The 576,716-nt window shown below is 42.7% G+C and overlaps 4 protein-coding genes, 2 long non-coding RNA genes and 1 other non-coding gene across 13 annotated transcripts; 5 read left to right on the top strand and 2 right to left on the bottom strand.

Moving 5' to 3' along the window:
• The first annotated feature begins 123,476 nt into the window (after positions 1–123,476).
• LOC102575391 (bifunctional heparan sulfate N-deacetylase/N-sulfotransferase 3) lies at positions 123,477–258,139 on the top strand. Of its 2 annotated transcripts, none has more exons than XM_006261060.4 (14): positions 123,477–123,681; positions 139,939–141,071; positions 179,129–179,216; positions 183,169–183,323; positions 200,964–201,149; positions 204,189–204,317; positions 225,393–225,575; positions 233,427–233,523; positions 234,658–234,781; positions 236,330–236,504; positions 241,021–241,191; positions 245,268–245,377; positions 251,576–251,678; positions 253,177–258,139. In XM_006261060.4, exons 2-14 carry the CDS (start codon positions 140,049–140,051, stop codon positions 253,294–253,296), a joined length of 2,664 nt encoding a protein of 887 aa, XP_006261122.2. In that variant the 5' UTR covers positions 123,477–123,681; positions 139,939–140,048; the 3' UTR covers positions 253,297–258,139. The 2 variants fall into 2 exon arrangements, with proteins under 2 accessions (XP_006261122.2, XP_019350505.1); XM_019494960.2 differs by lacking the exon at positions 123,477–123,681 and adding an exon at positions 124,238–124,688.
• Positions 258,140–263,534: 5,395 nt separating this feature from the next.
• LOC106739269 (uncharacterized) lies at positions 263,535–267,472 on the top strand. 2 transcript variants are annotated; one of them, XR_002092648.2, is made up of 2 exons: positions 263,535–264,849; positions 267,079–267,472. It is a non-coding gene; the product is annotated as an uncharacterized LOC106739269 (long non-coding RNA). The 2 variants fall into 2 exon arrangements; XR_001372499.3 differs by having other exon boundaries at positions 266,501–267,472.
• Positions 264,878–265,007, top strand: LOC132248937 (small nucleolar RNA SNORA24). Its single transcript, XR_009460408.1, has one exon. It is a non-coding gene; the product is annotated as a small nucleolar RNA SNORA24 (small nucleolar RNA).
• Positions 267,473–273,514: 6,042 nt separating the features above from the next.
• On the bottom strand, positions 273,515–368,271 carry PRSS12 (serine protease 12). 2 transcript variants are annotated; one of them, XM_019494247.2, is made up of 13 exons: positions 368,015–368,268; positions 354,109–354,247; positions 349,125–349,303; positions 344,773–344,923; positions 324,720–324,898; positions 322,070–322,211; positions 320,265–320,461; positions 313,014–313,155; positions 294,842–295,047; positions 293,371–293,449; positions 286,409–286,531; positions 276,547–276,827; positions 273,515–276,385 (listed from the first exon to the last, which is right to left on the bottom strand). In XM_019494247.2, the coding sequence occupies exons 1-13, from the start codon at positions 368,250–368,252 to the stop codon at positions 276,078–276,080; spliced, it is 2,364 nt and encodes a 787-aa protein (XP_019349792.2). In that variant the 5' UTR covers positions 368,253–368,268; the 3' UTR covers positions 273,515–276,077. The 2 variants fall into 2 exon arrangements, with proteins under 2 accessions (XP_019349792.2, XP_059578081.1); XM_059722098.1 differs by having other exon boundaries at positions 276,126–276,399; positions 368,015–368,271.
• A 38-nt stretch (positions 368,272–368,309) lies between these two features.
• On the top strand, positions 368,310–406,385 carry LOC109284986 (uncharacterized). Of its 2 annotated transcripts, XR_002092646.2 has the most exons (4): positions 368,310–368,534; positions 368,640–368,759; positions 400,877–401,350; positions 405,534–406,385. It is a non-coding gene; the product is annotated as an uncharacterized LOC109284986 (long non-coding RNA). The 2 variants fall into 2 exon arrangements; XR_009459856.1 differs by lacking the exons at positions 400,877–401,350; positions 405,534–406,385 and adding an exon at positions 372,502–374,765.
• Positions 406,386–413,631: 7,246 nt separating this feature from the next.
• Positions 413,632–480,574, top strand: METTL14 (methyltransferase 14, N6-adenosine-methyltransferase subunit). 2 transcript variants are annotated; one of them, XM_059722097.1, is made up of 12 exons: positions 413,632–413,766; positions 414,735–414,823; positions 416,901–416,988; positions 428,070–428,150; positions 428,489–428,576; positions 430,203–430,293; positions 432,918–433,059; positions 435,447–435,539; positions 437,444–437,560; positions 448,374–448,584; positions 468,637–468,687; positions 480,374–480,574. In XM_059722097.1, the coding sequence occupies exons 1-11, from the start codon at positions 413,695–413,697 to the stop codon at positions 468,681–468,683; spliced, it is 1,119 nt and encodes a 372-aa protein (XP_059578080.1). In that variant the 5' UTR covers positions 413,632–413,694; the 3' UTR covers positions 468,684–468,687; positions 480,374–480,574. The 2 variants fall into 2 exon arrangements, with proteins under 2 accessions (XP_059578080.1, XP_006259721.3); XM_006259659.4 differs by lacking the exons at positions 468,637–468,687; positions 480,374–480,574 and adding an exon at positions 454,977–456,794 and having other exon boundaries at positions 413,634–413,766.
• On the bottom strand, positions 476,211–576,476 carry SEC24D (SEC24 homolog D, COPII coat complex component). Of its 2 annotated transcripts, none has more exons than XM_059722096.1 (23): positions 576,318–576,476; positions 569,455–569,648; positions 562,644–562,770; positions 560,034–560,182; positions 554,840–555,109; positions 553,696–553,817; positions 549,114–549,225; positions 546,528–546,655; positions 521,548–521,686; positions 518,001–518,116; positions 512,029–512,153; positions 497,341–497,532; positions 495,280–495,373; positions 492,560–492,676; positions 491,267–491,437; positions 489,529–489,625; positions 488,631–488,776; positions 485,492–485,630; positions 484,991–485,109; positions 481,794–481,973; positions 480,574–480,765; positions 479,644–479,733; positions 476,211–478,875 (listed from the first exon to the last, which is right to left on the bottom strand). In XM_059722096.1, the coding sequence occupies exons 2-23, from the start codon at positions 569,603–569,605 to the stop codon at positions 478,735–478,737; spliced, it is 3,117 nt and encodes a 1,038-aa protein (XP_059578079.1). In that variant the 5' UTR covers positions 569,606–569,648; positions 576,318–576,476; the 3' UTR covers positions 476,211–478,734. The 2 variants fall into 2 exon arrangements, with proteins under 2 accessions (XP_059578079.1, XP_006259724.1); XM_006259662.4 differs by having other exon boundaries at positions 576,327–576,476.
• Positions 576,477–576,716: the final 240 nt, after the last annotated feature.

The raw sequence follows: 576,716 nt of genomic DNA, 5'->3' as shown, positions 1-576,716 counted from the left end.
AGAGGGGATCACCCCCCTGCCTGGCAGGAGCTGGTGAGTGCAGGGCTTTTTTTTTTTCTTTAAAGAGCCAGGACACTGGGTCTGGGCAGGGCAGCCATTGACAGGGCTGGGAGAGCAGGCAGGGATGGGGCCTGTTTGATTCAGAGATTTGACCAATTCAGTGGCAGCTGACTCTCCAAATTAGATTCAGCCAAATCGATTCGGGACAGTGATTCGAATCACTGTCTCCCAAATTGGCTGGATCTGAATCCGAAGCAAATACTAGCCGCTTTGCACAGGCCTACCACACACCACTTTGTATGCCTCATGCACAATGCAGAACAACACTGTCTGGCCTTTAGGACTCTCCACGTGTCTGAAGACCAGATCTGGGCCACGGTCCAGGGACTGAGCACCCCTGTGGTGGTTTATTGCCTCTATGGATATACTTATGTGTAATAATTAAGTTTAAGGAAGGGTTATATAAGCACAAACTGATGGTAGTCTATAATGATGTATTTGTGGTATTACAGCAATGGAAAAAAATGCTTTTGCTTGCTCTTCTCTCTGCAGAGGTGTATTGTTGTGAGATACAGTAAGATGCAATATGAAACTCTCTGCCTTTCAAGTTGGTACACCCAGAAAAGAATGAATGAAGTGTAGGCAGTTGCAGGTGCTTGTGCAGATGCAAAGCTATTGGGGATTGTGGGGGAGCCCATGTCTAAGCCAGACAGTGGTACTAGAGGTTGAGGTTGGTGTCTATGCCCACAAGTGTTGGCCACTAGTCTCATTGTTTGATGAAGAGGTTGCCCATGGAAGTAGCATTTAATGTCTACCCATATTGGGGGATGCTGGGTGCAACATTAATCCTAGATGATTATGCATGAGGGTGCAGAAACAGCTAATCTATAACAGGGTACATGTTTGCTATTCTTCATATCTCCCCTACTAATCAGGATGGTGCTGGGGCCACTTGTCTGGCTAGGAGTAGGACATTAATATCAGCTGATCAGGAAAAAGCCCCAATGCCTGGCCAAGAGTGAGCCCTGGCTCTTGGACTTCTTCAAGTCCTTGGTGTTGTAAAGGTTCAGCCCATAAACTTCATGAAGGGTGGTTTAGTACTGGCACTATAGACCAAGATACAGTGCAGCTTCTTGTGTTATGGAGCTGTGGTACAGCCGCTTAGCAGGGAATGATTAATTTACTTTGCCTATTTGTAGCCACATGTGAGGTCTTTAATCTTTAACAGTACCATGAGTCACCATGCTGATGGTCTCTTGGTGCCATCTGAGACATTATAGTGTCATAAGCATCCAAGTTTTGGTGAGAGTTTACCAGACTTTTTTGCTTCTTTCTTAAAGGTCAAGGGTCTCTGCATGGGACCAGTTGCTAGGGGGCAATCAGCAGTTGTTCTTGATGATAGTGAGGTCTTAGCAGAGAAGGCAGCATGAGTGAGCTTCCAGTCTCCTGATCCCTGGAGCAGAAAAGGGTAGGATTTGGAGTGCACCTGAGTTTAAAGTGAGAGGTGACTTTCAGTCATCATGACCCAGAGCAATGGTCAGACCGGTCTTGTTTTGAAGGGCACAAAAGGAAGGCAACTAGCAGGCCACTTGGCTAAACTGCAGAAGGACTACGTGCAACCAAAGGGCTACCTATGTCATTGGAAAGCATTACAAAATTGCCCCGGATTCTCTTAATGATAAATTCACCTTTGTTGGAGTGTAGTTACATTGTTTCTGTCGTGTGTTGGTAACTTGCAAGTTGACCCATTCATGTGTCCATGGTCTAAGACTCAAAGAGTAAGTTATAGGCATTCTCTAATTTATAAAATAGTAATGAAAAATTGAATGCCTGTTCAAAATCTGTCCACTTGTGTAATATTTTAAATAGTAGTGATAAATCATAATTAATGATGATTATCATTATTATTAATGAGTATACAGATTCTATTAAAGACCACAACCTGATTAATAAAAATATGGGGAGATGAGGTTGGAAGAACTCACATTGAGGGGAGACGGGGCACATCTAGAAGTGCTATTAATGTGAATGAATAAATGAGTGCAGTTTGCACTGGAGTTTACTGCTCCTAGGTACCACATTTACACATACACCCAGGACTGCAGCACATTGAGCCAGGGTGGAGCAGCCCCAGCTGGCAGGGAACCTGGAGGGTCAGCTTTCCAGCCAAGTATTGCTCTGACCCAGTTCAGTGTTATGCAGAAGGGTTGGCTGGGGAACAAGGGTGCTTCACAGTGGGACTAGCCAACAGGAGCCCCCATACTGAAGCACACTCATGCCTCAGCCAGCCCCTTTAATGTCTACACATCGTTTGTGGTGCTCTATATGCCACTGGAGGATAGTACATGTGTTTACATGTATGTACTAACCTATTGTGGAATTCATTAGTTTCCTGCGGCCTTATAGGGCCACATGTGTAGACTCTGAGACTTTACCGTGGAACTAATTGGGCAACTCCGCAGTAAGCATCTTGTGTAGATGCACCCACTGTGTACTTTCTTCCATGATGCTGCAGAAGAACTAAGTCACTTAGTTAACATACGGTTCCCATTTTAAAATATGACACACACAGCAAATACAGGATCATGGAAAGAAATTTAATAGTTATAAATAATAGTCCTGTATTTCCTTCTGAGTTAAATAGTTGAGAGGGCTCTGAGGCAGGATATTTATTAAATTTATTTGAGAAGACTCCTAATCTTTAGGAGATGACTGATTAATCATACTATGAAATGGAGCCACAGGAGTCATCCCAGCCCTCATGATATGTAGAGCAGGGGTTCCCAAAATTGTTATGCCACAGCCCAGAAGTGGCTACAGCCCAGCAAACCATGGCCCAGCAGTCATAGCTGACCACAGCCAGAATTTCTAGCCTGAAGACAAGTAAGGATACCCTTTCTCCGCCCCCAGTTGGGGCTTGGGCCAAACCCTGTGCTGCAGAAGGGAACACAGCCTCTCCACCTGGCTCTGGGGGGGTTTGCCAGTCCATGGCCAATTCCAGCATGGCAGCTGACCATACTGTGGACCAGCAGCTGACCTGCCATGGCCTGGTGCCAGGCCATGGCCCTGGGATTGAGGACCCCTGAGCTAGAGAGACATAGTACCCTAAGTAGGGGTGCACAAACAGGGCACCAGCTGTGAGCACCAACTTAGAGGGGCAAATGGAGTCTTTGCCACGATAGCAGCAGTGCCACACTCTGGCAGAAGCAGCAGGGTGCAGGACCACCATGCAACAGTAGAAGCTGCAGCCAGGGTCTTTGAGTTGCCATGGCAGGTAAGAATGACTACCCTGACCTAGGTGCAAGACTTGTTTAGTTATGCCGACGGAGGAGCAAAAGTCCAGCCTGGCTCTGACACCCCTGGCACTTGCTCATCCCTGTTATCACATTAATAGGGACTCCCACTGGGTGTGTGGTCACAAATCCAAAGATTAAAGAGGGTTTGAAACTTTTTGAGAATTTGAAATGGTGATGAATGTATTTTGAGAAACACTATTGTACCTCTTTCCACCAACTCAAATCATGAAGAGTAAGGAGAGTGCTTCACAACGTTAAAGAGACACATAAATCTGAATGTTTGATAACCGTCTTCAAATACCTTAAGGTTGGTGATATGGAGGATGATGAGAAATTGTTCTCTGTCACTATCAAGGTGGTTAACAGGCTACCTAGAGAGGTGGTGGAATCTCAATTCCTGGAAGTTTTTTAAGAGCAGGTTAGACAAACATTTGTCTAGGATGGCTTCTGAGTGATCCTGCTTTGACCAGGCAGTTGGACTAGATGACTTCCAGAAGTCTTTTCCAACCCTACTTTTCTATGATGCTGTACGTAAGCAACAGAAAAGCGTGGTTTATTCACTTCACAATAAGACACAATTTCCAGAACAGTGGGGGCATCTACATGTGTGCTTTACTGCAGAGTTGACTAATTAGCTCTCCAGTAAAGTCTCACTTTCTATACATGAGTGGCTATTAGGCCAGATTAAACTAATTAACTCTGCTGTAATGCCTGACACAAGTACTATCCTATGGCAGAGTTATTTACTCTGCCTTAGCACATGTGCAGATGGTGACTGGGACTGCCTGGAACACAAGGGCGTTACAGTGCAGGGGCTGCCTGCTGGCTAGCCCTGCACTGTAGCACCCTTGTGCCCGAGCCACCCCCTCCACAGCACATTGAGTTGGGGCAGAGCAGCTCCAGGCTAGCAGGCTGACCCCCCGCACTCCCCGAGCCCTCTCCCAGCCAGGGTTGCACTGCCCCTATTCAATGTACTGAAGTCCCAGGCACATGTGTAAATGCTGCTTCTGGGAGCAATAAACTCTGGTGCAAACTGCACTGGATTTTATTGTGTTGCATTAATAGCATGTGTAATTGTATCCAGTATAACCTAAAATGCTACTTGTCTATTTGATACACTTTTTTTCCTAAGAAAATATTTTCTCAGCCTTCCACATTCAAGCCACTGGGTTGTAAAAAAAAAAAGATTGGGGAGATCAGTCTGTTATATCCTGCAATCAGTTCAAATTCTCCTTTTGAAGAATGGCTGACTTCTGAGCATTGTAAATATTCTACAGACTTTGGTAGCCACCATGCCTATCTTAATCCCAAAGGCTAAATACAGACAGTCAAAAAGCCTGAGGCTGAATTGATTCAGTCTTTTCAGATTAGTCTAAACTGTAAAGATTAAACTGAGAAACAACTGGACAGTTGATACACATTTACCTTTGACTCAGGAAATGCAGCCACATTCCAGCACTGGCTCAGGCCAGAAGCTTGGGAGCGCTAGAACATGGTTCTCTGGCACTTCCTCTTCCTGATGACAACAAGGTCTCTGGGATTTGCAATTCAGCATCACAGAAGGAGGACTCTGCAGAATTCTTCATCACTTCCTCCTCTTGTTTCCGGATGCCTCTGGGATTTATAGTCTACAGTCGCAGCCAGCAGTAACTTTCAATAAGTTTAGCAGCAGGGCAGCTCTGTACTCAGGGGAAGTGGGGTTCAACCCCCCTTCCAGATCCCAGCTGGGATTTGCCTGGAGGGAGACAGTCCCTGCCTCCCTGCCTCTCTCCCTGGAGCAGACAGCATAGCCTAGCCCAGAGCTGGAAAGTATGCTGGGATGCTGGGGGACTCTGATTTAACTTGAAACAGGAAGTGGTCTGGGACAGAAGTTTCATAAACCAGTTTGATCTAAATTAGTTAAGCTTGATATACTACATCCAACCAGGTTAACCCTAAACCAGTTTCAGCCATTTTGAAACTAGTTTATGTGTACTGAACTTCTGTTCTGTTACAGGTCTAAACCAGTGTCTGATGACATAAACTGGTTTATGTGTAACTTCTGTCCCTAACCAAAGAGATATTAGGCACCAGCAATATCAACCTTTCGATGTGAAAAAAAATGTTGATCGGATAATAACCAACAAGATACTGCTATCCAGTTGCATATTGCATATATTCCCTTCTCCAGATATGATTTATATTCCATTTTACCAAAGTGTACTAATATCAAATCTTGTTGTCCTTCTTCATGAAAGATTTTTGGGCAAAGACGTTATATCATGAATTTAATAATATACATTTATTGTTGTTTACCACTCTAAACACAGAAAAAAGAACATTTTGCAATTTTGCTCTAATAACCAAGTCTGTTACATTTTATTACATTCTGGATCACAAAAACTGATCAGTAATTTGGTTTGTTTGGCATCTTCATTGAAAAAGTTAACTTTTAAGAGGTGTTTCTTGTTCCATTCTGGAGGGGTTTTAAATCTGGGCATAGCATCACTTAACTCTATTTCACTTGGGATTATTATTTACACAACAGAATAAACTGATGAAGCTTATATTGCTCCCTCAACATACTAGCTCCACTGAACTCTTATTGCACCTACAGTGTGCCTATTAATCTTGTATTGCAAATAGCAGAATAGTATTTTGTATTCCACTGCAAAATGTTCCCCATGCTGTCTTCTCCATAGAAGAAAATATTCTTATTATTATAATTATTAATTGAGCCATCTTCTTTTTCACCACTTTTCTATTGTGACAAACTTTTTGCCTTCTTACAAATTCATGTGACACCAATTTTTAGGCTAGGGACAGAATTTGCACATAAACTGGTATAAGTGATTGAAAACCAGTTCAAATCTGTAACACAGCAGAAGTTCAGTGCATCTAAACCACTTTCAAAATGGCTGAAACTGGTTTAAGATAAACCTGGATTAATGTAATATCAGACATGACTCATTTAGGTTAAATCAGTTTACTAAACTATCCTAGATCCCCTCCAGATTGAAATTAATTCACAGTCCCTCAGCATCCCAGGATGCTTTGTCCCTCCCTCACAAGCCATGCTTTGCAGGGTGGGTGGGTTATCCTTGGCCCAAACTGTCTGCTCCAATGGAGCACAGAGATGTGCTCTAGTACCCCTTAGCTTCTGGCCTAGGCCACTGCAGACATGTGGCTGCATTTTGGGAATCAAAATTGAATGTCTGTTCACTTGGTTATTGGTTCAATATATGCTGCTCAGGCTAACCTTCAAAGATTGAATCAATTCAGTCTCAGGATTTTTGACTGTCTGGACTTAGCCTTAAAGATTTTAATCCACTTTATACATTCCTTCTTTGGGAAAACTCATTGAAGCTCCAACAGTTTTTGCTTCTGGATTTGGTTTTCTCCCTTCATACTCCTCTTGTCCCTGTTTAGCTATCATCTAAAAAATTAAAACCCAATTCACAGATTTAATGCAGAAAGGATTCAACAGGTTCAGCAGGCCTAGAAAGGAAGAATTGCAACTTAAAAGCAGTGTTTGGACCAGTTTGCACCACTGTTTGGACCAGTGTTTGTGCAGGTTTCCTTTTCTTTAGGCATTCATTCCAGTAGAATGATTTATGCATTCCTTATGTTGAGGATACTCTCCCATTGCAAAATGTATTAGGATTTCACAAAGCATTAACTCCATGGTTAGGCCACAGGATTTTCTTTTGCCAATCTCCTTGACAAGGAGAATTTCTTTTCCTCTCATTAGCTTTGTTCAAAATTTAAAAGCAGATCCAAGGGAGATAAAATTGTGTATATTAGGTGAGCTTCCTTCCAGAACCTACTTTTCCATCACTTCGCTCTTAGCTGTGCATGCAGTCCTTCAGGAACAGAGTAAAGTGAATTGAAGCATTACAAGGATTCCTGCACATCCCTGATGCTTGTGTCATGCCTCATCTGCACATATAGACTTCTTTTTCCATGTATGTCAATCCAACTCATTTACAATTGATGGATTGAAATGCACACTCCTAAATCCCTTTGGTGCTCTTTGAAAATATCTCCATACAGTCACAAAAGATGGTACCAACAGAACGTCTTTCCCTACAAAAAAATGTACAAAGGTTTGGTTTTGCAGTGAAGAAGGTATCGTTCTATTCACAGACACCTTATGGACTTCTGTCATGGTTCACATTAAAATAAATAGTTTTCTTTGGCCAATGAGAAGCAGTGTACTTGGGAGACATCTGTCTTTTCTGACCTCATGACCACAGACTTGTTAATATGCAACAGAGTCAAAGTATGCACAACAAATATTATAGTGTTTTCTACTATAATAATGGGCACACTTCTTTTATCTTTGTCAACAGTGATACTACACACATTCTAACCCTCAAGTGGCACTACAGCTCATAATCCATTTTGCAGCTCTCTCAGCCAGGCAATGTGCAGGTAACACACAAGCAAAGGGCAATCAATCAGTGTGCTATTTATTAGTCTACTTGAACATACAAATCCAAAGGTGCTTTAACAAGATTCTTAATAAATAGGACCAGAACTCAGAAACACACGTGAAGGTAAGATAGGCATCTACTCCATTACTGTCTGAAATGAATTGCTTAAGGTTCAGTACAGAGAGAACATTTTAAAACCAGACACTAAATTTTTAACATAACATTTCGTTTATGAGCCAGTCAGTCCGCCACCTTGCCACATCCCTTCTTGCTCAAACTATGTACAGAAGGCTGAAACTAAGCTTTGCATTTATTTTCTTCTATACTGGAAATGCTGCTGAGTCCTTTCATCTTGGGGCAAGGGTAAACTTTTGCTTTTGTTTACCATTGAAGCAAACAATGGAAAGCTTCTCAGTGCCATTTATATTGTTTTTCCTCTTTCTCATTATAGTTCTTTGAACTGACTTTGATAAAGTCCACTATCTAGATTACATGCAACTCCAGTAGCAAGATTTATTTGGAAAAGAATAGTTTATTTTACTTCACTGTCTAAGGATATCTTTGGAAATAAAAATTGAATATAAGCTGGTAAATTATTTTCTTTTAAGGAGTATGCTAGACTTTGAAAAAAAGAAATCTCGAAGCACGATAAAATAGTTCCGATTTTCACCAAGGAAAAATGTTTATCATCCTGTTTTGTTGATCTCTTTTATAGATTCATTTTGTGGAGAAAAGCAGTCAAGATGTCAATCAAAGCTGAAAGCAAAGCCAAAAGCAATCCTGATGTATAAAACCTGGATGCTAACCCTTTCAAATCCAGACTGAATGCTTATTTAAGTACTAAAAGACTTTCATAAACTTTGATGGTCCTTGGATAGACATCTTAGCAATGTTACCAATTTTAGACTTTGGTGTAAAGCAGCATCCACGCTGTTATTTGTCTTTAAATATTTCCTGATCTACTAGCAGGAAGGGTAAACAAGGCTTCTGTGGCCACTGGTATTTTTACATAGCAGATTTAACTGGTGGGTCTAACTGTGAAAACTCTTAGCTACAGAATCTTTTTCTACGCTGGAGAGGCCTGCTATATGTCATTGTCACAGGGCACTAAGGTGCCTGCTCCTTCAAGGACAGAAACTGCCTAGAGAGAGGGCCCTAGGAGCCAGGCAGAACCCCTACAGGTGCAGGTTGCCATGGCAACAGGCTAATGAGGGAATTAGCCTGCACCTGCACCCAGTCAGCTGACCAGAAGAAAGCAGGGCCCTGGGCACATCTAAGCCCCAGGGCTGGGGGCTGAAGGCAGTTAGGGCCCTGACAGCTGCCAGGGGGAGTGGAGTTGGTGCAGAACAGCTCCGCAGAGATACCTGGGTGCCTGCACTACTGCTGGTGAGACCAATGAAGTTTGGAGCTCCTAAAGTATCCAGGGCTAGAAGGCACACACTGTTGAGGGAGAAACTGACCCTCTTAAAGGGATAGTGTTCGACCTCCAGTGTTATGGTTGCTGTTATGTTATAGCCCAGGGGCTCATGTTGTTGCTTTATGTTGTTGCTTTTAATCCAGTGGACCGGACTGAGGCTACTGGGTGGGGAGGCCTCATTGGGATACACTACCACGCAGAGCCCCAGAACCAGAGGGCAAGGAAACCCCAGTGCCAGAGGGTACAACAACAGGGCTGTGGAGGAGCCAGTGCCAGTGAGGGCTCACAGACAGGGGCCAAGGGCCCAGTTATGGCAGGAGGCCGAGCTAGATCAAGGCCTCAGAGGGACAACGTTTGAATACCACCTGCAAGGCATGGGGCATGGTAAAGGGACAGTTTTGGAGCCACGCCCCTAGCCCATAAGGCTTGAGGTGACCTGCAGGACACTTACTTAGAGCAGGACCCAGCAAAGGGTCTAAGAACCACACGGTTTAGTGGGGTCCCGCAGGACCATGACTGCATAGCAGATTGAGGGGAGCCTCCCCATCTATCCTCTATTATCTTAGCCATCAGGACATGGTAGGCAAGAATAGAAGGTGCCCGTAGGGCAAAGCTGGCATGGTCACAGGGCCCTAGGGCCATCACAGCCATCCCTAGGGACCTCACCCCATGGCACTCATTCAGCTTCTTTGAAACACATTTGGTGGGTATGTTGCACAGTAGAGAATATCACCCCTCTAAGGGTGCCTATACATAAGCAGCAAAGCTACTTCCAATGATTAATCAACTCTACTGGAGCATGGTAATTACCATGCTCCAGCCAACTCCAGCATTTTGTGTATTAGCATCCCTTCACTTAAAAATGGTGATGGGGTGCTTTATCTAAAGCTCATTCAACAAGCTTCAGATGAAATGACCCCACCACCATTTTTAAGCACAGGAACACTGATACACAAGATGATCCAGGCACTTTAATTAGTGTGGCTCTCAGAGCTGCTCTCATTAAAGCCCCGCCCTCTGCCCCCCCCCTCCCAGAGCACATGTATAATTGCCCTAAGATTGCAAATGAGCTCCTCTCCTGTAACATACCCTATCCCTCAAGCAATGCATGCTAAGAGGTAAACCAAGAGACCATGTGTTCTTGTTCCATTCTGACTTCTACTACTGTGTGCTTTAGCACACTCATTAAGACCTCAAACCCCTATAACACTGGGAGGTAGTTGTCAGTTTCCTGTGTTACAGACAGGATAAGTGGGAAGTTGGATAAAATGACTTCAGGAAAAGCTGGGAATAGAACCATGTGTCTCAGGTAATAATTCCATAAAGAAAGTACTGAATTGGGTGTGATGGTATTTTCAATCAAAAGACCGACAGCAAATGAAATATAATTACAAAAGAAATGAAGTGTTATTCTGGAAAAATACCAATCATTTCCAGGATTCCAGTTCAAAAAAATGTATGACTCACTGACAAAGTATGTATCTGCCCACAGTCTGGCATACAAAACAAAATAGCTTGTCTCCCTTATCTGTTGGTCACATGAGAAAGGAATGTGCTCTTGAAGACCTTGCATTCATACTCTGCTAATCTTAGCAGATAGTTATAGACACTGATAGCTGTAGAAATGGTAAAATATTGTGAGTAGAAGTGAATTTGGTTGTGCAAAACTTTATTTTTATTGTCTTCTTAATGTTTGTATGTTAGTGAATGGAAGCTGCATGCAATGGCAGCAGCTTTGATCATGTAAATTAAATTTGTATGGTCATTGAGATTTCAAGTGCTTTACATCTTATTACCAGCTACAATAATCATCCACTTTCTTCATTCTTTTGGAATTCCTATTCCCAGGTTAAATCTATAATTTAAAATATTAATCAAGCAGCTGATCAGCAAAGAAATAGGGACGCATTTGTAAGATGCATTTCACTTCTGCAAAATTGTTTTTTTTATAAAAGATACTGCATTCAGTGACTTTAGGTCAGTGTAGCTATTGTAATTCAGCAGATAACTCTCTTGATGATCACAAGAGGAAACAGAATCCAAATCACATTTTTAGCTGTGTTGGCTGTGTGATGTTGTTAGAAATAAAATGTACTAAGGTCAGTGCCATTAAGGGACTTTGGTGTTTAAACCAGAATTTTTAAAGACCTTAAGCACCTAAATTCTAAATGATAATCACAAAAAAACCTCTCCAATCCGGTGCTCACTTAACACTTGAGATTCCTCCACACGGAAGCCTCTTGATTTGGCCTGAAAATTCTCTAGGTGCTTAGTTATGGTCCTATGTATGTCCAGAGCTGTCCTGGTCTGAACACAGGTGCCTAAGTCCTGCCTAAGCCTAATTAGAAACAAGACAAAGTGTCCATTTCTAGAGGCTTGATCTCATACACAAGCTTAGCTTGCACTGATCTCACTGAGTTAGAAAAAGCAGCCACAGGCACCTTCATTAAAAATTTTGGCTAGAGGAAGAGTGGCTGCCTGACTTCTATAGGATTGTCCAGATAAGTAAGGACATGTGTTTCCCCTTGTGCTGCTGCTCCTTGTCCCCAGGGAATGCCCATGCCACGCATGCTCTGGCACACAGCACATTCCCCTGGGTAGGGTAGGGGAGGCTTGGGCCAGGAACTGTTCTGGCCCCAGCAGCCTTACCTGGGGTCCTAGGGGCTTCCGGGAGCTGCAGCCATGGTGCTCTGAGGCAGGAAGCCTGGCCAACAGCCGGAGCATGGCTCCGGCTGGCAGGCTGGTTTTGAGCGGTACGTGATGCCACCACATGCACTGCCCTGCTTTTTTTTTCGGTGTGGGTTTTTTTGACCCTCACCAAATGCACCATTTCCCATTTCCCAGTAATGCACAATTTCCCAATACACTTGGCAAGGAGCCTAATTTAGGCCTTGCAGTGCCTAAATTGTCAGTGCTTAAGAACATATTTTAATCACAACCGTCAACAGACAGAACTCTAAATATACATAAAGAACGGTTCTGCTAAATAGATGCCATTTTTTACAATTGCCACTTTTCAGAGAACTTTTTTTTTTTTAGGGTTCTGCCACTAAAAATAACAAAATATCAGGAACGCGACGATTATGTTTTCAGTGGTAACAATAACTCAGCTTTGTTACAGGTACATAGTAATTTGTATTCCTGTTTTTTCTGGCTATATATGAGGCTTGATGTATTACTGTTGTAAACATTTTATCACAAAAAGCACATGCCTGGCAGCTGAGCTAAAAACAGTGCGAGAAACCTGACATTTTGTAGTTTCAACTGCGACTCTGAACATTACATTAACATGGGGCGGGGGAGGGTAAATTTCTTAAACATTAACTCAACTCACCAAAAAGAAAATTGATATATAATTATTGTCTGGAAAGGGACCTGAGTAATTATTAACCAGGAAAAAATAATTAATTAAATGTGTGGTTTTTTACAGTAGTATTACGGCATGTAATTTCCATAGCCTCCAGCCACTGGGGAATGATCAAATCATACATGCGTCCATTTGAGCAGTCCTGAGATGCCATCTGATAGAGGGGCAGCAGTGAACACAGATCCTCCCTCTGCCCCCCTGCCAACAAATGTGCAAATATACACATATGTGCGCACACACATGCACACACATGTGTATACCCCATTCTAAGGAAGAGAAAACGTAGCAGAGATTTTATAAGGGGAGGATGAATTTAAGAGACCCTCTAATAATTATATTCTATACATGGAAAATTATAACAAATTAATTATTTTCAATGCACAGAATTTAATTATCAGGAGTAATCTTAAATTCAAAATTGTCTTGGATCCAGGTAAATACAGTATAATGCTTTCCCAGTCTCTCCATACCTGGGACAAAATGAATGGGACAGGAAGGATTGCCCAGCTGCATATAACATAAACTAAACTTCTAAAAACAAATTTGAAAGCAAATCCTGGCCAGAATGTTTGAGATACAAATCCTGGATTAGAGAGTAGAAGAGATTAATATTGAGAAACTGGAAGAACTTCACCAGGGATACAGAAGACACTTTAAATAATGGCCAAAAAGGTAGAAATGGAAGAAAGTTAATTTTGTACTTTTTTTATATCAAAAAATTAACTATGAGCATTATGTTTCTCTTACCTTAGATCAACATAATTGGATGAACTATGTAACTATATTTCAAATCTATAGTTATGATAATTAATCAGTTATTCAGAATTCATGGGAAAGGAGAGTCCTTCTCCCTTGACTTATACAATAGCAGAAACTATATAGGCTTCTCCAACCTAAGGGCTAGAAAAGCCTCCAGGGTCTTAAAGCACCTGTGAATTAATACAATTAAAGTACAAAACATCAAGACTTTCTTATGTATAGTCAAATGGGCATGGGAGACTCGTGCCTCCTGAGTCTGGGGGGGCACCAAATCGCCAATGGGGGTGGGGGGGGGCCACCCAGCAGCCAATCACCAAGCCAGCAGTGAAACCAGAAGTGCACAGCAGCTGGTGCTTCCAGGGGGTGCAGAGCCAATCTCTGGGGGTGCATGTGCCAATGCATGGCCTACACATTGCCAATGCAAATAGGGATTTAAAAAAGACTTAATTTAGAAGCTATGGTGGCCTCAACAGAGCCTGACATGGTATTGTGAGAAAACACCTTCCACAGGAAACACTGGTACTTTCATAACCATAATACTACTGATAGTGTTTTTATTCTGACAGAAGTATCACAGGCTCACCCAGTATTGACCCTGACCTACACAGGAACAGGGGCATAGATATGGGGAGGGGATAGGAAGAGCAGTGATTCCACACCACCATTTTCTTAGAGATCACCAGATGCCCCCGCCCTACAGGTTACACTACCACCCTACAGGTTACACCACCTCCACCAGATGCCCCCACCCTCTAGGTAATACCCCCTGTACAGCTGTCAATCACAAAAGTTTTGCCCTATCTCTGTAAAAAGGAAACACAGTTTTCAGGTGGTACATCTGATAGCAATAGAACAGACTCCTGCAGATGCAACTCCTTTAACAATCATGTGTAGCACCTTGTGAGCAGAAAGCCTCATAGGGGCAGAGAGGGTATAGTTACTGATGCCAAATATGAGGTATAAAGACCCTCCCATCTGCCCAGAGATCAGGTGGCCAGAGGGTATGGACAGACGTAACAATTACACCATTTCAAATGCCTTTGAAACATTTCAAGTGCACATGCCCCTTGAAACGTTCCAAAAGCACTTCAAAATAGTATTTCATTTGAAGAGGTACTGTGCTGAAGTTTATCACACAAACATATTGTTACATCTGTAGGGTAGGGCAGGGAGAGAGAGCAGGTGGACAGCCTGCCATCTGTACAGCTACCAAGTCCCACTCCAGGTCCTGGGGCACTGCCAGATCCCCACTGGAGACCTCACCCCTGTCAGACTTAAAGTTGGGCTGCCACCTTCCCTGCAGATCCCTGCCAATTCTTGGGGTCCCTGATGCCATTTCAGCCAGACCCTCCATCCCCAGTTCCCTCTACCTCTCTGTTGGGCTGAAATGGGGAGAGGAGAGGTGAAGAAGATTGGAATCCCAGCCAGCAGGGCTGGCTACCACCTCCTCTTACTACTTATCTTCAGCCGTCTGCTCTTCCATCCCCTCTATTCCAATCCCTACATAGGGAGAGGGGAGAACAAAGAACTGCTCAGGTGATTGCAGCCTCCTCTAGCACCCCATGGCTTGTGCTAGGGAAGGCTGCAGCATTTGGAAACATTCCAGCCAGGAGCAGTACAAGAGCTGTATGCATATCCGCCGGCTGAAACATTGCCAAGTTGGTTTCACTTGGAAACTTTTCACTTATCACATCTGTTAACACCCTAAAGTATATCTCCTAGATATTTCCTTTGGGCTGTTAATTGCTTGGCTATCACTTTGTGAGGGGGTTTCAGTTGAGGCTATTCATTATTTACATTGAATTGTTTTTAAAACACAGGTGTTGAAATCATAGCCAGTTGAGTCGATGGACATTGACCCAAATAAGCATTTTAAAAACTGACCTTTCTGGTGACTAGCAGCAGAAAACAAATTTCACTCAATCACTGGGATCCCTTTTAATATATGTGGTTTACCTATGCACTGTTAGGGTATGTCCAGATGAGTGCACACATGCGGTTTGCAGTGCCACAGACCCATCTGCAACACTGCAAACCACATGCATCGCACATGCAGGCATTTGCTGCACTGCTAATTAGTAGCACGGTAGTTTTTTTGATGCTGGGACATCCCAGTGTCAAAAAAACCCATGCCAGAAAAAAGTGGTACAGCGCACATGGCAGCAATATGCACCATCTCAAACCAGACCCTGGCTGCTGGCAAGGCTCCACGTGCCTGGATCGCCACCACTGGAGCCCTGGGAGGCCCCCAGGACCCCAGGTAAGGCTTCTGGGGCCAGCCCAGGTGCTAGCCCCAGCCTCCCCTACCCCACCTGGAGCATTTTTCCCTGAGCTAGCTCCACGTGCAGGACTGTGTGCCAGGGCAAAAAAGCAGCAGCACAAATTTATGCCTCTGCTTGTTTCCCCACCGCAACTGCATACCCTTGCTCATGAGAATGCGGCCTTCATGTCCAAAAATAACTTATTTTTTCACAAACGGAAAGAGTTACATTTGTGCTGTTCCCATGGTATTCGATTTAGCTTGAAAACACGGTCACATAAAAGCAGTGAAATTCATATTCAGGTTTGTTTATTTACTAGCTATATCAAAAATGTGTGAAACTTTTAGATGGTATAGATTTATTTTTTGCACACTAAAACATAGCTCTTCCGGATCTAGTTACCAGTAACCTGAACAACACCATCTGTTGCTTTCTCAAGCACAATTTATTTGTTTAGACAGATGTTCACAAGGTACTTTAAACTGTCTAAACTGGACTTAGCTTTACAGTATCACATGGGGAGAAGGGGGACACACTGTTCTTCATAGAGGGGAGAGCGAGATCTTGTCATCTTCCCCCTCCATCTCTCCACTTCCTCCCCTGCTTCTCTGTTACCAGTACAAAGAATGGTGGGGCAGGGGAAGGCCTCCACCTCAGTGCATCATCCAACACGGCTGAGTTGACTCAGGGGAGAATAATCTTCACCCATTAAAGAGCTGATGCTAATTACTTGTTTCACGGAGCAAGAAGGGAACATACTATGAGTAAGAAGGTTCCTTTTCTGCCTTTCTGTGGTGGTGCTACGTGCGGTCATTTCCTGCAAGGGATGTGTTCCTATCGGCCCCAAACTACTATTTCTTTGTGGTCCAAATTATTTACTGGGGCACTGGGAGAACTAAAATATAAACTCATTTTTCAATTACATATTTTAAGCAAATAGGGATATAGTCTCTCCTTCTGGAAAAAAAAAATTTGGATACTTCAGATACTCGGTTGTTTTTAGTCTCAGTGAGGACTCCCATTAATATTTGTTTTGGAGTTTGTAGTTGTTTCCTCTGAACCTTTTTTAGGCAGTTCCATGGCATTACATATTACTATTCCATCCAGGAAGAGCACACACCAACTGCTGAAACTTCCTTAGCCTGACGAAGGGTTTTTGAACCTGAAAGCTTGCTTAATAACTTTTCTCCAACCATTTGGGTTGGTCTAATAAAAGATATCAAATTCACCCAAGGAACCTTGTCTGCCTATGTCCTTAGACCAACATGGCTACAACCTAAGCCCCTGCATATTACTATTGCGCATTCTTGTGATTTGTTCTGTCATTTTCTTTTCAAAGACAGTCCCCTGGATTGCTATGCTTTCACAGTGAAATGTTCTATCTTGACCAACAACATTAGCTTTCCTTCTTGCATCTCCATATCATGATTACTTCTGCAGCTCTAAAAGCTATGCCATGTAATACTAACTGGGTAACTTTTAATCCACTCTTTTCTAATGTCTCATGCATGAGAGTTATTTTTAGTGAAAACATTTTTGTTTTGCTATATAATTAAAAGAAGAAAACCGTCAAATTAATTAAAAAAATGAAAATGTCAGCTTGGTGGTTGGCAGCCATTGTGATATATAATTAAGCCAGGTTGTTGCAGTCAGTTTTACTACGTTATTCTTCCCACGTATAAACTACAACCCACATTATGCTTCTTGGTTAAGTTTTGTCATTGATTTGAATGTCCATGAACCTGCAGTGAAATCCATTATGTGCATAAAGTCACAATAATCAGATTGAATGTAGGAGTAGCAGGGAGAAGAAACCTTGATCCAGTGACCCCTCTCTTGGTCTCCTCCATCCTCCTCCCCAGTACTCCTATAGTAGCCTAGAATCCTATACCAAGCAATGAAGAGCTGGAGGACACACCTTTTCAGCAATGCATCCAGTGGCCAGTAGGACAACGTTTTCTCTACTCACATATGCCCTATGTATGGTTCAAGGAGTACAAAAGACTTGTTACTGTTGTTTTTTTCTCCTGTGAGAATTCCCCGGAGGGTCCTAGGGGAAAGCAAATCTCTGCCAGCAACAGATTGATGGAAAGGAATGGTTCCCAGATGTTTAGGGCCAAATGTCCTAGGTCTCAAAGTTTCCCCAAAGACCAATGTACATCCTTTTCATTAATCATTTAATTAAAATAGGGTAAGGGCAGTGTGAGCCACAGACTAGCTCTGCACCACTTACCATAGCCTTACAGACCTCTTCGAGAATCACTAGTGTAAAGGAATCCCCACTGATGATCTACCCAATGAACTCTTTCTGTGGCTTTTCCAAGGGAGGTGGTCATCTGGTGCTCAGACTGGATCACACCAGTAGCTTGATAGTCTTGCCAAAAGACTTAATTATTTCAAAGGTAGGTTGGGGAAAAAAACCCATAATGGATCTAGCTAATTAGCAGTGTAACGGTTGGAAATCAAGGCAAAAATTCCTTCCTGATCCCTTTGAAAACAATGATAAGTCCTATGACTATGGCTTTATGTTGAGTGATCTATAAAAACTCAGAGACAGATGAGAGATGGAACACAGCCTGTGTTGAACCAAAGGAAGTGAGGGGGATACCCATACCTTCCTCTTACCAAGAAGGTACCATAAAAAGGACATTGTTTAAATTTAATTGTTCATTCAGCCCCTTATCCCCTTTGTGAGAGAGCATAGTTTATCTGACTGGAAGATAATTGAACACATCAACAGATGACAAAGTGAGCTAATTTTATCACGGGAACTGTGAAGAATCATTTTTAGACATAAGCTATGACTATTATTTTAAATCTAGTAAACTAATAATAGCTTTCTGTTTGTCATGATCATTTTAGCATTATGGTACAAATTCTTATTCGGAGTAGAGTATTACAGCATGAGGGGGGAAAAGACATAAACTCCTGCTGTACGCAGACATTTTGATCAAAAAGAGATAAAAATGACCAAAGTTGTGAAAGTAGTAATATCTAGGTCATTGAATCAATCTTGCACCAGTTTATGACTGTGCAGAGGAATGGAAAGGGAAAATAGACAAATAGTCTTTAAATCCTGTTAAGAAATTATATCCATCACTCACACTCTGTTTTACTTCAGTTTTAGGGATATGAATATCGTAAGCAGGGAGCATACCTCTGAGCTCATAAATCAGTTCTGAAACATAAAAATCTGTGGTGCCCTACAGGGAATGTTTACAGAAGTGCTGTATAAACCAGTAACACAGATGTGTAAAAAGCAGATGAAGATTAAGTGTTATATCTACAACCTTACACTTTGGAGAATTACCTAGGAATATTATCTTTTTTTGAAGACTGACAAGGGCAGGAGCACAATTCTCTTTCCCTCGTTATTTCTTAAAAAAGGACATTTCTAAAATTTTAAAGCACTTCTCAATCTCGTTAAAAAACTGATATGCCAAGCTACCAAATTAACTGAATCTGCTCACTTGAAGTACTGATGAGTATTTTATTAGGGAGTCTGTTTGCATGGAGGATTGCATCTCTGCTATCTGTCTTAGTTGGAGAGAATTCAAGCTGATGGAAACTCAATAGATTCCAGTTACTGCCTGTTATATTGTTAAAAGAAAGAACATGTCAAATCTTCCACTGATTGGATTATGTGTTGGCAAGATCAGGATCTCCTGAGTTAACATTTTTATGTACAGTACAGGAGTGTCAGATGTAAAGCATGTTTTCCTGTTCCTTAGCAATGCTTCTGCTAAAGATGCATCTTCCACAGGCACTGGGTAGGATGGTTCCTGCTGTCAATGTAAAGTGAAAGATTCCAGCCTTTAAAGCTTCTGTTTTGTAGATATACTATGTACCTTGCTTTCCACTCATTGCTAAACCTATACAGTCTGGGATTGTGATCTCTTCATATTGTTGTGGCTTTGAGACCTGTAGAGAAAACCAGTGCTTCGTGATGATGGCAATTTAGGAGCTCCATTCTTTTTTCTAAATCAGTGCTGCACATAATGCTACTAAATTGCTATTAAATAATGCTAGGTGACACCATGCTGTTGGAGAGTCCATCTTTTTCAAATGCATTCAAAAAATACTTCTCCCTTTTTGCAACCATAAAGTTGGCACTGTGGTATTAGCAACCAAAGTCCAATATGGGTAGCGTATGTAACTACATTCCACCTGCCTAGCATTTTCCAAACACTTTCCTCAGGTGAAGTGAAATTCCTCATTGCCTTTGGATCTTGCTTGCTAATCAGCTATATCTTCCTAGAAATGTCAGTATTTTGATGGCTAGAGTCAGTTCAGAATATGTGTAAAGTCAAATACTGCAAGGAATAGGTAGATAATCTTATTCAAGGGAATAGTCTCAGGTGAGACCCATGCAAGTAAAAGATTTGCAGGATCAAGCCCAAAGTTTGCAAAGTGTTTCATGTGTTGCATTAATGCAAATTTATACTGCTGTTCTTTTTCCTGGTACATGCACCGCTTCAGCTCGGCTGGACCTAGATGCTCTATCAGTTTTTCTGTTTGAATTAAATTTTAGAAAAAGATCTCAATTTCTCAAGTATCTTCAAATCAACAGCTAAAAGAATGCCTAATTGTGCTAGATACGCACACATGAACCAGGCATACCACTCTCATCATCTACTTCATTATAGTAGTATATTTATTCATATTACCATATTGGTGATATATGCATTTGCTCTGGGTTCAAAGGCAGCTGGGTATCTCTGATCACTTGCCTGGGATATTTTGAGCTAGATTCTATTTTACTTTACACATTTAAATAGCAGTAATCCAGCTTTGTAGCCTAGTTGTTTGCATACATGCCTGCCAGAAACAGTGATGATAATAATTCTCCCAAGGTTTATTCAATATCCTAATGATTAGGGCACTCATGCAAGAAATGGGACAGCCTTGTTCTCAGTCCCATCCCCACTGGACCCAGATGGGGTTTGAACCTTCATCTTACTTCTCAGCAGACTGTACTAGTCACCAAGCCAGAGGTAAGAAATGATCCATTCTCCCCTCTAAGCTCTGCTGGGTAAAAACATGGAAGAAACCTCCTCTTGTTTTCTCAGCCATAATTTTCCCCCCACAATTTTGGGACATACCCCTGCCCATGTATGAGTGTATGGCACCTGCACAGCCAGAGCAAAGCCCAAATCAGCATCCTCCTCCACCTGGAGTAAAATTGCAAACCATGTGTGCCAAAAACAGCACTCAAGGCAAGGAAAGTGCTAGGGGTTGTGCAAAGTGATATCAGATCTAGTCCTTGGAGTCTTGCTAATGATGTTTATACATCTTGCTGCTCTTGATCTCCCTGTTTCTTTTCTCCCTATTTGCATTGAAGACATTTATTGAAAGTGTGAAATAGTTTTAAAATATATCACTGGTCCATAATAGCTGAACTCCCCTTCCCCCATCATGGGACAGTTAGGAAATAAGGTAAAGCACAGTAGAGCAGCTGAAGCTGGAGGACTGCCAAGGGAACAGACATGAAGTGGAGTGGGTGAGACCTGTCAAGACAGAATGGAAAGCATTTTCCTTCTAGGAGAGAGAGGTGCAGACTGGCAGGCTTCATCAGGCAGGAAGACAATAAGGAGGGAACTGCCAAGGGAATTGACACAAATCTGACAAAGATTTCAGACAGAACAACTGAGTCCTAGGAGAGCTAAAAACCTCAGTCCCAGCTCTAAAGGCCAAAAGGACACCTGCAGCCACTTGCTAAGAAATTGAGTCTGAGACCAGGCTGTTTGCAGGTGCCACATGCAGTGAGGAAACTGGCACTCACACTTGTTTCTTTTATGCTATTCAGAGGTCAGTGAGTCTGCAATTGTAGGAAATTAGTCACCTGCAGTACCCTGAGACTAGCTGATGGTGACAATTTTCCTGGGACCTCACATGTGGCCAGCTGGTGTCCAATGAGACAACTTGCAGCTTCTGAGCTAACTTGTTAATAGGCGGAATCAGTAGCCAGCTTTATGAAGTCCTCATGGGCGGACACTTGTCTCTGGATGCTGCAGTTTGTAGGGCTGTATTTTTCCTATTACCAGTAGAGTCAGAAGTTCTGCTCATTTTACTGTTCATCTTTAGAGGATTCTGCTCATGGGAAGCCTTGTTTTTGTTCTGTAAAGATAATACCCACTTTTTGAAATGCATCATTGGCTCAGAAATAGAAAAAAAAAGGAAATTTGCAGCATAATGCCACCTTGCTTTTGGTTTCCTGCCACACCTGGATTTCTGTGGCAGTAACAGCTCCTAAATCCAACACTTCAGCTGACTACAAATCTGGAAGTAGCTTATTCTGAAACAATTTTGTTATGCAGCTTAAAGCTCACTGCAGCAGATACAAACAACATATTCTTCCAGGGTCCAAATAAAATATTTTAATAATACAACTGCCATAGATATCTCTCAGATATCTCTAAATATCAACCCCTGAGCCACCTATATAGTATAATACCTGTGCCAATTTATTATATCTTCAGTGGGGTGTGAAGCTTTTTTCTTTCCTGCTCTTGAATGCTAGTAATAAAAGTACTGTCTTTCAGAGGCAATACTCCAATAGCAAAGTTAACATGTCACAGGCATGACCCAATGACATGATGTGATAGAGAATAATCTGATAAAACGATATGCATGTGAACCATTTAGTGATTATTTTCTTACAGAAAGCAATATACAATTATACAGTTAAAAACCCAGGAAACCTTAATTAATTTTCTACCTTCAAAAATGAAGTTTCCTTACCCAGTAAATAATTTGGCATTTTTGCGAAGCTTTTTGTGTAGGGAGATAAAATAAGATGTGTGCTATATTCTTGACTCTCCTCTCCCAATTTTAATATAATGGAAAAGCTCATCTCTTGCCTTTCCCAGAGGCCGCATACTTTTAATGGCTTACTTTCACCTCTGAGTCAGCTTCAGCAATATTAAAAGGTCTTAAATCTGTCTTTAAAAATATAATTTAGTTGTTAAATATTACATTACATTTCAGTCTTAATGAAGTTTCCTTGGCTCCCAATTGTAGAAAACAAGCAAGATGTGGAGGCCAAGAGGAGAACAGTCCCTGATTCTCAGAAATGCTCATTTGCTGTACTGAAAGCCTGCTATATATACCTCTGCCGTCAAAGCAACTAGGATGAGTGAAGAGTGATTCTCTGCCAGCTTCCCTCACTTTACCATAGCTAGAACCCTGGGCAACAGCAGTGTCTTCTTTCTGTACCTTTCACCCTCATTAAGTTTGAAAAGTACATTGCATATTATTGTACTAGCACTTTAACCTCCTTTCTGGGGTTGCAGCTTGAACTAGGTGCTATACAAACTTATAGATACAATCCTGTTTCTTGTAGGCATCAGCTTGGGGCCAAATGCTTACTGAGGTTGAAAAGCACCAGGCTTCCATTCAATTAGACAAGACAAGAAAGAGAAAAAGAAGGGAGGGGACTTTGAGGGACAGAGATTTGCCTAATGTCACACCAAAGGATACTGGCAGAGCCATATGTAGAAAATATTTCTATATTCCCAATCGAAGTCACCATCACCTAAACTGTACTGCTGCTTCTCTGTTAACAAATGCATCCTAAAACTCCAGTACAATGTTGCCAGCCCCTGTGATGTTATTGTCAGTCTCTCAGTATTTGACATTTTTCTTAAGGTGTCAGCTCTTGGAGTGAAGTGGTTAAGGTGAGAATCTCTGCTTTTAGTTAACCTAAAAAATAAAAATGTTTCTAACTCTCTTGGTTGTGGTCAATAGCTTGAAAGCATGACCTTTCAATCTTTTTTATGTGTATTTCAAAGAACAGAGATGTTTAGATTCATTCTTTCTTTCTTGTTTTTTTCTTCTTTTTTTTAACAGCTGCCACTAACAGCTAGAATGACTAAATTAAATATTAGTGAACTATCTAAGCTAATTTATCACAATCTGGTCATTTGTTGTTAAGTAACAGCAAGAAAGCCTGAAAGAGAAACAAAATGTGGATTTTTTTGCATACCAGTTAGATTTGATTTTACGAGTAATAGAAATGCTGAGGCATCTTTATTTTGTGCTCCAGCTGAAATAATACATTTCTGATGGGCCATCACAGCAACCACACCATCTGCTTCCTTTAGGCTATTTATTCCGTCTTTTCTTTTCCTCCTTATAAACAAATGTACTTTTAAGTTATAATCTAATCAAAGGCATAACTGGGAAGTTCTGCATCGTGGGTGGCAATGGCACATGGAGCAGCAGCTCAAGTCCATGACAATGCCCAATCTGGTAGTATGGCAGCTACTACTTTTACTGCCCCCCTCCCCCCCCCCCCCCGGCCCCAAAAGTCAACACATGAGGCTAGTGCTCTGATCATGCCTCCTTAGTTATGCTACTACAGTTAATTATATCTTTTTGAAACACACATACAAAAAAACAGTACAGGGCTAGACCCAACATCTATCTTCTAGTAGTCCAATATTCTGTCCTGGTCAGTAGCCACAGTGCCAGATGCTTCAGCAGGAGGTGAGAGAAACTTTTTTCTGGGCTATTATACAGCAGGCAGCCACCAGAGTCTTCACAGTTTATTTTCTAACTCTTATCAGTTAATGGTTGGCTTGGGGACTGAGGCTTTAATGAGGTGAGATATTTAAGCACACCCTAACCTTCAGTATGCGAGGCAGAAGGCAGGGCAAGGTGTTAAATTCCTTATAGACTGACTTCAGGCTAATATGGTTAACTACCTTTTTGAGTATGTGTGGGTAGTCATGTTGACCTCAGTGGGAATATCTGTGACCAGAGAGTTGTGTTGGCAATTATGTTCTTTAATCTTCACCAGAATTATAAGGGCTTGTATTCTTCTTTTTTATTAATGTATTTTTTAATTCTATCTATAGAGTGTCTAACTGAATGGAAGCCTGGTCCTTTTTCAACCTCAGTAAGCATTTGGCCTCAAGCCGATGCCCACAAGTATAGAGTACTTGATATAGTAATGGACTGAATTTAAGCACCAATAATTCCTTTTCCATTTCCATGTTCCTATGATTCATGGCAAGGAGTTTCACATATTATTTATGGGATGTATTTTCTTGAGCCTAAGTCCACTTATGCACCTAATATGTGGTATAGAGTCTGGCCCTGAGAGAAGGCGCTCATTGAGCTCTCTGCAGCAACACTCAAAATTTAATATGGGGGAAAAAAACTCCTCATCTTGGAGTCGAGTATGGGCGGGGTAGGGCAAGCAGGTGCTGATGTTTGGGCTCCAGCTCTTACCTGGTTTCAGAGACATAGCTGTAGCTGCTGCCTGCCCCCCTCCCCCCCCCCCCCACTTTACCCTTGCTTTGCTCTGGCAGACTCCATCCATGCTGCAGCCTGGAGCACTCAGCCTGGCCCCAGACCAACCCCATAGAAGTGGTGAGCAGCCCCTACAGCTGTTGAGGGGGCTGGCCTGGGGCTGTGCTTAGTGTCGCAAGCTAGAACAGGGATGGAGCCTGCCAACTCAGAGCAAGGGTAGGTGAGGGGAACAGAGGCTGCAGGGGGAGTGGGGAGGAGAGGTTGGGGGAGAGGGGAAAAAGGGAAGGCAGGAGAGGGAGCAGAGAGGAACAGATGCCAAGGCTGTGGAAGGTGGGGAGGGGGGCAGGGACCTTTCATCAAATATCTGGGCTTGTTTCATCACCTATCTATTTTTCTAGACTATCCCTGAGAGGATAGATTAAAGCTTCTATTTAGAGGAAACTGATGATACATATTGTTCTGGTTGATAGTTGTTTTTGGTTTGTTTTTTTTATATGGGATGTGAGCTATTCCAAATACTTATATCACTAACAGAACACTAATAATAAGCAAATTTGACATTAGACGTGGTCCTGAATCAAAATCCAGGATCCAAGTAATCTCTTGCTTTATTGAATTTAACACCAAGATCCACAAGCCTTATACTTCTGTCTCCCAATATTATCCCTTTCTCCCTGGTTTCTTAACTTAAATGAGAGCTCCTGGAGGATCATGGCTCTTTCCCAACCTCAGAAGGGAAGGTAGCCATTCAGCCTTTACTCCTATGATTCATTGCAGCCAAAAGACTCAAGCCTGCATTTGGATCTGCTAAATGGATGTCATTTGCATAAGATTGCAGGGCTCCAGGTACAAGCTGAAGTGTTCATTGTGTTTGGTCACACATTACTGCTTCAGTTTGTCATATATTTCTTAAATAATAAGCTAACATTCTTTTAGCTCTGTATTTGGTGTAAACAGATATTGCATTTAAACCATAACTCTATATTACTATGCATATACTCTCTCCATCCCTCTCTTTTTACAATGGTACACACTGAGATTCTTGAATGGCAGAGTAGATGGAAGTCTTATTTAAACTGAAAAAGTCTGAATACCACACGCTGAGCTCAATGAAGTACTGCAAGGTGGTTTCCCTGAAATTAATGTTGTTTAATGCTGGATTCTGATTAGAATTTTTAAAAGAGCATAAAAATTTGAAAGAAAGCAACTTTGAAGATACCTGTGTTTCTCAGGCATGAGCGAACATAATCCTTTATTTACATATAAGCACAAAAATGTATCCTTAAGCAGATCACATTTCTCAGCAAGTTGTCCAAAAAGACATTAATACTCCATTATTTATTACGTCCATTATAAAAGAAAGTCCTGCATCATCCCCAAAAGAGAAAAAAAATCTGTCATGGTTCCCAGGAAAAAGAAGTAAGGATTATCCTTGAAAGCAATCAAAGGAAAGAATAGTTTTACCAACTTGTCAGTGAAGTTGCCATGGGCACCAGCCAAGATCCCAGGTTTAAATGTCAGACTGTCCTTCCACTACTTGTCTTTTCTTACCATTCCTCACTTTCATATTTGCTCTTTTCTCCATTTTTTTCTTCCCCCTCCCCCCCCCCCTTTTTTTAGTAGACTCTCTCTCAATATTTCTCCCTTTCTGTTCTTTAAAATTTTCAGAGGGGGTTCAGGCCTATTCCATACCCAAATTGCAGGAAAGGAAAATTATTATACAAATTGTATAAATTACAACTTAAAAAAAAAAGTATACCCATATGCTCTTAAATAACCTTTAGAACTTTTCTGCATACTAATATTTGGCTAGCAATACCAACAAAAGAAGCTACAGTAAAAGAATGACAAGGTTAAAAATGAAACAATAAAAGCAAAACAAATGTATAGCTAGCAGTGGCTTCTCCTGAACTTTTATAGGACATGTGGTACATTTCATTATTTGCTAAAATATTACAGGTTTTGTAGGAAGGAAGAGAACAGAAGAAAAAAGCCTACATCTGTGGTAATGTGTCTGTGGAGGGGGAGGAAAAAAGAGGCAAATCCTACCATTTGTAGAAGGCATTCATTTGAAGCCGGCTGGCTAAACTGCACATCAATTGAATTAATGTATCCATTAAATCTAGATAAAAGGTTAGAAGAAGCAGTTTAGAAATACTTTTTTTCTTTTCCATTCTATTCTTTTTTTTTCTTTCCCTAATTCCACTAAGCTGGCACGGGACATCTGGGTCGGGTTTTGTTTGTGCTGGGTTTTGTTTTGTCTTGTATGTCTTCACTGTCAAAATCCAAAACAGAGCCCAGCTGTCTTAACTCATATATGGGGCTTTTATTTTATTTTTTCCTGCCTACTAGTTAATAGTGTTAACATGTAAATAAACCCAACCAAGCTATAAAGTGAACAACTCATGAATGGGTGGGAAGTTCACACCTCTTTTGGTGCTATTGTTTCACTGTCTGGCTGGGGAGTTGGTAGGGCAACAGTGCATTCATTTACATAACCGAAGGTTGGTGATATTCACCAGCAAAAAATAAACCTACTTTTAAAACTAGAGCAAATAATACTGTCCTTCACTGTGTGTATGTATCTGCTTGATTTCTAATTTTGTTGTTGAGGAGCCAGAAATACTGGTCATATGGCTGCACTTTCTAAACCACATTCTGACTCCCCTAACCTTATTCAAATACACTGCACTACTTGGGTAAAACCAAAGAAAATGTGGTTCTTCTGTGCCTGTGGGTTTCAAGTACTACTCTGGACCCTCAATAAAACATTGCCACTGCTTTGCCTTCCTTTCATATCAAAAACCATTTTAAAAATGTGTTTGAAGCATGCCTTGAAACAGTTGCATTGTCTTTATTGAGGAATTAAAATAAATTTGAAATCTGCCCTAATATTAATGTGTTTTTAAGAATGCATTTTATGCTGAACACATATATCATATATAGAGTGATATAAGCAGACGTACATATTAGGGCTGTGTGAAGCTTCAGGTGGTGATTCAATTCAGAGGAGATTCAGCCCGATTCAGTGTCCGAGTCTCTGAATCTGAATTGAATCAGGGGACCAATTTAAAGGTCCGAATTGATTCAAAACTCTCCGAATCTTTGGAAAAGATTCAGAGAGCTTTGATTCAGGCAGTCCCCAGTGGCTGCAGCAGGGAGCTGCAGCTGACTCCAAGCTGGTAAGTACTAGGGGCAGGAAAGGGGGGCTGGGGGAGGGGAACATGGGAGGACCCCTGCCAGCCCCCCCAATCACCCTGCTCCCCCATGGCTGCTTCCGGCTGCCCTGGCTCAATACTTTAAAAAAAAGCCCCGGTGCTCACCGAGTGCTGCTGGGTGGGGGATGCAATCCCCACTGCCCCCCACTGCCCCATGCTGCATGGGGGGCTCTGCCATGAGTCCCCCAACCCCCCCTGCTCTCCCAGCCCCCCCACATAGGTGCCCTGCCCAGGCCAGCTCTGCAGCAGGGAGCACTGGCCATGGGGTGGGGGAGGAGCCACATTTCCCCATGCTCCGCACCAGCTCCTTCCCTGCCAGCGAGTGCAGGGTCAGGGCTGAGCGCTACCCTCCACCTGTACCGTGGGGCTGGGGGGGGCACTGGGAGTGAGTGGGTGCGGGAGTCAGTGGGAGCATGTGGCCCACACCAGTGTCCTGGGGCCAGCACCAGCAGGGCCCAGAGCAGGGCTGCAGGAGTGTGGGGTCCCAGCTGACCGGGGCTCTATAGAGCTGGGCCAGCTCCCCCTTCTCCCTGCTGGTGCAGCCCAGCCCAGCTCCACAGGCCCCTGCCAGCCTGTGCCCCGCTCTGGGCCCCACCAGTGCTGGCCCTGAGACATTGGTCCCAAGACATGAGACACTGGTCCCAAGATGGTGAACAGAGGGTGGGACACCTGTCAAGGGGCAGGGCTACCCATGCAGCCCTCGACAGCTTGCCAAAACTGGGTAAGCGGCCCTCCGCCCAAAATAATTGCCCGTCCCTGGTGTAGATCCAAAAGTATTCCATTAAATGCATGAAGAGGACATTCAGACATGATGTAATTCAAAGTTTGAAAAGCGGCAGCACAGTTGCAGTCCGGTAAGATAGTCCAGCCCTATCAGCATATAGAGTGTGTTGGCTACAGAGGACCAACTCTCAGAATCATCATAAATTCTAATTTATTAGACAGGATGTTAAGTTACAATACAATTATAAATATGTACCTTTGGGGGTTATAATGCGAACTGGTCACCTTAACACATATACACACATTCACTCACTCATTCAAACCCATGTCATTCAAGCCCATGTAGTGTAGTGTATACTAGCTTCTGTAGTGATTGCAAGAGCACTACTATTAGTATATCTATCTATCTGAGGCCCTGCAGATCTGCTGCTGATGGTCAGCTTCCTCCAAGGCGGTGTCTTCATCAGAGGGCAGTCAGTCGCCTGCTTGTCCTTCTGTTTCAATAGGTCAAGTGCTAGAAGAGAGGATGCCACTGAGGGTCACGCTTTACTGCCTTTTATCTCTTCTCGGGCAGATATCTGTGATCCCCCAGCATCATCTTGGCTGCCCAATCCAGAGGTCACTGTCCCACGTGGGTTTTGTTAGTCACAGTCACTGGGGGTTCCACCCAATGATGCAGTTTCAGGAGTCCACCCTTGACTTGATTGTTTCAACAGGTTACAGGAATAATCAATAGAGTGAGTGCTCGATTCCAGGAATCAGTCTCCAGCATTGATTAACTCAAATCGGATACCTTCCTCCTGTCAGTCTGTGGCTCAGAGCTGTTAATTGCTGCTCATTAACTTGTAACTGCAGGCAGTTACACCTATTATTCAATCACTTACTCAGATTCGCTCCCATTCATTCAGAAAACCAGCCCCAATGCAGCAATGCAATTCCAGTGATTACAATTCCAATGCATTCTTATAATAATAGTTGTAATAATACATGGTATGATTTTACTTTAAAGAAAAATACATTTGTTAAAAGGTATAAAATATAAAATACAGGATGCCAGGTAAAGATAGGGTAGGGTAAAGATGGGACAGATGAAATATAAAAAGAAATATACCTTAATCAATAAATGCAAATGTGAGGTAGTGAGGATTAATGGCCACTGGGGACAATAAGTGAGTTAGGTTAGATGCGGTAGACTGATTTAGCATAAACTTTAGACAGATATGAGAAGTTTGCTTTGGGAAATAGATTTTAATCAAAGGGGAATGTGTTCACCATGATATATTTATGGTCATGTTTTCAATGCACCTTGGCTTTTTTATCTCTTACAGGCTTTGCTTTGAAGTGGGTATTTTAGCTCTTTTGTTTTCTTTAGTGACACTTAGCTCAATTGATATGTAGATGTAGTTTTTAGGTTTCTTCTACAGAAAGCCATTTCAGCTTTCTGGTTTGCTCGGAGCCTTGCCACCACACCCATGCAATGTGTGTGTTAGGTCTCTGCCAATACTTAGAAAGAAAAAGAAATGCACAAAATGGCAGCGTGCAGGCAAGAAGGGTCTTCTTCTTACAAGTGAGCCTGCCCAAATTGATACAGGAGTATAGGTTGTAGCTGTGTTGGTCTAAGGACATAGGCAGACAAGGTTCTTTGGACAATCACCTCACAAATCTTAAAAAGGCTGTCACACAACAAGAACACTCCTCTGGAGAGGCATAAAACTTTTGAAAGAGCTACCCAGATACCATGTAAAGAACTGATGAAGTACAAAAGGAAAACCCCCATGAATCACACGCCACTGGTTATGAGCTATCACCCCTCCTTCAAACCTATATGGAAAATCCTCAAACAATTGCAACCCATACTAGAAGAAGACCCAATTCTTGAAAGAGATCTTCCCAGAACCACCCATCCTAGACATCAAGCAAGCACCAAACGTTGCAACCTCATCACCAGAAGCAAACTTCCTACAGCCCAAAACACACCAAATGTATCCAAACTATGCCATGACAAGAAATGTAAAACCTGCCAATATATCTCTACCACCCCTGCTATTACTACACCCCACAACAGAACCACCAGCATTCCTGGATGTTATAGCTGCACCTCCAGAAATGTTATATATGTGTCATCCAATGCACCAAATGCTCTGGTGGATAATACATAGGAGAAACCAAACAACTGTGCACCAGAATGAATACGCACCAGAAATCTATCCAAGACAAGAATACCCAGTTACCAGTGGGGGCACATTTACCATAAGAAAACCACTCTCTCTCTAATGTCTCAATTCTAATCCTCAAAGGGAAATTATGAAACACCTTTCACGGATGAGCCTACGAACTTTACTTCATCAACCTCCTGCATAAAAAAAAATCATGGATTAAATATAGATTTATGATGCATTATAACCTGCCTAACATCTGACTCCCCAGGTACCTCTCCACTATTTACCTTAGCTCTACCCCCACCCCTACCCCCAACCCCAGCCTATCTCTTACCCACTGACTCCTCAGTTTACATCTTCACTGACTGACTTTCTTGCATGCAGACCAGCCTCTGGCTTCTTTACTATTCATTCCATCCAGGAAGAGTGCACACCAACTGCAGATGCTTCCTCAGCCTGACGAAGGTATTTATACCCGAATGCTTGCAAAGAAGACATTTTCCAACTATTTGAGTTAGTCTAGTAAAGGATAGCAGTTTTATCCAAAGAACCTTGTAATTGATGACACCAATGGAAGAGTAAGACTTGTTTTTGCAAATGACTGAAAATGAGGTAACTCAGATACATCCAATTAGTATGGTACTGAAGCATTTCTCTAGAGTATGGAGTAAACTTGCAGGGTACACTGTGATAGAATGATAGAAAGCATGCTATGAGCATACTGAAAACGCCTACACATGTTCAAAGAATCAGACAATTCTCCTTGGCTGGTTCTCCTGGTAGGAAAACTTACCACCAAATGCCTAAACAGACATTCAAATACTGATCCCCTGAGAAGCAGAAGCAGAAGCAGAACTTTCAGTGCTGATGCTGCACAGCCAGAAGGACACTGTGTACACATCTCATCTTCATCTTCAGGCTCCCTTAGCCTGCCAAGAGACAGAATGCAGCTGTACACAGTGCAGCCTTGACTGGCTGACCCAAGCTGCCTGCGCCTCCCTTCAGCACAGTGTGTGGATTGTGAAGGGGAAATGTTATTTTCCCTGCTCAGCTGGAACAGCAGAGCCCAGCGAGTGACAGGGTGCATCTACATGAGGTGCTGACTGTGCAGTATCCCATGACTGCTATGCAGTAGCCTTGTGTGGCAGAAAGCATGATGCTATGCTACTGTGCAGTCAGCATCACAAAAAGCTGTTCTTTGGTGCAACTGTGCAGTAACTCCAGTTACTGCATGCTGATTTAGTACTTGTTTATACAAGTACTAAATCACTGTATAGTAATGTCTGAGCAGTCAGTGTCTTGTGTAGATGCAGCCACTGCCTCCTACGGGGAGGGCTGGGAAGCAAAGATCCTTGGCATGCTGGAGGATTATGCTGTGGCTTCTCTGACAAAAGAATGTGCACAGTTGTTCACTGTCCCAGGAGGAACGCTCCTGAGAGTGATTTAATCCCGATTGTTCCCCAGTTTTTCTTCTGGAGCAGCAACTCTCCTGGGAGAAAGTGAATATCTGTATATAGCCTGTGTGTTGGTACTTCTTGTGGCTAGAAGTGATCTGAAAAGCATCTTTATGATTTGAACAAACTGAAAAAGAATATATAACCCTAATAAATGATATGATATCATATACTTTGTGAAGGGTGATACAATCCTAAATTGTCGACCACCAAATTATCTCAGTTTCTCAGTTTAATTGCATACAACTTACCCTAATATTTACAAACCTCATATGTAATAATAATAATAATCTGTTGTCAATTAGATATTCAGCTCCTTAGGAGTCTAGTATAATTACAACAATACCAATCTGCCTTAGTCTAGAATCAGGACCTTGGTCAGTGCAGTCCCAATTCCAAAGAAAGGTGAAACACAAAATTATATTAAATAATGCATAAAACTCCAATAAATTATTATGAAATGTATCTTTCTTTTAGGGCTTCATATTGCTGTATTTTATTGTGGAATCTGGGTGCCTTCCATGTAAAATTAATACCAAGGTCTTTTCTGCAAACATATCTCCTCTTTGGCTCTGCTTTTGATAAGGTTTCCATATTTCTTTATTATAAGTGTTTGTTTCATTTTTCATGTCTCATTTTTGGTTGAGTTATTTAAAAAATACTTCAAAAATTTTGTTTTATAGTGACAAACCTTATTTATGATAGGGTTATTGTTTTAGGCTTAGGGTGTCAAATAAAATGTTATTAGTAACAATCTTCATCCAACATGGGGTATGTTTTCAGTTTTCTAGATTAAGTCCAACCTAAAATGTCACTACTTTCTGCAAAACATCTGCCCCACTTGCCTTTATGCTACATCACATAGTTCCTTAATTTCATTCACATTAAACTATACTATTGTATTGTAATAACCTATGTCAAAAATACTGGTGCAAAAAAAAAATTGATATTCCTTTTCCTGCTTCCTTTATTTTAATTTTACCTAACAGTCAAATCCTACAAAATGCTACTTATGTAAGATTAAATCAATATCTTTAGAAGGACTTGAGTGATACAAGTCTTGTGTTATCTTTTTGTAGTTCAGCCATGATTTGGAAGTAATACTCAGAGTAAAGGATTGGGCCCCCAAATTAAACTCTTTTCATCAGGTAACTTCTCTTTTTTTCAGGAAAGTACTAAAGCATAAGAGGTAACAACAGCATCATAGGGCACCATGTAGACATGCCCTATGAGTGATATAAAAAGATAATGTTGATGGCTATATGAAACTGAGCATATTATTCCTTGAATAGAATAATGGCAGTGAAAGAGTGTTATCTGCCCATGTAATCATCTTCCCACCACTCATGCCCCCTTGCTACCATCTTGAAAATGCTATAGCATGGAACAAATTACAACACATGTGCAGCCATCCATTATTTTCTGAGCAATGGAATTCTATCCAGATATGAACTCAGAATAGAATAAATTGAAATCTAAAGATTGAATTGTAAACATGTTGCCCTGTGGGGTCAGGCCAACTCTCAGGATCTCAATATTGCACTGTTAGACAGGAGGGTGAGACACAATTGCACATATACAAACACACAAATCAATTAGGTCCATGCCCCCACATACACACACACACATTACCAGCTCAGGCACATACACATCTAAACCAGCCTGGTCACATGCATACCTATCACCAATTCAAGCACACACACTACACACTAAAAATTAGACAAAAATCAGTTGTCAATACCCACACACTCAGTACACATACACAGATAACTAATTTGTATATTATGCACACAATGAGATATACACACGCACACACACACAGAGTCACCAGTTCACACACATACAACCCACCTACACATAGGTAAGTTCCTAACTTGGATGGTATGGTATGTATGTGTGTGCTTGGGGTACCTGGGATACTTGGGGGAAGGTTCAGGTGAGAGAGAGAGAGAGAGAGAGTTAAAGTGTAGGGAGTGAAAGTTGCCAGAACCAGGATTAGAACTGGTTGACTAGAGAGAAGCTGGCTGAGGAACTGAGGCTTGGGTTTACTTAAGATCAAGTGGCCTCAGGGTTACTCGAGGTCACTGGTGCATGGCAGAAAAAAAAATGAAGCCTGGTGGCAAGGAGGAAACAGCCAGAAAAGAAACTGAGGCAGAAACCTGGTTGCTCAGGGGAAAAGGCAGTGGGGATAAGATGGTGGCAAAGAAATAGGGGGTTTGGAGGCAGAGAGGAGCTCAGGACAGGTGTTGGAGGTGGCAGTGAGTCAGAAGCAGGAGAGGGAGAAATGAGACAGAAGTTAGAGTGGCAAGGAGCAGAGTTTGGAGCAGAGATCCAAAACACAATAGTAAAGCAAAACACAACTCAGGGGTCCAAATAACAGGTTTATTAAACAGACAACACACTACACAGCCCCATGAAGTTATTGGTTCACACATACACACTCTCTCACACACACAAGCACTCACAATGAAAGAGACTCAATGGAAGGGCTGGAGTCCAGGTAGGGAAGAGAAGCAGAGTCCAAGTCCTTGCTGGAAGAGGGGGTGGGGGGTTATAGCTACCTATCCAGGCTGGAAGGGGTCCTTGTCCAGTAGGTGTTGTCCAGAGTGGGGTCACCAGCAGGGCCTCTGGATGGATAGGTGGTGTGGCATGGTGCTGATCCAGATGGAGAGGGCATCCCAAGGAGTAAGTCTTCACTACCCCTTTTATGGGGCAGACTACCTCTGATCTCCTATGGGGAGGACCTACCCAGGCAAGGTCAGTCCTGTTCCAGAGGGCTCCAGGTGTTCTTACCGAGCATGTGCAGCCTTGGCACAATGGTGGGTTGCCTCATCTTTTGTTTCTTGAATGCTGATGTTGGTTCCAAAGGCTGGGTCGTTGGTCCAGATATTGGTGTTGATGGTTTGGTCATTCAGAGGGAGCTATTTTTAGACCCTCTGCCATTGTCTCTCGAGCACCCTCATTCATCCCCATTCATTCAGGAACAAAGTTACATAGGAGGGGTAGGTGTGAGTCATGGGTTACACAACCAGGCATGGAGATAAGATGGAGCCTTGACATTACAAGATGGAAACTTGACATGACTTATGCTAACTTACATATATAGGCCTAAAACAGTAATCACACAATATAAAAGCAGTAAAAAAAAAAATCAATACAAAACATAATAAATAGCACTTATAAAACAGTGGATATCTATATCAAAATACCAGGGCACTTATTTGCAAAGAGGGGAGAGAAAAATAAAACTTACTACCTAAAATAAAATGTTAAAGCTTATCCTACATCTTAGCTTGCTTATACTTCTCTATAGGGAATAGATAGGGAAAGAAAGTCAGAAATGGTTGGGGAAGGGAAGGGAATGTATTTTAAAGTGAATAAAAAAAAGAAAAACTGAGGGTTTTGCTACAAACATAGATTGATATTTCCTCAAGCCTATTACCTATTTTAGCAGTTTAGTTGAATTAATATTCTAATCCATTAATTAGAAGAAGCAGCTTGATAGGAGAAATCATGATATGACTACTACAGAGACTTTGTAGGGAGCACCACTGAAGTTATTTACCATTAATTTTAAACTATTATGGCACAAGGAACTGTGCATTAGTAGCAATTACTTTTAAAATTAATATAGAGTGGAAAATTGTGTTGCAAAGTAGCTATTTTAGTGATAAGTGTTCTAAACACTTCCAGCAATTTTTTCTAGTGGGTTATCATCAATCTTGTAGTAGCACCTATCTGCAGTAGAACATAATAACAGATATGACTGGGGCCCTAAACAGAAGTATATAGTCTAAATCATGTCCTGATTCACACTATGGGATTTGGTATTAATTTTATCAAATTAGTATGCTAGCATATTAATTTTCAGAATGATAGCTAGTCCACCTGACTCCACCTATGGACATGCTTAGTAGGTAGACTATAAAGTAGCTTACTCTCTTTTAAAGTGGTATCTCACTTTCAGCCACATTGAAGGAATCCATATAGTCTAGGGTCAGAAGTTACATATAAACTGGTTTAAGTGATAAGAAACTAGTTTAAACCTGTAACAGAACATAAGTTCAGTGCACATAAACCAGTTTCAAAATGGCCAAAACTAGTGTAAGATAAACCTGTTTGAATATAATATCAGACTTAAATGATTTGGGTCAAACCAGTTTATGCAACTTCTGTCCCAGACCTCTTCCTGATTTAAGTTAAATCAGAGTGCCCCAGCATCCCAGCATGCTTTTCAGCCCTGGACTGGGCTAAGCTGGACTGTCTGGTCCAGAGAGCAGGGCTGGTCCCACCCCTCTCCTCCCTTACCAGAGCATTACCACTGCCCCAGCTGGCTGAGAAGAGGGGTTGGGGAATGCAGGCACAGCAATGTCTGCCTGGCTTCCTCCTGCCCCCAACACTCACTGCTCAAGCAGGGATCTCTCTCTCCCTCCCTCCCCTCTCCCACAGCATGGGCCTCAGGGCATAGACCCTAGCCAGCATCTGGTCACAATCACGCCACCCGCAATGCTGAGAGGCATGTGTGTGTGTGTCCAATTTCACTAGGACAAAGGCAGACAGAACAGTGTCCATTTAGGACTTTTTGTAGCTAAGCAGCAGGTCAGCTGGTAATGTCCCTCCATTCATACCTGGCCACATCCACCTCAGCTCAGCACTATGGAAGGGAAGGGAGGGCTGCTCTAGCACCCCCTGGCTTCTAGCCTGAGCCACTGCAGGCATGTGCCTGCATTTCTTGATTAAAAAATGAACATCTATCCATTGCAAATTGGTTCAAGCTCTGCAGGTTAGACTAACCTGCAAAGATTGAATCAATTCAGGCTCAGGCTTTTTGAATGTCTCTCCCTAGCCATAGACAACTGAAGTAGAGTAACTATTGTACTGAAAATTCACACCACAGCTTATTGTACACTAACTTGCATGTATAGAGAAGTGCTAAGATACTAGTTTCTTTAAATCCTAGAGAAAAGGGAGATCTATGGAAACTAAACAACTTTGCTTCAAATCAGGTAAATCTGAGCACAGTCACCTAAATGTGTCAAATCTGGCAGGTTAAAGTTAAACAGGGACTGATGCTCTTGACATTTGAGTTCCGCTCCTGGTTCTGCCATAGACTTCCTTTTTGACACTGGCCACGCACTTGAGATAAAGTTTTTAGTCTACAGAAATGTAACCATTCATGAGCCAAAGTCTCATGGAAAACCAGGGCCAAATTTTCAAGGATATTTAGGCACTTAGGTGTGCCTCCATGAGCAGGAACATGCATTCCTTAGGGACAACCAGCAGCAGCACATATTGTCCCCGGGGAACACGTGTGCATGCACACTCTGGCACATGGCATGTTGCTTCGATTAGGTTAGGGGAGGCTGGGGCCAGCGCCTGGGCTAGACCCAGCAGCCTTACCTGGGGTCCTGGGAGCCTCCAAGGGATGCAGTCACAGTGATCTGAAAGAAGGGAGCCTAGCCAGGCTCCAGTTTGAGGTGGTGAGCACTGCCACCATGTGCACTGCTCCACTTTTTTTAGGCACAGGATTTTTTGACACTGGGATCTCCTGTGTCCAAAACCCCCCTTGCACTGCAAATTAGCAGTGTAGGGAACACCTGCATGTGCAGGACATGCAGTGTGCAGTACCACAGATGGGTCTGTGGCACCACATACCACAAGTTCCCGCTCATCTGGACACGCTTTTAGGTTGCTGACAGACGTGGGGGGAAAAAAACACATTTTACTGGAAGCAGCAGTACGTTAATTCAACCCAATTCTGCAGTGTCTATATAGATCAAGTGTTTCAACAGGGCTTTTTGGTGCTTCTATCCAGTAGCTGATTCAAGAATTTTCAATTCTTTTTTGGCACATTTATCTATTAGAAAAATGTGCCAAAAAGCCTCACTGATGCACCTGATCTATACAGATGTTGGAAAAGCCAGGTGTGACTAACGCAATGCCTCTTCTGGGTATGCGCTGGGCTTGGCATGGGAGCACGCTGAGTTCAAAGTAAAGAACCCTGTGTTTTTTCCCACATCTGCAAGCAGCCTTAAAGGTGCAGATATGTACAGAGTGGGTGTATCTATGTGTAAAGCAACACAATAAACTCTGGAGCAATTTGAGCCAGAGTGAACTGTTTCCGGGCATAGCATCTACTTGTTCACCTAGGTTAGCAGCAATTTGAGCTGTGACAGAACAAACCCTGGCTGGCTGGGCTGACTGGGTTTAATTTATGCCCCTGGTCACCATCTACACATGTATTTCTGCGCAGTAAATGACTCTGCTGTAAGATAGTACTGTCCCCAACAGTACTATCCTATGGTACAGTTAATTAGTTTACTGTGCCCTAATGCTAGCGCATGCTAGCATTATTAGCACCAAAGGGATTTGGTGGTAGGGGTCTCCTACAGACCCCCACACCAAGGGGAAGAAATAGATGCGGGGCTCCTGAGGCAACTCTCGGAGACCATAAAAGCTAAAGAGGCAGTAATCATGGGGGACCTAAACTACCCGGACATCTGCTGGGAGATGCAGACAGCAAGGTCCCATCGCTCACGCAGGTTTCTAACCTGTGTACAGGACCTCCACCTGACACAGGAGGTGCATGGTCCCACTAGGGGGAATGCCATACTGGATCTGGTATTGGCAACAGGGGATGACATGATAGGGGACCTCCAGATCGGTTGCCATTTGGGAGACAGTAATCACCTAATAATAGAATTCAACATAAGACGTCGAGTGGGTAAGGTAACTAGTAGGGTGAAAGTGCTAGACTTTAGGAAAGCTGGTCTCAATGCACTCAGGCGATTAGTCAAGGACGCACTGCAGAGTAGGAGTTTTGAAGGGATGGGAGCCCAAGAAGGGTGGCTGTGCCTTAAGGAAACGATCCTTTGGGCACAAAGCAAGACGATCCCCGAGCGAGGCAAAAGAGGGAAAGGGGCCAGGAGGCTTCTATGGCTGACCAGAGAAATCCAGGGCAGCCTAAGGGCCAAAAGGGGAGCACATAAAAAGTGGAAACAGGGTGAGATCACTAAAGATGAATATACCTCCTCTGCTCGTGCTTGTAGGGAGGCAGTTAGACAGGCCAAAGCTACCATGGAGCTGAGGATGGCAACCCAAGTAAAAGACAACAAGAAATTGTTTTTTATATATATTGGGAGTAAAAGGAAGGCCCAGGGAGGAATAAGACCCCTGCTAAATGGGCAGAAACAATTGGTGACGGACAGGGAGGACAAGGCTGAACTCCTCAACGAGTTCTTTGCCTCAGTGTTCCTAAGTGAGGGACACGACAAGTCTCTCACTGGGGTTGTAGAGAGGCAGCAGCAAGGCGCCAGACTTCCATACGTAGATCCTGAGGTGGTGCAGAGTCACTTGGAAGAACTGGATGCCTTTAAGTCGGCAGGCCCGGATGAGCTCCATCCGAGGGTGCTGAAGGCACTGGCCGACATCACTGCAGAGCCACTGGCGGGAATATTCGAACGCTCGTGGCGCACGGGCCAAGTCCCGGAGGACTGGAAAAGGGCTAACGTGGTCCCCATTTTCAAAAAGGGGAGGAAGGAGGACCCGGGCAACTATAGGCCAGTCAGTCTCACCTCCATCCTTGGTAAAGTCTTTGAAAAAATTATCAAGGCTCACATTTGTGAGAACCCAGCAGGGCAAATTATGCTGAGGGGAAACCAGCACGGGTTTGTGGCGGGCAGATCATGCCTGACCAATCTAGTCTCTTTCTATGACCAGGTTACGAAACGCCTGGACACAGGAGGAGGGGTGGATGTCGTATACTTAGACTTCAGGAAGGCCTTCGATACGGTATCCCACCCCATACTGGTGAACAAGTTAAGAGGCTGTGACGTGGATGACTACACAGTCCGGTGGGTGGTGAATTGGCTAGAGGGCCGCACCTAGAAAGTCGTGGTGGATGGGTCGGTCTCGACCTGGAAGGGTGTGGGCAGTGGGGTCCCGCAGGGCTCGGTCCTTGGACCGATACTCTTTAATGTCTTCATCAGTGACTTGGACGAGGGAGTCAAATGTACTCTGTCCAAGTTTGCAGATGACACAAAGCTATGGGGAGAAGTGGACACGCCAGAGGGCAGGGAACAGCTGCAGGCAGACCTGGACAGGTTGGACAAGTGGGCAGAAAACAACAGGATGCAGTTCAACAAGGAGAAATGCAAAGTGCTGCACCTAGGGAGGAAAAATGTCCAGCACACCTACAGCCTAGGGAATGACCTGCTGGGTGGCACAGAGGTGGAAAGGGATCTTGGAGTCCTAGTGGACTCCAAGATGAACATGAGCCGGCAGTGTGACGAAGCCATCAGAAAAGCCAATGGCACTTTATCGTGCATCAGCAGATGCATGACGAATAGGTCCAAGAAGGTGATACTTCCCCTCTATCGGGCGCTGGTCAGACCGCAGTTGGAGTACTGCGTGCAATTCTGGGCTCCACACTTCAAGAAGGATGCGGATAACCTGGAGAGGGTCCAGAGAAGGGCATCTTGTATGGTCAAGGGCCTGCAGACCAAGCCCTACGAAGAGAGACTAGAGAAACTGGACCTTTTCAGCCTCCACAAGAGAAGGTTGAGAGGCGACCTTGTGGCTGCCTTTAAGTTCATCACGGGGGCACAGAAGGGAATTGGTGAGTATTTATTCACCAAGGCGCCCCCGGGGGTTACAAGAAACAATGGCCACAAGCTAGCAGAGAGCAGATTTAGATTGGACATTAGGAAGAACTTCTTCACAGTTCAAGTGGCCAAGGTCTGGAACGGGCTCCCAAGGGAGGTGGTGCTCTCCCTTACCCTGGGGGTCTTCAAGAGGAGGTTAGATGAGTATCTAGCTGGGGTCATCTAGACCCAGCACTCTTTCCTGTTTATGCAGGGGGTCAGACTCGATGATCTATTGAGGTCCCTTCTGACCCTAACATCTATGAATCTATGAATCTATGCATTGGCAACACCTAGGGACTGCATGCGGGTGCATGTGCACCCTTGAGATTCGTAGTGTACCCCCTGAAAGAAGTGCTGCCAGCAGTGCCTGCAGGCAGTCACCACTCACCACCCTCCCCCCCTCACCGCTGACACCACTGGCAGCATCTGCAGGCGGTCGCTGATCACCACTGGCTGCCACTGCCGGCGGCATCTGTCGGTGGTCACTGACCCACCCCCACCACCCTCCCCACCACCAGCACCAGTGGGAGCTCTGTGCTTACTGCTGCCGTGGCCTGCTGCCGCCATTGCCATGCCCCTCCAGCCTCTGGGGGCATGCATTGTTCATGGGCACATGTGTGGACATTGACACTTTACTGTGAAGCTAATTAGTCAACTCCGCAATAAAGCGCGCATGTAGATGCACCCAGTAAGATTTTTCTGAACTGCCCAAGCAGTTTCAGTTTGAGTTAGGCTCTTTCAGAAATCTCTCTAAGTATTATCTACATCTTTACTGAAGTTAAACGCCTTTAAAAACCTAGCCCTCTGAGCCTCAAAATCCTATCAGCAATATCTTTCCCCTATTATTTGTCTGTCTTAGCTAAATTCTTTGGGGCCAGGTAAATCTCCTGATATGCACCAGATTCTGATAGCCTTACTCATGTTGAAACTTGAAATGTATGCTGTCCCAGTAAAATTAACAGGAATTCTATAGACTTAATAGGGCCCTTATGCACATTGGGCAGAATTCTATTTCTTTTGCTGTACAACCAAAGTGCAGCCTGTTACCAGTTCTTGCCTACCTAACTCAATTGTAGGAGTGAGTTTATTTTCCACTCTGGGCACGTAAGTGCCACCCTTCATAGGAATAGCATCACCCTATTCCATAGGAGATGCACACATTTCTTTATTCCAGTAATGATGGCACACATAGTTAGAGGAGGTAATAAAGTAGCTCTTACACTTTATTCAGGTAATTCAGTGTTGGTTACAAGCTTCACTATGCTTGTTCATTAGGTGAAATAGAATTCTTCTCATTGGACGCATCTCCACGAGATGCTACATTGCCATAGTGAACGGGCACGAACCGTGACACCGATGCTAGTGCACAGTAGCATGGGAAAAAACGCATGTGGTGTTGGGACTGTGCAGTAACGCCACAGTCTTGAACAGTAATTGCTTAAGCAAGTACTGAATGACTACACAGTAACAACTGTGCAGTCCAGCAAACGTGTAGATGTGCCCATTAAGTAGTGTCTGTTACATTCTCAGATAAGGGCTGTAGGTGATACCACAATACATGCAATGAATGATGATGATGATGATAGCAAATTAACTAGCCTAATATTTACATACACATGATAATGCATGGGGGCATAAACATTTTAATTGCCTGACTGTGAACTAGTCAGTTTAGTCTCACTGTCAAATATAGTTGGTTGATCACACATCTTGAACGATTTTTTTATTTATAAATAGCTGCAGGATTAAAGCCAAGTTAAGTAAAACTGAGTAAGACTGTAGGTCATACATGATGAGACTTTACTAATTTATGTTGCCATGAGTAACAAAAAACAAAACATTTTTAAAACCTTGAGTCATGTATATCAGTGATTCTCAACCAGGTTGCCATGGCACTCTGGGGTTCCTTGAGATCCTTTCAAGGGTGCTGGTAGGTGCCATGCAATGTTAGCACTGTTAGGTTTACAAACACATTTCACAAGATAAACCCGGAGATTTCAAAGAGCAATCCATAGTCTTTCTGAGTTCTTTGCAACAAAAAAATGTACTCTGTTATTTTTTTGCAGTCAAAAAAAAGAGTGAAAAGTAAGGGATGCCTTCAAGTTTATTCAGGTGTGCCTCAAGTCGGAAAAGACTGAGAACCACTAATCTAGACAGTAAGCCAGTATGTTTCTTACTGTGCATCCTCCTCATACTACTACAACGGTAAAAAGAGGGTATAAGACAGGAAGATCAGGTTGGCCAATAATTAATTTCTGCACTTATCAGGCCATGTTGCACATTACACTTAACACATGTTCAATGCACTTAAAATGTGAGTGCCTGTGTGCTTAGGCAGTAAAATATGTGCTACATGCTCTTGTATTGTAGGCAAGTTATGGCTTTGTGCAAGGAGTATCTCCAGATCATATTAAATAATGTTCTCAGCTGCTGTCAGTCTGTTCCATGAGGATAAATACAAGCAATTTGAAGTCTGCACCCAGCTGTGACATCAGCCACAGACTCCTCTGATGTACCAAGCCTCCAAGTGAGACAAGGAAAGCCACGCATGTCAGGAAGAAGGATCTTGGGTCTATCACTTGTCAAGGCTCTCCAGGTTCAAGTTGAAAGCCAGGTGCCTGCAGCCCCTGAAAATCCCAGGGCTGGGACAGTTGATGGGTCCTAGATCCAGAAACACATTGAAGCTTGTTCAAGACTCCAGTGTGGTTTCAGTGCTTGGACTGCCAATCAGCAAGCTATGCATGCTAGAGGACATAGTAAACATTACCATGCAACCATCCAGAGCAGATTCTAATTTTAATACCACAAGGGAAATACAAAGGTGGCTTAAAGTCATCTTTACCCTGTCCAGACTTGTCTGAAGCATAGCTTGGTTGAACAAGAAATTAGCCTCAGTGGGCATGTCCCCACATGCAGGAGTGTGTTCTGCTGTGGCAAAAATAGCAGTGGCACAAATATGTGCTGCTGCTTTTTTGCCACTGCACACGCCCCTGGACAAGGTGTTTGCTGTGGGGCAAAATGCCCCACTTCAGGGAAATTGCCATTTCCTGGCTCCCAGTGTGCTGGAGGAGCTGAGGGGTATCTAAAGCAGTGGAGACACTCTAGCCAGCAGCCAGAGCATCTCCCTGGAGGACCCAGCCTCCGGGTCTGCTGGCACATGCTCCAGGAATGTGTGCCATGCTGCTTTTTTTTGGCACAGTTTGTTTTTGATACTGTAGTTTCCAGGATTCAATTTTGGTGCCATGCTGCAAATGTGCAGTGTGGCACACAGTTGCACACACACTGCATGCAGTTTATGGCACCTCAGACATCTTTGAGGTGCCACAAACTGCATGTGTGTGTTCATCTGGACATGCCCAGTGTGTCTACTAATCACTGTGCCACAAATTTAAAGTCTAAAATACCTCAAACTCTGGAGGATGGGAGGGTAGATTCAAATGCTTTTGTGCTCTTGGAAGGTGAGTAGAGGAATGCCACCTGCTTTATCCCTGTGAAAAGATATGTTCTAGTTCCTTTCCGCTAAGAATGGTCAGATCTTAAAGTAGTGGTTTTCACTGCTCTAAGGTGTCTCCTGCATGGCATCTCCAGGAAACAGGTGTACAGGACAGGTGGAACTGTCCCATGAGCCCCTGTTTCCAAACCAGCATGGTGGTGACCAGACTAGCAAGACCTGTATCCAGAGCTCTCCTGCCTGCTTTAGGGTTATCAGAGAACATCAGCAGCACATGGTTGCTGCTGCCCTGCACGCTAGCCAGTATAAACAACCTGCCACCACAGCACCTACATTGCAGCACCACTGAAGGGGTCTCACAGCACCCAAGGGAGAACCATTCCTTAGAGTCTTCTAATGTTCACTATGGTCTCCCTTAGGGAGTACAACTCTGAGCTCATAAAAACTCTTCCCATTCATTTTCCACAAGCAATTAATGCTCAACACATATAATACCATTTATATGGTTAAGTATCTGTTTACATGCATTAATGCATTGGCAACTAATTGCCCAAATACTGAGTGAAGCTAAAGTCATCACCTGTAAAAAAAAAGAAAAGCTATCTGAAACTAGACATGAAGCTCAATTGCACAGGTGTATGTGTTAACCTCCGTGACCTTGGATAAATGCAGTTTTACATGCCTGTTATATAGCTGCACAAATAAATGTATCATGCAATGACATCCTTTCATATATGGCTAACACTTTGTGCAAGTGTAGGGGGAATTATCATTAGAAGATAGTCTAGATCACATAGGATAACAGCTGCCATTTTTATGTTGATGATATGAAACATATAGAAAGCACAAAAATAGAAGCAAAAAAAAAAAAAAAAAAGAAAACCTAAACCAAGAGAGGAAAAACACACTCCACAAGATGTGTCTGTTTTTCTCAGAGCTGCCTGATTGCTTTTCAGATCCATATTTTTTTTTCCTGTTGACAAGCAAAGCTTGAAAGTAATAAATGCTGCATGAATTAAATACATCACACTTGACCGCCTGGATACTATGTACTACTGAAGCTTCAAACCAATCTTGGTTCTATCAATGTGCTGCTATTGATTTCTATGTCTTGACAGAGAATAGCTGAAAGACAAATGATGAGGGGGAAAAAACATAGTTTTCTTGTTACATTGACTCCAGTATTCCTCCCATCTAAAATAATACTGAGCCTATAAGCAAGGTTTTGTACATATTTATCAATAAAGTTTTTTTTTCTATTTTGACTCAAAGACAGCATCTGCTTTTTGTCTCCTAAAGAGCATTATTGACAGCAAAGCAGTAGGCTAGTTATTCTTGTCTAGCTACAAAGTTTCTCTTCCAAAGCATCATCAGCCTCTTTCACACAGCTACTGAAACCATTCTGTACTAGAAATATGTGTTCTAAACACTTATGAGAATTGCAGACCCATCCAACTGAAACAGAAATCTGCAAACAGTATATTTTGGTATATCATCAATCGCTGTTTATTTCATTGTTTAATTCCAATATAAATATTAGGTTTGAAAAATTCCACAAAGGCTTAATTTCCTTGCTTTTTTTTCCTTGTATCCTCTCTCTCTCTCTCTTTTTTTTTTTTTTTTTTTTTTTTTTTTTTTTTTTTTTGCTGTTGTCTTTTTTATTTTATATTATTCATAAAATGTCAAATACTGCCCCGGCATGTTCTGAGAGGAGAATTAAAAGCAAAGGTGCCTGGAAGATGGCTTCTCCTGGAGAAATAAGATGCCTGGGATTCCTCTTGGAACAGTCCTATAGAATTTAATAGTAAATGTAAATTTGTACATCTTGTACAATGTAACACAAGATTGATTCTCATCGAGAATTCAATAGGGTGATCTAAAAAAGACATGGTAAGAGTACAGCTTTCTTACAGAGGCAACAAGGCATAAGACAAGATAGGGAGACATTTCAATATCTCCAGTTTAGTCGTTGTAACTAAAAACCTCAAAGCTGTGGCAGCCACATCACCTCTGTAGATTATTTAGCTTTTTGGGACAGGACCTATTTCTCACTTTGTGTTGGTACCAAGCATAGCACAGTGGGGTACAATTCTGAACCTGTTTGCTACTATAATACATAATATAGTTTTATAGCAGTCTGGAGAAGAGAAGTCTCAGGGGGGACTTGGCAGCCTACAACTTCATAAGAGGGTTACATCAGGACCTGGGAGAACATCTGTTCACCGGAGGTCCCCAAGGGATAACAAGGTCTAACGGCCATAAACTTCAGGAAGGCCAATTTAGACTAGACATAAGAAAAAAGTTCTTTATGGTGCATGTGTCCAGGGTCTGAAACTCCCCCCAGAGGTGGTGCAAGCATCTACTCTGGACTCCTTCAAAAAACAGCTGGATTTATTTCTTGCTGGGATCACTCGATCCCAGCTGACTTCCCGCCTATAGAGGTGGGGCTGGACCCGATGGTCTCATGAGGTCCCTTCCAGCCCCTAATGTCTATGAAAATCTATGAGATCCCCTTATTTATGAGGAAACTGAATGAATCCCCATTAATACATGGCACATTTCACTAGAGAATAACAAACACAATAAGACATGCTTCTTGTTCAACAGTCAGGACTGGCATGCAGCCCAGCCCACTATGTGTGCACTGATGAGCTAGACATGCCTACTATTTAGCAAAGCACGCTTTCTATGTGATATTTTCCACTGGCTGGTATGTTAAGGAGAGATGCTAAATCCCAAGGTTAGATCCTGCTCCAATTCTTGCGGTAGAAGGGAAGAGTTAAGCACTACCAGTTCTCCATGGGGGGCAAGGTGTAACCTTTAAACCTTCTCACTTATATCAAATAATGGCGTATCAAGTTCAGATTTTTTTTTAAATGAGCCTTTCAGTATTTGAAATTCAAGTTCCTGAGTAAAAGCTTCCATGTAAAACAGACAAACAGAAACATCTTCTTAAGTTCTTAAGACCTTTGAAAATCTGAGTTTATCTCCTATTGAAATAAATGGGGCTTAGGTACTAGATATTTTTGGAAATAAAAGCTAAGACCCAGAATTTTAAGTGATGTACATGTATTACCTAACTCATTTTCACAAGGTATAATGGGTAAAAATGAGGTATTATGGGTAAAAATAACAACACTATTAGAATGGGAACATTTTGTACTTGAATAATGGCTTTTGGAAAGACTTTGTAATGAGGAGAAACATCTTTGATGATATATGAAGTATGTGTTAACACTTTGAAAAAACAACCTGTAAAACAAATGACAACTTGACACCCAAAAAAAAAAATCCCTGATTCTCCTCAGTATAGGCATTTTGTGTACAATACAGAAAGCCATCCATCTCCTTATCATTATAACAACTTTGTCTGGAAATCATCATTCACTTTTTGTTCCATAAAATGCTGCGAACAAAACTGCTTTAAATTAAAAAGAAGGCCCTGATTTTAGGCTGCATCCCAGGTCCTTAACACTGCTTCTGGGACATAAAGTTCATAAAGCAGTTGGGTCCCTGAGGTCAGAGCAATAGCATAACTGGGCACTAGGGAGGAGGAGGTGGGCAACCAGGGAAGCAGCCCCAAGAGCCATCTTTTGAGTGTGGGGACCACAAAAATAACCGCCCCCATCAGCACTATGGCAGACAGTGCTATTCCATGCATCACCAATCCCCAAGGTGCAGAACTATCTTACTACACCCTGGGTCACAGCATTTCCTTATTGCAAAGGGCTCCTCAGGGGTCACAAGGTTGAAGTGGTTCCCTGATGTCTGTAATGCACAGACAAAGAATGCAGACCCTGCCATCCTAAGACAGCTTCAGCCTTCTCCAGTGGTATGTTCTTAGCCTGCTCTGTTGGAGTCGGTGCAGAGAGATAATGGGGCCATGGTTAGCACTGTTGGTCCCCATGTGATGGGATTCTTAAGTAGAGGAGAATGACCACAGAGAATGAACATAGAGCCTCTTTTGCTACCCTCCTTATAGCAAAAGCTACAAGAAATGAGATTTAACTGTCATCTTTCCACCACAATGCCATCCAGCTGCTGGCACAGGCACTTAGGGTTGCTGACAACAAATGTCTATTATAGTAGTTTTTATGTGCCTTAAAGCTGGCCAACCTGCAGCACATGTGCCATAACTGGCATGGGCAACTTATGTCTGTGGCATGGAGCACATCAGGGAGAGGGTAGCAACACAGTGGCAGGAAGGGCAGGGACTAGAAAGCAGAACAGGCAGAGGAAAGGGATTGTAGTGGCACTCGAGGACAGTGTGAGGCTTAATTTGTGGTATGCCTGTTAAAAAAGTTAGACTCCACTGCTTTAGCTTGAGAGAGAAAAAGAATAGAGACTTGTTTGTTCTGTTTTTGGAATAGTCAGGTCTCCATTTTCAGCCTGGTCTTCAATTGCTTTGAGTTTGGATTGTTTGGAACATCATACAAGTCCATAGCCCCTATCCCCTGCATTAGGCAGTGTCATAAGTATGCATCATGCTTTATTTTATTAGCAGTTGAACTGTAATGTATAGGGACCTACCAAACTTGAGGAGGCAGGCAGCTGATCTCAGGGCTGGCCCTTATTTTCACAGGCTTATCATAGCAGGGGCCTCCCACATCTCTGATTGGCCAAGGGACCACAGTGGCCCCTATTTCATGCACCTGATTAATCAAGCAGACTGTCTGTCATTTGACCCCACCCCTTGCTGCTGATTGGCTGAGAGTTGCCTGTCATATGGCCTTGCCCCTTGCCATTGATTGGCCAAGAGGGCTGTCCATCAGGCAGCCCCACACCTCACCTCTGATTGGCAGAGAAGGGCAGAACAGCATGACAGGCATCCCACTCAGCCCTCTCGATGAGGGATGGAGGAGGCAGCCACCATCTTGGCTGCTCCCCTTTGCACCAGTGGCTCCATGCCCTGGTAGGCTGCAAGGCGAGATGACAGTGGCCTTGGGGACCTCTGGATCCCACTGAGGAACCAGCTTTTTATTTTTAGTAAGGTGTTTTTTTTCCACAGATTTCATGGACAATGCCCAATTTCATGGTTTCTGCAAAAACCATGAAATAATGTATAGAGTAGGTCCCTAGTAATGTAGGTTCTTCTAAAGCTCCATAAGGTATTGCCTGAGCTCCAGTGGGAGAAGTTTAGTTTTAGCATATTATTAATGAGCTTGTCTCTGTCTTCAAGCTGCAAAGGTAATTGAAGCAGAATATTAGAATCTATGGCTCCAAAGGAGAAACCATGCAAGTAAGAACACAAATGTTTCCAGTTACAGCAACATTTGTCCCTAAAACATGATCTAAAATGTTAAGTTTCTACAGGAATGCACGTACAAAACATTCCTGTCATCTGCAATGTATTGATAGGAGACCTTTAACAACAGGTGCTCTGTGAGCACTTTCATCCCACAATGCTGAGGTCCAATTTCTATAGCAGAAAGGACCTATAATGAGACATAATGTAGTTGTGAGACAAGACATCACAAGCTATTTCCTGTAGAAATCGTGAGATTTAATCACTTGGAGTTCTTCTTGCAGTTACTGCTGAGGCATGTTAGCTTCACCATCAGGGGGAGAGAGGCCTGTCAAGATTGTAAGCAAACTGAATTGCTGCCAACCCTTTGCTCACAGACGACAGATGATTCTCATACACCATTTGTTTTATTTCTGCACATTTTGATTTTGTGTTGTGCTAGCTTTGTAAAATAAAAGACCTTTATATTACAACAAAAGGACATAAAAAAATTATTGGTATTAAAGCCACAGACAAAATGACCTCTCCCAAGTTTTTTTCTAACTACTCATCAGTTCCTCTGTTTAGTAAAAAAAGTCAGCTCTGATTTCCTTCAGTGCTAGAAGATGAATAGATTCTAGGGGAGAAAACTGGAGCGCCTTATTAGAGCAACTAAACTTTTGAGCTTGGAGAAGACATGGATGGAATTTACTCCTTGCTGCAAAAAAGGACAATTTGGCAGAAAAGACTAAGACCTCCTACAGATATTCAGTTTCTTCTAGGAAAGTCACTGGTGTTCCAGGAGAAACAACAAGTGTACACATATTCAGGTTTTCTCTCCCAGAGTAAAAAAGGCATCTCCAGGAGAGTAATTACCTGGGAACAACCAGGGTTAAATCATAAACTCTCCTGGGAGAGTAAATGTCTATACATGCTGTGGTTTCTCTCAGAAAAGAACACAGTCTTCCAGCATTCCCTCCTCTCCTCCAGGGAGATGGTTGCTCACTGGACTCTGCTCCAGGAGGGAACAGAACATGCCCCCTTCACAATCCCCACATTGTGCTGCAGGAAAACACAAGCTAACTATTGGCAATCTGGATCAACCCATCAGGGCTGCCCTATGTACTGTTGCTATCTGTCACCAGGCAGACTAAGGATTCCTGAAGACCACCCTGAGATGTGTGCACAGAGGCTGCCCCTGGATGCACATTGTCAGGAATTCAAGCTGTCCACTCTCTAGCCTCTGGGTAAGTTTTTCTACTAGAAGAACAAACCCAGGATAATTCTCCCAGATTATTTGAATGTGCAGCCTAAATGGAAACAGAAGAATGGAATTCATCCTGCTCCTCACCTTGGTATATATATATTTCAGCTCTTCTCACATCTCTATTCCAGCTTTTAAGTCAAAGAAACAAAAAAAAACCTAACAGAAGTAGCTTGCCTTAGTATCGGGACTGACAGTCTCAGCAAACTATTGAATAGGCATGGAGACTAAACTACTTTCTAGCTGCTGGAAGTGATAAACCAGATTCAAATCACTCTTATAACCTCTGTGTTAGAATACCAGCTAAACAGTAGAATACCAGCTATTGCTCCTAAAAATATCTCTCTACTCTTTCCCTTTTCTGTTAGACAGTTTGGATCACTCTCCTGTGTGCATGAATCCTATCGCACAGCCATTCTACATCACTTCCAAAGCAAAATAAATCATTTAGTTCAGCACTTTGGAAAATCTGCCTTCAAGAATTTAAATGTTTGCATTTTGGATCAGAATGGGAATGTGGGTGACAATAAATAATTTATAGCATAGGCATACCTCCAGATATTATGGCTGTTTGCATTTTGTGTCAAAACCCATACCCACTGAAATTAGTGACAGCCCCTACAGAGGCTTATAATATAGCCCTCTAGGTAGTTTTAGGATTCCCATAACACTGGAGTGGAAACATTTTATGTTTTGTTTATCTTTTAAGGGAATAAATTAATGTTTTGTTTATCATTTAAGGGAATAAATTAATAATAATTCATAATGGTGAGAATGAGAAATTGTGTTTTTTGTAATGTAGTACCTTTAGTATAATTGGCTTAGCAGCATTTGGCATGAAATGTGAACAAGGCACTTAATTAACATGTCAAAAACAAGTTAACATTGGGACCAAAATGAATTAAATAATATGCAACTATGTTTCTAAAAAAGTTCAATAAAATAGAATCAACTATAACTTGGCACTAAAGTTTAGATTTAAATGAAAACACTGCTGACCTGGGAACATGTTTTAAACCCAAATCTAGTCAAATTAACAGAGGAGGAAACACTTCATACAGAATAAGTGAAGGTTGCTACTACGATTAGCCTATGAGAAAGGTGGGGGGGGGGGGACAGGGGTATAATTATACCTAGCCCCCAAGCTTGGGAACCCCCAAAATCATATCAGCATCTATTTCCTGTTTCCAAAATGGGAGGTGGGAACCCTCCTAGTAGGATGTACTAGACCCCAACATTTCTGTCTGAGATCCTGGATACCAATGGATAAATCAGCACTGTTCCATTGGCACTACTAGAACTATGCTGATGCACATTACCTAAGGGGCAGGCACATAAAAGTAAATGGTTCAGGCAAAATACATAAATATTCAATATGCAAATACACACAGATTCCCTACAATTTCCTAAATACATTTCTTAAATGTACATAAAGAATATATTGTATATGCCAACGTGGTAGTGCTTTCAAAAAATTATCTGAGAACCACCAGGGGCAAATCTAAACTAACTGCAAAAACTGTCACATATGTGAATCTTACACATTATCTTTGACTGTGTTCACACCCTTTTTTTATTTGCTTCATAGATAGATAGTGTATTAGTGAATGAGTTCACTGGATATAATATGCAGACAAATGGCAAATATTATATTAACAGCTGAAAACAAATTTGAATTCAAAAACATGAGTACTCATTTAAGAACCCTGATTCAAAGTGTTATGGTTATCCAGTGAGGAAATGGGAATATACCACAATCAAAACTAATCTAAATAGCCCAGAATGCAAACATTAATCAGACCTAAATGAAAGAACTATTTTTTCTGAAAATGCTAAAGTTTACAGCCTCTGAAAATCAGGTCGCTCAGGAACCTAACTATGAATTTAACCCCCAAGGTTGGGTTACCTTTGTTTGAAAAAATGTTGAAGTATCCACCTCAGTTTTTCTCGACTTGCAAAATGGGAGCAATGATATTTCCCTTCACAGAGATGTTTTGCGGCTTTATTCTTTTCAGGGTGTCTTGAGCAGAGAAAGTCATATAAAAGTGTTATCTAAGAATTTCAGACAGCTCAAGTGCTATCCCATTGCCTACTGTTAGAGGCAAGTAATGGGTAATTGGGTTCCTACTTACCTTCATTAGATAAGAGATTTCTCACTTGACTCTAACAATAGAAAGATTAAGAGTCCTTGTTACTCCAGGAGAATAAAAATGTATAGGGCAGGAGAAGTGAATAATAGAGAATGTAAAGCTGTCGTTGTAAACCGATAAATCTGTTACAACAAAGAAGTTTCAACCCATACAATACTCTCAGTCTCTTTTATAGTCATGCTTCCACTTCAACACAGTGACACATTCTTTGTGTCATGTAAGGTAGTATAAACTGGTCCATTAATTGTATGAGAAATTTATTGGCAGGCTACAAGTTTTTGCACCTATTATTACCACTTACAAGACTCGTGAGTTAGAGTCGAGTCTCTGGAAAGCCATCCTATGTATAACCAGCTTGGCTCCAATCGCTTCTTACTGCTCATGCTTGCTTGTCATGTGAATTTAAATTCTGTTGCTCTCCTTGCAACATTTGCTATCTGCATTTGACAGTTGGCTCTTGGGCATATGCACAGTTTGTTGCTTACTGCAGTAAAGACTAAGAATTGCAAAGCCAGCTCCAGAAATTAGACCTGTTCCCGCTTTCCCCTCTAAAATATGGCTCTAAAATGAAGAAATGCCAACCACCCTCAAGCTGTTTCTCTGTAAAGCCTTTGTCTCTGTATTGCTACGTCTACTCGTTATCCTTGTCCTCCGCCTGCTCCTTCCCCTCTGATCAGGAAGGAACGGTTCCCTCGAGAGACTGTCCATAGTCAGGAAGGCACATCACACTCCTGTCTTAACACAGTCCTCATACAAGCAGTTCACCTCTCAGCTTGAACTAACAGAAAATGCCATAGCGAGCAAAAGGCTCAGCTGCCTTTTAATAACTTTCCAAGCCCTCAGGTGTTCAAAGAACTTTGGCAGGTGAATTTGTTGCTATGGTGACCTCTCCCCCAATAACTCCATACTCCTTGATAGGACTTGTCCTATTATTTAGAATGATTATATTTCAGTGGTACAGCACTTACATCAGTGACCCTCTATTGCTCATCTTATGCCAGTACTCCGTAGGCATTTTAGGCCAATATAAAGAAAGAAGACAGTGGGGAAGCAGGGACTAGCCTTACAATCTGCATCAATTTTGCAGTTTGACACAGATGTATGCAGAGTTCATAACCTCAGAAAGACTCCATAATCCATACTTGTGCACGCATGCACACATAGTTTCCCCATATTGCCACAGCCCACCACAACTGAACATCTTTCCCACCGGGAAGATGTTAACTTGGTCTGTGGCCTGAATGGTATTAACCCAGCTGATATTGCTGCCCGGAGGCATCAAAGTGTCCTCATTCTCTTCATACAGACAGAAGTCTTGGTTTAGGGTAGCCGTCATTTATGAGGGACCCCTCCGTCTTTCATGCCATAGAGATACCATTCGCATAAGCAGTTAGCCCAGCTCCACATTAACATGGTGATTTTTATCCATGCCTTTTCTATAGAAAACTACGTACAGCCTGTAGTACAAAAGTATTTTCCCACAGCCACACAAATCTTCCAGGCTATGTCTGGATTTATCTGCAATGACCTTAAAAGAGTAATCCATTCCTACAACTATGAAGCTTGATAACTGTAATTTTCTTTTAGTTTGGCTTTCATCAGTGTTCCTCTGTCTCTTGAAGCTAGTATATAGTATGTCAGCATGCTTGCTTACTGGAATAAGCAGCCTTGGTTAATTACCACAGGCCTAACCTACCTGCTTATAAAGTGATATATTGACTTTTAATTTGCTCTGTTAGTTTTTTAAACCTTTAATGGAGAGAGACAGAATTATATTTCAAAGCCATGTCACTTGGTCTGACCTTAAGGGATATCTGTGCTTTGAAACTGCCCATATATTAGAGTGTTCCATTACCATGCTTTAAATCAGCAAATAGGAGACCCATTTCTATATTAGCTACCCTGGTGTGGGACAAATAAATTCCTTTTGGACATTTGATTCATCTCATAAAATTTTAAATAACAAGGACAAAATATATTTTCTAATGCACTAACTGAAAAGTGTCTGTTTTACCAGTGTAGGATTATGGCTAATATGCAAGTGCTTATGCCATTCTCTGAAGTTTATAAATAGCATACATTGTATATTCATCCCTATTTGTTGACAAATAATCTATCATCTATTTAAATTAAAGTATTGGATTCATAGCCCCATAGGATTCTATAGCTAGTAGTGGGGCCACATTATATAGGTCGTACATCCAGTGCTACTGTACTCATAATACTGGGACTACAGATTCTATACAATTCTTAGCAATGAAGTTCCTGACAGTCTATTGCTACAAGTGCAAGTAGAGATGCTTTGAATTCAGTTGTGCCATCTCTAATAGCCATGCAAGGGAATCAAGAGAATGGAAAGGGCCTTGTAAAAAACTCATACCAAACAAGATACAGTAAAGTCTGAAACTTGGCTACTGCAACATTTGATTTTTGATAGGGAATGGAGGCCAGGACAGCTGGACAATCCCATCCTTTGTCATCTCTTTTTCCCAGTACAGTTGTATTAGAATTTAGAGAGGTAGGGAGCAGCTCCCAGCCTCAGGACCTTCTGCTGAAGGAGAATCTCAACTGTCTCAGCTGCCACCTGTTACTTTTACCAAGCATAGTTTATTTCTTTATGTAATTGCAATGTCTTTATTTTGCAATGCCTCCAGGACATTGCATATAAATTTAGAAATAAACTCGTTCAACCTCCAGAGTGCAAATAAACTCTGTTTTTCTAGTGGCATCTTAGCCACCTTTAAATATCTGGTAACCAGGTTGGTAATAAGCTAAGGAAGAATTGATATGGGGAACAGCTTACCAAACTTCAATTTTCTCTTTTAGCCAAAAGGAAAATAAATCCTCTGACCTCTCTTCATGGAAATTGTGTAGCATGCTTGTTATTACTTTTGACGAGTATGTTCAACAAAAAGTTATGCAAGGCATGGCTTGGAAGAGTGTTTCAGATGGGTTGTGCAATGTCAGGAAAACACAAAAAACTCAGCCATACAGCACAGTTACTTAATAAGGTAGAAAACATATAAGCAGTTTAGGATTCAAAAAAGAATGGTTGCAAAAAATTAACCAGACTGAAAACTACTAGTCTCTTTATATTACTTGGAGTAGTTTTCTTCCGCCACCTTCACAATCGTAAAGTACCAATGTACTACAGCAAGGACTTTGGTAGCACTCAAGAAAAAAAATATAGAAGATGATCAACTTTGTTTTCTAGTTAAGGGGCCTCACTTTGCCTTTTTCAGCAAAGTCTACTGAGCCCTGCCCGACCATAGAGGAGAGGAGACAAGAGAGGAGGGCAGGAGACAATTAGGGTTGGAAAGGTCCTCAAGTGATCAAAACTGGATACAGTACTGCAGATGTGGCCTTCTCAGTGCAGAACAGAGGGAAATAATTACTTCCCTCAATCTCCTGGCAACGCTTCTACTAATGCAGCCCAGTATGCTGTTAGCCTTCTTGGCAACAGGGGCACACTATTGACTTATATATCCAGTTTATTGTCCACTGTAACCCCCAGGTCCTTTTCTGCAGAGATCTATCCGTGGAGATTGCCTCAAACAAAGAGTTCCGCCCCTTCCCTCCCCCCTCCCCCCCCAAGACTTTTTAACAACAGAAGACGTGGTCTGGCTCAAACAGTAGTATTAGTGCACGCCCCAGTGAAAATCTCTGGCAGAAAAAATGGATAAAAGTAGTCAGCATGAGTGTCAGAAGAAGACAAAAGGAACCTTCTGTTTTATACCTGGCCACTTCCATAAATAATATCATGTGGCCGGATTTGCAGCTAACAAAAATAGGAACTTGGCTTCGGTGGAGTTGTGCCCATTTATATCAGTTGAGTACACAGTCTAGTAAGTGCCTTCTACTTAGAGAATTGCATTACAGTGCCATTTTTCATTTGTAACCTTTTCAAGTTTGTGAACCAGACATGATTAAACTACTGTGTAAAAGAGATAAATGAAGTATTTTTCTAATTAGACAGAATGACATCTTTAACATTATTATTAGGAGATCTATCATTCTGTGGGGGGAAGCTAAAAGGAAAAGATACTTCATTGTAAAAAATATTGAAAAATGCTGAGTTTTGTAGATAGGAAAAAAACCATGTTAATAAATTTGCAGATATTGACTTGGGAGATGCTGTAAACATCATGAGAATGGAGATACAATAGGACATATTATCTAGAGGGGAAGAAATATGGATAAGAAATGCAAAATGAAAATTAACCAGGAAAAAAGTAAGCTGATATCTCTTGGGGAAAATAATCCTGAACATACGTACTCAATGAAAGAGCACAAATTGGGAAACGGTAATGATTAAAGAGACCCACAGGTGATACAAGGCGACAAATTGACATGAACTCACAATAAGATAGAGACTCAAAAATAACCATGGCAATTTTGGGCTGCATCACGTCACACAGCAAGGAGGTTACAGAAGGAAATTCATCCCCCTTGTAAAGAACTAGTACAAAGCCTATGCACTATATAAGTCCCGCTTAAGATTTAAAATATTGTTTATGTTGGACTTACATAGTGCAAGATATTGTGCCAGTTCACTGCATGAGGGCTGAATACCACTTAGTGATTGATGGGGAAAAAGATTAATTTCTCATGTTGTGGAAGACAGCAGCAACTTTCCTAATTATTGCTTTCAATTCACCCATTGTGATTTTTCTGTGAGTAGTGAAACAATTAAGAAAAATGGTGGCCTAAAGCACCATACTGCTTTTAAATGTATTCAGTTCCTACTTTATTCTTGGAGAAGAGCAATCATTTCTCTTTGTACTCTGAAGAAGCTCTTTTCCCCATCCTTGCAGTTTTTAGAAAAGAATTTTTAGTATGATAAGCTAGGAGTCAGATCAGTAGTACAGAAATGCAATCACAGATACTGTCACATAGCACATGGTACACTGGGGCAGATATGCATTGATTTCAATAGGAATGGTCTAAAGGTGCAGTGAATGTGGGATCCGTCTATTTATGCCAATGTTTCCAACAATCCACAGCAAACAAACAAAATCCAAGTATTAATTGGGGTACTGTAATTGTCAAATATTCAAATGTTTTCATAAAATAAAACAACAGACATATTCTGAACCCCTTACTTGCCAAAGGTGATTAGGTGGGGTCAAATCAAAAACCAATGAACGTAAATGGACCTTTGAGCAGGCTGCACATTCTTAGTTTAGTGAAGTACTTAAGCACATGCTTAACCTTAAACTCTGGCGTACAGCCCATTACACCCCACTGGGTTCAATGAGATTTGAAGTACTTATTTGGGACTAGCATATTCTTAATAGTTTTGTTCAGTAAAGACCGTCTGCTGACTTGGGGCCTCACTCATACAAGTGGCTCCATGAACTTCAGTGCAAAGTATTTGTTTGCAATGAGTAGTTCCCATGTAAATAAGGAATTAATAATTTGGTTTCAGATATAAAGCTGATTCACATAAAAAATATAATTCAAGATTGATAAGATAAGAAGTAGCTCAAGTTCTATTCAAAGCCAAACCCAAGATCTTTCTTAGTTTTCACAAAATGCAGAATTTTTTTTTAAAGCACGCTACTTTTCATTTGCACCTCTTCACAAGAGGATTTCATAACTCAATGCAACAAAAAAGCTGTTCTTGTAAATTTTCTGAACAATTAAGCAGTTTACAGGTAAAACATCTTTTTCTGAAGTGTTTATCACAAGATTGAACTGTTAGATATTTGGTTATTATTAATTTAGACCTAATTAATACTCTGTGTTGAGGGACAGCCAGAACCCAGATTTAATTTACCCATATAGTTTTTCTCCCATTTTAAAATATAAACTGGAACATGTTTTCAAAAATAGATTGGACATATCAATGGAATTACTTTGGGTTTACAAAGCAAAATTTGGGCCAATGTGTTTTATGTTTTGTGTCCTGGTTTGGATTTATCCTTCCTGACCATCTCACTCGCCCACTCACACACAACACATTTCATGCATATGACTCTGAAAATGACAACTTCATATCATCTAAATGAGACACATGATGCTTATTGCCAGTTTAAATGAAGTGATACAATACTTGAAGAAAAAATACTGAGCCCTGGAGCATAAGTAAAGGCAAAAAATACCCTTTGCTCTTTAAATCGGCTTTGCTTACTTTACATAAGGACACAGTCTTTGCAAGTGCCATATGTAGGTTCATTATATAATGGAAATAAAATTTAGTTCTTTGTTTTTATGTTACTTTTGTGGCAGGCATATCCCATATAAGTATCTCAACTATACAAAAGCCATAATGCAAAAGAAAGAAATGTGGGATCAGGGACAAGCTTAATTGGCCTTTTCAGATGTTTAAACCATGAGGCCTGTACACTCACAGTTGCATTTAGTGTGCACAAGGGCCAGCTTTGCACAAAAGACTAAATGCAGTGTTTTATGGAGATGCATAATAAATATGGTGGGAATTTTAAGGACATGGTCACAATGACATTAACATATACTGTTAGGCATCCATTGTAGGGTAGAATTCACATCCTGTATAGGGGGCCGGTTTAAAGTGTGTTCCCCCTTTAGGCCCCCTTTAAGCCATATTTTGAGAGTTGTGCATATGCCTTTTGCTGGCCCTCTGCACAGAGGATGAAATTTACCCTTTTATTTTGTTCTGCCGAAGTTATTATACCATCCCCAAGGCTGTACCTGCTGAGTATTATCCAGCTATATACAGTAGTTGCAGGAGTCTGATGCAGATGGGGAAAACCTGCTGAGTTCTGTTGCCAGTCTAATAAAAGTTTGCTGCAGATCCTGTTATTCAAAATCCTCCTAATTGCTACTAAAAGAACCTAACTTAACAGCCATTCAGGAGCTCTTCTTAAAACCCCACATTTGGGTTAGGGAAAACAATGCAGTCTCTTAGCATAGGATTTAGATTCCTTAAAGGCACAAGCAAAAATCTTCTCATCTCCCCTTAAGGCAGTAATGTAGGCTCAAATTCTGTTCTCACATTCAGCGAAGGAGGTTATAGTGTAACCAAGAGGAAGACTGAGCTCACACTCCTCTTGCACAAGTTTTCTGTGTTGGTAGTCAATTTTTCCTCTAGAAGAATTTTGCATCCTTCTTGCAGGGAAGTCAGGCAAAAAGTCAGCGAAATGGGGGAATTAGGTCCCTAAAAATTAATTTATGTAAACTTTCTTAAGTAGTACTCATTCTCTCTAGTAGCTCCTTGTTACAAGGCTACCTTAGGAAGCTTCCCTTGCTTATGGCCCTGTCGCAGGGCACCTCGGTGCCTGCTCCTAGAGAGGAGAAACTGCCAGGGAGAGAGCCCTGGCAGAGCCAATTGAGCACAGCTGTGGGTTGCCAGGGTAACAAGCACAGCTGCGGGTTGCCGGAGCAACTACGGGGAACCAGCTGCCCGTAGGGGGCAGGGCCTGGCCCTTATAAAGCCCAGGGCTGAGGCCAGGCTGGCAGTTCCCTGCCAGCAGTCAGAGAAGCAGGAGCTCCCTCAGCCAAGATATGGGAAGAAGCCTGATTTGCAAGTACAGCTCATGATAGCCCTGAGAGGATTGGGCACTAGGGTTTAGCCAGGGGGCTTTATGTTTGAGTTACAGCCAGGAGGCTCTAGTTTATGTTCAGCTTTAATGTTACACCGGAGGTTTGGGTGAGGCTGTAGGGGTTGGAGGAGGCCTCATAAAGGGCCCCATGGGAGTGTGGGGGCTCCAGCGCCCGAGGAGGACACAGTGTCCTCATAGGGACCCCAGAGAGTGTGGGGTGCCCCAGTGCCAGTGAGGGCGCGGTCTAGCACCAGGAGGGCGCATCATTCTTACAGCGCCAGTGAAGGCGCAGTTTACGCGCCAGTGCAGGAGCAACTGGCGGCAAGGAGTGCAACCAGTGGGTTGCGGACGGGGAATAGAGACCCCGGGTTATATGCTGGGTATGTAGACCCCAGCCCCAGAGAGAGGGGCGATTTTATCAGGGAGCCCAGTGTGGGCACGGCGAGCCCCAAAGAGGGGGAGCGCCATATTGAACTATTGGGAAGCCCAGTGTGGGCACGGCGAGCCCCAAAGAGGGGGAGCGCCATACTGAACTATTGGGAAGCCCAGTGTGGGCACGGCAAGCCCCAAAGAGGGGGAGCGCCATATTGAACTATTGGGAAGCCCAGTGTGGGCACGGCAAGCCCCAAAGAGGGGGAGCGCCATATTAGGAAGCCCAGGACGGGTGCAGCGACGCCAGCAAGGGCGTCACTTGCAGGGTGCATAGACCCCAGCCCTAGAGCGGGGCCATACTGAGGAGCCCTAGAGCGGGGCCATACTGAGGAGCCCGGTAACAGGCTAGCACCGCGGAAAACCCAGAGACGGGCAAGGTGCTGCGGTTGCCCCCGAGAGGACGGGGAGTAGCAGCGCGGTGAGCCCGTACCAGAGAAGGTGGTAGTGCGGTGGGCCCAAAAGACCGGTGGCCAGAGAGGACGTCCCAGAGGGGACTAGCCTGGTATAGAGGAGGCACAAGAGTGGGCTAGGTTATAGAAGAAGGGCCCGGGAAGCGGGTGTGCAGACACACCAACATCTATGTCCCAGGGGAGCGGGGGCACCGGGAGACCCCCGCGGCGGCCAAGGGGTCTGCTTACCTCCCGCAGGGCCGGAAGACCCGAAGAAACTCCATGCGCTGGCGCTGCCGGCGCAGGCCATCAGCCGGGCGTTTATCTGGCTGCGGCTGAGCGGCGGGGGTGGGGCACGCCAGCCGGGAGGAACAAAAGGCGGCCCCGCCGAAGCAGCGGGGCGGCTGGAGGGAGAGAGCAGGAGCGCGGAGCTCCAGCGAGCAGGGGATCAGCCGCCACCCGCGGAGTGCGGGACACCGCCGGATAGAGGCGGAGCAGGCTGCGAGCAGCTCAGCGGAGAGCCCAGAGGGGCAGAGACAGGGGGAGAAGTCAGCCCCAGAGGCGGGGCAGCAGCCGGCGGGGAACTCACCACCCGAGGCAGCGGGAGGCGTCGCAGGTACCCCGAGAGTGGGGCCAGCTGTAGCCGGTGTTGCGGAGCAGGCTGCGACCAGCGCAGCGGAGAACCCAGAAGGGAAGAGACAGAGGGAGAAGTCACCCCCAGAGGCGGGGCAGCAGCCAGCGGGGAACCCAACACCCAAGGCAGCGTGAGGCGTAACAGCTACCCTGAGAGCGGGCCAGCTGTAGCCGGTATTGCGGAGCCGCCGGAGTGGGTAATGGCGGCCGAGACTATTGGGGGAGGCAGAGAGGACGGCTGCCTCCCAAGGAAGGAGGGATCAGGGCAGCACCCTCCAACTGGGTGAGGCATACCCAGCCCGAAGACAGCCTGTAGGGGCTAGGGTGCCCGAGCCGAGAGAGAGGACGAGACGAGGACGGGTGAGAGGCCAGGACAGGAAGACCTGAGGTGGCGTATGGCCGGGGTGTAGGGGAGGACGGAGCCCCGAGAGTACCTGCGAAGAGGCGTGCCGGCACCAGGGGATACCCCAAGGGAAGACCCCCCACTGAGAGAGTCATCAAAGTCGTGGCAGGCGAGTTCTGGGGTCCCCCTTAATACCAGCCGGGGTAAACCCTGGGGCGTACCAACGAAGCTCAGGGGCACAAGATCCCGAGCCCGGGCTAAGGCGGCGCACGAGCTCCTAATCGAACAGAGGCAGGTACAGTCTATTACATCAGCGAGGCTTGGGGCGTGGTATTAGGGGTGGTAGGAGCCACACATAGCCCATAAGGCGAGGGTGTCCGGGGAACACCCACCATATCGGGAGACCCCCAGGGGGTCCAGGAACACACAGGGACAGAGGTTCCGAGTAGCCGTGCCCAGGGAGTCGTAGGCAGCCTCCCTATTACATTTTCCAGCAAGACGTGGCGGGCAAGAATAAGAGGGTGCCTTGGGCCGGCCTTGACACGGAGCGAGGGACCTCGAGGAGATCACGGCCCTCCTAAAGGACCCCGCCGTAACAGGCCCTTTATGAAGATGTGAAAACTGAACAGAATTCTGTAGTTGTCTAGTAACTTAGCACTTTCATGTGCATAGATATACAGCCTTCTCCAAAGGGCTGCTTACAACTGCAGAATAGCCTCATAGGGCGCATCCAGACAAGCACGCACATGCCTTTTGCCCCGCCTCAAACCCCTTTTGAATGAAAAAATGTTCCCCGTGTTGCAAACTTGCAGTGTGGGGTGAAAATTAGACCCCTGGATATAAAAAAAAAAAGTTTAAAAAAGCGAAGCAGGGCATAGTCCGGGACCATGCACTGAAAGCAACCGGAGGCTGGGTCCTCCATGGAGACGCTCTGGCTGCCAGAGTGTCTCTATAGTTGGCCCCTCACGCTGGTGCTGAAACATGCAGCCAGTCAGGCCACATGTTTCAGCAACAGGGCTCTGTTGCTGGCGAGTAAGGGGTTGGGGGGGCTGGAGGAGGGGGGAGGGGACCATGGGGGGGACCCCTGTTGGCTCCGCCCACTCCCCCAGCCCCCCCCCAGCCCCTGCCCTGGCTGTCCCCTCCCCCACCAGCCACCCCAAGGCCCTGACCCCTGCCCTGGCCGGCCCTTCCGCCTGCCAGCCTCTCAGGGCTGCTTCAGCAGTCTAGCTGGCACAAGGGGTAGTGTCCCTGGGTACCAATTGGCTGGGCCCCAGAAGCTCCTGAGAGCACTAGCTACTTGACAGGGTGGCTTTTTATACTGCTGAGGCCAGGACAGGGCAGCTTTTTATACTGCTGGGGACAGCACAGGTGCTGGCTCTGGGCTCTAGCTCCCCTTGGCTGCAGATCCAGGAGGAGCCAGGCAGGATTATTTTGCCCCAAGTGGCACAATTTGCTCCACAACAAAGTGCATGTCCGAGCATGTGTGCTGAAGCAAAAAGCCCCAGCTCAAAATTGCACTGCTTCTATTTGAGCCGCTGCAAGCGCACGTGCTTCCATGTGTGGATACGTCCATAGTGTAAACCACTGCAATTCTAACAAACAGATGATTTCCTTTATTTCCAAATACCTACACTAAGCTATAAAGTATATCAGATGGTCAATATGGGAGTACCAATGCCAGTACCTCATATGTCTGTTGACTTGGAAGTGAGAATGATAGCTTTGGCCCACTGAGGTCAAAGAAAACACCCAATTAACTTCAGTGGATTTTGCATTATAGGACCTGATTTTCAGAGCTCCTGGATAGAATTAAGGTTTTTTTTTCAGGGAGGAAGGGAGCGGGAGGAGAATTTATTAGTCAAAAATGTCGTTTTGGCTCAACCAGATCTATTTGTGAATTGTTGTTCAATTGAGCAAATACACTTGGTCAAATGAAAACAATTAAAAGAAGAAACATCTCATTTTGGCATTTTCAAAATAAAAAGTTTCATTTTTTTCCTTTTAAAATTACATTTTTTAATTAAATTTAGTCCAACCCTATGTTTTCTAAAACCTGAGAAAGTTTACAGCCTGATCCTGAAAATGCATGTGAGCAATTATAATCACATGGGCTAAGTACAGACATTCAGGGGGTTAGTTCACATTAAAAATGGCCACATGATCTAAGGTAAGTCAAGATGGGAGGGGATGGTAGAGAGATTGGACTCTGGGGAGAAATGAGGGGTCTGCAGAGGGATAAGAGGACAAGAAGGAGCCACAGAATGATCAGAGGGATTGGGGTGAAGGTGGCATCTACAGGGGAATTGGGGGGCAGGTGAGGTCCACAGGAGGAATTGGGGGGCTATGGGGGACAGGTGGCATCTGCAGGAGGGATCAGGGTTCAAGCAGCATCTGTGGGAGAGATTGGGGGGCAGACAGGATCTATAGAAGCGATCAAGGCTTCAGGCAGCATCTGCAGGAGGGATCAGGGATGCAGGTGGGTTTGCGGAAGTGATTGGGCAGATCAGGGGGCTGGTGGGATCCATGGAAGCAACTGGGAGTGCTAGCAGCTTTCCCTGGAGGTTGGGGGGCAGGTGGAATCTGCTAGAGTAATGGGTGGAGTTGGGGAGAGTAGATTGACTGGAGAAATCAGGGGTGCAGGCAGCATCTGCAAGGGAATTGGAGGACAGGGTCTGTGGACAGGATCCGGGGCAGGTGGGATCCACAGGAGTGATGGGGAGGATTGAGGGGGCAGACAAAATCTGTGGGGGGTTGCTGAGGTCCACAAGGGTTTGGTGGGATCGGGAGAGGTTGCAGGATCTGCAAGGGGGCTTGGGGAGAGGGAACAGGGGCTATTTTGAACCCTCCACCCCACACTTTTCCCCACCATTACTTAATTCCATGGCTCCCGGCATCAGCAAACACTGATAAAACTGGCACCCAGAATGGCTTGTGGAAAGGGTTTCAGGGGAGATGGGGTTGGCAGGTCTGGAGCGGGGGGAGGTTAGAGACCAGGGAGCTAAATATAGCCCAGTGCCAGAGTGGCAGGTAGGAAAAGTGCATGTGCTGGGCTGAGGCCAGTCACTGGGCATTCCCAGGTGACTATACTGAAGTTCAATCTACTGATCTAACCTAGAGTGATTAAGTTTAAGTGTACATCGATCCAAGTTTATCTTAGATTGGGTTCCGCCATTTTTAGGCTGGTGTATGTGCACCAAACTTCTGTACTGTTATGGGTTTAGATTAATTTCCCATCTCTGAGACCAGGTCTAAGCATAAGATCTGCACCTGGGTGAACTGGTTTAGGTGGCTATTTTTAACTTGATCTAACCTCTCCTAACCCCCTGAACATCTGCACTTAGTCATGAGTAGGCAAAATGGACTTATGTAAGTAAAGTTAGTTGTGTCCATAATTGTTGGCAGGAGAGTGCCGTTAGTGTGACTTGAGTATATGTTTAGTTAAAACAGGAACAAAGCAATCTCTGCAAACTACCCATCTCCTGAATGCTCTCAAAATAATACCTGAAAAACAGAATTAAAGCCAGGAATGCTGGAAGAGGTCAAAAACACATTTCCAGGGCCCCAGTCTTGTAACTATTATAGATTCTGCTACAGTGTTTTTTTTATTGCACATTAGTTTTAATAAGATATTATTGGTTTGTGAATACTCTTCTCCCACAATCTGCTGCAATGTACTTTTATTGCATATCAGTTTTAATATGATTTTATTGGTTTGTAAATACACTTTCCCCCAGCTTTCCCTTGATATTGTGCATATACCAGTATGCATACACGTTACTGTTACTTGTCTCTTAAAATCAAGGTTAAAGTAGTCACAATAGGGCTTTGCAAAATGAATCATAATTGAAAATACATTTGAGGGGAGGCTCCTGGTATTCTATAAATAAACAATGCACCATTCTTAGTTTCTCATATATCATTTATTCTTTGCTGACACTTTCCTTTAGAACACTTTAATACAGAGTTGGAACAAAAACTAAAATGTTTAACTCCCCCCTCTTTCCCCAACACACAAATTTGGGGTACATCTACACTGCAGTCACTGTGCCTATACATGTGTAAATATATACATGCTAGCTTTGAACTATCTTGGTACCAGTTACATCAGAGCTCCACAAAGGCTAGCTGCAGGGGTGTACTGTTTATCTGAGTTCTCAGACTGGTTTTGCTTCCTTAACTAAGCTTCAAAAGCACCAGTTCTTCCTCAATCTTCATCTTCAGTTTAAATTCCTGGATCTCCCTTTTCCTCTCCTCACCATCTCCTACACACATCCTTAGTAATGTCATTTTTAGTGACTTAGGCATGTATGTCCTTATTCTCACCTTGTTCAACATGTAGCCATGGTTCAACTCTCCATCTCACTAAAAGGACACGCATATTAATCCATTAAATACATGATGATACATGCTTCATCATACTAGCTTTTAAATGAAATGTCATGCAGTACTAAGTTAACATAAGGCTAAGTATATTGTATCTATAAACCAACCTGGTAAGTTCCTCGAAAGATGTAGTCATGCTTGTCTTGCAAGAACTAATTTCCCATAAAACTAAATTGACTAACCTAAATTGACTGGCATTAAGGGTATTCCCATCCTTTAATTCTTATTAATGAATCAAGTATCAGCTTTCCATTATTTTGCCTGACACTGATGTCAGATTAACTGGCCTATAATGACTCAGCTGGATTCCTTGGATAACGTTATTTTTTTCCTTCTGATTTGTATACTTTCTCTCTTTGCAAATGCATTTATAATAGGTAATATGTGTATTCAAATATATTTATATTAGGTCTAATAGGATATATAGTCCATAAAAATGAAAGCTCTGGTGAAAGTAACAATTTAATGTGCAGGATATCTAAAATGAATTCAAATAAATATGCAGTTCTTCTGACCCATAAGCACAAATAAAGTGATAACGTATCCTATTTATCATGATAAATAGAAGTGGATGTTTCTTATTTCAGTCTGTGAAAATAATGTTTGTGGAATGTATCATGATGATGAGTTCTGGAGGCTAAAATCAGCTATCCACAAGGACTGTAAATGAGACAGGACTCTGCAGAGAGAGTCTAAGTGTTCTCTGTTCTTTTTCATGCCTTTTTTCCACGTCGTGTTTTAGAACAGTAGCTGGCCAGGATCTGAGTTATGTTAATCTCTCTAATATTCTTATAAATCTACTTTCTACCACTATCAAACTGACAAATATTGTCTCATGGTTTATTTGTAATTCTCCATCAGTGTTTCTGAACCTTGCCTTATACTATACTGCAAGGTCTCTGGGGCCTGAACCATCTTTTTTGTTCTGTTTGTACTGCACATGGCACATTATAAATCCTTGCAAACAACTAGGGCTCATAGAGTGCACAAGTAACCTCGATTAATCAAGACTGCTGGAATGTGGTAATTACCTTGCTCCAGCAGCCTCCTGTATCTCGTGTATCAGTGTCCCCACACTTCAAAATGGCGTTTCGATGAGCTTTAGATAAAACACCCCTGCCACCATTTTGAAGCACAGGGCCACGAGATGCTCTGGGTGCTTTAATTAAAGAGGCTCTTGGAGTCTCTCTGATTAAAGCACCACCCCCCTCCCAGAGCATGCATTTAAATGTCCATAAGCATTAAGTAATGCTAATAATAACTATTAAAACTCAGTTTTATTTTTTGTAAAACAGTTTTGCACCAAAATACTTTGTTAACATAAACATTAAGTTGGGAATTTAAATATGAGCATTGCAATAAATTGTTAGTTGGGGGAAGATTTGCTGTTAACTTCAGTGGGAGTAGGGTCAAAAAAAATCAAACTAGCCAGGGAATACTGACTTTCTCGTGCTTTCACCCGAACTCTACAAACGCATCAGATAAAGTCAACAATCCCCATTCACTGCCTCCCGGGACGGGGGAGGGAGCCGGGCAGGGCCAAAGGAAGAGGGCAAATCCTAAAGTCATACCAGCCTTCATTCAATTTTCTTTTGCTGCAGTTTCCTTAGCTCTATTAATTTTTCTTCCAGTCCAGCAACATATTGCTTGTTGCATACACATGAGCTAGAAAAATCACTCCAGGTACCTATCTTCCAATGAGATGGCCATTCCCTTCTTTCCCAGACCTCTCATAGCTACTCAGTTAATAAAGGCCACAGTTTCCTTCTGATTTTCCTTCCAGATTTTCAAAGATGTAGCTACTACCTATACATTCGTGCAACTTTTCTTCCTACCCTTCCCAAGCTAAACTATTCATTTCTAACCATACTGCTAGGGAACCCACCCCAACTTTCTAAACAAGACTAGGGAAAAGAGGAGAATTTATATTATGAATAAAGAAATAATATATTGTTGTTAGATTTATTGTGGAAATGTAGAGATGACTTCATCTCTATAGTTGGAGTTAGGCTGGGGAATGATGACCAGAATGAAAGTTGCTGTTTCAAAATTTCCTGAAGTTTTCCAGACTTAAATTGTTGACCTCAGTTCAGAATGAATTGTCTCTCTGTGTGTAAAAGTTTGCATATTTTATTTAACAGTTTTCTACAGTGCCCATCACTGAAATATGTAAAATGCAAGACTAACTGAAGGATTACATGTATATCATAAAAACCATCAATACAAACAACTTCCCATTCACCCAGTCAGTTGAGCACTACATATAGGATAATGAAGAAACAAAAGTTATTTTAGAGCTACTCCAGTACTAGTTCTGTAAATATAAATAATTTGAATAAATAGTTTCCCCCTACACTGAATTAACTGAAATTATTGACACTTATTCTTATAACTAAATTAATACATGAGGAAAGCAAAGATTTTTATTCCCTTACTGTGTACCACAGTGAGTTATAAATCAGGCCACAGAGAACTTTTGTAACTTTATTTCATTTTTTTTAACTTGGGCTGTTTTTCTCTTGAATGTAGGGCAAATATAAACAACAAAGAAGGGGATGATCAATTTTATACCATATAAATAACAGAGGCTGAGAGCATAATAAGAGGTCTGCATCTATTTTCAGAGAATTGAGTAAAAATATATTAATCTTAGGAGGAAAAAAGTCAGTGCTAGTCAAATCCTACTCCATAAATGCTTTGAAAACAGGAGCTATACGTTTGGGGAATTCTTTCTGCAAATATTTCAACATGGCTCCTTTAACATAAGGTGACTTGGAACTGAAGAAAAGTTTCATTAGCATTAGGACTTCTACTTGTGCCCAAGTTCCATAGCTCTTTCTGGTTTGACAGAAGAAAATGACATGCTCTTTGGTCACAAGGATAGAAGACTAATTGAGTTTTCTTTAGAAATGACTGCAAGCTTCTCAGAGATTAGATTTTTTTTTCTCACTTTTGAATTATTTCCAGTTCCAGTGTAGTCTAAAAGTTACAGACCAAGAAAACTGAACCAAGTAGAGCAGAACGTTCCCATAAGAACATCTACTGTGCCTCAGAGAATTGTTTGTATATCAGATTGCAACATGTTCCATACTTATTCAGGGCTCGTTGCCACATACTTCTCATAAAGCAAACTAAATTGTAAAATTTTAAGATCGCCAAGGTTGGCTACTACTGCAACTCAGCACAATAGGAGCCTACCCTGTCTCACCTGAGAGACTGTATGACTACTAGCACAGCACCAGTCTAAAAGAAAGCATTGGTCTAAATAATTCTTTCAGTTTTTAAACATATAAGCTGTAAGCAAGCTTGTGACTTTTACAAGAACACACTTCATGGGTTGGCTATCCTACAGTCTCAAGCATTTTTTAAATATAGGAAACTCAGTAGGTATGTTTCTCACCATCTAAGCCAAAACTAGAAAAAAGGGAAAGTGTTATGGTATTAGGATTCTTTCCTGCTGTTATTGTTTGGATGAATTTGTCACAAAAGAAATGGGAGCTTTGCCTGAGTAAATAAGGACTACTGGAGTGGTTACTAGTTACCCTTTGGCGTTTCGTATGCTCAGGGAGAACAAAGTACATATGGAAAGATCTGACTTGTGCCATTTTAAGTCAAAGGGAATCTTGCCACTGATAAAAGTTTTGAGAGAACAGAACTCAGCTCTAGGTTTGTAGCAGAAAGTTTACTGCCCAGCCATAAGAATAAGGGCAAGTGTTTCGTTTTTATCTAACTTTAAAAAAAAAAAAAAAAAGGTCTAAGATGCAAGAGCCATTACTAGGGAGCCTTACAGGGTTAAACAACAGCCTTTACTTGGAACTGCAGAGAGATCATCCCCACATTGTGATGGCAGTGACCTACATTCAAAGGTGAGCTGTTAGTCTTCTCTCAGTGCAGCTGAATTGCCCTTGTACCCTCACTCTACCTGTACCCAAACAGGCCTAAATTGATGTAGCTTACATGCTGAAGAGCTGAAAGAAAAATATAACAAAATGTAAGGTTGTCTGAAAGGCTGAGATAAGAGCTGACGACAGCTACTCAACCAAATATCTTCAAGACCCTCTCTCATGTCTAGTAGCCCTCACAGGTGGATCAGGCTCCCCATTCAACATTAGGCTTCCCCATGTATATCTAACAACATGCTTCCGCTTCCCTTCTCATCTAATCCATTCCCATTCTCATCTGTCCTCAATAATATTGCTTACCACACTGGTCAGTCCCAGGTTCCCTTCAGTAACCCTCCACAATTTGCATTACACTGAAAGCTCCTTATACTTATCTGTTGCTTATCCACTTATCCCATGTTATCCCCCTCGGGTGCTGAGCTCTCTTTGGGTTTCCATTTCCTAAATCCTCCAGCCATAATTTAATGCAGATGGTGTATATTGGATAAGATTGTGGGAGAGGTCTGGGGGCTTTCTCCCATACACAACTGTCCACCTATCACCAGCTAACTAAAATGAGGCTTTTTTTTATGTCTCTGGAGAGACCTCAGCCTTCCCTAATGCTGTTTGAATACTTAGAAACCCACAAGAAGGATTCAGTGACTGTTTGTGGCACTGTGGAAAACTCAGCATCCATGAAGATATAGGTATTACTCATTCTCAAAATATCACATGGCGTATAGTGAAGTACTTGTTATGCGCAGCCCATTGAAACAGAACAAAGCAAGTCTCTTGCAAGCAGTATAAAGACTGAGTGATCGCTGAATACCATATGATACTATATGAGTAGGAGAGATCTTTAAAAAAATAATAAAAATATGTTAACCCCACGGTTTAAAGTACTGCCCAGGCTAAAACTCCTTGGAAAAGTTAAAAATAACTAAAGGAATATCAGACAGCATCTACCTTTGTATCTGCAAGCAAGGTTGCCAGCAAATGGAAGACTTGACAGAAGATAGCCTTATCTCTGCAAATCATTTGTTGTGAAGCATGTGACATTAGTGGTTCCTAGTTAACTCAGGCAAAGATGACTAACTAAAAAACTGTAGTACTAAAATTCAAGGAGTACCATGATCCATGTATAAATTAAACAGGTGAGAAGAAAAGTTTTATACAAATGTACAAAAAAAAAAAAAAGATGGAAACAATGTAAGAGCAGGTGATTAGTCAAAAATCAAGACAGATCTGGCACAAAAATAAAAAGAAACTACTTAGAGGGTGTGTCTACACATGCATTAATGCACCATTGTTACAGCACATTAAGTTTAGTATTTGTAATAACAGATACTAACTCAATGCACAGTAACTGGTGCTACTGTGAAGTAGTGCCAGCGCAGTCTTTTAGTGATGCTAATACACAGCAGACTAATTCTGCTGTGCATTAGCACATTAGCAGGGCTTTTGCCATGACTCACTCATGCGGAGTAGAATGAGTCTACTGCGCATTTAGTGTTTCATGTAAACACACCCAGAGACTCAGAAATAACTCTTGCTAGAGCAATTAGAACTAGCCAAGGACAGGAAAACACCCAGCGCAGACTGAAGCTCATGGCAACTAGACAGTACTATGGCATTATACAAATCCAAAATACCATAAGAAAAAGACACATAAAGAAGAAAGGCATATGGAACACAAAGTAAACGCAACAAAAACAGTATAGGAAGTTCATGTGCTCCATGTAACCATAAATTAAAACAATGTCCAGTATATCAGAACAATACAAGAAGTACAGTGGATTACATCATTTTGCAAAGACCTGCAAGGGCCAGCTGAGCATACACAGAATGGACTAAAAGCATAACAGTACTACAAGCTCAGATAATATCTTCATAGGAGCAATGGTTTAGACTATCCATCTAAAGAGGATTTAGGCGATCAGTCTAAAAGCAAATGGGACATTTATTCATTCAATATAGGACATTAGTGTACAGTATAAAAGTCTTAATATCTCTAAAATAAAAGCCCCAGTGACTGGAAAAGTTACAAAACATGACTTGCATCGGTGAGGTTATCTCTACTAAAGAAGCAGGTGAATTTAATATATGAGTAAATAATCAACCAGGGCTTGGGCACATGTTATTACTATACTTCTATTTTTGGCTTTATAGCACTACAGAAGGCAAGTGAGCACACATTCAGCCTGTTTATAGCACTACCAAGATGGCAGATCTGCCATACTATAGTTCCTGCTCCAAATAGGAGCTTCTTTGTAGCATGACCTTTTGTAGTACTACATGCAACAAGTTAATGGCCACCAAACAGCTCATCAGGTTACTGTAGAAGCAACTACTGATTGAGCAGTGGAGACCACCCAATCAGCCATTGCCACCACACCACAGCTTGTACCACACCACATCAAATGTTATCACCTGATGGCAACAGTTGATCAGGCTCCATTAGCTAATGGCTAATAGCAATAGCCATTAGGCAGTGAAGACTGCCTACTAGGGCTGTGCGAGGCTTCGGATCATGCTTTAGATCCAGGGCTGCTTCAGAGCAAAGTGCAGGCTCATTTAAGCTGTCCAAAATGGTTCGGAGCTTCCAAAGCACTTCGGAAATGCTTCGGATGCTTTGGACACTGAAAGTGAAAGTTAGAAGAGGAAGGGGGGATGGGGAGGGAGGGAGGGAGAGTGGGGGGGGTAGAGGGAGCGGGATGAGGAAGACTGACATGTGTAGGTGGCCAATGAGAAGGGTTTCTCTGGCTGCCTTTCCAATGACATTGTATGAGGGGAGGCACCTAGAAACAGCATAAAAGCCTCTGTTTGGAGGTATGCTGTGCCTTTTGCTTGCTTTTTCCCTCTCAGGAACTGGGTGAGAGGTATCCTAGCAGACTCAAGCATCTCAGCTTGGTTACTTTACTCAGTAGTTGAACTTGCCTGCTCCTTTTTGTTGTTAGAAAGGATTGGGTAGGATTTAGCTTATCTTTGCTTAGCTATTCAGTTACTATTACTATTACTATTCAATTCATTTCTTTCAATTTATAAGGGTTTTGTTTGCAAACTTTGAAAAAAGAAAGTTGTGTTTTCCCAGCATGATCCATCACTGTGCAGGAAGGCACACAGATTGCACACCTTCACAGACACATACACAATATAAATAAGAAAAATCACATATTCATAGAAGAAGACAGACAGAGAGACAGCACACAATTTTTACATAACTCTTAACACTGAAGCAAACAATCAAAGAAGAGTCCAGTACACGCATGCAACACAGGGAATAAAACACACAATGCAAAAGGATTCACACACACACACACACACACACAGACCTTTTGCAGCACAGGAAAGATTAATATGAAGCGTGCTGGAAAGGCAGGTGCCAGGTCTTCTGGCAGGGGAGGGAGAAGGAGGTAGGGGGAGAGCCAGAGCTGCAAGCCGCACCTCCCCCCGCAAACACAGACACATTCTATTCCCAAGCAGCCATAACATAAGTGCTGCCAGTGGAAGCCAGGCGGTTGGAGCAGTGTCTGCACCTGATGTCCCTGCGCCTGCACCACCTCCGCTCAGTCCAAAAGTGGGCACCAGCAGTGGAATCACTGCCTCCTCCACCCCAATTTCAGCTCTCAGCTTGAGTCTCCCACTGCCAGAGGAGGAGCTGGAGCTGAAACCAGAGATGCTGAGTGCGCTGGCTCAAGCAATTCTGGGGACTGAAGGGGAATCAGAGTTTGTGCTCCATACCTCTCAAGTTTCCCCTAGACCCAGGTCTCCTCCAGAAGGCAGCACCTCGGAGAAGGCTGAGGTTGTGGAGGCAAGTGGCTAAGCTCCTCCTGCTGTTGAGCCTCAGCCTGCTGAGGAGTGGGATAAGGCAGGTTCCTCACCCTCAACCCAGAAGCGGGGTACTAGTGTAGTGTGGGAGCATTTTGAGAGGGCAAATAATCCCAGGTTTGCCATCTTACAGCACTGCCATAAGCACATGAACCGTGGCAAGGATGTGAGACACTTTTCCACCACAGCAATGCTGCTGCATCTGAGGAGGCAGTACCCCCTTGCCCTTCTTCCTGCTCAGCCTGGCACCAGTGCAAGTGTGCTGAAAGGGAAGTCCCCCACTCGCTCCAAATCCCCCTTCCCCACAAAGCAGAGTCAGGCCACCCTGGACCAGTGGGGGGTTGCTTTCCCAAGGTGAGCAAAATCACCCAGAGCATTGGGGAGATGCTTGCTCTGGATAGCCAGCCCTTCTCCCCAGTTGAGCAGCCAGGGTTCAGGCAGTTCATAGCACTTCTGGCCCCATTTTACAAAGTGCCCACATGCACCACCTTTGGCAGGGTGGTGATGCCCTCCCTGTAACGGGCATGCAGGGAGTACTTGCGGGAGGAGCTGTACAAGGTAGAGTCACAGGTAGCCTTGCACTTCACCTCCGACATCTGGAGCAGCCAGGGTGGCGATCTTGCCTACCTCTCCCTCACGGGGCACTGGTGTGCTCAGCCAGGCTGTTGGTGGGCTCTACTGCAAGCCGACGTTCTGGATGAGTCCCACACAGCAAGGGAGATCGTGGGAGCCATGAACCACATGGTGCAGGGGTGACTCATTAGGCAGGTCGAGCTCACCTGTGGGTTTATGGTCACTGACAATGGGGCCAATATGGTGAAGGCTGTTTAAGATGCCAACTTTGTTGGCATCCACTGTGTGGCACACAGGCTGCACCTAATAGTGAGGGATGCCTTGGAGGGGGACAGGGCTTGTAGTGATGGCACCGCCACCACTACTGCTGCAAGCCAGCTGATTTCAAAATCTAGGAAGGTGGTGGGCTACTTCCACCGCAGCATCGAGTGGGGCAAGATGCTGCAGGACAAACAGGCAGAGCTGAGCATCCCACAGCACAAAATCATGCTGGATGTGGAGACTTGGTGGAACTCCACATACCTGATGCTCGAAAGGTTAGTGGAGCAACAGAAGGCCATCCATGAGATGGCCTTGCTTGGGGAGATTGGGATCAGCGGCCCCCTGAACAGAGCTGAGTGGCATACCATCTCCCAGATCTTGGTGGTCCTCAAGCCCTTCCTCGGGGACCCTTAGCACTGGCGATGCCCTCCTCAGCCAGGTGATCCCCCAAGTGAGGGAACTGGAGAACCAAATAGAGAAGTTCCAGGGGATCAATGTTCTTGGCTGGGGCAGGCCACTGTCACCAGACTTGCAAGCACTGGTGAGGTGGCTGAAGGAGGGCATCGGGAGACAGCTGGATCCCTTGCGGTCCAGTATGGTCTACATGATGGCAGGCATCTGTGACCCGAGGGTGAAAGGGAGCATGTGCACTGGCAGCCCCAAACCCCTCGATCACTGGACGCAGGTGATGGTCAACAAAGTCAGGGAGGCCAAAGTGCAGAGGTGAGGGGATATGGAAGAGGGGGATCCACTTTCCTGTGCCAGCACTCCCAGCACCAGCCAGTCTCCTCCACACCAGTCACTGCCAATGTGGGCCATGGGCATGGCTTCAATGTTGGGGTCCAAACGCACCAGACCCCAGCCTCGGGCAGGTAGCGACAAGGCTTCGGTGGCTACCTATCTCACTAAGGATGTAAAGCCGCTGGACTGCGACCTGGGCAAACTACAGCCAGATATGTCAAGATGTGGCCACAGTTGCCCAGCAACACCTGTCCTGTCCACCAACCAGTGTTCCAAGCGAGAGGGTGTTCAACATTGCTGGGGATGTTGTGACACCCCACCGCACCTGCTTGGATCCTGCTTTGGTGGAGCAGCTGGTATTCTTGAAGGTGAACCTCCCGCTGCTAGGGTTCCCCAAGCTCCATCTGCAGACGGACTGAATGCCACCTTCCTCACTCTGTCTGCACCAATTTCTGTTTTTTAGATTTTTTAAACCTGAATAATGCCCTGCTCTCATCTGGAGGGGGCACTAACTGCATCACCAGCCAGCAGGGGAAGAACATGTCCCTGCTGAGCTCATTCTCCTGCCAGGATGAACTTGGAGGTATGAGATTGGGGCTATAGGAAAGGAGGAGGCCCCAGGTCCTGGGCATGACCACTAAATCTGCACCCTGCCAGGGTAGGGAAGCCTGGTGGGACTGTTGGTGGCACGGCAGCCCCATAAATGCTAGGACCAATGATCCCCTGCTGAAAGGTGGGTAGGAGGTACCATAAAAAAGTCCTGGCTGGGGAATGCCCAGATCCGTCACGTCTTTGACAGGCCTGATGCTTGCTGGTTGCAGTGCAGTTGTGAGGTTACTGGTTAGCTCAGCTTAGCTACCCGGGATGCCAGCTTTTGCGTTGAAAATCCCTTTGTCAGGCTGAGGAAATACCTGCAGTTGGTCCTGGATGGAAGGAATAGTAAAGAAGCCAGAGGCTGGCCTGGCCCGCAATGCAGGCAAGAAAGCCAGTCAGTGAAAATGGAAATAGAGGCGTCAGTGGGTGAGGGACAGGCTGGGGTGGGGGGTAGGGGGGAAAAGGGGGATGTAGCAGCACAGGTAAAAGTGCAGAGCTGCCTGGGGTGTCAGATGTCCGGCCGGTCGCAGTGTGCCAGAATTCCACTGTCTATATTGAGTCCATGAGTTTCTGTACCTATTGCCTAGGAGGCTGATGAAGTGCAGTTCAGAGGCCCAGCTCTGAAAAATGGTTTGCATTGTAATTTGTTTCCTCTCAGGATCAGGCCTGAGAGACTGGAGGCAGTGTGTTTTTTTGGTGAGGAATGTCCCCCACGGGTAGTTGGGTTTTGTTGTCTTTGATAGATTCTGGTGTGCAGTTTGTCGGGGTACTGGAGATAGTTGGCAGGTTTTGTGTTTTGAGCTGGAGGAAGTTGGCTTCCGTTCTGGTGATGAGGTTAGGTGCTTGTTTGACGGTAATAACCACCTTTTCAGAGCTTTTTTTTTTTTCCTGAAAACCGTGTCTTAAGTCAAAACGTCATAACTCAGAACTGATTTTCCCATAGGAACAATGTTGTAAATAGGGAAATGTTCCTGAACCAAAACCTGATACCCTATTTTCACCAAAAATAACCCAGAATTTTGTACTCAATCAATTATAGATGAGTAGTATAGCTACATTCATGCATTTATATTGTAAATAGTAGTGGTGCACCAATACATTGGTTCAATATTGGATCAGTACTGTTATAAAGAAAATTTGCTGTATCATATATTGACCTCATGAGGCAGATAATTTGGCCTATAAATGCCCGTGCTGGATGCAGCCATAGTGCAGCATGTATCAGAGCTGGCAGCGTGGAGAGCTGCCTCCAGCTGGGAAGTCAGAAGAGGAGGGTAGGGGCATGGAGGGGGTGGATCAATGCCTCCCCAGTGGGGGAGGGAGGGGGCAGGGGCAGGTGCTGCCCAGGTGGGGCAGGGGTGCGGGACAGAGGCGCTGCTCATGGAGTGGAGGCGGCACGCACGGTTGCTTGCACCCTGTGGGGGTGGGGGTGCCCCTGGATCTGTGTGGGGCAGGCGGGCAGGCTGGAGCTGGTGCTGCATGGGGCTCTTCTTGGTGGGGATGGGCTCAGAGCTGGCACTGGGAGGGGCTGCGGCCACCCCAAAGTTCACCACAGCTTTGCTCACAGAGCCACCACCACCAGGTGCAGCCTGGCACCATGTCCTGCCTCCACCTGCACGCTGGAAAGAGCCAAGGCTGTGCTGGGCAACTAGTGGCAGAGGTGGTGCTGGGAGCGGAGCTGCAGCAAAATTTGGGGTGGCTGCAGCCCCCTCCTGGTGCCTGCTCTGAACCCACCAGCACCAAGAAGAGCCCCGCAAAGTGCCAGAAGAGCCTCAGAGTGGGCGCTGGCAGCACTGGGAAGGGGTGTGCTCTGCAAATCTGGAAGGGGCCCTGGTACTCTGGAAGCCTGTAGATGTAAGCCAAAAAACCTTTGTGGCACCTAAGTTTCACATGGCCCGGGTACCTGTTGACAGTGGCTGAGCCATGGAGGTAACAGGGTCACCTCCACGAAGGCCCAGTCCCAATGTTCTGCTCCTTGCCACCCCAGCTGACCAGAGGAGCGCTACCTACACCAGCTCCTTCTTGGGAGTCAGGGGGTGTCTGTGCTGGGGTCTCAGTTGCCTGGCTCTGGCCTCTGAGATGTGGTATGTGGGTGCCAAATTCAGGGCCTGTGGGGGCATGGGGGCATGGGGTTCTCTGGCTGGGTGTGTGGGAACCAGGGTTGGGGTCTGTGGGGTTGTGCCCCAGTGCAGGGGTTCTCCTGAGGTCAGTGTCAGAGTCTATGTGTACATTACAGGGTACTTCATGATGGGACACTAGGGGTGCAAGGGCATGGTCTCGGGACTCTGATGCCCAGGCCTATAGCTGTCAGATGGCAGGGCTAGAGAGACGGGTTATGCTTGCTTAGCCCTGGGAGAACTCAGGGACGGAGTCTGCTGGGTGCTTGGCTGAAGCAGCCAAGTGTGGGCCAAGTGCTAACTCACCTCCCTGTGAGGGAGGAATGGGGAGGGGCGCAAAGCAGGCTGGGATGCCAAAGGACAGCAATCTAACTTGAATCACTTGGGAAACTACACAGAATGCATCAGTCTAACCTAAATAGATCTGAACTGAGTGTACCTCACACTTGGTCTATCTTAGGCTGCTTGCACAATTTTTAGACCAGTCTATGTGCACCAAATTTCTGTACAGTTGCACATTCACTTAGACTGGGCTAAATATAACATCTATATGTACCCCTGCTAAAAGCCAGAGGACTGCTCCCCTTTTTACTATCTTGTCAAAATAAAAGTATAAGTGACATTCTGGATATGGTAGCATTTTGAATATTAGAACAAGAGAGAGATCACTTTTTGAAACACTACTGCTTTTGGGTAGCAGTTGAAGAAATGAGTCAAACAGAACATGCAATGTAATTTAAACTCCTATTTCACTGAAGACCAGTTGAACAGGGGGTTGCAGAAAGGTCAATGTGTTTTAACTTCTCCAAGTCTTCCTATAAGACTTGTGCACTCAATTTAATGCAGGAGTAGCAGAATACTTAACATGCTGAGAATTTCCTGGCTCTTGAATGGGTATTGGATTTTTTTCTGGTCTCATGAAACAGTTTTAAAGACAAATTGCTTGGTAACTACCTGCTTGCAAAACATAAAACTAATGTACTGTATTTGTTAATGGATAAGGGTATGTTTAAAAATTCATATTCCATCAACTATACTAGAATTAACACTGCATTTTACTAACTCTTGGCTCCATTTAAAATTTGCATTGACAGATGTTATGCAAAGTTGGATTTTTTCCCCCTCATGTAAGGTGTACTTCAAATTGTGGATCTAATTCAATAAAGAAACATGAAAAGCTTATGCAGACTATGTGACCATGTGCATGATTCAAAATTCAATTAAGCCAAAAGAAAAAGTGCTGCACAAGGGAGCCTCTACTAAAACATATTGAAGAAATTTTCACATGATAAATGGCACATTAGACATATAACTTCTGTGGTAGATACCAAAAATGTCATAGTTCTTAGATCCTATTGAAATATACATTTTGATTTTATGGGAAAATGGTTTTCTTTTAATAAAAGGGGAAAAAGGGCTTTATTTGTTTTAAAACAAAGGCATCAAGGTCTGCCTCAAGGGCCTAATAATTGTTCATAGGGCTTTTCACATCTAGATAGGATGTTTCAGTTTGGCCACTGTCCATTTTGATGGAAAATCATTATTGTCTGATACCCAGTCCTACATTTCTTGGCACACGAAACGTGCCCTTAAGTGAATGGTACTTTTGCATGTGCAAGGAATTCATAATAAGTCTCTCTTAATTGCTATTCAATGGCTTTTGTGAAGTTCGAGTTCTCTGTTTAATTCCTCTACAGCTCGCTTTGGACCTCTGTTTCATGTGTCAGCTGACAGGCAGGGAGTAAATGGTTACCTACACACATTCCTGGAAGCAGTCTCGCCACATCAGGGTACAGCACATTGGAAGGGTAATATGAAGAATCTTGCCTTTCCAATATTGGTTTCATATCTGTTGGGCAGAGTAATGAAAGAGTTCATGTGGTATTGCTCTGACATCTTTCCTAAGCAATGAATACACTTTAAAAAGGGAAAGCACGACTGGACTAAATGAGATGGGTATAAAGAAGTGTACAATCAAAATCTAAAGTAAAAGCTTCCAGGACATGTCCACATGGTATAGAGAAATCATAACAATGAGAACCTTTATGGTCCTTGATCAATATATCTTTTCAAAGCTAGACAAAAACAAAAAAATCTCAATTAACCGTTAGCTTCAGCCCTTAGTACATTGTGTGGTTCCTAGGCTGCTATCCAGTCCAGCACTATCAGTTTTTAAAATGTCTTCACTTCTCTTACTGAATGTCATAATGCAGTACCAAAAGAATAGCTATAAACTTCAATGCTGGGGGTATCACTGCACAGTTAGCAATACTGACTTATGGCATGTATAATAAATGCAGGTCCCTTCTCCTTTTTCTCAAGACTTTCTAGCTAAAGTTAAACCTGCCACTCTTTGAGGAGTAAAAAGAAATAACTGTAGTCTATCATTTTCAAGCAGTTTATTTTGTACAAGGCTCTGTGAGAGCTATTAACTAATACAGATGTGTTCAACCTCTGGCCCACAAGTCAAATGCAGCCCACAGAGGTATCTCATCTGGCCCACAGGGATTCCCACAGATCCAGATATTTGGTGGTGAGGGAGTGATGGTGATTAATATGGCCAACCTCCCACACTACCAAATTACCAAATCCTGTGTGCATCCCCTTCCCCTGCAGGGCTGCTCCACACCTCTTTCTCCCACTTCTTGATCAGTGCCAGGCAATGCCCCCTTTCCCTCCCCACAGACCCAGGTTGGGGCCAGGCCATGACCCCTTTCCCCCCACAGGGCCGAGTCAAGCTTCTTTCCACTGTGGGGCCACGTTGAGATCAGCCTGTCTCCCATACCTCTCCAGTGCCAGATCAGGACCACCAGCCAGATTCGGCTCATGGCCAGACCAGGCACTGCTCATCTGGCTCACTAGGCAAAAATGTTGGGTGCCACGGACAAAAGACCAAATGCAAAAGACCAAATTCTGCTACTAGATGCATGTGTACCTCTCCCATTGAAATCACCATGAGATGCATGAGTGCTTGATTAGTGTTAATCAGCTTAGCTTCACAGATGTCAGTGAATGCATACCATATACACCTGATTCTGAAGGCACCTAATTTGCACAGACACTGTACTATCCATATCCATCTTGCTATGGTTCTTCATATATTCCTTATGATGGGAAGGCATGATGTAAAACCAGATGCCATTGCCCTACTAGTTTAGCTTGTACTCTTCAAGAATGGGTAGGCTTGGGACAATAGAACCCTATGCTGTTGTCTTAGGATTTGTCTCTAGGCAAGTGACTTAACTGTGCAGTGCCTCAGTGTTCCCACTGTATAAAATAAGGTTAATACAACTTTCAAACATCCCAGTTTAGGAACTGGAAGTGCCTCTGCAAGGGAACACCCACTAAGGCTAGAATTTTAAAATAGGAAGAATATGGTTTAGTTCCCCGTCCACAAAATTTTCCCTTTTTACAGGATATTAGAGCTCAATTCTCACAGCCCTTAGAATTCATTACAAAACACACCTGTTTCAAATGACAAAAATACTGTATTGGAAGACACTAAATACAGAACAATTTAATCCCATGCACCCAATCAACACAAAGCCAGTTTAAAAGGAGAAGGAAGGAGGATTTTACCTCTTTTTTTTTCAGTATTCAAACACTATGTTGATAAGTGTAACTGGTCAAACTATTATTCCCTAACTTTTTCAGACATAGAAGTCTTTTCTGCCTGTTGATTATCTGCAGCCTAGTTGTGATTTTATAAAGCTGTTTTGAATTTTTTCTTGGTGACTAGCATTTATGAACACAGTTTGACCTATGCGGTTTCCATAAACTGTTTGTATTCGGTATATGGAATTTGCTGTTTAAACTCTGCAGCTGGTCTCTTGTATCTTACAGCAAAGCTTATTCCCTGCCCGAATATATGAAATGTTATAAATAAAAGCTACAGCTGAAAAAAATCAGTTAGATGTGCATTCTTCAGGGAGGGAATCATAACAGGAGATAAGAAGTCCTGAGAACTGTTAGGGCACCAGTTTCTAGCTGCTTTTGTCCACCATACTTGTTACTATGGATCTCTTTCTCCTTTACTGGTGCTGCTGTTTACTGGCTCCCTGTTCTTTTTTTTTCTTTTTTTTTAAATACAAGCAATTCTCAACATTACATGGGAGGGCAACCATCTATTTGCAGAACTATTTATAACAGAGGTGGCCAACAAGAGGCATGGACAGCTGCTGTGCATGGCACATGAGACCTGGGAGCTCAGCAAAAGGAGGTGCTGGAAAGGCGGCAGGGAGTGGACCACTCAATGAAGCAGAGTGGGAGTAGGATGGTGCTACAAGGAGAGGTGTCAGGTGTCATTGCTGAAAGCCAAATTAATGCTTCCCTGGCTCTACAGCTGCCACTGAATTCAGGATTTTGGACCCTTGCTTACCATATAAAACTGCAGTAGTTGCAAGGCTAGAGAAGGGCTAACTTGGCTCTAGTAGCAGCATCCTGCCCCTGCTCCACTATGAACTCAAGGCCCACTACCTTCATTCTGGTGCCAGAGGGCACAAGCATTATCAGGTACGCCTACATTCAGGGAAGGGGCACCACTGATTTGGCCAGCACTGATATGCAGTGTGTGTGCCCCTGTGCCCTGTGTCTTGGTGGTTCAAAAGTATAGCTATGAATTTTCACCAGTTTCCTTCTTCTTATCTGGTCCATTTTCAGGATTTAAATGTATGCTAAGGGTTTCTGGACAAGATACTTTTCTGTTCTTTAGGCACTTTTTTACCTGCTCTTCCTTCAGCTATTCAGGCTAACCAATCACTCCATTGTTTTTCTGGGAAATAACTGGCTTTCTCCCTCTGCTGTTCTTACACCTTCATTCTTATATGTACACACTTTGAATACCTAAGGAGTGACTGGATGAGCAGCTTCAGTACAAATATGCTAGTTCGTACACCAATAACCAGCTGCCTTTGTTCCTATCCAAGTCCTCATGAAAACAATGTCCGTGGAAGAACATTTTTTAAAAATGGATTAAAAGGGCAGGAAGGAATCAGGTCTATGATTTTTCTATTATATGCCCATTCTAGTGAAGAGTGTTATAGAAATATCTGTACATTGGAATTGCTTAATTAGAAACTGGTGCCCAGCTACTTTTGGATGAAATTTTATAAAAATGTTACTGTTGGGATTGGGGGGAAGGTTATAAGTATTTGAGAGCTCTACTTCTGTTCTGTATTTGCATTAGCTAAAGGGTGTGGCACCCCCAGTTGGTGCTATGACCTCCTGGTCAGGGTCCCCAAATTCTTCTGCCACGGCTTGATGGAAAATGTAAATCAGGCAGGGGTTCAGTGGTGTTCCTTCCCCCTTGACCCGAAGACAGGGTACTCACAGGCTCACCGTGGTGGTCCTCAGGGCTCCACCTCCCCTACATCCCGTCCACTCACCAACCACTTGGGTTTTCATGCTCCTACCCCAACTCAGGACTAAGGCACATGTGTCAGCACAAAAAGATGTCCTCCCCACAACTGTGAGTACAGTGTGGGCACTGACAGTCCACCTGGCTACCTGACCTCTAAATCAACCCTGCTGGCTTCAGGATCCAAGCTGATAGAGTCGGGGTGATTCTTTTAGGGAGAATCGCCGCCTTGGAGTCCTAATGCTCCAGGGCCGGGAACTGCCCATTCCTGGTGGGGTGCCAGTAACTGCCCCTGCTCCTCTGCCATGGGACAGTGTTGACAGGACCACTTCTGCTGGCACTCCGGGTCTCGGTGTGCCTGGCATGCTCCCAGCTAGCTTCTTCACCCTACCTGCCTTCTGGTGGGGTTTTTAAATCTCCTGCTGCAGTGGCCTCAGCTGACATCATCAGCTGGCCACTGCCCAGCTTGACTGAAAGCTGCTTTAAGAGCCAGTGAAACACTGGCTCGCGCGGCTTCTTCTCTGCCCCAGCCTGGGTGTCCCTGTTTCCTTCTTTGGAAGCGCTGGGGACTGTCCCCAGTGCTTCCAACCCCTATGGGTATCTCCTGCCACCACGGAGAGGAAAAAGAAACAGGTAAAACTATTGTGAGTTTGCCCACTCAGTTATGAACATTCCTTGTAGGAAAAAAGAAATAATTTTAACTTTTGCATTGGTAATCTTTCTTGGGAGGAGTCATATCTATGGTATCATGACATTTTCTGACCTTCTCTGGCTCCTTCCTGGAAGTTGTGATCCGTGTTAGATTAGAATGATTAGATAATGTAACTTCCAGTTCATTCTACCCATAAAGGACAATGTGGTTTCTCAATTAAACTTGTAGTATGCAACAACTATTTATTATTTACAGGAACATATATACAGGACTATTTACAGTACAGAGGTAACAATTTCTACTACTGCCCTTGCAAGGATCTTGCAATTGGTCTGTTCCTGTTCTGCCACCCAAAAGTTCCAGCTGATCTCACCCAGACCATTTCATGGGATGCCACACTTCCTAGACACTCCACATGTCCTGGAGGGCTTACACTATGTTACATGTCCATTTTAGGCTGCCTTAAAATAATCACCTCAGTTATTATGCCCGTATTGGGTGGTGGATCCTCTGATAGGACTTCTAAATCCAGAATCAAGTTAGTGCTCAATTTATCATGGACAAATTATTAGTGGCTACTCAGCATATTGAATATAACTACCATATTTTCTCACATACAATATGCAACTTTTCCAAAAATGTGATGCATGTTTTAAATGGGGAAGCTTTAAAAACTTTTTTTGCTGGATAAGAAGCAAACCTTGAAACACTGTGCATGCCATGCAACTGCCAAGATGGTAGAGCATTAACCCTCCCACAGCCATAGCTGATGGCTAAACAGTGTAGCTTGTGCCTGAAGCAGAGAATGATCTGCTGGCAATATCTAGATGAGGCTGTTGATATGGAAACCATATTTTATTTACAGAGGCTAATATAAATAACTACTTTTGCTACTGTCCATGTAAGGGTCTGGGGCCTAACTTTATGTGGCATAGAGTACGTCGTTCCAAAAACATAGTGTCCAGGAAGCGAGGCTCCTAAAAGATAAGGAAGGAAGGAAGCAGCTAGAAATAGCAACTTCTTGGTGCCACACTTTCTGGACACCTAGTGTTCCCAGGAGGATTTATTCTAAGTCATACAGTTGGCCATAGCCCTGAAAAAAATATTTTTTACAATTTCCCATCTAAAAACAAGGTGCACATTGTATCTGAGGGTGTGTTGTATGTAAGAAAATATGGTATAACAACTTTTTTTTTTCTTCTTCCCACAGCTGCCCTACTTTTTGTTCCCTTGATTAATAAGATCCTTCCCTCTGTGCTATACAATGAAGAAGAGTTTGGCAGCTTCTTTCAGCCTTATCCAGTTTCCACTTAAGTTGGTGAGAATCCTTCTATTGATTTCAGTGTGGAGTGGATTTGGTTTTTTATGATTAAATACTAATATTAAATAATGATACATACTTTTGTATATTAGTACTTTGTGTATAAAAGAAAGCATCAAACTAGTATAATAAGTATAGTATGACTCCCTTTAAGATAACAGCTCCAGCTTTCATGCAAAATAACTAGAGGTTTGATAAATATTCTGCATATAAATCTATTAACTTCTTTAGTACAAGGTAACTGCTGAGAGATTGAGTGTCATAGATGCAACAAAATGAAGAAAGAAAAAGGGGTGTGATGGGGGAATGATTTCTTAAACAACATCAGCCACATCTGGCAAAAGCTGGAAAATGGCATCTGTCATAGGATACTCCAGAAGAAATCACTTGTGAAAAAGTAATAAAGAGAGCTTTATCTTGCAGCTATAGCATTCTGCTTGCAATGGAACTCATCTCAGAACTCCTTCAGGGCCACATATACTGTGCAGCACATAGCAAAGATCACAGAGTGGAAAAATAGCAATAATATGCTAAAATACATTTGCAGAAGACATGAAATTGAGCACTAGAAATCTACAAAGATGGATTTTTCAGAAGAATGTGTCCCTGTCTAGTATAGTAATTCTTCTTCATCTAATAAGATATAGAACACAGTCAAGTGTGCATAAATCATTTCATGTTTGTTCCATTTGTACTGTATGTGGCTGGGATTGGAGTGCTTTGGACACTGTTTATATCAAGGAAAAGAAATATTACAGTGTGAAGAAAAGAAAGAGAGAAAGAAAAGAATATTCTTGTGCTACAGGCACAACATTCACCTCTATTGCTTGCAATCAGGAACAAGATCCAAATGGGGTCTGGAAGATGAAAGAGGCTGCATCTAGCAAATTCATTTAAGGAAAATGCTCTTTGGTAACATTCAGCTCGCTGAAAACGTTTCAAACACCAGCTACACAAAATACCAAGCAATATTACCAGACATAGATTTTTTGTTGTTGTTTGGTGAACTGTCCTGATACACAAATAAACTGAAGTGGAAGTGTTATCTGTGGCTAGATCTGAGATGAGAGTTAGAATGCATTAGTTCTGTTCCCAACTCCACTACTAACTCATTGTGTGAATCTGAGCATCTAATCTTACTTAACTTTTCTGTGCCTGAGCCTTTCCATCTGGCTTAATGGAGTAGTTAATAGGTAACAAACTCAACCTGGTGTTACTGGCAACAGAGCTCTCTGAAATTACTGGATAAATTCCAGCTGTCCTTACAGTTGTTAAATGACAGAGTTGGTTGAAAAATTTAAAAATAGTTTTGCATATAATTTCAAGATTTCAGAGTTTTCATTTTAAAAATTCAAGATTGAACTCTTTTCCAAGGAACATAGAACTGGGAGGAACCTCGTGTATTATCAAGTCCAGTCCCCTGCATGCACAAGAATCATGGAATATCATTCTCTTCACAAATTTATAAATCTTTGAATTAGGTAATATTTTTTGCCTCTGCTACTCCAGTTGGTCAGCATGCTAGAAAAAACCGCCAATGGTGGTGAATATTATTACTGATATTCTTATCAATATGTTGTCAGCAAGAAGGAGAACAGCAGATCGAAATGCAGGCTCAGAGAACCCAAACAGCTGTACCAGCATTTCTGTTGACCCCTGTGCGGGCCGGGTCAAGCCCCGGGCCCTTTTCGTCGCTCTGCACGTGGGCTGTGGCCAGCAGCCCGGGCAGGCCGGGTCGGAGAGGGAGGTGGCCGAGCTAGAATTAGGCACAGACGCGTAACGGTTGATTTTAAGATTGTTTACTTACATCGAGACGGTCGCGGTGCAGGCTGAGAACTTGCTTGAGTTACAGTTGCAGATAGAAAAGAAGAGAGGTGGACTAGAGGTTTAGAGCCTCCATCCGGTTGGAGGCTCTAAACCGCGAGCCTGTCGGACCAACCAGAGAAAATCTGTCCGGTAAAGAGCTCTGAATACACTCACTCACACGAAGTTTGCTAAGCTCCGTGGATCCGTCTCTTTGGCGCGCAGGGAAGGATACGTCTAGGATCGTACGGCGACGGGGAGAGGCTAGAGGCTGATCAGACCTCTGTTGCCTGCTTAAAATGCGTTGGGTCCGTGAGGATCCACAGCGCTTAGAGATCTTCACACAGCGCGAAGTCTCCTTCTCCTGGTGTTCGTGGAGTCCTCCAACTACGGCGGAAACCACACAAGCCTTTTATACAGCTAGCAGGCCAATCGCTAGCTGCCACGTGTGAATAATTTAACGTAAACCAATAATGGGGCTCGAATTAGAATACAAATGGCGGAAACTCTTTGCAACGTGCATCACCGTGCTGCAACTTAGAAATGCACACTGCAAAGAAAGCTACGAATTGGCGGGAACTTCTTTTGCACCCGGGGTTCTCTGTTGCAGCAGAAAACTCCACCGTGCAAAGAAGCTGCAATTTGGCGGGAACAATTTAGCGGGGAGCAATTTAGCTGTGCCGAAGCACACAAAACAAAAACTCACAACTTGGGTTGTGACAACTCCAAAAGATCCAGTGGTTCTAAGATTGAAACTCTTGTTCATTATGCTGGAGAGTGAGGATATTCCTATCCATACCGTGGACTGGCAAGCAGCAAACAGAATAGAAATTGCTTACATGCCTTTCCTATATATACAGTGATTCTGCCATCGGTTTCTTTTTTATATCTGACATTAGCCTAATGATCTCTTTTTGTTTGATTGTTAGCTATTTTACTTTTTATTTTTTACACTACTGTAGCTAAATAATATTCAGTGGTTTATAGCAAGGAAAACAAAAGGAAACTGTTTTAGGGAAAGACTGAGAAAGGAACACATAGCAGATTTTATGCAGTATTTTGCTTGAAATCTGGATTGGTTCAGCTAAAAATCCAAGCAAATTTCTTTGGTGTCTGACTTCAACCCCTACAAGGTCTTCTTGGTATCTGCAAAACTATTTTCATCAGCTGTTGGTATCACAAAGCAAAAGAATTCTGCCATATGCAGCCAGAGGATGAGCAGTGATTAGACCTCATGTCACGATGAAGTATTGTCTATTATTGTATACAAGGAGTACTCCATGCTAAATGCTGGGGTGAGGATTCAGAACTAGTAGTGCTTGTAACATCTTGTTCATTCATTCTACTATATCACTCTCTTTGGCTGTAAAATTCTTTTACAAGTACTCTTCAATCAGTTCAGTTTCATCTTGGAGCTCTATCTTCAGATCCCTGACCTTATTGGAATAAAAGTTGGTGGGTAGGGACTGTTGAATTATTATAGGTTTGCACTTTGCAGTGCTATGGTTTAAATTGTGTCAGCCTATCCATAATTTCTGTTATAAACCTTTTTCTTTTAGACATTTAAAGTTTGCTGTGCCTTGAAACATGACATAAGTTCTTAACAAAGAAGTGTGAGAGATAAGGATTAACAAAAAATAATATTAATTTTTCAGAATTTGAAAGAAAATTAATTTGGTTAAGTGTAAAACAAATCCTACAATAACTGGGCTTTTTGTACTGTAATTCAGGGAAAATATCAAATTACTCTTTCCAAAATTTGAAATCCAGAACAGATTAAAATAGTACAAAGCAGCCTCTATGTACTGTACATGTTATAACATATATCAATAAGAAGAGGATATAAATATTCTGAAATCTTATACATTACAGCTAGGTACTGACATTCAAAAAGCCTGAGGCAGAATTGAACCAAGTTATCCAGTTTTCTGTAAGCAACATAGGTTAGATCAGTAGCAAACAGAACACACATTCTCTGTTTGGTGGGGGTGCAAGTCTTAGACTAATCAATGTGTACCAAACTTCTGTTCTGTTATGGGTATAGACTGGTTTCTAATTATTTATACCAGTAGAAGTGTAATGTCTGTACCTGGCCATGCTGAATCTAGAATGCTTCTGTTTGCTATTAGCATTAGTTGCTCATATTTGAAAAAATAATTTATTTTCAAATAAGTGTGTGTGTGTGTGTGTGTGTACATGCACACACCTACACACAAACACATTCATACGCATATATATTTTAGCAAAATAGAGTCAGTTGGTAGAAGGATATTATCAGATCCCAAATGTAAAAACTTGCAAAATTTTTATGTCTGATTTAAAAGATTATAACAGTTCTTTTTCCCGAAAAAGGAAGACAATAAAATCTCAGTACATTCAGATTCATCAAAATGCAATCTCACTGATAACATCTAAATTGGAGAGTTTTCTAGTCAGATGGCCTACATATTTTAATAGAAACTAGGAGCAGCTGAATTTATGTTTTTATAAATTGGCATATAGAGGTTGACAGTGGTTCTAACAAAGAACCTATTGCATGTTTTTTAGATCGTAAATAACAAGGGCTAAAATCCCTCCTCAGTTATGCCAGTATAGCCCCCATGCCTTCAGTTACATTGTATAAGTGTAACTGAAGAAGATTCTGTACAGCACGTGGGGCACTTGTACATGTGATAAAATTGCCCTTTTTAGTGGTTTGTTATACATGCTGTGGCATATTGTGATTTAATTTTGTCACACTGTATACATGCAGCAGCATATTGTGATATGACTGACTGTTACATAACAAACTAAAACACATCGCAATGTATTTTAGTTTGCTACCTAACACACTGCAGCAATACATCCATCCCAGAGCACTTCCAGGCTTCCAGTGCCCTGTGCACAATCCCTGACACCTTCTCCAGCCACAAACACACCCAGCTTGCCCCTGGAGCAGCGCAGGGAGGCAGCAGGAGGGCAGCTGGGTATGCTGGTGGCTGGAGAAGGTGGCAGGGTGGTGTATGATGCACTGGAAGCCATGAAGCCTACCAAGTTTCAAGGAGAAAAGTGCAGGGGTTTCTGGGAAGCTGCACCTCAAGCTGCTGACAGGCAAAACTCATGACATGTGTGATGCTTTGTATGTGTTAAGGTGTGCCCTCACTGGTGCTGGGGCCTATACACAACGCATTAGTGTGCCCCAATGAGGCCTCCTCCTCCCCTACAGCCTACAGTCTGGTCCACCACTTTAAATGACAACAAGTAATAAAATAACTTAGCAAGCAGCACAGTAGCACCAGCAGCATCTCAGGCAGCCAAACTGTCACAGAGCTTTTCTTTCCTCTCCTGCAGGAGCTTCTTCTCCAGCAGCTGCCAGAGAATTCTCCCTGCCAGCTCCAGCCCTGGGGCTTAGGTGTGCCCAGGGCCCTGTATCCTTCCGGTCAGATGCTAATGTTGTTGGTCTAAGGACATGGCACTGGCAGACAAGGTCCTTTCCTTTGGGTCAATCTCATCTGGTATGTTTTAGCAGACCAACTGAATAGTTACAGAAATATATCTTAGCAATCTTTCGGATTGAAAAACTTTTTGTCAGGCTGAGGAAGCACCTGCAGCTGGTGTGTGTGTACTGTTCCTGGATGGAAGGAATAGTAAAGAAGCCAGAGGCTGGCATGCAATGCAGGCAAGACAGCCAGCCAGTGAAAATGGAAATGGAGGCGTCAGGACATAAGGGACAGGCTGGGGTGGGTGGGGAGGGGCATGTAGCAGCACAGGTAAAAGTGGAGAGGTACCTTGGGAGTCAGATTCCAGCAGGTTGTAGAGTGTCATAAATCCAATGTCTATATTGAGTCCATGAGTTTTTGTACCTAGGAGGCTGATGAAGTGAAGTTCATGGGCCCAGCTGTGAAAAGTGGTTTCTAAATTCAAACAAGCACCTAACTTTGTTAACCTAAGCTCATCACTAGAAGCCAACTTCCTATAGCTCAAAACACAAAATTTACCAACAATCTCCAATACCCCCACAAACTGCACACCAGAATCTATCAAAGACAAGAATACCCAACTACCTGTGGGGCATGTTTCTCACAAAAAACCCACTCTGTCTCCAGTCTCTCAGGCCAGTTCCTGAAAGGGAATTTACAAACCACTTTTCATAGCCAGGCCTATGAACTTCACTTCGTCAGCCTCCAAGGTAGTAGGTACAGACACTCATGGACTCAATATACACAGTGGAATTCTGGCACACTGCAATCTGCCGGACATCTGACTCACCTGGTACCTCCCCACTTTTACATGCGCTGCTACATCCCTGTTCTCCCCCCACACCCCAGCCTGTCCCTCATGCCCTGATGCCTCCATTTCCATTTTCACTGATTGGCTTTCTTGCCTGCATTGCATGCCAGCCTCTGGCTTCTTTACTATTCCTTCCATCTAGGAACAGCACACATACACCAACTGCAGGTGCTTCTTCAGCCTGACCAAGGGTTTTTCAACCCAAAAGCTGGCGTCCCAGGCAGCTAAGCTGAGCTCACCTGAAGCCTCACAACTCTGTTGCAACCAGCAAGCCTCAGGCCTGTCAAAGACGTGATGGGTCTGGGCTTTCCCCAGCCAGGACTGTGCATGCGTGTGGTAGCTGGAGGTTAGGGTACCCTACCCACCTTTCACCAGGGGGATCCTCTGTCCTTCCTGGGGCTGCTGCACCACCAGCAGTCCCACCAGGCCTCCCCAACCCTGGCAGAGTGCAGTTTTAGTGGTCATGCCCAGGACCTGGGGCCTCCTCCTTCCCTATAGCCCCAGCTCATATCTCCAAGTTCATCCTGGCACAGAAGCTTAGCAGGGACATGTTCTTCCCCTGCAGGCTGGTGATGCAGTGAGTGCCCCCTCCAGCTCTGAGAGTGGGGCATTAAGTGGCTTTTAAAAAATGAAAAAAGGAAATAGGTGCAGACAGAGTGAGGAGGGTGGCATTCACTCCATCTGCACCTGGAGCTTGGGGAACCCCAACAGCGGAAGGTTCACCTTCAGGAACACCAGCTGTTCCACCACACCAGGATCTAGGCAGGTGCAGTGGGGTATCACTACAACCCCAGCAATGCTGGACACGCTCTCACTTGGAACACTGGTCAGTGGACAGGAGAGGTGTCCCCAGGCAACTGTGGCCAGATCTGGCTGCATTTGCCCAGTAGGCCAAGGGGTCACACAGCAGTGGCTTTACATCCTCGGTGAGATAGGCAGCCACCAAGGCCAGAGTGCTACCTGAATGATGGTGGGGTCTGGTGCCTCTGGACCCCACCATGGAAGCCATGCCCTTGACCCAGCACTTGTTATTGGCAGCACTTGTGATGGAGGAGGAGACTGGCTGGTGGATGGTGTGCTAGCATGGGACACTGGATCCCACCACTTCCACGTCCCCACACCACCACCATTTTGCCTCCCTGGCTCTCTTCACTAGCACCTCCATCCACTGATTCAGGCTTTGGCTGCTGCATATGCTTCCCTTCACCCTCAGGTCACATATGGCGGCCAGTACATGGACCGTACTGGACCACAAGGGATCAAGCCATTTCCTGATGCCCTCCTTCAGCTGCCTCACCAGTGCCTGCATGTCTGGTGACAGCTGCATGCCCCAGCCAAGAACATTAATCCCCTGGAAGTTCTTCATTTGGCTCTGAAGTTCCCTCACTACAGGGATTACATGGCTAAGGGGGGCATCACCAGCACTGAGGGTCTCAGTGGCCTCGAGGGAGGGCTGGAGGACCAGCAAGATCTAGGAGATGGTATCCCACTCAGCTCTGTTAAGGGGGCTGCTGATCCCAATCTCCCCAATCAAGGCCATCTCATGGATGGCCTTTGGTTTCTCCACCAGCCTCTCAAGCATCAGGTATGTGGAGTTCCACTGAGTCTCCACATCCTGCATGATTTTGTGCTGTGGGATGTTCAGCTCTGCTTGTTTATCCCACAGCATCTTGCCTCCCTTGATGCTCTGGTGGAAGTAGCCTGCCACCTTCCTGCATTTGGAAATGAGCTTGCTGGTCATGCTGGCACTGTCACCAGTAGCCCCATCCCCCTCCAAGGCATCCCCGACAACGAGATGGAACTTGTGTGCCATACAGCGGATGCCAACAAAGTTGGCATCACAGACCGCCTTGAACATATTGACCCCATTGTTGGTGACCACATACCCATGGGTGAGTTTGCCCTGTCCAACGAACCACCCCTGCACCAAGTGGTTCATGGCCCCCATGATCTCGGTTGCCATGTGGGACTCATCCATCACTTTAGCTTGAACGAGAGCCCACCAATGCCCTAACTGATCACACCAGTGCCCTATGATGGAGAGGTAGGTGTGATCTCCACCCCAGCTGCTCCAGATGTCCAAGGTGAAATGTAAGGCTACTTGCAGACCTGCCTTGCGCAGCACCTCCAGACTTTGGAGTGAGAGGGGGCATGCCCTTTGGGTGTGCTCCCACTGGTGCCAGGCTGAGGAGGAGCAAGGGCAACTGGGTGGTGCCTGCGGAGATGCATCAGCATCCTTGTGGTGCTCATGTGTTTTGTTCCCTTGCCCCAGCTGGTTTTGGCTTGGCAGTGCAGGCAGATAGCATATGTGGGACCATCTGCCAGCTCAAAATGATCCCAGACCACACTACCTGCTCGCTTCTGGGGTGCAGATGCATGTGTGGATACTGCAATTTCCCCCTCTTGAGCAGGCAGAGGCACAGCAACAGGAGAAGTGGACTCAGCTGAACCGCTTGCCTCCACAACCTCTACCTCAGACTCCTCTGAAATGCCTTCTGGGAAAGGAGACTTGGCTGTAGGGGAAACTTGAGGGGTGTGGAGCACAAACTTAGCTGATTCCCCCTCCTTCCTCAGAATTTCTCTTGCTAGGGCACTGAGATCCAGATCCAGCTCTAGCTTTTCCTCTGGCACTGGAAGGCTCAGCATGGAAAGTGAAATGGGTGTGGAGGAGACTGTCATGCTGGTGCTGGTACTGCTGCTTGTTGTCATGGTGGTGGGAGGGGGTGGGTTTCTCTTGGAGAGGATGCAGACTCAGGCGCAGACACTGGCACTGCTTCTCTCTCCTTGCTGCTTCTGGAAGCCTCATCCCTGCTGGTTGTAGGAAAGAGGCTGTCTCTCAGTTTGGGGGGGAGACTTAAACTTCCCCCTCTACTCCCTCTTCTGCCCCTCCCTTAAGGCCTGCCAGTTGCTTTTCCACCATGCTTCATGGTGTGTTTCATAGTGTCTTGTTTTTATACAAATATATAAATGTATCTGAGTTCCTATATAATTTCTATAATGTATGTAATATACCGCAAGGTATAAATGTATAGAAATAAAATATAAATGTAACTCCCTTCCCATATGAATTCTATAGTGTAATATCCAATATAATTATAAAATTGAAAAGAAAAAAATCAATGAATATAATAATAAAATAAAAGGGTGTAGAAGAAAGCAAAAGGTATTATGGAATCCCACTTGCTAGGCTAGCACATAGGAAATCATTCAAATCAATGCTAGTAGTAGCTTTTGTTGTCTAAGGCTCCTGAACTGCTGGAAGATAGTTCAGTAACTGTCAGACCCCAAGGCAGAAAGCAAGCCAGTTCAAACAATGCTGCCTTTTTTGCACTGGGATTGGAAGGGACCTCAGGGAAGGATCTCAGTCACTGGCCAGCTACACAGTTAATATGAGAGCAATCCTTTCCCCCATTTCCTCCCTCTTCCCCCTCCCTCTCCATACTTTCTGTTTGCCTGCAGGCAAACCCAGCTTGAGCTTCAAAACTCAAAATGTTTAGAAACTTTCAAAACGTTTCGACTGCCTTCATTTCACTTCAAAGGCCTTCATTTCATTTCAGTTCATTTCAATTTAGCTGTTTTAAGCTCAAAATGAAACAATCGGCCAAATTTCACACAGCCCTATTGGCAGGCTTCCAGCACCCTGTGTACCATCCTCACCACCTTCTCCAGCCATCAGCACACCCAGCCACCCTCCTGCCACCTTCCACCCTTTTAATTGGTGGGATTTTAACTGTGATTATTAAAAACCCACCATTTCAGTTTAGGGGAACTAAACCCCTGTCATGTGTGCAAGCAGCCATGCATTTTAGGTTTAAAATATATGGGCGCTTGTACACATGATGAGGATTTAGTCCTCAGGGTTTTATTCTATGCTTTTAAATGAAACCCACTGTTTCAAATTTTCATCATGTTACAGCAAGAGCCCAATCCTTTTTTTGTCAGAGCCAGAGCCCGCCCGGGGAACAGCGCTTCGCAGGCTTCCAGCAGGCTGGCTCAGGAAACAGTTGGATCAGGCGAGGTGCTGCCTCTGAGCTGGGGCAGCACCAGCCCAATAGCAGCTCACCCTGGCAACCCCGGGGGGGTGCCGCTGCCACAGAGGGAAGGAGCAGGGCCCCCCACAGCTCGTGGGTCACTCAGTCCATCAGCAGTTTGCTCCCTGGCCACAGCAGAGGTGGGCAGGCTCCGCCAAACAAAAAAAAAAAGATCAGGCCCCACAGAAGCAGTGAGGAGCCAGATCATTTTTTTCTTCAGAGCCTGCTCGCCTTTCCCATGGCTGGGAGATGTGCTGACACCTGCAACACATTGTTGCAAATGAACTACAATGCAACAGTACAAACTCATCTAAAACCCCCAAAACTGGCACACATGTAATGTGTGACACCCTTAAGCCACACAGGTGACATTTTCATCACATGTACATTGTGATAACCATTACCTGTACAAGCACCCTATAGAACTAGATTCTGAAAGGTCTTCATGTGGGTTAGCAGGAATGGGGAGTATATAAGAAGTCTGCCCCTTCAAGCTTCTATGCCAGAGTTTGTCACGATTGCAGTTCCCTTGCTCAAGGAAGTACAGACAGTGCTTCCTTTGTGCTGCCTCCAGAGGGGAAATGAGTTCTACAAAGAGGTTGTGAGGCCTTCATCCTGTTTCCTTATCCAACCTTTAAATGAAACTACTAGGGGAGAAAAATTGTACTGCTTTCACATGCTGTTCACCCCTGAGGAATCTGCTAAATTTGAAACTTTGGTCTGCTCCCTACTGAGGTCATTGATAAACACCATTATTTGTTCCACAAAAGTCACCTGATCAAAAGGGAAGTAAAGGTCCCTATTCATGTGCATTTCTCATGATCACATCACAGCACTGTAAGCTTAGATGTTGTAATCTATCCCTTCTGAAGTATCATTTGAATAAAGGAGCTCTGGAGAATTATGCGAGTCTTTCACACTGATTGGAGAGTAAGCTTAAAGAGTTGCCATTGGTAAATTGCTTACCATTTTTCTTTGGCCTTTTGTTTCTTCACTTCATGGTGTTCCCATGTTTTTTGGGGTATTTTACTTGGGTGCAGATCTACATTCCAAAATGTCACTGATTGATTAGGAGCTGGTTCATAAATGTGTTTGGAGTGCCATGACAATGACAACAGGGGATGGGAGTCATGCCTTGCATGGCTTGCAGTGGACAAGTGTTGGGGAGGAACACTTGGATCCATGCTTTAGGGTCCCAAATGGTGGGTGATTTGTGACTGGGACCATTGTCACTTTTCTGCATTCCATTCTCTCCTAAACTGTAAGCCTGCAACTAAGGTGGTTGTGGGGAGTGCTTGGACTCCTGTCTTTGGGTTCCCAGAAGCTGAGACGATTGTGATGAGAGGGCATGGTTGAGTAATGAGTAAGGACACTGATGGTTGTTAGAAACTTACCTTTTGTGAACAAGCAGTGCGAGGGATCTCATTGATTAAAAAGTGCCAACAAAAAGGGAAAAAGGGGCAGTAGAGTTTTGGATGCATAGCTAAGCAAGCAGTTGTGAGAGACAGGGGGAGGGAAAACCTACAAAGTGTGATGCCTGGAGCAGCGATGTACTGTGAGATTCCTGGAGGATTGATCAGACCTGTGTTACAAAACATTGGCGTCCACATGGAACATTGAACTCATACATGGTGAACCAGTTCAAAAAAGTACTTGATTTTCCTGGTATACTTCTGAACCATTGCAGGTAGTTTTAAACATATTGTCTGTCCACTTCTGGTTTAAACTGCATTTAAAAAGGTCTGAGTGTTATATGTATCCATTTCTTCTCATTCTTATGCTCTGCCAAGAGTTCAGTCCTCTAAGTCAGGGGAAGATAGAGCCTGTGGGCAAGACATGGCCTGTGATGGCATTTCACCCAGCCTATAGAGCTCCTGAAGGTGCCAGAAATTCAGGGGAGGGGCTGCTGCCACATTCCCAGGTGTGGAGCTTTGTTGGGGATGCATGACACTGGTGGAAGGACACGAACAAATGGCTGTGTTGACCGCAGCCCACTGTCATTTGCCCCAACATTACTGTTTGCCAGGCTGCCACTGCCAGACCCAGATCCAACTCATGAAGACCCCTGGCCTGGATCCATCCCAGTGGGCAGGCAAGATTGACATCACTGCTCTAAATACAAAGAAATGTCTGAGCTACTAGGTCCCAAATCAGACCACAGCGTAATTTCAATAGGGTTTCTCCTGTGCTTGAAGTAAATACCTGAGCATTTTTCTGAGCTGGCAAACTCTTTATTTCAAGGTATTTGCAAATGAGGATTCTTCATCAGGGCATCCATATCTTCATATTTCTATCTTTTTTGTCTTTCCCTTGCGGAAGAAAGAGGTCACCAAGACACCACGGGGACATCCAAATCAAATGGCCAACAGTGCTGTTGTTTAATATAGATTCTGTGTTGTACCCACTGTCCTCAACTGTAAGATTGACAGGAGTGTGGTAGAAGTTGAGGCACTGGTTACTGTTTTTCTTATTTCTATATTGCCAAAATATTGTGTCAAATTTTACAGGAAAGTTAAAAGAAAAAGTTAAAGAGTCATATCTTTATCTGGTACCAATCAGCCTAGCTCCATTGTCCCTTCATTATTTCTGGCCTGAGGGACTTATGTTCTGAGGCAAGACAAAATGCACATAGAGCACACACACAAATACTTATCAGGTCAAATTAAAAGTTGTCTGACAGTTTATACTGTGTTGAACCATCATTTTTAAGAAAAATTCCTACTAAATTTCCATTGGTAATTTCCAATAAAATTCATTGTTCTGGTAAGGCTACCAACTATTAAAGCAAGCCCACTTCAATTTCTTCTCTCCACACCGACATGTGCTAAAATTAAACCCTGGGAGACGGGGGATATCTTTTTTTGTCATATGCTTGCATAGTGCAATGGGGGTGGGATATCAGTATGCCACTGCAATGCAAAACATAAATAATATTACTATCCAGCTCTTAATTTTATTTTCCTATTTTTTCTGGGTTGTCACAGATCTATAATGTAGCTTAACATTCTGTATTTAATTACATTCTCTATGCCCTTCATATACCAGCCTCAGGGGGGCTGGTGGGGGGAGGAGCCAGCCAGGGCAGGGGTCGGGGGCCTCAGGGGGGTTGGCAGGAGGTGGGGTTGGGCAGGGCAGGGGTCGGGGGGCTGGGGGAGTGGGCGGAGCCAGTGGGGGGTCCCTGCCATGGTCCCCTCCCTCCTCCTCCAGCCCCTCCAACCCCTTACTCACCGGCACTGGAGCCCTGGTGCTGAAACATGCAGCCTGGCCAGCCTCGTATTTCAGTACCAGGGTGAGGGACCAACCACAGAGATGCTCTGGCAGCCAGAGCATCTCCATGGAGGACCCAGCCTCCAGTTGCCTCTAGTTGCCTGCTACACTGTTTTAAACTTTGATTTTTTTAGACCCCTGGATATGCAGGGGTCTAAAATTTTTTCGTTCCCACATGTGCCTCTTGCCTCACCTCAAAGGGGTTTGAGGTCGGACAAGAGGCACATCCGCACTAGTCTGGACATGGCCTAACAGTTTTTTAAATCCCTGCTTGTAAATATACTACAGTACATGGTATGTGACAGTCCCCCAGGAATATGTGCTATCAAGAATCTCCCTCACATAATCAACAGGGGAATTAAATTCCCTATGTATAATGTATGATCACATATGGGCAACCTATTAATGGAATCTGTTATGACTGAATCAAACAATATATGACATAACACTCCCAGAGTATCTGAATACTTTAAAAAATCTGCTGTGTCTTATAACAGAATGGAAATACTAATAAGCAGAAAAAATAAAGCATTCAGATTAATTTTTGTAGAAAGGCTAAGTTGCCTTCTTTTGCTTCTTATTTTTTTAAATAGGTTTGCAAACCTGGTGCATTTCCCTGGAGGCTAGCATATTATGCTCCTGAATCTAAAATTTCATTTAAAAAATACTTAAAAGGTTACGTTCACATTCATGTGAACAGATTGCAGTTAATATTCTTTGTCTGAATCCATTAACAATCTGAAACAATCTTTCCAAAGTGCAGACTACCCCATTTCAGATAAATGGATGTAAACTTTAAATCTTGTTTATGATAATATCATATCAATAATCTGATCACTGCTGTTCAAAGTGCATAAAAGAACATAGAGACTAGAAGAATCTTCTGGGTCACGAAATATCATCTCCTGCTATCGCTAGCAACCATGTCATATAGCGTACAGACATTCAAAGAGTTTTGGGGGAGGTTAGATCATATTAAAAATGGCTACCTGATCTAACTTAGTTCACCCAGGTACGGACCTTACACTAGTTAGGTGGATCCATGTGTGAACTGTACAGAAGTTCAGGACAGTTAGATTTCATAACTGTGCAAACTTTATTTCTTCAAATAAACTGTACAAACTGTACTAAATGTGCAAGTGTGCTAAACTGTGCTGGGGGGGTGGCTATGGGTATACTCACATCCCTTATGGTGGTGACACTCCCTGTCACCTGTGGTGACATTCCCTGTCACCTTAGGCAAGGGAAGGGCTGCCTCTGCCATGGTGTCTGGCAGATATACAGCTCAGACTTCCATTCCCTGCTTGGCATTGAGCCACGCTAGGGGAGTACAAGGCTCTGGCTGGCAAGAGAACCTGGAGAATGGGGAGGGATACACACAGACTAACAAAACTTTCCTTGACCCCATTGACCATCTGACAGCAGCCATTAGCCAGGGAAGGTAGGGGGAGGATGGGATAGAAGCAGCTAGTCTCCAAGGTAACCTGAGCTAGCTGGCCTCTACTCTGGTGGAGGAGGTTTTGTAGCTACAGGTGCCTGTTGCTTTGCTATTGTGCTGTTGTTGTTGCCTTGCTGACATACTCCTCCTTAGCAGTTGCCATCCTGTCCAAGAAAGGCTTGCATGGCTCCACAACAGACCAGATGAATGCATGGGTCTGGAGGGATGATTCATGGACCCTCTTTGAGCCACTTATGAGTCCCTGAACCAGTTCCAGGAACTGGAAGTTCTGAGCTGCAAAAGTCTGCTGAAGAGTCCTTAGGAGTTCCTCTAACCAGTCCTGCCAGCACTCATAGGCAGCAAGCCAGCCATCGATAATGCTGACTTGACCCCCCATGGCCTGACTTGGCCCCCCATGAGGTCCTCCAGCATCTGATCATGCTGGCTCTGCCAATGACTTGTCTACTATACATCCCCTGATGTCCTCTGAGTGAAATTGTCCATTTGTAGGACACTTGGGGCAGCATCAGCACTAGAACTTCTGAAGCTGTCACGGGCCGAAGAAAACTCTGATAAGTGAACATAGTAGAAGCAACCTTGGATGCGTTTCCATATTTAGCAGCTAATATAAGGAAGAAGTATGGGTTAGATGAATGGACTGTAAGGTGGATAGAAAACTAACTGTATCATTGGACTCAGAGGGTAGTAGTCAATGGCTTGATGTCTATTTGACAGCCAGTATGAAGTGGAGTGCCCCAGAGGTTGGTCCTAGGGCCGGTTTTGTTCAATATCTTCATCAGTGATATGGAAGATGAAATAGAGTGCACTCTCAGCAAGTTTGCAGATGACACCAAGCTGGGGGAGTAGTAGATATGCTGGAGGGTAAGGGTAGTATTCAGATATACTTAGACAAATTGGAGGATTAGACTAAAAGAAATCTCATGAGGTTCAATAAGGAGAAGTGCAAAGTCTTGCAATTGGGATGGAACAATCCCATGAACTGATACAGGCTGGGGACCAACTGGCTAAGAATCAGCTCTGCGGAAAAGGACCTGGGGTTACAGTGGACAATATGCTGAATATGAGCCAACACTGTACTTTTGTTGCAAAGAAAGCTAACAACATACTGGTCTGAATTGGCAGAGGCATTGTCAGCAGATCAAGGGAAGTGATTCTTCCCTTCTACTCAGCACTGGTGATGCCACATCTGAAGAACTGTGTCCAGTTTTGGGTCACCCATTATAAAAAGGATGTGGATAAATTGGACAGAGTCCAGCAGGGCAACAAAAATGGTTAGACACATGACTTCTGAAGAGAGGCTGCCGGAATTGGGCTTGCTTAATATAGAAAAGAGAAGACTGAGGAGGGGGATTTAATAGCTTTCAACTACCTGAAGCGGGTTCCGAAGAGGATGGAGCTAGACTGTTCTCGGCGGTGGCAGAGGACAGAACAAGGAGCAATGGTCTCAAGTTGCAGTGAGGGAAGTTTAAGTTAGATATGAGGGAAAACATTCTCACTAGTGTGGTAGGCTGGCCAGTGGGCTCCATGGCAGCCTAGGTTGTTAGGCTGAGCCTGAAGGGCTCAGGCTCCCATTGGTAGAGGCAGTTTTCCCTTCTCCACCAATCAGGGGAAGGTAGAAAGAAGGGAGGCCCACCCTGACTCAGGAGTGGGGGGAGAAAGAGGACCTGAAAGGGAACTAATCCCTCAAGCTTCCTCATTGGTCTACTCCCAATCCAGGGACAGAGGCTCTGGAAGGAATAAAAGGCCAGTGTGCCCAGCACATGGGCAGCTTTATGTTGAGGGACAATGTAGGCGAGGGCTGTAGAAGAGCTGGTTGAGCTGACCAGCAGGGGTGGAGCAGTTGCCCCAGAACCACTCTGAAGACCCCTCTGAGAGAAGCAGCAGGTAGCTGCATCCCTGGGGCCATGGGAAAAGCACAGTGATGGTGCATGGGTTGGTGCACAGAGGGTCCAGGAGTGGATGGGACCTCAGCAGCTGCACGAGGCAGCGTGGGTCTCCAACCCTGCACAAGGCAGGGGTGATTGTGCACAGGTCAGTGTGCAGAGGGGCTGGGAGCAAATGGGATCCTGGAGGGTGCATGAGGCAGCATGGGTCTCCAACCCTGCATGAGGCAGGGGAGATGGTGCACAGGTCAGTGCACTGAGTGTCCAGAAGCAGACAGGACCCCAGCGGCTGCACGAGGCAGCACATGTCTCCAACTCTGCACAAAGCAGGAGCCCAGCCTCCTCAGTTCACAGAGCAATGCATGGGGCAGGTGGACAGGTGGAAAGGACTGCAGTGGCTGCATGAGGTAGTGTGGATCCACATCCTTGCATGGGGCAGGAGTTAGGTCATCGGTGCATGGATCAATTCACAGGGCCACAGAGCTGTCAGGTCTCCGCGGCTGCATGAGGCAGCATGGGTCCCAGTGCACAAGGCAGTGCATGGCAGACTGAGAGAGGGTTGATAGGCCCTGGTGTGTGCATCAGGCAGCTTGGGCCTTCCTGCCACGAGCAATGACTAGACGGGTTGACCATCCCTGTGCGGGAGGACACTGGGAGTTGTGAGTTACTCGAAAAGGGGATTCCCACAGTGGAGGAGGGGCCTCCCTCACTGTGGTGGAGGATCCAAGGGAAAGCCCCCAGAGGAGTGGGAATGGATCATTCTGGGCACAGAGGGGAATCTAGGGCCCCTCTTTATTAAGAGTGGTGTCATGGTTATGGGCCCCTCGTAGATGAGCAATCCAGGATAATGATGTTCTTTTAGGTAATGGGATCTTTCCCTGGGTTGCCATTTCTTCTTCAGGTATAGCTGCTGTGCCATTGATTGTGGTCTGATTATTTATGCCATTGGGATTCTGTTTGTAACATTGCATCCTTATTGTTGTTATTTGAGAGAATTGTAAGCTGTTTATGTCTGAATCTATTGTAGTGGTTATTCGTGTATATGTGATGTAAACTTATTGTGTCCTGTTTAATTATTGTCCTATCACCACCAGGCATTCCTGTGTTGAATTGATGATTAATTTGTGTTTTGTTATTGAGTGCTCCTTTGCCTGTTGAGGGGCAGAGGCTGCACACTGAATGGAAGGCCACAGAGGATTAGGCCTGTGTCTAAGATAAGGGTGAATAGGAGTTATTGTTGGTATAAATCTATACTTGTAAATAATATATGTATGTATGTATGCGCATGTGTATATATATAGAGAGAGAGAGAGAGAATGAGAGAGAGAGAGAGAGAGAAATATTTGTATGTAAGTTTATGGTTATAAGTTTATATTATGTTGTGTCATTAAACCTGCAAGTAGTTAAGTATCACTGGATGTTCTGGTCTCAGTTTTGGTTTTGTAGGGAAAGGAGGCGAGCTGGCCTGTTACTAAACCACCATGCTCCTGCAGTATTCTCACACCAACTGACATCCCTTCAATTGGAGACGGGGTACCCTCCATGTACCACCCAGGTACACTAGGAGGGTAGTTAAGTACTGGAACAGGTTACCCAGGAAGGTTGTGGAACCTCCATCAGTGGAGTTTTTTAAGACCCAGACAGACAAAGCTTTGGCTGGTATGATCTAGTTGGGGATGGTCCTGCTTTGAGGAGGGGGTTGAACAAGATGAGCTTCTGCGGTCCCTTCCAACCCTAATTTTCTATGATTCTATGTATGTGTCAGTTCTGGATTCCCATACATACTCTGTCAGTATACAGACAACTGTGCATTACCAGGAATGCAGACCTTGAAATTGTTGCAAACAACTAGATATTATAAGGGAATATCTGAGCATCTTGCTGTCCCAGCACACTTACAGCAAAAGCCGTGTTACCCGTCACTTTACCAACCAGGAAGCTCCACTAACTGGCATCTGTCAATACAAATCTTCCTTCCAAGGGATGTGGCAAAAGCGAAACCAGAAGTCCCGCTTCCAATTTTGCCACTGCAAACCGAGTTCTTCTTCTTCACTTCTTCCTTGCAGACCATGGCCTGGGGCAAAGCAGCCTGCGCGAGGGCCCCCTCCCTGTCCCCCGGCACACTGACACCAGGGAGTGCACCAGATGGTGCATATTTGATTAACCAGCATATTTGATTAACCAGCATCCCCCATTCCGGGGGGATGCCAGATAACAAAGCTTTTACTATACTTCCATGGACAAGCAAGACAAGATTGGGACTACACCATGGTAAGAACTCTGTCATCTACCTACTCTCAGCTAGCTATTGTGTCCTCCTCCTCCCCTCCCCAGATGTTCCCATTAGGAAGGTATCCCACATGCTACTTTGTCTGTCTGTCAATGTCTCAAGAACACTACTCTTCTGGCTGATATCTCCCCAACAAGAGGGTCCCAGAAGCACAGAGAGGAGCTAAAAATGACCAGTGTCTGGTGCTGAGATGTTTGAGTCCACCTGCTCAATGAGGATCATGTCTGAGCTGTCCCCATCTTGTACATCCTGGTTTTGGGTCTGGGTCTTTGTGGGGAACAAGCCCACTGACCAGGCATCCTCATGTATTTCCATGCCCATTTAGGTAGCAGATGACGGAGGGGACTCCATCGTCATTTTTGTCTTTGTCTTCATGCCTCACCAAGCCTGTATATCTGCAGTGCCTGGTGTAGCAGGGAGTGAAAATGTAGTCCTGGAGGATCTTTGACAGCTCCTCATGCTAGGGGACCATGGTTCTTGGTGCTCACGACCTGTTGGCATCCCTGCTTCTAACATACTGGGACCTCATGCACTTGATTTTAATGTAGATCTGCTGCCAGTCCCGCTGGTTCCTATGATCCACTGTCTAGGCTACAATGTGCTTGTGGACCACCTGGTTTTATCAGCTTCCCATCCTGCCCTTAGTAGTGGTGGCAACAGTTCTCTCCTTGCCTCAGATTGCAAAGAGGTCCAAGCACCTTGCCATAAGTTCATTTCATGGCCCTCTTGCAGAGGACCAAGAAGGACATTTTCTGCTTTAGTTCAGTTCAGTTTACATGGCTAGATGGTTCAGTGTTTGCACCAGAGCACTCAGGCAAATGTGGCAGGCCTATGAGAACCTTGAGGCTTTGAATGGGTGCTCAGGGTGATGGCATGTGGGCCAGAGTCACCCTACCTCCCACCGGGGCACGTGGGCATGGTTACCTGTGTATGTATGAAATTAACTTAAAATGCCTAAAATGCCTTCCACCTACCTTGGGCAGTAGTTTGGGCAGGTGGATAAACCTTGGAGTGGTGGCAGAGGCTGGGAGCAGTGCATCCTGGGATGCTGGAGCGCAGTAAATTGCTTGTATCATCTCCATGGAGCTAGCCAGCAGTAGCTGAATACACGTTACTTAATACAATCTGGAGAAAAGTTATAAATTTACTACAATATGAGTACACATAATATTTGTTTTACTGCTTGATCATATGGATGCTTGCATTTTAAGTTCATTTAACACGAACTAAGTGTCCTGTGCAACATGCCCTAAATTCCACTTTCTTGAACACAGGTAGCCAGAACTGGTCAATGTTACAGTTATGGTCTTACCAGGGCTTTGTACAAAGATATAAATACTTCTCTATGTCTCTTGGAAATACTTCAATTGATACATCCTAAAATATAAATTTCACAACCATATCAGAATAGTAGTTTATTCATTTTATAATTGGTAAACTCTTCCTTCTCAGTCATTTCTAACTGTTCCAACCTATAGCAAAATTTCATTTTATTATTCCCTAAATTCATTCCTTTTCATTTTCTACTACTGGATTTCTTCCTTTTTCTATATAACTCTAAACATTATGGTCATCTGAGTTTTCTTATAAGCCATCCCCATCCCCTTCTGTATTGACACTGCCTTCTAATTTTGTATCAGCAGGAAATTTCATCAGTGCACTTCTACTTTTTTTTTGCTGAGTTCATTAATGAAAAAAAAGTAATCGGTCCCAAGACTGATATTTGAGGAACTTCACTAGTAACCTCCTACAATCTGATACTTCCCAAAGTTTTTGTGTCCATTTCAAGCAGTTCCTTGCCTACCTGATAAACTAGAAAAAATGGTGAAGACGTAATAGATAATTTTCTATATGTCACTGTATCATATTACTTACAGTAATCCAGATAAATAACACCTACTCTGTTTTCTTTATCCAGAAAATCCATTTTCTTATCAAATAAAGCTAATAGATTACACAATCTAGGTTTGATAAACCCATATTGCATTTTATCTCACTTCCATTTACCTCCAGTTTTTAAATTGTTCTTTCCTGTGATTTGGAAGTAAATGGCCTGAAACCATGGAGGAAAGGAAAAGCAGGTCAAAAAGGTTTTAAAAGTTTAAAAAAAACAAAAAACCTTACCTTGAGCAGAGAGAAGAAAAGCAGCAGAGACCCAGAAACACTGTGCAAGCGCCATGTATTTCCAGGGGCAGCCTTGTTTGATTCCCTACTTTGGCAGGGAGTTTAAAAGCCCAACTTAAAGTGGAGCTGGTAAATGCCCCCTGCCGTAGGGGCTGGGGGCATAGGCATGCCAGGTGCCTGCCCCCCATAGGTGACTAGTAGGGGTTGCACGGGGGCACACATGCCCCCCCCCAACAGGGCTGCTGCTGTCAGCAGCTTCTGAGGGTGCCCCCCCAGATTCAGGAGGCACCAGTCACTCATGCTGCACCCAAAGCTGGGCATGGAGCACAGGGTGCCCCTGCCAGAGAGGCTTTACCCCACCTAGCACAGCTCTCCCAAGCCCAAGTTTGTTTTGCTGTTGCATGGGAGTAGAAGGGAATTTCCCCCTCCCCTTCTCTGCATGATGGGGCAGAGTGGGGCTCGGGAGTGATGAGCTTTACTGAAAAGTTTTTGTTTAATAAGTCATAAGCTTTACTTCCTTAAAACAGCTAAAAAACAGCCTTTGTGCTTCTTTTCAATAATAATCAGCCCCATGGTGGGCTCCCTCAGCCAGTCAGAGACATGGGAGAGCCCATCCTGAAAAACGCCTGAAATTGGCTCCATAAAACCTACAGGGAGCCTGCTTTTCTCCTGACTGGAGCCTGAATTACAGTAATCCCTAATTATATCTATATCTGTATTGCAGTAAAAATGGCTATTCTGCTATGTTTCTGTTATTCTTATACTACCCAGTTTTACATTCTGTATCCCTAGGTCAAAATCTTCCATTTTGTTTTTCAGGATCTGGGCATTATACTGTATTTATATATATTTATATATATATGAGGTTATGTATATCTACACTCTGAGTATCACTCCTCAAAGAAAAAACATAGCCCATTAAAGAAACCCTACCCATGTCACAAGTCCTGGGATGCTCCAAAAACTTATGTGCAAATGAGGTGCAGGGCAACCTGGCCTGGCTTTACCTCGGGGGGGGGGGGGGGGGGGGGGAGCAGTCTGAGAGAGAAGAGGTGAAAGGGAGAGCAATGTTGTGAGTCACCATGATTTGAAAGAGTCAGTGGTGAGGGGGACTGTGCTTAACAAGCACTACTTTATTCAGATGGGATGAGCTAATGCTCCACACACTCCTCCTGGTGGTGACATGCTTCAGGACCCTGACCAGAGAAGTGGTTTTCTATGGGCACTTGACCAAACAGAAAAGGGCCCCAACAGCCTGCTTTGACCAGTTCATCTTCTGCTTCCAGTATGCCTCGTGGAAAGCCATGAACCTGCTCACAAACAAGCGCTCAGGTTCCACAGTCGAGGACTGTATTAAAATGGGGCTGAGTGAAGTATACTGGTACTACAGGAAGACAGAAGAGGGCGACGGGAAAGAGCTGGTGGGCCTCATATGGAAAAGATGGGACTGGCATAGATTTTTCAGAGGCAAAGCCTCCAAAGAGAACAACAAGGAGGACAACAGTAAGGACAGCGACAATGACGACAACAGATATGACAATGATGCGTGAAAGAACTGGAATGCTGATGGGTGTGTGGGCGCGCGGGTGTGCAGTGCAAACTTTGTAACAGGACTAAAATAGTTTAACTGCTAAAATGTGTTTTTGGTCTGTCAAGTGAACCACAATGGTCATATGCCAGGTTGTTAGAGGTACAGTTATAGATTTTTATATACAGAAAAATAAATATAAAAATATATTAGATTTTTATAATTATATAAAATTATATAGATGTTTAATATAGAGAGAAATAAATATTTTGGGGGGGGTGGGGAACAAACTTTGACTATAAACTGATGGGCAAAATTTTGATTAAGCATTTTAAGTCTGTTATAGGTGCAGTGATCCATGAGGGCCAGTCGAGTGTGGTGCCGGGGTGACAGATCCATGAAGCCCTGCTGCAGCTGCAAGACATGCTACAGTACCAGTGAGGGAGAAAGCTGAATGCCACCATTTTGAACCTCAACCTGGATAAGGCCTATGCCTGAGTGTCCCACCAGTTCCTATTTGAGACACCAAAGAAGATCCCAACCTTCATTGCCTGGATAAAGACACAGTACAGCAATGTGAGCCACAGGGTGCTGGTAAACATGTTTCTGACAGCCCTGATTATGATGGAGTCAGCTACCAGGGCTGTCCTCCTATCCCAATCCTGTTTATCTGGAATCCAGAAGCAAAGGTGGGATCCTGGAATCAGCAGAGTAGAGATTTCCAGGAGCAACCAGAAAGAAATGAGGGTCCTGGACTACATACGTGATCTGAATTTCATATGTAGGTACAAGTAGTCTTGTAATAGGCTGCAACTGTGCCCAGCCGAGTTTGCCTGTTAGCAACCATAACAGACTGCAATTCCACTGAGCTGAGTTTGTCTGTTAGCAACCTCAGCCAAGAAGGTGTACCCCCACCTCCAGACTTTCCTGCCATGACTTGATGTTAAAAGGTAGAATTTTTTCGCCAGGGGCCCTCCCATCCTGCTGGGTTAGTAGTTCTGGCTAACCTTGTCTACTGTAGCATATGTGATGATGCCTGCCATCCCAGCACAACCTTGCCATCTTTACAACGCCAAGACCATCATTTGTGGCCCTTCCCCTTTTGTACGATAGCCAAAAGAGCAGCCCCGTCTCCCCTGCAGATGAACACTGTCCTAAGCAAGGCCAACAAGGACTATTGGGAGCTCCTCCACCCCTACACAAACCTCTAAGTCTTTAAATCAGTCAGCGGGATCCCGTTTTGGGCTGGGAGCACTTCAAAATGTACCTAATCTCCTGGCTCAGGTTGGAGTGCCTTCCTAAGCAATAAATCCTGGTCTTCCTGCTTGGGATCCCTAAAAATCTATCTTGAATAAACAAAGAAACATCTTCAATAAACAAACAAACAAAAATGTGGGCAGATGTGGGAGTCGCTGCCCCTCACCAATTTCCAGTGCTCACTCTTCAGCCTCTCATCCAGTTGCCTTCGCTCTCCTGGCCCATCCCTCTCTTACGACTGTCTCCATGGTGCTCCAGCTGGTCAGGGTTAGGACAAATGAGAGGACTGTGGAGTCCGAAATAACAGTGGATGAACCCACCCCTCGCTCCAGAAGGGGACTGGCTTTGCTCCAGGCTGGCTCAAGCTGTGCTCCAGCAAAGCTGGTGGAGACACGAGCAGCCCCCTCCCCTTACTTCAGAGGGGGAAAGGTTCTGCTCTGTACCAGCTTGGGCAGTGAACCAGCAAGGCTTGCAGGCTCTGGGACTTGCTCCAGTAAGGGGGAGGTCTGAGCAGACTTAATACCCTCTTTCTCTCACCCTGCTACATGGTCAGTTAAAAGATCATTACAACACACCCAAGTATATGAAGCAGCAGTGGGGGCCAAAGTCAAACAGAGGCTGGGACTGTGGCACACACGCTACCTGTCAATGCGGGGCACATGGCACTCATGAGGTCAGTGTTACTACCAGTGCTTCTGTATACCATACTGGTCTTTCCCCAGTCAGAGCAAGTCATTCATAGAATCCAGCGTGCCATGTGTGTCTTCTTTTGGGGCTCCAGATGGGTGAGAGTTGTGTGGACCACATTATATAAGACTAAATGGACTGGGGGCAGAGGAATGTTATGCTTCCTGCTGTTCCTCTGGGCCAAATACATGAGCCAGATCTTCAAACTGGGGCAGAATCCAAAACAGCCTGCTCTACGAGATACTTTGCCTGGTACCTGCTGTGATACTGGCAAGTGTACATACTGCCCAACTCAATCCCATGGACCATGGAGCCACCGTCATTCTACAAGATCCTGAAATGCTTCTGGAATAAATACAATCTACACAACAAGACCTCAGTGACCCTGATGAACCAGTGTAAGATGCAGGAAATGGTAAAGGCAAGAAACAGTTTGGCAACCATGGACTTACTAACCGGCAACAGCTGTCAGGCTATATGGGAATGAATCTTCCACAAGGACCTGAAGAAGGAGCACAAGGATTTGAACTGGCAGGTAGCCGAAGGGGCACTCCCCATGAGGGCATGAAAAAACAGGTAGGGATAGAGAGGCCCACTAAATTGCTTCAGGCAGACCTGCCAGTGGAAAACGGAAACTATCTACCACTTCCTCTGGTTCTGCCCATATGCCAGGGAGATATGAAGAAGAGTAATTGTACTTTCCTGATGGTGACAGGGGTCAAGATCCTAACCAGAGATTTGGTGCTGTTTGGTCATTTGGCCAAACACAAGGGACCCCAACAGTCCACATCAGCCAGTTCAACTCCTACTTCAGGAACACCCTGTAGAAGACTCAAAATTTGCTCATGAACAGACACATGAACCTCTCAGTCGAGGACTGCACCAAAATGCAAGGGTACTACAGAGAGTCAGTTGAAAATGATGGGGAGGAGACAGCAAAGATCATATGAAAGAGAAAGGTTGGCACAGATTTTTCAGAGGCAGAACCACCACTGGAGAGAACAACAACAGAGATGATAACAGTAATGATGATGACTACATAGACAAATGAGAGGACTGGGGAAACAGGTGGAGAATTGGGGAGGGGGACAGGGAAGAAGGAAGGGGAGCTCTGAGGCGGTCCTTTGGCAGATCGTGATGGGTAAAGGTGATAGTGATGGGTATGCAGATGCGTGGGTGCACTGGCATGGTTATTGTAATAGGAATGAGAATAGTGTAACTGTAAAGGTGTGATTTTGACTATTGAGTGAATCATATTGGTTACAAGACAGATTGGAAGAGATAGATAGATAGATAGATAGATAGATAGATAGATAGATAGATAGATAGATAGATAGATGTGTGTATAGAAATAAATAGTTTTGCAAAAAAAAAAAAAAAAAGTAGGTTCCTATCAGCATGTGTACTAGGACTGTGCGAGTCAGCAGCGATCCAATCTGGCCATTTTGGATGGCCGCGATCCAATCCGGAGCTCCAGACCAGGTTTCTGCCTCAATCCGGCCTAAGTGGCTCTGAAGCGTTGGAGCTGCCTCGGAGATCTGGCCATAGGGTATAATGGGGAATCAATGAAATATCTATAACTTTGTTGTTTCTTGTCCAATTTGGATGAAACTTGCAGGGATGATAGCCTCTGCTGACAGCATGAAGCCTGCCCGCTCCAGACACCATTGCTGGTATCCCACTTTGACCTGGAAGTGCCGCTTTGGACGCCGGATCATCCAAAGCGGGTCTGGATCTGAAGCGGGATCCGAAGTCTCGCACAGCCCTAACATGTAGCTGGCATAGGACTGTGGGCATAGGACAGATCCCAGACTGGCTGGAGCAGGTACTATACTACATACAGTGCCAGCTAGATTGTTCCACACATGGCACCCAGTCTAAAAACTATTCTCCACATAGATCTGCTCCAACCAGTCCAGGACCGAGAGATACTGGGATGGGCACTGGCAACACGTAGGAGGTTCATGTGGGTGCATGTGCACCCCCTGAGCATGGCAGTGCACCCCCTACAAAAAGGAGTGTCGGCAATGCCTGTGAGTGGTTGCCGCTTGCCACCCCCACCGCTGACACTGCCGGCGGTGTCTGCGAGCAGTCAGCAATTGCCGCTGGCTGCCACTGACACTGCCAGTGGTGTCTGCGGGCGGTCACCAAACCCTGGTCAGCGTTTGGCCCCCCCTGCCATCAACAGTGCCAGCAGCATCTGTGGGAGCTCCCAACTTACTGCCGCAGTGCTCCTGCCACCGCTACCGCACTCCCACCATCACCGTGTCCCCCCCAACCACTGGGGGCACATGTCATTCATGGGGATGGGTGTCATGTGCAGCACACATCCCAGAGCAGGTGCTGCGTATGACACAGTACAGCTGGGGTGGGCATCTCTTGTACTTCAGCACCTACTCCAGCTGTTCTGGGATCCATGCTACATACCTACAGCTGGACCACATTACAGCATCCATCCCAGCCAGTCCAGGATCTGCCTTGCATGCAGCATGGGTCCCAGACTGACTAGAGAAGCTGCTAGATCTGATATCCTGAAAGAGGGGGAAAGAGAGGGGGTCTATGGGCCTGATTCAGCCCCCAGACAGGTCGTGTGCCACTCATCCAGCCTGCAGGGCCAAATGAGTTTAATACCTCTTCCTTAACTAGATTTTTCTTCCACTAGTTTTAATTTTCCTTTGCTTTATCCTCATGGTTATATACTTTCATGGCTCATCCTCCTCATCAAATTATTTGTCTTCTAGGTCCTCTTGTTCAGCAGGCTTCTGCAGATCTTGACTTGCCCACTCAGCCTCAGCTCTCTTGTCCTCTAATTCTTGTCTGATCTCCACCATTTTCCCCAGCTGCAGTTCTCATCCTCTTCTTTCCCACGAGTGACTTTTCATGTATAAAAATATTCCATCAAGTAACCACTCCAAGAGTGTGCACTCCCAACAGCTTCCACATCAGTCGTCTTCATAATATCTATAATCTTTACTACCACAGCTACTGCTGCCTCTGTCACCATTCTTCCTTGTTCCTATGGCTAAAGAACCTCCGTCCCTACAACTCTAAGCTCCCTCTATAAATTCCCTGTCTTACCACTGTGCTCACATTCTTCTTGGGGATTGTGCTCTGAAAGTAACAGTCTGCTTGGATTTTAAGACTTTGCTTAGGTCACCCCTACCCACTCATTTAAGCACCATAGTTAACTGAAGAAAAGGAAGGATCAAATTATGAAGATATTCACTGATGGATTGTAGATGGAGTGCAGAGCAGGGCCAAAGGCAAAAATCACTGCTGAATTTTTTTACCCATCTAAACATTGCCTACATTGTTTCTAGACAGACATTACCATTGGCTAAACAGGTTCCTTTTCTTTAGAACTCCAGTGCTTTGCTTTTAGACATAAAATGTGAATACTGGCAGGAAATTATCACAATAAAAATTGTTATGGAAAAGGAACATCTTTTAAAAGGCTGAGATTAGTGACAGGGATACAGTATTTGCTTTGCCAATGACTAGACTTTTTTTTAGGACACTGGTTCCTACATGATTGAAAAGGATTTTTTATGAGTTTTTCTGCAGAAAAAATATTAATTCTTGTCCCAATTTATGTGCTATGTTGCAACATTTCCTGAAATTAATTTTTAACAAAAGTTTTAATTAAATACTATTTCCTGAAATGAGCAAAGATGCTTTAGTGTGTTAATAGCACTTACAGCTTCTTTGTTTCTCTTTAATCCTCTTTTACCTCCATCACCACTTTTCTCTAACCAGCTTCAATATTACCAAGGACCTTTCAATCAACTTGATATATATTCAAAACAGCTAACTAAAATTAATACATTCTGAATTTTCTCCTGCCATTTGTTGAATATTTATTAACTCCCACAGCCCCTTGAAACGTACAGACCTGATATAATGAAAAGGAAAAGTCTTTTCTCTCCTTTCATAAGCAAATTTCCTGGTAAATTGTGACAGAAAATATTCTCTCTTCACTAATGAATCTATCTCACGGTGTACATGGCTTGTGGCTTAAGCAGTAAATGATATTTTAATGTTGCAGCTCTGAACTAAAAAATACTTTAATGAATTTTTTAGTTCCCTGGGTTCTGGAGCTGGCCATCTGAAGTTGCATAGGACTTGTTTTACAAAGATGGCAACTGTTTGGATCCCCTGATTAAAATGGAACAAAACATATTTATTACAATACTTTATAACAAGCCCATAGATAGAAACACATTTTTACTGCCAAGTAGTCATAACCTAAGGCATGTAATTAGCAGCTTGCCATCAACTGGCTTGAAAGATATTACTGTAGTGCATGTAAATGGTTGGATTTTTCAGGATAAAGTGTTGAAAATGAAACAAAAATTACCAAAGAGAAACCAAAAATGTATTTTCCAGTGAAAAGCTGAAACTTCTTAGAGAAATTGTACAAGCATGACTGATTCCCATAGATTATTTGTTTCTACAAATAATCTTTACGCACTTCACAAATAGAAAGCATTGTGATATTTTTTACTGTTTTTCCCTGATAATGTAATCCCTCATTAATGTTTAACTACCTCCATCTCACAAAGAACATCTATGATTGTTTTTTCCTTTAACTTATATGGCTGAAACTCAATTGAAGCCCATGGAGTTGCCAGCATAACTTGGAAAATTTGCTTTAGAGGAAAACCATATTTGTTGCTTTAAAACCAGCACCATCTATTATAATAGTGAATTATGTGGCCTGAGCCCAGCACTGGGAATCAAGACCTTCTAAGTTCTAATCATAACCCTGACCCTGGGGCTTTCAGTGACCTTTGACAAATTATAGGCTAATCCTTTTGTCTCGCTTCCTCCATCTGTAAAATAAGAACAATAAGACCCATGTCACAAGGCTGTTGTAGGAATTCATTAGTTAATATTTACATAATGCTTAGAAGATGAATGTACTAAGTATTGTTAACATTTTGTATTTTATTTAGACTTTTTTAAAATTCTGAATTCTGATTAGCAAATGCTCCCTGCAGTAACTTTGCATTATGTCTGCTAAATCTGGCAATAGTTAAAAAGCAAAGGAAAAATAAACAGAAATAAAAATAGGCAACAAATTACTGCCCAGATGCTCCATGTTTGCAAAACTCCATGTGGCTGTTACAACCGTCCCCAGTAAAATGTATACAACTGAGCTTTTATTTGATAAAAAAGATATAATAAAGCAACCTGGCACCCGATTTTACACTAGTATGGATGAGTAAAATATTGCCCTACTAAAAGTAAACAATAATTGTTATTAAAACAATTACTACTGCTGCTGCTGTTACCAAAAACATTTTGTTGACATATGGCAAGATGTGTAAGGCCAATAAAACAGTATTAGTGGTTTTAATATTCTTATTGATAATTATAGCATCCCAGACTTGCACAGTTTGCAAAATTTAAATTGAAGCCAATATGACTGTATGAAAGGCTAAAAGCCCCTTTTAGAATGACAACCATTCCCTGCCCCAAAGAGTTTACAGTCTAAAAAAGATAACAGAGGGTAAGACAGGATAGTAGTTCAGTTGGCCTAAAGCAGTGGGTATGGCAACAAGGAGCTTGTATTAGAGAGAATGTTCTGGTGTTAAGAATCAATATGATATAAGGCAAGAAGCTGAGAGTGAAAAGAAGAGACAAGTAATGTGTCAATTCCTAATCTCCCATAATAACAAGGAAAATGGTTGTGTGTGGAGGCAGATAGGGTTCAGAGGCTGGAAGTAGGACAGTGAGTAGTAGGTCTTGGAAGTTTCTGCAGCTTGCAAGCTTAATTATGATTAATCCAGCTCTCTCCTTTGTAGGTCCACTGTTCAGGCTTGCCCACAGTCCTCCCCATACTTCAAGGTGCTACAATAAACCCAACATGTAGTTCAACTGTAAAATGCAAGGGAGGCTGCAGAGTTTATTTGCATGGCTTCTTAGCCTCACACCTGCAGAGGAAGTGTGGGGTTGCCACTGCACTTTTAACAGGAAGGAACCAGAAAGATCTGGATCTCATTCAGTCAGATTCCTTAGAAGTAAGTGCTTAAAGCTATTTATTTCCAAGGAATGGACTATTTATATAACTGATTTCACATTTGGTATAACAAATGCAAAACCAGTTGGCTGAGAGGGATTCTATCCTGCTGTCTCAGGGCCAGCCTGAGCCAGGCCCAGTGCCGTATCCCTGCTACGAAAGGGGGCAAGCATTGAAGCTGAGAATTGAAGATGAATTAAAAAATAAAAGGAAGGACTCAAACAGAGCCCTTGGCACCCCTGATCAGTTGAGAGAGCTCAAATGCAGGACAGTTGGCAATGATGGATCAAAAGTAAAGAGCTGGAAGCCAAAAACAAAATCCAAACCTCTGGCAGTACCCATGCCACCTGTTTGTATTTGCTGGACAGGATTTATCCTGGGATGCTACTACTGAGATGTAATTTCTCTGCAGGCAGCACAGAGGGCAACAAAAGTACCAGTTCTAGTATTTGGAATAGACTACTTGGAATAGACCAAAGTATCTTCCTAATAAAACACTCAGGAGCAGATGATAAGGACACTTCATGGATAAACCAGCCTGATGGTCCTGCGGCAAAGGACCTTACCCTGTATATATCTTTCTAGTGACCTATCACATTTATTACAAAGAATATTAATTATTGTGAGATACAACTGTTTGCTTTGAAGGCAATCATTTTGAGCAGAGATGGGGGGAGATAGAAATGTCAATATCATTAATGTCCAGAGTGCTAATGGATGCAAATCTACCTTTTTTCATTAAAAAAGAGAGGCATAGGTTCCTAATGATTCTACTGAAGGGTAACAATAAGGGTTTCTAGAAGTATGTCAGTAACAAGAGGAAGATCAGGGAAAGTGTGGGTCCCTGACTCAATGAAGAAGGCAACCTAGTGACAGAGGATACAGAAAAGGTTGAAGTGCTCAATGCCTTTTTCACCTCATTCTTCACAGGTAAGGTCAGCTCCCAGACGTCTGCACCTGGAAACACAGCTTGGGGAGGAGGTGAGCAGCCAACAGTGGTGAAAGAACAGATTAGGGACTATTTAGAAAAGCTGGACATCTACAAGTCCATGGGGCTGGATGGGATGCACCTAAGGGTACTGAGGGAGTTGGTTGATGTAATTGCAGTGTCACTGGCCATCATCTTTGAAAACTCATGGCTATCAGGAGATGTCCCAGATGATTGGAAAAGGGCAAACAAAGTGCTCATATTTAAGAAAGGGAAAAGGGGAGGATGCAGGGAACTACAGACCAGTCAGCCTCACCTCAGTCCCTGGAAAAATCATGAAGCAGGTCCTCAAGGAATCCATTTCTAAGCATTTGGAGGAAAAGAAGGTCATTAGGAACAGTCATCATGGATTCACCAAGGGCAAGTCATGGCCGATGAACCTGATTGCCTTCTATGATGAGATGACTGGCTCTGTGAATGTGGAGAGACTAGTGGATATGGTATACCTTGATTTAGCAAGGCTTTTGATACTGTCTCCAACAACATTCTCGCAGGCAAGCTAAGGAAGTACGGGCTGTAAGGTGGCTAGAAAACTGGCTGGAGCATAAGGCTCAGAGGGTAGTAATCAATGACTCGATACCTAGGTGGCAGCCAGTATCAAGTGGAGTGCCCCAGGGGTCAGTTTTGGGGCCAGTTTTGTTCAATACCTTCATCAACGATCTGGAAATTGGCATAGAGTGCACCCTCAGCAAGTTTGCAGATGACACCAAGCTGGGGGTAGTAGTAGATACACTGGAGGGTAGGGCTAGGATTTAGAGACCTAAACAAATTGGAGGATTGGGCCAAAAGGAAACTCATGAGATTCAACAAGGACAAAGTCCTGCACTTAGGAGAAAAGAATCCCATGCACTGGTACAGGATGGAGGCTGACTGACTGGGCAGCAGTTCTGCAGAAAAGGACTTTGGGGTTACGGTGGACAATAAGCTGAATATGAGTCAATGGTGTGTCCTTGTTGCCAAGAAGGCTAAGAGAATACTGGACTGCATTGGTAGGAGTGTTGCCAGCAGGGCAAAAGAAGTGATTATTCCCCTTTATTCTGCACTGGTGGGGTCACATCTGGAGTACTGTGTTCAGTTTCGGTGCCCCCACTTCAGAAAGGATGTGGACAAATTGGATAGAGTCCAGCATAGGGCAATGAAAATGGTGAGTGGGCTGGAGCAAATGATTTATGAGGAGAGTCTGAGGGAACTGCGCTTATTTAATCTAGAGAAGAGAAGACCGAAAAGGGATTTAATAGCAGCCTTCAACTACTTGAAGCAGGGTTTGAAAAAGGATGTAGCTAGACTGTTCTCAGTGATGGCAGATGACAAAACAGGAAGCAACAGTCTCAATTTTCAGCAAGGGAAGTTCAGGTTACATACTAGTAAGAATTTTGTCACTAGAAAGGAAGTAAAACACTGGAACAGGTTATATACAAAGGTTGTGGATTCTCCATCTTTGGAAGTTTTTAAGACCTGGCTAGACAAAGCCTTGGCTGCAATGATCTAGTTGGGGATGGTTCTGCTTTGAGCAGGGGCTTGAACTACATGACCTCTTGAGGTCCTTTCCAACCCTAATTTTTAATGATTTCTATGATTCTAATATCATGAAATTTTCCAAACCATCCTATAATAGTGCTGGTGCACCTGTGCTATAGATAGACCGAGTAGTGAAGCCCAATGAAGAAATACCCCTTTTTATCTTTGAACATGAGGGCATGGTGAAACAGACAAAGACTAGGAATATGGATTCCATATTGCTCTAACACAGTTTGGGAATCCCATAAGGGAAAATTCATCAATAGCTTCCTGGCAAGTGCTTATAATCCATGCCAACAGTATGCTCTTAATAGCAGCATGCACTTCATTCACAACAGTCCCAACAGTCTACTCCAGGGGTAGGTAACTTCCATCATGGGTGCCAGAGGATGGCACGTGAAGGCATTTTGTTTGGCACGCACACCTCAGGGTGGGCAGCAGGGAAGGGGCCAGGATCGGGCCCCTCGCAGCTCCCCCACTATCTGCCCTTGCCACACTAACATCTTACACGTCGAGGTTGTGGGTGTTTTTCTCACTCTGCCCAAAAACATTGCCAACCCCTGGTCTACACATACCAAATGGATTAGCTTCTGAACTCTTGTGGTGGTGGTGGCAGTGGCTGCTGCTGTCGGTACTACTGCCAACCCTACTGCAAAAGCTGCTTGGCATCAGGAATCAGGGCAGCAAAAAGGCTGACTAGACCCAGCTGGCCCTGACAACTTGTGTGGGCTCAGCTGTCAATGGTCTGACCTTTCCAGCTAGTCCCAGTTATCTGCATGGATGTGGCTGCCTTATAAGGAGCAGCCTTTTTGGTACCCAAAAGGCTGCTCAACAGGAGTGATACCTCTATGCCAAGTCCCCAGCTCTTGCCTATTGACTTTTTTCACCTGATTCAAATCCAAATCTTTGTTCCCTAACCATCAGCTCCTGGCTTGTGCGCTGGTCCCTTACAGACTTCTGCCACCTGAGCCAGCTGCTCCTTATCTCCTGACTTGTGACTCTAGTTTGGACCCTTGTTTCCTGACCTTGCCTGCTTAGGCCTGCAACACCTTTAAGATTTTTTTCTTGACCTCCTGACTCCCAGGCTTATGATTCTCTGCTGTTAAGACTGGATTGCCCAAGGCCTAATCATACCACAATGCTTGTTAGTGCAGCAGCTGACTTGAAGCCACCTGGCAGCAAAATGTCTAGCACATGTCCACAACCATCTGACATCATAGCACAGAACACTATTTCATTCAGTCAGCCAGTAACAGTTTGCAAATGGTGCCAGCTAATTTAAGGGGGATTGATCATAGGATGATGGGAGAGCAATTCCAGGCATTTTGCAACTGATGTGACCTCCCAGCTTCCGGAATTTCAGTTGCTTCTGGCTGGGCTTTCATTATATATCTACAATAGTTAGTGCACCCCACATCAACACACAAAATGCTCCTCACATGATTGAGTCCCTTATCTCATAGAAAGTTAGTGTCTGTGTTGCTCCCCAGGCAAGCCCAGGCCATTTTGGAAAATGAGACTCAAATGACAAAAGAAGCAACTTCTAAATATCTTCAGGGATCTGGACATCCTAACTCTTCAAAAGGGATTGGTTTTTCCCCATTACATATTAATTTTAAAGTTTCTTTTAATCATTTGAAAGTTTTAGTTGAAAGTTTGATGGCTCTGCAAACCTTTTATGTAGTGCTCTTAGAGGACATTAAACTATGACACAGATAAAAAAGGGAGAACAATCCAATAAAGCAGGAATGGAGGAAAGGACTAAAATCATGGCATTTTCTTAAAGTGGCATTTTCTTCTAGTTTCCGTAAACTATAAATTCAACTGATTTTTGGGGATGGAGCAGCTAGATGAGCTAAGCTACTTTCTCACTTGAAATCTCAGTCCTGAGTGGACCACAGCATGAGACTAAAGCACAAATCATTTCAATGAAAAACAGAACAATGTAGAAGGTATGACTTCAAGGCTGTAATCAATTTTGATAGTTAGACCATTCTGATAATAGGCCATGGAAGCATTGTGAGGATTTATGATCCAGAGATGTATGACAGGTTTCAAAATTTAGGTAGGGAGACAAGGGGTTCACTTCACATTGTATGACGCTGAAACTTGGTTCTTGCAAGATGCAGCTGCAAATAGTTTTGCAAATACAGCTGATCTTGTAGGATTTCCACCACTGTAGATCCAAAATGAATTTGGAAAACAGGAGTCTCTTGGGTTTGGATCTGATACAGACTGTACTAAAACTTTCTTAAAACAGAGAGGTTTGATTGGAAGATCTAGATGAGATTCCCTCCTTCTCCCCACCAACATCAATCACATTTGGAGTACTGAGGTAGGAGGGAGGTTTGGAGGCTGCAGTCTGAGACTGTATCTTATCATAACTTTATTATAAGCACATTTCTATATAAGCAAAATAATTTTTATTTTCTTAACTTGGAATTTTGCTGAAGCAAGTAAAGAAGGATTTGACCAAAGTTTCATCATTTATAAGTACCAAGCAAGCTGGGGTTTTTTCTTAGGTGGGAATTTTCCTAGAGTAAAAACAGCAGGATCGGTAGCTCATAACTGCCACTCACTGTGGCGCTGTCCATGCCCATGGCACTTATCATTGCATTGTAATTCTTATTCACGTCTGTATGAATAAAGGACTAGACTTTGCTGACCTCACCCATGAGACCACCCCAGATATTGATGTCTCTGAGATCACTGCCATGAGAAAAATGACCAGGATTCGATTATGGCTTCAGTGTTACAAAATATAGATGAAGGGTATGACAGTGTCCAATTTCTCATAGTTATACATTCAGTTTAGGACACAAATATTTTTCTTCCATTGTCTGTGTGCCAATCTCTGGCTGAAAGGGGGTGTCTGCAGAAGATGAGAGAGGCATAAAGCATCTTCCTCTGCATGTGAAGTCATGGGAGAAATATAAAATACCAATTCTGGTACTCCCACGGGTTTCCGTGACAAGACCTTGGATCATTTGGGGTCAGGAAGGAGTTTTACCCCATGGTCAGAATGGGACCGACTGTGGATTTTTGCCTTCCTCTATTGTTGAGGTGTGGCCCTCTACCTGGGATCTCTTCAGTATATATTGGTAACACAAGCTGTGTCAAGTTAGGGTGTTAGGTCTGTGTGGTGTCAGGGATAAATTATATCAAGTTAAGATTAGGAAGTGTATGGGATGGTTTGGAGAGGGATGATCCTGCCTCAGGCAGGGGGTTAGACTAGAGGTCCCTTCCAGCCCTGCATCATTATGACGGTTTTACAAACAGGTGCCAGGTATCTCTGTGAGCTGGGAAACACAGCCAGCCTTGCCTTCAACCAGGAAGCCTGGCACTGTAGGGAGTTGTTCAGGGGCTCTCAACAAAGCTGGACCAGGCTTTGGGAGACCCAGGCTCCCCTCTCAGTTTGTGTGTGGCACTGATGCCACCAGCAGAGCCCTCCCCAATCACACCAATCTCCCTTGCTGTGGGGCACAGCCACCCATTAGGAGCAAGGTGGGAGGTAAGAAGGCTAATGGCATACTGGGCTGCATCGGTAGGAGTGTGGCCAGCCAAATGATGGAAGTGATTCTTCCCCTCTATTTGGCCACATCTGGTGTATGGTGTCCAGTTTTGGGTCCCCCCCTACAGAAAAGATGTGGACACAGTTGGAGAGTCCAGCAGAGAGCCATGAAAATGATGAGGGGGTTGGGGGGCATGACTTGAGGAGAAGCTGTGGGCACTGGTTTTATTTAGTCTGGAGAAGAGAAGACTGAGGGGGGAGTTAAAAGCAGCCTTCAACTCTCCGAAGGGGGGGTTGGCGCTAAACTGTTCTCAGTGGTGGCAGATGACAGAGCAAGGAGCAATGGCCTCAAGCTGCAGCAAGGGAAGTTTAGGTGAGATAGGAGGAAAAACTCCCCCAGAAGAAGGGTAGTGAAGCGCGGGAGCAGAGGCTGTGCACTCTCCATCCGTGGAGGTTTTCAAGCCTCGGCTGGGATGTAGTTGGGGCTGGTCCTGCGTGGAGCAGGGGGGCTGGACTACATGCCCCCTCCCACCCGCTTTCCCTACGAGCCCCTGGACCTCGCGGGGCGCTCCCCGGCGGCGCCGCTTCGAAGCGGGGGAGCCGGGCCGCCTCCTCCCTCCCCCACCTCGGGGCGGCTGCGGCCAGGCTGGCCGGGGCCAGGGGCGGGGGCGGGTGAGGGGAGCCTCCCGCGCCGGAGCGGATTGGGCACAGGCGGCCGGCGAGGGAGGAGCCGGTGGCGGAGCGGAGCGCCCCTCCCGCTGCCTCCGCCCGACACCAGCAGCCGCCGCCGGAGCAGGAGCACCCCCTGCCCGCCGCCGCCGCCCCGGCTCTCGCACGGGCACAGGGAGCGGGCTCTGCGGGGGCCGGCGGCCGCCACATCCCCTGCCGCGCTCGGGGCAGCAGCGGGAGGCGCCGCGGGGAGCGCAGCGGCCCGGCATGGCCCTGGGGGGCGCCCGCAGGTGATGGGCGCGCGGGCGCGTTTCGTTGCCCTGGAGCCCAGCTGGGAAAGTCCGCCCGGGGGCGCGGGGCGCCGCCCTGGAAAAGTTTAGGAGGGGGCGGGGCGCTGCCGGCGCTGGTCCGGGGGGCGGGCAGCGCTGGGGGTGTGTGTGTTGGGTGGAGGTGTCTGGGTGTACGTGTGTGTGTGTGTGTGTGTGTGTGTGTGTTGGTTGGGGAGGTGTTGGTGTATGTTGGGTGGGGGGGTGTCTGGGTGTGTATACAGGTGTTTTGGGGGCGGGTGTTGGGAGGGACTCTGTGCCTGTCTTCTGGGTGTAAGCCTGTCTGTTGGCTGGGGGGATCTCTGTGTGGGGGGATTGTCAGAGGGGGTGTTTCTGGGGTGGGGTGTGAGCTTGCTTGTTGGGGTGGGATGTGTGTCTGTTGGCTGGGGGGTTGGGGGTCTGTGTGCCTGCATGTGTGGGGGGGGGAGGTGTTTCACTTGTGGGGGGGATTGTGTGTGTCCGGGTGTGTCTACCTGTCTCTGGCTGTGTGTCTGTCAGTGGAGTGTGTGTGTGTGGGCTCTTCTCATTCAAGCCCCGGCTCGGCTTTTAAAAATAGACCCAGCCCAAGTTTAGCTTCTGTGCCTTGGAGAAGAGTTTGCCTTGATTAGCTCCGTTAGCCTCTGTGTCCCCGGTGTGGTACCCAGGTCCGCCTGGCAGGGAAGAGGGTTGCCTTTTTTTTTTTTTTTTTTTCTGGCGTGACACGGTTGCCCTCTAGTGTTTTAGGACATTGGGAGAGCTGTCGGATTGCTGCGCTCGGTGAGAATAAAACAGGATCGTAGTAGGGCGGTAATAATGCCAGTGCCGCATTCATAATCCTGGTCGCTGTTCAACAGCTTGAAGTTCTCCCAAGCCCGTGCAACAATTGGCCTGTGCTGATGTTTGTTTCGAATGGCACGTGAGGAACTGAGAGGTTGATTTAACCTTTGGAAATCTGACTGGGTACTGAGAACGTGAGTTCATCCTTAAAGCAGGTCAGATAATTGTTTTGGAAATGCAGGGATTTTTTTTTTTTAACCAAATGATGGCACTAGGAATAATGGTATGTCTTTTGATCCACTCTTTCACCAGCGTAAGTGTTTTATAATTAAGAACATCCCTGTTCCTTAATTTCTTGGCAAGGAGCATGTGGGAGATAAATCATGAATTTGTGAGGAAATAGGGGTTTTTCTAGTGAAGGTTCAGGGTTGGGAGGGAAGGGATCTATGCCTGCCACACATTACCTTTGTGACCTTGGGCAAGTCAGCTAACAGTTGGATGTTTCACTTTCTGTATCTGCTTAAAAGGATGTAATAGCTGATTCACAGTAGTAATGTGTGAGTTACTTCACTGATGTTTATAAGGCATTTTGAGATCCTTGGATGAAAAATATAGTATGAACATCAGGCAATCATTGGGGTCAGTGAGGGAGGGGACAGTTTACTTTTTGGAAGAAGAATTTCTGTCTGGTTTAGGTGTTTCTTTAAAAAAGAAACAAGGGCTCTATATGCTACTTCCATGACCTTTACAGACCTTCTTTTCTAATGGACCTCCATTCAGTCACCCCCATCATGCAGGGCTATATTCTCTACTAGGGCTTAGAACAATGCAACAAAAAGCTGAGGATAAAAGATATAATGAAAATTAAATACTGGTTGCCAGGAAGATTTGGACTGAACCTTACAAGCATAGGAAATATAAATGGAAGGATCTTTTGGTCCATCTGATCTATTCCCCTTGTTGGTAGGCACAGCAAGAAATGTTAAATCTCCAGATACTTATCTGTTCTAGCCTTTAAATTATATGATACTTAAAGCTTTCAATTACTTCACTTGGTGGCTCATGTCAATATCCGGTCATATTAAAATTGTATTCCTAATATGTAACCTAAATATCTCCTTTCTTAACTTTAATTTATTTTCCTGAGTGTTCAGTGCTTCATTCATATGGCAAGTGGAGATTAGTATCAAGTACTCGAGAGCACTATGCTTTTTTCATTAGTGATCCAAAAATATGAATACTATCATCTATCCTATGATTGCTTTTAATCACCTATATATTGCTACTCTGTAGCATGTCATTCTTTGTCAAACTCAAAGGTTTGCATGTCTAATAACAGGAATGTAATAATTTCAAAAACAACTCCCTTAGGAATGACATTTCATTTTTTATGAAATGTTTCATGATAGTTTCCCTAAAAAAACAAACAAACCCCAAACAAACAAAAAAAACCCTTTTACATTAGAGATGTTAAATAATGTGTCAGCTATTACAAGTTTAATGCCTGTCTGTGCTATACTTCCTGGAAAATATTTGCTTTGTTTGTAGCTTTCATTTAAAACAAGTTTTTCATTTTGCATTTGAGCAGTATATTGCTGTTGTGCTGGCAGTGGTCACTGTGGAAAGGAACAGAGCCAAAATGTAATTTTATGGGGTTATTAGGTTAAGAGACAAAGAAATAAAGATCTATGCTATATGTAACTGCAGAAATTTAATGTACAGTAATATTGGATGAGTAACTCGTGAGCCCTGATTTCACATATTTTTTGCCTATTCTTTGTAAACCAGTGATGTTTTCCTTATTATGCAGATGTCAAAAAGAATTTATGTAGACCTGTCTGTAACAAGAGCATAAGTGTGATATGATTTTACTGTTCCTACTGAAGGATCAGAGAGTACAATGTGCAGTAGAGGTAAATCTTAGGTTAAGCTAAATGTACTTGCTAGCAAGCAAACTGTTTCAAAAAGAGAACTTTATTTTTAAAGGCTTTATTTTCTCTTTGGGTTTTGTACATTATCTTTTCATTAATTTTGCTGAACAACTTGCTGTACCTACTGTTTTTAATATAGTTGAGTTTGAGAAAACTGCTGCTTCTGAGTAGAAAGGTTTGCTGGACATCAACACAGTATTAACAGACCGCATTTGCACACGTGTGTGTGTGTGTGTGTGTGTGTGTGTGCGTGCATGCATACATGCACATGTGCACTTGCGTGTAGTGTGCTCAGTTTTCTATCTAGTTGTACATTATTTGCAACACAGACCCAAATAGGGTGGTATTAACCCCAAAGGGTATCATTTCAGTTCTTAGTTCTAAAAACCCACAAATACTAATTACGAAACTAAAGAACATAATTTTCATCAGTTATCTTTTATCTTGTGCATATAAAAATGTATATATAATTCTCTGTACAGTGTATAGTGAACAGTCCGTGCGGAGTAACTTCTTCCTTGTGCATCTCTGAGATCTCTGTAGCATGTTCCTGAACCATCCTACCTAGGTCTCATTTTGAGGATGTGGCCACTACATTCACACATGGTACAAGTTCACAAGGGTTACATCCCATGAAGAATGCTATAGGTCATCTGCATATATTTGAGTGCCTTATCCACAGACTAAACTTTAAAGATTTATGTGCAAAGGTAACTTGCATGTTTTGGTGATTTGGGGGTGAGGGGGATTATACTTTAAACATTGTGCCCCAAAACAAGACACGGTATTTAATTATGCTTCAGGCTCAGTGACTACAACCCATTAATGGCTCAGATATTCAAGTGGTCTAAACCACCATAAATCAACTAAAGTTAATGTAGAGCCGCACCAGTTTACAAAACCGAGGACTTGTTCATTATATTTAGGTATGAAGCAGCACATCAAGGAAAAGCTGCAAGCAGTATAAAGCAATGTAACACAGCCTCTGTGAGCACTTCACAGTGGCATTGTGGTCTTAGTATTGAATACAGAAGCCAATTCAAGATCTCTAACTTAATATTCAAAACCCTTTTCAAGATTGGCCCTAATTACGTGAGTGTAGCTACTACTGTAACCTCCCAGGTATGTTTTGGTGGTACCCTGAAACTATCAACTAATAGCTTGTGTCCACAAATGCATAGGGAACAGAGTTTCCGTAGTAGCAGAACTTGGATTCTGGAAGACCATCCTACAAGAGATAGGAATGACCAGGGACCACAGTGCATTTGGAGCTAACTGCAAACTCATCTTTTGGTTTAGCTTTTCCCTTAAAAGTTCTTTTCATGCTCAGGAGACCCACTTGCATACAATCAAAAATTACATTTTTGTTAATAGTGAGAACAAATGGAAGAGTGATTTTGCTTGACTTCTCTTTAACTTTGGAAAGCACTTTGAGCCTACATATTAGAACAATGCAGGGATGTAGGATAGGCATGCATTTTAGCCTGCAGGTGGATGCATGATGAATACAAAGTCCTGCATGAGATCAAATTTGAGATTATCAGGCAGTGTTGAAGAAGTGTAGCTTGTGCTGCTGCTGACTCTAGTATAATTTATAAAATCATTGTTTGGGCTGTAGAATAATGATCAAAGGATCTACAACATGCTGTGTTTGAGTTGCTTGCTAAATATTGTGGTACTTCTTACATGTGTATCCAGATCCTTATCTTTGTATAAATGTTTATGGTTCCATTGAGGTTAATGAACGATGGCAGTTTACATCAGCTGAGGGTCTGTTACATGTTTTTCACAGATAACAAAGCAAGACAATGCCAGCAAACCCATAACTCTTTTGAACAGTGAGATGTTACAAAGTTATGACTTTTTTGGTGGTATTCCTTAGGTTTTTAACTCTGTTTCTGTTTCCTTACAAATCAAACTATCACAACCTCTTTACTGTTTTCATAGCATATTTCAGACTACTCCACCATGAAAAAATGGCCTTAAAAACATAAAAAGAAATCTACAAACACTGAAACTGCTCTGAGATCAGCCTCCAATTGCTCACTCAACCAGCATTGATGTATCTAAATTATATTCTTTGTCTGCTTTATATCTAGTTTTATTGTTTGAAAGGAAATTGGGCAAGAACTGTTTTCTCTGAGGCTATGTATATACTGGAAGGTTACCATCATATGGTCTGCTAGCTTACAACAGCTGGCATTTCCATTTTATCAAAGCACATGTGTACCTGGGGGCTTATACTATTGCTGCATGACTTCATCGCATCTGTTGTGTTACTTGAAGCCAGAGTGTACCCCAGACCAGCAGAAAGTGTTCCCCTCGCCCCCTTCTGACATCATGTACTGACACATTTTTGCAATGAATTGTGCTTTTGCCACCACTAGAGAATTATGGGTCTCCAAGATGAATGTCCCATCATTCCCTTTTCCATGTTCCGTATTTTGCATCCTGTCATTTGTAAAAGTTCTACAGTTCCTTTTATTTTTTTCCCTCTCTCTCTCTGCCAAGTTGCCACAGTTCTTGTGTCTGGTTTACAGACAGGCTGCACAATTCTTCTGCATTTACAGCATTTAAATGACCATAATTGCAATAGTGACAGGTAGCACAATTAAGATTACAGAGGAAATCTCAGAGAATGAGTCAATAATACAGAGAGTGCAGGTTGCTACAAAGATTCACTGAGTGGTAGTATTATTTCTGAGACCTGAGAAATGAACACCAAGTGATAGGATTGTGTTGTGATGAACATCTTCATTGGCCACAGAACTTTTCAGATGAGAAGGCCACTTTTCTGGTGTTGTATTCCATGTTGGTCCCAGCCTTCCAATGTAGGGATGAAAATGAAAGCTATTCTGATGGTACAGTGAGGCTGTAGAAACTTCCGAGTGCAGACCACTGTTGGTCTTAGTGGGGGCAGTTGTCATGTAGTGGGCAAAGCCATTGAGCATATCCTGCTATGTCAATGGACATGAGCCGCCAACGTGAGGAAGCGGTCAGTAAGGCTAACTGCACCTTGTGCATCTACAGATGCAGCACAGGTAGGTCCAGGGAGGTGATTCTTCCCCTCTGTGCGGTGCTGGTCAGGTCGCAGTTGGAGTACTGTGTCCAGTTCTGGGCACCACACTTCAAGAGGGATGTGGCTAAGCTTGAGAGGGTCCAGAGGCGGGCCACTCACATGGTCAGGGGGCAGCAAGCCAGGCCCTATGAAGAGAGGCTGAAAGGCCTAAATCTATTCAGACTTCACAAGAGAAGACTGAGGGGGGATCTGGTGGCCGTCTATAAACTCACCAGGGGGGACCAGCAGAACATAGGTGAGGCTCTGTTCCCCTGGGCACCACCTGGGATAACAAGGAATAATGGCCACGAATTGATTGAGAGCACGTTCAGGCTTGATATCAGGAGGCATTACTTTACAGTTAGGGCTGCCAGGCTCTGGAATGAGCTCCCAAGGGAGTTGGTGCTCTCCCCTACCTTGGGGGTCTTCAAGAGGAGGTTGGATAGGTATCTGGCTGGGGTATTATTGTTCCTGCCCAGGGCAGGGGTTCAGACTTGATGATCTGTTCAGGTCCCTTCCGACTCTAGAAACTATAAAACTAACTATGAAACTGTCTTGTGCACATGTTGCAATGTATAAGATGTAATAGAGGGATATGAAGCAATGAGTTTCCTAAACTGTGATGGACTGATATATAGAATTCATATCCCAAGATCAAGTTCCTTACATTGTACAACTGGCTGTATAAACAGAAAAAATGATGCAAGTGTTAGTGAATTACAGAGAATGTTTGAGAAACTTTAATGTTGAATGTATGTGGAAAGCATATAATTTATGCATCTTCAAAGACGTGACTTTTCCATGACCTCACCAGTATGAATGTACTGATTAGAGAAGAATGCCAGTAATAATTCTCGGGACATGGCCCCCTGTTTCATTGCTCTGACTCATGAAGCCTTCCACTACACACCTGGGGCATGAACACACATAACACTTAGTGTTTTAAATGTAGTTTAAGCCTAAAGTAGAAAGACATGCAAGCCTGTTACAAAGGTATAAAGCCACCTGGAGCAGTTCAAAAGTATACCTGATAAATCAAGTACCACTTCGGACTAGTTCATTGTTATCTGTGGACACCAAGCATTCTATGACGTGGGTTTAGTTGGTCCTTCAGGCATCCTGCACTATATTGCTCCTACCTACGATGTTGCAACCGTCTGCTCCAGTATGTAGCCAGAACTCTACTGTCCTCCTCCTTCCTTCCCACCTTTCCTTTTTTTGTGCCTTTTGTCAGCACCTGTTTTATCACTGAGCTCCCTTGCACTGCTTATTCAGTAAACGCTATCTAACAATGAACTGTCCTCACTCCCTACTTGACTGCAGCCCCTCATCATGCTCCCCACCCCCCTAGACCCAGGGAAGCAGTAAGTGTGGATCCAAGCACCTCTTCCCCCTCCCCCCAAACCCCTCAAATCAGGCAGGTATACTTCAGACTTTAGTCAATTGAAGTTTAGTGAACTCATGTTTAGGAGAAAAGGGAAAATGGAAAAGTGAAAATGCCCCAGCCACACGTCACCCACCCCCTGGGAGCTCCAAAGCGTGGGAGTAAGTATTTGCTACCCATCAGTTGCAAAGTATGATGGGTACTCCTACCCCCTGGTGTAAGAGCCACAGCACTTTATATCATTATAAAATCGTTCCCTATCAGTGACATTTAAGGATGGTTCAATTGTGATGTGTGCCTGCATTACTGGATAGTAGCAAAGAGAGATTCACTTCCTGTCTAAGTAGGCACAGGGTGACAGTGAGCACATGCTTTTTTCAGTTGAAAGGATGCTGGTTATGTCTCGTGACTAGGCTAAATCTCAGCAAGTCTGATATTCCTATTATTACTGGTGCATGCTGTGGATTACACAATGTTTGTGAAGCAAAAGAGGAAACCTTGCCCACTGGGTGGCAGGTGGCAGTGGACAGATTGTCTGCCCAATTTAAAAAAACAAGAGGTACGTGCAGTTAAATTCGGACTTTCTGCAGAGTTGTTCAGCCAAGGGTGACCTTAAAAGAGTAGGTCAGTGCTGCATCTGAAAGTGAGGGGCAAGTTTTTTTTTATTGTGTGCACCATCTCAATAATAAGTAATAATAGCATATAAGATAATGGCATCCATTCTTATGACAGATAGTGACTTAATGTGCACCACTTCAGGATAAGTGACCTAGTTATCTTAATGTTTTTATTTTGTTTTATCAAATATGAATACTATGTGAAGGAGTTATGGAGATGGCGCCTGGGTATTTTGCTCCATATTAGTCTGCAACATTTTGGCATGTTGTTTGAGGAGCTTCATGAGATTGTGGTGTCCTTCTTTGCATCTCATTGTCCTAAGCATCCTGCAGCATGATATCCACCCATTCCTGAGCCTTCTCTCTCCGGCATCCACCCTCCTTTCTCTGTTTGCAGTCCCTATAGAGTGGAGAGCTTACAGGACAGGTCAGCTCTAGTATGTTTCTTTTGGACGTGTGTAGACAAAATGAGAGGTGTGTGCGCACGACGCTTTAAAGCGGGCTAAATGCTTTTGTACTGTTTTAATGGCGTTGGTGTTTGCATGCCTCAGTGGCACATTGCACATGAATTGCAGCTGCTGTAGAAAATTCAGCGGTGTAATGTGCCTTAAATGACTTGGGGCGCAGCAAACTAAAACTTCTTTGAGGAGTTTTAGTTCGCTGCCCCTACAGCTGCAGAGCAAAGCACTGGCTCCGCGCAATTCCATGGCTCTGCAGGAAGCCCTGCAGGCAGCTGAGCAGCAGCCCAGGAAAGCAGCAATTAGGGCTCCTGTTTCGTCCACACACACTCTTTGTTTCCTCCTCTTGGGTCAGTTTTCAGCAGCTGTTGAGGTTGTCTCTCCCAAGGACACTTCAGCTGAGGATACAGAAAAAGATAGTTTATTAAATTGCAGTGTTACCAAAGGGGGACAAAAAAATTGTGAGAACTCCCTAAAAATGTTTTTTTTTCTTTTGAAGACCTTATGGGCAATCTGCAAAGCAGCTTGCTTCAGGGCAATTAAAGTTAATGTAGCACCACACCAGTTTACAGAACTAAGGACCTGTTCATTGTATTTAGGTAGAAAAAGCAATGCATTCAGTTGCTTCTGTGCAGCTCGAGGCCTGGTGAGTTGCACAAAGTTTGTGTAGTCCCAAAATCATCAGGGAGGAAAGTTGATGAATGGCTATGAGTATTAGAAAAGCACAGTCCATATTGACAACATTATTACAGACAGTGATTCTTATGGTCAGCACATCACTCCTGAGGGTGACAAAGGCTCAGAGATGGTAGATGCTGCCGGCAGTTCAGGATTGCGTGAGCTAATGGCTGCTTGACTGTTCAGTGGTGGTACCAGTATAACCCTTTGCTGAGTGACATGATGGAAGAAGCAGAGCTGCAATACTTAGAAATCATAAAGGATCTACTGGATTTTATTTATTATGTCTCTGAGGATAAAAGGGATCTCTTTGTACAAGAGTGCACAATACTTTAGCAAAGAAGCAAGGACTGTCAATGCTGCCTAGCATTGCAAGTCAAAGAAAAACACGCCCCCTGGGACAGGAATATGGGCTTTGCTATGCCACTCTCCTCTACCTCTCCCTAACATGGTGTGACAGTGATTCATTTTAAACTGGGCTGCTGCCTTTAACATTTTTACGTGCTTGCAAAGTTTTCTTCAAAAAAAAAAATGTTCTGCCAAACACTGTGCCTCCAAGTAAATAGCCACTTGAATGCCTGCAAAGGAATATGTTTTATGTTCTTCTGCTGCTGTATGCAGGTCACTCTCTATTTTTTCCAATTTTTTGCAGTGAAATGGCTTTTTGATATGTTACAGTTAAAATGCTCCAAATGGTTCTAATGTTATTTTATTGCTAGTAGATGTTTGTGAAATAAAATCACAATTATAAAAGTCCATTCTTTTGTCCTTCCAGTGAGTGAAAGGGCATCATTTTAAATAAGAAAAAGAGTTGGAGGTTTCCAGATATCACCTCAAAATAAAAAATAAGAAAATGCAGTTAAGTCATGCAATGTAGTATTTACCTGAAACCACTTTTTTCCTTTGCTTCAAAGATCTCCGTCTCTGCAGGCGAGCAAGATTAACGTTTTTTTCCCCTTCCTTTTCTTTTGCATTGTGTACTTCAGAGATTTTTATCTTCTAGTTCATATGAGAATCCACAGGAGGGATTGAGGTGAAAGTAGTGTCCTCTCCAAATATGAAGCTCTTCGTAAAAAGAATTAGCCTATGATATAGCTCCACATTTTCTGTTCTGTGCCCTTGTCTTATACAAATTTTAGATGACCCTTAATAAGTTGATCCCATATATAGGAAAATACATTTGTTTTATAGTTTTCCACGCATAGAATCTAGTTTTTGGGGAGTCATCTTTCTTTCTGCTGGGTCCAAGAAAGCAGCAGCAGGGGGAGATGGGAGTATGCAGGCACCAGAGAGGGGCTTGCAGGGGGAGGGAGGGCAGTCCTGCCTCCCACCCCGCTGTCCCTCCACAGTACTTGCCCTGCCCCCACACTAGGTTTTGTATTGCTTTGTGCTGTTATGTTCCTCCATGCTGGGTTCCTCGCCACCTCACCCCTTGTCCCTCTGCTACTTACCTTTTGCCCCCTCCCCTGCCATTGCCTGCCTCCGATCTGGACTCTGCACTGCCTTATGCCTTGGCGAGGGGATCCCTGCACCATCTTCTGACTGCAGCTGCTGCATTTTTACCTGATACCCAATGCTAAGACAAGGCTTTGTTTTCCCCATGTTGAATGGGAGAGGGAATGCCATCTTGGAATTGAGTAAATACAGTAATAGGCTTGCTGCAGATCCCTTGCTTTCCCTGAGCATTGCTGCCTGTTTCTTTGGTAGCCCTTGGCTTGCATCTCTTCTGTAATGCCTGGAGAAACTTCTTTTGTCCTAGGATGGCTTCCCAGCTGGGTGTACTGGGGCCTATTTCCCCTCAGGCAAAGGAAAACCAAGGTTTCTTTCCTGTTCTAGGCAGTAGCCACTGTGTTTTGGTGGCAGTCCCTATCTCCTCTGTTTGCTTACAAATGAAAGCTAGCAGTGGAGGCATTTCCCAAGCATGCTGGGTATTTTTTAATGGCAGGGTGGAGACCAGTTATTCTCACCCCTGGACATTCAAAACCAGAGCAGTGACTCTTTCAGGAACAGAAGGATTGTGGGCCTGTGGTAGTAGGTGCACTCACCCTGTCATTGGATGGATAGCTGTGTGTCTGATAAGGGTTTGAGTTATTCAGGGAGACGGTATTACTCAGCCAACAGAAGACTGGTGTCTGGCTGGCTTAGCTTTGTGTGTGAACACATACGCACCTATGGCAACAAAAGTCAGTTCTGATCAAATACAATATCCTAAGCAAATCCAAGAGCTGTATAGGGCTCTGCACTAAAGTTCAGATGCCATGATTATTGGACACTAATGCGTAGATAGACACAAAGCATGCTGACAGTGTTCAGTAAGTAAAAAGTAAATTACAATGAATTATTAATCATGAACTTACTCATAAAAATTACCTAAGGGTACATTTTCTGTCAGCCAGCTCAACTAGAGATGCAAAACTGTGGTGGTAAGTTTCTCAGGCGTGAGTTGTATCCACAAATGAACAGTCACCTGTCAGAAAATGTGCTACTTAAATTTCATCCCAGTGTCTGAAGACTGAGCTTCTCTTTTGTTTCCTATTCCCTGTTGATTAACAATCACTTTACTGCTAGCTAGACTGATGGTCCCTCCATAGTATCTAACCTAAATGTGTGACAGTGACAAGGTGAATAACCTCTCAAACGTCTTCGGCAGTGCTGTTTTCTCGCACAGAGTTGTAATTTAGTCTTTTTATAATAATTTGCAAATTGCATATTTTTCAGACCAGTGACTCTAGAATTATTGTGTTTTTAACCAGTCCATATTTGTGCAAAACAGAGTGCAAGTCTGTTGTGCTCCAGTGCAAGAGTATAAGGGTTTCTCCAATAACAAATAAAGTTAAGTGTTAAGTTTAAGCCTTTCCAGTGAGCATAGTGTCAGCATACTTGTGCACCTACTCCTGTACTCTAAAGAGCATGGGTAAAAAAAGGAAAGCTATGGGCAGAGAATAGGTTTGTTTGGTGGGTTTAAATATAATCATCATCTGAATAAGATACAGCTGTGTGCTCATTTCCTTGTCCATAGTCCAGCTTTTATGCAGTCTATAACTGGAGTGCCAAGCTCTCATTAAAACAGCCTCGGATGCCCCTCTCTTCTCAGCTTGGGCTGCTGTTCATCTTTTTTTAAACTTGTGCTTATACTCCTTTTTTCCCCCGTTGGGATGTAGCTAAAGCTGAGAAAGTTGAAAAGACATTGTTAAGTACTTTGTTTGCTTCTACCCTATTTTTTTTTACATTTTGGTAACATGCATTTTGAATGCTTCAGAATAAAAGATCTGTTCCTCTCTTGATTCAAGTCAGTGGGGATTTTGCTATAGACTATTAGGAGTAGGACAAAGCCCAAAATTTCTTTTGCTACCAAACTTTTCCTTTATCTGTTTGTTAATTTTCTTCATATCTTATGGAACACAAGCCTACTAGGTCTTGTTCAATTATTTTCTGCTTTGTGTACCAACAATAAATGAAGCTAGTAAAATTCTAGGAATAGAAATTCTTAGCAAAAGAATGTTTTTGCTCACTTGGCAGAACAGTGCAGAGCAGAAAATGCTGTGGACCAAAACTTCATTAGGTCTCTAAAATGAGCATTAGCATGTTCCTGAAGAAAGTGTAAATGTGCGTCTCTGTTAGTTTTTGCATATAGATACACTTTTTTGCTCTGGAGGTACTCACAAATACTGCAGGAGAAATGTTAAACTCCATAGACTTTATACGCATCAGCACTGGCTGTTGACTAAATTTAGAAACTCTTCAGTTTTAACTTTAAAAAAAATAGTTTTCAGTTCTATTAAAAAATGCATTACAAGTATGTGAAAGATATCTATCTAGTTAAGTATCAAAAGTCAGGAAATGATTGATTTAAGATTTCACGTGCAAATTTAAAGGCATCCCCTTATATTTATGAACTATGATATATTATGAGATTATACTAATTTGTTATTTGCTATACAGTATTATACAAATGCTGCTATGACCTTAAGTCTACATCTTGCAGTATTTCATTTTATTTTATATTTAAACTAATTTCATTATAATATTTTTTCTAGTTTGTTTTTTAGGTAGACATTTTAATTTTTTCCCCATTATATTATCTTTTTGACCGTCAGCACAGTTTTATTAAACTTTGGACATAAAATGCAAAATTAGATGCCATGTATGCACCAGCAAATTTCATTGCTGCTCTTTGATGTTAAATTTAATTTTTAGCATGTTTTACAAAGATTAGGTTACTTTTTTACTTTGTACATTTGTATAGATAATATTTAAATGCATGTGTCAGACAGCCCAATACTACAAATGTATATTGGACATTAAAGGTGGGGGGAAGGTCATAGTACATTGTTTGAGAAGGTGCATGACTGTACTGAAAGAATTGCAGCAGAATCCATGCATACAATGTGGCAGAGTTTAAAAATGTATATATATATTCATGAGCTCATGCAACTTTAACTTGAGTATTTCAATGTAATGTTGACATAAGATTGTGTTGCAAAATCTAAAATCTCCTGTGTGGAGTGATTTCCCCTCTCTCTCCCGCCTTAAAGGTTTTGTTTTTTAAAGTATAAAGATTAGACATATATTTTTTCTACTGTATAAATGTTTGGTCAGACATCACAGACATTCCAGTGCACATTGGGGCAGGATTTAGGATTTGGCAGGGGATGTGCACCTCTGCAGTTCTCTGGTATCACACTTCCTATGTTTGATTTCCACAGGATGAGTCCAATACAAAGTTACCAAGAAGGGAATTTAGGACTATACTTGTAAAGGTATTTAAGTGCTTATTCTAGTATCTAGATTCCTAACTAGGCACTAGACTAGCTAAGGAAGTATGGGTTGTATGAATGGACTGTATGGTGGATAGAAAACTGACTGGATCATTGAGGGTAGTAGTCAATGGCTCAATGTCTGGTTGGCAGCCAGTATCAAGTGAAGTGCCCCAAGTGTAGTGGAGTTCCTCACTAGTACAGTAAGCTGAATATGAGCCAACAGTGTGCCCTTGTTGCAAAGAAGGCTAACAGCATACTGGGATGCATTGGTAGGAGTGTTGCCAGCAGTTTCAGAAAAGTGATTCTTTCGCTCTATTCAGCACTGGTGAGGCAACATCTGGAGTACCATGTCCAGTTTTGGGCCCCTCACTACCGAAAGGATGTGGACAAATTGGAGAGAGTCCAGCTGCAGGCAGTAAAAGTGGTTAGGGGCCTGGGGCACATGACTTCTGAGGAGAGGTTGAGGGAACTGGACTTACTTAGTTTGGAAAAGAGAAGACTGAGGGAGGAGTTAATAGCAGCCTTTAACTACCTGAAGCGTGGTTCCAAAGAGGATGGAGCTGGACTGTTTTCAGGAGTGGCAGATGACAGAACAAGGAGCAATGGTCTCACATTGCAGCAAAAGAAGTTTATGTTAAGCATTGGGAAAGAGTTTCTCACGAGGAGGATAGTAAAGCACTGGGACAAGTTACCCAGAGAGGTTGTGCAATCTCCATCTTCGAAGGTTTTTAAGACCTGGATAGACAAAGCTTTGGCTTGGATGATCTAGTTGTGCATGGTCCTGCTTTGAGCAGGGGGTTGGAGTAGATGATCTCCTGAGATTCCTTCCAACTTTAATTTTCTATTATTCTAACTCCCATTGAAACCCTTTTTGAAATCCTTTTTGCTCATCCTCTATTATTAACATTCTAGGACAGGGGCAGGCAATTATTTCAGGTGGAGAGTCGCTTAATGAAGTTTGGTGAACTTTCGAGGGCCACATGGGTAGCCCCGCCCCTTGATAATGACCAGGGGGCAGGGCAACAATCTTGGCACTGGAAGTCCCATCCCTAACCCCTGGCCTTTGGCACTGGAAGTCCTTCCTCTTTTCTTGGAAATGCTCCTTTTGGGAGGGAGGGCTGCCATCTTAGAACCAGAAAGAAAACAGATGACACACTAAAAGTCAAACACCTACTATAATCTATTTTAATTTTATTACAGAAAATGTTTGCTATGATTTCTGTTTGCATTCTGTATATAGAGGTGACTAAATAATAACTCAAAAAATAAATTCGTAGACTTGTATGCTGTGTGTGTGTATGCTGGGGTGTGCGTGGGATGTGACTGTGTGTGGGGGGGGGCATAGGATATGTTGGGGGTGTATATAGGGGGTTGTGGAGGAATGTGGGTGTGTGGCATTTGTGGGGTGTGTGGGGGGGTTTGGGGATCCCCTCCACACACACCCCCAATGGCACAGCAGCAGCAGATGAGCGCGCTCGTAGTGTTCATGTCTGGTGCAGGCACTGCTGCCCAGCAGTGTGTGGCTCTGGCCAGCGCTGCATGTAAGGGTGAGGGGCACATCCCGGCCAGGCCACCTTTATCACTGGTACTCCCCACTGTGCTTGCACAGCCCCCACAGTTGCATGCCACCAGGGGGACGCTCCATGTGCTAGAGCCAGCTGCCTGTGCTGCTCTCTGCTGTGCAGGTCCCAGGACTTCATGGGGAAGCAGTGGCCAGGGCTCCCCTGCACTTCTGACAGAGGGACTTCCCTCCAGTGCTGCACAAGTGCAGAGGCTATGCATGTGTGGCAGGTAGCGCCAGCGATAGAGGCAGCCTGGCCGGGCTCTGCTCCTCACTGCAATGTGCAGCACTGGTCAGAGCCACATGCCACCGGGCACCAGCACCTGTGCCAGGCATGAGCACCCCTGCCTGCTGCTGCCGGGGCTGCGTGCCATAGGGGGAGTATGGGGAGAGGGGCCCCACACTCCCCCACACCATCCCTCACACCCACACACTGCCCACCCAAGCTCTGCACTGTTGCCACCCTGCTGGGTGCAGGCTCCACAGTGCCCTCAGCCCCAGCCCCACACTCTTTGCTTCCACCCAGCTGCAGCTGTGCCGCTGACCCCACCACTTCCCTGTAGGCTATGTTGGCAGGGGTGTGTATACATGGGCACCTCACTTCCACCCTCATGGACTGAAGGGCTGAGTAGACTACAATTAGTTGGTGGGTGCCCATGGGCCAGATGAAAGTGCCTGGTATTTTGCCAGTCCCTGTTCTAGGATCAGTACAACCAACATGATAGTTGTTACACAGGTACACAGGCTAGCTGAGATTTGGTTATTATGTGGGACTGGAGGAGATCTCTGATCTCAGCCTGTGAAGCTAGGAAATACAGAAATGAAATTTGTTTGATTGTAAAATCTGAAAAAAGTGAATGTTAGGGGGAAGAAAACATTTTAACACTGTTTCAAACTTCAAAAAAAGACACTTGATTTTTCAAACCTATGCTTAGCAATGATTTGCCTACTATAAGATAATTAAAATGTAATGATATTTTAATGCATGACTTAAACCTCTAATTTTCTTTTCTTCTAGACTATACCTTCTGTAAAGCTTGTGGAAGATAGACATATGTGCTGCAATGGTGACATAAATTATTAAACAGGACTGGAACAAGTTGTTGAAAGCTGTTTATAATTTTTTTAATGCTGCTGCTGCTTGGGAACAGTCTAAGGCAAGTATACAACATGAGTTTTATCATGAAACTTCACAGACATTTTCAAAGAACAGTTATCCTGCTTGCCACTTTTTGTATGGTAAGCATTGTTATTTCTGCTTACTATTTGTATAATGGCTACAAACAGGAAAATGAACTTTCTGAGATCTCTTCAGACATGGAATGTGGTGATTTTCAGCTGTTGCCATACAAATTGATGGAACTGAAGACAGTGAAGCCCGTTGATCCCCTGAGGACTGATCTCGTAGTGCTGGTGTTTGTGGAAAGTCAATATTCAACACTTGGTCAAGATATAATAACCATTCTAGAATCCAGCAGATTTCAATACCACATAGAGATTGCTCCTGGGAAAGGTGATCTTCCAGTGCTTATAGATAAAAATAAAGGCAAATATGTTCTCATCATATATGAAAACATTTTGAAGTATGTGAATATGGACTCCTGGAACAGAGGTCTTCTAGATAAATACTGTATAGAATATGGAGTGGGTGTCATTGGATTTTATAAAGGCAGTGAGAACAGCTTGCAGAGCTTTCAGTTGAAGGGTTTCTCTTTTCATGTTCACAGCAATCTAGGTGTTAAAGACTGTTGTATTAACCCTCATTCCCCATTGCTTCATGTGACTAAATCGTCAAAGCTTGATAAAGGCCCCTTGCCTGGAAATGACTGGACAGTATTCCAAATTAATCACTCAGCCTATCAGCCAGTGATATTCGCAAAAGTAAAGGCACCAGAAAACCTTCCACCACCCGTCGCTAAAAGTGCTCTCTATGCCACAGTAGTTCATGACGCAGGACTGCACGATGGGATTCAACGAGTCCTCTTCGGCAACAACTTAAACTTTTGGCTGCACAAGCTGATCTTTGTAGATGCGGTCTCTTTCCTGTCTGGGAAGAAGCTCACATTGTCCTTGGATAGGTACATTCTTGTTGACATAGATGACATCTTTGTTGGGAAAGAGGGAACAAGGATGAATGCCAATGATGTGCAGGTACAGTATGTGCAGAAACTACCCTTCTATTACAGCTAAGACTTCAAGTGTGAATTCTTATTAGTCAAATGAAAAAGTAATAAGATTTGAAACTCATGAAAGATGTAAATCTGCCCTCCAGCACCCAGCTAATATGCATGTGCTTGGTACAAAGGGATATGGAGTTAGAATCTTTCCTTACTGTAGGCTATAGAGTTCCTTTATGGTAAGCAGGTACTAGGGCTGTGTGAAACAGCACCATTTCATTTCGCCTGCTGTTTCAATGGGACAGTGTTTCATTTCAAGTTTTGTTTAGTTTCAAAAACACTGTTCTATTTTGTTTAGTCGAAACTGTTTCTCTGTTTCAACATTGTTTTGACATTTTGCCCATAGACTGTAATGGGGAAGCACAAAACTGCCTATAAGGAGATAGGTGCAGGGTTTTCTGGGAAACTGTACTTCAAGTTGCTGACAAGCAAAACTTGTGATGTGTGACTTTGTGTATGTGTTAAGGCACAGCTGTTTTTCTGTCCCTCCCTCTGAGCACTGGGGTTGGAAAGGACCTCAGGGAAGGATCACAGTCACTGGCCAGCTGCACGTGTCAATATCAGCATGGTCCTTCCCCACTCTTCCCCCTTCCTCTCCTTACTTTGTTTCCCTATGAGCGAGCCCAGCTTTGAAACTCAAAACGTTTCTAAACTTTTGAAACATTTCAAGTGACCTTGTTTCAAGGCTGTTTCAAAGTCTTTCGTTTCGTTTCAATTTGGCTGTTTTGAGCTCAAAACGAGTCGAAACAGCCTCAAAACGAAACATTGGCAAAATTTCACATGGCCCTAATAGGTACCTCTGTGGTAGTTGCTGCAGTTCTATGACTGAGTTCAGTCCACAAACTATCCATTCACTCCATGTATGGCTGCTGGATCATAGCAATAAATTGACTGTCACATCTCCTTTGCCCTTTCTGAAGTAGCACAGAAGCAGCCCTCATTGGACTAGGTTCTGCTCTGTGCTGAAGGTGGATACTCCTTTTGAGATCTCTGAATTCATCTCCCCTACCCCACATGGAAATCTTTCTCATGAACCCAGGGACCTCTGCATTTGTGAAGGTAGACTCTCTTACCAGTACCCTCAATTGCTGAAAAGTTAGTAAATGTCAGAGTTTGATTATACAGGGTGACAAGCCCCTCCAGGTAGATGCTTCATTTGGTACTGAGGGAAAGCTTTTCAAAAAGTACTCAACTCCTACCATGATTGAGTCCAAGAAGAGTTATATAAAGCTTGTATGTTGCCATCAGCTAGTCTCATAAACAGGAAGTGAATGTGTGTTGAACTGATAAAATATTTCAACATAAATTTTAAAGAACAGATTGAATTATTAATAGTTTTAAAAGTTTTTTAAATGTCGGAAGTTAGTGGTTTTTCTTGTCTACTTTTTGTGGTTCTAGCATTCAACCAAGATAGTGTTCTTGCATGTTGGAAACAATTGCTGTGTTTTCCTAACTGGTATCTGAAAGGGTTTTTTTTTTTACCATTTTAAACTGCAAATACCCAGTGTAGGACCCATTCTTCCTCTGTGGCATGAAGTGAAACGGATGGCCAGAGAATGCTTTGCAAAAAACTGAAGTATTTGATATTACTGCTAAAAAGTTATCAGGCATTTGTAATGTTTAGTACCCTGGTTATTTGTACTAAGAATCCCAGGAGATGCTTTGAAAGTTAGCAGTTTGATTGTTGAAAGAGAATTCAGGGAGAAAAGGATAGATATTACTGGGTAACTTTTTGGTTATTGCATTTTTTTTTAAACTTCACATAACTGAAAAAGAGAATCTTATTAAATTGCCACAACATGTAGCAAGCTATAATAATCTCAAACTATTGCTTCATTGAATAAAAGGTTTGAGACTGGCAATTCTATGCTCTTAAAATTAAAACATGTAGGTCAGTCTGTCTGTTTTTAAAGAAACAGCTGCAACAAATATTACATTTTGAATGTATTTTTTATAAACTGTTAGTCACAATTATAAATTGCTTTCATCACATATAAAACCTTACAATATGTACCTCTTGGATACAAGCATTTTTCTAAAAATACTTATAGAAGCAAAAGCGAGCACGGTACTGTAACCTGTGTGTGTGTGTGTGTGTGTGTAAGTAAAATGGTTGCATCATTTCCTTTGTGTATGTATGAGAGAGAACTTACATTAAAAATTCAGTTGCAGGAAAGAAAGGTATAAGGCCTGATTCTGTTCCTCCCACATCAGTGGCAAAATTGCCTTTGCTTTGAAGAAGAGCACAATTGGATTAATGAAATTCATAAAGATAAACCATGTAGACCCTCTTTAAAAAATAGTCAAGAGCTCCACTCTAATAGACTCTAAGGATCTGAAATTTATGTTTCCTATTATTTCTTTTCATGAAATACACCTAAAAATGACATTTTTTATTATGATGAAGTCATTTATAAACAACAGTAAACTATTGACTTCATTAATGACAGTCATTGGATATAAAACATGTTTTACTAATAGCTAAAGAAAATGCAAAAGAGTTGAATCCTGTTAATATCTCATGAGACTATATATAAAATCAAATTAAAAGGAAATATAATATAGAAAAGGAGATTATTTAGAAAATTACAACAGAGACTATCATTCAAAGACAGCTGTTTTCTGAAACACTGGATTTTTTTTTTTTAAAGCATTCACTTCATATCCTTAATCTACTTAAATGTAATGTATTCTATTAAACATGTTGTTAGCACTGTCAGATGCAATGCATCTCCATTACTATTAATATCAAAGAGTTATCCTCTGCAGTACTTTGACAAACTGAATGAATAAGGTAGAATTAATTTGAAGCAGCTGAAAATGTTATTGAAAACCATACTTGTGCATAAATACCATCATATTAGATACAAATGATAGTGTTTTATTGAGTTCTGCTGCATTGACTAACACGGAGAATTGTGTGCCTCAAGTGTGAAAATAGCTGCCTAATTGTGATTTTGTATACATTCGGTACCCATGATTAACTAATTTCAGCTAAACTATCGTTTAAATAGTGTACTAACAATACTGTCATTGGGCTGATGCTCTTCTATGAAATTTCAATTAAAATTACAGAGCTTTTTGACAGAATTATTTATTCTTTCCTATCAGATGTAATGGTGTACATTTCTGACCATATAATTTCCAGTGCAGCTCTGCTAGAGTCTCACACCGGTCTCTAAAGCACTAATGGTCTGCAGGATAAAGGCAGTTAGAACAATTTGGCTCAGGTTATATTTGATTCTACACAAGTGCTCTGGAGAGGACTAAGTTCATAAAAGCTTTCCGTACCCCATGCTCCCCACTCAGTGGGTAGTGATCATTCATTTCACTGTCTTGGGGAGGGAGTACAGGATTCATCTGCATAGTTTGGATTTATCCCTTAGCTGTTTTAGTGAGCTTATGTATATCTTTTTTTCTTGAGCTATATATATCTTTATATATTTATATATATCTTTATCTTGTTTCTTGTGGAATTAATCTCCCTGCTTAGAAGACTGCCCCAGCAGTATTTAGGCTTAAAAATACATAGTAACTTCATTCTAGTTACTGACTTTTGATGAACGAGAATCAGAATTGTTGACAGTGTAAATCAGTGCTCTTCCATACACCGTAAAAGAGAGGGCAGTAGTTACAAAACATACCACTGAGTTGAAGTAGTGCATATTATGGATTTACAGTTCATTTATAAATAGTGTTAGATACTCATAAGAACTCAACATGTAACAGCTCTAATTCAGGTACCTAAATAAGTAGTCAGAACAATGGGAATTGCTGCATACTGAGCACTTCATTCAGGTGTCTGAACAAGAGCTGACTGATTTTGCAAATAGTTGTTTTAAGCCTTAAGTATTAAGGCTTAAACGTGCTATTGCCCCAGTATAATTTTAGCTGTAAAAAGCTGAGACTGTACATTAAATTGTTAGATTACCTAATCATTACTGATGTGTGACTGTCACTATATGAAATCTAGGCCAATAAGAGTGTAATCTTTCAATATGGCACAGTGAGTAACTGTCACTCCACATCAGCAATATCCATCCATCTTATTTTATTTACTTTGTCTTCATTTGTCATAATACAAAGAATACCAGCAGAAGGCAACATTGTTGCAACCTAATTGTCTCCCACTTTGAAAATAAACTGGGTAACATCACCTCAGTGCTCATTTTCAATACTTTTTTCTTCTCTTGGCAGCAAGAGACCATTATCCTGTGACAACGTTATATTCTATTCACGTTATCTGTTTCTTTTAGTAGACTAAAAGCCTGTGCAGTGCAAATAATTCATTTAAATGGACATATAAAGACAAACCTATCTGGACATCCCTAGGGTAAGTTTAACTTGGTAGCCCATGGTTGTCCCAGTTGGCAGTCTATTAATTTAATATATCACTCTTTCATTATAATGATTTTTTTGCCGCGGTTCTCAAACTCGGAAACATAAAGCTCTTCCAGGAAAGGTCCAAGCAAGAACAGAAGGAAAAAATAAAGTGTGTGTGTGTGTGTATGTGTGATTTATATGTATATGTATATGAATAGATGCCCAAAATGGCTTACAGGAGGAAATTAACAAGCTGCTCTATTTCTGTACTTCTTTCTGAATAGCCACCTTCCCCCTCCACCCTCCTCCCCAAGATTGGATCTATTTTTTGTTTGTTTGTTTTTTAATGGAAAACTATGATACTGTGAAATGTTGGTGGATAGTGGAAAGAAAAAAAAGTGTGCGCTTTCATTTTGCCTTGTCTTATTCGTTCCCCCTTTAAAAACAGACCATTTTTCCAGTAAAGGTAGTATTGATCTCCATGTCACTCTTCTGTTTTCTCACAGACCCCATATTTCCCTTATGACCCTTAACCCTAATAAGCATACATGCTTGAAGTGGGGGGTTTCTGCCTGTTTTTGTTTTTTCCCCACATGGTGGTAGATCAGGCTGGATTTCTTTGCAATCTAACTCAAGGATTACTGAGGGCTTTTGAAAAGAAGAGACAGCCATCATTGTCAGAATTCATCTGTTACACGCAGTTCCTTCAAGAAGTATCCCAGACAGCTTAATATTGTTTATGTGTTTTTACCCTCACGTGAAATTGTAGAAGTGGATGGTCACTATTAGAAGGATACTGCATAATTGCAGAAAGGCCAGTTTCACACTAACCATATCCACTTTTTTGCAGGTGGCATGTGCTCTTCTATGTTCTAGTCTTACTTCTTTTTAGTGAGTATTAGGGTTTTGTGTCTTTGATAGATTTTAATCCACCTAGGAAATATGAGATCAATCCTCCAAGCCTTATTCATCCAAATAAAACTTACTTATATGAGTAGTTCTTTGGAATGCAATGGGACTATTTACAGGAGTAGGTAATACTCAGGAATTATTCAGGGGAGAAAGAGTTGCAGGATCAGACCATAAATCTTTGATGTATCTGTTCTATCTTTTTGATGATATTTTTTATTGGATAAACAGCACACACAGTTAAAGAAAAAATGATAAATCCATTGAAGAACCAAATGAAATGAATTAGTTCAAGACAATTTAGAGTTTGCAATAAGATCTACAAATAATTTAGGTTTCTTTACACATTTAAATGAAAGTAAGAAGATCATACAACCTGGAACACAGGCACAGGCTTTGTGGCCCATTATAATCCATTTGTACCATTCAGAAAGTTGAAAGATATCCTAACTTGGCTACAGCGGCAAAGTGCAGACTTCCACTGTTAAAGGGTGTCAAAGGGATAGACTGCTGGTCCATCACTGCTTCTGTCAGGACTGCTTTTCCAATTCCAAAGTGTCAGGAGCATCAGAATACGTCATAGGCACATAGATGGACTCTGTCAGAGTAGCACTCCACTTTGCCCGATCTCTTCTGAAGTAAAGTCCAGCAACACAGTTCAGGGTAGACTGCTATAAATCACACCAGGATTAAGACCATCGATAAGAATTGGTTACCAGTTTCCTTGGTGCTCGCTCTCTCCTCATCTTCTGATAGAGGAGAAAATGAAGCCGCCCGCAAGAATGAATTCCCAGTGTCTTCTACACACATAGGATGTGTCCCCACATACAGGGGTGTGTGCATGCAATGGCAAAAATAGTAGCAGCACAAATTTCTGCCCCTACTTTTTGCCACAGCGCATGCCCCTGCATGTGTACTTTGGTGTGAAGCAAATTGCCCTGCTTCAGGAAAACTGCCCTTTCCCTGCTCCTCCCAGCATGCTGAAGGAGCCAGAAGACAACTAAAGGAGTAGAGGACCGAGCCTCCATGTTTGCTGATGCACGCTCCTGTCGCGTGCACTATACCACTTTTTTCATGCCTTTTTTTTTCACTACTGAACTGCAAATTTGCAGTGCGGGACACGCTTTAATTTTTCAGGCATGTGGTTTGTGGTGCTGCAAAGGTTTGTGATGTCACAAACCACGCATGCCTGCACGTCTGTATGCAGCCGTGCTGTCTGTATGTGTCCATGAACAGTTATTGTTATCATGACATTAAGAAGGCCAGGCAGCAAGGGGGCACCCTGGAGCCCTACACAGTGGGCTAGTACAATACTATGGGGAGGTGCCTGCCATGCAGTGCAGTCAAGATGGGGGCATATGGTACGGTGTGCAGAGCACAGCGGCACTGGCATGGTGCAGCAGAGGGTGCCTGCTGTGCAGCACAGTAGCAAGGCACGTGGTGGGCGTGCAGGGCCCAGGGCTACTGACACAATGGGGGTCCACCCCAGCACTTGGCAAGTCAAGCAGCCCCTGTGGTGCATTTGTGACCAGGAGACATACAGGCCTTGACCACTCAGAAGTCAAGACAGCTGCTTTATGTAATAGTGATTTTTCACACCAGAGGTAATTATTAGCCCCAAAGGATATTTATTTACATCGGGGTGGGCAATTATTTCAGCTGGAGGACCGCTTACCATGTCTTGGCAAGCTGTCAAGGGCTGCAAGGCTAGCCCCACCCCTTGACAAGTGCCCCACTGCCTGGTCACTATCTTGGGGCTGCAAGTCCTGCCCCCTAACCCATGACATTTGCCACCAAAAGTCCCTCTCCTTGCCCCCCAGAAGTACTCCTTTCAGCAAGGAGGTTTGCCATGTTGGGACCAGAAAAAAAACTAAATTATATTCTAAAAATCAGACATCTGCAACAACATTAATTAATTTGATTTTTTTGTTTAAATTGTCATAGAGGTGATAGTATAATAGCTTAAAATGAAGTCTTACTCTTGTATATTGTGTGGGGGGTATGGGCGGGTGGGTGTGTGGGGGCGGGGTGTGAGTATGTGGTTTGTGGAGGGAGTGGATAGGTGTGCGGGGTGTGGGTCAGTATGGAGTTGGGATGTGGGTGTGTGTATGTGGGGTGATGCAACGGGGGTGTGGATATGAGGGGTGGGTATGGGGTTTGGGGGGTGTGCTATGAGTGTAGGGGGAAGGGTGGCTGGGGAGGGTAAGTGGCAATGCATAGGAGGTGCACGTGCACCCCCTGAGAGCGCTGTTGCACCCCCTGACAACCAGCATTCTCTGCTTAGGTGATGGGTGGGGGTGGGGCAGGCGGGAGTGCTAGTGCGCCCCTGAGAGCACCATCTGGGGAATGGGTGCACCAGGAGAAGTGCCACTCCCAGGCATACCACTGGTACTTCTGGGTCAGTGTGATCGTCGCGGCCTCCCCTGTTACTCAAATTGCCAATTGCTCAAATTACGAGCAAGACTTTATAAAGGAGGATAAGGCAAGGTGCCACGTTTATTGATCATATGAATTAGACGTAGAGGTTCGGGCTCACTATTCATACAAACACACACAAATCATCATACATATTATTACACACAGGCATACACATAAAACAACCATTTCATCCACACGTACACTAGATATAGTTACCAGCAATAGTTGCTCAATATCAACCCAGGGTGGCCAGCCTGGCATTACTGAGTAGATGATGATGATTTGAAGATAGCTGATTTAAAGATAACAGCTGGAGCAGGGTGAACAGATGCATCTGTGCTCTGATGAAACAGCAGTAGAGAAAGAGACTCACCCAACTTGGCATTTTCAAAGTGTTCTTTTAGAGGGACTGGCAACCTTTGTTTCAGTGCTTTGGGGTTTTTCTATACCCAGCTTCTGTTTTGGCAGTTGTTCTTCTTTTGTCTTTAGTTTATCTTAGCCCTGGAGTGTTTTTGCTGCCCGTCTGGCAGGACGGGTACATTCCCTCTCCTCGTTATCTTCTTTGTGCCCTAGGCTTAAAAGGGATTCTTTAGCCATTCATTAATTAGTTTACTGACTGGTAACTTACATTTGGTGCCTTGTTGCTTACATAAACAGTTGCATTCTTCTTCTCCCATCTCTATGCCATTCTCTCATCATTCACCCCATAAAGGCTATGCAGAGTTCATTCACTTATGTCAGGCAGAAGGATACAAAATGGAGTTTTTAAGTTGCTTACAAGATGAGACTAACATGGTTACATTTCACTGTTATTGCACTTTATGTTAACAGCAGCCACATTAGTTCATGCTACACACTCTTCCCCCCAAGTCGCTGACTAGCTGCCGGCAGGGCAAGTGCCCCCCCTGACTCAGGAGGCACCAGTCGCCCATGGTGAGGTTTGTGGCATTTGTAGATGGGGGGGATTTGCCCACAGCACACACCCCACATGCCACAGCAGGTGGAGCCTCTGCCAGTGCTCCTCCAAGCCCAGGCTCTGCACTCCTGCCACTCCTGGCCCCAGGGCACTGGCACAGGCCCCGTGCTCCCACTCACAGCCATTTCCCCCTCCCGTCTGCCACTGCTGCCCTTCTCCTGCCACTTCCCCATCCCCTCCCCACCCGACACTCCAGCACCATGTTCCAGCTGCATGGCCAAGATCACAGGAAGCAGCAGGAGCTGAGCTAGCCTGGCTGGCACCGCACAGTGTCAGCCAGGAATTGCAGGGGCCAGGCCAGCTTCTGCTGAGTGCTGCAGTCCCAGCACTGCAGCAAGGAACCACATGGTGCTGGCGCAGCAGGCAAGGAGTGGGGTAGAGTGGTGGCGGCAGGCAGGAAAGCAGAGAAATGGTGGGGGCAGGTGGGAGAGCAAGCGGCAGCGAGTGGGCACACTGGAGTGCAGCAACAGCTGGGCAGAAGCATGGGGCCCATGCCGGTGCTCGAAGGCCAGGGCTGGCAGGAGCCGGCGGGGGGGTGAGGGGGCGGTGAGCAGGAATGCGGGGCCTGGGCTGACAGGGATGCTATGGAGCCAGGCTGGGCTGTGCCAGCAGATTCAGCCTGTGGGCCGTATTTTGCCTACCCCGATTTACCTTGTCAGGGGAAAACCCAGGTTTGAATCCCTTACTCAGTTTGCTTTGGTGCAAGCGGACATCATCAACGTCAAGCTATAAAAGCAGTTTTTCTTTGGCTAAAATAAGCCATTAATCTGCTGTGTAAGGGACCTAGATTCTTGTCTGTGTTTCAGATCAGACAAAGCAGTAATTTAACTTAGGTCTACTTTATCTGAGAGAAGTGTCCTGATGACTGAGTTAGTGGCTATGTGGCATGTGTATAGTCTCTCTTTCTTTTGTGAGTTATTTGGTTTAAACAAAATTCTGACGTCTCAAATTTTTATATAATGGAATTCCAATTTTCCTGTAATCCAGAAGCTAACACGTGCAAATACTTTTTATTGATTTTATTGAATTGAATAGGAATTGGTCATTACTTTGACTTCTTTTCTGTTAATGGATATCATTACATGACAACATTGGGGTATGTTTTAAGCTACTCTGTTAAATTTTTTGAAGTATCTTTCTTCTCTATCACTTATATCAGGTACATAAAAGGAAATAATAGAACTTCCACATATTTAAAACACACCACTAAAATGCACTTTTTAAAAATAGTATGAAGGAAATAATTGATTTTGGCTTTTCAGTTAATTTTGGCAAGAGTTGCTTGTGTAGTTATGTGTGTATGTGTGTTACAGGGTGGTGGGAAAGGCTATAAAAAACCTTAAACAACTAACAGAATACGTTAGACTGTTTAGCAGAATTTTCCAAAGAAAATTCAATAAACAAGTCTTCAAAAAGTCTTTGCATTTTAAAGGGGGATTGCTTCTATGTTTTTATTTTAGTTTATTTTTAAAGGTCCTTGTAAATGAGTGACAGCTCATCAAAAACAAATTCTAGAAAAGCGAAGTAGATAAAATAATATTTATTAAATGGATATTAAACTGCAAGTTTTTTACATAACCAGATATGAGTCTTCTTGTGAATGCATAATATTGAAAAATTTGTCTTTAGGGACCATTTAAAAGGTGAGGAGGGCAACCTGTACTATGGATGCCACAGCTGGCATGGGCAGCCTCTGTATATGATATGCAGCATACTGGGGAGAGGGCACTGGGACACTGGGGAGAGGACAAGCAACAGTGGCAGAGCAGGGAGCAAAAAGCAGACCATCAGATCAGGCAGGGAGTGCAGGGCAGGAAACTGAAAGAGCAACAATAGTCTGGGTAAGAAAAAGGGATAGGACTGGCACATGGCGAAGGTGTAGAGCTAATCTGTGACATGCTTGTCAAAAGGTTGAGCCCCCACTGATTTATAGTATACACTATTATCTGATTGATTTTAACTATTTGCAACTTCCTCTTGTGTTGAAGGCTTCTTGTATTCCAGATGTATTGGCCAGCTTATTTTTACAAATTTTTAGTGCATTTTGTATATGTATATGTTCCATCTTTACAGTTTACACGGGGTATTTATTGTATTTTATGATGAGATGTCTACAATAATAAGTAAAATGGATAAAATATCAAGATAGAATGGACAAGGAATGTTATTAACTGTGTATGTTCCATTTTTCCCTTATTTCCTGGGGGGAGCGATTTAGCTGCTGAAGCATATTATTTCATATACAACACTTATGGAATATTATGCATTATGAGGTAGTAGGCATATTATACCAATTAGATCTTAAAATTATAACTTTAAACTAAATTATGAAAGCTGCTCAACAGATTTTATACACTGCTACCAGTGCATAGAACATTTTGTCAATCAGATATATTAACATTTTAATATGTTGATACAGAAGAACTTGGCCTACACACACAATACTGCTGTAAATTTCATTGCAGTAGAATTGTTTATGATCTCTGCTTTTTTGCCTTAAAAGTGGTATATTGGTGATGATGAACTGGAGCATGAGTCGAAAGCCACTGTCCACAAGGAGAGAACTACAAGCCAAGCAGGCGTTCCAAGTACAATATATGTCTTAATCGCAATGCTTCTGGGCTTCCCTGGGATCATGAACCATAGTACACCTTTCAAAAGAATGTCAGTGTGAACACCTGTCCTTTCCCCCTATCTTCCCTCTTCCCCAATCTACGTCCATCTAGCAATGTGAAGATGGCTGTATGACTACAGCCCCCACATGGTCCTTTCCCCTCTCACTGAGGAAATCATAATTTTCTTGGCACTAGAAATATCTCATTGTTACTCTCAGAAAATACAAGAACTGGATTTTTATTTAGCCCCTGTACAAAAATGAACATTGGGACTGCTTTCCATGCCTCCTACCTTTGTGCCTGTAGGTAAAAGTAGTTTAATCTATTTCAAACCTGTTGCATCTATTTCATGGAATAAATTTAGCACTATTTTAAGAGACTACTTACTTGGATTATACACTCTGCCAAATACTGAAGGCCATTTGCTTTGAATTAATTCTGGGTTGCCCCTGTAAGCAAAGAAAAAGAGGCCACATTTTTCCTTTGTACAACTGATCATGAATTGGCTTGTATCCCATATGTGATTACACTTCTTGCTTAATGCTAGCATGCATGTAGCCCAGGGGTGGGCAAAATACACCCCACAGGTTGGATCTAGCCCACCAGTTGATTGGATGCTGCCCTTGGCTGCCCCCACCGTGCGCTGCATTGGGTCAAGTCCTGCCTGCTCCCACCTGGGGCAGCCTGCACTGCGCTCCTGCCCGCACCTGGTTCTGGCCAGCATACACAGCTTTCTGGCGGGACTGCTCCTGGTGTGCCTGTAGCTGCTTGGGTACCATTTAGCTCATTTTCCTCCTCTTGCCTCTGCTGCATTGCTCCAGGCAGCAGGTAGGGTGAGGAAGCAGCGGCAGATTTGTGGGGGGGAGCTACTGCTGGGAAGCTCCTGCCCCAGCATGCATGAACTCCAGCTCCAGCTTCCAGCTACTTTCCACCCATTCTGCCTGTCTGGCACAATGAACAGCCACCTGAAAGCGGCCAAGTAGGTGGAAGGCAGCCCTACTGGGAAATTGTGTGTGCTGGCCAGGGCCGGGCACAAGCTGCAGCTGGGCAGCTTGTGGGCTGGATGCGGGGTGGAGGGAGCGGACGACACCTGCACCACCTGGGCTGCATGTGCCCCCTGCCTTCCCTCTCCCTCCCCTCCCCCCAACACTGGCTGGCTCCCAGAACCTAGCGCATGGGCAGCGACCCCACTTGCACGCACCCACCCGCCCCCACACACACACCATCCTCTCATACACACAATATACAAGAGTAAGACTTTATATTGGGCTGTTATGCAATTGCCTCTTTTATACACTATTCAAACATAAATCAGGACAAAAATTATTTTTCTAAATAAAATTGAAATATGTCATAGTAGATGTTTGTTTTTTAGTATACAATTTGGTTTTTAGCTGTAATTAAAATGCCATCATCTGAAAGATTGTATGTGCGTGTCTCTCACTGCCGCACTAAGAATCATGAAGTGGCCCTCCAGCTGAAATAATTACCCACCTCTGATGTAGCCACTAGGGGTTAAATCCTACTCTACTTGTGTCTAAATCTCAACTACATGATCACATGATAGTTTTTAGTATTTACTGTTTGGAATTCAGCTCTAGGTGTACAAGTGTCCATGTGCCTACTGCACTCCAGCTGGGAATATATACTTGGGAGGCCACATAGGTTCAAAATGTATAGCCAGGTAGAAACTCATGACTAATGGGCATTAGACACTGGAGGAGGATGAGGGCTTTTCCCATGCTTAGCCCACTTATTAGGCTGTAAGAAGCAGGAGACTCAGGTTCTAAGACCCCTCACTTGCAGGGGATTTGAACCTGCGGTTTCATAGATTTCATAGACGTTAGGGGCTGGAAGGGACCTTGTAAGATCATTGAGTCCAGCCCCACCCCCAGGCAGGAAGTCAGCTGGGATCAAATGATCCCAGCAAGAAAATATCCAGATGCTTTTTGAAAGAGTCCAGAGTAGGGACTCTGGGAGGAGTCTGTTCCAAACCCCGAACACTGCACCGTAAAGTACTTTTTCCTTATGTCTAGTCTAAATCGACCTTCCTGGAGTTTATGGCCGTTAGACTTTATCATCCCCTGGGGTGCTCTGGTGAACAGGTGTTCCCCCAGATCCTGATGCACACCCCTTATATACTTATAGGCAGCCACCATGTCACCCCTGAGCCTGCGCTTCTCCAAGCTGAAGAGTCCCATAGCTCACAGCCTCTCTTCATAAGGCCTGTTCTCTTGCCCTCTGATCATGTGTATGGGTCTCCTCTGGACTCTTTCAAACTTTTCCATGCCCTTCCTAAACTGTGGAGACAAGATTTGGATGCAGTCCTCCACCTGTGGCCTCACCAAAGCTGAGTACAGTGGGAGGATGACACCCTGGGTCTTGCTCGAGATGCATTGGTAGATGCAAGCCAGGGTTTTGTTTGCTTTGCCAGTTGTGGTATTGCATTGGTGGCTCATATTCATCTTTAGGTCAATCATGACCCCCAAGTCTCAGCCTCGGTGCTAGCAAGTGTAGCATTACTGAGCCTGTAAGTGTGATGCAGGTTTTTTATTCCTGAGGTGGAGCACCTTGCCTCCGTATTGAATGCCATCAGGTTTTCATCCACCCCCCTTGCAAGCCTATCAAGGTTAGCCTGGATTGCCAGCCTATCCTCAAATGTGGGCAGTCTTCCTCAAAATTTGGTGTCATCAGCGAACTTGGCCAGTCCACTTTTGACACCAGTGTCCAGCTCATTTATGAAGACATTAAAGAGTACAGTTCTGAGAATGGAGCCTTGGAGAACGCCACTAGCCACCGAGTACCATGTTGATTCAGTTCCGTCAACTACCACTCTCTGGGTCCAGCCTCAGAGCCAGTTTCCCAGCCATCAAACTGTGGAGTAGTCGAGGCTGCAGTTGCCCAATTTCCATGAGGACATGATGGGACACCAGGTCAAAGATTTTTTTAAAGTCCAAATATATGACATCAACCTCTTCCCTTCTGTCCAGGTGATATGTCACCTGGTCATAGAAGGAAAGTAGACTCGTCAAGTAAGACCTACCTGCAACAAACCCGTGCTGGCTATCCCTCAGAATATTGCCTTTTGTTGCCTGTCAAGAATGGTTTCTTTGATAATGTTTTCCAAAATCTTCCCAGGGATTGAGGTCAACTGATTGGCCTTGTAGTTTCCTGGGTCATCTTTCCTCCCTTTCTTGAAAATGGGCACCACATTGGCCTTCTACCAATTTTCAAGTATTTTGCCTGAGCACCATGAGTTCTTGAATATCCTCACCAGTGGCTGCTATGATGGCTGCCAGTTCCTTTAGCACTCTTGGGTGCAACCTATCCAGACCGACTGATTTATGGGGGTCCAGCCTCTCAAGATTCTCCCTTATAAGATCCATGCCAGGGGCGGGCATATATTCATCTTCATCCTGGTCACCCCACATCATGTTCAGCAAGGTGGTCCCTTTGGGCTGGTGAAAAAACGATGCAAAGTAATCATTAAGCAGATTGGCTTTTTCCTGGGTGTCAGTAGTCTGCTGCCCCAGCTGGTTTAGCAGGGGTCCAATGTTGCCCTTGTTTTTCTTTCGACTCCACACATACCTGAAGAAAGACTTTTTTTATTGTCCTTCATATGTGTAGCCAGATGGAGTTCAGTTGCAGCCTTGGCTTTTCTACTTCGCTCCCTGCATGTACGTACCAATGCGGACCTCCTTAATGATCTTTCCTGTCCTCCATCCATTATATGCCTCTCTTTTTAGATGTAGGGGGTCCATGAATTCCCTGTTGAGCTAACGGGGTTGTTGATCCGTTTTACTGCCTTTGGTTTTGCAATGTTGATAAAAAAAAAAAAAGTCTACATTTTATCTTATTTATTAAAAAAGAAGAAAAGGATATGTGCCTTTGTTAGGAGTTTTCTTTCCAGTTCAGAATCATTCACACTGGTATTGAAAGTGTGAGAGTGCTTGCATTTTTATTGATGCATCTGTTCTGAAGAAACACAGAGGATTTAGGTTTCCCATCCTATCAGTCCAATGTCTTGTATTATCACTGTGTTAATTTAATATTTTTTTAAACAGAGATCTTGTGATATAAGAAGAGGTTTTGTTGGGCTTTGTAATGCCACCTCATTGAACCTGTGAGGATTCTGTATTTATTTCATTTTTTAAATCAGTTATTCTAGTCCTACTATTAAAAGCTGTCATTATCAATATGATAAGATCTCTAGGGACTCCCACTGAAGTCACTGAACGTTTTTTTATCAAGTTTAAATGGCAGAATGATTCCTTGATCACCTTGATCCTTGATTCCTTGATCAGTCAGTATTATTCCTTGGGTCTTTTTTCCATCTGTTCCTAAAATACTAAACATCTTTGATTCCAGTTGAAGCCAGTGGGAATTGATACATTCAGCACTTTGCCAGAGGCAAAGTCCTGCACATGGCTGGGCCCAAGAGAATCATATTGACATAGGCTTTTTCCATTAGTAATTAACTAAAGGTATGTACCCCCAGCTGCTAAATATTGAGAGAGGTTTTAGGACAGCAGCTATCTCACAAAGTGGTTAATGCGTTAACACAAGATAATATGAGTTATCTTTCTTCCTGCTTCATTTGTCAGTGCCAATTGATCTAGTATTATTTCAAAGTAAAAAACAAACAAACAGAAAACCTAACATGGTAGATGTTAAGATCTCAGATGTTAAATCCTGAGATTGGGTTCATTGTTTATTTAGTCTTTCTTCAGGCAAACTCCTATTAGAAGATTGTACCATCTCCTCCCATTGTGATTGCAATGGCAGAAGATTCAGGAAAGGAATATCTACACAGATGAACTAGAAGCATTAATGGTTTTTGTTTTGGAGGGGGGGTTGGTGGGAGGGGTTGTTTGTTTTAATAAAGCTCTTTTTTTTTCTCTTTCTAATGAGGAGGGCCAGGGAGAGAGATGACTAACTTTAGAAATGAATGTGTGTAGCATGTAAAACAACTTCTATTGCCTTTTATGAGTTGCCTTATGTTTCCATTTTAGCATTTTGTAGTAGAGAGTAATTCCGTTTCTCCACCACTAATGTTTTCCAATCTGGTTTGCTCAGTGGACCTTTCCTTTGGATGGACTATGCCAGGATACTGTCAGTACATGCTGTCTTCTGGGACTGTCATTTATTTTCAATAGAAGATCTTAATTAATACGATTAAAGGGATGTAGAGAAAGGAAGTTGCTGATTATTTGGAACACCCCTTCAATACACACATGCACGTGACTATTGAGAGATTTCTTTCTTTTAAATAATGCACTGTAATTCTAAGAACTGATCTGCAGAAATAACATAGAAAAGAAATATGATTCCCTTTATACATAATGAAGGTGAAGACTTAGAAGCTTGTCATATACTACATGCAACAGGAAGGCTTTGTTACATGTGTAGTAATTTGTTGCCATTCAGTAGGCTTATTAGTATTCACAGGAGAAGGTTGTTATGATCTCATTATTTTCTCCCCCAGTGGCCAAACCACTCTAATTAAGTACATTTAAAGGAAAAAAAATAATGCCCTCCCTGTCTGTGTCCTCATTAAGTGACTGCTACTGATGCACTGAGTGTTACAGTTTAACTCTGTATTATAAAACAGGACACTGTATTGCTTTTCTTGCTTGTTATCTGGTATAAAAGCAGCAAGAAGTTACAGCACTGGCTTCCTGAGTGCACAGCTGTTTGGAGCCATATATGGCTATATAGAATTCCAGTGAAAAAGTATTGCTTTTGTGAAGTTGATCTTGATTCTCACGTTTCAAACCATAATTTCCATAGTTTGGTTAGTGTACTGCATGTTATTTTGACAGTCATGTATATTTATTAATTTCCACTAAATTACAGGAATATGATTTGTTTTAATATCCACCATTCTTCTCAATATCAGTCTATATGTTGGTATCTTTAGGTTGGATGAACTTTTCTAGTATCAGGGGTTTGCTTGTTGCATTCTCACCTTAGTACCTGATGGTATTATAATTAAGGGCTATGTTATTACAGAATTTATAAACATACATTCCATACAGTATAGACTGAGCAAGCATCAATCTTTGTTTTTCTTTTTTTCTTTCTTTCCCCCAACACCTTTTCTTTTTTTCACCAGAATTAGTTTGATTATGCAGAGATGGCTTTCTGTTTGAGATGACCTTAGTAAAAGGTATCCCTCTTTCAAAGAACCCCATGCATCCTGTCCACATCCTACCCAGTAATCGGAATGCCATTATTAGTTCACTATCTATGGTTCAATGACATATGGTTATAGCAGGGACAGGATTCCTTAGCAGCCCCATTCTCCTCAAAGTTATGCTTCAACTTTATTGCTGCAAATACACATAGGTAAAAGTATCTGTTCATGGGCAGGGTGGAAATGAATGTTGCATCATGCATGTTATTTTGTATATGATGCAAAAATCTAGGTCTGTCCCTGATTGGGCATGGTCATGAAATTACAGTATCTCTCCAAAATTTAATAAAGGGAAAAGTTGTTTTTAAAATAAAGTTAAAAAACTGTTGGCCAGAATAAGCGGAAATCTCATTCTTCTACCTAACACGTTCATATACTAGAAAATATTCTCCATAAATTAATAATGATGATGATGGCAAAGAAGTCAGCAGACTCTGCATACCTGTATGGTTCACCCTTCTGCACCCTAGTGTAAGCAAACCACTGGTAGTCTGGGTTTTTTCAAATACTGTACTCCCCTATTCCTGCTGCTTTAATAGGGTAGAATAAAAATGCTATGCAATCAGCAAATATAATTACCTGCAAACAGATTTACAAACAACAGCAAAACATCAAGGCTAATAAACCCAATCTAGTAACTTCCCATTCCTAAATTTGTATCAAGACAGAACACAGCCAAAAAAAATGACAGAGCAAATTGGTAGCGGGGCGGGAGTGTGTCTCATTAACCCCCATTCCTCACTACGGAAAATTTCTTTTCATCTCAGTGGTTCAGTCAGGGGAAAAAAGTCCCTTTAACTATGTGACTGATTCTTCAAGTCACACTTACACAACAAAGAAAAAGATATCTTGGTTATCAGCTAATATCGAGTTCCTTTGGGAATTCCAGTATAATGACTGTTCCTAATTCTAGCTTCTTGTTCTCTGCAAACTTCAAAATGATTTTTTTTTGTTTTGCTTTTTTTCCCTCTTTTTCCTGAGATAAAAGTATTACCATGTTCTACAGATGGTATTATAGACTTCGACACCATTAACCAAAATTCCCTTTAGTCCTTACAAGATTCCTTTCCGATTAACTTATCACTAATTCCTCTGCAAGTTTTGCAGCTGCAGATTACTGCTGCATACTTGAAGAGAGCCATAAAATAGTAAAATTGCATGTATTAAAAATTTGGCAGAACAACAGGTGACTTTTGTCTTTCACCTTCATTGTTTTTAGGTGGAAAGAGATTATGTCCCTGATCATTTGCCAGCTCAGGGGTAGCAACTGTGTTAAGTGATTCTGTTACTTTTGCCACTGAGCCTTGCTCTTTTGGCAAATGAGGATCAGCTCCTGTATTTCTTTTCCTTCCTCCTGCTTCCCCCTCTTTCCCCTACCCCCTCCTGCCCCCACGCCCCCCCCGCAGCTTCAGTTAACTAGGAAGTGACTAAAGTCAGGATTTCACTAGGTGCCTCACCTTGAACTTCCCTCAGACTCCAGTTGTAATAAGGTTTTTATACATTATCTCCAAGGTAATTGAGATGGTACTATACTGCCTAGATACCATACTTTCCATGGCCAAGTTCTTGCTGCTCCAGAACTGTTTTTCCTATTCCAAATCCTTTGTCTTTTTGTCTTGATAGTTGTCAGGGACTCTATTTTTTTTCTAAGCCTTTAATCTATCTGTATAATGCAATGACTTTAAAGAACCTAGAAAGTAGACATAATACATCTACCACCTGTGCATAATAGAATTAGAAAATGCCTAACATATTTTACCTCCGGGGAAAAGAATTTGAAAAATAATGTCTTATTTGGCAATTTCTGTGCTCCAAAAATCCAAATCCAAAGGAAAATAAAACCCAACAAATCCCTAATCCAAAAAAAAGAGTTAAACTTAAGATATACGTTCCCCTGATTTCTTGCATCTTTTCAGTTCCTAATGTATCTATGGTTCTGTAAAATTATTTTTCTAAAAATAGGTTACAGTGAATTAATCTTTATCTACTTGAACAGAGAACTGTTTGCATTGTAATGGTATCATCATGGCATACTTTGAAAGATTAGTATTTTGCTTCATAATCTGGTAGCTGTATTCTGAAGCCCATGACTCAGAATTTCAGACACAGACATGCACACTCTTCCTCTATATCCAGATTTAGGTATATAAGACAGTGTCTGAATTTCAGAGGTGCTGAATGCTGGCATGTCGGGTCAGTACCTGATTTTGGATTTTGAAGTTAATGGGAGTCCTGTGTGTTCAGTACCCCTTCAAGTGAGGCCACTGGTTATAGATTGGCTGGACACCTAGTTTTGAAAACCTTTACCCAGATTCTAATTTATCACTTGACTTTATTCAAGTTAACCCACAGTCTTTATAACTTAATCGGTATGCTTTTGGAGACCTACATTTAATTCCACCCTTATAAACCAGTAACCTTTCTGTAAAACTATGATAGTAGTAAACAGATAAAGACTAAAGCAATTCAGGTGAACTGGAAGTGGTGGATGGTGTGGTGTCATGACCCAATGATTGTGTGTGTGCTTCAGCACTGCAGAATTATTTCCCGCCACATGGAGCTTTCTTTGCACGGTGCAATTCTCAGCTGCAGAGAGAAAACCCTGGTGCAAAGGAGTTCCCGCCACCCGTATGTAAATTTGTTTCCCACTATTGGCTGTTTCTAAATTATTCCCATGTGGTGGCTAGCGATTGGCTTGCTAGTCATATAAGAGGTTTGAGCAGTTTCCGCCCAAGTGGTAGAGGACTCCACAACCATCTCGTGGGGACTCTGAGCACGTGGCAGAGTAATAGAAACTTTGTGTGTGTCTCAGAGGAGTTTGGCGGCCTGATCAACCACCAGCCTCTTCCCGTCTCATTCGTTAAATTCTTAAGACGTATCTACGGTTTTGCGCTCTCGTCAAGGGTATCCAGAGCTCTGTCGTGTTTGTTTTTGTGGAGCCTAGCAAACTCCGTGCGTGTGTCTTTGGTGGAGCCTAGCAAACTCCACTTGTGTTTGTCCGTAACTGCAACTCAAGAAAGTTTTTCCTGCCTGCACCGCAACCACCTACGGTGTAAGTAAAACAATCTTTAATTAACCGCTACGAGTCTGTGCCTAATTCTAGTCTGTCGTGCAAAAGTACCCGCCCTACCGTTGCGGGCTCCCAGCCATAGCCCGCTGCACACCCCCGAAAGCCTTGGACTGCTCCTGGCCCACACAGATGGGTGATGTACTCTGCTTCCTGAGTGATTCAGGTCAGCACTGTGTCTTTAATTTATTATCCATCAAATAAAGGATATTTTGAAATATTCATCTATAGCAAGTGCTGATCAGATAGGCCCTGTTTACTTTACTTCTGAACATGCTAGAGAGCACTGCTGTGAAAATGTAGCCCATCCATTTGCTCTAGTTCTTTGTGTCAAAAGCCCAAAAATGTCACATACCTGTTGTAGAACTGTGTGTTTTACTGTAATATTTCTGTGTTAACTGTGTTAAGGCTGTAATAATGTGTGCCTCAATGTCTCCCAGCTAATTTTTATAAGGGGAGGGGGAGGGGGGGAAAGAGTAGGTGAAAAATACAGTGTATCCCAAGTGGGACAGGACAAGATGGAGCTCAGCTCCAGCATCCACAGGATTTGGTTAGCTCTGTTTACACATCAGCAAAGATGGGATGGTCAGTGATACCCAGGAGCTTCCAGAGAAGCTAAATGACAGATAAGCATGACAATAGATAGGGCAACCAGGAAAGGAGGAGAGGGGCAGTCTGAAGACCTAGACCACCAGAATAGCTTCAGGGGTTCAGAAGCTGAGCAGACTGAGTAACTTGTCAGGATTATGCAGGCTGGATTGAACACAGAGGGGCTGCCTAAACATTTGGAGAGGACAGGGAACCTCTGGCTGGGTGGCATTTGCTCTGACAAATGCCTTTATTCAAATGGAGCTGTCTGCTTTCCCACTTGAAATTTCAGGTTCCCCCAGGAGCTGAACTGGAAACTAACTCCTGCAGTCAGGGCCACAGAACAACCAGGGAGGGTTATGCACTGAAAGGTCACAGTCCCAGTGTAGGAAGGAGTTGGGCCTCCACTCCCTGGCTCTAGAAGTCGCATCTAGGCTGGTATCAGGAGGGAACTCTCAAGAGACCAGACAAAGGGGAGCTCCCCAAGGGGACTTTGACATCCGCCATTTCATATATGTTCAGGAATACCCAGCGCTGCTCTAGCTATGTCTGTGTTACATTTTTTTCAGCCTTTGGCTCACAGGGAGCAGTAATCTGTAGGAAGGGCATGTTTTTACAGTAGCCCTCATACTATGGTTGGAGGCGGTGTCAACATGCCCTTGAGGATCAGTTGATCAAAAATAGCAATTACAGAGTTTAAGAAAGTCACTTTTTGCTGTTCCATCTGTGCCAAGGAAACAAAAATTAGCTAAATTCAGGCACTAAGAAATATTCTTCTCATAATAATGTATCCCATTTACTTTTGTAGTGCATGTGAGAATGAGCGTGCCAACATCTAGCCCTGGAAGTCCAGTTCCCCTATTCCTTGAATCTGCGATACATGTTTAAATTGTTTGCTTGGGGGTGTCAAATATACAGCCCACAGGCTGGATCTAGCCCACAAAAGTGGGTCATCTGGTCCGCGGGGCTTGCCACTGCCGCTAATAGTGCTGCTTATCAATGTAGCTCTAGAACCCAAGGGGTTCATGCCCCCACTGTTAGTCTCCCACCCACCCTTTGCTAACAACAATGCTAAAATTGGTGGGGGTTGGTTATTGTTGGTGACTAAAATTAGCGTCAGGGAAAAAGGGGTGAGGGTGGCTGGCAGCTGTTGGACATGGGTCATCTTCCCCTGAGGTCTGGTTGTGGCATCTGAGAACTCCTGCAATCCAGATGGGGGCCCTGGGACCAAATGATTTTGACACCCCTGGCTTAGACCAGTGGCCTAATATTCAAAGTAGGACACCTACATGAAGCAAATTTGCCATTTCTTGGATTTATTGAAAGGTAACTTGTGTAATGCTGAAAGTGTCCTAGAAAGGTGTGTAGACTGTAAATTAGATATAAGTGTGCAATGTGAGATTGCTGTCAATAAGGCCACTGATATTGCAAAATGTCTATGTAAAAACATTGCATTCTAGATCAGGAAGTTACTTTATTAGTTCCTTTCAGTGACTGTGGTGGTTTCTCAAATATTATGCTTAATTCTGGTCACCATATTACCATAAAGAATTGGAAAGAGTTTAGAACAATAAAATGGTTGAGACTACAGGAGTTAATTTCTATTCTATAGAATAGTCTCCAAAAGGAAGAATTTGGAAGAGTGGGCAAAATGCTCAAAAATGTGATATAGAGAACAATATTACATTGGCATGGTGATTGTATTAAGAATACTGCTAAAAACCCCATCGTTTCAGAGGCATGTGCATCAAGTTGAGTCCTCATACGGAATGCAGTGTCCAGGTTTGGAAATAAGTCTGTAAGTGGCTGGGGTGGATATATTTTAGTTTTCAGAAATGTATATGAATATTTTAGAAAAAAAGTAAAAGTTAATTAGTGTTCAAACAAAATATGAATGCTGTTAATATTTTAATATATTATCACTATTTCTTTTCTCTCTGTTTAGTCATGTGATCTTCCCAAATCCATAAAATTATACCTCTGCTGCTAAACAACATCCTTACAGATCATTGACTTCTGTAGATTTATGCCAGTGAGCACAGTTTTGCCAGTTTTGATCAACTTGGGACAGCCCCTAGGAGCTGTTTTGTTATTTTTAGCTTGATCATAAAATTTATGTTCTAAAAAGGAGTCTTATCTGTTCTTTTGTGAGTGCCTTCCTTTTCTTTCCCTTGAATTTGCTAAGTCTGTTATGGAGCTAGTTACAGAAGGTCAGTAAGCAGCTTCAGATCCACTGAAAAAAAGAAAACATGTATGCATTTGTTATCTTAGCTGATTATCAGTCACAAATAGTAACTTCCAACTTGATTTTGAGGTGCAATTGTGAGAGGGAGAAGGGGGAGAGACTATAACAGTGGGAGTCCACTAGGCCAAAGATTATTCCTGGCAATTAAGTGGAAGAGAGGCATTTTCCTGTGATAAACCAAACTCCCATTATTCCCCCTAGTTTGGTTTTGCCAGTTCAGGAATCAGGATCAGGAGCTGTGTACTTATTATTAGGGAGTCAGGACTAGGAGATCATTTGTACCTCTGGAGAATGAGTAGATTACGCCACCTCCATCCCTTTACTTGGCCATCCCTCATGAGGGCTAGCATGTCCGTTGCACAGCCCTCGGTCTAACTATGGCATTTACACTTGTATAAGCAACTTTCAAGATCTGATCCCCTGAGATTCTATCTAAATGCAAGTAGGAGTGGGGTTTTTTGCCTGCATGCTGAACTTTTTAATGTTATGATTCTCAACCAGGATGCAGCAGCTTAGAGATCCTTTCAAGGGTTTTACGGGGTGCCAGACAATGTTGTTACTGTTAGGCTAAGTACAGACAGTCAAAAAGCCCAAGGCTGAATCAATTCAATCTTCACAAGTTAGTCTAAGCTGTGTAGATTGAATTGATAAGCAAGTGAACAGACATTCACTTTTGATTCCAGAAATGCAGCCACATGCCTACAATGGCCCAGGCCAAAAGCTGGTGGGCAGGAGAGCACACCTGCCTGCTCGGCTAAAGCAGACACATTGGACCAAGGTTAGCCTTATCCACCTGGCAAAGGGTGTGGGGGAGGATTTGCGGGGAGGTGCAAAGCATGCTGGGGGACTGTGAGTTAACTTGAATCTGGAGGAGATCTGGGGCAGAAGTTCAATAAGCTGATTTAACTTAAAACAGCTAAGTCTGATACTACATCCATCCAGATTTATCTTAAACTGGTTTCAGCCATTTGGAAAGTGGTTTTTGCACACCAAACTTTTGGGTTACAGATTTGAACCAGTTTCTGATCACTTATACTGGTTTATGTGTAATTTCTGTCCCTAGCCTTAGAGTACAAACATGATTCTCAAGATAAACCCAGAGATTTCAAACAGGAATCCATAGAATTAAAAACATTTTAACCTGTTGTGGTCTTTCTGAGTTCTTTGTAACAAGAGAATTGCACTGCTATTTTTTTTTGCAGTCAAAAATGAGTGAAAACTAAGAGCTGGTATTTTAAAACAGTGGTTCTCAGCACAAAACAAGCACGGATATCAGTGTATTTTTCTTGTCTATCAGCCTTAGCTTCAGTGTCAAATGTATAAATGAAACTAAAAAAAGGAATAAAACCAAAAAAACCCAACTTAAAAACTAGTTTTCTTGGACCAGAATCAATTTTTAGTCAAGTAGTGACTGATATGTTTTTTAAGCTATCCAAATTACGGCTTGTTATATCTTAGAATACAGACTTGAGTTTCTCCAGGAGTATGCAGAGAGTTTTTACTATAATTGTGGTTCCTGTTTTCCAATGACAGCTTTGAACTATGGAAAAAATATTGAAAATGTAAATGCTTGAAATATTTTCTGTTCTGGAAAATAGTTGAGAAGTAATACCCATTATCAATCTGATTGTCTGCAGTATTACCCTGTGTGAATAGACAGGCTGTGGAGGACATGATTTTTTGTTTTTAACTCTGCAGTTCGAAGATTATCTTTTAAGCTGATGGGGCAGTTGAGTCTTTTTTTCTCCTGCAGTGCAGAGCCATAGAAGAAAAATGACACCCAGGCACAACATTTTGGCCAAAGTTTTTTTCAAAAGAGCTGCATCCATAACTGTATGCATTTGGTGTATGTAGTTTTAAACCTGCATGTGTTTAGTTTACAAATTGAAAGAGAAAATGTTGGCCTGCTAATCTTAAATACAACTTTGAAAATTTGGATTGTAGACAGGGAGATATTACTAAAGTTTTAGTCTAGAATCCTGCAACAAACCAGATAGCCAAGTACAAGGGAGATGCACAACTGTCACAACCCATAGTTATTCCTGCCCCTTATGCCAGGAGTGTAGCTTTAACAAGTGTCTAATCTCCTTTAACTCTTCCCTCCCAACCTCAGAATCAGTGACTAACTTCCATGCATGTACATATACTAAACTTCTTCAGAAAAAAAAGCACAATACAGTAGAACTAAATAATTCACAGTGTATCAGGAGTATGGACTTCTCCATAGATTGCCTTCCAAGCAGCATAGCCCTATGGTAGCACAATGGAAGGAAGAGTCTTTGTGACTTCAGGATGCAGGAAGCAGCATATGTCCCAAAATTACAACATACAAAAAACTAGAACTCTTTGTTCCAAAATGGTACCTTTTATTAGACCAACTGGAAAATGGCAAGGAAAACCTAGTTTTTTGTATGTCTTTTTGTCTCAAACCAACACGGCTACTAAGTACACCCCCAAAATGATGAAGATTTTGAATAATTAATTGTTCTGCCACTGGCTCTGATGAAAGTTTAAATGGGAAGTAGCATTTGAAGAAGCATTAAATAAAAAATAAATATCCTGTTAGAGAGTGAGAGTTAGAGTAAGAACTTGAATATGTCTTGGTTCTTCCTGAAGTATATGGAATATAATACATATGTTACAGTAAATGATTCTGGTATTATGCATCCTAGTGAACTGTAAATATGAGACTGAAAGTGTGGAATTTATAGAAAGCAGTGGGACACTGATCCTTCATACCTTTGTACATAGGTATATAGGTCATTTTTAATCCATTAGTAAGGACTAAAATGTATTGCTGTTGGTCGTTCAGTTCCCTATGAAGTAGTTGTTCATTTCAGCCTGGTTTGTATTAAGCATGTGTCCAACCTGCTTCAGGAAACAACTGCATCTTTTGCTTGTAGGATGCAGTTAGCATCAGCAACATCAGGCAGTCATAGCCAAGTGGCCAAGGAGTGAATCGAAATAAAATGTGAACTAGTGTATTGCCCCAAGATGTGGGCTGTCATGTTCAGATTTAAGGCTGCTCAGTGGTGTAAGGAATTTGCAGTGCAGCTACCTGAAATGCCCTGAATGTGACTAATAAAATATATCAACTTCCAGCTCTGTCAGTTCATCCCATTTCACAAGAACTTAATTAATGCATGTGCAGTAACTTTAATTGCATATTGAAGAGAATTTACTTCATTTTACTTAAAGTTTTATTCTGTTTTGGGAATTAATTTATTCATTCCCACTATTTTATAACACATGGAAGGTTTAGGCAAAAATGAAATAAAATCAATGTACTCTGTTGAGCCTAAAATCCTGTATATCAAAACCCATGGAAAAATATGATATGCACCAGCATGGTGCTTATTAGTTCTACTATTTTAATTGGCCTGGGGTTTTTTGACCTTTAATTAAAAGAAATGGAGGGGTTTTCTTTCCATTAAAAGCAGAATAATGAAATCATTTAGCTGGGCTAGTAATATTCAGGTCTTCTATCAAGCTACAGTTTAATCAAGAACTAATAATGAAGAATTCCATATAGAATCCTGAAAACAGCATTGCTAATTGCATTACGTTATTAAATACAGTTGGTGCTAGGTACTTAAAGCCTTCAACCTACCTTCTCATAATTAGCTTACTCCCTTTAGCTTTCCCCTTCAACCTTCAAGAAGAAAGAAGTTAGTGAAAGAGGTTAAAATTTAAAGTGTTTCTTGAATCTTTTGGTCGTGCAAATGATTCACTGAGATGAAAGAGCATAATATCTTGATAGAGTGTATCATTCCATCATCAAAACTAGTTCCAGCATGTGATATAGATAAGGATGCCAAACGTGAAACCAGTAATATTAAATTAAAACAATGTATTCTGATGAAAAACTAGAGGAGTGCTTCTAATCTTCCAGTCACATTTTTATAGCATTTTATTAAATGTTTCCCTTTTACTATCAACAGAATAGGCATTTAACACTAAATTTTACTGAACTGTTTGTTTGTTTTCCCTCTGGTTTTGCCCTCCATTTCTCCTACATTTCAAAGAATATTAATAATCAGAATTCAGCCACTGAATCAGTCTGACCCAGAAGTTAGCAACTGACTCAGCCTGTGACCTGTAAGGCTAAGTGCAGACAGTTCAAAAAGCCTGAGGCTGAATCAATTCAATCTAGGCAGTTTCCTCTAAGCTGCATAGGTTGAACCAATAACCAGCTGAACTGACATTCAGTTTTCAATTGGGAAAGGTACGGGGAGGCCTGCACTGACCTAGGCCAGTAGGTGGGGGGTGGTAGAGCATATCTCCCAGCCTGCTGGCCATTGCCAGCCCAGCCAAGTGCCCCCAAACCGCTGCTGTCCCCCCACAGATGATTAAGAAGCTGCCTGTCCAGGTGCTGGCCCACCTTGGGGGAGTCTCCCCATCGGGAGGTTTCCCCCAACCTGGGTTACCCAGCCCAGGCAGCCCTGGAGAGCTGAGAAGAATTCCCCCCTCCCCCTTCCCAGCTGCTGATTGCTTTAGCCACTGCTATAGGAGGGAGGGAAAAGAAGTCCTCTTGGCCAGGTGCCTGCCTGTGTAGCCCAGCTTGGGGGCTTCCCCCATACCAGCCCAGGGTTCCCCAGTTCCAGGCATCCTCAGGGAGCTAAGGGGAATTCTTCCCTCCCCAACTGCAACACCTTGCCTAAACTGCTGTGAGTCTCAGGGATAGCTCAGGGAGTGGAGGAAAATTCCTCTTCTCCCCTGCATTAGTTTTGTCTCAGACTCACAGCAACTAAGGCAAAACTGGCTGGGGAGGAGCAGGAGAATTTCCCTCTGCTCCCTGACGCTGCCTGAGACTCGCAGGAGCTAAGGCAAGCAGCTCCGTGGGTTCAGGAGGGGAAGCATTCCCCTCATCTCCCTGGGGCTGCCCTGGGATGGGGTGGGGGGAAGCCCCCCCAAGGCTTCCCACTGTTCCCATGGTGGGCTGCATGCTCAGGCACCCAGCTCAGGGGACTCTTTCTCCCTCCCTCCTATGGCAGCTGCTAAAGCAATCAGGTGCTGGGAAAGGAGAGTGGGGAGAACTGCCAAGGTCTGAAAAGCCCCCACCACAGGGGATCTCCCTCCCCCAACATGCTGTGTAGACCCTGGCTAGAGGGGCTGGGGGTCTGGTCTCCTGCCCTCCATCCCTATGGACTGATGGACGCAAGCAAGAAACAGGCTAAGGAGCAGAGGAGCGAGGCAATCCCTGCTCCACTGGAGCAGGCAGCATAGTCCAGGGCTCCAAAGCATCCTGGGATGCTGGGGGACTGTGAGTTAGCTTGAACCAGGAAGGGATCTGGGACAGAAGTTCTATAAACTGGTTTGACCTAAATCAGTTGCCTGATGCTACATCCAGCCAAGTTTATCTTAAACTGCTTTCAAAATGACCAAAGCCAGTTTATGTGCACTGAACCTCTGTTCTGTTACAGGCTTTAACCAGTTTCCAGTCACTTAAACCAGTATATGTGTAAATTTTGTCCCTAGCCTAAACCATTTGGCTCATTATTTTTTAAAGTTGTCAATGGGACTTCCTTCATTTGGGGTCTCACCTTGAGACACCTAATGGGGCAGTTATGTCTGTGCTCTGGGGGTGGGCAGTTAAAGCACCTGAGTCCCCATGCTGAAAAATGGTGGTGGGAGTACTTTAAGTAATTTTTGAAGGTGTTGATCACTCCATCACAGTTTCAGTTTACTTAAACTAGAGTTGTCGATGTTGAACTATTCTGACAATCAGGGCCAATATGTTTTGAGTTGGGCATTAAAATGCTAAGACATGCAATATCAGAACAAAAATCTTAGACTCAGTCTCTTTGATACAAGCATTGCATTTGGCTTGACCTAACCAGGGAAGCTCTTTGAAGTTTGTAGATAATTGGATGTGATCATCTGCTCCAAGTTATACTTAAGGTATAGTCAATGGGAGCTTTGCTTATGCCACAGCTGCAGGATTGGGCCCTAAGTATGACTGAAGAAATTTGACATTTTACGGCTGTTACAGAAAAAAATCTTAGTGACTGTGAACAATAACAGCTCTTGCATGTTTGGCGTAAGATACTTCATTTCCTTCCCCAAGGAATTTGTGCACGTAATTTATGTTTTAAATGTTGCCACTACATTAGCTGGTTAACTGTAAATAACTATTCCACTAGCATACAGTACATTTAAGCTGTTGCATCTAAAAAGGAGGTTTTGTAGGATTTGGAACTAATAATTTCCTGAAGCTGCTATATATGAAGAAACTTTGAAATACGTTTTGCTGTTTTAATTTTGTTATTCAAAGTAGTGTTAATGGTTATCATTTTGTTCAGGCCATAAACTGAATCTAGTAAGTCCTAAACTTAAAGCGTTTGTCTAGTGTCAGCAGACATCCTTCCATCCTTATTTTATCAGTCTTTCTATCTTTTCTGTCATCAATTTGCTTCTCAGTTCCCACAATTCCAGAGCAATGTTTTTCCACCTATGTAATTTACAGCGTATTTATAATTTATTTCTGCCAGCTCAACTGTGTTGAACAAGCTGAAGATTTCTTTAGTTCTCTTTTCTTTCATTTACCCCCTCCATTTCCACAATTCAGATAAGAGAATGCAGTGTCAAAGAAAAATTTAAGCATTCTCCTCCCTTTATTTGAAGAATATTCCAAATATTTTTCAAATGTATCTAAAGTACCCACAGAAAATATCCTTTCTTCTATGTATATTAAGAATTTATGGTATTGGGTCTCAAAAAGAATACTCTGGGAATTCCAGAAAGAACATATATTGAATTTTAATGTTATTCCACAAATACATAATTTATCACGACTGAAACAACTTTTTCTCATAAACAAAATAGTCCTTCTATGAAAATATAGCAAAATGTACCTCCAAATACTTCTGCAAAGAACTAGCACCACACTTTAAAATGTTAAAGGGATACTTTCAAACTATCTTAGATAAAATTATGGTTCTTTAAATTTGTTGTGGACCAGAAGTGTTTGTAATATCCTTTGTACATGCATATCACATTTTTCAGTTCTGTATCTGAATCCATTTTGGTTTTGATTTGGTCACTTTTAATGAGCAGGTAGCCTAGCAATATTAATGGAACTTGGAACGAGGAGCAGAGGAAGAAATAGTTAGGAGTATGCACCAGGGAGAGAGGTTTCTGAGCACATCCCAAATCTGGCCAAGTAGAGTTCCAACCCCTGCATTAATAGTTTTCTTAGAACCTGTCTATCTGGGGATACTTGGATCATTTAAGACAAATGAGCTCATACATGATATCAAAGGGGAGTAAGATAAAGTAATCTTTATAGACCACTTCTGAATGTGCTCCAGAATGTGCTTTAAAAAACACGCTTTCCCTTCACACTTTCATCTTAACATTTCTGGAGTGTCTTAAGTAGACAAGTCCTTATAAAGACCCAACACAGATTTAGAAACAAGGAATCTTGTAATGTATATATTAAAGAAGTAGCATTTGCTTGCTGACATGGACAAAACAGACTTTCTTGAAAAATAAGAGATTGTACATACTTTATTACCGAGATAAACCAATAACTGAGCTAAGGTTGTATTGCAATATCACAGTCATACTAGTAATCAAAGAAATATTTGGAGCAAATCCTGCTGGCCTTACTCATATTAGCCTCGTTAAAAATCAGTGTAGTTTTTTATGGAAGGCAAACAGGATTTTGCCTTAAGTTTCAGTGTATGCTGGGGAAAAATATTATAATATTATCAGTCTGACTACAGAAAAAAATTACAGTTACTTGTAAGCAGAGATAATAGAGCTTAACTGTAATATCTGGCTCATCATCTGAACTCTGCTAATGCCGAGGGATGTTTGGGCGTATAAATTTGGTTTATATTGAACAAATTGTTGCTGTTTATTTATTAAAGGCAAGCTGACATTTCAAAAACTTCTCTGAGCAGATAGTCAAATGAAGTCACTCTAAACAGAATGTGAGGCAGGGTAGCAAAGTGATTGTGGGAGAAGGAAATGGATAGGAAGCTTGGTGACCCAAATTTTGTTCCTGGCTTTCTCAGGCAAGTGACTTATAGAAGTCACCTCAAATGCTCCATTTGTAAAATGAGACTAAGAAAATTTACATTCTTTTGTTAACAACATGGAGATCTTTGAAAGGAAGGTGATATAAAGTACGTAAATATTATTGTTGTGAGGAGGAAGGAGGCTATGTAGGGGAAAGCAAGAATTCTCCAATTTCTCATGGCCTGGGCAGCATCTGAGTAAAAGATCCTTCAGTCCATTTGTGACCTTATTGTCCACATCACATCACATGGTCACAGCCATTTCTTAATTGGAAAACGTGAACATTTTAAAATTAAGATGTCTTATATTAAATGTATTAAAATATTGTGAATATTTTTGTAAAACATTTTTATAAATTATTAAATTTCATTTGGCAGCTAAAACATGGCATCATTGCTCTATAACCAGCCAGCTCCCCATGGTTTGCCCACAAGAGCTCCATGAACCTTAGAGCTCAATGGGAACCACTGCTGCACAGAGTTTAGTTAGTTTAAATTATTTAGATTATGATCATAATTAGATTAAGTCTGCTTGTAAATAGTCATGGCAGTTTATCAGACAGAAAATGACAATGACCAAAATAGGTCTGTGGACCCTGGAAAATGCTAGTTATGTGCTCAGAGGCCTACCTTTACAGTGATATAAATGTCAAAAGAAAACTGGAGTAACTCCAGTGACTTCATTGGAGCAAAATGGATAAATATAAGCTGAGAGTACATAAATATTTACTGTATCTATACCTATCTCTGTTACTTATGACACCTATATATCAGATGCAAGAATTAAAGAAGTGTTATGTTTTATGATCACAATCACTCATTACTTTCCTAGGTTATATTGTCCCTTTCAAGGATTTGTTTTGGGAAGTTTGCCACTGAACAAAATGTCATCAGTACTTGAACAATCATCCTTGTTATTCCTTTCTCATACACTGAGAAACTCAAGCTTGGTGAAAGGAACTTCCAGAGCCCTCAATCTTAGCTAGGAGAAGTTATAAAGAAATAAAATGTTTTTATTTTAAAAAGTACATGATAATACTTGAAAAAATCCATTCAACTATAGTAATTAATTACATATTTATAAATATATGTAGATGGCAATGAACAATTTGTAAGATACATAGTTCAATAATACAGAACTCTGCTTACAGTAGGGGTAGGCAACGTTTTTGGCCAGAGTGCCAAAAAAACTGCAATATTTACCTTGTATGGTGCCAGACTGCTGGCATACCAGAACACCAGAACTGGGGTGGGGGGTATGTGGCGGGATGCGCTGCATATTAATATAGTTAATAATAATAATAATAAATGTTGCTTTTTTTCTACAATAAATACCAGGTTTTCTAAAAATTCTAAACCTGGTAACAATAAATAAAACTTCATATACTACCTTGTAGTGTATTCTTTTTTAGTTAAGCATGTTGTGATGAAAGAGAGAAAGAAGAGAAAAGGAGGAAAGACAAAGAAAAAAAGAGGAAAAAAAGGAGGAGAGAGAGAGAGAACCAGACACACAAATACAAACACATATGCACAGAACAGATGCACACATACACATACACTTGCCTGGACCAGACACGTGTGCACACATGCACACACATGTAGACAAACATACAGAACCAGACACACACAGAACCAGGCACACCTGGGCCACAGGATAAAGTCCAACCTGACAATGTCCTGAGCCTGCCACAGCCTCTGTGCTTCCCCAGGGAGCTGGCTCCCGGGCTGCAATAAGGCCTGCTGAGGCCCCAGTTCAGAGCCTTCCCATCATCCAGCTGCAGGGGTGGTGCTAGGGGGGAACCCTTGCAAATTTTGCCTTAGCCCCCTGTAGTCACCTTCCTAGCACTGCCACCTCCTGCCCACCACACACAGCTGAACCTGCAAACATGCAGTGCTCCAGGCATGGGTGGCACCAGCCTCTTCCCAGTGGTGGGGCTGGGCTCCGAGCTGGCGGGAGCAGGGCAGGCTCAGCCGGACAAGCAGGCAGCTATGGCAGTGCTGGGAGGGATAGAGCCCCCTGGCCCACTGAGCCCAGGCCCAGCCTAGCCTCCCCGGTGGGAAGAGGCTAGCACCACCTCTGCTCCAGAACCCTGGCATCAGCTCCGTATAGCTGGTGGGTGCACATGCACCTCAGAGCAAGCAGTGGGAGGGGGACCTGAGGCAGCGCAACCCAAGCCCTGACCCCAACCTCCACTGTATGAAGCTGATGCTGGGGCTCCAGAGCCCAGTGCAGCTGTGTGCAGTCTATGGGCCACAGCTGGCCCAGGCTCTAGGTAGCTGCTGCCAGCCATGGAGCCCGGGCTGCTTGCAGCAGGGCTTGCAGCCTTTCAGCTGCCTGCTGGGAGCAACTCAGACGCTGTGGATGGCAGCAGCTGCCCACAGCCTGGGCTGCCAGTGGCACGCCCAGCAAAATGGCCTCATGTGCCATGCTCTGGCCGACCCTTGTTTACACAGATACCCTGAAGAAATTTTCGTAAAAGCAATCAGTTAAAAAAACAAAACAAAAAAACAAAATCCCCAGTGTACCACAAGCGTACAAAACAGAATTTAGAAACAAAATTTAAGATTTGGCCCTCCACACTCTTTCTCTCTCTCAGAAATACAATAATAGACCTTGCCATCTGCTGCTGTATATTTTCATGGGTTTTAACATTTTGCTTTTAAAATCTAAATGATGAGTAAAATGTCAAGTCACCCAGAAAATAATCATAGGCATGCTAATCCAAATGTTATCTCAGTTTGTCTGTATAGAAAATAGTTCACAGTAGGTCTGTACTCTCCTGCTTTAGAGACAGAACAGGTAGCATGTGGGTAGGTGTAAGCGCGGTTGACTTTATCTGCTAAATTTCCGAAGTAATATGCAGGCTTTTAGCAGCGTGACTCCTGTAGATTTTAATGAGTATCACATGCCTAAGCTCCACACTAAATCTTTCAAAATTTACTCTGTAAGCGACAAGCTTCACATTTTTTTGGAGATTAAAAAATGCTACTACGTCTAATAAATGTGGGAAAAAATCAGTTAGGATCAACAACAAATCACTTTGTCATGCTTTCTGGCCTAAATGAAATTGAACTAAAGGACTCGCCATTATAAATGCATGCAAGTGAAAAAAAAACCCTCTTGCTTCCATAGAAGGAAGCAAAAAAACCCTCTTCCTTCCATAGACTAAAAATCAATTGTCAAGTTATCACAGAGATATCATGCAGTCTGTCCCTCTCTCTCTCTTCTCATTTTCAAATACTTTGAATGGTGACTCCCATATCCATGATGCAGTGACTTTGACATATCAGAAAAATACAATGAAGAATTTCTGCAAAGGTCTCTTTCTCTCCAGCATTGCTACAGTTTTCTTCTTCATCTTTTTCTTTTGATATTCCATCAGTTAAAAACTATTGTGGAGATGATAGGTTCAGAGGTAGGTAGAATATTCCCAGCAGGATACAGATAAGGCCTTTAGCTACAGCACATTATTACAACGTAAAGATGGACACCACCACAATGAATGTAACATATAGAAGCTGTTTCGGGGGTGTTGGTTGGAGCCATGTTGGTCTAAGGACATATGCAGACAAGATTCTTTGGGTAGATGTGATGTCTTTTATTAGACCAACTAAATAGTTGAAAAAAATGGTTTTTGCCAGCTTTTGGGTACAAACACCCTTCTTCAGGCAGAGGGAGAGGGGTGTTTGAACCCGAAAGCTTGCAAAGAACAATTTTACCAACTATTTAGTTGATCTAATAAAAGATACCATATTTACCCAAAAATCTTGTCTACACATAGAAGCTGTCATACAAAAAGTGATCAGACACCAGAGACAATATTCCACAGAGAACGTTTATGTTGTCGCAGGTGGCTGCAGTAAAGAACATAAATGTTGTCTGTAATAAAACTTATTCAAGTTACAGTGTTTTGAAGCTGTTCATTTAAGGATGACTGCACTTTATCCAGCAGCTGGAGCAGAATGCATATTTAAGTGGATGCAGATTTTTCCCTTAAACTTCTGTTTCAGATATGTAACAAAAAGATGTCCAGTATCTATAGCCATGAGGATTGTCATTGTGTTGTTTTATGTTCTTTCTTTCTTTCGGGTGTATTTCATATATAGAAGTAAGCAATGTATATATTGCTTACAAGGTTCTTTGGGTAGATGTGATATGTTTTATTAAACCAACTAAATAGCTGGAAAAAAATTTCTTTGCAAGCTTTCAGGCACAAACACCGTTCTTCAGGCATAGAGATAGTCTGCTGGTGAATTGTGTGCTCTCTTGGGTAGAATAGAAGCCAAAATACCACATGGAGGTCTGTGAAAATGCAAATGTGTGGCAGTGAGGGTCTGAGGGATGGGAAACAATAGGTGTGCTATGCTTCTCAACTTACAATCTGGTGCCCTTAGTGTTTTGCTTTTAAAATAGCTTGCATTTTTAAATAAATTCATAACAGAAAAGAGAGTTAAGAAAGGTACACATTTTAAAAGACTCAAATCATTAACATTTCGAATGAGATTTTCAAAGGCACAAATGGGAGTTAAGTCATTGAATTTCAAGAAAAGTTTTGTGCCTGCTTGCTCTTTGTATGTGGAAAATCTTCAGTAATTTTCCTATTATTCCTGTTGTGATTTTAAATACATTCACTTTCCTTAACATACTATTGTTGTTCATTTCTAAAATAAGCAATAAGGACACCATTAAAAGTCATCTTTGTGGAATGTCTTTTTGCCTATGTCATTTTTGAAGACTCTTGTGATGCCCTGCAATACACCAACTTTAGTTTCTTTCAGCCATGTGGTTTCAGGGCTGTTGCTGCTTAGTAGAATTAGTGTGTATGGGTGCATGAATATGTATATATGCTATGTATAGGTATAAAATAACTATACATTTTATCTTAGGTAGCTATAAACCGTGCCTCTAACAAATATCTGAAGACTTCACAAGTAGCAGTGTCTAGTTCAGCAAAACCTGTAGACCAATAGTCATACGCTGTACTCTTCCAGGGAGCACTTACATTTCTTTTGTTTGGGAGGGGGTTGTTTTTGTTCTTTGGTTTTGGTTTTAGGCTTTTTTGGCTTTTTAATCAGAAGTAAAAGTTGGGGGGGGCGGTTGTAAAAGCAAAAAAAACAAAACAGTGTAACATGTTCCATTTTACAGTATCAGTGCTTGGAAGACATCTGAAATACTTTGCAACTCTTCAGAGTAGCAGATGATAAACAGTGTAGAAATATGAAGAATTAAGATGTATTTGATTAATAATAACTACCCATTTCTTTATTTTCATGATGCTTTTCTCTTCATACTAATTTAATGGAAGTACACTCATGCTAACAGTCAGTAAGCTAACTGCTTACGCCAGACTTTGTGCACAGACATTAGCAGAGCCTTGGAATATAAGTATTGCTGTTTACTGGGACATACTATAAATCCAGTATCCTGTGTCACACAGTGGCAGAGGGTGAATTCTGAAAGGGAGAGTGAACTGAGAATGATCAGGGTTTTTTCCACTATTCCTTTTTCACTTGTAGCCTCCAGCAGTTAGGCTAAGTACAGAAGTCAAAAAGCCAGAGGCTGGATCGGTTCAGTCTTTGCAGATTAATCTAAGCTGCACAGATTTAACTAGGAAGCAAGTAAACAGACATTCACTTCTGATTCCAGAAATGCAGCCACTTCTAAGATATTGGCTGCCAGGGTCAGACAGCAGGGGAGTTGAGAGGGGCCCAATCCTTGTTATGGCAGCGCAGACCTGCCCCTTCCCCACCGCAAAATCCCAGTAATAAAAAAAACACACCACAAAAAAGTTTAGTTTCTCAGCCATGGCCCTGTTGTCCTTTAGAGCACCTTTTACACCCTGATCATCCAAAGGCCCAACTGACTCCTTGGCAGATATTCAGTTTCTTATGTACTTAAAGAAATTTGTATTGTTATCTTTTGTGTCTCTACCAAGTTTCTCCTCAAATTATCTCAGCTTGTCATATTATAGTTTTACATTAGATTGGCCAGTGTTTATGCACTATTGTTTCCTCATTGGGATTTGACGTCTGCATTTTGAAAGAAGCCTTTTTTCTGCTTAATGCATCTACAACTCTGCCATTCCACTATGCTGGCTTTCTTTTGGGTTCAAAATAGGCTTCGGGTTTCATCTCAGTTCCTTTTCTGCTCTTAAGCAAATTTGCCGGTAAATTTTAAAGAAGAATGAAATATCCTACAAATATACATACATATATATGATGCAGAGAGTATCTAAGAGGGTAGAACTGGGGTAAGTTCAATAGTTTGGGACTCAAGAGGCTGGAATCTATGTGAACATGGAACAGTGAACATGGAAAAATCTCTTCTTGCTGTTCTTCCATTTTTCCAACTGTAATATGGGGATAATGATACTAATATCCCATGAAGAGTGCTTTGACAGCTACAAATAAAACATACCACAGGAATTTTTACATGGGGAAGTCTAGTTATAAGTTTGACCTCCATGAAATGGCATGTAATTTACTTCAGTGCTACATTTGCTCTTTAATCCTTAAGAAGTGAAGACTTTTCAGATTATTTAGCTCTGACGAATAAAGATCTCTTTTTATACATGGAAAATGATGACAATGATTTGAAATTAAAAACACAATCTTTATATTATAGTACTATGTTCTTCTGCATCTGATGTACTTTTTATGTTTATTTCAGGCCCTTCTTGATACTCAGAATCTTTTGAGATCTCAGATTACAAATTTTACTTTCAACCTGGGATTTTCTGGGAAGTTTTACCACACAGGTAAGAATTACAAATTATAATAATTTTTATTTTGGTTATTAGTATTCTTTAAAGCGTAAAGGGCATAGAAATGACTGTAATAATATAGTATCATTTTATTATTCAGAATAAGAAATAGGGAAATGGCCTTATGTTTGTTTGTTTTTTTTAGAATGAAGTTTTACACATAGTATTTAAATACGTATTTACAGTTATCCTATATTTTATATTTTAATAAAACTGATATAATTTATGTAAATTGTACTGCGTATATTTATACAGTGCTCTGATAGATTAGGCACACATTTTAAGCATAGTAAGATATGCTTAAAATGTTCTAAAAATTGTTAAGAATCCATTCAACTTTCATAACTTTATGATTCAGGTGTGCATGTAAACTATTTGATTCATTGCCTTCCAATTTCTCTGTATTTCTTGATATGTTTTATAATTTAACAAAGTAATTTCCATAGAAAGCTAGGTAAGTAATATTTTCAGAACTTTACATATGAATGCTTTTGACAAAACCGGAGAGTTAAACCATTTATGGTCATGTTGATGGATACTCTAAATCAAAGATAGCCAACCTGCAATATGCATGCCACAAGTGACACAGGCAGTCTCTGTGTATGGCATACAGCAGACTGGGGAGGGGACAGGCAGCACACTGGCAGATAGAGCAGGAAGCAGAAAGCAGAGTAGAAGATGGGGCACAGGTCAGAAAGCAGATTGGAAGATTGGACAAGGAAAGGAGATAGCATGGCATTTGGGGATTGGGGAGAGTATGGGGATAATTTGTGGCACACCAGCCAAAAGATTGCCCCCCCCCCACTCTAGATTAACAGCCTGATAGTGAAAGGTTATGCGTATGTGGTGTTACTCAGACACCTTCACCTGTTACTGACTCCAGGGAGTTCAGCGCTCCTTGTAGGCTCAAGCCCTGAGGTCCCAGTCTTGCAAAGCAAGAGGATACCATTCTTCCTATAGTCTGGACGTTTTTCTATAATTGTGAATAAGCAAAGGCAATGCAGAGAAGATATAATTAAAAAGAAAACTCCAGAGATGTATTAGCACACAGTTGTCACAGTAGTAATGCTTCCTATATATTTCTGTGTTCAGGCACACTGAAATGTCATTCTGTAGTCAATAAATATGCCCTCCTGTTTATACAAGTCAAATCAGTGAACTGGTATATAAGCTGTATATCCCTGTGTTTGTATATTCAAAAATCACGAATAGAGTGCATGTATCTCACTTCAGAAAAGTCTCTTAAAAAAATTAAGAAAGCAAATTTTAACCATTTTTTTGCACAATTTATAAAAGATTTAATAGTGACATAGATACCTTGACACCTAAAGCAATTTTTAGACACCTAAAAATGTGACTGATTTTGGAACTGTTGCTTATTTGGCAGAAAGAGTTAGTGATAACTGAGTGCTCAGGAAAATTGTGTTGCTTAATAATATACCTAACCATGCCCTACATACCTAACCCTTTGCAGTTGTCTTTGAAAATCTCTGTTTATATTTTTAATCCTGCTTTTTAATAGGAAACAAAGAAAATATATAATGCTTTTGGACTGAAACTCTGTAGTCTAGTGAACTTACAAATTTGTCAGTTTGACCAAATAATATGTCTGTTTCAGAAAGAAGGTGAAAACACCTTGAGTGATTTAGAACTTGAGTGGATTAAAACCTAACAATATATTATTTTCTGGCACAGTCCTGCAATAAGAAAGAAGCAATGTGGCCTTTTCACCTAAAATGTCCATTTTAAGATGATACTCATAATTTTACCTTGTTCCCCCTCACCGCCATCATTTTGGAAAAAATTGGGACTCTGTTGAACAGACGAACACAGTCTGTGATGGTTAATCTTGTTGGGTTTATGGAGAATTTTGTACAGTAAAGGACCACAGATTTCATCTTTCATATTGCTAGTTGTTATAGCAGCTTAAATTGGTGAAATAGCAACAACAACAAAAAACAAAACAAAAAAAATGTATGCAGGCAAACTAAAGTTGCTGTATAAATAGGAGTGGGGGGAATGAGTCATTAAGTTGGGGGAAAATAGAATATGGCCCTCAGAGATCAAGTGCAGAAAAGACAACACAAGTTCATGTCAGAGTTGAAGAAACAGGCACTGTATCGTTAAGAGGCTACACAGTCCTTCCTAAAACTCCTTTTGGGTAAGGGCAGCTCTGCTGCTGGTTGGTAGTACAAACTGGCTCACATTGCAGAGTGGTAAATTAGTAGAGACCGTCTCTCCTGTAGTAAACCCTATACTTAGGATTTAGCCCCTTTCTGAGTTACTTGTCCTCTTTTTGCTTGCCTGGTTAGTTTTAGCCACATCTGTTAGTTACTTTGCTGGCAAGTGTAAAAAAGCATAGTCCCATAATTACTATAGTCCTGGACTCTTGATGTTGAATCACCCCTGAAATGACCATATTGTGAAACTGACATAGCCACTAGGTTTAATAGAGTCCTAAAGTCTAATGATCCCAGACAGACGGCTGCATCATTACATCTGACTGCCCCCATTTTATCCTTTTTCACATGTTTCTCTAGCTCTGTTCTCTCTGATGGAGAGAGGGTAAAATTCTGGATGGCAAAGGAATAAATCTGACATGATTCACTGATGAGAAGAGGAAGATATGAAGGGGATAGAATGTTAATTGGGGCAGAGATTAATTGAGGCATAAATGGCGATAGAGTGCTAGAGAGAGCACAATACATCTGGTGCACAAAATAGAGTACCTGAATGTTTTGCAAGGAAAGAAGTCAGAACAATAAAAAAGTGAATAAAATAATTACATTTCACGTAAAATTATAATGGCAACATGATGCTCGGAAAAAGACCCGAAGCAAGATATTTAAATGTGTGTGGTTTATGGGAAATAGGAATATACAAAAGGAGAAAATAGCAATGGACATACCAAGAGTTCTGTTAAACCACAGTGAACAAGATGAAGCAACAATTAGGCTCATATAAGATACCCTGAAGAGGCTGGTAGGACAATGTTACAGAATAGCTAGCGTTAGTGGTCTCATTCTTTCCAGTCAGGTCATCCCTCCCCAACTTGAATGTGGCAGCACCACTGTTGTTCTCTGTTTACCTCAGCGGTTCTCAACTGGGTGTTACCATGCTGGTAAAACTGCCCTGCATGCCTACTGTACAGCCAGACCAGGAAGGACTATGGCACAAGTGTGTACCCTCCTGCCTCATTAGAGTTCTCTGCTAGTCCTAAAAGCAGGCAGGAGGGCCAGCTGATACTGCCATCCTTCCCAGTCCAACCCTACGTGGTATCTCCTGAAGTCAGGAGCATGCAGGGCAGGTGGAACTGACCCAGGAATTTCTGTTTTTTGGAAGGAGCATGGGGTGGGGAGCAGACTGGGAAGGGTTACAGCTTGAGCTGGCTCTTCTGTCTGCTTTAGGGGCTATCAGGGAATCATAAAGCAGGAGGATTGCACATGTGTCAGAGTCCTGCACATGGGGCAGTTTTACCTGGCCCACACTGCAATACCTGCAATGTGGCACCCTGGCTGAGCGCCACTGGCTCAGGTAATGTAAAAAGGATAATAGACCTGATTGCAGTGGGGATGATCTAGATAAAGAATCCTGAAAAGGATTTGTAAATACTTTCTCTTAACCTCTTTATACACCACCTTCTACATAGGTTATTTTACTAATAGGTTATCTTCTCCCCCTCCCCCATATAGCACTGTCGTCTAACTGGTTGAATGGAAAGGCAATGCTGAACTACTTATTTGAGATCTAAGAGAAGCTTGGTGGTGCTTTATTTTTTTTTATTATTTTAATGTATATAGGAGGTTTTGAAACTCGTATTTGCAATCATTTTGAAATAATATTTCATACATCATACTTTATATGACTAATATTCAGCTTATTTTTTCTTAACGATTTTAACCCTGTAACAAAACTGGAGATATTGTTCTTGGGGATTTCTCTGCAGGAACAGAAGAAGAGGATGAAGGTGATGACCTGTTGTTGGGGTCAGTGGATGAATTCTGGTGGTTTCCCCATATGTGGAGTCACATGCAGCCTCATCTTTTCCATAATGAGTCTTCACTAGTGGAGCAGATGATTCTCAACAAAAAATTTGCATTAGTAAGTAACATCTGTGCATTATGTACTGAGTAGAACTGGGCAGGAGCTGTAATTCTTTTTATGGGAAATTCTGTTATTAAAATATTTGTTTTTCCAGTACCCGAAAATAAATTAAACTTTATATACAGTGAAATGTAAAATAATAATAAGTCAAGGTCAATTGAAAGAGTTTGTTACTATAAAACTGAAATGTTTTATTCTGATTTAGGTATTTTTATTATAAGTAATAACTTACAACAGGGCTGTCCCTGCAGCAGGGGGGAACCAAGGAAGAGATGTGCTGCCCAACCACCCAAAGGGTTAGCATACAACCTATGGGCTCCTTTCTGCTGAGATGTCAGAGATGCATGCATGGTTGGTGGTGGGCAGGGTACCTGCTCTATGGTGGGGGACAGGGATGGGCTGCCCACACGGCAGATGGGTGGCACACATGGCTGGGAGACAAGCAGGGGGTATACAGTTCAGTGGGGAAGCCAGGCAGCCCCTGAAATACATGTGGCAGGGACAGGGAGGTGTGCTACACTGCCCATGCAGTGGGAGAGAGGCACACTGGGCGCAGTGGGAGAACTGGGGGAAGGCCATGCTGGGGTGCCCATATGGCAGGGGATTCATAGATTCATAGATTTATAGATGTTAGGGTCGGAAGGGACCTCAACAGATCATCGAGTCCGACCCCCTGCATAGCAGGAAAGAGTGCTGGGTCTAGATGACCCCAGCTAGATACTCATCTAACCTCCTCTTGAAGACCCCCAGGGTAGGGGAGAGCACCACCTCCCTTGGGAGCCCATTCCAGACCTTGGCCACTCTAACTGTGAAGAAGTTCTTCCTAATGTCCAGTCTAAATCTGCTCTCTGCTAGCTTGTGGCCATTATTTCTTGTAACCCCCAGGGGCGCTTTGGTGAATAAATGCTCACCAATTCCCTTCTGTGCCCCCGTGATGAACTTACAGGCAGCCACAAGGTCGCCTCTCAACCTTCTCTTGCGGAGGCTGAAAAGGTCCAGTTTCTCTAGTCTCTCCTCATAGGGCTTGGTCTGTAGGCCCTTAACCATATGAGTGGCCCTTCTCTGGACCCTCTCCAGGTTATCTGCATCCTTCTTGAAGTGTGGCGCCCAGAATTGCATGCAGTACTCCAACTGCGGTCTGACCAGCGCCCGATAGAGGGGAAGTATCACCTCCTTGGACCTATTCGTCATGCATCTGCTGATGCACGATAACGTGCCATTGGCTTTTTTGATGGCTTCGTCACACTGCCGACTCATGTTCATCTTGGAGTCCACTAGGACACCAAGATCCCTTTCCACTTCCGTGCCACCCAGCAGGTCATTTCCTAGGCTGTAGGTGTGCTGGACATTTTTCTTCCCTAGTTGCAGCACTTTGCATTTCTCCTTGTTGAACTGCATTCTTTTGTTTTCTGCCCACTTGTCTAACCTGTCCAGGTCTGCTTGCAGCTGTTCCCTGCCCTCCGGCGTGTCCACATCTCCCCATAGCTTTGTGTCATCTGCAAACTTGGACAGAGTACATTTCACTCCCTCATCCAAGTCACTGATGAAGACATTAAAGAGTATCGGTCCAAGGACCGAGCCCTGCAGGACCCCGCTGCCCACACCCTTCCAGGTCGAAACCGACCCATCTACCACGACTCTCTGGGTGCGACCCTCCAGCCATTTCACCACCCACCGGACTGTGTAGTCATCCAAGTCACAGCCTCTTAACTTGTTAACTAGTATGGGGTGGGATACCGTATCGAAGGCTTTCCTGAAGTCTAAGTATACGACATCCACCCCTCCTCCTGTGTCCAGGCGTTACGTAACCTGGGCATAGAAAGAGACTAGGTTGGTCAGGCACTATCTGCCTGCCACGAACCCATGCTGGTTTCCCCTCAGCATAATTTGTCCTGCCGGGCTCTCACAAATGTGAGCCTTGATAATTTTTTCAAAGACTTTGCCAAGGATGGAGGTGAGACTGACTGGCCTATAGTTGCCCGGGTCCTTCTTCCTCCCCTTCTTGAAAATGGGGAACACATTGGCCCTTTTCCAGTCCTCCGGGACTTGGCCCACGTGCCACGAACTTTCAAATATTCCCGCCAGTGGCTCTGCAATGATGTCGGCCAGTGCCTTCAGCACCCTCGGATGGAGCTCATCTGGGCCCATCCGACTTAAAGGCATCCAGTTCTTCCAAGTGACTCTGCACCATCTCAGGGTCTACGCGTGGAAGTCTGGCACCTTGCTGCTGCCTCTCTACAACCCCAGTGAGAGACTTGTCGTGCCCCTCGCTTAGGAACACTGAGGCAAAGAACTCGTTGAGGAGTTCAGCCTTGTCCCCTCTGTCCGTCACCAATTGTTTCTGCCCATTTAGCAGGGGTCCTATTCCTCCCTGGGCCTTCCTTTTACTCCCTATATATCTAAAAAACAATTTCTTGTTGTCTTTTACTTGGGTTGCCATCCTCAGCTCCATGGTAGCTTTGGCCCGTCTAACTGCCTCCCTACAAGCACGAGCAGAGGAGGTATATTCGTCTTTGGTGATGTCTCCCTGCTTCCACCTTTTATGTGCTCCCCTTTTGGCCCTTAGGCTGCCCTGGATTTCTGTGGTCAGCCAGGGAAGCCTCCTGGCCCCTTTTCCTCTTTTGCCTGGCACGGGGATCGTCTTGCTTTGTGCCCGAAGGATCATTTCCTTAAGGCACAGCCACCCTTCTTGGGCTCCCATCACTTCAAAACTCCTACTCTGCAGTGCGTCCTTGACTAATCGCCTGAGTTCATTGAGATCAGCTTTCCTAAAGTCTAGCACTTTTACCCTACTAGTTACTTTACCCACTTGACGTCTTATGGTGAATTCTATTATTAGGTGATCACTGTCCCCCAGATGGCTACCGATCTGTAGGTCCCCTACCATGTCATCCCCCGTTGCCAATACCAGATCCAGTATGGCATTCCCCCTAGTGGGACCATGTACCTCCTGTGTCAGGTGGAGGTCCTGTACACAAGTGAGAAACCTGCGTGAGCGGTGGGACTTTGCCGTCTGTGACTCCCAGCAGATGTCCGGGTAGTTTAGGTCCTCCATGACTACCGCCTCTTTAGCTTTTATGGTCTCCGAGAGTTGCCTCAGGAGCCCTGAATCTCTTTCTTCCCCTTGATGTGGGGGTCTGTAGCAGAACCCTACCACCAAATCCCTTTCTCCTTGCCCCCCATGTAGCCTAACCCACAATCCTTCTACTTCCTCATCCTTGGATTCCGTCTTGATGAGGGTTGATGTATATTGCTCTTTGACATAGAGCGCAACCCCTCCCCCTTTCTTCCCCACCCTGTCCTTTCTGTACAATCTATAACCCTCAATATGAACTGCCCAGTCATGGGATGAATCCCACCAGGTTTCCGTTAGCCCCACTAAGTCATAGGTGTTTAGTGCAAGCAGGAGCACTAGTTCATCCTGCTTGTTTCCCATGCTCCTAGCATTAGTATATAGGCACTTGAGCCCTGCGACTGGTGCCTTTGCTGCCCCCCCACTCCGAGTCCCAAGGGGCCCTTCATTTCTTATCTTCTCGTTTCTTACCTGTGCCGTAGTGCTGGCCTCCCCATGGCTTTCAGGTTCCCAATGCTCTCTTTCTTCAGGCTGGGCTGTCCTTGTGGGTGCCACATGGTTTGGTGGTCCGCAGCTTCCCCCACCCTCATCTTCCCCTCCCCCCGATGAGCCTAGTTTAAAGCCCGCCGGAGGAGATCCGCCAACCTAGAAGAAAACACGCTTACCTTTGGGGGACAGATGAAGCCCATCCCAGGTGAGCGTGTCCCTCGTTGTAATGTGCGGGTCGTTGTCCAGGAAGCCGAAGCCTGCCTCGAGACACCACTGCCGAAGCCGCCAGTTGGTCTCTCGGATGCAGTTCTCATGCCGTCTTCCGAGTCCGTTCACTGGTAGGATGGAAGAGAATACCACCTGTGCACCGAACTCCTTCAGCACGCCGCCCAGAGCACTGTAGTCCGCTATCAGGTGATTGGGGGTTCTCCTGGCCGCATCATTAGTACCCACATGGACTAGGACCATGGGGATAACATAGGGGGCTGGCCACCCATGGTCTCCAGCTGCCTGGAAGTTGGCTTACAGTATCTTTGGTTTTTATGTAAAATACATTTTGCCATGAAAAGCTGTTTGAAATGAAAACTCAAAACATTTCACTTCACTAATATTTAAATATTATCAGAATTTTTTTTATATTTATCTATGAAATTTCATTTAAAAAAACACTTTTTTTTTAAAGAGAGTATTGGAATGAAGACTTAATTTGATTAACTATAGTTCAAGTCTGCCACATTTGGAACTTTTTAAAGAATTCTCTGCTATGAAATCTAGTAAAATTTGTCATGTTCCCTAGCCCTGTCTGTTATGGCCACAGAGAAAAGACCATCTTCATCCTCTCTATAGTGAGCCTTCAAGTATTTGAAAACCGATATTGATCCCTGCCTCAGTCTTCTCTCCTCCAGACAAAATAACCCTATCTCTGTCAGTCTTTCCTTACAAGTCATTCTTCCCAGGCCTTTCATCATGTGTGCTGCTCTCTGCTGTATTTTTCCAATCAGTCCAAATGCTTCTTGAAGTGTGGGACCCAAAACTGGAGATGGTGAGGCCTCATTAATGTTGAATAGTGTGGAAGAATTATTTCCCTTGATTTGTGATACTCCTGTTACTACCACTCAGTGGGAGCATCTACATGAGACACTACTGTGCAGTAGCTACTGAGCATTTATTTAGTACTTGATTATACAAGTACTAAATAAATGTACAGTAATCAGAGTTACTGTATAGTAGCACCAGCGAATGCCTTTTTAGTGACACTACTGCGCAGTAGCCTAATAATATAGTACAGTAGCATATTAGCACTGTTTGTGCTGAGACACGCTACTGCGCAGTATTAATTAGCTGCTGCTCAGTTAGCATCTTGCGTAGATGCACCCAGTATGCTGTTGGCCTGTTTTTGCAACAAGAGCACACTGTTGTCTGATATTCATCTTATGGTATACTGTAATCCCCAGGTCCTTCTCTGTAGTACTACAGCCTAGTCAATCATTCCCCACTCTCTAATTGTGCATCCATTTATTTTGTCCCAAGTGCAGGACTTTGCACTTGTCCTTGTTGAGTCTCATCTGACTGATTGCAGGTCATTTCTCTAGTCTGTCCAGATCATTCTGGATTTTAGCCCTGGCCTACAGAGCATCTACAGTTCCACCCAACTTGCTATCATCTGCAAATTTGCTAAGTGTGCACTCAATCCCAACATCCTTTTGTTAATGAAGATGTTAATATCAGACCAAGGACAGACTTCTGGGGATTATGATGGGAGTTTCTCGCAGAATCCCCCTGTCAGCCTGGAGATTATGACCCCCTCAGTCCCAACATCCTTAACATTAATGAAGATGTTAAACAATATCAGACTCGGGACATACCCCTGGGGACTTGATGTCTTCTCCCACCTAGACATTGAGCCATTGATGACTACTTGCTGAGCGCAATGACCCAACTAGTTGTATATCCAGTTTATAGTACTTTTGTCTAGTATATATTTCTTTAGCTTGTTAATGAGAATGTTACGAAGACCGTGTCAAAAGCCTTGCTGAAGCCAAGAATATTGCATCTACTGCTGTCCCCCATCCACAGAGCCTGTTACCCTATAGAAGGAAATCAGATTGGTCAGGCCTGACTTGCTCTTGGTGAATACATGCCGGCAGTTTTTGATCACCTTGTTCTCCTCTAGGTGCTTCACAGTAAATTCCTTGAGGACCTGCTCCATAATTTTTCCAGGTATTGAGGTCAGGCTGACTGGTCTGTAGTTTCCTAGATCCTACTTCTTCACCTTCTTAAAGATAGGCACCGTATTTGCCCTTTTCCACTCATCCAGGAACTCAGTTAAATTCCACGAGTTCTCAAAGAGGATAACAAATGGCTCTGAAATTACTTCAGGCAATTCCTCAGGGCTGCATGACATCCAGCTCTTCCAAATTGAAATTGTAGCTTCTTTAAGTAATCCTTAACCTGTTCTGCCATTACTCTAAGATGTTTGACTCCTTTCCTCTCTTTGCTGCCAGCTGCACCCATCATCTGGTAGCTCCCCCTATTTGTGAAGACTCAAGTAAAAAAGGCATTAAATACTTCAACCTCTCTGCATTGCCTGTAACTAGACTACTTTCTGCATTCCATAAGGGACCCACAGTTTCTTTAACCTTCCTCTTACTTTTGACATATTTACAGAATCTTTTTTATTGCCTCTCATATCCTGTGTCAGTTGCATCTGAAATCATTCCTTGGCCTTTCTCATTTTCTCCCTGCATATCTGTGCAATACTCATATTCTTTCCTAGTATATGTTTATAATTTTACAGCAAGAATCTGACAAAAAAGTTACTGTAGTGAATATCTGAGAAAACACAAACAATCATGCAGGCATGAGCAGATTAAAGATATATGCTTGATGTTATTCCATAATTTGGTTACACACAGTTTCACACATGCATGCCATACATTATTCTGTTCATAGAACTGAATGCTGCTGATTTTGAACTGTGATATTCTGATGTGAAATACATCTTATTATTTAACATGGGTTAAAACCACATGTATTTTTACTATTTAAGAATTCATTATGGGCTAAATTATACTTCACCCTGTCACCTTGTGTGGGAGGATTAGATAAGTGGTGGCAGAGAAGCACAGGAAGCAGTTCTCTCATAACACATTCATACATGTACTAGTCATAATTTGGCTCTCAGAGCTGGAAAATATATAGAAAATGAGGTGAAATTAGCACTACTGAAGCCCCAGACAGATTTGTTTTAGTTAACTTGTAGTGCAAAGAGTAAGCATAAATTAATGTGGTATATTAATAAAATGTATATTCCTAACAAAAATATAAAAGCAAAGTGAAGAGTCCAGCCAAGTCCATCCACCTAGTATGGTTAAAGAGTGGCAGTGACTCCAAGACAGTGATGTAATTCTCATAGAATCATGGAAAAATACAGCTGGAAGGGTTCTTAGGAGGTCATCTAGACCAGGAACCCCTACCCCTGTCCTAAAGACTGACAAGGAGCCAGGCAACCTAGTTGGGCAATGGCAGCCCACCACATCCTGCCCCACTCTGCTGTTACCCCATGTCTCTTTGCTGAACCCCTGATGACCTGTCACAGACACTCAGGGTTCTGTAAAATGCTGTTTGAAAACCACTGATCTACACCTCAAGGCAAGATCCATCTAAACCATCTCCTCCAAAAGTTTGATTTAAAAAAAAACTTTTAACGATGGGGACTCCACAGCCTCTCTAGGTAATCTGTCCCAATGCTTACCCATGCTCATAGTGAGTGCTTCCTAATATGCAGCCTACATTTACCTTGCTGCAGTTCAAAATTGTGACTTCTTCTCCAGTCTACTTGAGCCACATAAAACAATGTTATCACCATCATCGTTATAACCACCCTTCATGTACTTGAAGACTATTATCAAATCCCCCCTCAACCTCATATTCGCCAGACTAAATAATCCCATTTCTTCCAATCTTTCCTTGAAAGCCACGTTTCCTAGACTTCTAATTATTCATGTTGTTCTCTGCAAAATGCTTTCTAGTTATACCTGGCCATCTTTGAATCCCCAATCTTAATAACCAAGTATTGACTCTCATCTGGGTTGGCTGGATGTAGCCTGGATTTCAAATTCTGAACAGGGCTCAAACTCTGGAACTGGAAAAGGCACCTTAATAATTAGCCACTCTAAGTCCCAGTTCAACCAAGGTATTTTGTATAAATCAGCAGTATGTCCTTTCTGGAATATTATGTTCACTTCAGGCACCATATCTCAAAAATATATTACAGAAATAGAAGAAATTCAGGCACGAGAATGATCAGAGGCATATGAAAAATGCACATATTGAAAGAGACTGAAAATATTAAGACCTTTCTTTAGAGATGAGGTGAATGAGAGGGGAAGTAATGAAACATAACAAAAATATCCAGGGTTATTATAGTATTTTAAAAATGTTTTGAAAGGTATATAAACCCTCATGCATAAGGAAATAAGTCAATCTTTAACTGTTTGAAGTTAGGAGGAAATTTTCCCTTGCATCTTTTTCAAAAGCAGCTGGTATGGTGTCTGTTAGAGATAGGATACTGGCCTGACAGATCAGTACTCTAATCCTTTTTTTGCAATTTCTGGTTCCAAAGATGATTTGAAGGTGGACTGAGGTATGACAGACAGTTGAGGTTTGAGGTGATAAAGACAGATTTAGATTTTTTTTAATCTTACCTGTGACAATATATACCTGTTGCCTGTTACTATATATCTATATGTATGTTGTCAGTTTATTAAACCACCATCACTTTTTCCAATACTGTTTTCCCTTAGTTTCTGAAAGGCCAGGAGTGTGCAGGTATAGTTTGAAATGTCAAATTTTGATCACAAGGGGACTTAATATACTGTAATTAAAAACCAGCATATTGGCTTAAGTGGTATTAGGCCATATCTACACATTACACTTAAGGTGTGATTAACCAGTTAATCATGCCTTAAATTGTGATTCAGCCACACATTCAATCAATTAATGGCATGATAAAACAAGGATTAAGCTACAACATTATTCCACAAAAATGTGTAATACCTTTATGGCTTGTTCTTATCACGGCATTAATTGAAGTATGGCCGGGTGTTCCCCTGTGCCTGGAAGCCCCATCAGCTGACATGGCTTCTGGGTGCAGGGGTTCACCACCTGCTGTGAGTCCCATTAGCTGTGGGGCTTTCAGCAGCAGGAGCTGGTACAGGAAGAGTGCAAAATTGCAGTCCCCCCCCCACACACACACACACTTTCACTGGCTATAAGGCATAATTTCACCGGATGCTGGATCCCAGTCACACCTACGGTTAGGTACATGTGGCATGGCATGAGACATGATTGTGTGAATCATGTTTCAGATCCTATCACATGTTTACCTCAACATCTAGAGGGGCCCTTATAAGAATCTGTGCTAGTCATCTATGAATGTGCTTGAGTCTAAAATAGCCATGGGTTTTGCAATTACAAATTTAAAACCCAAAAGGAAAAAAACAAAGAGGTTTTGGAAAACTATTTCTTTTCATAACTTAAAACAATCAGTGATGTCTCTACCAAGTGTGTGTGTCATACATAAAGTTGATTCGACTAAGTAGTTTTTAAACTTGTATGGGTTTAACTTGGACTGAAGTGCCCTGGAGTGAACATTTCAGTCAAAATTACAACCATGCTAGTTTTAAAATCACATAGTCCAATCAGCTTTATGTATCTGCAAGTTCCACTGGAGCTTGAATAAGCTATGGTACACTTCAAGCTGAAAACATTAAAACTGAGCAAGGACCACTGGGATTATAGTTCAAGCTACATGGTACTGAAAATATTGGGTTAGAATAAATGTTATGTACTTTGATTTCAACTTAATTCTCAGGTCAAGATGATTCATGTTTTCCTCATCATTTTATTAATGCTTTAAATATTTTACATTGATAGTCATGTTTAAAAATTATTTTAATGAAGTGACTCTGTTACACTTGCTTTCCCACAGAGTAAGGGTGTTTGCCTTCCTCTGTAGCTGGAGGCATGGCCTCCTTCCTTGGATCTCTTGAGCATATTTTAACAGTTCTCTCAGCAGCAAGGCATTGGCCACTATTGTCCCACTGATTTGCTGGTGGCAGGTTAGGGTATTATGCCTTGTGGTGTGTCAGGGTTGACTGTGTGATTGTATTAACAGGCCAGACAATGGATTTGTATAGGAAGGTTTGGGTGATAGGCATGATCCTGATTCTGGTGGGGGGTTGGACAAGATGACCTCTGCAGGTCCCTTCTAGCCCTACTTTTCTGTTCTCTGAAAATGCACACCTTTAAAAATCTGCACAGTATATGTAAAATGTAAAATGGCATCAGAATCACAGTGCTTGAGAAATAATAAAGACACTATTACATAGGAAAAAATTATAGGCTTATAATTATAAAGATTTTAATTAAATTGCACATTGGTATTGCATATTTGTGAGAGCTCCAGAAATCCCTTAAAAATTCAGACTTTTGTTTAGAGCTGGATGAAGAAAATTAAATGGAACATTAGAGAATAGTCTCAGACATTTCTATAAAGATTATTCTTTGTGATGCTTTTGCATGCTCAAGTGAAGTAGAAAAGATTAAGATAAGAGAAAAGGGAATTGAAACATCCATAATGGAATTAAGTAGTTTAAAGTGGTATAACTGATTGTGTTTCCATTTTTTATCTTCACATGCACTAAAATCAATGAATGAAATCCTATATTATTTACATACTGTTGAAATACATTTTTATTACACACTTTGCCTCTATAGTAGTGAATCAGACATATTATATTTTATATATATAATACGTAGCATAATTGATGGTATGTTGTATAGTTCCTACTGGCAAGACTTTTGGATGTCTGTAAAGCCCCCTGTAAACTAAGGAGGCTATGCCAAATTAAACTATCAGTTTGCAGTTGTATGTGCTATAAATTGTCAAGGAAAAATATATTTTAATTAAATAAAGTAAGTTATTGGGATTTTTAAAAGTTGCTGCCACTTTAAACCAGGTGATTTCTTTTTTTACCAGCCTCACTTAGCTAGGATGAAACACTTACCATGATGAAAAATAGCTTGCTTTCTTTACAAATTTTGTGAGAGGTAAGCATTTCTTTGGGTAATATCTTTTACTGGACCAGCTACATAGTAGGGATAGAGTTAGACAAGCTTTTAAATGTAAGACATTCTTCAGGTCTGAGGGAAAAAGAATATGTTGGCCCAGTAAAAGATATCACCCTAAAAAAATCCTTTCCTCTCGCATAATTCCTAAACCATCACAGCTACAACTTCACTGCAATACAAATTCTACAACTTTCAGATCTGATTTCCTAGAGTCTTCCAGGCTACAAGAAAACATTTTGCATTCCACAGAGAATCTTTTCTTTCCAATGGAATGAACCTTACTTTTGTAGCCTTCCAGCATTGTGATATAATAGATTTGTAGCATTTTATTTATAGAAAACCTAGCCTAGACTAAGCCTTAATTGTTTGAACTTGAACTGCTTGAAAGATTAATCAGAGAGGCAGATGTAAAGCAGCAAGAATTCACTGATGTATTTACGTGTGTGTATGGTACCTTAGGCAAATGCTTGCACAAGAAATTTGCCTGAAGAAGGGTGTTTATGCCCAAAAGCTTGCGAAGGACTTTTTTCAATTGTTTAGTTGGTCTAATAAAAGATATCACATCTACCCAAAGAACCTTGCCTTCACAAGAAATGTGATTTGCACCCTTCACACCTTTAAGGGCACCTGAGCCTCAAAAAGAATTCATTCCACAGGCACAGAAAGTATTAGTTCTGACTTTACGCCCCCTCCATGGGTTCTGTCCATTGGACACCTGATGGCTCAGAGAACTAATGAGCCCTTCACTTCTAGGTCAGAAATTGGAACTTTGCCCTAGCAAGAACTGACAAAAAAGCAGTTACTATTTTGTGGATCACTGTAGACTATGGGTGAAAGCAGAGTTACAGTTAGATTGACCGTTAGAGGTTAAGTTGATCTAAGAGGGCAGGGAACAGCTGCAAGCAGACCTGGACAGGTTGGACAAGTGTGCAGAAAACAACAGGATGCAGTTCAACAAGGAGAAATGCAAAGTGCTGCACCTAGGGAGGAAAAATATCCAGCACACCTACTGCCTAGGGAATGACCTGCTGGGTGGCACGGAAGTGGAAAGGGATCTTGGAGTCCTAGTGGACTCCAAGATGAACATGAGTCGGCAGTGTGACGAAGCCATCAAAAAAGCCAATGGCACTTTATCGTGCATCAGCAGAAGCATGACGAATAGGTCCAAGGAGGTGATACTTCCCCTCTATCGGGCACTGGTCAGACCGCAGTTGGAGTACTGCGTTCAATTCTGGGTGCCACACTTCAAGAAGGATGCAGATAACCTGGAGAGGGTCCAGAGAAGGGCCACTCATATGGTTAAGGGCCTGCAGACCAAGCCCTACGAGGAGAGACTAGAGAAACTGGACCTTTTCAGCCTCCGCAAGAGAAGGTTGAGAGGCGACCTTGTGGCTGCCTATAAGTTCATCACGGGGGCACAGAAGGGAATTGGTGAGCATTTATTCACCAAAGCGCCCCTGGGGGTTACAAGAAATAATGGCCACAAGCTAGCAGAGAGCAGATTTAGACTGGACATTAGGAAGAACTTCTTCACAGTTCGAGTGGCCAAGGTCTGGAACGGGCTCCCAAGGGAGGTGGTGCTCTCCCCTACCCTGGGGGTCTTCAAGAGGAGGTTAGATGAGTATCTAGCTGGGGTCATCTAGACCCAGCACTCTTTCCTGCCTATGCAGGGGATCAGACTCGATGATCTATTGAGGTCCCTTCTGACCCTAACATCTATGAATCTATGAAAAGTGACAGTCTGTACAGACTTCAGGGAGGTGAAATCAGGCAAAAAATGTATGGCTTTAAGGAGGTGAACTAAGTTAGATAGAAATTGGGATGTCCTGATCTTCCAAACATCTGCACACATTTGGAACATCTGTGGGTGCACTTTTCTGATCCTCCTACACCATGACTGAGCTGTTTTTAGCCTCCCAGCACCTCCCCCTCGTGATGGACACCCCACCCACAGACCCAGCAGCCCACCCCTCCCCAACTCCCACCTTGACTTACTTAAATCAGGTTTCCCATGTGACTCCTGGCACCAGTGAACACATGCACACACCACATATGATCTAGAGTCACATGGCTTAAAGCAAGCCACATGATCATAGATCAGGTATGATGACCATGTACATGTGTCCTGTGTGAAAGAGCTAGTAGTCTAGGTCCAGCCCCTGGCGGATAAGTGGTTACAAAAATAATTCCCTGTCAGTTAGGATCATTATTGGCAGTTGCAGCCCAGCAACTAGGGAAAGTGATTTCAGAAAATGAAGTGCCATTTCACTGAAAAAGGTTGTCAGGGTTAAGGAATATTAGCAAAATATATTGAAGAAATTCGCTCTGCTACAGCCACTGCTGTTTTGTGGATAAAAAGCAAGCTTCATTCTTCAGGGATGTCAATATGCCAGCATCTGCAAGCACTAAATTCACTACAAAAGTGTATAAAAACCAGTAAGAAAAATGATGCCATTGCAATATCAACTGATTGTGTCTCAGAAGAAAAGTGAGGTTATGTTTTGTTATAATAAGCCATTCAGTACCAATTCTTAAGTATTAAGAAGATGCTCTTTTCATTTTTTTGTGGGATTATTGATGTTTTAAATAATTTGACACTTAGCTTCATCCCTGTGTATTGTACATGTAGGTAGCAGATATTATTCTAGAGTACTTCTGAATAAATCCGAAAAGAAGTTGGAGCTTAAGGAAAATTCTTCCCTCTTTGGCTTGTGAACAACTTATCATTCTGTCTATGAGCTACAGGTTGAAACCTCAGTAGTTGATATAGGATAATTTCAGAACTTAAGTTTAGCACAGAAATAGATTTACAACCAGAAATAACCAAAATCAATAATTAAATCAGCAAAAAGGAAGAGAGAGATTTGAAATTGCTGGAGTTGGCATTTTAAAGTGTAGAAAAACAACAGTGTGAATTTGGAGGGACAAATTAACCACTGTTAATGACGGGGCTGACTATCTAGGATTTTTAAATTAGTCAGGCAAGACTATTAAAATTTACATGAAACTCACTGATGGTTTTTTACATGTAAACAGGTTTCTAGGTGTAAAAAAAAAAGGAAATAATTGTACCTGAAGATGACAACAAAATAAAGTCCTTGGTGGTTAGCCATGAATATTTGTCAGATTTCAAGATCTTCAGCATATTTGTACATATCTATATATAGCTCTCTCACATGCTTTCTCTCTCTTCCTCTACCTCAATAGAGAGAGAGAGAGAAATATTAATTCATTAAGAACTTGAAAAAAATGGTGATGGAAAGGCTTCATGAAGGTTGGTTGGTTTGGGGTTTTTTTTCTTTTCACGTCTTGTGCAATTGTAAAAATGTATCCTCTTTCTATGCAGCAATGTAGACCTTGGACCTAGTGTGCCTAAGATCTTCTGGGTCTAAGTAACCGCCAAACATTTTTCTGTGGCCCTTGGGCTCATTCTTCCATTTGGAAGTAGGGCTCTTTGGCAAAGCTGCTGTAGGCCCCAAGACCAATGTGGAATATAGATTTCCAGTAGCTTAACTCTACCCTCTCCAGCCTTATGGGATTCTCTGACTCTTATTTCAGCCATTCAGAGTCATGTAATAGTTGAAGCAAATAAGATACAGACCTTGCCAGGGTATTGTTAAAGCAATTGCTGTTAGAGTGCAAGAGGGATTTATAGATCTAGGCAAAGCACAAAATAAAATATCTGTTCAAAATCCCTTTCTGCTTATTTACCTTTATAGAGGATTATTTAGGATTTGATTCACCTCTCATGGACCTCACTCTTCCGGCTCAAGCTCCTCCTCCAGATCATGGAGCTGGTCTCAATCTGCCCCAAGCTTTTTTTATATCTTTATCTCAGTCCTAGAAAGATTGTGGAGCAGATCCTGAAGAAATCCATTGTGAAGCACCTAGAGGAGAACAAAGTGTTCAGGAACAGCCAGCATGGATTCACCAGAAACAAGTCAGAACTAACCAATCTGATTTCCTTCTATGATAAGGTGACAGGCTCTGTGAATAGGGTATTGTAACAAATGTTGATCCCAGGGGTTGTCACGATGCTCCCTGGTGGCTGCTCAGTAACCCTGTGTGAAGTGGCAAGTATTCATTTCAGATTTGGATTTACCCGATTCAGAGGGACAGTGATTCGATTCGGTAATTCAAGTCACTGTCCTGATTTGATCTGGCCGAATTCGAAGATTCAGCGCCAATGTGGAGATTTGGCCATAGACTAAACAGGCAGCAGCCCTCAACCACGCTGGACACTGCTGCCTCCAGGACGGAGGAGGGAAGGAGTGTGGGGAGGGGGGCAGATCAATGCCCCCACAGTGACAGAGGGATTGGGGCTGGGGCTCGGGCTGGAGTCGGGGCGGGGGCTGGTGCAAGCTGCCCTGCTGGGGAGGGAGAGTGCGGGATTCAGGGAGGGGGCCTCCTGCCACTGCCAATCTGCAAGGGCATGAGAGTGAGCATGTGCCCTGGATCTGCACAGGGCAGGCTAGGCCAGGTTATACTCCGGGTTGGTGGTGAAAGGTGCTAGGAGCGGGGGCTATGCCCTCCTGCCACTTGTTCAGCTGCGGTGGGGGGAGTGTGGGATGCAGACGAAGCAGCACTGAGAGCAGGGGCTATGGGGGCAGATGTGTGCACCCTTGATCAGGTAGGGGCCAGTGGTAGGGGCTATGGGGGAATTTTAGGGTGGCTGCAGCCCCACCCATAGACCCCACTCCACTGCACTCTGCAGGGCGGGTGGAGCCAGGGCTGTGCCCCGGGCTGCGGCTGGGGCTAGCCTCCCAAAGCGCAGCCTGGCCCAGCCCTCCCTGTGCAGATCTGGGGGCACATGCCTGCTCCCATGCCCTCCCGGACTGGTGATGCATGGTGGCGTGCAGTGATGGGAGTCCCCCTCCCCGAGTCCCACACTCCCCCCCCCCAGCTGAGCAGCTTGCCCCAGCCCCAATCCCTCCCTCGCTGTGGGGGCATTGATCTGCCCCACACACACCCATTCCCTTCTCCCGTCGCCTACCACAACAGACTTACCAACTGGAGGGAGCTGTTTCCAGTGTGGTCGAGGACTGCTGCCTGTTTAGTTTATGGTTGAATCTCTGAGTCAGCGCTGAAATCTTTTCTGAATTGATTTCTGAAATCTTTTCTGAATTGATTTGAGGGCTTCTGATTCAATTTGGACCTTTTAATGGGTCTCCCAATTTGATTCAGATTTGGAGATTTGGCCGCCGAATCGGGCCGAATCTCCTCCGAATCGAATCAGCTACCGAAGATTTGCACAGCCCTACTGCTCAGCCCTTGCCAACTTGTGACTCCTTGGGATATCTCCCCTTCACTCTTGTCATGCCTTGATGTTGTTGTCTTTAAAGAAAAAGAAAGGCTTCCCCAGGGCTTCCCATGCCTGGTCTCACTCTTATGACCACAAGTGTCCATGGTCATTGCCTTAAGGGCCAATAACTTGAACTTCCTCCTCCCCACTATCCACTCCCATGCCTCGCAGATGACATGCTGACACATGCCCTTCCTGGGCTATGTGCTCTTTGACCCCTAACATTGGTGTCACTTGCAAATCAAGGGAAATGATTCCTCTGCACTATTTAGCACTGTCCAGTTTTAGGCCACACACTTCAAGAAGGATGTAGACAGTTTGCAGAGTCCAGCACAGAGTGACCAAAATGATTAGAGGCCTGGGAGATGAAATTTACAAGGAAAGGCTAAAAGAGCTAGGGTTATTTAATCTGGGGAAGAGAAGACTGGGGGAGCGGTGTTGATAACAGTCTTCAGATACTTGAAGGTTGATTATAGAGAGGATGGTCAATGAGCTTTTTCTAAGGCTATAGGGGACAGGGCTAAGATCAATGGCCTCAAGCTGCAGCAGAGAAAATTTAGGTTGGAAATTAGAAGGAACTTCTATGAAGACAGTTAAGCACTGGAACAGGCTACCTAGAGATGATGTGAAAGCTCCATTCCTGGAAATTCTTAGCTGGGATGTTTTAGTCAGGGACTGTTCAGCCTTGAGCTGGGGTCTGGTCTTCATGACCTCATGGGGTCCCTTCCAACCCTACTTTCCTGTGATCCTTATGTTCCCCAAGCCCCTCCTGGAAGGAAGGAGGCAAGTTACCAACCTTCTCCAGAGTACATTAGATATTTTTGTCAAGCATGTATTTACAGGCAAGACTGGAAAGAAAAAGTATCCTGTCTGAACAGAAAGAGGAAAAAGCAGCAGAACCTACATATAAACTGTATAAAATATCTGCATATATTCTTAAACAAAAAAAAAAACCCTAAAAAAGAAAGTATTTGGCAGTGGCAGACAAAGCCATTTGCCACATCCAGCAGCTTTCTAAAAAGCTAATCTTTCTACTTTTGTAGTGGGACACTATTTCTAAGACCGTGGGACTGCTTTTGACATTGGTGGGCTGGAGAGGAAATGGAGTGTGCAGTTAAGTTCAGCTGTAGCAGTTGAAAGATTATGTGATCTGAAGAGAAACCACACTATATCAGTTTTGCAGAGGTCAGCAGAAGTTTGCCCAAGTACAGGCTTTGTAGAGGCTCATGTGGGATTAGATGCATATTTGTAGACTTCAAACTGTAGATGTCCTTGAAATGAAACGAACAAGTAATATACTGTATACATTTTCAATATATGAGCTAATTTCTCTTGAAAGCTTGATAAAATACAATCTTATTTTTTGAGTGATTGGCATAAAACCAAAATAAGTGCTTTTTACAATTCTATTGTTTTTTCTCTCTCCTTATTCCTAAACCCTAATCATAGGTTAGTTTATTTGCTTTTTTCATCTTGAGAGTGCCCCCTACCTTTTCATACTTCCACACATCTTCAGATCATCCCTGCCTGAATTTTAGGCATGTCTTTGCTACCTCCCTAAAACATATTTGAAAGCTGCCCAAACAATTCTGAACTCTCTTAATTTCCTAGAGCTGTCCTTTTTCCTGCTGTGTTTCAGGAGCATGGAATTCCAACTGATATGGGCTATGCGGTGGCTCCGCACCATTCTGGGGTCTACCCAGTACATGTTCAGCTCTATGATGCCTGGAAGAAAGTCTGGAATATCAGAATCACCAGCACAGAGGAATATCCACATCTGAAACCTGCACGATACAGACGGGGCTTCATCCACAAAAATATCATGGTGAGTTGTATTTGTGATTTCTATGCTCTAATTATCTTTAGTTTTTTATGACTAATATAAAAAGGGTAAAAGCACAGCATCCTGAAAGTTCATATTGTGAGAAGCACATATTGCAATACATAAATAGTTTCAGTTATATATGATAATAGCTTATTAAGTAAAATTAGCATATTTATACTTGTTGCTGGCATCTACCATACTGCTGTTGAAAGTGGCACAGTTTCTGATACTAGGAACAACTTTTGGAGATTGCAAACCTGTTCAGTTCCAGCTATCCATGCTGGTTTAAAATCGTGATGAAAAATGTCAGTGTTTCATCATGAAGTAAAGTATCGAGAGTACGATTTTTTTCATCTTGGTGCAAATTGCCATAGCTCCATTTACTGCCAAAGACTTATGCCAGTTGACACCCTTCATCCCAAAACAATAAAGTTCTTCCACTTACATTCTTCGAAATGGCCTTTATCTACCTACTTCCCTCACATTGTAGCAGTGCACTTCTTACGGTGACTCATACCCAAAGCCAAGCTTTTGGCCCAAGTGACCAGGCTGAATGCTGGCCAGATGCCCAGAAGCTTGCAGGAAAGAAAGCCTCCTATGGAATTATTCCACTTGAGCTGAAATCACCTAATGCCATGTACCTCATGTAATTCTTCGTGTCAGATAGCGACTGTATTATTTACTGAAATTGGCTTAGTGATAACTAAAATGCATACTACCAAGTAAGTGATTTAGGCAATAATCATTGAGGCATTAGATATTTTCTGGGTGTTTCGTATTTGTGATATCCTAGTCATATGTTCTTATATTTTTATTGTCAATTAAATGTTTTAAAACAGCATATAAGCATCCTATACTTGACAGTATATTTTTGCATGTCTTCCATTTTAAATGTGTGTATATGAGCGGGAGGGAGGGAGAACAATCACAGATGACTATACTGTTTTATATCTGGGTTCTGAGATTTGGAGGATGCCTGGTGCATTAGGACTAGTTAAGACTTCCATGTACTTTAACCTGTAATTATGGCATTGACCTAAAGAGTTACCATAGATACCAGTTTTCTCAGCAAATTAATTAATAGTACTCCAAAATTTAATGTATGGATCTATTTTTGGGTGAAGTCTGTTAAAATGATCTGCAGCCAGCCAGGGGAAAAATGGACACCCTACAGATTTGAGCTCAAGCTTATTCTCCTCAGAGCATTAGCTGTAAGTAAAATAATAGGTTTGTAGATATGCTCAGGGGACATGAAGAATTTGAATAGGGTTGATTGATTCTGAGAACTCTCCAAATATCTCTTTTCATAATTTTTTGTAAAAACATATCATTTTGAAGACACATATTGAATAAGGTTTAACATAAGCTTTGAAAAACAGGATAGCAGGGCAGAAAATCAATTTACCAAGAACAATCAGTATAAGACCACCTGTCTCAGAAATCTCAGGCTTTCTGTTCCTCAGAACAAATGCATTAATTTTCTGCATCTGCAGGCTTGGAGTGATGAACACATGCAGTAATAAAGTCATTATATAAGATTTATTGGAAGCATTTGTCATCCCCCCCATATCTTTGCTCCGTACCTTTGTATAGAATTGCACTGGTATTTTGTATGGGAAACCAGGAGAATTTTAAAAAGCATGTGTATAATTATAAAAAAAATGAATTCCATATATTTTATGATTAAGTGGGGTTTATGGTCTATGCTTATTGTACAATACATGACTTTGAAGGATGCTGAAAAAAATTGCCACAATAAAGACTTATATAAAGACAGTCTCTTTCAAGTAAGGTACTTGCAGGAAAAGTTTTAGGCCTTAAAAGTTTATTCCAGCATACAGTAAACTTGTCAGACTGGACTCAGAAAGTTGATAACTACAAGGACTTGAAATATAGATATTAGTTCAGCATTAAGATGTTGGTTCTATATGAAAACATGTCCCTATGATGGAAATACATCTCTTTCCCACATAAATATTTTCCAAGTTTGGGAGAAAAGGAAATTTTTCAAAGGCAGTTCTGCTGTATGAAGTGAGATAATATCTTTTTACTCCATTGAGTATTTAGTCATACATTCTCACTTCAGTGGGAAAAAATAAGCTTTGTACTATGTTCTACAGTCATTAGACTTGCAGAGCTGGCACAGCTGAATGAGTGTGAACTGAATTCTGTTGTAGCCTATGCATCATCAACAAAATTAGATTTGAATGTAAAGTTATTATTGTCAAGGAAGAAACTTTGATTTTCAGATTCCAGGTTTGGCACTAAATAAAGACACTGTTTAATGGAAAGATGAGTGAAGATGAACTGCAGTCAATAAATACAGAATATATTCCTCCTTTTTTTATAAAGTAATTTTTCAAATTATGACCTCACCTTTCGGAACTAGGAAAGTATTAGTGACCAGCTTTAAAACACTGTACTGTTATATTATATTGCAAGTATAGAAATATTTTTGGAGACTCTCATTTACATCTGAGTTTTTGACAGTACTTTTTGTGTTTCATATATTAAAGCCATGAATTTATGGATCACGTAATTTGACTGCTGGTTCCACCATAATACAAAAAACACTTCTTGTTTGTTTCAATATGTATTGTTATGTATTATTGTGTCTGTAGATTTCCCTAGGTCTTGGCTAAACTGTCTTTCTAATTATTGACTTCAGGCAAAGTTGCAGTGCCAAACTTACATATGGTTTACATCAGTGGGGCTCGGCATTTTAGACTTTAAGCACCTTTCCATAAGTTTTGTTAATTGAGCAGCACCCATTTTAAAAAACAATTTATTTGTTTGCAGTACTTTACTTCCACATACAAGGGCTGAAGGATGGGGGGAAGGAGGAACAGCTGGCTAGGGATGAGTCTGGGCTTACCTCTTTGCATCCCACAGCACCCTTCAAAGGTGCCTGGTTAAGTATCACTGGTTTACATGAAGGAAGGCAAACAGTAAAGTGTATCTTAAGCTTGCTATCGTACAAAACGAATTATATAATTTGGTTTGAGAATTCTTTTTCTTGATTGCCCCATCCTTACATAGGTTCTCCCCAGGCAAACTTGTGGTCTGTTCACTCACACCATTTTCTACAAGGAGTATCCTGGGGGTCCAAAAGAACTAGACAAGAGTATCCAAGGTGGAGAGTTGTTCTTCACAGTTGTCCTCAATCCAGTAAGTACTACACCTAGCTCTCAAAACGATTGAGCCATTTGCTGAATTAAGAATTGATCTCCTAAGTAATACTGATTTGTCATGGTTTGCAGTAGTCTCCTTTAAGGTTTAAGGTTTAGCATGGTGCAGATCTACTGGAGAATGTTATATTTGATACTACACTCCATTTTGCCATCTGTAAAATGTTATCATTGATGCTTAGACTCTGTTTTGCCCACTTTGGCAGTGTCCACATACGATGTGGATGGTTGGTTCCCAGGGGACAACTAGCAGCAGCGCACCTTGTGCCATCGCCAGTTATCCCTGGGGAACATCTGTGCCATGAGCGCTCTGGTGCACGGCAAGTTACCCCAGAGGTGATAGGGGAAGCTGGAGCCAGCACTGGGCTGGCCCCAACAGCCTTACCTGGGGGCCTCCTGGGGATGTAGCAGCAGCAGCAATTCTGCCACACAGAGCCCGGCCAGCAGCTGCAGTGGAGCTACAACTAGCCCAGCTCTGATTTTGAACTGCATGCACGCCCCCCCCCACATGTGCTGCTCCACTTTTTTTTCTGTGGGATATCCAGGGGCCAGAAAAACCCTCCACGCTTCTCCCTTGCAGTAGAGAGAGCAACTGAATGTGCAGTATGTGGCACCACAGACATGTCTGTGGCATGACATACCACACGGCCGCGCTCATCTGGATGTGGCCTCTATGGTTAACTGTGTAGTAGTTAAAAATGAAGCATCTGTCTACCTGGTTTTGCTCTGGTATTTTTAGATGTAGTAGGCATTTCATTTCTAAAAGTATTTAATGTGTTAAGAAATCTTCTTGTTCCTGCAAAAAATATCGTAGGTGAAGTCCTTTAAATCCTACTCCTGAGAATTCCCAGTCATAAATGTTAAAAACATTAATTGGTTTAGGGGAATCAGAAATAAGAAGCGACTTTTCCAATGCATTCTGAGAATTTCTCATTTACTGATTCACAGGGACAGTTCATTGCAACTTCAAAGCAAAGTTCCAGTTAAATGGACCACACAGTTAATCAGTCTGTTTAATCTTTCATTTATCCATGATGGAAAAAAAACAGAGCAGCTAGAAACTACAAAATATTGACAGTTAAAATAGTGCTTTGGAGTGCTTTGCAATTGACTTGGGTTAGGTCAGATTTATCAAGATTTGAGATGAGACTCCTACCTTGCAGTTCTTGGGTAAGTTTGGCATGCAGTTTCAGGGGAACTGGAGTTAAAAGGCAAATGCTAAAGTTGCATTAGAAACATGTACATATGGGCCATGCTACACATTCAAATTAAAGCTAGATGGGAACCAGCTATAAAGTTGTTAGACATTTTCAAGCACTAACATTATAACTGGTTGGCTCTTTTTATATCTGGGTAGTCCTTTTTACCATGTGATAATTACTTTGCATGTGTGGCTGGTTTAAATATATTGTCGATTACCCAGTTAATTGCATAGTATATACAATGTGTAGCAGGGGCCTAAGATACAGCATGATTAATTTAAGAAGAACCAACCATGAAAGCTGGAATTTTCAAAGGAGCCTAGGGGAGCCTAGGACACTTCAGGTCCTTTGAAATTCATGGCCTCATCTATGAATTGTATCCTCTTCTAATACCAATTTCTTCAGTGGAAGTCCAGAGGGAAAATGTAACTGTTGATTATTAGACTCACAAACAGCAAACAAGTCCTTTTTTTAGTCTGGAATTCTTTTGCACATCAGTTTTAATCATTTTAGGGGTATATATTTAATTATTCATTTGTTTCTGTTTTATATATTTAGTATTTACATAGTGAATTTAAGCAATTAAAACTCACTTCTTGAGCACAGCGGCAGTCTCCCTAATTCAGGATGCCTGTAGCTCTAGCTCTTACTTTCAGGCAATGAAATAACATCAGATACAAATGAAATATTAGGCGTCACAGTAGGTCATAAATTTAGCAGGGTGAGTACTTTGGAAGGGAGGGTTCAGAAAGTACTTTGGGAGGGAGGCTTCAGTGAAAATGGAGGTGCTACAAAAAGTTGCTACAACTCTCTTCTCAGGAGTTTAGTAGGTCTAACACAGAACTCTGGTACCTTGCCAAAATGTGGACATGTGCTCCCTCAGTGGTAGTTTTTCTAGCTGGATAACTGGGAATGGAAGAAAAATATCAAGATACCTTTCATATACTTAACAGTGCCTTTTTCATATATATTTTATTATTAATTCCATCAAACTTATTATGGTAGTATATAGAGGCCACCACTAAGGATTTGGGCCCCATTTTGTATGGTAAAATATTTGTTGTTCCACCAAAAAAGCTTACAATCTCTACATATGGCAACACAACAGCCTCCTGACATAATAAGTCTTTGCTGTGCAAAGCTTCAGCAGCCAATTCAATTCGGAGGAGTTTTGTCCGGATTCAGTGGCTGAATCTCCAAATCCGAATTGAATTAAGAGACCCATTAAAAGGTCCAAATCGAATCAGAAGCCTCCAAATCAATTCAGAGAGATTCGGAGATTCAAAAGGCCTCCAGCAAAAAGAAACTGAGAAGAGGGAAGGGGGATGGGGTGATCTTCTATATATGAGGGTGGGGAAAGACTGCTCTGATATTGACATTTGTAGCTGGCTAGTGATTGTGATCTTCCTCTGATTTCCCTTCCATTCACAGTGCTCTGGGGGAGGGGCATAGAAACAACATATAAAGCTGTGTCTGAATTGATCTGTGTCTTTTTTGAACTATCTCTCTTGGAGCAGCAGCGTCTGAAAGGCTCTGGCTTGCTAGGTAGTCTCTTGCTAGCTAGTCTGTCTTCTTGTAAATTGTAGCCAATCCTTTCCTACTTACCCTTGCCTACAGTCTTTATTGTTATCCCTATCCATTCCTCTCAACTTATTCTTCCCTCAAATCCTCTTATTTGTTCTTGTTAGTCTGTCTTGATTCTTTCCCCCCCAACAAAAATATTTGTTTTTCCTAACAGTGTGTCATCACTGTGAAGGAAAGCACAACATATGACACACACATGCGTACACACACACACACACACTTGCAGCACACCAAACATTATGAAGTGAGCTGGAAAGGCAGGTGCCAGGTCTTCTGACAGAGAAGGGAGAGGGGGCACAGGGAGAGCTGTAAGTTCCCCCCGCCCCAAACATAGATGCATCCTCTTTCCTGGCAGTGGGTAGGTATTGTAGTGTGGGATCATTTTGAGGTGGCAGATGATCCCAGGTATGCTACTTGCCAGCACTGCCAAAGACAGATCATCTGGGGCAAAGGAGGTGAAACACTTCACCACCAAGGCAATGCTGCTGCGTCTCAGGAGGCAGCTACCCCATGCCCTTGTTCCTCCTCAGCCTAGCACCAGTGGGAGCATGTCGAAAAAGAAGTCCCCTTTTCAGTCCAAAGCCCCCACCCCCAAGAAGCAGAGGCAAACCACCTTGGACCATTGGGGGAAAGGCAGAGACAATGGGAGGCGCATGCCAAAGGTGAGCGAGATCACCCAAAGCTTTGGGGAGATGCTTGCTCTGGATGGCCAGCCCTTCTCCTTTGTTAAGCATCCATGGTTCAGGTGGCTCATAGCACTCATGGCCACATCCTACCAAGTGCCTGTATGCACCATCTTTAGCAGGATGGTGGTGCCCTACCTGTATGAGGCATTCAGGGAGTACTTGAGAGAGGAGCTGCGGAAGGAAAGTCCACTGGTAGCCTTGCACTTCACTTAGGACATTTGGAGCAGCTGAGGTGGAGATCATGCCTACCTCTCCCTCACAGGGCACTGGTGCAATCAGTCAGGGCATTGGTGGGCTCTCCTTCAAGCGGAGGTGATGGATGAATCCCACACGGCAAGGGAGATCATGATGACCATGAACTGCATGGTGCAGGGGTGGCTCGTTGGGCAGGGCGAGCTCACCCATAGGTTTATCACCACCGACAACAGGGCCAATATGATCAAGGTGGTGCATTATGCCAACTTGGTTGGCATCCACTGTGTGGCATACAAGTTCCACCTTGTAGAAGTCAGGGATGCCTTAGAGGGGGACAGGGCTCCCAGTGATGGCGCCATCACTATCAGCCAGCTTATTTCGAAATGCCGGAAGGTGGTGGGCTACTTCCACTGAAGCATCAAGGTGGGCAAGATGCTGCAGGACAAACAGGCAGAGCTGAGCATCCCACAGCACAAAATCATGCAGGATGTGGAAACTCAGTGGAACTCCACATACCTGATGCTGGAAAGGTTGGTCGAGCAACAGAAGGCCATCCATAAGATGGCCTTGGTTGGGGAGATTGGGATCAGCGGCCCCCTTAGCAAAACGGAGTGGGATACCATCTCCCAGATCTTGGTGGTCCTCAAGCCATTCTTCAAGGCCACCAAGAGCGTCAGCGCTGGTGATGCCCTCCTTAGCCAGGCGATCCCTGTAGTGAAGGAGCTTGAGAATGAAATTGAAAAGTTCCAGGGGATCATTGTTCCTGGCTGAGGCAAGCCACTTGCACCAGAGGTGCAGGCACTGGTGAAAAGGCTGAAGGAGGGCATCAAAAAATGGCTGGATCCAGTACGGTCCACGTTCTGGTGGGTATGTGCAACCTGAGGGTGAAGGGGAACATCTGCAGCAGCAAAACCTTAGATCACTGGACGGAGGTGCTGGTGAACAGAGTCAGGGAGGCAAAAGGGCAGAGGTGAGGGGACGTGGAAGAGGTGGATCCACTTTCCTATGCCAGCACTCCAACCACGAGCCAATCTCCTCTTCCACAGCCACTGCTAATGTGGGCCACCGACATGGCTTCAATGTTGGGGTCCAGAGGCACCAGACCCCACCATCAGGCAGGTAGCACAGGGGCCTTGGTGGTTATCTATCTCACTGAGGATGTGGAGCCATTGCACTGTGATCCCTAGGCCTGTTGGGCACCCTGCAGCCAGGTGTGGCAGGATCTGGTCACAGTTGCCCGGGAACACCTGTCCTGTCCACCAACCAGTGTTCCATGCTAAAGGGTGTTCAGCATTGCTGGAAATGTAGTGACACCCCATCGCACCTGCCTGGATCCTGATTTGGTGGACCAGCTGGTGTTCCTGAAGGTGAACTTCCCACTGCTGGGGTTCCCTGAGCTCCACGTGCAGATACAGTGAGTGCCACCCTCCTCACTCCGTCCACACTTATTTGCTTTTTTTATTTGCTTTCGAAACTTTGAGGTGCATTTTCACAACAACACCTACACCAGGCTGCCTGAAACCTGGCAGGCCTCCTGCCAGCGCAAGGGGCTACCATCCCTGCTGCATTTATCCCATCTGCTTTAACATACACAAGTGATATGAATTTTTCTTTCAACAGTTTGAGGTGCAGTTTCACAGAAACCCCTGCACCAATCTCCTTGAAACTTGGCAGGCTTCATGTCCTCAGGAGGGGCTACCATCCCTGCTGTTTTCATCTGAATCTGTAAAAAAAAAAATTAAAAAAAAATTACAAAGTTACAGGTATTTTAGTGATTCCCCATTATAGTCTATGGCTGAATCTCTGAATCTGAATCTGCCAAATTCGAATCACTGTCCTGATTTGATCATTAAATTGAATCACTGTCTGTCTGAATCAGCTGAATCCGAATCAAAGTAAATACTTGCTGCTTTGCACAGGCCTAATAATAGGTACATGGAGTGGGGAAGAAGACAAGATCAATAGTGGAACAGTCATGACTATTACTTTAATACATAGACATTTTGGCATATCTGTCCAACAGTTAGTGAATATGAGAACAATACTATCTTTTTATGAGTTACAGTGTAGGCTTTCATTGCATGATTATACAGTTCTGAGCAATGTGACAGTACTATTCAGCATACGATACAGTATAAAATAATAGGAGTTAAGTGCACTCTCTTTATAATTGTATCTAAAGAGAAATGGAATGCCAAAACTTAACCTGTAACAAATTGCAGTAGTGTTAGAAGCTGCCTTAAAATGTTGATTCAAGTTTTAAATATCTATTTATAAACAGTTCTTAAAGCTCATAGCATGGCCTGACAGATAATCAATTAAAAATAAGTCTTGTCATTTTTTAGAAGTCTTAAATGTGTTTATACCATACATTGTGAGTCTAACAAAGACACATTTGTGCAAATAGCAGGCACTTAGAAGGTAAGGTATGTGGTTTTATATATTTGCATGATTGGAAGATGGTGCACTGTATTCCATGAACTTTCATGTACTTCCATTAAAGTAGTTGGGATTTCTTTCTGAGAAAATTGCCATAACATATCTGTCCCCTGGGAGGTATTTTCTTCATATTATTTGTCCACAAATACAAGAAACATTAAAAGCAACTATTACAAAGCAGCCATAACATTGTCAGATAAATAATATTCTCCCTAAAAATAAACAAAAAAGTCCTTATACAGTTCACAAAAATGTTGGATGTGAATTTAAATGAAATTTAGGTCTTAAATCTGACTTTATTTACTCTTGTTGGTTTAACTTGGACCATTAACATTATGTGAATACAGTTTTTGTGGTTGAAGTTATTAGACTGACTCCATAGGGCCTGCATAAGAGCACCTCATGTTGAAGTCAGTGCCCATAAGCATGAGGGCCAGAATGTTCTTTGTGGTCTGAATCATAATGGTAGCTTTTCAACAGAGAGGTGGTGCTTCCTGTGGTAGGCTGGAAAAAAACACAAGTTAAGAATGAACCACAAAAAGTATAGTTCCATATGTGAATATGTAAGCTTTTGACATGAGAACCAGCATTCGTTCTGTTTTCCCAAGGCAGTCTCAAATCACAGGCCCTGCAGGTAAGAAGGCAACAGTCTACACAGGAAATCCTGTTCTGCAAATGATCTCTGCCAGTTATATGGGAAATGAGAGCCAGTGTGCCAAAGTAGCTAATCTTGTGGTTTGCAAATCTTCGTATTTATTTTGTGGCAATTTATATCCCATCACTGCTGGTTGGATAGTGATCTGATAGTGGGTATAAAATGATCTTGACAGTGATGCTGGCTGTGTTCATAAAGCAGTTAGAATGCTGAAGTGCTAGCTGGCTGAGAGAAAGGAGTGAATAGGTTGTGGAGGGAAGGGGAATTTAGCAAACTGACTACTTTTTAATAATATTTTGCCTTTCTGTACTGTCTTCTTCTGAAGAGCTGAAAAGACCAGATCCTCTTTGAATTCAATAGACCTAGATCAGTTTACACTAGCTGAGGATCTGATTTTAAAAAAACCTCAAAATACAGTATTACTGTATTTACTCAAATACAAGATGAGATTCCCCCACCCCAATTGGCATGTGGGGAAAAGCCCCTCATCTTACAATTGCATACAAGGAAATCTCATTAAAACACATTGTCCATCATTAAACTACTCCCAGAAGCAGCATGTACTCAGCAATGAAAGCCAACTATGAAGTTGATTAAATACAGTCAACACTGAGCATGACTATAAAGCACGTGGCCTGTATTGGACAAACATGCTGATGGGAACTTTTTTTTTTTTTTTTTTTTTTTTTTTTTTTTTTTTTGTGGGGGGGGGTAGCCCTTGTTTCTCCTCAGGAGAAAATGAGCACCTTCCTGGAGGTACTGTAATACCAGCCTGCCACTTGAGAGAGGCTAAAACAATCTCCAACACCCTCCCCTGGTGCCAGAAATGCTGAGGGAGAGAGAGTGTGTGTGTGTGTGTGTGTGTGTGTGTGTGTGTGGGGCCTTTGAACAAAACAAGTGGATATTTCCTCCCCTGGGAACTGGCACCAGGCCTGGAGGTACTACAATACCAAGCTGGCACAGGGAGGGCCAGAGCTAACCCTGACATGCTCCCTTGCTGCCAAAAATTGCTATATTTGATCTTAACCAAAAAGGCCAACATTTTTTTTTTTTTGTAGAAAATTTGTCATGTTCCAGGTCAAATTCATGAGATCAGTTCCAAATCCTTTTGACTGAGCAAAATTCAACTGTTCAAACACCATATGTGGTGCTGCAGCTGGCAAGTATCCTCCACCCCAGACTTTTCAGCCAGGAGCTTCAGATACCTCCAAATCCATCAGTAGGCATCCTCTGTGCAGGCGCAAGCCCAGGGGCTTGGGGCTCAGATACCCCCGAGTCTTGCTTGCCTTCAGCCAATGGCCACAGGAGCAAGCTAAGGAAGGAGTTCCCCATTTCCATAAAGTAGATGTGTAGCTGAGATCCTCCCACTGGAAGACGGCCAGTGGGAAGCTAATTATAAGACTCATAGGGTGTCCTGGCCACAATGCATTTGGACAGGGGTGCATCATCCACTCCACAATGCTACTTAAATCCATTTCGGCTCAGGTACCAAACCAGTGCAGCAACTCTTGATCTTATTATTGATCTTGTTGTTCTTAGCCCACAAGAAGCCAAAAAAGCAAAGATACCAGAAGGATAGGTTAGCGCAGCCCATCTGAATAAAACATGTGGTAGTGTGCATTAAGTGCAATCCACGTCACTGCTGACTGTTTTTCAAGTCGTGGTGAGCCACCACATGGAAACATTTTTACTTTCTCTTAATTCCCACAGCTAAGCTGTGCCTCTTTTCCAGTGATTCCTGTTTTTTCACCAGCCTTCGATGCCTGGCAAACATCACGAAAGGGGGCGCCAAACTGTTCACCCAGAATCTCTGTCACCCCCTCTCTCAGCCTGGCTCATGATTAGTGTGGCCCTGCCCTCCATGAGGTGGAGCTTGACCAGGTTGCCCCATGCCTCATCTGTATATAAGTTTCTGGAGCATCCCAGACTCATGACATGAATACCCAGTTCCAGTCTTAAGTGGGGGCTAATTAGCACATGGATCCTTTGTGTGGGGTGTCTGAAGTACATACACATACTGAGCAGTGCTGAGCAGTGTGGTTAGCATGGTTTGAAATGCTGTTGAGTTTGGTAGGGCTCAGCCCAGTGAATGATGTAGTAAATCAAAAACCTTTAGCTTTGGACTGGTATCATGCATAGTTTGTACTACATATAAATAGGTGCTGAAGTATTGCATAAAGGTGTATTATGGAGGACCCGTGGTAATACTTGCAGCGATTTAAAAAAAAAAAAAAAAAAAAGTAACATGCATCAATTCTGGCTGAACCACATGCAATCAGGCCAAGCCAGGCAGGCGGGCTGTGCGCCTTCACGTGCAGCTTCTGGCTGGAGTGACAGGAGTCCACATGGAGAAATGGAGCCACCCCGCCTGATGGTATGTGGCTCCCCACGGCTCCCACAGCTTGAGCTCGGGGGGGGCTCTTCCTGCCACAGACCATGAGTGCCCCAAGGGCCCACTGCCTCATGCTGCTGCTGCCCACAGTGAGCATGTGAACATGTGAGGGCCCTCCACATGCACACCCCACCATACTCCCCCAGACACACACATGCACAGCCCCTGCTGCCAGTGGCAGCAGGCGGTGGGCCCTTGGGGCCAGATAGAATGGCCTGGTGGGCCAGATCCAGCCCATGGACCGTATTTTGCCCATCCCTGATGTAGAAGGAATCTGTCCAGGCTGGTAGAAAATGGTCCTAAGATACTTTTAGGAGAAGAAAAGTTATTTTAAAATTATTTATTGATTTATGTTAAATTGACCAAAAACATTTAAAAATAAATCCAAACTAGTTCCATAAAAAATTAAATGAACAAATTTAAACATCATTAAACAAATCTAAACATCAAATTTAAACATCATTAAACAAATCTAAACATACTGTATCTGGTACGATATCAAAACTGCTTAAAGGCAGTATCTGTTTTTGGTGGAACTGCTACAACCTTTAGTGAAATTGTGACACATCCATCTCTGTCTACAATATGAAATGAATATTCAGAATCAGTAGAAACAGGTTTCTGTTCAGTGTCTCAAGAAATGAAATGATACCAGACTCCTAAGAGCATCTTGCGGATGATGAAGTAAGTAAGTGTTTTGGTTTTAAACGATATATAACAATCAGGTAAACAAAACAGTGATATCAGCAGTATTATTTCTTGTCAGATTTACTAATAAAGCATGACAGGAAAATACTATCAGGAGCTCTGGGCCCATTGAGAATAATTAGACTCAAGAACCATAATGAATTGAACATATAAACACACCTTTTATATAATGCTTGTAAATATTTTCTTTTTGTCTACCATTATGTGCTTCTCCTTTTCACATCTGTGCACACACATGCGGGACCAGCAATAGTTTGGACATATACCCATACTACTAACCTACACGTATCATAGTCAGTATCTTTATTGACCCAATAATATAGAGCACATGTGACAATATTTATAAATGTGACTGGTGCAGTTTGACTTGAGAGGGTACACCTGCTGTGGAAGACAACTCAAAGTCTTAACTCTATATGAATTTGTAGGTGTGCTTATATGTTAAAAGAGTTTAACTAAAATTTAAATTAAGAAGGAATGCTATTTATAACGATGTTTAAAAGGAATGGTTGATCATCAACCCCTATATAGGAAATCTCTATATAAATTATAAAAATATGGCATAAGTGATACTTCCAAGGATGGGAGAAAATGTGCAGGGGTTCTTGATTAGTGAAGTAGTATGTTATTTTCAGCTTTCTGCTTTACCATATATGACCTTGTGTGCAATCTAGAGCAGCTGTTGTCTGGTCAGGTCTCCAAATCCATGCCATTGCTCAGTGAAGAATAGGGCACTTGCTTGGGCAAAGGGACTGGTGATGGCTAAAAGATGGGAGGATGTGTTACATAGCTTTCATTCTTCTCAGGATCAGAATAGCTATTTACTTACCAGGCCAGTTTCATGAGATTATTGTACTTTGGATCCTTTTGTACTTAGGCTGACCATATGGAAATCTGGGAAATCCGGGACATGTTCCGGCTTTCTCTTCCCCCCTTCCCCTCCACCCCTGCACTCGCACAAGTCGGTGGGAGTAGGGTCACATGCTCCACGCTGCTTTGACTGCCAGCCAGACTGTGCCCTGCACCCCTGCATTTCCAGGTCACCCATTATAATTCTTACAGCCAGCTGAAACCAGCCTCTGAAATCCAGGACTGTCCCCGGCTAAACCAGGACGTATTTACCCATTTACACTACATGGAGTTCAGATTCTATATCTTGTAAAATTACCTGGCTTACTTTGATTAATTATTAATGTGGTTCCCAAACCATTATTAGGGGCATCCTTAGGTAGCCCAGTAACAGAAATGAAAAGTAATAGAAATGTTTGAAACTGCAGCACATGTATGTGTGTTTGTACATTAAGGTACCATGGAACATACTCTAAAGCCATGTATATACATCTTCCTGCCAAGCCTGGGGTCAGTGCCAGGAAACAAGCCTTACCTAGCTGCGCCCACTCCAAGGAATTAGAGTGGATAGAAGATCCTGAGCATGCCCCAGCATCACTCCCAGGCTCCTTAGGGTATTAAGGTGTACACTCAAGACCCTGCTTGTTTTCTTCTCTGCCTTATTTCCTATATTTAATGGGTGAGTGGGCAGGGTTTATTTCTTGACACTGGTCCCAATTTCAGAAGGGAGGCAGTAGAGGCAGGCCTAAAGGTACAAACATAAAATGAGTGGGAGGCTGATTTTGCACTAGTGAAGACAGTGAAAGTCTTGCCATTGCTTACAGCGGAACAATGTATATGTGCCTTAAGATGTTAGGCAGGAAAAGCATATGGAAAATATTACAATAAAATTCAATGGTAGAGCCTCATCGAGAATATACATGTAGTACTACTAATATCCTATCTTAAAAAGGATACTGCATTATTAGAAGCACTCAAGAAAAGAGTAATTGGAAAGACCAAGGGACTGAAAAACTAATTTGAAGAGAAATTATAAAAATTTGCAATGCTTTTCTTTAAAAATAAATGAATAATAGAGGACATTAAAAATTATAAATACTAGTAATACAAAGAAGGTAGACTGGAAACTCCAGCTCCTCCTATTTTGTAACACAAGGGACACATCTACATGAGACACTGAATGTACAGTAACCCCTGATTACTGCACAGTAGCATTGTGTGGCAGAAAGCGTGACATGACACTGCTGCAGAGTAGTCTTGGGCTACTGTGCAGTCAGCGTCATGAAAAAGCTATTCAGTGATGCTACTCCACAGTAACTCCAGTTACTGCACAGTCATTTACTCTTTGTTTATACAACTACTAAATGACTACAGTAACCAGAGCTGCTGCTCAGTAGTATTACTGAATGGCTTTTTCATGACATTGACTGCACAGTGGTCTGAGAGTTAGATTTACTCTTGCGGCCTGTAAATATTTGTCCAGCAACTAAAATAACAGCAATATATTAAACTAGTTATGCCCATGCTTCTAGCACCTAACAGACATTAACTAATTAATTGTCAATCATAATTTTGCTTCTTTTTAAAGGTTATACAAGTACTAAATGACTGTGCAGTAACATCTGTGCAACCAATGTCTCGTGTAGACGTGGCCATGAACAAAGGGAAAGTCAATTAAAGGTGTAAAATTAAAAATGATAAAAAAATTTTGACACATCTAAGGAATTTGTTCCACAGGATGCTGAGGTTGACAATTTGGCTTCAAAAAAGAGATATGGTTTCAGAAAAAGATATTGGATGGTAAGATAAAGAGTAAGAATATTCAAAGTTATAAACGCTAACTTCATTAGAAGTGTCAAATGGAATATAGAGTTTTGTGCTTCAGTTTTTGACATGCTCTTTAACTGTTAGAGACTAGGGTGAGAATCATACATGCCCACCACTTCTGTAGACTGGATACTGGACTAGGCAAACAAGTATGATATGTTATGGCAATTACCATGCTCCCAAATTTAGTAATTATTTTTTAAAATATGGAAATACTTGTGTTGCTTCCAAATGCAAATATAAATATGTATATTTTTTCATATATACTGAATACACCAGTCATATGAAAGAGTTCTTTGTTCACCTGCATCTGTTTCCCATCAACAGGCTGGAATTTATTACAAGATTAAGAGCTTATTTCAGTTTTTTAAATCTATTAGATTTACATTTCAGAAACCTAGCAGAGTTAAATATTCTAAAATCCAAGTAATTTATTCAGCCTGATTTGTTTTTAATATAAAAAATATATTAAGGGCATAATCCAACAAAATAATGAATCTTTTCCTTTCCCATTGATATCAGAGAGAGTTGAGAACTTCCAGCACTTTCCAGGGAGTATTTAGTTCATTGCAGGATAGGCCCTAAGAAGTAAATATAGACTATAATTTTAATTATGGTGGAAATATGCTACTTGAAAGCTTTGTCATCCCATAAGATGAACATCAGTCCTTCATGGTGAAATCACAGTTCAGAAGATCCTCTTAGACCCCAAAAGAAGAAAAAAAAACAAAGAAAAGGGGAAAATAAAATCGACACTGCATCAAAAGACATTTGTATATCTCTAGCTCTAAAGGAAGAAGGAAAATTCACTGCAGAAAGGCATCACAGTGAGAGCATTCAAGTTGTTGACATCCCTACAGTGAAACTAATGTATACCTAGCTGTGTGTTCTCTGTATGATTAGTGCACAGCTGACCAAGGAGACAGAATAGTTTAGGCTCCAGATCTGATTCATCTTAAAGTAACAATAAGCTGGTGTTCATTTAGTTCTAAGTATTATTTTCCTTTAATTGCACCTTTCCTAAGTTACAGTAAGGAGAACTGTTATTAAGCTAATTGACTTGCTTCAAGGGAAAAATTATCACCTTTAGTAGAGAAAAAGGAAAGCATATACGTTAGAGTCAGCAGATCTTTCCTTAATGTGAGTTCCTGAACCACAATGAAAAGTCAGGTTTTAGAACTACTATAAAAGCAGAGGCATTCAATAGCAGATCTTCCAGCCCGTTAAATCTACTTTGTAAGACATATGATTTAGATTGTGCTTCAGAGACAGAGTGCACGGCAAGGGTCAGCACAGGATACACTGCCTTTGAAGGAATACTAATATACAGATGTTTCCCAAGAAATCAGACATACCACTATACACCTCTGTGAAATAGAGCTTGCCCTTCTCTTCTGGGATGGTAAAAAAGGCAGTGGCTTCAACTCTTCCCTATCTCCTCCTGGGCATTTTGTAGTATATTTGCTCACCATGACAGTTGTGGGTGTATTTGTGAATTCATCCGAGTCAAAGGATTTCAATTCTATTTGGCCTTAATGTAGGTGGACCAGGTTGGTGAAAAACGTATTTCATCTGTGCTCATATTCCTGGCTATATAGAGCCAGGCAGAACTTGGCTTTTTATGATGTTCTAGGAAAAGTACACTGGAAGGGTTTCAGTTAAATTCTCCTATCAAATTAGAAAATATTTAGTACATTCATTATACAGGTACTATTTAGTAGACCAGAGGGAAGTGCAATAAAGAGATACATTCATTGCTTCCAACATTCAGATTATGAACAGTAATAATAAAATGTTGTAGGTGTACAGCACCTTCTATTTGAGAATCCCAAAACATTTTGGCATCAGTGAATCAGGCTTCACAAGTATACATACACATAAATATATCTGTATATGTGCATATATATAAATGTATCCCATTTTATAGAATGGTAAACTGAAACATGGATGGGTTAAATGACTTACTCAAGATCACAAAAAAATATGTAGCAAGGCTGAAAATATTTTTCAGGTTTCCTGATTCCCAGTTCAGTAGTCAATAGGCTACATATTTAATTGCATTCCTCTTAATAAAGGTTTTGTGGAGAAAATACATTCCATTATGCAAGTCAAATTAAAACACCCATGCTATATCTTTACAAATGGACAAATCTATGAAAGCTGTGAGACTGTTGTGCAATATGGAAGCAAAAAGAGTGAAGTTGCAAGCTGGATTCTTTTTATTAGAAAATTAAACACAGGTTTTCTACTGGCATACAGCTCAAAAAGAAAAAATTCTTAACCAATTTTAAAAAATATATTCAAGCATAGTCTGCAACCTAATTCATTATTCTGTCATTTTGTGAGTCTAATGGAGCATGAACAGCTGTTACTGAGTCTCTGAATACCTGAAACTAAACTCTTCTGAGTAATATGGAGACAATATCAGAACTGCAAACACAGTGTACACAATGCAAAATTAATTGGAAAATAGGTGGTCTGAGAGTTAAACATACTCTTGTGGCCTGTAAACATTTGTTCAGCAACTAAAATAACAGCAATATATTAAACTACTTATGCCCATGCTTCTAGCATCTAACAGAGATTGACTAATTAATTGTCAATCATAATTTTTCTTCTTTTAAAGTGCTGAACTTACTGCATTGTATTAAAAGGCCTAAATTCTGCCTTTGGATATTATTGCACAAATGTGAAGTGAATTTGAAAGCAAATTGTGCCTATGACAGAAATATGTCAGTGAACGGTTTAACAATATGAAAATATGAGTGAACTAGTTCAAGTTCAGTTGCTTGAAGTTAGCTTGCTATAGTCTGAGATAAATATGAAAACTGTGCCTACTCCAGAAGAAATGCCTACCCATCAGCCTTTTCCTTCCCAGTTAATCATGTTCCCAAAATAGTAACAACCTTGCAGTATGCTTTAGTGCTGCTTTTCCCTGCCTGGCTTGCTTGAACAGCAGCCAGATCCAATAATCTTATGTGTAATTCCCACAGAAGTCAATGGGAGCTATTTGTTACTAAGGATTACAGGAAGGAAACATTTTTATAGTCTAAACTAAGCAAAATATTTGGATCAAAAAATCGATCTAACCAAACTGAATTTGGAGTTGGTTTGATATATTTTATGAATCTGGGAAAAGGACTTTGTGCCATGGGTAAATCCATAAACCCACAAATCCAGGCTTCTCTTTGCAAGCTAGCTAGCTTCTCTTTTCCTCCTGCCCCTAAATTATTTACACCACAGTGGGTGTGTCTACACAAGATGTTTACTCTGCAGCAGACTCATTTGCTGTGCAATAAAGTGTTACTGTCTATATGTATGCAGCAATTAGGGCACAGTAGACTAATTTACTGTGCTGTCAGATAGTCCCATCAGATAAAAGTGGTATTCATCAGCACAGTAAATTACTACACTTAAATGCACATGTAGATGGGGACATCGGGATGAGTTTACTCTGGCTCAGTTTGAGCTGAAGTATATTCAGTTGCATGCATTACACATGTAGACACACCCAGTATGAACAGGTCTTACTAATCATCATGGTTACCTTGAGTTTCTGGGTCTCTGAAGGAAGAGGGATACTGAGCCAAGCTGAGGAAACAGGGAGTAGAAGGATAAAGAGATATGTACACCCCCCCCACACTCCAAATCAACAACTATAAAAGAGATCCCAGAGTTGTGTGGATGGAAGGGAAATATTTGGAAAGGGGGCTCCTTTACTTCTCTTGTAATATATTTCTGCTATATGAAAGTTACAGAAGCTCAAGGAAGAATTTCCTCACTTTGAGGAAGGCACAAGCTCCTAACAATCTGTTCTATAGTAAAATTACCATAAAATTCTATGAAAATATGTGTGTTTAGTGTTTAGTGTTTTAGGTGGTTCACAAATAAGATCACTTTATCTAGTTCATTTTTTCTTATGTGCATGATCTAATAGTAGAAACTCAGTTCCAGGGTTTACTGAAAATTATTGATGTACAAGCTGTTGCACCCAACCTGGGAAAAATGTTATAACAAAGAATTTCCATCAACCTAAGCAAGTTTGGAATTACAATTTTAAAAAATAAGTTTATATCTCTTAGATATTTGCTCTGTTTTCCTATATTTCCTCAGATCCAAGCAGAATCCAAAAGGGTTTTCTGATCAGGTTCCTTAAGGATTTGGAAAGAGTGCAGAACAGAAAGTGCTTTTTGTCACTCATGTTCTGTGGAGGAAGGAAAACATAGATACTAACAAGAAGCCAAAAAGAGCTGATTATACAGTTACCCAGAGAGCTTTGTGAGAAACTAGAGCAGAGAGCACCTTTGCCACTGAGACTCAGAGATGGGTGGGAGCAAGAAAGGAGTTGGAGCAAGAAAGGAGATGCTGCCCAGAGGCCAAGTTTACTCCCTAACCATCATTTAAAAAATTGTCTGTATTCTGTTTTGGCCTGTTACAAAGGATATTAAGTCCTGTGGAGAGTGCACAATGAAGTGCAGCCAAGATGATCGTTTGTTTATGAGGAAAGGCTAAGAAGGGTGATCCTGTTTGAACTGAAGTAGAGAAAATGGCTCAGATAATGGAGTTTGAAATAGTAGAATAAAATAAGTTGTTCTCACTGAAGGCAACACACTGGAATGCGAGTTAGAGCAAATAGAAGTCCATTCAGAGCTGTTCCTTTTTAAAAGAAGAAATGGAAAATATGGGAGACTATTTGTATCTCATAGTGCGTGACATAATGACCCAGACAGACACCCAAGATAGCTGTCACACACACAGGCAGCAGCAATTTCCAGTTACCACCACTGCTGCAGATGAGATCATATGGCTGTTTTTTTCACTCCCCTACTTTCTCCACAAGTCAGCACCCAGGATGGCTGTCCTGGTCACCCTACCTTTGTTATGCCACTGTTCCTAGGATTAACCTGGAGTGCCAGGTTATTGGGACAAGATTCTTGAAGAATTAATGTGAGTTGCTGGATGTTGTAACTCACAAGATCCCGCAAGTGATCATGTTTGGATGGTTCCCAGTTAGTGCTGTGGTCTTTTGAGAGAACAAGGCCATGTGTCAATGAAACAAGAGGCGTGTGTGCACAACACTTTAAAGTGGGCTAAATGCTTTTGCACCACTTTAATGGTGTTGGTGTTTGCACACCTTGGCAGTGTATTGCGCATTAATTCCAGCCACTGTAGGAAATTCGGCGGCATAATGTGCCTTAAATGACTTGCGGTGCTGCAGCAAACTAAAACTCCTTCAAGGAGTTTTAGTTTGCTGCTCCTACAGCCGCAAAGTGAAGCGCCGGGCACTGTACAGATGCAGGAAGCCCTGCAGGCAGCCTGGCAGAAGCCCAGGAAAGCAGGCTCTGCCCAAGAAAAGTGACGAGCCTGATCCCCACCTCCAGAGCCTGCCTGCCTGCCTAAGCTGCGCAGGGGCCTGGTGCTTCCCTCAATGGCTGCAGTGCCCCCCCCAGGACCACACAAGCTGGGTGCCTGTGGGCAGGTGCTGCTGGGGTGGGGAACGCAGCTGCTGCAGAGGGAAGCACCAGGCCCTCCACCCCCCCAACCCCCCCCCCGCAGCCCAGGGACTGCTTCTCCCATCAGCAGCTTACCCTCCCCTCCCTTGCCAGAGAGGCAGGTAAGTCAGTGGGGTGTGTGCGCGACACAGGGATTTAATCAGCTCTAAATTGAAGCAGTGTTTTCTAAAACCCACCGCTTTAATTTAGGGCCTCTGTTTCATCTACACACACCCCAACATTTTAATAGGATATTTTTAAATAGCATAGCAATTATTAGTGAGGGTAGGAACATGAAGCATTTTTCCTTTGTTAAGAGCTTCTCAGGAGTTTAGAATATTGTGGCCAAGGTGGGGAAAATGCCTCAATTAAAACTCAACAAGAAAGACAAAAAAAATCAGTGGCTTGTTATTAGATCAGACGCATGTCTGTGAATGGAAATACAGAAGAAACTTCCCTGTCCTGCACAGGTCTGTGGGAAGAAAGAAGGCAGAGTCTCAGCTTTTTCCTAAAATATGCTATTCTATGCAGGGGACCAGCATGAAAGGGAAAATAAGCAACCAAAATGGTTAGTGCACATCTTTTCCCATGCTGGAAACAAGGAGGAAATGGGGACCAGATGGTATCTCTCAAACTGGCTATAAAGCCTCTGTAGCTCAGCCCTCGGGGTTTCCCGTAACATTGGGAGAAGTCCCTGACAGGTGTGGAGTTGGCATAGCTGGCTGGACTTCTCTCCTAGGAGCCCATGGTACATGATGCATGCCAGGTTGGTTCAAGGGGAAATGGGATTGTGGCCAATACAGTTAGATTCCAGTTACTGAGCTGCCAGAACAGGCTATAGGGACTATTTGCAGCTGAAAGCAGGCTCAGGCTATCCACAGGCTGCTATAACCTGCGCCTTAGCAAGTGCCAGCAGTCTCGCAGGTCTGTGCAAGAAGCAGGTCAGTGAATTAGAAATTTTCCTTTATTTACAATGTAGCACAAGATGGAGTCATTATTTTATAACTTCATACACTCAGTCAGTAGAATTGGCAAAGACTTTAATAGGAATTTGTATGCAAAACATCTACAGAAGTGGGAAAAATGCTGTTCAAATTTTCCTGGAGAAGATATCTGATTCTACTGTACTGGATTTAGTATAAAAATAAAGGAGACTTTTTCCATCATAACAATATATATTAATCCTTTATTTGTTAATAATGTACATGACTTTCTTTAGCGAGTTAGTAATCTGTGACTTAAATATGTATTTGATCACCTCTTTTTAGCTGCTAGTAATTATTCACAATGTATCTATAGTAGGAATGGTCGCAAAATGAGAATTGAAGTCTGTGATGTTTTTTTCCTCTTATTGACAATACTTCATATATTGAAAATTATTTATTATGATACAGTCCATCTATTTTTTAACCTCGCCTCTATAACATTCTTAAAATTATAGTGATATTCCCTGCAGTGAAAAGAATAATACATATTTCCCCTGAACTGGTAACCTTTTGAAGTTCTCTTCCTTTTTTTTTCTAGTGCAGTGCTGAAGTTGTTGGCAGGTAAGGAATTGCTAGGAGGTGAACTCATATTATAAATGTCAGAGGTCAGAACAGGTGTAGGAAAGAAAGAAGCTGCCAAGAAAGAAAGCTAACCTTTTTTGTGGAAACATTCCAATTATATCTTTATTGAGAACAACAGTCCTATAGTTGGTTTGCTCATGTTTTCAGAACCAAAAATAAAGAAAACTTGAAAAGGTTACATATTTGGCAGAACTGTGAATTATGTCTTGCCTAACAGGAATATTCACATTTATAAAAAAATAGATTAGGTCCTGTCTTAAAAGGGAAGTTGTCGTGAAAAATTCTCCCTTTGTGAACCTCCTTATCTTTCTGAAGTCATATAAAATGAAGCCCCAAAGTTGCATTGCAAGCCAAGAAGTAGCACAAAATGGTACTCATTAAACAAATTTTACTGTGAAGCAGAATGTTCACTCATTACAAAATATCAGACTGAGAGTTTGTGTAACAGGAACAGTATACTAATGTTTGTATGGCGGGAGGTCTGGAGAATTCAGTGCTTTGCTGCCTGTCCACATAGTCATAATGTGCTCATCAACATAGTGTTTGAGCACCCAATTCTGCATCTCCTATGAGGTTTTGCACAGAATCATGTAGGCATCCTGACTGAGAAGACTCGCCTGAATAAGAACTGTGTATTTTGGGCTTTAAGAAAACAAACTGTGGGCTAATTTATGAGCTGTTATTAAACTGAGCAAAACTTTTCATTGAAAATATGACACACATAATCCACTGAAAATGTTGTCTTGCTGCAAATATCTTTTCCCCATTCCGACATTTAATTTGACCTCGTGTTCAGTGTGTGAGGTGATATGTCTACTGTGGACATTGTCAAAAGATTTGTTGCATCAAATAATGAGAATTTAGGGTATTTAATTACTCTATCTGCCGTAAGAAGAGCCTACAACCTATAAATCTTGTATAAGATACTATTGGTTGGTATACACAATATTTTTCAGATTAGTTCTCTGCCATACAACATTAAATAACAACATAAATATCACAGTATTTTTAACACACAGAGCTCAGACATCCTCTTGATTTCAAACCAATTTTCTCTTCCTTTAATATAGGGTCTATCTCTTTAATATTTATTTCCAGCTCCTACATATGTATTTCATATGTAATGCCATTTTCCTACTCCTCTCTTTGTCTGTACACCTCTAATAAAGATACTGTGAATATTACACAATTCAATAAAATATGGGCAAAATTCTTCCAGACCAGTTCCCAACGAATAGTACCTTAACTCACAAATAGTCATGTTGATTTCGCTGAGTTCATTTGAGGAGGGATGTTTTATGCAATTAAAAAATGGCAGAATTTGTCCCTAAGTGAACAAAACCCCTTCTTGGTCTAAATGAAAGTAGCATACAAAAACAAATATATTATATGTCTGCAGTGCCACCTAGTGACACAATGAGAGCATGTTATTTCTTTCCATTTTTTTTATTATTAAAGATCAGTATCTTCATGACACACTTGTCCAACTACGGGAATGACCGTTTGGGGTTGTACACCTTTGTGAATCTGGCCAACTTTGTTCAGACCTGGACGAACCTGAAACTGCAAACTCTGCCTCCGATTCAGCTGGCTCACAAATACTTTGAGCTCTTCCCTGAGCAGAAGGACCCTCTCTGGCAGGTAGGGTTGTTAAAGAAGAGATGAACAAAGAATATTTTCTATTTCTTGAGAAGAATTTTTTTAACAACCCATTAAATAAAAGTGTGATACTTAATAGCTTGCTCCATGAACTAGCCTCCTGCTGCTGCTGCTCCTTCTTTCATATGGCATCAGATATCAACTTTCAAATCCATAAGCCACTGTCTGGTATTAAAGCTCAGTGTTGTAATTCCAGCTGCCTTGTCTGGGCATTTGTAAATATTGTAGCTTTCAATTAAGTGCTGTGATGTTTGTTGGACACCACATTCAAACAGAGGGCTATCCAAGATGTTCATCCTGTGTAGTGTTGTTTCGAAGCATCCATATTCTGATATGTAAGCACAATAGTTTTTCTTGATTTAAACATATTTATATACACTTTCCAAAACATGTGAACTCATTTTATTATTGACTGCACCTGATTTTGATAATACTGTAAAATCTTTATTGCATCATTTACCCATAGCTTGGGTAACTGGCTGCATGACTAACAAAGCATTTAAAATACCTGTAAGAAAATGGTTAGTGTTTTGCCATTAAGGAAATTGCTTCCTTTGCCATGTGGAGTAGAAGAGATGCACATCCTACAAAATGGAAAGAGAAAAAATGCCCATTGGCACCTTGACATCATTGTGGTTAACATCCTGGAAATAGATGAGATAAATTAGAAAGTAATACAGAAGAAATGGCCAAATGAGAAAAGTACCAGTATTGGGTTTAATTCACTGATGGTTATCAAATGTGCTAACTCCATTATCAATTTCTTATAAGTGAGCAAGTAGATACTGCAGGGGTGTACTTGGTAGCTGTGTTGGTCTGAGACAAAAAGACATACAAAAAACTAGAACTCTTGGTTCCAAAATGATACCTTTTACTAGACCAACTGGAAAATGGCAAGAAAATTGTCCTTTTCTGCAGTCCACTGACCTTGGGACTAATACCCATTCAGTGACTCACCTAATGATTAAACATGGTCACTAGGGGCATTTTTACAAGTGTAAGCGCTGTAGTGCTGGGCACTTTGAAAAGCGCTCAGCGCTCCAGCGCTTGCAGTTGTATAAGTGGTGAAATGTGTGTCAGCACTGAGAAAATGTTGGCAGCAGGCTTTTAAACTCAAAACACCTCAGAAGTGCTTTAGTTCAAAGGTGCACCACCGCCATTTTCTTCATGCCGACATGCATTTTGCCACTTATACAATTGCATCTGGCGCAGCATAGTGCAAGTCAGCTCACGTGCGGAGCAGACTCAATTAATCGAGTCTGCTCAGAAGCAGTGGATCTCCAGCACATCACCAAACGAAAAGGTAAGTGTATAAATGCCCTGAGAATACAGAAAAACAACTGAAGGAACTAGTGAAGAGTTCAGTTTCTTTTTGCACAATATCAGTGACAATTCCAACGTTTCCACATGAATTTTTTTCCATAATATAGAAAAATTTTATATTTGAAATTATAATTGTTGGGTATAGCCAGGGGTGAAGTAGTACCAGTCACGTTAAGCTCCCCCAACTAGCATGGTCCATATGTGCACTGTCAGGATACTCTCTGATGCTATAGTCCTCCTCCTGCTCCTAATGACCTTGTTAATTGTAATGAAGAGCTCATAGGTTCAGGTTCTTGATAACAAAGACTCTTCAGGGTTTATTGTCCACAAACAACACCAAGCACTAACATATACCCGTTCAGCCATGGCACCAGCATAAAGTAGGGCCCCTAGTTCAGTGCAAAGTATTCAGGGTTCCCAGGCCTCCTTTTGTACATCAATCAAAACAATATTTTGTTTATAGTGTATACCTCCTAGTTCTAGCAATCACTAAATGTATTAAGGTGATATCATTCACATCTGATTCTTCACTAGACATTGTGACCTTCCCTGTTTTAGTGTCTTGTACTCATCCATTGTTTTCCTTCCATTGACCTTCTGAAGTTTCTAAAAATTAATAATCCTAACTTAGGCTATGTATGGTCCACTTTCCAAACAGCAAGGCCTATGGCTCAAGCTGTTACTGAGGCCTACTTTGGTTCATGCTGCTAACAAGTCTCCAGATGATTTCTGTATGCACTGATCAATGGCTGCACCAATCCAGGTTCCAGCAAGGCCTACAGTAATTTCTGCTCAAATATTCTGAAGCTTGTCTAAATATTCACTCACCTGATAAGTTCATTCATTTCACTTTCTTTTGGGTTGGCTTGCCCCAAATATTCTAATAAACAAGCTTTACTAAAGCAACCCACGAGAAACACTTTTGAAGCTTTCACACACAAACTTTTCCCACTAAATGCCCAACTTGAAATTCACACTGCTATTACTTTCTGACATTAAACATCTATCAGGAAACAGAAAAATACCCAAACAGCAGCTCATATAAGGAACTAGCATGGCATATATTTCAGATATTTTCACTGAACTATAACTGAAAGACCTGCAGACTTAGAATTACTCATAATTTTGAACAACTACTGAAAAGTTTTCAGTTTGCACGTAATTCATCTGAGTATGAATAAGTTGTTTACCACTGCTTTAATTCAGTTGCACTAAATGGTAGCTATTGACAATATGTACAATTTTCCTATTTATTTCACCAAATTGTATTAGCAATATATTCATTATTTTGGGTGGTAGAATACAGAATGATCCTTTTGTAGTCTAAAAGATTATTGGTTTTCCCCTGCTACAAGGTATATATCACTAAGTGTGTCAGAATTAAGACTTTTCTTTTAAATCCTGTATTTGTAATAAATTCATTTAAATGGGATCAGGCACAGGGAAGGGGTACACTAGCAAGAGTCTTCCATTAAAAAGCGGCTAAGGGCTCAATCTAAAAAAGATTCAGGTACCTAAAGTAGGACTTGGGTGGAATTGAAGCACCCAAATCCAAATTTGTGTTCCAAAAAGCCTTTCTCAGCTGTTGCCTAATTGAACTCACCAAACCTCTCTGCTCATCAATCCCCACTCTTTGACCATGAAGTTATCCAAGCACCTAGAATTTTGCCTCTTTTAGAAGTCCAGAAGTTCCTCATTCTGAACAGCTTGGTCCCAATCTGCCATCTAGGTCTGTTTGGTTTGGTCTTTCCTTCATCTAAGTCTCTTTAGGAGCTCAATCCAATAAGCATTCTTTAAGCATGCCTACTTATATTATTGGCTTCTTTACAAAATATGGTAGTGCTGGTGGTTTCCACTTTTTATGTAGTCATATAACAAGCATCTATCTAGAAGTTGCCCAAATGAGGTTCAACACCTTCTCAGCCTGAGGTGGGAGAAAGTAGGAAGTATTGAGCAAACAACCAGGTCTACCAAATTGGCTGTTATCAGTAGGTGGTACTACAATGCCTGGCCACTGGAAAGTAAGGGAGCTAGTTTGCATTGGTGAAAGGGCTATACTGGGATAAAATTAACATCATAAGACACTAATTAGGGCTTGCCAATGTTAAAAACAAACAAACAAACAAACAAAAACAACCCTTTGTGACTGGCAGGCCTTGCCTGACAAACCTAATCTCCTTCTATGACCAGATGACATGAGCCTGGACAAGAGAGATGACGTGGATATCATATATCCGGATTCCAAGAAATCCTTTGACCTAGTGCCCCACAATGTCCTGATGGATAACCTGGGGAACTGTGGCCTTGATCATCTTATGGTCTGATGGCTAGGTAACTGGCTACGGGGTCGGACCGAAAGAGTACTAGTTGACAGGGGCAAATCAACATGGCACAGGGTGACCAGTGAAGTCCCTCAGGGCTCGGTATTTTGGCCGGTACTCTTTAACATCTTCATTAATGATCTGGAGTCAGGAGTCAGATGTGAACTGGCAAAGTTCGCGAATGATACCAAGTCTTGGGGGAGGGTGGTCACACTGCAGGACAGCCTGGGAATATAGGCCGACTTGGACACGCTCTCAAGGTGGGCTGACCAAAACTGGATGGCCTTCAATGCTGAGAAGTGCAAGGTGCTGCACCTTGCTGGGAAGAACCCTCAACATACTTATAAGCTCAGCAGTACTATGCTTGCTAGTACAACAACCAAAAGAGACTTGGGGGTTCTGATTGACCACAAGATGAATATGAGTCACCAATTTGATGCTGTGGCTGACAAAGCAAACCAAACTCTGGCGTGCATCTACTGATGCATCTCAAGCAAAACCACGGAAGTCATCCTCCTGCTTTACTTGGCCTTGGTGAGGCTGCTGCTGTAGTACTGTATCCAGTTTTGGGCCCCCCACTTGAGGAGGGATGTGGAAAAGCTTGAGAAAGTCCAGAGGAGAACCACTAGTATGATCCAAGGCCTGGAGGGCAGGCTGTACGAGGAGAGGCTGAGGGCATTGGGACTCTTCAGCATGGAGAAGAGAAGTCTCAGGGGGGACTTGGTAGCAGCCTACAATTATATAAGAGGGGTACATCAGGACCTGGGAGAACAGCTGTTCACCAGAGCTCCCCAAGGGATAACAAGGTCTAACGGCTATAAACTCCAGGAAGGCCGATTTAAACTAAACATAAGAAAAAAGTTCTTTATGGTGCATGTGTCCAGGGTCTAGAACAAACTCCCCTCAGAGATGGTGCAAGCACCTACTCTGGACTCTTTCAAAAAACATCTGCATACTTTCCTTGCTGGGATCACTTGATCCCAACTGACTTCCTGCCTATGGCGGAGGCAGGGCTGGACTTGATAATATCACAAGGTCCCTTCCAGCCCCTAATGTCTATGAAATCTATGAAACCCCACTTTACTGGAAGAAGCAGCATGTTACTTTGACCAGGCTCTGCAACATCTGTATAGATTGGGAGCTTTAGCAGGGCTTTTTGGCACTTTTGTCTAAAGCTGATTCATACACGCTACACACACCACATTTAGACAGAATCTGTTACCAGTTACCAACACCTGCACATTCAATACACATACGTGGATTACTAATTCATATACCACACACACACAATGATATCTATATATGTGTATATATATGTGTATTCACTAATTCACACACATACCACCCACCTACACATACACACAAGTGAGTTCCTAAGTTGGGTGTTGTGATGTATATATATGCATGTGCTTGGTGTACTTGGGATACCTGGGGGAAGGTTAAGATAAGAAAGTAGAAGTGTAGGGAGTTAAAGTTACTGGAAATGAAAGTCACCAGGATTAGAACCGGTAGACTAGAGGAGCCTGGACTGAAGAACTGAGGCTCGGGGGTAACTTTAGGTTAACTGATCTTAATTGATTAAAAGACAATGCCCAAAGTCTGCAGAACAGGGAAGCATGCCGGCACAGAGGCTGGGTCTGGAGCCAGAGCTACAGGGAAGCTGAAAAGGTAGATGGGGAGAGGGAAAAATGGGACTAAGGGAAAGTGTGGGTGTTAAAGAGAGGCTCTGGGTGTGGGGAGCCAGAGGATGGCTCCGGGGCAGCTAGAGAAGTAGTAGGTGTTGAAAGCTGGAGCAAGCTGCAGGAGTGGGAAAGCTGCAGGGCAGGGGAAGCCTGAAAACAGAGAGACAGACAGCAGAAAATCACAGAAAAAACAGCAGGAGAGACTGAAAGGCAGCAGGGGCAGCAGGAAAACAGAGAAAGGCAGCAAAAAGTCACAGGGAAACGGCAGTAGGAATTGAGAGGAGATCGGGAAACTAGTGGAGAGGGGTGGGAGCTGGAATTGAAAAAAGAGAGAGAGAGAGAATGAGGCTGGAATTTAAGATAAGGAAGGGACTGGGATTCAGTAAAACATGACCCAACTCGGGGTTGCAAATGACAGTGGTTTTATTGAACAGGGGAGATGGTAACACAATGCCAAATTGGTTCCCTTGCCCCCCCTCCCCCCCAACACACACACACACAATGGCAGCAGGGATTAAAGAGGCTTGGTGCAGGGGCTGAAGTCCACTGAAGTCCAGGAGGAGAGAGAGACAGAGAGAGAGAGAGTCCAAATTGTAGGAGGAGGTGTACAGGTAATATCTACCTGTCCAGGCTGGAAGGGGTCCTTGTCCAGTAGGTGTTGTCCAGAGGGGAGTCGCCGGCAGGGCCTCTGGGTGGATAGGCATGGTACTGGTCCAGATGGAAATGGCATTCCCCCTGGGTCTGTCTTCACTGCCCCTTTTTATAGGGGCAGACCTTGTGTGACCCTAGTGACAGCAGGCATGCCCAGGCAAGGGTCAGCCCCTGGCATACTGAGCATGTGTGCTCCACGCAGGGATGTGCAGTTTCGGGTGTCTGTAATGGTGAGAGTTGCTGGTTTTGCAGGGTCTTTTGTCCTTCAAATGCTGGTCTTGTCTCTGTTCCTGAGTGAGGTCCATGCTTCCTGGGTGAATCAATGCGAGGTGATGGCCCAGTCATTACAGGCCATTCAGTAGAGGCCTGCTACCATTGTATTTCAATCATTTCCAATCACACTCATTCACCGTGGAACCAGTTTACACGGGAGGTATGTGACTCATACAGTTGCGACACAGGGGATGCCCAGGCGGAGGACAGAAGATAGAGGCTTGACATATAAAATGGAAACTTGACATGACTTTGGTTCACTTACAAACACAGGCCTAAACAATACACTATCCATATGAAACAAAAATCAGTACGAAAATGATAATAATACTATATATAACAGTAAAATCAGTACAAACCTAATAATAATACAATATACAACAGTGGATATCCAAAACTAAAAACTTGCTACCAAAATAAAAATGTTTAAAGCTTATCCTACATCTTAGCTTACTTATACTTATCTATAGGGAAAAGGGAGGGAGAGAAAAAGTCAGAAATGATTGGGGAAGGGGAGGGAATGCATTTTAAAATAAATAAATAAATAAAAAAAGAAACTGGGGGTTTTGTTACAATTCAATCAGCTATTAGATAAAAGCCCAACACCCCCCCCGCCACACACACACACACACACACACACACACACACTAAAGAGCCTGATCTATACAGATGTCAGGCAAGCCGTATCCAACTAAAATGATGCTTCTTTTGAGCATACACTGAGCTTGGTGCAGAAGCACATAGAGTTTAAAGTAAAGCTCTTTTTGTTTTTTAATGTCTGCAAACAGCCTAGTAGGATAACAGTTGCACAAGTAGTACACCAGTTAACCTACACCAATGCATAGCTACTCCTCATTTTGTAGTGGGTAACATCACTCTAGTAGAATGACTTCTACCACTGTAATGCTTTGTCTTGTGTCTCCACTCCACTTTTACTACAAAGTAGAACCTATTTCCTCCATATGAAATGTTTTGTAGGATCCCACACCCTTTGTCCATTACTAGATCTAGCTGTAGCTCTGGATCCTAACTCTAAAAGAGCTTGGCTTGTTTAATCTAGTAAATAAAAACTAAAAGTGCTAAATACTGAAAATGATCAATAGCCTATTATGAAGCATGCCCACATCTAAAGTATAATGGGCCAGATTCATCCCTGGCACACTTCCATTGTGTGCAATGAAGTGATGCTAGGAAAAAATCTGGTCCAGTTTCTGTTTTGAAGGATGATAGCCTTATGTGAATAGAAGATAGGGTTGGAGCACTGTATTTTCCATCTTTCAATACAATTTCCTTAAAACTTTTTCAATAGTTTTCTCAAAACTTCTGTTAACACAAAGATCAATTCATAGACCTAGACTCTGGTTTCTGTTACATTGTATATCTTAAGTAAATCCATTTATACAAGTATAATTGACAAAAGTTGGCCCCCTACCATACAGGTGTCCATCATAAGAGGCAGATAACCAGATGTCTTGTAACCAATGGATTAAATATTGGAGATATATATGTGTTAGTTAAAAAAAATTAATTAACAAATATCATCAGGAATAAAATGCTCAGTCTTTCCTTTTTTCCCCACTTAGAATCCCTGTGATGACAAGCGGCACAGAGATATCTGGTCTAAAGAAAAAACCTGTGATCGATTACCAAAATTCCTAGTTATAGGACCTCAGAAAACTGGTGAGATTTTACAGTATCTTAATGTGATGCAGCTTCAAGTGACTACAATAGCAAATTAATCTTAGTCACTGTTACCGTGTTGTATATGCACTAATTATCCAGTAATATTTTTTATTATCCAAATTTAGCTCAGTAATGTGAATGATAAAAACAGGTTTTACACAATTTAAGAATATGATATAATGGAGAGTGTTTTGCCTTTTTGTAGAAGTATTGTGATTAACACTGATAAAGAGATCATTTGGTGACAGTGATTGATTAGATTTAAACAGAACTGAGGAAGGAAAGAGAGTAATTTATTTTTTTTAAATCATTATAGACATTTGCATACCACATGGGCAGTGTTCTTGATGGTGCTGCTGACAATCACACCTTTTCCACCCATTCCTGCTCCAGATATGCCAAACCAGAAATAAGGCAACCCTGATAATATTCCCGTTAACTCTCTCAAATTCACCAAAGACAGATCTCAGGAGCATCAGTGGAGAATGAGCCTGTGTGGCTTCACCAAGTCATGTCCAGCATACGGAGTAGGAATGGGTGGGCAGGGAGTGCTTCTTGGTCATTCTCTCCAACGTGCCACAGAAGCAGTATAAAGATATCCATAGGGTCCAAAAAAAGAGCATATTGTTTACAGGAACTCATTGTCATTCAGTGGAATTTACATTGCAAGGCAAGAAATCCCTGCAGGACTGGTAGAACAGTAAAGTTGTGGTACTTTTTATTAATAAAATGTACTACTGCTTCTCTTCTCCATGACAACAGAAAGCTGCTTTTGTCATGTACTCCCATTCATGTACTACCAGTCACCTATAGTTAAAATGTTTAAGAGGAAACCTAGACTTTAAATAGCTTTTATGACAACCTCAGCTTGGAAACAATTGTTTGTTCTTCAAATCACATTTAAAAAATATCTTTATATGTGGCATATGCATGGAAGCTTAAGTCTTCTGTATTAACTGTACATGTTTCTTTAAAATTTTTGGTTAAAAAATATAGTACCAGATCCGTGGGTGGTATAAATCAGTCTGGTTTTATTGAATTCAGTGGGACAATGCTGGTTAACACCAAGTGAGGTTCTTCCTCGTACCATATATATGCTTTGTTAATCTTTGGACTTTATCCTATTTTCAGGTACCACAGCTTTGTATTTGTTCCTGATTATGCATCCTTCCATCATTAGTAACTCCCCCAGCCCAAAAACCTTTGAGGAGGTACAGTTCTTTAATAGAAATAACTACCACAGGGGGATTGATTGGTAAGATGGGTTATTAGTATAAATATAAAGTTTATATACTGTGCACAATACAAAAATGACAATACAAAATATTTGTAATGTAAGTGTGTGTACACAGATTGATAATTATCTTTGCTTTTCTTTTAAAATGATAATAAAATGCCTATGAACAATGTAACCTCAGTCATAAAATACATAAAATACAACATATTCTAAGATGTTTATTTTCCTGCTGATATAGCATATAAAGAGATATCTATTCCCATCGTAAGACACTAATTAATTTTTAGGGAAATTACATGTCTCTCTCAAGATATTAGCATGTTCAGAATGTGCAGCTAATGAATAAAAGAAGAACAGAATTATGTTTTTATTGATGCAGCTCTTCAAAGACAGAGTCTTATACATTTGTGTGACAGATACCTTATTTCCTGTCACACATACCTTTGAAATGATGACAATAAAACTAACATCATAAGTGTGATATATGATAGCATGAAATATGTTCCAAATTGAATAACTTATTTCTAAAATACAGAAAAGAAATCTTTGATAAAAATTTAACGCATTATTTTCTGCCCTCTAAACAGAAATTAGATATTAGCAGTCAGCTATTGACAAAAGTAAAGCCTCTCAAAAATATTTTCAAGGCTCAAGCATCCAGGAAAACATTCAGTAATGCAGCAAGTAACGATAAGAAAAGAGAATGCCTTCCTGCTATCTTATTCTCGTAGCCTATGCAAGAAGTTGCTTGTATTTTCTTCTTCAAAAAGTGATGCCAAGTAAAATGCTCAAAGGTGAAAAACAGCTATATGCAGTATTAAGTGGGGAGCCACCAGTAAAAGATTATTGATATTTTGTCTTGTTCCTTTACTTCTCAGTGCAAGGGAAAATGGTTCCCGTAGACTGTATCCATCCGTAAAATTAATAGTGCAAAGGCTGTTATATGGTCTGTGTAGAGATGGTTTAGACACAATTTCTTTTCAAGGTGTGTGGTTTTCATAGAGTTATAATTGATGCAGTGGATTCTTATTACAAAGTTCAGTGAATCAACATCCATTACTGTGTGTCAGATAACAATCTGATGTGTAGAAAATAAGAGATGTCTGCTAGCTGATAACATCTACAGACTATTTTCAAACTCCAGTGCAGATTCTTAGCCATTTTTATCCATGTTATTTATAGTTATAGTTAAATTTACCTCTGTACAAAGCACCAGCACAAAACCTGTGCTCTTGGATGAATTTCAGCCACTCAGGGCAGTCCACTAAAAAGAGGTTGCTTCTAAAAGCCTTTTATATTGTAAACATCAGGAAACTTTAAAATGAAAACCACCAGATTTTTTAGCAGCCAGACATAGCTAATACCCAATCAGAAAAGACCTCCTGGCACCCTATAATGTTGTCAGAATATGCAACATGGTGTTTTGTTTGCTTTTATTGAGCAATGATGATGTCTGTTTTTTTAGGTTATTCTCTAATAAAATCTATTTAGCATGCTCATCAACCCTCCTTGCGTTACAGTGTTCGGGACCTTTGAGTATTTCTGAGGACACTGTTCTTTTTCTAGGTATATGGATTTCTTTCCAGTACCATCCAATGTCACCACTGATTTTCTCTTTGAGAAAAGTGCCAACTACTTTCATTCTGAGGAAGCTCCTAGACGAGCAGCCTCCCTCATCCCCAAAGCCAGAATCATCACCATTCTCATCGATCCATCAGATCGGGCATATTCGTGGTATCAGGTATGGTCTTTGAAGAACACGGTCGTCTTGTAGTTGAGCAAATGCAAGGCAGTCTTTTTTACTTGGATCCATTCTATACTGAAAAGCAACAGATTTTGGTGAATGTTATATTTATTGAAATACCAATCACGAGTGGATTTATGAAAAAAGCTCCCTATGAATATAAATTTGAAACAACACTCTTTTAAAATGTATAAACACCTGAGATTTTCACAACTCTGAGTACAAATACATACATGCAGAAGCAATGTTTATACAGACAGTTGCATGTACTAAATGTGAGAATTGCATGTGTTATTTGTCAAGACCTCATTCTTCTGCCAACAAGGATGTGAACTTGCAGGGAAAAGGAGCCTTTTCGACATTTGTTAAACTGACATAACAGAGGAATGTGGGTCCACATTGTAAATAATTTGATGTACTTAGGCTTGGATGCATAACACTTGCATATGTCTTAGACTGATAAGAGAATTAAAACATGAAAAGATTTGGAAAAATGTTATCTACTGGAAAATTTCAGCTAAGTCACAATTGAATTAACTTGCATTCAGCTTTTAAATCCAATGTCAGACTCAGTATTCTTTGGGAGAGTACAGACAATAAAAATTAGTATTTTACTATACTGTTTAGTCTATATCAGGGCTGTCCAATGCGTCTGATGCAGCCCATTCATGGGGAGGAGGCACAGACTTAGTGCTGGGTAGACGGGGACCGCCAGCACAGCCCAAGTAGTGGGAGCGGATCTGGAGAAGGGGGGCACCAATGCAGTATGCAGCCCACAAGCAACATGCCTACACCATGTGCAGCCCCAGGCCACACTAAAGTTGGATAGTCCTGGTCTATATTACTGAAGTGTCATTCTGCTTATAATCCCCTCTGAATTATTATATAAAAAAGCTAGGTTAAAGTTAAACAGGATTTTTTTCATATCAGAAACTTGAATGCAGTCCCCAAATATAATTCACACTAATTAGACAAAACAGTAATACATTTCTAATATAATTCACAAGCACATGGATGAAAACCTGGATGGTCCATATGAGTTTAGTTTCATATGAAGCACAGACATGGATGGATCTAAGATTTCCAAAAGAGGGGTTCAGATGGTGTAGCACATCAGCATATATGACACAACATATTTTTCTCCAGCTAAAGAGAAAATAGAAGCTTTATTAATATGCTAGAGGGAAAGTGCTATATTATTAAAACAAATATATGTGTATATATATCAATGAATATATAAATATATATATAACATATATAAATTATAAAAAGAAATACAGATATATATAGATATTGGAAAACAAATATAGTATTGGAATGTGCACTGATTTGCTAGATTATATATACAGTTTTAAAAAACACAACAAATTAGGCAAAAAATAGTCAAAATGATCAAAAGATATTGTGTCATTAGTCCTGTAGTCATAATAATTATATATATATCATGTCTCTTATTCAGATTCATAAAACAAAAGCCTGAGTGTTTTGACATTGCCTTCAATACTTCACTGTCTGTCATTTTTACACCTGAGTCAGTATGACCACACCTGAGTAAAGGTTTTTAAATAGAGCTAAAAACAGTTTACAGGGCAGTGAAATTGAAGACAGGCATTATCAGGCATGGCTTATAGCAAAATTGTAAAAGAAAGGATAGGTTGAATAGTAGAGCATCAAAACCATTACAAAAGGTAGAGGATTGTTGACACCTGTAAACTGGGGAGAGATCAGCAGGAATCAGGCAGATGATAATGAGCCCTGGATTAAATTGACTCTCTCAGAACTGCCTGAATAGAAAGGTTGCTACCCCTCCTAAGCAGTTGGTTTCAAAATTTGGGTGGAGCAGAAATCACAGTTGTGGGGAGAGGAGGAAGGGGAACAACTGCATCACTGAACCTGCCCCCAGCTGTGCCCCTGAGCACAGATGAGAAATTAGTTTAAGGATTTGTGACAGATTATGGTATAAATGGTCATTGTAGTTGCATTCAAGTTTTGAAGGTTAAAAGTCTCTTTCATTTTTAAAGAGCAGGAGCAACCTATGGAACAAATGTTGTTAATAAAGCCCTATACCTCTCAGGTAATTATTCCATAACTGTGGTATACAAGCTTCCACCTCATTTTTGATCAAGGAAGCAGTCGTATGTTATTGGGTTATAATAAAAAAAACAGAAAACCCCTAAGGATGGAGATTCCACAACCTCTTTGCGTAATCTGTTTTACAGCATTTACCCAAATCCAAGACAACCCAGATCCAAGATCCCCAATAATTAAGTTCTATATGTGGAAAATTATAAGTGTGTTACAATTTTCCATATATAGATCTAAATAGTGGAAGGTTGTCTTAAATTTGTCGTTCCTGCTGTGGCAAGAAAAACAGCAGCAGAGGTCAAGTGGCCAAACCCTGCTCCTTGCCTTCCTGACCCATTGCATTCCCTGCCTGTCCCCCTGTCCTTTGCCCCCCATGCCTGTGCCTGTTTCCCTGACTAGATGCCCCCTGATGCTTATCCTCCCATGACTGTCTCACCACCCTCCCCCATTCCCATTCTGCTGCAGCTCTGCTTTGGCTCCAGGGCAGTCAGCAACAGTGGCAGCCCCAGCCCAGCCAGTAAGTCAGGGCTGGAGGGACTGGAGCCAGAGGTAAGGTGGGGAGGGGGCAGCTGGTGGCACACAGGCTGTGCAGTATCCCCCACATTCCCCTTAAGCCACATATACAGGTCTTTCTCAGTCCCCCCTACACACCCTGCATCTCCCCCATGCTCCTCCAGCTGCAAGCCCACTCCTCCCCTCACCAACCAAACAAGTCACCCTAGCCCAAAGCAGGCAGCAGCTCAGCTCTGGCTTCAAACCCAGAGCTGAGCCATCCTGAATCTATATTCAAATCTAAGACAAGGTTCCCCCCCCCCCCAATCCATGCTGATTTGGGGCAGAAAATCTTACCTTGGATTTGAGTCAATACAGTACAGGCAGTCCTCAGACTTATGACACGAGTGGTTCCTGAAAGTCGAAATGTTGTAACTTGGAACCAATTTTCCCTTAAAAAACAATGTTATAAATGGGGAATTGGTTCCTGAACCAAGGCCCAATACCCTTCACAAAAAATACCCCAGAATTTTGTACTCGATCAATTATAGATGAGTAATATAGCTATATTAATGTATTTATATTGTAAATAGCAATCATATTGATTTGGAAGGGCTTCTTTGAGGTGACTTTGCTGGACTTTTTGAAGGGCTCTTGGCTGGATGTTTTGGAGGGTTTTTGGCTGGATTCTTCTCAGGAGTCTCGACTGCAGGTTTTTCTGGATTCTTGTCTGCTTTCTTAAAGAAAGTGTCCAAAGTAGTTTGGACAGATGTTCTCCAGGGAGATGAGCGACACAGCGAACTTGTTCGCTGGCACGGTGTTGCATCAGATCAAACATTGTAAAGTTGAAACTGACATCATAAAGTTGAAACAGGATGTCAATTTATAAACATTGTAAGTGCGAAACATTGTAATTCGAAACGTAAGTCAAGGACTGCCTGTATTAAATGATTTTATCTGTAAATGTTGTTGAATTGCCTATCACCAAGGCATCTGGTCTCTATGCCTGAGTTATTTGAAAGAGTAGGAGCTGCTCAGAACAGACAGATGTATGTCCAGTACTACTCTTAGTTTTAATTGTGGGTCCTTATTCCAAAGCAGATCCCTTTCTTCTGGTTCTTCTGTTTCAATGGGAATTTGATAAATTATGTAAGAGTAAAAACTGCATAAGGACCTTAGGATTTATTTTACATACTTTGTATATAAATATTATTTATATTACTGTTCCCATAAGAAAAAAATATCCATCATCTATCTCGACTATCTTGAGCAGCTGGGGGTCACATGTCCCTGACAGAGATTACGGGGCCCTGGGCACTGTATGGATGCCTCACTTTCTGGATACATTGCTTATCCATGCATCCTTCAACTGCACAGCACAGCCCTGTGACACCCTCCCACCACTACAGTAATCCCATATGGATGCCCCCCTCACTACTTTACTGCATGCCACACGGCCCCATCCTCATCCTGAGCTCCCTGGGCCATGCCATATCACACTGTAACCCTGGGGCACAGAATGCAGAAGCAAAAGGATAGAGCTGGAGCCCAGAAACTCCCCGGGGAGCAGCAGACAGATGGGAGCTAGGGGGGCACAACTTAACCCCTTGTGGACTGCATGTGGCACACGGACCAACAGTTGGACACCCCTAATCTATAAGATAACTCTTCTTCAGTAAGAGTTTTATCTGAATATATACCATGTAAGGACTTCAAGATTTAGCCCTGTATGGATTTTTACCATATTTGAGTTCATTACGTTGGGTTTGGTTATACAATGAACTAAATATCTATTTTGTGTGTTCAGATTTGTCATGTTTAATACTGGTCTGGTCTTTGGATGGTTAACATTGTTTGTCCACCCCATTCTGTCTTATTTCCCTGACTTTGAACTTGAATATTTATGATGTTCCTGTAATTTCACTTTTTTTTACAGCATCAACGATCGCATGAAGACCCCGCAGCTCTAAAGTTTAGCTTCTATCAGGTGATCACAGCTGGACCTCGAGCTCCATCAGAGCTTAGAGCGCTACAGAAGAGATGTCTAGTACCTGGATGGTATGCCACCCATATAGAAAGATGGCTAACTTACTTCCCACCTTATCAGGTGAATAAGAAATACCTATTTCCATTCCTATTTCTGTTGCTGTTTCTATACATATATTTTCATTTGTATTTGATACATTGGAATATATCATACTATTATATTTTTGGATATTTTGCTAAGCCTTCTTTACTACATATTGCTAGTCATGGCTATATATATATATATATATATATATATGAGTGTGATTGGGCACTTATCCATAGGCATGTTATTGAATGGCTGGACCCCGCTGGGTATGTCATATCCATGCACAACTCTCAGTACTGCAGAGCTCACTTTGTCAACAAATGTAGCAGGGACAGAAATTTGGGCTTTACATTTATAATTTATCTCAGAGCATTGAGCTGAGGAAGCTACACCATGGCTGCCACTTACTCTCTCTCACCTGCTAAACTACCTTTTACTTGAACACTGAGGCTGCTTATAGACATTTAAAAAAAACCCCAAAAAATACGCTTTACCAGAAGCAGCAGCACATCAGTTTGACCCGACTCTGCAGCGTCTATAGATCAGGTACATCAGCGGGGATTTGTAGTGCTTTTATTTAAAGCTGATGCAATCAGCTATTAGATAAAAGCGCCAAAAAAGCCTCACTAAAGAGCCCAATCTATACAGAAGTCAGGCAAGCTGGGTCCAACTAATGTGATGCCTCTTCTGGGCATGTGCTAGGCTTGGCATAGGAGTGCTTCAAGTTAAAGTCAAGTGCTGGGATTTTCTGGCTTTTTAATATCTGTAAGCAGCTTGAGTTGCTTGCCTCTTGCTTTTCTTTTAATATCTTTCACTTTCTGACTCCTTACTGGCCACAGCGGAAAGCAAATCAGAGAAGGTAGTGCCTGATGGTACATCTGAGCTTCATCCACTTGATAACCCTTTTGAGCTTCCAGCAAAACTTGGAACATCATGGTATATTACTGGGAAGGTGCTGTGTAATGCTTCCATCTGCCCTATACATAAGAACTTGGCCAGCATTAAATTAACCCTTTATGAGGTTGGGAAAAGACTTGGTATGCTGAACACTGTGTAGCCTCAAATATACAGAAACATCTTTGTCTTCAGCTGTAAGGTAGAACTGTGTGATCCCAGTAAGGTAGAATTGGGTGAGTAAAGTCTTAAGACGCAATTGCCCTTAATTACATCAGCTCCTTAGTGCTTCCCTAAGCTAGTTGCTTCAGTCACTCCAGTTACGTCCCCAGTGCATCATTTGCCTCTGTGTATCAACTTCTGCCTCTAGCACTTATTACGTTCCAGGATCTTTTAATGCCTGTACAAATTCCTTTGCCCATCACATCTTTTCCAAAGTTGCCTGCATTGTGTCTCTTGTGCACTGGGGCCTCTGCTCCTCTGCCAGCTCTTCTGCATGCATGTACTTCATTAAAGTCCTTGGCACATTAGTGCCTGTGTCAAATATGTTAGCATGTCGACACCTCCACTGAGGCTCATTGGTGTGTGGCCTTATTGCACATTGAAAACATTTGGTGCATTGCAGCTCTGCTGATCTACAGTTGGCACCCTGCTTACTGGATCTCTGGTGCCCTGACTCCTTGAATTTCTGTGCGTTAAGAGTAGCTTCCCTGTGGGCCACTCATTGAGCATCAGTGGTTATGTGTTCCCTGGTATATGTATCCTGCTAGCTCTGTGGATCCCATGAATTTCAAAACAGATGGCTTAACAAAAACTGAAAGCTGCATGCTTCTGACAAGGCTTTAAGGACACATACTTCACAAAGTTCTATCTTCTGCATATCTCTTTCTCAGTGCATGTCTCAAAAGATACAGAAAGGATGTGGACAAGTTAGAGAATCCAACAGAGGGCAATGAAAATGGTTAGGGGGCTGGAGCACATGACTTCCGAGGAGAGGCTGGGGGAACTGGGCTTATTTAGTCTGCAGAAGAGAAGACTGAGGGGGTATTTGATAACAGCCTTCAACTACCTGAACGGTGTTTACAAAGAGGAAGGAGCTAGACTGTTCTCAGTGGTGGCAGATGACAGAACAAGAAGTAATGGTGTCATGTTGCAACAAGGGAAGTTTAGGTTAGATATTGAGAAAATACTTTCTTACTAGGAGGGTGGTGAAGCACTGGAATGGATTATCTAGAGAGGTGTGGAATCTGCATCCTTGGAGGTTTTTAAAGCGCAGCTCAACAAAGCTCTTGCTGGGACGATCTAGTTGGGGATGGTCCTGTTTTGAGCAGGGGGGTTGAATAGATGACCTCCTGAGTCCCCTTCCAACCCTAATTTTCTATGATTCTATGTGTAAGATAGGCTCTTAGCATCTTCTAGTGCAAAGCACAGGGGCAGCATGCATTACATGACTCAGGTTTTATTCAGATATTTTATGGGATTGCTTTTTTGCTTTGTTTTTGTTTGTTTGGGTTTTGTTTTTGTTTGTTTGTTTGTTTGTTTGTTTGGGGGCGGGGGAGGTTACACACTGTTGTGTGTGGCACTCTTTCCACTAAACTAGTCCTGAGATGCTCTGGGAAGAAACTGGCCTTTTATTTTCCCAGGGCATACCAAGGAAGTTCAAATTCAGCCATCTGGTATTAGTATCTCTTTGGTGCCAAACTTTAGAGCCCTAACATCAGTATATCAATATGATACTCTCTATGCTATGCTTAATTTTGACTTCTCCAAAAGACCCCATTTTGGAGCATAGGTGACAGGATAGGTACTTCAGGGATGCTGGATTTCATATCCCTTGATGATATGAACAATAGTTCTTTACACTCTCTGTAAACTCTCAGCAATTAATCTTATTTCCCAAAGCAACAAAGAACTACTGACCTGAAAACATCTAGTTTAACTAGAAGAGCTGAGGGAAGAATGCATAGTATTTGAAAGCTTGTTTATCTCAACCATGTAGTTGGTCCAGTTAAAAGCTATCACCCACAGAAATTCTTGCCTCTAGCTCAACTATGTAATTGCTAACTTGTTCTTTCCCTATTCCGTGTATTTTATCCTCTTTCATGCTTGACATTGACTACGTTTGTCATCTGATAGTTGACTTTTTTGTGAAGATTGAAGGCATTAAACATTTCAGCCTTCTCTGCGTCATCCATTACTAGCTGATTCTCTGCATTCAGTAAAGATCTTCCTTTTACTTCTAACATACTTAGAGAATGCTTTTTGGTTGTCTTTTATGCCACTTGATAGCTGTATCTCAATTTGTGCCTTGGCCTTCATGATTTTTGTCTGCATGCCCTTAATGGACCTCTGTACTCATCCTCCAGAATGTTGCCACATTTCCATTATTTGGAAGATTCCTACTTAGTTTTCAAGTCATTGACAAACTCATAGTTTAGCCAAGAAAATCTAGTCTCTTGCTCTGCCTTCTATTGTTCCTTCCTGTTGGGATAGCAGGTCCTCCTGCCGTCTATATGGTGCAAATCTACCCTGTCTTATTTAAGGAACATCCAACTTGCCTGGACTCACTTTAGACTTGCCTCCTATAGGATCCTGTCTAGTACATCTATGAGTTTGTTAAAAGTCTGGTTTTCTAAAGTCCAGTGATTTATTTTTTTATCCTGCTCTTCTTTTGTTCTTTCCTTAGGACCATGAAGTACTGTATGTCATTTCATGATCACTGCCACCTATGTTCCCTTCTATCTCCAGATTTTCCACCAGTTCCTTCCTATTAATTAGCATGAAGCAAATCAACAAAAGCCTTCTCTTCCCCACCCAACCTGGGTTGGTTTCTCTAGCATTTGTACCAAAAGGAGTTGTGGGGAGTGTTATTTCAGACATACACATGCACACACAAACACAATTTCAGGTTATTGTTTCCAAATGTTTCCGCCTGTATCCTGCCAGGGAAACTCTCATTTAATTTCCTGCTGATATTTCTGATTTCTTTAGGTCCTTCAGCTTCCAATTTAATATCATTTCAGATTTAGTTAGTGTGCCATTTACCCCTCTCCCAGATCATTAATGATGATGATAAATAAGATTGGACCTATTACCATTCCCTGGGGCACCTCTCTTCCTTTTAATGAATGAGCTTGACATAGGTGAAACTTTTAGTTTGAAGCTTGAACTATAATGAATTTTAAATGTAACATTCATTTTATTTTATTTTTCAGTTGCTAATTATTGATGGACAGCAGCTGAGAACTGACCCAGCTACTGTGATGGATGAAGTACAGAAGTTTCTTGGAGTCTCTCCTCATTATAATTACTCTGAAGCGCTAACGTGAGTTAATTTTGATAATTAATATAATTCAGTATAAATAATGGAGTCATTTAAAAGTAAATAATAGTGTAACTGTATTTTAATTTTTTTAACTTTCTTTTTCAATGTAGTATATGTGAATAGAGAGAAAGTGAGAGACAGAAAGAGAGAAAAACTAGAGTATATCATAAAAAAAGAAGCTCTCCATCTCTAAATATTAACAAAAAAAGGACAGGGCTAGAAATAGACTATAAATTGGTTCATTATAAATGTGGAAATTTGTAATAAGATAAAGAATATCTAGATTTACTATAATTATTGGCAGTAAACATTTTGGGAAAATGTTCAGGGCTTCAGGCTGATCTCTGTCGTTTAGAGATTCTAGTGCATATATGCAGCAGGATAAATTACCACACCTCTACCTACTACAAGGTTCTTACACCTCCTTTAGAAGCATTTGGTACCTGTCACAATTGGAAATAGTTTGTTGGACTAGATGGGTCCAGATGGATCCAGCTGGACTAGATGCTTCTGCTCCATTGTGGTTGTTCCTATATTCCTAAAAAGAATAGGCTTAATTTTGCGGGGAACTGAATGGTTTTTGGAGGGTGTTCATATATTCTGTGTAGTAGCTGAGAGTGCACAGCACCTTTCAGAAGTCCCTTGTTATCTTGTAGGATCAAGTCCAATGATGGAATATCTGTCAGCTGCAGTCAGTTGCCTTCCACTAGGAATAGGATAGGCAAAATGTTAGATAGATCTTAACCAATTTATGATGCCTACAATAGCAGGAGACTAGACCCAGGGATCCAGGAGGCTCCATCTTGTTTTTATATCCCTACAATGACATTGGTTCTTGTAAACAATCATTGCAAAATGATACCAGCTCTCCTTCAATTAATTCTTCATGTAAGCCACGTTACTAATCCTAGTTTATGAAACCTTTGTTTGAATTTTGGATTGGTAAGAGAGGGATACCTTCCCATTTCCTCCTCACCATGATAAGGTACAGCATGCATAAACAGACTTAGCAGAATGCTAGTTTCCTTTAACTTCAGCATCAGTTGGAATAAAGATTCAACAATATCAATGTCAGCAATATAACATGCTCTTTGTATATAATAGATATTTCTGTACACAAACCTTTGGGATTTTGACATTTAGATTCACTTGCCCTTAAAATTAGATTGATAGCCATAGGCTGCTCTTTTGAATACAAGCTCTTTGTCTGTTTTTATAAGAAGTTCTCAGGAAAGAATGCTTTTCTTACCTAGACATTTCTTTATTTAATGTTTTCATCCAATTGTGTTCCGTTCTTTTTTGTGGAGTATGTAGCAAAACAGACTTTATCTTTTATAAGATAAAGTCAAGTGCATTGTAAAGACATAATGGGCCAAATTTATCCCTGGAGTAGCTCTATTGAAAGTTCATTCTCTTTTTACAACAAAGCCCTTGACCTCAGTGCTCTGAATTATTCCCATCTGCATCTAATTCTGTGACATCCATTTCCTTCATGTTTGCCCTTGAACACTGATAATGTTCACTGAAGGTAACTGAGATTAAAGCAACTTGTTCCATTAAAGAGACTTTGGAACAATTCATCCCTTAAATTTAAAGCAGTGTTGTAACATCAGTAATGAATTTGGCCATGTATGTCTTTTGGTAACAGATATAAGTAATAAAAAGAGCTATCTAAAGTATTGTGAATTTTTAGGTGAAAGCAGCATAAAACATATTTTTTGCCCTTACAGGTTCTTTATCCAATGAACTCAATGTATTTTACAACTTGCAATTAAGCTTCAAAATAAATTGTTGTGCTCAGGCACAGAGGATAAGAATTTAAGCAGTGAAAAGTGAATTTTAAGGAAGGAATTGCAGACTCAAATATTATAGTGATTGGCATTGTATAAAATGTGAGAATGAAGGTTTGCCTATGGTTTTTCAGGCCATGACAACATCAGAAGATTGCTAATGAGTGCCAGTTGGCAGTCCTCCTCTTTTCCCGTTAGAATCAACAATATTTTATAGCCCTAATTTGAGACTGATACATTGCCCTTAAAATAGTGCGATTACAATGTTGGTGTTTTGATAAAGCAAGTGTAAATTGTACTGCAATTTTAATAGACTGTAGACTTTGATTATATCAGCTTTATAGTATGGTTTGCTATGAATTTAAACTATTATAATGTGAAGTCTGTTGTTTCAGAACATTTGCTTATGGATGAAGTGCATCTCACAAAGTCTTTTTTTACAAAGACAGATTTTAATTAAGTCAGTATGAAACTTGTCAATAAACGTTGGTTACAAGGCATGTTGTTTTAATATAAACAGAGAAAGCATTTCAAGTTTTACAATATATCCCTACATCATCCTTTTACTAGCTGATACAGTGTTTTTTCCCCCACAGTCAACTAAGTAAAACTTGGCATGCAGCATCATAAAAACTGTGCTTCCATTTAGATTGCTGGTTAAATAATATTGGCCAGCAATTATTCTAAAAATAATAGGGAAATTGTATTGGCAGAGGGGGATTTTTTTATTTCTGTTTAAATTAAATTAAACAATTTAAATTCTGAATAAATCTACCGGAGATATATAAATAAGATTTCTTTCTTGCAGCTTTCCTAAGTATTCACATACTGGGGAATTGATACTGTTGTGCCAGTTGAGTTAAAGCATTAAAATGTGCAGAACTATTGCACTTTTGACTGAAATATAAGTGCACTTAGAACTAACGCTCAGCAATTAGCAATTCTCAGTATTTCACTAACAGGTGAAGCCACCCTAGAGCAATTTCACATCTACTGACAATAGATTCTTTCCATCCATCCATTTACATTGGACTGACTCTCTGGTCGTTCATAGAACCATAGAAAATTAGGTTTGGAAGGGACCTCAAGAGGTCCCTGCTCCAAGCAGGACCATTCCCAACTAGATCATCCCAGACAATGCTTTATCTAGCTGGATCTTAAAAACCGCCAGGGATGGAGAGTCTGCAATCTCTCTGGGTAACCCGTTCTTGTGTTTTACTACTCTCCTAGTGAGAAAATTCTTCCTGATATTTAACCTAAACTTCCTTTGCTGCAACTTGAGACCATTGCTCCTTATTCTGTCATCTGCCACCACTGAGAACAGTCTAGTTCCATCCTCTTTTGAATTTCCCCTTCAAGTAGTTGTAGGTTGCTATTAAATCCCCTCTCACTCTTCTCTTCTCTAGACTAAATAAGCCCAGTTCCCTCAGCCTCTCCTCAGAAGTCACGTGCGCCAACCCCCTCACCATTTTTGTTGCCCTCTCCTGGACTCTGTCCAATTCGTCCACGTCCTTCCTGTAGTGGGGGGGGGGGGGGCATTGTGGTGTTAGGGGTATAACTTGGGACACAGGCAGTCAGGGCTTGACTCAAGAGGGTCACTGCTCAGGAGTTCAAGGACAGACCAGGTCAGGGAAACAAAGATACAAACTACAGCAGGGAATCAGAAACCCACAGGTCAGGGGAATGAAGCCAGGAAGCCAAGAAGCAGAACCCAACAGGAAACCAGGAAAAAAACACAGGACCTGGGATGGGTTGGCAGCCTATCTAGCCCATAAAGCTCTGAGCCAATACAGGGGAATCAGTAGTACAAAACTGCACATCGCCCATTCCCTCCGTAGTGCTCCCCTCTGCAGCAGGGCCTGCTGCTCTGCTGCATCTGTACTACCTTTGCTGCAGAGGAGTTAGGGAATCAATGGTGAGGATAAGTATAGGCAGCTGCCTGCTCCAGGGCCTGGAAACTTGTGGTTTGCACCTGAAGGTCAACTCAAAGGGCAGCCCATGTCAGGAAAAGGTTAGGTTGGCCTAGGTCACAAAGAACAACAGGTAGAACCCAAGGAGTGGGAAACTAGGAAGCATAGGTAGGAACTGGGAAACTATGAACGAGGCATTCAAAGCTAGACAGAGAGGTATCTGTCCTGTTGAGTAACCTGCTGTTTATAAGCAGGCATTCATGCCCATGCAGGCTATTGGGGTCACCTTGGGGTAGTTAGACCACTCAGTAACCCAGGCCAGATGGGGGCAATTTCACCTGCTTGCAACTCTGACTTCTTACACAAAGCCTTGTTTTGCAGCACACTGAAGATACTGAATCCGTTACAAAAATTTAAGGGTGCCAAATCTTTAGCTCTGAATTTTAGAATTGTTTTGGCTGACAGCAAGTTTTATATTGTTTTGTGGTCAAATGGAAATTTTGCAAAATGTTTCCTGTAAAACGAATAACACCCCAGCAACCCAGAGGTGTTGCACAATTAAAAGTATGCGGGTTGCACTGTAATTGCTCACTAGAAGTGTAACTCCATGGGTTTCTGTCACTGCATATGGGATATAGTTTGCCTTATACAGTCAAAGCAGTTACCTACATCTGTGCTTATAGGCTAAAGCCATACCCTTGGTTAGCATGCTCAACTCCTACTCATATATATCCTGGGAAATTGCAGGCATTAATTGAGGTCCTGATATGAGCCTTACAACATGCTCTTAAATACAGAGTCAGAGTCAGTTTAATCATGTCCTGCTACAGTTGAATAGATGCTATTTATTATGATCAGTTGATTTGATATGCAAAAAGCAAAGAGCATCTATCCAGATCACTAACTCACAGTGAGCTTGTGTCTATATATAGATCTCTGAATGTAGTTCTTGCTTGATGAATAATGCCATGGATGGCTGTGTACAGTAGTCATACCAAAATAAGCAAGCATTTATAATACAAATGTGCAAAAGCTTGTAAATGTGATTATCTGTAGCATGTGCTATCTGTAGTGTGTGTTACATTAGAAAGAGCAGAGCAGACCTTCTATTCCCATAAAAATTAGCAGAAGTTTTGTCATTAACTGATAGAAGCCAGGTAGGAGCCACATATTGCAGGTCTGGTAAAGGCATTTTAATGTTCATATTACTGTACAGTCAAAGTCTCTGGTAATCCATCATTGTGGGATCTCAGTGTAAAATATCATTATCACCTTTAATCCATAGTTGGACAAGAATTGGTTTTAATCTCAACTACCTAAGAAAGTATGTGTGAATTGGGAATAATATGATGATACTTCTCTAGAGTACCAGTGGCTGAGGAGAGAGGCTCACAGTCAAACCTGAGGCACTGTGTCCAGTCTAGGGCACCAAGCTAAAAGTGCTTCTGCTTGGTGGGGAGAGGGCTCCCAGTGATGTACCAGCCCTCAGGAGGGGAGAGTCTCTTCACAGCAACAGTAAGGGATGTTGCTCTTACAATCCCCTGATCAGAAGTCATGTTATAATCAGCTTGTTTGCTTCAGTTTGATGTTAGGTGCTATTGTACTGTCTGGGCCTGATTTCCCCTCCCCCTATGCCCCGGTTCATATTCTGGACATTCATCCTTTCAGTTGACTGGTTGTCCAGTCCTTTTCACAGCTAGGGTCAGTTTCTCTGGCTTCAGTGCTACCTTTTTTGCTCCTTCCTCTCCCATCTCCCCCCCTTCCCCTGCTTTCATTTTCTCTCCTGTCTCAACTCCAACTTCATATCCCCCATCCTATTCCCTTCTTCCTTGCTCCTATTACTTTACTCCTTTCTTCTCTTACCCTACTCTTTGCACCCATAATATGTTAAAAGACAGGACTGCATTCAACTCTGGAGTTACTGAGACATCTGCCAAACATCATCCTGATCATTTGGGGACCAATTCTACCTTCTATACCCAGAGTAAATAGCCCTTTACTGTGTAAATAGTTCCATAGTTTTCTATAAAACAACTTATCAAATAAGGTACTACTCAAAACAAGCAGGGGTTGCAGATATGATCATCAGTTATTATATTGTATTTCTTTTCCTCAACTCATGTCCATCTTGTCTATTTAGATTATAAGTGTCTCAGGAGACGGATGTGTCCTCTTATATGTTTGTGTAACATCTAGCTCATAGGACTATGTAAGTAACTAATAAAATGAAATGGGGTTTATTTGAACCTAGATACTATGGGGCCTGTACTTAAGTTATGTGTACCCTAAAAGTACAGACCCTAAAAAAGGTGACAATAATACCCTGTTATCTTTTTATCTTTCCGTCAAGAAAAAAAAATCCAGCCATTGTTAATGGCTGTGTGAATAACAGGAGGAAAGTAACCACAAAATATCAAGTTACTAAAGTAATAAATACATTCTTAAAGAGAGTGGGAACTTATTTGTTGGATTAAAAGTGTACAAAATATGCATTTCAGGTTTGATTCCCATAAAGGTTTCTGGTGTCAACTCCTGGAAGAAGGAAAAACCAAGTGTCTTGGAAAGAGCAAAGGCAGAAAATACCCTCCTATGGACTCTGAGGTAAACCATGTTCCTCTAAAGCATTTTAGTATTTGAATGGCTTACAGGAGTTCCCAGTATACGTACAAAGACATTGCATGTACAAAATTTTAACAAGAAAGAAAAAGCGATTACATGTATTAACTCTTCCTGTAACTAAAGCCTTCCTGATAGCATGAAGTATATCATCATTTTTCAATCTCTTATTTCCAGTGCAAAGCATAAAGGCCAAAGGTATCTACAAATAAGCCTATTTTGAAATTGTCCTTTAAATGTTTTCCTCATACTGTAAAAACTAGTAATCCTCAAAAAAAATTACAACTCATTTAAAATCCTGGTTCTTGAATGGAGGGCATGTCTACACATTCATTACTGCACAGTGGTTACTGTGCATTTAATTTAGTACTTGTATAATTAAGTACTAAATAAATGCACAGCCACCAGAGTTACTGCGCAGTACCCTAATGATACTGCTCAGTAACATATTAGCACTATCTGAGCTGTGACGCGCTACTGTGCAGTGTTATTAGGCTACTGTGCAGTTAGCGTCTTGTGCAGACACATCCGGCGTGAACCACGCCTGTAATTAATTCACATGCATGTTTTGTAGTATTCATGGACAGATGTGTGCATGTGGTGCTGACCCTCTGTTCCTTTCCACGTTGCATTCTTCAGCAGTTAGCCTGTGAGTAGTTACATGGATTCTCTGGACAATTACATTTTAAAACTGTTCAGTTTTGATTTCCATTGCCTTTGAAAATATCCATTTAAAAAAATGTTCAAATAAAGTAACCTTCTCTAGGCCCAATGCTGTCATTTTCATTCAGACCCAGATCTAGATCCCTTATGAGGGCACAAAATCATAGCAAGAGTTTACAGCTTCTATTTTTATTCTGTCATGACCAAACTGAAATCCTGTTTAGTTTAGTCTGAGTAATACCTGATTTAAGACTTCAACATCTGGTCAATATTAAGTGCTATTGTCCTATGTGGACCTGATTTTTTTCTCCTCTCTGGTTGCTATAAAATAGGAAGTCAGTGGAGTTATAATAGTATATGATCACTGAGAAAAGACATTCAGGATTTGGGAAGAGTTTGTTTGTTTGTATTGTATTTGTCAGTCCTAAATGTGTCTGAAAAATATAAATATCTAAGTGACAGACATCCAGTAATGAATAGCTAAAAACTTTTGGATCATATTCTGTTCTCAGTTAACACTGGCATAAATTCAGAGTAACAATACACTTACATAGGACACTCTGAGATCAGAATCTAATCAGTTGCTCTGACTGCGATGTACATTTTGGAAATATTGTACACCTAGTAATATAAGCTTCTGCCATTCAGCTCCTGAAAACTTAGATTTTGTGTGTAATACATGGGATAGGAGAAAGTATACATCATAAGCGAGAGCCTGGCATAGTTCTGATACTGTTAAAACTGCAAAACCTGGGATCAATAGCAACCACCATATAGTATTTCTCTAAATAAAAATATCTACTTTTATTATATCCACCAGTGCAGGGCTTTTCTGTCAAGCTACTACAGAGATCACAATGTGGAACTGTCAAAACTCCTACATAAATTGGGACAACCGCTACCATCCTGGCTGAGACAGGAACTGCAGAAAGTGAGATAGCATTGAAAGGAAAGCTTCTTGGAATCGCTCTTCCACACTTCAATCATCTTACCTAGAGCTTCCAATAGCTACCAGGTGGTGTTGTAAAATATATCTTTTCCAAACGAGTATAAAAGAATGAAATTCTTTCCATATGCTGGCATGTGGATTGTGAAAATGTAGGTGTTTCTTAGAACTCTGGTGGCCCAAAGTCATTCTCCTAATTATTTCTGGGCCAGTGGAATTATTGTAGACTACTGTGCAAACATGTGGAAGTCAATAGCAACTGGTATAAGTTTCAAAAGTAAAGATACAACTGTCGGGTTTCATAGTAAATATTTACACTTTTATATATCAACCTAAGAGTATTGTGTCTCATGTAGATTTTGTAGCCCATTGTTTGCCTGCTCACATTTTTTCTTACTATTCGACTATTATGATGTGTCTTATACAGTATGAAATGTAAGAAAATACAATGTAGCACTTAATAATACCAAATGTACTCCTGCCTTTGGAATATGCTTGCCAAATTTTGAACCTGATACCTGAAAATATATGAACACAATTGAGGAGTACAAGTCCATGTTATGTAGGTATACACAATGGACAGACTAAATCCTGAGAGCTAAATCCTGATTCCACATGCTAAAACCATATAACAAAAGTTGGTATATGAAACCTGGCCCCACACAATGAGGATAAATCATAAGGATGATGTGGATCCCATAGAAGTTCCTGGTGTATGCTTTTAACCAAGATACCTCCTATACACAGTCCAGTGAAACAGTACAATATGGAAGACAGACCATGTGTCTGAACAATACCAACTCTGCTTTTAAAAAGAAAAATAAATATATGCAGCACAGGTTAGAAAAATTAAATTCTAATAATCGTAGTGAAAGTGTTAGCCTCCTTAGACTGTGAACCATACCATAGCAATGAACTGATGAAACGGTGTTAGTAGATGTTTCACTTGAGGTACTGTGAATTACAAGACCTAGGGCCTGGATTCTGATCTCACATTTTTGTAAGTCATAAATAACTCCAAGTCTGTTTCACAGTGGACTTGCACCAGTGAAATTCTGATAAGAGCAGAAACAGACCCATATTTAGATTACTTTAATTTCTGCTGCTATCTTTTTAAATGCTTTTTTCATTCAGTAAGTAACTGTATGTATTCTAAAATCTTACTTATGCTGATTGAAACTTGTAGGATGTTCCAGTGTCCTTCAATTTAGTATATGTAACTTGCATATGCTAATACACCTTCTCCGAGGAGATGCATTTTTAAGATAGTTGGAATTAAATGTTCCTAGTAAGCTAAATAAAAGAGAATATACTGTGCAGTCATGATATAAAATTAGGCACTGATCGTGCAAACACTTACATATGCTTAAGTTATACAATAATGTGTACTTTCACTGAGGCTATTCATCGCTCATCAAATTAAACATGAGATTATCCTGTTATTGTTAACGCTTCAAATTTTAGGATACAGATCATTAAAACTGAGCCAAAGTTTAGCCTTGGTATTCCTTCACTGAAATATGATTACATATGTTTCTAAAAAGTATAATGAATAAATACCAAGTGAAGTAAAGAAACCACAATGGTAGGTTAACCTTGCTGTCTATATATAGTAAGGGGGGGATGTAATTCAGTAAATATGTTCCCCAAATTTGTCTTAAAATGAACAGTTAAAGTGCATCAAATAATTATGTGTATCAGTACTGTTTTATTACATGTTCATAAACTATACAATTTAATGGCAGTGGGATGGAAGCCAGTTTGTTATTGACTAAATAGAAAACAGACATTGAGATCCTTATTGTACCTCTAACTAGTAACTTTAAGTAGTTATTAATTTTGTATTGTAATATCTGGTTTTTATAGCCTGGAAAATCAAATACATACAAATTTGTATATAAAAATATTCAGTATTCAGCACATTATTGCCTAAAGGAGTATGCATGAACAAGAGAGAGGATCTAGCAGAATATAAATTCTTTAAGTTGAATATCATTTTTATTTATTAGACAAAATGATTTAATTTCCATTTAAAAGGACAGAACTTCAGTGAATTAGGTTCAGCAGTTGAGTTCTCTAAAACTCTGGAAAAAGTCCTCTCAATATCTATGAAGGAAAATTCCTCTGCATGCTGTAGGCTGTTAATGTGACTTACAAATTGCTGTATGGATTTGCAACAGCTGCTGAATAACAGGAGGAGACACTTAAGATTTTATCTAGTGCTACTAGTTTCACTTTTACTGCAAACATAACCTCACCAAACATTAAAAAGAAAAAGCACTTTGTAGGCTTTGTACAAAACACCAGAGGCAAGACTCTATTCCACCTATTAAGAAATATTACAGTAAAAGCCCTGTTATCCAGCATTTTACTAACCGGCATTTCTATTAACTGGAATTTCTGGCTGGATGCGGGGGGTGGGGGGGAGCTCACATGCGGCCACCACCACCTCCCCCCCGCCCCCAGACTCCACATGTGGCTGCCCTCCCCCAGCTCCACGTCTGGCCAGAAAACCCTGTGCCTCAGGTAACCCATATTTTTAGATTACCGGCACCCCCATTCCCCACTCATGCCAGATAACAAGTCTTTTACTATAGTTGATTTAAGTGCCTGAGTGTAATTCTACTCTAGTCTGAGACCCTGGAAAAAAAAAACTAGACAAAGGTTGGGTGGGTCCTCCTCCTAACTGGTTTTTTTTCCTGTGATTCAACCTTAAGGGTAAGATGATAAGTTACAAAAGTACATGCATTAATTCATTTCAAAGGATTTGAGTAGAGTAGAATAGAATTGCATTTACGTGCCTAAATCCACTTAGAAGCCTAATAGGTAGAATAGAATCTGGCCCTACTTTGGTTTATACTTACTCTATTCTTTAAAGCAGTAATTGCAAGACAAATTTGGGGCCAGATCATGTCCCCAAAATTTCCACACATGGAGGGAATGTCCTGCACACACATCTCTCTTGTCCCATATATTAGACAGATGGGTGCCAACCATGTTTATAGCACCACCATAACTTACGGGGGCATCACAAAGGAGTCTGCACAACCTAGATCTATAAGGAGATGGAACCCAGGTGGGACAGAGAATGGAAAACCTCAAGTTGGATAAGACTTGGTGTAGAATATGCAAAATGTTTTCACTGTGCACCCAGAGATTTTATGCAGATACGGTATCTCAGAGCCATGGGTCCCAGTCCATAGAGTCCCTTGATGGGGCCTGGGAGGTATTCCCCTTGCATAGGGACCTTTGGCACCATGGATATGTGAAGATCTGGTAGAACCATCACGTTGCTGAGAAGGGTACAGAGCACAGGATAGACATGTTTTTTTTCAAATAGCTAAATTTTCTTCCAGGTTTGCGGGGCTGGGCCAAGACTCATACTCAGGAAAGGAGTGCAGTGGCAGCCCTCATAACTTGAAGTGAAACATTGTGGAGGAACTCTGAAAAGGGATCCTTTAATAGATTTGCTCACCTTCATCTCCCTCAGAGAGGTTTTACTGCCTTAAGTGACAATCAAGCTGTAGAGCCATATCATTCTTACTCAAGAAAACCTCCAGTTAAATTCAATGGGACTTTCATGTAAGTAAATGCTATGAATGAAAGGATTTCAGCTTTTGTCCCAGGGCATGATCCTGAAATTTTTATCAGTTAAAACTCCTCTTAAGGTCAATGCCTGAGTAAGGTCTACAGGATCAGGCTCTTAAATATCAGCATTTCTAGTAAGCAAAGGTTGCATGGCGCATTAAAAATACTACTGTCGCATACACAAATGGACAATTACAGGCAAGATCATGCTGCCCTTTCAGTTGACAACAGTATGATAGATATACTGCTCTGAATTTCCAGATATGTGGAGCTTAAATGTATTTCTAAATGGCAAAGAAGGTATATATCCACAGCTTTTTCTTCGGAAATAATCTATTAAAATATGTTTTTTTTCAGTATTCAGCAGGATCCCATAAAAATGAGCTTGGCTTTTACTGGGTGGTCAGCCTGCTTAGTGTCGAACAATGAGTCTCAGCAAAACATGCAGACTCCAGACCTTGTGTACAACAGCTCAAGTCAAATATGCAGGAGTGGAGCTGAGCAAGCAATTCATAGACAGAATTTATCTGACAATTTTAGCCTCTTCTTTTCAGTTTATCTTCAGGCAAGTTGCAGGTTTATTTCAAATGGACTCACTTTTCACAAATGATGCTGTCAATTTTTATTTATTGTTTCATGTACTGATTGATCATAAGGAGTTTATTGCAAATCGTCACGCTGAGTTGTTTAGTTGTGATGGTCAAATAGATCATGTGGTATGGTTTTGTTCTGTGGTGGGTAAATGCGCAAGCAATTCCTACAAATACTTGTGTACGTGAACTTAACATTTCTCTTCTGCAAATACCCAGGCATTTGACTTTGAAATTTGCATTCCACAAACATCTGTTCCAGTAAAAATCAATGCACGGGTATTTGCAAAAAGTGAACATGCAGGGGTATAAATACAGCTGATATAAACTCACTTAAGTATTTAAGCAAATGTTCTTGAAAATGTTGTGGTATTTTCCCAGCTTTACCTGTGAGAAAAGAATGAGTTGATTGATTTGCAGGCTAGCTTGTACAGAATACCCTTTTTCATTGCTTAAAATGTGAAACTTCCTCAGGAAGAAATTAAATATATATTTCAATGTTTATAGATGTAATATTCTTGTCATTCACATTGAATGAAAATTGCTGGAAACATTTTTCTCAAAATTTTTTTAAATTTAAATTTAAAAGAAACCTGAATATTATTCTGATAGTAGCATGACCTCTGAGGTGCAGAAATAAACTCTGATAAGAAAATGAACTGCTATTTGGTAGTGATTTTTATATTTATAAAAGTTCTCCTCCTCTAGGCTTCTTGACAGCTATTGTGTCTCGACCCTGAGGTGTAACACAGTCTAGAGCACCGTAGCTGCATGAAAGATTTTTGCAAATGAAAAATATTGCTTACTCTGTCAATAGGGGGATTTACTGCTCTATGCAACTGCTTGTTTTACAGCTTTTGCTTGCTGCTTACTTTTATTTCCTGTGCCAGAAATTGTGTATGTGCTTGAGTAACATTTCCAAATCTTGATACACTCATAGCAAAGGGACTGTATTTGGAGTATTGGCCCTGAGGTGAAGTTTGGAGGAACATTGTTCAATAGTTGAGCCAGTCCAGCAGCCTTTGCTAGACATTGGGGGGCATTAGAGAAACCCATAAAAATACTATGAATGACCAAAGAAAGAACATGCACTGAAGTCTATGAACCATTTCACCCTCATGCTACCTAGCCAAACAAAAGCTAGCAGTTTTCTTGGAGAAAGAGAAAACATGTGAAACATTCTGTTCATTATACAGAGGTGATGTAACTTATGTTTTTTAATGTTGGGTTTCTTTTATATTGAATACAATGACTTAAATTTGATAGGAGTAGCAGAAACAACAGTAAATAGTAGCTCAAGTGTTTTTAAAAACATTCCTATGGTGCAACTTTTTATACAAACTGAGAGTGTTTGCATCTTAACTGTGGGGCCCCTTTTAGAAAGAAAACAGTGGGATTTAAAACAATTCAGACACATCAGATAAAGTCATTGTTTATTTGCATAGCATAGTCTTGAGCAAGAGTGGTGCAAAATCAGAATAGCTGAGGTATGTATAACTGACGGTATAAACTAATGATCATACCTCCAATGTGACTTTTTCCTTTTGTACTGTACTGGGAGTAATGTTACCTTTCTGAAATAATGCTCAGTAGCCATAGTACAAAGAAATAACATAAAAGCTGGCCTTTTAAGATCAAAGCTGCTTTACAGGACTTACATTTTTTCCCATCTTTTCTACTGTGCCCTAATTTTCTAGGAAAATAAGTGGCCAACAACAACATCCTGACATAAAATGGAACTTCGTACACTAGCCATACCCCTCTGCCTCATCTCTAGGAGTTTCATCACCAGCAATCTACTCTGGAAATAATATTTTTTTTCACTGGAAAATACTAATTCTCTGTTACTCCAAAATAAATTCAGAGCGACATCTAGCCTGTTTCTAAGGCGCAGAAGTTCAAATTATTTGTAATCTTGTACCAGGCCTGTACACAGTCCAAAACAGAAGAGGAGTAAGTGGACTAGAGCATCTAGAATCAGAACTGATTCATCATTGAGGCGGCTTTAGCCAGGGTATTGTCCATGGAGTCCGTATTAGATTTTAACACTGGCTTCCCTGGACAGAAAATATAAGATGGTGTAGCAGTGCCACAACCTTGCTTTCTGAGGTGAATCCTCCAGTGCTGCTTCCCCAACTTGTGCAAATTGTACAACTGTGTTCCCCATGTTGATTGATCAAACCCAAAGGAGTTATACTGCGTTCATTTCACTGTAACTGGAGAGCAGAATTTAGCCCAGAGTATGTCAAAACACTTTCAGCCTTGGGCTAGTAAATCCCTTTCTGGGTAGCAGTGAGAACTTTAAGCAGTTTATTTTCTTCCATTGTAATTTATTTACAGGAGAAAGCTGCTGCTGCCCCACCAAGTTTGCCCCAGGCAAAAAAGCGGAGGAAACGGAATGATGAGAAAACCGAACATTTGTTGACCAACACTTAACAGAGAGAGAGAACAGAAAAAGGAAAATAAACCTTTTTCTTCCTTCCTTCTAATGAAAATGTCTTCATTAAAAGGAATGCTCCCATTTTTCAAATAGCTAAGTTTCAGTCTCTCCCTTGATCTTAATTCCTGATCTTCAGGGAAGTACAAAAGGAAAAAGGTGTACTGGTATGGTCACCAGCTTATACTGTCAACTATGCCTCAGCTGTTCTGATTTTGCACCCCTTGTGACCAAGATGTTTGTTTCACATTGTTCAGGATTGACCAATTCCAAATAAAAATTAAAAAATGACAATTGCATAGATTAAAATGTGTGTTGAAACTAAAGAACAAAATTACATTCCAGGAGCTCTAACTATGGTTTTCCTGAGATAGTATCTTTGGGGATCTGATTCTGTTCTCAAACCACTCTCTCTCTGATATAATTTAATTCAGGGTAAGTCTATGTGGCATAATGCGCTGCCCTGTACAAGTACCTTTAGAACGCTAGCTCAAGTACCAGATTCTGTGCAGCCACATTAATATTGCACTATACCCAGACTAAACATCCCTGCTGAAAAGCCTTTAGTACCTGACCTAGCTTGGGTATCTCTGTGCACAGATATTGTGCTGTGTAGACAGCCCCAGCATTACACCTGATTTATATTTTTAAATAGCTTTAAAATCAGGCCTTCTCTTTTTAATTTACAATTCCTGAACTACCTATTCAAATACAGAAGGTGATGGCAAGCTAGTAGGTTGGATGGAATGTCAGGAAAGCGTCACTGTTACACATACATGTATTTAGGTGCTGAATGTGAATATAATCCATCACTATCCCTGCAAGATAGCAATTAAAAGATAAACAGGGTTATCCAGCTATCACTCAAAAATGCAGACAAACCCTACTCACTTTAGCAAAATAAATTATTCTTGGAAGTGAAAAATCTGCCAAGGTGCCAAAATCTGAAAATCCCAGAGTCCTATAAACCCATTCCTATTTATTTTATAACATTTTATGATCCAGCCAAGTGATTACAAAAAGATTTATGTCAATTCTAAATGTTGTAAAAATATATATAGCAGCAACTATGACTGCACTTTTCCAGCTACAAACACAGCAGTGCTGTCTGCATGCATAGCACATCTCCTTCATCCATCAGCATTTTGTAAATGTGATCACCAAGATCAAAGAAGTCTCTCCTGTCAACATGGCACAGTTCCTAACAATGGGCTATTGGTACAAAGGCTGTTTTCACTAACAATCTGGGAAACTACTAGTACCACAGAGTGATACTTTAAAATCCCGTAGCTTGTGTCCTCATAGATACTTGAAGACCATGTTTATCTCCATTAGCGAGCCTGAATAGTTGTAATACTGTCATCATTTAATTAAAATATTTTGCCATGTCAGTAGAAGCTAATGGATTTGTAAAGCATTCGGCATGTTAATTTAGAATAATAGGTTGAAAATATAATATATATTCAGTAGCTTGATACATCCATTAAGAACACTGTAACCCTACATGACATTCATCATTAGATTGTATATTTACATGCTTGTAAGTAACATTGGATGAACTTTCTTGAACTCAACAACTTTCAGAGAATAATACATTTTTGCTAACTATCAGGCCCAAATAGTGAGACAGCAGAGCCACCCAGTGGTTATGTTGGTAGGTTACCTAAATAACATCTGAATATAGTAGTTTGAGAGGAGAGGTACATGAGAGCAATCCTGAATTCTGATCACTTTTTAATTTTTCTAATCAGCTTGTATAATCACAGTTTTCTGGCAGGACTAGTATGAAATACTCAACACAGTGGGACTTCTTTGTCTGTTTCTCATGCAATAAGCTTTGAATGTTTCAGCCAATCAATTGCAAAATTTCAAAGAGTGTTCTTGACATCCGTGGCCAGATTCCTTTTGATTTTGTTAAAACCAAAAAATCCAAAGGTAGGAGATGTGGGAACCCATGGAATCCCTCTGACATCTACTTTGCAGATACTTTGTGTAATTGTCAGCCATTAACATTCCAGCTAGCAGGTCCCTAGCTCTGTTCTGCTGATTGTCCAATTTTAAAAACAAGTGGAAATAAAAAAAAAAAATAGGAGATAGCAGATGCATGAAGGAGTTGAGGGGCCCAGAACTCCTGGTACAGGAAAGGAGAAGATTGGGTGCACAGAGAAGTCCTGCTGAGTTCAACGCGGTATGGGAGAAAGGGAGATTTCAAATGGAAAGGGGGAGAATATGGGTACACAGATAGCCCTTGGAAAGATGGGGAGGAAAGCAAAGACATTTGTCTTCATGGGAGGGAGGAATTGATATACACAGAGTCCCTTGTATGGCAAAGAATAGGGGACATGGGCATGTGGAGGTTGACAGAAATTGGGCTCACACTGAATTCTTGACATGATGGGCCAAGTGACAATTTAAATGGCAGTGACTCTCTGATATAGATTGGGGGAGAAGAAATGTAACCCAGTGGGCATGTCTACATGTGCCTTAATGTGCTTTTCCTAATGTGCATTAAATTTAGTACCTCCAATGTGAGGTACTAAATAAAAGATCATAGGCTGCCCTAATGCTCAGTAGCGAAAGTGCACACTTTTTTAGTGATGCTTAATGTGCAGTAGCCTATTTTACTGTATATTAGTGTACTTACCTTTTTTTTTACGTGACAATTTAATGTGCAGTAGAATAAGCTACTGTGCATTCAAGTGCATGTGTAGACATGCACAGGTATAAGTATATTTAGAGCACAGGGGCTGTTCTGGTTTAAAACAACTGGCTCTGGTCCATCAGAGGTCTAGGGATCATAATACAGGTAAGACTGCTGCAAGTAAGCTCTAGCCTCCCTTCTCTCTTACTGTTGTGTTGCCTCCACCATGGGAGAGGATCTTCTCATTATACAGTGACATCTTTACTGCTGTTATTTATTCTGTGAATCCCCATTTAACCCAAATACTTGGCAGTATCCCCAAAATGTCCTGTGCAATTTGGTTTGACATCAAATACCACACTTAGCAGGTAAGTGCTTTTTATTGATTTCTAGACTACAAAATCAAAGAAAGAAAAACAGTACATGTTTAGGTCCATGTGTATAACACAAGATGTAATTAGCCTAAAAACAAGCATTATAAATTGTAGACATTCAGATTTAGGGCCTTGTCACACATTCACTTGCAACAGCTGCAAAACCCTCGGGTGGGTGGTACAGTAGTGCTCAACCTTTTTGCCTGGCGGGTTGGATGAACAGCACTCGGTCTGACCCCTGGATCCAGCCAAGTGGGCTACTGAGGCAAGTATGGTGAGACCCCATTTAGTCATGGGGGGAGCAGGCATCCTGGCCCCAATTCAGACACACAGGGGAAGGGGGCTTTGCCCAGCCCCACAGGGTGGGAGGAGCATAGCCCAGCCTTGCCGGAGAAAAGGAGGCATGGCCTGGCCCCTATGCGGCCATGCACGGTATGCTGTGCTGAGACGAGGGGGAGGTGATGGAAGGCAAGAGGCAGACATTGAGAATAGGCAACAGCTAGTTTGCCCTCTAGTAATGTATGGCTGCTCATCGTGTCCATGAGTTGCTACATCCTCATATCCATTTATCCAGTCCTCTCTGCGGCCAGGCAGAGGAAGGGGGCATGCCCCAGCTCTGGCCTGGCACACAGGGGAAGGGGTTGTAGCCCAGCCCTGGCCCATGAAGAGGAGGGATCACTGCCCAGCCCCAATCTGGCTGTATGAGGAGGAGTGTGTGTGGCCTTGCCCCAAACCAGCCGCGCAGGGGGACATGCAGGGCCTGGACCCATGGGTAGGAGGGGGCATGGCCTGGCACTAATATGGCTGCATGGAAGGATGCGGGCACAGCTCAGCTCCCACTCACCCGTGGGGCTTGGAAGTCTGCTAGCAGGGAGGGGTGGCTGTATTCGTTGCTACTGCTCCCCTACTGCTGAATTTCCCAACCCATGGGGAGCCAGCCCTGTGGGCCAGATGCCATGGCTCCACAAGCCTGAATTGCCCCACCAGCCAGCGGTTGAGCAGCCCAGCTGTGGTGTAGTAAAGTCAGTACGTCTTAGCTCTCACATTCACTTGCAACCATGGCAAGTCACCGGATGGAGCAACCCCCAAAGCTCCTCTATAACACTGGGCTGGGTGCTGGGTCTGACCATCGCCCAGTTTTGGGTGCTGCACAGAAGCAGGGGCTGCGAGGGACAGCGAGCAGGACCCCGCAGGGCTTTCCATCCTGTTCCTCTCCCTAGCTGCGCCCCCGGAAGCTCCCTCCCCCGACTCCCAAGCTCCCTGGCTCCCAGCACGTGCTGGGAGAGCTCTCCCCAGGGATCCACTTGGCAGCAGCACCAGGGGCTCAGGCGCTTGGACTTTGAAACTGTACTTCGCCACGTACTTGAGCGCCCAACGGCCGGGCAAGAGCTGGTCCGTGACGTCGCCGCTCATGCGGCGTGACGTCATGGGAGGGCTGAGCTGCCGGTGTCATGAAATGGAACGCCCACTTTGAGATAGCTGAGGGCTGCGGGCAGAGCCCCTCGGGGGCGGGGCCAAGAGGCGAGCCTATCAGTCAGGCCTCTCTGACGTCAGGGAGCTCCACCCCCTCACGGCGGGGACACAGCAGGGTGCTCTGCGCCTGCGCGGGGAGGAGAAGGGGATGCGGCCCATGGAGCCTCCCTTTCCTGCCCGGAGGGGGCGGGGCTTTGGCGTCACCCGGAAGGGCGCTCCCTATATCAGGAGACGGGTGGGGGTAAGGATTTCCTCTTTGGGCGGCGAGCAGCAGGCGAGGGGTGGTGTGTGGAGGCTTCTACCCTTCTTCCCCTCCGCCCCCCCTTCGCCGCGTGGTCTCGGCTCTTCGGGCCCCCTCGCGCTGTTGGCGGCGGTGGTCGCTGGCAACGCTGGGGATAGAGAAACGCCCGGGCGGCGGTGCGAGGATGGCGGCGCCTCTCTCAGGTAGGCGCCGTTGTGGGGGTGGGCGATGCTCCATGAATCCGTGGGACCTGCCGGCTGTGGCAGCCTCCCTTCCTAGACATGGAAGAGCAACGCCTCGCTATTTGGCAAGGCTCGCACTGCACCGTCGGTGGCAGAGCTGACTGGAGCGAGGGACACGCGGGAAAGGGCGCGGGGCGGGACAGGGCCTGAGTGAGTTGGGCCTCTAGCCCGCACGTGCTCCCTGCCCAGACTTACTGACCCGTGGGGAGCCGTGAGCTTTTGAGGCTTTTTTATTTCTATTTTTTTTGTATAAAATGTATTTTCTTCATATGAATCGATAGTGATGTGTATGTACACTGTCTAGCAACTGTTCCTTCCCACCGGAACCCATTTTTAGAGCCCTACACAGGAACTCCTTTTTCTAAACTCATATTCCAGCTCAAATTAGGCAAATGGGTCCCAAATCCTTTTGATTGAGCAAAGCAAAATCGTTCAAGCTGCACATGTGGTGCTACCCAGTTGGCAGGTACCCTCCAACCCAGGCTTCTCAGCCTGTGGCTTCAGCTAATCCATTGGCAGACATCCTGTGTGGAGCCTGAAGCCCAGAGGCTTGGCATTTGGCTGCTCCAAAGTTGCCTTTGGCCAATGTTCATTGGTACTAGCTAAGGAAGAGTTGGGTTTCTTTGTTTTTTGGGGGGTTTTTTGTTTGTTTGTTTTCCAAAAAAAAAAAAAGGCTTGATTTGGCTTATGGGGTGGAGGTGGAGTGCCCCTATCTTCAGTTCAAACAAGGCTGTAAACTCATTTGGCACCACAGGCTTGACTGGGTCCATGAATGGCTGCGCCTCCCCTTCCCCAGCCTCCAGTGTGACACATGAAGTGCTCCAGGCAGAGTCCCTCCCAACTCCTCAGGGTTACAGGCCATGTGTTTTTTCCCCAAACAGTGCAGGACTGCCACAGTCCAGTCTGGGCATGTGGAACGAATGGGCAGTCTGTCCCAAGCCTGTTGGGCAGGGTGGGTAAGCACATGGGTCAACTGAGACCTGAGGCAGCAGGGGGAGGGCTCTGCAGGCCACATTTGGCATGTGAGCTGTGTCTTTCAACCCTCCCTTATTGGCAACTGAACAAATCTAAGGCAATATAGAATAACCAGCACACACAACCTGAGGAAACTTTTAAGTTTAGATGCTGGCTGCTTTGGGAGGGGAAGGTGTTTTGGAGTGGGGGAGGGGTGAGAGCATGTATATCTGGTCCTATTCACAAGTTGCTTCAACTTGATCCTGTTCGCATCAGAACTAGTAGGGCCCTTCATTTCAGTGGGAACAGAAACAGATGCTTCCTCCTCTTGTACATTTATTTTTAACTTTTACAATTACAATGTTCTACTTTCCTTGAATGATAAAGCAATTTTATTTTCTTTTCAAAAATGCCCCTGGACTTTATAGGAGCTGTTACTGTTTAAGTAGATGTACTCGAGTAGAAAAAAAACTTTGGGTGGCTTGATTCTGAGCTAACTTGAACTGTAAGCTACCTACAGTTGTTAGCTTAATTATAAGCTTCAGAACCCCTCAACTTCAAAACTCCTGGAATTCAGATGTAGATTATAGCACTTATTAAAGACTGCTTTCAAGAAAGCATGCAAAGATGACTAATTATTTCTATTATTTTTCTACAGGTCAGTGTTGCTCAGTTTAAGATGCCTTTTGAAGATGGGGGTAAATGTAAACTTCTGGAAAAAGCTGCAACTAGCTGCTAATTGGGACTGGATGAGCTGGACTGCCTAGTTGGCCCCTATTCACAAGCTTCTTCCTGCCTACTCTCCCCAGTACTCCCTGCCCACTCATTGCAATTCCCTGCCCTCCAGTGAAATCTGGTCCTGTAGGTAGGAAAAGATCCTGCTTATATGGGAGGGTGCATTCATTTGGCTGCTGGGAGTGCTGCTTAGTTCCATCTAGCAAAAGGAGGAGATGGCACAAAGAGTGAGAACTGGCTACATGACAGTATCTACCATAGTGGTGCCAGGACAAAGTGAGTGTTGCTGATGCTAAAGCAGCCTCCAGGACCTGTGCACCCTCTCACCCTCTAACTAGATGGCTGTCCTCCCCTTCCCCCTGCCACCAATGTGGCACTACTTTCCAAACCAAGTAGTGCACATCCAAAATTCTGCCTTTTTACCAAATTGTATATATAATTTTTATATTTTAATATACATTTATAAAATGTTAAATTATATTAAATGGTCCTTTTTTTTAGGATCCAGAATTACTACAATGAAAGCCAAAAACTTAGTGAAGCCTCTGCCTCTTCCATTCCCCAAAATATATATTTATGTACATTTGAAGTTGTAACTTCTACTTTATGGAAAATGGAAACTTTGATATCTTTAATTTGTTGCAGGAGAGTTCAGTGTAAAGCAGTTTTTAGACTATCCCCAAAATGTTGTAAAATGACTTTCCAATCTAAGTATTTGAAAAGTACTTTAGGCATCTCTCCCAGCAGGAATTCAGCAAATAATGTCAAGACTAGTGGAAATGTTCTTAGGAGGCATGAAACCACCTCTTGTCTGAAATGGCTTGTCTTGAACAACCCTCCGTGCTAATGTTCAGTGGGAGAACCACATCCATTAAAGACACTGGCCTTAAAACTTTGTGTGTGTTTTGTTCTCTTCTGTAAGCATCCTGTTCTCTGGTGGGCTGCTGCTAGCAGTTTCCTATACTCGGCTGCACAAAACACAGGTTATCTGCTTTTACGTGGTTGGTGTGCCTACAGTGGCTAAGCTTTTACTAAGATACACTGGCTAAATCACACAGGGTAACACAACATGCAAGTGGAACTTGCAATTGCTGTGTAGTGATTTACAGAAAACTACAGTTGCCTGCTATCATGCTGCACTTTTCCTTAACCTAGGCAGGTAAGGCTAAGTAACCTTCCCACCACAGAACAAACTTGTGCCACCTGGAGTGCCCAAGCTGTCTGTGCTTACCCTTGATACTGATCCTAGTTTTCACTGACAGGGGAGGGGGGCCTCTGGAGTGAGGTTAAGTAGAGAAGGGGATGGGGGTGGTGCTGGAATCTAGTCAGCTTCCCCAAAGCTGTATCTAACTTAAGTTACAGGCCCCCATGAAGGTCATCAAGAACGTAAGTTTTCCTAATTGCTCTTGAAAAACAAAACCAAATTAGTGGGGTTTTTAAACTTCACATTTGGTCATGTAAGTTTTGGTTACTTCAGTGTGGTATCCCTGCTACATGAATGATGGTAGTGCTTCCTTTGCCTGGGAGCTAAAATATGGCTTAAGTTGCTGGCTTTTTGGTATTAGTGTTCTAACAGACTTAAGTATCTGTATTTTTTTTTCCATGAGAGTAAAGTTCTCAAAAAAACAGCTTTGTTTGCCAATGTGAACAGTCAAAAACACTTAATTCCCTCCCTTCCCTCCCCCCCCCCCCCCCCCCCCCCCAATATCTGGGTTTAACTAACCATTTTAGTGCTTAATAAGTCAAATGGTCTTGTTTTGTCATTTCTTAGCTATAAATACAGGATGTTCCAAAACTTCTGTCCATGCTCAGTACAAACAATGTCTGGTCTGGCTTTCCATTGCTGAAAAGCAGAGTCCTGGTGGTGGCAGCAGCTGACAGAATTAGTATGCCCAAGGACCTCCAGCTGCAGCATAGTGATCAATCCTCTGGCTCCCCTTGAATGGTGCCTAATAGAATTTGGTGCTGATTTTAGATCCAGATGGGTCAGCCTGGAGCATGCGACATGAGTGGCACAGGCAGCTTTTGTGTCATGCAGCAGATCCGGAAGGAGGAAAGCAGCACAGTCCACGGTAGCAGCACACAACATCTACGTGTGCTATGTAATGTACCATGGTTACTGTGCATTAAGTTTAGTACTTGTAATAACAGGTACTAACTAAATGTGCAGTAACTGGTACTACTGTTCAGTAGTACTGGCATCCAGTATGTTCAGTTCTGGGTGCCGCACTTCAGCAGGGATGTGGCCAGCATCCAGAGGGTCTAGAGGAGGGCTGCTCACATGATCTGGGCAACAGGGCAGGCCCTATGGGGAGAGGCTACAGGCTTCTCTCCACAAGAGAAGGCTGAGGGGGGATCTCGTGGCTGCCTACAAACTTGCCAAGGGGGACCAGCAGCAGTGATTCTGCCATGTGGAGCCTGGCTGGCAGCCTCCAGGCACCCTGGGTCTGCTGCTCTTGAGTGGCACGTGCTTTCTGTGTGTGTGCTGCTCCACTTTTTTTTTTCCCATGGGTTGTTTTTTTTGGCCTTGGATATCAGTGCTCCCTTGCAGCACAGAATGCATCTAAATGTGTGGTATGTGGCACTGCAGATGAGTTTGCAGCACTGCGTACCGCACTGCCACACACACCCAGATGCAACCACATGGGGCAAGTAACAGAATCTTGCTCTTAAACTGATCAGTGGAGCAGTGACTCTCCAAATTAGTAGTTCACATGGAAATAGGTTTTCAATTTGACCTGCTGCTTTAAGAGAAAAGACATATACAAGCAGCAGTAAGCAAGAAGCCAAGCAATCTTTCTCCCTCAGTGGTTGCTGCTACAGCAGAGAGGAGATCCCCACTTACTTGAAACAACTTTTTTAAGTACCAACAGCAGCTAGTGTGTGAGAGAGAGGAACTATTGCAATTCCCAAGAGTGGATTATGTAGCATTGGGGAAGATGACTGTATTACCTCCTATGAATAGGACTGGGCAAATAGGAGCAGGGAGTGGGGAGGTAGGGAGTTGCATAGTAGGCAACTTCTCTAGAAAACAAGAATGTATCAAAATACTGATGGAAGGGGAAACGTACAAGACTGTAAAAATAACATTTCCTAATTTTTCATCCTGATCTGTCGATAAATGTGTTGCATGAGGGTGAATGTGACTACTAAGTGGAGATGATGTTTGTGACTATTAATGAGGTGGTAATCCGTTCACACATCTGGAGAGCACCAACAGATGTTCGTAAGTTTTAGGAGGTGAGCTGTGGGTTGGAAAACTTCACAGAAATGGAGAACCTGGACTTCCAGTAAAGCTCAAATAGTGGCCCCTTTAAATCTTGGGCTGCTAGCCACTTCTAGCTCCACCCTCCCAGAGATTATAAAGCCTGGGTATGGAGGAAGACTTACTCTAGGCTGAGAAGCCAAAACAGTAGGAACAGAGTAATAGAAAGGAATTCTTCCCATTCGTCAACATGTTGAGGGCTCGGAGGTGGCCGAGATGTTTCTGTGATGGATTAAGATGGCCCCAGGAAGGAGAGAGAGATTATTGACAATGGAGGACAGAGGTAGGTTACGGCTTGGGGATTTTGAGGTTTGAATAAGGCCTGCTGGTCTGATACTTGCAGCCTATGCAGGTCCCTGGAAATGCAGGTCTTACTGAAAAACAGTAAGCGTCAGTAGCGTAACTAGGAGTGGGCAAGAGGGACACCTGCCCCGGGCACCAAGTTAGGAGGGGCACTGGAATTGCATCCTGCTCCTAGAACCTGCCCTAGTGGTCTCAGAACCGCGTGCCTCTCCTTCCCCACAGGGTTTGCCTGGGTGCTAGCTCAGTTTATGAATGTTGCTGGAGTAACCCCAAGTTTCTTGGAGAGAGAAGTCAGAGGTACCACCATGGGAACTTGTGACAGTTGCAGAGGATGGTTTGGAGTAGTTGAGCTGAGTGAGAAGTGCAAAGTGTAATTACTTGGGATTGTAAATATGGCTCTGGGGGCTAATATGGGGTGAGAATTCCAAGCATTCTGTTGGGGTTTATGAATGAGACAACATTTTTCAGGGGTTTAAAAAGTGGATATTGCTGTATTTCTGGACTTAATTTAAATTATGTGCTGTAATTGTTTTTATCAAGTTTCATTAAGTTGAACTGATTTGACTTCCTGCATTGAAAGCTGATTTAATGAGCTTAACTAAAAAAGATACTAGAAAACCACATTATACTACCAATTTCAGGATATCAGAGGTATTGTTGTTGGGTGTCTGGGGAGCATGAAAACCCTGTCCTACTTGTAGATATTTACCATGTTTTCTTGCATACAATACACCCAAGAATAAGAATAAAAATGCACACCTTGGTTTTGAAAGGCAGAATGAAGGAAAAAGAAGGTTGTTCTGTGTATGTAGTAAGTAACCAAATAGGAGCAGCTAGCTAGAGAGCTGAACTGCTCGTTGTTCTGCTCCCTGCAGATCTCATGCAGACTGTACTTTGGCTTTTACCCAGTCGAAAGTTTAAGCAGCAGAAACCACTGTCATTGTATTTCCTAGTATATAATGCACATTTCAATTTCCAGCAGCTGGATTTTAAAGGGGTGCATGTTGTATGTGAGAAGAAATACAATATTTGGAAAGTTATAAAGAGGCTGGAAATGGGCTTTTCTCTGTGGCCTTAGGGGACAGGACTAAGAGCAATGGCTTTAAATCGCAGAAGAGGAAATTTAGGTTGGAGATTAGGAGGAACTTTCCGACTATGCAAGTGGTCAAGCATGGGATCAGGCTACCTAGAGAAATTGTGCAATCTCCATCCCTGGACATTTTCAAGAGCAGGTTGGACAGACACTTGACTGGTATTATTTAGTCAGGGATGATCCTGTCTTGAGCAAGGGGGTTGGATGAGATGATTTTGTGAGTTTCCTTGCCCTGCTTTGTGTTTCCATCATGTTGGAATCCAGCTCAATCCATTTTACCTAGAGGGGAAAGTGCCCTATTATCTAGGCTATAGGCTGGGCAGGGTCAAGGAACCTTCTACTTCTGTTGAAGTTGGACAACTGGATAGGAAGGAATGCTGGTTTTTGAAAGAAGAAGAAAACATGCAAAAAAGGGCCTGACTCAATCCTGATCAGGAGGAGGACTTCTAGTTTTCTGATCCCAAAATATTTATGTATTAAGCACTCTGTTTAATATATAAACAGTAACTATTGATAAAACTGTGGCTTGGCTTGATCTTTCTTTGTTAAAGGAATTGGTGACATGGGATGGTGGAGTTTATGAACTTGGTGGCCATCCTGCATTGCTTCTAACCTTCGCAATAGGCCAAGTTTAGGATAGTTCAGGGACAAAATGGTGAGAAACGTAGAATCTATTCATCCTAGTAGTTCTGTGGCTGTTGCACAGGGTAGGATAGCATTGGGGTGTCACAGGCAGTTTAAACTAGGCTTCAGATTCTAGGATGTACCACAGGGCTCAAAGTTTTCTATGTAGTGCTACTGCAATTATCTGGAATTTTTTGCATGTTGTTTGTGGGATTTAAAATCTGCTCACAAATGCAGGAAATAAGAAAACCTGACAGTTAAGGGGGCCGGGGTTGAAGAAACTGATGTATGGGAAAAGTATATATTTAATAGCTTGACTTAGAACAGTTTGGGGGGAGTGAGGGAAGGGAGTACTGAACCAATATAAATTAAGATGTATAGGTATTTTAAAAAATCATGATGTGTTGAAGCAGGAGTCAATAATATAATTTTCTCCAAGGTGATAGGAACTCAGCTTGCAAAAGTTTGAAAAACCTTAACCCCTAAAGATCAACTTAGACTGCATCTAAGTAATGACAATATAATCTTCCAGTAGCAGGAGCAGTGGATAATGCTCGGATGTTTATCAGTATCATCTAATCTGTTGATAAAAATGTGCATGCCTTTTTAAAGTTTCTGCCATTGCCACTCTGATGCATTATTTCAGTAAAACAGAATAATTTAGACTATATAGGAAATAGTTCCTTAAAAGGAATTTCTGACAGATGTACTTCTATTGGAACAAAATTAAGCATGAGGGAAATTAAAATTTACTTTTGAGAGTATGAAATAGGCTCTCAAGAAAGAGAAGCCTAATTGTGCAAACTATAGTCAGCTAAAGAACTGCTTTACCGTAGGGACTAATCTCATGCTGGCAGCGATACTGATGTAAACTTCATCTTGTTTCTTAATTTCCATGAATATATAAAGATGTATCTTAGTTCACTAGAAATTTTAAAATAAAATCCCACTTGCTAATATTCCATTAAAGAAACTCATGCCTGGAACTGATCAGCTTTGGAGAAAACTGATTCACAAAACTCTTAAATTACCCTCTCTCATCTATTATCTCTCGTCCCAAAGTCAATTGACTAACACTATGACAGGACAGGACTAAATAATTCACTGGATTATTTGCTGAGTTTCAACTAAGAAGCAGGATTCCATTGTGTGGCAACTCTTATTATACTAGTTTACATTATATAGGGTGACAGAACAAAATAAAAAGTAGCAGAACATGAAATGATTCAATTTACATTAGACACTGAAAAGATATATTGCCTGAATGACAATTTTAGTGCAGTTTTTAAAAATCTATTTAATTGCTGAAACTGCTTATTAAAAGAACCCAATACAGAACACAAACACTAATGGGCTCCTAAATAGATTGCTACTCTACCACACTAAAAGTAAAAAAGGTTTCTAAACCTGATACTCAGTGGTAGAAGACTGGAATCCCCTTTCTCCCTCATGCATTCCGCATTTCTAACATACTGCACTATATAGCCTACATAGCCTATTCTCCATCACAGAATTGCTGCCCACCCCCTCCAAAAAAGTTCCCAATGTATCTCATGTGGCAAGGTTTTTGCCCCTCTCATTCATTTTAATTTCTTGAAACAAGACATATTTATACATAAACAGTGATTTGCTAACAAGCATGGATTCAGCTGTTTCAGGTAGTAGTAGGACATCCTACTCTTGAACCCAATATTTATTAGTAGTATATAACATACAATATCTTACACTATTCAAATGTTGCAAAAATACAGAAAGTTGTGCAAATGTTGTATAAAAGCACCCAATACATAATGGTTTAGCACCAATTCCAACACAATGTTTAAACTGATTATGGCCCTGAAAATATTAGTTTGAGATGAACTGAGGCCAAGTTGTAATAATTAAATCACATGAAGGAGTTGCTAATATTGCCACAAAACACTTACAGTATATGCTAACTGAGGTGTGTACTGGATAATTTTAGAGGTACATAAATACAACTAGGTATTTATCATAACATGAGCACAAGCTTCCCATTTTGTACACAGAAGCCAACAGCAGAGCCACAGCTGGAATTTCTGGGGATGGAAATCACAAGGAAATAGTAGCTAGACTAACAATTTTGTACAATCGCAGAGACAATTTGCTAACAGAACTGCCACACCTCTCATGCTCAAGCATTCCTTGGCCCACCGAACATTTGTCACATCTAAAAAGTGTTAGTCACAAACAGAATATTTGTATACAACTGCCGAAAAGGCCCTACATCCCAAAAAGAGAATGTACGTTTTCTGTTTTCCAGTTTGACAATTCTGAGACCACTACAAAAAGCATGACAGTTATTGGTGGGTTTTATTATTATGGTCATATATTTCATATGTGCTGTGTGACAGTGAAGTTAATTGAGTTGGTCATTTCCTATGGGCAAGTAAATGGTGGTGTATGATTGATACTTCTAATTTTTGTCACATCAGAAACTGTGGCTTTCCTCATACTCATTCAATGTAGAGTTAAAGCATCAGAGTTACTATACTCTTGTGAATATTTGTAAGAGAATTAGCAAAGAAAACACAAGTATAAATGAATCCTTTTTTATTGTTCTATCAAATGGGCTTTTTCAATTATTTTTAGCCATGGATTTTGAAAAGATATGTTTAGAATCTACATGACTTTGGGCTTTGTTTTTGCAACATAATTTTCCCGTGCTTATAAACTTGAAAATGACGAAGCTGAAGACAAGACTAATTGGATGAGAGACCTGTGATGAAATATATTGCAAGTTTTGGTATTGGGTATCTTCTGTTCTTCCTACCAGGCTTTATTGAATCAATGCTCCAAACTAGCACTAGGGAGCACTGTTAGGGCATCTGTCCTGATGTTTTTACAAAATCATATTTTGACTTAAGAACTCATTGACCTTTCCACGTAGGCTCGGCATCTGAGACACATTCTAGCTCTGATGACAGCAGTCTATATACTAATTGTAATCTTACCCTGTAGTGTTGATAGAGATACTATACCCTGGAGTTGTTTGAGAAAAACAATGACCTATGACAGGCCTATAAACTCTGTTATTGGGCGATACTGTGTTAATATTTTGCTAGAGAGAGACGATTTGGGGGCTTAGCCTTTAAACTAGTTCTTTGTGCCTCCAGAGTTAGTGATGGCTATCAAGATGGGACAGTATAATCGCCACCAAAACCACTGGGTCTGTGTGCCCTTTTTGATATGTCTTTGAAATGATAATATTCTGCTTATTACTTAAATTTCAATGTGTCACTTTTTTTTTTTTATCTGATGTGGCCGATGTAAGTGTACGAGTTACTTTCTCTTCAGGAAGGTTAGACAGTACTGACGACTTTGAAGTTGTTGTTTGTTCTTTTGGTAGGGGCTAAATCATGTGAACTTGTTCATAAAAAAAGTGGGGATATAATTACTTGAGGTAATTTTAGATCTTCTGTGTTATCAAAGATGAGCCAATGACAGACATGAACTGTAAATGACTTGACTTATGAAAGAAACATGACATAGAATCGAGAAACTAGGATTTGAAACTCACAGCAGTAATAAATAGGCAACAATTAAAAACGAATTAATTAGGAACTTGGTGGGTTACATATAATTCTGGAGAATCCTAAAGCATGAATAACTGCCAGGAACATCTTCTCCGGGAAATGAGAAATGGTGTATTGAACTCTCCAACTGTCCTAATATTGGAGTAATATGAAGTTCATTCCTCCAGGCGTGTGTGTGTGTGTGTGTGTGTGTGTGTGTGTGTGTGTGTGTGTGTGTGTGTACACAAAGCTGGAGGAATGTCACACACAAGACAGTATATATATTACATGGAGGAATATACACACACAAGGCTGGTGTCACAAAGATGCCACAGAGGCAATTTAAACTCTAGGCTTCAGGTTCTAGGATGTACCACTGAGCTCATAGTTTTCTATATAGTGTTACTGCATGTATATATATATTCCATGTATATATATTACATGGAAAAATGCAATATGTACCTGAACTCAACATGAAGGAATTGTGTTTGCACATTAATCCCTGACTGGGAAAGTAGTGAAAATATAAATCCTTGATTCAACAAAAAGAACACGCAGTGCAGAAAAATGTGTCCATTCCCACCTACTGTGGGCCCCAGCTGTGCACTGGCCATGTTGTTCAAGCTGCCCTGTCTGACTCAAAACTTCAGTTAATGTGCTTGCTGTTTCTGAATAAGGAGGCTCATAGTTTGGTCACACTTTTTATCCAGGGTACAAAGGATGACACTTTTGTGTAGACACCTGGAGAGTCTTTGACTCCGCAGCCATAACCCCAGGAAGTCACCCCATACACAACCCAGCTTTCCCCTGGCCGTTCACACATCAGAGGTCCACCACTGTCTCCCTGGCAGCTGTCCACATGTTTCTGTTCCTGGAGATTTCCAGCACAGAGCATCCTCCCTGTGAACCTTCTCTTGTAACGCTCTTCACACACCCTCTTAGGAAGCAGGGGGATGGCAGCTTGTTGTAAAGTTCTTGAATAGGCTTTTCCTGGAATGAAAGACCTAATAACTAAAAATCTATGTTTAAATGAGGGAACCTGGTTTCGTAATTTCATGTTAAATACAAAAAATAATTGTCCAGTGTGCTTTTGACAAATCCAAATGTCAGTGGATAAAAGGAAAATCTGAGTGTATTTAGCATACCCTTACCTGTATCGCCCCAGCCTGTGATGTAACAATTGGGGGCAGTTTTCTGTGGTCTCTCTCGTCTTAGTGGCAAACAGGCAGGTAAGACATGGGTGCTGAATCGGGCACATTGTTCTTCTGGTCCCTGCAGCCTCACTAAAGCAATGTCATAATCACTGCTTTCCGGCCTGTACTCTTTATGTATCACAATCTGCTGGACTCCGATTTCTTCTTCGAACTCTTCAGGTACTAGTGTGTGATAATCCCCAACTCTCACAATGTAGTTCCGAATATTGTTGCCATACCTAAGAAGGAGATTAAGCAAATAGAGTTCACATCACATGCATTTCAGTCCTCCTTGCACAGCCAACTGTATTCAAAGAGTCTTTTTAAAACATATAATAAAGAAATGCATTATTAATAAACAGCTCATAACTTTTGATTATGAAAATGGTAAACTAATTATCTGAAATGTGAATTATCTAAAATTCAAACTGTCCAAAAAATGATAATTTAATATTTCAGACATTCCAAATTAAGATACCTTCCCCCGCTTATGAGCTATTCAAATAACCTGGGATTCCTCTGTTTGTTTATCAGAAGAAGTAGGTATCTGGACAGAATCGTCCCATACCCTGTGTAACTGAAAGACCTTTAACCACAGACGGTTTGATTGTGCAGAACATAGCCATCTGATCATAAATGACCATTCTTGTTTTGTGCTGTAAAGAAACTTCAAAACCTGTTGGAGTCAGCCTGACCATGGCCATAATATGCTTATTATAAGAATTATTTTTTATAGTCTTGTGAGACCAGGATTTACAGAGCTTATTGATTCACAAATTCTGGCTACTATTGGTTGTATTTATCTTTTTAAATCAAACCAGGCTATGCCAATATTTTTCCCTTTGATGCATTTCCTCTTCCTGATAAGGCCCCTGCAACATTAAACAAGTTACCAGGATTTGCAGTATTTCGACCAATATAAAGGGGGCAGGGAGGAGAAGGAGAGGTAGAGTTTCTCCAGTACCTTCTCCAACCACTTCCACTCACACTCCCGCAGGAGATTTGTCCACCATCCAGTGGGACCGGCTTTCCCTTGGGTCTAGTGAAGTTTGCAGAGAAGTAAAGAGGAGTCCTAGAAAGCAGCACAGGGCTGTTTTTCTGGAGTTTTTACTTGGTATATCATTGTATCAAGTCCTGTAAGTTTTGTTCCATTTTTAAGCCAAACTCCTGTTGTAGGTGATAGGATTCTCACCTGATGAAGAACTGAAACCTACAGTATCCAGAGTTTAGCTTGACAAAATCTTGAGCATGGCCTGTAGGATATGGCCAAATATATTTCCACACTGTTTGCTTTAGGATAGTTGTATAAAATGTCTGCAAGAAGCTAGCTTGTATTTGAGGTATATTGCATTTTTTTATGTGAAGGGTACTTTATGCTGCTAAAGAAATGAAATAAGGCTTTGTGTTAGACAAAGCTGTTGTTAGGAAGCCTACTTTACAGTGCTAATATTGTTCTTTCTGTGTAATACTCTTACCACCACACTGTACTTCCTTTGTGGCAGGAAATTATAATACACAAAACCGCAGCTGACCCATAATAGTTGAAAATTGCAGAGATGTAGAAAGTGATCACTTCGTGGGCATATCCCCGTGAGCACAAACATGTGGCTTGCAGCGCCTCAAGCCCATTTGGGATACTGCAAACTGCATGCAGTGCACATGCACCTTTGCGCCATGCTGCTAATTTGTAGTGCAGTTTTTTTTTTTTACTCCAGTTCAAAAAAACACGCCACTAAAAAAAACAACCAAAAAAGGCATGTTACATGGTGGCACGAGTGTGTGCCATCAGAAACTCGAGCCTGGCTGGCCAGAGCCATGCTCTGGCTGCAAGCCAGGCTCTGAGCAGCTGGCTCAGCATTGCTGTTGCCCCACTAGACCCCCAAAACCCCACAGGTGCTGGTCCCAGCCTTCCCTATCCCACCCAGGTCCCTTTGCCACGCATGCATACAGCACACATATAGAGCTGTGCCACAGCATGCATACAGGGTCGTGCCCGTGGACAAATAGCAGCGGCACAAATATGCCGCTGCTATTTGTCCCACAGGAAACGTATGTCCCTGCATGTGCATGTTCATGGAGACACACCCTGTGTATTCTTAAACTACAGCAAAACTAAGCAGTGACTGTGCATGAAAATGTACTATTAATTTCATGTGGAGATGAACCTTTAGTGACTGTTTACCTGAAAAGTGAAAAAGAAAGAGGGAAAAAAATATTTAATCTTCCATTGATTAGGTTTATTTGGAAGCTATTTAACCCCAAACCTTCATTTTGGCAATACTAGACTCCTGTTTAGGTAATAAAACTTAAGTAGTTCGAAAACTTTTACAAGGGCATCAATTTCCATTCTCCCATGACAAAGTCTCAGCATTAATGTCAACATGAAAGAACATAAGCAAGAGCAAGAAACACCTCTCTTCGTATAAGGAGGGAGCAAGGTGAGAATTGCTCCTATTATTCATGTCTTATGACATGGTAGTTTGTCTCTCATTTCCAAACCCCTCTTAACAGAGATTTTTCTTAAAAGAGAATTTGAATAAGTTTCTAAATCCTCTTTTCTCCCCATACACCATAGTGAAAACTCCAGTGATACCCAAGGGCTCAGTTCTGTTCTTGCTGAATCAAATGACAACGTTCTTGGGGTAGACGACTGGCCTCTGAAGTATCCCATTTATTCTTGTAGTGCTCCCAAGGATATTTTCCACAATAACTGAGTCCATTAGACTGTAACTAGTTTCTGGAGCATGATACATCCTCTGAATTTGGCTATCTGAACTATGACATCAGCAGCAAACTCCTAAATTCTGCATCAAAGTAGATCATCTGTCAAAACCTCCAGCACCTGCTGCCCATTGGTAATGCTAATCATTTCCTGCTCTGAAAACCATGAACCCCTTCATCCGCATCTAGATCAACACATACCTTATTTCAGACGGGGCAAGTCAATTATATAATGAGTAATTTTATATACCATGTCATTGTATCAATTATCAGCCTCAGGTGTGCAAGGTTAGCCACAGTCCTTGGATGTTTGTGGGTTTTTTCTGGGGAGGGAGTTAGTGGTTTTTTGATTAGTTTTTCTGTGTGTGTAATTGTCATTTTGTTATGTTAGCCACTGCATAAAAGTAATTAAGGGGAAAGATAAATATCATATCTGAAAGGACAATACAATTGCAACAGAATATAGGTATGGATTTTGGGTTTTCTTTTTAAGGTCACATTAGTCTGTCACTGACTTCTACTGTTATATTGGTCTCAGATAGCATTGATGTCTCTTCCTGTTTTCATATTTAAAAACTAGTTATAATATGTATTTCCTATTTTGTAGAAGACAATTATTGCATGCACCAGCAGGATAAGACAGGAGGCCGAGAATTGGGAAACCAGTGACTTTTTTCTCACCATTGTCCCTGACTTGATGCATGTTGACCTTTTATAAGTCTCTTCCTGAGCCTTAGTGTCCCCATCTGTTATGAGCAGTTTGAAATCATGGAATGAAGCATGTTATGTAAGAGTTTTAATATTGTTTTATTTTTATACATAGCTGCACGTAAGTCTGCAACGGGTCAAATGTGTCCGATAGCAGAGTCCCTGCCTCATGTGGCTTCACATCCTACCAGTTTTCCAACATTCTCTCTCAATGTTCTTCTTCACTTATATGAAGAAATTTAACATCTCTGTTACAGTGCAATGTCTAAGCTTTTACTGTTCCTGTAGTACTTAATAGAATACAATACAGATATCCTTTTGCCAGCACTGTCTGAGGACTGTTTAGTAACTGACTTTTCATGTAAACATAATAAATGAACCCAAGGATGGACCAAGCTGGTAAATTTTCAGCAATATTTCTAGAAAATCTTAGGCAGAAGGCAAGACAGGGTAGCACAACCCTAGAGACTAATTTATTCAGAAATGCATACACTTCTGTTTGCAGCAGCCTGCATCTAATGAAACAGGCTGTTACCTCTGAAAGTTTAGATATTTCTGAATGAGTTAGTTTCTAAGATGCCACCCTGCCCTGCCCTGCCTTCTGCCTGACTTCAGACTCTCTCTAGAAAGTCTTAGTGCTCAAAGTGTTTATAAGTATTCCTATTTAAAAAAAAAAAGGGCGTGTGATTGGTAACCACAATTACTCTGCCTGCAGAAATTAAAAATGTTGGTAGTGTGATGAATCTATTTCTTTTTTTTTTTAACAATGGGTATCTTTCTCTGCATAAAAATCTGAACACAAGTCATTTGGAAAATGTGTGGGCAATCTTCATTACGTGCTTTAGTTAAAGACTAGAGGCTAGGATGTTGCAGATCTGATGTTGCTATCTTCTGGAAAGTGACTTAAAGGTTTCTGAATGAGAAGCAGGCAAAAAGCAGCACAAGGCTATAAGATGTGGCATTACTAAATCAAGGACACTCAAAAGTCATTCACAGCAGTCTTCATTTTTAATAAGAATACCTGACACCAAGTGCTTGAACATATCCTCCTTAGTAATAAGCCTTCCTGTGAGGCTTCCCACAATCTATTTATAAGACTTTTGATTTTTGTTCTCACTTGAAGTTGATGGAAACCACTTCATAGTGATATGTATGGCAAGCTGAACATACTATCAAAGTCAAATGGGAAGTCGTGGGTTGCTCATTTATTTGTGAAGCAAATCACTGAACTTTACTAATTATAGTTATACAGCTATAAACTATAACAACAGGAATATACATACATCATTAGAAATGTTTTTATGCTGCCAAGTAAATTAATTCCACACTTATCTTTTGCACCTCTCCATACTGGACACCGTCAAGGTAGCTGAATGGTTAAGGCCACACACTATTGAACATAGTCCCCTTTCACTCTTGCAGAGATTATTTACAGAACAGATGTAATGCTTGGAATGTAAAGAGTGTCCTGACACTGGAATGGATTAGGTTGCCAGCCAAATACTTTTCCTCCAGTGTCACCTCTCCCAGTGGGTGAGATTAAATACTAAGAGAATAACAATTTGGCTGAAGTTACCTACACACTAGCTAACTTTATATATATTTTCACTGAAGAACTCTAAAATCTACAAATACAGAAATGTCTCTTATTTGGTAACAATGTTAATGGACTTTCTAAGTGTGGTGTAATGACATGATATCTTGTATGTTCTCTTAAATGTAAGCCCAAGAAAAGTGAGGTATACAAGGACATTTCGTTGACATTGCAGTTGTTTTCTCTGTTCATATTTCATAACTCCATAATGATTAATCAAGATTTGGTGGAACCCCAATCAGGAACCTAAATGATGCAGCACTGAAGCTAAATCAGTTCAGCAAAAGATGCTCTTTCCTCTGGCATTGATGCAGTGCTAAACAGTTGAATAATGTTTATTACAGAGCCTACATTTTTTTAACTGTGGATGTCATTGTCCTAAAGAATTATATATTCCTAATGGAAGCCTAGACACACCACTGACATTCCTTGTTTGTTTGTTTTTTTAATATTACATATGAATGTCCCAATATTATTAGGACAGATGTATGCAGCATCACTAGCACAAAGTAAATATCTTTCATTTTGCTTAGCATTTTAGTCAGACGTTATCAAAACATCTCTGAAAATGCTCTCATAAAAGTTGTAGATATACTTTTGTCTGCACAAAACCCCCCTCCTCAATGTTACCTTGGAGAAGTGCGGTAATGCTGACTTTGTACATATAGATAGGCATATGCTCACACAAACACCCATTGAGTACATTGACATGGGTTTTGTGTACACAATAAATACAACCACAAGCTATCTTCTCTTCTCTCATATACTTAATTTTTCCCCTACACATCATTAATGCGGCAGAGCCACACAACTGCTTTATCACTGATGCTTCCAAGTTCCTAATCCTGGTTGTGTGGGTGTGCTGCACATGTGAGGAGGTGGTCAGCAGCCTATGGTGCATCGCCACACTCACGTATTGGACTGTCCTTTAAGCCAATCTTATAGAGTGTGGCATTAAAGCATCCAGCTCCAGGGCAAATCCTGCTTAGTTTAGTTCATAGGTTGTGGAGGTGCTCATGCCCGGGTGGCTAGCGTGTTGGTTAACTTATGGAGCGCTAGAGATGAGAATCATTCTCATCCCACTTTTTGTGGTGGCGTTCAAATGCTTATAGGGCACTGCTCCCAACTCCATGCTGTTGCAACCTACCTACCTCAAGCGATTGAAATTTGTTCCTATGGAAATTTGGCAGTCTATACTCACATAGACACTTCTCTTGGATAATCTGCCCTTTTTAAGCATTGTGTTTTGCTTTTCAGTAGATAGGGCTTTATCCATAATGTTGAGTGAGTGCACTGTTTTGAGTCTATGTCCTAATGGTTGTCATTAAATACTACATTTTTAAATCTCCTGGATATCAGAATTGTATGAAACGTGACAAATGTGCACCATTAACTATATGACAACATCAAAAATCAAACTCTTTTCATTCCTTCTCCGGTACTGGTTTAACAATCAAAGAGACTCTTTCCTCCAACCTCCCTCTCTCTCTCTCAATATTAAAATGTTTCCTCTGCTAAACCAGCAGTAATGCAGGAAGGAAGATGGTTTATGTTACTTGATACTGGGCTTTCTACCATCAGTCAGGGCTGGGATGGTAACTAAATAGGCTTGCTTTCCTCTTTGTCCTTTTCCCCAGCACATGAAATAACTTTTCCTTGACTTTTATAAGGGGAAGTGCCTTCTGCAATTTGAAACTTGCAAGCTTCCTGTGTTATGAATTAGGGTAATTTTTAGCAGCCTGGCAAAAAGATTCAAGAAGGCTGACTTGAATTAAGTTCCTTTTTGAAGTTACAGTTCTTAACAGGGTGAGAAATGCTACTCCTCATAGCTAATGCACAATTCTGTGCATTTGTATGGTATTGAATGAGCAAACTGCCAAATACAGATTTAACCTCTGTCAGTGCACGGGCATAAATATGTATCCCTTCAAAACATTTCTGAATTCATGTGACTTGCAGACAATAACTATGTTTTCTTTCCCATGACTGCGTATTTGGTCACATTTTAAATGTGAATGCTCAAGTGCCAATAGCAAAAAGAGGCAGAATGATCTAGCACAGGAGTCAGCATCTCACTGCCTTTGAACTAGATCTTACCTAGAGCTTCATTCCCACTGCAGCTGTGGACTAGGGTGCTTAGCCCATGCCATGGCTGGTCATGCTTTGCTGGTGCCACTACGAGGCAGCTGGAAGAAGGGTCAGCAGCCATAGCTGGATCCTACTAGCCACCTTTTTAACCAGTCTTTTTACCCTGAAAACACTGTTAGCCACTGGTTTAGTAGGTACAGGAGGGGACTATGCTGGGGAAATCTGGGTTCTGTGGGAAATCTGGGTTCTGTTCACAGTTTTGCTACTGACTTCAGTGTAACACAGAATGTTTAATCCACCTATGCCCCAGCTTCCTTCTCTGTAAAATGAGATTAATACTTCCAGAAGTGTGGCAAAACTTGAATTCATTGTTTAAAAAACACTTTAACTTCTTTTTTGCTAGGAAATGCTAGAGAAGTGGGTTTTTTTCTCAGATTCAGACTTCAGAAAGATTAATTTTAGGACTGTGTAACTGGTATAAAAATCTGAGCACTCTAGTAAGTGTCTTCATTCTGTCCTGTTCACTGTTGCCATAAGGTCCTGCATATTTATCTTTCTGGACTGGAGAAGGGAAGATGCCGACCGGTGTTTTCGTAAGTCTTGAATATGGTGTGTTATTGAAAGCTTTGTAATATGTTTTGATAACCTCTATCCTTGGTTACTACAGCAAAAATGGTAAGTTGGGACAAAGAGGCTAGTTTATGCTCATTTTGAAGATAGCAAACCCCAGACTCTTCACTGTCAGTCTGTACAATACAAACAGCTTTGTAGCTCAGTGGAAGTGGTCTGCTATTTAATAAGCAGTCTGACCACTATGGCTTGAAGTGTTACGAGGAAGAGTTCCTCAGGACTGCTGGAAACATGAAAATGAAAAGATGTTGAGTAGCTATCACTAAAGGAAATTACCAATTTCTATTCACTCTAATGAAAATAATCACCTCCCCCTTCTAGAAGGCAGGAGGGAGAAAGAGAGGGAGCTAATAAGACTGGGAGTTTTTCATTCTTCGGCAAATTTTTACAAACTTCCTTTAAAATTATTCCTTAGTTCTTCTCTGTTTCTTTACCAGTCACTACTGCAAGATTTATTCATGCACAGCACAAATAATTCTAAAAATTCTAGATAAAATCAGAGAGAAGCATAGCTGGAACCTTTCTCCTTTACAATAGTTAATTATATCCATCTTCTTGTTACTAAATTTAGTGTTTGTTATACTGCAGTAATTTGAACCTGTGCCAAGTTACTAAAGTCATGATGGCAAAGTGTTGAATTTGGCTGTTTCTGAAGAAATGAAGCAGGAAGACTGTAAAAGACAGAACTGCTATTCGTGCCAAAAGCAAAAGGCATTTATATTTATTTGCTATAAATATAGTAAAACTAGATGACAGTTTAACGTGGGGCTCGTTAAGCAGATCAAGTCGAATTCAGGTGTGACATAAGGGAGCTTAAGTTATACATCAGTTGGTAAATTGAAGGAAGGGAGCTGAATTTACCATTATGTATTGTGCAGCAGTCTGACTAGACAATGGTGTAAGTTATATCAGTGCTGGTCACTGCCATGCTACTATCACAATTATTCAAGTTGCTTCTCCCCCTCCCTCACTCGATGCCCAAGACAGCTGCTTGGGTCACCCAGCCCTAGTTGCACCACTAGCTGGGAGTACACTCCATGGATATAAACTAGGATTGTACTTCCAGCTCTCCTAGGGATGGTGATTGAGGTACCAGCCCTGGGTGCAATTTTAGTATCATCTTTGTATTTAGCTACTGATGTTTTAAAGTTCCCCTGAGTGTGTTGGAGGCATCCTCACAATGCCTACAAAACACTTAGTTTTTTCATACACTAAGAAACTACAGAACAAGGCAGTTCCCAACCTGGCTGAAAGAATAAGAAAAAATAGTTAGACCCAGATAAAGTTAATGTGCTTTTCCCTTAGACTCAACAAAATAAGAACAATACTTTGATTTAAGAGAGGTTTTTACAGGTCAGCCCAGTTACAGAGCTGTAACTTGGAATTCTGGCACTTGGGCAGGGGGGAAGCTGAGTGTTAGAGTCGGCTGGGGCAGGGGCAGTGGTGCTGAGTGGTGAAGAGTCCTACACCCCCACACATGGACTGCTGATATCCCAGTGCAAGCTGCTGCTGCTGCTGACATGATTCAGGTTCCCCTTCTGGGTTGCTACTGCTGCACAGGCTCCCCGGGAGCTCCCATTCTGGTGTACTCTCTAAAGCATCACCCAGAGCTGGTACCCCACTCGCCCACCCCTAGTTATGCTGTTGAGTCTCCAAAGCATTACAGGAAAATGTCAGTGAAGCTTGATGTCCGACTATGTCCTGCCAAACAACATAACAAAACCAACCTGTGATTTGTGTGGTGGTTGCTTAAATCTTCTCCTGCCAGGGTACCAGAAAGGAGTTATTTGGGAGGGGGTGGAGAATTGTGCTAAAAAGTTAAACGATTCTTCTATGGAGATTTTCCCTGGAAATGCTGAAACTTTTATCATAAGTCTCCTGAATGATTAAGGACATATAAGTAAAGCCAAACTGTAAGAGCAAGAATAATTAAAACATGAGTTAAGCTAAGGAACACAGAAGTCCCACCTCTTTGGGGACAGTTTTCAGTCTGGCATTTATATCATTCCCACAGGCCTCACTAAGGTGGCAATGCAGTTGTACTGAAAATGTGTCCCACTGTTAATAATGCCAACGCACCTCTTAAAACAGTGTGCAGCAGTGAGTACCCAGCAGCTGCTGATGAGAGTGGCACCACACAAAAGTCTTCCATCTCCATGAGATGATTTCAAGCGGAGGGCAACCTGCCAGGGCCAGCCTCCCCTGCACACAGAACAAATCAGTCATTTCTTTACTGCACTAAACAAAATGGAAGAGTAAAGGTAACTGGCAAACTCTTGCAAGTATACAGCCAATATCAGCACCTTGGTTTAAAAAACTTCAGACTCGTGATACTTACAGGGTAACAGCTAAGAGTCCATTTAATCATGTTCATATAGCATTTGGAATTCTATTTATCAGCCCTCGAGGCTAGTTTACAGACCGCTTGGACATCTAACTCTCTCAGCACTTCATTCTACTCTGACTTGGTTTAATCATTCCCTCTCATGTTACTCTTGCTGTGCCAGAAACACACGCTGTCCCCCCACAAAATATCAGGCAAGCCAAACAAAAAATAGTGTATTCTTTTCCATACAGAATGTAGCTACAAGGCCCAAAGTTTCCTGTGATCAGGGAGCAAAAAGGATTCCAGGAAAAAACTCTGCCTCTCCTGCTCTATCAGTTTGGATAGGGATGAGGTCTGGATAGGGATGATCCTGCCTCAGGCAGGGGTTGGACTAGAAAGAGGTTCATTCCAGCCCTACTTTTCTGTGACTCAGACTATTAATCCCAATTTTACATTTATCCTGACCTGTATGAAAGGGAAGCCTTTAGTCCATTAGACTAAGGGAACAGCAGGAACCACAAGAAATATATGGATTAGCTTCATCTTTCTACAAGTAGTCATATGCTGAATGTAAATTCTAGCACTTCAGCCATTCTGGGAAACACATTTCCAACTCTATAAAGGTGGGACTGATAATAGATTCTCAAAACTATTTTGTTCTTATGTCCTTCCACAGACTGATGGGACTAGCAAGAAGGGGAGCCATGAACTACTAGGAAATGTGTAGCAGTTATCAAACAGACAAGAGTTAAGTTTGTTCGCAACTAGCCATAGACCTGCTACATAGCAGCAGACACAGAATTCATCTAGTCTAGTATCCTGTCTTTGATAGTAACCCATACTAGATGCTTCAGAGGAAGATGGGATACTCTGTGCTTCGCACAGGTGTACTCCTAGTTCTTAAAAGTTAGAGGTTGGCTCAAACACTGAAACATGAGGTTTAATATCCCTTCCAAATTTTTTCTTAATGTTAAGTAGGTTAACTTGAGATACTCTTAATACACCCATGTAAACTATCTAATCCCTTTTTGAACCTTGTCAGATTCTTGGCCTTGATAACTTCCTGTGAGAATGAGGGCTAGTCCAGTCACTGTATTTAGTCAAATATAAGACAACCCTGAATATAAGATGGCCCCCTGGTAATTAGATTCTATACATGAACAATTTATACATTTGTTATAATTTTCCAGGTATGGAGTCTAATTATTGGAGGTTTCCCTTGAATTTGTCATCCTTCTACAGCTACAGCAGGGAACATAAATGTGGGGGTCAGGTAGCCCCTTTGTCTTCTGCCCCCTGCAGCCACTTCCCATCTGCCTGTTACTGTCATACCCTGCTCTCCCTGAGTATGTGAAAGTGAAGAGCAAATTTAAAAATACTGAACTTCAAATAAATATCCTTGTAGTAATTTGCACATAGTACCCATAAACTTAGTTCATCCAGAACTGATACATTTTATCATTTCTGAAATTGCTATAAACACACTTTTAAGCAACTTTTGTACCTACTTCATAGTTTCATAGCTGGTAGGGTTAGAAGCGACCTGAGCACATCATCAAGTCCAACCCCCTGCCCCCTGGCAGGAAAAAGTACTGGGGTCAAACAACCCCAGCAAGGTGTTCATCTAGCCTCCTCTTAAAGGCCCCCAGGGTAGGAGCCAGCACCACTTCACTTGGAAGTTGGTTCCAGATCCTAGCCCCCCTGATAGTGAAGTAGCACCTCCTGATGTCTAGTCTGAACCTACCCTCTGCCAGCTTGTGACCGTTATTTCTTGTCACTCCTGGTAGTGCTCAGGGGAACAGGGACTCCCCCAATACCTGCTAGTTCCCTCTGACTAGTTTGTAAACAGCCACCAGATCCCCCCTCAGCCTTCTCTTGTGGAGGCTGAACAGGTTCAGGTCCCTTAGCCTCTCCTTGTAGGGCCTGCCCTGCTGCCTCCTGATCATGTGAGTGGCCCTCCTCTGGACCCGCTCCAAGTTGTTCACATTCCTCCTGAAGTGCGGTGCCCAGAACTGGATGCAGTACTCCAACTGCGGCCTGACCAGTGTCACATAGAGAGGGAGGATCACCTCCATGGACCTGCTGGAGATGCATCTTATATATATTGCAAACTATGCATGATATCAGTCTAAAACCAAAAGGCTCACGGCTTACCAGACAGTTCACTGGGCTGGACCCCAGCAGAGTCAACAGGATTTCAAGCCATGGTGGCCCCACAGCTCAGCACTGCTCAGTATGTGTGTGTGCTCCAGACACCTCCACAAAGGACTCATATGCTAATTAGCCCCTGCGCTCATGGCTGGAACCGAGTGTTCTTGTCATGAGTCCTGGAATCCTCCAAAAATGTATATGCAGATGAAGCATAGGGCAGTCTGGCCTAGCTCCACACTAATCTGGCAGGGCCACACTACTCGTATGTGACAGACTGAGAGAGGGTGCGACACAGGGATTCTGGGTGAAGTGTTTGACACCCCATTTGGTGATGTTTGCCAGACATTTAAGGCTGGTGAAGAAACTGGAATCACTGGAAATAGGAAAGAAAGGCACAGCTCAGCTGTGGGAGTGAGTAGGATTTGAAATGTATGTCATGTCAATGCTGAGGGGAACACAGCTCAATGGGCATTACCATATGTCTTAATTAAATGAGTTGCATTGGTATAGGTAGGGATCTAGTCAATTTTTGACTTAACAGAAATTGAGAAATCAGGCACTGTCTGTAAAATTAGGCAATGTCTATGGAATCTACCAACAAGAAAAAAAACCAAAAAAACCAATTACTAAAAATAAAATGCTGGCTCCGTAGAGGGCACCAGTAGTCTGTGTGGCTGCTGCTGTCTGCCAGCAGGGAAGGGAGGCTGCTGGTATGAAGGGAAGCAGCCAAGATGGCTGCCACCCCTAGCCTGTGCTGCTCGTTGGCTGAGATGACTTCCTGTCATGTGGCCTGCCCCTCTCCAGCAATTAGCAATTAGTGGTGAGGGAGGAATAGGCTGCAATCAGACCTAGACAGGTTACAAGGGTGGGCACATGAGAAAAGGATGGGTTTCAATACTGAAAAGTACAAGGTATTGCACCTGGGGAGGAAGAACCAGCAGCATACCTACAGGCTGGGGAACTCCCTTCTTGTCAGTGCAGGGGCAGAGAAGGATCTTGGAGTCATTACTGATGCCAAAATGAACATGGGCCAACAGTGTGGGGACGCAGTCAGGAAGGCCAACCATACCTTGTCATGCATCCACAGATGCATCTTGAGCAGGTCCAATGAGGTGATCCTCCCCCTCTATGTGACACTGGTCAGGCCACAGTTGGAGTACTGCATCCAGTTCTGGGCGCCGCACTTCAGGAGAGATGTGGACAGCTTGGAGCGGGGTCCAGAGGAGGGCCACTCACATGATCAGGGAGCAGCAGGGCAGGCCCTATGAGGAGAGGCTAAGGGACCTGAACCTGTTCAGCCTCCACAAGGGGAGGCTGAGGGGGGATCTAGTGGCCGTTTCAAACTAGTCAGAGGGGACCAGCAGGCATTGGGGGAGTCCCTGTTCCCCTGAGCACTACCAGGAGTGACAAGAAATAACGGTCACAAGCTGGCAGAGGTTAGATTCAGACTAGACATCAGGAGGCGCTACTTCACTGTCAGGGCGGCTAGGATCTGGGACCAACTTCCAAGAGAAGTGGTGCTGGCTCCTACCCTGGGGGTCTTTAAAAGGAGGTTAGATGAAAACCTTGCTGGCGTTGTTTAACCCCAGTACCCTTTCCTGCCATGGCAGGGGGTTGGACTTGATGATGTGCTCAGGTCGCTTCCAACCCTACCAACTATGAAACTATGGGCGGAGCCACATGACAGACAGTCTTCTCAAGCAGTTGGGGGCGAGGAGTAGGTCTGTAGGACAGACATCACTCTCAACCAATCAGCAGCAAGGAGTAGGAACACCAGGGCCCCTCAGCCAATCAGAGGTGGAGGGGGGAGGGGGGGGGAATCATGATAAGCCAAAAAAAAATGACAGCTCTGCCTGCAAAATCAGCTGCCTGTCTCCTCAGTGTCGGTAGGCCATGTGTTTTATAGTCATGCATTTAATCATCTTTGTAATTGATTTCCATTACTGAGCCTATGCTGCTTTTGGCAGTTTAATGATAGTTTAGACAGTTTATTTAATGAGGTTTCCTTGTATGTGAGTATGAGATGAGGGTTTTTTTCCCCCATGCTGACTGGTGGGGGAACCTTGTATTGGTATATCACTGGCTCTCAGTCTTTTAAGACTCAAGGCACCCCTCAGAATAATGCCAGCTCTTGGTTTTCACTCATTTTGACTACAGAAAAATACTAGAGCAACTCTTCTGTTGCAAAGAACTCAGAAAGACCACAACAGGGCAAAATGTCTTTAAAGCTATGGAATTTCTGGGTTTAGCCTGTGAATCATGCTTGCTAAGAGAGCGTAAAGGTCACGTCACCATGGCTGAGAATCACTGAATTGCACATTATGTGAAAAAATATTTCCTTCCTGATGAACCTTTTGGAGTCCAAGTGTTCCTTCTTTTTGTGTTATGAGACCTAAGTTCCTGATCTACCTGTCTGCACAATTCATTACATTGTATACTTTTATCATCCCTTTTTTATCTCCTTTCAAAAATAAAACAATCCCAATTTTATTTACTTTCCCTGCATATGAGATTTTTCCAAGTCCTTAATCATTTTATTGTCCTTGTCTAACCCCCTCTATTTCTACATCAAATTTAAAGTATGTGAAAACCAAAATGGTGACTTAGATGAAGGGTTTCATTATATTCTTGGAACACCAACAATATTCACCTTTATTCCTAAACCCATAACTCATTGTTCATAATGTCTGTGGTTGCCATAGCTCACAATTGTAGCTAGCAATTTATTTAAAGAAAAGTTTAGTTTTGCAGTTCTAGTGTCATCAAAAAAACAGGAACAAAATGTCTAGGGGTGCACCAATGGAGATTGTTTGGGCCGATACTGATAGTTGATTTTTAATGAGCCATATTGGCTTATACCGATCCACTTACTGATATGCAGCTGGGCAGTTGGGTCTGGCTGGTAAGTCTGTTGTGGTGGAAAGGGTACGGGGAGGGAAGGGGCATGGTGGCAGGGGCAGATCGAGGGCCCTGCGGTGGAGGGAAAGAGAGGGGCTGAGGTGGGGCAAGGGCAGGGGCTACCCAGCCACAGTGGGTTGGGGCACGGGACAGAGACACAAGAGGCTCATCCAGGTGGCATGGGGAGGTGGGGGTGCAGCTCCCACTACTATGCGCACCCAGGAGGGCATGAGAGGGGCGTGTGCCCCTGGATCTGTGCCCAGAGAGAGCTGCCGCTGTGGGCTGGGCTCTTCCTGGCAGGGCACTGGGCTGCGCTCAGGGCATGCAGCGGTGCTTGGAGGTGGCTATGGGGGTGGGCTCCAGCCACCCCAAAATTCGCCATAGTCCCCCCAACCTCCCTCCTCAGTGCTGCCGCCACCCACCCTGAGTGCAGCCCTGGCACAAGCCCCCCATACCCTCCCAGGGTGCATGTAGTGGCAGGAGCCAGCACCCCCACCCCATGCCCCCCAGAAGAGCTGGTCGCAGTTCCATCCTGTGCCCCGCCCTGGCTGGGCAGTGCTTACCCCAGCCCTGGCTCCAGCCCCAGCCCCACTGCCTCCCTTACCAGAGGGGCCTTGATCTGCCCTCCCCTCCCCCTTCCCCCACAAGAGACTTACCAGCCGGACCTGGCTGTTCTCCACACTTCCGTGCTGCACTCCTCACTGCCTGTGTTCTGCACTGTGGCTGCGCATGTGCACAGGGCATTTATCAGTCACATTATCAGCCACATCAGTCAAAAAAAGCTGACTGCTGATGCTGTCATTTTTCCTTATATTGGTGCCAATCCAATATGGGACCAATTTATCGGTGCACCTCTAAAAATGTTACTTTAAAGTTTTTGGTTTTAACTCTTTACAGGGCTTTTTAATAATGTATGATAGACCCATAGCTCCGTTTCTGTGGTTCACAGCTACTTTTTCATATTTGCTTCTCAAGAGCAAGTGAAATAGTCATCTTGAAAGGAAGACAATTCTTCTTGATTAAAGAATAAATTTCCAATGTATCTACCTTCCAAATGAACTAAAGTATCCATCCACAGTCTGGCAAAAATTGCAGCTATTCACCAGTGAATATTTTTGAACTTCCCAAAAAACTTGCTTTGTGTATGCTGGCTCTCTGTGTGTGTACTTCTCATGCATATTCTTGCCAATAAGTTTACCAACAGGCAGGTTAACTGAAACCATATATTTTTGGTTCATAACTGCAAACAATCCCAGTAGAAACCCATTTCTTAGTTTCATGAAGTCAAATATGGAAATGACATATGCTATGTAATTTGTGTTTCCAAACATACTTCCTATATTCTTCTAAGGAGGTCTCTATGCACCACAACCCTGACATAGAGAGTATGGATACAAACTGCTATTCTAGCTTGTATCTCCCATTAATAAATCACCATAGATTAATGAGTAAATAATTTACTCGGCTGTAACTGACCCAATCAAAAATAAAAATTACAATGTGCCTGCCTAGATCCCAAACTGGCAACGTTCAGAATGTTAATCTGCATTTATTTCATGAGAAGCAAAAATAGAATCAAGTACTGAACAAGGCAGATGGCTAATGGCGATTGCATATTCCCAGAGTTTTACACAGAAAGTGACAATTTGTACTGAATATCCTTTACCTTAAAGAATTTTTCCCACCAATAATCCGTTTCTGTCGGCGATGTAGTAATCTTAGCCCACAGACAGAAGCAAGGGAATCTAAACAGGAAATAAGGTGTAAGCAGCAGTACATTGTCACATAAACACCATGTAGGGTTTGGAAAAGAAAGAAAAATGCCCTCTAATTTCTCTGATTAATAAGGATGCAGTTTTGCAAAGACGCTAAATGCCATCATCATCCAATGATCTCAGTAAAAGTGAAGTGTGCTCAGGCCATACCTTGTAGGATCACACATTAAATTAAAATGATTATTCTCTTTTGAGAGGTAAATTCAACTAAGAAACAATGATCACATATTCCACTGTGGCACCTGAATAATGGATTTGGATCCCAATATTCTGTTCTCTGTGTTTACAGTGTTGCCTAGTTTTTAGAAATGTACTTAATTGAATCTGTCGCATACTAAGATTAAAATCTTTAAAACACAATCCATGCATGTGTACTTTTTTCCCCACCAACTATTAGAATCAATGAGTAAAATATGAGTAAAATACAACAATCTGCAGAAATCCCTCTCTACCTACATGTAGTAGAATTGCAAGTTATTAGAATTAAAAATGTTCAATGTGATTCTAATAACCAGGAGACACTGTACTCTCCCAAAGGGTGAGGTTAACTCTGTGTCTTTTAAAAGTTCTGCATGACCGAGAATATGTTTCTGGAGTATCCTCATTAAGCAATATGTACAATTTCAAATGCATCAATAGAAATCTTAAAGGATTTCATTTTACAGTTTAAGAGAATTGTGTTAGCCCTTGACCATGATCCACTAAACAGACATCTTTTTTAAACGTATTAACACTTATATACATTCATATATACATACAAAGAGGTAGACGCAGGGTGGGGGGTGTTTGTTTTTGGATTTGGGTTTATTTTGCTAATTTTATTAATCAGTTTATTTTGTTAATTTATAGTTTTTGTTAATTTTTTTTATTTTGTTAATCAGATCTGACATTATTAAACAGAAGGCCAAACTGTGCTGTCAGTTACATTAGTAAACATGGAATCACTTCTTTGACTACTACAAAATAACTCTTGATTTACATTAAGGTATGTGAGAGCAGAATTTGATCTTAGCTGGAACTCAGTCCTCAACTACATCTTGGGGGAAGGAGACAGCGAGATATATCCTTATGCCTGATTTTGGTACTAATTTTATACTGATTACAGCTTAGACCTATACCTGCTCTAAGCTGTGCCATTTAAATGGGCTTCATGCTTCCACTGAACAGCTGGTACAGGATAAAGGCCAAGCATGTGGCCATAGACTTTAAGACAGACAGAACTTCTCACAAGCTTTTTCTTTAGTTCTCTTTTTTTTTTCTATGAGGTCAGATTTTCTTTTTACTTGTTTATATTCCTCCTTCGCAAAAATAGCAATACTCAACTCTAAATCTCTAACACCAAGCCACAAAAAAACTCTTTACCTTTATTACTGTTCCCAGACGACTTCTTGCCCAGGTAGTCACAGATCACCCCAGCATCCTCACTGTGACGGCAGTTGTGTGTTCCAATATCCTGTTTAATGCAGTCAGCCAGGGATCTCTCATTTCCTGTACATTTGACATTATCCACATGGATTGGGCCTTTTCCCTCCCCAAAATATGCCATTGTCCTTGCTCTAGCTGGGCCTCTGGAAACAGAATATCCTATTATAATAAATACATTTTTAAGCAGTCTTCTATATTTGTCTCAACGTACATGTATCCGAGACAGTGTAGAAATGAAATAGAATTCAGGACTGTAAGGTTTTATTCTAAGATTTTTCTGATTCACTGGAGAACAACTGCATGTCTTCTATTATCTTTTGTAACTTATCTCCAAACGGAAAAAGCATTACCTAATTAAAAAACTTTGTGAAGGTTGGTTATTATTTGTAATAGGATTTTGTATCTTTAATCTAAAAAAGCTCCATAGAAATGCATACTATTGTAATAACATAAAACCAACAAATTATCTCTAATAAATCAAAGTACAAGCGGTCCTTGACTTACAACGTTTTGAATTACGTTACACATTTATAACATTTATAAATTGACACCTTGTTTCAATTTCTGATGTCACTTTCGACTTTACAATGCTTGATCCGACACCATGCCACGCCAGACAAGACTCCAGAAAAGCCTGCAGGCAAGACTCCTGAGAAGACTCCAGCCAAGAACCCTTCAAAACATCCAACCAAGAGTCCTTCAAAATGTCCAGCAAAGTCACCTCAAAGAAGTCCTTCCAAATCCATATGATTGCTATTTACAATATAAATACATTAATGTAGCTATATTACTCATCTATAATTGATTGAGAACAAAATTGTGGGTTATTTTTGGTGAAAATAGGGTATCAGGCCTTGGTTCAGGAACCAATCCTCTATTTATAACATTGTTTCCTATGGGAAAACCAGTTCCGAGTTACAACATTTCGACTTAAGATGTGGTTTTTAGGAACCAATTGTGTTGCAACTCCAAGGGCTACCTGTATGCAAGCTACTATAACATAATCTGTTAATTTTCTCATAAAATTGTTGTCTTTGTATTCTGAACATAATTTATTTTCACATGATTCCCTCAGAAAGCTAAACAAGTTTAAAAGTGGAACACCTAGAATTTTCTTAAGAACTAAGGCTTATAAATCATGGCAGCATACCCCAGAAAATGAAGACTACAGTTGGAGACAGTGTACAATCCATAATCTACAGCCCCACATAGTCTGGCTTTAGCAATAAAATGTTTAAAAAAATAGATCAAGAAAGTAATTTCATCATTGTGATAACACTTTTGCAGAAAGAAAAGTAAAGTTCAGGTTTGGGCTTTTTTTAGTCACTTGAACTAAAGAATGTTGTAGCCATTAAGTTAGGCCCTACAACAAATTAATAAATCTGTCATCTGAAGATGTTAGAATTAATCACTGTGGCATAATGTAAGACAGAAATTACTTTAATATATTTACCAGCCAAACTCTGCTTTCCCTGGAGCACATATAGATCAGATTTGTGGCATGTTCATCCATCTCTACAAAGTTTCAGCATGTCTCATTAACACTGAGCTTGTTTCTGTTGGAAGCCAGGATAATAACACAGCACTCTCACACACTCCCTAACTGCACCAATTAATAAACATACCAGATAGGAAGGATGGCTCTGATCTTCTGTTGCAGCTGTGGAGTATAGAGGATAAAACATGGCTAAATGTGTTGGGGTTTTAACACCTTTGTATTCTACCAATCCTGCACTGGGTGCATAAAAGTCAAAATATCCAAAGCAGGAGTCTGATCTACATCTCCTAAACACCAATAAAACCCCTGAAGAAACCCATACTATGGCCCTATATCAGGAACTGGTAAGGAGCTGCTATGCTGGCTCAAAGGAGATGGTGTCTACAGACACATGGCTAAGTTTCAGACAAAATAACGACACTATATAGTGACAGATGCAATCACAACTAGTAGACGGAATGCATCAAATTTGGCATTTCACTAAATGCCGATACATGGGAGATTAAGGGTATGTACAAGTCTTAGATATAGATCACCCTAACCAAGGTTAGGAAGATCTAAACGGTTCGGTGTTCAAGAGTTCATCTGGCTTAGGTCACCCTGAAAAAGTGATGTAACTTAGAGGTGAACTAACTATAGATAATGGGTTAACCAGATCTAGCAAGGGTTAACCCTACCATTCACAGCACAATCCTGGGGCTGGTAAAGCCCAGCCACTTGCCATAGCCACAGGGCTGTGCTGTTCTTACCCTACTGTTCCCCCTCTCTGACTACCCCTGCCAAATTAAGCAGTACCCCTTTCCCCACAACCCACCAAGCCCCATTGCAGACCTGCCAGCCCCCTCTAGACCTGCTCCCCTGACCCTGATCCTGCCAGCTCCTCCCTTCATTCCTGCCCCACTTCCATGACTTACTTACCTCTGGCTAGCCATGCCTCTCCTGACAAGCGTAAACGCATGCATGTGACACTCCCAGCTCAGCTGTAAGTGGCTTAAGTTAAGACACTTAAACCTGACCCAGATCTCGACAAATGCTTGTTCGCACCCTACCTTGGCCCTCTAAAGCTACATCTACACCATCGAGTGTCCAATGTGCAAACCATCCCAGTAGCTGAGTGTCTAGAGAACTTTACATTAATGACCCTTAAAACCTTAGGCAGGAAGGTGGCAAGCTTCTTGTGCCATGCAGTGGTGCCCTCAAACACATTGCACTGCTTTGCCCAGGCTGCTCACAAAACTATAGTCAGGTTCAACTGACTCTTTGCAAATGAGCCTGCCCCATTGTTAAGTGAAGGTTTCACTTATTTTACTCATGCTTATGGTAATTAGCCCTCTGCTGTGCCATGCAGGTATGCAGGTTCTGGTTCTGGAGGCAACCTCCAGAGAAATGCACTGCACTAGAAGACAGTGCCACCTGGTAGGATAAGTTTGCCATGTAGACATAGGAAAGTAAGGGTGGAAAGGACCTCACAAGGTCATCTAGTGCAGCTGCCTTAAGTCGGGATCAACCCTGAATAACCAATTCCAGCCAAGTGTCTGTGAAAAGTTCCAGGGATGGAGATTCCACAATTTCTCTAGGTAGCCTGTTCCAGTGCTTGATCATCCTCATAGCCAGAAAGTTTCTTCTATTCTCGGAACAAAATTCCTTTTGCTGAAGCTTGCGGCCATTGTTTCTAGTCCTGTCCACTACAGCCACAGAGAAAGATTCATCTCCATCCTCTCTATAATCGCCCGTCAGCTATAGGGTCATAGGAAAGTAGGGTTGTTTCTTAGTTGCTGCTCCTGTGAGAACTCCTGTTGGAAGCCTGTTCTTAAATATAAGTTTTTTGACAGAATGTCCAAAAATAAAGTTGGATGGTGGAAACAGTATTTCCATGCATAATAATAATGCCTACCACACCTAACTTTTACATCATGCTGTTCAGCTACAATGTCAAGTCTTATGCTAAGGAGGGTCCGTTATCTCCCTGCATTTAAAAGTGTCAGCCTGAGCATCCAAACATGGGACTTAAATCTTATTACGGTTTGAAAGACTGATGCATGTAGCTTATAGTGGCCTGTACACATTCACCAATGACTGAAAGGCCCATTTAGAATGGCTGAATGTTGCAAATTAGCAAATGATCAAATACAGTAATAAAGAAAGAGTTATACCTTGATATCCACCTGGCTCATTTTGTGATGGATGTAACTTAGTTTAATTCCTCACCGGTGTATTAGTAAATGTTCCACAGTATATGGTGTAAGATTAAGTATTAGTAATACAAGACCTCCTTACTATTTTTTCCTAAGAAGCAGGAACCCTGCGTATCTTTTTGTCTCTGAATTACAGATGGGCTGATTAATAAAGTGCCATTTAGGGAGGCTTTATTGCAGTTAATACTGTTATATAAGTGTAGTATATTTCATTACGTGTATGTATGTTTTACATATACCTTGCATATATTTTTTATGTAAGGTACACAGAGGCTACATGAAACTACTATGAGTATGAATGGGTACCCACATGTCTACTGAAGAGCTCAAGTATATTTGTGCAGCCTGGCTTTTTAAACAGAGGAAATTTAAAAATGCAAAATCTATTAAGCAGGAAAGGAAAGTATGGTACTTTTGTCACTCTCCACTCCAGTGTTGGGTGGGGTACATGAGTGACAAAAAAGTGGTGGTAAGAATCGGTGTACTGGTTGGGGATTTCCTGGTAATAAAGGAATCTCCATTTGCCCCTTCATATTTAGTCCTTTCCAGCACAATGTTACTGGATCAGAGGCTAAAAATCTGCCCCTGAATCTCTAATTGCTGTATAACATAGACATAGCAGTACTAAGTGAAACTCTTCTCTTTTCAAACTTACATATGTGTGCGTGTATGTTTTTCCTTGGGTGGATTTTTTGCTTGCATGATAACAAGGAAATACTGGATCAAATAAGTGAATTGCAAACTCAACAAAAAATATAGAAAACATCTGACTGAGACAGTAGCACAAGGTCAAGCTGTCCCTAGACATCATAGTTTGCATGGCCAACACGTACACACCAGATAATCCAAAGTCTCACTGAGTTTGGAAGCACTATAGACTTTGAATGATTTGTTTAACTTGTGTGTCTCCTTGTTCCAAATCTTTCATTTTTTCCCCTCTTGAACAATCATATTGATTGCAGAAGCTGCAAGGGATGTACCTGATATCCCTGGTATCACAAAAAGTGAGGAAAGTACAGTTTTTGTTGCAAAATCATATCTGCCTTTAAGAAAACTTTATCAAGAAGCAGCTAGTAATGTGCTTGATGAAAGCTCAGTAAACATTTTCCGATAAGTCCCCAGAGTACTAAAATTTACGTCATGTTTAATTTTCACAGAGTACCTCTTAACCCTTCTCCTACAAGTATTTCTTACTGTTGTGTTCACCACTCTTTAACAAATATTTAGCAAAGTCTCTGCCTCAAAGACATTACCAGCTGACTCTCATACAGAACAATAAATACACTAGTCAGCCCAACAGTTTGTAGACAGAAAGGTATGGAGACAAATGAAGTAGGTTTTACAGCGAGATATGAAGATGTAGGAGGGGGCTTGTTGCATGTAACATGAGATTATTCATTGGTGCAAAGGCAACAGAAATGGTTGTGCTTCAATGAAGCTTTTCCACTGTTCGTCAAGGAAAATGGCTTTCAATGTGCACTGGTAAAGCCTCCCCCCTTTTTGATAGCTGTTGACTATGCAGAGAAGTTAACATGAAAATTCAGTAGATCTCCATCATTTAGAGCAGCAGGGTGGGTGTTAGTAAATTGGCACACCTCAGGCCATCACTCCTCTCTGGTAGGGGAGATGGGCAGGAAGGGTGTGGGGAGGGACATGGTTAACAGTGTCAGAGGGAGGGGAAGGCAGGAGGGGAAGGCAGAGAGGAAGAGAGCTTACCTCCAGTAAACAGTGTCTTCCACAGGGGAGAGGGGAAGGAATAAGCAGGGAGGGCTGTGGAGGGGACCAGCGGCACATAATAACAGGGCCTGGAATGGGATTTACCAGGCCAATCTGTTTACCACTGGTCCCCCACATTGTGGGCTGAAACCTGTTGCTTTAGGGGCCAGATCCAGGCCACAGCCTGTAGGTTACACATTACTGTGCGAATTCAGTACACGGTACTTATTTGGCACTTGCTGAACCAAAAATATTTTTAAATGGGACATATCCCAGGAAAGATGTCTAATGTTCTTTATCAGTTTTAAAGGATGACTTATGGAGAAAGTATGTAACTGGAAGGGCTGTAGATTTAATGATATTAAATCTACTTGTCTTGTGTGGCCTTGTGTGTTTCAGTTTCATGCTAGAACATGAACCACTGTTAACAACTATTATTAGCCCACTGCTATCAGAGGGAGAGAGGAAGTAATATATAAATGATACAAACTTCCAATCCAGACAGGTTATGCTAGCAGGCACCTTACAGCTGCCCATAGACAGGAAAACAAGCCTGGCTCTTTATTGAATGGCTTCTGTTCAATTCATGGATTGTGCAGTAGCAACACAATGTGCTCTTCTGCAGTATTAATCATGCCCTAGATCAGAAAAGCTTCTTAAGTAGTACAAAAGGCCAGTTCCCTCAAATCGCACTTGTGAGATAGTATCCCATTCAAACAAACTATCTCCAGTGTGTGTTGTATGTGTGTGTGTGTGTCTGCATGCCCGTGCGTGCATTTCTATTGTATATGTAGTGTTTTATTTGATATTTTTCTATCAGTCCCTTCCTGATAGAAGGACTATTATTAGTCCTGTGCATAGGTCACAGGACTAATAGTGTTAAGTGAAAAGCAGAAGGTGAAGGAACTGGCATAACTGGCTACTGAACAGCTAATACACATTTTCCATGCCCCCCGCCAACATTTCCGTTAAGGGTTTAGTTTGAAGGATCTGAACCTAGAATTTTCCATGGAGCTAAAAGCAGTTAAGCACCCAAATTCCGCTGAAATTCAAGTAGACCAAGTAAGCATTTCCCTACACTTACATACACACAATTGTAGCAAATGAACATGGAAAATAAATATATGTGGGTGCATATTCCCTTTTTTATCACCATCCAGCCTTGTCTATTATCTCTTCTGCTTTCTACCGCATATCATTAGCAGAGTGACATTAGCCTCTGTCTTCAGATAGGTAGCAATAACAGAAGGCTGAAAAATCAAAACATAATTTAAAAGTAACCCCTTTAAACATTGGATGTGGGTGTCGCCATGGATGTAGTCTTTCTGGACTTCAGCAAGGCCTTTGACACTGTCTCCCACCCCATCCTCATTAAAAAATTAGGCAACTGTGGCATCGATGCCTACACAGTCAGATGGATTGCTAATTGGCTGAAGGGTCGTACTCAGAGAGGTGGTGGACGGGTCATATTCGACCTGGGGGGAAGTGGGCAGCGGAGTCCCCCAGGGCTCAGTCCTTGGGCCCGCACTGTTCAATTTCTTTATCAGCGATTTGGACGACGGGGTGAAAAGCAACCTGTTCAAATTTGCTGATGATACCAAAATTTGGGGTGAGGTGGGCACGCTAGTAGGGAGGGAAAGACTGCAGCAAGACCTGGATAGGTTCCAAGGGTGGGCTAACAAAAACAGGATGCGTTTCAATACGGACAAGTACAGGCTGCTGCACTTGGGCAGTAGTAACTGGCAGCACACTTATAAGATGGGAAACTCCCTTCTTGAGAGCACGGAGGCAGAAAGGGATCTTGGAGTCATTATTGACTCCAAGATGAACATGGGCCGACAATGCGAGGTCACGGTCGGCAGGGCTAACCGGACCCCATCGTGCATCCACAGGTGCATCTCAAGTAGGGCCAAGGAGGTGATCCTCCCCCTCTACGCAACACTGGTAAGGCTGCAGCTGGAGTACTGTGTCCAGTTCTGGGCACCCCACTTCAAGAGGGATGTGGACAACATTGAGAGGGTCCAGAGGAGGGCCACCTGCATGATCCGGGGACAGCAGGGCAGACCCTACAATGAGAGGCTACAGGACCTGAACCTGTTCAGCCTTCACAAGAGGAGACTGAGGGGGGACCTTGTGACCATCTATAAACTCACTAGGGGGGACCAGAAGGGTTTGGGGGAGTCCTTGTTTCCCCTAGCGCCCCCCGGGATAACAAGGAATAACAGCTACAAGTTGTTGGAAAGTAGGTTTAGATTAGACATCCGTAAGAACTACTTCACAGTTAGGGTGGCTAGGATCTGGAACCAGCTTCCAAGGGAAGTGGTGCTGGCTCCTATCCTGGGGGTCTTTAAGAAGCAGCTCGATGCCTACATGGCTGGGGTCACTTGAGCCCAGTTTTCCTCCTGCCCGGGATCTTGAAGATCTACAAGGTCCCTTCCGACCCTACTCCTATGATTCTATGAAACTTAATGCCAATGCAATCTTAGGGTGTGTCCCCACATGGAGCCACGTGTACTTGAAGCAGCTCAAATAGGAGCAGCACAAATTTGAGCCAGGGATTTTTGGCCTCTGTACAGCACTTCTGCTATGTGTGCCACCACCCTGCCACCTGGACAGCTATCACCCAGAAGATGTTCTCAGTGTGGTGGCCTGCTTTGAACTGTCAAAGCATGTGCTGGCCTCAGGTGGCCAGGAGGTCAGCCACCTCCAGTTAGGTTCCAGGTACCAGCCCTGAGCAGGCTCCTCTGCCTGGGTCCTGCCACCTGTCTCACTAGCAGGAATTCTGGTGTTCCCTACTTAAAAACTGCAGAATTTCTGATAAAAAAATCCCAAATTCACTCTTTAAAATAGCACAAAATCCATGTTCTTCCACAATTAAAACAAAAGACCACTATATATAGAGGGAGAGACAGAGACAAAGAGAGAGATCAGCTGGGCAATGTTTTATTGATACATTTACAAGGTTAGAGACACTGGTAGGCTTCCAAATTGCTTTATCATCCTAATTAAATGAACTCAAAATATCTATATGTTTTGATGTTTGCTTTTGGTTTTCTTATCATAGAACAATTAGAGCTCCCCCTGACCTCTTCACTAACTAATAGGGCTGTGCGAAGCTTTGGTTGCTGATTCGATTCAGCAGAGTCAGTGGCTGAATCTCTGAATCCAAATCAAATCAGGAAACCCTTTAATCTCTCCTAATCGAATCAGAACCCTCCAAATCAATTCAGGGAGATTTGGAAAGATTCAACGATTCAGACATAGACACAGTTTTAAATGTTTTTTCTACGTACCTCAAAGTATGAGATGGCTCATGAATGCTGCGATGCTGGGGCGGATGGAGCATCCCACAGGAGTGCGGAGGGCTCCCCAGCACTCTCGGCAGCAGACCCGCAAGTGAACCAGAAGCACTTCCGGGTCTGCTGGGGAGCATGCTAGGGGTCTCCCCCGTGCCCCCCCCCCAACTCATCAACTGGAGCCTCCTGGGTCTGGGGGGGCACCTGGGGGTACCCCATGGCTGATTGCCAAGCCGGAGAGGGTGCAGGGAGGACCGCCAGCGGACTCCCCGGTGGACCCAGAAGTGGACCAGAAGCACTTCCACCGAGCATGTGGGGGACCCAGCTGTGCTCCGGGGGACGCTCCATCCACCCCACCATTGCAGCATTCACAAGTCATGCCTGGTACCTGGAGGTATGTAGAAAAAACATTTAAAGCTGTGTCTAGGGCCAAATTGCTGATTCCCCAAATCAGTGTTGAATCTTCAGATTCAGATTCCGCCAAATCGAATCAGGACAGTGATCTGAATCAACAAATCAAATCATTGTCCCTGGTTCAGGCCAAATCAGAATCAAATACGGCCTGTTTCGCACACTCCGACTAACTAGGATTTAGGGACAGCTGCCCCTGCAGCCACAGCTCCTGCCAGCAGGTCTCATCCTGTCTGGGCATGATGGCTGTGTGATGGGGGGATATGGGGTTTGCAGGAGGGGCGTGGGGTGGGTAGGTAAGGTGTGGGGGGATTGCAGGGCCCATAGCTCCCCCCTGAAAAGCCCCAGCCCCCACTACAGGGCCCCAGCTCCACCCTGCAGGGCCCCAACTGCCCCGGAGGGCCCCAGTTCACAGCCCCCCCTGCAGGGCTGCAGCCACTTTGCAGGGCTCACAGCTCCCCCCCACAGCAGCAGCAGCTGTGGGGTGTTGAGGGCCCACTGCTGTCTAAGCTCCCCTGCGGCATGGCTCCAGCCACCCCAGAAACTGGTGCTACCTGTGCTGCCTGTTGCGGGTGCAGCCTGGCTCAGTGCAGTGCCACGTGGGGCCCTACACCTTTTTGCATCTCCGGGCCACTTGTCACGCCGAGCCGGGTCCTGCCTCCATGGGCCCTGCGCACCATTGGGCTAGGCCAGTTCCATGGAAGCAGGTCCCAGCCCAGCGTGACACATGATTCCTGCGAGTGCAGCTGGGCCCTGGGTGACAGCCCAAGCGGCCCCAGTGCTGCCTGAAGCCACACGGCCCCATGCCAACCTGGGCCATTCCCACGCCGGGTGGCACAGGTGGCACCGGCTCTGAGGCAGCCAGAACCACACCGCAGGGGGCTCTGGCCACAGCAAGCCCTGAGTGCCCACGGCCACTGCTGCAAGAGAGAGCTGGGGCCCTGCAGGGGAATCACGCCTCCCTACCAGCCCCCCTGTCCTCACACAACCCCCACATATCTACAGCCCCCCACCTGCCATTGCCCCCCTGCAGTCCCTACTTACAGCCTTGCACTGGGTCACTCCTGCTTGCTCCAGCATGTGAACGCAGAGTGCTGGGCAGTAGGGGTGTATCTGGATGCTAGATGCCATAGTGTATCTGGAGGTCCGAGTCCCAGCTTGCCTCAGAGTATGGTGGTGAACTATGCCCTGCACCGCTTTTTTCCAGGGTGCTTTTATTTGATACCTGGAAATCCAGGTATCAGATTTTGAGCTGGTGCTGCAAATATGCAGTGCGGTGAACATTTTTTTGTTCTCAGTGTGCCTCTTGCAGCATCTCACGCTGGTTTTAGGGACAGTTAGGGAAATTAAGTTACAGGGTTACAGGGACAGTTAAGGAAATGAAGACCCTCTCTTTTGAGAGGAGATTAAAAGGAGCTTGGCTTGTTTAAATTAGCTAAATGAAATCTGAGTGGGAAAATGATTATATTTTGTAAATCTATTCACAGGGTGAACATCATGGAAGGAACAGAGCTATATATAAGTTAAAGAACACTATTGACACAAGATCAAATAGATGTAAACTGGACACACACAAATTTAGATAGGAAATTAGAAAGAAGTGTGTTAACTAACAGAGGAGTGACGTTCTGGCACAGCCTTCCAAAAAGGTGGTGGCGGGAAGGAATTTGAATTGCTTCAAGATGGAACTTGACAGGTTTATGGACAAGGTGATATGATGGGACAGGGGTGTTCTTGGTACAGTAGTTTGTGTGTGCTTGTAGATTTAAGATTTTGGTATGGAATAAAGAAAACCTAGTATTTGCATGGTTGGTATCTGAAAATCACATGCTTAAAGCTTCTGTCAATTGCCTGTAGGGTCCAAGAACGAACTGTTGCTCCCTTTGAATATATTCCTGGATTTGTGCATGTGGAAGATGGGGAGGTAGTGTTACTTTCTTATAAAGCAGGGGTGGGCAAAATGGTGGATCTAGCCAGCAGATGGACTCCATTTCCCAGCAGCCCCTGCCTGCATCACTGCAGCTGGTTTCCATAGAGACCCCAGGAGTGGTGGGGCTGTGGGACCAGGGCTTCCATGGAAACTGACCCAAGCAGCGCTGGCAGGGTGCACAGCTGGGCAAGGAGCTGCTCCAGCAAGGAGCTGCTGGGGTCAGGATCTTGTGGCGGTGAATGCATAATCTGGAGCGGGGCAGAGTCACAATCTGCTGCCTGCACACCCCTGCCCAGAGCATGTGGGCAGCAGATTGCAATTCTGCCCCAGCTCTCAACCACACTGTCACTGCTGCAAGATCCCAGCCCCGAAGTAGCTCCCCGGCCAGCTGCATGCCCTGCCAGCACTGCTGGGGCCAGTCTCCATGGAAACCCTGGCCCTGCGCTGTCACAGCCCTACTCCTTCTGGGGTCTCCATGGAAACCAGTGGCCATGATGCGGGCAGGAGCTCCTGGGAAATGGAGCCAACTGAGGGTCTGATCCAGCCCCTGAGCCAGACATTGGCTGCCCCTGCTCTAAAGCACTGAGAAGGGGTCTTAGCCAGAAGTGGGTGTTTGGACATGCTAATACTAAAAACCTCTTAGGTTTTTAGACCTGATGGGTCTGGCTCGCATGCTCAAGATCAAGTAGACTGTCAAATTTAGAGCTAGGAAGGAATATTTTCCCAGGTGAGATTGATATGGATTGTCAGGCTTTGCTTTCCTATGTAGAGTGTGGCAATGATCCTCTTCCAAGAATCCTCTGAGCGTACCTTAACCCAGTGATTCCCAAAGGGTGTGCCAAGACACACTAGCGTGGCATGAGAGCAATGCAAGCGTGCCATGAAAAACACCAGTGTGAGGAAGTAAATGTGCTCCCTTGTACAGCACCCTGTGCCTACCACAGTTACTCTAGTGGTGCCTGCAGCTGCTTCTCTGTGGACTGCTGCTGCTGCTGCCTTCCTCCAAATTTCACCATCCCCAGGGAAGCCCCTGTGCTAGGTACTTTGCAGTTGTGTTGTGCAAAGAGATGTCAGAATGGACATCCTTGTGGATACTTTTGGATAACTGAATGCCTGTGACTGTAGGAGACTAGAGCCAATGGCCCAGGAGAGCCTTAGCACTTTTATGTTGACTATGCACGACTTGGTTCCTGTGTCAAGCAGGAAGTAGCAAAACACCACCCCGGGTTGCTTTGCCAATAAAATGACACAGTACAGAAGTATACAAAGGAAAAAAATCTGAGTTTTGTTACACCAATGAAGCATTATTACACTTTGTTCCCTAGCAAAAACAGAGGGTACAATTACACTTCAAAGGTGAACTTCCAGGCTTTTGTTATAACACATTTAGAAGCAAAGATCCCGTATTATTAACTAAATACATATTAGAAGGAAACATTAAAATAATTTAAACCATTTCTTATTCTTTTTCAAGCCAAGCTTCCAACTATGGATTCCAAGTAGATTGTTTTCAAAAGCACTTGTTGTTGGCCTAATAGCATCTGTAATGAAATCAGCAGAAAAGCCTAGTAACTTCAGCTATAGAAGGAATCAGCCAATTCTAAATACTTTTAAAAATCCTACTCTCTATTCCTCTACAGTGTCAGCTATTGAGAACAAATATGGAACTCATCACTCAGCACTAGGCTGGCATGTAAAGGAAAAAATGTAAGAATCTGTACTCCAGTACAGTGAACTGCATCCACTCAGTTCACAGGTATGTAGCAGTGTATATGGATGTTCCTGGTTGTGTCTTGCAAACACAAAACCTGTTTTGTATAGAAAGTCCACATTAAAGAAGTTAGATGCAAAGTTCAGTTAGAGTAAAAGATTGTATTTAAAAATATCCTGGTCTTTTCCTTTTGTATTAGAGTATGTGATTATTATTCTTTTCTTACTGAAAAGTACCCAAATATATCTAGGACTGTTCATCATGACAATTAATACACTCAGCAAATGTAAGAGTTTCTAAAAATCTTTTGTATCCTTTCTCCTTTCTATAGAAATACTCTGCTTGTACGCTAGACATGTTCAGACATTAGGTAATGTTTCACATAGGCTGCACGTTTTTTTCAATTCTGTTCAGCTTTCAGTGTTTTGATTAGGCACCATTAATTATTTTTATGATTTCATGACTGCTTTTCCCATTAAAGGGGACTGCTTTCTAATGTCCTTTAGATTACATTTTTCTGCGACTGGCATTATTAATCTACAAGTTCGGAAAGCTGGCGTAATGACAGGACCTTTAAAAGTAATACAACTTGGAGCCTAGACTTCTTGCCAACTGAGGGTTTTCTTGCTTCACTCTCAGAAACAAACCTCAGTGAAAAGTTTACCAACATCCCTGAAAATAAATAATGCTGACTAACATTGGGAGTCATATATAGTACAATGATATATCCATTTTTCCACTCTTTCCCAAGTCTGCATTTTAAGGAACTCTTTCTTCCCCTCTTGCCTTCAGTCAGAAATGTCTGTGTATGATTTACAGGCCTTGTATTTTCCAAGAAAAAAAGCAATGCAAAGCTAGAGAAATGAAACTTCCTCATAGCTGTACTGTACATGTCCATCACAGTCTGTTAAGAGAAACAGCATACTTTAGTGTGGAACTTTTTAGTCCCATGATCACTCTTCATGAATATTGACTCTTTCTTGCTGTTTTCCCACACTTTCTAGAAAGAGGGCAGCATATTCATCTCTCTGAATTCACACTTTTCGTCACATTTGGATATGTCTAAAGGAGGTGCAAACCTCGTTTGGGACATTCAAGTCAATACCCGCTATGAAGTCTGAACCACAGCAAAAAGATTTATGCAGTGATAGACTAGGACCAGATTATTCCCATTTGGTGCAAGTAAGCAAAGTCAGACTCAAGGGCCATGTCCACACAAGCAAGGATGTGTGTTTGCTGCAGCACAAATGTGCGTTTGCTGCAGCACAAATGTGCGTTTGCTGCAGCACAATGTGGCCTTGGGCCACATTGCATACCCCCGCCTGTGTAATCTGCAGTAGGACACATTGTCCTGCTGCTCCATGTGCTGCAGGGGGGGCTGCCTGGGGCACAGGGTTGCCTCAGTGCTGGGTTAGCCACCAGGCAGCCCCTGTGCTGTGGCACCCTGTGCCCCAGCCAGCCAGGGAGAGGCACGTGGAGATGCGGGAGCAGACCTGGGCTGCCTGCTCCCCCACTTCTACAATCTGCAGAGCTCCCATACTGAGGCACCCTGAGCTCCAGCCAGCCACTCCCCGGCTGGCTGGGGAGCAGTGTGCCTCGAGTTGAGGGAGCAGGAAGAGCCCCTGTGTTGAAGCATGTGGAGCCCCTGCACCATGGCTCACTGCACCACAGCTGGCCACGGAGAAGCTGGCTGGGGAGCAGTGCGCCTCAAGATGGGGGAGCAGACAGCCCTGGGCTGGCTTCTCCCCTGTCTCTGCATCCCTCAGGGTCAGGGCTCTGCAGCACAGCCCCTGCACTGAGGCATACAGAGACAAGGGAGAAGCCAGCCCAGGGCTGCCTGCTCCCCCATCTTGAAGCACCCAGCACCCCAGGCAGCCGGGAAGCAAGTGGCTGGGGCTCAGGGTGCCTCAGTGTGGGGGCTTCATAGCCCTGGGCTCTCTGCTCCTCCGTCTCCACATTTGTTCTGGCACACAACGTAAGTGACACATGCCTCCCGAGGCTGGGGAGGCACAGCAACCACCCACAGGTGGTGTTGGCGGTGTCGGCAGCGGGGGCATAGTGACGGCAAGTGGGGACCGCCCGCAGGCGGTGACACGGCCATTGGCAGCAAGGGCGGGCCAAGTGGGGACCGTCTGCAGGCGGCGTCAGCCAATCGGGTCCCCCCATGGCTGGATGGCAAGCCTGGAAGTGCCAGAGGCACTTCTCGGGAGGGACACCAGCACTCTGCCTGCCCCCCCTCCCATCACCTAAGCCAAGAGCGCTCGCTCTCGGAGGGGAGGGGGCAGGGAGGGGAGCACCAGTGCTCTCAGGGGGAGCACGTGCACCCCTTATGCATCTCTTATGGCGCACACCACTTTGGCGTGCTTTGTGCCGCTTTTTCCTTCAGGTTTTGTTTTGTTTTGTTTTGCTACCAGTAAATCTGGGTATCAAATTTTGACCCAGTGGTGCAAATTAGCAGTGCCGTGCATGGTTTAACATGCAATGCATTCAGTTTTTAGTGCCACAAAGAGGTCTGCAGTGCCACAAATGCACATGCCTGCATGTTTGGATCCACCCAAGGAGTGAAACTGTAGTCCTGGGAAAACCAATGCCCCGCACAGACTTCCAAGCCTGCTGGCTGACTCTACAGGTAAAAACAAACAGTGGATTCATCCCATTTCTGACTGTCCCAGGGTTTGACTTGTATCAAAACAGATGCAGGACATTTACACAGGCAGCCTGAATGGCAATTAACTCAAATTAAGAAAAGGTGTTGTCTCAAGATACTTCACAGATGCTAAAAGTGAGACAATGGGCCTGTAGGATACTAGGATAAAAGGAGAGAAATCCAGTGTCTGTTATTGCCCTAAGTTATCAGAACTCTCAAACCCCCAAAATTTGTGTTCTGTCCTGAGTCCTTCAACTAATACATATTCTACTGTATTATCTACCTTAATTTTAAACCCATATCATGACATGATACAAACTGAAAGTCCAACTATTTGTCTTCGAAATTGCTTAAAATGCAAGGTTGGGATGAGTGACAGGTTTGGTGTGGCTATGACAGAAATATGAAGTGACTGCAAGTCTGATTACACTGTGGAAATAGCAGAGACTCAGTAGGGGGTAAAACAAATCAATAAGTTTCTTTAGCTCAGAATTTATTTTTAGAAACACTCAAAGTAAGTAGATTTCATTAACTTTCTGCTATAAAACAGCCTTTTCTAGGCATTTTTCAGGTCTTATTAGCACTGCCATTTATACATCTGCCCTTGGTTGTCACAAGTACAGTGCTCCCCAGTGCCCCAGAAATAAACTTCTAATGAGTGAAGTTAGCTGACTGAGTGGTTTGCTTCAAAGCTGGCATGTGAAAGTTACATTTTTTTTTATTACATTTTTTGTCCATTTTATTTCAGCAATTTTATTCAAATTATTAAAATCTAGCTGCCAGCTACACTCTTGTGATACAATCCCATCAAATCCCTGCTAATCAGAGTCAGGTCAGGTCAATAAGTAGATAAAAAACTTCTCAGTACTAGTAATTCAGTAGCTAGTATTTCCATCTTTGAATTAGTGCTGAAGCAATTCCCATACCTGGTGGCACTGGACAGTGTTCTGCTGAAGATGTTACTGCTATCTGTTGGAGTTGATACTAAAACATGTGCGTCATTACAAAATCACTTAAGATTTTGCAAGTCTTTGTGCAGAGAGGTGATTATCTGTTACCTTGAAGTCAGGCAGAAGGTATGCCAAGTATCTACATGAGATGTTTACTGCAGTTGCCTAATTAGCTCTGCAATAAGCATCTCGGCATCTACATGTGCAGACCTATTAGGATGGAGTCAACTAATTAACGCTGCCATAAGTTAATACTTGTAAACACAAGTACTATTCTGCGATGGAGTTTTTTACTCCGCAGCAACACACGTGTAGACATTGATGGAGCTGGCTGGGGCAACAGGGTGCTTCTGTGCAGGGGCTGTCTGCTGTCTAGCCCTGCACCAGAACACCCTTGTGGCCCAGCCAGTGCCTCCACAGGCTAGGTTGAAGCAGCCCTGGCTCAACATGCCGCAGTCCTGGGTGTGCCCGGGAGCCACAGACTCTGGCGTGATATGTGCTAGAGTTTATCGTGTCACATTATGCATGTGTAGATGTGCCCACTGTGATCATGTCAATATCTCTACCTGCTATGATCTTTAATAACTACAAAGGGTTGAAGGTAGAGTAGGGTGGTACATTAGAGACTGACATGTAATTCTGCCATAATGTCAACCCTTTGTGGTTATTAAAGATCACAGCAGGTAGATATTAATATGATGACAATGTATACAAACACTTGTGAACACAGTAACATTACCTAGAGTTTTCTTCTTTGTAAAAATAAAACTATTATCTTCAATACTCAGGCCAAATCCCAACCTGACTTTACATTTGGCCCATGTTTAATTTCTTTGCTGTTTTATGAACAGGCATTCTGCACTACCTCCCCTTTTCTAAAACATTCTGGAGTATTACTCTCCACTGTTAAAAAGTTGTATTCCAGAGGTGGCTATGTTTCAAGGGTTATATAGATTTTAACCTAGTATACATACATAGAATTTTTGTGATCAAAGGTGTTTATATGAATAAAAAAAAGTTATTTGCCACCAAATCCCAGAAGCTTTTTAGAACTGAAAAAACTCCAGAACAAAAACATGGCATCTCCAGGTCCAAAGATATAAGTAGTAGTAATTTTTGCTTGTAGACATGGAGTTTCTACTTATTTCCATGATTTGTCCCTTCCTAGGATATTTCAGTTAACTCCCTGGCACCAAGCTGAGGAAGGATCAAAGTACTAAGTTAAAATAGCTCGAATAGTAAAGAATACTGAACAGATACACCGAGCCAAATTGTCATCTCAGTTTCATCAATGCAACTCACTGACAAGTGTAAATGAACATTTGGTCCACTGCAGAAACAATGATATTAATATATAGCTGTAAAAGTAACAAAAATATAACATTTATACAAGAATTTAGTCATCTGGAAATATTTAGCTTTATTAAAGGTTTTTTTAAAGTTACTATAAACCTGCACTTCAGTTGCTAGGTGATCCTAATAAAGATGGTTGTGCGCCTTGGCAGCAGTATAGCTTTTTGCAGAACCATTAGTTACTATGCATCTTTGTAAGGCATACTTGTACTACTTGAATAATTACTGTATTGAACTACATCATCATTTTTTGAAATGCTTCCAAAATATTTTGTGTGTCAAGTACAACAGAGAAAAATAATTCTAAGAAGACAGGATAAGGTGATACTCAGTTGCGCAAAGTTTATGCATTAAGACATAGTAACCAGATAACTTGAAGAATAGCTGAACAATTTTTCTTACTTGTAGCCAAGCTGTCGACAGACCACAGCTGCATCCTTATCAGACCATCCATCATCACAAATTGTCCCCCACTGGCCATTGATAAAAATCTCTACACGTCCCTCTTTCTTATTCTCGCCATCCATCAGCCTGATCGGAGGACCTGGGAATAAGATACAGCTGTCAACACACAACGGCAGAAACAAGAGCTCATACTTTTGGTCACTTCCATCACATTCAAGGGATGAGGTCAACTCTTGCTTATGTTCAACAAACTTTTCACTTTAGTAGGATCAGCTGTTAAAGTATTCACATATTGCCACTGCAGACAGCATTCATCTGTTTTTTCCATTACATATACATATGTAGCACACCTTGTACCTTAACTGGAACCTGCACATTCCAATACTTTTCCCAGTAGGAGAGGGCAATCAGGTAAAATCTATCTTGATAATCTTCATGCAGAACATCTATAAGTGAGTTTAACCAAACCTCTCTTCATGAATCTATGTACCCAGTTATTCTCAAATTACCTTTACAAGTGCTCTAACCCTGGGTCTCAACAAAAATGTCAACAGTACCCTGAATACATCTGTTAATAAGAATTTATTCCTAATGCTCAATATTCAACAGCATGTTTACTAATGCAGTCTGATGTATTGGCATAATTAAAACAAACTTTCATTTGAAGTAATACATTTTCTTTGTCTTTTAAAATTGATTCTTAATCCAGAATTTTTTATAATGCAAAATTAATCTGATACTCATTGATCAGAGTTAGTGGGATTTTACCATCTTCTCACACTCAGATGTGGACAGATGAATACATTATATGGAGTTAAAAGCAGGGGATTAAGTCACATCAGCTGTTCCATGGTAACAGATTTGTGTGTGCATTTTATGCCATAAGTGGAAGTTAAACTACAATAATTCCACAGTTGTTTCATCCAGAAGTGAAACAACTCAGTTACTCCCATTTACAGTAGGCATGTCTAAACAAAACACTTTACTGCTCAGCAGACTAATTTACTGCACAAGTGTCACTATCTATACATGTATGGCAATTAGAACACAGTAGACTAGTTTACTGAGCTGCCGGATAGTCCCATCAGATACAAATGGTATCCAGTAGCGCAGTAAATTACTGTGCGTAAATACACATATAGATGCTGACCTCTGAACTAGTTTAATCCAGCTCAAATTGAACCAGACTATATTCAGTCACATTAATTGCACATGTAGATGTGCCCAGTAAGATTAAGAACCATAAACCATGGGTTTTACTATGGAAGAATTGGTATCTAGCAAATCCCCTACCCCCTTTTAATTTGCCTTAATTTTTTCATCTGTCCACATCTTCAAAAGTGAAAATTTTTGATCATATACTAAAATAACCAAGACTTTTCCATCCTAAAACACACAACCAACTTGGTTCTTATTTACTTGGATAGTGCAAAGAGCCTTAATGTAAAGGAACTTTGGTGTAAAGCCAGTAGCATAACTAAGGAGGGGTGACCAGGGCAGTAGCCCCCAGCACAGATTTAGGGGTGGAGGGCACAAAAATAACAGCTGCTGCCACTGCTCCATGCACTGCTGCTGCCCAAGGCACAGAGCTGCCCAAGGCACAGAGCTGCACCTCTCTGTAGTCTAATTTACTTTAAGATTACTTTTACATCTTTTACACCTAAATGAGAATCAACTATAAAATTTTAATATGTGTAGAAGTCTTTTTAGTATTTGGAGAAGCTGTTCCTCCTCATACACAACTGGAACACAAGTTAGCAAGTTCTTCACTACCTTCACAAATCTCAAAAGGGCTTTCACTCAACAAGGACAGTCCTCCAGAGAGATAGATTGCACTTTTGAAAGAGCGACCCAGCTACAACATGAAGAATTTCTACAGTAGAAAAAAGAAAATCCCCACAATTCGCACATCATTAGTTGTGACATACCATCCTGTCATTCCTTTCCCTGGAACTTATATGGAAAATTCTCAACCAATTGCAACTCATAATGGAAGACCCAATTCTTAAAGAGATCTTTCCAGAACCACCCATCCTAGCCTTTAAACAGACACCAAATCTTGCCAACCTCATCATCAGAAGCAAACGTCCTATGGCCCAAAATATACCAAATGGATCTAGACCATGCCTGGACAAGAAATGTAAAACCTGCCAACACATCTCCACCACTCCCACAATAACTACACCCCACAACAGAACCATAACCATTCCTAGATCTTACACCTGCACCTCCAGAAATTAATATATCTCATCCAGTGCACTGAATACCTGGATGGAAAATATGTAGGAGAACAATACAACAAATGCACACCAGAATGAATGGGCACCAAAAATCTATCAAAGCCAAAAATACCCAATTACCTGTGAGTGCACATTTCTCACAAGACAACCACGCTCTCTCCAATATCTCAGTTCTAATTCTCAAAGGGAATTTACAAAACACCTTTTGTAGATGAGCCTATGAACTTCACTTCATTAATCTACTGGATACAAAAGATCACGGACTAAATATAGACATTGACTTTATGGCACATTATAACCTGCCTGCCATCCAATAACCCCGGGTAACCTCTCTACATTTTACCAGCTACATTCTATCACCAAGCCAACATTCCTTCCTCCATCCCCGTCTTCCCCCCTCCGCCCCTGTCTTACACCTATTAACTCACATCCCCTCTGATCTTCCCTACCGTACATTTGCATTTTTACAGACCTGCATTTTGCATATTGGTTTAAGCTTTTATTCTACCCAGGAGAGCACACAAGCACCAGCAGACTCTCTGTATGCCTGAAGAAGAGTGTTTGTGCCTGAAAGTTTGTAAAGAACAATGTTTCCAACTATTTAGTTGGTCTAATAAAAGATATCACATTTACCCAAAGAACCTTGTCTACCTTCCCTACAGGCAGAGCAAATGATTTAATTCTGCTCTTAGTTAAATTGTTACTAGTCTTATCTTGCACTGAAAAGTTAATTCAGTTTAAGTTAGGGTGTGAAACTAAAGCACAACAGCTATTCCTGAATAACACTGTGTAGATAAACCTTAGGAATAATTCTGTAGTTCTTGGGCTTAATTCATCAAAGGTCATCAAAGGTCTTATGAATAAAAGTGAAAAACTTAAAAAATGGATTTTTTTAATTAGAAAAAGGCTTTCACTGCACATTTATTTGTTACAATTAATAGCGTACTGTTTACATCTAGAAATTCACACACACTGAATAATTACATTTTTGGTCATTTTCACTTACTTTCTAGTCAGCTAGTAACATTTACAGGGACTTAAAGGTGAGATTATAATATTCTTTATACTATGAGGATTCTTACCACTCCAAGGGAAATATTTAAATCTATTCCCCAAACTGTTAATTGTCATAAAAAAATAATTGCATGTTAACACCTTCAAAGTGTTATTTTTAATGTATGTACATTTTAAATGTGGTGGCCCTTTTAGTGTTTCTATTTAAAAGGCTGCTACATTGTCTGCTTATTTCTCTCAGTTCTCCTTCACATAATCCATGTTCAAAAGAAAAAATGAATACTGTCTCAAGTGGAAGGAAACAAATAGTAACAGTATAGCCTTTGTCTTCTGTCCAACAAGTAAACTTACAGTAAATGTCAGATACATTATCTTTATTCTTCTCGCATAATGAAGTGCTATTCTGGAAGAATGATTACTGTGTAAATTATACTCATATTACCCAAAAAGAGACATAGGATATTAGTAGTAACATACACATATTTTATTGTCAACCTACCTTGTTACATTTTAGCAAATGTGCATAGACGTGGGAAGCTAATATCCATTTCAGGTGAAGTAAGAGGAACATGGAAATGTTCCATATGGATTTGTTTAACTGAACTGGACCATGTTCAGCTCAGATTATACTTTATAGTAATCTGAATGCAGCAGAACAGATGGTTTGAGTCTGTGCAGACAACAGTCATGATGTGAATTCCTGTTATTCTGGGAATGAGAGGATTCAGGTCTAGCAAATACCTTGTAGCTCTCTCACCCCCACAAAGTCATTGGCTATATGATACTACAGGTATAAATACATTCTTTTCAGTATTTATGGGGCATATGGGCTATGAAACCATGGGGCTAAATGGAAGACAGGAAAGAAGAAAAGACAAGAAATGTACATGTGGAAAAATATAGAAAAATACTGCATTGCTATAATGTGGGATAGCTATTTAATGCAATGATCCATAAAACGTATTGAGGTTGGGATTGTCCAAAAATCCACAGGGAGCTAAACTCCCGAATGCATCCGAATTAGGTTCCGCACTTCCATTGAACTGCTTTAGGCTCCTTTCAAAAGCCTACCCTCAAAAACCATTTAAAATAGATGTTGGCAAAACTTAAAAAATACAGATCAACATTTTTTTTAAATGTTGCTTAAGGATAGGTTACTACGTTAATATTTTTAGCAGCTAAAGACCAGATTCCAATTCACCTACTAGGAGTTTAAGTATGATCCTATTCCAACATGCTATAGTCCCTGAAAAACAGTTAATACAAAAAGTAGATGGGTCCTTCCACTCTTGGTTTTTTGTGACATGGTCTTAAAGCTAATATGGTTGCATGTCACAACACTAGGTGTTTAAAGGTTTTTTCAGGGACTTGAGCAGGGTGGATTAGAATTTAGGTGCCTAAATCCACTTCACTGTCTGAGAATTGGAATAGAATCTAGCTGTCTACTACTCATCAAAAGTGATAATTGCTCTTTCATCCCCCCCATAGCTATTTGCATTTCTGAAAGGCAGGCTGCTTACTTAGTTACCTAAGTATAGATTGAGTAGCCTATTCTTAGGGACTCTATTTAAAAAAATAAAAAACCCTTGGCCAAAGTATCTTTCCTCCTTTGAATGCACCTGAAATATACTCAGTCCTTATTTCAGGTCAGGAAACCTTCCGTTGTACTGAATGGATTTGTTAAAGTATTTTTCAAGTAACTGAGGCCATTGGCAGGCATTAGATTTAAGACATGATTAACCAGTTAACCACCTCTTAAGTAGTTACCCGGCCACACATTCATTCTATTAATGGTGAAATCAAATACAAATGTGTAATAACTTTGTGGCTAGTTCTTATTGTGCCTTAAGTAGAACATGTGGACAGATCCAAGACTCCTCCTGCACTGGCAATTTAGCACGATTGGGATCTAATCCCGATTCCACAGTCATACCTCCTGCCATGCACTATATATAGTGTCTTGAAGTACATATACTTGTATCACTTTTTATAGACCATGCTATAGATCTTGAGCCATGCTAAGGCTCCTTATTTTTAGCACCCACTACAATTTACTGCTAAAAATAAAAAATATATTTCCCTTCATGATCTATTTACTGTTTTGTCTGTTACTAAAAGTTTGGCTCAGCTATATCTGTGCTATCACTTTAGTTTTAATTGCAAAGTGGTGAATATAAGGGTGCTCTTGCTTTCTGGGTTTTCCTTCAACAAGGCTTCATGGTATGGAATCAATTAGTATTCTGCTAATAAGGAGCCTAGACAAAGCTACAGTCTTTTTTGGTTGCCTATTTTGACTCCAAGAATGGTTCTGTACTGAAAAAAATCTAGGTACATGGACAATAATTAAAAAATTACCAAATTCAAATCCAAAATAATTGACAAAGGCTAATGAGCTAATCTGAGTTACTGGTAAGTACCAAGCTCTCTTTTGGTACTTTTGTGCTCTATTACCTAAAGAGATTCAGTAAAACAATGCCATTATAAACAAATAGGGATCATTCTCTTCTGCCACAACGATCATGGTTTTACATATTCCTATTCATGTTACATTATTTATTTCAAGGTCTAATCTTTTTTTCAATCCTAATAAAGCTCCAGACCTTGATACCTTGTAAAACCGTGTGCTCGTTTTTCAGATTTAATGTATTTTTGCCTCTTCATAATATTAAATGTCTCCTTCCTAGTTTGTATCTCTAACTCTCTCTCCTGTCCTTTCCTATTCATTTTCTCACAGTCACTTCATTCTTTCTTTGTATTTCATTATAAAGGGACTGAGATAACACCACTGCTCTGTCAACCACATGCTGGAGTCAGGCTGCAGTGCCATGTCACCTATCCCATGGGACTCCCCATGCATCTGAAAATTTGACAGCAGGGGAGTGGAAGCAGCATTAATTATCCCATCTTTGGATGTGGGCTGACAGACCAGCCCTACACATGGACCCCCAGGTACCAAACTGTTTGTTGATCAGCCCTGTGCCACTCATCTAGTCTACAGGGCTGAATGGGTTGGGCACACTGGGATAGAGGCTTCTAGGTTTGTTCAGTGGTTAGTTTAATGGGGTTTTGGTTAGGGACTGGGGCTTCTAAGTTTTACTGCTCTAACACAGAAATCCTTCCACATAGAATCATAGAAAATAACTGTTGGAAGGGACCTCAGGTGGTCATCTACTCCAACCCCTTGCTCAAAGCAGGACCACCCCCAACCAGATCATCCCAGCCTGCTTTGTCTAGCTGAGTCTTAAAAACCTCCAGAGAGTCCATAGTCTCTCCCAGTAACCTGTTCCAGTGTTTCACTACCCTCCTAGTGAGAGAGCTTTTCCTAATATCTAACCTAAACTTCCCTTGCTGCAGCTTGAGACCATTGCTCCTTGCTCTGTCATCTGCTGCCACTGAACAGTCCAGCTCCATCCTCTTTGGAACTTCCCTTCAGGGAGTTGAAGGCTGTTATTAAAACCCCTCTCAGTCTTCTCTTCTCCAGATTAAATAAACCCAGTTCCCTCCATCCCTAAATGCTTTCATTGGCTGCCTCTGAAAACCATCAATTTCACTTATCTCATTTTTTCAGAGAAGGGTAAACATCCATTGTAGTGTAAATTTTCTTCTCTGTGTCCTGATGACATGAAACAAGTACTTCATTGCAACTTTAATAGTGTTCCATGAAAGCATACTATTAGGAAATGCCTGTGGAGGCACAGATTTAAGTTACAGTGGCTCTGGAACTTGTTACATTACAAATCCACATTGTTCCTTTATGCTTCAGAAAGGCTTTGCATATGGGAGGAAATATAACTGCTTTGCAGTATCTCCAAGAGCAGTCCTCCTTTATCTTTTTATACATACATATATGCACGCACACTTATTCTGACTGAGACAACCTAATGGCATACAGGCAGTAGAGGAAGTAGAGATTTGGATTCTTATCAACCTTGAAATGGATGCATCTGCTTGAATCTATACTGTGGAGAAACTGTAGCTACTAAGAATGCTTTACCCAGTAAGAGTCTGTGGCCATCATTATCTGGGTGGCAAATTATTCTCACATCTTCTTGATGACTGCAGTCATGTTTCCCCCACTCCCTCTTTGAGCACTGAAGAATATTTGACTCTTTTCCTGAGCAACTGACATCATCCAGCCAGATAGGCCCACTGCTCTCTTCAAAATACCTTTCCAGTGCATGTTTTCCATACCTGTGTAAGACATACAGACACATAATTTATTGTCAGTACTGCATAAAAAACAAGATACTTCAGTCCCAAAATGCTCTGAAATAAGACCAAAAACACCAAAGCTGGCAGGAAATTTACCACTGGCAAAAGCAAGTCCAGCATCCATTAAAGTCCCTGGCAGCTGTCTATTACGGCTGTACAAAATAGCTGTTTCATTTCGGTTTTGGCGTTTCAGAGGGACAGTGATTCGTTTTGGTATTTCAGTTCACTGTCCTGTTTCGATTTGGCCAAATCTGTTTCAGAGTTTCAATACTGTTTCAGTGTTTCAGCCATAGGTTACAATGGGGAAGCACTAAAATGCCTATAACTTTGTCATTTGTTGCCGGTTCAGATGAAAATTGCAGGGATGGTAGCCTCTTCTGAGGGCATGAATCCTGCCAAGTTTCAAGGAGATAGGTGCACAGTTTTTTATGAAACTGCACCTCAAACTGTTCAAAGCAACTTGCCAGCAGCAGCAGCCTGCTGTCATCCCACATCCAGATCTGGGGGCCCGCACCCTCCGGGAAAAGTCCAGCACAGACCTGCAGCCCTCCTGGGGGGCACGGGTCCCCAGAGCTGCGTGCAGGATGACAACATGCTGCTGCTGCAGGCTGGGGCCAGCACCAGCACTAGGTTCTTCCCAGCGCTCAGCACAGGCTGTGCCAAGCAGACTCGGGCGCTGGCCCCAGCCGGCAGCGGCACCATGCTGTCATCCATATGCTCTGCAGCCAGTGAGTGCAGAGCTTTAAAAAAAAAAAGCCTTGCACTCACTGGATGTAGCAGCAGCAATTGGGGCCTCTGGGAGCTTGTGGCAGAGCCCCCCCCCCCCCCATGCAGCACGGGGACAGTGGGGATCACCCCCCCCACCCACTTGGTACATGTTTTGGGGACTGCTGAGTCTCAGGCTGAACACAAGCTTTCCAATCTTTCTCTTAAGAGGCTGTCATCATCTGAGAGAGTAGAGGAAGTGGGAGTGGAGTTTGATGAATTTCAGCTTACTTCACAAGGCCCTCAGGTAATATTGTTTCAACAATTCAGAGTCCTTATCTTGCTCCTGCAGCATATAGACAATACTCATAGAGGTTGAGGGTGGAAGTTACTGGTAATTTGCAGAGGACAGTCAGGGTCCAGGTAGTGTGTTGGTGGTGCAACCAATAGCATGTCTGTTTTTAAATTTAGGAGCATAAAGCTATGAAGGTCTTTTCACATCAAGGAGAAATGTTCCTCATGTCCTGAATACTTACCATTAGCACTTTTCACAGAAGGCCTGATCCAAAGCCTGGGGAAGGCAATGGGAGCCTTCTCTCTGTTGTTGGTTTTTTTTCTAGTCATTTAAAAAAATTTTAAAAATTGAATTGACATAGAACAGCAAAGTACCAGTGTTGTTGGAAGCCAGAAAACAGGCACTTATGAAAAAGGTTTAGGGGGTTTTGATTAGCATTCTGTTGCATAGTACAGTGCAATTTAAAAACATATTCCATACAAAACTGAATAAACATAAAGTAAAAAAAGCAACCTGGCACATCCAATAGACCATACTGCCAGAAGTATTCTACAAAGGGTTAGTTGCATTATGTAAACAATTCTTACTTAAATCCCATCTGCCGACAAACCACTTGGGTATTTAGCTCAGTCCACCCATCATCACAGACTGTTCCCCATTGGCCGCCGTAATGCACTTCCAAGCGTCCCTCATGACTGCCTTTTCCACCTGTTAGTCTTACTGCCCCATCTATGGCATTAACAAGTAAGAAAAAACAAGAATCAGTTGTCTTCAAGGTGCACTTATCTTGTCACCCAATAAAAAAAGAGATAACAGCCTTAAATCTATTGTACAAGATCACACCATTAAGCTACAAGATCTAACTCTTGCCACTATTTCTTGTTTGAACAGAAGATGAAAAAACTCCACAATGTGCCTGGCCAGGGTTTCACACAGAGAAACAAATAATCCTGCAAACCGTCACATGATGGTTAGCAGAGCAAAGTTCTAATTGTGCAATTTCAATGGATACGGAGTTTCTCTATGGCACCACACTTTCTCTTGTGCATTCTATTACTAGTTTAAGAGTAAGATATTTATCCAATAAAAGATATCACCAAAAATCCCTGCCTCTCAGACATTGTCTGGACCATCATGGCTACAACAACACTCCAAGTCAACATTTATTCGGTTATTTATTCAGTTATTTTGCTACTGTGGGAATTAAGATACCACTTGGGTAAACATAACACTATTTTTTTTTGTGCCACCAAAGAACAGTTGTTGGTAAATGCTAACTTTTGATAATGGCCACATTACTCAAAAATATTTTTTGTTACTGATGAGTGATAAAATACAAATACAAATGGCATATGCATGGATCTCATCTCTTCTTCACAGGAGATAAGGGCATCAGTTACTTAATAGGTTCCTGAGGGGTTAAAAGTTCACACTGAATAAAGGGGTGTAGGTTGTAGCCATGTTGGTCTAAGGACATAGGAAGACAAGGTTCTTTGGGTGAATCTGATATCTTTTATTAGACCAACTAAATAGTTGGAGAACAATTTTTAAGCAAGCTTTTGGGTTCAAAAACCCTTCGTCAGGCTGAGGAAGTTTCAGCAGTTGGTGTGTGCTCTTCCTGGATGGAATGAAAAGTAAAAAAGCCAGAGGCTGTGCTGGTATGCATACAAGACAGGCAGTCAGTGAAAATGTAGATTGAGGAGTCAATGGGTGAGAGACAGGTTGGGGAGGGAGGGGAGAGAAGGGGGATGAATAGTGGAGAGGTACCTGGGGAGTCAGATGTCAGGCAGGTTATAATGTATCATAAATCCAATGTCTATATTTAGTCCATGATTTTTAGTATCCAGGAGGTTGATGAAGTGGAGTTCAGGTAATTGGGTACTCGTGTCTTTGATAGATTTCCAGTGTGAGTTCATTGTTTGAGGATTTTCCGTACGGGTTCGAGGGAGGGGTGATATGTCATAACCAGCGGTGTGCGATGTGTGTGTGTGTGTTGCGGGGGGGCGGTCTTCTGTACTGCAGCAGTTCTTCACGTGGTATCTGGGTGGCTCTTTCAAACATGCGATCTATCTCTCTGAAGGAGTGTCCTTGTTGGGTGAAAGCCTTTTTAAGATTGGTGAGGTGGCAATTGGGATTGTACGTTTGAAAGAACCCATACGGAAATTCCTCAAACAATTGCAACCCATAATAGAAAGAGACCCTACTCTTAAAGAGATCTTCCCAGGGCCACCCATCCTAGCTTTCAAACAAGCACTGAACCTTGCCAACCTCATGACCAGAAGCAAACTTCCTCAGATCCAGAACACACCAAATGGATCCAGACCATGCCATGACAAGAAATGCAAAACCTGCCAACACGTCTCCACCACCCCCACAATTACTACACCCCACAACAGAGCCATCAGCATTCCCGGATATTACAGCTGCACCTCCAGAAATGTAATATATCTCATCCAATGCACCAAATGCCCAGATGGAAAATATGTAGGAGAGAGCAAACAACAACTGCGCACCAGAATGAATGCACACCGGAAATGTATCAAAGACAGGAATACCCAGTTATCTGTGGGGGCACATTTCTCACAAGAAAATCACTCTCTCTTCAATCTCTCAGTCCTGATTCTCAAAGGAAACTTATAAAACACTTCCCAGAGACGAGCCTTTGAACACTTCATCAACCTCCTGGATACTAAAAATCATGGACTAAATATAGACATTGGATTTATGACACATTATAACCTGCCTGACAGCTGACTCCCCAGGTACTTCTCCACTATTCATCCCCCTTCTCTCCCCCCATCCCAGCCCCTCTCTCACCCATTGACTCCTCAGTCTACATTTTCACTGACTGCCTATCTTGTATGCATACCAGCCCAGCCTCTGGCTTTTTTACTTTACATTCCATCCATCCAAAGAGCACACATCAACTGCTGAAACTTCCTTACCCTGACGAAGGGTTTTTGAACCCGAAAGCTTGCTTAAAAATTGTTCTCCAACTATTTCGTTGGTCCAATAAAAGATATCAGATTCACCCAAAGAACCTTGTCACACTGAATAAAAACCTTCTGTCCTACAAGTTTTGTATGTGCATGCAGCTGTTCCTATGAGAGAGGGCTAGCATAACTTTTCCACCTCTTGGCTGTAGAGCAACAAGCATTCTAATATATTTATTTTTCAAAGTCTCTCAGTTCTGGGTTTGTCACTGTCTCCTAGCATTATACCTGCTGACTGAACTACCTGTAAGAGGTGTGCAGGAAACACCAGCGTCTTCTTTGTGGCCACAGTTGTGTTCTTGCCAGGAGCTCTTTGGGCACTGTTCTATTGACAGTTCATTCCCTGTACAACGCACTTCATCCAGCAGCACAGGGCCTGAACCTTCTCCAAAATAAGCTTGGCTCCGTGCCTTGGCAATTCCCCTGTAAAAATATAATAAGGAAAGACTCTAGAATACAAGCAGTCAGAAAAAGCTTTAATTTACTGATAGTAGCTAAAATTTTGGTTATCCTTTGATAAAGATGCTGCAATCCAACAACAGATTTTCAAATAGCAAATGGGATTCACTATTTGATTGGCCATGGAAATCCAACCTATCTAATATGTGTGATAGCTACAGCCAATTTAATTTTATGGAGCCAACTTCATAGATTTCAAAGATGTTAAGGCTGGAAGGGACCTCAAAGATCATCGAGTCCAGCCCCCTGCCCCAGGGGCACGAAGTCAGCTGGGGTCAAAGGATCCCAGCAAAATAAGCATCCAAATGTTTCTTGAATGAGTCCAGAGTAGGTACCTACACCACTTCTGGAGGGAGTCTATTCCAGGTCTTGGGGGCTCAGACAGTAAAGAAAATTTTTGTTATGTCCAGCCTAAAACACTCTTGGAGGAGTTTATGTCCATTGGTTCTTTTTTTTCCTTGGGGCGCTCTGGTGAACAGACATTTTCCCAGATCCTGATGTACACCCCTCATGTACTTATAAGCAGCCACTAGGTCCCCCCTTAGCCTGCGCTTTTCCAGGCTGAAGAGTCCCATGGCTCTCAGCCTCTCTTCTTAAGGCCTATTCTCTTGCCCTCTGATCATGCGCGTGGCTCTCCTCTGGACTCTCTTAAGCTTCTCAACATCCTTCTTGAATTGTGGAGCCCAGAATTGGATGCAGTGCTCCAGCTGCAGCCTCACCAAGGCCGAGTACAGCGGGAGCATGACATCCTGAGATTTACTTGAGAAGCATCTATGGATGCAAGCCAGAGTTTTGTTTGCTTTACCAGCTGCAACATCACATTGGTGGCTCATGTTCATTTTGTGGTCAATCATGACCCCCAAGACTCTTTCAGCCATGGCGCTAGCAAGCGTAGCACTGCTGAGTATGCTGCGGGATTTTTTTCTTCGAGGTGGAGTACCTTACATTTATCGGTATTGAACATCATCAGGTTTGTATCTGTCCACTTACTAAGTTTATCCAAGTCAGCTTGGATCACTAGCCTGTCCTCAGGTGTGGACACTATGCCCCATATTTTAGTGTCATCAGCAAACTTAATCAGTGCACTTCTGACACCAATGTCCACATCATTGGTAGAGATGTTAAACTTGGAGCATGTTGATTGTTTTCTCCTCACTGTCATATCATATTCACGTCTTGCCACATTCCACACAAGTTTGTGCACTAGACATCATCATCAGATCATATCATATTTTATTAGCATATTTCCTATCCTGTCCATTTAGAATTGTTATATTTGACGCTCCTAGGAAATATCTCAGAGAAAAATGGACAGATAGACATTAACCATCCTGTCAAAATACTCATTTACTGTATGCAGGTAATAATAATTATCTTGTGCATTTCAGCTGTGACTTGCAAGTGATTTCTTAAGCATCCTTATTAAATGTCAAGGCACCAATTTAAGGTAGGCAAGCTTGCTTACTCCCTTTTAACAGATTAAGAAATTGAAACACTGAGAGGTGAGCTGGCAAAAGTCACAGCAGATTAGTAACAGAACTGAGAACAGAATTAAGATCTCTTGTCTTTTATTTATTTGCACTAATGAAATGTATCTCCTCTTTCTCTTTCTTTCTTTTTCTGCTTCTTAGGGACAGCTTTAGAAATTCAAAATGTGTCCATGGTGATCTATCAGGACCTTTCCAGCTATCATTGCCGGGACCTTATTAGCCATATCTGTTACTATTAATGATCTTAATTGCTTGATCCCTTCACATAGGTGTTAGTTAAACTACTTTTGCGCATGGAGCTTTGTGCTACTTATTAATAGTTAACCTTGTGAGAGTTAGCCTATGTCAATCATATATTCTTAAATAGCAATCATCATCCTTTTGGAAACAGGGAGGATCCATTCTGTATATACCTAACTCAGTCCAAGTTTCAAATATTTTGCTCCAAGATTTAGTATTTCATCTCCTAAGTATTTTGCATATACGTAGATGTTTTATTGTTACGTTTACTCTCAGACTTCAATTTAAAAGTCTGATAGTTAAGCCAGTTGAGACACTTATTTTTCTGCAACTGATCTTTTTAACTCAGGTAATTTGTGTGCGTGTCTGGGGGTTTTTTTTATCCATTTGATCTTTGCTCATCCACTACACAGTACATGTCTTTGAGGTCAGGTATGCACATTATACTTTTACCAGTATAAGTGATTGGAAACGGGTTTATACCCATAACAGAACAGGAGTTAGGGGCACACAGACTAAGTTAAAAATGGTGAAACCCAGTCTAAGATTTGCCCCCACCACCAAAGGACAAATGTGTATTCTGTTTGCTACCAATCTAAACTATGCTGCTCACAAAAAACTGTGCAACTTAGATCAAGTCCACCTCAGGCTTTTTGAATGTCTGTACCTGCCTGAGTGTACTGCAAGCAAAGATAAGAAGGGATATCTAGAACAGGAAGAAAGATATCAGTAGCATTATTTTAAATGTGTCCAAACATGTCTTGATTAGCAGCATTTTCAGCCTCACTTTGCAAGTACTGCAGGTAATGAAAATATCTGATTGGGGTGAGCTGGATAGTTCTGGTAAAGTAAATCACAGGGGCTAAAGGAACCTAGAAGCTGCCTAAGGGCTTGTGCACACATAAAAGTTGTAGTTATACTGGTATTAAATTGCTTTTTCAGTGGGCGCTTCTACACATTCATTAATTCACCTTTGCCACTGGGCATTAAATTTAGTACCAGATGCAGTAGCTGCGCTAATGTGCAGTAGCAAAGGCAAACGTTTTTGTGATGCTTAATGCGTAGTAGACTAATTCTACTGTGCATTTGCACATTAGCATGGCTTTTGCCATGATGTGCTTATGAGCAGTAGAACAGTCCACTGCGCATTAAGGTGTCTTCTGTTGGTGCTCCCATTTATATACTGATAGCACTTTGCTACAAATTTAGGATGATGTTTTTAGCATCGCCTCCAAAAATCTTGGTCCACTTAGTTTCTTGCATCTGTAACAGATCTTGTATTTCTGCCTTGTTTTTTGACATCCCTTATTTGAACACTCCTCCTCCTCTGTTTCTTTTGATGCTCTCCCATTCTGTTGTTAAATCTTAGGGTGTGGACATATGAATGCCTGGAACCCTTTCAAAAGGGGAATGTTTCAAAAGGGCAGCAGCTGGTACATTCTGATAGTTATATGGGAAGAAGCTGAGAACAATTCAAGTCACAGGATCATAGGAAAGTAGGGCTGAAACGGACTTCACAAGGTCATCTAATCTAGCCTTCTACTCAAGGCTCAGCTGAGAATGCTTCAGATGTAACAAAAACACTCCAACTTTAAATATGATTCAAGCATTTGAATCATTCTTAGTTCAGTCACATGTAACAGTTAGTACATACCAGCTGGTGCCCTTATGAAATGGTCCCCTTCTGAAAGGGCTCCAGGGTATGTCCACACCCTGAGAGTCACAACCCTACTGAGGGAGCTGAGTATTCCCTAAGCCACACCTAGTACTGGAGAGAGGGATATAGGCTGTTCTCTGTGTGCCCCAAATAGACCACAAAGTCAGCTCATTTTTACTTATCCTTTGTTCCTCCTTGCCTCTGTTCTCTCGCCCTCCACTCCTCTCATCCCTCCCTGTATTGTGCTTGGACTGCTGCAAACATAACAGGAAGTGCAGGAAAAGTAATATTTACAATAGCCACCCTGGTTCACTCTTCTGTTGCAGGTGAACTGAGAGACCTCCGAGGGCAGAGCTCTTAAACAGAAGATATGTTAAAACATTAAGATGAAGGATTAACAGTATTATCTAAGTGTTGAAGCAGTGTTTCCAAAGTGCAAGTTACAAGGTTACCACAGACTTTTAACTCTCTTATCTGGATAACTACCTCCCAATATTTTTGCTTGCCTATCTTCGCCCGGTTCCTCAGGCTTAGAGAATTGCCAAAGCTATTGGTGGGGCAAACCCACCAATCAGAGACCAGCAGAGGAGGAGCCTTGGGAAGACTCAATGAGGCAAGGAGCAGACCTAATTTAAGACTGTGCTCCACCTCCCCCCCACCCCGATTGGCCAGTCATCAATCTTGGGGCGGAGCCCCAAAAGGGTATATAAGGAGCTGTGTGCACAGCACACAAGAGAGACGAGGGAGGAAGAAACAGCTGGGGCTGGGGAAGAGCTACTGCGGGGGCACTTCCAGTTACCCTGAAGTGCCCAAAGACTCTGCCGTCGGATGGGAATGGCAGGTGGCTGCATCCCCAAAGCTTCGCTGCAAGAGAGCACAGCAAGCCATTGCAGGTGATATTGCACAGAGGGTCCAAGAGGGACCAGGATCTTGGGAGCCACTCGAGGAGGCCTGGGTCTCCAACCCTGTGCAAATGCCGCTGCACAGTGAGTTATTGTCAGGTCGAGGGCCCTTGCAGGGGCCAAGGTCGGTTCAGGCCCCATTCCCTGCTGCTGGGCACAAGGGCTCGTGGGCAACGCAGGCTCCGCAGCGTGATGGTCCTTACTGGAGCCCCAGCCCTGGGCACAGGGAGCCCCGGCTCTGGGGATCCGTGGGTGAGGTTTCTCTCATGGGTCTTGGGTGACTGCTATACTTACCTGTTCTGTTATTTGCTGGCTTGAATATATTATATGTAAATATTTATCCTTATCACCTATCCAGTTTATTCTATTCCTGTCTATTAAAACTAGGAATGGGTCAAGAGAAACTTGGGCACTAGTAAACAAAGAAAAGGAGGAATTTACAGCAGTCCCTGTTGTGTGCCTGTGCTTTCTGGAGGCAAGCAAAGATTAAATACTTACTCTTGATTCTAACCTTGATTTGCATTTGTTTGAAAACATCTGTATCTTAATATTTCTACCTTTAAAGCACCCCATAGCTCAAGAAGATGTGCTCTGAGACATCTTTTGTTTAGGAGACATCTGGGTGTCCCCTTCAAATGTCAAAAGTAGCAGGTTAAAAATATTTAAAATGAGCCTTATTTACTCAGGAGGTTGGCCAGCTCTGCAGATGTGCAATTGTTTCAAAGAACAAGGTCAGCCAAGCAGAAGTTCTGTAGAGCTCTCAACATGCACCATTTCAGCCAGGCAGGATGTACTTTCTCTTGGGAATTTATCAAGGCAAACTGATAAATTTGAACTAAAGGAAATTGTGTGCATCTCATTTTAGGAGGGATGCTTGTACACATTACCTTTACTTCATGTTTCCTCTTTCCACTCCATTATATACATACACATCAACAGATATTTTGCCCTGGGAAGTGGTACTCCAGCCAGAGTGGACATCTTGCACTTGAGTAACACTTCTAAGTTTCTGGTTTAGTAGATTATTAAACAATAGTTCCCTTTTTTCATATAGAGAAACTGAGGGAGGGAGCTGGAGAGAAATGCCCAGTCAGTGCCAGAGGTAAAATCCTTATCAAGTACCCAGCAGTCTAGACCACATCCTTCCCATGTATGCTGTTGGCTATAAAAACTCATGTATTGTAGGCTCAACTAGGCTGAAAAGGGGTTAACTGCAGAATGTCACTGGTTGCTGCCTTTAAATACTGCTAATTTGTCACAAGTATCATGTGACAACTGGGGCATGAAGCATATAAAAAGGAAATTCACATTAGATCTGATAATCCACCTGATCTGCCTGAAGAGAGAATCAGAACAAAGAGAGATTGCAGATGACAAAATTAACAACTAAATGTGACCCGCACAACCCATGGCAACTGGCCACTGCCTCAGACTAACCTGCTTGACAAGTGACTATAGTAAAATTCCCGTTATCCAGCATGAGAAGAGAATGCCAGGTGCGACGGCCACTGTGAGCAAGCTTTCCCCGATCCCTTCCCCGTTCTGGCCGGCCGGCTGGAAATTCCAATTAATAGAGTATTCTGGCTTGTAGAATGTGGGATAACAGGGATTTTACTGTATGGATATTTACCAGGACTATTCAAGTTGTTGTTAGTTTAGTGCTTTGGTGTTTGTGTATGCATCTGATTCAACAAAGCTTGTCTTCATAAAGTAGGATGCTCTTATCTTGATTTATGTTTCCTCTCACAAGAGTCATAGATTCATAAATTGTAAGGCTGAAAAGGACCTCAGAAGATCATTGGGTCCAGCTCCCTGCACCAAGCAGGAAAGATAACTGGGCATCAGGTAACCCCAGCAAGATGACTGTCTAGTCTCCTTTTGAAGATTTCCAGGGTAGGTCATTGCACCACCTCTAGAGGGAACTTATTCCACAGTCTGGACACCCTGACTCTGAAGAAGTTTTTCCTAATGTTCAGTCTGAATTGATCTTCCAGGAGTTTGTGGCCATTACTCCTGGGTTTCCCCTTGGGTGCCCTAGTGAACAGTTGCTCACGGAGCCCTTGATGTATTCCCCTAGTGGAGCAGTAAGCTGCTACCAGGTCGCCTCTCAGCTTTCTTTTCTTCAGGCTGAAGAGCTCCAGATCCCTCAGCCTTTCTGTTAATAAAGATGTTGACAAGTACTAGACTGAGCACTGACCCCTGTGGGACACCACTGCCCACTTCTTGCCAGGATGACACAGATCCAGTCGCTATGACTCTCTGCGTTCTATCCTGCAGCCAGTTTCTCACTCACCTGATTGTCTCACAGTTAAACTCACAATTGATCGGGGTTACAGTACCTTCACACTATTAGCCCAGTGAACTGCTGTACTTGATCAGACCTTTGACTCTGATTATATGTTATGAATACATAATTATTATATAATGTAGAATCTAAAGAACCAGACTACACTAAGACCAATTCTTTTTCAAGCCCATGTGACTAAGCCATATTAATATCTAAATAAATAAATAGCCCAGTTTTCAAAGGTGCTGAGCCCTTTCAGATTTCATTGATTCTGATGGCAGTGAGAAGAATACTCTAGACTACTTTTATGGACTACTAAATGAGGGCAAAGGGCTCCTATACACATGCAGGGAGCCTGCTCCAACGCACTGGAAATCCATCAAGTCAAAGCAGACTCCATTAAGCAACGTCGCTGCACATCTCCACGCTGACAAAATAACAGTGGGGCGATTTGAAATAAAACACACCAAATGAGCTTTAGTTCAAAGTGCCACACCACCATTTCTTCAGTGCGGGGACACACATGACGTGTGGGCACTTTTAATTAGTGTGGCTTACTAAATAAAATGCCCAGCACCATGTCAGGCAACACATGTAAAAATGTCCTAGGAGCCCAGCTTTAAGGTTGTATTGAAAATGTTGGGATAAATTGTTTACTTCTTTTAAGAACGTAAGAACGTCCATTTACTGGGTCAGAACATAAGTCCTTTTTGCGCGGCATCCTGTGTCACACAGGACACACCTACATGTGCCCCTGACTGTGCAGTTGGTACTGTGCAGTTATTTAGTACTTACAAGTACTAAAGTTGCTGGTACTGCACAGTCCTGGCAACGCATGGGTTGTTTTTGACCCTCCTGCACAGTAGTGGGGGCATCACTGTTAGTGCCAGCTGATGCTACATTGTCGTAGCAAATAGCTTGCTGCTACAGCGACATAGTGTCTCATGTCAACAAGCCCACTGTGGCAGAGATGGATGCTGAAAGGGAGAGTGAACTGAGTATGACCAAGATTTTTTCCACTGTTTCTCTCTCACTTTTAAGGTCTAGGAAGTTCTGATACAGAGGCTATATCCCTAACTCCCATGCTCAATAGCAACTGATGCCCCTTTCCTCCAAGAATTTGTTCAATCTCTTTTTGGATCTAGCTAAACTGTCAGCTTCCACAACATCTGGTGGCAATGAGTTCCACCTTTGAATTACACACTGTGTGAAACAGAACTTCCTTTCATTGCTTTTAAAACTTACTATCTTCTAGTTTCATTTTGTGACCCCCTGTTTCTGCATTGTAAGAGAAAGCAGATAATAAATCCCTATTTACTTTCTCTTTCCCATTTAGTCTTTTGTAAACCTTTATAGTGTCCCCCCTCAAGCATCTCTCTTCTAAATTGAATAGGCCTGGCCTCTTAAGCCTCTCCTCATGTGGAAGCCCCTGCATACCACTAATCATCCTTGTTCCGCTTTTTCTGTACCTCCTCTAGTTCTTGTATATTCTTTATGAGGTGTGGAGACCAAAACTGGGTACGGTATTCAATGTGTAGATGCAACATGGTTTTATAAAAGGGCACAATGATACTTTCATTAGTATATGAAAGTTTTCCATAAGGTAAATTCTATATGCTGCCTGCAGACTGGCAGGCAGTTCTAATTGCTGGCGTAATTCATAGATTCTTAGATTCATAGATGCTAGGGTCGGAAGGGACCTCAATAGATCATTGAGTCCGACCCCCTGCATAGGCAGGAAAGAGTGCTGGGTCTAGATGACCCCAGCTAGATGCCTATCTAACCTCCTCTTGAAGACCCCCAGGGTAGGGGAGAGCACCACCTCCCTTGAGAGCCCATTCCAGACCTTGGCCACTCTAACTGTGAAGAAGTTCTTCCTAATGTCTAGTCTAAATCTGCTCTCTGCTAGCTTGTGGCCATTATTTCTTGTAACCCCTGGGGGCGCCTTGGTGAATAAAACCTCACCAATTCCCTTCTGTGCCCCCCGTGATGAACTTATAGGCAGCCACAAGGTCGCCTCTCAACCTTCTCTTGTGGAGGCTGAAGAGGTCCAGGTGCCCCAGTCTTGCCTGCAAGCCCTTAACCATATGAGTGGCCCTTCTCTGGACCCTCTCCAGATTATCCACATCTCTCTTGAAGTGTGGCGCCCAAAATTGAACGCAGTATTCCAACTGCGGTCTGACCAGCGCCCGATAGAGGGGAAGTATCACCTCCTTGGATCTGTTCGTCATGCATCTGCTGATGCACGATAAAGTGCCATTAACTTTTCTGATGACTTCATCACACTGACGACTCATGTTCATCTTGGAGTCCACTAGGACTCCAAGATCCCTTTCCGCTTCCGTGCCTCCAAGCAGGTCATTTCCTAGCCAGTAGGTATGCTGCACATTTTTCCTCCCTAGGTGCAGCACTTTGCATTTCTCCTTGTTGAATTGCATTCTGTTGTTTTCTGCCCATTTGTCCAACCTGTCCAGGTCTGCTTGTAGTTGTTCCCTGCCCTCCGGCGTGTCTACTTCTCCCCACATTTTTGTGTCATCCGCAAACTTGGACAGAGTACACTTCACTCCCTCGTCAAAGTCGCTGATGAAGACATTGAAGAGTATCGGTCCTAGGACCGAGCCCTGCGGGACTCCACTGCACACACCCTTCCAGGTCAATACCGACCCATCCACTACGACTCTCTGGGTGCGACCCTCTAGCCAATTCACCACCCACTGGACTGTGTAGTCATCCAAGTCACAGCCTCTTAACTTGTTCACTAGTATGGGGTGGGATACCGTATCGAAGGCCTGAAGTCTAAGTATATGACATCAACCCCTACTCCTGAGTCCAGGCGTTTTGTAACCTGGTCATAAAAAGAGACCAGATTAGTCAGGCATGATCTACCTGCTACGAACCCGTGCTGGTTTCCCCTCAGCATAATTTGTCCTGCCAGGCTCTCGCAAATGTGAGCCTTGATAATTTTTTCAAAGACTTTGCCAAGGATGGAGGTGAGACTGACTGGCCTATAGTTGCCTGGGTCCTCCTTCCTCCCCTTCTTGAAAATGGGGACCACATTGGCCCTTTTCCAGTCCTCCGGGACCTGGCCCGTGTGCCACGAGTGTTCAAATATTCCCACCAGTGGCTGCGCAATGACATCAGCCAGTGCCTTCAGTACCCTCGGATGGAGCTCATCCGGGGCTGCCGACTTAAACGCATCCAGTTCCTCCAAGTGACTCTACACCATCTCAGGGTCTACGCATGGTAGTTTGGAGCCCTGATGCTGCCTCTCTACAATCCCAGTGAGAGACTTGTCTTGCCCCTCACTTAGGAACAGAGAGGCAAAGAACTCATTGAGGAGTTCAGCCTTGTCCCCCCTGTCCATCACCAGTTGCTTCTGCCCATTTAGTAGGGGTCCTATTCCACCCTGGGCCTTCCTTTTACTCCCTATATAGCTGAAAAACAGTTTCTTGTTATCCTTAACTTGGGATGCCATCCTCAGCTCCATGGTACCTTTGGCCCATCTAACTGCCTCCCTACAAGTGCGAGCAAAGGAGGTATACTCCTCTTTGGTAATCTCTCCCTGTTTCCACTTTTTATATGCTCCCTTTTTAGCCCGTAGGCTGCTCTGGATTTCTCTGGTCAGCCAGGGAAGCTTTCTGGCCCCTTTCCCTCTTTTTCCTCGCATCGGGATCGTCTCCCTCTGTGCCCAAAGGATCATTTTCTTAAGGCACAGCCACCCTTCCTGGGCTCCCATCTCTTCAAAACTCCTACTCTGCAGTGCGTCCTTGACTAATCGCCTGAGCAATAGCCAAACTATTTTGCATAACAGTTAACTCTGGACCACTGGTAGGAATTTTTTAAATATCTATAATTATCTGATTTAACACATAATAAACTAACCACACACAAAACAAAATAATTCTGTTATAATACTTCTTGTTTCTTGTATCTCATTGCACTGCTTCCATGGAATATGAACACATGAAAAAATGTACCTTTTAAGAGCCTACAGACATCAAGGAGATAATATTGTAATTGCTTTGAGTTTGGAAAGAGAGTACATTATATTCTAATGAGAATCTCTAGATTTCCAAAGCAGCAGAGACCACAAATAGGATTAATATAACAAGGGCAATTTGCGTTCATCAGAAAGTATGTGGAAAACCAAATAATGAAGTAAATGGGCAGGATTCTCTGCTTATCATCATAGTTTCATAGTTGGTAGAGTCAGAAGGGACATGAGCAGATCATCAAGTCCGACCCCCTGCCATGGCAGGAAAAAGTACTGGGGTCAAACAACCCCAGCAAGGTGTTCATCTAGCCTCCTCTTAAAGGCCCCCAGGGTAGGAGCCAGCACAACTTCGCTTGGAAGTTGGTTCCAGATCCTAGCCACCCTGACTGTGAAGTAGCGCCTCCTGATATCTAGTCTGAATCTACCCTCTGCCAGCTTGTGACCTGTTTTTTCTTGTCACTCCTGGTAGTGCTGGGGGGAACAGGGACTCCCCCAATGCCTGCTGGTCCCCTCTGACTAGTTTGTAACAGGCCACTAGATCCCCCCACAGTCTTCTCTTGTGGAGGCTGAACAGGTTCAGGTCCCTTAGCCTCTCCTCGTACGGCCTGCCCTGCTGGCCCCTGATCATGCGGGTGGCCCTCCTCTGGACCCTCTCCAAGCTGTCCACATTCCTCCTGAAGTGTTGCACCCAGAACTGGATGCAGTACTCCAACTGTGGCCTGACCAGTGCCGCACAGAGGGGGAGGATAACCTCCTTGGACCTGCTCGAGATGCAACTGTGGATGCATGACAAGCTGTGGTTGGCCTTCCTGACCGTGTCCCCACACTGCCGGCCCCATGTTCATTTTGGCATCAATAATGACTCCAAGATCCTTTTCTGCCTCTGCACTGACAAGAAGGGAGTTCCCCAGCCTGTAGGTATGCTGCTGGTTCTTCCTCCCCAGGTGCAGTACCTTGCACTTGTCAGTGTTGAAACCCATCTTCTTCTCATCCACCCACCCCTATAACTTGTCTAGGTCTGATTGCAGCCTATTCCTCCCTTCTAGCGTGCCCACTTCCCCCCACATCTTAGTGTTGTCAGCGAATTTGAACAGGGTGCTTTTTACCCCCTCGTCCAAGTCACTGATGAAGATGTTGAACAGTGCGGGTCCGAGGACCGAGCCCTGGGGGACCCCACTGCCCACATCCCTCCAGGTTGAAAATAACCCATCCACCACCACTCTTTGGGTGTGGCCCTCCAGCCAGTTAGCAACTCATTTGACTGTGTAGGTGCCACAGTCCCCTAGTTTTTTAATGAGAATGGGGTGAGAGATAGTGTCGAAGGCCTTCCTGAAGTCCAGAAAGACTACGTCCACTGCTACACCTGCGTCTAAGGATTTTGTGACCTGGTCATGGAGGGCCACCAGGTTGGTCTGACAGGATCTGCCTTGAATGAACCCATGTTGGTTGCCCCTAAGCATAACCTCCCCTGCTGGCCCCTCGTGGACATGCTCCAAGATAATTCTCTCAAAAAGCTTACCCAGGATTGAGGTAAGACTAACTGGCCTATAGCTTCCTAGGTCCTCCTTCCTCCCTTTTTTGAAATAGATTACCATATTAACTCAAATATAAGATGAATGTAAGATGACCGTCCCTCCCAATAATTAGATTCTGTATCTGGCAAACTTATAAATTTGTTATAATTTTCCAGGTATAGAATCTAATTAGTGGAGGCTTGCCTTGAATTTGTCCCTCTACAGCAGGGAAAATAAATCTGGGGGTCAGATAGCCCCCTTGCCCTCTGCCCCTCCAACATTTACCCCCTGTGGTGCCTCCCCAGCCCCCTTCCCCTTACTGTCAGGCCCTGCTCTCCATGACCCAGGAACATAGAAGCAAGGAGAAAATTTGAAAATACCTTGAAAAACATGCCAGTAGTAATTTACATATAGACAAATTACTGTGGATACCCATAGATTTAGTTCATGCAGAATTGATGCATTTTACCTGCTGCAAGGTTCAGCATAGGTACTTCATAAATACACTTTTAAGCAGCACTTTTGTACCTACTTATATGTAGTACAGCTTTTTGTTGTTTTTTTTAAATTTCATGTCTTGGACCAAATCAGCCAAATATGTTCCGAATTCTATCACCTGAGCAGAGCTCAATTGTTCAAGTCTGTGTGGTGCTACCATCCAGACTCTTCAGCCTGGGGTTTCAGATATTCCCAAATCCATGGCAGACAGCCTACATGCAAGCCCCAAGCCCAGAGCTTTGGAGTTCAGATGCCCCCCAGTCTTGCTTGCCCCTAGCTAAAAGGCCATAGAATCAAGCTAGAGGAAGAGCCTGAGAGCAATCTATGCATAATATTAGTCCAAGGCCAAAAGGCTCATTGTTTAGCATATAGTTCATTGGGTTCAGCCCCAGCAGAGTCAATAGCATTTTAACCCATGATGACCCCACAGTTCAGCACTGTTCAGTATGTGCATGTACTCCAGATATCCTCCCCATAAAGGATGTATGTGCTAAGTAGACCCACCCCCCATGATTAGAGACAGGTGTAACCAGGTGTAACCAGGTCATGAGTCCTGGGATCCTCCTCCAGAAATTTTTTTGCAGATGTGTAGGGACCTACCAAATTCACAGCAGAAGTAGAGTGCATGGCAGCTCCTTTAATCTTGCATGTTCCCCCATGTGCACCTCACCCCTTCCCTCTCCCTCCACCCCCACAACCTTGCTGCTGATTAGCAGAGGACCCTGCCACTCCCCCCCCGATCAGAAGGGAAGCTAAAACTGCTGTTTTAAACATGGTGCCATTTTTACCTCCACACCAGTCAACAGCAAACAGCAGATCCGTCTGGGGCCCCGTATCCAATCAGCAGTGGGAAGCAAAAATACACCATATTTAAAACTGCAGTTTTTGCTCCCCGCTGATCAGGAACAAGCCGCAAGCAAGACCCCTTCACGGGGGAAGGAGATGCAGTGGAACCTGCAAGATTAAAGGAGCCACAGCACACCCCACTTCTATCATGAATTCAGTAGGTCCCTAGGGATGAGGCACAGGATGACCTGATCTGGCTCTACCTCATGGAGGGTGGGGCAACATTAACCATATGTGACAGGATGAGAGAGGGGGTGAGAGAGAGATTAAGATTTGGGACCCCATTTGGTGATGTTTGCCAGACATTTAAGGCTTGTAAAGGAACAGGAATCATCTGAAATGGGAAAGAAAGATACAGCTCAGCTGTGGAAGTCAAAAGGAAGTCAAGATATATTCAATGTAGTGGCTCACCATGACTTCAGAGAGAGTTGGTGCTGATTGGGACTGAGCGTAATGGGGGCTAAGATACATGCTATTCAGCCAAACTGCACTAAATGTAGCATTTTTAGTACCAAGGGGAAGATGCCACAGCAGGCTCTGGCTATTTGGGTGCTAGCCTGGTATTGCAGTACCTTCAGGCCTGGTGCATTCCCTGTGGAGGGAACACCCACCCATTTTTTTAAAAGGTCACACCTACCCCACACACACATGCCCACAAAAAAAAAGGTTTCAATCAGTATGTTTCCCCAATATGGGGCAAGTGTTTTATAGTCATGCTTAGTGTTGTCTGCATTTAACCAACTTCATAGTTGATTTCCATTACTGATCAAATGCTGCTTCTGGCAGCAGTTTTATGATAGGCAATGGGTGTGTCTACACAAGACATTTATTGCACAGTTCACTAATTAGCTGCACAGTAAACATCCCAATGTCTACACATGCACCCCTATTAGGCTGGAGTAAACTAATTTACTCCACAGCAGGTATGGCCATCCAACATCTTGACAGATGAAGGGACGCGACAAAGCCAGTCAGTCAGTAGTGCTTGGCGGTGGTGTAGAAGAGTCCAGTGTGCAAGAAGCAAGCCTTCCCACAGTGGCTACAGGTTCACACATCAGATGGATGCTGAAGCACACTCTACTTCCTGGCTCATCTGCAGGCCTCATCCTGGGCCCTCTGATGACTCTCCATGGTGACTGCACCAGCCTTGACCTAGCTTCTACAGACTAAGTGGTTGTTAGGGCTGTGTGAAGCTTCGGTCCCTGATTCGATTTGGTGGAGATTCGGCCCGATTTGGTGGCCAAATCTGAATTGAATCAGAGGACCCTTTTAATCTCTCTGAATTGAACTGGAACCCTCTGAATCAATTTGGTGAGATTTGGAAAGATTCAGAGATTCGAACATAGAGACAGCTTTAAATGTTTTTTCCACATACCTCTAGGTACCAGGCAGCTCATGAACACTGCGATGCTGGGGTGCCTGGAGTGTCCCACAGAAGCGTGTGGGGCTCCCCAGCATGCTCAGCAGCGGACCCAGAAGTGGATCAGAAGCACTTCCAGTTCACTTCCAGGTCCAACAGGCAGCGCGTAGGGGTCCCCCCCCATGCCCCTCCCTGGCTCAGCAACTGGTGCCTCCTGGGTCTGGGGAGAACACCCAGGGTCCCCCTGTGGCTGATCACTGAGCCAGAAGGGGTGGGGGGGGGCCTCCCCACCATGCTTTCTGGTGGACCCGGAAGTGGACCGTCCACTTCCGGGTTCACTGCCAAGCACGTGGAGGGGCCCCCCACACTCCTGTAGGACACTCCATGCGCACCAGTATCACAGCATTCAAAAGCCATACTGGTACCTCAAGATATGTAGAAAAAACTTTTAAAGCTGTGTCTATGTCCAAATTGTTGATTCTCCGAATCCTCAGATTTAGATTCAGCCGAATCTAATCAGGGACAGTGATCCGAATCCACGAATCGGATCACTGTCCCTGATTCGGGCTGAATCCAAATCAAGTACGACTCACTTCGCACACCCCTAGTGGTTGTGGGCAGGGTTCTCCCAGCTGTCCGTGGGAGTTGTCATTATATCAGAGCTTTGGCCTTCCTCTGCTTTGTGGGCAGTTCTTGAGTTGACCATAGAGCACAACCTTTGGCAGAAGATCTTGAGACAAACACTCCACGTATCCCAACCAGCGAAGTCTGCAAGTACCCAGCATAGTCTGCATCAACCGTACACTGGTCCTCTCAAGGATCCTGTTGGTGGTGATGTTGGTCCCAAGTGACTCCAAGGATTTTCCTAAGACAGCAAAGGTGGAAGCTCTTCAACCTCCACTCCTGTTTGGAGTATAAGACCCAGCTTTCACAGTCCTAAAGGAGGGTACTGAGGATATAAGCAGCCTGATAAATGGACACCTTTGTGTTCGTGGTTAGCAACTTGTTGTTCCAAACATGTGAGATAAGTTTGCTGAAGGTGACAGAGGCTTTGCCAATTCTCACATCAGGTTTTCTATTGAGGCACAGTGAGCTGGTAAGAGTTTAGCTGAGATAGCAGAAGTGGATTACACTGTCCAGAGCTTCATTATTGCCATAGATTTTTGGGTGAGATGTTGGTGCCCTGTAACATGACAACTGTTATCTTGATACTGATTGCTATGCCAAACTTGATGCATGCAGCAGAGAACTTGTTCATCATAATCTGCAATTCATTAGGTGAGTTACAGACTAATACAGCATCATCTGCAAAGAGCAAATCCCGGATTGTGAGCTGGGTGACATGCCTTTTGCTCTGAAATCATCTGATTTTGAACAAGCTGCTGTCCGTCTTCAATTCAGTTAGTACACCAGATTGATCATTTCCAAAAGTATACTTGAAAAGGATAGAAAAGAAGATGTCAAAGCCAATAGGTGCTAAAACACAGCCTTGCTTCATGCCAGTCTCAATGTTAAGCTTTGATGATGTTTCATTTACATATTGGATGCTTGTCTTCATTCCCTCATAGAATTCCTTGAATAGGAAGAGCACCTTTTGTGGACTGCCAATTTTCAACAAAATCTTGTAGATGCCATTCCTGCTAACCATGTCAAAGGCGTTTTGTAGGTCAGCAAGTGCTACATAGAGAGGTTACTCATGCCCTGTTATTCATGGCTTTTTTCTTGCAACAAACACAGTGTGAAGGACATGTCAGTCATGGAGCATCCAGCTCTGAACCCACACTGGCTCTTACGGCAGACTCTCTCAACAAGGACTTGGTGTCTTTTCAGCAGGACCCTTGCAAGTACCTTGCCAACCACACTGAACAGAGATATTCCTCAGTAGTTGTTGCAGTCTGCTCTGTCCCCTTTATTTTTGTATACAGCAATTATCTTTGCATCTATCAGATCCTGGGGTATATGGCTTTTTTCCCAGTAGGAACAGAGTATTGTGTGGCTGTCACTCGTAAGCTTTCTCTCCACTACCTTCAGGAGCTCCAGAGGTATCCAATCATTGCCTGCTGCTTTCCCAGGCGCAATCTCTTTGACAGCTTTCTCTACACCGTCGAGAGTTGGTGTTTGGTCCAGCTCCTTCATCATTGGAAGCTGGGGAAAGGCAGCTAAGGCGGTATACAAGTACTAAATACAAGTACTATTCTGCTGCACAGTAAAAAAACTCCACAGCAGCACATGTATAGATGCTGGAGGGGCTGGCTGGGGCATGAAGGTGCTTTCAGTATGGGAGCTGCCTGCCAGTTAGCCCCACACTGAAGCACCCATGCCCCAATCAGCCTGTTCACAGCATATTGAGCTGTGGAGAGCAGCCTTAGGCTGGCAAGCTGACACCCAGGGCCCCCTACCAACTTGGCTGCTCCGACTGAGTTCATAATGCTGTGCATGAATAAACTACAGAGCTTATTGCTCTGGAGTTTATTGCTCCCAGGTACATGTTCAAACCACGTGCCTGGGAGCAATACGCTCTGAAGCAATAAGCTCCAGAGTTTATTCATGCACCTTTAGTGCTCGTGTAGATGTGCCCAATGTATTTAATGAGGTTTCTTTGTATGTTAATCTATGAGTCACTAAAGTAAATACAGTAATCCTTGGTGTTCTTATTTTGTAGTAAAGCTAAAAGAAAGCTGAAAGGGCATAGGAAGCTATTCCTGACAACTTTTATTTTATGATGTGCAGTAAATTTCCAGACATGTTAACTATAAGCTAAAATGGATTATTTTTCATTTTGTAACTACTGTGTCCTTCTCCTGTTTCTGAAACTTCAATCCAGGGTTTAACCATAAACCTGTCAAGACATCCTCGTTCCTTATAAATTTCTCTAAATTTGCCTCTACTTACAAAGGAGCTCCTATTAGTCACTTTTACTCTGAAGATAAAGTAGATCTACAACCAAAATAAAATCTATGAAAATTAAGCAAAAGCAAATGACTTTTTTAATGTAATAAGTAATGTTGAGTAATGATGATTGTAAGTAACTTTCCCAGTGACACAAATACTAAATGCAGTTCAAGAATTACTGGAACTTAATGGTCATGTCTACACGAGACGCTATGCTGCCATAGCTCGTTGATACTTGTGCACTGAATGGGGCACTATCATGTAATCAGAATTATCATAATGCACAAAAACCTTACACTGAGATTACATGAATATTCTAGAAACCTGGCATTTGAGTACTTGGTTTTGTAACTTTAACATTCTTTTCACGTAACCTTTTGCATGTGTTTTCCTCAGTTTATAAAAAGTAACCTGAAAAGAGGAGAAATCCACCATGATCTCCACATGGTTCATCACTAGGGATAGAAACTTTTAGATCAGGACGTGGCCAAGCAGGCCACATGTGGCCCCTGAGGGGTAAATCTGAGGCCCCAGACTCCTAGTCCAGGAACCACTCCCCCTTTTGCTGTTCCTTTCCTGAGTCTCTGGGCCCCCACTCCCTCCTCTTGCTTCTGCTGCTTCCTGGGTGTGAGATGGGACAGCATGGCTATGGAAAACAAGGTTCTTGTGGTCAGGGAGCTCAGGGGGATCAAAGAAAACCCATTCAGTATAGAGGTGCTTCCGCAGTACAGCAGGAGTCCTTTGCCATGAGATGAGGGCAGGGGAATTATGTGGCATGGCACATCTGCCTGGTGTGGCAGGGGCTACATGGCATGGAGGGTCACATGATGCAGCAGGGACCATGCAGTTTGTGCTAGGGGTCCTGTGGTCCCCAGCCACTGAAGTTGGACAACTCTGTTTTAGACCTATTATACAGACCTCTGCCTTCTGAGCTGATAGCAGTAGTAGGGCCACCACTAGAGGGCAACGAGGAACATATGTTGCTGACAGGTTGACTACAAAGCTATTTGCTCAGAAAGAGCACAAGAGTGCGTAGAGGGACTCGGGTTTTGTAACAAAATGGACTCCAGTACCTAAAGACTTGTATTCCTTGAATATCCCAGGCCCCTCTACTGTCATCGCCCTCCATGGCTCTTCATCCCAGCCTCGTGCCCTGGGCAAGAGACATACCTGATAGAGTTTGCACTGGAGTACCAGAACGGAGCCAAGGATAGATGTTGCTATGAACAGCCACATTAGCTCTCCCCTGGCCCACAACCTCTGTAGACTGATATAACAAAATACAATGCAGAGCCCTTAGTTTAGTAGCACCTACAAAGCCAGGAAAGGGTTAACCTGACTATTGGCAATGACAACTCTCCTCAGCAGTGGCATTTCCCCTGGGGAGTAAGGATGCGGCTGATGAGGGGACTCAGCTAGGTGCTGCTAGAGCCCTGAGCCTGCCCCCTGCCTCCATTCCAGCTTCCCTTTTCACTAAGTGAAAGGTAGTGCCCAGAGCTTCCCTTTCACTAAGTACCCAGAGCTTAGTTGCTGGTTGCCTACCCTTAGTTATGCTACTGGCTCCATGTCTCCATCTCCTTCACTACTCTGGTTTCTCATTTTCCTCCTTAATCTGGATCCTCACCCCTTAGCATTTTAGTCAAGCAAGTTCCTACATCTCTTCCTTGCTGGCTCTCAAGAGTACTGAAGAAACACATGATAAAAAGAAAACTCCCTGCGTTCAGCTCTCATGCCAGGAGGAATAAGTCCTGCTTAGCTTCTGTAGACTCAGGACAGAACATATCTAACCTGAAATTTTCAGAGGACCATGAGCTGGTCAAATGTGGGGAATCTTTTTAACAAGGATGGAATGGGAAACACCCGTGACAGCAAAGTGATGCCCCTGAAAATTCTAAGTCCTCACTCCAATTCATGGAGCCCCCAAGGTCCCAATGAAATGGTTATAAGAAATTTTTACAGCATGTTTCCTTAACCTCATGCTTAGAAATGGTTGGATCATGTTTGAAATTTTCTAACAAGAAATCTTGGTTAGCCTGAAACAGATACCTGGCATGGAAAATATCAGGCTTAAAATGGACTCCCTTTGACATTCCTGAGGTTTGCTCTTTAATTTTCCCGCTTTGCTGTTGAAGTAAAACATATTTAGAAAAAGACGAACCCAAGGCCAAGCTGCCTACAAACCACTTCCGCATCTGCATCATCCCACTGGTCATCGCAGATAGTCCCCCACTGGCCAGCATGATAGACTTCTACTCTTCCTTCATAAGCATTGCTCCCATCAGCCAGGCGTATTGGAATAAAGACAGAGGCTAAAGTTAAACACAAAACAAAGGAAAATGTCATTTATTTCCGGAGATGTTATTTATAAGACATAGATAAATGGAGATAGCTACGGTTTACCTGGCAAGAATTAAAAAAAACTTTGTAATCAGTCCCATTTCAAGATTTATCAAGTTAAAGAATAGCTCATATTCACAGAGTATTATTATACAGATAAGAAGCCACACTGAACTCACCTGTGTAATGGTATGCAAGTGCCTGTGCATTTACAGAAACTTAGGGCAGTCAGGAAAAATTCAGCCCTCATTCATGGGAACTGCACCAGTATAAGCAGTGGCCACATTTGCTTCACTGACTTAATCATGGACTCAGTGGGAAATCCTGTCCCCCTTGAATGCAGTGAAAACATTCCTGATCACAAGCTGTAACTTTCATTTGAAGTATTTGAAGTATTATTTTAATGAATATGCTTTCCCCCAACCTCTTGGCTGGATGAGTTCTTTGCTTATGCTGGAACCAGGAGGCCCCCGCCTGTTACTGTTCTTCTCCTTCCATATCTACATCCCTCAGCAAGAAGGTATAATGACATAAAAAAGACAAATTAATATATTTAACTTGACCTGCTTTTAGTGTTTGAAAAAGTTAACAAATGTATGTTATCCAAATGACAGTTGAATCATGACAACTGAATCATGACAAATGCATGATTCAATGCAGTTTTTGCTCTCCATTCAATTAACTTTACCCTATTATCTTTCCATTTATTGTTATGCTGAAGATGAATCTTAGAATTTTTGCAGACTCATCTGGCCATTTCACCTGTCATGACATCAAATCGTTTTGTTTTTCGGGGAGTTTTTTGAGTCACTTGGAAAGGCTAGCGGTAGCAAAAAATCTGAAAAATAAGCAAGCCATTTGATTTGACATTGTTTTGCCTAATCAGCAGGGGCTCCAAATGGACTTATTTCCGATACCAAGACTCCTTAACCTCCTTTCAGCACTCTTGAAATAGACAAGGTATCCGGGTAGGTATAACTGGTTTGCAAATATCGAGCTGGTCTAATAACATATAATCTCTTCCACAAGTTTAGATTCCTTTTGCCTCTAGACCAGTACAACTACAACCTGGATACCTGACACATGGAAGATATTGAATTTTAGCCATTATTTGAAATGAAAAGTTCATAATTTTACAAGAAGGAAGCAGTTTACCAACAAAAATACTGACTTTTACAAACAGGAAGCATTTTACCATCTGAACTGCTAACACCAGGCTCCTGCCACAGTTTGAGTGAATTTGCATCTCACAGAGCACAGATACCTCACCACAAAAGAAACTCCTGCCCAGAAGAGCTTTCCATCTTTCCACTGTTCTGTGAAATATGAAACATCATAACCTGAAGGAAATATGCCTCTATATCCAGCTTGCCACCAGGCAACTTTAAGGTAAAAGGCTATTTCAACCTTTCTCTGTGCCTAACCTGGACAAAATGAACTAGTCCAAACAGGAGACTTTACCACACCTTCAGCTGTCCTGTGATATATGAATTTTCATTTCTACCTAAGAGAACTTTTACAATCTCTGCTCTCTCCTATGCCTGATGAAGTGTGTGTGCACCCAAAAGCTTGCAGATAAATCCAATAATTTGTTTGCAAATATCTAGTTGGTCTAAGAAAAGGCATTACTTCTTCCAGGAGTTTTGATTCCTTTTGAAATGGATAAAGCTCTTTTTTCTCTAAGGTGCCTGAGGTCTCTTTGCACAACAAAGAGGTTTTCTGTTGAGTGGTTTTCCCCCCTTTAAATACAAAGGAAAGCTTGATGATCTGGGAACTGTGATTTTTCAAAATGTGTATTTCTTCCTGTATTATCAAAGTATTAGAACTGAATGTTTTCTGAGGGGAAATACAGATTCTATGGATGGCAATATGTACAGAGGCTCATATGAAGTCCTCTGCTTAGGTAAAGCTTAACAAAAATGAACAAGGGTGGTGGCTGTGTTATCTCTTCCCATTGGAAGGTAATCCATTCCTATCAAGGTTGTGAGAGGTCTCACACTGCAGACTTGTCAGTCTGGGACTGCCAAAGTAGTTCTTCTCTATCCTGAAAATAAGGTATAAGAGATTGGGCTTCCAATAAGTGTGTTAGCTTTAGATTTCTCATCAAAGAACCTGATCCTATCCTAACTTCAGTTGAATTATATGTATGTGAGAAAGCAGGATAAGAGTAAAAGCATGGTTAGTTGCAAAAAAGAAAGTGGGATTCTAAATCCACACTCTTCAATGATTTGTTTGTTCTTGCTGTTGTTGTTGGTACCATGTAAAACACTATGGTTATATTGTTGTCTTAAAGCAGCTCCAGAATAAAAAATGTAACTAAGTACAAAAATAGAGCTTAAATTTGACTACTTGTTCTTGTGCAAATGATAATAAGGGTCAAACATTCACATTCTAAACTACCTGATTTGCAGATATAGCCAAGTATTTAAAAGTCCCTGAGCACATCTACATGTGCAATTAAAGTGGAGCAATAAACTTCAGTGCATATCGCACCAGAGTTTATTGTTCCCGGGCACACTGTGAATATGCACCTAGGACCGCAGCACATTGAGCCAGGTGAGAACAACCCAGGCTGAAAGGGGCTCCAGGGGGTCAGGTCTGACAAGCTTTAATTAAAGCATGCCATTTTGAAACACAGGCTGGCAAATACATGAGATGTTGCAGCACACTGGAGTGTCACTCCAGCAAACTCAATTAATCGAGTCTGCTCTGACATGTTCTAATTAGAACACACTGGAGCACGTGTAAAAGTATCCAATGTGCTGCAGAGGGGCTGGCTGGGGCACAAGGGTGCTTCAGTGTGGGCCTAGCTGTGAGGCAGCCCCCACATCAAAGTACCCTCATGCCCCAGGCAGCTGGGTCTGCATCTACACGTGCAGTGCTGTGGAGTAAAAAACTCTGCAGTAGGATAGTACTTGTAAATACAAGTTAATTAATTTATTCCCTCCTAATAGTACAGCATGTGTAGATGCCGAGATATTTACTGCAGAGCTAGTTAGGCAACTCCGCCGTAAACATCTCCCACACCCTCCAGTGTCCTAAATGATGCGCACAATTATTTGAGGCTTCCTTTCCACAGCTGTGAAAAAGAATGCCTAACGTAAGCAAGGAAGAAAAATTGGCTCTGAATAAAGATGTGCAAGGTTGTTTAAATGCCAGATATGACTTACCTTTAAAATTATATATTTCTGAGGAGACATGGAAAGGGAAGAGATTTAGATTGTGCAAATAATTAAAATTTTAAAAGAAACATGATACTTTTTCATAAAAATGTGCTGCAACAGTACAGTTCAGAGGTAACCACTCTGCTAGCAGATGTGAAGGGCTTTGCGTGCAGAATGTGCACAAGGTGTTAAATCTTTCTTTCACTGAGGCTGATGGCAAAATGCCATTTGGCTCTTAGAAAAAATATTGTTTTCCTTACTTCAGTAGTTTATTTACAAAATAAATTGAATGGAACACAACCCCCATTTCCTGATATAATGTTCAAGTACAAATGTAAGAAGGGCCAAAACAACTCTGTTTACTTTTCAAAAAGTCAAATCAAAATATTCCTCATGGGTACTAAAGTATCAGGGCAAAAATGTGTCTGTCACTGCTTGGGCACAGTAGGTAGAATAAAGGACACAGACTTCCACTTCCTTGCACCCTAGTGCAGTGACATCCACAATGGAACTAACTAATATAACTGTTGTTCTAATTAGTGTTTCAGGTGGTATACCATCCAATGGGAGGACCACAGCACTTCCATGTGGCTCAGAGGAACTGTTCCATATAGCAAATCATCACTCCTGTCTGTATCATTACTTTTAGATGCCTCCCTCCATTCTGAAACAAATCTGACTATTTTAACTTGAATTCCTCCCAGTGGTTCCCACTGCAGTACAACTGCCCCTTCCTCACAACCTGTCTTTTAAAGCCAGAGAGTCTTTAATCTGTTGCTCCTAGTGTTCACTATATAGAAATATATTTTTAAGAATGATTCAGCTATTTGCTGCTTTCACAGTGGGGGGAAGTGTTTTACAAGGAAGAATTGTGCTATAATGGAACCTATATTTAATTTACTCTTCCAAGAGATCCAACCTGGATTTTTTAAAATAAATTATCTTGTGCAATTATGACAGTTTTGTTCAAATAAGGTAAAAAGTTAACCAATATAAATGTACACAGTACCTTGGGAAAAGCTGCACCTGACAGCAGCTGCCATTCTTTGAGCACATGTTCTACCATGCCAGATGTCTTTTTCACATAACAGTATATTTTCTTCATCACCATGGCAACGTACATCACTCCAGTACACAGGAATAAGGCCCAGTTCAGCAAATGGCATGTGTTTTGCTGTGCCTCTTTCGCTGTAGGATGAATGATTGGATATGAGAAAAAACAGCTGTGGAATTTGTTTCTGAAATCACCCCAGTCTCCATAATCATATTATATCAAACCAAATCCATGAGATGAGAGAAGGAGAGGGTTTTGCTCAATAAGTAGAAGTTGCAAAGCAAAATCCTTGGCTCAAACCAGGACATTTATGGAGGCAAGCCATTTTCACAAGATAGGAGATGGAGAGGACCAGATGTGCCCTTTTCTTGTTACTACAATATGAGATGTCTGGGTACATTGTAGTCATGAACATAGATCAGGAGTTGTCAACCGGGGGTATACATACTCTTGGGGGTACTTGGAAAGGCCCTAAGGGGTATGCGCAGGCAGGCAGGGACACAGTGCCAGCACCTACCTCCCCGCACCGCCGCCTCCCAGGAGCAGGGCTGGGGCAGGGGGAGCGAAGGCAGAGGCTCCCCTCTGTGGGCCGCTCAGGCGCCACCCGGCTGGCCAGACACGGCAGGAGGAAGTTCGCACATGGCGGCTGCCACCACCCTGTGCCACTGCCGCTCCAGGTCCGGCCGCGTACCACCCCCCTCCTCACTCTGCATCCAGCCACCGGGGGTATACTTATTTAAAAAGGTTGAAAACCCCTGACATAGATGATGTGTAAGTGTTGACGGTGGGGGGGCGGGCACAACTCTACAGCACGGCCACTGCCCCCATTACTGGTGAGCTAGGCTGCAGCCCTGTGCCCCACCATCAGTATAGATATCACACCTCTGCCACCCTCACTGCTGCTGGACCTTGGCTCTGGCAGGGCTGCAGCCCTGCACCCCACCATTGGCACAGAAATCGGGGGGCATGTGCCCCCTGTGCTTCCTCCATGCATCACCTGTGGTCATAACCTATTGGACCTGCACTGCTAAGCCAACCACACTACCCTCCTCCATGTGCTGAATTAGAGAAAACAACCAGAGATCTCTTCCACAGCCCATGAAAGAGTAAACAGTTCCCCTGAAAGAGGTCTCCGCTGCTTTCATCCCACTATATAGCTAACTTATCTCTTAAAGTGCTTATGGGGCCCTGTGTGTCCCCCCAGAATACCCAGGCCTTGGACCACAATGAATATAATGAAACTTTGGGAACAAGAAAGGAACAGGTACTGTAAGGTCAAAGAAGCAGGGTGTACAGAAGTATTGAGCACTAGCAGTTCCCACTCATTTCAGTAGGAGCTGTACCTCTTAGACACAAACTTTGGGCTAAATCCTAACTCCAGTTTTCCAATCAGATTTTTTTTTAAGTCATTGCTGCTGAAATGGCCCATGATTTACATCTCTTACTAAATTGCTTTTGCTGATAAGGACTCTATACAACCCAAATAGTCATAGTGCCAAAGGCAAGAACAATTTCACATGAAAACAGGATAAGGAAATATTGCACGTAGACAGCTGAAACCATAAGCAAAATCACAACCTCCAGATGGCTAAACTTTTATCTCATCTAATCTGTGTATTTTTATAAATTGGCTTGGTACATGCAGATTAATATTGGACATTATAAAACAGCTTAGATTTGGTGCTGACTGGAACTCTTCAAGAACATATAATCACTAGAAAAGTCACAGTGCAAATATACCATGCTAACCACCTGACACACAGCAAACAGTCAGTGATTTCACATGTAGCTGAAATGCTAGAAAGACACCAAAGCCTACCATACTTTGTGAGTGACTGGGAAATTATAACCTACTAGAGTGTAATTAGATTGGCTAATGCACAAGGCATTGATTCTCTAGAAGCTGAAATGGCATTGTCCTTAAAGAAAATCCATATACCTATAAGCATTTTCCCCTTACCTCATTTTCTTTCTATAATAACAATTAGAAGATCTAGTCAGGAATTTCCTAAAGACAAATGACCAGTTGGTTTTAAGGGACTCAGCTCATCAGCTCCTTCCAGATGGTTCTCAGTCTCCAGAAAATAACTTGAAAGTTGTTATTTATTAATCAGACCCAGAAGAACTATTCATAGCAACCTATGAAGTGTGATATTTTATAACACTAGTAGTTACACTTGTCTGTCACATCTTATTATTTAATTAAATAGTCATACTATTTCTGTCTCTGTCAGAGATAACTGTACAGGTAATGATAGATTAAACCCAAAGTTAAATTTATCATTTAAATATATAACACTCCCTTGTGTTTCAGAAGGTAATAGATATGTAAGAACTTTTTGTTCTCTACTTCTGTTTTTCTACAGGCAGCTTATATGGACAGAAGCCATGGGGCAGTGGGGCAATGAGATATTTGCCTAACACAGGGCTTCTTGGTCTGAGTAACATGACTAGAACTATGTAAAAAATTTCCATAAGACTATGTCAAGAAACTTGAAGGCTTCAGAATTTGTATGATTTCAGGGTTCATTCCCAAAATGAAACTCAAACAAGGCTTTTAATAGAATTGGCTAACACACCAATGGTTAAAATTAGGTCCAGGACAGAGAATGCAAACAAGAACACCTCAGTTTCCCCCAAAAAACAGTTGCAAATTGAAATGCGTTGTTGGAAGGTATTGGAGAATAATATTAAGATCATAGCTAGGGATAGACATTCGGGGAGGTTAGGAGGAGGTTACATCACATTAAAACTGGCCACCCAATCTACCTTAGTTTGCCCAAGTGTAGATCTTAAATTTACATTCCTAGGTAGGTTGATGTCTGTGCGAGCTGTACAGAAGTTCAGGAAGTTTAGATCAATCTAAAAATGGCAGACCCGATCTAAGTTAACTTAGGGGTAGTCTAATTTAAATCAGGTCCAGAGAGACTGATCTAACTGAACTGCCGTACAGTTCCCAGCTCAGCACTGGGGCTAGGAAAGCCTAGCCACTGGCTCCAGCCTAGGACTGCACTTCTCCCCCCCCCCCCCCCAAACACCAGGCTATTTTTAGCACCCCAGCTCTTTACTCCACCCTGAGACGGACAACACCCCCATGGACCAGGCAATTCCCCCCCAACCCCAGCCCACCAAACTGTCTGATCCCACAAGCCACTCCTGGTGCCAGTTTTAACAGAATTCACTAGTGCTAGAAGCCAAAGAAGTAAGTTTGGATGGTGGGAAGGGTGGGCAGGATGAGGCTGTTGGTTCGAGAAGAGGGGGTTGTTCATCTGGGGGTATGGTGGGTTGGGGGGCTAAAAATAGCCCCTTGTCCCAGGGAAAGAGAACCCTCCCTTCTGCTAGCCCCCCCATCCCCCCCTCCTAATCGCCAGTCCCTCCCCCCAAACCCAACTTACTTCAGTCAGGCTCCTGGAACCAATGCTGGTAAAACTGGCACTGGGAGCAGTTTGTGGGATTGGGGGCAATTCAGCAGCATTGGAGGTGGGGGGTTTAGGGGATCTGGGGGGACCTGGCAGGATTGGACAGCCTTTCCAATCCTGCCAATCCCCACCCCCCAAGCCTCCCCACAGATTCCACTTGCCCCCCGCCCCCGATCCCCCTCAGACCCTGTCTCTGCTCGTCACCTCAAGCCCCCCCACTAGCCACCCCATCCCAATTTACGTTAGATCAGGTGGCCATTTTTAAATTAATCTAACCTCCCCCTAACCTCCCCAAATGTCTGTAAGTACTCCATGTGTCCCCTGAAACTAGGGATTGCTCTGCTTTTTCAAGGAGTCTATATTGACTTTACAAACAGTAGTAGGCTTGCTTCTGATCTCATCTACACTGTTGCAATTTTATTAACTTCAATTAATTGCTCCTGATTTCCACTCATGCAACTAAAATCCTAATCCTAATCAAACCTGTATTTCTTCCCATATCAGTTTTTAATCCCCTGCTGATCTTAGCTGCCTGAAGGCGCTGAGAGACAGCTGAGCCCATAAAATCAAAAGGTGTGCATGCACTGCAAAAACCTCCCTGCATTTTGTCAACAGTCCTCTGAGATTTTCAGTAAGCTGTCTCCTTCACAGAAGTCATCCCTCTCCTGCCTGTAAATCATTGAATGGAGGTGGGGAAGTGGAGGAAAACAGATTTGTTTGACAGCCTTTTTTTCTGTCACTATTGCATGTACAACTCCTGAATGCTCACCAAAAGAGCTCTTGTCTGCCCTAACTTTTCATGACCTGTGTCCTAGATTTTAGCTTTGAAATTCTGGTCACCTTTGCCTCTGTTCCTCTTCAGATCCCATAAGCAGCCTGTAAACCAAGAGCTGATTCTCACAACTACTATTTTGAAGCATGTACAAGAATAATTGCAAAGGATTCTGGAGAGGAGCAGCTCTTAGCACACGATAGAATAGGCAATCCCTAATGTACAAATAGCAGGGATTGCAAAATGTTTTACTATCCTTTCACTTTGTATCTATGGGTTGGAGGTCCTTTTTTAATCTTCCGCAAATACTTCGAACTGGTAGTACATCTCTGCAGTAATAGTTTTGAGTGTAAGAATGAAAGGAAAGATATTATAAACATCATCAGATGCTAAATTGTGCATCAGTGATGCAATCATTTTAATGGAGTTGGACACGTAATGGATTCAGCCGCAAAACCTGTAACACAATATCCATTTCCTTCTCTTAAGATGTTATATATAGATTTTATGCATATATTAACAACCCTCCTTCCTAATGCTCTAGCTAAATAGAAGTACAACTTTCTTTGTGATTTAGAGAACCTATCAATTAAGAATGAAGCCATTACTTATGAGCAGCATACCTGTATATTTTTCTAGAGAACTATCCCATGCAGAACGTGTTACCAAAATCTCTCTCAAATACAGAGATTTTTTTAATGACATTATTGAAATAAGCCGATTGATTTGATCTGGAACTAAAACTTACCCAAGTTCAAGCTGCCGACATATGACTGATGCATCATTATCATCCCAATCGTTGCTGCAGATGATTCCCCAAATTCCGTTCAAATAAACCTGCACAGTGCCTTCAAACCCATCTTTGCCACCTCGAAGTCGTACTGACCCTAAGTAAAAGAAAATGTTAAATACTTCAAAGGGGAAGATGCTGGCTATTTCCATGACTGCATTAGTTTATACCATGTAAAGGACTCAGTTTCAGTTCCATTCTGCTCTGAATATCACATGTAGCATGTTTTTACTTCATGTTCCTTTGGAAGGTTATTTCTAATTAACACTCTCTGGTACTTCTAAAATACCTTACCCATTGATTAACAAAAGCAAGTGACCAATTCTTTACAATAACTTACTGAAGAAATGTCTTGGCTGTGATGCTGTAGCCAAAGTATTAAAGATTTAAAGAGTGAAGATATGTTTCTGCGTATCAGTGTAAATGTTGTAGAGCCTAGACATGATTTCTGTTGATGTAATTGATAATGTTATTAAAGGAGGAGTATTTTTATCTTCTAATTCCATCTGATTTAAAGGAATTAGAAAGCAATCACATGGATTGCATAGCTTCTGCACTGACCCATATAAAATCATGAATGTCATAGATGCCTGCAGTTTATTTCAGGCCAAAGAATGCATTTGTTCATATCTGACCTCAAACAAAACACCATTTGATGTAGTTAATATGAATCTATGATAGGTCAAATATCCATATAAAACAAGCTTTAAAAAAAAAACTTGAACCAAAAGGATTGGGGAAAAAATGCATTACCAAAATACAAGTTGAGAGCACAGCATGCAAAATCAAGGACTTGAAGGGTCTTTCTATATTTTAGATACCAAGATGAGGGTGTGTTGTGATTGTTTTCTGACAGTGTAAGAATTCCCTGTAGCTACACGCAATTCAAATGCCAAATACAAAAGTATAAAAAAGGTCAGTCCTATATGTTGTACTAGAAAGACAAATCCAACAATGAATGGTGCAAAAAATCAACATAAATAAGGTTTTGCTGATAAACTTTGTGGATAAGTATTTTATGAAATGTTAAATGATCCATATCCCCATGTTCTCTTCCCTCTTTAAGAACAGAAAACAGACCTTCACCCAGGCTGCAATTCTATTAGCCAAGAAAGATTAATATCTCTCTCTCTCTCTCTCTCTCTCTCTCTGTGCATGTATCATACATGTTACAACGGTTGGATTTAGTTTTTCTCCTTTCCTACAAGTTTCACTGAGGGCAGGTTCTGTTTTTAATTTAGCTCACCATAGTTTATGAAACCTGAAGGCAAATGACTGCCAAATAACTCAAGGAATGAATTAACCTCAGACTCAGTCTGTGTGTGTTCCTTTTTTGCCTTATGATTTATTTTCACAATGTACTATACAGTAGTGTACAAATATCATCTATTAAATCAAGATTATAAATTGACCCATTTTAGCAGGACATGTGATTTTATAATGGATTAATTATAACATTATTATATAAAATTAGTGAACAGAATAGCATTTTTAACACCCTACTGTAAATCTAGAAACAATCAATATTTTTATCACTGTCTTCTTCACACTTGGATATTAGACACACAGACATGCTGGAATTTTGCTTTCTATGTCTGCACTTTCCAAAATCCTTTTGCACAGATTATTCTTTTAATCATTTGAGGTATTAGTTGCAGACATAGCAATATTCAGAGCAGACATACCAAAATGCTCCAAAAATAGTTTATTTTTGTACAGCTGTATTTTTCCTCACAATCATACAGAACACCTACTAAAATTGCTAGGGCGTTTCTTGCATAAAGACTTCCAAGAAATTTCTGTTAAAAAAATTGGATAAGTTGTTGGGACCCAGAGGCTTCTGGGCCCAGCTCGGTAATACCAGAATGCACAGCAACAAAGTGAATACTTTACAGGTAAAAATCTAGTCTCTGATCTACACAAAGAACTTGACTTTAACTTTCTTTTACCCACACAACTCCCACTGATGACAATGTGAAACTATACGTATGCAAATAAAAATGAATATAGTAACATTCATTCTGTGTTGAAAAGTTCTGTCCTGAAAAATTTTTTTAAAAATCTGCAATCCTTTGCTTCCCTGGTTTCACATGAAACAGAGGCATTTCACTACTTTTAATGTCTAAGGCCTTATCCACACCTATTTTATCACTAAACTATTTCAATTCCATCCTTGATGTAAATCCTGCAAAATCAGTACATTTATTTGCATTATGAACATCTTTAGCAAATCATAATCTTGCTTTCCTGCTTTAAAATCAATAGGCATGCTCAGATAGCTGAGGTGAGCAGCATTTGGCATTAGTAGGTCAAAATCTTTTTAAAATGACACAGCTTAGAATTCTTTGACTGCTTTCAAAGATGAAGTTTACAAGATGAATAATTCCTAATCCTACATAGGATTTGGATGGAAACAGTGGAAAAATAAAAGAGGTTTTAAATCCATTTGGTATCTGCATGAAAAAAATTTGGTTCATCTCACTTTTGCAAATTTACAGTGGCTCACCTGAAATTTGAGTTTTTACAAAAGGTCAACAGCATAGCTTAAAACATGAAGATCTTTCAAAGAGGTACACAAATGAACCAGGCCATATCAGATAATAGCATAAATATGCACAGATTCTTTAATAAGTACTAAAGGTTATTTCTTGTGAATGTAAAATATCCCTGATCTTGGATTAAATGCTCAGATGAAAAAGAAATGAAGGAGCCTCTTTTAACATTTATAAATTCCAGTTCTTCTTAAAGTCATTGAAAAAAATATATATCAATCACACTGGGTGCATCATGAGATGCTGACTGCACAATAGCCGAATAATACCATGCATTTTTAGGGTACTGCACAGTAACTCTGGTTATTGCACATTTATTTAGTGCTTGATTATACAAGTACTAAATAAATGCACAGTAACCACTGTGCAGTACCAACTCATGTAGACGCACCCACTGTCTAGGCATTCTGATCATAGGAAAGTGTTATTCCCCATAGCTTAGACTAATATAAAATATCCAGGGCTAAACCAGCACTCATTACTCAGACAAAACAATTACTTGAAAATTAGTTTGGTAAAGAGAAACTTTGGGGCTAGCCCCTCATTTTGAACCATATCTTTTTATTGTATAGCTTCTCCAAATTGTACAGGTTTAATATAAGTTTCAGTTACAGTATCTCTGCATAGTACCTAACAAAAGTAAAGTGATACAGTAAGTACTCTATGTACTTCAGATGCACTGTAAATTATGTGTCAGTATATATAATGTAATTCAAGACACAATTATGTAGTGGACAGAACCAGACAGCACATGAATGTGAACACCATCTACCCTTTGTGGACTCAATAAACTAACATATTGTAAACATTTCTGATATGCTGGCTTCAATTATTGGTTTAGAACTTGCAAATTCCATAAATGTAAGGTTTAACTACGTGGAGGGATAGACCTAACTTTAAATAACATTTCAGAAATACTACTTTCCCTTTTTAAATTTGAATATCTTACCTTGGTAGATAAAACTCTTGATTTCATAATTAAAAAATAAGCCTATTTCCTTTAAGCTATAACATGTTCAATGGACCTAGTTGACTGAGGGAAATTATATTTATCTACATTCAGCTATGTTCATAAATTAACTAATTAATATTCATGACTACATCTATCTTCTTAAAAATTAATAGATTACAGGCAGTCTTATGACACAATTGGTTTCTGAAAACCGTCTTAAGTCAAAACATAACACAGAACTGATTTTCCCATAGGAAACAATGTTATAAATGGGGGATTGGTTCCTGAACCAAGGCCTGATACCCTATTTTCACCAAAAATAACCAGAATTTGGTACTCAATCAATTATAGATGAGTAATATAACTACATTAATGTATTTATACTGTAAATAGCAATCATATTGATTTGGAAGAACTTCTTTGAGGTGAATTTGCTGGACTTTTTGAAGGGGTCATGGTTGAACTTTTTGAAGGGTTCTTTTCTGGAGTCTTGTCTGCTTTCTTAAAGACAGTGTCTAAGGAAGTCTAGACAGATGTTCTCCAGGGAGATGGGCAATGCAGCAAACTTGTTCGCAGGTGTGGCATCGCGTCGGATCAAGCATTGTAAAGTAAAAACTGATGTCAGAAAGTTGAAACAGGGAGTCAATTTATAAACGCTGTAAGTACAAAATTGAGAATGTATAGAAATAGAGGTTTCAAAAGTCCTTATAAAGGATGTAGGACCTGGTCTGACTGAAGTCAATGGGCATAGTTAGCAGCCTCCTAGAAACTGCAATGGGCATTTGTCACTGACTTAACAGGAACAGATGACCTTTCAGTTGGAAAACTTTGCTACTGTCAAGTAGCTGGGTCCTGACTGGTACTAAGCTCAAATTAGGTTTTCATAAATTGTAACTTATGTCAGCACAGAAAAAGCCAAGTTTAGGCTAAATCTTTTCACTTAGTATTAAGTGAAAAAAGCCTCCTATTGAACTTTTCAGAAACTGGTTTGGGATAAACCTGGTTGAATGTGGTATCAGACTTAACTGATTTGGTTCAAACCAGTTTATTAAATGTCTGTCCCAGGCCCCTTCCTGGTTTAACTTAAACCAGAGTCCCCCAGCATCCCAGATGCTTTGCAGCCCTGGGTGGGGCTCTCTGCTCCAGAGAGCTGGGCTGGCCCTTCCCTTCTGCTCCCTGATTGGAGCTCCAGCAAAGACTGCAGGCAGTGGCATCTGCCTGGCTTACCTGTGCTGTCCCCCACCACCACCACTCCCTAATCAGAACATCCTGCCAGGGCCTGGCCTCTTCCCCACTCAGCTCAGTGTTGTGGAAGGGAAGGGAGGGCTGCTCTAGCACCCCCTGGCTTCTAGCCCGAGCCACTGAAGGCATATGCCTCAATTTCTTCAGTCCAGAGGGGATGTCTGTACCATTACAAACTCGTTCAGCCTAGCCAGGTTAGACGAACCTGCAAAGATTGAATCAATTCAGGATCAGGCTTCTTGAATGCCTGTTCCTAGCCCTGAGGGAGAAAGCCAAGTTGGTTGTAAAATAAGATATTTTTGGCAAACCAATTTGAATTTTTTCATACAAATTTTTCATCAAAAACATGAAAAAAGAATGACCAGCACTAGAGGAAATAATTTCACAAAGACCAATAGTGAGTCATCTATGCTACCATCCTACCACCCACACCCTCTCATTCTGTTTGTTCATTTCCATATCACACTACTTCCCTCCCCCTTTCCCTTCCCCATCCACCCATTTAATACTAAGGAGTATCTAGTCTATTGTGGGGTTCTGGTGGCCACAGACTGCTGTAATCAAGTGACTGTATCTCAGAATCTCAGTTCCATTTTTAAAATGCAATTTTTTCAAACTTGAAAATAAAGGTTGAAATATAGCTGAAGTATTTTCAATGTAGTGATATCTCCTTAAGCCTACAGAAAGCCTGAAACAATGCTCAGAAAGGTTTGAACTATCCCAGTCATCTCAGCGGACCATTCAAAAAGGCCCTATCAATGTTAGTCCTTTGTAACAGGCTTCCATTCCAAGGCATCAACTCTCTCCCCAGATAGATACACCCTAGCTGCTGACCTACTCCCTTGTGGGCAGCACAATGGTCCTCTGTTGTCAGCCACATGTCCTCCAGGGTAGGAGACCTGCTGCTTTGCCTTTGCCAATCTGAAAGGAAAGAGGTGTCTCTGCAGGAAAGAGAACCCTCTCTCTCCCCAAAAGAGACAGACCCATGGAAATGGAGCCACCCAAGGTCTATGCTGGGCATAGGAGAGCATGTTCGCATTAACCCAGAAACCCAGTTAGTCTTAATCCAACCTTGAATTGAAGACTGGGTATTGAAGAACCACAAACACTAGATTAGGCAAGAATTTTATTTATATATGGAGTTTTACACAAGCTTTTGTTTCACTGGCTACTTAGTTCTGCTTTGTCTGCTTCTCTCCAAGAGACCCAAGAAAGGGTACTTTGGTGCTCAAAAGCTTGTCTGACTCTATCCCAATGATGCAGATGGTCTAGCAAAAGATATTAGCCACAAAAATTCATGCTTCTCATATATTTCCTGGACCATCACAGTTATAACATCACCTCAACACTACCAAAACAGTAGATTACAAACTTACACCTCACTTAATGCTGCTACACTTTTTATGAGACTGAGGAAAAATATATGCATTGAGTTTCTAACTCCAGGGGTTATCAACTGAGGGTACGCGTACCCCTGGGGGTTCTTTGAAAGGTTCCAGGGGGTATGTGGGGGTAAGCGGGGATGGAGCACCACCACCCTGCACCGCTGCTTCACAGGGGCAGGGCTGGCACAGGGTGAGTGCAGGGCCACACAGACACTGCGCTGCCGCCACTCACCATCCCCCACCCCCGGTTCCATGTCTGGCTACTCACACCTCCCCGCTCTCCCCACTCGGCATCCGGCCGCTCACCACCTCCCCTGCCCCCTGGGGGTACGCTTATTAAAAAGGGGGCTGCCGGGGGGGTACACTTATTTTAAAAGGTTTAAAACCCCTGTTATACTCAAATAGTTTCATGCAATATCAGCAGGCACTTCATGTTGTTTATGTAGTGTGGTAATTTTAGTTGCTCTGGGATCTTCCCCAAGTCAGAATGTTCCATATCAGCTATTGCCTATTACCCTTGAAAGCAGGTTGAGTGATATTTGATTGCATTTAAAAATAAGGGTATCTAGTTAGGTACTGCTGAGACTTGCTTTGCAACACCTGCCAGATGGGCTCAGAATGAGACATGAGAACAAGGGTGTGTATATGGCAGGGGGCAGGGACAGGGACAGAGACAGACTCTCAGCCAACTTCTAATTAGCTCCAAAGAACAGAAGGACTTCAAAGGATTCCGTCTGAAAGCAGCAGGACTCTCCCACTTGCCTCTTGTTATGCTGTTCCCAGGTCCCAAGATTCTGGGTGACTGTAAACCCTGTTTTACTCTACAATTCACAAACAGCAGACAAAGAATAGATTGTAAAATGGGATGGAAGATCATTTCCACTTAGGTATATGCAAACAGTATAGCAACCATGTTTATCATGTTAGCAAAATATTTATCAGCATGCCCATTGTTCAAAGGTTTACAACCTGGCTGTAAATATATATTCTCAGAAGGAAAACAGAGTTTGAAACTTGTTGTAGCTGCACTTTGCTCTGGTGCTGGCTCTTTTAAAAGGAACAAGGATGAAGCAAAGCAAAAGCAACATTTCAAATTTGGGGATAATGTGAAAAACCTACATCTTTATTTTCATATACATTTTTAGGATATTATCTGACAGTGGGGTTCATGCATTTTACTCTCTTTTTTTTTATTTGTGAAAAGATGGTGCAACACAAAATCAATATAGAAATATTTGATCTCAGAAGACCTTTAAGAAAAAACGTTTAGTTCCAAGCTGAAAATACATTTAATGCTCTTAGTTTATATGTAATGAACATTTTTACAAGCCTGGTAACTCATCACAAACTGTAATAATTCACCAAAATGAAAAAGAAAGAAACATTTTGTATTTTACAGGACGTGTCCCAAGTAAGGATTAAACTGCATTGACTGTTCTGCATAAGGAAGTTTGTACAGGATTTGCTAATACCCGTATAGGCTCAGTCCAACATAAACTGAATTAATGATAGTCTTGCCACTGACTTCAGCATATAGTGATCAAGATCTAAAGGCCTGATTCAATGTCTGCTGAAGTTACTAAAAAATTTCCATTGACATCAACAGATTGTGTATCCACTGCCATGCCTCATTCTAGCTAGTCCTATTAGTCCCCCATTTTCATGAGCACCAACTGATTGTAGAATGATAATGAGTCATTTAACCTTGAAAAAATTGATGCATCTACCAGAACTACTTTTTCAAAAACTATCAAGAGAATTTTAGTATACAGAGTTTCAGCACAGTCAAGGATCCTTAAATTGGAAGCCTCATAAATACTGTATGTACTGGCTGAGTAATATACTAAAATGGTTCCTTTGAAGCATTACAGTTCATCATGTCAACGATCTATGGTTTAAGAATCCTTAAAAATAAATTGAAATGATAAGCATGTAATGGACTCAAAGGAGGTGCAACTGTCTCCTGTTCTATTGAGCTGCAGAAAACCACATTTCATACTGCAGAACTGCAGTGATAATGGTTTGCTCAAAGAGAGAAATACATTTTAATATTAAATTATCAGGTTCCTGGTTTCTGGTGACCTGCATTTTATTTCCAACTCAGCCAAGGCAAACAAGTCACTTAACTGGTATATGACTTGGTTTTCCCATTTGTAAAACAGCGGAGAAAGAACACTGACCCACTTTTCTGCAAGCTCCTCAAATGAAATACATAAAATATTATTAAAATAATATCAGCAGAAACAAACTCTTTTGACATGACACTATCATAGTAATTTACTTGAATCTATAGTTACTTTGAATTATGAATGCATATTTGTATTTGATATTAGACATATTGGGCATATACGCCTATGCACATGCAGCAAGGCTGTTCCAACATGCTATAATTACAGCGTGTCGGAGCAGACTCAGTTAATCAGGTGCTGGTGGGTGTATGGGGAGTGGGGTCTGTGAAGAAATCCCCTCCCTCTCTCTCTGACCCTCACTTGGGTCAGCCCAGGTGACCTCTGTCCCTCCCTGCTCCCTGTACTTCAGGCTGATCAATCAGGTGACCTGGCCAGATAAAATTCCTAGGGGTAGAGGGAAGCTCTCTCATTCACCTGGCATGGGCATCTTGAAACTGCAAGCATGTACCCCAGGTAGCAGCCTGGTGATGTCTGTAAGTAAAGACCTGGAAACCTAGCAGAAGTCAAGATTTATGTATATAGGCAAGTTGCATTTTAAAAGAGTCATTGTACCTTGTCTCTGTAAAGACCTTGTGAGGTGAGTCAGTATTGTGACACCCCCGCCCCCTCCCCCCCATCAATAACAGGGTTGCACTACATCCTGCACTGTGTTGGGCTGCTGAGAACAGCACAGATTGGGAGAGGTCTTCCGCCCCCTGCCTGGCCAGCAAAGATTTTATTTTTATTTTCCCTCAGTTCTTCTTGATGCTAACTTGGGATGCTTCAGGATGAAAGAAGCACCCAGAAATATTACTGTGGGCAAAACACCCGCTAGCTTCACGGGATCTGTGTGCCTCAGACTACACAGAGCCCTGCCAGAGACCAGTGCCCGGGTGGTGGTAGCATTACCTTAGGCTTGTGGGGGTTCTCAGGAAGTGGAACAGCTGGCTGTAGGCTTCCCAAGAGAGACCCTCGAAGTGAGGTTTTGGGCCTGATACAGTGAGGCAGGTGCCTCTACATAGTAGTGCACCCTATTGTGCCACCACAGGGTGTGTGTGTCAGGGGGTGCTTATGTATGTGGCAGGCTGCCCATGCATTAGGTCCCAGGAGCCTTTGGGGGTAGGGGAAGGGAGTCGGGGGAGTTGGGGATGTGTGTAGCAGAGCTCACCCAGGTGGTATGGTGAAAGTGCAGTTCATCCTGCCCCCATCCAGCCCATGTCTGGGCCAAGCACTGCCTTTTCCCACCCAGGGAGCACAGACTGTGCTCCTGCCTACACCCACCCCATGCCTGTCAATGACACTGGCCTGGCCCTGGCCCCTGGCCAGTGCACACAGCACTGCTGTTGCAGTCACACAGGTATTGCTCAGCTCTCCTTGGCTCCACCGGCTCCTCCTCCTCCACTTCCTGCCTCTACTGCACTGCTCCAGGCAGCAGGTAGCATGGGGAAGTGGCAGTGGTCATGGGGACTCATGCCAGGCACCACACATCCAGCCAGGCAGGGGAAAGATGCAGCTGGGCAGCTCCTGTCCCAGTGTGCAGGGCTGCAGCTTTAAGTCCTGGCTGGCAGGTACAGTGAGCAGCCACCTGTGCTCAGCTAAGTGGATGGAAAGCAGCCCCACCAGGAAACTGTGCTCACTAGCCAGTGCAGGGCAGAAGCATGGCACAGGCTGCCCTGGGTGGAAGTGAGCAAGGCTTAGCCTCATGCAGAATTCTGCAGGGGCAGCCACGGTCTGGACACAATCTATTGGCAGGCCACATTCAGACCACGGGTCGTATTTTGCCCACCCCTGAGCAAGGTCCTGTTATCTGACTAGTAATAAGCTCAAACTAAGTTTTCATAAAGCTGTAACTTAAATCAGCATAGAAAAAGACAAGTTCAGGCTAAATCCTTTTTAAGTGAAACAACCTTCTGTTGAACTTAGTAAGAATTTTGCAGAATTGGGTTCTTATTAGGGATTGTAGGATCTGATATTTAACGCCTGACTTAATAGATCCAAGGTACTCAAAGAATCCATTGGAAACCAGAAGGAAAAATGTTGTAAAGAGCTTCTAAAATGATTAAGTAAATAAAAAAGGACATTAGGAACCTCCTTCCTCAGACTTAAGACAATATTATCAGGTTTGAAGGGTTTTGCTCCCATTTGTATGTGATTGGGGGGGGGGGTTGTTTGTTTTTTGAGGGGCTTCTTTGTCATTAGCATGTGGTATTCTCTCTAAACACCTGTAATTTATAACCATATTCTATCTCATTAGGAGGAGGAGGAGAGGTACAGAAAATGTGGTGTTTTATACTGAACAAAAATGTCTTATAGGCATTCTTATTAAATATATGTATACATGAACAATATAGACCTTAGTGCTCCATGTATTCATCAAGTAATATTGTGTATCACTATGTATAATGATCTCATTACTTATATTGATCTTACCTCTGGGATTATTGGGGAAAAAATAGAAGAGCATACCTTATGGCTCTAGTATTTGAAAAGTAAATCAATCCTTCAAAAATGCATAACAAACCCAAGAGGAACAAAAGTAATTAAAACATGCTCCCATCTCTACATGGTGATATTGCAAAAGATGTAAAAGTGAACTTGTCCAATAACAGAGAGGAGAATTTTTATTTTCATTGCAACAAATGCATTCAAATTTATTTTGGGGAAAAAATTAATATAAACAGGCAATACACAGGGCTGGTAAGAAAGAAAATGTTTACACATAAGGAAGAATTCAATGCTAGATTGGCCATGTACAAATTTGACCTCATGGAAAGCTGCCAATGTTAATGAAACCTAAAGCTAATCTGCTGTTGTAGGGGCCCAACACTACTCAGTCCTCATTCTGGCATAACTTTCATTAAAGCCAGTGGGAAAGTTTGGGAGGAAAGAAGTGAGTGCAAGATCTGGTCCATTGTATTGGTGCACAAAATAGATGCTAAGTGGCAGTGTTAACTTGTGCATCCAGTTTCCCCAAAATAAAAAGACCCCAAAAACCCAGTTTGACAGAGAATGCGCGGGCTGCCTTTTTTAAACAGTTCCTTCTGATTTAACCTATTGCACAAATAATGTTTTAGAGACAGGCAACTACCCAATCAGGAAAAACATATGAATCTCATCTAAATTGTGGGTGAGTGGTATCCGGGGCAGAACTTTTTAGTTCGAGGCATCTAATATAAGGAATACATTAGCAGACATAAAGACACAGCCAGAGCCTGTTTCCTCTTAGAAACATGTTGCTGATGTACAGATAGAAAACATCCTGCTGGGAAAAAAAGTGTCTCAAAGCATGCTCTCATTCTTGTAGCTTTTCTCAGCTGCACTGCCTGCTGAACAGAGGAAGCAGTGTGCATTTCACTCACATTTCACCTGATGGTGAAAAGAATCAACTAATCTAACTTAACTAAGAGACTCCTTAAAGGTAAGAGGCAATGATTCCTTAGGGTGTTATATATTATTGGACCAACTGGATAGTCAGGATAGAGTTTTTAGCCAAACTTTCCAATCAAAAATCTTGAAAGATCACTTGGTATTTGGAGTCTTTTAAGTCAAATTCAACCCTTCCCAGTTCTAACAGATTCTAAACTATGCCACTGCTTATATGGATGTGCCTAAAAAGGCAAGCTTTCCAATCAAAACTCTATCACAATTATGCAGTTGGTCCAGTAAAAGGGATCACCCTGCAAATTCCTTGTCTCGCATAATCCCTGGACATCGAAGCTACCACATCACTCATAACACTGTCATGTAAGTTACTCTTGATACCAAAATGTCCTTGCGCTGAACTACCCCATTTCAGAAGGAAGGAGGCATGTAATTGGTCCGATGCCTGGACTTCTTCTCTCTGACCAAATGTGTCAAAGGCAGCAGTGCACCCACAGGGCACTCAGCAGGCTCACACATGTACAAACTCACACAAACTACTTAGCATACACAACACACATCCCAGCCATCATGTAGGGCAACCGGGGCAGACCCTACACGTGCACATCACACACACATGCACATACATCACACACACAAACAATTTACCCCATACAACAAATACAACACACATCCCAGCCACCACATAAGGCATATGGCAGACTCTACATGCATATCACATCGGACATCACATACACACGCATGGCATACACACATCACACACATGCATGACACACACAAACTAGTTAGCACACACAACACACATCCCAGCCACCATACAGTGCAAGCAGGGCAGACACTACAGAAACATTTTGACATGCATATCAGACACTACAGAAACATCTGACATACATATCACAAGCAAGACATACACACAAGCTCCTCAGCATACACAACACACAGCCCAGCCACCACGTGAGGCAATCAGGGCAGACCCTACACACACTTCAAATCACACATCACACGTGACACATACATTACATGCACAACACACATATAAACTACTTATCACACACAACACACATCCCAGCCACCAACATAGGGCAACCGGGGCTGACCACATACACACACGTATCACACATGCACATCACACATACACATGCAGGACACACAACCTATTTAGTGCACACTACACACCCCAGCCACCACACTGGTCAACCGAGGCAGACCCTGCACACACATCACACACATCACTCCCACATGCACAGCACACACATGCATGTCAGACGCACAGGCACAGCACACATACAAACTACTTAGTGCGCACTACACACATCCCAGCCACCACAGAGGGTAACTGGGGCAGACCCTACACACACATGAACACACACACACACACACACAAGGACATGCACACCAGCTCCTCAGCACATGCAACACCCATCCCAGCCACCACATAGGGCAACTGAGCCAGACCCTATACACACGTCACCTCACATGACACACATCACATGCACTCACAGGACACATGCACACATGAACTACTTAGCACCCCCAACCCCCATCCCAGTCACCACGCAGGGCACGGGGGACAGACTGTACACACACATCACTCCCACACACACGGAGGACATGCACACTAGCTCCTCAACACACGCAACACTCATCCCAGCCACCACTGAGGCACACACCCATCACATCGCACTTCAGTGCACACATGACACACATCACACACATAACACACACACAAATTACTTAGCATACCCATCCCCCCCTCCCAGCTCACACATGGGGCAAACCCTACACACACATCACACACACACACACATAAACATGCATTGCACACACATGCACAACACATGCGCCTGCACACACACGTGCGTGCGCGCACACACACACACAAACTACTTAGCATGCTCAACACCCATCCCAGCCACCACACAGGGCACCCAGGTTGATCCCACACACACACATCACACACATGCATTGCACGTGCATACGCACCTCACACACCCACACACGCGCACATCACACGCGCGCGCGCACACAAACTCAGCACGCTCAGCACCTATCCCAGGTAGCGCACAGGGCACCCGGGCAGCCCCGCACACACATCACCCCACACCCCCCGCGGCGTGTCACAGACACGCGCACTCCCGCACCGGCGCCCCCGAGCCCGAGCCGCACGGCGCGGGCCTCACTGACCTGCGCTGCAGCCGCAGGAGCCCGCGCACCAGGGCCGGCCCGCGCCGTCGGGGCTGCGGCAGGGGCTGCGCGGGCGGCGCTCCGGGACGGCGGGCCCGGCCGGGCGGCACTGCGTGGCGTTGTCCCCGCGGCCCGGCGGGCAGGAGCCGGGGCCGGAGCCAGAGGAGCCGCGCCCCGCGGGGACGGCGCCCAGCAGCAGCGCCAGCGCCAGCCCCAGCGCCGGGCGGCTGAGTGCCATGCTGCCCGCGCCGCCGCCTGCGCCCCATCGCCGCCTCCGACCTAGTCCTGAGTGGGGAGGCGGGGCCGCGGCGCCCCCTCCGCCTGCCCCCCACCGCCAGCCCGCGCCGCGCCGCGCCGCGCCGGGGGGGAGGAGGAGGAGCGAGGGGCGCCCACCAAGTGCCCGCGCCCAGCGCCGGGGGTCCCTCAGGCTCAGCCCCGTCTGCCTGCCCCAGCGCCTTCGCTCCCCCCAGGGTGTGAACTGAGGGGGCTGAGTTCCCCGTAAGAGACGAGAGCCCCCCCTGTAAGATGTAGAAGTCATAACCTGGGGGGTCTCCGGATTCCTCCTTCACCGAGATGCAATTGTTAATCAATGAGCCCTTTTTATTTATTTATTTATTTTTTGCAGACAGCCTCCCGGGAGTCAAAGTGTAACTTGAGCACTGCTCCCCTCACAGCTTGGCCTCTCCGGTCAGCCCCGGACCTAGACAGCTTGCAAACTTCTAGTATCAGCCCGTGTTTGCCAGAGGTAATGATAATAATTTTTAAAAATTGCCATTTTCGGGTCCCCTTTCTGCCTGGGCTCTGGGTGGCCGCCCAATTCACCCATGCCTGTGTCTGGCCCTGCTTTCTCCCTGCTCTGGCACCCCATTTCCACCCACTCCATCTCAGCTCCTCCACTCTCTGTGGCTCCCCCACTTTGGGGCCTGGTCTGTCAGCCTCTTTTTTCTGTCCCAAACCACCACCCCTCTTTCCCTCTTCCCCTGACTATTCCCCCCCTCCTGCCTTTGGCCTCTTTTGCCACCACCACAAAGGAGCCTGGCCACCAACTCACAATAAAACCTCTTGGGGGTGGAGGGAAATGGGCAGATTCAAAGAGAAGGAAACACCCCGGAGTCGGGATGAAGGGGAGAGGAGGGCAGAGAAGTTTCCCAGTGGAGCTGGAGACAACAAAGAGGGATGGAAACAAATGGAGAGATGTCTTCCAAGTCTTTCCCCCAGCTCCATGTGATTTGAATAGTAATCCTCCTACTCCCCTCATTGTGTGTGTGTGTCACAGACGAGCCTACAAACTTCACTTCATAAATCTACTGGATCCAAAAAGCATGGACTAAATATAGACAGTGGATTGATGGCACATTATAACCTGCCTAACATCTGATAACCCCAGACCTGCATTTTGCATATTGGCTTCTATTCTACCCAGGAGAGCATACAAAACACCACCAGACTCCCCCCGTGCCTGAAGAAGGGTTGTTTGTGCCCGAAAGCTTGCAAAGAACAATATTTCCAACTATTTAGTTGGCCTCATAAAAGATATCACATCTACCCAAAGAACTTTGTCTGCCTATGTGTAAGTAATCCTTGATTTCTTCCTTCTGTCAGAATAGCCATCAGTTTGCATGTTTGTTTCTCTCCTTTTTTTTCTATCCTTCCTCCTGCCCCCTCTCCACCCCCAAAAAAACAACTGCTTTTAAATTGCCTTAATATTTTACAGTGTCTAGGGCTGTCTGATTAAACACATATCCTTTCTTTGGCAGCTTCTCTCTAGCAGGAGATTCTACTCTCTCTACTTGTCTGCCTTCCCCCCAGATGTTTTTTGCTTGTAGAAAGCCTTATTCTGGGCTCTACAACCTGTCTGTCCTTCTACATCCCTTTACTGTAACTAGATCCCTGGAGGGAATCAGAGACCAAGGTGTGGTTCACTTCAACGCACCTTCCTTTTCCAGGGGTGTTGGTTGTAGCCGTGTTGGTGTAAGGACATAAGCAAACAAGTTTATTTTGGTAAATCTGATATCTTTTATTAGACCAACTCAAATCATTGGAAAAATTCTTTTTTTGCAAGCTTTCGGGTATAAATCCCCTTCGTCAGGCTGAGGAAGCATCTGCAGTTGGTGTGTGCTCTTCTCAGGGATCCCCAACACAAGCACTCTCATCCCAGGCCAGTGTATAACCATTGTCCTTAACTGAGTGAAAACACCAAAACTGGGTTAAATCTTTTAATCTTTGATTTAGAAAGAGAAGCTCAAATTACTGATCAGATAAGCTTAACTACTGTCATCAGAAATACTGAGAACAGACACCACCATGCTTAGTAATATCTGGACCCCAGGCTTTAATTGTCTTCATCTTTGACTAATTCATTCGTGCCAGTTTAAACTTGGTATTTATTCACTTAAAAGGTCAAGAAATTCTGAGTTGAGGTTTCCACAGCAACATTATGTCTACACCCTTGCATATAATCACAGCACTTGAATATGAATATGAATGCATGTATTGTTCTCTCGCTGCAAGGCACTTTTTGAACACATGCATACAGGCACTGGTTTAGTTAAAAAGCTGTTAGAACTGGCAAGGGTTTAATTTGACTTTTAAAAAATGCTAACAACTAGAAGATAACTTTCAAGAATTTTGCTCAGGAGCAAATTATTATGATTACTTATAAATTGTTTGTAAATATGCCACTATAATGAAGCTTAGGTGGCTAGAAATATCCAATGGAAACACAGGCTGGAACCAGCCAAAATAAGGCTTCTTTTATTTACTAGTAGATGTGTTTTGATATCATCATAAAATCGATATGCAGTTTCCCAGATCTGAAGTCTTTCCTTTCTTTGTCCTAGACTGGGAGTGCTGGCGTTCTGCTAGCACACTGGTATTGGTAGATCCATGGTAAAACTTGATAGCACCTATACCAGGCTGGTTTAAGGCAACGCTTTTTGTCTGCCAGCTATACTTGCACCATGGTCTGTTTCAGGAGTGGGCAAAATATGGCTGGATCCAGCCCACGGTGGGTCCTTTGGCCCTGCCCAGCTTAGGCATGAGGGCAGCCCAGGCTGTGGTGCGTGTGGCTGTCCCTGGGCACACAGTGGGACAGCGGTAGCGTGGTGGTTGGGCTGGGCTTCCCCTCAGCCCCCACAGTGGTAGTTCACTCTGCCCAGCTGCTGCTGCCAGTTCACCCTGTGCCCACTGGTGGGGGTGCCAGATGGAGTGGGTGGGCAGGCAGGGTCTCCACGGAGACCTGCCTGGGACCCCCACAGGCAGGGCATGCTTAGTCAGGCAGATGGGATGGGGCTGCGGGCAGGCAGGGAGTGTGGTGTCAGGGAGTGGGACAGGTGAGCACGGCCTGGGCCAGGGCCAGGGCTGGGACCATGGGGTGGAGCCACAATTTGCTCCCTGCCTGTCCCTTCCTGCAGAACCAGCATCCATCACAGGGATGTGCAGGGAGAAGATCACAACTGTGCCCCAGACCCCGGCCACTTAAGGAGTTTCCATGAGCTGGCATGGTGGGCTGCTGACCCAGCCCGGCGTGAGGGAGGATGCTGATATGGCCCAACATGGCTGGGAGGGCTGACACAACATGGCAGGGGGTGGTACTGACCCAGCTCAGCACACGGGGGAGTGTTGACGCAGCCTGGCACGGCCTATCCTAGTCCTAGTCCTTTCCTGCCTGGGCCGCCCACCACTGGGAGCACCAGAGGGAGCAGGCAGGTGGGCAGGGTCTCCATGGAGAACAGCCCAGAACCCCCACGGGCAAGGCATACTTGTCCAGGTAGATAGGATGGGGCTGCGGGTGAACGGAGAGCAGTGTCCAGAAGCTTGAAGGGCAGGCAGGGACGGGGCTGGGACCAGGATCATGGGGTGGGTCCAGGGCCTGGAGCACATTCACAATCTGCTCCCTGTATCCCTGTGATGGGTGCCGGTTCTGCAGGCAGGGACATGCAGGGAACAGATCGTGACTGCCCCTAGCTCTGAACTATTACTACCCCACAATCCTGGCCCTAGCCCCAGCCCTGCCTGCCTATCCTGCTCCTGGACTCTCTGCCCACCTGCAGCCCCATCCCATCCACCTGGCCAAGCACACCCTGCTCATGGGGGTCCTGTGTTGGTCTCCATAGAGACCCTGTCCACCTGCCCACTCCATCTGGTGCTTCTGGCTTTGGGTGCAGGGCAGATGGCCTGAGGCAGGATAGGTCCAATTGCTCCCCTTCCCCACCATGCCAGGCCACATCAGTGCACATCCCGCTGCGCTGGGCCGGGCCGGGTCAGTACCACCCCATACCATGTCGCATCAGCACCACCCTGCCATGCCAGGCCACATCAGCACCCTCCCTTGTGCCAGGCTGAGTCAGCAGCCCTCCCCAGACCACAACAGGTCACGGAAACCCCTTAAGTAGCCCTCCAGTCCAAATAATTGCCCACCCCGGTCTATTTTGTCTCCCCAACATGTGCAGAATCATCCATGTATAAATCTTCCTCTATCTCTGTAGGAGAGAGGGTGTTGGATCTCAGGTTCCAGAATTGCTTCCCTGTTGCTGTGCAGTGAGTGAGTGGAATGGTCTACACAGATGGGAGGTCTGGACATTACTCAGACTGTTGGCATTGTTGCATCATGCATAGCCCCTTGCCAAAACAAACAAGGCTGCAAAGCTCAGAAGAGTAAATGAAATCTCCTCTCTCTACCTCCTCAATGATCTCCTCCCCAAGGCCCAGTTTGGGAATACTTATGTGAGTAAATGTGTAGGCTTGGTCCTAAACTGTTTTTATTTGCAGCATTCTTGCTATGTATTTTGTAATCATGTGAGCAAAAGTGGCTTCATTTAAAAAAAAGAAAAGAAAAGCCTGTACATTAACTCACAATATGTTGGAAACACTACTGATGTTAAAGGAAAATCTGTTCAGTGCCTTAAGGATTGCAAATTAAGCACCCAATCTTGCTTTCACTTAAGGCTATGGCATTGCTTTCACTGTAAGTAGAAAATAGGCCCTATACGTAGTCTATAGATGCTTAAAATAACATTACATGATACTCTGCAAGCACCCCAAACGCATTTGTTAAAAATCAACTTTATAAAGAAGAGTTTAAGATGTTTACCCTTAGTGAACAAGATTAGTGTGCCCATAGTCACTTTTATGAAAGAACTAAACATAAAAAATTCCATAAATCATCTTTTGTAAGGAAAAAATGGGGAAAAAATCTACATAGAAGAAAAGGTTTTGTTTCAATTACTAACAGAACCCAATTATGAAAATAAAAAACAAGTGAGGAGACCTTTGTAAACTTATAAAGATGTGAAGATATCAATGTGAAAAACAACAGTTTTAAGTCCAGAATGACAGACTTATTAGAAACTTATTCAAAAGCTATATCACAAAATGTTTGAAAATAATAACCTTTGAAAAAAAATCCACTAATTACATTTTCTGGCAGCAGTCCAGGATTTTAAAAAAATAATCTGAAATTAACAAACCCTGCAATTATGTTTGTAGACAATGGCCTTTTATGTCTTTTTAAATTGGAAGACAAAGATATTTTAACTCCAAAAAATCCATTAAAATAACATTAACATGTATAATTAAAATGGATTCATTCAGGTCCCATTGAAGTTAATAAGTATTCTTTCTTTTGCAAAGCATTTTCAGTACATCACTTGATAAGTGAACATAAGCTTACAGACCAAATTCTGTTCACTATTCACATGAGTAATCCTATTGCTAGGAGTCCTACTGAAGTCAGTGGAACTATTTTCCTTTAAGGCAGGTTTTGAATCTTAAACTCTGGTAACTCAGTGCCAGCAGACCTCAGTGGAGTCCCATGTGTGTTCATGGGTCCACTTGAATGGAGTCAGTTTGCTAAATGAGTTTTTAAATTTGAATAAAACCTCAATGTGATTTGCATTTTTCCACTCCTAAGTATTTCAGTCTAAACATCAAAATATGCAAAAATAAAAAAGAGACTGCTTGATCTGTATGATTTGACCCTTTTTAAAGAATCAAGCTGCCTACATTTGGAGAGTGAGTAATAATGAAAAATTTTAAATAAGTTCTAGTTCATATTCTATTGATTTCAGTAGCAAAACTCACAGGTCAAAATTTTCACGTGGGATCACTAAGTTAGAGTGCCTTGCCTGTGATGCCTTGTGCATGAATTTTAAATGTGCTGATCATCCTTAATTCTTATTATAAATTAAGTTAAAAAAATAATATTCAAAAGTAAAGACCCGATCTTCTACAGAACAGTTGCCATTGATACCAATAAGGACAAGCTGGGACCTTAAACTATTTTACTTATCCAGGGTCCAAACCTCCACGTATAGCAGTGGCAGTCAACAGAAGCAGCAGCTTCAAATATTAAAAAGCAGGAATCTTATATATTTATTAGAACTGCAAACGTAGAAAACATCTACATATCATTCCTTTGATTTATTTGTCACAATATTCCAGGGCAATAAATGTGTTTCATTTATTTCAATAACCTCTAAAATGAAACAAGAAATGCTTTTTTCTTCATTTCATCAATCAAAACTGAGAAATAGCTTATAGAGGTTCAAAGTGTATCTTTTATAGTTTTTGTTTTAAAAAATGTGCATCAACCCAAATGTATATGCTAATAAATCATAATCTTTAATTTATCTACACCAAATTAATATCTCTTCTTATGGTACACTGAAAAGCTACAGACATACAATTTATGTATAACAAGTCATTATATTACACTGATTGTTTACTGAAAATGATAAAAAGACAAAATTACTATCTCTTTTCTGCACTATTCATTTCAACATTAACGGGTCTCTTGCTCGGCCTGCATTCGTTCTATGTTGTCTATGGGGCTAAACACAAAATGAGGATAGCTTATACATTCCATATCTTGAATCAGACTATGAGATCTGAAAAGTAGGATTTTGCCCAGAATATGTTGTCAGTTTAAAAGGAAAAATCTGAAGTTTTCCAAACCTCCAAGAGGATATACAGCATATCTCTTCTAAACAGCCACTTATGCACAAGCTCTAGTGTATGAATGGTTATTCCACAAGTTCCTTGAAGTTCTCCAAAAATGATCACTATTTTTTTCACCCTGTGGAAAGTAGAAAGAATGTTATGTTAATAGCTGAGTGTATATGACAACCCAAACAGATGTAGTCCTCTTAAGCTAGAGATTGCAGGGGCGGGGGAAATAGGTAAAAATTTCCCCTGTAAATAGTTATCCTGTCCTTTTGCCAGTGGAAATAAGTTTAATAATGTAACTTCTTAGTGCAGTTTGAAGTTGAGTAATGTCTATATTCAGATCAATAAACTTATGTTTTTCCTATTCATGTTAATTAGGTTTATTGAGAACAGGATACATTTTAATTTCTTCTGCGGGTTTCCAGACCTTTTAAATAGAAGTCAGCATATAACACATTTATTTGTTTATTTAGTTATTAGTTTAATTATTTTTAACGTTTGGTTAGGAAAATGTCATGAAACCTTTTGATTACCAGATATGAAGACCTAAGTCCTCTCTTTATCAACAAGTGATATCACCATCTTTGGTGACTAGAGCACTAGAAATGAGCTCATTAAGTACCATTTTTCCCTTTGTTCCCCTACTGACTTTGACCAGTTGAGTTGATAGGTATGGGGTTTGGACTAGGGGTTGGCAATGTTTTCCAGTGGGACGCTAGAATGACATAGCTTGGATCTGAGAAGGGTGGAGACTAGTACCCTACCACCTTTGCTACTTCTACCGGCTGCCCAACTAGACTAGTTCAGAGAGAGCTTCCATTCCACCAAAGCCCCAGTGCTTGCCTGCCAAAATCACAGCTCCCTGGGGCAGATCCAAAGGTTTTGCAGGCTGGATGTGGCCTTCAGGCTGCAGATTGTTGACCCCCAATTCCAAGAGTTGTTTGGTATGAACTTCACTCAGACCTGCAGTTAATTTAAGAAAGCAACCTAAAACCAAACAATCAGACATAAGGCATTACAGGACAGTTTGATGCCAATGTATGTAAAAATCCCCCAGGGAATAAGTACAGCTATAGAGCAGAGGGCATATGATCACACATTACATTGGAGGGAGCTTATTTTACTGTATTCCCCCTAATAGTTTCCAACTATTGCTTAATGTAACCACCAGGCAGGCCCCAATAGAACACCCAGAGAAATCAATAGAGAGATTTATATTGACTTCAGTGAGGTTTGAATGAGAGTTATAGTAGCTGCAGCAGGGGTGGAGAAGGAGGGGAGAATCATGGTTGGCAAGGTGGGAGGCAAGACAGAGCACAAGGGGGTTCCCCATTAAAAAAGGACCACACTATACATGCCATATATGATTCAAAATATTTAGACTATAAGTTAGTGCCTTTGCAAAATAAATTACAATCATTAATCCTATCCTCTCTTCCAAACTATCACAGGCAGCAGAAAGTTGGAATCCTGCCAAATCTGAATTTCTTGTTTATTTGGTTTCGTGTTTATATGGAAGAGAATAGGCCTTTGTTTGTGACAATAAATAAACTCTATAGGGCAACCCTACATTACACAGGATATAGATGAACAGCCTGTAATTGATGGGCTTTCCATTACTGCATGGCATGGTATACACAATAATGAGATCATTAGAAACACTTTTTAAATGTATTAAATGATAACTTGACAAAGCAAGAAACATTCCTATTATAAAACCATAAAAACTTGATCCCCTGAAAGTGCTTAGCGGTAAAAGCATGGCAAAAGTTATCTTGCATAGGCATGCAGTAGTAAACTGCATTTAAAATTAAGATAAATGTATGAAAAATTAGTGTAAACTTTTCTGAGTGAAATGATAAGTGAAATTTTTGACATTTTGTTTCAGATCATTTTAAGGCACAAAAAGTAACTTTATATGCATTTTAAAAGAATTATCATGTTCTTTAAAAAAAGAAAAAAGCACCCTCAAGCAGGATGTTTGAATTAGTACCCTAAATGTGGGACTGCTTCTGTTTGAAAAATGGCTTCTAAAACAAAACATTCAGGAAAATTAGCAAATTGGCATAAAAGAAAGACCCCATATCTATGACAATACGTGAAAAAATCTAATACCAGTTTTTGTTTACTGAATGCATTTTTCACTTGCACTGTAAAGCCAATTTTCCATAAATATATGCAAACAAATACATAACCAAAATTGCATGTGTTAAAGGCCTACTTCTGTAAAAGTGTGCACATGTTTTTAAGTTTATACACTGTGAATAGTCATAATGTGTAGTTATGTATGTGTCCAATATGTGCATAAATCTTTACAGGACTGGAGCTATAATTTGTTCAGGCCTTTGCCACAGTTGCACTTGCACTCCAGGGGTACGTCCAGATGAGCCCGCACATGCCTCTTACAGCGTCTCAAACTCCTTTGAGATGCTGCAAAAGGCATGTGCAGGAACGAGAAAATGTTCCCTGTGCTTCAAATTTGCAGTGCAGGGGTGAAATTAGGCCCCCAAGGTAGCTGGAGGCTGGGTCCTCCATAGCGATGCTCTGGTAGCAGGGTAGGCAGTGTTCCAGCTGCAGGGAGCTGGAACCAGGCTCCAGTGCAGGTAAGTAAGGGGTGGGGGGGCTGGAGGAGGGGGGTGGGGACCATGGGGGAGACTCCTACCAGCCCCACCCACTCCCCCAGCCCCCCCAATCCTTGCCCTGCCTGGTTCCACCCCCACCTTCCCCCCAAGCTTCCCCAATCTCAGTCCCATCCACCTCATCCCCCCGAGTCCTCCCATCACTGCCCAGCCCTGCCCCAGCCCCCTGAGCCCCGCCATGGCTGCTCCACCCAGCCCCACCCCCCTTCTGCCCCCCTACCCCTACAATCACTGCCCCCCCACCCCAGCATCCCAGCAAAGAAAAAAAACACCCCCCACACACACACTCAACAGCTGCCATCGGGGTCACTGGGCCCCCCCACCACACAGCATGGGGCCGGGTGACAGCCCCAGCAGCCCCAGCCTAGGTCCTGCTGCCCCATGCTGCCCCGTGTTGCCTGTGGGGCTCTGCCGGGAGGCTTCAGAGCCCCCACGGCTCCTGCTCCTGTGGTGAGTAGAGGCTTTTTTTTTTCTTTTTTTAAAGTGCAGGAGGCTGGGGGGGCAGCCATTGGGGGCTGAGGGTGTAAGTGGGGGGATGGGGCCAGCTGCGGCAGCCATTGGGAGGACGTGGGGCTGGGTGGGGCAGCCATCAGGGGGGCTGCAGGAGCTGGTGGTGGATGGGGCCAGGTGGGGCAGCCATCCTAGGGACTGGGGGAGCAAGCGGGGGTGGGGCATGTGGGCCCTGCAGGGGGGGTGGTAGCCCCTGTGGGGGACATTTGGCCCTTATTGGGGGGTCTGTAACCCCTGTCGGTGGGCTGTAGCCCCTGTTGGGGGGGGGGATGTAGCCCTTGTGTGGGGGCTGTAGCCCCTGGTGGGGGGGGGCTCTGGCCCCTGTGCGGGGCAGCAAAACATATAGGTATTTAGAATTCACTTTATTTTGATGATAGAGACACTGGTAGGCTTCCAAATTGCTTTAACATTGTAGCTCTATCAATAAAACATTGCCCAACTGATTACTGTCTCTCTGTCTCTCATTTTCTCTCTCTCTCTCTCTCTATCTATCTATATATAGTGGTCTTTTATTTTAATTGTGGAGGAACATGGATTTCAGGGTATTTTACAGAGTGACTTTGGGATTTTTTTTTCTGGGATTTTTCAGTTTTCCAATAGGGAACACCAGAATTCCTGCTAGCCAGGCCAGTGGCAGGACCCTGCCTGCTCAGAGCTGGCACCTTGGACCTATCTGGCTGTGGCTGACCTCCTGGCCAATTGGGGCCAGGAGGACATGTTTTGGCAGTTCAAAGCAGGCCACTACACCCAGAACATCTTCCGAGCTATAGCTGCCCAGATGGACGGGCAGGGGGCACACATGGCAGTAGCGCTGCACAAAGGCCACCTTTGCAGCCACCGCCCACTGGCAGCTGGCCCAGAGGGGCAGATGCCTCTACTGGCTGTGCAGTCCCCATCCGGCTCTGGCAGGTGTGCAGCAGTCACAGCCAGGCAGTAGCTCCCACTGCCAGACCCCTGGAGTTGGGTAGAGGGTGCAGGGAACTCTCAGGGCTGCTTCAGCAGTCCAGCTGGTACAAGGGGTATGTCCCCAGGTACCAATTGGCTGGGCCCCAGAAGCTCCTGACTGCAAATAGCCCTGAGCTACTTGACAGGGCAGTTTTTTATACTGCTGGGGACAACACAAGTGAGGGTGCTCCCAGATCTGCAGATCCAGGAGGAGCCAGGCAGGGTTATTTTGCCCCAAGTGGCACAATTTGCTCCACACCAAAGTGCGAGTCTGGGCACGTGCACTGAGCCAAAAAGTTCTGTCTCAAATTTGCACCGCTTCTATTTGAGCTGCTGCAAGCGCACGTGCTTGCATGTGTGGATGCTCCCTTAACTGTTTCAATTAGTGACGGCACATTGGTATCTGAGTTACTGCATCATTTCCATATCCAATTAAACCTGTCTGAAACAGAACCTGCAAAACCTAGAAAGCCCGAAAATGTCTATAGTCCCACTATTCCTTATGAGGAGTTATGTATATTTAGTCTGTATAAAACAGAAACTATCTAACGTGGAACTAAAAAGGAAATTTGGGAGTCATTTGCAGATTTGCTTTGTATTCATGGAAAGTAATTACTTATTTTGTGTGTTAGGGAGGGGGGGGGGGGGGGGGGGGGGCAACAACAGCAGATGGCCTGGGCAGACAGCGCTGAGCAGAGGGGGAGGGGAGCTCCCTCTACTATAAGACAGAAATAGAGTCTGTCTGATCTAGAAAGTCCTGTCTAATCTAGAACTTTTCCACAGTCCCGTTATTACATTTTAGACAGGTTTAATGGTAACTAGAATAGAAAATAACTGGTACCACATATACTGGTGTGTGCTACTTTGGTAAAAAATGAATGTTGAAGTGGTGACCACTATATCAATTAGGATTTTTACACACTTTTTAATCAATTTAAATGCACAAGACCAGGAGGATATTTTGAGATGATAAAATGGAAAATAATGTCTGTTAAGAAGTTTGGTTAAAAATCTAGGGTCTTTTGTTCATTCTTAAACAGGGCTGTCTGGCATATGTAATCTCTGGCCTCCTATAAAAGGAGGCTTCACAAGTGATTTGTTTTAGTGTTGTGCTGGAGAATCAACCTTGTCTACAAAAAATCTATCAACATGTAGCTAAAACACTATTTTAGACACAAAGTTCATTAGGCTGAGAAAAGATCTTTTATGAGAGATTTCCACCTCCAGTACACCCATACATTTTGGACTTATATACAAAATGGCCCCCACAAACCAGGCAATCGTATTCCTGATTAGGATAGTCTACCACAGTACAAGAAAGAGGTGTTATTAATTTAAATAATTTACGAAAAACAATGTGAACAGCTGGTCCATGTAGCTGAGATTCATGACTCTCTATAATTTCTAGATATTTATTGTGTAGATGTTTCTGGAGGGTGAACAATGGTTTATATATGTAGTTGTTTTATAAGTTATTCACCCATCAGCAGTCCAGGTGGTCATAGTACACTGATTTCTTTCCATCTGGAACTACAGAAGGTATCCTTTGACTGTTTGGAGTCATTCTTTTAGGTAAGAATGCATGTCTTCCAATAGTGTGTGAATCAAGTGTATTGCATCTCATTGTGAGGTAAAAGTGACTCTGCAATGATGATCTCATGCTGCTGACAGATAAGCAGAATATTTTTTTCTTTTATCTAATCCAAGTGTCAAGCCCCCTGTTAGCAACACTAGTACTAGAACATTTCTAATATTACCTGCAAGAACTTCCTCAGATGTCTTGTAGGTAGATGGGTAGATGGTGGTAGATGGGTCGGTCTTGACCTGGAAGGGTGTGGGCAGTGGGGTCCCGCAGGGTTCGGTCCTTGGACCGATACTCTTTAATGTCTTCATCAGCGACTTGGACGTGGGAGTGAAATGTACTCTGTCCAAGTTTGCAGATGACACAAAGCTATGGGGAGAAGTGGACACGCCGGAGGGCAGGGAACAGCTGCAGGCAGACCTGGATAGGCTGGACAAGTGGGCAGAAAACAACAGGATGCAGTTCAACAAGGAGAAATGCAAAGTGCTGCACCTAGGGAGGAAAAATGTCCAGCACACCTACAGCCTAGGGAATGACCTGCTGGGTGGCACGGAGGTGGAAAGGGATCTTGGAGTCCTAGTGGACTCCAAGTTGAACATGAGCCGGCAGTGTGACGAAGCCATCAGAAAAGCCAATGGCACTTTATCGTGCATCAGCAGATGCATGACGAATAGGTCCAAGGAGGTGATACTTCCCCTCTATCGGGCGTTGGTCAGACCGCAGTTGGAGTACTGCGTGCAATTCTGGGCGCCACACTTCAAGAAGGATGCGGATAACCTGGAGAGGGTACAGCGAAGGGCAACTCGTATGGTCAAGGGCCTGCAGACCAAGCCCTACGAGGAGAGACTAGAGAAACTGGACCTTTTCAGCCTCCGCAAGAGAAGGTTGAGAGGCGACCTTGTGGCTGCCTATAAGTTCATCACGGGGGCACAGAAGGGAATTGGTGAGGATTTATTCACCAAGGCGCCCCCGGGGGTTACAAGAAACAATGGCCACAAGCTAGCAGAGAGCAGATTTAGACTGGACATTAGGAAGAACTTCTTCACAGTTCGAGTGGCCAAGGTCTGGAACAGGCTCCCAAGGGAGGTGGTGCTCTCCCCTACCCTGGGGGTCTTCAAGAGGAGGTTAGACGAGTATCTAGCTGGGGTCATTTAGACCCAGCACTCTTTCCTGCTTATGCAGGGGGTCGGACTTGATGATCTATTGAGGTCCCTTCCGACCCTAACATCTATGAATCTATGAATCTATGAAACCTGATAGCAATCTGCATACGAAATGCCAAGGGGGAAAATATTTCCCAAGACATTGCAGAAGCTCAGAGGGATACAGGAATTACCTTTGTACTAATCTAAGGCTGAATGAATGTAGTGACTCTTCAGCTATTCCATTTATCTTCATTTCATCAAGTTACCATATTGCTAGGAACAAGAAAGAGTATACATTGGCATAAAGAAGTATGTATAAAGAAGTTTAATAAGTTAACAGTAACGTGCAGTAATTTTTTTAAATATTTCCAATACATTAATATATACAAAACAGGGGAACATAAAATCATGTAAGAATTGCTTAACACTAGTTGGAACTGAAATAGTTTTGTTCAAGGCACCATATTTAGGCTAATAGTATAGATTCTGAATTTCTTTAGCATTAAGAATAGCAGTGACTCTATGGGCACAGACAGAAGTGCAGCTACCTGCTGCAAATGAGAATGTTTTTCAGGAAGTGATCTGAGTTACAATGATTCCCCGGACCAAACAGAAGTTTGCTGTTGGCTCCAGGTGGGAGGGGAATCTAGCTGCTGGCGGGGAGCCTGCAGCTGGTGTCCCCCTAGCAATGTTTTCAGAATGGGAGAGGGGAAAAGGAGCAGAGGGAGTTTGTTCTTCTTGTTCCCCAGCCAGCGCTCAAGGGTGGGGTGGGTGAAATAGAGCCCCCCATACCTTGTGGGGACTCCTATACGTCCACCCCACCCTCCACTGGGGGCTGAAAAATCCCAGACTGAACTCCCTTCACTCCCTTTCCCCCTTCCCATTCTGAAAGCAGTGACAGGCTGGGAGGCAGCACAAACACAGGTTACAGAAGACACTAAATTTTGAAACACCTTCATCTGAACCCTCATGCAATGAGGGTTCAGATTTTTGCCTGATCAGCCATTTTTTAAGCAGTCTGTAGCCATGCACTTGTGTTCAGTCACAGCTATAGACTTTCTGTGGCAGATTGGGCAAGAACTGACACTTCTGACTGCTCCCTATGGGACAGTGCTTTAAATTATGTTTTCTTATCAACTGGCCCATGCCTCAGTGCAAGGTTGACCAGCACCTTTTATCATCTCTCCACTCTTGTTCAGGGATAGAATGTGGCCCCATCAGTTTTTAACAAGAAAAAGCTCTTTTGGGGAGAACTATCCACTGAAATTTACAAACTGTGCCTATAATTTCCTAACAACTATGGAAATGTTCCTCTATTTTAAATATAATGTAGTGTATTTATTAAAACAATATAAAATGTCCTGATTCACCAGATTGCTGGCTTATTTTCCAAAGCATCACTCTGTATATTTCTAACTAATATTTCCCATTAATGCTTGTCAATATACATAATCTGAAAGGAACAGAAAGCAATCTTGTTATTCCAAAGCCTCTTAATAATTAAATTTGGCATTCTATCTAAACACTGGAGTAACTGAAAATGTAAAGAATTCTGTTTCCCCCCAAAAGTCTGTTTTACATTTTTAATTTATAATCAGATCCCAAAAATCTTTTTAAAAATTCCACCATTCCCCATGTACTTGCCACAAAGTTAGATTCATAGATTCATAGATTCATAGATGTTAGGGTCGGAAGGGACCTCAATAGATCATCAAGTCCAACCCCCTGCATAAGCAGGAAAGAGTGCTGGGTCTAGATGACCCCAGCTAGATACTCGTCTAACCTCCTCTTGAAGACCCCCAGGGTAGGGGAGAGCACCACCTCCCTTGGGAGCCCGTTCCAGACCTTGGCCACTCGAACTATGAAGAAGTTCTTCCTTATGTCCAGTCTAAATCTGCTCTCTACTAGCTTGTGGCCATTGTTTCTTGTAACCCCCGGGGACGCCTTGGTGAATAAATCCTCACCAATTCCCTTCTGTGCCCCCGTGATGAACTTATAGGCAGCCACAAGGTCGCCTCTCAACCTTCTCTTGCGGAGGCTGAAAAGGTCCAGTTTCTCTAGTCTCTCCTCGTAGGGCTTGGTCTGCAGGCCCTTGACCATACGAGTTGCCCTTCGCTGTACCCTCTCCAGTTTATCCGCATGCTTCTTGAAGTGTGGCGCCCAGAATTGCACGCAGTACTCCAACTGCGGTCTGACCAACGCCCTATAGAGGGGAAGTATCACCTCCCTGGACCTATTTGTCATGCATCTGCTGATGCACGATAAAGTGCCATTGGCTTTTCTGATGGCTTCGTCACACTGCCGGCTCATGTTCATCTTGGAGTCCACTAGGACTCTAAGATCCCTTTCCACCTCTGTGCCACCCAGCAGGTCATTCCCTAGGCTGTAGGTGTGCTGGACATTTTTCCTCCCTAGGTGCAGCACTTTGCATTTCTCCTTGTTGAACTGCATCCTGTTGTTTTCTGCCCACTTGTGCAACCTATCCAGGTCTGCCTGCAGCTGTTCCCTGCCCTCCGGTGTGTCCACTTCTCCCCATAGCTTTGTGTCATCTGCAAACTTGGACAGAGTACATTTCACTCCCACGTCCAAGTCGCTGATGAAGACATTAAACAGTATCGGTCCAAGGACCAAACCCTGCGGGACCCCACTGCCCACACCCTTCCAGGTCGAGACCGACCCATCTACCACGACTCTTTGGGTGCGACCCTCTAGCCAATTCGCCACCCACCGGACTGTGCAGTCATCCACATCACAGCCTCTTAACTTGTTCACCAGTATGGGGTGGGATACCGTATCGAAGGCCTTCCTGAAGTCTAAGTATACGACATCCACCCCTCCTCCTGTGTCCAGGCGTTTCGTAACCTGGTCATAGAAAGAGACTAGGTTGGTCAGGCACGATCTGCCCGCCACAAACCCATGCTGGTTTCCCCTCAGCATAATTTGCCCTGCCGGGCTCTCACAAATGTGAGCCTTGATAATTTTTTCAAAGACTTTACCAAGGATGGAGGTGAGACTGACCGGCCTATAGTTGCCCGGGTCCTCCTTCCTCCCCTTTTTGAAAATGGGGACCACGTTGGCCCTTTTCCAGCCCTCCGGGACTTGGCCCATGCGCCACGAGCATTCGAATATTCCCGCCAGTGGCTCTGCAATGATGTCAGCCAGTGCCTTCAGCACCCTCGGATGGAGCCCATCCGGGCCTGCCGACTTAAAGGCATCCAGTTCTTCCAAGTGACTCTGCACCACCTCAGGATCTACGTATGGAAGTCTGGCGCCTTGCTGCTGCCTCTCTACAACCCCAGTGAGAGACTTGTCGTGCCCCTCACTTAGGAACACTGAGGCAAAGAACTCGTTGAGGAGTTCAGCCTTGTCCCCCCTATCTGTCACCAATTGTTTCTGCCCATTTAGCAGCGGTCCTATTCCTCCCTGGGCCTTCCTTTTACTCCCAATATATCTAAAAAACAATTTCTTGTTGTCCTTTACTTGGGTTGCCATCCTCAGCTCCATGGTAGCTTTGGCCCGCCTAACTGCCTCCCTACAAGCACGAGCAGAGGAGGTATATTCATCTTTAGTGATCTCACCCTGTTTCCACTTTTTATGTGCTCCCCTTTTGGCCCTTAGGCTGCCCTGGATTTCTCTGGTCAGCCATGAAAGCCTCCTGGCCCCTTTCCCTCTTTTGCCTCACTCGGGGATCGTCTTGCTTTGTGCCCGAAGGATCGTTTCCTTTAGGCACAGCCACCCTTCTTGGGCACCCATCCCATCAAAACTCCTACTCTGCAGTGCTTCCTTGACTAATCGCCTGAGTGCATTGAGATCAGCTTTCCTAAAGTCTAGCACTTTCACCCTACTAGTTACCTTACCCACTCGCCGTCTTATGTTGAATTCTATTATAAGGTGATCACTGTCTCCCAGATAGCTACCGATCTGGAGGTCCCCTATCATGTCATCTCCCGTTGCCAATACCAGATCCAGTATGGCATTCCCCCTAGTGGGACCATGCACCTCCTGTGTCAGGTGGAGGTCCTGTACACAAGTTAGAAACCTGCGTGAGCGATGGGACCTTGCTGTCTGCGTCTCCCAGCAGATGTCCGGGTAGTTTAGGTCCCCCATGACTACCGCCTCTTTAGCTTTTATGGTCTCCGAGAGTTGCCTCAGGAGCCCCGCATCTATTTCTTCCCCTTGGTGTGGGGGTCTGTAACAGACCCCTACCACCAAATCCCTTTCTCCTTGCCCCCCATGTAGCCTAACCCACAATCCTTCTACTTCCTCAACCTCGGATTCTGTCTTGATGAGGGTTGATGTGTATTGCTCACTGACATAAAGTGCAACCCCCCCCCCTTTCTTCCCCGTGAACTGGAACTGGATAGAGATCAGACTTTTTTCTAGTTCTTCATTTCTACAATCATTCTCTAGCAAAGGGTAGAGGAAGAAATCTGAACAATTGTGGATTGCTCTTAAAATGTACAGCAAGGTGCTGCAGACTCCCAGCTTCCATTAAAAGTGATGACTGTTTTGCATTTCTCAAGACTAGACCCAAAGTATTCACACTCCAAATCCATCGGAGAATATCATCTATATATATCATATATTATATATGATATATATATTTTTTTTAAATAAATGGCTGGATAAGAAGGGAATATAAGTGAATGGATTTCTGCAGTAAAAGAAGAGTATATTTATAGCTTTTGAGAATTAAGCCATGGCAGCTGCTTTCTATTTTCATTAGTAATGATGTAAGAATGCCATCTCCCCTACAAAATATGTATTATTGTTTTAAAGGAATGCTTTTTCATGTATTTAAGGGAGAGAAAGCCCTAAATAGTTTGTCTATTGTCTTAAAAAGGGCTGGCTTTACTTTCATCACTAGTTGAAAAATTTAAACAACTGTACTACCAAGAAGCAATTTTAGCAATGGTAACTCTCATCCCAGGAGGCCCTGGGAAAATATTCAACAATGTTCTTGTATGTTCTTTTTTTTTAAGCAATTAGCTTTCCTAGTCCTTTCTTGCAAGACTGCTGCCTTTTCAAATGCTTCATGCTGCCAAAAACTGAGGATGGGCTTAACGTGTGTGTGTGTGTGTGTGTGTGTGTGTGTGTGTGTGTGTGTGTGTGTGTGTGTAACTATTGAAAAGAAGCACTAGGACTACTTTCAAGATTTACATTGTTTTGTTTTATTTGTTATTTCACTTAGCCGAAAAGTTGTATAGTTAAAACATGTGGTAACTGTTGACTGTTTAAGTAAACAAATCCTGTTTGCCTTATTCATGAACAGTGTCAGCAAAATCAGTGAATCTTCTCATTGTCATTTTGGTGAATAGCATTTTGACCGGTGTGAAAAGTTCTCCTTGCTTATTTTCTGAATTTTCTAGAGAATAAACTTATTCATTTATTTAAAAGAATGTATTTTAAATCTTTATATTAAATATTAATGTTCATGGTTCCTCCTGTATGTTTTCACAAATATACAATGAACTGAAGAAACTTTTATTACTTTCTCTATTGGGCTAGCATATTAGAAGTGAAGCACAAAGCTCCACTTGTTATAGTCTCCTATGCTTGGTTCCTCCTTTTCATATTTTAGTTGAAACTCTCCAATGCAATTGCATACACATTAAAATAAATGAGCCTAGGTTATTGTCTGCAGTGGGGAAAAGAAAGTATACAAGATGGGAGCTGAAGTGACCTTGCACTATTGAACTAGCCCCCTTGTTGCTGGAACAATAGTGTCATTGTCACAGACCTATAGTGGACTTAGATACCCTTCATTACCATAGAATGTTGAAAATGTTCATCATGAACTTTAAGAAAGACAGTGAGTTAGAGAGTGAAAGAAGGAAAAGAATGTAAGATAACCATTACACGTAAGCAAAACATGTTGGTTACTTATAATCTTCACTGTTGATCTAATACTTGCTAAATCTTTCTTGACACATGATTAACTTACTTACCTTATATCTTCTCTGATTATTCTTTTCCCCACCATAACTCCTATATTTCTTTGTAACAGTACTAACCTAATGGTAATGCAAAAATGGTCTATCCAATTTCATTCATCCTTGCATTGCATCTTGGCTGAGGTGTTAGTAAAAGAGTAAAGGAAGAAATAAGCCATGAGCAAAATTTACTGAAGTGCCTAAAAGACTTGGGCACTTAGACACTGCATTTTCAGAAGTAAACTAGCAACTCAGCAGCCTCTCATTTAACGTCCGTGGGTGGACTAAAACTCCAAAGTCACTCAGAGACTTCTGAAGATTTTGTTTCTTGTCTAAACTAGGAAAACGCTGTAAGAATGTTGTTAGAGAAATGCTTCAAAACTCCATATAGACAAGTCACAATGACTTCAACTAGTGTCAAAATAAAATAAAATAAAAAACCAGGTAGGGACTATTGCACTTTAACTTGATAAACTTAAAACAGATCATGTAATAATTTAAATAAATAAAAACTATATTATAAGTCACCTAGCATAGTTAGTTTGAATATATTGGCCAAGCACACGTTCCATTTCTACAGGGAGAGCTGCTGTTCTCCTGGTAGAAACCATAAGTATACAGACATTACAACATTTTCTCCCAGAGCAAAAATGGCCATTCTGGGAGAAAAATAACCTAATTTGAACCATCGGGTCATCCCAATCTAAAGCAGGCACAGGGGGAAGCTACTCCTGCCCCTCCCAGATTCCAGCTGCTCCCCGCTGGTTCCTCACACACCGGAGTCCCCGGTATGAGAAGTAGGCAAGAGGCTTTGCCCAGTGCTCCATCCACTCAGCTCCCTGCCTGCTTCTCATTCTGCAGTCCCTGGAGTAGAAAAGGTGGCAAGGGGCTGAGCAGAGGACGTGACACCACAACCTTCACTACCCACTTCTCACTCCAGAGTCCCTGGAGTTCCTCAAGTGAGGAGTGGTGTTGCTGCTCCAACCCATTCCCTTCCCGCCTACCCAAGAGTACTGAAACATCCTATACTTTTTCCAGACCAGGATCACCCTGGTCTTGGGGAGTGTAACAGGAAGCCCAGGGGACTCCCTATTACTATGGAGAAGGAGCTGGCAGTGGGTAAGAGTTCTGGTGTACTAGGCTGCTCGCCAAAGAGCAGCAGAAGCCCACCTGGATCCTAGGCTGGAGAGGTGCTTATTGCTGAGGTAGCAGCACTACAATTGTCCCATAGGGCAGGGCAGAATGAGGACTGTGGCTAGCTGCAAGGCAAGCTGTACCACAGTAGTACTGGGAAGCAGGGCAGGTAGCTCCTACTGCTGGGAGTGGCTCTGTAGCTAGTTAGCCTAAAGAAAGACACCTGTGGTGCCTGGGTGGGACCTAGGTCCATGACCCCAGGACTTGAGCCCAGGAGACAGTCTGTCCCTGCAAGCTGCTAGGGAAGGAGCTTCTCTATGATGACTGTGACTGGGAGACTGCCAGAGCAATTATAGCTGCTCCACCACCAAGGAGGAGTTCAGTGCTATGCCTATGTGGAGAGACCACTGGAGACTTTGCAACAGGTAGAGTACTAAAAAGGAACAGTGAGTTGCCTGTGAGCTGAATTTTCTTATTCAGCCAGCATGCTTGATTTTAATTATAGCTGGAGGAATTATCTTTTCTGTTAGGATTTGCACTGGTGGACCAGGTTTGGGAGTGATCAGGCAAGGAGGTCCCAGTAGTGCCCAGGGCATGACCAAGCTTGAGCCCATCAAGGATGGGGCCCCAAGTGACAGTATGCCGCAAGAAGGGGAGAGCCAGGGATGGGCGCCCAGCATAATGAGAAGTGGAGAAGAAACCAAGACTAGGCCAGAGGCCCAGCACCCAAGTGAGGTGGAGCCAGGGTCAGGAACCAATGGCCCCAAGATGGGCAGAAACTAGGGCCAGAGGCCTGCAGCCCAAGGAAGGCAGAGGCAAGGACCCCTGGGCCATAGCCCTAGGTGGGGCAGAGACCGATCAGAAGCTTATATGCCTGGCCTGATGGTGAAGAGTTGGGAGCTGAATGCTCACTGAACTGATTGATTGTTGTTACCTGCGAGGCATGGGCATGGCTAGAGGGGAGGTCGGAGGCCATGGATAACCAATAGGATATGACATAAACCAAGATGTTGTGTGGACAAGTAGAGCAGTTCCCCCCAATTCCTTTTTCTCTTAAAGTATTATCAAAGGCATGGTAGATGAGTAAACATCTTTACCAATGACTTGGAGGAGGGAGTAGAAGGCATAATGATTACGTTTGTGGACAATACCAAGCTTTGGGGAAATGCGGGCTCATCTGAGGACAGGGTAAGGATCCAGAATGACTTTGACAGACTGGTCCTATGGTCTCAACACAATCAGATGAGGTTCAATAGAGACAAGTGCTGGGTCCTTCATCTGGGTAGAAAGAACCTTCATCATGACTATAGAATGAGCAGTGGTCCACTGGCTGGCACTGCATCTGAAAGCCACCTGGGGGTGACAGTCAACTAGAGGATGAATATGAGCCATCAGTGTGATGAAGTCGCCAGCAGGGCAAATAGAACTCTGGTGTGCATCAGCTGATGCATGCCTAATAGATCCAGAGAGGTGCTTCTCCCCCTCTGTTTGGCATTGGTGAGACCACAGCTGAAGCACTGTGTCCAGTTTTGGGCTCCGCACTTCAAGAAGGATGTGGATAAGCTTGAAAGGGTACAGAGAAGGACCACCCATAGGATCAGGTACTTGGAGGATAGGCCCTATGAGGAGAGGCTCTGGGAACTAGGTTTGTTCAGCCTTAGAGAAGACTGAGAAGTGATGTGATAGTCACCTATAAGTATGTCGGGGCAAACACCAAGATCTAGGGGAGCAACTCTTCAGAAAGGCACCACTTGGGAGGACAAGGTCCAATGGGCAAAAGATAGTCAAGGAAAAATTTAAGCTGGACATAAGGAAAGACTTCTTTTCCATAAGGATATCTAGAATCTGGAACATGCTCCCAGTGGAAGTGGTGCAGTCGCCAACCCTGGAGGTGTTCAAGAAGAGGCTGGACAAGCACCTTATTGAGCTCGTTTCAGCCCTACTACCTCCTGCCCATGGCAGGGGACTGGACTTCATGATCTTACAGGTCCATTCTGATCCTTTATGATTCTATGATTAAAAAGGGAGAGACCCAAGACCCAGAGGCAGAGAGGTCACCAAGGAGAAATCCTACCACCCCTGGCACCCAGCTCCATTACAGGGAGACACAAGGGGCCTCGGAGAGGGGGCAAGGGCAGGCTGAACACTTGTACTGCTTCTTCACTGGAATCATTTCCAATAGAGGAAATATTACATTGCTAGAAATAAATGCTTGTATGAGGCCATTAGCTAGCATAAAGGTCCAAGAACTTGTCAATTAAATGCTGCAACATTGAATAGTCTAAACCATCACAAAATCACTCTCAATTTTTTCCGTTTGTTGGGAAAGTTTGGAGAGTTTTGTCATATATACAAGCAACATAAATTATGCCATATATATATATAGGTAGGTTTTGGTGATACAATATATATATATATATATATTATTATGTAGGTTTTGGTGATACACACACCCACAATACATTCATACTAAACTGATCATTATTTTGCATATATATATCCTAGGATATATATATGCAAAATAATGATCATATTAGGATTAATGTATTGTGTGTGTGTGTGTATTGTATCACCAAAACCTACCTAATGCGAGGCTCAATAATGTCATACTTATATAAACAAAATCCCTGTTGGAACCAACTGTTTTTATGTCTGAGTGATAAATGAAGGATCAAACTTGCAATTTTCATTTGTCTTTTAATGCTGCAGTGTGAAAAAATGTTGTGTGGTTAAAACTTACTTTATTACATCCTAAAGTTAATAAAAAGACATTAAGAGAAAGGTATTGCAAAAATTACAGAAGCCCCGTGTTATTGGTAACATTATTAGTTTGCTGGTAAATAAGTAAACCAGTGAAATATTAAGAGATGGAAGATAAAAAGGAATTCAGGAACACATCTTAACATGTTATGAAGAAATGGCTTATGGAATTAAGTCCATGCATGCTGAGGTGAATGAAAATATGTCTGTCTGTATTCAGAGCATAATGAACCCATACTTTTTAATGTCTAAAATTATAACAATAAAGCCAGCAGATGTTATGGAATTATGTTTATACTGCACTTGAGAAGAACAGATGAAATTCTGCTCAAAGTTACAATGAGTAAATGAAGTTAGTATATAGTTATTCCAGATTTGCATCTGCATAACTGAAGGCTGAATTTGGCCCAATGTATTTGAAGTGTGAAAGCAATAAACACAGGGCTAGATTCAATACAACATCCATCTGGGTTTAGCACAAAGCTGCAGAACCCCTCCAGCATTCTAGTGTTTGAGACATATGCAGCCACATCAATTAGGAAGCTTGATATATTTTTTAGCTCAGTTTATAAAAACACAGCATGGTGCCCTTAATATGAGGCCCAAGTGAAGTCGGCTCTTGAGGACTTATCGGACTTTGGCAGAAGAGGAGAGTTAAAATTCCATCATCTTTGAAAGGAGGATTATGAATTAATTTCCATATTACATCAGATTTGTCATGAGAGGGAATGTTGTGTGGAAGTTTCCTATTAAATTATTAGCAATCTTTCACTGATGGCAAGGTGTCTGGATGTGAGAACAGTATATTTTATAGCGTTTCTTTAAAACTAGGCATGTCTGACCACCAGCTAGATGAGTTATTCTGAATGAAACAACAGACAAACTTTCCCAGTGATGAAAATAAATTCAGATAATATTGTGATATTTGATATAGCTTTGCACTGGAAATGGTCCCAATGACTTCAGTTGAGCTTCATGCAGTACAATCTATGAGTAAGGTGGTTCTAATCCTGCCACTTGTTTGCTAAAAACATTAAAATGTCTAAACTGTCTGGAATTATATAGTGCTATAACTACTTTCATAACTGCTTCCATTTTTATCACACCTGCATATGGCTAAGTACTATGTATATAGGACTTGGGAAAGTACCTGTTTGTTTTGTGGACCTGGTTCACTTCTCTAGAAGGTTCCAACAGAAAACATTATATATATTTTGTATTTCTTTCCAAACCTAGGGACAATCCCAATTTCTGGCATGTAGGTAAGGAAACAGGCATAGAGACCTGGACTAGGGCTAGGTACAGATGTTCAGGAAGACTAGAGGGAGATTAAATCATGCTAAAAATGGCCACCTGATCTAACTTAGTTCACCCAGGTACAAACCTTACACTTAGATTGACCTAAATAGGGGCACCTACAGACGTTTAGGCAGCCTATCGGGGAGGCGGTCTAACTCATGGCTCTTTACACAAAGTGCCATGAGTTAGAGCACCACTGAAGGGAACCACTGCAGGGTAGTAATCAATGACTAATTGGCAGCTGGTATCAGGGGGTTGGTCCTGGGGCTGGTTTTGTTCAATGTCTTCACCAATGACCTGGAAGATGGCATAGGGTGTACCCTCAGCAAGTTTGCAGATGACACCAAGCTGGGAGAGTAGTAGATACACTGGACTGTACGGCTAAGATTCAGAGTGACCTGGACAAATTAGAGGTTTGGGCCAAAAGAATATCTTGCAGTTTAACAAGGACAAGTGCAAAGTCCTGCACTTAGGATGGAACAATCCCATGCACTGGTAAGGGCTGCGGGCTGACTGGCTAGGCAGCAGCCCTGCTGCAGAGGACCTGGGGATTATGGTGGACAATAAGCTGAATAGGAGCTAGCAATGTGCCCTTGTTGCCAAGAGGGCTAACAACATACTGAGCTGCATTGGTAGAAGTGTTGCCAGCAGGTCAAGGGGAGTAATGATTCCCCTCTATTTAACCCTGTGAGGCCACATCTAGAGTACAATGTCCAGTTTTGGGGCCCCCACTACAGAAAGTATCTGGACAAATTGGAGAGAGTCCAGCAGACGGCAATGGAAGGCTGGGGCACATGATTTATGATGAGAGGCAGAGGGAAATGGACTTATTTAATTTAGAAAGGAGAAGACTGAGGTAGGGATTTAATAGCAGCCTTCAACTCCCTGATGGGTGGTTCCAAAGAGGATGTAGCTAGACTGTTCTCAGTGGTGGCAGATGATAAAACAAGGAGCAAGTGTCTCAAGTTGCAGCAAAGGAAGTTGAGTTTAGTATTATGAAAAATTTTCTTACTAGGAGGGTAGTAAAACACTGGAACGGGTTACCAACAGAGGTTGTGGTATCTCCATCCCTTGAGGTTTTTAAGACCTAGCTAAACAAAGTCCTGGCTGGGATGATGTAGTTGGGGATGTTCCTGCTTTGAGCAGGGGTTTGGACTAGATGACCTCCTGAGGTCCCTTCCAACCCTAATTTTTTATGATTCTATGAACCCAACAGATGTTCCCCTGTTGGGTTCTGGGGCCTCAAGCATACCTGCACTGGTCCTAGCCAGCAGGCGGGGGCATTCCAGCAGCCTTGCAGGAGGCTGCCAAACCACTCCTCTCCCCAGCTCAGCACCCCCTCCTGTAATACACACAAAACATATATTATGTTAAAAAACAAGCAAGAGCTCTATCAGGAGAGACAAGGTAATTTGCCACGTTTATCGAGAGTACAACAACATTAAAAACAACACACATATACACACACTCATTCTCATTCACTCTGCAGATGTTATAGTTACCAAAGTCAGTTGCTCAATATTTGCTCTAGGTGGCCAGCCTAGGCATATTGAGATCCCATTGGAAGCAGGGTGTACAGATGCGCCTGTGCTTCCATGAAGCTTTCAGAGTGAGTTCACCCCTTTATGCTGTTAAGTCTCTTCTTTTATAGGGATTGCAAGTCTTTGTCTAAGACTGGGGTACTTTTCCATTCTGGCATGAGGTCAAACCTATGCATCATTGCCCCAGGTGCTGGTATTACTCAACATTCCTCTGCTACATGGTGTAAGCCGTGTCCATCACACAGGGAGTCCTTTAGCCTTGGAATATTGTGCAGGCCTCGTTTTGATCTTGTCTCTGCTGCTTATCTCTTCTTCACTTGGCACCAACTGGTTCTTCAGTCATCTTCAGCATGATCCGCCATTTGGTAACTTGCTTAATGACACATATTTATAGCTTGCTCTGCTTTTACCACTTATTTTACATTCATTCATCCATGCATCTGAATGTTATAAAAGAATGCAAAAGAAATACTTACATGAAAATATAATAGAGTATAGAAAAATAATAGTAACTTAATTTGTCAACTTGATATACTATAAAATGACTATTCTATTTATCCTAAGCAATACAAAATGGAGTCTAAGCCTTGCGTTGCATAACAATAAAGCCTAAATAAAACTAATTAATAATAAAACAAATACACCTAATTGAAAGATTAATACGCTAGTGTCCATTCAACATTACTTCCTCCACTCCTCCTCTGTCTCCTCTCTGTGACAAGCCCAGGGGTGGGCACATGTGAAAAATTAACCCTCACAGGGCACCTGACCAGAATTTCCTAAGACGCTCTGCTCTAGAGTGCCTTCAGCTAATAGCTGATTTATTGAGGGTTAATTACTTGCAGTGACCAGCCATTTAAAAAGTGCTCTGCAGCCATGCATGTGTGTTATGTCATGGCTGTAGAGTGCTTTCAGGGGCCTGATCACATGAAAAATGTAACTTGTGTCAGGCCCTAAGGCCATGTGTACACAACACAGGAGTTAATGTAGACCGCCGCAGAATTTAAATACGCCTTTTTTTTGGTGCAGTGCAGTTTCTTTGCACAACACAGCATTCATGTTTGCACAAACAGTGCTTTTGAGCGAGTTAAGCCCCTGTGTCATTTCCTGCAGATGTCAGTAGATGGAGTCAAATACCAATTTACCCCCTAGAATATCTCTCCTAATACATTACAGCAGGAGATGCACATGAGCCAACTGGGCTCCCCAGTCCCCGGACTCTCATTGGACTCAACTGAACTGGTCACAGTCACCCCAAAATCCTTGTCACACACCTGCCTATGCTCGTTCGGTCTGGTCTCTCTCTCCATCAGTACACAATCGCAAGGAGCCCCGTCCCAGTCCCAAAAGACAAACCACGTGGTTGAATCCTTCCCTCCTGTTCCTTTTCCCTTTCCATCCCACCATGGAATTTTTCATTAATATAGTGACTTAATAACTACCTATCGTAAGAGTATCGGGTGGGTGTTTGTTGCCACCTGGTTGATAGGTGATTGCTTCCTGTATATATGTTGGTGGTCTTCTGACTTTTTTATCCCTTCGGGTTTTTGGGGTTTTTTTGGACTACATTTCCCAGCATTCTCGACCTCTGATCTTCTTTACAGTTTCCAATGGGAAAACTACCAGTTCCCAGGCCAGGTGCACCGTCTGTTTCTGTAGTACACATATGGCTTTTTGTAGGTGTGTTCTGAATTGTGAATATTTTTTATAAATGTGTCGCTGCCGTGCACTGCAGCGAGGGGTTCAAGGCCTTAAGGGGCCCGTCAGGTGGGTACTTGTGAAGCTTGGAGTGGAATTAGGCACAGACGCTTATCGGTTGAAAAGCAAGATTGTTTACTTACGCCATCAAGGTGGTGAATGACGGAGGTCAGATACTTGGTTAGTTACAGCTTAGAGTTCGTTAGGTCAGTCTGCATAAGTGTTCGGGCAGAAATGGTTGGGCCGGCAGTCATTGATTTACTTCTGAGATTGGTCGAAGACGGGGAACTTAGACAAGTGATCAAATTGTCTAATTACTCTGACACGTATGTTCAGAGGTCTCCAAGGTGTGTACGGATGTCTCCGACTTTGCGGAAGTGTAAGCGGGTTTTGTTTGTATAATAGCCAATTGCTTTTTGCCACGTCATAAATTTAATTAGAATCGCCAATTATATAGCGGTTTTCACTAGGGTGTTATTTCAGGGCTACTCCCTGTATTACTCTGACCAATTATAATGATTTATGTAAAGCACAGAAGGTTAAAGTTTCATTTCTGTTAGTGGCGCAGCTATAAATCTCTTGTTAGCTTGCACAGCAAAAAGTCTGTTACTATCATCTTGTTAACCCTTAGTTAACCTAGTGCAAAATAAAACTGCTTTGAATAGTATCTCTTGCTTGTGGCATGGGCACTGCTTAATTGGGTTGTAACAAAATGTTTTTGGAATTTTTTTTCAAAACGTGGCTTGCTGTTCAGCTTGTTTCTCCCCCCACAACCAGCCTAGCCCGCAAAAAGGAACGGGCTCATTCAGATGTGGGTGATGGTGCATAATGCGCCCCTCCCACAAAATACTGTAGACAGACACAGATTTTTTAAAGTGTAAAAAACAGAAATAATGTATTTTGGAACAAAGCACTCCCTAGCAGTTGTTCTCAGCAATGTGCTGTGCAAGACAGTCTCGCACAAGGGCCACCCGACCAGCCTCTCCTTGAGGATATCTCTTCAGTCCCCGTGCTGCTACCCCACATCTCTGTTGTCTTTCAACCACCTGTCATGCTTCTTGTTCCCACGAGTCCTAGAAAACCTCTCCTTGGCTCTCTCAAATATTGTGCAGCACGCAGGCTGCCACAATAAAGGGCGTTAGATTTTATTCGTCCATGTTAAGCCAGCACATAAGCGCCCTCCATCATCCTTTCAGTCATCCAAAAGCACATTCCACCCCCATCCTGCAACTGCTGAGGCAGTAGTTAAAAACCAGCTTCTGCAGGTCCATGATGTTCTTTCCATAAGGCTTCATGAGCCCGGACTTTAGTGAGTAGGCAGCATCCACTAGTATGACAGGGGAAACGGCGACACCACAGATCACTTCTCCATGCTGGCTGCGTAGTGTCCTTTCTCCATGATGTCAGTCAGAAGGGAGTTTCAGAACACCCACGCATCATGTGCACTGCCAGCCCACCTTGTAAATATGTTCATGAACCAGCCCCGGTGGTCCACCACAGCTTGCAGGATCACAGAGGCATATCCTTTCCTGTTAGTGTAAAGCCTCCCACTCCCTTCAGGGCATAGCACTGGGATATGAGTGCTGTCTAAAGCCCCCACACACTTTGGGAACCTCTTCTCATTAAAGCCATCCATCACTTGCTGTGGATTCACCAGGCGGATAACTTTGTTAGAAACTATGTCCATAAGCAGCTGGCATACTTCACAAGTTGCCTGCCCCATCGTGCAGGCAGCCATGCCAAACTGGTTGGCAATGTAGCAGAGGCTGGTTGGGCTGGCTAGCTTCACAATGGCCATTGCAACCCTCTTGTCTGGTGGGATGGCCTGACGCATGTTTGTGTCCTGCCTCATGATGTGTGGGCCCAGCATCAAGATGATATGGTAGAACATATCATTTCATTCTGAACATCTCCAGCCACTGCTGGTCGTTTCAAGCGGTCAGGACAATTCACTCCCACCAGTCCGAGCTGCTCTCGCGGGCCCACACCATGCAGATTCTGCTGGTTCTCCTGAGGTTTATCAACAGATCCCAGTCAGATTCCACTTCTTCGCTGCTTTGCTCCCTTCTGTATGGCATGTATCTTCTAGTCTGTACTTTTAAAGAAGGAATCACATGACTTGCCACTGAAAACTGTAGTCTTGTATTCCTGGTGAAGACTTCCTGCAGCATTCTACCATAAAACTGCATTTCCAGCAATGCATCCTCCTCCTTCTCCTCTATGTCCTCCATCATCATGTCACATACTTCATCCTTGTTCTCCATTTTGCCCGTCTCCCAGTGGCGGCCTCTCACTCATCTGCACCAAGCAGTGTGGCAGGGACTGTGTGTGTGCATGGTATAGTTGCTTTTTCAACACTTCACCCCAGCACCCCAAGGCATTGTGCCTTTGCAGGAACTTTGCAGCTGCTGTAATCAAGTTGCAAACAAAAAAAATATTTTGCCTACTCCTCTCCTACCTATTCAAAACTTTTGTCAGTTTCTGGGAAAACATAAGGCTGCGCTGTGATTCTGTAATAACATTATTTTGCACAAACAGGCAGTTATCGATGATTTTTGCAACATTCCCGGGCACTGAGCAGCCATCCCAAAGTACAATGGCCTTACCAAAGGCCATCACCGGGTCTTTGGCCATGTGTAGACGAAACGATTAGTTGTTAACTACTTCATTACCTTTGGGTAATGACGTCCTTGGAATTTCCAGACTCTCCTGTAAGCACAGTCTGAGTATAAAGGCGCCCTCCCCCCCGCCCCCAATTTGCCAGCCCCTTTCACAAATCGCTTTTGCTTGTGCTGTTGACCACCAACTCCTTCACCTGCTATGTCTCAGAAAGCCAAGGCCAGCAGTATGATGCAGCCCATGGCCCATGAGGCTGATAGCTCCAATGCCCATGGACCCAACTGGGGCCAGGAAGAACTGGATGACTTAATCGACATTTGGTCAGAGCAAAGGATCATAGGCTGGAGAGTAGTAGGAATCAGCCTGTTTATGTTGAGATGACAAAAGGCATGCAGGTACGAGGGCACAATCATGATTGGACCCAGGTCCAGTGCAAAATCAAGTCCCTCAGATCAGCATTTTACAGAGCAAAAGATGCCAACTCTCATTCAAGGGCAGGTTGCACATTTACCCCCTTCTATGACAAGCTGTCTGTCATTCTCTGCAGGGATGTGGGAGATATCCCGGCTTTGCAGACTTTCAGCACCGGGGTTGGGCCAACCAAATCTAAGTTAATTGTACATCCAAGGTAGTCTAACTTAAATCAGGTCCAGTGACACTGATCTAGATAAACTTATGTACAGTTCCCAGTGCAGTCCTGGGGCTGTGAAAGCCCAGCTGCTAGCCCCAACCCTGGGGCTGTGCTTTTCCTATCTCCACCCCCTGCTGGCAATGGGTTGTTTTTAGTTCCCTGGTCCTTCATCCCTCCCCCAGATGGACAACCTCCTGCCTGTGGACCAGCCAGCTCTGCCCCCCGCCTTGAGCTCACCAAACCTGTCCTGGAAGCTGCTTCTGGTACCAGTAGCAGATCAGAGTAAGTTGGGGTGGAGGGACGGGTTTTCCTGGGGGGATTGTTCTTCTGGAGATGAAGGGTGTTGGTGGACTAAAAATAGCCCATGGTCTGGAGGGGAGAGCCCCCCATCACTCCAAATCCCCCTGCAGACCCTACTAGCCCCCACAATCCTCCTGATTTCCACACAGACCCCACTGCCCCCTCCCCACCCAATCTCCCTCTATTGGCCATGCTTTCTCCCATGACCCCCCCACTAGATCACGTGGCCATTTTAAACTCTATTTACCCTCCCCCTAACCTCCCCAAATGTCTGTATGTATCCTAAATGAAGTGCAGATGGCTAACCTTAGGGATACATCATCTACAAGAGAGCATGATATACAGTTTAAGGAGCATGTCTATAAACCTCTAGCTGACTAAGACTCAAACGGCAATCATCATCAGTGAAAGTCCCTGCACTCTTACTCACAGAATGAACCAAGTCCACTCCACAGTTAAACTCTGTGAATAACCACTTTTCCAGTTTGCTTTCAGTACTGACAAATTAAAAATCAATCATTTTGAGCTGACTCAAAACAGGTCGTTTAAATTTCTCAGAAAACTAAAAATGGGGGGAAAATAATTCTGTTGTCAATGGTTTTTAATATTCTAAAAGTGAAGTACCATTTGACAGTAAATATTGCTTTGAATTGAAAAATGTAAATGTTTCATTTGGAAAATTTAAATTAACACGTTTTGGTTTGGAGGGATGATTTTTTTTCTTTTTTTACCATGAAAAACTGGCAAATTCAGCATAACGTCTCAAACTGTTTTAGTTGACCTGAATCTGAGTTTTTCCTTGGAAAAATGTTTCAGTCAAAAACTGTTTGCTATTCCTTCTACTACCACAGCAGCATATTACCATGCCTTCTCCTGGCATGGGCAAGAACAATATTACCTCAGAATACTTTCTTTTGTTAAAACTTGGGCCTCTAACTATACATATATTGAAACGCAGAACATATGAAAATATCGTTACTTTTTTAATTGTTTTTTTACTATTTTTGTTATTTTGCATGAAGTATTTACTCTTGCTGACAAAATAGAAAGATGCAACCACACAAAAGAATAAAAAGTCAAATGTTCTTTCTTCAAAATTCAGACTAAACACCTTAAAAACATGTTGTCTTCCATTTGGTAAAGTGCTTAGTCAATAATTACGGCCACTTTGTTCTTTGCAGCTTGCACCCCCCTGGCCTCGGCTCTCCTTCTTGACCCAGGGTCACTTGGAGATTCCTTCCCTGCTCCAGGCTCTGCGCGCCCTCCAAAATAACAAATAAAAGAAAAGAGAAGAAAGGAATAGTTGGGGTACAGGCCTCAGCCCACCCCACTCATGGATCTGGTGTCTGTGGTCCTTGGGATCCCTCAACGCCATCCTCCTTAGCCCGGCTGCCCTGCCGAGCTGGGTGGGTACTTCTTTTAATGGATTAGGGGTCCCCCCTGTGGGTCCCTGCCCAGCCCCCTGCTGAGCTGCCAACACTGCCAATGTACAGCCCAGGGAGCAGCTTCACCTTCTGGTTCCAGCGTTACTGCCCCCACTTCTGTTTCCCCACCGCCAGCTTTTAAATCAGCCGGGCAGTGGTTTTTGATGGTGTCATCTGCCGACGTCATTCCCAGCCGGCAATAAAAGTGTGGCTCCACTTCTCCTAGAAATGGTAAGTGTGCCCTCTTTTTAATTTCTTTCTTTGGGTGGGTCAGCCCTGCCTCGGGTCCCACTGTGAGAGGGTGCTCTGGGGCCTCCACTTGTGTCCCCCTGGGACACAGCTGGAATGACTATTTGCACTCTCTTTTCTTAGGGAAAGTACTTTCATCTTTAGAAAAGAGAACCTGAATGGATTAAGGCCTAACTATTCACAACTGTTCAATCAGTTTAGGGTGCTTCATTCTTGGGTGACATGGGTGACCTAATTTTGAGAAGTGGAGATCACACACATGAATGAATGTTACACTTATTCAAAAGGTGAAAAAGTGTGCCAAAAACTGATCTACTTAAATCAGTGGGTGTATCTACATGTTTGCTTAACTGCATAGTAGACTAATTTGCTGCAGTGTAAAGTGTCGCTATCTACATATGAGATGCTATTAGACCACAGCAAACTGATTGTCACCACCCTAAGATACGGGACAATCCTATCTTATGGCAGTGAAAATAACTGCGCCTAAATGCATGTGTAAACACTGACCTGGAGGTACATTGTACCTGGTTAGGCCAGGCAGCAGGGGGCCCAGACCCTGGCCTGCCACCTAGCTACATGGCTCCTCTCACTGGGGCACTCTTGTGCCCCAACCAGCCCCTCCACCACCCAATGCTGCTTCCCAGAGCCCTGTGGTGACCCCCAGAGTTCCCTGCCAGCCCAGGGTGGCTCCACCATGGCTCAAACTGCTGCAGTCCTGGGCACAGCATCTTCATGTGAGCCCTGGATTGCAGCAATTTGTGCATCTACATATACCATTAAGGTGTCATGATGAACTCTGGCAGAGAGTCTGCACCAGAGTTTATCACATCATCTTAATGGCACGTGTAGATGCACCCAGTAAGGACTTTTGAATATATAGGCCTAAGTACTTAACTAAATTCACAAGGTAAAGTTGTATAGGGCAGAGCACAGTCTGTAAAGCAATACCTAAGATAGCTCCTCACATGAGGTAGCTCACATACTGGAATTTTAATATGGCACTCCACCTAAATGACTATACTCTTCTTCAAAGAATTGCTAATGAGCTGAAGTGAAGTGTCATGCTAACAGAGCTAAACTGATTCTAGTACCCAATTTTTCCAACCCAGCTTTTCCAGAGCTAGTTCTCTATATGGCACTACATTGTGCTGTGTAGGCATACACTCTAAGTGTGAGGCTCAGGTGCTACTCTTATATTTGACTGTATTGAGCTCATTTTCCCATTGTTCGATTTGAGTTGAAAGATGGATTCACACTCTGCCTTGTATTTGATCCATTCATTGGTCTTAATTTATTTGAGCATTTGATTGGGCATATAGGTCAAACTTGCCAAAAGGAAGAAGGGCTGAGAAGAGTTAGCTGTGGTTTATTAATCTGAGACTGGTCTTGATTTTCTGTAACTTCCATAGTTATTTCTACCAGTGCACAATGAGAGCACGGTGGATTTTATTAATCCAATAGGCTGGTTCTCTTGCCCTGAACTGTTTATGTATCTGTGCAAAGTGAGTTGTATGTGGGTGTCAAATGCTAACTTTCCTATGCAATAATGTTTTACATCCACTTTGCATTGTTTTAAATGCCTGTGTAAAATCCAGCACAGCAGGTCATCATGCTTCATCTCCCCTTGGCTGAAGATTGGCAGAATTTAGCCCAGTATTTATTCTGCCAGAAAATAATGGATTACAGACTGCATATATGCAAATACCTCAGAAAGTCAAATGTCATAACACAAACATAAATGAAAGAGGAAGAGCAACGGCATTTTGCAACAATATTGACTTTTAGGTTGAAACAGAACAGGCCCATAAGATGACCTTCTGTTTCCCATACCCTTTAGAACAGCAGTAGAACTAGCTTGTCTTACCAACTTGCTCTAAAAATAAAGTGCCCACTCACACAAACTTCCCCTTCATCATATCTGTATACATTTGTGGAGGTCCACATATCCAGGAGGAAGTGATTTTGTTACTGTGCTGGGACTTTTACTGTATTCATTACAGCCTACAGTACTAGAAAAGCATATAGTAGTTTGAGATAGCATTTCTTTTTCCACAGAGTTGCTATAGATAGGATATTATTAGTAGTAACCTGGTCATTAAAGAGATACCAAATCATCTCATAGTATTCTGAGGTGTGAAAGTTTGAAAGTCCCATCACGTTGCCGGTGTTACGGCATGAAATCTGTCTTTGAGAAACATAAATAAGTAAAGTTATCATCTTTGTGAATTAATCTGTATTGCTTTTATTTTCTTGCCTTGATATTTTTCTGACAATTTTAGATTTAGTTTGCATTAATTTCTTGACATATCTAAAATATAATACACCGTATAACAGCTAATACCATATAATCACAGGATATCATCTAGAAACCAATTACAGTGCTGGCTGGTGGCAAAACACCATCGTCTGTTGTGACAGGAAATTAAATACTGCTGTTCAACCAGCCCTTTCTGTTCATATATTCTAGTCTAGAAAAAGTTGGCCTATTTTGAGAAAACCAATGTTAAAATTAGTAAGACTGCTGAGATAATTTATGCTCTTTCCTCATTGTTTCATCAATTTCCCTCAGAAAGTCACCAAGAATGGAAACTTATTCAGAAGTTTTTGAATCAGAGCTTTTTATACTCTTAATTCTTTTCCCATTTTTCATTCTTGTCCTGGTACAAATTGCTAATGGAAGGAAAATAGGTATTTGATATAAGAATTTTGTATCAAGTCATAGAGTGAATAAAAGGGTAAAATCAGAGGCCAAACACTGGAGAAGGATAGAAGCAGAATATAATGCCAAATCTTTAAAAACAAAAAAGCAAAGAAAAAAGGAAGAAAACATAAGTAGTCAAGGAATGACTCAAAACTAAAGGGGTGGAGAAGAAAAAAAGTAACATTCTAATACTAGAACAGAGACTGTTACAATTCAAAATATGTTTAAGAAATCCTAAAGAAATGCCTCATTACTGTAGTTCAGAAAGAGTGCTGCTATATCTGTGACTTATCTGGAAGAAAAGATCTTTCTGAGCAGTGAGACGAAGAGGTTTTGTGGGGAAATTGATATTATAATGAATTGATATTATGATGAATTGAGGGGTTGAAATTGATATTATATTGAGTCAATTAAGCATCCACATCTGAGAAGCAACTGTTCGATGGCAAAGGGTCCCATGATTCCCACAGAAGTGAGACACCAGATTTCCATATGGTGGGGCCTGAGATTCTGTACTTTAGAACAGAGCTGGCAAAATCACTGTGAACTCCCAGGATGGGTCTGGCTTCTTACAGGCTGGATCTGGACCTGGCAAGGTGACCAATGATAGGGAAAGCAATGCTGTGTTGTTCAAGAGGATGCTGTAGTCCCAAATTTTGCAATAGGCCTCATTTCTCCATTCACCCTGCCCTCTTAATTCCCAGGCCTTCCAGATGTTCCACAGTCCAAAGGAAATTGTTCCATGGGCCAGATGAGGCCGGCAGGCCATATGTTTGATGCCCCTGCTTTCAAGTCAATTAATCTGTATTTTAGATCCATCTATCATCTGAGCTATAGTTTTAAATCTCTCTTATTTCCCCATAGATGTTTAACCTTGGAGTCCAGCCAGATTCATGCAACAAACACCAACCAGTACATCCATCCAAACAAAATAGACACAAAGTATAGGTACCCAATATATAATATAACTAAACAAAACTGAATCTCGCATTCACAATAATCATGTAGGCCCAGATCATATAAGAAGACCCCTGCGTACCCCCCCACACCCTGCCAGTTCGGACAGCTGTATTTAACTGCCTTTTTGCTAAGGCAAAAATGGAGAGCTGGGGTTTCACATCTTGCGCTCCATCAGTGTAAGTGGGCGAGAAGAAGCTGGAAAGCAGTGTGGAATTAATGTAACTTTTCTCCATGCCTCAGTCACACATGCCACATTGTCACAATTGAATATAAAATTTTAAAGAAAACAAAGGCTTTTTAAAATGTCCTTATTTTCTTTCTACAAAAAGATTTTATTTCTGGGTGCATTTGCAACCTCCATGTGGTAAAATGGCAGGATAATGTTTTTTAGCTGCTGACATCCAACAGAGAGAACTGCTATTGCATTGTTAATAATGACACTCTGTCCTAGATACTTAAGATGTCACTGAAAAAAAGTGTTTTGTCTCATTTTTCACACAGCAGTAAAAAAGAAGTTCTTGAAAAACTGGCAGTCCTGAAGCAGTTAAAATCTAAGGGGACCCATAAGAGTTTCACAGTGGGAACTTCCCCAGCAAACATTTACAAAGATCAGGTAACACTTCAGAATCCTCCCAAAGAAAAGCAAGCAGAAACATGCAGTGTTTTATTACTCCATCATATGATTATGCATATCAAATTTTACATTTGGTTTATGATATCACATTTCCCCAATGTTTGCTTGATATGTTTAGTCTGATCATCATGTCTTCCCTTCCATTAAGTTCCAAATACTGCAAACTGCTTTAATTCATAGAGGAGGTTCTTTGTCCACGTATATTCAGTCTCATGTAATTTTATTATTTCTTGCTTAGAGAATATTTCTATATTGATTCTTGCATCTTACACCTTCCCTTTCTGTAAGTGACACAGGTGAAAGGTCAATGTTGACAGCAATTATGAATGAGAGAGTTTTTAACAGGTCAATTCCACTATCTTTCAGAAACATTTAAAGTGGGGATTACCCAAGAAAAGTCATGCTTAACTACAAAGATACATGCCGCAAAAGGTGGTAGAAAAGTGCACTTTTTTCCTGAAGATTTACTTAGTCATCTCATGCCATTAGTTCTTTCCCAAAATGATTTGTTGGGGGGTCATTGAGCAGTTCCAGCAAGCCACACCTATGGTGATTAGAATTGTTTCCTTTACTGTTCAACTATAGGACAAGCAAGACAATGGTTTGCTCTTTTCTGTTATCCCCGGTGATTAATATTGCTTCTTTATCTAAAATATGCTAAAATAAGTTCAGTGTTAATTGGTGATGACAACATTTAAATAAATATTTCCCAGGCTGAATGTATAATCTTTTTTTATTTGCACACTTCTGTCCAAGTCCATTTTTGTGGTTCATAAGGGATTGGAAAAGTGTAATAACTGTCTCTGCAGCATCTTCAGTCACTAATTCCCCTAGAGCAGAGTGCGTGTGAAGCTAAAATGAGAGGAGGGGAGATAAAGGTACTGCAACAGGCTTTGTTTTGGGATTCAAAGGACTAGCAGCAGTGAGAAAAAAGAAGGAGCAGGATCTCTCACTTTTATCTCATTCCAGCTGAGTCCTAGTTTCCTCAGAATTTTGTTTCTCATTTTTATCTTCAAATTATAGGCTGTGATCCAACTGAGTCTACTTCACAGCCAGTTATATGAGTCTTGTCCACTGGGTTAAAAAATGATACATTTCCCTGCCCAACAAAAGGATCCAACAAATGCTTTTTTACTACAGGACCAATGGATTCATAGGGACTGTGAAAGTATCTAGATCAGTGGTTCTCAGTCAGAAGCTGCTGTTCCCTGGGGTTCTATGAGATCCTTTAAGGGTGCCATGTGGTGCTGCACAATATTAGCACTTGAGCTAATAAAGATCTTCAAAAGGAGTCTTGATACCCATACTATTTAAGTTGGTCTAATAAAAGATATCAGATTCACCCAAAGAACTTTGTCTGCCTTGATACCCATCTTGCTCAGGTCACCTGGCCCAGCAGTCTTTCCTGCCCAAGTGCAGGAGGGATGGACCCAATGATCTACAAGGTCCCTTCCAGCCCCTAACAACTATGAAACTATGAAGCGCTGATAGGTGTGCAAACACGTAAGTCACAAGATAAACTCAGAGTTTTTATATACGAATCCATAGTGTTAAAAATAGCGTGACCCGCTGTAGTCTTCCTGAGTTCTTTGCAATGTAAGAATTGTTCTATTATTTTCTGTAGTCCAAAAATGAGTGAAAGATAAGGACTGGCGTTTTCTAAGGGAGGCCTTGAGTCTAAAAACCTTGAGAACCACTGATCTAGATAAATAATTAGACACACAATGAAAAGCCCAGATACTGGCTGGGTTTGCTAGAGTGGCAAGCAGTTGGCAATAATGATTAGGACTAAGACCCAGAGAAAGACTGGATGAGGGTGCTTTCGGGTGGTGGAAGGGACCAGGAAGACTGCCAGAAATACAAGATTCTTAGTGAGAAAGCAAGGAAGGCTGAAGAAGTAGCAGGAGGCTGGCCCCACACAAAAAGAAGCATTTCAGATCGAGCTATATGGAGTTCACTATATGTATCCATAATTCTAACTTTCAAGAATAACAGTTGTACCAATATAAATTAGCACGTGTAGTTAGATCTTGGTTCATGGCTTCTGTGGCTATAATGCAGAATGCTGTAGTCCACTTGCTTTCATCTTTGTAATGTAGTTGTTTTTTAATACTGACAGGAATAATGCTTTATGCACATGAACGGCATGCGTCCCTGGCAGCTGGGGGGGCACGGTGGCAGCGAGAATGCAGCAGCGGGAAGCAGGGGAGCTCCCACAGATGCCACCAGCGCTGGCAGGGGAGGGGGTGGCGAGGGCTGACCAAGGGTGGGTGGCCAGGGGGGATTGCAGTGCCTTTTTGCAGGGGTATACTGCCATGCTCAGGGGGTGTACATGCACGCCCTACATGTCACCCCTGATTATGCCTTTCAGCAGTTAAAGTTTTAATATACTAGGTGCATCTAGACATGCATTTCACTGCAGAGTTGACAAATTAACTCTGAAGTGAAGCATCATCATCTACATGTCAGCCAGTATTACAGTATAGTAAATTAATTAGCTCTGCCACAGGACAGTACTGTCCAGGACAAGTAGTATCCTACGGCAGAGTCATTAAGTGTGTTGATGTGCACATGTAGACCAGGGGTGGGCAAAATGGCAGATCCTGCTGGTGGCTGGACTCCATTTCGCAGCAGCTCCTGCCACATCACTGCAGCTGGTTTTCATGGAGACCCCAGGAGCGGCTGGGCCATGACAGCACAGAGCCAGAGTTTCCATGGAGATGGCCTGAGCAGCCCTGGCAGGGTGCGCAGATGGGCAGGGAGCTGCTTCGGGGCCAGGATCTTGTGGCAGTGACAGCATGGGCCAGAACCAGGGCAGAGCTGTGATCCACTGCCCGTATGCACCAAGCAGGGGCATCATGGCTCTGCCCCGGCTCCAGACCACACTGTCACTGCCACAAGATCCTGGCCCCAGCCCCACATTTTCTAAAAACTGTAAACCTGGAGACAATAAATAAAACTTCTGATACTACCTTTGATCTTGTGTATTTGTTTTCTGCAGGTCCCCCTACAACAGCTCCCTAGCCCTGCTTTGCCCCTTGCCCCCCACCCAAAGTCCCAGCCCCCCAGCCCTGCTCATGTCCCTTGCCTCCCACCCAAAGCCCCACACCCCAGTCCTGCCAGAGGGGGCCCCCAGCTGCCAGGGCTATGGGGCCAGGGACCCAAGTCCACAGCTCCCTGCCTGCCCCCCAACAGAAGGCAGTGGCTGCTGCAGCAGGAGCCAGCTCCCCCACTGCTGCTGTCTGCTGCAGGTTCGGGCAGTGGGTGGGGCCGGCTCCCAGCGGCAGTGTGTACTCCCGGGGGGCAGGGAGGACCTGCGCCCCCCAGATCTGTGTGAGGGGCAGGGGCAGGGCAGGTGTGCACTGCAGGCTTATGCTCCCTGCCATGCTGCCCTCCCATGGGCCCTCTGGAGCACAGTGTGTGTTACCCAGTGTGGCAGCACAGACGGGCCTCACACAGGGAAGCTGCCTGCTGCTGCAAGCTCTGCACTGTCCTGGTCACACTTCCCCTGTGTGCAGGGGGACTGCACGGGCAACAGTGCAGGGTTGTGCCCCTTGCTGCTGCCCCCACCTGCAGGGGAAGTGTGGCCAGGGCAACGGGGAGCTCAGAGTGGTAGGCAGCTTTCATGCGCCTCCCCACTGTGTCCTGCTGCCCCGGGTTCCACCCACTGCTCTGAAGAAGTGGTGGGGAGGGCAACACAGTGGGGAGCATCACCAGCACCTGCTGCCTCCCCAGAGCCAGGGCCTGGGCCTGAGCCTGAGGTGGGGAGGCAGCTGGGGCTAGGGCTGGGAGGCCGCAGGTGTTTGCAGCCTCTTGGCTGCAGCCGATGCCGGCTCTGGGTAGCTGCTGCCAGCCATGTGTCCTGGGCTGCTTGCAGCAGGGCTTGCATCCTCCCAGCCACCTGCTGGGAGCAGCCCAGGCTCCGTGGCTATCAGCAGCTACCCAGAACCTGAGCAGGCTGCAGCCGGGAGGCTGCAAACAGCTGCTGCTTCCCTGCCCCCGGCTGTCTCCTGGACCCAGGTTCTGGGAAGGCAGTAGGTGTCAGCACTGCGCTCATCGGGGCTGGGGCTGGGGCTGGGGCTGGGGCCGGGGCCGGAGCTGTTTGCAGCCTCCCGGCTGCAGCCGGCCCAGGCTCTGGGATAGCTGCTGTCAGTCACGGTGCCCAGGCTGCTTGCAGCTCGGCTTGCAGCCTCCCAGCCACTTGCTGGGAGCAGCCCGGGCTCCGTGGCTGGCAGCAGCAGCCTAGAGCCCAGGCTGGTGGTGGCACGCTGAGCAAAATGGTCTCGCATGCCATGCTAGGCATACGTGCCAGGGGTTGCCGGCCCCTGGTGTAGATGGTGACTGGGGCTGGCTGGGGCACAAGGTTGCTACATGTAGCGGCTGCCTGCTGGCTATTCCCACACTGTAGCACCCTTGTGCCCCAGCCAGACCCTCCACCACCTGACATTGGCACCCGGAGCCTGGGGCTGACCCCCGGGTACCCTGCCAACCTGGGGCTGCTCTGCCCTGGCTCAAACTGCTGCAGTCCTGGGCACATGTATAACCGCTGCACCTGGAAGCCATTAACTCTGGCACAAACTGCGCCAGAGTTGATTTCTGCGTGCTAACTGCACATGTAGATGTACACGCTGTGTTTCAAAAAAGGATTTAAATGAATCTTAGTGTGATCCAGTGTGCTCCATTTAAATTCATGGCCTTGGGCTATGCACTTACCATAGTATATTTTTTATACAAACTTGATGTAAACAACCAATGGTCCTGAAATGTCCAGCTAGTCAGTGTTGTGGTAATAGCAGCCCTGAAGCTGATTAGCATCCCACATTTTCAAGGCTTCTATTAGAAGACACCTCCCATCCAAAAGTGACCTTGAAGCCTTGAGAATCATAGAACTGGAGGGACCTTAAGGATCATCTGATCCCTGCACAAATGCAGAGATCCACTCCTAAATATTCTATGTCCAGCGCTCATCCAGCCTTCTCTTGAAAACCTCCCGTTAAAGAGAGTCCACAGCTTCCCTGTGCAGTTTGTTCCAATGTCTCACTGTTCTAGCAGTAAGGAAGTTTTCCCTAATACCCAATCTAAATCTACTTTGCTGCAATTTAAACTTGTTGCTTTGTGTCCAACCCTCTGTGACAGCTTTTCTCCCTTTCCTTTATGGCAGTTTTTCAAATATTTAAAGCCTGCTATCATGTACCTTATAACGGTCTTTCCTTCAAACTGAACACGCTTAGTTTCCTCAACCCAGAGGCATAACAGGGTATGTGCCCTTGGTAGTGGGGCCACATGGTGCAGGGCTGTTAACAGTGGTGGCGCAGCTGAAGCAGCTGCTATTCTTGCTCCTTTCCCTCCACCCTGGGCTGCTGTCCCAGTCACCTCCCTTTTAGTTACACCACTGTCTCAACTTTTCTCTGTACAACTTGCCTTCCAACCCTTTTAGCACTGTTGTTGCCTGCTTCCAGGCCCTCTGACTTTTCCACATCCTTCTTAAAATGTGGAGCTCAGAACTGCACACACTACTCTATATAAGGCCTAACCAGTGCCAAGTAGAATAGCACTGTCAGCCTCTGTGTCTTGCATCTAATACTCCCATTAATGCAATGCAACATCTTGTTTTTTTGTGACTGCATCACATAGCTGGCTCATGTTGAGTCTGTGATCCACCAAAACCCCAAGATCCTTTTCAGCCATGCTACCACCCAGTTATCCCCCATTCTGTATTTAAACTTCTAATTATTCTTCCCTGCCCTGTGCACTGGATCTGGCATGCAGGGAGGGTCCGTGGACCCAATCTAGCCCATGGGGCAGGCCCCGTGCCCTTCGTCAGGCCTGCTGGGCTAGATGATTTTGAGACCCCTGAGTTAAAGGGAGGATGTGACTTCCAAAGTAGGTAGCTCCTGTGCAGTGCACAGTGAATGGGAGAACAATCAAGTTACAAACTAGACCACAAAGTTGAGACATGCTGATGCGTCATGGTTTGTGCATTCAGCTGCTATGCCTGTAAAGAGGTTGGTCACCTACGATGAAGTGAACTTGAGTTCATGAAAGCTCATGTTCTCTCTCTCTCCATATTACTTACTTAGTCTATAAAGATGCACATCTACTCTGCCTTTACACTACAAAATGCAGGCAGCAGCTTGGGACCTCATGCTATTTGCTTGCACAGTCAACGTGTGAGGAACATACAACATATGGGCTGTACACCTTGGGCTAACCACACAGGGATTCGGGCATGGTGCTGTGGACCTGTGTCTACTCCCATGCTGCGATGTAGGGAGACTGCACCACTGCAGGACAGTGCTGAAGAAGTGTGGGAGTGGGGCTCAGATGCAAGGCCCAGCTGGGACATGTGATGTGTTCAGGCTGGGTCAAGGGACCTGTTGAGCACCTCAGGGGCTAACAACAGATGCCTGGTTTAAGTGTCTTGTCTGGCAGCAAACACCCCAGCCCTGACAGAGGGCCAAGACTGTCCTCCCAAATGAAACACTCTTCAGATGAGCGCCGTGCCTTCTAACAATCGTGGCTAATTGAGAACTAATTGCCATTGAAGCCCGGTGTGTAAATGATGGCCCTGCCTGTTTCCATGTCATATCTCCAGCTAATCAGCCCCACACTAAACCCTACAGGGCACATGGGGCTTGGGGGGGTGGGGTACAGCAATGCCCCCCCCCCCCTTGATTCCTGCTCTACCCAAACTTTAAAACCAGCTGCCTGGGAGGGGCAGTGACACTATTCAGGCAGTATTGAGTCAACTGAGTTTATGGCTCTTTATCATCTCCCTCTCACTTTCATATGACATCAGATACCAACTTCCAAGTCTTTGAGCAACCGTCTAGTATTACTGTTCAATGGACCAATTCCATCTGCCCCATCTGGGCATTTGTAGGGATGGCAGCCTTCAATCATCTCCCTCCTTCCTGCTTATTATAATAGCTGGTTGTAGCACATCTCATTCCTACTCATCTTTCTCTGCTCCACAGGTGCTAAGGTCCCTCTCTCCCTTGCAACGCTCTCTCCATGCCACTCTCCCAACCACCCTTTCTCTTGCTGGTTAGCCTTCTGTCAGCCCTTCCTGGCACCCACCTCTCGTGTCCCAGCCCTGCCGACTCTTTTCCAGCTCCAGCTAGAAAACCATAACTGAGGTATAGCTGCAACTGGGGTTTGAATTACAATTTGACTCTTTGTGGGGGGGTTCTGCAAAAAAAAAAAAAAAAAAAAATTTGGTTCATTGATTAACGAGTCCACCTAAGTAAAGGAGCGATCTGGAGGCTCCCCCCAGATTATGACTTTCAAATCTTTCGGGGGGCTCTCATCTCTTATGTGGGGCTCAGCTCCCCCGAGCTGCCAGGTAATTTGCACCCCAGGCGAGACTGACAGCAAAGTATTGTAGGCCAAGGGGCCGAAGAAGGCCAGGTCACGTTTTATGACGCTCAATAAGAGACAGATGTTGAACACCGTGGACAAGGCACTGGCATTTGACTATTTCTTGCCTACTTTTACATATTATTTTGGAGGGGGGGGGGTTCTGTTTTTTAAACTTCATCCGAAGAGCACACAAAGACTTCCCCGCTTGACAAGCGGTTTTTAAACCCGAAAGCTTGCTAAAACATTTTTTCCAACTATTTATTTATTGGTCTAATAAAAGATATCCGATTCACCCAAAGAACCTTGTCTATCAAATCAAGTAGCACACCCCAGGCCAAGGGCTCGGTGTGGTTTGGCTTTGATCCTCAGGTAAATAACAGTGCGCTGCAGCCCCTAGCCTGTCATCAACTTCCCTTTCACTGCCAGCAGCTCAGGGTCAGGGTCGATCCCGAGCCTCCCTGCCCCTCCGTCCTCCCTCAGGATGGGCTTCGGCCGCCTCCGCGCATGCGCAAAGGCCTCTTTTGCCCTCGGTAAAAATACCCACTGTGGCAACGAGCTGGGATCATGTGACCGGCGCAGACAGGCAGTCGCTTCAAGCCTGGAAACGGCAGCGGAAGTGACGTCTGAAACAGGCGCCGGCGGTGGGGTGGCGCCGGCTTGGGTGGTATGGTGATGAATATCCGCTTGCAGGAGATCCGGGAGCGGCAGAAGTTGCGGCGGCAGCTCCTGGCCCAGCAGGTAACTCCCAGCGGGACCGGACCGGGCTGGGCTAGGGACGGGACAAAACCCTTCTCCCCCGCCAGCGCCCAACGCTTCAGCCTCCCCCGGAGAAGGAGAGCGAGGCTATGGCCGGGCCGCTCTGGGATCGGTCCCACGCTCCGCGCGAGGGGAGGGGGCGGGGTCGGGGTCCGGGTCCCCCGGGCAGACGTTACAGGTATGGCGCGTCTCCCCCTGCCTGTCCCCTGAGCCAGGCGTGCGCTGACAGACATGACGGGGAGCCCGTTCCTAAACCACCACCGAACCCAGGTGCACGCACCGTTTAAGGCATGGTGGGCTCAGCCCCAGCGATTTCGCAGATTCAGCCATGAAGTCATTGCACAGAAGATGCTCCATGACTTAGTGGCTGGTACCCAGTGCGCCTTAAATAGCATGTGGAGTCGGGCAGTTGGTCTCCAGTGCCGTGTTGGTTCAGTGACATTTTGGGAACAGGCTCCTGGTCTTGTATGTCAGCATAGCCATGAATGTGGTATAGTCGAGTGTAACCAAGGTGTGTCATGTCCAGAGTTTGAGCAGCAGGTGCTTTATTCAGATTTTCACCTTTATCTTTTGATTATATATTCTGTAGGTCTGTCTCAGTCTACATCTATATGTATAGATACCTATATATCTCTGTACGTAGATATCTATGTATAGATATATATATATAGATATGTGGACATACAGATCTATATACATTTTCTGGATGTAGATAGATCGACAGACAGATGGCCATAAATCTATATATCTAGATAGATATATCTACCTGCACACATCTATATCTACATGTGTCTATATATAGATATATAGACAGACAGCTGTTGATGGCTAAGACGTGTGTATCTATATCTCCTATCAAAACAGATTAGGTATATATAAGGTTTTATGATCTCTGTACCTATATTAGTCTGTATCTATCTTTTCCTGAGTATGTTTTGCCCTTTCTTCAGTTAGGAGCTGAAAATGCTGACAGCATCGGCGCAGTATTGAACAGTAAAGATGACCAGAGGGAAATTGCAGAAACAAGGGAAACCTGCAGGTCTGTACTGAAGGACTTCTAGTCTTTACGCTAATGAATTAAAGACTTCCTTTGAAAGAGGAAAGGGAAGTAGATTGGACGAACTTCAGCCAACAAGCAGTTTTTGTCTTCTTGCTCAGTGGTTCTCAACTTTGTTACCCTCAAAGCAGCCCTTGGAAAACGCTAATAGCACCCCAGGATGCTTCAGCACCCTGGTTGATAATCACTGATGTGTTTCAACAAAAACAAACACAACCATATCTAAAAAGTAGAATGAAAATGATTGATACCATGTAATCATAGTTCTTGACTAAAAAATCCATTATTTTAAGTTCCTTGTGATCTTTGTATGTTATTGCAAGTCTTTTAATTTTTGTTATGATTGCAAGAAAAAGCCCTTTAAAAATCTGTTTTGTAAGAATAAGGATTTAAAATGTTTCTTTGGTTAGAAGAAAGGCATCAGGAATTTTTCTTTAGCGGTTTAGTAGCTGAATTTCAACCTGAGTGTCTCTTGAGGCAGATCATAGAACCTTAAAAATAATACAAACCTTTATAATGAACGGGCAAAATATGGCCTGCAGGCTGGATCCATCCCCCCATCTGATTGGATCTGGCCCATGACTGCTCCTGCAGTACTCCACATTGAGTCAAGCCCCACCCACTTTTGCTGGGGCAGCTTGTGCTGTGCTCCTGTCCAGGCCTCCTGGCCCAGGCCCAGACCAATGGGCATAGCTTCCCACAGTGCTGTTCCTGGTGCTGCTCTACTCCTCTTGTCTCCAGCTGGAGCCACCAGGCTGGAGTTTCCTGCCCACCTGAAGTGGCACAGTAGGGGTGGCAGCAGGAGGAGGAGCTGCCGCTGGAGGTGAGGGGAACAGAGCAGCACCCAGCTGGCTGCAGCTGTACTGGAAACAGCCCTGCCAGAAGCTGCCTGCTGGCCGAGGCCAGCTTGGTGGGCGGGGTGGGGGGGGCCGCATGGGCTGCCCTGGGCAGGGCTCAGCCCCATGCAGAGCACTTTGAGGGCAACCACAGACCGCACCACCTGGGCCAGCTCTGCTGCATGTGCCCCACCTCTTCCCCCTCCTACCCCTCATTGCCATCTGGCTCCTGGGACCTAGTGTCTAGGCAGCCCCTCCCACATGCATACACACCCCCACTCAGGCAGGGAGTCGATCATGGCTCGGTCCTGGGCCTGAGCTGTCACTGCCCCATGACCCAGCCACGTGATCCCAGCCTTACCCGTCTGTCCTGCTCTTGAACACTGCTTCCCACCTCTCCAAAGTCCCGTGAAGAGTTTTGGTAAGTTGTTGTCTGGGGGGAGTGGGGTGGTGCTGCTGACCTGGCCTGTGACATCTCATCCAAATGCCCTATGTGGTCCTCAGGCCCAAATAATTGCCCACCCCTGCTTTATAATGTATGTGAGCACACAACAATTAATTATAACCCTCACCCCGCAAAATAACCCCCCCCCCCCCCCAAAAAAAAAAAAGGTAGCTTGATCAGCTAAGTCTTAATGGGGCCAAATCATGAACATTATTATCTGTGAAGAAATTCTGTCAAGTGAGGTATTGTTGTAAGGCAAGAAGGTTTTAGCCATCCAGCCTCTAACTTAAAATACACTTATCTGCAGTAACTCCCTATGTAGGCACTTTTAGCATGTGGTATGTACAAAGTAGCTTATTTTTTATGTTGTTGATGTTTATACAAGGGCAGAAGGTTATAACAGGGCAGAATGCTGTAAATTCATTCACCATGCAACTACAGGCAGACAAGCTGAATTTCAGTAGATAGTGAGAAACTCAGAATTTACATTGCTTTGACTGTATCTTGGTGATCCAGTCAGTTTAAAACAGCACAGAGTAATGTGATGTTTGAGGGTACGTTGATAGATACGGTTTCTTAAGCTGAAAAATGCAAAGTGATTTTAGAAATGTATAAATGAAAACCATCTGTTTAAATTCAGGCCACAAACCTGTACACAGTTAGTGCAGATCATTAGATTTTGAAATATGTCGTAACCAATTTGAAATAATGCAGCTCATTAGATATTGAAATATGTCCTAACCAATTACTTTGTTTGGATCTTTCTTATATTTTTTAGGGCTTCTTATGATACCTCAGCACCAGGTTTAAAACGCAAATATCCAGATGAGGGGGAGGCTGACGAAGAAGAAATTGAAGATTATAAGGTAAAAAGACCGTAAATATTGTAGTCAGGAAAGCAGACTTTTAGACTAGGTGAAGACATTCAGGGGGGATAGAGGGAGGTTAGATCACTTCTTAAAATGGCTACCCAATTCAATTTAGTTCTCCCAGATGTGGACCCTTACACTTAGACCCAGTCTCAGTGATCAGAAATCGATCTTAAACCCGTAACAATACAGAAGTTCTGCGCACATAGACCAGTCTAAAAATGGCAGAACCTGGTCTAAGGGATCAATGTACGCTCGAATTTAATCAATCTAAGTTAGATCGGTAAATCAAACTTCAGTACAGTTACCTGTGCAGTGCCGGGGCTAGGAAAAACACCCCTGACCCCACCCACTATAGACTAAACAGCTCCCTTTCTCTCTCCCTCCCTCCCCTTGACCAAACCCCGCCATCCCACCAGCTGCTCTGGGTTCTGGTTTTATCAGTGTTCGAGATGCTGAGATCTGAGAAAGTAAGCATCAGTGGGCAGAGGGGCAGGAGGGATGTGGGAGTAGGTTTGCCAGAAGGTTTTGGGAGCTAAAAATAGCCCCTGCTCCCCCTTCCTCAAGCCATCTAGCAAGTCCCCCTGATCCTGCCAGACTCTCTTGGATCCCAGCAGCCCACAGATCCTGCCTGTCCCTCTAATTGTTCCCACAGATCCTTTCTGCCCTTCCCAATCACTCCTGCCTCCTCAATCCCCCTGATTGCTCCTGTGGATTTTGCCTGCCCCCCAACCCCACTGTGGATGCTACCTGCACCCCTGATCTACCTGATCCCTCCTGCAGATCCTAGTTGCCACCTGATACCCCCCACCCCAAGCCTGCTGTCCCCTCAGCCCCCTTATTAGCCTCCTCATCCTGATTTACCTTGGATTGGGTGGCCATTTTTAATGTGATCCAACCTTCCCCTAACCCCCCCACCTCCGTCTCAAAACATCTGCACTTAGCATAAAAGTTCAGCACTTTAAGGCTAATATGGTAAAGGATTACTCAGTGGGAAATCCTACTTCATAAAAACTTTTGGATTATATTTCATGCATTTGTGAGGTCACATGTTGTGGCTGTTTAAAAATGTTGTTCATCATTAAGTATTTTCCTTGGCTCTTTACAACTTTCACACAAACGGAAGAGAAGACTTTAGGCAATGATGGAACTTCTTTGCTTACAGCTAGAGCACATTGTTTTGGAAAATGTACAGTACATAGCAGTAGGAAAAGTTCATGTATTCCAGAGAGCAAGGCATGACAAAAGCAGTTAGGAGGAGGAAGAGGGAAAGGACAGAGCTGGAACAACTAGTTTGAATGTGTTTGTAAGGGTAGAGATGATTATGACACTTCAGATAAGAAGTTGAACTTCATGGGCTGGAGGGCAAGCAAAAAGGAAGATTCAGGGTGTGGGTAGGAGGGGCCTTTGGTCAGATAAATTGTTCAGGAAGCAATTCCTGGCATTTGTTTTGTATGAAATTATTAGATTTGATGCCTGGCCCTTGCAGCACATGAGTTTTCAGTAATCAGAATCACAGAAAATTAGGGTCGGAAAGGACCTTAGCGGGGCATCCCCAAATAGATCTTCCCCAACCAAGGCTTTGTGTAGCTAGGTCTTAAAAACCTCCAAGGATGGAGATTCCACCACCTGTCTGTGTAACCTATTTCAGTGTTTTACTACCCTGTAGTGAGAGAGTTTTTCCTAATATCTAACTTTAAGCTTCCTTTGCTGCAAATTGAAACCATTGCTCCTTGTTCTTGTCTGCCGCCACTGAGAACAGTCTAGCTCCATCCTCTTTGGAACCCCCTTCAGGTAGTTGAAGGCTGCTATTAATTCCCCCCCTCAGTCTTCTCTTTTCCAGACTAAATAAGCCCAGTTCCCTCAGCCTCCCCTCAGGAGTAATGTGCCTGAGTCCCCTCACCATTTCTGTTGCCCTCTCCTGGACTCTCTCCAATTTGTCCACATCCTTTCTGTAGTAGGGGGGCCCAAACTGGACACAGTACTCCAGATGTGGCCTCACCAGTGCTGAATAGAGGAAATAATCTTTTCCTTTGATCTGCTGGCAACACTCCTACCAATGTAGCTCAGTGTGTCTTTAGCCTTCTTGGCAGCAAGGGCTCTTCTTGGTAACACTGTTGGCTCATATTCAGCTTATTGTCCACTTTAACCCCCCAGGACCTTTTCTGCAGGCTTTTGCTTAGCCTGTTGGTCCCCAGCCTGTACTGGTGCATGGGATTGTTCTGCCCCAAGCGCAGGACTTTGTACTTGTCCTTGCTGTACTGCAAGAGATTTCTTTTGGTCCAGTCCTCCAATTTGTGGAGGTCTCTCTGATCCTAACCATATCCTTCAGCATATCTACTACTCTTCCCATTTTAGTGTCATTTGCAAACTTGCTGAGGGTGCATTCTATGCTATTATCCAAGTCATTGATGAAGATATTGAACAAAATCAGCCCCAGGACCAACCCTGGATTTCCTGAATATGAGAAAATAGGTCCCTGGCTAAGAATTTGCAGTGCTGATTTTTTTTTTTTTAATAAATTTTATTTATTTTTTAATTTTAAAGTTCGATTTGAAAAGTGGCAGGTTAGGGGAGAAGGTAAAGGAATTGAAGGTGAACCCTAGATTTTATGATAAGGAGGATATTTGTATGTGCAGCAGTGTCAAAATTGGAGGACATATTTTTAAAGAAAGAAATGAGGAGTATGCCTTTAGTCAGAATTTAAATTGACAGCAAAGGCTCCCTATGTAGTCAGAGATGATAGTGCTACTCCTACAGAGGAAATGGGTGCTTATCAGTCTTTCATGTTTCCTTCTGCCACTGTTCCTAGCCTTCCATTATTAAAATCATATTGCTTAAGGGTAGGAGACACCACAACCCTCAACATGCCAGAGTGTGTACAGGTACTCCTCACTTAACGACCGAGTTCCGTTCCTGCGACTCGGCCGTTAAGCGAATTGGTCGATAAGCGAGGAGCCGCTCTGAGCAGCAAAGTGCTCCCCGCAGGACCGTGTGCTGGCAGCCGCGTCCCTGGGGCGGGGGGCCGAGCTGCTCCCTCCCCCCCTCTTGCCAGCACCAGGGCAGCATTTGGCCCTGAAGCCAGGGCTGGTGGGAAGAGGATGCTGAGAGAGGGAAGGAGCTGGCACCAGGGAACAGGAGGGAAGCTCGGCCCCGGCAGGCAGAACTAACCACCACCCTTAAACCCACCCTCCAGACCCACGCGCGGGGCTGCTCTGCGCCCTGCCGGCTGTTGTCGTGTGGGGCCGGGGGCATTGCGCCTGCAGGTAGGTGGGAGCCGGCGGAGCTGCCCCGGCCCCGGCGAGGAAAGCCCGCTCCGTGCACCCCGCCCCGCCCGGGCCGCGAGCGCGGGAGCTGTCCGCCCCGCCGTGCTGAACCTGCGGCGCGCCGTTTCCACAATACAGGTACTGTACTCCTCACTTAACGACCTACCTGCTTGGAGTACCGACTGCTCGGAGAGCTGGTCGTAAGTCCGCGCGGTCGTTAAACAGGTAGGTTGTTAAGTGAGGAGTACCTGTACTCTACAGGGTATATTAATGTTATAGCAGTCAAAGAGAGAAAGGACAGCTCTGTTTTTTTTATGGAGTCCAAAATCATTTTGGGGTTTTTACAGTAAGAATCAAGTCCTGACTTCATTGAAATCAGTGAAAAAACTCCTATTGACTTCAGTGCAATCAGAAGTTCACCCTGCACTACTGTTTATAATAGAGATCTCTCTGTTTTAAATTCTTTGTATATATATTTATATATATATATATATATAGTAAAAGCTGCGCTATCCAGCACCTTACAAACTAGCATGCTGTATTAACCGGCATGCTGGCTTGTAAGGGAAAAGCGAAACCGGGAGTGCCCACCGTGACATTTCTGGTTTTGCCGAGCCCCCACGGCCCGGGGCAAAGCAGCCTGCGCTGCTAAGCACCCATGGCCCGGGGCATAGCAGCTTGTGTGGGGCCCCCCTCCCTGTCCCTCAGGGCCCGCAGGAAGGGCGGCGATGAGGCGGGAGGGGCAGCAGCCCAAACAGGCAAAGACACCTGTTCGGGCCTCTCAGTTAACCAGCATATTTTGTTATCCGGCACCCCCCATTCCCTATGGGTGCTGGGTAACAAAGCTTTTAGTGTGTGTGTGTGTGCGCGCGCGCGTGCGCTCACAGGCAATGGGGATGGGCTTAGTGTTCAGCTGGCAAGGCCCCATGCCCTATGAGCAGTGCTGCTAGTGCCACTTGCGAGAGATGAGGCCACACCAGCTGAGTATTGAGCCCAGCCCCGTCCCCTGTGAGCGGCGCCGGGCTCAGTGTTCTGTAGTGCCGCTTGCAGCAGACAGGGCTAGGTTGGGTGCTCAGCTGGCCCAGCCCCATCCCCTGCTATTCTGACGCCGCTCTCAGGGTACAGGGACGGGGCTGGGCTTGGCCAGCTTGGCGCTCAGCTGCTGCGGCCTCATTGCCTTCAGGCAGCAGTGGGAATGCCGTTCACAGGGGATGGGCCACACCAGCTAAGCACTGAACCCATCCCCATCCCTGATTTTTTTTTGATGTGGCACAGTATATAAATCAAGTTTGATTTTTAAGACACCAAAATTGGGCTTCAAAACTCAACTTATACACCATGAGATACAATAATTGTATTTTTTCCTCATAATATTAAAAAATTGTGAAATAGAGGTGAGATGGTCCTTTCTTAATGAAATCACTGGGTATTATCTGTTTTATAACACTGTTGTACTCCCCTCCATCTGAATATTGTAGTGCACTTTACAGATAATTCACTTTCTGATGGCGAAGTAGATATAAACTTCATTGAAAAATAAGAAAAATGAGGCATGGGAGATTCCTGCTTAAGATCATAGAAAATCCTGTGATAAAACATGACAGAAAACTTTGTGCTTATTAATACCAGTCTTTTGTTTCAAGCAGAAGACTAAGTTTCTTCCCCTATGGTATTTTCAAAGACTGGAGCCGTAGAATAAATAATATTTTAATACTTAGATTAATTCTAATAAGTGTAAACATATTAAAGATTGGTGATGAAATTGGAACCAAAATAAAACTGCCTCTTCCATAATCCGACTCCCTGTAGCCCATTATTATGTCTATTATAGTGGAACCTGATCATGAGTAGACCTTCATTTTCTTTAGTAAATTGTAAAGTTGTAAAACAAATGCCCTTGCTTAGAGAGGTGCTTGCCAGTCTAAGGTTTGGACTGTATGACTAGATTCATATGGGGCGATCAGCTAGTGACTTGGAGCCTAACTATTGCACACCACAGATGAGAGAAGGAGGAAGAACTTTTTGGAGGAGAAAAAATATTCAGGATCAAATATTTAACTATGATTAACTGTTAATATGATGGTCCTTTGCCTTCCCTGAAACGTAAACTCTTTTTCTCATTGTATGTCTTAAATATATTGATATGTTATAAGATAAACTAATATTGATTTAACTGTCATCTATTTGTTTCCATTGTATTTTATTTTTATTTGGTTTATATATTTATTACTGGTGACATGAACTTGTGTTAACAAGCGATACATTAAAGGAAATGTAGTACAGGCAGTCCTCGGACTTACGACACAATTGGTTCTTGAAAACCGCGTCTTACGTCAAAACATTGTTTCTTATGAGAAAACTGGTTCTGGGTTGCAATGTTATAAATGGGGGGGTTGGTTCCTGAACCAAGGCCCAATACCCTATTTTCACCAAAAATACCCCAGAATTTTGTACTCGATCAATTATAGATAAGTAATATAGCTACATTGCTATTTATAATATGAATACATTAATCATATTGATTTGGAAGGACTTCTTTGACATGACTTTGCTGGACTTTTTGAAGGGCTCTTGGCTGGAATCTTTTCAGGAGTCTTGTCTGCAGGTTTTTCTGGAATCTTGCCCACTTTCTTAAAGAAAGTGTCCAAGGAAGTTTGGACAGATGTTTCCAGGGAGATGGGTGACACAGTGAACTTGTTCGCTGGCGTGGCATGGCTTCAAATTAAGCACTGTAAAGTTGAAACTAACATCAGAAAGTTGAAACAGGGTGTCAATTTAGAAACATTGTAACTCGAAACGTTGTAAGTCAAGGACTGCCTGTATTGTAAAATAGATTACATGTTTAAGCATATTATACACACTATATTAATAGCTACATTAACACAAGATGGATTATTTTTATATTATTTCAAATTCAAACAGGTTTGAGAAACACTTTGTTTTAAAATCACCTTTCTGTCTGAAGATGAATACCTTTTGCTATACCCAAGATAACTGGATCTGAAATATTAAATATTAAAGCTGTATGTTTTCCAACTTTTCTTCCAAGTATGCATTTTTCCAAGGAGTCTTTTTTTTTTTTTTTTAGAATCTTTGTTTAAAAATGAGATGTAAATGAGATGTGATTTTTGTAATAATGAGCATTCTTGTTATTAAGAATATAAACATAATATTGTGTCATCATGTGTATGTTAGCTCACTGCATAACCTAGGACTGGAGGGAGCCTGGTCTACTGAGGCTAGTCCCCTGCATTTGCAAGCAACCATTTACACAAGGACTCCCTAGAATTCCCCCTTCAAAACCTCTCACGAGTACAAGGCACAGTATATGAAACACCAAGAGCACTTTAGAATATGTCATAATTCAGCTGCATCAAACTTAAATGACTTGGTGGGCTGGATCCAGACAGAAGGGCTTCTGGTGGTCCAGTTCCAGACCATGAGATTAATGCTGCTTACCGAACAGCAATTGAAAACCAGAAATTTGACAGAAGGTGAGGGGCAGGCCAGCACTAATTCCCTTGATACTGGCCATCCTGGAATGACAGTTCTGGGAACCACAACAAGATGTGCTGCAGGCTGGTTACCTACTTCCATGGACTGGGTCCAGCCCACAAACTGTATGGCTGACACCTGTGCCACAGGTAAAGTAGGTGATGGCATGGCCAGTGCCTTGCCACTGTGATGACAAGGATGTAGGCGGTTAATATATGCTCAGATCATCTCAAGAAAGCACCATGGCCCATGTCTCTGAGGAAAGCAGAAGTCTCCCAGAGTCTGTACACATTTGATCTCATCCAGAAATTCCTTCCAGACTAAATTTGGTCATTGGATTGGTCCTGCACAGAAGAGAGAATCACAAACCTATCTGGCTTCTCTAAGTACTGGTAGGAGCATCAATTCACCCCAGGCAAACAAGCCTCTTCATCTCTGTTTTGTTAAGCTAACAAACCAAGATCCTTTAATATGCTTTCAAAAGAAAAGTTGTCAGTTCTATTAACTGTTTTAATGGCCCATCTTTGAATCTTCTTCATTATAAGTTAATCTTTTTTTGAACATTGGTAACTGTAACTCTGAAAGGCATACACAGTGGTAGTAGTACCACCCGGTCTTTACTAAGTACATCTTCCCTAATATACTTTAGGATTGCATTGCCCCTTTTCACAGCTGTCACATTCGTGTTTCATTGAACCATAAGGTCAACCAATACATTTATGTCCCTCCCTCCTGCCCTCAGGTTTCTCTGGTCTCTGTACCCTTATCTTGTAGTTGAAGTCCTTATTGGTCTGTAAATACATTTCACTTTACACTGTTAAACTTCTTTCCATTTCTAATGTTCTGTTCCACAAGATTAGCTAAATCTTCTTGCATAAGACTCCCATTCTCTTCCATACAGGCAATAACTCTCAGTTAGTGTCAGCTGCTAACTTTACTAGGACAGACCTAGTTCCAGGAACATAAACAGTTTTAATGGGGATTTGTCCTAAGGTTGATCGCTGAGGAACATTGATGGTAACCATATTCCAGTGAAATATTTTGCTTTTCAGCATAACCCATGCTAATTGCCTTTTAAGCAAACTCCTTATCCACTTCACAGTTGCAATGCTGGTTCCTATCCTCTCCAGGGTGGCCAGAATTTCCTCTGAGGCATGTTATTGTAAGCTTTGCTTAAAAATCTAGATAAATTAAGTTTACCATATTACTCTTATCCAAGAAGTATGTTATCTTGTCATAGAATGATAATTAAATCAGTATGACATGTTTAAATCCCATTTTCTGTTTGCTTCCATGTTTGCCTATATTTTCCAATAATATAAATAACGTGTTACTAGTCCCATTTTTTGCCTGTTCCTTACAGTATAAGAAATACTAGCTATGTATGTATTAAGTGAATAATATGTTTAAGTCAATAGTATATTTTGGCCCTATTCACTCCTTTGAAATATAATTACACTCTATTTAGCTGCATTGTGCCCATCTTCATCAAGGGGATGAGAGAGAACCTGGGCAACTATAGGCCAATTAGCCTAACTTCTATCCCAGGGAAAATCCTGGAAAAATGAATTGACAAGTCTATGTTCAATACACTTGCAGAAGGTAGGATTCTGAATGACAGCCAGCATGGCTTCATCATGGGTAGGTCTTGTTTTACCAATCTCATCTCCTTCTACAGCCAGGTAACTTGCCACCTGGATAAGAGAGAGGAGATTGACATTGTATACCTAGACTTCCAAAAGGCCTTTGATCTGGTATCCCATGATGTTCTCACAGGAAAACTGGAGGATTGCAGGCTTAACTGCTCAAAGTCAGGTGGGTAGGAAGCTGGCTGCAGGGTAGGACCCAGAGCGTTCTAATGAATGGATCTGTGTTGTTCTGGCGAGAAGTGGTCAGTGGTGTCCCTTAGGGGTGCTTTTCAACATCTTTATCACTGATTTGCACGTGAGGGTAAAGAACTCACTGACCAAGTTCGCAGATGACACCAGGTTACGGGGGGAGCATGGTCACACTGGAAGGTAGGCTGGAGATACAGGTAGACCTAGACAGGCTAGCAAATTGGGTGGATTGGAACCAGATGAAGTTCAACTCTGAGAACTGTAAGGTGCTCCATATGGTGGCAAACAATCCCCAATATACAGGCTCGGTGGCGCCATAATGACTAGCACCACGACTGAAAGGGATGTAGGGGTAATAATAGACCATAGTATGAACATGAGCTGTCAGTGCGATGCTGTAGCCAGCAGGGCAAACAATATTCTGGCATGCATCAACTGATGCATCTCAAGCAAAACCAAGAGAGTGATTCTTCCACTTTACTTGGCATTGGTGAGACTGCTGCTGGAGTACTGTGTCCAGTTCTGGGTGCCGCACTTCAACAAGGACATGGGAAAGCTTGAGAGAGTCCAGAGAAGAGCCACCTGTATGATCAGAGACTTGCAAGGCAAGCCATATGAGGAAAGGCTGAGGGACTTGAGCCTCTTCAGCCTAAAAAAGAGAAGGCTGAGAAGGGACTTGGTAGCAGCTTACTGCTACATCAGAGGAATACATCAAGGGCTTGGCAGACAACAGTTCACCAGGGCACCCTTGGGGAAAACCAGGAGTAATGACCACAAACTCCTGGAAGACCATTTCAAGCTTAACACCAAGAAAAACTTCTTCACAGTCAGGGTGTCAAGACTGTGGAATAAGCTCCTTCCACAGGTGGTGCGATCATCTACCCTGGAGATCTTCAAGAGGAGACTGGATGGTCACCTTGCTGGGGTCACCTGACCCCAGTTGTCTTTCCTGCCTAGTACAGGGGCCTGGACACGATGATCTTGCAAGGTCCCTTCCAGTCCCTTACAATCTATGAATAACTAGTACCAGAAATGTTTTTGAAGAATCAAGACCGACTAATTTACTCTTATATGTAAAACCATCTGCCTGCCTTAAGTCAAAAAGATTTGGCCTTATTTTTTCCTGCTTGATAACTCTTCAGTGATGGAGTTAGCATCTTGACATCTTAAATTTAATGTTTTTTTACAGTCGTCTGTTAAAGTAAGTTTAAAGTACGTTATTCTATAAATAAGTACACGTGCATGCCTTTCTATCACATTATCCTTACATTTTTTTCAGCATAAGATATGATAAGTTAATCATTTGAATTCAGGTTTAAGGGTTGTTAAATCAGTAGTGCATTCTCTAAATATCATATACTGAGTTTTTTATACAACATATTTCAAAATTAAGTGTTCTGCTTATTTTTAGAGCTAGGAAGATCTTTTGAGGGAACCTGAAAGCAGCGCTACTAAATGTATTGAGAGGTACAAATGTATTGCCCTTTTTGATGTCTGCTGCTTGTACAGTTTCCATTTAAACTTAGCTGGTGAATGAAATATAATATTTTTCTTCATATATTATACTGGTAGGTACTACTTCAGGTAGACTGATAATACTTTGTGGCAGTTTTGCGGTGCAGATACACTTTTGCTCATTTTACTGATGGAAAAAATAAAAGGTCAGATGAAGAAAGAATAATCGATTTCTCTCTGATTTCAGCTTTGAACAGTGTAGCGGTTCAGGTTTCAGAATGCTTCATGGGCACCTTTTTTTTTTTTTTTTTTTTTTAAATGAGAATATGAGTAGGAAATTTTTAGATGATGTTTACTTATACAGGCAAAGTAATTTACTTGTACTTTTCTGAAGATAATGTCCTCTCTCAGTTTACAGTTGGCTACTCACAATTTTTGCAAAGTTGATAGCCAATCAGATATTTTCAGGCATTTGAGAGAGAGGGGAAATAAATATGATGTGCCCTAGTGACTCATTACAGCCTCAACTGTAATTGAATCATGGAGGGAATCTGTTTAATTACTAAAAGTCTTGCCAGTTTTCCTTGATTAGGAGATGTTTTAACTAGGTATAGCTGTGCAAGGGTTTCTTCCAGTAGATAATTTTAGCAAAATATGTTGCTTCCTTAGTCTATTAGAGTTCATTCTTTTCAGGACAGAGCACTTCTCTGCCTTGCTTTGCATCAATTGCCACACCACACCACAGGGTGTTAAAAATGAATAGCCTTTACCTGGGTCATTATTTCTAAGGTCACCTTGGTAACTAACCCAGCCTGCTCAGTAATGAGGAGGAAAAGAGGCCTTTCTGCAACATGTCAGTTATTTATTCTTTTCCGAAACTGGCATTGGAACCATTCATGATCTACTGTTGCAGGAGCCTAATGTTCATAAACAACCCACTTCTTCCTTCATTAAGAAGCGGAATCATAATGAGGAGAGAAACCACATGAGCCTACATGCCCATAAAATCTGCTTTATTCCAAAGGATGAAGTAGAGCTGCAGCAAGATGAAGAGAACCTGCCCTATGAAGAAGAGATTTACAAAGATTCCAGTACCTTCCTTAAGGTAAACTATTCCTGCAGTTAGATCTACCTTGATATGGTTGCATTGAGCCGTTTCCATAGCTGATGTAGTTTGAAATATGATTGAGGGGAGAATTGGCACCCCCTGATTATCAAATTAATAAATAGCCCATGTTTCAGGCTAAGCTGAGCCACAATGAACCTAAGAGCCACAGTGAACCTGCATCAACAACTAAAAAATTGTAGTAATAGAGATATTTTTAGTTTAAGAACACAGGTTGAGGAAAGGGGTAGAATAGTTTACAACAGTTAGGATTTCCTACTTTATATGTTGCTAATGTATGTGAACTGTGTGTCATTTTCTTCCTCCCTTTTTTATAGGGAACCCAGAGCTTAAATCCTCACAATGATTATTGCCAGCACTTCGTGGATACCGGGCACAGGCCTCAGAACTTTATCAGAGATGTGGGTATGTCAGAGTAGTCCAAACAAACAACTGACTTTCTCATTTTTCTGCACCTGCACCTTTTGCACCTATGCTTGCTTTTATTTTTACTTTTATTTTGATTTCTATAAAAATAAGGGAATGAGAGAGTCTTGGATAAAATTTGACTGTATTACTTGCCATATAAGTTAAATATGAAGATGAAGTACCCCTCGGGTGGTTTCCCACTTCACAGTAAAGCAGTTAGTTCTGACTATGGAGCTCTTGTTCAGAGAAGCAGTGTAGTCTAGTGGACTGATCCATTGTCCTTCAATCCTATGGATGACTGTTTTCTAATCCTGACCCAGTTTATGGCTTCATTTTGTGGCCACAGAAGTACCTTTGATATCAGTCTTTCTCTTCATGTATAAAATACAGAAAATAACGCCCCTGAAGATAGGTTAGTACCAAAGATTCATTATCATGTCAGGAAGGCATAACAGTTTAAGTCAGTATAGTTGCACATGTTCTGGGCAGTACTAAATTCATCCAGCTGTCTTCTTATAAAGCATAGATTCAATGCAAGATAAAATTAGATTTCAGGGTGCAAAATATGTCTTTGTGCTAATGCAAAACCTACGCTGATACTACATCTGGATGCTGCTACAATATAAACTTACTTCCTCCCTCCATCTACTGAGTGATTAACACCAAATTTTAGCGTGGATATTGAGAACGTTTTACAGGTTGTAACATAAAGTTGGCATTTGTAATAAATTCTGCATATTCTGGACCATGCATGTCTTCTAGCAGGAAACAAGTTCCTTTCAGTTCTTTTATTAAAGAAGGAGCTTTACCTCCAAAGTAGATAGAGTACTTCCAAAAAAGCAGGTTGTAACACATCTCAGGTCCTAAACTGCTGTTAGCATTTGGTTTACATTACTACTAATATGAGGTTTTGGCTTTTCTTCCCCTCACGTTGCTGTTCAGGGAGGCAGCAAGGTAGCAGCCATAACCAAGCCAACATGACTGTTTTCATTCATGTTCATTCATAGATTTCATAGATTTCTAGGGTTGGAAGGGACCTGGCATATCATCAGGTCTGACCCCCTGCTCCAGGCAGGAAAGAGTGCTGGGATTAAGTAACCCCAGCCAAATGCCTATCCAATCTCTTCTTGAACACTTCCAAGGTAGGGGAATGCATCACCTCCCTTGGAAGCCCATATTTTGGCAACCCTCACCATGAAGAATTTCTTCCTTATGTCCAATCTAAATCTATTCTCCTTCAGTTTGTGGCCATCATTTCTGGTAACCCTGAGGGTTTCATGTAGGTGAAGTACTTGTGAGAGAGAGAAGGAAATGCTATTTGTATTTGCTCAGATACCTGCAAGTGTGAGAATTAACCTTTCAGTCCATTTTTTCCATTAAATTGGGAGGCATGTTAGAACTACTGCTTAAATACAATAAACCAAATAAGAATTTTGACAAAAATGAAAGGAGAATGATTCTTTGTAGATCATGAGCTTTAAACTGAATGGGTGAACAAACATAAAAGAATTTTGCAAGTTGCAAATTGCAATAAAGTTGAGTTAATATTTGCGGTTGTCTGCTTTATAGCTTTTACTGCCACAGAAAATATTTAAATTTAACAGCATGTTTTCTTCAACTCAGGCTTAGCAGACAGGTTTGAAGAATATCCAAAACTTCGAGAACTCATTAGACTGAAGGATGAGCTAATTGCTAAATCTAACACTCCCCCCATGTAAGTGTTTTTGTTAGAAACTGGTTTCCTCTATCCAGACTGGTTTAATATTAGCTGTCTGCTCCACAAATATTTCAGCACCTGTTAAAGATTTACACTTTCTATTTCTGGTTTGTATATGTAAATTAAATCACCAAAACTTCAAAACAATATAACTTTTATTTTGGATAATTTAATCTAAGGGTTTAATTGGTGTCTATATATAGATTAGATTTTTTTTTTTTTTTTTTACTAGAGAATGATTGTTTATAAAACCTAAAGCTTTGTTTTTTAAACTGTACTTTCAACCTCACTGAGATGCAAACATACATCTGGCAGCCAGAAAGGAGAAATAATCACAAGTTTAACATGTTATAGTTTCAAACCACAAGGAAGCCTTTAAAAAAACAGACAATCACCTTTTTAAGACTTTGACCTGAATATTATTAAAAGGTTGTTCTTACAATAGGAATATCTTATGTGTGCATAAGATATAAGCTAACATATTAGTCTCCATGCTGTTCTGATCTATGTTAAAATAAGAAAATCTGAAGCTATGTATTAAACCTAATTAACTTTCAAGTTTCTGCAGATTTTCAGCTCTAATTTGATATATGCAATGTGTTTATCCTGCTTGGTTAAAACCTTATGAAAGTAAATTAGTGTGTTAATTTTAATTTGCATTCAGGAAGAAGAAACTTTTAGCACTTCTATGTGCACGATCCTTTGAAATTTCAGAATAATTGAGAAATGCAAATTATATGCTAATTTCAGTGAAAGAATTCTGAAACCTAATGAGAGCTTCAGAAATGTTAAATTTAATTATTTATACTCTCACTATTATTCGCTTATGGTAGCATTTTGAATACTACCATTTTTTTTTATTGCATTAATGCAAAACTCGACAGTTCAAATGGCAACCCCTAATTAGACAAAATAAAATCAATAGAAAAATTCCTTTCTGGCTGTATGGTTGGTCGATACCTCTGTCTGAGTCAGGACATTCAGGATACTGAGAATTTACATTTTCATGGAGCTATAACAGTAATTTACAGCGCCTAGAAAGGAAAATATAGGTGGATTGGGCAGGTATCATATTTGTGTGTTTAAATCCCAGGAATATGTTGCTTTTACCCTATATCATGCTTTATTATGCCATTTAAAAACAGAATTCCCAGTAGATTGTATATAATCACACTCCTTATATGCAAAATCTATATAGAGCTTAAAGATGTATTATATTTTTGGGCCCATGGCAGACGTTACAGCTATTGTAAGAAAATAAGCCTTTAATCACATCATAAATTGTTACGTTCCACATGTTCAAGGAACATATCGTGATAGAATGACAGACAAACCATGAAGATGTTACTTGTTAAATGTGGAGTATCTTTATAACTGGTTTCTGCTGTGATTTAATTTGAGCGTGAAGCAAGTTAAACATTCAGTGACTGGACATTGTTAGGTCCTTCAGCATCCCAGAGTGCATTGCTCCTCTCCCCCACCTTCTCCACTGGTCCCAGAGCAGCAGCCTGGGCTATCAAATGCAGCAGAGAGCCTCATGTAGGGGTGACAGGCATGCTGTCTGCTCCTTCATACCTGCAGGCAAACAAGGGCTGTTATCACAGTCCTAGCTGCTGCCCTGGGACCCTCATCCAGTCACCCTCACGACACTTCTGTACAAGCCGGAATAAGGCTGCTGGAGCAGGAGGCACACATGACCCAGACTAGGAGTCCTGGGCCAGGATGAGTTTTGCTGGATCTTAAGCCTGCTAGAGGCATAAAAGAACAGTCAGGCTTGTCCTTCTGCTGTGCAGGGAGTGGGAAAAGACCTAACATGGCTGGTCCTGGCCTGGGGTACCCTGGCCAATGTCGAGCAGCGAGGAAATGCCCCCTGCACAGTTGGGGCTCTCCAGTTCGCCCAGCTCCACCAGCACAAGCTTGCAAGGTTCTTTCCCCTGTCCCATCCTCCCCACCCTCTCCGTCTCCCCCTGCCAACAGCCTATCCTTTGCATGTGAAATCACTCACATTACTCAGTGTTTCCATCCTACAGCAACATTTTTAGTTGCCCTTGCACAATTAAAATAACGTCTGTGAGATGTCTTAGGGTTGCCACCCCTCTGTCTCCCTAACTCAAAGCAAAAATAGATTTTTGTCTGAGCTGTGAAATCTATAAATTTCTCTCTGACTAGGAGCTGAGATGAGAAGCAACTGGTTTCTATTTTCTAATTGTAGACATTCTTTAAATGCATTCCGTGCCCGTAACCAATTTCTGTGGAAAAGGTCAGTGTTGCACCAGATCTGGGCATACAAATGGATGCCTTGTTTTTTCCCCTCCAATCCTAATAGCGCCTTCAAGGAAGAGGGCTCCTTTTTGAAAACAATAGTTTCAATGCGGTCTGAGAGATCTACAACCCTCTAACCCCCCTGTTCATTATTTCATATCATCACTGTGGCTGCTTGCGTGGCAAATAAGTTAAATAAAATATTTAATGCACTGTTAGCTGTACTTAATGTGTTATATCTGTGTAGTCTAAGAAAAAACTTAGCTCTTGATTGACATTAAGCAAGTGGAACTTAATGGGGGAACCACTATTCTACCCTGTCCAAGTACTTTGTCATAATTCATTATTTGTTCAACTAGGTATTTACAAGCAGACTTGGAGGCTTTTGACATTAGGGAACTAAAATCCAAGTTTGATGTGATTCTGTTGGAACCTCCATTGGAAGAATATTACAGAGAGACTGGCATCACAGCCAATGAAAAATGCTGGACTTGGGATGATGTAAGCTTTTTTTGTTCTCCATGCTGTTCCAAAAGTCTTTGTAAACATCTGTATAAAATAGAAGTTCACCCAGATCAGTTTAGGTTTGTTAACATAGGATTTTTGCATAGGATTTGTTCAAAAAGTTACACCTCTTAAAACTAAGATCTTAATCCACATGTATTTAAGTAACTCTCAAAACACTTCTTAAATTGAGCATATGCTATTTTTGCTCCTTTCTGATGCACTAAGAAGGCCTCAGAGATGTTTTTAAAAATGAGTAAATAAAACCAATCTATGTTTTCTCTGATTGTTTTTAATGTTTTGAAAAATCAGGAGCATTATGTTTGATGTTGTGTGGTTTCGTTGGAGGACTGACTGAGCAGGCTCTGAAAGCATATTATGATAACTAGTTCCTGAACTGGAAGGTTAAGGCAGTGTTCAGTCCTCCTTTCTCTGAAAGAATTGTTAGGTACTAGAGTTGAACAAGAGTAAGCAAAAAGCAACCATAATTCACCTTAATCCTCAGATATCTGACAGTCAAGTTCCCTTAGTTCTGGAATTGCTGTTTCTTGAATTATGGGGGGGTCACTTTATACATCATTGGCATTTTTGAAAGAGTCAAAATCAGAGTTCCCAATATCTTAAAAGATGTGGGGTGGAGGTACCAGGATAGAGTTATATTCTAGAAAACAAGCATACGGCCCCCCCCCCTTTTTTTTTCTCTTTTCACTACTTTTTTATTATTAAAATGTGTATACTCTTGATTCAGTTAGCACGAGGAGAAATGTTTGTTTGTTTTTTTAATTAAACATATAACACACTTCTAAGAAGTCTTTTCATAAGCAGAAGAAAACCACATTGTTGCAATCTTAAACAGCTCTAAACCCATAATTTCTCATGATTATCCCATCTGTCATTCATCCTCCCCAAGAAGAAAAAGCCTGGAAAGCCAGAATTGGGCATAGCAACCCAGTTCTCTCAGGTGCAGTGTGTTGAGTGCTGTTCAAAACAGTGACAGTTGACAATGCCAGCCATGTTGCTTGGAGTGATTTTTAGAACTGAATCCAAAGAGCAAGATCTTTCTTCATTAGCTGAGCATTTTTGCCTTTAGTCCATGGAAACAGAGTTAGAAAGATAAGAGTTTCTGTCAAGTAAAAAAAACCCAGTTATTCCACGAACCATTAGATTTAGACATCAGGAAAATACAGAGTTTGCAGATACTTGTCTTTTAAAATGGAAAGAAATGGATTTGTTAATGAATGGAAATGGGTTTGTTAATGAATGGAAATGGAAATGGGTTTGTTAATGAATGGAATCATTCTAAATAGGAGATAAAGCTAGGAAAAATATCCACGTTCTTTGTCATGATTTAAGAACAAGCCTATGGCTCCTATTCATAAAACTCTCAAGTGTGTAAGTGTGTAAGTTTGGTTGAGATGCATACACATGATGAAAAAACATGGATGCCACTGGTAACCCAAACTCTCATTTCTCTCTAGCATATGGGTTTGGAAACAGTGACACCATACCTGTGATGTAAGCTTATGGAAAACTTTCACATTACAATTCCAGCAAGACATGTTGAAGCACTGAGGAAGTGTACAAGGGAAGAGACTTAAGTGTCACTATTGTATCTTGCAGCCATTTCTGTTGCATCATTATTTTTTCACAATGGCAGTGAATGAGTCTTGATTTGATGCGTTAGCAAGTTATAGATGAATCTTTTCAACTTGTAATGAGTAACAGATGCATGCATCTGAAGTTATTGTACCCTAAATGTTGTTCATCACTTTTTGAGCCTCCATTCTGACACGCTTATTTTCTCTAGAGCTGGAAATGGAAGTATTTTAAAGTAATAGGTATCAGACTAGTTTTAGATAAGCATTTAAAGAAAAACAGATGCCCTGCACTTATACTGCTAAGGAGACGACACTAAGATGAATACATATATTCAGGAAAACTGTATTGGTTATAAATGCATTTGGATTCAATGTTAGATTTGGTTTCACTCGCTTCAAATTGAATAATTATCATTGTGGCCAATAACTGTATATATTTCCAAAATGGCAGTGCATTATTTTTAATTGAAACCAGTTTTCTACTTCCATTTTTTAAATATTCTGAATGCCTCATAAGGTACAGCAAGAGAGAAGAGTGCCAGAACACTTAGGATGGTACCATGTGGGTACTGGTGAATTCATTTTTTTTTAATAAACTTATTGGACAATGGATTTAAAGTGACAGCAGTAAAGGAAATGAGACTAGACGAACATCTTTAATTAATGTGTATTCTTAAAGTTTCCATAGCAATGCAAAACATGGGAAATGTTCTTCCTGCTAGAATCTGCAACCACGTGAAATATATTAAATACTTAATTTGGAAAACATTAAATGCTTCATTGTAGATTATGAAACTGGAAATTGAAGAGATTGCAGCCCCAAGATCATTTGTCTTTCTATGGTGTGGCTCAGGAGAGGGCCTGGATCTTGGCAGAGTGGTGAGAATGTTTTAATTTACAATTTTTTCTCAGCCTAGATTAACACCTGATGCTACAGTGGCACTTTTTGCTGCATAGACTCCTCAGCTTGAAATGTTGAGGGGCATTTAATTTTGTGTTGGGAGGTACGAGTGCTCAAACTAATTCATCATTAACTCTTTAGACACTGCTATTTTCCGGATGAGCAGCTGGGAATGTCTGAGGATCTGTAGTCTCTAAAGAGATACATTACAGTTTTGTTTCTAACTTACAGTTCCATTGGAAGCAGGGTGCCTTATTTGTGATGATCGCATTACTCTTTTAACTAAACAAATCATGGCTGAATATGTGCTTTTTGGTGCAGGCTTTCAAGATGGTGCCAGTCTTATATAAGTTATGAGAAACTCTGGTACATGTAACACTTTTATTTTTGTAAATTACATCAATATAAATAAGCTGTCATTTGATTTGTTTGGCTGCAACAAGTTACAGAACATAACTTTGTATGCAGTATCTTGTATATTATTAGTAGGTACTTACAGACGTGAACCCCCCTCAGTGCTTTACTTGCAGCTTAGTGCATCCCCACATCAAACGCAGCACATGCCCAGAAGAGTAATTGTGTCAGTTTGACCCGACTTGCTCAGCATTTGTATAGCTTGTGCGTTCCCACCACATTTTGAAATAAACTCTCAAATTACAATTTGCGGGGCTTTTTGGTGCTTTTATCGAATAGCTGATTGAATCAGCTATTAGGTAAAAGTGCCAAAAAGCTCTGCAGAAGTGTGCAAGCTATATAGATGCTGGGAAGCCAGGTCAAACTGATGCAATTCCTCTTCCAGTATAGTGTGGGATTTTTTTATTTTGAGGGGGGGGGTGGGCGCAGGGTTCCATGTCTGTCAGTACCCAGTGTGCCTAAGTCTAGGCACACTGATTTATCAAGTCAAAACTATTATTATTTTTAATAGAACTTTTATTATTGTTCTCTCGCCACAGTTTTAAAATGTTTGTCCTTTGTTCTGATGATTTGTGCTTGTTGCTTAGATTTGGGTTTCAATAAGAGTCTCCAGTAATTTCTGCTTATGTGGTAGCATTTTTTTCTCAGTTTGTGCAGACTGTCTTGTTAAGGACATTTTGCATTTGAGTAAAGGGTGGTTAAAGCCAATAATGTTTTTGTTATATAGTTGGGTTTTTTTCTAACACAGTCTGCCTGAATAAATGTTTGATGTCTTTGGAGCAGAATTGCCTTAGTCAAACAGTTTTCCACAAAGGTGATAATCAGAGTCCTGTGATTTCCCCCCCCCCCCCCCCCCCCCCCCCCCACAATTTTATTCCATCAAAAACTAGAGATTAAATTCATACACTTCCTTTCCCCCAAATTTTTACTTAACTTTCTTAACAGCTGTAATTATTGTAACTGTTCAGGACTTGTTCACTGTTTTTTTTGTAAAAATCCCATTTGTAAATCAACTTTACCTGTAGTAGGAGCAATGGGGGCTTTAATGTAGATGGCCATATGGTAACTTCTGGTATTTTTACCCTCTTGTAAAAATACCCTCTTTTTTTACCCTCTTAAATTTTACCCTCTTGTAAAAATACCGCCTGGTCTGAATAAACTTGGATATTATGATAAAAACTCTGGTGTCCAGCTGTACCAGCGAGGGTGATGATTCCAGAAGAGACCAATTTCTAGAAAACTGTGATGTATGCAGAGACGGATAATATGAACACAAATTGTATCTTGAGTGTTTATTAAAAAATGTGGCTATAACATGAACACAGAGAAAACCCTCATGTTTCATGTGTTCGTAACTGATTCTGCTTCAGACGAGCCTATTGCATATTACAGTTTTAAACCTAAGCTGCTATTTCAGTGTTTGATGTAATATAACTATCTTTTATTTTTGTGTTTATTTGAAACGTAGTGTCTACGCAAGTGGGGTTACAGACGATGTGAAGATATCTGCTGGATAAAAACTAATAAAAACAACCCTGGGAAGACTAAAACGCTGGACCCTAAAGCTGTGTTCCAAAGAACAAAGGTATGGCTTGACCTCAGCTGATCTAAACAAACTCCAGAGGCTCCACTGTAATCGATAGTTTGCGTAACTTCAACCCAGGGTTTTTATATTTTTTCTAATTTCTCTGTATAGATGGAATTATGTGGAAAAGTATTTGGCAGAATGGTTGATGAATTTCTCACCAATTCTAGACTCTACTCAAGTTGATTAAACATAGAAGTATCATCTGCATCTATTGCATCATGAAGTTCTTTTCTAACCTTCTCAATGGTCTTATTTAGTCAAGTCTCATTGAAATGCAGATAGCTGGGGAAGAGAGGGTTCATGGAAATTCTTTCCCACTCGATCAGCCTGAGGGGTAATGATGGAAGCTGGCTCAAATGTTTTATTGTTTTCATTGTGCCTACCTGTTACTAGAGCTGAAGTTGATTGTTTTTGACTCCTAGGTTGTCAAATATTACAAACCCACTATTGATATGTAAATCAAAGATGTTTGAGCAAAAGCTGGCTGAGCAAAAGCTCTGGAAAAACAGGCTGGGATTTAGTTCCCATACTGGATTAGATTTATTTCATATTGAAGAACACTAGTTGCTTTAAATGAGAACTGAAATATTTGTTTTTGTTCAAAGAGCAGCTTTGGACTTTTTAAATTCTTTAAAGTTAGGTTCTACTGTCAAAATAAGTTTTGCTTTTAACAGTTTAAAGTTGTGAAATATATATTTTCTGTGAAGGAAGAACATTCTGAATATAGTTCTAAATATACTTTTCTCAGTAAAGTTGCTGTTGCTAAACACATTTATACGTTCTTTTATTTATTTTTAAAAATAATTTTTAAGACAAGATTTTATTGTTAAGACAATGCTTTCTTAAATCACCATCTCCCATGCATGGCATGCAAGTATGGAAAATTTTGGTTCAAACTAGCTAGATTTTTCTTTCTACCTTTCCTCATTTAGCACAGACCTATCATCAAAAAATAATTTGGAGAGCTCGGGTGTGTGGCCAGAGTTGCAGAAGTGAGTTAATTGGTAGTATTAGGAACTGTGTTGGGTTACACTGCTTAATGTAATTATTGGGACAACTCTGTATTGGTGAATATAGAAAATTGTTGCCTTATAACTATTTAAACTTTCGCTAGCCTCAACACCTATTTCCTGTGCATAAATCCATTAAGCAGAAGCTGTGATCACTCATTAGCCCTAGTCTGCTATTATAGTTGAGCTCCATTTTCCCTTCAGTTCACAGACAGGCTTGGCTGGGGATAGCATCAGTGGCATGCAGATTTCTGTTTCCAGCATCTGCTCCCTGCCTGGCTCACTTATCCGTGTCTTCCTCTGACTATAAGCAGACATTGGAAGCAGCAATCTGCACGCTGCTGCTGAGCTGGGCTCCCTGCACAGCTGTTTCCCACAGCTCCCAGCTGGAGCACTCAGATTCCCAGTTGATACAGGCCCAGGGGGAGCCCCTGTGCTGCCACTCCCTTTCTCTCTCACTTGCTGTCTCCAGTATTTGAGGTATAGGAAGTTCTGATTTAGAGGCTATATCTGTAACTTCCATGCTCACTAGTCCCTTTCCTCCAAGAATTTGTCTGGTCCCTTTTTGAATCTGGCTAAACTGTCAACTTCCACAGCATCTGGTGGCAGTGAGTTCCACACACTAATTACATGCTGTGTGAAAAAGAACTTCCTTTTTTTAGTTTTAAACTTACTACTTGATAGTTTCATTTTCTGACCCTAGTTCTTGTGAGAGAGAGTAAATAATAAATCCTTATTTAATCATTTCTCTTTGCCATTTAGTCTTTCGTAAACATTTATCATGTCCCCCCTCAAGCATTTATTTTCTAAACTGAATAAGCCTAGCCTCTTTAGTGTCTCCTCATAAACAGTCCCCTCCATACCACTGATCATCCTTGCTGCCCTTCTCTGTACCTTCTCTAGTTCTTCTATATCCTTTATGAGGTGTGGGGGCCAGAACTGGGCACAGTATTCAAGGTGTGGACGCACCATGGACTTATAAAGGAGCATAATAATGCTATTGGTTTTATTTACAATCCCCTTCTTAATAATTCTTAGTGTTTTGTTTGCCTTTCTGACAGCTGCTGAAGTGATGTTTTTTAGTGAGCTCTCCACAGTGACTCCCAGATCTCTTCCCTCTGTGGTAACTAATGTAGAGTAACTAAATCCTTGGATGATGGTGTCGCTGTGGACATAGTCTTCCTAGACTTTAAGAAGGCCTTTGACACTGTCTCTCACCCCATCCTCATCAATAAATTAAGCGACTGTGGCATTGATGCCTGCACAGTTGGATGGGTAAAAAATTGGCTGATGGGGCACACCCAGAGAGTAGTGGTGGACGGGTTGTACTCAACCTGGCGAGATGTGAGCAGTGGGGTACCCCAGGGTTCGGTCCTTGGGCCCGCACTGTTTAACATCTTCATCAGTGACTTGGACGACGGGGTGGAAGGCACGCTGTCCAAGGTTGCTGATGACACTAAGATGTGGGGCGAGGTGGACACACTTGAAGGGAGAGAGAGGCTGCAACTAGATTTAGACAGACTACAAAAGTGGGCAGACAAGAATAGGGTGGGGTTCAACATAGACAAATGCAGGGTGCTGCACCTTGGGAGAAGGAATCCACAGCATACATACAGGCTGGGGAGTTCCCCTCTTGAAAGCACAGAGGTGGAAAGGGATCTCGGAGTCATTATTGACTCGAAGATGAACATGAGCCGCCAATGCCAGACTGCAGCCAGCAAGGCCAGCCATACCTTGTCATGCATCCAAAGGTGCATCTCAGGCCGGTCCAGAGAGGTGATGCTCCCCTTCTATGTGACTTTGGTCAGGCCGCAGTTGGAGTACTGCGTCCAGTACTGGGCACCGCACTTCAAAAGGGATGTGGCCAGCCTGGAGAGGGTTCAGAGGATGGCCACCCACTTGGTGAGAGGGCAGCAGGACAGGCCCTACGAGGAGAGACTGAGGGACCTGAACCTGTTCAGCCTCAGCAAGAGGAGGCTGAAGGGGGACCTGGTGGCTGCCTACAAGCTCATCAGGGGGGATCAACAGCAAATAGGCAGAGCTCTTTTCTCCCCAGCACCACCTGGGGTGACGAGGAACAATGGTCATAAGCTGATGGAGAATAGGTTTAGGTTAGAGCTCAGAAGGCAATATTTTACAGTTAGGGTGGCCAAAATCTGGAACCAACTTCACAGGGAAGTGGTCCTCGCCCCTACCTTGGGCAAATTCAAGAGGAGGTTGGATGATCACCTGTGTGGGGTCTTGTGAACCCAGCATTCATTCCTGCCTGTGGCAGAGGGTCAGGCTAGATGATCTGTTCAGGTCCCTCCTGACACTAGCTGATATAAAACTATCATAGTGTAGGCACAGTTGAGGTTATTTTTGTCCATTTCATCACTGCACTTATCTACATCTACTTTCATCTGCCATTTAGTTGCCTATTTGCTCAGTTGTGCCAGATCCCTCTGTAGTTCCTCACAGTCTGCCTTAGTCTTACTACTTTGCATAATGTTGTGTCATCATCAAATCTGGCCACCTTGCTACTCACCCCTTTTTCCAGATTACTTATGGATATGAACAACACTGGTCCCAACACAGAACCCCACTGTCTACTTCTTTCCATCCTGAAAACTGGCTATATATATTCACTCTTTGCTTTTTATCTTTGAGCCAATTTCTAATCCATAAGTGGATGTTCCCTATAATGTTGTGCCTATTTAATTTAGTTTAGAGCTTCTGATGGGGAACCTTGTCAAAGGTTTTTTGAAGTCCAAATATACTATGTCAGCTGGTTCATCTGATCCACCTGCATATTGACACCCTTAAAGAACTCTAGTTAGGTTGGTAAGACACGATTTCCTTCTGACAAGCCATTTTGATTAGTTCCCCAGCAAGTCATGTTCATCCATGTGCTGAGCTGTTCTTTTATTATTGTTTTCCAGTACCAGTTTTCCAGGAACAGAAGTTAGGCTCACTGGCCTGTAGGTCCCTACGTCCCCTTTTTTTAAATATGGAGTCACAATGGCAACCCTCCAGTCTTCTAGTACCAAGGCTATTTTTAGTGATAAGTGGCATACTACAGTTTGGAGTTCAGCAATTTCCAATCTAAGCTCCTTCAGGACTCTAGGGCAAACACCCTCAGGTCCCGGTGATTTGGTACTGTTTAGTTTATCAATTTCCTGTACAACCTCATCTATTGAAACTTTATTTTGTGTCAGCTACTGAGTTGTCCCTAGAGAGGAGTGGATCTGGTGACGGAATTTCTCTAAAATCTTCCACAGTGAAGACAGAATGCATTTAGTTTCTTGGCAATGGCCCTGTTATCCTTTAGCATCCTTTTTATACTCTGATCACCCAAAGGGCACAGCTGACTCCCTGGCAGTTCTTTGGCTTTTAATGTACTTAAAGAAATCTTTACTGTTAGTTTTGTGTCCCTACCAAGTTTCTCCTCAAATTCTCTCTTTGCTTGTCTTATTACAGTTTTACATTTGATTTGCCAGTGTGTATGTTCTTTTTTGTTTTCTCCATTAGGATTTGACTTCCACTTTTTGAAAGAAGCTTTTTTTTTCTGCAAATTACCTCTTCAACTCTGCCATTTAAGCCACGTTAGGCTTCTTTTGGTTTCTTTCTGTTTTCTTGATTTGCGGTATGCCTTTGCTTTGTGCCTCCAATGTGATGTTCTTAAGCAGTTCTCATGCTGCCTGCAAGTTCCTCACCTCTTTAGAGGCTCCTTTTAACCTCTGTCTAACTAGCTTCCTCATTTTGGTGGTCGTCTTTTTTAAGGTTAAAGGCTATTGTTGTAGATTTTTTTGTCTCCCCTCCTACATCGGGGTCAAACCCGATTGCATTGCAGTCACTATTGCCCAGTGGCTCAGTAACACTTCCCCTTGGCACCAAATTCTTGTAAGTTGCAGGACTAACTGCTCCAGGAAGCAGTCTTTTATAACATCAGAAAATTCAGTGTCTGCATCCTGGTCTGATGTTAGATTGACCCAGTTGATTTGTGCATAGTTCAAGTCCCCAGTGCATGGCAGGAGTAGGTCAGGAGCAGCTCTGAGGCACCCTCTTCACCCACATTAGCTGAGGTTAGCAAATGGAGGGGCAGGGAGAGGGGGGCAAAGATAGGGTTCTGGCCAACTATTCCACATGCCACTTGCCTCCCCACCACCTCTCTCTCTCTGCTGCTTCCTCATTTGCCTCTGCTTTCCCCACATCAGCAGCAAGGGGGGCATATTTAAGGCAACCCTCCAATAATTAGATTCTGTATGTGGAATTTTCCATGTATGAAATCTAATTATTAGGGGGTTGTCTTGAATTTGAGAGTTGTCTTTGTTTTGGGTGAATATGGTATATGCACATGTGCATTTCTTGCTTAATTCTTATTTTACAAGCTGTTCATAAGAATAGGCAATTAAAGCATTAATGTCATAAGATTTATTTAGGCTTTATAGACCTGTTATAGGAAGAGTGGTAGGTTGTTTGGGTGCTAATATTTAAAGCTTTTCCTACTTGCTGATGCCTAAGGCCCCCTAACATGTTACATTTAAGATGCAATATGCAGATTAATTGCAGCTTGAATAGTAACCAGCCACATGTGCACCCCAAATCAAGGCATGTAATGCAGCAAATGAACCACTAAGTTATTCCACATTCCATATAATGGGGAATAACTTTATGGCTTGTTTGTATCATGCTGTAAACTAAACCTGTGGCTGGGACCTGTCAAAACTCCACTTGTCGCCCAGCTGGGCTGCACATGGTGTTTATACAGCTTCCAGTACACAGGGAGCTATAAAACCATGTGTACCACTAAGCTGATTTTGACACATCCTGGTGCATGGGAAGGCCAGCATTAGGCTGCTGCAGCCTGGCATTGGGCTCCCCATACACTGGGAGCTGCAAAAACCCCATGTGCCACCCAGCACCGTGGCATACATGGTTTTATAGTGCCTGGTACATGGGGAAACAGGCATTGGGGTTCTGCTTCCAGTCTCCCTGTCTATAAAGAGCCATAAAACTACATGTGCCATGCTGCTGGTCAGTGCACAAGGTTTATACAGCTCCCAGGGTACAGAGAGCTTGACATTGAGCTGCAGCAGCCCAGTGCCAGCCTCCCCATGCATCAGAACCTGTCAAAGCTATATGTGCTGCTCAGCTGGATGGCAAACGTGGTTTTATAGCTCTTGGTGTAGGAGGAGCCTAGTACTGGGGGACTGGAAGCAGAACCCCAATGCCTGTTTCCCCATGTACCAGGCACTATAAAACCATGTATGCCACGGTGCTGGGTGGCACATGGGGTTTTTGCAGCTCCCAGTGTATGGGGAGCCCAATGACAGGCTGCAACAGCCTAATGCTGGCCTTCCCATGCACCAGGATATGTCAAAATCAGCTGAGTGGTACACATGGTTTTATAGCTCCCTGTGCACTGGAAGCTGTATAAACACCATGTGCAGCCCAGCTGGGCGGCAAGTGGAGTTTTGACAGGTCCCAGCCACAGGTTTAGTTTACAGCATGATACAAACAAGCCATAAAGTTATTCCCCATTATATGGAATGTGGAATAACTTAGTGGTTCATTTGCTGCATTACATGCCTTGATTTGGGGTGCACATGTGGCTGGTTACTATTCAAGCTGCAATTAATCTGCATATTGCATCTTAAATGTAACATGTTAGGGGGCCTTAGGCATCAGCAAGTAGGAAAAGCTTTAAATATTAGCACCCAAACAACCTACCACTCTTCCTATAACAGGTCTGTAAAGCCTAAATAAATCTTATGACATTAATGCTTTAATTGCCTATTCTTATGAACAGCTTGTAAAATAAGAATTAAGCAAGAAATGCACATGTGCATATACCATATTCACCCAAAACAAAGACAACTCTCAAATTCAAGACAACGTGCCAAGCTGGTAGTCAGATGGGACCAGGGACCAGTTTGGTTTCTGGCCCCAGTTAACAATCCGCTGATTGGTTTCATCTTGTTGGTGTAGGGGGAGCCCAGGCGTGTAGCCTGGCAGAATGCATGATCATTAGAATTGTGGGTTAGATTCCATCACATCTGTTGTGAATGTGTCAAGGGCCCAAGTCACATATATGCAACAAAACTATCAGAATTGATAATGTAACAAGAAAAAACAGGATAACTGCAGCCAGCTTTATTCTGATCATTCAGATTGCCAGGTGGATCTTCTCTGACCATTTTGAAGAAGAGCATGTTTCCTGATTATTGTCCAGTATCAAATGTCCAGAATTTAAAAATAAAAGGCTAAGCTTTCTGTTGACTGAAATTTTACTCTCATAACTGCAAAATAGTACCCTGGGATGTTTAGAAGCCATATTCCCCATACTTCTTTAATTTTAGTTTTTGGCAGATGATAGTGTTAAAACACAGGTTTGCCACTCCCAGCTTCATTGGTGATTTGCCTTGTGGTCATCTTTGCACTCTCATTCTACTAAACTAGGGATCAGAGAAGCCTAAAAGTAAGGTGCTTCTCAGTAAGTTCAGTATAGGTCACTTTGTGTTTTTACTTTTGATATTTGTTCCCTAACTCTAAAATTTCTGCCAAAAATCTGGAACTGATTATATACTCTTGTCTGCTATTTTTGAGAACCATCTGGTGGTGCTTAGTAAATCAGTGGTTTATGGTCTGAGGAAAATTGCTCATTTGAGTTTAGTACTCCCAAAAACAAAACTCTGAGATTAGTATGTACAGTATAGCCCTTATTTCATCTCGTATCAATTATGACGATTCTCCATTCATATATCCTTTGTTAGTCACTTTCATCAATCTATTATGTTATGAAGAAAGAAAGACATAGTGCAAGATACAGTTAATTCAACAAGCTTTAAACTGTTTTTTTTTATTTGAGCTACACTAGTCATTTAGCACTGATTTTGTTTTTAGTGCATCATGGTAACTTCCAGCATGAAATTGGGAGATGGAGACCAGTTTGCATATTATAAAAATGCTCTGTAAATGACTGACTTTTCTCCCTCTTGCATAGTTTGACTATGTTTACAGCAGTAGAAAAGAATAATTTGGAAGCTTGCTTTTACAAGCTACACTAACATGATTTCTTAATGTTTGTGGCAAACAATACGGAAAATAACTTGCTGCTTTCTCAGTTAGCACCATTTAGAGTACCAGTTTGTGCTCCTTAAATCAGGGGTGGACAATTAATTTGGGCAGAGGGCCACTTACTGAGTTTTGGCAAGCCATCGAGGGCCACATGACAGGCAGCCAGGGGCAGATAAATATTAATTTTCTAAAATTTTTAGGGGCCCTGTGGCAGGCCGCATCTGGCTTGTGGGCTGCATTTTGCCCACCCCTGCCTTAGATGAATTCAAGAAGCCATCTCTGCAGATTCATAGTTTCACCTTAGATCCCTTTTGTATTAGAATCATACAGAAATAAGGTTGGAAATGACTTCACAAGGTCTAGACAAGTGGTGCTCAACCTACAGCCTGCTGGTCGGATCTGACCTGCGAAATAGTCATTTAGCCCACAGAGCTTCTCATGGGTCCATAAATTTGACAGTGGGAGAGTGGTGACAGCATTAATTGCTGTTGTGGAGTAGTGAATGCAGCCATCAATCCCCCGCTGCTCCTCTTTTTATGAAGAATTCTTGTCCTGAGCCCTTGGCTTGAATTGTACTATGTCTTAGTCAGTTGATGCCCTCAGTTTTTTGCACTGTAGTGGTATATCTCTGCAATATCTCCACTTATGTATGAGTGCAAAATGTGTTTCACTGCATGACACACCAGTTGCTTATATTGTAACCAGTTCCCATTATCACTATATTGGTTAAGTGCATAAATTGCTTAACTGCATATTATCTTTCAGTCTTGCTGCCTACTTGGTACTGTATTTCATAGTGTTGAGTTTTGAAGCCCAATTTTTAACTCTTAAAATTCAACCTCATCTTATATACTGTATCACTGTCCCCTGTGAACAGTGCTGGGCTCAGCCCTCAGCTGGTGTGACCCAGGCAGCACTGCTCACAAGGGATGGGGCCACATCAGCCAAGTGCCAAGCCTGGCCCTATGTGCTGTGACTGGCACTGCCAAGCACTGAGCCCAGCCCCAGCCCCTGCGAGTGCCGCTGGGCTTGGTGCTTGGCAGTGCCACTTGAAATGGATGGGGCTAGGCTCGGCACTCAGCTGGTGCAGCCCAGGCAGCGCCACTCACAGGAGACAGAGCCGGTCTTGGCACTTGGCTGGTGTGGCCCTCTCTCATGTGAACGGTGCTGAGTTCAGCGTTCAGCTGGCATGGCCCAGGCAGCACTGCTCGTAGGGGATGGGGCCATACCAGCTAAGCGCTGATGCCAGCTCTTGCCCTGTCCCCCACAAGCAGCACTGCAGCACATGTCCACCCCCTAGGTATCCAGCCTGCAGTGAGAGCACACAGGAGTGTATTTCGGATCAAAAAGTTAGGTTGACTTATATGCTGGATCTACGAAATTCCTAACTTTTTGGATCAGAAAAATGGGGTTGACTTCTACTCTGCATCAACCTATACACCATGAAATATGGTAACTTAATTGTGCTGTAGTTAACTGCAGTTTAACTGTAACTGAATCCGTCCACTTTGTAGTTACATTAACTGCTCCAGAAAGAGTCAAGGGGAAGCAGCTGTCAGAAGGCTGCTTGCTATTAGATGCCTTGAAAATGAGGAGAGCTTGAAAAATGAGTAGTCATTTTGAGGGCTGTGAATACCACAGCACTGACACATCTGTGCACTTAAGGAACATTGTTTTACAGCGCTGTGTTTACAGCTCCAAAACTTTGCAGCCACTCTTAGAAGCCTTGAAAATGAGAGGAGCACAAATCAGTGTTGGGGCATCATCATCCCATAGCACCATCGTGTTCATAGATTCATAGATGCTAGGGTCGGAAGGGACCTCAGCAGAACATCGAGTCTGATCCCCGGCCTAGGCAGGAAAAAGTTCTGGGGTTAGATGTTGCTTACCTGAAGTCCAGCTAAGCATGCTACCTGGGTTTTCTTTGGTTTCAAGGCTATGCACTTAAATGATGTGTATACTATATAGGAGGACCCAGAGGTGCATCCAAATTTTTACAAAGTGGGGTGCAGGAGCAGCAATCAGAGGTTGCTGCATTCCCTGCTCTGCCTCCTCATCCCCTCCCCTCCACTGGGGTGGACAGACTGATCTACAGGAGCAGAAGCTGGGGACTTCCTTTAAGTTTCAAAGAAGGTAAAAAGTCACCCCTTCTTTCTCCTCCCTGCTCAGAGGTATGTCCCCTCCCATTCCTCCCCTCCCATGCCTGCCACTGCCAGTGTCCCTTTCTTGTCTTGGGGAAGAGGGTGAGCTCTTGTCCTACTCCATCTGGGATGCACAGGGGCTGAGCTCAGCCCAGGACAGCAGCGGGTGGGCAGGTTCCGACTCGCTATGCCTGCTCCCACGCCAGTGGTTGGGATCACCTGGGGAGAGCAGGCAAGGAAGGGGAAGCTGCCCGCACACTGCTGCTGCTGTCCCGGGCTGAGCCCAGTGCCTGCACAATCTGACTGGAGCAGCTCTGAAGCTCCCTTCACCCTCAAGGCAGTGGAGAGACCAGCAGCAGGCAAGGAAATGAGGAATGGTAAAGAAAGGGGTAGGGGGGTGTGAGATCTTCTGAGCATGGTGGGGAAAGGCAGAGGGGAGGGCATTCTTACCTTTTTCAGGACTTAAAAAATTCCCCAGATGGTGTTTTTGCTGCATGGCCAAAAAGCAGGTGTGGCTGCAACCTGTACCCTCTCTGGATCTGCCCCTGGGGGTACCCTTTAGGTAAAAAGACACTTAATATACTCTTTTGTTCTATCTAGGAGCACTGCCTTATGGGAATTAAAGGAACAGTTCGCCGCAGTACCGATGGTGACTTCATTCATGCTAATGTTGATATTGACTTAATTATCACAGAAGAACCTGAAATTGGCAACATAGAAAAACCTGTAGAGATCTTTCACATCATCGAACACTTCTGCCTCGGAAGACGACGGCTTCACCTTTTCGGAAGGGATAGTACTATCCGCCCAGGTAGGGGTCCTGTTTCTTGTCAATATAGCTAGTGTTCACTTGATCCTCTTCCCTTTGTATGAGAGAGAATGTCATGAGTTCAGAAAGCACATGCTGAGACAAGGGTCTCATGCATGCCAGTGCTACCGTATTAACATTACGTGTACCTTGCAAAGTATTTTTGGTGACTCTGACCAAATTGAAATGAGAAATTTAGGTTGGAGATTAGGAGTAACTTTGTAAGCACTGGAACAGGCTACCTAGAGCATTTTTTATACTGCAGACTGGCAAACAGACTAATTTATATATTTAAATTTAACTTACATAGTTAAATGTAATTTTTACATGGTGTGGAGGTTGCAAGGATTGGATCAGGTTGAAGTACCGCAGCTGCAGGCACCAGGGGACTCTCCAGGGAGGGGGCTGCGCAGGCAGTGGCCTGGGGGACCTAGCTGGGGCTGCCCAGGAAGAAGGGGCTCTGCTGCCTTTCCTAGGAGCAAGCAGCAGAGGCAACTCCCCGTCCTCTGCCCTGAACATTTCCCTGCCCACATCCCCCCAGCTGCAGATGGGGCTTGGGGGTCCTGCCTGGTCCAGCCTGGCCTAGGCCCCAGTACCTGCTGTGCGGGCAGCACCTCACTGGGCATGGCGGGAGCGGGACAGGGTGCACAGAGCTGGCTGCCTGCCTCCCGGGGCTGCGCTGCTGCCCAGTTTTAACCCTGCATGTGACTGTCGGTGACAGAAGCCATGACTTGGCAGGCAACCCACCATGGCCCATTACCGGGCCTGGGAACCTCTCACCTAGGGAAGCTGTGGAATCTCCATTCTTGGACGTTTTCAAGATCCGGTTAGATACATGTAGCCTAAATTATGTTTCCTTGTGAATTCTCCAAGATGAAGCTCATCTAGCCAGAGAACATAAGATCTGTTAGACAGAAGGTCTTTCAACAGTTGTCAAACAGAGTCCTCAGGCATAGGGAGAATCATCCTTGTTGGATCTCTTAAGCATATGTAGCAAACTACTTCCTGTCTGCAGTGGCAAAATATTGACAGTGGCCTCATCCCCCTGTTTTTCCTGTGGCACGTTAGGGTATTTTTTACATTTTGGGCATTGTTCTTGGCATTTGAAAAAAAAGGTTTTTACAAAGTTTTTAAGAATAGGTTACACTATTCACTACTGACGAGGCCTCACCTGAGTACTTTGTCCAGTTTTGGGCCCTATATTTCAAGAAGGATGTGGACAGTTTGGAAAAGTCCAGTGTAGAACAGCAAAAATGATTAGGGGCCTCAGAGGCAAAATTTATGAGGAAACAGTTGAAAGAATTATAGGGCTATTTAGTCCAGAAAAAACAGAGAGGATTTGATAACAATCTTCAAATACTTAAAGAGCGATTCTAGAGAGAATGGAGATGTGCTTTTCTCTGGCTGTAGGGGACAGGACTAGGAGCAATGGCCTTAAGCTTCAGCAGAGAACATTTAGGCTGGAGATTAGGAGGAACTTTCTGACACCAAGGGTAGTTAAGCATTAGGACAGGCTACCTAGGGAAGTTCTGGGATTGACGTTTTTGAGAGCAGGTTGGAGAGACACTTGGATGGGATGGTTTAGTCAAGAATGATCTTGGCTTGACCAGGGCATTGGTCTTGTGAGGTCCCTTCCAGCTCTGCTCTTCTATGATCCTAAACACTTTTCGCGGCTCATGCCTATCTAAACCATCCTACCTCAAGCAGAGTGCTGTGCTAGATGACTTCGCAAGGTCCTTTCCAGCCCTGCTTTTTTATGATTCCACCATTTGGCAGAGCATCTCAGGCACAACAGTAACATAGCTGTTTACTACCAAGCAAAATGGGAGATTGAACCCTGTATGTATAACTCAAACCCACATGCAAAGCTCCGATATATCTCCCACAAAGTCTCAGTCCAAGGATGTCCCCTCCCTTACCTTGCCGTAACAATGCATGGAAGGTATTCTCATTCTAGGGCTGTAACTTCTGCTGTTGTTCCCAGGGTGACCACTTGGGGACTGTGACAAAACTGCTGTAAATTTAGGCTTACAAACTTTTTTGTAGCATCTTTAATAGAGTATGTCCATGCTTAAATTGTTCAGACTCTCAGTGGAAAACTGAAACACAAGTTATTTCTTTCAAAAGCAGATTCTCTAGGTTTTCTGTTGTCAGATTTCATTTTAAAACATAAAAATAGGAAACCCCACAGTGAAATCTCTTTCCCATGTGCCAGATGGAAAATAACAGCACTTGCTGCTGGTTGTAAAATCTAATCCATGAGAATAGCCTGAAGAGCTTCCTAGACATTTCTAGTGTTCCCAAGTCAGGTGATATATTTCAAATCCAATAGAACAGTTTTCCTTTCACATCACTAACCAGGCAATCCCCTGCAAGGGCCCTGAATCTGGAAAGTCTGTGGCAGGTGTTGATTTTAGAGGGAAAGAGAGAAAGACCAACCTTTTACCACAGCTTCTAGCCAGCTCCAAGTTTTGTTTTCTCGTTGCTGAGCTAGAATACATCTCATTGCTTAGATAAAATACGTTAACTATGAAGGCCATTTATATCTTGTCAGAAACAAGAATTCTTCTTTTAAATTGATTGTATTTATTTAAACCCATTCAAATTTGAGTAGTTGGATGAGCTTGCTGTGGCTGGCACCTTAAGACATGTCCTTGTGCTGACTCAAAGTCAAAAACTATCTACTGCATGCTTGTGTTAGAAGACACCAGCAAGTAGGAGAGATTTGCACGTTTCTACTGTTATGGAAACTTCCACAGGTCATTTTCTAGGCAAACATCAACTCCATAAAAGAACACATTCCTGAACATAACTTGTACTAATTTCAACATCAATTGTAGGTACAATTTTAGCTGAAGAGGTCCCAGTATCAAGTGGATTTTGATGAAGCAAACTTACTGATTTAACAAAAAGATTGTACTTGTATTAGGTTGCCATCTGGCATGGTTCCTAAAATGGTTAAAATAGGCTGTTTCTGTTTCTTGCTTTTAATGCCATCACCTTGACTGTGATGCGTGGTCTCAGGGTGGTGAGTTTTAACATGAGCTGAAGAACCTATTCAAGGTAATAACATGCTTTTTTAAAAAAGAAATTGCTGTATCAAGTAAGGGTGCACCGATCGAGATTTTAGAGGCCGATAGCTGATTTTAAAGGAGGCATATCGGCTGATACCAATCCGATTTCCGATACAGCTGCGTGCAGCTGGTAAATCCATTGTGGAAGGGGAGGGGAAGGGGAAGGTACAGTGTGGGGTGCAGATCAGCGTTCCCCATGATGAGGGAGGGGATAGGGGCAGGATCTGGCTAGCCGGGCCAGAGCAGGGCGTGGGGCGGAGCCACGGCTTGTGGTGGGGGGAGCAGCTCCCACCGCTGCTTGCACCCCGGAGAGAACCTGGATCTGCGTGGGGTGGGTGGGCTGCAGCTGCGGGCTGGAGCCGCGGCTGCGCTGGACTCTTTTTGGGGGGGTCTGGGCTCAGGGTAGAGGCTCTGGAGGGGGCTGCAGCCACCCCAAATTTTGCTGTAGCCCCGCTCCCAGCACTGATGCCAACGCCTGCCCAGTGCAGCCCCGGCTCTTCCCGGCACGCAGGTGGAGGCAGGATGGTAAGCCGGGGCTGCACTGGGCAGGTGTCAGTGTTGCTGCTGGAAGCGGGGCTATGGCAAAATTTGCAGCACCCCCTGTAGTCCCCACCCAGAGCCCAGCCTCCACCTAAAATAGCTTGGCACAGCGCTGGCTCCAGCCTGCAGCCCTGCCCCATGTAGATCTGGGGGCACACCCCTCCCTGTGCCCTCCCGGGGTGCATGCAGCTCCATCCTGTGCCCCATCCTGCCCCAGCTGAGCAGTGCCTACCCCCTCCCTCACCACAGGGGGCCCCCATGCCTCTGTGCCCCCATGCCTCTTCCTTCCCCCCTCCCCTTCTACCACAACAGACTTACCAGCTGCATGCAGCTCTCCATACTTCTGGGCTCTGCTACTCTCTTCCTGAGTATGGGCTGATTTTCCAATACAGCCAATTTTCTTTATATTGATACCAATCTGATATTGGACTGATGTATCGGTGTACCTCTAGTATGAAGTGAGACCTTTCAAAGCTGCTATCTTAGTTAACATTAAATTCTTTAAGCAATTTTTGTTACAAAGTATGTTGGGCTAATAGGAATTATCTTGTTTAGTCAAAACTATGGAATATCTAAGCACACCACTTGGATAAATGATGCATTATTATTTCTGAGAGCTAATGTTGGCTGCTAATATAAAAATTAAAACAACTCTTCTCTTACTCCAGTTGGAGTGAGAAGGACAACAATGCAAACGGGGCAAATAATGTGTTTTCTAAACTGGTCCCCAAAATAGTAATTTATAAGTAAAAAGACTACAGCTCCTTTTATACTTTACTATCCTTTTATACTTAACTATCCTTGACTATTATATTAGTGTTGGTATCAGTCCTGACCCGATTAGTGATATATTTTCAAGAAAGAAAATAATGTACTGCTGAGGCTCCTTTACATGGTTTGTACTGCAAAGATTCATATGCTTTAATACCATGTAAGATTTATCTGCTGGGCTCTTCATGATAAAAATACATGTTATTTAGAACTGTATTGTATGTTTTAAATACATTATGATTGTCTCACTAGAACACCAGTGGCATCTTTTCTTTTCTTTTTTTGTTAGTTTGGACACTGGAAACAATTGGTAACCCAATGATTTCACTGGCCAATAATAATTAGCAGTCAGGCAGAAGTTTTCATCCTCAGAGTGCTTTGCAGGCCATTACTAACGATTCCTCAGAGAGCATCATGATGTACATATCTAATAGTTTAAGTTTTTGTCCCTTTCCAAATACATGGAAAATGAAGGCAGAGGTTTAGTGAACTTTCCAAAGATCAGGAGATAGGTGTTATAGCTTGGATTTTAATTTGTGACCCTGGTTGCTAGCACACGTCTCTTATTAATGTGTGATACACAGCTGGAAGTTGAGTTTCAAGGAATTCCTTGTAATGGGAAAGGTACCAAATCATTTAGCTCATCTGTTTTAAATAAAGTATGTACTGAGCCTCCCAGCTGGCCTTATGGTGACTCCTCTCCTAGAATGGTATTTACAGCCTTACATAAATTATTTGAGATTCACATATATGACTGCTCATATATTCTTTGATAAACTGCAAACTGAAATGTTAACATTTCTACACGTTTGTGACTTCTCTGCAGATATTCTAGGCATCATATTACAGACCTAATAAAGCTGTTTTGCAGAAAGCATTGTTATTAGGCCTGTGCAAAGCGGCTAGTATTCGCTTTGGATTCAGTAGATTCAGGGGACAGTGATTCGATACGGTGATTCGAATCACTGTCCCAAATTGATTTGACCAAGTCTGATTTGGAGATTTGACTGCTGCCGAATCTCTGAATCAGCCAGGCCCATCCCCCACCTGCTGTCCCAGCCCGGCAATGGCTGCCCTGCCTACCCCAGCTCCCGGCACCTGTGTGGGGGGGGAAGCCCCAACTCAGTGGGTGCTGCCTGGTGGGGGGTGATCCCCCTGTGTCCCACTGTCCAGCACTATGTGTGGGGGGGCTCTGCATGAGCTTCCTGCTCCCCCAGACCCCCCCCCCCATGGCTGCCCTGCCTGCCCCAGTTCTGGCCCTTTAAGAACCCCCCCCTCCCCCCCAAACCCTGGACTCACCAGTTCCTGCCTGGTGGAGGGCGATCCCCGGTGCCTCATGCCACGTGAGGCTCTGCATGAGCCCCCTGAAGCCCCAAGGCCACTTCAGGAATGGTGAGTTCTGGGGGTTTTCTTGGGTTTTTTTTCTTAAAGGTTTGGAGCTGGGGTGGGCAGGGCAGCTGTGGCGGGCCTGGGGGAGTGAAGAGGGGTTGGGGGGCTCGTGGCAGAGCCCCCCACGCAGCATGGGGCAGTGGGGATCACCCCCCACCTGGCAGCACCTGGTGAGTGGGGCTTTTTTTTTAAGGGCTGGGAGCTGGGGTAGGCAGGGCAGCCATGGGGGAGTGGGCAAGGGATGGGGCCTGGCAGGGGTCCCCCCATGGTCCCCTCCCCACTCCTCCCTTCCCCACCCCCTACTTACCAGCTCTGAGACCGGCTACAGCTCCCTGCTGCAGCCACGGGGGACTGCTCGAATCATCAAAGCTCTCCAAATCTTTTCCCAAGATTCAGAGCGCTTTGAATCAATTCATTGGTCCCCTGATTTGATTCCGATTTGGAGATTCAGCCACCGAATCAGGCTGAATCTCCTCCGAATCGAATCAGCACCCGAAGCTTCACACAACCCTAATTGTTATCTATGAAGTGCTTCAGCTAACATTCACCTGTGAGAGGACAGTTTGAAGCACAACGGTCCATCATGCTACTCTGGCTAATGGTCTGTCTGTCTTCCTTTAGGCTGGCTGACTGTGGGACCTACCCTCACAAACAGTAACTTTAATGCGGAGACATATGCATCCTACTTTACTGCTCCAAATTCTCATCTGACTGGCTGTACAGAAGAGATCGAGAGACTTCGACCAAAATCGCCACCTCCCAAAACGAAGTCAGACCGGGGAGGTGGAGCTCCCCGGGGCGGAGGCAGAGGTGGAACTTCAGCTGGCCGGGGAGAAAGGGGCAGAGAGAGGAACAGAACTAACTTCCGGGGTGAAAGGGGTGGATTCAGAGGAGGCCGTGGAGGTACCCACAGGGGAGGTTTCCCGGCACGCTGATTACATTTGAGTCTTTAGTTCTCCCCTTCTCCATATTTTTTTTTAGCCTTGTTTCTGCTGAGGCGAATTATTTTTGGGTCTTGGCCTACATGACTTTTTCAATTGATTGTATTCCCTTCAAGCAGTCCCAAATACTCTGCCTTCCCACATCTGGGAAATCACTTCACTTGGAGGCAAGATGCAGCACTTGATGGCACTGACCAAAAAGCCTCCTAGCAGTTTTCATTCACCTGGAAGGTGATCAGAACAAAGAGGAAGCATCAGCTGGGCTGTCTCCTCAAACCCCATATAGGATTGAAGAAGAGTTGTCTGCTTTGCTCTTTTTCAGACTTCAAGGTGTTTTTTTCTTTTAATTGTTTTCCTCATAAACACTGAATGCATTCCCCCTCCCATTCTGTCAATGCCATTTTTCTTCCCAATGTTAACATGCCACTGCGGAGGAATGCCATTCTCAATTGCATGGCAGTAACATAGACTTGAAATTGCTAGAAAGGAATGTGAAGAAATCTGCTGTGGGCCCATAATGGCATTTATTCCATCTTCTCTTATATTCTTAAACTTACGGGAATAATATTGAATAAATAGAGCTCTATTTTTTTCTATTTGTTTTACGTTTCCCTAACCACTTTTGAGAGCAGTTCTAGTATTTTTTGACTTGTCATATGTATTTAATATTTTTTTAATCTTTGGTTAACAAACCCTATTTATGTGGTCACTTGTAATGCTTCATGGAAAGCAAAAAGTGACTGACATCTGTAATCAGTCCAGAACCTCTGTTTGCTTAGGCATGGATTGTTTTTCAGTAGGGTTTTCACCCACTGCCTGCTAATGGTCTTCTTTTTACCTAGAGAAATCAAAGTTTTATTGCAAAATATATTCAATATGTACGGTGGGGAGGAAGTTATGATGGAGGGGAAAGATAAGAACACTGTAATGAGGAAAATATCTTTCCAGAGAAATCTGGACAAATGCTGCCTGTGTAAACAGGGTTCTGTGGTTTGACAGTTCTTAAAAACTGATGTGGGGGTGAGTATGCATTATAGGAGGTCTGCTCCAGCATACAGCTTGTAAGGAAAAGCACAACTGCTTTCCATTTATTTGTTTTTAGAAAAGCTAGACCTGTAAAGCTGTTTACAATATTTGACACACGAACAAAACCAGGGGACTCTTGCTATGGACTTTGCAGTGACTAGAATACGTCTCTAAGTCTCTGGTACTTTTCAGTTGCTAAAGCCCAACTTTTAAAATAGTACCCTGTAAAGTGATGAAGTTACATTTATTTGAGTACTCTTTTTGATAAACCTTTCCTATTAACTACTGGTTTTCTTTTGGTTTTATTGAAATGCTTTTTTTTTTTTGGTCATGCTACTTCTCTCTTAAAGTGGCATTCTGGTTTTCTGTTTTGACAGTTCAGCTTTCAGGAAAGGAACAGGGAGTTCTTACTGCCTTGCTGGGTGAGATCTCAGGGAATTTTAACATTAAATAAAGCAAGCTATTACTTTAATTCAAGAGGTTCTGCAGACTTTGTCAGAGGTTACAGTAAATACCCAGTGAGTGGTGAATCAGTATCTCCCCTGCTTACTTTTTATTTCTCTCTGGTCATATCTGCAAAGATGGAGTGACTTGCAGTAGAGACAGAACCCTTAAAATGTAAATGTCAGGAGCTCATTTAATTATCAGTGATGCTTGGAGCCGATTATATTTGAAACAGTGTTTAATAGATGTTGTACGCTATAATCTGAAAACAGTTCTTATTTTTCCTGATTGTATCATACTCATGCTATGTGTTTTTGGAAGTAAATATTGGACAAGCTCTGCATTACAGATGACATTCCCATACCACTGGAACAGACTTCTGCAAATGGAGGAGGAAAGGCTATTAACCCGGTGCTTTCTTCCTTTGATTCTTTCTCCTCATGCATTTCTCTGTAACTGAAGATCAAGTGCTATGGGACAAGTATTCAGACAGAAAGGGAGCAGTGATTCTACAGATAAGGAGCAATGCATCCCTGATACTGCACTTTAATTTAAAAACCAACTAAAATATGTCTCTTTTTTGGAATGGTAGGGTTCAGGAACTTGGTTAAGATTTTAAAATGATGATGTACATAAAGTTACAGTAATTCAATAATTTTGAAAGTAAAACTCTCTTTTATATTGCTAGGATTTGCATTTAGATTTTTGCAAAGCTGAAGTAGTTAGAATAGGGTAAGGCAAGCAATACATATATCCCAGTCACTCTTGGGGCCATATCTGCTCTTGGATGCACACTGTACTCATGGAGGTTAATGGAAGACAGACAACCTGAGCCTTACTTGTTAATTGTGTTGACAAGAGAAATAGACATTGTTGAATATCACCTGAAGAAAAGACAGCGTGCCCTGTGGTGTCACACCAGTGAATCTGGACAGATTGCCAGAACAGGTGACAAGGTTGTACATTATTCATATGTGCTCAGTCCTTGATTAGTCAAAATGTGGTAATTTGTTCACATGTGCTCATGAGTCCTCTGGCGTTGTGATGCTGACTCTGTTCATAAGAAACTGAAATTAGACTTTTTCATGTAGTCTATGAAAATGCTGTTATCTCATAACTTCTGATCACTGTTGACCTAGGCTGCATTTGAGTTGGCATCCTGAGATGAAAAGTTTTGTATCCCATTACTAATTGTCATCCAGCTTTCCAATCAGAGCATTTTAACAGAAGAGGCGTGATAACAAGGCTTATCACAATGAGCAATCCAGTGAGCCTTTTATCTAAAACAAGTGGCTTAATGTGAACACTTCACATCCCTGATGACAAAAGCCTAACATATTTCAGATATTTCAAATCGTGCTACATACTGAGTGCCACCATTCTGGTTTAAGATGTCTGTCTGGTTCTTACATGTCTCATTCTGGGAGATACTTATAAGGTGCATGATCTTCAAAGTCATATTTGTTCAATAAGTGAAGGATTTGACAGTTACATTGGGAAGACCCTTGGGATGGCTTAGCCTACAGCTTCAAAGGGATTTGAAAACGTCAGTTGACTGTAAATTATTCTGCATAAATCCAGACATCAGCCTTGTGTCTTCCGCTCACAGATGCTGGCACTTGTAATAAATCGGCTGACCTGTTAGCTGTACTGTTCAAGTTGCTTGTAAACAGTTTCATTTTTTTAAAGCTCTCAATTGAATAGTTTATCATTAACACAGCCTTGCTAAGATAAAGTTATACTCCTCAGTATAACTTTAAGGACTATCACATTATTTATTCAGTGTCCAGTACATAATTAAATATTACTTGTAAAATAGGAGAGCTTCAATAGTAAAGGATTGGGCATATCAGAACAGCATGTAGCTGGTTGAGGCACTTTCCTGGAAGATGGGAGATGGGGATTTGAATCCCTTCAGAAGAAGAGTCATACCTGGGGCTCCCAAATTGTGAATGAGTTCTCTGAAAGTAAGACACACTACCCTTTCCTCTGATCATCCTCTGATCTGTCACGTGCCTTCCAAAAATGGGGTTGAGCCCCTCGGACAAAACAGGTGGAGGGATACTTAGTGTTTGGATCCTGAAGATATGCACAAAGGTGCTCTGCAGTGTCTCACCTGATGGATGTCCTCTGAGCATACCCAGGAGCAGAACATAGGTCTGGAGAACTCAAAAGAGCTGAAGAAAAGGCAAGTCACCTTAGTCAAAGTTCAGGAGCTGGCAAGTTAGCAGAACCTCGTACCCTGCTGCTGATCCAAGAAATTCTCACGACCTCTACTGATGCAGACACTCTGGTGTAGTTGGTAAGACAGGGGCGGGCCAAATTTGGCCCACCAGGCTGGGCCAAATCCGGGCCACCAGGCCATTCTATCTGGCCTACAGGGCTCCTAAAAATTTTAACAAATTAATATTTATTTGCCCCAGCTCTGTCAAAGTTGGCTGAGCCAGGGGCAATAGGACCCAGAGGGAACCTTCAGCAGGATTGCAGGGTTAAGCAGCCCAGCCCCACCCACCCCCAGCCAGTTCCCTGCTTTTGTGCTCCCCCACCTCCCTGCTCCAGCACCATGTGGCTGTGGCTCCTGGCTGCATCCCCGGACAGTGGAGCATGGGTCCACCCTGGTAGGGGTGTATATGTGTGTGTGCATGGTGTGCGTGTGCATGTGCATGTTGGCAGGCACAGGGGCAGAGTATGTGTTTGCAGGCACAGGGGCAGAGTGTGTGTGTGTGTGTTCATAGGGTGAGTCCCACATGCACACCCCTCGCACTGCCATAAACAAACCCCAGTTGCCCTCCCACCACAAGCACATCTCACAATACCTTAAGACTTCATTTTAAGTTATTGTGCAGTCACCTCTACGTACACTACACAAACATGTAAATGAGGACAAAAATATTTTTCAAAATCAAATTAATGAATGTTGTAGATGATCACTTTTTAGAATATAATTTGATATTTTTATGGTTCCAAGATGATAAAACCCCTTGCTGAAAGGAGTACTTCTGGTGGCAAAGGTCAGGGGTTAGGGGTAGGACTTCTGGTCACAAGATGGTGACCAAGGGGTGGGCACCTGTCAAGGGGTGGGGCTACCTATGTGGCCCTTGACAGCTTACCAGAACTTGGTAAGTGGCCCTCCACCTGAAATAATTGTCCGCCCCTGTGGTAAGAAATCCTTGGGTTAGAAACTGCAGTGGGCTGGGTGGGGAGCAGCAGGGGAGTGATAGGGGAAGTACAGTAGCAGGAGGTAGGCAGTGGAATGGGCCAAAGGGATTAGAGGGAAGAAAGCCTGGGTGGAACAGTTTGTAAACACTAGTGCAGTGATTGTGGCACCCTGCAGTGCTTTGTGGGTGTTGCAGGGTGCCAGGCAGCATCACCATTAGGTATGCAAACATGATTCACAAGATAAACCTAGAGATTACGACTAGGAATGCACGTCTTAAAGGCATTTTGACCTCTTGTGGTCTTTGAGTTCTTTGCAATAGAAGAATTGCTCTATTATTTTTCTGTAGTCAAAAAATGAGTGAAAGCTACAAGCTGGCATTTTCTGAGGAGTGCCCTGAATATAAACGGTTGAGAACAACTGCTCTAGAGAACTTTCCCAACAGAATCTGGACGGGAACAGTTTAGTGTTTGAGGAGGGCTTTAAACTATGTTTGTTGGGGGATGGAGACCAAAGCCCTGAGTTAAGTAGGGAAGTGGGTGGCCTGATGGAAGCACAAGCAGGAGGGGGCAACAGGGGAGGCCTTCTCATTCTCCCTGAAAAAGGGCAATTGGCTAATTACTCAGGTGTCTGAACATGAATGCACAGAGGCTGGGAAATAAGCAGGAAGAATTGGAAGTCCTTGCACAGTCATTGAACTATGATGTGATAGGGATAACAGACTTGATGGGAGCTTGCGTGACTGTGACTGGAGCACTGTCATGATGGGTACAAACTGTTCAAGAAAGACAGGTGGAAAAGAGGAGGAGGAGTTGCATTGTATGTAAAAGGACGGTATGGCAGCTCACAGCTCCAGTATGAAACTAGAGATAGGCCTGTTGAAAGTCTCTGGGTTAGGGTCAGAGGGGAGATCAACAAGGGTGATGTCATGGTGGGCATCTGCTATAGACCACCAGACCAGGTGGATGAGGCTTTCTTCAAACAGGTAGCAGAAGTTTCCCAATCACAGGCCCTGGTTTTCATGGGTGACTTTAATCACCCTGATGTCTGCTGGGAGAGCAATACAGCAGTGCACTGGCAATCCAGGAAGATTTTGGGGACTGCTGGGGACAGCTTCCTGGTGCAGGTGTTGGGAGGGCAACTAGGGGCTATGTTCTTGACCTGCTGCTCACAAACAGGGAAGACTTGGTGAGGAATGTAGAAGTAAGTGGGTTGCACCTTGGGTAGCAGTGAACATGAGATGATCGAGTTTAGGGAAGCTTGCAAGAAGTGGAAATTTGGACAACCGACTAGTGAGGAGTGTAAGAGTATTGCTCAGGCATACAGGGATGACATCAGGAAGGAGGCTAAAGCGCAGTTGGAGTTGCAGGACATGGAGGGTATGGAGAAGGATTTCTAAGCATATCAGCAAGAGGAGGATCAGGGAAAGTGTGGGTCCCTTACTGAAGGGGGGAGGCAACCTAGTGACAAATGATGTGGAAAAGGCTGACGAACTCAGTGCCTTTTTTTTACCTCAGTCTTCACAGGCAAAGTCAGCTCCCAGACTACTGCACCAGGCAGCACAGTTTGGGGAGGTGGGCAGCAAACTGGTGAAAAAACAGGCTAGGGATGATTTAGAAAAATTGAATGTGTACAAGTCCATAGGGTGGGTTGCAATGCACCCAAGGGTGCAAAGAGAGTTGGCTAATGTGATTGCAGAGCTGCTGGCCATTATCTTTGAAAACTCATGGCAATTGGGAGAGGTCCTGGGTGATTGGAAAAGGGCAAACATAGTGTCCCTCTTTAAGAAAGGAAAGGAGGATGATCCAGGGAACTACAGACCAGCTGGCCTCACCTCAGTCCCTGGAAAAATCATAGACCAGATCCTCAAGGAATCCATTTCTAAGCACTTGTGGGAGAAGAACATGATTAGGAACAGTCCATGTGGATTCACCAAAGGCAAATCACGCCTGACCAGCCTGATTTCCTTGTATGATGAGATGACTGGCTCTGGATGCAGGGAGACTGGTGGACGTGAAATACCTTGACTTTAGCAAGGCTTTTGATACAGTCTCCTACAACATTCTCCCAGGCAAGCTAAGGAAGTATGGGTTGGATGAATGGACTGTATGGTAGATAGAAAACTGGCTGGATCATCAGGCTTGGAGGGTAGTAATCAATGACTCAATGTCTAATTCAGTGGGTCTCAACCTTTTTTGCACCAGGACCCATTTGTAAACATTGATGGCCAGTTCAAGCCCAGTAAAAAATTTAAGTAGAAAACAGACCCCCTGGCCCTACTGGTGCCCCTCACTCCCAACCCACATCCTCTCACCCTCCCAGCCCTGCTGGTGCCCCTCACACCTGGCCTGCTGCCCCCACCCCTAGGCCCCAGAAGGGGTAGAAGGTGGGTATGTGATGCAAAAGGTGGGTATGTGGTGTATGTGTGTGTGTGTTTGTGGGGCATGGGGGGGAGCATGTACGCCCTTCCCCCCCATAGCTGTTCACCCACAGTGGGAAGAGCACTACATCCTGGCTGGACCAGCACAGGCAGGAGCCACCTCTGCAGCTCGGTGAGTGGGACCTGGTATAGGAGGTTGGAACAGGTCAGGGTGGGGACTGAATAACTAAGCAGCAGCTCTGCTCAAAGGCATCTGGGGGTTACAGTGGACAACATGCTGAATGTGAGCCAATGGTGTGTCCTTGTTGTGTAGAAGGCTAATGGCATACTGGACTGCCTTAGTAGAAGCGTTGCCAGAAGATCAAGAGAAGTGATTATTTCCCTTTATTCTGCATCAGTGAGGCCACATCTGGAGTACTGTGTCCAGTTTTGGGGCCCCCCCACACAGAAAGGATATGGACAAATTGGAGACAGTCCAGTGGTGGGAAATGAAAATGGTTAGGGGCTTGGGGAGCATGACTTCTAAAGAGAGGGTGAGGGAACTGGGCTTTAGGCTGCAGAAGAGAAGAGTGCAGGGGGACTTAATAGCAGCTTTCAACTACCTGAAGGGCTGTTCCAAAGAGGATGAAGCTAGACTGTTCTCAGTGGTGGGAGATAACAGAACAAAGAGTAATGGTTTCAAGTTGCAGCAAGGGAAGTTTAGGTTAGCAATTAGGAAAAACTTCCTCACTAGAAGGGTAGTAAAACACTGAAACAGGTTACCCAGAGAGGTTGTAGACTCTCTGTCCTTGGAGGTTTTAGGACCTGGCTACACAAAGCGTTTGTTTGGATGGTCCTGCTTTGAGCAGAGAGTTGATTAGATGACCTCCTGTGGTCCCTTCCAACTATGATTCTATAATGTTTCTTTGCTGTCTAGCAAAGTAAGACTTCCTCCCTCCCTCCCTCTGTCCCTAGTGGCAGGATCATATTCTAATTTGAGATTTGTACTGCACTACATGAAAACTTAAAAAACAGATTTCCAGGGTTTGACTGCTTGGACCATGATTCTCCTTCCTCTAATTTCCTGATTTGTCCTACAGAATTTCTGCCACCAGTGAAGCAAAGATCCTGCAGAGAAGTGTCTTATTTGCTACAAAATTTTATTCCTTCCCCAAAAAATATGTTCTTATGTATATTGCATCAGGCAGGGGGGCTGTGGAAAAACAGTATGTAATCATGTAATTAATGAAAGTATCCTAATATACATGCACAAGGGAGAGAATTAAAGTAGCCAAGGCCGTCTCAGCTCTGTCACCTCCTAGCTTTGTGGAGAGGGCTTGATTCTGTGGCTATAGCTTTTGCAGTGAAGTGGTTTTGATCTACAAAGAAATGGGGTACTGTCCTCTGTCACCTTGACGTGATGAGCATAGTAAAGTAGGGCTGGAAGGGACCAGTTAATCTCATGTTAAGTTGTAACCTGGCCACACATTAATGGTGTCATAAAAGAAGGAATAAACCACAAAGTTATTTTCCAAAAAAATGTGTAATAATGTTGTGGTTGGTTCCTATGACACCATGAATTAAATGTGTGGCCAGGTGCACCCCAAGACTGGGAGCGTGTAGAGGCGCACCATGCTCTCCCGTGGATGGGAGTCCCATCAGCTGATCATGGTCCTGGGCTCCCCCTGCACTGGCAATAAGGCACAATGGGTTCTGATGCTTGATCCCACAATGCCCCCTCCTGCTATGCATGTGTGGCATGGCAGGAAGCGTGATTGTGTGGATTGCGCATCAGATCCTATTGTGCCTTTACCTGCATATCTGGTAGGGGCCTAAGCCAGTGGTTCTCAACTTTGTTAGACTCAAGGCACCCTTTGGAAAATGCCAGCTTCTAATTTTCACTTGGTTTTTTTTACTATAGAAAGATAATAGAACAATTCATCTGTTGCAAAGAAGACCACAACAGGGCAGAAGCTTTTTAACATTGCAGATTCATATTTGAAATCATTGGGGTTATCTTGTGAATCATGTTTGCACAGCTAGTAGTGCTAACACTGCATGGCACCCTGTGAAACCTTTGAAAGGATATCAAGGTACCCCACGGTGCCACACCACCTTGGTTGAGAATCACTGTTCTAAGCCATCCTAGTGATTGTCTATTGTGCTCTTAAAAACTTGCAGAAGTGGAGAGTCCACAATCTAGGTAGTCTACGTTCTAATGCTTAACCACCCTTGTAGCGAGACGGTCTCTTAATTGACCTCAATTTCTCTAACTGCAATTTAAGACCTTTGCTCCTTTTCCTGTCTGCTGCAGGCACAGAGAATGTCTGTCTCCATTTTCTTTATAATGCCCCTTCAAGTGTTTGAAGACTTTTCAAATCTTCATCCCCTCCCCATCAATTTTCTCTTCTCCAGATTAATAATCCATGTTCTTTCAGCCTGTCCTCACTAATCATGTGTCTGAAACATCTAGTCATTTTTGTTCCTCTCTTGACTCTTTCCAATTTGTTCACATCTTTGTTGTGCAGTACCCAAACCTGGACCGGATACTCCAAGTGAGGCCTCACCAGTTCTGAATAGAGTGGAAGAATCCCTTCCCTTGACTTTTAAGCAATGTTTCTATTAATAAAGCTATTGGATTTTTGCAACTCAAGCCTGCTTTTGGCTTATCTTCAGAGCAGTTGGCTCAGATTCATTTATGGTCTACCGTAGTACTCTGGTCCTTCTCTGCAGTACTGGAGCCTTGCCAGTCATTCACCAGTCTGTGTTCATGCAATTGTTCTGTCCTCAGTGGCAGGCTCTGCACTTGTCTTGATTAAATTTCATTCAATTAATTTCAAGCCATTTTTCCATTTATCAAGGTCATTCTGAATCCTCAAAAAATCCATGAAAGTGTCTGTGACTGCCCAGCTTCTTGTCATCTGCAAATTTGCTAATTGTGCATTCAATCCCATCCTATAAATCATTAATGAGGACATTGAACAATACTGGATCCAGACCAGACTTCTAGGTAAGCTCACTTGATTCCTCTTCCCAACTAGACATGGACCCACTGAGGACTAATCTTTGCCTGTGATGATCCAAACACTTACGGTAGTTTCATTTAGACTAGTGGTAGCCAACTTATTTGGGTAGATCTGGCAGAAGTGAAGCTCTCCCCTAGTGCCACTCTGATCCCTGCCTCCCACAGGCACACCTCTTAGAGCTTGTGCCCTGGGGTGCCAGAAGGGAGGGAGGGGGCTCAAATTTCTGGTTGTGCAGAGCAGAGCAGTGGCAAAATGCTGTTCAATGAGGAGATGTCACCACCCAGAGCCAGGTTAATACTTCCCTGGCTCTGCAACTGCTGCTGTTTTATATAGTTTCATAGTAGGTAGGGTCAGAAGGGACCTGAGCAGATCATCAAGTCCGACCCCCTGCCATGACAGGAAAGAGTACTGGGGTCAAATGACCCCAGCAAGGTGTTCGTCTAACCTCCTCTTAAAGACCCCCAGGGTAGGAGCCAGCACCACTTCGCTTGGAAGTTGGTTCCGCTCCTAGCTGCCCTGACTGAAGTAGCGCCTCCTGATGTCTAGTGTGAATCTACCCTCTGCCGGCTTGTGACCGTTATGTCTTGTCACTCCTTACTTTGGCAACAGCTGCAGGGCCAGAGGCAGTCTTAACTTGGCTCTTGGCAGTGATTTCTCTCACAGAAGCATCCTACTACCTCTCCACCCTGTGTGGGCAGAGGCTTCAGCTGCACTGCCTCCATTTCCCCCCTCACTGAGTGCCCAGGGCTCACACGCCATATACAGTGGCTGCCTGTCGCACATATGTTATGGCTTGGCCACCCCTGTTTTATTGCTCTGCATCTCTTGGGCTGAAAATTAAAAAGACAAAACAAGTGTTCCTTGTGAACTTTTTAAAGAGACATGGAAAGACATTGCTGTGTACCAGTGCATGGGGTCTTTGGCAAGGCAGCCTCAGGGCTAAGCAGGTTCCATGTCCCTTCCCAGCTGCAATAATGTTTTTATGGCCACCGATGTAACAGGAGTCTTTACCTTGTGACAGCTTCAGTTAAGGCACCTTTTGAGACTGCACCCAAAGATGCTTTCAGGGATGAGTTTGCCATGTGCCCAGGAACGGCCTCAAGGCTTGCACTTCCTCCAGGACAGAACAAGTAGGGCCCTGCCCTCACTATAGGGTGCTGTGGGATGGAGCAGCATCAGCAGGGCTCAGTGAAGTGGCATGTTCAGAGCCTGGGACACTGGCAGGACGACTTGCACCCTTGAGCAGCTATGCCAGAGGTTGCTTGCAAGGTGGCACTAGGCCTGGTTAGCCCCTTCAGTGGGAGCTCTCTGGATGGGGGTTGTCCCTCGTCCTGCCCTCCAGGCTCTGGGCAGTTTCAGGGAGCAGTGGGATGAAGGCTGGCACTGTGGGAGTGCCACCCTCTGGGGTCCTAGGTTTAGGACTCGGTATAGCAGGGCTAAGGATTCCTTGTGGGCAGTACTCCCAGTTTACACCCAGGTTTGGGTATAACTGGGGGCACCTGGGACAGAGGACCTGGTAGGGGGCAGCACTGAGGCACGTGAGGGCTGCCCTGCTGTGTTTTTGGGGACACCTGGCACAGGACTTGGCAAAGGTTGATGACAAGGCTGGTCTAACTGGGCTTTCCCATCCCAGAGCTCGCAGTGGGTGTGCAGGTCCCAGGCTGGGACTGCCAGGCTGAGCTGGTCCTGGGCAGAAGCATAAATAAGTTTTGTGCCTGCCTGGGCTAAACCTCCCTACACCCTGAGGTGTGTTGCAAGGGGTGGGGGGCTGGGGAAGAGGGCTCAAGCACTGGATAGTGGAGAAAAGGAAGGAGAGGGGTCAGTCTTGCCTGTCCCAGGGAGGCAGACTCGAGTATAGCTGCTTCTGTGTCCTGCACCTGGTTCCTACAGCCAGAAAGCACGCGTCTTCCCCCTCACCTCCCATCTCCCTGGTTTGGTGGCACACAGGGCTGTTCCCTTCTTCTCCTCCTCTCTTCACTCTGACTTGGCAATGCAGTTTTGTCATTCCCCTGGCCCCAGCTATCAGTGTGGGGATATTTCCTACTGGACCCACCACCCAGGCTCCAGCTGGGGCAGCACAGTCCTAGGGATCTGCAATGACCCCTGGCAGCCCCAGGCCTTGGCCTGGTCCTCCTTTCCCCTCCCCTCCCCTCCCCTCCTTACTTGCAGCCCTGCTCCCAGCCCTTGTATGCTACGCGGCACATGTGCTGCAGTGGACTTCAGCATTGAAGCGTCATCCTATTTGACTCTGTTCGAGTCCCTGAAAAACCGTCGGTGCAAAAGGTGGATGGAGCCTCATCCTGCTCTCTGCTTTCTGTGACTTTAAGGCTAACATGAAGCCCTGTTACAAAGCATAGCAGGTCGATGCTCTTTCAGACAGGTGACTAGAATGGAATAGGCTCACAAGCAGGCAGTAAGTCCACCTAGGTTCCCAGTAGGTGGACTGGGTTTTGCCCCCTTGCTTTTGCTTCTTTGAGAAATTAAACACTAAGTGCCCAACGTGATTGTACTGATAGATGCTAAGGATACTCTGTGATCCTTAGTTTTCTGCGTGGGTATAAAATTCTTTACTGGTCAGCATGTTCACTCATGACATGGAGGATGGAATCAGGTGTATGCAGCATGTTTTGTGGATGAACCTGGCCTAGGTAGGATTGCAGTTGTTTTAAAGCAGGGCTGTTCAACTTCTAAGTAGCTGGGGACTGGGGTGGTGCACTAATACAAGCCATGGGTTGACAATAAAGCAGTTTGGTGGCTCTGCCACAGTAATGAAGTGGAGGGGGAAATGAAGTATATGAGAGAAGCTGGAGCTCCCAGCTGCTTCTGCAGCCACAGTGGGATAAAAAGATGGTTGGTGGGAAGGGAGATTTAATAGGTCTCCAAATACAAAATGATTGTTATAAAGAGGTTGTCAATTGTTTTCCAAAGGTCAAGGAGTGATGAGGTTAAACTGAAACAAGGGAGAATTTAGAGTGAGTGTTGGGAAGGACTTTTTAATTATGAGCATGGCTAAGTCCTGCAAAAGGTTCCCCAGAAAGTTTGTAGAATTTTTAATCATTAGAAACTTTTAAGTGCAAGTTAGACAAACATTTGTCTGGGTGCTACTGCTTTGAGCTGGTGTTTTGCATGTTGTGGTCTCGTGAAGTCCCTTCCAGCCCTATTTTTCTATGTTTCCATAGCACCTTTGGTTCATGCCCTGTTCTTTCTTGACAGCAAGGAAAAGCCCTGCCTGCAAGCTCACAGCAGAATTACCTTTTCTGTCAAGGGGACTCCTTTCTTACGTGGTGTTTCACATTGAAAAACTGATTTTTTTTTTTTTTGTCTTCAGCAGCCATAAGTTTCTGCCCAGAAGCTATGCTACAAGTGTCAAGATGAGAAGGTAAATGAATGGCATGCTTATAAAATCAACATAGAAGTTGTAACATAATAGGCTTTTCTTTGTGTTTGAAGACTAAGAGGAGTAGTGTGATGCAAAGAGAAACTGCTTCCCAATAATGTTGTCCTTCCACTGTATTCTCACATCCCTGCACCAGGGGCGAATGTTTGTTCCAAAAATGTTCACACAGGTGGGAAGAGAGTCCATAAAACTTGGCTGATGTGGGAGCATCTCTCACCACAGCATAGATAAATGAGATAAGGTACAATTTTTTTAGAGTGGAGAAAACCTCCCTGGTCCCTTTCTTCTATTATTGTTAATAAATGGGGAAAGACCAGCCCGGCACAATGACTGGTTAAGCTGGAGTACTGCAGAAGCATCTGGAAGTCAGACGTAGCTAGAGAATAATTCTTTCATTTAAAAGGACTTCGTATAATACTGTCACTTAGGCCACAGACTAGAATGCCACTTAAAGTCAGAGTAAACAGTAATTATCAAGCACTTTTCAAACATTAATTGAACTGATCTTTCAGACATGGAAAACTGGGTAGTGATTATGGTAGTTGTAAGAACTGAAGGTTTGATGAGTGCTGTAATTGCTACCATAACTGCTTCTTCTATGAATGCCAAGTTGTATGCTCTTGCTTAGCAACTGCACACATACTTGGAGTCTAAGCAGTCTCATTGACTCCAGTACAGATGCTTGCAGGTGCCAGATCAGGACCAGATTGCCCAGTACCTTGGCAGAGGAACCCCAGTATCTGTATGGTCTCCCTTTGGAAAGAAGAAAGTGTAGTGTAGAGGACTAAGAACAATTTCTCTATTCCCACCCAAAATCCACTTTGCTTTCTCTCCAATGTTGTCTCTTTCCTTCTGTGAACAGTCTTGTCTTGTCCAGACTGCAATATCATGCTGAGGAGCAGGAATGTCTTAAACTATTCATAAAGGAATCTGTTGCTTTACAACGCTATGTGAATTATTTTTAATGCAGTGCTTGGATAAACTTGGGCCCAGGCTACATAGCTGTTGTACAGTTAACAGCCAATTGAGACTGTTTTAACTGATATACTAGTGTCCTCCTAGTGTGACTATGGTTTACCTGATTTAAGGGTGTATTGTATAGTGCCCCAGCTGCCTTTTGTGAACAGGTTAGATGCATATAATCATTTTTACTATTACTCTAGCTGTGTCCATGCTAGGCTTGTACTGTGTTAACTCTATATTAACTATATCGATATCAAGTGGTGCTTCTATTGGGAGGCAATGCCTGAGAGTTGACATTGCCAATTAATGGGTTGCTGACTAAGTATTTTTCTGACCGGGACTTTAATCATCAACTCATTAATGTTCCTAAAGGTCCCTTAGAAGCTTTTAAAAATGCTACATACAGTTTTAAGTACCAGAAGGAGAGGAATTTAGAACTGGGACAGGGTACAGTATGCTCATGGATACAGTTCTGGAGGAAAATACTGTTACAGTCTCCCCAAAACAATATAAGCAGCACTGTCTGAAATGTGTGCTGCTTTCTCTGACCTGAAGAAGAGCATTTTGTGCCCAACAGCTTGTCTAACAGCTCTTCCACCTATATAGTTGGTCCAATAAAAGATCTTCCCTTTGCAAAAAAGCCCATACCTCTCGCATATTTTTAGACCATTATGGCTATAAGACTCCAATCCTACTAAAAGAAAAGTGTTATTTCACCTGCAGTTAGCAATGACATGCAATCAGATCCTGTCCTGTTTAAACTGGATTGTCTGCTTCTCTGTCTAATTTCTGCTTGTCATCTATATTTTCTTCTCACAAATCTTAAACTTAAGAACCAACATTTCAGTTCTCTCTGCTTATCAATTGAGCTTGAATACAATATTTGAACTTCCATACAGAAATGAGACTGTCATGGTCCAAAAAAAAAAGCCCCAAACCAAACACACTGGTGTGTAAATTGGACACACTACTCCTGAGCCTGCCTTCCAGGGAAAGGAGGAACAGTTTCCTATGCAACTATTTTATGTGTACGATGAATGCGTGATGAGAGCAAACAAGCTAACTCTGAAAAGTCTCTGTGGAATTAACATGAGGTTTTTTTTCTTGATAACCACACATTCAGGTTTGCTTTCTACTAGAGGTGCACTGATACATTGGTTCATATTGTATTGGCACCAATAAAAGCAAAATAGACATTATTGGCAATCATCTTTTTTGGCTGATGTGGCTGATAGTGTTGCCGATGAATGCGTATAGCCCAGCAGCTTGGAGAGTGTCCGGTTGGTAAGTCTGTGGGGGAAAAGGGGTGGGGAGAGGGAAGAGGCGGGGGGGACGACAAATTGAGTCCCCCATGGTGAGGGAGGGTGTGGGGCTGGGACAGGGGCAGGCAATGCCCAGCTGGGGCAGGGTGGGGTGTGGGATGGAGCAGTGAATGGATTGTCTGAGGGCACGGAGAAGGGGGTGGCTCCCACCACTGGTGCACCCTGGGGGAGGCATGGAGGGGCACGTACCCCCCAGATCTGTGCATGGGGTGGGTAGTGCTTGGCTCTTCCTGGTAGGGGGGCTGGGCAAGGGCTAGGGCTGCATGCAGAGGGGTGGGGGGTGGCGGTGCTGGGAGGGTTTCAGGGGTGGCCTATGGTGAATTCTGGGGTGTCCACAGACTACCCCATACCCCCCCTCCCAGCACCACCGCTGCCTGCCCCAAGTGCAGCCCCAGGCCACCGCCCCCACATTGGGAAGAGCCCAGTGCTGCACCTGGCCCCAACCTGCAGCAGCAGCCTGCCCTTTCCTTGCACACAGATCCAGGGGACATGTGCCCCTCTATGCCTCCCCCGGGGTGTGTGGCTCCCCCCCCCCCCCGCCTTTGGGTGAGACACTCGAGGCTCCATCCTGCACCCTGCCCTGGCTGAGCAGCACCTGCCCCAAGCCCCACTCCCTCTCTCACCATAGGGGCCCCCATCTGCACCCCCACACTCCTTCCCCCCCCACCTCTTTCCCCCCACAGACTTACCACCCCAATGCTGCTCTCTAAGCTGCTGGGGTGCATCTTGGCAATCGGATTGGCATCGGTCGATATGGCTTGTTAATAATCAGCCATCAGTATTGGCTCAAAAAATATTTTGGTGCACCCCTACATTTTACTCTCGTGCCTCTGATTTAGAAGTGACATGGCGGTAAGAAGAATATATGGTGGGTAGACTGAAATGAGCCTTTCTAAAGAGGTGTCATTTCCTGCAAATGCAGAAGCGCACGGGGGGGGGGTGCGTGTGTGTGTGTAAATAACTGAATGAGAACTTTTCCAAATGACTAGTGCATTGGGTGGGGGCAGCAACACAGGGGCTTGTCTAAATGTATACTTAGTATAAGAAAAGCAAATATACAGAACTTGATGCATTAGGATAGACTACATTCCTTTCTTTCTACAGACATTAGGCTACATTGCTTGTTTCATAAATAGAGAAATCTTATAGAGTCTTATGAACAGCAAGTGCCTTTTAATAGCTTCCATTAAGCTAAAGCAAATATCTAAGTGAGAAATTCTGTGGAAAAAACCTATAGAACATAGAAAACTCTGTCAAGAATTTTTCTATTAAGTTTTTAACACAAATTGCATCTCTGTGTGCTTTCTGTACAAGTACAATGGATCGGTACCTCCACCTACTGGAAAAGGAGTGAAAATTGGGAATTTTTCATCCCCAAAATACTATAGAGTTTGCTTGCATCACAGTCTAAATGAAATTAGGAGCCCATAGTGCTACATACTCTGTGCACACATAGAAAATCATAAAAAAATAGAAACTGAGGTTTGGAAGGGATTGCAGGAAGTCATTCAGTCCAACCCCTCTGCTCAAAGCAGGACCATCCCCAACTAGATCATCCCAGCCAAGGCTTCTGTCTACCCAGGTCTTAAAAACCTGCACACAAAAACAGCATCCCTAGCAAAGCATCTTGGCTCTAAAAAGGCAGACAGATTGAAAGGGAAGCAGAGAGACCAAGGCCAGGTGACTTGTCCAACATCTAATAGTTGAGCCATCATTGAACTTGGCTGTTCTCAGTCTAGTCCTGCCTGGTAGTCATTGTTAAATGACTAGTTACAGCTGAACAACAGAAGTACTATTACAGGAGAGCTCAGGGCTATTACAGTAACATTTTGAATGTGGGGGAGGATGTGGGATCCTCACTTTTCACACCGGAAATGAGGGTTCCTTCATTTTTTTCATTTGGTGAACAATACCTTTAGCAAAGAGAGATTAAGCTCAGGGTCTTTTATGCCCACTGTCCCCCAAATCTTCTGGGTTCTGTCTAGACTCAAATACATTAGAGTGTCTAAAACCTAGGAAAGTGATATCACAGGAGAGTGAGGGCTAAACGTATAAGATGGTAAAGGGGGATTTTAATTAGAGTTAAAAAGACAACATAGGCAGGGCTCATTGACCAGGCTCTCTCCATTAAAGCATCTAGTCTCACAGTCCTTCAGCAATGCTTGGGAAGACTGGAGTTGATCTCTCAGGTAAGCTCAAACTTCTTTCCCCACTGAACAAAGATGTTTAAATCTACAACTTTACCGCTGTAGAAAATCCTTTCAATGCTTGTTGATGGAAAGAACTGTAGCCCAGCCTGACCCTCTCTGCCCCTCACACTCTGCTTTGTCTTTTTATAAGCAATAATTACTAGGGGTGCCTTAACTGGAGGGGAGCAGTAGGGAGAAAGGCAACAGCTTTCAAGCCCTTCAGCAAGCACAGATGTGCAGTACAGAAGCATTGCAGCTCAGTAGCAGGGCCAAGGGTCTGGCTCATCCCTCTGTGAGGGTAAGTTGTTGTTTTGGTTTTTTCAGGAGAGGTGAGTATTTTTTTTTTTTTTTAAAAAGCAAGCTTATATTTGAGGCTGCTGTTTCTAACACGGTGGGCCTGACCTGTTCTAGAACCGTAAATTAGTTGCCGTTTAGTTTTTCTGTAATGTGAATGAAGAAAGTATATCTATTGAAGCTAACTTTCTTAAACAGGCAATTGCCAGTGGTATTAGATGAGCATCTAATACAGCCCTTTTGATGGTCCTCGCTAGTCAAAGAATAGACATGATTCAAAGCTTCACCTCCTTTCTGCAAGCAATTGTAAATTAATAATAATCATCCCTTCTGTCAGAGCTAAATCATCTTTTCTGAAGGAAAACTTGGCTACAACCACCTGTTAGTTCCTAAATATAATTCTCACCAATCTCAACTCCTCATTATGCTAGACTCCCCTTGCTTCGCAGAAAAGATTGACGAGTAGAGGCTGCAATAATGATTAAGCTTTCATTACTTTATGCCTATTGCACTCAAGTGCTTACTGAAGCGAACAACATTTTTCAAAATGGACCAAAATTGAGGTCACAATAGGCTCACAACCCAGTTGTAGTTCTCAGGCCCCAGGCAGGCACTGCATTAAAATATGCCCTACTAGTGCTACAAGAAGTGAGCGTACAGCTGTTCACACTGTTTGGAGCACTAAAGAGACATTAAAAGTACTACAAAACATTCACATTTTCTAAGTGTACCTTTTTGGCAGCACTGTGCTATGTGTAACACCTGTACAATTACTTGTAAACCCGGGGATCTGTAGGAGTCAGCACCAGTTCCTCACCCCCTTCCCTCGCCAGTGCTGTCAGGGAGCCCTTCTACTACAGCTGCTTGAACAGTCCCAGCTCCCCCTCCATTGGCAGAACAGGTGGGAAGGCTGGGTTTAGAGTTGGGAGGGGAGGGAGTTTCCAACACCACTGAAAGAGTGATTATGCTGGCAGAAAGCACGTGCCTTTCCTGTCCCCTCATCAGCTGGAGTGTTTTGTCTGCCAATAGACTGAAATAATGGATAACACCAGTTGGGAGAGTAAAGCTGCCTCTCAAGGCATGTGTTTGGCCCCTCTTCCTGTCAGAAAGATCCTCAAAACACCCCTGCTGAGATGGGAAACATTTTTTATTCCCATTTGAGAAGCATGGAATAGAGTGACACCAGTCATGAGGAAATCTGGCTGAGCTAGACCCACCCAGCTAGACCTAGTCCATTTAATGTCAATCTGAGTTTGCACTGAATGTGGACAGAGACACCCTACAGTCACACACTGCTTCCTGGTGCTAGCTTTCCCACCCGGAGAACCTGAAGTGACTATAACAATGCACTTTAGCATATTGAGAACACAACGTAGCAGGAAATCTGCATTTTGAAATGCAGCGGTTGTCATAGAAGTGCTACTTGGCATCAGTGTGGCCTCAAATCCAGAGTTCTAGCTTGCTGCAGAAAAGACAGAGGCTTCAGTATGATGTTGTTTGAACTTTGAGAATATGCATGTAAGCAGTCCCCTGCACTGGGTCTCATGGTGAGGCTGTCAGAATCAAGTAAATATGGTAATACCAAATTATAAGACAAGGACTTTCCCCTCCTATTTAACAGCCAGGAAAAAAGACCCTCGTCTCAGAATTGGGAAGCAACTGCTGTGCCTCAGGCTCCAGCCGCTAGCCAGGGTTGGTGCCTTCCCACCCCCACCAGCTCTGCACCCCATCTCCCTCCTGTAGCCTCTTCCTTAGCTCCCTGCCATGCAGCCTCTCATCCCCCACCTGCCTCGCTTCCTCCCCACCGAGTACAGCCCTAGCTTGGCCCCAAGCAGTGGTGAGCAGCGTGCACAGCTGCTACAGGGGCTGTGCTCAGTGCCCCAGTCTAGAATGGGAATGCAGCCTGCCAGCACAAAGTGACACTATGGGGGGAAAGGGGAAGCAGAGGCTGCTGGCAGGGTTTGAGGGCTACAGGCTGGTGGGGAGAAGGGACAGGTGGGGGGAGGCACAAACAGGGGGCAAGCTGCTTGACCTCCTCACACCATCTGCCTCCCCACTGCTTATCCCTTTGCAGTGGTGGGGGCCCAGATTAAAGAGGACCCTCCAATACTTAGATTCTATACATGGAAAATAACAGTTACACATTTTCCATGTATAAAATTTCATATTGGGAGGGGGTCTTCTTAAATTCAGGGTCATTTTAGATTTGAGCAAATGTGGTACCATAAAGGTGATGTTCTGCCTCTATTAAGTAATTTTGCCTAATATTCAAACATTTTCAAAGTCAGGAAACTGCATCCAGGTCCATCACTTTCGAGTTTCCAGGGAAAGAGAGAAACCATACCCAGAACACTGAGATAAAGCAAAAGAGAAACTATCCAGCTTACATGAATCCTAGCCCACCCCAGTTCATGCTACTTCCTTAGGAGTGGACTGAGACAGGTACAATACAGATGAAAGACTCATCAGATACCTGAAGGCAATGACATAAAACTTTTTGCCAGATTTTAAACCTGATCTTCTGGGGGACCATGTTCCCATTTTGGGAACCACCACTTTACACCAGTTAACCCAGGAGAAACTAAGCTTTCCCATTATATTGAAGCTTTTGTTGCGGTTGGACTAACTGCATTACTTATTAATGAAATAAAGGCATTTTTTGTGTTGACACATTATGTAGTGACATGCTAAAATGAGAATTTCGCACATTAAGAATAAACATTAAACACAGTGAGAATGAGGAGGAGGATATTTAATAGTCACTTATGTTTACATTTTTAAAAAAAGTTGCTGGTGTAATTCATAATGTACACAGACATGAAATAGCAACAAATATTTCTCTTTACAAATTCCCACCTGTTAGTATTGGATGAAGAAATAGAAAAATCGGCTCTACTTCACGCTTCGACTTCAGCCTTTGTACATTTTTTTTAATACTCCTTCTTGGTCAAGAGATGGTTGAACTCAAAATGCACAATGATGTAATCACTCTAACAAAAATACCTTGTGTGTTAAAGACTGGAAGCAGAAATGCACTTCAGACCGTTGTCCATGTATCTGCTGACAACACCTCCTAAATTCCATGATATTTTAACTTTTTTAAAAAGGCACATTATTCTTTGCAGGGATCTAAAATGTCTCTACAACTTGAAGCTTGTTTCCTTTCCTCCAACAGTTGCGAAGAAAAATAATGTATCTCTTGTTTCAAGACAAGTATTGCAGTTGAGATTTATCATGACATTAATAATTTGTAAACGCATTAACAGTTTAATGAGGAAAATAATCAATACATCATCTGAGGCAAACAGGCCTTCCAAAGACTAGCTTCTTAAATTCTGCCTTTTATCAATATTAAAAACCAGGAATTAAACACTTTTTGACTTTAAAAAATAATGTATTCAAGAGATGATTGCAAATACAAAAGTGATGAATGTGTCTTTTAGCAGCATATATAACCTTTGGTTAAAGTGTCAACTGTCTAAACAATAACAGTCCCTGAAACTGCAATAGGACAAATGTTTAGCTCAAACTTGTATTATAAATTCCTCTTAAGTCAAGTTGTGAATATTCCTGTTGTAATAACTGTAATAATAAATTGACTGTCATTTTTGATCAGCACAGTTACATTTTCATTGCAAATAGAAACCTGTTTTTATTAGGCCAAATTCATTATTGTGCCAAAGACAAGAGAGTTGTACTGACTTCTGCTAGCAATGATTTAGCTCAGTAAGAGTGCATCTACACGTCGCTGTATGGTGATGTTGCTATAGCGCTGTGCTTTAGTATTTCCTTTTCGAAGGTGATCACTATGTCGCCATAGCGTGCTGTACAGCGATGTGTAGATGTGCCCTAAGAAGCTAGCCTATAACTAGTGTAGATATACAGCAAAAGCAAGATAACTCATTACTGTTTACTACAGTCCTTTCCCTTCTCTTGTACATTCTATGATACAAGCTTGGTTATATATACCCCCACAGGATGATGCACAGCCAAACAGACAGGCCCAACTCTAGACAGAAACTTTTTTCTGTACCCGGGACCAGCCACATACTAGTATCTGTGGCATCTTAAAAAAAAAAAAAATCAATGGAAGATGATAATCTGAGCCCATCCATCCCCACCAGATAGCAAGACCTGCACTGACACAATCTCCAATCAATTATCTGAAAAGTCAAGGTGTACTTTAGTATAGTCCCATGGTGAATCCTTCTAGTAAAGTAGTTCAAAGTCTTGTGTGGGTTGATTTCAGATCAGGGCTGGAATAAAGCTAGTCTATATAAAACAAGACATGCCTACTACTGATCTGCACCTGGTTAAACAGAGGTAGTTCTGTGCAGCACCCTTTGCTTTTGATAGCACTGTAATTTGCAGGGAAGAGAAAGCCATGCTATTTATCGGCAGAGTAGATTTGAGGGCTTTTCCATAGAAGGGTCACATGCCTGAACAGTCTGCTCTGTTTTGTACATTAAAGGTGAGACCAACGTTAGTTCTCGTTTTCTTTTGTAGAAGTAGTTTAGTTATAACCCCATACCTATCAAGAAGAGAAACCATGAAGCATTTCATGTGTATTTTATAACTTGCTAATACGCAAGTGTTGAAAATGGTCCCAAATGATCAACACTGTTATATACTGACAAGTATGAAAGGAGCAGGCTACTATAAAAACACTTTAAATATTATTGCAAATTTGATATTTAAATGTTTTGGTTTTGTTAGAAAAACTCTGTATGTTTGGTGGAGTTTACTAATAACATTAATAACCTTTTTTATGGTGGAGACTTTTGCTTGGTATTTTCTTGGCTATCATACAATTTATATGAATAACAGAGTGGACAAATAATGAAGAACACTAACATTCTGTTAAACTATCCATCTATCTTGATATTTAGGAAATGCAAACCATAAGCTTTAAGCTTGGTAGTTTGAAATTTCACAATTACAAACAGACCCTTTTGAAAAAGAACAGTAAAGCCCCTCCCAAAGATTTTATACCTGAGCGAAAATGTCCTAGTCTACATCTTAATAGGTAAACTTGATACTCCAAGAGTGAGCATTAGTGTCTGAAATCAGAAACTGTACAAAAGTAGCATAGGAAAAGCTTGGTAAAACACTATTTGGAGTTAGGCCCAGATCCTCAAAGGTATTTGAAATTGATGGGAAATTATGTACTTGCATACCTTTGAGGATCTGGACTTTAGTCACCAAGCAGAAGGTCCCTCTTACTAATAAAAAGGATATTTATCAGAATATATTCAATTCCTTCAGTTGAGCAGCTGACAGATCTCTTTATGGACACAACACAGAAAGTCCACATAAGAAGCTCCTCCATAAATACTTTTGTCTTCCACCAGGAATTGGCGGAAAAGCATCTCTGGCTGTTCTCGTTGCTTCACTATTATCAGCTGGAGAGAGAGAGCGAGCACAATTATTCAAGAGATTCTGACAGTATTGTTTGCCGTGTGGCTGTTACACATTCAAATGAATTGCCAAGTTCACTACTGGGTGGAGTAGAGCAGAACCTTCACCATGATGATTATTTCTGTTATGCTCATGGCTAGTTGTTTCGGTATGAGCAGTGCCAAATCAATGGATGCATATGCAAAGACAGATGCAGCATTAGCATCCATCTGAAAAATCTGGCCCTAAATTATCTTGCTTAGGTGTTCAATTTAAAAGCCAGAGCATAATAAAGAACCAGTGATTTTTAATTACTTGACATACATTGTGCAAGATTTACCATCATTATCAGTAGAGGGGTGATTTTTACAAGAGCTCAGCATTTGCCTAATTCTGCTCCCTTTAAATCAATCGTAAAATGGCCACAAACAAATGCTGAATGCTTTTGAAAATTTTACCTACAGCAGGAGATCTGGAATTCTTTGCTCAAAGAACATTAATTTCAAGTAATCAAGTGAAGATGCTCACACTGATTCAAAAAGGGAACTATCCACCTTCCATCCCCAGAGCCCACTGAAGCTAAAGGGGGCATCCTGCAGATACAAGGGCCTTTGCAGAGGGCTCTTTTTGAAAGAGTGGGATTATTAAAACTACTTAACATGTCCCATCAAATCCAATAATGCACAAATAGCATTTATGCATGAGGAATCTACTTGGACTTGCTGAGTTACTTAGTGTCTATCTTAAATTCATTTAAAATTTAAATCTCCTACCTTCATGGAGTAAGGCTTTTGGCTCTGGATATGCTTCATTATTGATCTGAGCTTCTTAGAATATGGATTGTCCAATTCAGGCAGCTGTGTCTGTTAGAATGAAAGGTGATGAATGACTATATGAGAAAACACTTCTACCAGTAGCAGAGTCAATGCAAATATTACGGATTAACAGCATGAGTCATGTATTTTTTTTTTTTAAATATTAATTTTCCAAAGCTTTACAGAATCATTTTGTCAGGTTGTAAAAGATGTAAGCCAGTTTCTACAGGTCTCATTCCAAAAATGAAAATGTATTAATGTCCTTCACAAAAGACATGGCCACAGGTACTCTCATTTTCACATGAGAAATGTATTTTATTGGAAACTCACCATGGGGGAATATTGCTAAATACCCAACACATGGAAACTGTATGTAAAATCATCACATTCACTAAAAGATAAGCTAAAGACTGTGTTAGTTCTCTCATGCTAAACTTATGATATGTGGGCTTTCAGTGTGTGTCCATGCAGGCTGTTTCATAAGTTATCCCATCCAAATGCAGGGAGATTCTATCATCCACTGGAATGAATTTGATTAGCAAATTTCAGGAATATTTCTCAAATGAAGTCACAAGTATAGCTGTGAAAATGTCAGTCTGTTGGCTCTGAACAATTCACACTCCCCTTGTTTTCTATTTCTGCTTTATGATTGGTCACCTGAGTCACCCTCAATTGTTTCTGCTCCCAGGCTGCGTAACCAGGTCAGGAAAACAAGATGGAATTTAAACAAACCGTATGCATCCCTCCTTTCAGCTCAAGTCAGGATTGAAGTGGTGATGCTTCTGCTCCACTCATGTTTGTCTGGAAACTCACTTCCAAAATTAAGGATGACTACTTATTTAGGATTCAAGTACATTGCATCTCTAGTTTCACCCAAAATGTACTCACAGCTTCGGTGCTGATATGTGCAAAGGATGGTACATTAAAGATGCCTTGAATAATCTCAGGTGGGGCACTGACTCCGAGCCACAAGAGCATATTTAAGCCATTTGCCAGGAAGAACACTCCTCCTTCAGACAGACGCTCCTCTGAGCAACGGACTGAGGTGGGGAAAGCATCACTTTTTACATCCATGTTGTGCTGTAGAGAGATAGAAATAACATGGGAGTTTAGGTTTGTTTAATGTAGTTATATTTAGTAAGTGCCATATAAAAAGCTTCAAGTTGTCTTGTTACTATGCAGTCAGGTGTTGAAAGCAACTCCTCAAGAAAAAAATCTTTTTAAAATTACACTATTCATTGTCAACAATTCCTTCCCAATGAGCACAATTTACAGTCTAGGATAATCAACCTGTATTCTTTCTAGCTTGTCTTACATTGAGTAGGTTTCTCTAGTCCAGTGGTATGCTGTTAGTTATATCTCTACTATAGCACAGACTTCAAAACATTCTTATTTATGTATGTGCATTGCTGTTGGCTTGGAATAACTGAGATCTAATCTATAATCAATTTTCTAGTTTTCATCAAAACACGAAGTTAATTATGTAATTCTCTTTCTGAAGCACAGAACTACCAAACATTGACTGTTCATTATGTAAGTGGAACTGAAGTCTCTCAGAAAGTCAACCCAGTACACTTCTCACTACCCCTAATTAAGCAACTTTTTAGAATTCAAATTAAACAGTTAATCAGTAAAGTTAAAGTTAACATCCTTCCATGTAGATAAGAATCAAGGAAGTAACATTTGGCAAACAAGGTAGTACCATTATCAATATGATATTGCACACAGTAACTGCAACTCATCTTCAGCAAACTAAACGTTTGAGGCAAAGTGAGTGAGTGTATCCAGTATATACAGACAGGTATAAATTGCCATTTCACTGTTCTTGTGTAGTTATTTCTTTCAGCTGTTTTAACTTTCAAGTTATTTTCAGTGGATCTACTGATCTTTAACTTTTTGAATCTACTGGAGACTACCCAGCAATGAAAAGAAAAACCTAGCTTACCAGTATAAAAGCCACTTACTGTTCAAGGAACTCTGTGCACATATGCATTTACATGGATGTTTAAAATAAATGCTGCATATCCAACACATGCCTCTGTTTTACTGAAAAGCTCTAAAACTAACATTTCCGCACCAGCAAAGATGCACTGCTAGTGTATACTTACAATTGGCAAAAGCTGTGGATAGAAAAACAGCTGTGTGTTGGCTACATCCATAGACATGACTAGCTGCCTATGGTAAGTTCTTTCATCTGTTGGAATTTCTGGTCTGCCAACTAGGACACAACTTTTTAACAAACAATTCATATATATTGGCAGCACCTTCATTGCATCAGGAAGGATGAGCTGAAAGATAGAAGGAAATGTTATTTCTTAAATTTCATCTGTTAGGCAAGGAACCTGGATGTGCGCCTTCTGAACAAACCAAGTTTTTGCCATGTCACCAAACCCCCCCCAGCTGGTCACAAAGAGGTGACTCAGGACTATTAGTAACAGTTGTTTGCAAGAAGCCTCAAAGGGCAAATAAACACTTGGAATGAGTAATTCAACCCTGGAAAGCTCAAACAGAAGTTACTTCATTTTTTGTCTCCAGTTTTGCAAGGAAGCCCAGCAGGTAAAGGGGGAACATGCATTACCTCAGTCTCAGATACAATTAGCCACATCATGTGACTTTTGGTGTGCTCACTGTATGAAACAAGGTAAGTGCTCAGAATAAAAGTCTGTTGTAAATTATATTCAAGACAATTAATGCTAAACATGTCTGACAATAACATTTTCTTCATGCATTAATGGGCAGTAAACTGCTGAAGCTCAACAAATGCTTTAAACAATTACAACTACTGTAAGCTGTAAGCCAGCATTTTAACTAAATGCTATTTCAAGGAAGGAAACATAAACTTAATAGTTATTTCATTCTGAGACGATAGAGAAAATCCTCTCTTTTCAGATGGGGAAACTGAGGTGCACAAGTAGGGACTTGCTTGAAGTCGCCTAGCAAGCCGCAGAGCCTATGTTTCCCGTGAGTTGCCATGCCGGTGCCTTCCCCACTGAACTACACTGGTGATACAGCTATCTTGAAGCTACCATTACAGGGCAAAACCATTAAAAAAAAAGAAAGAAATGCAAACACAAACTCAAGTATGTCTTGCAAAATCACTGTTTTATTCCTGGAATATTTCTTGAGTGATGATAAATCAGACAACTGCTCTGATGCAAAGAAATCGAGGTCTTAAATTTGCCAATTTTGTAGCAATCTTCTGACTTTAAGAGCTAAACAAAGTGTGCAAAAGAGCTGTGTGTGTGCACAGAATGTTAATACAACTTAGATGAGGGCTTTGTACCACACCCCCCAATTGGAAGGAACACACAATAACATCCAAAAAAATTAATTAGGGTTTTGCAGTGATATTTCTGTTGCCACTGTGCTTCCTTCCTGCATACACTATGCTGTGCCAGCATATCTGCCATTGGAACCGAGTTAATGGTTACTATCCTGAAGGAGGAAGGAAGGATGATCCAAAAGTTAGGGCACTGCCTGAGATTCTGCTCCACCACAGACTTCCTGTGGGACCTTGGGCAAATCACTTGGGCCCAGATCTATAAATGGACATAAGGACCTATACTCAGCATAACATTTAGGTACCCAACTCAGACACCTAACTTGTAAATTCCACTCCCTAAGTCCCCCATACAGTGAATGGGGAAGGTAAGGTGCCTCAATGGGATTCACAACAGCCAGTACAGTGAGACAGAAAATGAGCAGCCCTGAAGAAAGACATGTCTGAAATCCTCTGGTCAATTAGTATTCATGGGGTGAAAGTCCCTCCCTGAGCTCAGGAACCTACATTGTTCTTTTACAAAATGGATGGCTGACTCCAAATCAGTTGTTCAAAGCATAGGTAGTGACACCCATCATTTAAGTAACAGCCTACTGGTTAAGGGACCTACTCAGGAAGTGGGGGATCTGGATACTATGCTCTCCTCAGCTAAAGGAAAACACACAACATTCATCACACAGTAAAAGCCCTCTGTACCAGGCTAGAGAAAAGCCTGGGAGTAGCATTCTGGAAATATTCAGACTTGCTAATAAGTTCAGTGTCATGTACAAAAATGTTTTTAATATTAAGCCAAAAAGATCCTGAAGAGAAATCAGCTATACCTGCTGTCTTATGTACCTAGTTAACAGTGAAAGAGAGGCCTGGAAACAATTCGTGTTTCAAGAAAGAGAAAAAGCAGAAAACCTACATTTTAGTGTTTCCAGAACTAGGATCCAATCAGATTAGAGAATTTAACTCTGTATCCAAGAATGAGTTTTGCCAAATATTAAACTATTACTCAGCAAAAAGAGGCTTAAAGCCTATCTGTGGTAAACTACCCTGACCGACTGACCCAGACATATGTTAAAGATATTCTGAATATGTGAGAGTAGGAACATAACATTTTTGAATACGGGAGAATATGAAAGGAAGAAGGAGTCTCTGAACCAGGAAAGATTTTAAAGTGGTAAGAGTGAGTAAACATGCACAGCTATCTCTAACTTGAAAATCGATTAGGATTTTTTAAAATTTTGGTCCTTAGTTGACAAACTGCCCCTCGGCCCCAGAACACCTGTGAAAAATGTACATTTAGAAGCAAATCAAGGTTATTTGATGAATATGCTAATGAAATAAGACTGTGCTCCTATTTAAAATATAGTTAACAACTTTCAAAATGTAACTGAAAAAGGCAAGCTTATGTAAAGTGGCATGTGGGTATGATTAACTGTGTTTTAAATTCAAGTATGGCCCAAAAAAGGATTCTTCTCTGAATTAGAGACACTGAATATATCAGTTTGTTCACTGGCAAAATAATTGCCATGGTTTTAACAACAGAGGTAGCAAAAAGAAAAACGTATTGGGTTTTCAGTCCTCTCAATTCTTACCACCTTTAAATGCAACTGATTCCTACAGTATTGAACCTACAGTGCAGTCTTATTATAAACAAGCCTCATGGGACAAGGAGATAAGTTCATTGAAAAGGGTTCACTATAAGAAAATGAGTCAATGTGCTGCATCATGATAATGAGAAAAATTGGTTCCTGCTGTAGGGCTTGTTAAAAACATGAGTTTGTTATAAAGAGGGTCTGTTAAAATAAAGTTGTAATGTATAACCACTTCCAGCTTTTTCTCTTTTAAAGACATGTTTACAATGTTCTTAAAAATGAAAGAGTAAAGAAGAAAAAAAATATTTACAGAATACTGAAAGGAAATTAAACAATGCCCAGGAATTTTCATTTGGGGCACTGCTGAGGTTGCAATGCTGATTATTAGGCATCTGCTGTGCAAACACAGACAGGGAAGATTTTCCTTGGACTCTTATCTCACCTGGCTTACTGCAGATGGGCTGGCACAGTTCTTTCTGTAACATGCCAGCATGTGAGCAGTCTGATTCATCAGAATCTCTCTGACAGTCTTCAATGGCTGGGTAAGAATGGCTTTGAAAGCTACAATTAAAAAAGAACAGGAGGTCAACTCCAGACTGATTGGACAAAAACTTTGTGTTTGTACAGGGCCATATTTTACTTTAATGTGTATACATGCAATTGTCATTGTGAATTTGAATCACAGCTGCCTCCAAAGAACTAAACTTGTTGCTGGGAATCTAGATCTTAATAGATATTCCTTTCATTCAGAAAAGCAGCACACCATCTTCTATTTCCAACACGATTAGAAGTCTCTAATCTCGGAGAGCTCAGATATACCATACTGAAGTTAACAATATTGCGCATTACACACCAGAGTAATACCAGTAAGTTGTAAATTGCGATTCTCTTCTATGAAAAGATGTCTTTCTAAAACAAAGAAAACTGTAGTTCCTGATTTTACCTGATTTAGCAAAGAAGTTTATAAGAGCATCTGTCTCACAGCTCTTGTAGACATCAGCTAACTGGGAACTACAGTTTAAGCCAATATTATGTATACGGAGTCGTCTTTGTCCACTTATGGTTGTGTAAAGCACAGCACACTGTAATGATAAAAAATATCCCAGTTTGCACTAGAGTTAATGTAATTACAGTTTAAAATAAAGAGATGACTTTCAACATGCAACAGACATTTAATTTGTATGGAAAATACATTTGGACTGTGAAGCCAGGCAAGCAGCATTCACCAGATACTAGTAAGCTCTACAAATTATTTCCACATTTTCTTATGCAAGTATATATGGACCCATCACATAAGGTAAAATTAAGCCATTAGAACTGGAGTATTAAAGAGTTCACTACTTTCATGACTGCACAGACAGATGACCATTTGAAAAAACAGTGAAAACTAGCAGTTACTTTTTTTTAAGTCATAAGGTCTCTAATTGTTTAATTTCTGAAAAAAGTTTGTTAAAAATATTTCAGTGAGTGAATATAAATGAAGGTACTTCATGCAATAGGCAGGAAGTTTCTGACAAATATTCAACATACTCCCCTGATTCTGTCATCACATGGCAAAAAACAAGGAAAAGGAAGAAAAAGAATCAAAGGAAAAAAGCAGCAGGCAGAAAATTTTCTTGAAGAGTTAAATTGTTCTTTTTAAGTATTATTAACTTAACTATTTTGATTTATAGCACTGTAATGGGATTGTATTTTGTTTAAATTCATTGCTAATATTTGGAGAAACTGGTATGGCAAAAAAGAGAGGAAATCCTGTTCTCGGTTCTCTCCACCAATATGTTATTTGCACTATATTAGTCTCACACACATATTTTATTTATATCATTGTCTGGATAGTTATAGGCCTGATCCAAAGCCCACTGAAACAAATTGAGAGACTCCCACAGATTTCTGGGTGTGGATCAGCCACTTTATGAACATTTCCCATTTTAACCCATTTGAAATGGAGAAATAGATGTACAAGGAGCATATATCCAATGTCAATGTTATACCATATCTGTCTAGGAAATGACTTCATACATACCAAGGCTAATTGTGTTTTTTCGGGCTGTGTTCACCCAAGGATTAACTACTAGGTTATGAAAAATATTTCTAGGAGCTTAAACAGTAAAGCAGAACAAGAGTAACAGTTTAGGTAATTTTCTGACTTAGTTTTAAAAGCTCAAAAGCTATTATGCTTTTGGTGATTAAAGGAAGTAAGGACTAACGGGTAATTTCCCACCATCTGATATTGTTTGGAATACATCTTTCATAAGGAATAGACATTCACAAACATCTCTAATAAGTGTAAGGCAGCAAAATCTAAAGCCAAACAAACTAGGTTTAAAATTTCCCAGAATATTCATTGATAGGTTTCTGGGAATATATATTTTGGAGTGAAAGTGTAAGCAGAGATTGCCTCAGCCTTGGACAGCAAGGTCACTACCATTAGATGTTTAACTATTTGTTCCTTCCTGGGGACACAGTTATCCACAGATCCAGGGCGGGAACCCTGCGATTCCAGAGAATGGACTTCCCTCCAGCTTCACAGAACTCCTCCCATAGGAGCTCACTCACCAGGCTGCTACTACTTCTGAGGCTAACTCAGATGCGAGAGGATAGGGTTGAGTGGAAAGAATACATGGTCTCAACTAGGAGCTCCTCTCTCCATGCAACAACCCTCAACCTGCACACTCAAAAGCAACTCGTACTACCACCTATATCCTCAGAACCACACTGTGTGGAGGTTTCAAAGTCATGTTGGCCAGGGTCACTAATGACCCGGTTCACTGAATTGTTTTTATATTTATCTTCCCTTTATTTTGACTCAATATTAACACAATGGCCTTTATAGGATAGCAGCACGAGTTAGCTAAGCAATGATTGCCTGCACAGGGTTGTGTGCCTGAAGAGTAATACACGCATAGTTGTTTATTATTCATTAAAATCTGCCCCTATCCTTCAGCGCAGGGGTGGGCAATTATTTTGGGCAGAGGGCTGCTTACCCAGTTTTGGCAAGCTGTTAAGGGCCGCATGGGTAGCCCCACCCCTTGACAGGTGCCCCACCCCCTGGTCACCATCTTGGGACCAATGTCTCAGGGCCAGCACTGGTGGGGCCCAGAACAGGGTGCAGGCTGGCAAGGGTCTGCAGAGCCGGGCTGAGCTGCACCAGCCGGGAGAGGGGGGAGCTGGCCCAGCTCCACAGAGCCCCTGCTGCCCGGGACCCTGTACTCCTGCTACCCTGCTCTGGGCCCCGGGACACCAGTGCAGGCCCCATGCTCTCTCACAACTTCTACACCCACTCACTCCCAGTGCCCCCCTAGCCCTGCGGTACAGGCGGGGGGCAGCATGCAGCCCCGACACCGTGCTCGCCAGCAGGGAAGGAGCTGGTGCAGAGCAGGCACAGGCAACCCCACGTGGGCTGCGAGTGGCTGTAGCACGGGGCACCGGCCACATGGCGGGCAAGGGGCCGCTTTTCCCACGCTCAGCACCAGCTTGTAACCTGCCCCTGCTGCTAGCCTGGGCCCTGCTCCAGCTCTGGGCTCGCCCATCGGGGCTGCGCCATGACAGAAGCAGCTGCTAGGCACGGAGGAAAGCGGCCCCTCCAGTTGCCATGCCAGGCAGTGTTTGCCACCGCCACCTCTGTGCTGCCCAGCCCATGAGCTCTGCCCTTCCCCCTGAGTTTCCCACACTGGTGCAGCCACGAGGAGCCACATGGTCCCAGGCCAGAAGCCCCTGCTGGGGCTTCCGACTGGAGGGCAGGGTGGGGCAGGCCCTGCTGTTGCAGGAACCTGCTGGGGCTTCCCCTGGGTCCTACTGCCCTGGCTCCTGTCATTTTTGACAGGAACCAAGGACAGATAAATATTAATTTGCTAAATCTTTTAGGGGCACCGTGGGCTGGATAGAATGGCCTCGCAGGCTGGATCTGGCCCGTGGGCCATATTTTGCCCACCCCTGCTTTAGTGTTAATAAAGCAGCATAAAGCCTATGTAAGCTATGTGGCTATGGATCAAGGGACTCCCATCCCAGGGGCAAAAATTATTTTATTATTACTTCATAACAGTTCATTGTTTAATGAAACATTATGGATTTAAAGGTGTCACCTGAATTAAAGCGCCAGTGTCTTCATTCAGTTTGTCGTCATGCTTGAATTCCACAGTGACTGCTTTGTTACAGTCTATTGCTGCCATTTCTACATCTGTCGTGTTATTCATGTAAATGCCACCAAAAAAGTCTGTGGCTCTGAAACCTACAGACACAGTGAAAAAAAATGACATTAGTATTTGCAAAGTTTAATACAGTGGCCTTGCTTTGCAACTGCTTGTTTGCTGATGGCAAATATGCTTCATAGGGTTTGAGAAGAAATCATTGTTTCACCATTCTCAGGACTTCTGGCCTTAACCTCTGGGGGCCCCAGAAGTCATGGCAGATGCCATTTCTCGTTTCCCTGCCAAAAGGAGGGGTGGCAACAGAAGAACCTTTTCCCTTCAGGAAGTGGAGCTAGAAGAATAGAAAGGTTGTCTATAAGAGGCAAAGTTGGTGCCAAACTACAAGGCCATGAAGGTGTTTGAACCCATCTGAATATCTGTATTTGCTTCTAATGCTGCTCCTGCAATACTTGAATTTGAAAAAATAAGGTTCTCAGACAGCTACAAGTTTTCATTAAGCAAAGGATTTTACAAACTATGGTCAAAATGGTGTGTACTGCAGCTGGCACACATGCTTTACATAAAATCCAAGGTACCTCTCTAAATGAGCAGAATCTGTATTTGTGTAGACAAAATAACAAACTGCACAAACAAACAGATTCCTATATATTTGTATTCCCTTCTACTTTCTGGAGAAGCATGCCTACAGTTATCTAAAAATGTGAAACATAAGAAAAATATTGTGGACAAAACTTCTGACTTCTTGTTATTTAAAATCTGAGTGCTAGGATTGTTGCGATACAAAACTGGAGACATGCACTCATTCATTTTCATTCCAAAAGAGTACTATTACCTGTACTTGTGCGAACCCGCATGATAGCATCAAATCCTGTTCTTTTTTCTACGTCCTTCCTAAGGTCGCTAAGGAATTGGGGACTGTCGGAATGTACCTAAAACATACAAGCACAGAACAAAGAAAGCTAAAATCCACCACTGGATGGCAGCAAAACAGTAAAAAATAAAAAAGGCCCAAGATCTTTCATGTCTGTTTATGGATAGTTAAATAAGAAACATTTGCCTTTTTACATGTTGTCTATTGCTTTTTCTTTAATGAGCCTACAACAATGTTTGACATGTCTCATTTAAACAGCAGTCAGCAGCAATCACTCCTACAGTCTTGGCTTTTTAGGACTCTTCCTCTCTGAAACTGTGCCTGTAGGGTATTCCACTGAATAATACTAAGCATGTCTACATGTGTGCTTTACTACACGAAAGACTAATTTTTTACGGCACAGTAGTGTCACCATTTACACAGGTACCGCAATTTGGGTGCAGTAGATTAAATTTACTCCAGTGTGGGATAGTCCTGTCAGACACAGGTCCTATCCTATGCCGCAGTAATTTACTGCGCTTAAACACGTGTAGGTGACATTGGGATTAGTTTACTCTGTCTCAAATTGTACCAGTTTATGCCGTTGCATTAATTGCACATGTAGATGCACCCACTGAGTTGCTGTAGGCTGGGTAGGATTTTAAGATTCCAGCTAGGATTGTTTTTTCCCAGTATCTTGATTGATTGGTCAGAAAATGCATGTGTAGATAAATCAGAGTCAAGAGGTAGCTCCCTCTTCTCTGTATGCAACTGTGTGGCATCCTTTTGAAAGGACATGTGATGTTGGCATACTAGAGTAAGGGAGTGAAGAAGAGGCACAGCTAATGCCCAAGTGACCCAGTAGAAAACTTAGAATTACAATGAAAATGATTTTTTTTGTAATTCACTCATTCCACATTTTATAAATATTACAAAGCCACAGACACTGAACTTCAGTGCTGTGATACCAGCCTGCCTTTATTATTTCAGCCCTTCTTACAAGTTTCAAAAGGGACCAGTTTTATGAAGATATTTAGACACCTTAAGATTCAGACAGGCATTTAGTGGGATTTACAAAAGGTCTTATAATGAATGCTATATGCTCAGTAGGACTGAGAAGGATGCCTAAACAGGTACTGCACCGATGTCCATTACTAGACACCTCAATATTTTTGCAAAAAACCTTGATGTACTGTTTGCAGTCTACTAGAAGAAAAATCTTGCATTCAGTACTAAACTCCACCCATGTACTTGCCAATTTCACTGTAATGTAGGAAAATAAAGGTCATTAAGGATTGTATGGGGGTCCTCTCTGCATTCCTCTATATGCTACCACACTTAGGCCCTGAATATTTTTGGTCTTGTTATAATTAGATATTACACAAATCTTTTTGAACAATTGCTTAGATTCTCATTTTTTCCTTTTGGTTACAAGCATTTCTATCTGTGATGTTCATCAGAGGATGATGAAGCAATAGGTCAATGGACTTAAGTAAAGAGAATTCAGTTGAAGATAGCCTCCAGCTTGTTTCAGAGAAAGAAGATGTGCTTGACTTGAGCTAGACTTCCAAATGTGCATTCTGTCTGTTCAGCAGAGTACATAGATAAACCCTCCCCAGCCTATTTTTACAATAGGCTTTGAGACTAATCTTTAAAATGGAAACAAAATGGTAATTTCTTGGTTGCTACTCTAAGCAGCAAGGGATGTCTTAGTACTTACCTGGAAATTGTTGTACTTGTACAGAGTTCCTCCTGTGTACATTGTGACAAGACCCATGGAGGCTATATCCACATACTGGTTCGGGAACAGGAACAGATTCACGCAGCAGCCATTAGCTACACAATCTCTAGCCAGAGTCTCATAAAAATTTACCTGGGGCTGGAAAAGTGTCTGTGGAGAATTTTAAAAAAGTTACTGTAATTTCTCTTGGATCTTAACATACACATATCAACCTGAAAAATAACTATTATTAGCCATTTCTAGCCATTAGACTAACATCCAGGACTCCACTAGTGGCAAAGGCAGCTACAGAGGTAGAAGAGGAGAAAACTAAGTACATGCATTGCTCATGAGTGAAACAGGGAGGACCCGCACTAACCTATATAGGAAATAGTTCCAGTTGTATCAGATGCCATTAGCATGGCTCTTGTGGAGAAGAGGTCATGCTGGAAGATGTGGCTGCATAAGAATTGGACAGAGACACTCAGGCTGATATGGGTAAATTTGGGGCAATGGAGGGAGAAACAGGGCTGGAAACTGGTCATGAAAGCATGCAGGGGAATGTCAGAAGTCATGACTTGCAACAAGGAGGCAAGGTGGTATTGCAAAGTATTCTGCAGTTTCGCTGCTCTGCTTCTTGATGCCAGTGTCATAGCCCAGCAAGCCTGAGGTGATGCTCTTGCACTCTACTTCCATAAATAAAAAAAAAGGATACGGAGGCCTTCTTATGTTAGCGCTCAGTGCATTCTCCATATGTTGCTCAGCAATATGCCTCACAAGGAGAAGTGGAACTCTCTGCAGTGCAAAGCCTACCTGACCTCATCAAGCCAGGACTTGGGATGCCTGAGATCCACTGTACACAACAGGATTGTGCTGGGGTGTGTCCTGGGCAAAGATGAGCCCCAAGTTCAACTTCCAATGTAAACAACTCTCTCTCATGTGATCAAAAACACTGCCAGCTGCTACTTATTCAACACAAAAAGACAGTGATTCCCTTTCTAAGTTTTTAATAAAAGCACCAAACCAACAGTGTAGCCAAGATTTTGATAATTGAGTGGCTTTTGCAACTGAGTGGGTTTCATCTGCTGGTCAACAGAGGCAGTTTCATCTGCTGGTGGACACAGTGGCAACATTAGGGCGACACCATTTCATTCTCAATGCAAGGCAATTCGGGAACAACTTTATAGAAGCAACAAGCCACTAGTGAAATTTAACCGATTCTGAAGAAACTCAACCGAGTAGTAATCACAGCAGTTCTCTTTCCAATTAATTTAAAAACTAAGTAGAAAATACCTTCTCTTTATCTGTATTGACTAGTTTTTTGTCATCTCTGTTTTTCAGTTTCCCTGGTGCTTCAGCAGTCGGCAATGATGAATGGAAGATAAACAGCTTTCCAGCACATTCTGCTGCCTGTTTCAAAGACACAGTAATGACCTTTTATTCTGCTGCTGATATAAACAGTGGAGCCTAATTTTCATACATTTTAGTGTCTCAAATGCCAGTGTAAACTTTCTCTAAATCCTCATAAGCTAAATACTCCATCTGTTTAGAGACTGAACTCTTCATGGCACTGAAATCCCCAAAAGAAAGTCGCTGGGAATTTAATATCCATAAATAGATTAATCTAATACAGATTCGTTGGGTCCTGTGTTGCAATTTCCGCATAGGAATCTAAAGTTTCAAAAGAAAAATTAACAATATGTATACCAGAATTCACTCAAGCCATGTTTTATGCTTATGAGTTAAATAAAAACACTAACGTAATATTAATGTTAAGGAAAGCAATAAAGATTTAAATAAGTAGACTAGATAAATTAGAATATATATAATTATGTTTTAAAAAAACCCTAAAGTATCCAACTCAAACAGATAAGCTGTTATATTTATATAAAATTGTATTTATATCTAATTTGTATATACATTATAGACACCCACCCACACACACAATATTTTATATATATGTGTGCATGTGTGTGGGTGGGTGTCTATAATGTATATACAAATCATACATATCTATAATATAAAATGCATTTAAATATATCAAAAGAAAAAAAAATGCCTGTGGAGGGATATCCAAAGGTAAACTGAACAGCTGCTTCACACAATTAGATTTTTTCCCCCCAAAGGATGTAGTAATAAAGCCATATTGGAGATTCCATTTTTTATTTAAAATTTAAAAATTAAGAGAGACTTTGGTATATGTCAGCAACTTCCAACCCTGCCAAATAAAGTCCTCAGTTCTCAAAAGCAATGCCACAAAATACAAGTTTTCCCTAATACTGCCCTACTTTTAATAGACATTTCCATTACACAACCGGTTAAGCCAAGATTAAAAATTTTTCAACCTTCTACTAATACTGGGAACTGAAGTCTTTTGTCCCGTTTATTACTGCAGTTTGTTTAGAGATAAAAGAACCTCATTTTAAAAAGACGCATAGGTGTAACTGTACACCCAATTTATATTTGTAATTCCTGTGACTATGCATGCAAATTGAGTTGCTGTGTATTTTTTAGAATGCTCCCCATGCATCCCTCCCCTCTACAAGCACACACAACTCCATGGTCACATGTAGTGTCAGCAATAACTTTTAAATTCCTGAGGGGAAAAAATCAAATGGAAGGGTTTACCCACTCCCAATATCTTAAACACACAGCTTTGTTTATTTATTTTTTATAAGTCTGTCATTTTCTTCCATTAAGTAACATTTTTAGCAGAATGTTAAGAGGAACATCTTTTAATATCATATACATACTTATTACATTATTAATTAGAAAACCTTTTTACTTTAGAGTCACTCTTGGTTGAAGCTGTTCTAAGCTGAATGTATGTTAAACATTTAAAAAAAACATGGATCCAAAATTCATCCCAAATCATCTGAATGTTACTTATTTTGTTCTATTTAGATTGGAATAATTCTCATGTGAATGTGTCCTATTCCAATTAAAAATCTTTCTGAAGCCCAGCTGCTGCTAGGCAACTATTTTTCACAGCTTGGTATCTTGGCCATGTTGTTTGTTTTTGCGTAACGTCAAAGGAATTTGTACAATTGTGGCAATTTCCATTTTTGCAAAAGCAAAGTTAAGCAATATCAGAATAACGGGATCTAATAGAAGAACGAATTTACATTACACGCATCTTCCATACACAGATACATAATGATACAAAACAACATCTATTTAAAGAACAAGTTAGGAAATCCTCCACATTTTAAATACAACCATATTATCAAGCTGGAAGTTTTGTATCTTACTAACATAAATCTCATAGGCAATCAAATTGTATTTTAAACCACCAGTTGCTGCTCTCTGCTGCTGTAGATGTTACAGTGCAGTGGGATGGCATTTTTTTTAAACTGGCAGTGTTCCACGGAAATTTGGGCACTTCAACAGGGATGTTCCAGGCACATGGGGACGCACTGGGGGTACATTTTGATCAGTGAATATACATCTATATTCAGGCTGTAAACATTTGATTAAGGGGAAAAACTAGCTCCCCACTGCATGGCTACAGAAGTCAGAAGGGATACAATTCCATATGGAAAAGAAGGTAGGCAGAAGCCAAGTCTTGGAGTCTAGGACTACTAGACACCGCAATGATGCCTCTAACATGCAGTACAATCACCAAGGTTAGATGACAGTGATTGTCCAGAGCACCCCACTTAAATTATTGGAATGAAATAAACCTCACTGCTGCATAACAGTCAGAGAGAAAAAATCCTGATCCTGTCTTCCCTGAAGCATCAAATTGACTTAGACTAGGTAACAAGATCTGTGTTTTCCTTCAGTAAGCAAAATCTAAAAACAGATGTTAGGCACGTCAGTGACTACAGTGGTTCAAAGGTGCTGCTTGAACAATGGAATGGAAGTACTGGAAACTATCAATGGTTTCTTCTTGTTTGCCATTGTAATTTGCAGGAGAACTTGGCATAGTCTTTAGAAAACAGAATTTATGCAGCTTATCAAATCCTGCCCTAATAAAGACTTTGTTCTCTTAGACAGAGGAACATTCTAACCTTTAGTGCTTCCATGCCAGCCAGGATAACAGGAGCAAAGACAGTCTCACTCTCATTAGTGTCTGCAAACATCTCTGGAATCTGGTCCAACAAGCTGTGAAAGAGGAAAAGGATCAGTGCTCCATCTAGTTAGAGTACTTCTGATAATCCTAAAAATCTGTAACATACTAAGCCTTTTCACACAATAATTTACTTTAAATGAAATAAAAAAAAGTTTTTAAAGGAATCTCAGTGATGTTAGCTAGCAGTTATGTGTCTAGGCAGTATAAAACTGCAAGTTAAATTTCATAACATTCATGTTTTTAAAAAGGCCCACGCTAAGGAGCATACAGCACTGAAATTAAAACATATTTTCTAAAATGTTGGGAGTAAACTGTATTCTTTAAGGGGTTTTGGATTATAAACCCACATCTCAGCATGTAGCGTGAATGCTACATGTGCAAAATGCTACAAAATATTTCCACCCTTCTTCCCTTTATTGTATAAGAAGTGTCCACTTGGTGTTTTGTCTCAGAACTGAAAAACTAGGAAAGAGCTTTCTAACTGGTTGCCGGTTCCCAAGACTTTCATATAAAAGAACTTATTTGAAGATAGCAATATCTCCAATTACAAGATTACTGGTTCATGCATTGGAGAAATCATGATTTGCTGCAAGCTATAATGAAGAACATTCACATTCGATTAGTATTCAAGTATGCTAGCAAAGGATGTGAAGGGTAGCAGATCCTCAAGGAATCCATTTCTAAGCACTTGGAGGAGAAGAAGGTGATTAGGAACAGTCAGCATGGATTTACCAACAGCAAGTCATGCCTGACCAACCTGATCACCTTGTATGATGAGATGACTGGCTCTTCAGATGTGGGGAGACCAGTGGATAGGGTATACCTTGATTTTCGCAAGGCTTTTGATATGGTCTCCCACAACATTCTTGCAGACAAGCTAAGCAAGTACAGGCTGAATGAATGGACTGTAAGGTGGATAGAAAACTAGCTGAAGCATCAGGCTCAGAGGGTAACAATCAATGGCTTGATGTTTAGTTGGCAGCCAATATCAAGTGGAGTACCCCAGGGATTGGTCCTGGGGCTGGTTTTGTTCAATGTCTTCATCAACAACTTGGAATATGGGATAGAGTGCACCCTCAGCAAGTTTGCAAATGACATCAAGCTGGGGGACTAGTAGATACACTGGAGGGTAGGGCTAGGATTCAGAGAGACCTAGTCAAATTGGAGGATTGGGCCAAAAGGAATCTCATGAGGTTCAACAAAGACAAGTGCAAAGTCCTGCAATTAGGATGGAACAATCCCATGCACCAGTACAGGCTGGGGGCTGACTGGTTGGGCAGCAGCTCTGCAGAAAAGGACCTGGGGGTTATGGTGGACAATAAGCTGAACATGAGCCAACGGCATGTCCTTGTTCCCAAGAAAGCTAATAGCATACTGGGTTGTATTGGTAGGAGTGTTGCTGACAGGTCAAGGGAAGTGATTAGATTATTCCCCTCTAATTCAGCACCAGTGAGGCCACATCTGGAGTACTGTGTCCAGTTTTGGGTCCCCCCTACAGAAAGGATGTGGACAAATTGGAGAGAGTCTAGCAGAGGGCAACAAAAACGGTGAGGGGGCTGGGGGACATGACTTCTGAGGAGAGGCTGAGGGAACCGGGCTTATTTAGTTTAGAAAAGGGAAGACAGAGGGGATTTAATAGCAGCCTTCAACGACCTGAAGTGGGGTCCCAAAGAAGATGTAGCTAGACTGTTCTCAGTGGTGGCAGATGACAGAAGAAGGAACAACAGTCTCAAGTTGCACGAAGGGAAGTTTAGGTTAGATATCAGGAAGAATTTTCTCACTATGAGGGTAGTTAGCACTGGAATAGGTTACCCAGAGAGGTTGTGGGATTTCCATCCTTGGAGGTTTTTAAGACCCAGCCAGAGAAAGCTTTAGCTGGGATGATGTAGTTGGGAATGGTCCTGCTTTGAGCAGGCAGTTGGATTAGATGACCTCCTGAGGTCCCTTCCTACCCTAATTTTCTATGATTTTATGATTCTATGTATCATGTGTTCCTTACTTGCTAATGACAGATCGTGATTCCTGAAAGTTGACAAGGAAGCCATCCAACAATGGAACGAAGACTTCTCCAACATCTGATACTACCATCATCTGAGGCTGTGCCAGGTTGCTCTTTACATTAAAGAAATGGAGGACTTTGTTATAAGTAACGAAACCAACTCGAATAGGTGAGGCCTCTTCTTGCTCTTCTCTGTAAAAAAACAAAAAACAGAACAACTGGAAATAATCTTGAAACACTGGCTTGACAATAAAAAAAAAAAAGTTATTTCAAATGGAAGGGTGCTTTTAGATTATATCTGTGCTGTAGACCAGAAAGCAAACAACAAACACTTAGAGGAAATGATCCAATCTTAACCTTATGTCTAGTAAATACAGTTTAACAGCTGCAAACATTTTTTTTTAAATATCTATCCCAACAGGTATGCATCTCATCCAAAGGACAAACATTCTCTAAATCAGAAAATTGAAGACAGTACATTAAGAGACCCAACTAGTTGGGAAATGTGTTTTATTTGGAACAGATCCATAAATGTAATGACTGATGGCTAAGGGAACCAGTAATTCTGTTGGGTGGGTATGGTATATCTTCTGCTCATTTCATGACTTGATGAATCCAACTCATGCTGCTTTGTCTATTTGCATCTTTTCAGTACATACAGTTTCCATAATAAGGTGAATGATAAAAACTAGGGCCATTTTATTCACCTTTTAAAACAAATTACTTACCACAGAGAATAGAAATTATGAGGCAATCAACATATTTAAAGTAAAATGTATTTGTCAAGATACAATAAGTAGATTTTGTGCATTCCTCATTTTAACTCAAATTGATTCACTAATTTACAAAGGTTAATCAAAAGGTGATCACTCACAATGGGTTTTCCAGACATTAATGTAAGTTTGTAATGTTTTAATCAACTAAAGCATGATTATTAACATTTAAGTATTAAACCCTGTGCATTTTAAAACCCACTTATCTTCACAATCCACAAACCTGGCACTCAGTTTTAAAGCACCAAACTGAAGAATGGCACCATTTTAAACTTTAAACGTTAATTTGCAAATGAACATCTTTGGCCAGGAAGGGACTGTCCAGCCTCTCCACGAGCAGAAAGAGAGAGAGAAGTCATTTCATTTGGCTGAGTATGGTTCTCCATGTGTAGGTCTCCACAGTCTGAAAAGTAGTGATGCCCACACACAGGTTGGGTGGAAAGTACCCTTGTGGGGACCTTGGAGAGGCCTTCATTTTGTGCTGGCTCAGTGTACGAGGGCAAAATCCTCCTTGTTTCAAACACTTCTGAAGCTTTTCCATGCAAAGCTGACACTTGCAAGCTGACATTGGCACCCATGGAGGACGACTGGAGACCCTCTGGGTTAAAATATGTGGAGAATGTGGCACAGGGGACTACAGACCTCCTAATCAGGAACAAGAGCTTGACCAGGAATTCACCAGGGAACTGGCAGAGGCTGCACACTCTTGATGCATGGTTGTCATGGGTGACTTCAACTACCCAGACATCTCATAGGAAGAGCACTTGGCCAAATCCAAATGGTCACAAAGCTTCCTTACGAGTGTGGACAATCTCTACCTGATTCAAGAAGTCTATGGACCAACAACAGGGAAAGCGCTGCTGGACCTGACACTGGCCGAAAGGGATGATCTAGTTAGTGACCTAAGAATCAAAGGAAAGCTGGGAGACAGTGACTATGAGCTAATCACTTTTACTATCCATCACAAAGCTAGTAAGTCAGTCAGCAATGCAGAATTCCTCGACTTTAGGAAAACTGATTTTAATAAGCTCAGGAGGCATGTTGTTGAGGCCCTGAGGGGCCAAGACTTGACAGGGAGGGGAATCCAAGATGAGTGGCTGCTCCTTAAGGGTATGATCCTGAAAGTGCAAGGGATGTCCATCCCATCTTGGAAGAAAAGTAGCAAAAGGGCACAGCACCCCCCTTGGCTCAGCAGGGAACTCGTGGACCTCCTATGGCTAAAAAGACAGGCTTATAAAGGATGGAAGACAGGAATCACCACTAAGGAGGAGTGTTCTGCACTGGTCCGTACCTGTAGGGAGGGAACCAGGAAAGCCAAGGCTACAACCAAATTCCAACTGGCTACATGTATAAAGGACAATAAAAAGTCCTTTTTCAGATTACGTGGAGAGTTGGAAAAAAAGCAAGGGCAACACTGGACCCCTGCTAAACCAAACGGGAAAACTGACAACTGACACCCAGGAAAAAGCCAACCTGGTTAATGCAGGGGTTTAGGTTGTAGCCGTGTTCGTCTAAGGACATAGGCAGACAAGGTTCCTTGGGTGAATTTGATATCTTTTATTAGACCAACCCAAATAGTTGGAGAATATTTATAAGCAAGCTTTTGGGTTCAAAAACCCTTCGTCAGGCTAAGGCAGTTACAGCAGTTGGTGTGTGCTCTTCCTGGATGAAATGAAAAGTAAAGAAGCCAGGGGCTGGGCTGGGGAGTCAGTTGCCAGGCAGATTATAATGTGTCAAAAATCCAATGTCTATGTTTAGTCCCTGATGTCTAGTATCCAGCAGGTTGATGAAATGGAGCTCATAGGCCCGTCTCTGGGACGTGTTGTGTTAAGTTTCCCTTGAGGATCAGGACTGAGATTGGAGAGAGAGTGGCCCTCCTGTGAGAAATGTGTCCCCCACCAGTAATTGGGTATTTCTCTCTTTGATAGATTTCCGGTATGCGTTCATTCTGGTGCGCAGTTGTTGTTTGGTCTCTCCTACGTATTTTCCATCAGGGCATTTGGTGCATTGGATGAGGTATATTACATTTCTGGAGGTGCAGCTGTAAGATCCTGGGATGCTAATGGCTCTGTTGTGGGGTGTAATAATAGTGGGGGTGGTGGAGATGTGTTGGCAGGTTTTGCATTTCTTGTCCTGGCACGGTCTGGATCCTTTTGGTGTGTTCTGGGCTTGAGGAAGTTTGCTTCTGGTGATGAGGTTGGCAAAGTTCGGTGCTTGTTTGAAGGCTAGGATAGGTGGCTCTGGGAAGATCTTTTTAAGAATAGGGTCTCTGTCCAGTATGGGTTGCAATTTTTTGAGGATTTTCTGTACAGGTTCAAGGGAGGGGTGATACGTCATAACCAGCGGTGTGCGATTTGTGGGGGGTTTTCTTCTGTACTGCAGCAGTTCTCCACGTGGTATCCAGGTGGCTCTTTCAAACGTGCAATCTACCTCTCTGGACGAGTGTCCTTGCTGGGTGAAAGCCTTTTTAAGATTGGTGAGGTGGCAATCCTGGGTGTTCTCTTTAGTACAAATGCGGTGGTATCTGAGGGCTTGGCTGTATATCACAGCTTTTTTGGTGTGTTTAGGGCAATTGCTGGTTCTGTGCAGATATGTATGTTGGTCTGTGGGTTTCTTGTATACTGTGGTCTGTATTTTACCCTTCTGGATACTGATCCGGTGGGGGCACATTTCTTACAGGAGGGCCACTCTCTCTCCAATCTCTCAGTCCTGATCCTCAAGGGAAATTTACACAACACTTCCCAAAGACGAGCCTATGAGCTCCATTTCATCAACCTCCTGGATACTAGAGATCATGGACTAAACATAGACATTGGATTTTTGATACATTATAATCTGCCTGGCAACTGACTCCCCAGCCCAGACCCTGGCTTGTTTACTTTTCATTCCATCCAGGAAGAGCACACACCAACTGCTGAAACTTCCTTAGCCTGACGAAGGGTTTTTGAACCCGAAAGCTTGCTTATAAATATTCTCCAACTATTTGGGTTGGTCTAATAAAAGATATCAACTTCACCCAAGGAACCTTGTCAACCTGGTTAATGGGTACTTTGCGTCGGTTTTTTTGGTTTTTTTTTTAAATCAACCCAAACGGACCACCCCGCCTAACATGATGAGGGACAGCCAGGGTGAGGGTGAATTTATACTCAACATCAGCGTAGACCTCGTAAAGGAACACCTTGAGAGGCTGGACACTTTCAAGTCAGCTGGTCCTGACAGACTGTACCCCAGAATACTTAAGGAGCTGGCAGGCATCATAGCCCAGCAACTGGCAAGGATATTTGACAATTCATGGCGCTCAGCTGAAGTACCTGAAGACTGGAAGAAGGCCAATGTACTGCCTATCTTTAAGAAAGGGAGGAATGTAGACTCAGGAAACTACAGGCCAATCAGCTTGACCTCAATCCCTGGGAAGATTTTGGAAAAAAATTATCAAAGAGACCATTCTTGACAAGCTGGCTGATGGCAACATCCTGAGGGATAGCCAGCACAGGTTTGTTGCAGGTAGGTCTTGCCTGACCAATCTCATTTCCTTCTATGACCAGGTGACATATCACCTGGACAAGGGAGAAGAGACTGACATCATATATCTAGACTTTAAAAATGCCTTCGATCTGGTGTCCCATGATCTCCTCATGGAAAAAATTGGCCAACTGCAGCCTCGACTACATCACAGTCCGATTGCTGGGGAATTGGCTCTGACGTCGGACCCAGAGAGTGGTAGTCAACGGAAGTGAATCATCATGGTGCTCTGTGACCAGTGGCTCTGTCCTTGTTTCATTACTCTTTAACGTCTTTATTAACGATGTGGACACTGGTGTCAGAAGCAGACTGGCCAAGTTTGCCAATGACACCAAACTTTGGGATACAGAGTCCACATCCGAGGATAGGCTGATGATCCAGGCTGACCTTGATAGGCTTAAAAAGCAGGCAGATAAAAACCTGATAACATTCAATATGGATAAATTCAAGGTACTCTACCTCAGGGGGGAAAAAACCCCACATCATGCTTATAGGTTCGGCAGTGCTACACTCACTAGCACCATGGCAGAAAGGGGGGTCATGGTTGACCACAAGATGAACATGAGCCACCAATGCGATGTCGCAGCTGGTAAAGCGAACAAAACTCTGGCATGCATCCATAGATGCTTCTCAAGCAAATCTCAGGATGTCATCTTCCTGCTGGTACTCGGCATTGGTGAGACCGCAGCTGGAGTCCTACATCCAATTCTGGACTCCACATTTCAAGGATGTAGAGAAGCTCGAGAGAGTCCAGAGGAGACCCATGCACACGATCAGAGGGCAAGAGAACAGGCCTTATGAAGACAGGCTGCGAGCTATGGGACTCTTCAGTCTGGAGAAGTGCAGGCTCAGGGGTGACCTGGTGGCAGCCTATAAGAATATAAGTGGTATACATCAGGATCTGGGGGAACGCCTGTTCACCAGAGTGCCCCGAGGGGTGACAAGGTCCAATGGCCACAAACTCCTGCAAGACTGTTTTAGGCTGGACTTAAGGAAAAACTTCTTTACTGTCTGAGCCCCCAAGGCCTGGAATAGACTCCCTCCAGAGGTGGTGCAAGCACCTACTCTGGACTCATTCAAGAAATGTTTGGATGCTTATCTTGCTGAGATCCTTTGACCCTAGCTCACTTCCTGCCCCTGGGGCAGGGGCCTGGACTTGAAGATCTTCCGAGGTCCCTTCCAGCCCTAATGTCTATGAAATCTATGAATGACTGAGTGGACAGAGTGCTGCAGAAATCACCCTGGATCAAACAGCAACTATTTGAAGGCAATTCATTTTGAAATGCTTCCAGTTACGTCTATATGCAATATGGAGTGTGACAGGGGATTACTTAGTCCTCCAGCATCCTACAGCTCTGTTTCCTCCCTCCTCTGAGGGGGCAAGGGGAAGTGGAGCAGACTGCCAATAAGCGTTCGCCTGTGTGGTCAGCCACCCCTGGGGTTGAGAGGAGGAATGAAGAATTAGAGGTCTCATCCTCCACACTCCTCCTCCTGGCAGGAGGTGGTGCTTGGTCATGCTTGGGATAGCTCAGTTCTGGGGCTGGAGAGAATGATGCCTAGCATTCCTCTCCACCTCCACAACTGGAAGACCAGAGGCTGAGCACACAAGAGAGCACTCACTGGCTGTCTGCCCTGCTCTCTGCCCCAGCTCTGCAGCACTAAAAGACTGAGCCAATCCCTATCTAACTCCCTGGCTGGAGAGCATGTTGCTATGACTCATGGCAAGTTTCAAGTGCTTGGGGCAGGGGGAGGACGAGATGTGTACCGTGCAGGTCTGATTGCATGTTAAAGACTCCATTTTTAAAGTTCTTCAAATGTTACTTTGACCAGACCACTAAACAATGTGTTACTCTGTAGAAAAGCACCTCTCAGATTCTTCCATTCATGTATTGCAACAAAAAGAAGATTTGGGACTTTTCCTGTAATCCATCTTGGAAGCAAAGACCACAGTAAACCTACCCACAGTAGAGAAACCGTACACTGAGACTCCTTCAATGAGTGATGTGCCTCTGAAGTTTATGGTGAAACGGCAACTGGTTTTAACATATTGCTGTGTTATTCTGGATCTTAGGAAGAGGCAGGGAGCTAAGCTTTTACTGTAACAACTAACCCCTAACTCAAAATGATTGACCAACCACTTCCTGTGATGACATCACTCTATAGTAAGGGAGTTGACCCTTACTACTATATTCCCCTTTCTTGGGGGAAAATTTGATTCACACTTAGTTACAAAAGGAACCTAAACAATGCAAAAACATTGGTAAGTCTATTGGTTTAGACTAGACTAATTCACAGGTCTAATCTTTTTGCTGGAACAGAAGCACCCCCAGACCTAGTTTGGTAACCAGGTGGAAGTTGACGGAGATGTTCTCAATTCCTGTGGAGGAGACCCCTGGCATCTCCACCCAGTATGAATGAGGGGTATCTGCCCTAGCCTGGACAGTGCCTTGGACCCCTGGATCTGGTTTCCAAATTTCCTGCTGGTGTCAAAGAGCAGATACATGTCTTGAAGCATGCCTGGTGTCATAGTTCCGTTTCTGACGGTTCTTTACCTGTTCGTCTTTCTCGCCAAATTCTTGTGGATTGACAAGTTTTGGAACCAAGTCATTGATCATACTTGGGAGGGTTGCACAAAGTTGACAACTCATAAGCAACTCAGATGGACTCCACCCATGCTCCAAGGGTGTAGAGCTCTGGTGAGCATCATGACTCTTCTCTAGGATTTCCTGGCATAGCATTGGAGGTACCAGTACTCTGTTGCGCAACATGACTAAGTCTCTGACAACGTGGAGATTGAGTTTCTCTTGTTGATAATTTGCCAGTTCACAGTCCTTGAATCTTACTTGAGGCTATCCTTCCAAGTAGTATTTCTTTATCTTTTGGCAAGAGGAATCAGCTTCTTGAGCTTCCTAAATTCTCATTTGTGTTCAGGCAATATGGGTATCCCATCTGCAATAACGTCCACATAAACAGCAATATCTCGCTCCTGGTAGAGCTTTTCTGGAGACAGTGGAGTCTGTAATCGTGCCCTAGAAAGAGTATCAGCTGTCTGTAACTCTATTCTCAGGATGCGTACTATATTGTAGGTGAATTTCAGCATTCTGAGGCAATCTCTGGATTCTTCATGGAAGTTCATTATGAGGTTTGTCTCCTAACAGAGACACAAGTGGCTTGTGATCAGTTTGTAAAGCAAAAGTCAGGCCCACAAGGAAAGTTCTGAATCACTCACACGTCCATGTAACTGCTGGTGCTTCTTTTTCTATTTGTAATATATCGAGTTTCAGGGGTGGAGCAAGTGCTCTTGACACAAAAGCAATAGAGGCCCAACAGTCTGCGCCCTGACACTGTTGTAACACTTCTCCAAGCCCATATGATGAAGCGTCTGCTGTAATACAAGTTTCTCGTGTTGATTCATATTGGGCCAGTATCAGGGAGGAACCGAGTATAGATTTGATCTTATTGAAGGCCAACTGCTGTAGTGGTCCCCAGAGCCATATGTTCTTGTTACTTAAGAGGTCTCTCAAAAGGCTTTGTTATTGTTGCCAAGTTTGGCACAAAATGGCCCAAATATGTGGCCATCCCTAAAAATCTGTGCAATTCAGGGACATCTTTGGGTTCCGGGAACCCCCTGATGGCTGCAACTTTTGATGGACCTATTGGATTCCGTGTGGTATAATCCAATGTCCCACAAACACAAGCTGCAAAGTAGCAAAGGTGCACTTTTCATTAAGTGCAACTCCAAGCTTCTTGGAGTTTTCCGAGTGTTGCATTCACTCTTACATCATGTTGTGCCTTGATGGTCCCAAAAATCAAAATACCATCGGCATGGCAAAGAGCGCCTTCTAGGCCATCCAATATCTCCAGAATCTGAAACTGAAAGAATTCAGGAGCTGATGAGATTCCAAAAGGTAGCTGTTTAAACTGGTAGCATCCAAATAGAGTAATAAAAGTTGTTAGCGTGGATGATTCAACGGCTAGAGGAATCTGCCAGAACCCCGCCTGAGCATCCAATTTTGTGAAAACTTTGGCTCCTGCAGGTTGAGCCAAGGTGCGTTCCATGGAAGGAAGAATGTATATTTCTCTGTACACATACTTGTTCAGCTGTGTAAGGTCAACACATCTCCTAATCTTACCATTGAGTTTTGGCCCAACCACCATCCCAGAACACCAAGGAGTAGTTCTTCAATCCTTGTAATTACTCCCACTTCCTCCATGTATGTAAATTCTTCTTTAAACTTTGTCCATTCGTGTCTTGGAGTAGTTAATGCATATGGAATGGCATCAGCTTTCAGGCGTATCTGATATTCACTGGTCATTTTTCCCAGACCAGAAAAAGAACAATGGGTATTTGGTCTTCTAGTACTGCTCCAAGGATTTCTTATCTACTATTTCATCTAGCCAATGGACAAGTTGCAGTGCCTGTATAGCCAGTAAACCAAGTAAAGGCACAGCAAGATTACCAATCACACAGACTTCCTGGTCTATACATCTCTGCTTCAGTGTCATCTTTGCATTAAAAGATCCCAGTACTTTGAGGGTAGTGTCACCTGGTCCCTGTAGCTATTTAGTAGGGGTAAGGAGAATCCCATCTATATGTGGGCTGTAATAAGAATCAGGGATAGCTGAGACTACTGTTCCTGTATCTAATTTTAAATGGCATTGGCTGTCCACTGAGCTCAGTTTCTGTCTTCCAGACTCCTGGATCTGATGAAGACTAACTTCATCTAAAAGTACTGTGCAATCCTCAGCATCCTGTTCTGTGACTTCACAGACTCCAGTGGTGAAGCGATAAACTGAAGCATAGTGACCTTTCTATTTACATGGCCAACCCGTCTCTTGTGTAGCAGGACACTAAGCACGACTATGTCCTGGAGTCTGTCCACACTTGTAGCACTGGCCTCCTTTCCCACTTGTTTGCTGCTGTGGATGCTGGTGGGGCCACTCCCTGTATTTGTTGTGCCTGTCAATTCTACTTGTATTTAGTTGTAGTTTCTTTAGTGTGCATTGCATCCATATTAATTAATGCCTGACAGGACTGAGAATCACTCCTGATTTCTCTTTGTTGCTGTTTAACTAGCTCTGATTGGTGAGCCTGTCTGATAGCCTTCTGGAGCATTAAATCAGGGTCCAACTGTAATTTTTGTGAGAGCTCTATATCATGAAGCTCCAGTGTATACAAAGATGTGATGAATTTGTCAACAGATTCTGAAGGCTCCTGTTTACAGAGACTGAATCTAGCTTGTTCATAAATCACATTTCTTTTGCCCAGAAAAGTATTAGTTAATACTTCTATCACTACAGCATACTGCTTTTCTCTGAATTTGTAAGAGGCAGTGACAGAAAAATTTCATCCGCCTGATCTCCCATAGAGTAGATAAGAGTACTCACATGGTAAGCTTCCGACTCTTTGTCCAGACCTGACATTTCCCTAAAGTGATTAAAATGTCTGATCCATAGAGGCCACATTCCAGGGGATTGGAAATCAAATTGCTCTGGTGGTGCGACTCTGGAGTGCCTGAATGATTTCTGTAGCCAACCTCAGACTGTACTAGGCTCTGTTGCAGGTATAGGCACCTGGCTCTGCTCTGCACTCGATTCAGCTGCTGCTAGAGTCAGATCTATCAGTTGGGAATCATATATGTTCGATTTCCTGTTGGTGGCAGGATTCGCCACTTCTAACACCCTGTGTTATTTTGGATCTCAGAAAGAGGCAGGGAGACTCCTTGTTCTCATTAAGCCTTTATTGTAACAACTAACCCCTAATGGTCAACCAACCACTTCCTGTGGATGACATCACTCTTAAGTAAAAAGACTTAACCCTTACTACTACAATTGCAACCTGGCTACTTGCAGTTGGACGGTTGGTTAATTGAAGCACTGTAGTTGCAGGATTTAAAAAAAAATATTTCTTTGATTATCATACTTTTCCAGTCTACACTTGGGAATACAATTTTGCCCTTGGATACATATATAACCCTAGTGATGGGCACTGTAGGTTTCCTTGTATTGGTCTCAGCCATGTATATAATAATTGCTCCAAATATAGCTGTAAACAGAGTGACTGTAGGTAAATTAAAACTATGTGGAGCAGCAATTTCTTATCTAAAAGATTTTATAAAAAGGCATTTATCTTTTATCTTAAATATTTTCACTGAATACTTGCTAGTGTGTATTTCTAGGCTAAATTTTCTGCTGGCATAACCCAGTGTGAAGGGAAGTCACTCTAGCTTGGAATATCTTTTCTTAGGATGAGCCATACTTTTCCATTCAACCTCAAAACTCAATACAAGAAGGTGAAATGGTGTAAATAAAATAAACTCACTGAATTTTAAAGCATCCCTAATTTTTCTGAGGGTTAGTCAACAGGGAAAAATATAGCTACATTAAAGCAATCGGGAATATTTTTTATCAGATTTAGCTGTTTTCTAAGTTATTTTAAAAATGAATTGCCACAGGCAATTCACAAGGTTCATTTAAAACTTGCAAAAAAAATCATTTTTCTTGTCCCCAATCAGTAATTAGCATGTCAATCTAGAATGCTAATCTGTCATTCCTGATTTATGGGAACACAGATGGATTATAAAAGAAGTACTCTGATCTAAGAGGGATTCATTTTCTATATTGTACATGCTCCATTAAGAAATATTTAGAATAACACTATTGAGTGCAACCTGATAGATAAATCAATTCTGGATTGAAGTGTCTAATCCTCCCTTGTCACTCAGACTGTACTATTGTATTGCTAATGTGACCACCAGGAAAGTTATTCAATTGTTCATTGTCTTGACAAGACCAAGGTAGTAATAATATGCTGCACTTACATATTACTTTACTACTTTGAAGAGATATTCTCATATCAGCTAATTAGTCACAACATCATTTAGCTGAATGCCTTTTGGGACAGTTCCAGATGCCCCTCTTCATATGTCACCTTATTACTGAATTTTGCAAGATACAGTTTCCTCTATCACAATTCTAAAGATTAGCCATGGATGTAGAAGATGGCAGCCAGCATGGTTCAAATATGTAATTCTTTTCAGTCTTCATGGTAGGAATTTTAACTCAAACAGATATAAACTAACTTAATGTTTTCAAATTAAGCACCTAAAATTATGTTTGGATGCCTAACAGGTGTTGAGTACAAATTCAGGGCAGTTCAATGTTAGGAGACAATTTAAGCAAGCCACAAATTTGAAAATGTTGCCCCCAAAGTTTCAAATAAGCTGAAAACAAAATGGCCTGATATGGCTATACAACTTGATATATCATTGCTATATATATTTTAACTTGCTATACAGGCTGCCTTCCTCCTGAGACTTCTGGGTAACCTACTCCTATACTAGTCTAATTCATCCCTTTTCCTGGCCACCACTGAGTCTGCCTGGTATAAGCCCTTAGCTCCAAAGGTCTTCATCTGGCTTATTACTTTATTTCCCCAAACTTCTCCCTGCATGAGAACTGGGTTGCTGGAGACCTAGATACAGGATCAATTCTATGTCTGCAGGACCAAACATACAGCTCCTACCCCTACACTTCAGGATACCAACAAAACCCTGTTCATTATTATGAAGTCTAGGAAAAAACTATTCGGTGCCTCTAGAAAAGCTTGTAAAAATTATCATTTTAACAAGGGAAGGGCAATGTCTGCTGGTATTTAATGTCCTTTATGAGTGTCATCCACCTTCTTGCAAAAAATCCTCTCTACAGCAGTGGTGTGCACAGATACAGTGAAATATGTTCCAGAGCATCAGACTAAAATGCCCCAGCAAATTTGGAAGTCTGTCTGTTACGTACAATGAGGACACTATTTCCCTTGCAGAAATTTATTAAAGTACAAATTAAAAGGGCAGAATGGGAGCTTGGAAACTAACTGTTTCAGAGAGCCATGAGCTTTTATAGGCATCCTACTTCATCAGATGCCACAACTGGATTTGCAGAAAGAAAGGGCTTTTAGTAGAAAAGAATTTAAATACAGAAGAAAGGGATAGGGGAAGGGAGCACTGCTGAGAGGCAAAAAGCGGGTTGAATAAATCTGTAAGGATAAACAAGACAGCTAACACATTGAGGGACATAGGGGTAAGCAGCCAGAGTTAGCAGCTAGCCCTGGTAAGAGGACAAGAATTTATAGTCTCTGTTGAAACTATGCTTAGCACAATCCAGTTTGTGGATGATTTTTTCTTCTGCAAGTCTGCATTCAGGTAGGTTTTTAGAGCTTTGTTGCTTAAGGACAGCTACGCTAAGGTCAGCGATGGAGTGTCCAGGATGGTTAAAGTATTCTGTCATGGGATTTTGTGCATTTCTGGAACTATTATCAAATAAGTTTGTCCATTCATTCTTTTAATGTAGAGATTGCCCATTTGGCCAATGACAGATTACAGAAAAAAGTATACCTTGATGAAACTGAAGAGTTGGTGGGGTTTTGGGGGTTCTTCCCCCCATGAACTATAATCTTAGACTCTGATCCTGCACTAAGATGATCTAGCACAAGTCTTTATACTGATAAAATGCTGCTGGAGGTGGGAGTTGTGTATGTTTTCTCTGTAGTGTACATGGACATGTACTTTGTATTAAGGCTTTCATAACAGATCATATTTTTCTTAATTCTTATCATACAAACTCCTAAGTGTTTTTATTACTACATTCATGTTTTCTATTATCTTCAGGTGCATTACAACTAATATAAAACTTTTCTATTTATAATACACTTTTAATTACATAAAATCTTCTATCTTTTAGAAAATAATATTATTTAGAGAATTGTTTTTACAAATGAAGTCCCCAAGCCTGTACTGGAGTTACCTGTGCCCTGAGCTCCAACAATGAAGTATGGATGAAAACATTTAAAATGCTTTATGCCCCAGACTAGCACAAGGACCTAGTATCTCTCCACTTTGCTCCTTTCTGCTTTGCTTACTTCATAACTGTATCCTCTCCTTTGGTCTTACTTTAAAACATATCTTGGACTCTTTCACTCTCAATTTGAATATGTAGCTATATATAATTTATTACGAAAGAAGCTATTCAAATTAATATATATTACAAAACTGAATTATAATATCACATCATTAGCATCCAGAAGTGACAATGAAATAAAGTACTGTTTGCTTATAGGTTTGTTCCCTGACAAACTTATTTTGTCCTCATGGCTAGTGACAGAAATTGCACATAAACTAGTATAAAGTGATTAAAAACCAATTCAACACAACAGAAGTTCAGTACACAAATTGCTTTCAAAGGCCGCGTCCAGACAAGTGTGGATGTGCAGTATGTGGCGCTGCAGACCCATCTGTGTTGCCACACACTGCACATGCAGGCATTCCCCGCATTGCTATTTTGCAGTGTGGGGATGGGGCGGGGGGAGCAGGTTGACCCCGGGACATCCTGGGGTAAAAAAAGAAAACAAAAAAACCTCCATGCCGGAAAAAAGCGGGGCAGCACACGTGGCTGCAGTGTACACTGCCCAAAACCAGAGCCTGGCCAGCCAGAGCCATATTCTGGCTGCCAGCCAGGCTTCCTGCCACAGCTGCGGTCCTGGGAGGCTCCCAGGGCCCCAGGTAAGGCTGCTGGAGCTAGCGCAGTTGCTGGCCTGGGCCTCTCCTATCGCACCTGCGGTAACATGAAACGTGCCAGAGTGTGTGGCACAGGTGCTCTCTGGGGACAAGTAGCAGTGGCACATGGTGTGCTGCTGCTACTTGTCCCCAGGGAAACACACATCCATGCTCGTCTGGATGCAACCAAAGTGGCTGAAACTGGTTTAAGATAAACTGGATGAATGTAGTGTCAGACTTAACTGATTTAGGTTAAATCTGTTTATTGAACTTCTGTCCCGGAGCCAGAAGTGAACAACACAGAAAATACTGACTGATAATAACAAATTTCAGATGGTGGGTTTAAAGCATTCACTAATTAAAGAAAAGAAGCTGAACATATTTGGCACTTGGATGCCAGGCTGTAGCTTTACAAAGAGACTTGAATTTCTAGATTGTCTGCTCTGGTATAATAAAGATTCACTGTGGAATTTTATGAACAAAACTGTTCCAAATGATGATCGCTGTATAAGCAGTAAACATAATAAAAAGAGTTTGGCATTCAGTTGGAAATGCTGTGACAGCTTAGTGTGAGAAAGGGATAAGGAAGTCTAGGAAACCCCCACACCCTTAATTAGCAAACTGCTCTTTTTTCCAATCACAAATTTAAAAAAGCTGGAGGCCAGTGAGACTTTTTAGAACTTACAACAATGATAACCATATAGTTCTGTTCTGCTTGTAAGAAATTATCCCCAAATCCTGGTATTACAACTTAGTTAATTTCTGAAGACTTTTTGTTCCCTCTGATCAATAAGAAACTTACTGTTATGTGAAAATTTAGGCAAAGCACACTGAGATCTCCTTACCTTGGTAGTTTATCCAGCAGAGTCTTCAGCTCATCACAGATGAGTTTCACAAGGCCACTCTTTATGTTACTGTATGATACATCAATCATGAAGATATAGGCTGGTGGATTTGGAGGTTTGTTGTTCTATGGAAAAGAATCATCATCCAAATGCACAGAGGAAAATTAGATGCTGACACACTAAATTCAACAAAATCTACAGTTGGCACAATCACGCAACTAAAGTAATTGTTTGGTGGTTTTTACAGATGCTGCTAATACTAAGTAAGTAGTAATAATTACACAAGAATGACCACATTTGAAAAAGATCATCCTTAGAAGAAAACGTTATCACATGATGTTACTCTTTTACTCATACTTGTTTCCTAAAAGCAGAGAAGTTTATCAGAAGTGGGAATTTCTGGCAGCAAAATTCCAATGTTTAAATGAATGGTCTTTGATTCCTTAGGTACAAAACAAGAGTAAAAGGGGTGCACACCTGTGCTATGTCATCCTGTTAAAATAAATGACTGAATTTACCTTTCCTTTGTATTTGCCCAAAAACTCTTAAATGACACTCAGCCCATCAGGAAGCATAAAACATAGACATGCAATCACAATTAAACAAATCCTCTTAGTCTTTTGTAATACTAACTACTGAACAGGTACATTCTGATTGTGAATAGGTATGTTTTGTGCTTCAGCTATGTTTGACAACTGCATTTAGAATAGCTGAAAGAATGGCACTTTTACAAATAAGATTATTTTCTACAACACAAATAAAAAACTTCAGCTTGTAATACCTATGTATAAACAAAGATTAGGTATTCAGTAACCTGTTGGCTTGGTACTGATACCTTGGATATAACTTATTACATATTATTTTTTGTTCATAATGTAACATAAAAAACATGTACATACTGCATTAAGTTATGCCAAGTATCTGCATGCAACATTTACTTACGTTTTTCTTAGAAGCAAACATAATGCTTAATGAAACATGCTAGTTTAAGAGCCTAAGAAAATGAAGTCCTTTATTCACAGATCAGAGAATCAAAGAACAGTAGAAAAACAAGGCTGGAAGAGGTCTCAAGAGATCACCAATCCAAACCCCAACCAAAGGCAGGATCAATCCTTGTTTAACTCTGAGTGTTTGACAACCCTGTTCTTAAAATCTTTAATGATGGAGACTCCACAATCTCTTTATCAAACGCAGCATTGCCCCCAGTAACGCAGTCTTCATAACATTTCACAAGTACTCCTCGGATTGGTGACAAACACTGCTAAGAGTTGCCGCTAAAGGGCAAAGGTCAGTTTCTGTGACTATTCCATCTTTAGCTCCTTGCCAAGACTTGAAATAATAATTAATGGAAGTCAAATGTGGAGGGTTTTTTCGGTGAAGTAGACACTTGCCTAATATGTTATAGTCCAGAATGAATGTTCTATAGTCATTGCTTAATAGATGCTGGCTTATATTTGAAACAACAAGCTAGAGATGATAAGACTCCACTTTATTACCAATCTCTTGAATTAAGATACCTAGCCCTCTTGCCCCAACACGTTTTACTCTAAATTTAAAACTTCTCTGTAGATTCTCCTTTCACTTATGGTATTCTCCACCAAGACTTAACTCCAATAGACTCAAACCAGGTCATAGCTTCCAAAGCTATTCTGATTTCAGTATCTAGATCTTACTTACAAAAATGTGCATCAAATATTGCACTTGTGCGAATCCCAAAACGCTCATGGCTGCTTATAAACGGACCTTGGCTAATTTCTGACATATATGGTAGAAATGGGAAGTTGTGCTTTAGCCATATCCGCTTAGGAGAAGTAAAGTAATACAATGCAGCTGTTACTTGTTAACATTTTCTGTAGCTGTTCATCCTCATTGTTTGATAAGCACAATAGAAATGATTCTTTAGTTTTGTTCTTATATCAGATTTAGAAAAGAATTAAACTTTACTGACTTGTATCAAGAAAAAAGTATCAAATAACTTATTTAGCTTCCCAGAAATCATTAGTCTGATATTCCCATGAGAACCTATGTTCCCAAACATATTTATTTAAACAATCTTGAAATAAATCCAGATTAATATTGATTCCACATTTATAACAAGATTACAGTAGCATTAAGAAACCTACTTACCAGGACTCCTAATTAAATTAAGCTTTGTGACAAAGACATAAAAATACCTGAACATGCTTTCATCACAAAGCATCATGTTACAGAAGCAACAAAATGTATTTTGAAAAAAAATTAATGGGTCCCTTCAATAGACAAATTAAGTTTACGAAGTTGATGGGCCAGTTCTTCACTTGCGATAAATCAAGTACAGCTCAAATTACTGTCCTGCACTATATTTCTATTTAAGTCTTGATTACAGCCAAATGCATCTGAAGTAGCTTGTGCCAGACATGAGGTCCAACTTAGATTCCAGTGGAGTTAATGAAAAAGTTCTCTGATTTCAGTGGGCTTTTGATCAGGGACCTAGCTATAGACCCCTAGCATAGGATCTACTAATCAGCCTGCCAAATTTGTTAGCCTCACTAGTAGAAAGATGCAGCCTTACTAAAATCATAGCAACAATGTTACTGATCTAGAAACAAATTCTCAGTGGACACTGAGTGCTGTCATGACCCTATAGAATCATACAGGGGCCTTAGACACATATTACTTTTGTAGCACTATATAAGGCCAGATAGCACTATAAAAATTGAGCGTTCATGCACTCAAGCTCTTTGTAACACTAGAGCCATGGCAGATCTGCTGCAACAATGGCAGTTCTTCCATAAAATAGTTACTACAAGGAACTTCTTTGTAACATCATATTTTTTCCGCACTACATGTAATGGGAGGACAGTTTCATGTAGTGCTTTGAGGGAGGGGGGGTCTCTCAAGCATGATTAGACTCTAGAACAAAGAAGGTCATGCTCACTATTTAATAAACAAGCTAAAATCTAAGAAAGCCATGATGAATGGCTTAAACACGTCACACAGTGGGAAATACCAGTACCAGCACAAAGGCCCTTCACCATTCCCCTACATAATAAGCTAAGCTGCATCTTCCCCCTGCCCTAAGGCCAAAGGGATAACGCTCTGTACAACCTCAGCCTCTCTGCCATGGGCTCTGCTCATCAATTTTATCTCTAGGTGATGCCCTAAACCCCAACTTCCCCCAAATCCTTGATCCTCACTCAGTGTCCTACAACCAACATCCCATATTCCCTCTGTTTCATACTCGACTCTCACCCACTGCCCTCCCACAACATGTTACATTCCAACTAACTCATATTCAGCATTCACATCCAGCAAGCTACACTAACTCTAAATGCTGAGACATGCCTTTCTTCCTCCACTGTTCTCTTCAACTGATGGGCCTTACCACAGCTCACATTTCCCCTTAACCTCACATACAATCCAAAAACTCACTTCCCCATGGATTTCTGCATAGCTCTGCAGCCCATATCCCCTGACCCCACAACTCACCTGGCTCCACAATACCACACACAATGGCCACTTCCTTCCAATCTTACACACAGCCCCTCAGTCACACGCACTTGAGGCACTTGAGTTAACTTTAGACAGTCCAGCTCCAGAACTGGAAAAGCACTATTGTCTTTACAAGGGCAGTGCTTGGGCGAATAACTAGAGCTCATTACCCAGAACTAGTTCATGAATATTGCAGGCTTCTCTGCACAACATCACCTCAATTGCTGGCTTGATAACCACATCATAGACAAGACAAGTTGGACAGCCCTATTCTAAACAAAGTTAATGTTGTAGGTGTCATTTATCTGATATAGTGAGTCCAAGAAATTGTAAGCAAAGCTGAACAGGTTGAGGATTACTAAAGGAACTGTTTAGTGGGTCGAGATATTACTAAAAGGGAGAGGTAGCACAAGAACACAGGGCTAGAAATGAGAAAATTATCCCTAACCTTCAGAGTGTTGCATAGCCTTCCAACAGTAGGTGTGGGGGCAACATTCCTAACTACTTTTAAAATAGAGATTGATACATATATGAAATGGATTGTTAAGATGCAATGACTTCTAGTCCCATGCTCTTAAACAACCAACAATTTTTTGTTTTGATCCTGACTTGCCATGAGAAACATGAGGCAGGTCCTGCCCTAAGCTGTCATGATTCAACAGAGTCCTACCATCTCACAGTGGTCAAACTACACAGAACTCCATACAGGCCTGGGGTTCCTATTAAAATAATTCTAAACTGCAATTTTATATAAGCCAATATAAGCCCCACATTGTAGGAGTAGTGGAAACACTACCTCATCATTGCTTAGCCCAAAATATTAACAGGAAGCATGATCAAATACTAGACTACCTGGCATTCAAATATTGGCCTGCTACTTTAGGGAAATAGCTTTGCCAAATTAACAGTATAAGTCTCATTAAGAGGGTGAAAAGCATGAAAATGAAACATCATGCATGTGTTTTTAGTTTTTCACAAGTCTCGACAACATGCAGCTGCTTTTTATTTTAATCAACACTTTTCTGGGTCAAATTTACATTACATATTTTGGCTACGTTTCAAAGTAACAAATAATGAGTTTCATCAGCCATTGGTGATCTCTCCTTGCAAGACGACAGGATGGTATGCACAGTGCTTTACAAATATGTAATTCATCCCGAGGGCACATTTTCAGTCCCTTCCCTACATTTCTGTAGATATAATTTAAGTAATTTAAGGTGTCTAGGTACTTGATCAGAAAGCACAATGAGGTGCTTACCTTTTATGTTATCTAAACTGTATGTGTAAGTAGCTGCAGGGAAAAGCATGTCTGTAGTTACTTGGGGGGACATCCATGCAACCCAAAACCTGAATATCTGTTAAAGAAAAGCTGAAAATTTGTAGGTACCTCTGTAGTAGGGAGACAGCCAGGCAGATTCTGCATTGCACAGCAGCCTGCATGCATACAAGTGTGGAGGAAACAGGAGCATCAGGCCCACCATTGATTGCTTTTACCAAAATTGCCCCAGGATCATTCACATCCAGACAAGAACTCTATTCATGAACCTCAGAACTGTAAAGGGTGTGTTTGAACCAGTTGCATTAAGATTTTGTGGCTGGAAGTAGTTTATTTCAAACTTGAAGTTCATAGCTAAGTCAGCCATAAGTATTCTGTTTCATTTTAATAATAATAAAAACAGGTCAAACTGTTAAAGCTATGCAGGGAATCCTCCTTATGAATTCTCCCCTGCCTCCATGTGTAGTTTAAGGTCTTAAAGGACTTTAATTGATTTCAACAGACTTTGGATGAAGCCCTTTATGACTTCATAACATGAGAACTAACAGTATAAGCAGGATATAAATACTATATAAAAAGGGTATACAAATTATACCTATAGCAAATGATGTATCCTAATGACTTAGAGGAAACTGTTCCACTTGCATATTCCTGTAATAATGCAATCGTAGCAAAATGATTGCAAATTGTAAGCCTGTTTCATCCAGGGTTAAACGTTTCGATGATTTAGTTAATTTATATTGCTACAGAAGCATACAGTCAAACAGTTGCATCAAATTTCCAGGTTAAAATTTCCACAGTAGAGGATTTAGATATACATCTGCCTTGAAAATAAATGTAAGATGTGGCTAATACATGACACCATGTGAAAAATCTCAACTATAGTCTCTACAACAGTGTCATATAGTTGCTACAACCAAATTAAAGTCTGGCTGAGCCATAGTGCTTCGCACTCTTTGCTGTAGTGCTTGTAACTCTTATCTGACAATCTTAATGGAATGACCATAACAGAAACAAAGAGCAACAATATTAATGTTCAAAACTGTACAGGAAATAGGTTTAACTTATATTTAATGCCTCTATCTACAGCTTTGAAAGTGTCCAGGAACCTCTGAACTTCTGGTATTTAAAACTGCAAACATTCTTATTCTGATTTAGGTATTTAGGATTCTGCTCATTTGGATATAAAACTTTGTAAACAAGTTCACATTCTGGGAATACTTACTCTGCAGTAATCCAAGGTAGCAACAAATTCATAAGATCCTAGAGATAACTCTGGCCTCTCGTAGTGGTCCACTCTTCTGCCAACGTGGTCCAGATGTTGAAAAAAGAATGGAGGGACTACAGAAAAATAAAGAATCAGGTCTTTTTATTTTGCTTTGTTTTTAAATACACACAGATGAACCACTATAAGCTCCTATTTTTATGTTCAAGGAAAATGTGGCAAATGGCTGAGCAACGAAATGTTCATGGAAATAGCACATGGCAGGGTTTTTTTTTTTTAAAAAGAAAAGGCATTTTCTAAATTCTGATAGATGGGAGTTCCTACTGCATAGGATAAGTTCAGTCACACAAGCACAAGAATGGGATCTTCTATAGATACCCAGCCCTGAGCAGCTGGGACTGGGAAAGGCTGATTCCATGTATGTTGTGGACAGGAACCTGCTCTCCCTAAAATATACACACTGATAACAAAACCACTAGATTGCTGCAAGCTTGAAGCTGCAGTAGTCCCAGTTACAGAAAGCAGCACCAACACAATCTGCAGCACTGTGCTGTGTCAGAGCCACCCATATCATAGGGCACCTACACACAAGCAGTGAGGCTGCTCCAACACGTTGTAATTACAAAGCGTTGCAGCAGACTTGATTAATCGAGCCTGCTAGAACATGGTAATTACTGTGCTCCAGCAGACTCCAGTGTCTTGTGTATATGTCCCCACACTTAAAAATGGCAGTAGGGCTCCTACTTAAGATGCTCCGGGTGCTTTAATTAGAGCCTCTCAAAGCTGCTCTAATTAAAGTGCCTCCCCACCCCCCTCCTGGAGCACATGTATAAACACCCATAGTCACCAGTTATATCTATCCTTCAGCCAGCCCTGCTTCACCCACAGGTCTCACTACAAAGGGGTAGTTCCAAAAGGTTCACAAATCCTGGGCTACTGCACAGCAAAGCCCCCACTGACACAAGGCTTAACTAGAAGTGCACTGTCTTAGGAACTGAATTGTAAGAAGTTATATGGTTTGCCAGACTATGGTTTAAATGCATCCACTATCTTTAGTAGAGCAAGAGGTAGGAAAAGACACCAAGCTCGTGTTTTTTGTTCCATTCATTGCTAGTTACTTCCTTCACTTTACTTAAACTGTTTTGTACATCAGTTTTCCTTGCTTATAAAATGGGGATATATATTCACCTGCCCTGCAAGGGGGGGGGGGGGATTTGAGACCCAGGTAAAGTTCATGAAAATGCTTTGAGATTCTTAGATGAAAGACACCTTAGGAGCACAAAGCATGATTTAAACTGAAATCACTGTTCAAATCCTATATTTGCATTGTTTCTAACAACAGAGGTTTATGTTCAAGAGAATTTAACCTGACAAACTATGAAGCTTGCTGTTTGCTATACTTCGCTCAATAGGTTGAACCTCAGGCCAAAAAAAACAGTTAGCCTGAGTCTTTCAAGGTTCACATTTCAGAGTTGAAAAGATTACTGTATTAGGGAAAGCAGTATACCACTGTGATCCAGCTGCGGAACTCTAACTTGATACAAGCATCTAGAAAGGCTAGTTCTGGCAAAGACTTGGGATTCAGCCAAAAGCACAAGAATACTTATGAGTCACATGCAGCACACTTGAACAAATATGGCATGGTATCTTCTGTGAAAACCAACACTTGTCACAGCAAGATTAATAGGTACTTCAACCATTAAATCCATGGTTGTGGACATAACTACTGTGATGCTGTTCTAAATATTTGGTCTTTGGTGGGCATTTGGGCATTTTTAAAGAAGTTTATTTTCACTTGAAGTTGAATTCTAACTAGCAGCTAGAAATAGAGCACAATATATATGCTATGTTGACAAAGCATTTTTAAAAATAAACTTTTGATGAAACTGGATTTCATTATTTGGCACAGCTGTATTTTGCTACAATACATTTCTTTTTAAAACTGTCCATATATTTTCCTTCATAAGCCATTTCTCTGAGAGAATCCTACTAAGTGCATCTCACTTATTATTTTCATGTGTATTTAATTGGAGGCTCATCATATGATGGAATGTCAGTAATACGTCATCTAGTTATGGTTATATTGCATGACAAATGTAGGGCTCAATTCTTTGCTCTAGCTATTTCATACAGGAAAAGAGCTGGGTTGAAGGAAAAAGTTGTTTTATGACATCTTTGTTCTTTCCTTACTCTGCCACTGGCTGGAAGCTACTTATGGCAGTGTCAGGAGCCAAACTTGCCTTCCTTTGTTCATAGTCTCAAGGGACTATTCTAGTCAGCAGAAGAGCCAGAGAGCACAGACATTTCTGGACATTCCCCTTTTCACAGGGAATATTTTCTTTTCCCTGTGGACTAGGAAGGAAGTGGTTTAGGGCCACTGTGCTGACTCAGCTATCTTGAAATTCATCCCAAATTGAATGAATTCTCTAACTCCATGACACTCAACCTCTGGCCCACAGCCCAGATCCAGCCCATGTAGACAAGTAATCTGGCCCACCACAGGTCTGGAAAATTGCTGACGTGGGAGCAGTAGCAATTAATGTTCCTGCTCCCCCACCGACAAATTTCCAAGCTCTGTGGCCAGATGACGACCTTACGTATGTGGTAGATCAGACTGGTGTACAGGGCTTAGGTTGCAGGCCCAACCAGGCACGTACGCGATCTGGTGCATGCTGGGCTGGAATCTGGTGCAGCAGGTCCATTCCAGCACATATGGAGCTGGGATGGTGGGCCTGTTCTGGTGCACACAAATCTGGGGATTGATTCAGTATGCAAAGCTGGGGTCACATCCTAAACTGTACCTGGATGCTCACCCCATGCTAGACTGAGTCCACACACTGATTCTGTGAACCAGATCCAGCCTGCAGATCAACCCTGCATCTAGCCTGCAGCTGAAAAAGCAGTTAGGACTGTGGTGTGGTTCCCAACCTCTCTCATAGTTTTACTGGAATGGGTCAAAATGGCCAAAAGAAAAACAAATGAGCCCAATACTTATACATTTTCATGTTCACAACTTTACAGACCATGTTTCTGCTGTTGTACCTTTCTATCTTCTCAGTACCAATTTAAGATTGGTTACATTCATCTTAAAATGACAAAGGAAAGTTTTACCTCAAGAGGACACAAAGTGGAGGGCTCAACAGAAAACCTCTGCTGCACTTTATTTTTCCTAACATTAAATATCCAAGTAGAAGGAATCTTCAGAATTGCCTGGTTAAGTTTCCTGCTATTTTTTCTGCTGATAGGAAATTCAAGGGGCACACAGTCAGCTAATAAAAACTGTCACAGCTGTAGGGCCTTATCCTAGACTCCATTCAGTCTTTATTCATGTGGATTCAGAGGACAGGATTTGGACTGTAGTGAATAACATGCTGAAGACTCTAGAGAATAAATATTGGCTCCACTGAGTTCTTGGTAAAAACCTCTGTTCGCTTCAGTGGGACTAGTGTTTCACTCCAAATTGTTTTAACAAGAAAACAGAGATGTAATTTCCTTCTTAGTTTGAATGAATTTACCATACAAACAAATGTTAATCATTATCACTTACCATCATTTACACAGCTGCAAAATCCACATTGATACTTTCTTCCCCCTTCAATAAATTGCATGAAGGGACACATATAGGCTTTGCATCTATTGCATCGGATTGGCCCAGTCTCCCCGTGGTTAACAATGTAGAGAGCGGTCTAAATGAAACAGAAAATAATCAAAGTTGTAAAAAGCGCTGCTAAACTTTAAGCCTAAAAAACAGTCTTAAAAGATCATTGTGCATCTGAGCTCTCATATTAAGAATTATTCTTCCTATGCTACATCATTCAGGGTTTACCCAAATTCTGAGGTTTGTCTATTTTGCCAAGAGCAATGGCATCCTGAAGTTCTCAGGGAGCTAGGGATTCAAGATGGGCTACAGCAGGGTGAACTGTTCTTCAACATTTCTACCAGATGTCTTCTAAGCAGGGCTGGTGAAGCCTTCCAAGTTTAACTGAAAAAGGGAGAACTGGTTTGTGTTGTAGCTACTCATTTTAAACCTAATATTGCTACTGAGGAATATTTTACAAAGAAGAATGCAAGCTCTTTCTCAGCGGAGGTAAGGAAGGCAGAGGTTGGTCATTTGCACGCACTGTTATACATACTCTTTGCAAACATATAGCCCCAAACAGGAAATTGGGGTTGTAAAAAGAAAGAAAAGACAACTTCACATGGGGCCCACTTATGAAAAGCAAACCCCGATTTAAGTATGCACTTAAGCAGTATCTTGAATTCCCTTGAGCTCCAATGGAACTTTAAACAGGGATAGAGTTAAACACATGCAAGAATTCTTGTGTGTGAAACCTTTTAATGGGACAATTGCATCGTTGGGATAGACATAGGCAAGCTTTGGGGTATCACACAAGTACCCTTCCTCATGCCTCAGGTCCCCAAGAGGCTTAAGAAGAGGTACTGTGATACCCCAAAGAAGAATGCACAGAGTGCAAAGGTTCAAACCGTACCCGATTAGTTAACTATTTGTTAAACATGCCAAATTGCTGCTTCTGGGTATAGACACGCATACATTTGGAGCTGTCTTAAAAGGGGAATGTTTCAAAAGGGTAACAATTGTTACGTGCCAATTGTTACATTCCAACAAACCAGGAACTATAAAACTGCAGCAAAACGCCTCCAACTTTAACTGTGGATGAAGCATAGTTAAAGGTGGAGCAGGTTAGCTACAGTTATGATTCCTGGTTTGTCCATCCATAATAATTAATAATATAACAGCCGCCCTTTTGAAATGTTTCCCTTTTTGAAATGACTCCAGATGTATGTGTCCATACACATCTCTCCATGTCCCTAGAGCAGATACAGCATGAGCTGCATCAGTATAAGCTTCACTGCCAGGCTCTGATTAATGTGTTTCAACCGTAGCAGAAAGCCCCTTTTTCCTCTTGCCTGCATTTGCTTTCCCCTCTTTGGATATGTTTCTCCTCTTCTACCTTTTCTTCCTTCCTCTTTCTTTCACTATAAGATAAGGAATTGTGTTTTAAAGTTTGTATGTGTGCATTTTGTATCTCCCCTTGTATATTGGTATTTTTATCTATTTGTGTGCCATGGCATTACTATTGTAGCTTATATTTTATACTCCTCACCTTTCTAAATGTGTTTAGTTTCAGAAATAAGTTATACACTGTAACAATGTTAACAAGGGCAGGAATCAAACCCCCGCTTCCCTGTATCAGGTGGGCCCCTGAAAGAGTGAGTGAATCAGTGGTTGAATGCATAATACAGTAGCAGGTGGCAATTAACACCTAGGAAAACCGCAGATCAACCAACGGAAGAAATCAATAGGAGACAATGTAGCAACTGGGAATTGTCTAAACTTCACTGCTCAAGGGCTAGAAGCCCTGGTCTAAGTTAATCAACGCCAGGGACCAACTTTTGGGCTGAATATCTCCAGATCGACCGCTCCCAGAGCCCTATTCAAAATTCATCAATGGACTCCCAAACCTGCACGTACATGCAGACGACCCCTGGGGCCGACAGATGCCATCCAGTAGCCACCAAGGGGGAAGTCTCACGAGGGTCAATGACACCTGGATTGGGCAAACCTGAAAACTGGGGAGTCACCAAAGTCTGTGAAGGACAGATAAAAAGCAGTGAAAAGTGACCCTCAGCGGCGCCCTCTTGATCTCCAACTTGACCAGCACCTGACCTGTCCAGCCAGAAGGACCAGCCAGCGACCCCCTTCTGGAGGAGAATACCACCCTGAAAGAAGCCTCGACTGGCCATCGACGGCAGACTCCAGCGCCTGCGGGATAGGTATACCTGACTCTTGTAGCTCGCTACTGTGTGTGTGCATGTGTGTGTGTGGGGGGGGGGGGGGGGGACCAGCACCAAGATTTATGATTTGACTTCATTACAGTGTTTCAATCCACCTAATAAACCAGAATTTTAAGGATCCTGAGTTGGACATTTGTAGCCAACACAACCATAAACTGAAAGAATATGAGAACACTCCTGTAGAGCGGTAGGCATATAAAACTTTTAAACAAGGATCTATGCTAAACTGTTGATTGGTTGGTACTTTACATCCTTGCTGTCTGCCTCACTGAATTCCAAGTTGCTGGAGTTTTGGAGACAACTCCCAGGAACGAGGGACTCTTACAAGGCCCTGACAAAACCTAGTCCAGCCTGAGGCTATAGGAAGTGCTATAGGACACAACACAGGTAGAATAGAGCAGGCCCAATATAGGAAGTTGTGAGGGTAGTGGAAGTGTGCTGCTCTTTGCTCAAGCCCCACACTTAAAGATCACCTACAATTCACGAGCATAGAGCTTCATAGGTCCAGTATTCTGCTGTCCTGGAGCAGGCTGTCTCTTTGTCAAGAAATCAGTCTATTCAAACCCAGTACATGTGGTTTCCTACCACAGCATTGCTAAGGAAATCATGATTTCTCCTAGGTGTGATCTTTCTCTTACTATCATATCTTGCTCTTTTTACAAAGCTTTGTGCCAAAGCTTACATACTTGAAGCACTAGCTTTCAAGCCTGTTCTCAGGGTCACTAGACATAGTGCAAGATTCAGAAAATGTTAACATTAAACGAAGGAAAAGACATGAAGCAAACAAATACAGTATCTCAAAATCTCGTCAGTTTAATTATACTGAGCAGGCTTGATTACAGCCTCTCTCGAAATCAAAACTAACTGAAGACACTTTCCAGATGTCTCCCTCAGTAATAGTGCTGCAGTAATTGAAGGATTTTGCAATTATCGTTTATGGGTTTGCATATCTGAGACCAGCAAATCAATGACAGTGCGACATTCAATTATTTGCAATAGCTTATTGTGCACAAATAAACTTTTCAGTTTTCTATTCCCCTCCTGCCCTCCCTGATCCTCTCCCTGCATCACATTTCATGGACCAAAAGAATAAGTGACTAAATTCCAAGCTTGGTAGGATCACACAACTCTCCAAACAGTGAAGAATGTAAAAAGTTTTAGATCTCCACTAGTAAATTTACTAGAGCTTTATATAAAAAAATGATGCTGCCTCTTCATAATGAATAGACATATTTCAGATGAAATGCTGATGTACTTTTATCTTTTATAACTGTATAAGAGACTTTGTGTGGAACTTACAACCCCCTTTTTCTTGCTAGTATCCATTATTTACAACATATTTTATTGTTTGTTTATAGCTTTATGAAAACAATCATTTTAGTCCTTTATTTCTCCCATGGGTTTTAAAATTTTTGCCAAAGATTTTACATGTATCATCAGATTTTACTACAAGTTATAAATGTTTCTTTTTGCTCCAGTGCACAACTGTTATTTTACTGTATTTTCCTCATACAAAAGCAGAGTTAAACTCAATTTAAACAATAATGTCAGCCAGAAAATTCTCAGGGCCAATTACTCAGACATGGCTTCCTTAGCTCTAAAGTATGCTCAACAGTTGCATGTGCTTTATAAATAAAAAGTTTCAAAATTTTTGAACTTTCTTCATTAATTGCCAATTTTCCATTGGTCATTCTGTGGTGCTGTTTTAATGAGGCATGTCAGATTGTGTTAATTACACCATAAAACCTTTGCTACACCTAATACATAGTTACTATAACCAGACTCTGTGTAGCCAGATCCAATACATAGCAGACTTTTTTTTTGAATGCCGATTAAATCATTCATCCAACCCCAAATATAATACATCAACTATAAGACTACTACTTCACGACATTAAATGGAAACAACAAAACAAATATCAAATAGCCGAAAGAAAACAAGATCTAAATATGAAACATGAAAAGTCCTCACTAAAATCAACGCTAGAAGAGCATACTGCCCCTCAGTCTTGCAAATCTGTGTACTTCCTTCTGCATGTTTAATAAATTATTTTCTTGGAGACAGTAAAAACAAAAGAATAAACCACTACCAGGCTCTTTCTTCTTTTCTCATATTTGGAGTGGAAATTTTACTTTCTTCCCCCAAAGCAACTAAAAAGAAGGCAGGGGGTCAACAAAACAGCCCAGCTCTATTATTGTAGGTTTGGAAACACAGCAGCCCAAGGCTAACATATGTATGACTTCATGTATGCATCCAAGACTCCTCGTCAAGTCATTGAGGCTACGCACTTTGCAGAAAGTTAAACATGCTTAAATCTTTACTGAATATGGCCTAGGTTACTCATTGCTGTTAACATTCTCTGAACCTACTTCTGCTCTGATTTACACTAGAGAAATGGAAAAACTCCACTAATATCATACTACAAAGTCAGACTCCATCCCTCTCCACCTCCCCCCCACCTCTTCCTCTTTCCTGTTTAATAAACTTAGAGGAAAGCATACATTTCTAACAGAACAGGCATTATTATTTATGCCCCACACATCATCATAACGTTTGTATCTAATACAGAATAAGTATCCCTCAGAATATAAATATTTAGGAGTCCTAAATGCAAACATCCATATTTCTTACATTGAAATCTGAGTCTCATTACAACATATTTTAGTTTTCTCCATTTTAACTAGTTACATTAGTAATTAATGATGCCGGATAACAGTTACAGTGACTTGTAGAGTAAATCCAGATTGAACAGTACTGTTATGCCAAAACTATCAAAGCACTATGTACGGTGAAAAATGAGGTTCTTAAAGCTAACAGATGTAGACACTGCCACCACAGACTTGAAATTTGACTTACCCACCTAGGTCAAGCATTTATTTTAGATCAGGGAGTGAAAACCTATACATTTTAAAAAATCACCACTATAGTAAGGGGGAATAAAGTCTTGTGCGTTTGGGCTGGTATGCTTTAATGTTGATTTTGTAAGGCTATAGATTGAATGCAATAACATAAATTCACTTGCATACACTACACAACAATAGCATTTACATATCGACGCATATTCAAAAAAATAAACACTACCAAAACCCAAAAAGTAACGCTGGATATGAAACCTATATTTAACGTGTGTGTATTAAGGCGCTATTTCTAATGCATATTAAATTTAGTGCCTCTAATGTGAGGTACTAAAGCATTAGGCTGACTTAATGTGCATGGTTTTTAAGTGATGCTTAATGCACAGTAGCCTGTTTTACTGCGCATTGGTGCAATGTCACCATTTTTTATGTGATGCTTTAATGTGCAGTAAAATAGGCTACCGTGCATTAAAGTGCATGTGTAGATGCACCCACTGTGTACCAGACAATACTGTAAAAAAAAGGACTTACTCAGGCTTCCATGGTAGCCAGTGGCCAAAAACATCCTTAGAAAGGAGTAGAACAAGATAAGGTCTGGAGCGCTAATCACACAACCAAACAATACTAGGCCAATGTTATTTTCCTCCTTAAATCACTTAAACGCTAATAAAATGGTGTTATTCCCAATTTATGTTTGTGTAAATTAGTGTCCCCCTGTATATTATAGCATGTAACTTTTATTAAGAAGACTGTGACCACCAAATTCACACCCTGTTCTATACCTTACCATCATCAACTGAGCAGCTTGAGAAAAAACCCTATTCACAGTGGGTAAAGAGGCCTTAGGGAGCCTTATGATGTTCCAAAGCCACTGGAATTATTATGGATTTACACGGAGGGAAGAATCTGGTTCATCCTTACAAGCACAAAAGACGTATTTTTAATAATTTTGCATCCAAATCAGATGATTAGCAAATATTCAGAAACATCTCCATTCTTGTACAAAGGCTTTAGAACTTTGCAAGCTTTACTGAGGTTGCAAAAACTAGTATGGATTGTGCAGCAGAGTTTGGATTTTTAACATGTCAGTAGCGGCCAACTGCTCTCTAAAATTTTTTGCTCTGAACATCCTTTGCCTCCTGGCAGCCCATTTACTTCAGTTCTCTCCCATGCCGGTCTTCAGTCATTTCACTTCTTCCTCATTTTACCTTTTTCCTCTTTTATCCCTTCATTCAGTGTCCCTTCTTTCTCTAATTAATCTTCTCCCAACAAAATGTCAGTTATTAAAATAAGCCATGTAACCTCTATTACATTTGCAAGCCACCACTTTGCTTCTGTGTTAGTTCCTTTCCCCTGCCCCTTTTTCTGTCTTGTCTGTTTGGATTCTAGCCTAGCACAAAAGGGATCTGTTTTTGGTTGGAGTCTCCACATACAGTTCAGCATGCCATTATGTTTTTAATCCTGCTCCTGTCTTCCCTTGCAGAAGTCCTTCTTACTGAGATCTTTTTCTTACATTTTATCCTGCTTTTGTCTGCAGCAATGTAAATCCTACACCAGAAACACTTCAGAAATCAGTAAACAAAGTGTGCTTCCACAAGCCAAATATTTTCCCCAGCCCACCAGCACATTGGTAGTAGGGTACTGCTTAGACCCACCATGACAGGGCTGACTCTAGGTACTACATTCTTCCTCTTCTTTTCCCTTCGCATGTCCTGTCACCAAAATTATGGATTTCTCCAGCATCAGGCATGTACTATGACCTGGTCGGTAACCTTGGTAAGGTCTCCCATGGTATACAGTTCCTCCTGGACCCAGGCGTCTTACTGATGTCACGTGGTCTGCTTTTCTTTGTAGTCATGTGTCTAATGGGTTAAAATAACCCCACTTTATGTTAGTGTTTTCACCTGTTGACTCTTGTTAAAAAATTAAACACTTCCAGGTCAACCAGTCCTACCACAATACAAATGATAAAGCTAACAGTGGTATTATGCAATGATGCCCTGTATTAAAAGCAGATATTTATGAGTCACCTATACCTCTTCCTAAGTTAGAGACTATATCACCAATGCGCTTATTACAGTGGACCCTAAATCTTGAGTGTAGACCTTTGGGTACCACGACAATACAAAATAAAGCAATAATGTCACTAGCAACAATCAAAACTAGTGCTTGGCAACCTAACCTTGGCTTGGATTGGATTAATCATAAACATGGGATCCTAATCAGGCAGTTGGAAGGCAGAGGGGCAGAAAGGGGCTGAAGCTTATGGTCCCGATTATGTCAAAGTGGAAACGGATAGCTAAAGGCAGATATAGATGAACCGTGCCAGACTAGTGTAAACTCACCCTCCCCTAGAACCTGAGGGGCGGCCCCTTTGTAGTGCAAAGCCTGGATCAGCTGATCCATTAAAACTCAACTTAATCCACCACTAGTCCAAATGTGGCTGGATATCAGGAGCTTTGTATTGGAAATATTTCTGTTAAGAATGTCTCATGGGGATCAGTGAAAATATTAACCAGTCCTAGATATGCTAGTGGCACAGCTCCAAAATCTGATTCTCTCACATTGTTACAAAAAGTATTGTAAAGCTTCACTCTTTAGATGCAGCACACTGAATTACTACACTCACCATGGTTAGGCCATTTATTGCTAAAAACTCAGACTTCATCCACTACCCAGGGCTCCCCGTATCATTGAAATTATTGCTGGATTAGGGTCATGGATTGTTAAATCATGATGATACCACTGGGACTTTCACTGTACTTTAGCAGTCAAACTTAATGGAGAAAATCTAAGAAGGAGGCATATGCATACAAGAAAGAGAAAAGGAGAGAGTGAATTAGAATACTGAAGGAAACTGCCATTGCACATCATCCAAGTAACAGAAACACAGCCTAGGCTACCTTGCAGGCACAGGTTTTGCTGGGGGAAGAGGAAAGGGGGAGGGAGTCTTGTTCTTCAAGCCAAATAAGTGAATAGCTCAGTGTCTGCATCTGCCTTGCTCTGTCTACCATGTTCATAATGGGTTTTCTAGCTGTTCCTTAACTCAAAGTAACCAAAGAAACACTAATTAGCATAGCAAAATAAGCATTATGATCCAGAAACCACTTTTTCAGGACACCAACACCCACAAGTATGCCAACCATAGAAAGTTTGCCTATGTAGAAAAAGCTCTGAAGTAGCATCTCCTTCCACAGCAAAGGCTGCAGCTAGTCCCAGAGTTCATTATGGGGAACCACACTAACATGCACCTGTTCTGGGGCTAGGGACAGAAATTACACATAAACTGGTATAAGTGACTGGAAACTGGTTCAAATCTGTAACACAATAGAAGTTCAGTGCACATAAGGCACTTTCAAAATGGTCAAAACTAACAAGATAAACCTGGGTGGATATAGTATCAGACTTAACTGATTTAGGGTAAATCGGTTTGTAGAACTGTCCCTGATCACCTCCAGGTTCAAGTTAACTCACAGTCCCCCAGCATCCAAGGATGCTATGCACCTTCCTCACAACCCGGCCCCTGCCCCCCACCCACACACACACAGGTGGGTGCACTAGTTTTGACCCAAGCTGTCTGCTCTAGCTGAACAGGGAAGCATGCTCTAGTGCACCCCAGCTTCTGGCCTGGGACACTGGAATCATGTAGCTGCATTTCCAAAATCAGAAGTGAACATCTGTTTACTTGTTTATCGGTTCAATCTATACATCTTAGACTAACCTGTGAAAATTGAATCGATTCAGCCTCGGGCTTTTTGACTGTTTGTACTTAACTTTGCTATTTCTAGACTGCTAAGCTAAGTTAGTTTAAATCAGTGGAAGTTAGTTGAATTCAGTGGGGGCCAATGTTTGTGGCTCTATGCCAGGGGCACACAATTATTTTGGGCAGAGGGACGCTTACTGAGTTTTGGCAAACCATCAAGGGCCGCATGGCAGGCAGTCAGGGGCAGATAAGTATTCATTTTCTAAATTTTTTAGGGGCCCCACAGGCCAGATAGAATGGCCTGGCGGGCCATATCTGGCCACGGGCCACATTTTGCCCACCCCTGCTCCATGTCGTTCTCAAGTGTCGCTCCAATCCCCTTCTTCCTGATCTGCTGCTCTGCTTTCTGCTTCCTGCCCTGCATGCTGCAGGATTGCCTGCCCCCTCCCTAATCTGCTTCATGCCACACACTAAGATTTGGATGTTTAATTGGATGTGCATTAATGTTTCAGAAAAGCCTAAAAATAAAGAGTGCTTACTGAAGAAAAGTTGGAAAAATACAAGTTTCCAACCTGAAATCCATAATTAGTTAGTAGAAAGGACAAAATTATTTCAATACAACTAAAACTTTAAAACGTCTAACTGTGTGTTTTCAGGTTCAATGAAATACAACTTCTGGAATTGCATACATGTTTTGCAACTGTTCTTCTACACATAGCCCTGTACAACAATTTACTAATGGGAAAGGTTAACCTGTCCACATATTATTCATAGGCTTGAGCTGCTTTAATGGTGCATATTCAACTGTCAAGGATATCATTTTGTGGTGACATTATTGGGCCTTACCCTGCAGCCCTTCCAGCAAAATTCCTACAGCAGTCAGAACTGATTTGGCCTATTATAGATAAGTGCTCAGTATGGGCCAATCTCAGTTTGAGAACTCAAAGCAGTTTATGGGCCTGATCCAATGCCTACTGAAGCCTGCAGGACTCTTGCTACTTATTAATATAATCAGATTCTTCCAGGAAAAAAGCCCAAATCTACAACTTCCACCCAGCCGAAACTCCCATTTAACATGATGGACTGCAAGATTGCCCTTAAACTAGATAGAGACTTTAGTGAAGATACAGGGTACACCAAAAGGACGATTTAAAGTATTGTTTCTTCTGATCTATTTTAAACTGATAGACAAAATTTAATATAGTATAGTTTGTATTAGTATTGAACCATTTTTTTTAATTGGAAAAATAAGACAAGGGGCTGTTTTTGTACCTAGATCACTTTGTTGAACGGGGTAAAAGATCAAATGCTCAGTAGAGGCACTAGGGAAAAACACTACAAATTATTTTGATTGTGGACTCCAGATGAGAAACACTAAGCATTAACAAAGAAGGTCTCTCCAACTACTCTGCTTTGAAGTACTGACTGTTATTTGGATGTACTGACATGCTGTATCTCAAGTGAAGGTCAGCAGTCAGGATTAACTGATGATATAAGTAGGAGCGTGAAATTGGAATGCAAGATGATAGTCAAGAAACGGTGCTGAACAGCAGTCTCTCAAAATGTCAGCACTTCTAAACAACTGAGACTCAAGCAGGGCCTCTTTTGTTCTGTGTTTGCACAGAACCTAGCACAGTGGGAACCTGGTCTGTGGCTGGGGCTCAAACGCTGTATGTACCACAATGCCAACAATACATTATAATAAAAACAAGACAAGAAAAAAAAAAAGAGAGGCAGCCTTTAGGATGATTGTATACAGAAGTGAGGAGTAATAATAAAAGGGATGATTTGTAGCTTATTAGCTACAGGAATTTCAGAATAAAATAAATCTGGAGTTATAGAGAGGTGGAATTTTGATTAATTTTATTTCTAGGCTGACCTTCATTTAGTGTAGCGCTGACATGATATGCATGTGGTTTAGTAACGAACAACTTTAGAGAAGAGAATACAGTTAGGGGAGGCACTCCTCTGGCATTTTTGTTTTATGCAGACTACTCTGCACGTAACTTTTCTGAAGAACAGCTCCAAATCTGGGCTTCTGGGCTTCAACTAACATCACTGTTAATTTCTCCTCAACTAAACTGAAATTTCATTTGTGTACTGCCTGTGTGTGTCTATGTCAGTTCATTCTCTTGTAAGTTTATCACGTTTTTGGCAGCCATAGAAAAAAAAGTAACTACACAATTTGAAATAGTAGTTTGATCAATACATGTGCAAAAATAGTGGATATACAAGCAAATCAATTCTCTTATAAAGGCCAAAACCCATTAATCACAAACACAGCTGCTGCTATTTCTAATGTGTTGTGGAATAACCCCAGCATAGCCAATCAAGCAATATTCCAAATGGTGCTTGTGGAATGTGGCTGCTCTAGGCTTCAGGTAGGAGGGAAGGGAGATTTAAAATTAGCAAATAAATTTAAGTGGAACTTGGTTACAGGAATGCCACTTCACCTGGATTAGATGCCACGCCAGAAAAGTGCTGTAAAAATCATTAATGCCTTCCTAGCAAGAACAAAAACTGAACTTGAATTTCCCATTGCAGTTAGCTGGTGGGTTATGGGCACACTTTAGACATCAGGTGTATCTTTTCCTTTTTTCTAAGGATATCTAGGATATTTTAGTCAAAAGAAATCACTAGTCCAAGAATTATGGCAAAGGACTGATAAATGGATGACCCCCCCCCCCCACCATTTCCTGTTTCAAACCCTAAAACAATACCTTTTTGGATTTGCTTTTCTCATAATGAGGAACTACTGAGATTTTGTTAGAGGAACTTCCTTTTACTGATTAACTATTCATGCCAGAGAACATTTTATAGCTGTAGCAGGATGTAAAGAAGAGAGAAAGAAACAAAGTAAAAAAAAAGTGAGATACTAAAACAGAAAAGTCATTTTGCCTGATTCGGAGCCCTACTGAGTGGTCCATTTGAAAATGAAGGCTGCTGGGATAGGACTTCCACTTCATTGAAATTAAAAGAAAACTGTGAGGGTAGCGAAGAAGATTCATTCTGCATAAGGTGAGTTGCAGATACAGCCAAAAATGACTGCTGACAACTATCACTGAAAACTAAGGAAAACAAAAAAATTTAGAAAATATTGAGCAAAAAGCAATACAAAATATACTCATCTCCAATACGAAAAAATTAATAATAATATATCTTAAAAGAGAAGATCTTCTTATGAAAAGTGGAAACTTAATCTTTTTGTTGAGCAAAACTGGCTTTCCGTAATGCACCACATCACATTGATTCTTTTTATTACTTTTATTGTTCTGATAGTTGCATCCCAAACAGGATCAGACACCTCACCATGCCAGCTGCTGTGCAAACATCCAGAATATTTCATCAGCTACTTTTCTCCTTTGTCACAGCTTACCAAGTTAGACAGAGCCTTTGCTCATTACCACCAGGAAGGGGCAGTGTGCAGCTAGAAAACACTGCAGGAGTCCTGGGGAGAAACCATCACAATCACAAAACCTTTGCTCATCCTTTATTCTGGAGCCAGGGAAATAATTTGTGTTGCCTTCACCTGGTATGGAATCTTTCTCTAATACAGGAGTTGGCAATCTATGGTCCATGGGGCAGATCTGGCCTGCCAAGCCCAGATACCATCAGCATTTTGGTGACGGGGCCTTTTAGTGGCCTTTCTGTGGCAGGGGGATTCTGAGAGATTCAGTGATGGTCAGGTTGCATACACAGTGGCAGCAATTGGGCACTGGGAAGAAGCAGTGGTGGTGGCAGGGTCAGAAGTGCTGGCCCAAATCAAATGGAGCCATGTTATCTCTTTGAAAAGGTTGCTGAGCCCTGCTCCAATTCTCTGCTCCAGCAGTTTGACAAGAGAGTCAATGATCCATACATTCTCTTGACAAGAGTGTAGCAGCCAGAGCCCACTTCCCCACAACTGGAGAGAAAGTGCAGTAAGATCCCCCTAAGGGACAGGGGGCTTATTGATCCTTACTCTTTTGCAGGGCAAATATAGTGCCAGCTCTGAACTGGCCCTAAATGCAATCTGACACTCGCATATCTGACAGTCAAGCATAACTATTACAGAAGGCTTTTACAAATGTGTTAACTAATTAAACTTTTTCAGAAGTGTGTGTGACATTAAGGAAAAATCCAGTAAAATGGAAGGAACTCCCTCCCCCCCAGCTAGTAAACTATCATCAAATTATTATATTGCAATAAGAGATGACAAATAATATAATATGTATATATACAAAGAAAGTAAGGGAAGCATGACTACAGTTTTAAAAATTAATTCTAAAACTTCCCATCCTGATCCTAGTAAAAGAGTGTTCAACAAAACCTCATAGTGTGTTAAATTCCCTTAGAAACGGGAACATCCCTTAAGGCTTAATGTCAGTTTGCTGTGAGTAAATTTACTGCTGTTGCTATGATCAACTTTGGCAAGTGAAGAAGGGGAGAATCTTATTCCATTTCAGGACAGTAATGGGCAGTCAACACAGGAAAATTCTCACGTACAGAGACAAAGGATATTCCACCAGCTATTATAAGGAATATCTTAAAAAAAAAAAAAAAATCAAAATGACATCTTTCTTGGAAAACAAAATATGTACGAAAGTCAACATGTTACTAAGCAGTTGCACTTAATATAACTTTTACTTCATTCTTTCTTCTGCATGGTTACAATTACTTAGATTGTGATAGGATTTCGCACCCCAAACCATTCTGATTAATAGAAAGAACGTTGAGTGCAATATCTTCAGTCTATAGAGTAATTTCCACCCCACTTCAAATTCCTAGAATTAGTTAAGTCTGGAATTCTGTTATTCTATTTAGAAAGTATAGTTGATGTTTTCCAAACTAGTATCATAACAGTGTCTCAAACTTCTAGAGAGACGTGGGGGGGGGGGGGGGGGTGGAGAAACTATGGGACTACACTATTAAAATACTGGAGCCTTCCTATGACTTTGGACAGACATAAAATACTTTATACATTTAAGACAAAAATAAGCTATTCTTAAAGAGAGCTATGAATCTACAGAGCTGGGAACAGATGAGAATATGCCTTTTGATTAACTGATGTAGTTAGGGATCTCTCCCGCTCTTGTTTTAAGAGATATTCACAATTATTAAAATTTACTATGATTTTTCTGAATTTAGGAGGTTGAAGACTGATAATAAAACCCCTTTAGATTAGTTACACTTAACATAAATTTTCAGAATTTCTACTGAACTGTTCGAGGAAAAATATACCAGTCATCACAGAAACTGGGAGAACTTCAGAATCATCCAGTTTCCAGTTTAAATATTTCCTCTATCCTGAAATTCTGTATCCTGTTCATCAGTCCTAACTCATATTTTAACAAATCTGGGGCAAAATCCTTTGCTAATTGTGTGTTTAAACATGCATTTCTGCTAGAGAGCACACCTGTAGCCCAACAGACTAAAAAAAACATTTCTCCTGGTTGACTAAAGAAGGTAGCCTCAAGACAGAAAGGACCACAGTTTCAACAGTTTTGCTGGCACTTTTAAACTGGGGACTGTTTTGGTATATCCAGTAAGAGAAACATCATGGTTCAGCACAATCCTTTTCCAGGGTTCTCCATAGCAGAATCATTCTGGAAAGAGGAAATGGTATGTAAAATAAGATTAGATTAAGGCCCCTTACATTCACTTTAATATGTGATAGATCTAATCCTCAATCCCAACAATCACACGTGCATGGCAACACGCATGATTTTGGGATCAGGGAGAAGATCCCAATTGTGTCTTACTTGCTGCTAAGCAAGATGAAACAAACCACCTGATTGTCAATTGGTGCCAGGAACCAAACCAGTCCCTGGCCCCAGTCAATAATCATCCAATCATCTCAGTGCATGGGGAGCTGTAAAACCCCATGCGCCCCACCCAACTGGACAGCACACAGGGTTTTGACAGGTCCTGGCCATATGTTCAATTTAAGGCATGATACAAACAAGCCACAAAGTTATTCCACATTATAGGGAATAACTCAAGTGACTTGTTTACTGCATTATCATGCCTTAAATTGACCTGCTCATGTGGCTGGGTTACTATTTAAAGCAAGATTAACAAACTGTTCCTTAAATGTAACATGCCAGGGGCCTAAGTAACAGATTTAGTTTAGATGGCATAAAACTGAACTTTAAGTGTATGATCTCCAGAGCTGCAACTACTGAATCCTGGGTGAGGCACTGAGGCTTTATGTGAGAGTAGAGCATGGTACCTCAGAAAGATACCAAAGTGGCACCATGGTACCAGTGGCATCTCTTGCTTAGTGTATCACAGACAGTTCAAAGCACAAATTGGCCTGATCAGCTACTCACGTGCTCACAGCACAAACCAAACCAACGAATCATGTCATGGTCATCTTCGAATTTGAAGGAGAAACAACAACAACACATCTCAGAAGGGTGATCAAAAAACCCTGTATGCTAAGTGGAAAGCTACCCAGAGCTAGCCAAAAGGTATCAAATTTACGCTCAAGTTGGTGTAAATCACCACATTTACTGCACAGTACAGGCATGCACATGTAGATGCATACCTGTACTGCGCAGTAATTTCAGTTACTGTGCAGCAAACTGCCACATGCAGACATGCTCAGTTTATACTATATACAAGCAGGAACAAAGAAGTGGTGCTTAGGAGTGTGTTTATGGAGTACCTGTTCTCAAATTTGCAACAGTTTCAAAAGGCAAAATGCATCAATTCTGGATTCTAAGTCTGTGGGTACCCACAGTAATTTGCCTATATGCATATTACTACAGGCATGTTTATTTCAAATTCAGTTTTGAAATTTGCCCCTCACTTTCACATGCTCAGGGACAGCAGGGTCTAACAGTAAGGAGAGAGAAAAGGGACGGCAAGTGGAAGAACTTGGAGGGGGGCAGATGGCAAAGAGATCACCTGAACCCCTCCCCAGATTTATTTTCCCTGCTGTAGCAATGGGAGGGGGACAAATTCAAGGCAAACCTCCAATAATTAGATTCTATTCCTGGAAAATTAAAACAAATTTATAAATTTTCCATATATAGTATCTAATTATTCGGGGGTTATTTTATATTCAAGATCATCTTATAATCAAGTAAATACAGTACCTTCTTGAAGAGCCAGGTAACCTTAAAGGGAATCTGAAATGTTCATGGCTCAGCTAGTGTACCAGATCCTGATTTTAACAAGGGAAAATGGGGATGAACAAATGTCCATGGTTCATAGCTTCTGCCTTTTGTGCTAGAATCTAAATGTCAAAAGAGGAAGCTTTCATTAACGTAACTGAGAAGGGCCTTTCTGCATAACTGCCATCTTAATAGGGAGTCAAATGATGGAGATCTTGAATAAACCAGAATTAAAGTCTGCACATAACAGACGAACAAAATGCTGTCAACAACTGGAAATACCCAGAAGCTAGCATGAGTCTCAATAGCAAGGGGCATGGGGAGAGGTCTCTTAATGATATTATGTTCCAAGCCCAACTGGTGTTGCAAGTTGTAAGCCAATGTGAAAAGGGTATGACATTTCAAAATTAATTGACTGAGATAGCTGGACAGAATTTCAGGCGGCCTTTCCCTTGGTCCCTGAGGATTTTCTTTAGCACATTGTTATCTTTTGATATAAATAAAGCTTCCTGGTAGTATGCACAACTTAATTTGTTGGTCGTGTGAATCCCATCTATTCCATCTCATACTACGAAGTATGATTTTAGCTTTGTATATCATAAGAGTAAACCCTTAAACTGTAATTCCCTTTGACTTCAATCATACAGATTAGACGGAACATTACTCTTGAAAATGCCAAGCCTCAATGACAGAGAGGTTAGGAATTCATTTGCTGGGAAGACAAACAGAATATTTCCCCCATAGAATTCTGTTTCTTCACTTTCCAGAGTAACAACAGGTCTTGTCATATTCTAACGGCCTGGGAGACTGTACCAGAGAGGTGTGAAATTCATTTTCTTAAGACCTCTGGCTGAAAGGTATGAGAGCAGTGAGTGAACAAACAATCTGAGAAACCTGGTCACTTCATCAAAGCTAACCAACAAACATACTTCCCACAATGATTTTTTGCAAAAAAGAATGATACTGTCAGGACTGAATGGCATGGCTTGACGTGGGCTGCTTTCGAAAAGTTTAGGAAAAAAAGGAAGACAATATTGTTTACACGACATGAACCTAAAAAGTTGAAGTTAGCCTAGGCTTTGAGCCTACCAGTTAATTTGAGATCTGTGGATGAAGAGTACTCTTGAAGAACTGTTATTAATTAGTGTGAAATTATTCAAACTAATTAATTAGTTAGAATTAATTAGTTGGAATTATTAATGTTTGAAAAAAATAAGAGAAACAGGCCCATTTCAAACTGAAAAAAAAAAGGATGGAGAGATAAGGGGAAAAAAAAAAGCAAGTTGTATTATTTTATTCTGCTATTTAAAATAATTGTGGTTATTACATTAGCTTGCTCTTGACTTATTGGAATAACATTTGCAATATATTGCTTACCTTTATTATAAGCCTTATTATTAAGATTCAACTCACTTGATTCCAAAATTCTTCTAGTTCCATAGGACTGAAGTAGTGGTCATTTCTAAGATATTTTACTGGATCAGATGGCTCAAAGCTGATTTATTAATCCTTTCTAACTCTCCCAACAGTCCAGCTAGACTGCACACCAGCTACTCTTCTGAAAATTTACCTAACTGAAGTAGTTCACCAGCTTTCATTTTCATTTTCTAAGAGAACTCCATTCTAGTTTCATATAAAGTTACTTCATGGCCATCGCTTCTAATACCCTGAGGATTTTCTGTTTTGAGAGAAAGAAAATTAGAAGCCAAATATAAATGAATTATTTTTCCATTTATATACAAGTCACATTATACTGATGTGCTACTGTAAAACAGTGCACACCAGTTATTAGGTGATAACTAAATACAAAGCCAAAACACCTTTACCTTTGTAAGCACTTAACACTATATCTAATTTTTTGGCATTGCTTAATATTTGGTTTTAAAAATGTAAAAGACTGTCAAACTAAAATATTAGTAGCAAGTTGTATTAGATGTTAAAATACAGATCACATGGTTTATCCAGGCTCTGGAAACATTCGTATATCTCCAAAACAAACTCATGTAGGGCCTGGTCTATGATGATAACTGTGAGAGAGAAGTTTATTTTTATAGTCTGTTGCTAAAACAGTGACTGACTAAAAATAAATCCTGCCAAACAATAATACCATTTTCTTTAAAAAGTGTAACAAATACTTTCCACAGATCATCCAAATCAGGATATTAAGGTGATGAACAGTTTTGTGCGAGGAATAATAAATAAGATAGTATAGTAGTAGGTTTTTGGATAAAGGAAAAAAGTGTTATGCCCTTTTTGATTTGTATTTCAATCAATTTTCAAGGCGCAAATGGAAGGCTTGCTGATCTAGGATTACCTAAATCTACTACAGGCACTTTGAAATATAAGTAGAACATTTCCAGCCCTTTATTTCTCTGGACCAGAGTCCAATTTTAAAAGGAAAGCGTACATAATTTTATATTAGTACCTTAACTACTTTTTGCTTGAGCTCCTTCATAATCCCAGGAGGAATTCTGGGTTTAGTGATGTGTTGCATTCCAAATTATCCATTTTCTCCAGTTACATACTCTTCTGTCACTTCAATCTCTGAGAGGACCATTATTACCAGAAAAGAGCACTACAGGATAGGAATATCCCCTACTTTCTCAGAGGTAAAGACAAAGGCAAGTATGTAATTTAGGCTATGAATACACATTGCATTTGTCCCTGGACAAGTTGTGTCTACTTTTGTCCTGGAACAGAAATATCCTGGGATTGGCATGTACACACCTTGCCCTTCTAATCAGGGTTCAGTCAGCAAATGAATGTTCTGCTGCTTTTCTGCCATTAATTCAATGATAAAAACCCAAGATAACTGTTCAGATATCCTGGGACAAACTGTTAATACTACTTACCTCATTAATCCCAGGACAATGGGAATAAATGTCTGAACAATCACAGTTTGTCCTGAATAAAATGGTATATTCAGAGACAAAGCTATCATGTGTTTGTAGCCTGGGCTGCTCAGCAGCATCTTGCTTCCCTAATTACTCCCTTTCAGTCCTGATGATTCAGCAGGTTGATTCTTTCATAGGTCTCTCAATTAGAATCTATTTAAGGAATCTGTTGTTTTCTCTAGGAAAGATTTATTTAAGTACTGAGAAATCATTTCTCTAAAAACCATCCCATTGTACCATTTTAAGAGTTTTACATGTGGATGGGTATTTGTTGTTTGATTGAATTTGGTTGCATGTTCAGCCCTACTGAACACTGCGCACTTAACTTCCTTGTAATGATCTGGAGGCCATTAGTGCAGTAGTATATTTATATTCGGACAGCTTGGGTTTTGTATTCTTCAAAATCTAGTTGTGCTCTTCTCTACTCCAAATTTTTATCTTATGGTTTTTATGTATCCTTTAGATAGGGTTTTTTTGTTTGTTTGTTTACCTGATTTACCTGTGGCAGGTTAGTGTGTTAGGTCTATGTTGTGTCAGGGTTGATAGTAGTCTTATGTAGAGTTTAGATTATGGTTTTTATGGACTGGTTTGGATAGGGGTGGTCCTGCCTCAGGCAGGGTGTTAGACTAGATGACCTCTGGCAGTCCCTTCCAGCCCTACTTCTCTCTACAACTCTATTCTATTAATTCTATCAAATTCCATCATTGTCAGATGTTCACTGCAATGCATTCTATTTATTTTTTCTTCTAAACTTCTTTCATTTCTGTTTTTATAGTTTTTATTCTTAAATAAGTGCCTGTTCTTCTTCATTTGACACCCAAATTAGTTAAGAGAAATTACCCAAGAGTTTTTGTCCTACTCCTGTATTAGTTCATTGGTTATTTGCATTCCACTTTTACTGGATACATAGATACCATTGTACTACAGACGTCCCTAACAAATTTACATATGCCTCAGGTCCTGCCAGCTTTTCCACCCCCTTTTTAAACACACCCTCAAAACCTTTTGTTTTACTTTCTGTTCTATGGAGGCGGAGCCCAAACCCATCTGCATACATTCCTCATCTCCAAACATCCCTCAGTGCTTAATAAAAACTAATATTCCTCTTCTCATGCATGCACAGAAACTGACATTCCTTTTGCCAAGGCAGACAACAGCATTTAACAGAAAGCTAGCTACAAGGCCTGTGTGAAGCAGCAAGTATCTGCTTCGGATTAGGCCGATTTGGAGATTCGAATCGCTGCCCCGATTCGGCCGAATCGGATCTAAAGATTCGGCGCCGCTTCGGAGATCTGACCATAGACTAAACAGGCAGCAGTCCTCACCATGCTGGACACAGATGCCTCCAGCTGGTAAGTCTGTTGTGGTGGGCGGAGAGGGGAGGGAAGGGGCGTGTTGGGAGGGAGGGACTAGGAGTGGGGGCTATGCCCTGCTGCTGCTTGCCCCCTTCCACCCGGAGCGAGCCGTACCTGCATCGCGCCCCCTCCCCACCCCCGGCCCGGCTGGGCAAGCGGCAACAGGGCATAGCCCCTGCTCCCAGCACTGCCCACATCCTGTGCTCCCTCCAAGTCCTGGGCCCCCCCACTCCGGCTGGGCAGCTTGTCCAAGCCCCAGCCCCAATGCCTCCCTCCCCCATGCCCCTTTCCTCCCCTCTCCGCCCACCACAACAGACTAACCAGCTGGAGGCAGCGGCGTCCAGCGTGGTGAGGACTGCTGCCTGTTTAATCTATGGCCGAATCTCCAAAGCGGCGCCTAATCTTTTCCGAATCAATTCGGAGGCTTCTGATTCATTTCAAACCTTTTAATTGGTTTCCTGATTCTATATGGATTCAGAGATTCAGTTGCCAAATCTCCTCTGAATTGAATCAGCTACCAAAGCTTCGCACAGCCCTAAAAAGCTACCACTGAGACTAGAACAAAGCTTTCTAGTCTAAATTTATCTTCCGGCACCTCTCTCTCTCTCTAGTGCCCTATGCCAGCATTTCTCAACCCATGCGTCATGACCCAAAAGTGGGTCACAAGAATATATGAAAGGGCCATGAACAAACTTTAAAAATTGATTCTCTTTTAAAGGAGAAAAATGTAGGACAACATGGCTTTTCCTTTGCAGGCTGGCAAAGTTCCAGCCTGTGAGGGGTTGCTTGGGAGGCCCCCTCCCCCCCCACACCTCTCCCTGCCCCACTGTAGGCTGGGGCATGAGGGTGGAGGGCAGTGGGTCAGAAGTGAGGGGCACTGGGTTGGGACTGGCCATTGATATTTACAAAAAAGGTTGAGAACCACTGCCCTATGCCACCAGCAGAGGGAAACAAGCTCCTGCAGCCCCAAAATGACATTTATCCTTTTGTCTGTATGTAAGGAATGTGTTAGATTTTGAATGCTGAAACCATAATCCCAAAAATATAAAAAAAGTTTCCAGATATTGGTGGACACCACCCTGCTGATTTGGGGTGTGAGGGATGAGAGCACTAGTGAAGGGAGACGCACAGAACCTTAGAATCTACCTGGCGCACAGGCCAGTTTAAGCCAGCCTGTGTAATTATCTGCAGATCAAAGAAGTGGATGGCAACCATTAACACTACCACTCTCTTGACTCTGTGCATATCCCAATACAATTTAAAATGTTAACACCTTGAAGGACTTCTCTCTTTCAGAAATGATACAGGGAAAAAGGAGGAGGAAATGGGAAGGGAGGAAAGACTCCATTCCTCCTTCCCTCCCACCAGCTTGGTGCCGATTCAGAGCCTCCTACATGGTATGGGAAGAAGGGAGGCAGGGGTGGAAGGGCATCTCCTCTTTATTCCAAAGTTTCAGGGAAAGTTTTAAGCAACACTGCACATGCCCCTATTGACTTCAGGGAAATAAAAACAAGGTAAGTTAGAAGAAATCAAGCTATAAGATTTCTGCCCCTTAGAGCTGGGGGCAGAAGAATCTCTCCAGGGCTCTCCACTGCTGCCACCTTACACTAACCAGATGCAGTAGCTCAACTTGTTGGGAATCTGTAGCCAGGGGTGTTAAAGATTAAGGAGAGCATTTTATAGACAACTCCAGTTGCGATGGATTGAATTGCCTGGTAAAACATTTATTTCATAATACAGCAACAGACCACATAATAGAATCAAAATCCCTACTCTAGATACTAGTCTCTTCTAGAATCTGGTAAGCAGCAGTGGGTCCTATCTTAAAGACTACTGGAAACTAACCTAACATGGAAACTGGTCACAAGACAAGATTGCTCCAACTTCCCTAGCAGCTTTTAAACCTAATGCCATAAGCAAAACAGTATGTGAGATGCAAGGTCAAGAAAGACCATTAAGAAGGCAGATATACACATGCAATTTGTAACATGTGGATTTTATAAGTTAATTTCAATGATAAATGGTTCTCAAAGCCCAATGCATGCTAATTGAAATGTATACTTATGCAGCATTCATGAGCCTATTGCTGCTTGAGTGAACCTAATCCATGCTCATGACTTTTCAAGTTTTATTTTATTAACACTGCAGAGAAAGAATTGATATATGCAATATCCATTCATCACAGTCCATTTGGTTCATACTATACACATATTTTCTAAAGTTCTTTGTGTGATCATAATGCAAAATATATATCTGGCATTAGGAGGCCAAATGTCAATTGTGCCATTGGTCTAGTAAAGAGGAATAATCTTACAGCTCTCCTAGGGTTTCTAGATTCTTTAGCTTGTCCTAGTCACCAGATATCTACAGGCATTTCATGTATTTCATAGGCATTTTAAAGCCACAGTTCACTGAACCTTCATAATATTTTTTCAAGAAGTCAGGACTGAATTTCCTCTATTGTTACCATGAACTATTTTAGAAACGGCAAAATATTAGACAAACTGTTGAAGTACAGAAATTACAATATGACTAGTTAAAACCGGTTTCCCCTTCACTTGTCTAATAATCAACATATCTTAGTAAGAGTAGGCAACAAGCTAGCTCCAATTTATCAGAGTATGGATTCTCACTGTGTGCTCAATCCTACAATGCAAGTCATCATCCAAAATGCTGCTGAAACACATGTAAGGGAACTCCTATGACATACTGAATACTCTAAAACAGGGGCAGCCAATTGTTTTAGGTGGAGGGCCACTTAAGTATTTCTGGGGGCAAGGGGAGGTACTTCTGGTGGCAAACATCAGAGGTCAGGGGGTGGGATTTCCAGTCCCAATATGGTGACCAGGGAGCAGGGCAAGTGTCATGGGGCAGGGCTACAAATGCGGCCCTCAACAGCTCACCAAAACTCATTAAGCGGCCCAAAGAGTGCTGCACGTAGGGGCAAGGAGCGCAGCCCATCCGGCCCGCCTCTATTGCAGGGGATTTGTGCTGCATGCTTGCAGCTCCCACAGTTGCGCGGCACCAGAGGAAGCCCTGCTCTGGAACCAGCTGCATTCCCTGCCCCCTGCCATGCAGGTCCCGGGACTCCACCAAAAGTGAAGGGGAGCCCCAGCCCCTGCTTCCCTGTAGAGTCCCAAGACCGACATGGCAGGGAGTGAGGCTTCCCCCAAATCCACACTGAGTGCAGGAGCTACAGGTGTGCTGCACGGAGCCCCCACAACAGAGGCAGGCAGGGCAGGCTGTGCTCCTTGCCCCCACATGCAGCGGTGGATGGAGCTGAGTGACACCAGGTACCATTGCCTGCATAAGGCATGAGAGCCCATGTTTGCCACTGCTGCCTGCAGGGGACTGTACACCATGTGTGGGGGTCCACCTCCCCACCCTCCCTCACATACCCACCCTGCCCAGGTGAGCTCTGTGCTCCTGTTGCCTCCCCTGGACACAGGCTCTGGGCTGCCTCCAGCCCCAGCCCCACGCTGCCTGCCCCCACCCAGCTGCAGCTCCCTGCCCCCTCAATCTCCGCCGCTTCCCTATCTGCTGCCCAAAATGAGCAGGATGCTGGGGAAGCCAAGCAAGTGCCCCCACCCCAGGGCAGCTGCAGCCCTTCCGCCCAAGAGGGTGACAGCAAGGCACAGTTGGGGGGGCAAGGGGGGGAGGGTACAATTCACTGGTGGGTACCTGTGGGCCAAATGAAAGCATCTGGTGGGCCACATCTGGACCATGCCGTATTTTGCCTGTTGCTGCTCTAAAAACATTTCGTGCTTGTTCCCGCTCTAAAAACATTATGTGCTTGGGAGACTTGGAAGATTTAAGTGTATGTGAGTCTCAAGTCTCACTTAACACTTGAATGTGGTCAAAGAGGCCATCTAAAAGAAAAACTGTTTAAAATAGTCAGTTTACAAGAAAAGATTCCCTCATTCAAAAACCCATAGCTACAGTACTAATAAATAAAATAAATTAAAACAAATATTGTGGGTAGATTATTTATTACTGTTTGATATCGGACAGCTTTTTTTCCCCACATAAAGATCTTTTTCATCACTGTGATCTTAAGAACAGAGCTACATATTATAGCAGCAACATATGAGGTGGTATATACAAGGCTGGTGGCACTACCTACTAGTAAGACTGCTAGCATTTCCCCACTGTAAAAGCTTTTTTATTTTATTAACTCTTTGCCAAGCTGAAAAGGGTTAATATTTCCCATGCTGGGCATGTGTGATTTTTTTTTTTTTTTTTGGAATTTTTTTGTCAAAAGAACTCAGCCATTTTCTTTGAAAGAGGCTAGGGAAAAATATATTATTTTTTCCAGAATAATCTTTTTTAAAAGCTCTAGTTCTCTCATGCTTTGGTTGGGTGCATTTAAGATTTGGAAAAGTATCTCTTGCCCCCCCTGTAAAAATCTATCCAACTTTGGCCAAGTTATAAGCATCTGAAAACAGTAGTACATGTAAGATCAGAAAAGACTTCCTAAATTTTAGCAGCAGAATTTCCTGGAGTCTGCCCATGCTTTTTAGGAACATTCCCTGCAATTACAGCTGTGGGCTAGTCCTGAACCACGAGAAGTAAAATACACTGGAATTTAAAGTGACTTATGGCAGTGGAAGGCAGAGAGAGAGGACAGATATTTTATGGCTAACCTATTCTTTCACTGGCATTTCCACAGAGCTACACCCTGGCCAGAGTGCAGACTGTCTTACAAAATTACTGGTGTAGACAGTTTTTCTAGTCACCAAACACTAAACTGCAACAACAAACCATATTAAACTATCATGAAGTAGATGACAGCTAATTAGTCCTCACCTCACTTGGTGGAACAATAGCGAAAGGAGTGACAATAGCTGCGAGCGGAATCCGAGCCTGTTTGGCCATATCTGAAGAGGCTGGAAAGCAGTATGTTGTACATCGGATGTAACGAGGGCTGGCATTACCTAAAACAAGCAACAAAAAAATAAAACAAAGCCAAAACTTGATAATGACAACATGAATGTAAACGATAGATGATTCATAATGTATATACCCTAACAAGAGATTCTTCCTCTAAGTGAGTTTCTTCCCACTTCCACCTTACTTATTATCAGAGAACTTAAAAGGATCTTGAGAGCTAGATTTCCATATCCCAAAGGTATGTCTACATTGCAAGATGCAATGATGTGTAAAGCTACTCAAGCTGGCTGGGTACTGGAAGAATTATAGCCACATTAGCAAAGCATGAGTTAAATTTACCCTGTGGAGAACTGCACTAATGTGATTATATGCTTATGCCACCACTGGCTAGCACAGGTATCTCTACCTGGGACTGTATGGTACAGCACAGACAGCCCCTGAAAGTCAAGGAGGGCTGGGCATTTAACTTCCTAATCACTCTTTTAAAAATCTCCGCCCACAACTTTAATTCTTGGTTTCTTCTTAAAAATGTTTCTGTTCAAAACTCCTTGCCTTCAATCCTTGAAATAGACATTAGTATTTACAACAAAATTTCCCCACAGAGTTAATCCAAAACAAAAAGAAATAGAGGCTGATCTAAACAGTATCACAAACTTAATTTACATGAAGAGATTTATAGCTTCAAGTCTTAAAGTTAAACATGGACATGGATGCTGAGATACATAAGCACAAGGCACAGCAGTCTGCAGATGCCAGGATGGAAGTGGAGTTACACAAGCAAGCAGAAAGTTAACCCAGACAGCAATTTTCAGCTCTGAAGAGAGATTTTGACTAGAGATTGCCAATATGCAACAAGTTAAAGATAGCTGAAGATTTTTTTTTTTTTGGAGGGGGGGGGGAATTAAATTTCACTATAGATACTTTAAAATTTTATGTTTCCTCTATTCTTCCTCTCCATGTGCATATCTTAAATGCCAAGCTCTTAAAATGGCAGGGGAAGTTGAAGAGAGTTCTTTAATTAAGAATTTTGTCTAAGTTAATATGAAGTTATTCAAATATTTTATTTCAAAATTAGACACAGAAAAATACCATCTTTGTATTTTTAATGTTTCATTCTTGTAGCTGAAAAACTGAGTTCCAGGAATTCCATGGAAGCTACATTAGATAGTCTTTGACAAGCCCTTTGTCACATGGAAAATAGTCAGCCAACCCCATATAAATGTAGTGTTTTTAGGATATGCAATTCTTACTAGTAATTTAAGTAATTATGAACTAACATGCAAGTTTAATTGTGGATTTTAAGACTCAATGGGTGCTTGCAGACATAAAGAAAACCCTAAAAGAAACAAAACCGGCACTTTAAACTCAGCAGGGTCCCGCACTAAGCCAATGCACACCCAGAAGAGGCAGTGCAATACTTTAACCTGGCTCACCTGACATCTATAAAGATCAGCCACTTCAGTGGGGCTTTTTTGGCACTTTTACCTAATAGCTGATGAAATCAGTTTTAGCTAAAAAGTGCCAAAAAGTGCCACTGAAGTTCCTGATCTTTACAGAGGCTGCAGAGCCAGGTTGAAGCAACATGCTGATTCCTTCAGTAAAGCGCAGGTTTTGGTTTTTTTAATATTTGCAAGAAGCCAAAATTGTTATTCCTTCCTTTAATGACATTTTTGAATGTGCTATTGAAGAAGAGACCTCACCTTAGGTAAATTCATCAGTACATGAAGAATTCTCTTTGGAGGTCACAAATGTTTCTGCTCTGAATGTTGAGGTTTTTTGCTCAAGGGCTGACAATAGTAAGATCCTGATCCTGAGAAGAGATGAGCACTTCAACCACCTGTGCTATGGGATGCTCAGACTGTCAGGAAAAGAAAGCCCTAAACTATTACAGAAAAGCCACAATCCTGCAAACACTTATCCTTATGCAGTTAAATTGAAGCTGAAAAATAATGAAGCTAATGAAAATATTCAGGCTCATAAAGCTAGCCATACACTGAAGTATTTGCAGGGTCAATGCAGTTGAGTACAGGGAGTACTCCCATGTTACAAGCCTGCATTTCTCTCACTTGGATGATTTTGTTATTAGCAACACTGCCATGGAAATAGGGTAATGGTAAGCACATTGTTCCAAATTACTACATATAGTATCATCATTTCTTTTTCATCCTGCGTTTCTAACAGTTAACTACTTTAACTAATGGCTTAAAAAGGAAAGCTAGTTATGTTTCACAAACACATATAGACCAACTGAAAATAAACTATTAAGGCTACATTATACATTTTCCTTTCATTTACGGCATGAAAAAATGCTGTATATTTAATTTTTAGAAGTGTTGCACATTCAAATTCCACTGAAATTAATGGAAGACACAGGACTGTCAATATTTCTGGAAGTCTATGCATTTGTGTTTTGGTTCCTAGTTACAGAATTCCAAGTTTAAGTGTAATGAAAAGATACATTTTCATCTAGTAAAAAGACCAAGTAATGGCACACAGAGTTACCTTGATCTTGCACCACACAATCTGTGGTGACAAGAGGAGGAACTTGACCTCTGATATTTGTAGCATAAGTTTGACCTCCTCTAGAAGCCTTGTCATTTTCAATTACTTGAATCTGGTGAACAAGCAGCAAAGAACAACATGAGAAAGGGCAAGCTATATTTTCATAAAAAGTTTAGTAGTATGCACACCCAATTAACATGATTTACACAGATATGCATAGAAACAGTCTTTCTAATATGTAGATACAACACACAGGTTTCTAAGATAGCCACACACAGAAATCTGTGCACATAGCTGCATATGTAAACTACTGTTTTATAAGCATGGTTGCTTGTAAGCACTCTATATGCAGGACTCACTGTAGGACCAATCTGTACATATCTCAAAACACCAGAAGCTAATGGCTTGGAAGATAGTGCTAGAGACAGGTTAGCCAGCTGCACAAGTGGGATACTTATGAAAAAACTACACAGGCTTAAAATCTGCAGTTTCATATAAACAAACTCCCAATTCTGGATCTGATCATCTCAGCCCCTCCAGATAAAACTACAGGTGACAACTGGGACTCAAGGTTATTTTTGCATCTGCAAAACAATGTTGCCAGCCAGTGCACCTCATAACCAAGTGTATGAATAATCCATCAGTTAATATTCTCTTCCTGGCTGAGCTACCTTTTAGTGTTGCCAGTCAGGTACAATGGTGTAGAACTTTTGAAAGCAGCCCTATGGCATTCAGCACTATTATTCTTCAGAGTCAGCTTGTCAAGCTGTGTTACGATAATTCCTAAGAAGGCAGCAAAGGTAAGCAACCATTTGCTTCTTAAGCCCTATCTAAAACACAAAGCTCCACTAGTTTAAAATTAAATGCAAAGCACTGAACAGATTTCATTACATAGGGGAAGCTCTCTGTGGAGAGCTGTATGCACATTTAAACCTGGTTTACAGCAGCTAAGACTGCACCTGCCATTTACTAATACATGAAGGATTTACGAAGACTGTCAGTCAGAAGCCAGAGAGACAAAAAAACCCAAAACCAAAGTTAGTATGGAACCCATTAATTTCTATCCAAAAAGTATTGTAATACTAAGAAAAAAAAAATAACCATCTTGGGCAGGTAGCATTTGAACCCTTTCCTAGACTAATTAAAACAGAAATTTTACACTTAAATGTCATATCTGCTCTTCATGTAATTTTTATGTATTGCCTTTTGGTATGCAGTGGGGTTCCTTGGAGATTTCTCCTCCATCTTGGCTTACATACCTACTGCTAGCTCTTTGCACCAAGGAAAAAAATATTTACTGTAAAAAAAGAGATGATTGTGAGCTATTTACAGATTCAGCTATGTGGAAAATACATTCAGATGGTGCTCAATGGTTAACTGACCTACGCATATCATTATTCTTGGAACTAGTTTTTGACAAAGCACAGATGTTGCTTTCCAGAGATGTTGTTAGAGGACAGATCAACTGTTAACATTTGGAAGAAAATATAAATCAACACTGGCTGTGCAGAAAAAGTAAAATTTAACTGGCAAAACCTATTGCAACTTGATCACATAAAACACAAGAAAACATGCACATGGTGATACTTCTCATTTTGAATTAGCTCTTTTGCCCTCTACAGAAATGATCTGGGTCAATGTCTCTTTTAAACATGTCATTCTGATCCTAACTGTGCTGCTAAAATAAACCTTTTAACCTCTTTGAACAGTGTTTTCTAAGTCAAGGCTGTTTATTCTACTATGGTAATTGAAACAAGACATCAGAACATGCTTTTATACCAGGGATTTTTTTTTTTGTTAATGTGACTGAATATTTTATCTTCCTTCATGAAAACATGCTATCAAATGGTGAGATGCTTAAAGATAATCCATTAAAGGCAATACTGACATTTGCGAGTTATATAAGCAAATGTATTTCTAAGCATGCATTTCAGCTACTTCAGTTACTTAGCCTGATCATCACCTCAAATAAAGGGAAATTGAGTTTTTATAGAAAATAGCGGACAACATTTTTCCAGCATTACTTCTGTAGTTAGTATTAAACAGTCATTGGATAAAATACATAATTAGTTGTGGGAACAGGGAATGACACTTAAGCAAGTGCCCTCACCACTAGGCTAGTCATACTCTCTCTGCCTAATGAACCTTGAGTTGTTCTCTCCTTAGTAGTTCAGCATCAAGAGGAAGTGCATATAATGCCCACTCCTAGAGAAGTCATCAACCTGGTGATTAGGGCAGTCGTTAGGAAGGAGTGGAAGTGTTGGTTGCCCACTTCCTAAGCAAATATTCTAACCGCTAGACTATTACATAAAAGGAGATGTACCACCACCACCACGTTCTCCTCCTCATCCTCCCCCAGCTGCGTGTTAAGTACATCCCACCAGACAGAGCCCCTCAAAAGATTAAAGCAGACACATATTTTGGCCTTGGCCTGCATTACTAAGTGTAAGCTCAAAGTTCTGCAGACAAAGCACCTCTGTAATAGCCAGACCTGCAACTCTGCACCAATGATTTAACCAACCTCTGCCAAGCAGGGTAAGGTTTTTGCCACCATGCAGCAGATAGATGAAAGCATTCAAGTATGTCAGTGCCTCCGGCAGTTGGTGCTTTCCATGGGTGCACTCCATACTCTGCCAGCCCAGCTACTGAGTGGAGCTCTATAGAACCTCGAGAGTATCTTGTGCACATATTCTGGCAGCTGCTGCCTGACACCAATATTTCTGGCAGCAGAGACAGGTAAGTGTCACAGCCTAGTTTCTGGAACCATTTTGGGCTTAGGCCCGAGTGAAGCACTAAGCTGCTCAGCCCCATCAAGACTGAGGCAATCTGAGGCAGGCACAGAGATGCAACAGTAGGAGCCTCAGGAACTTTAAAGTCAAAGAAAAAGGTGAACTAGGAATCAGAAACCTCCAGGATTCAGCAGCAGCTGAACAAAAGTTTCCAAGACTATTATTTTTTATTTAGGCATCTAAATATTGCATAAATTCTAAAAATAACATCATAAAAACAGAACCAGATTCAATAAACGGTTAGATATTAGGGCTGTGAGAAATTTCAGCAACTGTTTCATTTCAGAGGCATTTCAGCCCGTTTCAGCACTTGAAACACCAAACTGCAATGAAACGGGAGGCTCCGAAACCATCCTTAATGTTTCAGAAAGGTTTCATATGTTTCGGAGGCACCCCCTGGGAAGAGTCTGGCACAGCCCCGCAACCCTCCTTTTAAAATGTTGTGAGGCTGCAGCCAGGAAGGGGATGGCACCAGGCAGGGCAGCCATGGGGGCTTCTCGTGCAGCTCCCCGCAATTGGGGCAGAGGCAGGCACAGCTGGGGGAACCGTGGGAGAAGCCATCCCATGGCTGCCCTGGCCAGCCTCAGCCTCTCGGCACTTGGGGAAAAAAACCAAAACAAAACAACTGCCAACAAAAAAAACGAACCCCCCCCTCCAAAACCCCACGCTCACCGGCTGCAGCAGCAACATTGGGGCCTCTGAGGGCTTGTGGCAGACCCCCCTGCACAGCACAGGGATTGCCCCTCCCCACTTGGCACCCACACCACAATTGTCACATTGCGCAGGTACAGTGATGCTTGGCAGGGCGCTGAGTGCTGTCTGGGAGCTGGGGGAGGGCTCCACCTTGCAGCCCCAGTGACCCCAGCTACCAGACAGTGTACAGCAACCTACCAAGCCACACTGCACCCACACCATGAGGCAGCTGCCACGTGGGTGCCAGGTGGGGGGGCAATCCCCACTGCCCCCAACTGTCCCATACTGCGCAAGGCGACTCTGCCACAAGCCCTCAGAGGCCCCAATCGCCACTGCTGCAGCCAGTGATTGTGGGTTTGTTTGGTTGTTTTTTGTTTTTTTTTAAGTGCCAGGAAGCTGGGCCTGGGAAGGGGATGGGGCTGGGCAGGGCAGCCATGGGGGCTTCTCCCATGGCTCCCCCACCTGGGAAGAGGCAGGCATAGCTGGAGGAGCCGTGGAAGAACCTGCAGCCACCCAGCCGTGCCTCTCTATCCCTGGCTGATGCAAATCAGCGCCAAAACAGCATCAAAACTCCAAACAGATTCAGCCGAACCGAAACAGAACAGTGATCCGAAACACTGAAATGAATCACTGTCCTCCGAAACTGCCAAATCTGAAACCGAAACGAAACATAGCTGTTTCGCACAGCCCTATTAGATACCTAAAGTAGATCTTTCTGGAGAAAGAAGAGTTGGTTATTCATTTGCTTTTCAAGTAGAAATAATGTGGATGAAGCCCTAGGTACTGATCAGGTATTGCACAAAGGGAAACATATTGTATAATATTATCACATTAAGAAAAACTGAATGATATGCTCAAAAAAATAGTACTAAGGCTGCACACTGCTGTTACATTATACCCTACAGACAAGATTTTCCTCCAGACAGAGAATTCCACATAAATAATTAAAAATATATCTTATAAATCATTTCTAAACAAAAAGAAAAACGACCAACAAATAACAGTGAAATAAAAGAAGAAACGTTAACTTTTACAATTTTTGCCAGCACAAAATGTTTTTATGAAAAGCAGTTCACTGCTAGAAGTCCCTTATTACTTACTGGGCTTGGAATGGAATCAGGATCAAGCTTCTTCTGCGGTGGACCTGCAAGTTGGCCTGGACCACCAGGAAAAGCACCAGGATAAGAGAGCTGAGATCCTGCCATCTGAGGGCCATAGGTTGCTGCAGCATTACAAAAAAAAAAAAAAGTCATTGACAAATTTTCATCAATGCAACATGAAGTTCTTTCAGGGTTCTGTCAGATGTCTGACAACTGCCTTTTCCATCAAAGTCCCAGTGAAATCAGTAGAGTTTGGCCCTTTTATTTTATTTTTGTTTTTTAAAGAAAGCATGTGTCATGGGTTTCTTAGCTGTTTAATATGATTTGTCTGATTTTGCATTGGGCCCTAATCTGGGCTTCTATTTTTATGGATAAAATTTTGTAAGTGCAGATAAGTGTACCTGAATTTCTGTGTCTAGTGTTTATTACTTCGAAGATAAGCCTCAAGGTAGGCACGGTACATCCAGAGAAAACAAAATGCATGGGCCACTATGCACTATGGCCTGGTCTGTAGGGTCTTCCATGACCTAGATGGACTTGTCAGTATACAAGGTCTTGCCGTTAGGGAACACAGGTCCTGTCTAGCTGGTTTGAAAACTAAAGAGCCAGAAAAAAGACAGGGGTGAACTTACCTGGACCTCGTAGAACAGAGGATTGCATTAGCACTTATTTATAATTTTCAACCACAAAAGACAATTTGCAAAAGCTGCTGCTGGCAGTCAGTGTAGGGAAAGGCAGCACTCTGTTTCTTTCTGGAGCATTAGTAAGAAGCAGTCTATAGAATGCCGTTCCCTTTGTCATCCCCTTTCTATCAATTCATTTTGTTCATGACTTAAGTATCCCAATGGATTTAGCTTCTCCTTTCTTCACAGTGCATTAGACAGATTCTCCGCCGCCCCTTCCATCTCCCTCCCCGTGCCAAGAGTCACACTCTAATTAGCTAGGACATCTATGGAAGGCTTTTCTCTGGCATCAACAGAATTTAGATCAGGCCTTGTATGCCAAAAGAAAAAAATGGCACTTAGTTTCAGATCAATAAAACCTGATTCATGGCAGCAATTCTAATGGGTGTTTGGCTGGGAAAGGTGGGAGGAAGGAGTACTTCCTTTTAAAAATAAATAATACACCAAACTTCCATACTTACCATGCTGAGGGTGATACCCAGGCCCTGGGGGTTGTCCTGGAAGTTGCTGTAAATTGGCATTTGGCGGGCCAGATCCAGGGATCCCATCTTGCATGGCCAGTGGAGGCAATGAGGGTGGAGTACAAATTCCATTCAGATTATTTGCTGGTGTTGGAGGAATCTGAGCCCCTGGCGGTAAGGCCATTTGTGGCTGTGTTGGTGGCGGTGGCAGACCTTGAAAAGATGCTGGAGGTCCAGAGGACATGCGAGAGCTTGGAGAAGCACCAGGACCTGTGCAAAGGTATTATATTACACTTCAATGATGGCTTACTAACATTATTTAATATCACTGTCTTCTAATACATTTGCAGCTTGTACTAGAACATTGTAATGTAATGTGACAGTGCTGCCTTGAAAAAAAAAAAAAAAAAAAAAGCATTTAAAAATACTTAGCTACACTACAAATGACATCTTGGAGGTTAAAAAAAAATAAGAAATTAAACTTAAATCAAAACAGATTACACATTCCTAAGTTTATACTTTGAGGCCTGATTTTTACAATAAAGTTGAGTGCCCACAGTCTCCAAAATAAAATAAGCCCTTAAAGCTGTCTGGACTGGGATGCCCAAAAGCATTACCAACTTTTGAAAACTAAGATTGCCCTGATGGCAAATAAACATTCACACCATTCAGGTTCTCAAGCACTAAATGCTGCAATATAAGCTTTAAACATTTCCTTGAAGTGTCCACATCTGTTCATAAGAAAACAACCTGTTTCCAACTGGAATTAAACAGAATCATGGAAAAACTTAAGACATTTATTGTAAATGTTTTTTTTGCAAAAAAACCCTGTATCTTGAGTTAAGACAGATCTTTGTTAAAAAAAAAAAATAAAAAAAAAATATCAGGACAGATTCAAAAACAGTAGCAAACCAAAAATACTAAAATGTTTCCATCAAAATACTTGCAAATACTATACAAAAAACTGAAGTGTATATTTAATCAGACAATTACGTTTGTAAAAACAAAGGTCAGATCTTCAACAGGCACAAACTGATACATTTCCATTCAATTGCTGGAGTTCTGCCAAATTAGATCAACTAATACTATGGTCCCCAAAATTTCATGCTGATATTTTGGTTGACTGAAAAAAACCCCAAACAACTAACCTAGAATGAAAAGAAACATTATTAGAATGAAGAAACAGAATGGCATAAAACCCATACCTTCAGTAATCTGAAGCATATGAATGAAGTAAAATTTGAGAAAAAAATATTTTCTACATATTTATTGTTGACGGTAAGGAACTGACACCAATCAAAACACACTCATTTGTAAGTCTCAGACATATTAATGAAATGCTTGCTCAAATTTTAGTCTTGGGGAAAGCAGTTGTGCAGTGACAGTCACAGTTCACTGGGGCCGATTTAACTGGTTAAGTTAATGGACTAATTCATTTTAATAGAACAAGGAATATTTTTAAAAGAATCTATCTTTGCACTTAGTTATAGAGATAGAGAAAGAGACATGTCCTCTGATGGTATAAACTGACTTCATTCAGTTAGAACTAACAACTGGAACAATCACCTCAATTATCTGAATTTGAAAGCCTTTGATACAGTAAAAGGGTGCATGGTTCAGGGGCTGCAGCCCAGCTGTGGTCAGTTATAAGGGGATAGCCTACCTGTCTAGGAGAACTGGGCCAGCTGACAAGGATGACTGGCTCATCCTATAGGAAGTTAAAAACTCCCAGGGCAGGAAGGAGGGAAGGAAGAAAGGTTGGTTTGTTGCAGTGCAGAGGAGGCAGCACAGAGCTGGAGTTGCCCTCTCAGGGTCTGGGAAAGAACTGCAGGTTTGCTTTAACTGTGTATTGTTTATGTATTTGTCTGTTTTGTGGATTACATTGTTTCCCTTGGGAATTCTAAGTAAAATAAAACTCACTACAGATACCATAAAATAGAATGACAGTGTGGTTTTCATCGCTCTGAAGTTTTAAGAAATTAATCCTAGCTAGTAATACTGGCCATGAGGGGGGCAACAAAAATGCAATGTTCCCCACACACTTATCACTCCAGTAGATTCAGGGAACAAACCTGCTCCTCTTGAATTCAATATTAAAGTCCAACTGATTTGAATGGGATTGGGCCCCAAGTTTTATTTAATGGGTCTATACAACCAATCAAATCAGCTTTAATGGGAAGTTGATAGGGGGAAAAAACCCCAAAACACATGAACAGAGCCATAGCTTCCAATTTAATTTGGAGTTAAAATACTTGAGATAAAATTAAACATAAGCTCAAATATTTAACAACAACAATTTTGTTGAACTAGAATATGGTACTGTGAAAAGAAAAAGACGCCAAAAAGCTGAAAGACAGGAACTACAGTAGGACATCATTGCCCATGCCTTGCTCCATATTGATCATGGAAGGTCAAAGAGCACAAGACCCCACTAATGTAACAACCAGTATTTCTGGAGAGTTCAAAAGCAAGCTGCTTCCACACAACTGAAAACTACCTTTGTAACACATTCTGCAATAACTCCTCGGAGTTACAATCACTAATGGCATTAACATATCACTTCTCATACATTCCTATTATCTTGACTATGTAAGAAAATGCATTCCTAGATACAGATTCTCCACTCCTTAGAGACATATCTCCCAAAGAGTCTTGCAGTGTTTGAAGGCCCAGATTTTGGCTCATGGCCATTTCACAGCACAGTCAGTCTTATTTTGTAAGTTCCTGGAGCTGTACAGAGTCTACAGGGGTGGGAGACCTAAAGTCCATGGGCTAGATCTAATCCACAGACCCTTTAGCTCTGGTCTGTGGGTATGTGGCTTCAGTGGCATTTGGCAGCAAAGGGTGCAGGTACTCTCCCCATGCCACCACAGAGAGAAGTGTCAACTGCAGGGTCTTTCCCTTTCACTGGGGAGACAAGTGGTGGTTGCAGGGTCCCAGCACCCATTGTCTACATCTGGTATAGAATATGATTTGATAAACAGATGTCATGTATGTACACATCAGTCAGACAACACTTGCTGAAATCCTATTAATCCAAAATTATTTAAATAGCTCTTAAACTAGTTCAGGTGAGAGTTAAATATGGAAGGAGTCTGAGGAATTTCAGCAATCACACCATATGCTTGCAAAATAGTTTTCTTTATTTGTATGTCACATTAGAACACTGTACATCTATGTATTTGTCTGCTTGCACCAACACAACAATTGCAAGCAATGGTTTCACACACATTTTATTGATGGCCAATAGCTTTTCCAAATTTGTAAATTTGATCCTTAGCCTGTAACTCACTTTGACAAACACTGTTCCATTTCCCTTTAATTTATAGTTCTCAAAATCCTTGAAAAGTCTGTTAAAAAGGATTGTTGGCTGCAGCTGTGTTAGTCTAAGGACACAGGCAAACAAGGTTCTTGGGTAGGTGTGATATCTTTTATTAGACCAACTAAATAGTTGGAAAAATTGTTATTTGCAAGCTTTCAGACACAATCACCCTTCTTCAGGCATAATGTCTCCCTTCTGCCCCAGCACAAGCAGAAAGGAGATACTGGAATTTGGAAAACAGCCCTGAACTTGACACACTGACTCTAGGAAGTTGTCTATAAAGTGTATCCTCTAGATACTGTTGTCTATCCTCTAGATAGCATAGACATTTTAGCCTCTGATTACTTTGTCTGCACCATAAAATTCAAGTTTACACTACTTATTCTCAGTTTCAGGTTTTTAAAGAAAGATATAGCTCAATTTCACCACAGGAAGCTAAGTTTTCCCTACTGATATACTACTCAATTGTACAAGCCCATTATTAACCCATAATACATCAAAGAAGATTTAGGATCAGTTTTAAAAAATAACTGCAAAAAAGGGCCAAAAGTCGCACGATTCCTGTATTCCAATAACTTCAGTTTGAGTTTAGGTAGCTTTTCTTGTTAAATAATATGTTTTTTCCTCCCTAGGCACCAGCATTACAAACTCCCTGGGATTGAACTCAACCTGAACTATTTTATTCTCAAATCACCATTAGTGGCAAAATGTATTGCAGACTAAATGCCATTCTTTATTATAATTGGGCAATCTTCTTCCATATGATCCCTGTAACATCCGTATAACATCATTGTCTTTTCTGTCATTGCACAGCTGTAACTGAGGGCACAATTTAGCCCTGTAAATGGTATTCTGATAAGAATATGCAAGCAAGTACAAAATTCAGCTTGCTCCTCTCAGCTGTGTTCATTCTGCAGTGTTAATGAGAATAACGACATAATACACTCTAATATAAGCAGATATAACATTCAAAACACCCAGGGAACACCTCTTTTTAGAGTTATTTTCAAGATAAAAAACTGTTTTTAGGAACTAGTCTTAAAAAAAATCTCAACATTCACTGGAAAAAATAAAAATTTCATACTAATCATACTTGAAGTTTAATATACAATACAATATTGGCCATATCCACAAGAGTGTGGATGGTTGGTTCCCCAGGGACAACTAGTAGTGGGACACCTCGTGCCACTGCTAGTTATCCCCGGGGAATGCCTGTGCCATGCACCCTCTGGTGCGCAACAGGTTACCTCAGGTGGGGTAGGAGAGGCTGGGGCCTGAACTGGGCTGGCCCCAGCAGCCTTACCTGGAGTCCTGTGGGCCTCCTGGGGCTGCAGCAGCAGCAGCAGCAATCCTGCCACTCGGAGCCTGGCTGGCAGCTGGAGCGTATGTATGTGTTGCTCCGCTTTTTTTTGTGCAGGTGTTTTTTTTACCCCTGCATATCCCTTGACCCCTGGTCAAAGCCCTCCCCACCCCCCTTCTTCCCTTGCAGCGCAGAGAACAGATGAATGTGCAGTACGTGGTGCCACGGACATGTCTACAGTGCCACATACTACCCAGCTGCACTTGTCTGGATGCGGCCACTGTACGCATCCAACACAAGGAATGCTTAGCAAACTGTACTTTCAAGAATCAAGCCTGTACACTCCTGGTCTAACTCTGCTTCCACTGCAGTCAGTGGGAGTTTTACCATTTTCTTCAGCACTTTGAAAGCTGCCTCTCCTGAGTGGTATAAAATAATTTCATCTGTAAACAACTTCAGCAGTGGGCTGAGACTGAAGTTTAGGAACCTGAATAGTGCTCAAGGCAGAGGTTATTATTAGTAAAGTGAAACAAAAAGAAAATCAAAATTGCTGACTCAACATGGACAAGTACCATAGGTATTTATCTGCATGGTGCCAAGCTGATTAGCCAGTTGGGCTGTGGATGAAGAGGATGCAGTATTTGCATATGGTGGCTGTGACTGATGACTGTAGGGAGGATAGGAAGGTGGTACACTGCTGCCAGGTGAAGGACCTTGAAACCTGAGGAGAGAAATTACATTTAAATTGCTTAAGAAACCATTTCAGACAACCATAATTCACATGCCACTTAAACCATCAATGAGAAGCCAAACTGCCAAAGGAATCCCCTCAGATTTTTATCAGAGATGATATCTTCTATGTTAAAAGAAAACCCAGATCATTAAGAAAGAAAACTGGGGGCATGTGGAAATGGGAAATGTTCATTTGCTCACACAGTTACTCAGCTGAAGCAAACAACTGTTTGGGCTTTACCTTTAAGCTTTTCCTCATGCAGTTTAGAAAACTCTTATGATCGGACCAGTCCAGAGTTTTCTCAAGCTTTTTCCACTCTTGGGAGTGGAATCTATTCCCCATTCAGCTGGGAATGAATGAAAAATATTCCTTTCCGGTTAACAGAGAAATTCCTGTGGGAAGGGGGAAATAATGAGGAGAGGTCGTCCAACCTTCCCCGCATGTAGTAGAAAGAAGAAGAGCCTGTATGGGGAATGCAATAGGTGGTATTTTGCATGCGTGTCAGAGTTCAAAGAATCTGGAAGTGAGGAGACTTTGAAGTTGGGCAGAGATAAAGCACAAGTGGATGGCACAGAAGAGGAGAAAAGAGGATACATCCAACCTGAGCAACACCTGTTATTCCCTTGGTTTTATTTCTGAATAGTTGTCTTTTTGACCACAGCTTGCAGGAGGTCTTCTATAGTGCTGTACCTATATTCTCTCTCTGAAAATAAGGCAACTTTTCTTTTCCTATATGTAAATTACCATTAATTTTCTTTACAATTTTGTTCTAGGCACTTCCTAACTTTGAATACCAGTTCTTTCTAACCTGAACATAAACAGTATACAGAGATAGAGTAAAGATAGCATATGATGGCAAGGTAATGAACTGAGAGTCAAAGAATAAAAATCTCCAGCATTGCCACTGACTTATTAGGTGACACTAAGACCTGCCACACATTATACTTACAGTGTGATTAACTAGTTAATCACACTCTGAGTTGTAACCCAGCCACACATTAAAGTAATTAATGGTATCATAAAACAAGTAATAAGCCACAAAGTTATTCCACAAAAAATGTGAAGCAACTTTGTAGCTGGTTCCTATCACACCACTAATTGAACATGTGGCCAGATGCACCCTCATGACTGGGAGCCCACTACTGATGGGGTTCCCAGCTGCGGGGGTGCACCATCAGCTGTGGGCACTGGATCAGCATGGTGCGCCTCCTCAGCTGGGAGCCCTGCCAGGTGATGGGGTTCCCAGCTGAGGAGCAGCGGTGGCGTGGAGCTACCCCTCCCCACCGCCAATGCTGCTGCTGCTGCTGATGGCGGAGGCAGCTTCTTCAGCTCCAGGGCCCAGATCGGAGCAGGGGCAGGGCCCCACATGGGCTGATTTGACCTGGAGCCTGCACTCTGCTCAGGTCAGCTCTGGTGGCGCCACCCACACATCTGTGCTCACCTGGATGTGGCCCTAGGGTGCATATTGAATTATTTATTTCTATTATGATACAGCTATAATTGTTCTTCTAGATGTAGTTTCATCTGACTGACAACCCTCAGTTCTACCTGATTCAAAGAATGGATTCACAATGTGGTCTCTTATACCTCAAAGGAATGCCCCAATTGCCAGGTAATTCAGTCAGTCAGTCTCCCTTGTTCTCTACTGTGGAAGCTCTTACACTTGAAGAAATAAAAGTATTATTTGTGCCAGAGAATATGAAACTGACATGACCAACAAAGATGCAAGTCCCTGCTCTGCATCTGACAGGAAAAGGACAATGAAATCTCCAGTCACTAAGCTTTTAGCTAGTCAGGCAGGTTGGGGTGGGGTGAAGCGGGGTGTAACAGGGAGAGAGGTTTGTCTCCTTCTCCCTTACGTTTTGAGCAGAAATTCATTCTGGACCTAAGAAACCTTTCCAACAAGAAGGAAGGGGAAATACTGATACTTTTTGCTGAAATATTTCTGCTTCAATGAGCAGGCATTTTCCAATAAAAATCACAGCCAAAACATTCCCAAATCAGCTCCACTCATTAAAACAAGGGCTGGCCAACTGGTGACCTGGAGTCTGCATCTGAGGGGTTAACCTGTGGCCTCTGAGCTCCCAGTCCAAGCACCACTCCTTTCACTGGTTCCCTGCTGCTGCTGCTGCCGCCGCCGCCAGAGTCTCTGGGCACCATGCTTCTTGGCCAACCTACAGGGCTCAGGGAGCTTGAGACCAAGGGGCTCAGGAGACCTGGGGAACCCATGCATTGGGCTGCAGTATGGCAGGAGGGCTACATGGTGTAAGGGCACTGGCATGGTGCAACAGCAGGCCCATGGCAGGGGCACATGGCATGGTGCAATTGGACAGCTGTAACCTAAAGTTTCCAAACTGGCTGGATTAGAATAATTGAAAGATATGCATCCACTATCAAAAAAGGCAAGTGAAAGAATTAAATAATTAACGTGGTTCATATGTAAAGTCACCTGTGTTGCTGATGCCCTGGTGTACTGGGCCCATTCTGGAGATTGGTCTGATTATACAGGTGGGTACCAGGAGGTGGGGATCCAACAGGAGCAGAAGATCCAAAAGGCACAGTTGATTTCAACATACCTACAAAATAAATAGCACACAAATACATTATATCTATTACATTACCATAGTGCCATTACGTACCATTACGTATTACCACAAAACCCTACTTTAAATGGGAATTCGTTGAGCACTAGCATTAAGTTTTCCACAGCAGTAGCTAAGACTGGATGAATTCAGAGAGAGCAATAGCAAGTCACCCAAAACATTTAACGGTGCTGACCTGCTAGTTGTGCCTTCTCATTCTCCCATCTTTTCCTACATCTGCCCTTAGCTTGCAGGGATCCCAGTTTGTATTTACTGGGCATGTCTACACGTGCCATTAATGTGCAGCAATAAGCTATAGAGCGTATTGCTCTGCAGTTTACTGCTACCAGGCACATAGTTTACACATGCATCCAGACACATGCATATTAAGCCAGCAACCCTGGCTGGCAGGGGGCCATGGGGGCCAGCCTATCAGCCTGGGGTTGCTCTGACCAGGCTCAATGTGCTGCGGAGTGCAAGGCTAACTGGCAGGAAGCCCCCACACTAAAGCACCTTTGTGTCCCACCCAGCCCAGTTGGCATATACACATGCACTGCTGAGCACAAAAAAACTCTGCACCAGGGTAGTACTTTTATTTACAAGTTCTATCCTGCTGGGGAGTTTATTAGTTTCATGCACCCCAATGGGAGCACATATGTAGAGGCTGAAATGTTTACTGTGCAGTTAGTCAACTGTGCAGTAGGTGTCTTGTGTACATGCAAAAACTACCTAGCACACTGATTAGGAACAAAGAGATGGAAGAAAGGGGAATATGAAAAGGGGAGGAGGAAGGAAAAGAAAGATAGACAATACAGCGAGGAAAAGAAATAACAGTGGGAAAGAGAAGAGGAAAAATGAAAGGGGAAAGAAGCTAGAAAGGGAAAATGCATGAGTTCAGAAAGACAGCTTTCAACTTAGTGCAGAGAAAACCCTTTGATTTTTTTTAAACCAAAAGCATGATTGGTAATTTCAAGCCTTCCCATTAGGTATTTTAATAAAAAGCATTCTTCTTTTAAGAAAATATTCCTTTTTTTTTCCTTGGAGTGCTGCATCTCAAAAGTGCTTGAAAACTTGCAACAGGCTCATTATGAAAATACCTCCTCAACTATTACTGGGATCCCCAAAATAGGGCTGATTCCTAAATATAGAGAAACCCAGAAAACTGACTGATTTGTAGAAAGATACTACAATTTAAGTTAAAATGAACAATACAAATAGCTTTCAAATGAGTGTTTCTCAACTTACTTATCTTTGCCTTTCACTTATATTTTTCACATTAAAAAAGCTATACATCTACCAAATCTAGTACTATCATTTCAGAATAGCCTAACCAAAAAACTGCACACATTTCCAGAGGTTATTCTAGCTTAAAGCCAGTAAATTAGGTTAACTCAGCCCTGATGTGAGATTTTATAGAAATCCTGGTCTCCTAACAGTAGACCAAATTGGTTCCTTCCACTCATTTCATGGCAACTGAAAATGCACAGAGATTATAAAAAGAAAAAAAAATGCAAACGAAAATGACCTTGTATTTAGTTTCTATGGATTTATTCCTGTCCAATATCTGAGAAATGTAAAGACTAACAGGATTTTGTAATCTTGTAAGCCTCTTTACCTGCAAAAGTATTTATTAAAAATCTACTTGCTCTGATTTGTATAGTTCAGACATCTTTACTATCTCTTTACCTTTAGAAGATCCAGAATGATCTGAATACACTGGAGAAATGGTCTGCAATCAATCAACTGAAATTCAACAAGGACGAGCGCAAAGTCCTGTACTTGGGACAGAAAAACTGCATGCGCAAACAGAAACTGGGAAATGAGTGGCTAGGCTGAAGTACTGGAGAAAAGGACCTGGGGATTACAGGAGACCAGTAATGCTCAACCTTTTGGCCCGTAGGCCAGATGAGTACCACAGGACCCACTTGTAGGCTGGACTGGGCATGGGGCCCGGCACCACCTCTCCCAGCTCTGCACACCAGGACTGGGCTCTAGGGACTTGGCACCACCCCCTCCTTCCAGGATTGGGTCCCAGAGGCACCATGCCTCTCCCAGCCCCCCAGACCATGGTTGAGCCCTGCAGGCCTGGCACCACCTATGCCCAGCTCTACATGCTGGGTTGAGGTCTGAGTCCACCACACAGGGCCCAGGGCTCCCCATAGGTCCAGAGATTGTGGCAGTAGGGAAGCAATGCCACTGCTCCCCAACCACTAAATTTCTAGACCTATGGGGAACCCCATGGACCAAGTGAGACAGTGCTTGTGGCGAGCCAGTAGGGGGCACTCCTGCGCTGAGCTGCCCACCTCCCTGCACCCAACCACCTTCCAGGCTCCGAGTGCCTCCCTTGGGGTTCCTCATGTCCGGCCAACCCCTTCCCTGGAGCACACCCGCTAGCCTGGGGTTTCTGCTGCCACTATCCGAGGCTCTGGACTCAATTCTGGCTCTGCGCACCTTGGAGAACACAGGCCTGATCGTCCAATGGGTACTCGACCCAATATAAGCACTTGGGGCACTTCCCAAGTCAGGGGCTGATTAGGGAAGCCTCCCTTAGTCCACAGACCTAAGGGGTCTGCTTGGCATAATTTAGACCCACCCCTCTATAAGTCTCCCACACCAGTCACAAAGGAGAACTTTATTGATTACAGGGGGTAGGGCGGAAACAGGGTAAAGGGTAGAACAATATCAGAGGAATATCAGAGGAATCCCATAGAGCAAACTAGAGTGGCTGAGGTAGCCGTTTAAACACGCATCTGAATTACTGTAAGCTAAATATCTAGTCGGATCTCGAGTAGCTTACTCACTCGTATCGTCCAGAGGTGGTTGGAGTTTCCTCTGGAGGCAGGTCACTCTTGGAGCATGCGGTGATGAGGAGAGAGCCAGTTTCAGATTCACCTGGATGACCGCATGTCTAATGGCTGCCTTCTTCCTGGCCCCGGGCCCTTAAATAACCTCTCTGACCTCAGCAGCCCGGTCCAATCGAAGCTGCCAATACTGGCCACAAGCCGACCAATCTCCCAAGCATCCCTGGCTACCTGGGCCCATGCGCAGGGCCGGGCTTTCCCCCCTGCCCAGGTGACCAGAGCATCGCCTCCCAGGCACCAGGCTTTTGTCATGCAGACAAGGAGGGAGATCCCCGCCCTGAGGGATTCAACACCAGCCTCTCAGGCTGGCAGAGAGGGGTCTCTGGAGAGGAGCACTGACTGTGTGGCATTTCTGCCACAGTGCTGTGGATCAGATCTGGCCAAAGGGCACCACTGAAGCAGATCATAAGCTGAATGAGCCAACAGTGTTCTCTTGTTGCAAAAAGACCAAAACATACTGAGCTCTATTAAGAGGCGTGTCACTTGCAAATCAAGGGAAATGATTCTTCCACTCCATTTAGCACTGGTGAGGCCTCACCTGTGTCCAGTTTTGGGCCCCACACTTCAAGAAGGATGTAGACAGCACAGGAAATTTGGAAAGAAAGTTTAGAAAGAGTCTAGCACAGAGCAGCAAAAATGGTTAGGGGCCTGGGAAGCAAGTTTTGAGGAAAAACTGAACGAGCTAGGGTTATTTAGTCAGGAGAAGAAAAAACTGGGAGAGGGGTAGATTTGATAAAAGTCTTCAAAATACCTAAAAGGGCAATTATAGAGAGGATGGAAATAGGCTTTTCCCTGTGGCCCCAGGGGACAGGACTAGGAACAGAGGTCTCAAGCTACAAAAGGGAAAATTTAGGTTGGAAATTAGGAGGAACTCTGACTATGAGGGTGGTCAAGCATTGGAACAGGCTATCTAGAGAAATGGTATAATCTTCATCATTGAAAGTTTTCAAGAGCACATCAGAGCAGACATTCACTCTCCCAGAAGATACTCTTCCAGGAGTGATTTAAACCTTGGTTGTTCCCAGATTATTTTTCTCCCAGAGTACGATTTTTACTCTGAGAGAAAAAGTCTGAACATCCATAACTTGTGGTTTCTGGAAGAGCAGTCTCTCTCCCAGGAGAAACTGAATGTCTGTAAGAGACCACACACACTTGGTTGGGATGGTCTAACCAGGCTGATCCTACCTTGAGCAGGCAGCTGGACCGGATATCTTTATACAGTCCCTTCCAGCCCTACTTTCCTATGATCTTAATGTTCATTCAACTAATTTCTGTGGCATCATGTTCAGTTTTCTTCCTCCCTTTCTAAGTCTTACTGTTTTATTAGTCTATTGCCCCTATACTTTTGGCCATATTCTGTTGACATTCCTGATATTACTCTGATATGAATAATGGCTCAGACTATTTATTTTTGTTTTTATAAATTTTTGGCCATTTCCTTGCAGCAGCCATCACATACATCTCTTCTTAAGGAATCTGAAACAGCAGGTCAGCAATCTTTCTTCAGTTTTGTATTTTTTATATTTAAAATGTCAGTATAGTAAAAATAGTCACCAAAGCAAACCATTGCTCTGCTTTATCTGAAGAGCATCAGCTACAGTTTGGTTGGTAGGTATATTACAGGGATCCTGGTTTTCTCTGACTAAAAAACCCCACAAAAATAAAAAAATCCCCAATTTTTGGTTTTAAAAAAAGTAATCTAAAATCCATTTTTCAGTGATTAAAATGAAACATTACTAATACATATTAGTGGTGTTTCATTTTAAATCATGGAAAAATGTGGATTTTGGGTTACTTTTTTTTTTTTAAACCCCAATTTTTGGTTTAAGTAGAAGAAAACCAGGATCCCTGTACATTATACTGGGATATAATGAGCATCCTGCTGCCATTCTTGTAAAAAGCCAGATAAGTTACTGTTCCGACTGGAGGCAACTGACTCTTATTGGGCTAGATAACTGGCTATATCTCCCACTCATCAACCAACCCTAGTAGCCAATAAGCCTAATTAGTAAGATACTAATTGTGTATGAATGTCTAGATCTTCCTTAGGCAGACAAGGTTCCTTGGGTGAATCTGATATCTTTTATTAGACCAAGCCAAATGGTTGGAGAATAGTTATTAAGCAAGCTTTTGAGTTCAAAAACCCTTTGTCAGGCTAAGGAAGTTTCAGCAGTTGGTGTGTGCTTTTCCTGGATGGAATGAAAAGTAAAGCCAGGGGCTGGGCTGGGGAGTCAGTTGCCAGGCAAATTATAATGTCTATGTTTAGTCCTCAGATACCACCGCATTTGTACTGAAGAGAACACCCGGGATTGCCACCTCACCAATGAGGTCCAATGGAGTTCACAGGCTCGTCTCTGGGAAGTGTTGTGTAAGTTTCCCTTGAGGATCAGCACTGAGAGATTGGAGAGAGACTGGCCCTCCTGTGAGAAATGTGTTCCCACCGGTAATTGGGTATTTCTGTCTTTGATAGATTTCCAGTGTGCATTCATTCTGGTGAGCAGTTGTTGTTTGGTGTCTCCTACGTATTTTCCATCAGGGCATTTGGTGCATTGGATGAGGTATATTACATTCCTGGAGGTGCAGCTGTAAGATCCTGGGATGCTGATGGCTCTGTTGTGGGGTGTAGTAATTGTGGGGGTGGTGGAGATGTGTTGGCAGGTTTTGCGTTTCTTGTCATGGCACGGTCTGGATCCTTTTGGTGTGTTCTGGGCTTGAGGAAGTTTGCTTCTGGTGATGAGGTTGGCGAGGTTCGGTGCTTGTTTGAAGGCTAGGATGGGTGGCTCTGGAAAGATCTTTTTAAGAATAGGGTCTCTTTCTAATATGGGTTGCAATGTTTTGAGGATCTTCTGTACCGGTTCAAGGGAGAGGTGATATGTCATAACCAGAGGTGTGCAATTTGCGGGGGGTTTTCTTCTGTACTGCAGCAGTTCTTCACCTGGTATCCGGATGGCTCTTTCAAACGTGCGATCTATCTCTCTGGAGGAGTGTCCTTGTTGGGTGAAAGCCTGTTTAAGATTGGTGAGGTGGCAATCCTGGGTGTTCTCTTTAGTACAAATGCGGTGGTATCTGAGGGCTTGGCTGTATATCACAGATTTTTTGGTGCGTTTAGGGTGATTGCTGGTTCTATGCAGATATGTATGTTGGTCTGTGGGTTTCTTGTATACTGTAGTCTGTATTTTACCCTTCTGGATACTGATCATTGTGTCTAAAAAGGAGATGTTGGTTCTGGAGTATTCTAAAGAAAGTTGGATGGAGGGATGGTGATTGTTGAATTTCTGATGGAACTCAATCAGAGATTGTAGGTTTTCAGTCCAAATGATGAAGATGTCATCGATGTATCTTAAGTATAGCAAGGGTTTGATGGTGCAGTTCTTGAGGAAGTCTTCTTCCAGGTGGCTCATAAAAGGTCTTCTAGATCTTCCTTAAGACTTTTTGATCAAGTATTGGTTTTACTGCAGAGAACACAACCCTCCCCTCCAAGGTTTGTTCAGCAATACCTTACTCCATTTCCAGAAAAGATACTGAACTGCTTTCTCTGTCCTTTCCTGTTAGAGATCTCTCTTCAATGTGGCATCAAAGTACCGGTGCTGCTTACTGCAAAGCTAAATTCACATGCAATGGAAAAGTACCCAAAAAGCCTGATTTTCTATAGCCTCGCACATATTTTGTCACTATTTACACCTGCAAGCATTGGGGCAAACCAGTATCAAGTCTGAATAGAGCAGCCTGTATCAGTGCCAATGGCAACATGTGATGCGGATGTGATGTGGAAATATGATTTAGGCCCTGAATACATCTAATACTTATCTTGTCTTACCTGACTGAGGTGCTGAGTACAAAGAATTAGGGCCACCATAATGCCCATAATGAGGTGAAGAAGTAGGAGGGCCAAGTCCTGTAGAAAAGCCTCCCATTCCCGGCTGAGATTGGGAATAAGGAGGTGTCGCAACATAACCTGGCTGACTCATGCTGACAGTTTTCTCACTCCAAATAAAAGTCCTTATTAGGGGTCTGCAAAAGAAAGATATCAGCTTTTACTTCATTAGCACCTTACAAGACTTGTGTTTTTCTTACCAAATGGAAGGCAGGATGAACTCCTGAATGCAGCAAGAGAATTGGGAGCTGAGAAAACAGTGCTAGCCCGACATTTCAGTTTTGTCCCCTTTTAAATGGCACGTTTTAAAGTAGAATCAGAAGTCAATCCCTTTCTTTCATAATCATAAAACAATTTAAAAAATTGTTTTAGCCAAGCATGGGATTACCGGTCACCTCCCATATGAAGAATTATTTTTCCCACTTTGAGAATTTGAAATGCCTGAATCTGCACTTTATCCATGCCCATTATTGCTCCAAGATCCCCTGTACCCCATTAAGCTAACTCTGCCATCAACCTACCAAGACATTCAGACCCCTTGCCCACTAACTTTTATTTTTTTCTGGCAAGAGCCTTCTAAAACTTCAATAGTAACTGCCAGGAAACTTCTTCTAATTTCTATTCTACATTTGTTCATAAACGATTTGTATCCATTTGATCTTGTACTCATCTCATGGTTTTTCAACAGCTCTCCTTCCTCCTTGAGGAGTAATATTCCTTTCTAATCTTGGTCTTGTTAAACTAAACAAGTGGAGCAATTTTAATCTCTTCTCATGTATAAATTCTCCAGCCCCTTGGCTATTATAGTAATCCTTTGTTATACCTGTTTCAGTTCAAATTAATCTTTTCTGAATGTAGGTGGCCAGAAACATGCAAAGTATTCTAAATGGGATCTTACTACAATTTTGTACAGTGGTACTAATACTTCCCCATGTATTAAAAATACCCCTTCTTATACAGCATAAAAGTCATAGAGAAGTAGGACTGGAAGAGACCTCCAAAGGTCATATAGTCCAACCCCCTGCCTGAGGTACGATCATCCCTATCCAAACTATGCCATACAACCATATCTAATAATCTAAACTCTAAATAAGACTACCATCAACCCTGATACAACATAGACCTAACACCCTAATATGCCACACAAAGCCTGGGAACCATGGCAGCCAATGTCCCGCTTCCATAAAATGTTGTCAATACAGTTGGACCCCCAGTTACATGGTGTCAAGTTACACTGATTCATGTATACACGCTTTATATAACATGACCATGTTTCAACTTATGCAATACCCTGCTTCACGTTTACACTGTTTGTGGTACAGCAGTTGTTAGTTTGAAGTCTGCTTACATAGCGTTAGCATCACTTGTCATCTCCAAGATTGTCCATCATTTTTGGTTATGTTAACCCCTGAATATTTGTGAAAATGGCGTCAAAGAAAGCCGTTGATGTTGTGCCCAAAACAGCATGTAAGTCTATCACCCTGGCCCAGAAAATAGAAATCCTTGATAAATTAAGAGAAGGCAATAGTGCTGCGTCGACTGCTCGCCAACACAGTTTAAGTGAATCAACTGTGCGTACCATTAAAAAAAGTGAGCAAAAAATTAGAGACTGCGTAAAAACGACAACCCCTGTAAGTTCGAGAGTGTCGTTGTTGACTAGAATTCCTCATTTAGATAAGGTTGAGGAACTCAATCTTTGGATCAATGAAATGACCAATACAAAAGGAGCAGTTGTCGACGGCACGGCAATTAGGGCTAAAGCTCTGTCTCTGTATGAGCCCATAGCCGGGAGTAAAGGTTTTAATAAGGCTATTAATTCCATTAATTTGTGTTTAAATAGCCTTTTATTATGAAATAATGTTATCAAATCTCTTGGTCCCAGGTCCCTATTCCCCCTGTTTTCCATTGACTTAACACCTCAAGTTACAGTTTCAACTTACACGGTGTTTTTCAGGAACATATCCCCTGCGTAACTCGGGGTCTGACTGTATATGCTCAGAAGGTCCCAGGTAGAGGGCCACAACCCCCTACTATAGAGAAGACAAAAAACCCCCAGAGTCTATACCGATTTGATCATGGGGTAAAATTCCTCCTTGACCCCAAATAAGGCGATCGGTCTGACCTTAAGCAGAGGGGCAAGACCCTCTAGCCAGCAACTTCTGGCTTTGCTCCCAGCAGGAAAATCAGCACACCCTAAGTCCCCAGCCTTGACTGTAGCTAACACCCAACGCCTCTAGGAAGACTTAAAAACACCCTGATATGTCTAACAGAAAAAGTGTGTGTGCATGGGGAGGAGGGGGGGAGCGCATTTACATGTGCCCCTCACTGAACATTTGGTACTGCATAGTCCCCGTGGTACATGATTATTTTTAGACACTCCGTCACTGTAGTGACGAGCTATGGCAACATAGCTTGTTGCTACGGCAATGTGGTGTTGGCCTCATGGTTTCTACCTGCCAATACTACATCGCCATAGCATCTCGTGTAGACATGCCCTGTTTTTCTGTGGGCCGAAGGAGAAGGGGGGAATGACAACCAGCAAAACCCAGACACACGGGAAATGTCCATGGGGAACATAGGCCTAGATCATCCCTAACCAGTGGCTGTCCAAACTCTTCTTGAACATACCTCCAGCGATGGAAAGTCCACAGCTTCCTTAGGCAATCTATTCTACTGCCTCACTATTCTCACAATGAAGAAGTTTTTCTGGATATCCAATCTAAACATACTTTGCTGCAATTTCAAGACCATGAATTTCATGAACCAGTGTTCATGTCCTCCTCTCTGCAGCAAGAGAGAAAAGTGCTTTCCTTTTTCATTATAGCAGCCCGTCAGTATTTGAAGATTGCTGTCATGTCTCCTCAAACAAGTCTTTTTCACGGCCACATCACACTGGTGATTAGCAATTACAAGTTAACCAGTATACTTAGGTCCCTCTCTTCCTTGATTGCCTCCAGCCTATGACCCCCATTTTAGAGCAGTTCTTGGTAATACTCCTTAAGTGGACAGCTCAGCATTTCATGCTATTAAAAACTTCATGTTATTTCTATTGGTCCACTGCAAAAGGTTATCTATTTCTTCCTGTAGAATACCCAATGCTCCTCTGCACTAGCAATACCTCCCAGCTTTTGTAAAATTTACCTTATACCAATGTCACTAATTAAAATGTTAAACAAAATAGGCCTCACTCCCAAAATCAGAGCTCTCTATTACTAACCTGTCTCCAGTCTGATAACTCTCCTTTCATCATCACCCTGGTAGTCTCTCATTTAGCCATCCCGTTAGCCACCTAATTATTATAAAATTAGTCCCATCTTTCCAGTTCAGCTAATAATTTCTACATAAGGCACAATATCAAACTATTGGCTTCATTGCATTGCCTTTTTGTAGATGTCAGTTGACCTGTCACTAAAGGATATCAGATTGCTCGGATATGATCTTCCTTGGATAAAAATCTTATTGTATTTTGTCATACTTTGTTTACCTCCATATTACTGATTATTCTTTCCTTCAATATCTGTTATAAGACTTCAAATAGCACTGAAGTCTAGTGAACAGGTCTAGATTCTCCACTCCCACCCCCTTTACTTTATATAGTTTATTATATCTCAGTGCTGGATCTCACTACAATAAATCTTTTAACAGTCTTCTAAAGATTAAGGAATGCCTTGTAGCCACGTCTTTTCTTTCCCATTATGCTTAAAATTCTTTCTTTCTGACCACTGATAATTTTATATTAATATTATAAAAATCAAATATGTTGTAATATTTAGCCTAATCACTAGATTTCATAACACTAATTTGCACTTACATAGCACCTTTCATTAAGAGACCTGAAAATACTGGCCAGCTATTGAAGTTGTGCTGCACAACCCTGTGACCTTTATTCCCGACTGAAAGAGAAAAGAAGAACCAGAGGGGTTAAGGCTAAAAACTGACCTTATCTATAATAATAAAAAACTAGTTTTAGGTGTCCAACTTGAGACTGATTTTCAGTGGGGCTGAGTATGCATAACTCTTAACTGAGGTCAGAAACAGCTGACTGCTCAGCACCTCTGAATAGTCAGGTTGGGAATATGATATCAATAGTTGAGGCACTCCTAATTATGCAAGCGCGTCTAAAACCTTGAGTCTGATTTCTAGTTCAGATAGGAAAAAAAAAAATCAGAGTGATGACCCAGAACACCTTACGTTCTGGCTTATGATGCCAGGCCACAATGATTTAATATAGGGTATACTTATGTCCGTATTGGATTATTAAGCACAATTTGCTTCATAACACGATACTGATTTATTAGCGATTACTTTCAGTGTAACAAACACTGCTTAAGTGTCTAAACTGCTTCAGTGCATAGGAATAGTGAGTCTCCCATATGCTCCCTAAGACAATTGTGCTCTGTTTATTTGTAATTGGTGAGACATCAATTTGAAAGCTTCTAAAGCAGCTTTGAGGTGAGAAACAACATTGGCTGTTTCTGCAGTTAATGAGCATTGTTTACACCGAGTTTGGGTGAGAGCATATTCTGGGTAAACTCAGTCTTCTTCCAGTCTGAGATGTTGTACTTAAATGAACTGCACTGTACACAATTCCCAGCTCTTTAAGACATTTCTGGTTATATGTTAAGCAGTTCCAAACAGGTGAGATGACAGACTCAGCTTTTGCTTCTTAATCAATGAGATAGGACTGAGAAATAAAAGAGAAAATAGTAGCAACAGCCTAGAGGGTGCTTCATTATTGCGAGCATTGCTTCCCCGCCACCCCCAGCAGCTTGAGAGAGAGATGTGGCAGCATGAGCTTTGGCCACTCTACAATGATCTGCCTAACAATCAGGACTAAAATACCTGCGATACAGCTTAACTGCTGGAATACAAGAAGAAAAAGACACCAACTCCAAGGCAGTTTCAGCAGCTGACACTTCTGGTAGCTGTGACAGCATCCTGAGGAAACTACTTCCTCCCCAGCTCACTCACTAGAGGAAAAAAAAAATCTTGCCACGTCAAACTTCCCCCACACAGAGAGCATCTAAGAACAAAAAAGACTCTCAAATATAACCAAAATAAAGCCAGTTTACTGACCTGACCCCATCTTAACTTAGGATTATATATGATAAATACAAAGCACATTTCACACACACAAAACAAACACTGCTTTAAGACATCACCCAAAACATCAATAAAACTGATCCCATAGGGAAGGCTGGACTCTAACAAGACGTGTTCAAAACTAGGCTGGAAGATTACAGAGGAAATTTTAAGGTGGTCACTTGGGCTGTTCTCACGAAGAACAGCTTTACGCTCCATGCAGTTAAAAAAAAAAAAAAAAAAAGTTTGTCTTCCTCTGCTTTTGTAATATTAACTTGCATCCTCCAAAACCCAACCTAAACCACCCCATTTCACTTAAATTCAGATGATCTCTATTGTAATCCAGGCTATGCATCTTAAACAACACAAAATGGGCTTGTCAGAGATACTCCACCCCTGTTGCTCCCCACTTCTGAGTATTTTGGGAGCACCGCCCTCATAGCCGCTGCCTAGTGCAACTGCTGCCATAGTGCTTTGACCCCAACGAGCTCCTCCCAGCACCCCAATCCTCTGCATGGAGGATGCATTGCCAGTACTGGAAACGTGCATCACCATATGCTGAATTAACGTAGCTCCGCAGGGGTCCACCTGTACAGGGTTTCATTTTGAACAGAAACCCATACTCTCCCCCAAAGGCAAAAGGGCTGTTAGAAAGCGCCAGCATGCTTGGCATCTCTGCCCCAAGCATCTTACAATCAGCCTGCAACCAACAATGCATGGTTCACAAGGTAATGCTGTCCACGCTACAATAAAACAGACCGCATTTCCACACCCTATCAAAAAGACCTCGGCAGATGCTTTGCATGGGAAGCTGTAGAAGCATAAAGTCTCCCTAATGTATCAGGAAAAATGCACCCACTTAGCACCCTAGAAAATGAGGGCTGGAGGGGAACTTAGGGGGTTATCTAGTCCAACCCCCTGCTTAAGGCAAAACCATCCCCAACTAGATCATCCCAGATGCTTGCTTCAGTAAGGGACAACTTTCAAGGCATGTCACCAATACATGTCCCCTTGAACCCATGACTATATTATGTGTTGAATGCACCATCCAGCTTCCCACACCTAGGTGCGAGGTCCCTTGTTCCTGCCTAGTTGTGAGCCCCCCCCCCCCCCTTTATAACCTTGCTGTCCACTATATTCATTCAATGGCAGGGTGCAAATTAAGGGGGAGTTGGGAAGGGATAAGAGACAAGAGCCCCTATTAGACTTGAAAATCATAACCTGGGGGGGTGGTCTCTGGATTCCTCCTTCACCGAGGTGGACTTGTTAACCAATGAACCAGTCTAAATTGTTTTTCCATCCCCACAGAGTCAAAGTGAAATTGGAGGCCTGTTCAAAGGAGTTTTAGTCCCTAAAGGAGGATGATATGATCTCCCTCCCCCCACCCAAAGCCTTGAGTATAAGGTGCCCTCACCACATGGGGGGGGCACCCCTCTACCCAGAACGCACCCCCTTCCCTGCTGGATTTCAACAGCTCTAGCTGGGCACATCACCCCTACTGGGTGACCCCCACATCTGGGTGCCAGAGCCTCCCTAGCAGCTGGACTGCACCCCAGTGCTCTGCCTAGAGGATGCACTGCTACTGCTGCCCTCCTCCCGTGCACCACTCGCCCTCAGGGGCACGACGCTGGACCCCAGCCCTCCTCCCCCCGCGGCACCGCACGCCCTTCATGCAGCCCCATCCCCCCCGCGCGGCGGCTCTGAACAGCCACAGGGGCTCGCACCGGCGGTACCTGAGCGGCGCGCGCAGCCCCCTGCGGCTCGCGCCGGACACGGCTCCGCGGCAGCAGCAACGGCAACGACGCGCGACGGGGGGGAGGGGGTGGGGGGACGCTCCCGAACTGCCACGTCTCACAACAGCCGCGCGCCAGGAGGAGGCGGCCCCGCGCTGAACTTCGCTCCCTTTGACAGGAGGAGGAGTGTGCGCATGCGCACTGCCCGTGCTGAAGCCGCTGCCCTCAGCAGCCTCCCCTCAGGCACAGGGCGGGGGAGGAGAGGCCAGAGGGAGGAACAGAAGCGAGGCAGGGGGGCGTCAGCTCCTGGAGTCGCGTGAATCTCAGCTGTTTTCCCCTCCTCCATACTTTTTTTTTTTTTTTTTTAATGCTAGACAGTGAATTTGGACA

The sequence above is a fragment of the Alligator mississippiensis genome, chromosome 2, assembly GCF_030867095.1.
Source record: "Alligator mississippiensis isolate rAllMis1 chromosome 2, rAllMis1, whole genome shotgun sequence".
NCBI lineage: Eukaryota > Metazoa > Chordata > Crocodylia > Alligatoridae > Alligator > Alligator mississippiensis.
The sequence above is the reverse complement of the archived record's forward strand: the minus strand, read 5'-3'. Positions and strand labels throughout refer to the sequence as shown.

Coding starts and splice junctions, on each gene's coding strand:
- LOC102575391 (XM_006261060.4), top strand. CDS start 140,049: ATGCTGCTGCTGCTTGGGAACAGTCTAAGGCAAGTATACAACATGAGT. Junction 179,217..183,168: donor TGGGAAGTTTTACCACACAG/GTAAGAATTACA, acceptor ATTTCTCTGCAG/GAACAGAAGAAGAGGATGAA. Junction 233,524..234,657: donor TATAGGACCTCAGAAAACTG/GTGAGATTTTAC, acceptor TCCTATTTTCAG/GTACCACAGCTTTGTATTTG.
- PRSS12 (XM_019494247.2), bottom strand. CDS start 368,252: ATGGCACTCAGCCGCCCGGCGCTGGGGCTGGCGCTGGCGCTGCTGCTG. Junction 293,450..294,841: donor GTCTGGGAACAGTAATAAAG/GTAAAGAGTTTT, acceptor TTTCCTGTTTAG/ATTCCCTTGCTTCTGTCTGT. Junction 286,532..293,370: donor GGTGGGAAAAATTCTTTAAG/GTAAAGGATATT, acceptor TTCTGTGTGCAG/GGGAGGCTGGCCCTGGCAGG.
- METTL14 (XM_006259659.4), top strand. CDS start 413,695: ATGGTGATGAATATCCGCTTGCAGGAGATCCGGGAGCGGCAGAAGTTG. Junction 428,577..430,202: donor GAACTTTATCAGAGATGTGG/GTATGTCAGAGT, acceptor TCTTCAACTCAG/GCTTAGCAGACAGGTTTGAA. Junction 430,294..432,917: donor AAATCTAACACTCCCCCCAT/GTAAGTGTTTTT, acceptor TTGTTCAACTAG/GTATTTACAAGCAGACTTGG.
- SEC24D (XM_059722096.1), bottom strand. CDS start 569,605: ATGAGTCAGCCAGGTTATGTTGCGACACCTCCTTATTCCCAATCTCAG. Junction 489,626..491,266: donor ACAAGTACAACAATTTCCAG/GTAAGTACTAAG, acceptor TGTATGTTTTAG/GTACATTCCGACAGTCCCCA. Junction 485,631..488,630: donor ACACTGGCGCTTTAATTCAG/GTGACACCTTTA, acceptor TTATCATTACAG/TGTGCTGTGCTTTACACAAC.